The 576716-nt window shown below is 43.9% G+C and overlaps 2 protein-coding genes across 2 annotated transcripts; both read right to left on the minus strand.

The window, feature by feature from the left end:
* Window positions 1-562: 562 nt before the first annotated feature.
* On the minus strand, window positions 563-248259 carry LOC121285481 (phosphatidylinositol 4-phosphate 3-kinase C2 domain-containing subunit beta-like). Its single transcript, XM_041201950.1, has 35 exons — window positions 248182-248259; window positions 240396-240480; window positions 221602-222840; window positions 211963-212093; window positions 204155-204312; window positions 185857-185971; window positions 184334-184445; window positions 184087-184166; window positions 182877-182940; window positions 155895-156017; window positions 136319-136355; window positions 133371-133575; window positions 132352-132477; window positions 131440-131604; window positions 130097-130172; window positions 122515-122648; window positions 117228-117419; window positions 110855-110948; window positions 106427-106521; window positions 98342-98522; window positions 91548-91655; window positions 76449-76541; window positions 73393-73522; window positions 72799-72935; window positions 64456-64625; window positions 63793-63949; window positions 54192-54301; window positions 52363-52564; window positions 49629-49753; window positions 37100-37217; window positions 30689-30758; window positions 30442-30542; window positions 13012-13137; window positions 4706-4890; window positions 563-3194 (listed from the first exon to the last, which is right to left on the minus strand). The coding sequence occupies exons 3-34, from the start codon at window positions 222772-222774 to the stop codon at window positions 4732-4734; spliced, it is 5067 nt and encodes a 1688-aa protein (XP_041057884.1). The 5' UTR covers window positions 222775-222840; window positions 240396-240480; window positions 248182-248259; the 3' UTR covers window positions 563-3194; window positions 4706-4731.
* Window positions 248260-497589: 249330 nt separating this feature from the next.
* On the minus strand, window positions 497590-506076 carry rergla (RERG/RAS-like a). The gene is made up of 5 exons (XM_041201904.1): window positions 505775-506076; window positions 505559-505615; window positions 504576-504649; window positions 503045-503193; window positions 497590-498697 (listed from the first exon to the last, which is right to left on the minus strand). Exons 1-5 carry the CDS (start codon window positions 505824-505826, stop codon window positions 498427-498429), a joined length of 603 nt encoding a protein of 200 aa, XP_041057838.1. The 5' UTR covers window positions 505827-506076; the 3' UTR covers window positions 497590-498426.
* Between the last annotated feature and the right edge of the window lie 70640 nt (window positions 506077-576716).

Here is a 576716-nt window from a genome sequence, read left to right on the forward strand (position 1 = left end):
TGCCTCTCCCAGGAGATTACACTGCTACAAGGAGTGCTGGAAGAGTGGCCATGATGTGGCAGTCATCATGAGGTGTAGAGCAGCTGGTCTTTTAAAACCTGTCTGTTTCATACATATGTTTGGAACTTGTCTTGTGATTTTCCTTTCCCTGTTAAGCAGAACCTGCCTTCCATTTACCAATATCACTGATGGCTCACAGTTCCAATCACAGTAAGTGAGGATTCACGAATCAGGAGCCATGTCCAAAACATATATTTGACAGTAGTTTTAAATTATGTGATGCATGTATTTTTGTCAGTTATAAAGATTTTTAAACCATATCGTAACCACTGCTCAATGCTTCTTTCTTAGGTTATCGTATCGTCCCACTATTAAGCTCCAATGGTTTAAGTCTTGCTCCAGCGACTCTGTTTGTGTATGTTTGGTATGCTTAGAAGTCTGTCATCATGTGGAAGCTCTTTGTTTCTGATCTTTACATACCATTTTCACATATTATATCAAAATACAGTTCACAACTCCAGAAGTTTCTTTTGTGGTTTATTTACGACCCTCAGAGATCAAGTAAAATAAATATTAGTGCAGTTAAAAATGATTAGATACTATTTTACATTGCTGTACAATTAACAGTCATGCTAATATAAAAGTAAATGCCTAGTGCTGTTAATGGCTAACCAGTTCGAACAAGATCTGTGTGCCTGAAGGTAAAGCAAGCGCCTCAATCCCCACATCTCCATCCCCTGCAATAGGGCTGAATCATCCCCCAATGGTTACTGGGAAGAGTCGCTTTATTTCTGTTGAATACCTTTCTCTGCTAGTCTGGATTGGGGATGGGATGCAATGACGACTGTATGGAGCAGCTAATATAAGTAATAACTCAATACCCAATAAATCATGGAGAGGCTCCTGCCATAGCCGCACCAATTCTCACCTTCTTAGACACCCCTACTCACTGCCCAGTACCAGACATGGCACTTGTGGTAAAGTGGAGTGCTATGTACCTTCAAGAGAATGTAGTTAGTTGACCATGTGACTATTGACCAATTGCTACACCACAGGGGCTTCTTGGGTAACTACCAGTGTTTGTTCCGCTAGCATTTGCCAGAGAAATCGAACCTGATAATCAAAAATGTAAAAGTACTGTCACACTGGAACCCTTCAAACTAAACTGAGGAGATTTGTAAGATATATATATTAACTGAAAGCATTTTTACAGCTGGCAGGAACCACTTGCAAACCAGATTCAATGGGCTGAATGTTCCCGGGTGGGTTGCAAACAAGACTTTAAGATAAATTCTAGGTTGGAAATTCAGAAGAAACCGCCAACAGGAGCCCTATCCAATTAGGGAGGGTGACCAGCCTCCAGCTTGTGGTGCCATCACCACAGCCCATGGGTATAGCTGCCAGCTATCTTCACAGTGAGCAGTGCCTGGCCATCAGCAGGAGTGGCAGCAGCACCATGGAAGGGTTCTTCAGCAGGAGGGAAGTGGCTGCCATTGCAGCAGGGGTAAAGCATTAGAGGAAACATCAGTCTCCATGAAGTGGCTGCAAGGGCATGCCTGCTGCCTGAGGATAGATCCATCTTGTGAACTACTGCCAGCAAATAAATTAAAACCCTCAGGCTGCAGCTTAGAACTCTCACTGTGATGCCATCCTCTGACCCATTTTTTGGGCTCCTGATACAATGGAGAGTCAGTGCACCTTCAGAAAAATGTTTTATGGTCTGGAAAATTGCAGATAAGTGGCTTGTTACCCTCCTTAATTAGATCTTGCTTCGGCTGGGTGGGATGCCGTCAAAGCTGCTGGTCTGCTTCCAGGAAAAGCGCTCGGAGGTGGGAACACATCAAGTAACTGACCTGTGTTCCTAATTTCCTCATGCCTACACCTCGAAAGACAGCCTCCAGAGCCCTGGGAAAATTCAGCCCGTTAAATTTAAAATGATTTCAGAAAAAAAACCTCAACTTGCACAGCAGAGCTTGGCCGTAAGATGTCAGGGCAGAACTCAATCGTAAAATGTCCATGCAGAACTAGGTAATAAAATGTGAACTTGATTGTAAAGTGTCCGGGCGGAACTAAGTCGTAAAATGTCCGAGCAGAACTGGGTGATAAAATGTCCGCGCAGAACTGGGTGGTAAAGTGTCAGGGTGGAACTGAGTTTGGACTAGTTGTCTGACTGAGATCAGATCCAAGAGGATCAGGCTTAAGGCAGTGATTAGGTGCACTGAGAAAAATGAGTGAAACAAAAAAAGAGGCTAAATGTAAAAATAATAGATATACACGCTCAGGTAAATAATACTAAGACAGACTTGATCTAATAAAAAGCACTGTTACAGTGCTGCTATTTAGAGACTGATCTGCTGTTAGAAACTTTCTGCAAATATAGACAAATTAAGAAAGCATATGTTAGTACTTTTCAATGCAGTATTGAAGTGAAGTGATGGCAAAACTGAGAAAGACAATTAGATTTCTTACTCCTTAAGGATGTTCAACAGGAAGAAAAGGAACTGCATGTTCCATGGTTCTGCATGTTTTCCTGATTAACATTGGGAACAAATAGACATTCAACTTTCGTTAATTGCTGACTAGTTCCAACAAGACAGACCTGTGTATCTGAAGGTGAGGCAAGTTGGCTTGCTCTATTTTATGTGAAGCTTTATTGGTGTTAGTTATAAAATGAGATCTCATGGGACTCTGCTAGAACTGAACTCTTGGAAGCGGCTTCTTTCCTGTATCCGAGAGGATCTCTATGTAGCCTGCAGCTTTTCAGTCTACCACAGCCTCATTGTCTGGTAGTACGACGTGTTGATGCACCAATATGCAACTCCAAGCAATTTGATGGCTCCAATTCAATCGTCGTCTCCACCTCCCCATTTTTGAGATGTAGCTCTCTGCTTCATCATTGTGGAGGTGGCTCTAGGGTACTCTGGCACCAAAGCAGATTGGCATCTTCACAGGTCATGGATCAGGTATGATCAGGTCAAATTGCTTGCCGTGTTTCCTACATCACAACACTGACCGCACTTTGAAAGCACTTCATTGTCTGTAAAGCACTTTAGGACATCCTGAGGTCATGAAAGGCACCATATAAATGCAAATCTTTTTATATGCCCTCCTCTTCATCTCCTTGCACACGCTTGAGACATGGTCTTGGAAGAGTAGTTTGACTTGGGAGAAGGCAAAGCAGCTCGCACCATCATCTGAGAACAAGATGAAAATACATATCTCTTAGTCTCTGTTTATAATTCACAGGTGCTAGTTCAAAAAACACCATCCATTATGTAATAACCTCATTGATCCAGATTCAAAATCACAGTGGTGAGTGACCTATAGGATGGAGTCTGCCCGGTGCCCTGGAAGTGGGTTTGACGGCAGGAATGGAAGAAAACGTGCAGATTCTGGCATCGGATAAGTGTGTTCTTGTCTCTAGGCGATCTTGCCAGAGGTGAATGAACAATGGAAGTAGCAGATAGCCGGTAATTACTAATTAAGAGTCTGTTGAGTCTGGAGGGAATTCTGCCAGGATTATCTCAGTGTCTGAGTGGTTTCCTACAGAATGTTGTAACTGGCAGCTCGTGGAAGTGGCCTCCCAGTAGCAGGCTGGGGGCCATCGGAGCTAAAGGTTTCATGCCCCAATTGCGGGGTCATGGGACAGCACTCAGGGACCAAATGATTCCTCTGGAGGGGTTTCCCCACTGCGCCAAATGGCTACTGGATTCGGCCATCATCAGTTTTGATTTTAATACATGCCCCTTGAGGATACCTCCATTCTGAGGCACCCTCCTGTTCTCCTTGCTGCCTGAGCAGCACCCAGCTCTCCCAGTGGGGCTGCTGGCATGCCAAAGCTGCAGGCCATCTAAATGGCCCCGGAACACAGGGGGTGCGGGGAGGGGGTAGAGAGGGACTCACAAACCATTGGGGACGTGACTAAAATTTGTTCCTGATGTAAGAGTATTTTCAATATTTTCAAAGACGGGAAGATTCCACTCTTCAAAATCCACCACTTAACAAAAAATTTAACATCAACCCTCTTCCCACCTCAAGGTTTTGACTTTGTGCGATAGTGTAAAATGGGCAAGAATGAATTGGCAGCTGTTTAACCTCTCTGTTGGTTATTGACATTGAACTGAAATGGAAATAAAATTTGGAAGAGATTGGAAAATCGGGAGAGGTGTAATACTGGCTGCGGACTCACTGTCACCAATTTTACACTATCGCACGAAGTCAAAATTACATCTCCCTGCAAATAATTTAAAACAACACCATACAGTTCACTGCAGTAATCACAGAGGTCCCAAGCATGCACCTACATTTTATTATCTAGATTTCAACTAAGCAGTTTCAGTTATTTCACCCTTGTACTTTAATGCTTTTAGTGGTTTGTATAGGGGGACAGTTTGTGACTTCTTTACCTCTTGTCAGTGCCAAGGGGCTGCCTTGAAATCAGGATATGTTTCAGTACTCACAGTATTTTATTTAAACATTGGCAATTAATAGGAGCTTAATGCTCATCTTCATGCAAAATTAACCACAGGGGAAAACCTAAGATGTACGCACTGCTATACAGCTGATACACTGCTACTTACACCTTTAAACCTTCTAGAAAATATACTTCAGAAAATGCCAAAGGGCTACAAGATGATGAATGTGAAGAATGACTATCTCACGTTTTTGGTAGAGGAGGTTCAGTAATTGAATGGTGATAGCTTGCCTTATCCTATTTCAATCGATATCCAGTCAGACTAAGGAATTTCCCAATCTGTACCACTTCTCCTCATCCAGCTTTACACTTCTCAGAGGAATGTTTACTGCTCCCAGGAGTGACTGCCTGCACCACACACCCAGCTGGATGACACGACTTGATAGATCACTGCTCGATATCCCAAGGTACTCCAGCTGCAAATATTAAACCACAAGATGATGTGAAATTATAGTCTTAATGTCCTAATCTTATGGGCCAGAATATTGCCGTTGACATGCGGGGGGCAGGCCCAACACACCGAAGCACGATGATATCAGGCGTGCGTCCTGATGTCATCGCGCGTCATTTAGATATTTTGTTCGGCGGGCGTATGCCGGAGGCAGCTGCATTCCCGCTGAACTGTCAACAGCCCATTACGGCTGTTAAGAATCCAATTAAAGTTGTTAACAACGCTGCCCATCCAACCTTAAGGTTGAGGAGCCCAAGTGACCTTCGCGTTTTTCAGGAGACCTCATCCACAGGCGGGAATGAGGTTTCCTGAAGGTTTTATAAAATAATTACATTTTGCAAAATTCACAAACTTGTCCCAGCTCATATAACACTGTCACATGTTGGGACTTTTAAATCATTTTTTTCCTCCTTTATTAAAAAGTTTTATTATCAACTTAATCTCCCCGAGGCAGCTCCGTGTCTCGGAGGTTGCCACGCTTTCCCATGCATGTGCAGAATAGTGCAGGCCCCGACTCTCCCTCCTCCCCCTGCCCGCACACATAGCGCTGGCCATGTGTTACGCTGGGCGGGCCTTAATTAGCCCGCCCACATAAAGTGGCAGCACATAGCTCCACGCCTGCCCCCACCTGCTCCTGCCCAGCCCGCCATAGGAAAGATTTAGCCATGATGTTGTAGATTCTTTGGCTCCATTTTAATTTTTGTCCAATTACACTTTTCTGAAGTGCCTTGGGATGGTTCCCTACAGTAAAGGTGCTATATAAATGCAAGTTGTCATTGTTACATTATTTTAACCAATGAGCATTTTCTACTTGAGTATGGTCCCCGTATAGGAAGTAATTTTAATCTTGGTGTAAAATGGACAATATTAAATTGACCAGACATTAGGCGCCTTGCCTGATACACCTACTCTCCTCTACTGACTTCACTGGAAAGGGAAATCAGACATGCGGCATGATTTTCTGCACCCGCCCGTCACTTCTGGTCCCACTGCAAGTCAATGGACTTATGGCAGGGGCGCCACCTCACCTGCAGTGGGTCCCACCTGTGAAAGGGCCGGAAAATCCCGGCCATGGTAGGTAACGGGCAGGTAGCTGAATTTCACCCAATTTACTACATTGCTCAATGTTAAAATGACCACAGGCATCAACATTTCACTTCTGACTTAATTGAGTTTCCCTGTTATGCGATCATGAGATTTTTATTATTAGATTTCTATGACTAACTTACTGGGCTAGGCCAAAATGGAGACATGCAACACGAGTGTGGTTACTGAAAAGCAAGAATAACAGCTTTGCAGAGGCGGCATGGAATAGCAGCATGTTCAAACTCTTGCTGGTTGTACTCGGTACAGAGTGAGATTCCCTATCTCAGCCATGTAGCTATGAGGAAGGAATAAGCAAAGGCCTGGTCTTTGCCCAGAAGGCTGGAGGGCCTCCCCTCCCAGCAGTCAGCTTATAGGTTCAAGCTATGGCCTTTGTCCCAGTTCTGAGAATGACTATCAACTTAGAACAAAGTCCTGTCACGGGGGTTGTGCGGGAGCGAGTGGGTTCGGTGCCATTTTATGTGGGCGGGCCAATTAAGGCCCACCCAACGTGACGTCCGCCCAGAAGCGTGTGCGCTCCCTGTGCAGGCGGGGGGTGGGGGGGTGATTCCCTGAGCTGGGAGTGTGCTCTTTCGCGCATGCACACAGAAGAGCGCACAGATCTCCCTGAGGCAAAGTGCTACCTCAGGGAGATCGGCACAAAATTCAAAAGTTCATCTAAGGCAGAAAAAAATATTCCTGACATGTCCCCCCACTGTAACATGAGCTGGGACATGTCAATTTCCTTTATTTAGACGTTTCATACAAATTTTAATACCCTCATGAAACCTCATCCTGCCTGTGGATGAAGTTTCATGGTTTTTCTGAAGGTCGCCTGGGCTCTTCATCTGCCCGCCAACCTTAAGGTTGGACGGGTAGGTCCACTAATCAGTTTAATTACTTTTTTAATGGGCTTAATAGGCCTTTGAAGTTTGGTGGGCACGCAGCCAATTTGGCTGCACGCCCTCCAAACTGAAAACCTAAATGATGCAGGGTGATGTCGGGACACACGCCCGACGTCACCCTGTGTCATTTTACTCGTCGGCGAGTGGGCCCTGCCTCTTGCTCGCTGACCGGAAGATTCAACCCAATGTCTCTCAGAATTGGCATAAACGGCTTGGAGTCTTTCCTTCTGGATGGTGATGTTGTTTTGGGAAAACTCTAAGAGATAGGAGTGAAAGTAACAAAAATAACAATCAAAAACTGTACTTTTATAACTAATTGTAAACAGCTGGATAGATTATAATCAAGTAACAATTATTATTAAGTGGGATAATTGGTTTCCTTCCCTTAAGAAGAATTGTTGCTGCTTTTAAAGTGGTTAAATATTGTACCAAGGCACCAACTTTTAATATACATTTATTGAAAACGATGATCAAAATTATAACTAAAATGTTTACTTGTAGCTTGACTACAGATGCTTAAAATAAAAAATGGAAGGTTTAGCAAATAAACTGGAGTGCTCAGCTTGGAACACGATGCATGCTGTTTCGACAGACTAGTTTATGCATGGTCATTAGGTTTATTATAACCAGATGTTAGATTGATTCCTCCAGGTGCAATAAATGGAAACTTAAAGTTGAGTGCTGGAAACAGCTGTAGCAAGCTGGCATTTCCTGTTACAACCAAGACTTGAATTGATTTTGATGTTTAAGTTTAATTGTGATACTGTAATGCTGGACCTTGAAGGCACACTCTGTACTATGGTTGAGCAGTGTTGGAATCAGCATGCTTGTGTAGACTTGGGGTCACCAGGTGATGAGTCATAGAGATCTACAGCACAGAAAAAGACCCTTTGCCCCATCGAGTCTGTGCCGGTCAAACAAGTACCTAACTATTCTAATCCCATTTTCCAGCACTAGGCCCATAGCCTTGTATGTCATGGCATCGAAAGTGCACATCCAAATACTTCTTAAATGTTATGAGGGTTTCTGCCTCTACCACCCTTTCAGGCAGTGAGTTCCAGATTCCCACCACCCTCTGGGTGAAAAAATTCTCCCTCACATCCCCTCTAAACCTCCTGCCCCTTACCTTAAATCTATGTCCCCTGGTTATTGATCCCTCCACCAAGTGGAAAAATTCCTTCCTGTCTACCCTATCTATGCCCCTCATAATTTTATACACCTCAATCTCCTCTGCTCCAGGGAAAATAACCCCAGCCTATCCAATCTCTCCTCATGACTAAATGAATTGAGCTGGAAGTATTGCTGAGAATCAGGATCAACCATTTGCAGTCCTGATACGAGTTCCTTCGAGCTATTGGCCCCTGCCTCAGGTCTTCTGCTTCTGATACCCTCATCTATGCCTTTGTTACCACCTATTCAAAACTCTGCTGTCTGTGTCATAACTCGCACCAAATGCCGTTCACCCATTGTTCACTGTGCTTGCTGGCCTACACTGGCTCCTAGTTAAACAGCACCTTGATTTTAAAATTCTCATTCTGGTTTTCAAATCTCTCCAGGGACTTATTGCTCTCTATCATCGTAACCTCTTGAAGCCTTACTACATTTAGAAATCCCTATGGTCCTCCAATTCTAGCCTCTTGCATATTCCCAATTTTAATTGGTCTGCCATTGTGCTGCCTGAGATCTAAGCCCTGGAATCCCCTCCCTAAACATCTTCACTTCTTTACCTTGTGTTCTTCCTTTAAGACGCCCCTCAAAACCTACACCTTAAACAAAGCTTTTGGTCATCTCTCTAATATCTCATATATCTCAGTGTCATAGGTGATGGCACTGAAGCACCTTGGGATGATTTATTACATTAAAGACACTATATAAATACAAGTTATGGTTGATTTGCTAATGAACTCTAAGGGCTTTGAGATTCATTGTGTATAAAGTAACTGTCTAGAAGTGGGGTATTAAATTGTATTAAAGATAGTTATACACCAGGGAGTTTGCGAAAACCTAACAGACGATCTGCATCTTATGAGTTGCTCCAAAATGGTATCTTCAAAGCGAAACATTGTAATCTGAAATTTGCAAATTTTGGAACTGTCCAAAAGGATTTTTTATTTTCTAAACATTGATGGCTGCAGATTTCTTTAGCTAAGTACAGTTTTAAGCTACTCCTAACATCATGCTGACTCTCCCGTTTCTCTTCACTCAGGGGTGACATAAGTTTGTATTTTAACATGGGCTTCCTGCCAGCACTAAACACTTTAACCCAGCTGGTAATCTCATAATTTAAAGATTTTCCAGCTAGTTTTTTTTTTGTCCAATAAGCCATTGCCCCGATCTGGTTCTAGTTGGGCCAGTAGGAGTTATTTCACAATCCCATGCTCCCAGTCAAGAAGCCAGGCTCAAAATCAGCATGACACAGAGATAGACCCACAGCATCGATCGCCTAATTCTCTGCCCTGAGTTTGCTGTCAGTGGGGCTTGATCACTGGGATACAGAACTAAAAGAAAATTACCCCATTGTTTAAATTTTTGATAATGGTAGACAACACATATTTGAACAGTGATCATATGCCCACAATAAAGGAGGTTACCATGTCTTCAGTTATATTAGGCAAAAGTTCCCTCTCATGAAGTATCATGTGATTGAACAGTTAGCTTTCTACACCTCACTGTGAAACTAAAGTTTTGAGTGACCACTGCTGCACCATCTTCTCTGCATGCTGGGACATTGTGGAACTGTAAAGCCAGGGCAGTTCTACAAGCCATAACAAGTAAAGATGGTATTAAGTAGAGCGCAAACATCCACTATGCTAATGTTAACTCAATGTTATTACAATTACGTAGCTGTTCCTGGAGGCTTTTCCCTGCTTGGTTGATGCTCTGTAACTACAAAGCTGAAAAAAGAAATATTTTTATTAAGAGCTGCCATCTAATTGAGGAGGCTTTATGCCAACCCACATCGAACAATCTGCTCTGAAACTCTGCTCACATTTTGACAGCTGTGACAAATTTCACCACAGCACTGAGTCAATGCACAAGGTTCAAAATCAGGCTTATCTAATGTACAGCTCCAGGGCTGGATGCGGCCTGCAAAGCCCCTCTATACAGTTCCCAGAGCCCGTTTTCAAAATTCTGGTCAAAGGAATAAGTTTCTCTCCCGCGTTTGCTGCTGAAAGGCTCACTAGAGAGCAGGGGTGCTGAGAGGTGTAGCCCAGGAAGCAGAGGTGCTGGGGGAGTGGTGCCCAGTCGTCCACAGCAGGTCCCAGGCAGAGCGGAGTGGGATGTGAGGCAGCCGAAATAGGGCCCAGGTGTCCTGAGCGGGACCTAAGCAGGCCGGAGAGGAGCATGAGGCAGTCAGAATGGGTTTCAGGCGAGTTCAGCCTGGGTCCATGGGGCTCAGGCACCCAGGGCAGGGCCCAGGCAAGTTCGAGCGTGTCTCCAGCGTGCCAGAACAGAACACGAGGCAGCGGGAGTGGGGCCCACTGGCGTTCTGAGTAAGTGAGTGACTGAAGACTGTGAGGAACAGAATGTGTGGTGGTGGTGAGGAGTGGGAGAGAGTGTGAGGAGTGGGAAGAGAATGTGAGGGGTGGGGAAAAGAGTGTGAGAGGGAGGGACAGTATGAGGAGGTTGAGAGTGTGAAGGGGGTGAGACAGTGTCGGGGGGTGAGAGTGAGTGTGAGGGGTGAGAGTGTGTGAAGGTAGGAGAGAGTGTGAGGGCAGTGGGAGAGTGTGAGGGGAGTGAGAGAGTATGAAGGAGATGAGAGAACATGAGAGAGGGTAGAGACTGATTTGGAGATAGAGACTGTGAGAGGGTGGTAGAGAGTATGAGGGGGTTAGAGAGGGGATAGAGAGTGTGAGGGGGAAGAGAGAGAGAAATAGTGCGAGGAGAGTGTGTCTATAAGTCTGGCTCATGCCCAGTATCAGAGTTCTCATTGATCCTCATCCACACACACCAACATACACTCTCATCCACTCCCACAGTGGGTGAGGGTGAGTAAGTGAGCACCCTGAGACTGAGAGTGAGCTGGACACACACATGCTCACTGAATACTCATCTATATTTATTAATCATTGGGTGGGATTTTCACATGCTGCCAGGATCATCCAGTCCTGCCAAAAGTCAATGGGCTCTTGGCTGGTCCTCTGCATTCCCCATGGTGGGTCCGGAAAATCTCGGCCATTGGTTTTTCACTAAGAAAGTTGTTTCTTTTCATACCTCAATTTTTTTTTGAAATTCATGTTTAACGTTGTGCCAAACTTTATCTTTCTAAGATATTCTAAGAAAAAGTCAATTCGCCCTAGAAGCAGATCCTTAAAAAAATTCCAGGATCTGAATCTGGATCTTCATCAAAAACAAATTAGATCTTCTTTGGACTGTACCCCATCTGTAAACCAACTTTCTTTGAAATGCATTCATTAGTTTTTGAGATATATTATTTACAGACAAACTAATAAACAGGCCAAAATTTTACCTCCACCCACTTTCAGTAATGGAGCTAATAACAATAACCAAAAGCAAAATTCTTCGGAAGCTGGAAATCTGAAATAAAACAAAATGTTGGAAATACCCAGCAGGTCTGGCAGCATCTGTTGAGGGACAAGCAGTAGATCCTGATCTTTCATCCGTGACTTTTCACCAGGACCTGCCCTGGAGTTCCGATGAAAGCTCAGGGCCTGCTGTTCCTCTCTCCTCGGATGCTGCTGAGTAGTTCCAGCATTTTCAGTTTTGACAACAAGAATCAAACTGGACCAGCTCATGAAGCATAGCCTTGGTGTTGTTTTTCTCATGTTTTTTCTAGCTGGCTTGGATCTATTTGGTGTAGGTTGCCTAGTGTGATTTCAAGTGGGGTGTTGGACTGTCCACAAGCATGACCCAGACCTCCCTGTCACTTGCCATTTCAACACACCACACTGCTCTCTTGCCCACATGTCTGTCCTTGGCCTGCTGCAATGTTCCAGTGAAGCTCAACACAAACTGGAGGAACAGCACCTCATCTTCCGATTAGGCACTTTACAGCCTTCCGGGCTGAATATTGAGTTCAACAACTTTAGATCATGAACTCTCTCCTCCATCCCCATCCCCTTTCTGATCCCCCTTTTTCCAATAATTTATATATATTTTTCTTTTCCCACCTATTTCCATTATTTTTAAATGTATTTCCATCCATTGTTTTATCTCTACCGTTCAGCCTATTTTGATCCCCCCCCCACCCAACCCCCACTAGGGCTATCTGTCTCTTGTTTGTCCTACTTTCTACCCTTAATGTCCCCATTAGCATATTCCTTAGCTAATATCACCACCGTCAATACCTCTTTGTCTATGACATCTTTTGGCAATCTCCACCTATCTCTGGCCCTCTATCCAGCTCTACCTGTCCCATCCCCCCTTAAACCAACTTATATTTCATCTTTTTTCTAATTTTCCTTAGTTCTGATGAAGAGTCACTTGGACTCGAAATGTTAACTGTATCCCTCTCCACAGATGCTGTCGGACCTGCTGAGTTTTTCCAGGTATTTTTGTTTTTGTTGGAATTATTTATCTTGTTATCTTGGCCTCCCTCCCCTTTTAAGGAGAAGAACATTGAGAGAGAGCATGCAGATTGTGTTTGGTTTCTCCAGTTTATAACATGACTCATACATATCCCTTCAATCTCTGGATATATCTCATTGGTCATATTTGTTATGTGTGCCAAAACTAGGGAAGGTTTGGAAAGGTCTTTGCAATCAGTAAAGAGAAGTGTAGGTCTGTGCACTGCAAGCATCTTTCATGCTCCGTTCAATAGACATTAGGAAGGGGGGAGGTAGTTGTAAGCATGACAGAGACAGCTCTAAGAGTTTGTGAGAACTCAGGTATTACAGCTGAACATAATGAGCAGTATTGCATTAGCCAATTGATCATATGATGTAATGTGGACTTTGTTGGCCAATCATTGGGAAACTATGATTTGAGCCTCTCATTTGGCCAATTTCATTGATGTTTTTCATGCATCAGAGTTTGAATTCACTTAAGCTGAGTGTTTTCAGGATTTGTGCCATAGGGAGTGAGCTGACACAGTTGAGCAAATAATTCAAATTGCCCGTGGAATGTTAAATACTTACAATCTCATTATATGTTGGATTGCTGTTTTTCGGAACCACTTTTGTTTTCCTTTTGGTCATTCGCTCCGCATCTGGTAAGAGGTAGATCTTAACATAGGCATCTGGTGCGGAACCATCTGGTAAAAACTGGGAGAGAAAAAGTGTGTCACAAAAACATAAGTCCACTGTCTTCCTGCAACCATTCTCAGCAATTATAGAATGTTCATCAGCTCTTAATGGTGCCCAATAACATTTTATTATCATATAACATGCTTGAAAAATGTTCTGCCAAAAATTTAATTCATCACATACATTGGTCAATCCCAGATGTGTAACATAAAAAAACAATATTGATATTAGTGTATGGCTGAAAAGAGAGACATGCTGTTGAAGCTTTTTGTCTTGCATTCATCAAGACAGATGCAAGAATTTCAAAGGAAGCAACAATTTATACTACATGAGAAAAGGGTGCTGATTGGTTGGCCAGTCAGCACTGATTGGTCAAGGCATTGCTGTGAAGAAAGCACCAGGGAGCTAATGTTCCCCATATTTTGTTGAATTAAAAAAATGCAATGCCTGTACATGTTCTTTCTACTTGCACAGGACAGGACACTGTGTATGAATTTATGTAGCTTCCAGCAAGCGTAAGTGTAAGACTGATAATCGTAAATTGGTTGGCAGTGTAAATCTGAGCGCATTCAGGATTGTTCAGCAAGTGCTGCCCAATTGCAGAATCACATTTAATGTTAGACATTATGTTCTGAGTTTTGCATGCCTGGGCTGATTGAGTACAGTCAGTACCCTGCCTATTACAAACAGCTGAAGGGATGTGCTATTTGATATGATCCACCTGTTGTGGAGGCGTACTGGCATCATACTGACACTGAAGTTCACAAACCACACAGCTCATTTGAGTGGTAGGCAGATGTCTTTTTGGTTGATGGAGAATACCACTCGTGTTGCTGATACTTAGTAGCAGTGTGAAATGTTTTTTTTTTAACTTATTTTTCCACGGGATGTGAGCATCGCTGGCAAGGCCACCTTTGTATCCCTAAGTAACCTTGAACCGAGAGGCTTGCTAGGCCATTTCAGAGGGCAGTTAAGAGTCAATCACATTGCTGTGGATCTGGAGTCACATATAGGCCAAACCAGGTAAGGATGGCAGATTTCCTTGCCTAAAGGATGTTAGTGAACTAGATGGGTTTTTACAGCAATCAATGATGGTTTCATGGTCACCATCACTGAGATTAACTTTCAATTCCAGATTTTTATTAATTGAATTTGAATGCCTCCAACTGCTGTGGTGGGATTTGAACCTATGTCCCCAGAGCATTAGCCTGGCCTTTGGGGTAATTTGAGATAGGGTGGGCACTTTTTAGCACCAAAAGTGGCAGCCTTAGGCCCATTCATATGTGCGATACACAGGGAGCAATGATCTGATTGGGATAGCCATTATTTGTAAACCGGTCAAAGGGACTGGAATAGTCATCCTTAACAAGTATGAATTATTTGACAAAATGCATGCCATTCTTAATGACAGGTCAAAATTCATAGCCATTGAACCTGCCGCCAAGCATAACCACACAGCCCTACTCAAAAGTAAGTTACAAAAATACTTATTAGAATTATGTAAGAGTAATGAGCTGCTTTATGTATATGATAGTGAACCATGAGGACGAATCCTATGTCCATGTATGTACAGGCTGCGCAAGATATACAAAAATGATGTCCCATTACACCCTTTCTTATCTATGACTGGTTCTGCACAACATGAATTGGTCAAATGGTTGAGTGAGTTGCCACCAGCAGTTCTAAGTGACTGAAGGAGTCCTTCACCTTTGTGAAGACTATACACAACCTGTATATTTATAGCAATGCCATGTCCATGCGCTCATTCAACATTATGAGCCTATTCACTAATGTGCCACTCAAGGAAACCATTGACATTTGTGCTGCATCACTATATCATGGCAATCTAGATGTGCTGCCATTTTCTGAATCCGTATTCATTGAACTTAGGAACTTAGCAACATGTGCAGTTGAGTTCAGCTTTACTATGTACACTATGTCACTATGTATGCCCAAATGGGTGGTGTTGCCATGGGATCCCCTCTAGGCCCATCTTTTGCTAACGTTTTCACGTGAAATGCATTTTTGATGGATTTTGCCATAACCACCTACCCCTTTCATCTTTCCAATACATAGATGATACATATGTTATTATTGGATCTACAGCTGAATGTAAGAATATCCTTACACACCTTGATAGGTTCCATCCCATGCTCAAATTCATCTTTGAAATGGAGCAGTCTATAGAGCTCCCTATCCTTGATGTGCTAGTTGAGAAATCTGCTAATGGGTTCTCTACTGCTGTCTACCCCAAGCCTACCTTCACTTGTCAATATATGCATCTGGACTCCTACAGCTCCATGCACTATAAGATTGACCTTATCAACAATCTCATAAATAGGGTCTGAGCCATTTGCTCACTGTACAAGCTTGATGTTGAAATAGGGTGCATCAAAGCTATCTTGCAGGATAATGGCTACCCTGATCAAATCACTGCTCACTATGTATCATGCATACTCAAAGTGGGCCAAAGATCTCCACTTTTGGACCTGAAAAGTGCCCAATCTACCTCAAATTACCCTGGAAGTGTAAGGTGTCTCAAAAATTTAAGCAACAGGTGAAGCTAGCCATTTCATACTACTACTATACAGTGGCAACACGAGTGGTGTTCTCCACTAACAGGATACTGCCATCAAGCCAAAAAGATGTTCTGCCTACCACACAAATGAATAATATGGTATATGAATTTCAGTACTGGTGTGATGTCAGGTATATAGGCCCTACATCCCAAGGACTGACAGATCATATCAAACAGCACATCCCTTTGGCTGTTCACAATAGGCAGAGTACTGACCATACTCAACCAGCCCCTGCTTGCAAAACTCAGAGCATAATGTCTAACATTAGATGTGATTCCTTGATTGGGCTGAACAATCCTGAGTGTGCTAAGGCTTACACTAACAACCAATTTAAGATTTGAGTATTGTTGAAAAAAGAGACATGTCAAAGCTTTTCATCTTGCACTTATTGGACACTTTTCAAGAATACCAATATAAGGTTAAAACAATTTATATTTATCAGTACAGAGTGCTGATTGGTAGGCAAGTCAACAACTTAAGATTATCAGTTAGGCTCACAATGTAGCTCACTTACGCTTGCTAGAAGCTACATATAAATATGCACAGCCCTGTCCTCTGCATGCAGAAAGAGCATGTTCAGGCTTTGTACCTTTTTTAATTAAACAGAAGCATGGGAAACAATAACTGCCTGGTGCTTTCTCCATGGCAATACCTTGACCAATCAGAGCTGGCTGGCCAACCAATCAGCACCCTTTTCTCATGCATTATTAATTGTTGCTTCCTTTGAAATTTGGTCTTCTTGCACCTGTCTTGATGAGTGTAAGATGAAAAGTTGCAACAGCATGTTTCTTTACAAAACTCAAGTTCTCTACTATCAAGCAACTATTTATATATTGCCTTCTCATGGCTTCACCACAAATGAGTTATTTTTGGAGTGCATTCCTTGTGGTTATGCAAGAATGCAGCAGCCTATTTTCTCATAACAAGATCCCACGAACTGCAGTTTTGTGTAGGTGCACAGATTGATTGAGTAATGAGTGTATGGGTTCTTTCCTCCTGTGAAATAAAACTGATCGTGCTGAAATAAAAAGCCAGATTAAGAATTATTGTGGCCATGCAAAGACTACTCCTTCATCACCCCTCATAGTACATCCCATCCTGAGCGTTAAAAGAGACTGTTGACTAGTCTTGTTCTAAGAGCCTTAGAGATACTACCTTGTGTATTTAGAATCGGTGGTTTGCTGTCCTACATTGTTCTCTGCCATAGGGTTTAATTTGACTGCCTACATTCTCAGTTTAGTCAGTTACCAGCTAGCACACTGACATTTATCCCATTTAAAGTAAGATAACAAAATAAGGCCCACTACTACTGCACAAGAGACCTGAGAATGACAGGAAAGGGAAGTGGAGGGCAAATAAATCCATGCCCCTACAGACTGCACCACAGCAGTTTTCATGGGGCTGGGGTGAGAAGGTTTGGCAGTAGGACTTGTTGCACCTCATGCAAGAAGTTCTGAGAACCGAGAAGCTCATGCAAACCACAAGCATGATGGGTAAATGCTGAACTCTATTTTCACAGTCACCTGAGTGTCTTGGTTTCTGCACTGTCCTTCCTTGACAGACAAGAATCAGCGACCAACAACATTCTTGGTATATGTCCAGCCCTCAAATTAACTCCCAGGTTGCTCGCAACAATGCCTGGGGATTACTCAAGGCCCCCTATTTGTCTGGGGTCCTGGGATATGAGCCTTAATAGGCCAAAGCATTAGTCTGGCCCTAACTAAGTATTCTTGTCTTTTGAAATAGACAAACATTAGTAATATTCTTTACCTCTCTCTTCATCTCACAGCAATAAATACATCCTTCACAGGTTCAAATAGAAGGTAGAAAAAGTAACGGATCTGGGCATTCTAGACATATGAACAATAATGCCATGCAGCAATAACTAGAGCTGACAGGGTGTTGGTGTACATTCACAGGGCAATTGAGTATAAGACAAGGTTTACTATTTTGTCCTTGTACAAGACCTTGGTCAGGGCCTCAATTGAAATGCTGTGTCCAGTTTTGGTTTCCTCACTTGGTGGGTGACATTTAGACTTTGAAAATGGTGCAGAAGAAGGCCATTAGACTAATTACCAGTTTAAAGTATAGGCTAAAAGAATTGGGACTGTATACTTCAGAGAAGTCTAGATTTAGGGGTGTTCTGATTGAGGTCTATAAGATGATGAATGGAATAGGTTATGTTCCAATTAACAGCTTGTTCAAATTAAATTGGTTAGGTAGGACCCTGGGTCATAATTTTAAGTTGTATAAGGCCAAATTGAGGTTGTGTTTTTTTCCCCAGAGAATATTAAACCTCTGAAACAGGTTGCTGACTCATGTGTGGACACCGACTCACTGAATTCCTTCAGATGAGATCTGGACCTATAGCTGGTTGGGATAGACACTAGCTCATACAAAAGGCAAATATTTTTGGAATTTCAGGGGCAGATTGATATCTTCGACTAGTTTCCATCGCCTGGAGAGGTCGGACAGGAATTTCCCAGATTTATTTTTACCCATAAGACCAGAAGACGTAGGAGCAGAAGTAGGCCATTTGGCCCATCAAGTCTGCTCCGCCATTCAATGAGATCAAGGCTGATCTGATAATCCTCAACACTTTCCTGCCTTTTGCCCATAACCCTTGATTCCCTTACTGATTAAAAGTCTATCTATCTCAGCCTTGAAAATGCTTAATGTCCCAGCCTCTACAGCCCTCTGCGGTAAAGGATTCCACAGATTCACTACTCTCTGAGAGAAGAAATTCCTCCTCATCTCCATCTTAAATGGGCAACCCCTTACTCTGAGGTTTTGCCCTCTGGTCCTAGACTCTCCCACAAGGGGAAACAACCTCTCAGCATCTACCCTGTCAAGCCCCCTAAGAATCTTTTATGTTTCAATAAGGTCACCTCTCATTCTTCTAAACTCTGATGAGTACAGGCCCAACCTACTCAACCTCTCATAAGAAAATCCCTCCATACCTGGGATCAACCTAGCGAACCTTCTCTGGATTGCCTCCAATGCCAGTATATCTTTCCTTAGATAAGGGGACCAAAACTGTTCGCTGTATTCTAGGTGTGGTCTAATTAGTGCCTTGTATAGTTTTAGCAAGACTCCCTTATTTATATATTCCATTCCCTTTGAAATAAAGGCCAACATTCCATTTGCCTTCCCTATTACCTGCTAAACTTGTATGTAAGCTTTTTAGGATTCATGCACAAGGACCCCCAAATCCCTCAGGCTGCAGCTTTCTGCAGTCTTTCTCTTTTTAAATAATATTCAGCTCCTCTATTCTTCCTGCCAAAGTGCATAACCACACATTTTCCTAAATTATATTCCATCTGCCAAGTTTTTGCCCACTCACTTAACCTACCTGTGTCTATCTGTAGATTCTTTGTGTCATCCTCACCACTTGCCTTCCCACCTATTTTTGTGTCATTCGCAAACTTGGTGATAGTACATTCACTTCCCCCATCCAAGTCATTAATATATATTGTAAATAACCGTGGCCCCAGCACTGACCCCTGTGGCACTCCGCTAGTTACAGGTTGGCCATCCTGAAAATGCTCCCTTTATCCCAACTCCCTGTCTTCTATTACCCCAAATTGGTCTGTGTTATCGCCTGCTTATTCAACTCTCCTGGGGGGATCACATAGTTTCAGGTGGGATGGGGCGTATATATAATGGAACACACAAGGTATCACAATTGTGTGGGACAGGATGGATAGACAAGATAGTTTTTACCTCATAGAGTTATAGAGGTCTACAGCACAGAAAAAGGACCTTCGGCCTATCAAGTCTGCACCGGTTAAACAAGTATCTAACTATTCTAATCCCATTTTCCAGCACTAGGCCCACAGCCTTGTATGCCATGGCATCGCAAGTGCACATCCAAATACTACTTAAATGTTATGAGGGTTTCTGCCTCTACCACCCTTTCAGGCAGAGAGTTCCAGATTCCCATCACCCTCTGGGTGAAAAAATTCTTCCTCACATCCCCTCTAAACCTCCTGCCCCTTACCTTAAATCTATGTCCCCTGGTTACTGATCCCTCCGCCAAGGGGAACAGTTCCTTCCTGTCTATCCTATCTATGCCCCTCATAATTTTATACACCTCAATCATGTCCCCCCTCAATCTCCTCTGCTCCAGGGAGAATAACCCCAGCCTATCCAATCTCTCCTCATAACTAAAATTCTCCAGCCCAGGCAACATCCTGGTAAATCTCCTCTGCACTCTCTCTAGTACAATCACATCCTTCCTATAATGTGGAGTCCAGAACTGCATGCAATGCTCTAGCTGTGGCCTAACCAGTGTTTTATACAGTTCCAGCATAGCCTCCCTGCTCTTATATTCTATGCCTTGGCTAATAAAGGCATGTATCCCATATGCCTTCTTAATCACCATACCTCCCTGTCCCGCTTACTTAAGGGACAAGTGGACATGTACACCAAGGTCCCTCTGATCTTCGGTACTTCCCAGGATCCTACCATTCATCGTGCATTCCCGCGCCTTGTTTGTCCTGCCCAAATGCATCACCTCACATTTATCCGGATTAAATTCCATTTGCCACTGATCAGCCTATCTGACCAGCCTATCTATATCCTCCTGTAATCTAAGGCTATCCTCTTCACTATTTACCACGCCACCAATTTTCGTGTCATCCACGAACTTAGTGTAAGCGGAACTTACTGATCAACCCTCCTACATTCAAGTCTAAATCGTTTATATATACCACAAACAGCAAGGGACCCTGTGGATCCCCACTAGACACAGGCACCCAGACACAAAAACACCCCTCGACCATCACCCTCTGCTTCCTGCCACTCAGCCAATTCTGGATCCAATTTGCGAAATTGCCTTGGATCCCATGGGCTCTTACCTTTATTATCAGTCTCTCATGCGGGACCTCATCAAAAGTCCAAGTAGACTACATCAAATGCATTGCCCTCATCTACACACTTGGTCACCTCTTTGAAAAATTCAATCAAATTGGTCAGATATGACCTCCACTTAACAAAACCATGCTGACTGTCCCTGATTAATCCCTGCCTCTCCAAGTATAGATTAATTCTGTCCCTCAGAATTGCTTCCAATAGTTTCCCCACCACTGAGGTTAGACTGACTGGCCTGTAGTTCCCTGGTTTATCCCTTCCTCCCTTCTTGACTAACAGTACCACATTGGCTGTCCTTCAGTCCTCTGGCACCTCTCCTGCGGCCAGAAAGGCATTGAAAATTATTGCCAGCGCCTCTGCTATCTCCTCCCTTGCCTCACTCAACAGCCTGGGATACATTTCATCTGGGCCTGGAGATTTATCTACTTTTAAACCTGCCAGACCACTTAGAACCTCCTCCCTTTCAGTGCTAATTTCTTTAATTATATCACAGTCCTTCTGCCTGATTTTCATACCCATGTCGTCCCTCTCACTTGTGAACACTGACATTTAGAACCCTATCTACGTCTTCTGGCTCCACACAAAAATTACCACTACGGTCCTTGATGGGCCCTACTCTTTCCCTAGTTATCCTCTTTCTCTTAATGTACTTGTAAAATAACTTTGGATTTTCCCTTATTTTACCTGCCAATGTTTTTTCATGCCCCTTTTTACTCTCCTAATTTCCTTTTTAAGTACCTATCTGGCATTGTTTGTTTGGTTTTATATGAGTGAAGAACAAATAATCAAAATTATAAGGTATAAGTAAAAAGATTTACCAGAGTACAATTGATTTTTATTTATTAATAACCATCCCTTCTTCACCCCACCAGATATCATGGTGCAGACTAGGGAGCATATCTTTGCATGGGGCCTGTGCAAATGTCATGGCAGACTGGGAGCTAAATCTGACTTCCTCTGTCCATGTTATTGTACTATAGCAACACCAAAGGAATGTGCAGAATAACAGCAAGCACATTATAGTTAAATTTTGTCTCACTGTTCCGGACCTGCTCTCATTTGATGGGAGCACTGCTCAGATTCACACCAATTGGCACTCCTGAATAAATAATTTTCCAAACTACACGCCCATGCAATGGGACTCTCAAAATTTACCCGCGTGCCCAATGAACAGTTTGTGTAAAATATTTTCAAATGACATCAACATTTTTGTTTATTCTCTTCATACTTTGCTCCTTGAACATGCTAATTTAATTTAGCTGAAATTTGGGTTCAGGAGTTCATTACTCAGTAACAATCTCTGTCAAACCCCATGCTATGCTGATGGGGACAGTGACCTGACTGAGCCACCCATTGTCCTGCAGAGAACCCATAGCTGGGCTACAAGTGGGTGGAACAGACAAAAATGCCAGACAGGAAGAGACCGCCTGGTCCATTCAGCCTGTCCCATATAATTGTGATATCTTGCGAGCCACAATATAAACACTTCCAACCCTACCTAGAAACTATGAAATCTCCTGGAAGAGGTAAAAATATAGGCTTAAGAGGAAAAGAACGTTCAGAAAAATTCCCCTTCAATTTCAGGAGCTCACTCAAGCCCTGATGACTGGGAATAGTATTTGTGTTCCCAAGTGCAAGATCCCTCAGATTTAAAATGGCAGCAGTATCGGGGTCAACGGGCAGGGTGGGGGAGTTGGTTGGGGGAGGGGAGAGGGCTGTATAACTGAATAATATTCCACTAGATTTTCTTTGAAATAATTTGCTTTTAAAATTTCATCCTCTGGTAGATTGTTTTTAGAATTTCCACCACTAATCATAATTAAGAAGCAATATTTGTTTGAATGATATTAAACAACTGGTTGGCTTCCAGGATGAAATAGGGTTTGTAAAATACAGATCTTTTGGTAAAAGATCAAATACGACAATGAATTGAAAGAAAGGCATTTGAAAAGGCAATACGTATTGCTTTTAAAGCTGAAAGATGCCAGAACATGCAAACTGCAAAAACACTGGGCCAACATTTTGTTTCAGTGTGAAAGCAGTAGGGTGTTGATATTAACACAGGGAGAGTTTGTAATAAATAACAGCTGGTCACAGTGTGATGAGAGGCTGGAACAACATGCCCAATACAGAGAGGATAATGTGGAGGTATGAAGTCATGCACAAGGTCACGGCATGAGAAAACACAGGAAATAGAAGGCTATGGGCCTGGGCTGGCCGCTGTACAACAAGAGAATAAACACAGCTATAAATTATACTCGTCAAGTGACTCTGAAGCAAACGCCAGAGAACAATAACTCACGCTTCTTGGCTGAGCAGTTTACTGTGTGTTAAAAGAGAGGTCCCTCTGATCATGACAGGATTGCTCAGCAGTGTGGAATTCATGAATAAAATGAATAAACTGCAGTGGTTTTCATCCATTCCGTCTCGGTGCATAAGATGAATTATTACCTCACCCCACCTTCAACCCCCTCTCCAAAAAATCCTCATTTAGTCCATGTCTGTGTTGTGGAGCTAAATCACAAAATAAATCTGTTAACAGATAGCATTGTTTTATTCTACCTGGGGTTTCAATTGTTTGTCAGATTCCTTATATCTTAGCTAGTACTTGGAATGTTGCATATCTGATTTGTTTCATGATATGATAGCCTGAGGTAGTGACGTAAACCAGACTGTGACAGACTCCATGGACAATGGTATTCTGAGTGGTTTTCATGCATTTTTTAACATCCTCCCCTTCTATAAACAATAAAGTCAAATGGAAATAAAAAAGATCTTAATTCCTCTCAGGACTTTGAGGTACAAGTTAAACCTCAGGCCTGATGTACACAAGAACAAATTAGATGGTAAATGATGCATGTTTTGGATTGCAATCAAGGCTATACAAAAACTCTGGAGTATTTCTGTATCATCAGTTCCAAGGACTTTGAGTACATCCGCTTTTTCGTTACATTAATCACATTCTGTGAACCAGGATTTGTAGGTCTACTGTTGGGACCAAACTATAGACTTATAAGAATGTTACTAAATCTTTGAGACAATTTTTTTTTTGGTGCAGGTTGATGTTGTGTGGTAATAACCATATATTGTAGGCGAGATGAACATAGCATCTCATAACTTCACTTCACTAGTTACAGAACGGGTAGGGTTGTGGTTATGTTACCAGACTAGTATTCTCGTGGCCAAATCCAAGTCCTAGCGTGGAATTATAATGATTTGAAATCAGTTCAAAAAGATCTAGGATAAAGCTGTTATCAGTAAAAGTGACCATGAAACTGTTGAGATTGTTGTAAAAACCTATCTGCTTCACCAATGTCTTTTAGGGAAGGAAACCTGCAATTCTTAACTGGTCTGGCCTATATGAGACTCCAGTTACAAGCCAATGTGGTTGACTTTTAACTGCAGTTTGGGAAAACTGGAAGCAGATCAGCCATTCAATTTTTTCAGCCTCTTAGGAATTTTAAGCACCAAAGTCTTCCATACGTTCAAGCCCTTGCTGCTATGTCTGCCTGCTCATACAGTTTACCTGTTGCTACTGCCTGCTGCTGTGTTTAACCTCAGATGACCCCTGCCCTAGTCCATAAGGGCCATGGTGATTTTTCTCACCAGCTTTTCCTCATTCCCAATATGAGAGCTGGTTGCTTAAATGAGAAGGCCTGGCCAGCAGAGCTCGATCAGGCCTCCCAATATCACCAGGCAAGTGAGCGGGATGCCTCACCCACCAAGCCTGCATTATACATGAAAACTGACCTAAAAATCAAACTATTAGATAAAAATAAGGAACAAAAATATGGCCTGAAAATGGGCCTGAATTAAATTTGCTCAACCTGGTCTAATTATTTCCCCAACCTGTAACCCTTTTTCACCGCAAAACTACACTTGGGGCAGAATTTTATGTTCCACAGGCAGGGGCGTGCCTGACCCGAACAGGCGTAAAATTGTGCAAGATGATGTCGGGTGAACATCCCATTACCATCATGCACTCACGCGATATTTCGCTTGGCGGGCATGCTTCCGACAATTAAGCAATTAAGCCCATTAATGGTGCAATTGTCAGTGATTTTTCATGGCCCGTCCAACCTTACAGTTGGCGTTCAAGCGAATTGGCTGATTTTGGTTGAAATTTTGATGAAACCTCACCCAAAGGTGGGATGAAATCTCAGTTAGGAAATAAAATAAAAAAATATCTGAGAACAGCATTTTTATGAGGTATGATTTCAGGTGCTTGTTTGTGCGGCATGGACATTTTTGCAGGTTTTTTGTGCTTTATTTTATTATATGCGGTCTGCAGCTCTCTGAGGCAGCTGTCTGCCTTCAGGGAGCTCTCTTGAAGCGCTCACTCACACCCGCGGTGATGTCATCACCCGCCCTCTTCCCGGCAGCACTGAGCTTCTCAGCGCACGTTTCACATTGGATGACTGTTAATTGTCCAGCCAGAGTGAAATCGCGGTCAAGGGCTGATCGTGTTTGGGGGCCCATTTCCCAACCTCTCCTGGGCCCGCCGATCGTGCGCGCCCAATGAGGGAAAAATTCAGGCCTTGATCCCCACTTCCCCAAGTGCAATGCTGAGAGATCCTGGCCTGTATATTCATAAAATGGTCAGTGAACTAATGCATCAAATATAAATGAAGTGCCCTTTGTTCAACCTAATGGTGCTGTTCTTTTCAGCGTTATCATTTCCCTATCCTTTAACTTGGCTTCATTGGTCTTAAATGTTTTAACAATGAAGACAATAATTGTTACAAAAATTGATACTTTCAATAGAGTATGCATCTTAAGCACCTTGGGAATCATGTCTGACAGTTAGGTGTATTATATCTGGTATTATCTAGTTTTATCACTTTTGAAAGAAAGAATATTCACTAGAGATGACTAAAGTTGGCTGAATTTAGTTCATGTCTATCAAAACCTACTGTTACAAAACAATAGGAAAATGAAGATATGTTGTTACTAGATTTATAGGATGTTTTACTTGTACAAAGTCAATGCCAACCACCCTGAGCTTCTGGTGAATGCGATGCTGTTATTCTGGTGAGCTCTCCTAGTTAATGATACTGCTCAATGCTGACTGATTTGGGCTCCCCAGTGAGTCAAAGCTTGACATGAATACAATTTAAATTTTTAGTGTTCGCCTTTTTAAGGACTTGGTTGACAGTTTGAGCAAACTTAACAGTATTTGCTGTGTTTTGATGAATGTATTTGCCAATACAAGTCATGGTTGGGTAGAGATTTCTCTAGTATGTGTGTGGCTGGGAATAACAAGTTGGAATGTTTTACTTGAATCAGATACTTGTTCATAGATGGACTGGACTACAATATTGAACAAAAAAACGTAAGCCACAAAACATGTATAGAACACACGTGTTAGAGTCCCGATGAAGTTCCTTCAATGGAGGGGAGATGAGAAATTATCCTACGCAGCAAGTTGTTAAAATCTGGAATGGCTTTAAGGGTGATAGAAGCTGATGGAATAGCAACTTTCAAATGGGAATTGGATATAATCATCATTTAAGAAAAATTTTAATAGTAATGGGTAAAACAGGGTAGTGGGACTAAGTAGATAGTTTTTTTATGCAAAGGTTTGGTGGGCCTTCTTCTGTGTTGTATGGTTCTATGACTATAACTCCACTTGCAATGCTGTGGTTTTCCCAACAAACTATAGATGAACTATTTTAATGTTTGAGAGATGTAAAAGTAAAATACAAATACAATGACAGGCCAATAATCTCCAGGACAAATTCTAAAAATTACTACTTGGTTCCCCCCAACCCCACCTGCTGATAATCCCTGGGGGAGAATTTTCTCCCCTTTGGGGCTGAGCGGGAGCGGGCGCACAGCTAACTGCTGCCCGTGATCGGCTGTGCGCCACCATTTTACATGGGCGGGCCAATTAAAGCCCGCCCAGCGTGACGTGCACCCAGAAGTGCTGAGCACTCTCTGTGCAGGTGAGGGAAGGAGGCTGAGTTGGGGCCTGCGCTCTTTTGCGCATGCGTGTGAAAGAGCGCAGAAATCTCCCTGAGGCATGGAGCTGCCTCAGGGGGTTTAATTTCATTATTTAAATTTTTAATAAAGAAAAAAAAATGTTTTCAGACATGTCCCCTCATGTAAGAGTATCACATGAGCTGGGATATGTCAATGACTTTTAATAAAAAAGTTTATTTGATTTATAAATTGTTCATGATTCCTCATCCCGCCCCTGGATGCGGTTTCATGATAAATACGAAGGCCGCCTGGGCTCTTCGTCTGCCCGCCAAGGATGAACGGGCAGCTCTGTTAATCCTTTTAATTAATTTTTAAATGGCCTTAATAGGCCTTTGACAGTTCAGCGGGCGCGCAGCCGCACTGAAGATCGGAATGACGCCAGGTGATGTCGGGATGCACGCTTGATGTCACCACACCTCATTTCACGCACCGGCGAGCAGGGCCCACCCCCGCATGCCGACCAGAAGATTCTGGCCCTGATGTACAAGTACCAGTTAATCTCAATATGGGAGACTCTCAGCCTTACCATTTCATTCCTAAAAAGCAAGTCTTTTTTCAAAAAAATCTTTATTGCCAAAGTGAATATTGGCAAGCATTGCCATACAGAGCTGTAACCCAGTGTGAATCACTGGTGTCAAACAAATTGGAATAACTCTGAAAATTGATTTGCATAAGATAAAGTTGAACCACGAGTTATTTTCAAACGTTGACAATGTTTGCTGTGCACTGATCAGATAAAATGACAAAAAGATTGAATCTTTCAAAGACAAGGATTATATCCATGCTGTGCTTTTGTTGCATGTTGCTAGGGGATGAATTGCTACTTCCAGCATTGTGCTGATTAATGATTATGGGAGTATGAAAGCGGCGCCAGGCAAATGACTGTTGGAGGCAGAAACATTTTGAGAAGTGTTAAATCTTCTTCTCTTACTTCAACATGTTGCCCTATCTAGAACCTGGCACAAAGCCTGAACTAGCAAAGATGAAACATTAGCAAACCCCAGCACAAATTCTTCATGCTGGTATATCTTACAGAGAAGATGCTTACCTACCCAAAACTCAATGGCAAATTCCTCAAATTGGAATGACAGATGGAATTTAGTACAATTAAAGATGAAATAGTGCACAAAGGAAGGGAATGTCGGCATCAAATATGCTCCATAAATGGTGTTGAAATAGCTGAGGATAAAGTTGAATGAGATCCAGGAGTCTTAATGGACTTGACGCTCAATATGTCTGACCTACACAGAGCAACAATCAACAAAGCCAATGGATTGTCGGACTACATAGCCAAAACAGTAAAATACATGTTAGAGAAAGTCATGATCAAACTGTATGATGCTCTGGTCAGACAACATCTTGGATACTGGTTGTTGATGAACAATGGAGAAAATCAGATGCTGGAAGGAGTGCAGAAGAGAGTAACAAGACTGATTCCTAATGACAAATAGTTGTGCTTGAAGATAGGCTGAAGAGAGTTAGATCTTTCATCTTGGATAGGAGATGTCTGAGTGCTGGGAAGGGAAACCCTGCAATCGCCTTAGAAACAATGCGTTGAAGCAATGAGTGGGCGAGGGTCCTCTCTTGGAATGTGAACACAAAACGTTACCGCCGACACCCCCTCCCCACCCCCCCCACCTCCTCCATGAGTTTTGCTTTCAAATGTTGTTGACTATCAGCTCCTGGCAGATCTGTAAACAGAACATACTGAGGGCTCTTTATCCCTGCTGCAAAAATACAAACATTCTTCCATCAACCAAGTAGAAAAATACAGCTTTGGTTTCTTTTTCATTCTGAGGATTTGGGCATCACTGACAAGATGGGCTTTTATTGCCAATTCCTGGCCACACTGAACTGATACAACTGAGGGCAACTAAATGTATTGCTAGGTCACTTCATTGAGCAACTAAAAGTCAACCATGATGGAGTGAGCCTGATGTCATAGATAAGGCAGACTGGGGAAGGATGGTAGATTTCCTTCCCTAAAGGAGATTAGTGTACCAGTTGCACTGGTACAACAGGGTCATGAGGACTCGAAACGTCAACTCTTTTCTTCTCCGCCGATGCTGCCAGACCTGCTGAGTTTTTCCAGGTAATTCTGTTTTTGTAATGCTCACTATAAGTTGGTTGTACTGCTCATTTCACATTGATCAATTTTAGGTATTCATTTAATTTTTATCAGTTTCCAGGGCTGCCCATTCATGCACCATGAAAGCTCTTTACAGTGCAGAGTGGGAGTAATACTCATACCCAGTGTATATGAGCCTGGCATAGGACTCTTCCGTCCACCAGATATATTTGGCGGGAGGTATGTTCAGTTTTCTTGATTAGACCTTCTTTGTACGGAATGGATAAACTGTCAGCATTGATTGTGCTCCTTTTCAACAGCTGGCCCACTGGGATGACTGGAAATCTGTTGGAGCAGATACTACTTAAAGGCAGCCTCTTCAAGGAATGGTATAGTTTTCAAAGGCAATAGTGAAGAGTGAGTTATCGAAACAGTGGGCTGCATGATATCATCCAGGGTCCCTCGTTCCCTCATGAAGACAGGCAGATGCTTTGAGAGCAAATGAACGTCAGAAAGGAGGACGTCTTCCCCCGGCAACTGAATCATTGCTTGGGCATTTCAAGGATTTTTCTTTTATTTCATTCATGGGATGTGGGTGTCACTGGCTGGGCCAGCATTTATTGCCCATCCCTAATTGCCCTTGTTCAGAGGACATTTAAGCATCAACTGTCTGGAGTCACATGTAGGCCAGACCAGGTAAGGACAGTAGATTTCCTTCCCTAAAGGGCATTAGTGAACCAGATGGGTTCTTACAACAATTGGCAATGGTTTCACGGTCTTCATCAGACTTTTAATTCCAGATTTTTATTGAATTCAAAATTCACCATCTGCCATGGTGGGATTTGAACTCAAGTCCCCAGAACATTACCCTGGGTTTCTGGAATAATAGTCCAGTGACAATACCACTATGCCATCACCACCCCGAATGACGCAGCTATTGGGGCAAGCTTACAAATGCAAATTACAAATAGGCTCACACTTCAGTGCAGTATTGAGGGAGCACTGTGCTGCGAGGGGTTCAGCCCTTCAGATAAGACACTAAACTGAGGCTGTTGGGTGTACGAAGATCTGTGGCTATTCAAAGAGGAGAAGGGGAGTTCTTCTGTTGTCCTGGCCAATATTTATTCATCAACCAACATTTAAAAGAACCCAATGATTTGATGATCTATTTCATTGCTGTTTGTGGGAGCTTACTGTATGTAAATTGGTTGCTGCCTTTCTTACATTGACCTATGCATCTAAAGGAACCTTAATGGTTATAAATGTTTTATAATTTTTAAAATTTTTTTCACAGAATGTGGATCTCGCTAGCTAGATCAGCACTTATTGCCCATCCCTTGTTGCCCTTGAGGAGGTGGTGGTGAGCCGCCATCCTGAACCACTGCAGCCCATGTGGTGAAGGTATACCCACAGTGCTGTTAGGAAGGGAGTTCCATGATTTTGACCCAGTGACAGTGAAGGTGATATAGTTCCAAGCCAGGATGGCGTGTGGCTTGGAGGGGAGCTTGCAGGTTCTGTGGTCGTGAAGCACATGATATAAATGCAAGTTCTTTCTGTATTTAATTAAAATTACAGAGAAAATAGTGAGGAGGCTGCCCATGATTTTTGTGCCATGTGACCAACAGGTTTAACTCCCAACAGATAGAGTCCATTGGTAAACTTGGTCCCAAAACCTAGATTACATTGTCTTATGTAAATACGGCATCTTCACAGCTAAGTACATAAGGATTATACTTCTTCTGTTTTCTCTCTATCCTGCTGAGAGAAAATTCTACAGCACAGCAGGTTTGAACGCATGGTGTATGTAAACTATGTACTTACAATGTTTTTGACGTGCTTCACCATCACAGACAGCTTGCTGTTCTCCCAGGAGATACAGAGCTGTGTGCTCGCTGACAATTTCCCAGTGTGAGATACAGCCTCTGAAAGACAAGCAAGTGCATCAAAACTGCTCAACCGTGACTTGAAAGTATTTACCTTAGGTTTCTGGTATTTGCTATATGTTGCACGGACTTTATCAAGCAGTAAGGAGTGGAATAATAAACAAGAATATGCATAGTTTAAGTACCTGGTGATGGTGACACTGTGGGTCTTTCATTATTTGGAAAACAATGGAAAAATGTGTAGACAAGATCACTCTGCAAAATATGAAATTGAAAATTTCCATTAAGACAGATTTGTATGACAGATTTCCTCTGTTGGCATTCCTAGCACAAGAGTTCCATCCACGTTGGAAACTTGAGCATGAAAGCCAGCACACTCAGTTAATTCTGCTCAGGATACAGTGACCCTTCATGGACAAATATGGTTAAAAACATATAATTTGCACTGGTAATGAAGATAAAGCTATCATCACTCCACTGAAACTGATAACAATGTGCAGACTTCAAAATTTGCTATGGATAGCGGAAAGACTGGCAAGCTCTACCTATTTCCTCTTACTACCTGTCTGTAAGCAGAAGCATATGTTAACCAATCCCTTGGTTTTCATGATCCAATTTACTAATAATCTGCAGCAAACCTGGGTCATGATTAACTCAGAAGGCTAGTTTATTCCACATTCAAAAAAAAATCCTGGGGGAGGATTGTCCGTAACCATGCATGCACGCATACACGCAGTAAAAGGGGATCGAAAAAAAGGAGTTTTATAGTACAAGAACCACAGAAATTAATATCAATTCAAATGATTTCCAGAGTCCGAGAAGTTGAAGTTCAGAAAGTGTTTCCTTTGTGGTGGGGTTCAGTTCCGATGAGTTTCTGGTTCGAGATAACAATATGAACATCCTTGAAATAATGGGCTTTCTGTGCTTAGGCTTCTTGGCAGGCATTGATCAGAGAGTTAGAAAAACAAGCAGGCTCCGTGGAGCTGAGAGGTGGTAACTGACTTCTTACTCAGCCAGGTTGCTGGAGCACTGTCCGGTTGATGTTAAAGCAGCAGTCTGAGGATATCTTAGTTCCCAAAGCCATATAGAGATTTCAAAATTGTTACTCGAGTTATGTGACCTTCTTTCTCTGCAATGACTTCAAAAGGGACGTTTATCCAATGTCTGAGACTGGCCTTGATTTCAGGGCTGATAACGTCCCTGTCTTTGGTTGTTGAAAGAGTTACCATCCACATTGGGGGTCTGGTGTTGGGAAGCCATTGTCGAGGTAGACCCACTGACTCCACTAGCAAGGTGAGTTTATCAAATGCAAATGATGTCCCTTTCGTTCCTCTTTGAAATGGGCTTGGACAATCCCAGGAGTGATATGAGCCTGTTAGTAGCTCTATACGCATGACGAGTTCAGATGTGTGAGCCTTCTGGTCTTTTGTGATTACAAAGGATCTGCACAATGAGGTGTGAGATTCCAGAAGCTGAGAAAATAATTCCTTTCTTCCTGCAACTTCTGGAGATAACTCTCAGACAAAGGGCAAAGTCTGTAGTCATGTAACTTGAAGCAGCTATCTTTTTGGTTCAGCAGAAAGTCATTTTTTTTTAAATGGCAGAAAAATAAAGTTCTGGATTTCTTTTCATGGTTTCTCCATTCAACTTTTCATAATTTTTGTGACTTCGGTATTGCACAATTTGAGTTGGAGCTAACATAAAGCTCATGGAATTCAGGGCTGGATTCAAATCATGGGGTAACAATAACATGCATTTCATTACATGTAGATCAAAATTTGTCCATCTTTTGACTGAATACCTCACAGTAACTGTTTACAATTTATAGATCAACTGATATTTTACTGCATACAGATTGGAATAATGCTCAAGGGCTTTGAAAAACAAACAAACCGTAGTTGAGAATTTCAGCTAGCAGATAGGTTATAAATTGTGGCTTTCTTCACTTAGAGAGTCTAAATGGTTACTGCTTCTACTGGATGATTCAAAATCAGAGGAGTTGAACTTTGAGCTCTGATCTCAGTGACTTCATTTATCTTGACCACCAAAGCTAGTTCGGTAATGAACTCATGCAGGACACAACGTCAGTAAACCAACTAATGCTTACTTTACATTTGTTCTGCACCCATTGCAATCAAATTTCTGACCATCTTACATAAACAGAGTACCTAAACTGCTGCTTTAAAAAGAAATTGACAGCTACCATCTCACCCAGGGAGCTATGGACCAAACTGCACAGAAGAGGACAGAAATACAAAGGGTATGAGTTAGGTTCAAGGATAGACACACGTGGGAGAGTTCTTACTTCTCATTTTCAGCCAAATAGCAAATGCATGTTGCTCACAAAACTCCAAACACCACAGTCATCTCCCAGCTGCTGAATCTAATAGCAGCAATATTAGAGGATTATGCTCCTGACCTCTTCATTTTAGATGGATCTCATTATTATAAGGTGAGCATTGTATGCATTGAATGGAATTGGCTGTAAAACATGAGTTCCATCATTTCTGTAGCACTGGGAGCTGGATGCTGCAGTTGAACTTTGATGAGAGATGGGCCTCAGGGATCAGACTCGGGTTCATTCTATAGATATGCTTCTCTTGGCCTTGTTCACTAAAAGTCTTTTTCTTTGTATCAGTAAAGCTTTGAGCAATGTCTTTCAGAGTCTTCGGACTGATATTAAGATTAATCATAGCTGGAACATTTTAGGATCAATATGAAGGCAGATGGTACAAATTCAATTAAAGAGAGGTTGAAACTGGGAGCAATGAATCAATACAAACGGCGATTTTCTGGTGAGACATAGGAATGAACAATAGGTTGTAAAATCCGATAAGGCCTGAAAATGGGCACGGGGATTGTTTCCGATCTGCGGGCAACACGCAAACATGTTGTCTGCTCATTTATATGGCTGTAGTGTGCAGCTATGCTAAGTGCATTACTGGGTGACTGCATCCCTGAGCAGTGGATGCAAAAATCACAAGGGGCTAGAATGAGTAGCCTGTGATACTTAGTGCTAGCCACACCTCTTAAATGGGGCGGAGTGGGGGGGTGGGGGGAATGCATTTTTCTGGAGCAGGTGTTGGAAGTGATGCTAGCAGTGAGTTTTCCCTGAGAAAGAGACACAACATAACAGAGAGTGGGCTACAAGTTTCACTGATGCAGTACTAGAGGCCTTAGTGCAGAAGGAGAGAGGTCCTATATCTACAGAGGACCAGGAGGCCTTCTGGACAAACACTGCCAAAGGGAGGAGGAGCAGATAACTGTCATGGTCAATGCCAGTCATGTAGATCCAAGCACATGAATGTGGTGCTGCAAGAAGTTCAATGACCTCATGAGTGGTCAAAGTCAGTGAATCATCTTCAAATGTCATATCCTCCAATCAGCGCCATTGGCTTCGCACACTGCTTAACGCACCACAGCCCAACTCTCAACTACCAACAATCTCTCTGAGTCACAACTCATACCTAACAAGCATATGCTTTACCTCACACTCACACTTAGCATTGCTGCAAATCTCACATCCATATCTCACAATGTGGATGCATTGCTAGCTATTCAACCATGTCAGGCACATTAACTAAACATGTTTTACCACACTCACTGAGATATTTCCCTTTCTCTTGCAGGACAAGGTGGCGCACAACTAGAAGCTGCAGCACCTAATCTGAGAAAGGCAGGCATGGCCGCATGCCCTCACCCTGATGGAGGGGATGGTGCTCACCATGACTGGGGTGGCCATGACTGAGACCATCGGCAGTGGCAGAGCTGAAAGCAAAGACATGTAAAAGCAAAGTATGGTCATTCCTCCTCAAATCCAACTTCTCCCTCAACCCACAATCTCTTCTGATTTACAAGGGTGTAAACATGCACCTCTTGCTTTCCCACCTCCCTGCACCACAACCCTATTGTTGTCCCTTTATCCTTTCAGATATCCAAGAACTGTCACCTGGCTAGGTGGTGGTGAAGGGCAACATCAGTGAAGAGGAACAAGAGACTGAAGATGAAGAAGCATGCTGGAAATGATAAGCTCCAAGCTCTGTGCAAAGCCTTGTAATAGTACCAAGTTAGTTTTGGAATCCTCTGTGCTTCTTGATATTGACTGCAGCCTTTATTGGCAAGCTTGCCAATCCACCAAATATGTAGTTGTACATACCCATCATCATTTTTTGGTAAATCCCACATTAAAGTCCTCATCTCTGTCCTTTGCAGTGGAACCTGGATGCAAATTTTCCCTTTGGCATGCTGACACCTATGTTATCCTTCACCTCTGCCCTGGCGGCAGATCACTTGTGCCCGGTGTCTCATCATGTGCAGAACCCACCTCTATCCTATCCTCTATGAAACACACAGTCAGTATCAGTCAGAAATCACGTAGGAGTGCTGTGTCTTCATCATCAGTATCTTCGTGGTGTTCCTCCAATGCCTGGCCAGGTTACACCACTTGGGTATCTAAAAGGAGAAAATAAACAAGGAAACAGTTCAGGTGCAGAGAGTGGGGGTGGGGCGGGGGAAGTGATTGGTGTGTGATCATGCCATCTGTAGGCTGGAAATGAGAAGAGATTGTGGAATGATGGGGAAGTGGGATGTGTGTTAATAGGATTCCAGCTGGTTGGTGAAGCCAAAACCAAGATACAGAGCTTTTCTTTATTGAGAGAATTTATTGACTTGTTCAGCCTCACAGCTCTCCTCCCACTCAGCCCAGTATCCTAGCTATTCCCTATTTATTCATGCTCAGAGACAATTAATACCCATCAACTGCTTCCCTTAACTTTAACAATGTAATTGACATGAACAAACCTTAACAATTTAATTAACAAAATACTATCAACGTGAGGAGGACTAGGTATGAAGATACTATAATCTTCGATGATTTCAGCCTCACCACTGACCACAGCATTAGCAATGACTGTCCTAATAATGGCCAGCACTGTTTCCTCCATGTGGGTATGTCCGTCCCCCTCTGGTTAGCTGTTCCCCCCTCCAATGATGTGTCACCTTGTCCTGTAAGAGAGGGACAAGTGAATGTGGTGAAATCTGTTTGGTTAATCTGGCTGTCATGGTTGACTAGCTAGCAGTGTACAAGCTGTGAGATGTGGGTGTGAAACTTGCAGCAGTGCTAAGTGTGTGAGGGTGCAACAAATCATAGGCATGTTAGGTATGAGTCCTCATTGATAGAGATTGATGCTATGTGAGTGATGGTAGTGTGATACATTGAGCAGCGCATGAGACTAGTAGTGCAGTTGGTAGGATATGATATTCACTGACCATGACAACTCATGTCAGGTCATTGAGCTTCTTGCAGCACAGCATCCTCGTCCTTGGGGTTTGACACCTAGCATCAACCTCCATGGTTATCAACTCCTACTGCCTTCTGAGTGTTCATACCCTCCAAATGAAGGGTTCATACCCTCCGCAGCACGCCCCTCCTTCTCTCCATGTCATCCACAAAGATCTCATAGACATTTACAGCACAGAAGGAGGCCATTCAGCCCATCGTGTCCATGCCAGTCATCAAGGATCTGACTACAATAATCCCATTTTCCAGTGCTTGGCCCATAGCCCTGGAGGCTAAGGCAACACAAGTGAATATCTAAATACTTCTTAAATGTTATGAGAGTTTCTGACTCAACCACCCTTTCAGGCAGTGAGTTCCAAACTCCCACCTCCCTCTGGGTGAAAACATTTCTCCTCAACTCCCTCTTAACCTTCTACCTCTTACCTTAAATCTATGCCCCCTTGTTACTGACACTCTACAAATGGAAAAAGTGCCTTCCTATCCACCCTATATATGCCACTCATAATCTTACACGCCTCTATCTCAACCTTCACTGCTCCAAGAAAAACAACCCCAGCCCATCCGATCTTTGCACATAGCTCAGACCCTCCAGCCCAGGCAGCATCCTGGTAAATCTCCTCTGCACCCTCTCCAGTGCAATCACATCCTTCCTATAATGTGGTGACCAGAATTGCACGCAGTACTCCAGTTGTGGCATAACCAATGTTTTTTGCAGTTCCAGCATAACCTCCCTGCTCTTGTATTCTATGCCTTGGCTAATAAAGGCAAGTATCCCATATGCCTTCTTAACCACCTTATCTACCGGCCCTGCTACCTTCAGGGATCTGCGGATATGCACACCAAGGTCTCTCTGATCTTCAGTACTTTTCAGGGTCCTACCATTCATGGTGTAATCCCTTGCCTTGTTAGCTCTCCCCAAGTGCATTACCTCATTCTTTTCCAGGTTGAATTCCATTTGCTACTGCTCCAATGCAGTATCTAAAAAACTTGGAGTTCACTTTAACTCTTGTTGTGTCAATGTTTTCCAAGTCAGATTATCTTCAAACCCAACAACCAACATCTGCTCCAACCATAATATTCATTCCATTTAAGAAGTACAGGCTAGCTTTAAATGGTGTCAGCCACTCATGATATTGGTCCCTATCGATGTGTCCAGCCAATGAACAGCATACTGAGCACTAGCTGGTGCAAAGGTCACTCAAATGCACAGACAGCACAATGTTGATGTGGTCATCAATCATCAAGGATCGTCCAGTTTTGCTCCCATATATTTTCATTGAAGTGTTGTACTACTTACCTTTGCCACATGAGGTGATCCATTCAACAAATACCTCACATAGTCATTCAAATCATCCTTTCTTCTCCTCGCCAATTCCCTTCCCTTAGACAATCCAATCAGAGGCTTGTAAGGAAATCTGGAACACAGAAGTTTACAATGGTCATTTTTCAAAATGAATATTCTATTGGGAGAAATGTAAGGACACCAAGTCTTGCAAATTTGAATTATTGGATAGAATGACCAAATGATCAATATCCTGGGGGTTACCATCCACCAGAAACGGAACTGGACTAGCCATATAAATACTGTGGCTACAAGAGCAGGTCAGAGGCTAGGAATTGTGCAATGAGTAACTCACCTCCTGACTCCCCAAAGCCTGCCCACAAGACACAAGGCAGGAGCGTGTTGGAATGCTCCCCACTTGCCTGGATGAGTGCAGCTCCCACAACACTGAAGAAGTTTGGCACCATCTAGAACAAAGCAGCCCACTTGATTGGCACCACATCCACAAATATTCACTCGCTCCACCACCGATCCACAGCAGCAGCAGGGTGTACCATCTACAAGATGCATTGCAGGAATTCACCAAGGCTCCATAGACAGCACCTTCCAAACCCACAACCACTACCATCTAGAAGGACAAGGGCAGCAGATAGATGGGAACACCGCCACTTGGAAGTTCCCTCCAAGCCACTCATCATCCTGTCTTGGAAATATATCGTTGTTCCTTCACTGTCACTGGGACAAAATCCTGGAACTCCCTCCCTAACAGCACAGTGGGTGTACCTACACCACATGGACTGCAGCAGTTCAAGAAGGCAGCTCACCACCACTTCTCAAGGGCAACTAGGGATGGGCAATAAATGCTGGCCCAGCCAGCGAAGCCCACATCTCGCGAATGAATAAAAAAATTCAAGAGGAGCTTTTCTAAACAATTGGCAAAGAAAGCAGTTAAGAACTGTGCAACCCTGCAGTCAGTGGTATTTTTCAATCATTATTTTCTGCTAGTTGAACTGAAATCATTTCATCTCATCCTGCACATTCCTATCAATGACCCCCATGGTCTGGTATGGGACAAATATGTTGCAAGCTAGAGATCTGCTGCAACAGTGTAACATTCCTATTCTTCACACCAAGCATTCTGATCCTGTTTACCAAATTAATGTCAAATATGCTAAACTGTGGATAGATTGATGCTGTAACACCAAGCCCATTGATAACCAGCTTAAGATTGTGCAGAGATAAAAGCAAAATACTGCGGATGCTGGAAATCATAAATAAAAATAGAAAATGCTGGAAAAGTTCAGCAGGCCTGACTGCGTCCATGGAGAGCGAAACAGAGTTAACGTTTCGCATCTGTATGACTCAAGAGTCACGCGGACTCAAAACGTTAACTGTGTTTCTCTCTCCACAGATGCTGTCAGGCCTGCTGAGTTTTTCCAGCATTTTCTATTCTTATTTGAGATTGTGCAAAATCATTTCACTTGGAATCCTTATGAAGCAAGACACAGAGAGAGAGAGAGGCAGGGAGGGGGAGGGAGATTTCCATCTCAGCCTGCTGGAATGAAATCCATATCACAAAGGTGAATGTACAGTGGACTAACCAACTGCATCTTCAAATCCCACCTTAAAGAAAAGACTTAGGGCAGAATTTAACATTCTGTGGGTGGGTGCGTGCCCAACCCGATTGAATGTAAATTAACGTGTGATGGTGTCAGGCGACCGTCCCGACGTCATTGCTCACTTGCGCAATATTTCAGTCGGCGGGCACGTGCAAGAGTTGGCAGTGTGCCTGTTGACAATTAAGAGGCTTATTAAGGCTATTACAATATTAATTAAGAGAGCTTTTTCGCTGCATGTCCAACCTTATAATTGGCAGGCGGGTGAATCGGCCAGATGGCCTTTGCATTTTTGAGGAAACCTCAACCACAGATGGGATGAGTTTTCCGACATTAATGAAAAAAATAAAAATGTTGTGACATGGGGCTGAATTTCACCCTTGTCGGGTGGGCTCGGTGGAGGCGGTTGGTCCCGTGATTGAGGCCGGAAGGCAATTTTACGCTGGCGGACCAACTAATGCCCGCTCAGTGTGAAGCGCAAGCGGCAGTGCTCAGCGTTGCGGGCGGGGTGGGGGGTGTAAGTGTAAACTTGGCGCATGTGTGTGAGTGAGCGCTTGAAAATCTCCCTGTGGCACAGAGCTGCCTCAGGGAGATGAAGAGTTTAAAAAAAAAAGAAATTAAAAATGTTATAAAACATGTCCCCTCGTGACTCTGTCACATAAGCAGGGACATGTTATTAATTAAATTTTTAAATTTTATTTTTATTTCCGTTAGGAAACCTCATCCCACCCGTGGACTGAAATTTTTCAGTTCCCTCAGGCAGCTCTCTGCCTTCAGGGAATTTTCATTGGGTGCTCTCCCGTGCCCGCACAGACTTCAGTGCTCTCCCTCCTCCCACCCCCACCCTGGCAGCACTGAGTGCTGCAGCGCGCTTTTCATGTTGGCTGGCTGTTAAATGGCTAGCCAGCATGAAATCGCGGTTGGGGGTCAATCGCGGGGGGAGGATTGTTTCCTGGTCGTTCCTGGGCCCACCCACCACTCCCACTCAATGACCCAAAAATCCCGCCCTTATGTTTTGCGAAGTGTCCCCAAGTGGCTCACATAAAATGAGTCACTTTGAAATGTAATGGCTGTTGTTATATGGGCAAGTTTGTCACACACCTGCATACCACAAGCAGCAATGATATGAGTGGCCTGTTAATCTGTTTTAGGCGGTGTCGGTGGGGGGAAGAAAGTTTCAAGTAGATCAGGACAACGCCCTGTTCTTTTTTGAATAACACCTGTTATGACCGATGCAGTTGGTAAAGCAGAGTTATTTAAAAATCCCAGAGGGAAACTTTAAATAACTGTCATAACCTATAATTTTAAGTGTTATGTTTGAGATGCAACTCTAAATTCAGGAATCAGACCATCATTTCTTGAGGTTTTACATTAAACTAAGTGAAACGTTTTAATATTGACACATGGCTACAAATTACTGCTATCATAACTTTTAACAAATTCCAAAACTAATCTCCATTAAGGCAACAACAGACTTAACCAAACATCAGGCAAAGCATTTTCACCTCACAAATTCCAAATGAGGTTCTTTCACTGTGGATCCTGTGGAGCCAGTTGGAGGCTTACAGCTGCCTTTTGATCTTAAATTGCCTCTGCTCTGCACACCCGAAAACTGCTGAAGTTATACCTACCACCACTGATTGAATTCAAATTCTCATTGTCTCACCAGCCTCTTTGAACTTCACCTTTTAACAATGAAACCCCTTTCATAGTACCAATTTTATTAGTAATATAAATATATTGCTTGGTAGCTGCTAGAAAGGCACCCCCCCCCTTCTTGAATGCTCTATTCAAAAAATGCAAATGCACTCTATCTCTCTGACGTATCAAAACTAATACACATCAAAGCACCCAGACTAGCTGGCTTTAATCCAGTTAAGACATACCCGCAGACTAAACCTTTCTTTTAATAGAAAAATATTTTCCCAAATATTATATACATTAATAGCTTCATGACAGCCATAAAATATTTAATGTTCACTGGAACTGGCAGGTGGAGTCTTGGTCTCAGTGCTTAAGCTAAAGGATAGCATTATTGATGCGGCACTTCTTGATTAGTACAATTGATTAGTATGCCAGCCCAGACCATATGCTCCGGTCCTAGAGTTGGGCTTGAACCTCCAAGCTGAAACTGTGCTGCTGACATCCAGTAATCACATAACTGGCACTCCTGTACTGGCGCATTTTATACTTCCATTCTTTCCCAATGGTTGCATGAAAATGAACATTCTCAGCAACAAAATAATTTGGAATTCAAATGATTACTCGATGACAAGATGCTGGGAAACTACTGTAGATTAATCAAGGTTTATATTTGATTCCGTATGTGATTAAGCACAACTCTCCCCATCATATTGCTAAGCATCAGCTGAGAAGCTGCATGGCAAGCACTATAGAGGTTGTGGGGGAAGAGAATTGATTAAAAAGAAAACAACAGCTGTCAGCAAAAGTTATGGGTGCACTGGAGCAATGTGAAGAATACAGTCACTAACATGAGGAGTGGGAGTAATTCAGTAAAGAATCCAGTGTCAGTTACTAACATGCATCTAAATTATTGCCTGAAATTAAACTCACCCCTGAAGTGGTGTAATTTAAACTGATCCCCAATCATCGTACATAAATCAAACAAGTTATTTTACAATTCAGATTTTAGATGCTTTGGAAAGAGATTAAGCCTCAAACACTGTACAGCCTTGATTGTATGGAGGCTGTCTGCACATAATTGGTCAATTTGCATGGGTTTTTGTATGGAATCGTCTGCACTGTTAAATTAAAAAAGAACCTTAAAATTAGAGCTAGGCCATTCAAGGGTGATGTCAGAAGGCACTTAAGCACACAAAGGTTAGTGGAAAACTAGAAATCACTCCCCAAAGAACTGATACAGTTTGGTCAACTGCAAATTTCAAAACTGAGATTGATAGATTTTAGTTACTATGGTTTCTAAGGGATATGGAACCAAGGTGGGTAAACGGAGTTACCATTAAGATACAGGTCAGTCATGATCTGATTAAATGGTGTAACAGGCCTGGAGAGTTGAATAGCCTCTTCCTTTTCCTATGTACAGCTTTCAACAGGGTACCCCCACATCACAAATGTTGTTTTGCTTGTACTAGCATATGTAAATTGCACTGTCTATAGGTATACATCACACTTGCACATGTGTGCAACAGGTGCTGAAAGGGTATATGCTTTCCTCACCTTCAGATGTGTTACAATTAATTTAGTAGACATGTTAGTTGGGACGGAAGAGTAGTTAATTAGCACCAGAGTTGTGGTTGTGAGTTGGTCCATGTGGTCGTTAGGAGAGGCAGTTCTGGTGGTGTTTACATTGTCTGGCCTAAATAGCCAAGTGGTTATGGTACTGGGTTTATAACCCCAAGATCAAGGGTTCAAATCTCACAATGGCAAACTATGAAACGATGTAACTTCATCTGAAACTGATGGAAACGGGTTTGTACTCAAAAGAGTTACATTGTCTGGTCTTCAAATTAGTTTTGGCATAAATCTCATTGTGAAAGTGGTATTATTTTATATCAGGACTGACTTAAAGTGTAGAATTCACCACAGTTGTAACTCTTCCTGATTATTTAAAGTTGTTGTTTTTGGACAATAAAAATGGAGTTAATCAGAAGGCTAATTAACCAATGTAAATAACACATTAAAATGGAATGCAGAAGTGGAATTTCATTCGAAGAAATTGAAACATCAGATAATTTCAATTGTGGCTTTGATTTAAGATGGGTAGACAGTAATCCACTCTCTGTTCCTCCTTCTTAATGAGATCATGGAGGTAACTTATATAGATAAATGAGGAACTTAACTTTGGCTTAAACTAATAAGATTAATCTCAACATTGGCCCTCAATATATGCAGGCTGCGTTCCCAGTGGTTACACTGGGATCATGCACATTGGTATCCTATGGTACTAACCCTTCCTCGACTTAGGGACCCTCTGCACAGTGAGATTGCTGGAGCATGGCGCACTGGAAAACTTTTTAGTCCTTGTTTTTTTATTTGTTCATGGGATGTGGGTGTCACTGGCAACTTATTGTCTCTCCCTAACTGCCCTTTGAGAAAGTGATGGTGAGCTGCCTCCTTGAAGAGCTGCAGTCCATGTTGTAGGAACATCCATAGTGCTGTTAGGGAGGGTGTTCCAGGATTTTGATGCAGCGACAGTGAAGGAACAATGATTTGGTTCCAAATGAGGATGATGTGTGACTTGGAGAGCAACTTGCAGGTGGCGGTATTCCCATAAATCAGCTGCCCTTGTGGTGATAGAGGAGTGGGTTTGGAAGGTGCTGTCAAAGGAGTCTTGGTGAGTTCCTGCAATGCACCTAGTAGATGGTACACACTGCTGCTACTGTATGTCAGGGGTCGAGGGAGTGAATGTTTAAGAAGGAGGGTGTGGTGCCAATCAAGCGGGCTGTTTTGTCCTGGAGGTGTCGAGCTTCTTCAGTGTTGTTGGAGCTGCACTCATCCAGGCAAGTGGAGAGTGACTTGGGCCTTGTAGATGGTGGACAGGCTTTGGGGAGTCAGGAGGTGAGTTACTTGTCACAGAATTCCAAGTCTCTGGCCTGCTCTTGTAGTCAATTGTTGTAGTATTGAAATGGCTGCTCCAGTTCAGTTTCTGGTCAATGATAAACCCCAGGTTGTTGATAGTGGGCATTCAGCAATGGTAATGCCATCGAATGTCAAGGGGCGATGGTTAGATTCTCTCTTGTTGGAGATAGTCATTGCCTGGCATTCGAGTTGTATTAACGTTACTTGCCATTTATCAGTCAAAGCCTGGATATTGTCCAGGTCTTGCTGCATTTGGACATGGACTGCTTCAGTATCTGAGGAGCTGCGAATGGTGCTGAACATTGTGCAAACTTCACCGAACATCTCCACTTCTGACCTTATGAAGGAAGGAAGGTCATTGATGAAACAGCTGAAGATGGTTGGGACTAGGACACTACCTTGAGGAATTCCTGCAGCGATGTCTTGGGACTGGGATGAATGACCTCCAAAACCCACAATCATCTTCCTTTGTGCTAGGTATGACTCCAACTAGTGGAGACATTTCCCCGATTCCCATTGACTTCAGTTTTGCCAGGGCTCCTTGATACCACACTCAGTCAAATACTGCCTTGATGTTAAAGACAGTCACTCTGACTTCACCTCTTGAGTTTAGCTCTTATATCCACGTTTGGACCAATGTGTTCTTAATGTGAATATGGGACTTGGTCTCTTCGGTGCGGTGGTCATTCCTACCAATGCTGTTATGAACTGATGCATCTGCGATAGGTAGATTGGTGAGGACAAGGTCAAGTAGGTTTTTCCCTCTTGTTGGTTCCCTCACCACCTGCCGCAGACCCAGTTTATCAGCTATGTCCTTTAGGACTCAACCAACTCAGTCAGTAGTGGTGCTACCGAGCCACTCTTGGTGATGAACATTGAAGTCCCCCACCCAGAGTATATTCTGTGCCCTTGTCACCCTCAATGCTTCCTCTAAGTGGTGTTCAACATGGAGGAGTACTGATTTATCAGCCACAGTGGATAGTAACTGCAGGAAGTTTCCTTGTCCATGTTCGATCTGATGCCATGAGACGTCATGGGGTCCAGAGTCGATGTTGAGGACTCCCAACACAATTCCCTCCTGACTGTGCTACCACCTCTGTTGGGACAGGACATACCCAGGGATAATGATTCTGGTGCCTCAGACTTTGTCTGTAGGTTATGATTTTGTCAGTATGACTATGTTAGGCTGTTGCTTGACTGGTCTGTGGGACAGTTCTCCCAATTTTGGCACACGTCCCAAGATATTAATAAGGAGGACTATGCAGGGTTGACAGGGCTGGATATGCTGTTGTTTTTTCTGGTGCCTAGGTCATTGCCGAGTGGTCTTTCTGGTTTCATTCCTTTCTGAGGGCTTCATAGTGGTTTGATACAGCTGAGTGGCTTGCCAGCCATTTCAGAGGGTAGTTCAGAGTTAACCACATTGCTGTGGCTCTGGAATTACATATTCCCCAGGTCAGGTAAGGACGGCAGATTTACTTCCCTAAAGGGCACTAGTGAACCAAATGGTTTTTTACGACAATTGTTTTTGTGGTCACCATTAGACTAGCTTTCAATTCCAGATTTATTAATTGAATTTAAACTCCACCAGCTGCCATGGTGAATCTAAGCATTAGCCTGGGCCTCTGGATTACTTGTCCAGTGACATTACCAGTATGCTACTGCCTCCCCCTGTTCATTCAGAACCACTGCAAGCGTTGGCTTGTAGAGTTTTCTGGGAAGAATCCTTGCTCCCAATGACAGGTCTAACCTTCCAAGTCCCATTCATGAGCCAGAGTTCCTGGTGAGTCATCCAGTGCTCTGGATTTTTATAGGCTCACCTGGTTTGGGTTATCAGATTACCAAGGTTTCTACAACACAAACTTACTCCTGTACCTAAAAGCCCATTGTTAGTACATAGTGAAGGCTGAGAGCGTGAATCCACTATCATTTTAGGAATGTGTCGAGTGCCCCTTTTATTTCGTCTGCATTTGACAGTGGAGTAAAGAGCAGGTTTCTTGAAAATTTATAAATGTTAAACTCAAGAACAGTTTCATCATGCTTTATGAATTGTGGTATCTTTTGAGCAACATAGCAGACTGCGAGGTCAGAGCAAGAAACACTTCCAGAAGGTGAACTTTCCCCTCTAATTTTGCATACTGCCTTGGTGTCACTGCAAGATAAGGCCTGGCTGCAGAATTTCTTCAAACCTTCTAAATGGAAAAAGCCTGCATTTGCTGCCAACGCTGGGCACGCCCTCAGTTCTCGTGTTTCTCCGACTGTTTCCCAGACTCTCACCCTGAAGTTGTGAAAAAGGAAACTATCACAAACATTGACTGCACCTGGACACATCCACAGTTCTGAAGAGACCGGGAACATTCCCTCTATTTTATTGCAAGTGGGGAAGGAGCTGTGTATAGTCAGGTCTGGATTTGTGGGAAAAAAAATCTATTTAACATCTGCAAAGATTACAACAGGCAAGAGAGGGTTAAATATGGGACTTTTTAATCATTGGCTGGCATTGCCCCTGAGTGTGAGATTAATGCTGTGTTTGTCTCTGATACAATATCACTGAAAGATGAGATTGCATCTTCTGTCTCTCCAGTAGAAGATTTTTTTTTAGGTAAAATCAGACTTTACAAGGCTATCTGGAACTGATACTTTGTCTGACCATCCGTGTTTTGCAGCCCTAACTCACTCAGACTCGTTCTCTCACTGCGCCCTCTCCTTTTCTCCCTTGTACTGTGTAACAAAGTGAGATGCTGTTTCTGAAGGATAAACATATTTCCACTTGAAGGCTTTCTGGCCGGCTGAGTGCAGCAGAGTGACGTCCAAGCAGACCAGTACACATGAGCAGACGGCCATATTGTTTTGGCAGGAGACACAGTGATGGAAAAAAGATGTGATACAGGGGAAAAAATTAGAGGGAAATCCTACTTTCCAGCGAATTCACATGTAATATGGTTACAATATTTAACAAATTCTATTTATACTCCATGTGTGATTTGTTTTTGTTGTTCAATAGCAACAGGCATTAAAAGTGATGGAAGACACATAGAAGCATCGAGTTTTCCCTTTTCTTTCCCTTTTATTCTGTTTTCCACTTTCCATCCTTCCCAAAAAAATGTAATTATCAACTTTTTACTTTAAAGCTGGTATTCACTGAACAACGGAACAACTAAGCTCATTGAAGGAGTATCTGCTAAACATGGAGTTCACTGTGATAAAAGCAAAATACTGCAGATGCTGGAAATCTGAAATAAAAACAGAAAATGCTGGAAAACTCAGAAGGTCTGACAGCATCAGTAGAGAGAGAAACAGAATTAACGTTTCTAGTCTCTATGACTCTTCTTCAGAGCAAGAACAGAATTAACATTTCAGTCTGTATAACTCTTCTTCAGAGCTGAAGAAGAGTCATATGGACTTGAAACATTAACCCTGTTTCTCTTTCCACAGATGCTGTCAGATTTGCTAAGTTTTCCCAGTATTATCTCTTTTTATTGTGGAATTCGCTGTAATGGTTATGGTTACATTTTGAGATTCTTGCCTGGAAGAAACTTTTAGATCAAGCTGTAATTTTCTTTTGATAGAAAATCAGGCTCAGGATACAAAAGGTTAATTCTCAGAGCTCCACCATATTTTTTGGTTTAATAGTAAAGTGACTGAAGGTGCTGAAACAAATCAGGGTTGGGAGCTTGATTGGATATTAAAACTGTTCTAACTATCTATTTGAGACAATGGGGTGAATGGGATGGGGAGAAGTTTATTAGTGCATTTCAACACCTCCCAGAGATATTTACACATGTAATCATGGACTGATTTCATACACCAAGTTAAGCAGGTGGGCTAGTAGGCAAAACAACACAATGCACAGGACCCACACTAAAGGGTCTGTTGGTATTTTGATTGGCCACCCAGTAAGCTGATTTTTGACAGAGAACTTATGGGTTAGTGAAGGGGTCAGGGTTGGGTGGGGGATGTATTTGATGAGTGGGTGATGTTTTGGGGCGGGGGTGTTGCTGGAGGAGAGGGAGGGAGGGGCAGAGATGAAGCTTTTGTATTTTTTTTTGCTCCTGTGCCCAGGCGTGAACTGTCAGTGCAAATTATTGCGGATTATAAGAGTTAGAAGGCTCTAAGTAATGACCAGTCAGCTTCATAGAATATGTACTGGTAATAATTGGTGAAATGAAAGTACGTCCATATCAAGGGCAAAAATTGCATCTTTTATTCTTCAAACATTATGAGGATAAAAAGTGTGTAATTTTAAAAAAACTTATTCATAGGATGTGGGCTTCGCTGGCTGGGCCAGCATTTAATGCGCATCTCTAGTTATAGTATCACAGAATCAAACAGTGCAGAAGAGGCCCTTCGGCCCATCAAGTCTGCACCGACATGTGAGAAACACCTGACCCACCTACCTAATCCCATTTACCAGCACTTGGCCCATAGCCTTGAATGTTATGATATGCCAAGTGCTCATCCAGGTACTTTTTAAAGGATGTGAGGCAACCCGCCTCCACCACCCTCCCAGGCAGTGCATTCCAAACCGTCACCAACCTTTGGGTAAAAAAGTTTTTCCTCACATCCCCCCTAAACCTCCTGCCCCTCACCTTGAACTTATGTCCCCTTGTGACTAACCCTTCAGCTAAGGGGAGCAGCTGCTCCCTATCCACTCTGTCCATACCCCTCATAATCTTGTACTCATTGATCAGGTCGCTCCTCAGTCTTCTCTGCTCCAATGAAAACAACCCAAGTCTAGCTGCCCTTGAGAAGGTAGTGTTGAGCTGCCTTCTTGAACCGCTGCAGTCCATGTGGTATAGGTACACCCATGGCGCTGTTAGGATGGGAGTTCCAGGATTTTGACCCAGCAACAATGATGGAATGGCAATACATTTCCAAGTTAGGATGGCAAGTGACTTGGAGGGGAACTTCCAGGTGGTGGTGTTCCCATCTATCTGCTCCCCTTGACCTTCTAGATGGTAGTGGTCATGGGTTTGGAAGGTGCTGCCTAAGGAGCCTTGGCGAATTCTTGCTGAGGGGGCAGTATTCCCTTCAGTCATAAATTCAATGCAAAATAAACCAGTGGGATGGTTTACAATTCCCATAGCTGTTTTCACTTTACTTATGAAAAAGCAAAAATTCTCAATGTTTGGATATTTAAATAAATCATTACAAATAAGGTCAGAGAGAAACTAATTTATGAGCTACTCCAGCACACATTTTTCAACACCTCCACTATGGATGGCTCTTTCTGATTTTAAAACTCATACCTTGATGCAACTTCAAAGCAAGTTCTTTGAATCCAATGTAAATAGAGCTGTACAAATTCATTGCTATGCTTAATTCCCTACATCTCCTTGGCAGCCTTGAGCTGCACTGACATCCTATTACATAAGTGGTTAAATTGTTGTTAAGCCACCAGTGGTGTGAAAAAGACCTGACCGTAGGCAAATCATAAATAGCCAATTTTCCAAAATTAAGGCTTATAAAATCCCATAGAATTAAATCACTCAGTGGAAAAGCCCAAGAAATTAATCAGTGACATTGATGGAAAATGTTACACAAAAAACAGGAAGATTAATTTCAGACTTCTTTAATTTCAGGTCTCCAGCATTTGCAGTATTTTGCTTTCATTAAAATTAATGCCATAATTTCTAAATGAGGAATTTTATTCTCCACATTGGATCAATGCACCTGGCAGGAAAGGAGTTGGAAGCAACACTTTCACAAAATTACTTTCCAAATTTAGGGCTTCCTTAGAGGGGCCAGTCCAAGCCATACAGTGGGGCATAAGTGGCCAGTTGGGGGAGGGAACTGTTGTCTCCTTTCAAACAAAGTTAAAAGAAGGACCCCTGATACCACTCCTAATTTAACAAAGTGCTTCTCCTTGCCTTAGGCCTTATTCAGAACTCTGATCCCAACTGGACTGTGCTGGGATTGGAGGCCAGCATGCTCCTTTTCCTCTTGGTGAGTTAGCCTTTGATTTTATACCACTTCCCTTGTAGGCTGAAAGCATGAGAACTCTCAGTATTGAGATTTCTAGTCTTTGGCATGCACCCTATGACAAGGTGCCTAAGTCAGGGACAGGAGGAAGTCTCACTCCTTACTTGACCCTGTGAAATCTCCTGGAAACTGCAAGGGTTTCAGTTGTAAATCTCTTGATTGCCATTTTATCATAATCTGACAAAGCATGATAGGGCTAGACCTTCAAAGAGGTACCTAATAATAGTGATGGAGGTGGAGTAGTGGTGAAGGGCTTCCCCACTGACAGGGTGGGGATGGAGGTGGATGCGTGTAGGGCTGGGGGGCAGTCAGGAGGTTATTTAAATGAAATACCTTTATGTACACAGAAACAGAACAATTGAATTGCCCAAATATAAGTCCTTCCTTACCTTGGTAACTCCGATGCTGGAAAATAGCAGTGAAGCTGTTTGTTGAGTTCATCAAATTGGTTGAAGCTTCTTTCAATGAAGGTCTCCTCATTCTGCCCTTCTCGTTTCACTTGTATCTTGTAAAACTAAAATGAGATTAGATACGTGGGTAGTTGGATGCTCAGGGAAATCAAATAGATTCTTCCTGTACGGTTTCAAGCTGACTACTTGTGTGGCAGGAGCCTTGCACAATATGTTCCAAGATTTCAGCATAGATGCCCATTAATTGAGTTTATGGTATCTGATAAGTGGCACTCTCAAGGTATGTAAAAGTTGATAAAATGCAACCTTCCAGGCCTCTGTGCATTTTTCAGTTAGTTATCAGCATTTCTCAGCTTGCTGGGCAAGGTTTCTTTGCAAACTAACTGCATTCACCAGATGTACTAAAAGGGGAAATATATTTTCTAAAACATTGCACTGGAGCGTACAGCTCTCATCTGCAACTAATTAATTTACTGGGTCAATCGTAAGACAAGTTTAAAAGGTTTACGATTTGCCTGTAAGGAAAGTGTGTTCTGAAGAGGCTCAGTAAACATGGAACTATGTGAATGGAATTAATCAAGTCAGCTTGCTTCAAGTTTCCAGCTGTGTTGGAGTGCAGTATTGCTACTCTAATGCTTTAAGTTCATATGCTCAAAATATATTGTGAACAATGTGTGATAATAAAGTTCTGCTAGTAGGGTTGCCAACTCTACTGAGCATATTCCTGGAGGTTTCATCAGAGGACCAACCATCCTACCACTACCCTCCCACCATTGGTTGAACCTCCAAGCACACTGCCATCTCACAGTCAATCACAAAGCAAACAGCAAACTAATTGGAACAATCTCAACCATTCGTCAAACTGTCTTTTTTCCATCTCTAATATTGCTTATAATTAACAAAAGGAATTATTCAAAGCAAATGTAAAGATCACAATTTTTCTTAACAGCCTAATGATTGTTCTTCTGCACTTTTTGCAGCAATGTCTTTAAAATTAATCTTCAATTCCTGGACACTCTAGAAAAATCCTGGAGGATTGGCAATCCTATTTGCTGGTGGTTCAAATTGATGCATTAGCCTGGGAATTGGCAGGGGTGCTACATTTGACTTCAGTGCTCCTCCACCAGAGAGGGGAAATCCTAGACCATTCAGGGATACCTGCTAGACAGGGCGTTGTGTGGACAGGTGACTAGTGAAGATAGATTGGGCTCAACTGTGTTGATCTGGCAGTTAGATGGCCTGATATTGAAGCCCCTTATGAATGATGCCACTTGGACAAGGTAATTCAGGGCAGCTGCTGTCCATGAAACCATATCCAGCAAGGAGTGAGATGGGAGAACATTGGCAACAGAACGAAAATATGGTGTTGGTGGCTGGCATCTAACTGCTATCTGAAGTGGTGTATGAACACTGCCACAATGTGTCTTCAGTCTCTGCTGGTCCAGGTGGGAGGGCAACATATGCCCTTTTATATATTTTGTGATATGGATGTTGCTGGCATCTCTGGTTTTATTGCTCATCTCTAGATGCCCCAGAAAAGGTTGTGATGGGCCCTCTTCTTGAACTGGCCTAGAGCATGGCACAGTGCTGTTAGGAGGAAGCTCTGTGCTTTTGACCCAGCCACAGTGAAGGTAAGGTAATATTTGTCAAAGCTGTGATGATGTGTAACTTGGTGGTGGTGTTCCCATGAATCTGCTGCCCTTGTCCTTCTATTTAACGGCAGGGTGACCAACGGTCCCAGATCTTCCGGGACTATCCTGTAATTTAGCCTTTTGCCCTGCATCCCAGATAACGCCTTCCTGGGACATGTTTTGTCCCAAAATTCATCTTTCATTCTATTTTTTGTGTTTGCGCATGCGTTGGCCCCGGAAGTACCGTGATTTGTGCTCAGGGCTTAGTAGCGGGTGTCCAGGGGTGGGGGGATGTTCTATCTTGCTTGCGGCAGGTCATGCAGCTGTGGTGGTAGTATCCACCCCCCACTGCCAGCAAACCCCAACCCCCCCCCGCCAAAGTGTGCCTTAATTTATTCCCCAAGAGCTGGTCACCCTGGATCATAGAGGCCCTGAGTTTGGGAGATCCTATTGAAGAAGCCTCGGTGAGTTGTTGCAGTGAGTCCTGTGAATAGTACAAATTGCAGTCCCTGACTCAGTTTAATTTGACAAGGGAACCAGTTTCAGAATAGACCACCAAGACCTTGGAAACCACATGGATACTTAAAAAAAATTAAACTCTCACTGTTACAGCAAATTGCATATGAGCAGTTAACTGGGCAAGTGTAGCTGTTGAACTTGCATGTGTTAATAAAAAGTGAGATCCTTATAACTGCAAGGAGTGAGACAAGAATTGCAAACCTACTTAAGAGTACATGGATATGTTTAAATGAGCTCCACTCTTGGCACAAACCTCCCTTGATAAAGATGTGAAATGAAAACATAGGAGCCAACAGGGACTGGGCTTGTGGACTTTCTACAACCTCCTTTCCCATTGAGTGAGGTTCTGCAGAAGGGAGCAGACCCTGGAAAGCAGCAATCTGCAAATCTATCTTGATTTTCTAAAAGATGGGAAATATGGACAGTGTGTGGTTTCCTTTTTTTAAATCTAGAAGTATGAGGCACTCTCAGAAAGAATTTTCCATGATTCAAAACTGTAAACTTTGTAAAGTTTAGTGTCAACCCAATTATTAAACGCATGTCTAAATCTCCCAAGTACTTACATAGTCTTTATGAGGGGCAATTTTCTTCTCATAACCACACACTACTGCACTACTTATTAGAGCATCTGTTTGTAATGTGTATTTTTCTGGTGCGAAAGACAGAGTTGGCTGGACATCAGGGGCTGCCAATTTCATCTGTGCCAAGATGTGAGCAACAAAATTAATTTTCACAGGTAGGCTTCTCAGGCTCTCTTTTATCAAGCTGCAGAGGAAAAAAATCAATTTTTACTGATCAGTGTCATAGAAAACATGATCAGTATCCAATAAACACTTTCAGCTATACAGGAACATCTCCCAGAACACTAGCTTGAATTTTACTTCTGATAGTTATGCTTTGTGAGTTCACTTGAAATAAGGTATTCTGTTCAGTGATTTTAATGGTGAATAAATATTCATCTTCTGTGTTGACTTCTGCACAGTGAAGAGACTGAGTTGCTAATAGTCTTGCACAGATTATTACAAATTCTGTACTTCTTGCAACCAAGTTTGGATCTCAGTTTTCAATGTCACGTTATGACAATGCTCAGCACAACATCACTTCCTAGACACCAATAGTAAGTGGTTAATATGTTTACAACCAATTCAATATCCCTATATGGTAAACGGAAAGATGGCTGCTTGTTCTGCTGCAGTGGAATAAATCCTTTATTAATCTGTCTTATGTCGAGTTTTAACTTTTAAAGTAACTTTTACGTTAGCTCCACTTTAAACATGGTGTGAGAGCAACTTATGCAGCTTCACCTTCCTATCTCTGCTGAGGGTCAGGAGCAGGACTCACACTGCCACCAGATACATAGGATTGTATCGAATATATGGCACAGATACAAACCCTTTAGCCCAATCAGTCCATGCTGGTGTTTATGCTCCACCCGAGTTTCCTTCCATCTTTTCTCAAGTAAATCAACCATCGTAATCCTTGATTCACTTCTCCCTCAAATGCCTATCCAACTTCCCTTTAAATGCATCCATACTATCTGCTTCAACCACTCCCTGTGATAGCAAGTTCCACATTCTCACCACTCTTTGGGGAAAGAGATTTCTTCTGAATTCCCAATTAGTCACCAAGAAATCTTGGTGGCATCATTATAGCTTTCCCCACAAGAGGAAATATTCCCTGCGTCCACTATATCAGAACCTTTAATAATTTTAAGACCTCTATTTGGTAACCCCTCAGCCTATCAATCGTGATATGTACCCCCATGCACATCTGGTATCTGCATGAATCATATCAGGATTGGAGATGTGGATGGGTCAGTTTAACCTCCAAATTCATGGCTGCAAATGGTTGATCACCCCTGCAATAAAGATCATATTAAGATATATTGAATTTTTTTTCAGCAATGGAAGTGCAAAATCTTAGTTATCACGGATTCCATTAATACAGAGTGCTCCACTTATTAACAGACTGCTCCACATTCCATTTATCATATTTGAATCCCAATGATTCTGTTCAGGTGAGACATTTTTCTTCTAAAAATACTGGACTGTAAAGCATGAATTTGCATAATCCATGCCAATGCAACATTTATGCTTTTGCATATTTTTCAGTATTCCTTTTTCATTTGACTAATTGATTGGGGAGGTCTTCCTGTCATGTGGCCCTAGAAAACCTTGATACATGGTCCCAGCTGTTGTTTTTTTAATTGCTTCATTAACCTGCCGTTTTACTGTATTAATTATAAAGCTTATTGGTTGTGCATAAGTGTGATTGGCTGTGTGGCCTATGGTACAAACGCAGTTTATTAAAAGTATCCACATTGAATTTTGACACAGAACAAGCTGGGATTAGTGGGAAAGTACACAGGAAAAATAAAAGCTCAGCTTTCAACCTTGTGAAGTAACAGGTGGCTTGTGCATCAGAGTCCTTTGGCCGCAAGTTATTGTATACATACTTCAGGTCCTGGACTTCAGCCAGCTCAGGAAGTCCAGCTGACAGCATCTGAACAGGCAAGAATGACAGATCTGTTATTATTAAATTATGGAGTCAGTGTCACAAACTCTAATTACAGACAATGCAACTTCTCTGCACACAGTGGCCAGCTGGATCCTAGAATTATGTCATTTTGCCCTTATGTCACAGAGAGGTGTCAAGGATCTTCACTTGCTTGGTTTGATCTTGATCCACAAAACTTTCTTATTCTTAGGGCATGATGGGGCTTGAACTTGTGTCTGGGACTTCTTGGAGTGGGGCATGTAGTGGTATATGTCATTAGTTAAAGACTTTTTCCTGAACCCTCAGCTTGAATCCATTTTGTGTAATAGCTTGCTGGAAGTACAAGTAGATAACCACCTGCTGGGCAATGGGGCATGTGGAAACTCAGTGAATGGTGGGGCCAACAATGCACCTCCTTAACCAATGAAATTTAAGGTTTGAGAAAGAAATAGAGAAAAAACAGCAAATGGGTGAAATGGAATATGGTCAGGTACAGAAAAAAAGAGATAAAAAGATTGGATTGAGAAAGAATGGAAAAGGAAGGAGAAAAAAATAACACTTAAATCTCCAAAAACAATTTACTACCTGGAAGAACAAGACTACTGTTTAAATTATTATTTTTCTGGGCCAGAGAGTTTGAGTGGCAATCATTAACAATTTTCACATTGTTAAAGCGGTATTCTGTTGTTAATTACAGATTTAACTTCTTGCAGCAGGTTTAACAGGTAATTAATGTCCAAATCCAGCAAGTTCTTAAGAAGAAGCTAAAGGCAAGATGCTGTTTGTGCATAGCAAACGGTTGAGCAGTGTATATTAACCATCAGGTTCTGGAGATTCACGTTACGACGAATCATTTAATTCCATGAATTTGTGGGCCAATTTGTACATTAATTACACCGTGTAGCACTCACTATTTTTCCAGCAAGTTCTCGCCCAATAACACCTCTTTAAATTTATGCCTTCCCTTCATTCTAGGAAGGCAGGACAGGGGATTCAGGTTGAGATTGGGGTTGGGTTAGCTGCAAGATTAATATCTGTGACAGCCTTGGTGGTCTCATGTCTGTACCAGGTCAACTCTGGCTCACTGTTAGGAGCTGGAAGGCTAGGTCTGTCCCCAGGGCCTGGGATTCTCCCCACTCAGCACCAGATAATCCTCCAGTCCAATATTACAGTCAAATGTCCTTTATCCGTCTATCCAAAAACTGAACACATCCAAAAACTGAACGTTCTTTTGAATGGACCTTAACAGGAGCCAACATGAACCTCACCGACCTTTTGCATGGGGAATCTGCGCTGAGCCCAAACGAACCTCACTGACTGGATCTGACCATTCGCATGGGAAGATTAATTGTTCATCTGCGCTGTTTACAGTCACAAGCTCTCACTTTACCTTGTGAATTTTGTAGTTATTTAGTGCTTTTGTGCTTTTATTCCACCATGTCAAAAAGACCATCAGATATCCTTATGAGTAACGGTGAGAAAAGGAAAAGGAAGCATAATTTGTTATCAATTGCGAAGAAAGTGGAGTTGTAGGTAAGAAGTAGGTGTGTGAGAGTTGGCAAATGGAGAAACAACCGAGTATTTGTAGACAATAACTAGCCCAGGCTTGGGCTATTGTAATCTAAGGAGGCCTAGGCCTACCATATATATGGCAGCTATATTACATCCAAACACTGAGAATATGTGAATACTGATATGCGGTCGGCCCCAGGGGTGTCAAATAGAGGATCCTGTATAATGCACAGGATGATCTTAACTGAACAAAGAGTGGGAGACTTACCAATATTCTGTGCTGCTAAGATACATAGATACCCACTGATTTTCACAAGAATCTGAGTGCATCTTTGGGAATCCTTAAGGTTGGCTACTGGCGTCTGCACCTGAGTATAGGTGGCTCTGAAGTATGGGCAGCCACCTCTTCCAAGGGACTACCATCGATTGAGGAAGGTCAACACAGTCAATTGTGCCAATGCTGCCTTCTTCAAGCTGCATCAACGTGTCCTTGACAACAGGGTCCTTTGCAAGTCAACAAAAGTTCTGGTTTATAAGGCCGTTATGTTGACCACTCTCCCTTACTGCAGTGAAACATGGACTGACTAACGATGCCACATTAGGACCTCTGAGAGCTTCCATCAGCAGTGCTTGTGTCAAATCGTGGGGATCAAATGGGAAGACCGCCGGACTAATGTGAGTATCCTCCATGAAGCTACGTCTACTAGCACTGAAACCCTGCTCCTGCGGAACCCACTCCAATGGATGAGCCATTGCGTCTAGATGCCTGAAAACTGCCTCCCTCAGCAGGTTCTCTTCTCACAGCTCTCCCCTGGCCAACACTCAAAGAGTGGCCAAAGGAAAAGGTAAAAGGGTACGTTCACTTTGCACAGGCGCATTGACACCACTGACTAGGAGGAGAATACTGCCAATCACTCAGCATGGCACCACCTGGTCCATCAAGGCACAGGCCACTCCGAGGCCCAGCGACTTGACATTGAGGCGGAATGGTGGCGGCCGAGGAAGGAGAGAGAAACCAACCCAGGGCTGCCTTCTCCACTCCCCTGCGCAACAACGCATCATGGGAGCAAGTTGTTAGCCTGTCACAGTGCTAGTCCAAATCTAGATGCAAGGCAGGCTTTCTGTGTTCCCTTCTTGCTATGCTGAGGCAGAGTTTTTACTTTGATGGCCATCCTGAGATTGACAAGGATGCCAAATAGATTGAAGGAATCAGAAAAGTATTGAATGTCTGATGATAGCTGAAGTATTTGTGAAGAAAAATGTACCCAGCTAAGATTGACTCATTTTTGAATGTTAGTCTGAGTTATGCAGACACCAGCTCTCAACTGTTTGTAAGAAGCTATATGGGTTTTGGGCTTTAATCTAAGGGTGGAGTTGTCCATACCCACTGGTGTCAGGCATGTTTGGTGGCATGAGCGGACAATATGGTGAGAAGGCCAAAAATCCGTTTCATGACATTATGAAACCACTTTGCGATTGTCCACTCAGTCCGTTGATGATGGGCTGCTTTTCCCGCCATCAAACGTCAGGAGCCTCAGTGAAATACACCAGCATATTATTATAAGGCTGGCCCGCCAGACTCATCCCCACCCAGCTGCACCTGACATGTTTCACAACAGCATATAAAAGACATGCACTTGGCGGGGCTGCACTCTGAGGGGAACTCAGAGGTGAGTGCACAGTTACATTGCGCAAAACTTGTGAGGGACGTCTGTTGGACTTCAAGGTTGAGGTGCGTTGTGGGGGGCGCTGGGCAAAGGCTGCCCTACATTTGAGGCGACTTTGGTGGGGTGGGGGGGACAAAGGCTTCCCTGTGGTTGAGGCGGCTTTGTTGGGGGGTGGAGGGCAAAGGCTGCCCTGCAATTGAAGATAGCGCACAAGCATGTGTGGGGCGGTGGGGGATGGGGGTGGGGGGGTGGGTAGGTGAGGGAAGTGGCCATGCATTAGGGACACCTTGTATAAAGTGACCATTACTCTGCAGCTAAGACAGTTCAGACTCAGCCACATTGATATGATCAGAGTTGGGCCTCTAGCTTCTCTGCCCACTCAAGCAACGTAGAGGCATCAAAGTGCCACCAAAGCTCCAGAGCTTTTCACCCCTCGAGTGCAGACTGCAAACTAATGAGCAGTTAGTGGACTGTGGAACAGTTGGACGACTGGGCAAGTTGTACGATCTCCTTGCTAAAGCTGGCTGTGAAGCAGTCACTGGTGGAGTTGCTCACAGCCCCTTGCAATGTCATCATCCCGGTTTGGACCAGTCTCCTTCATGGTTCAAGCTAACAGTGCAGCCTTGCAGTGCGGGTTAGGAGAATGCCTGTGCTTCAGCTGGGAGCACAGCATGCAGTCCAGTGGGCAAAGCTTCCGCCAATCAGTCAGGTGGAGGAAGGTGTTGTTTCGGGCAGTCATGCAGCACCCTAATCTCTGGTCATCCAACTGGTGGCCAGCACTTTCCGGGAGGTGTTAAGGGGCCATCAGACTTAACCAAGAGAGGTTCTTAGCACGCTCATGCTAACCCACATGCCTCTCTCTTTCATCCTTCAGGAGGAGTACATCAGGATCATGGAGCCCGGTGAACTAGCTGTATGCCTTGTGGTGCACAGAGAGTGAAGACAACGGAGAAGAGAGTGACTGAGGTGCCTGGCTGCGCAGAGGGAGGAGCAGCAACCTCTGGAAGAATAGGTGGCTGGGGCTCCTGCATGTGCCACTGAAGAGCCACAGTGAGTTGACACTGGTTGGCACCTAGCTAGACCCAGGGTCTATGGACACTGCCTTTCATTCCTGCAGACCACCGAAAACTGCACATGTCTAGGGAATTGGTCAGTCACAAATGCCAGCTACTGCAGGATTTGGCACCACACGAACATGGAGGGCATCCACTGCCAGTGGCTGTGAAAGTGACAGCGGCGCTCAATTTCTACACCAGTGGCTCCTTTCAGGGCTCCACAGGTGACCTCTCTGGGATATCACATTCCTCCACCTACAAGTGCATCCATGAGGTCATGGATACCATCTTTGCGAGGGCACACAACTTCATGCATTTTCCCTGGGACCAGGAGAGCCAGGATGCAAAAGCGATTGGATTTTCCCAGATCTCAGGTTTCCCACAGGTGAAGGGTGCAATCGACTGCACTCACGTGGCACTCAGATCTCCATCGCAATACGTGGTCAACTATATCAACTACAAGGCATTCCATTTGCTGAATGTGCAGCTGGTGTTCGACCACCACAACCGCATCCTGCAGGTCTGCGCATGGTTTCCAGGGAGTGTGCATGACTCCTACATTCTCAGTCGGTCACAGATCCCTGATGTCTTCCAGGTCCACAGAAGCTGCAGGGATGGCTCCTTGGGGACATGGGATACCCGCAGAGGACGTGACTGATGACACCCATGGGGCAGCCTCAAACTGCAGCAGAGTGAAGGTATAATGAGGCTCATGCTGCAACTCGCAACTTAATAGAGCAAACCATCGGGATGTTGAAGATGAGGTTCCAGCCTGGTGGAGCCCTGCAATATAGTCGACAGAGGATGCCATGCATTGTTGTTGTCTGCGGCGCCTTTTACAACCTGGCGCTGCAACAGGGAGAGGAGCTGGCTGAGGAGGAGATGCAGGAGCTGGTGGTCTCTTCCGATGAGGAGGATGTCGACGGTGATGAGGGTGAGGAGATCCTCAAAGGCAACAATAATGGTGTTGAGGCCCTCGCACTGGTCAGACAAGGCAGGTGCTCTCGGGAGGCTCTCATAGCAGCCAGGTTTGTGGAGGAAGATGACAACATGCAGTGAGGAGACACCATAAGATCATCACATTGCATCCATGAACTTTTGACTCCAGTCTGGCTAACGGAAGCACACATACACTCTGTGATAATGCTCCTGTCATGGAGATTAGTAGAGGCCCTAATAGTCACTCAATTGCAGGAGATTGATGACGACATGCAGCGAAGACACTCCATAAATCTTTACAGAGCCTCTGTGAATATCTGACCCCTGTCTGGATGAGGGCAGCTCACTTGTACTCTGTGATCAGGGTCATATCATAGAGACACAGCCATGGAACTTTAAAAGCACTTGATCCTTTGTCTGCCTTCAGCACCTGAGCCCTTCAGGAGCACAGCCTCAGTGTTCACAGATGCTGAAGAGATGGGGGTCAGCCCCATCTTAAAGGTGCTGAGAGCACACAGAGAGAATGACGGAACTCTGTGACACCTGCCCACGACATTCTGGCAGCAATGACAAGCACCATTGAGGTGCAGGCATCAGTAATGTTTCCGGGAAGTTTGAGGCCGGACCATCACTTTGGTTGGAGGCTGCACAAATCTCAGGGATGAGGCCCTGAACTGAGACACTTGCCTTTATCTTGTGCATAAAGGTTTCAGATCTGAGTGACACAAACGCTGCTCATCAGAAAAAGGAGCCATAGGCAGGGAGACATTCTTGGGAGTTTATTGGCAATAGTGAACATTATGTACAAATGATTAAACACCATGCCCAGGCTGTGCAACTACATGTCTGCCGGATGTCCCTGGAGAGGAAGAACGCGATGTCTGCCGGCACCTTCGAGGCCTTCCATGCCCGGTGGGCACCGTGGGAACTGGGGTGTTTTATTGACCCCCTTAATCACATTTTGGTTTAAAGTTTGTAACTTTCCTTTAAACTTTGTCCTTAGTTTTACAGCTGACCTGACTTAGGGGCTGTGCTTGATTTATCCCTAATTTTGTTAATTTAGTTTAATTGTTTTAGCTCTAAAAGAGTTACATGTCTGCCGGATGTCCCTGGAGAGGAAGAACGTGGTGTCTGCCAGCACCCTCGAGGCCTTCCATGCCCAGTGGGCACCGCGGGAATTGGGGTGTTTTATCGACCCCTTTAATCACATTTTGGTTTGATGTTTGTAAGTTTTCTTTAAACTTTGTCTTTGGTTTTACAGCTAACCTAACTTAGGGGCTGTGTTTCCTTTATCCCTCATTTTGTTGATTTAGTTTGTTAGTTTGGCTTTAAAAGAGCTACATGTCTGCCGGGTGTCCCTGAAGAGGGAGAATGCGGTGTCCGCTGGCACCATCGAGTCCTTCCATGCTTGGTGGGCACTGAGGGGGCTGGGGTGCTTTATAGGTCCTTTTGATCACATTTTGATTTAATGTTGGTATGTTTTCTTTAAATTTTGTCTTTGTTTTTGCAGTTTCCCTTTAAGGGGCTGCTTTTACTTTATCCCTGATTTTTTTAATTTAGTTTAATTGTTTGACTCAAAAGAGTTACATCTTCTTAACCTTCTTAATCCTGACACTATGTCTTGGTATGCCCCCCGGACATACTCAACGGAGGCGGAGGCAGCCTGCTGACACTATGCCCTGTCTGTGATGACCTTGGCAGGTGTCCTCCAGAGGGCCGGGACCTGCAAAGCCCTGGCCTGCTTTTGGGGACTTCTGCTGTGAGGCAGTGGCATCCTCCTCGAACTATGGAGCAGGAGGGGATTCAGATGAGCTGGACACTCCTGGAATCACATGGATGGATGGCTACGGGTGTGCACCTGCTGATCCTCCTCCCTGTGGGTGCTCAAGGGCTCCTGGCTGACTCCTTGAGAAGGGGTAGCTGAAGTGAGATCAAGATGCCCCACACCCATCTTGTATACACACTGTTGGAGGCCAACTATGGCATCAGTGATGGAGTTCACTATGGAGTTCAGCCTGTGCAGCAGTGCAGGAGCAAAATCCTGGACCAAGGTCTCCGTGGCGGCCAACATCCTACCAGTGTTGACCTCGGTGCATTGACATGCCGGCACTATCAACTCAGCCTGAAGGCGGACGGACTCCTCTATTGCACCTTGCGATCTGAGGAGAGCAGCGGGTATGCCTTCCTGCATCAATAGAGATGGAGCGAGTGTAAGCAGGATGCTTGCCAGGCAAGATGATAAGCTTGCCTGGTCTGTGTGGGTAGTGAGTGGTCCCATGGACGGGATGAGGACAATGAAAGTGTGCGTGAGAGGGTGATGTCCCTTGAACTGACAGTGAGATCCCTGTGGATGTGTGATGGGTATGTGAGTGTGAGAGTTGAGAGTGATGAGAAGAGCGACTTATCCTATGGAATAGAGGAGATAATTCATCCTCTTGCGGCACTGGATGGCTGTCCTCTTTTGCAGGGCGTTGATGGTGACCACCACTGCCACAGCCTCCCAAGCCGGATTAGTAAAGTTGTTGCCCATCCTGTGGCCAGACAGTGGGTAGAGAACATTATGGCGAGCCTCCACTGTGTCCAAAAGGCGCTCGAGGGACGCGTCATTGAACCTGGGGGCTGCAGTCTTTTTGTCTTTCAGGGCCATGTCTTCTTTGCAGCAGTCGTGAGCTGGAAGCACTGAGAGGTGTGCACGCAGCTGGACTTTAAATATGGTGCCCGGTGTGATGAAGCGGTGAGATGATGGCGTGGCGGGTGAATGAGAGCCCGCCCGGCATGGAAATGATGTGTTTCCTGGGAATGCATAATTAATGCGACGTGTTTGGGACAATATGGTGTGAAAAGCCATTATTGCAGCCAGTGGGTGAAATGTTGTTTTACCTGCCCACGACCGCACTTAGTGCAAATCTGGGACGATTCTGCCCTAAACTGCAAACAGCAATTAGGTTTCCATTGCTGCTCATCACTTGTGGGAGGGTGGGAAGGGAGCCGATGCAAGAAGACATGTTGGATCTTGTCGAGGGGGTAAGGTGATCCTGAGGTTGCGGGGGAGAATGGGCTTCAATGGGTCAGCAGTGGGCTGGAGTTCTTATTTGGCCAAGGAGTTGTGGAACAAAAATAAAAATGAAACATTTCTTAGGCATAATTTTGATCAGCCTCTTAAACGGCCATTGGTTAGGCGGCCTGGTATTGCACACTCCACCCCGCTTAAGGGAGCTGGTAGCTTTGTGATAATGTCACTAAATGAGTAATCTAGAGGCCCAGGTTAATGCTCTGGGGACATGGGATCAAATCCCACCAAGGCAGCTGGTGGAATTTAAATTCAATTAATAAATCTGGAATATAAAGCTAGTCTTAGTGATGATGACCATGAAACTATCATCGATTGCTGTACAGACCCATCTGGTTCACTGTTGTCCTTTAGGGGAGCAAATCTGCTGTCCTTACCCCCGTTTGGCTTACATGTGACTCCAGACCCACAGTAATGTGGTTGGCTCTTAACTGCCCTCTGAAATGTTCAGTTCAAGGGCAATTCGGGATAGGCAACAAATGCTGCTTTGCCAGCGACGCCCGCATCCCATGAATGGATTAAGAAAAAAAAACATTTGTACATGAAATCAAGGGTCTGCCTACCAGAATAGTACCCTGATATGCAAAGTTAAGCAGTTTTTAGCTCATTTTCTCCTAAGAAGCCCATCAGAAAATTACAACAGGCAGACTTTGGTTGTTGTCAATGGGCAACAAAGAAGCTCCCAATTCTCCAATGATCAGCTGCTGGCCCCTTTTTTTGGGATGAAAAGTGGGTGGCATGAGTTGAAAAGCTCCTCATGTATAGTTTACTTGTTTAGTGGGGATCCCAGTGCTCAGGTTTTGAGCTTCTTCTCTCCTCATCCTTCCCAGCTTCTTCTCTCCCCAGTTATGCAGACTGGTAGACCAATGTTGCAGTCACCAGCTGGTTGAGCCCTAGTGCCAGCCTTTTAAGGATAGAATGGATGGAGTCTCCAACGTAGCCTGGGAATTGTCATTTGGTGTAGGGGTTAGATGGGGGGTTTGGTGGTGGTGGTGGGGTGTGGGGTGTGGGGTGGAGGGGGGGTGGGGAGGTGTCGTGGCTGCGGTGGTTGCAGACCATAGGCTGAAGAACTGCTTATTGCCACCTACAAGTGTTTTAAAGGGAGTTTTAAAAATGGAGGAATGCTGCCCCAAAAGCCTGCCTCCACCAAACCCAGGCAGAAATCTTCTTCCCAAGTTCCCTGCAGGGACCCAAGGATTTTAAGGACCTTGATATTTCATAAACTTAGCAAATTCAAAGCGTTTCCTCCCTTACCAGCTCCAGTAGATTCATCAAGAGTTGAGTGTGTTGTCGGACAATATTGTATGCCAGACAGCTCAGGTCCACAAACCTCTGGAAACGAACTCCATTTTTTCCACCTTCTGTGATGAAATGCTCCATTTCAGAAGTAAATATAAAAGGAGCACGATCCCTAGTTGAAACCATGGACAAAACATTATTAACATATCGCTTGTACTGCTTTTAATTAACAAACTAAATGCATACTTTTCGATAATGATAAGAGAGCTTGCACCCTGCATGACCTCAGGATGCCCAAAATGCTTTACAGCAATGAAGGGCTTTCAAAGTGTAGTCAGTGATGTAATGTAGGAAACACACAGCAAGACCCCACAAGCAGATTGGATAAATGACCAGATAATCCATTTTAATAATGTTGGTTGAGGGATAAATATGAGCCAGGACACCAGGGAGAACCCTCCTGAACTTTCACATTCACCTGAGGAGCCAGATGGCACCTCAGTTTAACATCTCACCCCAATGTTCAGACAATGCAGCACTCCCTCAGTGCTGTACTGTACTATCAGCCAATATAAGTCTCTGGAGTTGGACTTGGCCCCATCCAAGAATGCTTGCAGTGAGCCACAGTTGATAAGTGGTAATTCAAAGCATGCTGAAGAACAAGTTAAATGCACTAACCTTTTCATGCTTCCAATCATTTGAGCATGCCCCAAAATTTTTCCAAAGTCTATGTGGAACAGGTGGCCTGTGGTTTTCAGCATAATGTTGTCATTGTGGCGATCGCAGATGCCCAAAATAAAAGTAGCAACACACCAGCCTGCACAGGAGCTGATAAAGTTTTCCACAGCCTAATTAGCAAAACAGCAATAAATAAAAGAAGCAATGTAAACATTGAATCCAGGGAATGGAACAATTCTTAGTCCAAAACCCCTATCATAGTATATAGAATGTTCATGTGTGAGACTCTGTCTAGTCAGCACATGTGGGGTCATGAAAGCAGCTGCCAGCCATAGGTCAACCAGGCAGGACTGGGCAAGATTTTCTGCAAGAAACCAGGTTTAAACAACATACTGGTCTTGTCTGCCACTGGTTTGAGCTACTGCAAATGTGAGACTGAAGTGACAGGCACCTGTGGTGCCAGCTTTGGGTCACACATAGCATCAAAGTGGTTTTATTTTAGCACGTTTACGGTAATCATCAATAGTAAGACTCGATCCAAAAAGCAACAACTCAAAGACTTTAAAAGTCCCCTCTGCAGTTCTTTTAAATGATTACTTGAAAGATTAATTTAACCTGATAGTCTATGGAAATATCCAGTGATCCCTGACTGCCTTGGTTCACATGATAACATTCTTACCTCTCAAGTCAGAAGGTTGTGAGCTCAAGTCCCACTCCGCAAACTTCAGCACATAATCCAGACTGACACTGGGTTAACGCTGTGGTACACTTCAATTACCAATGTTGTTCTTCACTCAGTCCTTTATTGCTCTGGGTTTGGGTGTGAGGGGTAAGGGAAGGTCCTTTTCTTTGTGCAAGATGCTGGATTCCAGCAGCTGGCAGTGATTGCCTTTTGTTAACTTTGTTAAAAAAAAGTCAACATTTCACAATCAGACATAGCAGCAAATAAAGAACCAGTGGCGATAGCATAGTGGTATTGTCGCTGGACTAGTAATCCAGAGACCCAGGGTAATGCTCAATAAAAATCTGGAATTAAAAGTCTGATGATGACCATGAAACCATTGCCGATTGTTGTAAAAACCCATCTGGTGCACTAATACCCCTCTAGGGAAGGAAATCTGCTGTTATTACCTGGTCTGGCCTACATGTGACTCCAGACCCAGCAATGTGATTGACTTTTAAATGCCCTCTGAACAAGGGCAATTAGGGATGGGCAATAATTACTGGCCAAGCCAGCAATGCCCACATCCCATGAATGAATTAAAAAAAAATTCTCATGTATAAATTTGGTCCCAGTATTCAATTTCATTACTTCCACGTGATATCAAAACGTAGCTGAAGGCACTGGATACTGCAAGCGCTATGAGCACCGACAATGACCACATCTCATCCACATCTCATCTGTAGGACTGAAGACTGCCGCTCCAGGCAAGCTGGGCTCCAAGTCACGCTGTTCCAGTACAACTACAACATTGTTATCTACTTGACAATGTGGAAAATTGTTTAAGTATGTCCTGTCTACAAAATATATGAAAAATCCAATCCATCCAATTACCACCCTATCAGTCTACTCTCAATCATCAGCAAAGTGATGAATGGTATCATGGACAGTGCACTCAAATGGCGCTTACTTGCCAATAACCTACACACTGATGCCTGGTCTGGGTTCCACCAGGCCCACATGATTCCTGACCACATTACAGTCCTGATTCAAACATGGACAAAAGAGCTCATCTCAAGAGGTGAGGTGAGAGTGACAGCCTTTGACAACACGGCATCATTTGATCATGTGTGGAATCAAGCAGCCCTAGCAAAACTGAAGTAAATGGGAATCGGGGGGAAAACTCTCCACTGGTCAGAGTCATACCTAGCATTAAGGAAGATGGTTGTGTTTGTTTGTGCTCAATCATCTCAGCCCCAGGACATCACTGCAGGGGTCCCTCTGGATAGTGTCCTAGGCTCAACATCTTCAACAGCTTTATCAACGACCTTTCTTCCATCATAAGGTCACAAGTGGGGATGTTCACTGATGATTGCACAATGTTCAGCACCATTCGCGACTCCTCAGATACTGAAGTAGTTCATGCCCGCATGCAGTGAGACTTAGACAACATTTAGACTTGGACTGACAAGTGGTAATGAACAAACATGCCGCACAATTGCCAGGCAATGATCATCTCCAACAATACGGAATCTCCCCTTGACATTCAATGGCATTACCATCAATGAATCCCTGACCATCAAGATCCTGGGGGGTTACTGTTGGCAAGAAACTTAACTGAACCAGCCATATAAATTCTTTGTCAACAAAGGTAGATCAGAAACTGGGAATTCTGTAGTAAGTAACTTACTCCTGACCCCCCAAAGCCTGTCCATCATCTACAAGGCACAAGTCAGGAGTGTGATGAGATACTCTCCACTCGCCTGGATGAGTGCAGCTCCAGCAACACTCAAGAAGGTTGATGCCATATCCAGGACAAAGTAGCCTACTTGTTTGGCACCCCATTCACTCTCTCCACCACCAACGCACAATGGCAGCAATGTGTGTACAATATGCACAGTGCACTGCAGCGATTTGCTAAACCTCGTCTGACAGCACCTTCCAAAACCACAATCTTGGTCACCTAGAAGAACAAGGGCTGCAGATATAAGGGCGCCACCTGCAAGTTCCCCTCCAAGCCACTCACCACCCTGACTTGGAACTATATCGCTGTTCCTTTACTGTCACCTGGTCAACATCCTGGAACTTCTCCCTACCAGCACTGTGGGTGTACCTACACCACAGGGACTGCAGCAGTTCAAGAAGGCAGCTCACCACCACCTTCTCAAGGGTAATTGGGGATGGGTAACAAATGCTGGCCTAGCCAGAGACTCTCATATTCCATCAATGAATAAAACAAAAGGTATTGAGCCAGTCTGATGTATCAACCAATAGATTCAACATTTTCCAATAGTTGAAATGTATTGTTTTATTATTACCTTTTAGAAAATCTCAGCAAGTTAAGGCTGGTATCAAAGACCGATTCATTGGAACTGGCAAGAGCTTTGGAAAGCTTGGAACAATGCAAGACCATTTGATCCACTAGTTTTAACCCATCTATTTAATGTTCTGAGGGAAACATCTGCATAAATACCCTCTAGTCCTCAAAGATTATCAAACAAAATTTCCACAATATTCTTCCATCCACACACCTTGACTCTCAATGTGACTTAATACCCTTCATTGGCAAAATTCTGCACCTAGACACAACCACTCATTAACAAAACAATTTCTATTCATATAGCACCTTTAACACAGTTACAACATCCCAAGATGCTTCACAGAAGCATTATTAGACAACATTTTTCACTGAACTGAGTACAGAGATATTACGATAGGTAACCAAAAGCTTAAGCTGGAATTTTCCAGCTCCATTAGCATCAGGCATCATGGCGTGCACGGTGGGTTGGGGTGGGGGGGGTGGTGGGGAGGTGTGGTACATTATGGCGAGAAGGCCAAAAATTGGTTACATGTCAGAGTGAAAGCTCAGTAGGATCATTCCGCCACGGTGGAACGCCAATTCCGCTGGAGCAGGTGTGAACCTCATTTGCATCCCAGTAATGGGATGCAAACTAAGGCCTGACTGGAATCGCACCCCCACCCCCCCGCCGCAAAACTAGATTTATCTTTTCACCAGCGGGGTAAACACGCTGGCCCAGAACACGTCTGGACAAGTGTGATGTGCAGAAGTGGGGACTTACTATTAGGACATTGCTCAGATTACAGGCGTCCGAGAAGCAGAAGGTGCTGGAGCCCTGTAGCTACCGGACCCTAGAGGAACACATGCATCGCGTGCTGGGTGGAGTCTCATGGACATGGCTCCACTGTGAAGCAGCTCATGGAAGGTGGGAAGTCTCCATTGATGTCCTGGGTCAGCTTTGGAACATCACGGACTTGGCGATGGACTGCTATGGATGATTGGCGAGGGGGATGGAGGAAGGTCCAGCTGTGAGTGGGAGAGGAAGGTGTACTGGAGAGCGGGGTGAGGTTGGGTTGGAGTGGGGGCCAAGGTGTTGGAAAGTTGAGGTTGAGGGAGGGGGGAATGAAGGTGTCAGGGAGTGGTGAGGTTGAGAAGGGGGAAGAGGGAGTATGGGGGGAAGACGGTGCAATGGGGAGAATGCGGCAAGTGGGGAGGTAGGTGTAAGGGAGGAGGAAGATGTAGGTGACGGAGTTTGGAGAGAGGGAGGAATTCAGAGGGAAGAAGAAGTTTGGAAGGGGGAAGGAACTCCAAGGGGGAAGGTGTCCAGGGGGAGGAAGGAGTTTGGGGGTGGGGATGAAGGTATCCGGGATGGTGGGAGGAGAGAGTTCGAAGGAGGTAAGGTGTCCGGGGGGAGGAGGGAGTTCGGAGGGGGGAAGGCATCCGGAGGGGACTAAGGGTAGAGGAGGGAGTAAGAGTGGAGGAGGGAGTAAGGCAAGGGGAATGTTCAGGTGAACGTGTAAGGGAGGGATCTACGGAATCAATGAATGCCTCCTGGAGAGTGAAATGAGGCTGGGCGTGGTAGGAGGGAATGGTGATTATGAGAGGGGGAGAGGTTGCTGGGAGGGTGACAGTGCATCAGTAATGATAGAAGGGATGGTGAGAGTGGTTGGTCAGGACTTGGAGGCAGACACGGACCCTGGGGCTGGGAAAAACGAGGTTGTGGAGGTCAATGTGTGTCCGGGTGGGTTTCTCAAGAAGGGAGGGAACATAGACATCCTGGAAAGACAAAGGTTCAAGCTGGTAGGTGACGGTGGGAAGGTGTACGGTGATGCAAGGGGGAGCCAACAGTGATGGGCAAAAGGATGTGTGTGACTGGGGGAGGGGAAAGTACGAGGGTGCTAATCAAAATCTTGACTATGACATCGTTGTCAAAATTGAAAGTAAACGGAGCCTCGTGTTAGATGAGCACAGGTGCTGTATGGGAGTGTGATCAGTGGGTGGGCGGAGATACAGGTCGGCTCAGATGGACAACTGAAAGAGAACCCTAGCAGGCAGCACTGAAAATGCTCGGGGCAGTGAGATGAGTGTGATGGGTGAAGGCTCCGCGTGCATGGGAGAGTGCTTGCACAAGACTCAGAGGTCCTGCCATACACACACACTTCTCCCTCCAGAATCACTTCTGAGCTGGCTGCGGCAGCTGAACTGCTAATGGGGGGAATGCAGGGTGAAAGTGAATATATATTCAGATTATAAAGTGACAAAATGTGTTCAGCCATGCAACCATTTGTGATCAGAATTTCTTAGCTTTTTCAGGCCTATCATTTCTTCTAGGTGCTGCCCTGACATCCGTAGCAGAGGCAGAGACAGCCTGTGCAATGTTTGGCCCCATTGCCTCTGTTGACTTTGGCGTGGGTCCTCTGGGGAGCCGCAGCCTTGAGAGCCTTGATTTGCTTTGGCTGTCCTCCTTGGGCCAGCTGCTCTTTCTGCTTGACAGAGGATGAGGTTGAGGGGGTCACAGGCAAAGGGGACTCAGAGGTAACAGACCAGGGGTGTCCAGCTGCCGCTCCTCCCCGGCCTGACAGCTTGAGGAGAACGAGCACCTGGAGGGATGTCGAGGTGCCCCATTTCCCTCTCATATTGCCACTGCAGGGACTCACCCATGGCTCCCGCGATGGAGTGCAGGTCTGCTCGCATCTCCGCGTTCTGCTGGACCAGGTCTCCATGGCACCCAGCATCCTTCCAATAGAGCCCTCCATGTGCACACATATGGGCACCGCTGCATCAGAGAACAGGTGGGTGCACTCCTCCGACTCGTGTGCCACTCTGTTGAGGACTTCCAAAAGCTCTGCGTGATGCTCCCTCACCTTCTGCTGACTCTCCACAATGAATTGGAAGGTCGACTCCAGAGGATCATCATCTGACTTGGACCTCACAGAATCCTCTTCCCCAGCAGTCCTCCAAGTGCTTAGGAGCTTGGCTGAACCTGCCTCCTCCTGCTGCAGACCACCAGAGCCTGCTCTAGATCTAGGTCCTACTGAGGTGTGTGTCTCTGTGTTGGTGGAGGGTGTGGGTAAGCGCTGTGACAGATCTTCCAGGCTGTTTTTTTCCTAGCTCTTCACTGGAGGAGATGTCCTCTTTGCTGGAGCTGAGGATGTGGATGGAGCTGAGGGACAGGCTGAATGAGGGTGTTGGTCGTTTTACAAAGCTCCCTGTGAATCAAAGTAGAGATAATTAGTGCATGGCAGCAGAGTCAAAAGCAGGAGAGAGAGCACTCACATTTGCATTGACAGAGGGATGATGTGGTGCAGAATCCTCAGGTGGGTGTTCACTGCTGACCTCACCGTCACTCCAGGCACAGTCCACATCCTCACCCCGATAGTCAGTGCAATGGCATGCTCTTAAAGTGAGTGAGGGGCTTAATGTGGGCTTGGAGAGGTCTTAGACCTCTCCCTGCTGTTGTGAGCCAGCTTCTCCTGCATGAAAACAGATGGAGAGAGTGTGAGCAGGACACATGGCACTGGGTGGAATGTTTGTGTGGTGAGTGGAGCCATGGACAGGATGAGGATGCGAGCTCCAGAGGATATGAGCCTGATGGAGATGTGAGGGTGTGTGTGAGAGTTAGTGTTTTTGTGCCTTGAGGTGTGAGATCCCTGTGGATGTGTGATGGGTTTGTAAGTGTGAGAGTTGAGAGTGATGAGGTGGTTGACTTACCCTGGAGGAACAATTGACAGCATTCCTCCTCTTCCTACACTGGATTGCTGACCATCTCTGTGCTCTGGTGGCGTTGACCGCTGCTCCCACCACACACCCCAGGCCGGATTGCTGACTCTGGTGGACTCCTACAGTCAGAGTGGGGGTAGAGAATATCGTAGTGGCCTTCTACTGCGGCCAGCAGGCACCCCAGAGAGACGTCACTAAATTTGGGGGCTGCTGTCACCTTTGCTTTCGGGGCCATCTGTCGCCTGGAGCAGTCCTGGTCTGAAGACATGAAGTAGGCAATGCATTCTGGTGCGCTTTAAAGGTGGTGCCCGGAGTGAGGAAGTGGCTGAGACTACAGCATGGTGGGAAAATCTGAGCCTGCCCACCAGCCGTTTCCCGTGAATGCATTATTAATGAGGTGGGAAACTTTGGGAATGGGACAATACTGCGCGAAAACCCGCCATTGCGGCTGGCAAGTAAAATTAGTTTCTGCCCGCCCGATATCACACTTTGTGCAAAGCTGGGATGATTCTGCCCTCAGTCAAAGGTGTAAGTTTTACGGAGCACCTAAAGGTTGAGATTGAAGGAGATGGGTGGACAGGTTCAGGGAGGGAATTCTGAAGATTAGGTGCTGGGCAATTGAATGCATGGCCACCACTGATGGAGCAATGAAAATTGGGGTGAAGTTCTAAGGCATATCACGACTAATGATTTTTTAAGTATAGTCGCTGTTGTTATGTGGGCGAAGGGAGAAGCAAGTTCCCACAAAAAACAATGAGGTTATTGATCGGTTAATACGAGGGCAAAATGCTGTGGATGCTGGAAATCAGACAAAATGTCATTCACCTGAAATCTTTAACTCTTTCCCTCTCCACAGATGCTGCCTGACCTGCTGAATATTTCCAGGATTTCCTGATCAGCTAATATGCTAGGATAGCTGTTCTTCTTTGAATTGTGCTGTAGGATTTTTTATGCTGACCTGAATCAACAAACGTCTGGTTAATGTCACTTTCTGGAGTCAGTTGGTCAAGCAGGCATTTAACCAGCTGCTTTCAGGAGTTAAGTGCCTGTTTTTCCTGAGAGTCTGTTTCTCATATACATTGGTAGCTGCTTGAGAAGAAATTGGAAATTGGAACTTAGTGCTGTAGTCCTAACGTTGAAGCACAGGTCCCTGTGGAGACAGCTGGAATGGTGACTTTACCTAATGGTAGCCCATGGCTGGAAAATGTTTATTCAATCTTAGCTGAGGCTTATTAATTCTAAACCTGCATTTAGTTCTTCCTTTCAATCTAAGTCAAATAATTTGTTGCATCTGCATTATCAAATTCTCAGCATCTTAAAGACCAAACTCATAATTGCTCCCAATCTAAGTTGAAAATATGATGGATTCTGTGAAACTCTCTTCACAATTTGTTATCATCCTTGCTACTATTTAAACTCTCTAGTGTTCTTTTGATGGTAGAAATGGCAGGTTCAATCCACGTTTTGCTTTCCTCTATTCTAAGTTCCCTTCAATATACCACAAATGGTAAAAGATGAGAAGATTCAGGAAAGGCAATGAAAACAACTTGAGCTGAATGTGATTAGCTCCCAGATCTCTGGTTATGTAACAGGTAGATACTTAGCAGAAGAGGAGCATAGGCTAGCGTCTTTCTCATGAAATAAACATCTAATTAAAGCTTACATTCTTGTGCAGATCCTCAGTGGGGTTGTGTTCCTGGAACCATTTTAAAAGAGTATTTTCCTTGAGCGGCCCAATAATACCATGTTTCATATGGATCTTGGCGAGTGTCGTGGCACCAGGGACCATCTCCACCAGTCCTGCAAGAAGTCCAATAGTTTGAGTGTAGCAGCACAAAAAGGTCATGCACATGCTGAATTGCTTTTATCTGCATTAAGCACATTACTGTACAACAACAGCCAATATAAGTGCTGAATTTACATCACGACTTAAGCATGATGTTCAGTAAGTTGCATATGAAAGATAGTATAATTTTATGTAATTGTTGTAGACCACACTTGCTATCATCTGCTTCAAGCTGTTAATACATGCAGAGTATTTACTTGTTAAGTTTTTGGGGTATCAGTGTGATGCTGGAAATGCTTACATGAAATCCCTGATATAAACACATGAATAATTAACCAAATATGGTGAGCAACTCAGTCCAGTGAGTACTGGCCGGCATGAAATATTGTTATGTCAGAAATATAAACTGCTTATTACTGCAATTTAAGGGTTAAAACTCTAATAATGAAGACAACATGCTACAACACAGACCTCTCCCCCTTCCTGTTGATATGCACCTATAGACAATCATGCTCATATTCAGCCCCTCCTGGCACCATATCCTGTCCATCACTTTAATCATCTGTAGAACAAGCATGTCTTGTCGAAGGTCATCTCCTGACTGGAAAGAGGGAAAGTTCAAAACCAATTAGTTTGGAAATCCAGTAAGAAAGTAATAGATGCCCCCAATGACATTGCTCCTGGGGTAGTTTTGAAGTGTACATAGTTTAGTAACAACAGGGAGTAAGTGTGACATTTACAGGAACTGTCTGCTAGATATGAGACTTTTGAGGTTATATGTTACAGCAAGTTGAAGGAGATACTATTCTGTAACAGTAGAGGTATTATCAACTAAAGTAAGACTGGGAAAATGTTACAGGATTCAAGTACAGCAGTCACAGGAAGTGCACGCTGTTGCAGCAGACAGGAACTGGGCACAAACACAATATTTTTAATATATTTAATATGTGTATGCAGAGTTTATAATGAAAATGTAAAAAAAAAAGAGTATTTAACTTTAAAACATGCATCGTGTTATGTCTGTACAAATGGTCAAAGTAAACCCTGGCCACGATTCATGTTTTATTTGAAGATTATACTTAGTCTTGACTCCGATGTACAACATTATAGGAGATTAACTTTCTTTATATAAAGACAATATTCAGAGTTGTGTTTGCTTTCAGTGTACTACAGAATACTAAAATGGCTATTTTAAGTGAAGTAAGTTAGCCTACACTTTTATAGCTGCAGAAAATTCCCTTTGGGCTTCTCATTGTTTCAGGCAACCTTGTGCACATGGGCCTTTGTTGGTGGGATCAGACTTTGACTTCAGCATTGCAAATACTGGCATTTCAGTCTCCAAGTGAAACATAATATCCGAATGAACACTCAATTCTTGAAATTCGTAAAATCTAATATAACTTCAAAATGAACATACTAAAATAAAATATTTATATTTCTCTCTGCAAGGCAGCCAGCCATAAACTGAATTAATCCTGGGCTCCCTACATTGGAGCATAGGAAATTCTAAACAAGAATAGATCAAGATTCACATAACTTATCTTCTACCATCCTAGTGATACATGATTCTACCAAATATTTTACCAAGCTTTCAAACACTAAAAGGAATAAAACAGATATAGTTTGTATGCTATTTACATCATGAGAGCTGATCTTACTGCTGTGACATTTATATCTACTCACATCCAGTGACGTATCAAAGACTAAACAACTACTAGCCACATTCTTGAGTGTTGACACACACAGATTGGTTCAGCAGTTAACATTTTACAGATAAATGCAAATTTATTCACTGGATGTCTTTTGTCATTTTAACAGTCTGCACTAAGAGGCAATATTCACTGATCTATAGGATTATTATAGTAATATATTATTGAATGAGCTTTCAAAACATCAGTGCAAGAACATAGGTTGCACTGATACCTATTCTTTTCCCATTAAAGATGAGTGTAACAATTAATTCTGGCTATTTACATCCAGGCCATAAAAAAAAATTGTACCACGCAAAAAATGAAATCTGCTGTATCTCTATAATTAGCCTCTTCAGATATCTCTTCAAACTCTGTTCCAGTGCTTCCCCCTCCTATCTTGAAATGAAATTTGAATTTCATTGAATGTTCCATTCCCGCACCCTTCCTTTACTCTGCTCTCAGTCATCCCCTTTCACTCTTTTTCCCAATCCTTCATCTTTCCCTCACTCTCTACCCATGTTTCTTCCCTTCCCTTTTCCTTGACTTTTCCACAATTTGTTCCTGCAGTGCATCTTGTAGATGGTACACACTGCTGCCGCTGTGTGTCGTGGTGGAGGGAGCAAATGTTTGTGGATGTGGTGCCACCAATGCCTTGTCCTGGATGGTGTAAAGTTTCATGAGTGTTGTTGGACCTACACTCATCCAGGCAAGTGGAGACTATTCTGTCACACTCCTGACTCGTGCCTTGTGGACAGGCTTTGGGGAGTCAGGAGTGAGTTACTCGCCACAGGGTCTAAGCCTCTGACTTGCTCTTGTAGCCACAGTATTTATATGGCTAGTTCAGTTCAGTTTCTGGTCAATAGTAACCGCCAAGACATTGATAATGGGCGATTCGACGATGGTGATACCATTGAATGTTAAGGGGAAATGGTTAGATTCTCTCTTGTCAGAGATGGTTGTTGCCCAGCCCATGTATGGTGCAAATATTACTTGCCACTTGTCAGTCCCATCCTGGATATTGTCCAGGTCTTGCTGCATTTGAACATGGACTGATTCGATATCTGAGGAGTCATGGATGGTGCTGAACATCATGCAATCATCAGTGAACATCCCCACTTCTGATCTTGATGGAAGGAAGGTCATTGATGGAGCAACTGAAGATGGTTGGGCCTAGGACCTACCCTGAGGAGCTCTTGCAACGGTGACCTGGAGCGGAGATGATTGACCCCCAAAACCACAAACATCTTCCTTTGTGCTAGGTATGACTCCAACCAGTGGAGCGTTTTCCCCCCGATTCCCATTGACTCCAGTTTTGCCAGGGCTTCTTAATGCCACATTCGGTCAAATGCTGCCTTGATGTCAAGGGCAGCCACTCTCACCTCAACTTCATTCATTCCTTCATAACTTCATTTGGTTCCATTGCTTCTTGTCAACTGCATTGGTCTTTGGGCGTTTTAAACATAAAATATAATGCATTATCTCCTTGGATACCATATTGTATTTGCAATTTTTTTGTCATGACAACAGTTTTTCAGCAATTGGACCAACTGGTACAATTTCAGCTGCCTGTTGTTGATATTGAACAGTGGCAGTGGTGCAGGATTGGTCTTTTTAGGAATATCCACTCTGAAACTCCAAGGACTGTTTTAGAATATGTTCCATTTTGATATTCCACCAATAGTTTGTGAAAAACATGCTTCACACATCTACCAGTGATACTCTGACAACCAGAGAGAAAGATCTTTGATTTCATAAATAATCCTCACTCAGTCAATGCTGAATTGGGATTTTTCAGATATACCACAATTAAGTTTTCCTGAATCATTCAAGCCCTACCTTGTATATCACATTGATATTTTTGCCCAATGGGTCTGCGTTGATGAAAGAAATCTTCAGAGGAACAGCATTTGAGGTGAAATATGAACATGCCTTTTCACAAAGAGAAAAACATAGATATGTAAGTATCATTACAAATTGGTAACATTTGTACTGGAACAATGTTTGAAGCAGGGACAGGTAGCGGGAGGGCCAATTGGATTGCTTTTGCAAGTGCCAACAAAGACCGATAGGCTAAACTGTATCCTTTTGTCAATGGTGGGGCTTTCCTTCTGATTCAATAGGTTATGTGTTGAAGTTCCTCTCCTAGCTTTAACACATCATTTACTGGCTGGCACTTCTGTTCACTACTGAAGAATTGTGGCTTTGTAGGAGGTCCTGCTTTTCAGGTAAGATGTTAAATTGAGCCTCTGTCTTTCTGCTAACGTGCTTGAAAAAGATCCCATGGGATATTTGGAAGAGCAGGTAGTTCTCCATGCTGTCCTGGCTAACCCGAATACCCCAATCCCCTCCTCCAGAAATAGACGAGCTAGTCATTTATTCCATTACTGTTTGTGGAATCATGCTCTTCATAAATTAGTTGCCATGTTTACTTAAAAAAGCAGCAGTGACTATGGGTGAAATTTTCCATTCTGGATGTTAATTCTGATAATTGTATGTTGGGGAAGGATGTGTCTGAAGCCAGCCTGTACCTTAAAACAGGTTGATTTCCAAGACAGAAAAGTAAAGTCACAAACCCCTGGATACCCAATGTGAACTGGTTTATAAACTCTTGCAATGATTCCCTAATCCTTCCCCAACTGGGGACAGCTGTGCTTAATTACCAACTTAAAACATGTATTATATTGCAGCACAATTTCAACATTAACACTGGAGACAAAGTGTGGTGGCGCGAAGGGAAAAGTGGCATGTTTCCCGCTGGGCAAGTTCTTGTGTCCAAATCTATGCTCAGAACCTCATTAATTATGCATTGGCGAGCCATTCTCTGAATCACATGGTGCGGCAGGCATTGATTTGTCCACCTTATGGGGTTGAAGATCCTGGCACCATATTTAAACACCACCCAAAAACACATATTCACTCTCTGCAGCCCAGTTGTGTGGTCTGTACATCCTGAGATGGCCCCCAAGAGAAAGAAGCCACGCATCCCGAGATAAATGCAAAATACTGTGGATGCTGGAAATCCAAAACAAAAACAGAAAATGTTGGAAAAACTCAGCAGGTCTGGCAGCATCCGTAGAGAGAGAAACAGAGTTAATGTTTCGAGTCTGTATGACCCTTCTTCAGAGCTCTCAACAGATCCCAGATGGGCAGAGGGATGGCGGGCATACAGGAGTTCACTCCCTTCGAGGAGGATGCCACTGAGCTGGCAGGAGAGGGCAGGGATCCTGTGGTGAAGGCGAGATCGGCCTCTCCCAGAAAGCCGGTATGGATGAGCCCTCCATGAGTTGATCACATCCTGACACTCTCAGTGATCGATGTGCAATGTTGCATTCTGCCTGCTCATGAACTAAGTCTATCCACCTCTCTCATATAGGCATCAGCAGGCCCAGACAGAGGTCCAGCCAGACCATCAGCCTCAGCCCCTAGGTGTTCAGAGTGTCCATTCACTCCCAATCTTCTATGACCCCATCAGCTCCAGTTCCACAGGCCGAGGAAGGAGCACTTGCCTCACAGCAGGGAGACCCGAAGCAGGGGGGGCCCTCCAGGCCTCAGCTCTCCAGAGGACACCTGCCAAGGTCATCACAGACAACAGGGCATAGCGGTCAGCAGGCTGCCTCCAGCTCAGCTGGGGATGTCAGGGGTGCACCTAGAACTAGTGGTAGGGTAAGGAAAAAGTAAGAAATACTGAAAGCATAATGGTGGCACAGGTGTTCACTCACTGTATATATCATGTACCTTTGTAAATCTTTGGAGTTCATGAAAATAGTCTCATCAAGTGAATGCCTCTTGCATATGAATCTATGTACCCTCTTATTTCAAGGATGACCCCAAACTCCCACTCCGTGATTGCATCCTTTTGTGTGCCTCAGATTCATGTGATGTTTAGCAGACCCATGTTAGCCTCTTGGACCTTGTGTCTTGTAAGAGAGATGTGTCAAGCCATATCCTGAAAGTGAATGCATATTGAGATCTGATCCTTTAAGCCCCGCAACACACCATAGAATTATGTTTGCTCATGTGTCTTGGAGGGTTAAATGTAATGTTGTATCATCAACACTGAGTTCTGTTCATTGCGAGTTGTGAAAGCACATGACCTGGAGCCATCACCATGTGCAAATCTCTGTGGCCGCTCAAAGCCCTTCCGGTGACTACGACTGCACAATGTGCAGTTGAGGCAGGGCGCGTGCTGGTGTGCTGCCTCTTGCCTCACACACCAGCTATATGCAGCTTTGAGTGCGGACCTTTCCAAGAATGAGGGCTTTGTTATCCTTGAGGGTTACAGGTCCAAGGCTGAATGCTGACCTCGCTTGTGATGTCACTGTTTGTAAAGGGCTTTCTAATCACTAGCATGACATCAAGGGACAGGAGAAATGTGTTCGGGTCCCCTTGACTGGGCCTTACTCCTGCTGAAACCTTGTGGCTATCAGTGTGTCGCAGGTATGTCTTCTGCATTGTGCCACTGCATCATTGATTTGGTGTCTCAACATGGTGGTACTGCACTTCCAGACCAGCTTTGACCCTTCCCTATGTCACCGTTCACATCTCCCGACCATCCAGGAATGCCAATGATATGCAGGTAGACCTCCCTCCAGTCATTCACCAGCTTCCCCCAGTAACCCTGGAACCAATTGTTCTTGTTGTGGACATTCCTGCTCTCTGCCATGAGCCCATCACTGTTGGTGTCCCCCTGCCCCATGTGGACCTAACCCATCCCCATCTTGAGGCTGCGTGCATGGTCAAGACAGAGGAACAGCCCCCCAAAGAGCTTTGAGTACTCCCCTCTTTATTATGTTTTCCCCATTTACAGGTTGCAGATGCCTCCCCTGACCATGACCATCCCATCTGCAGTCCAGTATCGAGCCTGCCACACCCAGGACTACTGTGTGAGGCACTGATCATGCCCTCCACACCATGCTGTGCACCATGCCCATTGAGCAGACAGGCCTAGTCCCTCCCTGGACTGGGATCACATGTGGGCCATGTATAACCCTGTAGCATGGCCCACAAAGCTCCAGGACTGCCTTTAATCTGTCACCACTACTATTTAGTCTCAGTCCCAGAACTATGATGGTCTGGCAGTTATCCCCCACCACCCCCAGCCATGAGTCTGTGTGTACCCCTTCCCTGTTGTGCCACACTAACCTCACCCACCCTAGACATCCTTCCATCTACCATCACCCCTCCCTCCCCTGTTCCCTTTACCCTTATGTCTCTGCCTATTCCACCCCCACACTGTCTCCATGGTGGTTTCTGCTGGTAGAGTGCAACCCTGCCTGCGCCCTGTAGCATCTAGTGCAAGCAGTCCTGCCTGCATCCTGCAGTACCACGTGTAAGCAGCCCTGTCTGCAAACGCCACAGTCTCGTCTGAGAAAGCAGCTTTGGTAGCAGCAACAAGTGGGAGCAGTGCTGTTGTTGGTAGGCTTTCAATGTTGTACGTACCTCAAAGTTAAGAGTGGGCAGGTGCATGCCACTCATATCTGATCGTGAATCAGATTGGTCTAATTTCCCACCGTCATGGCATATAATTAGGAGGAAGAACGTGATTCTGCTGAGTTGCGTTTTTAATGAGCGTTCATGATATGCTAATGCATGCAAATGAGGTTCCTGACATGGATGAGCGGAAAAGTCGACCCGGCATTAGGCCGCCAGGAAAATGCTGCATGGATAATTACAATTTGTTTTCCCGCCGACGAAAATCCAACGTTTGGCGTCACTCTGAGCTTTCCGCTCCCACCCACCACGACTCCTGCCACTGGCAAAGCTAGAAAAATTCCGCCTATGTTTCAAAAATAAATTCCATCAATTGTGAAATGGTTTGGGCATATCTTGAGGACCAGAAAATGCTGCATAAAAAGCAAGTTCCCTCTTTATACACTTTACATGAATGAGCAATGGTAAACCAAGAAAAAATGCTAAAGCCTAGATTTTCCAATGAGAATGATGCCAACCATAACTTCTAGGCCGAAACCTGAGAAAAAGAAACCTGAAAATTATTTCACACTGAGATATAAAAGGTTTTGTGTCAGCATAATACACCATACAAATGTAGTACACACCCTTCTGCATTAGGAGAAAGTTAATCACACTCAAGTAATAACCATTTTGTACTGGTTCATATGATGTTTCTATAGAAACTATTCCTAAGTGTATGCCAAATGCATTGGACCTTGGATCCATGTGTTTTGAATCACTATGTCAAGCTAATCGCAGCAAAGCGCCTCATTTAAACAACTAACAAATTATTTTGTTCGACTGCTTGCGATACAAGATTGCAAGCTAAGGCTGTGGAACTGAAGCAATTTTGCTCTAAGCACTGGCCTTAAGGTTATTACACTCTTATAATTTATTTCCCCTGTGACTTCCAGGCATCAGAGAATGCAGATCATTAAATTCACCTCACTCTGCGTCGGATTTCAATCTATTTTCAAATTTAAAAATCGGCATTCCATTCTGTTGGGTGAATGTGAATATTTAACCCTTTAGGTAAACAATTTTTCTTAACTGCAATAAAATGTGATCTGTTGAGTTGGAGAAGAAATGAGAGATGCTGGTGCACAAACTACAGTTTGGAACTCTGAGAAGTTTTGACTCTGGCATATTTTTGATGTTTTGGAAATAAGATTTAGATCTATCAGAAGGGTAAGTCTATTTAATTTTCTACTTAGCTTGGCTTAGTAACACATTTGCATGAGTCAGAGGATTGTGAATTGAAATCCTGGAGTGGGTCTTGAATCTAAACTGTTGGGTGACATTTCAACGCATGACTGAAGGATTGCTGCATTACCACGAGTACTATTTTTCAGGTGAGAGTCAACTGGACTGTGCCTGCTCACAAAGAATCAGAGTGAAAATACTTCACAGTTCATTTGTGATTATAATGATTTTTACAATAAATAAAAGAAGGAACTTGTCATTATATGATACCTTTAATCTTTTCAGGAAATCACAAAGTACTTCATAAATTCACTAAATGAATTACTTTAGAAGTACAGTTAATGTTTAGTGGGCAAACACAACAGCCAACTTGAGCACATGAATTGTTTTTTTTGTGCTATTGGTTAGGGAGGGAGGAATATTAGCCAGGATACCAGGAGCATGCCTCACTCTTTTTCATTTTTGACTGTAAGAACATAAGAGCCAGGAGCAGGAGTAGGCAATTCAGCCCCTCAGCCTGCCCCGAGCTGAATTTCCTGCCTTATGTCCCCAAGACCACTTACTTCGATCTCTGTAAAATTGCCTGTCTCTGCTGCTGCCTCAGCCCATCTGCTGATGAAACCCTCATCCATGCTTTTGCTATTTTTAGACTTAACTGTTCCATTGCTCTTCTGGCTGGCCTCCCACCTTTCGCCCTCCATAAGCTCCATAAGACCATAAGACATAGGAGCAGAAATTAGGCCATTCAGTCCATCAAGTCTGCTCCGCCATTCAATCATGGCTGATAAGTTTCTCAACCCCATTCTCCCATCTTCGCCCCGTAACCTTTGATCCCCTTACCAATCAAGAACCTATCTATCTCGGTCTTAAATACACTCAATGACCTGGCCTCCACAGTCTTCTGTGGCAATGAATACCCAAAACTCTGCTGCCTGCATCCTAACTTGCACCTAGTCCTGTCCACCCATCAACCTATAAAATAAAATGTGAATGGAGCATTGTTCTGAAAGTGCTGATTCCTAATATTTAATCATGTCTCTTAACACAAATATCTGTAGCTCCAACCACAGGAACAACAAAAGCACTCCCTCTTGTTCTTTTTGATTTCTGAATTGCTGACTAAGTCAGAAAATGGAAGGAACTTTTAATTTATGTGCCACTCCCACAATAATGAAAGAAAGAAATTATGGATAAGAATCTTGCCCTCCCAGTTTTTCAAGTTAAGTGTCAGCTTACCTCAGCACTAGCTTGCTCACCTCTAGATCAGTGGTAATGAGTTTAAGCCCTGATCTAGGGCTTAGCAGCTAACCTAGGCTGACACTGCAGTGCAGTACTGAGGGTGTGCTATATTATTAGAAGCACTGGCTATTGGATGAAATGTAAACTGAAGTCCTGTCTGCCTGTTCAGGTGGTCATAGAGCCATACAGTCATAGAGGTCTACGGCACAGAAAAAAGTTCTTCAGCCCATCGAGTCTGCGCTGGCCAAACAAGTACCTAACTATTCTAATCCCATTTTCCAGCACTAGGCCCATAGCCTTGTATGTCATGGCATCGCAAGTGCATATCCAAATAGTTCCTAAATGTTATGAGGGTTTCTGCCTCTACCACCCTTTCAGGCAGTGAGTTCCAGATTCCCACTGCCCTCTGGGTGAAAAAAATTCTTCCTCACATCCCCTCTAAACCTCCTGCCCCTTACTTTAAATCTATGCCCCTTGGTTATTGATCTCTCCACCAATGGGAAAAGTTCCTTCCTGTCTACCTTATCCATGCCCCTCATAATTTTATACGCCTCAATCATGTCTCCTCTCAATTTCCTCTCCCCCAGGGAAAATAACCCCAGTCTATCCAATCTCTCCTTATAACTAAAACTCTCCAGCCCAGGCAACATCCTGGTAAATCTCCTCTGCACTCTCTCTAGTGCAATCACATCCTTCCTATAATGCGGATACCAGAACTGCACGCAATACTCTAGCTGTGGCTTAACCAGCGTTAATTGGTATTAATAAAATTCCTTTACCAAAGTAGCAGACTCGAAGAAGAGCAGGTTTATCCCTGAATCATTATCACCATAAAAGATTATCTGGTCAGGTATCTCACTTGCTGCTTCTCAGACCTTGCCATGTACAAATTGGTATCTTCCTCCTAACAGGGACTACACTTCAGAAGTAATTCACTGGCTGTGAAGTGCATCAAAGAATGCTGAGGACATGAAAGATGCTATATAAATCTAACTTCTTTCTTTCGTGTATCTCATCTAATTGTCAAAGGACATATGAAAACAAGGATAAGAAAAGACCATTTACACCATTAAGCCTGCCCCATACTGAGAAGGCTCATGCAAATCATCTACCCCCTTACCCCTAGCACAGCAAAACCTCCTGAAAGCCTTAAAATCTTAGGCCGATTTTGGGAGAAAACATCCATTGAGAAATTCCTCTCTAACTCCTGAAAATGATCAGACAAGTTCCAGGAGTCCACTGTGACTGGGTGACACATTCTCCAATACTCAATTTATGCCTGTACTGCAGATGATGGGAATCATCTGCCCTAATCTACCAAACTGAGATAGCTTATCCACATGGATCAAATTTAATTCTTTTGTTATTTTAAAGACCTCAGTCAAATCCCTTCAGAGTTATGCTTTTTAAAAAATTCATTCACGGGGTGTGGGCTTCGCTGGCTGGGCCAGCATTTATTGCCCATCCCTTGTTGCCCTTGAGAAGGTGGTGGTGAGCTGCCTTCTTGAACCCCTGCAGTCCATGCTCTCCTCATTAGAAAGGGCAAGGGCTGGATTTCCCAGGCCTGGTAGGGACCGCAGTGTCAGGTGGGAAGAAAAATGGTGGCCGGGGTGCAGATCTGGAATTTTTGCCCCCATTTCTGACACCAACCATTCTCATTGGCTTGGAAAAGGAGAAAAGTTGGGAACATGCACACACAGTGAGGGACATGGGAGGGACCATTCAGCAGAGTGTTGATCCAGTAACTCTGGGGTCTTCACAACGTTGAGTGGAGTTTAGAAGGTTGCGTAAACCACGTCAGCATAGTGCCATTCGAAAAGGAACAGGAAGCTATTCTGAAGGACAGAAAAGTTCTGGAAATGGTGCAAGTATGCAGACCTTTTGCAGTAAAGAGTTTGAAAGGCTCAGGGACGGCTGGGGGTGGGGGGGAGGGGGGGTGGTGTTGCATGCAGTGGGTTTTGGGGTTGGTGGGGGAAAGAAACAGGCATATGCTCATTGGCAACTCTGGGGCTGCTCAAAAATCTGAAACCAAAGTGGCATCAGGACATTCAGCCAGGCTTGCACAAATTCTGTCCCAAGGTAGGCTGCCATTGAAAATAGCAGCCCTGGGCTCAGGTGTGACAAGCCTGACAGATTCATTGATAGGAAGGCCTACCAGTCCATCAATGTCTAGATAGTGTGTGACCACAGAAAGATCTTCCTTCAAGTCTGTGTATGTTTTCCAGGCAGCTGCCTCTTCACTGAGAGAGTCAAGCCTGCCTCCACTCTTCCATCCCACCTACCAAATACATGGTTAAATTTTGGGCGACAAGGGATACCCGCTAAGGATGTGGTTTCTAAAGCTCTGCGAGATCCACAAACTGAGCCCAGGGCCATTACAACAAGAGCCACCTGCATACCAGGATCCTCACTGAGTAGGTCACTGACCATAAGCCTGCTCAAGATTAGATTTTGCTGCCTTGACCGCTCCAGTGGAGCTCTACAATACTTAAATGCCAGGGTCTCCCACATGGTGGTAGTATGCTACATGCTGTACAACATGGCATAGCAAAGGGGAGTGACACTTGTGGAGGCAGAGAGTGAGAAAGGCCTTATATCATTGGAGGAACAGGACAAGGAAGAAGAAGGATCAGATGTGCAGGGTCAAGATCCTGGGGTTTGCCATTGACCAGAAACTGAACTGGACCAGCATTATAAATACTGTGGCTACAACAGCAGGTCAGAGGCTGGGAATTCTGCAGCAAGTCACTCACCTCATGACTCCCCAAAGCCTGTCCATCATCTACAAGGCACAGTCAGGAGTGTGATGGAAAAGTCTCCACTTGCCTGATGAATGCAGCCTCAACAAGTCTCAAGAAACTTGACACCATCCAGGACAAAGCATCCCGCCTGATTGGCACCCCCGCTACTACCTTAACATTTACTCCCTCCACCGCATTCACACAGTAGCAGCAGTGTGTAATATCTACAAGATGTACTGCTGGAATTCACCAAGGCTCCTTCGACAGCACCTTCCAAACCAACGACCACTACCATCTGGAAGGACAAGGACAGCAGATAGATGAGAACACCATCACCTGAAATTTCCCCTCCAAGTCACTCACCATCCTGACTTAGAAATATATCGCCGTCCTTTCAATGTTGCTGGGTCAAAATCCTGGAACTCCCTCCTTAACAGCACTGTGGATGTACCTACATTATAATGTACTGCAGCGGTTCAAGAAGGCAGCTCACCACCACCTTCTGAAGGGCAATTAGGGATGGGCAATAAATGCTGACCTGGACAGTGATGCCCACATCCCGTGAAAGAATAAAAAAGGGTGGACCAGAGACATGTGGCAATGGCCGTACCCAGGGAGTTGGGCAGGGATCCATGCAGGGTGCTGTGACCCAGCAATGTTTTGCCTAAAGATCTCTGATTGGTTGAGCACTGAAGATGGGCCTGGCATGACATCAAGGCAGTCAACTATGGCTATGTTCTTCTAAATTTCACCGTCACATGGAGATAGACTACTGGCTGCAGACGACTGGTCCACTGGCATCATTGCGAACCTGCTGATATATGTTTATATTATAAATAATGCTTGGCATTCATTTGTAAAGAGCATACTAAACATCAAATCAAACAGTTATTTTAATTAAATTGTGAACGGAACAAATTTTTAAAAAAGTACATATACAACATACCACATATTCCTCGTGACCAAGGTGAACTAGTGCCTTGCAACACAGGCATTCCATAGAACCACAGAAATGTTATGGCACAGGAAGAGTTCATTCAGCCCATTGTGTCTGCGCTGGCTGAATGATCTAGCCGTCCATTCTAATCCCAAATTCCAGTACCCAGTTTGTAGCCTTGCAGGTTAAAGCACTTCAGGTGCTGATCCAGGTACCTTTAAAAATGATTTCAGTGCTAAGGCAAGCTCCCCTTGCTGGCTCAGAGGAGGTGGAAGGAGCCTGCTCAAATCTCTGGCTCAGCAGCTATGAGAACTGTGGTGAACTGTGGTGGTCAGCCTTGATGTGTAAGGAACCCTTCTTCCGGCTGTGCTGTCTCCATCTCTGCAAGGGCAGCTGTCGTCACTGGGATCCATACCACAGATGCTCCCTCTGTCAAAGAGGCCGGGGAAATCAAGGATGGTGAGAATTCCGCAAGCTGCATGGAACCTTCATCCTCCTCTTACACAGTGTCAGCTTGGTAGGGTTTCACACAGACTTGAAGGAGACTGCTGCTGGGGTGCCATTGGTGTCCACTCCAGCCACAGTTGGGCCATCTGCGCTTCAGGGTCCGCAGCTCCACATGTACTTCATGAACATCAGTGCTCAGGCTTTGCACTGACTGGTCCAGGCTCTGCAGTGACCGGCCCACGCTCTGCACTGACCGGCCCACGCTCTGCACTGACCGGCCCACGCTCTGCACTGACTCAACGAGGCTCTTCACTGGCTGGTCCACGCTCTGAACTGACTGGTTCAGGACCTGCACTGACTGGTTCAGGACCTGCACTGACTGGTCCAGGATCTGCACTGACCGGGCCACGCTCTGCACTGACCGGGCCACGCTCTGCACTGACCGGGCCACGCTCTGCACTGACCGGGCCACGCTCTGCACTGACTGGGCCACGCTCTGCACTGACTGGTCCAGGCTACGCAGAGAGTAATGCGCCTTGTGCAGGACATCATGCTACTCTTGCGTACACTGCAGGTGCTGCTGCATGCAGCAGGACCTGAATGGCACTCAGGCTTGGGTTGATAAGTGGGAAGTAACATTCATGCCTCACAAGTGCCAGGCAATGACCATCTCCAACAAGAAAGAATCTAACTATCTCCCCTTGACATTCAATAATATTACCATCACTGAATCCCCCACTATCAACAACCTGGGGTTATCAATGACTACAAACTGAACTGGACAAGACATATAAATAATGTGGCTATAAGAGCAGGTCAGAGGTTAGGGATCCTATGGTGAGTAACTCATCTCCTGACTCCCCAAAGCCTGTCCACCATCTACAAGGCACAAGTCAGGAGTGTGATGGAATACTCCCTACTTGCCTGGATGAGTGCAGCTCCCACAACACTCAAGAAGCTGGACACCATTCAGGACAAAGCAGCCACTTGATTGGCACCACATCCATAAGCATTCACTCCCTCCAACACCAACGCACAGTGGCAGCAGTGCGTACCATCTACAAGATGCACTGCAGCAACTCACTAATTCTCCTTCAACAGCATCTTGCAAGCCACAACTTCCACCACCTCGAAGGACAAGGGCAACAGACAAGTGGGAACACCATCACCTGGAAGTTCCCCTCCAAGCCACGCACCATTCTGACTTAGAAGTATTTCACTGTTCCCTCACTACCACTGGGTCAAAATCCTGGAACTCCCTCTCTAACAGCATTGTGGGTGTACCTACACCACATGGACTGCAGCTGTTCAAGAAGGTGGTTCACCACCACATTCTCAAGGGCAGGGAGTAAATGCTGACTTAGCCAGTGACGCCCACATCCCATGAATGAATAAATAAAAAAAACAAATGTCGCTCTCCATGATATTGACCATTCTGCTCATGTGCTTTAAGCCCCGAGACATGGTTGAGCTCATCTACTCAATGGACAGCTCCATTCACAGAGATTGCAAAGCCTCAGGGAACTCCAACAGTTGACTACACATCTGCTGCTGTTGCTCCAAGCACCGAGTCCCAACCTCTGACTCCTGAGGCCCTTCCTCACTGCCCAGCACAGCATCATGGAGACTGTGCTCCCTCCTCTGAGGGGGGGCTGTCCACATATTCCTCTGCCTTAGACACCTCCTCCTGCACACTTGTGCCGAGTTGCTTACCCAATGGCACTGACTCTAATAAAATGCAGGGACCCACCGAGGTGCACATATTCACACTGGTGCCTACTGTGCTAGTCTGATGCATCCTTAGATATCCTTTCTTCTTTCTGATGTATGAGGGATTACTCAGCTCATGGGGGTGAGCACAGACTGCTGGGACCTGTGTGGGACACAGGAGAAGCTCATGAGAAGCATACATCGAGACCCTGTGTATTCCACAATGAAGGGGCAGTCCACACCAGCCAGTGCTCACCATTCTGTCAGACTAGCATTTGAGCTGACATACAGAAGGGCCCCTGAAACTTTCCTCCTTAGCCCCTTATGACGATTCCTTCTTCCACCCCATCGCCAAAATGTCACCATTACACCATTCTTCCACGCCCATCTGTACTTGGAATGAGGGACTTGCCATCCCCAACATGCTCTTGTAAGGAGACATTGGCTATATTCAGCACCCTCTCCTGCATGACCTGATTAGCCTTCAGCAGTGGGATCCCGCACCCTGGTTTGGGCCATCTTGCTGGCATTGTGTGCCCGTGTCTCCCGCAAGGACAAGGGGGAGAGGGAAAAAGAGTGGCAGAGCACAGGCAGAAGGACAGCTCCTCCATGTGGTTTGAAACAGCTTTATTCATCAGCATCCGAACCCCAATGCACTCAACACTGCATCATTGTTCTTGACACAAACTCCCCCAAATTTGAAGAGCAGCAATCTCCCTGTATCCTCCAGCTGCTGTGTGTATTGCAGTCTGCGAGCCAAAGGGAATCAATGATTAGCTGGAGGTCTCCTTCATTTTTCCAGAGCGCAGCAGGTCACAAAACCTCTTTCTATGCTGAACCCATGTTTGGCAGTGCTCCCCTGCAGCACTCATCACCTCCACTATCTTCACTCATGCTCTCTTGGTAAGTGTTGGGGATAGCCTGCGGCCTGCCAGGTAAGGTACATCTCTCCTTTCATTGACCACCTGCAGCAGTATTCCGAGGTCTTGGTAAGAGACATGTGGAGCTGAGAAGCCTCGGCTCTCTTGGCTGCTGGACTGTTGTGACATTCTGGCTTGGAGCAAATGAAGCATGTGGATCAGTGTGCATTTGTGTTCACCTTGTGTGGGGTTCATCTTTAGCTTGGCATGATGGTTTGATAGCAAGGGGCTGGCGATTTGTAGTTTGAATACTTATGATGAGTTTGCCATGTCTAGGCTTGGTGACTTTGCCACTGGTGTGTGAATGCCAGCGTGGCATGGGTTGATACCATGCAGCAACGTTCTTGGGGCCAGGTCTCCACTTGCATTGGGCTGAAGTGAGGCTAGGAGTAGCCAGGGGAGGGTTCAGTGGTTGTCCTACTCTGTTGATGTCGTAGGGATAGGAATGTGTGAGGGGAAGTAAAGTTGAGGGTTGACTGAGGGGAGCAGACCCTGAGCTGGGCAGCTGCACTGAATTGCAGCAGTGAGCTGGGACCTGCTCCAGCTGCACATGAGGAGGGGAGAGCAGAGACAGATTGGGCTAGCAGTCACTCACGGATGTATGTCTAAGGCAGCAGAGGAGGCACTGTAATGGCTTGGGATTTTACTGATGGTATCTTCGTGCTGGGCCAAGTATAAAATATATCAAGCAATTGGCCAGCAATGACATCAACAATGACATTTAGTACTCAGACCAAAGTTCAGCCAACACTTCCAAATAAACTTCACTGTTTCAATGCAGATTCTGAAACTGTTGCGGAACAAAAATAGTGGTGCAGGTGGAGATTATATCAGGCTTGTGCCAGGATTGGCCTGCCTCCATTTATGCCTCTGTTTGTGCTGGCACAGGAAGTGGCAGGCCAGATTCCACTCTGACCCAGTCTCCCCCTGATGAAAATCCTGCAGGCCAGCACTACCGAGATGGAGGTGGGATAAGAAGACTGGGAAATTTCCGACTCCTAATTCCCATCCCCAACATGAAAATCTGGCCCCAACTCTCTCTCAGTTTTTCATGATAACTAAGAGCCTTTAAATTAGCTATCAGTCTAGTCTTCCTCCTCAGAAAAGTTTCCAAAGCCTGTCTATTAGGTCCTAAATCAAGGTCTTACGTATATTATCTTCTGTTTTCTATTTGATCATCCTGAAAACGTAGTCATCTATTTCCTTTTGCAATAGTCTTGTGGCACTGGTCATGAATCTTTAGAGATTCACCTACTATAACATCTATGTCCCATTCCCATTCAACACCCTCCAATTCCTAACCCTGTATTGAATACACACACACTTGGCATTATCCCTACTCATATGGATAATACGACATTTATCCACATGAGTGACATTTGTCAAATGTGGACCAATTCTTTCATCATATCACAGCACAAACTTGTAGATAGTTGCTCTGATGACTTCACTTATCATTGAGTGACTTGGATGAAGGATGTTGGCCACTAAACCAATCTCAGCTGGATCCCACTAGTTACTGGTCCCCATGTAGAACTGCAGCCACTCCACACATACTTATGATTCTGAGAATGCAACCAATTCCAGCTCAAACCCACAATCTGCCCACTGATCCCACAGGATCTTACTAAGGAGCGTACTGTAAATAATTAAGTTTCAACATCTAGATATGCAATGTCAATTAGGCTTACCTACATCCACCAATCAAGTAGCTGCCTCAAAAAATATAACCAATGACCTTCTTTTCTAGAAGCCACGTTGAGAGTCTCTAATAGCCCCTTCTCACTCTCAATGGTTGTATTGTTCAATTGTTCTGTGTCTGATTATGTGAGTTTGTTTACTATTGATGCTCATGGTGTTTGATTTGTTAAGCCTGGGCGTGGACGCAGAGCAAAGCAAATACAGCTGTAGAAAGAGCTGGAAGCATGGAATAGACATTTTAGGCATTGTGAATAAATACATAGAAACCTAGAAACTAGTGTCATCTCTGCATAAATCCGGGATATAAAATATGTAACAGTGGTCATAGACAGAATCCCCATTCATGCCATTTAGTAACTTGCCTTTAACCAAGGTCAAGCAAATTGGCCTCTAACTTCCCAGGTCTGACTTCCTGGCTCTGATGGCAATGACATTTTTTATTGGACTTTCAAAAATATGATTATTAAGAGGTCAGAATAAAAGGAAAACTTTAAGGATTGTGCAGAAATCTAGAACCTCAGTTGACCAGGATCATCTTTATAAATATATCAAGAAACAGCTACAGTTTCTTTTTCTGTAAACTTACACTGGCATCAATGCCTTTGACTGCAAATGCAGGGTTCAATGGCAGGCGGCAAGCATGCTCCTGGTAGAAGAATTTCTCTAATTCTTCAATCTCCTTCATTAATAAAGCCTGTAACATGGAAAAAAAACATTATATTTTATGCAAAAAACAGTGCAAAGTAATCAAAGCAATCACTGTACCACAAAAAAAGGTGGAGGAGTTCTCTTCTTCAAACAGACAGAGCCCTAGCAATAAGAAACTAGAGGATAAATTCAGTGACCCATTACTTCCCATTGGTGACCTGTGCTCAAGAGATTGAAAAGCTTTCCCAAGTTATATACGTGGGTTGATTTTCTCAGTATGTGTAAGTTCCACTGGGGAGAGGGTATAATTACATTGTAACAGATGGACCTGGGAATTTATAATAGGGAAAAGCTGACGGGAAGTTCATGGAGATGTCAAATTTTTAAGTATTACACAATAGAGATTTAAGTTATATATATGCTTTGGAAAGCTGCGCTGGAGAAAAGGGCAAATAATGCTGAACAAGTCTGACACCAGCTGCCAAACAGGGCTCCTTAGCACCTGCACATTTCGGTGCTATGAATGCCATTTTGGCTCCAAAATGGTGTCCATGGCACTCGTGCACACTTCTGTTGTTAGCTGCTCTGATGCTATGCTGGTGAGCGTGTTAGCACACATTAATAACGCATTTGCTGGAAGCATGCAGAGTAAGCAAATCAGCCTGTAGCTCCTACTCTTAATCTTACAAAGCTGAACATGCAACAGCCAGAGGCTTTCCTAGCAGCTATTTAAAGGAATCATCAACTTCTTTTAGGTGAATGCTGATTGACTTTTACTGGCTGTTGCTGCAGTTGTAGAAATGTTTAGTAGTTTCCAGAGTTGTTTAAAGTTGTTAAAGTCTAAAGTGAGCTGTGTGGCACATGCTGACGGACTTTGTCCAGCCTTCTGCACAGGCCACTTGTTCTCAGACATTGTTGCAGTAGTCTGCATCCTCCTTGGCGTACATCATGACAGGTAGACACAGCAGAGGTGATACAGAGGAGGACAAGTTGCAGGAAGATGGAGGAGGAGGAGGGGAGGAAGGGCTGTCAGCAGGATGCCATACTCACACAGGGTGCTCAAGGAACTACGTTTCTACCTGAACCTCAGCAAGGAACAGTGTTTCAGATGTTTCTCCACTTCACTAAGAATGTCTTCAGTGAAAAGCTGCAATCACAATTGTTACAACAGAGCTGGGTGAGGATGGCATTGCCAGTGGCTTTGAATGTGGCTATTGTCATGAACTCTTTTATATCTGATTCCTTGCAGGCTGCAGCAGGCAATAATTCCTACATCTCCAAGTTTGTCATCAATTGTTATGTAAGAGAGGTCACTGAAGGTCTATATTCAAAGAGAGCTGAATACACTTTATTCTCTCTCGCGGGAAGAACAAGCAGAGTGAGTGTTGCAGGTTTCTCCATAGTACAGGGTGCAATTGACTGTCCGCTGTGTCATCTGTATTTGAGCCATTGAGACACACTAGAGGATAGATACTGGGTGACAAGGGTTGTCCTTTGACAACATGGCTCATGACTCTGGGGCACAATCCACGTACAGAGGAGAAGCATGCACATAACAAAACCAATGCTCCCATGCAAAATGTGACCGTGCAGATCACTGGGGTGCCTAAACAGTGCTTCCACAGCCTGGATTGGCTCATCTTCTGTAATGCCAATAAACCAACCCCAATTCCTTATTCACAAATAGTCCCACATCTTATTGCCCCTCTGTTACTGACCATCACAGCATTCGCTTGACCACAATGCGAAAATTAAAGTCACCACGAAATAAGCTTCCAAAGCAAAGTTTTAAATCAAATCCTGCCATACTGCATACAAACATCAAATGATTATCTTTGTGCATTTCCTTGGTGCCTGTCTGTCATGTGCGTTTGCCTGGCCTAGTGCTCCAGTCAAAGTCACCACAGTGGTTGAAGAATGGCTGGCACAAGGCTGCTGAATTTCACTGGAAGAGACTGCAGAAGGTCTTGGAGTATAAACTTGAGCATTCAGGTCCTAGCAGGCCCAGCTTTGGACGGCACCATCTTGGCATGGGCAATAGCAGTCCGGGCTGGTTGGCTGAAGGATACAGCAAGGGCACTGGTAGAGTGGCAGCAGGAGGAGCACGAAGGCTGTCATCCCGAGAAAGAATGGCAGGTTGGTACACCATGGAGCCACTACCATTCCCCCTGGCAATGGCTTAGTAATCCTAGTAATCTGCTGGAGGGCAGATTGCTGGATTGCTGTGAGACACTGCAACCCCCTTTAAAAACTAGTACTTGTAGCCAGGCTGGCAGCAGTCTGAATTTGCATGGCAGCAAGCTCAGCTTGCATGACTTCAGCCTGAGCTTCCACTGCATCATCCAAGGTGTTGGATTGTTTGTGTTGTAATGGAAGCCGAGACTTCAGACATCAGAGGCTGGGTCATGGTTGGGTATGCCAAATGTGCTCATGGAATTGCCAGTTTACATGCTGGAAAGTATGGGCTCAAACTCCTGCGCAAAGCCCTGTGCCACAACTGGTGCTGGACTCTTCCATGATCCTTGTCATTGATTGTAAGCTTTCTAGCAGGCCTGCTACTGCACCAATCATTTCAATGTGCAGATAAATCAGCCATCTTCTACAGGCTGTCCCATCAAAGTCCTCATTTGAATACCACTGCAGCATAACTCCTGGGTGACCTTGTCCTCTAGCGAGCTGGCACCTTGTCCCCTGCTCTGGTTGCAGGCATTTGTGCCCAGAGTCTCCCAACATGCACATCCTGCATTTAAGTTATCCTCTAATATATGTGCAGTGCTAGTATGTGAGCTGTTGGCTGTGAGTATGAGCGAATGATGGTACTCATTCCATCTCCAAATCTTTCTCCTGTATTACAGCCTAACCAACTGGCAGTTCTTGGATATCTGAAAGGAGAAAGATACAAGGGTCGTGTTGTGGTGAGGGACAAGTGGAGAAAGCAAGAGGTGCATGCATACACCACATGCTCACACATCTGCAGCTTGGGAATCAGAAGGGAGTCTGGAATGAGTGGGAAGTGGAATGTGAGAAGGAGGATTAGGTATGAGGATAGTGTCATCTTCAGTGGTTCCAGTCTCAGTGCTGACCATGGCCTCAGCAAAAGCTGCTCCAATGATGATGACCACTATCTTCTCTATCAGGGTAAGGCCATGCATCTTGCTGTGGTGACTTTCCAATTTGTTGTTGTTATCCATTATCTAATCAATCAGGATCAACTGCAACCAAAATGGTGAGTACATTGAGTTTAGTCAGAGGTTAAGATGGAATATAATACACTAGTTTTAAAGCAAAAACATACGACTGTGATAAGCAGTGAGTACTGATCCAGGACAGGCAGGAGGACTTGCATTCATGAAAAGCTTTTCATTTCTTTATCTTTGTCTTTACTTCTCAGTCCTTACTTCTTTATGGCTTTTCAAATTACCTAAGAGTGTTAGCATGGATCTACCCTTCGGATTTTGTCTCCACCACCTACTGCACTTTATACCCTTTTCAGGGGTGGACTAAGATGGTTTATTGACAGAGTCTTGTGGTCCAATAAAATGTTGAGTTCTTTGTTTAAACCATTGGGTGAAAGCCCACTTTTAACATTATCCACCTGCCATTAACTTCTTGAGTTTTCACATGTACCTCCCATTCTTGATCAATCAAGCTCTTGCATCATTTTTTTCATTATCCCATCTCAAGCTTCTTTCCCTGATAAGTTCCCTCTTCCCAAGATACTTTCCATCTCTGCCTGGCAAACTAACTCTCAGAAGTTTCATTATTTGTATCTGTCCTATCACCATTCATTTCTGCCCAAAGCTGTTCACAAGGCCTTTTAACAAGCTGCTTATAATGGTGATTTAGCCCAGCTGTCCTTATTTTGTACCAGACTGTTGAACCACGGTGAACTACTGAAGTAATTCCTATTCTATTCCTACATAACAATTAATTTTCTCATTTAAGCAAGCATGCCAATTAAGCAAGGTTAACTGAAAATCCTGACATGGCTTTGAAGTATGGTTTTTTTTTTAAGTATCTCTCAACTATTGAAAGGTCTTATCTAACCATGGCCTCTTTCCAGGTCAGGTACAGCTGTCATCATCCAAGAATAACAGTTCCACCAGCTATGTTTCTAGGGAAACGAAACCTAAGCAGTTTACAGTAGAACTTACAGCACTAATCTATACTTTTAGTGTCTGTCTCCCACTGGTTAGCTTCTGCTACCTCTGGTTATGTGCTACCTTGTCTTGCAAGAGAGCAGGAAGGGTGTCAGTGAGTGGACTACTTAGCAGATGAAGTTCAATTCAGAGGAGTGTGAAGTGATTCATTTTGGCAGGAAGAATATGGAGAGACAGTATAAAATAAAGGAGGTTCAGGAGCAGAGGGACCTCGGTGTATATGTACCTGAGTCATTGAAGATAGTAGGGCATGTTGATAGAGCAGCTAATAAAGCATATAGGTACTTAGGCTTTATTGATAGGGATACTGAGTACAAGAGTAAGGAGGTCATGTTGAATTTGTATAGGACACTAGTTAGACTTCATCTGGAGTGCAGCATCCAGCTCTGGGCACCATACTTGAGGAAGGATGTGAAGGCATTGGGGACAGTACAGAGGAGGCTCACAAGAATGATTTCAGGGATAAAGAACTGTAGCTATGAAGATTTATTGGAGAGGTTGGAACTGTTTTCCTTCGATAAAAGACGGCTGAGAGGAGACCTGATAGAGGTTTTCAAGATCCTGAGGGGCACAGACAGGGTAAAGATGAGAAACTGTTCCCACTCAAGGGAGAATCAAGAACTAGAAGACACAGATTCAAAGTAATGGGCAAAAGGAGTTTTAGTGATGTAAGGAAATTTTTTTTCACCAGAGGGTGGTTGGAGTTTGGAACAAACTTCCTGAAATGTTGGTGGAGGCAGGTTCAATTGACGTATTCAAAAGGGAATTGGATTGCTATCTGAAAAGAAAGAATGTGCAAGCTTATGGGGATAAGACGGGGGAGTGGGACTAGGTAGAATGCTCTTTCAGCTAGCCAGTGCAGACTCGATGGGCTGAATGGTCTCTTTCTAAACTGTAAATATTCTGTGATTCTGATTCAGAGTGCGGTGATGTATTTGGGTGATGTGTCATGGTTGAATAGCTAGCAGTATTTATGAGCTGTGAGATGTGGGTTTGAGGCTTGCAGCTGTGCTAAATGTGCAAGGGTGAGGTGAAGCTTTGAATGTTGGGTATGAGTCAAATTGAAAGGGATTGTAGGTAGACAAGTGTTGGGGCATTGAGCAGCATGTGAGGCTAGTGAGGCAGTTGGTGGGACATGGCATTTGAAGATACATTTACTGACCCTGATCATTCGTGTGAGGTCATTGAACTTTTTGTGGGAGTGCATCCAGGTGTTTGGGCTAAACTCCTGGCACCAATTGCCAGGGTTGTCTGTTCTCACTGCCTTTGCAAAGTTTGCCCGGAAGGCTTCCTTGGCCCACTGTGGTTAGAGAACACCTCTCCTTCCCTCCCACCTCCCATACCAAGGCCTCCAGTGCAGAGATGGAAAATCTTGGAGCTTGCTCTGTGTCATGTTGTGCCATTATTGAGCGTTCCCCATGCCAAAATGACTTTTAGAATAACTTCCAGCACTTCCCTTTTAAGAGATGCAGGCTGGTTTTAAGTAGTGCAGGCTAGCTTTAGCTCATGCTAACCTCTCAGGATTTTGCACCTATTGCTCATGTGTGCACCCACTCAATAGCACGCTTACTGCTGGCATACTACAATTATTTAAGTTAGCAGGAAGCATGCATGTTTCCAGCAATGTTGCTATGGGTGCAGGGGAATCCTGCATCACGATCCATGTGCCCTTTCTCGGGAACTGTTCACTCTCACATTCACTCTCTCTAGGTGTAGATATAATGATCAGAACAAAATTATGACGAGCCTCAAAAATCAGGGGATTCAAGGATTGGCTGTGCATTCTGTCAATGCAGAGAAAGTCGGTTCAGTAAACAAAGAATAATTTACCCTGAAAGCACTGCGGGTGAATGTACTATGCAATACAATACTGAGCCCCCCGCACTGAGAAGTTCCCAGCTCTGTGAGCTTAACTCTGCGAGGGTGGTGCGAAGACCTCTGCATAGTTGGACTTCAGGTGAGGAAGAAGGCAAGGGGAAAATTTGTCAATGTTCCTATTCCCAACTTGTGTCCACTACTGAAATGTGTGTGTGGATTTCAGGCCAGGTGCGGCTCAGCTGTGGTGTTTACTGCAGTCAAATAGCCTTCAGACTCTGAGAATCAGTGTTCACTCTTGACAAAAGATCATCAACTGGGAAACCATATCCTTGTAACTATCCCACCCCCAAACGTTCTATCGTATATGTCAAACATTTATTAATAATACTAACACTTTCTGAACCACTTATCCAGATAGGTCAACCTAGAAATGGTAGCACTAGAGTGGAAGATATGCAAATGGCCAGTTGGCCAAGTTATTGGAGAACAGCTGGTGCCCATATTCAAGCAGGGGTCACTCCTTCTGGAGAGCGGGTAGGAAACAATTGGGGTTGATGGCAAAAGTATGATTAAAATTCATGAAAAGGATGAACCTTGAGGTTTTCATTTAAAAATAGAAGAAAATGACTCCATCATATTGAGAATTCTTTCCCTTTCATCCTGACATCAGCCTGAGGTCATGGCTGAGTAAATAGCCTTATATAGGGTGAGCATTTACCAAAGATACCATTGGACAGACCTTGCTTGTACTCACCGAGCGCTTTGATTGGTCAGCTGCCCAGACTTTCTCTGCTATCTCAGCCAGCCTGTCAATGAGCTTGGTCTCTTTGTCAAATTCTTCTCGCATGGCTTTCCCTGAACAGCAGAGCACAGCTGCTAACAGCTGGCTGTACCTACCCTTAAATCGAGAGTCTACCAAGCCATCCTTCAATAACCTGCGGAGGAACACAAAGAACAATCTACACTTGAGCCTGCACCTCGTCAACAGAAATACGTCAAAAGGCAGGAACGCTGGAATTGTCAATCATTTCTTTCTGCAGCACAAGGTTCCAGATAATGTTTTGCAATATAAAGGGGGAATTGCTCCAAAGGAGCAATCTTTTCGTGTTAAAATTCAGGTCAGAGCAATTTGAAGATGGGCATTAAGATAACACCGACATCAATGATAGCCCATCAAAAACATTTACACCTCCCCACTCCCCGTTAACCTAGGCTGAATATTTATTAATATCAACACTTTCTGAACCACTTATCCATGCAGGCCAGTGTAGAAAATATACATAAAAAGCTGTCCAACAGCTTCAGAAAGGGCAACAAGACGGCACAGAATTAGATGTATTCTTCTGCATATGATATTGGATCAAACTTACTCTGAGGGAAAATCTGAAACACATAAAAAAGCAGTTGGCAATAGTAGTGGATTTAGAAACTGCTAAAGGAACTTGAGAAGCAAAGTGGGACATTCAATCCCTTGACCCTACTTTCCCATTCAATTAGACCAATAGAGTGCTGATTTCTACTCTATTTACCTACCTCTCAATTAGCTCCATGTACCTTGATATGCTCAGTTAACAAAAATCTCAGTCTCGAAATCACCAAGTGATCCAGCATCCACTGCATTTTGGGGGGAGAATTCCACATCTCTACTATCCTTTGTGTAAAAAGTTGCTTCCTGAATTCCCTTCTAAATGGTCTAGCTTGAATTTTAAAACCATGTCTCTTTTTCTTGATTGCTCCATTAGATCAAATATTTTCTCTATACGTGTCCTACTAAACCCTTTTAACATTTTAAACCATTCCATCAGATCAAGCCTCAATCTTAATCAAAGAAAATACAAGACATGTATGCTATCCTCACAATTTAGCACTTTAAGACCTGATGTCATTCTGGTTAATCCAGATGGTGTACCCCCTCCAATATATCCTTTCTGAGGAGCGACATCAAGAATAATATTCCAGATGGTTACTTTAGCCTTCTTTAAGATAAAGGCTAATTCCATATTGCAAATAGTTTTGGTCCCCTTATCTAAGGAAGGATATACTTGCTATAGAAGGAGTGCAACAGAGGCTCACCAGCTTAATCCCTGGGATGATGAGATTGTTTTATGAGCAGAGATTGAGGAGACTGGGTTTGTATTCCCTCGAGTTTCGAAGAATAAGGGATGACCTCATTGAAAGTTACAAAATTCTTAAGACCGCTCAACAGGATGGATGTAGATGTTTCCCCTGGTTGGTGAGTCTCGAAACAGGGGACATAATAAGGGATAGGCCATTTAAGACTGAGATGAGGAGGAATTTCTTCACTTCGAGGGTGGTGAATCTTTGGAATTCTCTACCCCAGGAGGCCGTGCAAGTTCAATCATTGAGCATGATCAAAACAGAAATTGATAGATTTCTGGAGACTAATGGCATCAAGAGATATGGGGATAGCATGGGAAAGTGACGTTGAGGTAGTTGATCAGCCATGATCTAATTGAATGGTGGAGCAGGCATGACAAGATGAATGGCCCACTCCTGTTCCTATGTTGCAATGGTCTTTTTGATTACCTTGTATACTTGTCTCTTAGCTTTAATTAGTTCCTGAGCTTGCCAAGAGACAACTTTCCCTCCATAAAAAGTGAATGGATGGAAAATCGTGGGCTAGCGTTTGCAGTGGTGGAAAACCTTGACCTTATTTTCCAGGAAGTTTTGATTTCATGCTTTATTTGATTTCATTTCACACCATTTCAGAGTCTCTCACACCAAAAATAATTTCACATGACAATAATTGCCATCTGTCCCCTTCTTGGACTCAATGACAAACCGGAGGAAGGTTGAGCAGGGAATTTCCTGATTAAGTTTTATGCTGCATCAGTATTGTGGAGAGCTTTGATAATGGGGCATAAACATCTTCTAAATGTTGACAAAACCCCAAAATACATGAGGCTGGAAATGACTGCTGCTGATTGGTACAAGGGTGTATGAAGCATTTATGCAACATTCCTCTGTCCCCAAGTTTAATTGAGCCACAAACCCATTTAAAAGATGTGAGTTAACACCTCTTTTAAAATACACAGGCATGGATAGCTTTTACTTGAGTGAATTTTCCAGGCTATGCTTCACTTATGAAAAGGTCCATTGCCTCAAGCTGGAAACAATAATCATTGCGCCAAAAGGGTATAAAAGCAGGATTGGCAGAAAACGATGCTGGAGGAGGAAATGTAAAGCTCCCAGTCACACAGGACCCATGTGTCCTAATGCAACTCTTCACCATACTCCGTGGCTACTGACTGCTCTCATAAGGATGGTTCAGGCTTTCTTTCTGCAGTTACTGCATGGTAATAAAGAGAAATCCTTAAACAGAATTAACTCAGTTCTTACCATTAAAGAATTAAGCCAAGTAACAAGTCCAGCAAACCTATCAGCTGTGTACTCACTGACTTGTATTGGTTCCCGATCCACAAACACCTCAACTTTAAAATTCTCATCCTCCTGTTTGAATCCTACCTTTGTGGCTTCGCCCCTCTCCATCTCTAATCTCCTCTAGTTCCATCCGAGAACTTTGCATTCCTCTAGTTCTGACCTGCGTGCACGCCACTTCCTTTTCCTTCCCACCAGTGGCCATGACTTGATTGGCCTTAAACTCTGGAATTCCGTCCTCAATCTCACTTGCCTGTCTTACCCAAGTCTCCTGCAAGACACTCCTCAAAACCTTTGACCAAGCTTTTAGCCACTTGTCCTAATATCTTATTCTTTAGCCAAGTGTCAATTTTTGTATGATGATGCTCCTCCAATGCTTTACTACTTTAAATGTGCAATGCAATTATTATGACATCTCACCTACAATCACAAATCACAATAATCCTGTTATCTAAATCCTATATTCAACTATCGCAATGCAATTTTAAAAATTAAATAAAAATTAGCCACCATTCTAACTCCACTCCCTATTTAATTTTCAAATCCAGGCAACGTGACAGGAATGCTCAATTAATCACACCAGGGATCCATTCCTTTTAAATAAAAAAACACATCTGCAACTAATCTGGAAGAAACTTGGCATTAATAGGTAAATAAGATGACAGCTGGGTGCATCCAGAATCACCAGGAAAATTAAAAGTTTGAAAGAGAACTGTATTTTAGTATCTTACTGGTTATCTGTGAATTTATTTGGGAGGCGGTTTTTACCCTCCGACTGATATGTCTGCTTCAGCAAACCTCCAATCTCAGTAGAAAAAGGAACATAAGAAATAGGAGCAGGAGTAGGCCATTCAGCCCTTCGAGCTCACTCTGCCATTCAATGAGGTCATGGCTGATCTCCTACTTTAACACCATTTTCCTGCACTGTCCCTGGTATCACTAGATGAAAAAGCTGATGCACTAATATTAAGAAGCTGGCACATGGGCTGAAAAGAATTATCAGTGCAGGATGATTGAATCATAGAGTCACAGAATGATGACAGCACAGAAGGAGGCCATTCAGCCTATTGTCTGTACCAGACGATTCTGTAATTTTATCTGCAACACAAAAGTCATTCTTTCCCTTTTCCTAAGCTTCACCATGTGTCTTCCTTTGAGTCTACTCATCTTCAAGCATATCCTCCTACTTGTTCCATAGTAGCTAACTGGATAGATCATATACTCTTAGACTGCGATGTCACATCTTCCAATAATATTTGCTCAATCTCACTTTTCTCATAAGAGTGAGAAATAACTGTGCTGATTTCTGAAAGAAGCGTAGAGAGGGAAGGGGAAAGGGGGAGGAAAACAGTTTTAGACGCAAACATCAGGAGAGGTTTTAACAGCCAGAGCTGCAATCTGCAACTTAACTTCAATGGGGCACATGCAAAATTGCGCATGCGTAGTTATTTTTATATTGCTCCAGCTGCTGTGGAATATAAACAAGCTGATTAAACAGCATCTGGGCCCTTGTCCAGCATATAAACACTAAATAAAAGATTGTTCTACTGTCTGGGGATCTGTTACAGACTGTTACAAAGCTTGAAAGCAAGCGGAGCAGATAGTACTGAGTGTTCCAAGTATAAAGCATCAATCTACCAATTCCAACCTCCAGTAGGCACCACATTTATATTGCCGAATGAAGCTTTACCTCGGTGTCTTTTATCATTAGCTGCATGACTGGTCAGCTGTGAAGCCTATTCTCAACTATCTAGACTTGGTTCAGAAAGGAGAGGTTTTCTTAACTGTGCTAGTTTTCAACAATATCCCAAGCTTGCCTGTCACATTTCACTGGCTGCAAACTGATCTGGATGGCAGTTCATATGGTAATGGAGCATTAAACAGCAGGGAAAGAACGATCAATTGGAGCAGGCAGAAGAAAAGTGGCCTTTTCTTGTCACACTGGCTGTTGAAATTCTACCAGGTTTCATGTGAATGTGTACTCTGGGTTATCTCCAACACAGGCTCCATATGGGGAGCATTTTGAACTATATTATAAAGTAGGCCTTATTGATTAATCTGTCCATTATCCACTACATGGATGCTTTTCCCTACAATTGACTTTGATGGAAATGATAATTGGCAGAGATTGGCACCAACCCAATTCAACTTAATCTCGGCCATTTTATACAATCGCCAGAAATTAACATCATCACCAATGGGCAGTCCCATTCACGGAAAAAACCCTGCAAACACTTCAAGCCACAATGTTTTCTGAGCCGTTTCATGTCACTGGAATGAAATGTGCCCCTGCCATGTGGTGCCATGCGATGAGTTTGGATAAGCTCCCTACACACTTCCTGGGCGCTGTCAACAGTTAAAAAGAACGCCCTCAAATTCAGCCCCTTAGATTAAGCATCAGCTCACAATGCGAGTGGAGAGGTCAACTTGATGCCATTTCAGTGAGAAACACCATCTGCCTGCAGTGGGAGCCGTTGCTTGAGTGGGTCTGGGGGGAGCGGAGTGGGAAAGCCCAGGAAGCAGCATGTTGGCTTTGGGCCACTTGTGAAGTGGTGCTCTTTTTAACTTCCATTGGGTTCATGGTCAGGTATAGAAGACATCCAATGTTAAACCTTTTCTACTGCAGCTTCTCCAATCGGGTGCCGTTTGCACTGGTGAGCAGATGCAGACCTAATGCAGAGGCACAATCTAACCCTTGCTCTTCAAAGTGCACCTTATATGTTGTGAATATTCGGCCTGGAATTTCTAAACATTCACAGTCACTTGGCAGAATATTTAGTAAACAATTTGTAAAAGATGAATGTTTAGCAAGAAACAATTGCTCGTAAGAAAGAAAAACAGAGCCTTTACTACTGTAGTTACTATGAAGAAAGGTGAATGGATTATCATATTCCAATGGTATGTGACAACCCAAACTGCCTTGATAGAAAATGAATTGCACTGATAAAACATGCCATTGGAGTGCTGTGGCCAAAATGAACCATCCCTGTTTCTGGTGAACTTACTGGATGGGATTCCAAGTCACTTTTTTCAAATTGTTTGAAAACTTATTTGTAAAGCATGAATAACAACTTTGCATTATCAGGAATCATAGAAAGATACAGCACAGAAGCAGGCCATTTGGCCTATTGTGCCTGTGCTGGCTCTTCGATAAAGCTATCAAATTAGTCCCATTTCCCTGATCTTGCCCCATATCCCTGCAGCTTTCTCCCTTTCATGTGTATGTCCAATTCCCGTTAGAAAGTTAATTTTGAATCTGCTTCCACCACCCTTCCAGGCAATGTATTTCAGATCATAACAACACACTGTGTAAAAAAAAATCTCGATATATACGATTACACAGGATATGCATATACAGCACAGAAACATTGGCTCAGCTGGTTCATGGGAATGTATATGCCCTGCTCAAACCTCCTCCCATCTTTTCTCATTCAAATCTACCATTCCTTCCTTATTCTTTTCTATCCCCAGTTATCTTAAATCTGCGTCCTCTGGGTGCTGACCTTCCTGCCAGCGGAAACAATTTCTCCTTATTCATTATCAAAATCGTTCATAATATTGAACACAGCTATTAAATCTCACCTTAACCTTCTCACCTCTAAAGAGAAAACTCCAGCTTCACCAGTCTCCTCACATAACTGAACTCCATCATTCCTGATCATCATTCTAGTAACTTTCCCCTTCACCTTTTTTAAGGCCTTAATGACCCAGAACTTCTCAGAACGTGAAAAGGGTGCAACCAACTGTGATTTAAACTGTCCAATTGCCATTTTGCGCTGGAGCCTTTGCACCTTCCAATGTCAGCTCCACTAGGGATGTAGGGGTGAACACAGTCAGGGGGCAAGTTGTCAAGTGTAATTGCATTGCAACCTGGCTCCATTTCCTCATCATGAACAGAAGACATGGTCCTTAAGGTCTGTCTTCAGTTCATTGACTTACATTGTTTTAAATGGAGCCATCAACCCCAACACTGCACAGCCTCACCCCACTGACACGGCTAACTGCCCCCAGGCCCGATATTGTTCACCCCTTCATTCCACTGACAGTGCTAACGCCCCCTCACCATGACAATGTCCACCCCCTCACCCCCACTAAGTGCTAATCCCCCTCACCCCGACATCATTCACTCCTCACCCTACTGACAGTGCTAACTCCCCTCACCGCGACAATGTTCACCTCCTCACCACACTGACAGTGCTAACGTGCCCCTCACCCCAGCATTGTTCACCCCCTCACCCCAATGACAGTGCTAACCCCCTCCTCACCCCTGAGAGTGTTCATTCCTCTCTCTCACCCCCAAAATCGTTCATTCCTCTCTCACCCCCAAAACTGTTCAACACCCCCTCCCTCATCCCCTTGATATTGTACATACCCGCCAGGAGGGGCTGAAACTATCCAGGGTGCAGGAGGAGGGTGAACATTGCCAGGAGGGAGGTGAATATTGCTGGGAAGATGTAGGGGGTGGTTAACATTGCTGGGACGGGGACGATTATTGTTGTGGGTTCTGGAGCACTTTGACGCTCCAGCTGATTTACTTTGAGGTTCACTGGTTTTATGCCTGATATGAAAAACTCTATGTAAATCCGTGTAAAAGCCAGGATAAGTAAAATGCAAACAGCCCACGTCTCCATGGCTCTGGCCATCTGACCCCACTGTCACTGGAATCACAGAGCACTCCCAGCAGGGTAAAACCAGCAATTGGAACTTTAAACTTCCTGTATAAATGCCGCGTATGTGAGCACATTTGGACTTCCTCAAGGTCCCAAGAGGCATCAGCGACATAGTTGAGTCGGAGGCCCCTCCCTGTATCAGAAGATTTGGGCCACCATCCTTCTTGAAGTGTGGTGCCCAGAATTCGAAACAATACTCCAGGTGAGGCCTAACTAGTGAGTTAGTCAAAAGTTGACTACTCTCAAGAAAGACAACTTATAAGGAGTTCAAAAGCAAAATACTGCGGATGCTGGAAATCTGCAATCAAAACAGCAAATTCTGGAAAAACTCAGCAGGAAATGTATTGAGACCATATGGCTTGTCTTCAGAGCTCTCCACAGATGCTGTCAGACCTGCTGAGTTTTTCGAGCATTTTCTGTTTTTATTACAAAGAGTTTAGATTGTTAACTAGTTTTTTTCAGAAACATGCAAGGCAGATAGCAGACTCTGATTGGGGGAGGCATTGGCATGGAGAATGCACCAGGGAACAGTTAACTGCCAAGCTTTTGTTTAAATTCAATCAATTGCCAACCAATCAGTACTCTCTTCTCATGCAGTATAATTTTTTTGTTCCCTTTTGAGGTTTGGTATTCTCATGAGTCTGTCCTGATGAGTGCAAGACAAAAAGCTTTGACAGCATGTCTCTTTTTTCATCAATACTTGTTGGTGTCTTCAATTATGGTTGACCCTGAATCAGAAAGGAGAAGCTAATATCCCTAAACAAGCTTACCAGTATAAATGATGTGCTACTCGAATACTCCTGATTGAACGATCAAGTAAAAATTCCACAAGAGGGCTGTTAAGATGCCACTCGAACTTTACTGCCTGTTGAAAGTAGAACAGACTTTTAAAAATGGATCATTGCATTCTACACAATTTACCAGTCTGCATTTCAAATTTCAGTCACTAACATGACCCAGTATTGATAATTGTTACAATTCACATCAGAAACTTTAGGGTTCATGATTAGTAATTTATAAGTGAACCTATGAGTGAAATTCATGATCATCAATGCACAGGGCCAAACTAAGGCTCCATGTGTTTTTGACATTTTTTTCTGTCAGTCACTCATAAACAGCAATTCAGAGTTTGTCAAAGGCACCCTGCATCCTCTTTAAAGTGTTAAACAGAGATGCTAAAAAATCAGACCTCCATTTATTATTCAAAATTATCTAGGGTGAAATTCTGATATGGCAAAAGGAAGATATGCCTCTGGGGCACAACCTGCCAGTGTCTATTCACGTGCCTGTCAGCGTAAGGTCACAGAAAGGCTTCCAACATATATCTATGATTCATTCCTCCTGTTATTATCATACTCCTTCTCCCTGCCTACCCAAGTGAAGATTGTATGTGACCATGAATTATAATGTGCAATGCAGACATTTATTAATCTGTACCTTTGTGTAAACAGGAACAAATATTAGCACAAGGTTAAGATTACCAGTGACCAAACATTAGCACAAGATTAAGATTATTGATGACTATTGTTGATGCATATCCAGAAGTCAGTAAGTTTTTTAATCAGCAATTCATAGGGGATTACAGACACAAGACAGTCAACAAATTGAAGATGCTAAACTTAAAAATTCAACAGTGGAAACATATTGCATGTAATATTGAAGGGTTGTAGTATTATTTAACATTCTAGTTTAATGGATTATCCACCGTCTCACTGCAGTTCCTTGAAGGCATATTTTGATAATGAATGTTAGTTTGTTTTTGACTATACTTTAATACCAATTAACTTGTTGGTGAGCTGCTGAATAGACAACTGCTGAGAGGCTAAATGACTTTCAAGACCTCAAATTCAAATCATTTCTTATCGCAGGTCCATTAATCCCATATTAAGGAGATTTACTTTCAAGTATTCAACAAGAGCATGGTATAAAATATGATAAAAATTGAAGTTTTATTTTGCTTGCATTTCAGTTTATTTTTCTGCAGGCATGGAAGACAGGCCAGTGAAGTCTTCAAGCGAATTATCTCCCCAGCTAAATACAGCACAATAACCACAACAGCTTGCATTTTTATAGCACCTTTAGCTTAGCAAAATATCCCAAGGCACTTAGCAGTCGAGCTATTAAAAAAAATTTGACACCATGCGACATGAAGAGATATTGGGAGTGATGATCAAAGAGGGAGATTTTAAAGAGTGTCTTAAAGGAGGAGAAGTAGAGAGGTGGATTTTGGGAAAAGAATTCCAGAGTTTGGGACCTAAGCAGCTGAAGCCACGGTCGCAATAGTGGAGCAAGAGGTCAGGGTTAGAGGGACGTAGAAATGCCAGGAGCATTGTAGAGCTGGAAGAGATTACAGAGATATGAAGGGGGTGAGGCCAGGGATGAGAATTTTGAAATCAAGGTGTTGCCGGGTCAGGAGATAATATAGGTCAGGGAACACAAAGGCGTTGAGGGCTTAGTATGAGATAGGATAGGATGGTCTGTGCTTTGGATAAGCTGAAGTTTATGAAGGGTGCGGGGGCCAGGCTAGCCAGAGGAGCAATGGAATAGTCACATCTGAGGTAACAAATGATAATTCCATGATTCAGTGCTTTCAGGAAAGAAGGGATCATGGGCTATCACAAGTTATGTATCGTTCCAGAGATGCATTCTCCCTGAATGCCAAACCTGCTGGAGACCCACCTCCTGGAATTAGCCCTAAGCGCTGGAATTCTCTGCCAAAACCTCTATACTTCTCCTCTTTTAAGACCCCCTTTAAATTCCCTGACTTTGGCCACCTCTCCTAATATCTCCTTATGTCATTTGGTGTCAAATTTTGTTTAATAGCAACGACTGCTAAGTGCCATGAGATATTTTGCTAAGTTAAAGTTGCTATAAAAATGCAAGCTGTTGTAGTTATTGCACCGTATTTAACTGGGGAGATAATTTACTCGAAGGCTTCACTTCACTGGCGTGGCTTCCGCCTCTGTATTGTTTCCGTGTGATCTGTGTGATGGACTGCAAGGTGGTCAGGAAATGCAAGATATGCATTGTCACAAATAGGAAATCAGTTGGAACTACAAAAGTGACCTCAAAACTAGAAGAAACAAACACATTGCTAATAATTTATAATCTGCATGGAATGTATTCAACCACTTTAGAGATCACTCAATGAAAATTTTTCATGGCTCTTAAAATGGCTACATTCTTGCACTCACGCTCACAAATTTTATTTTGGGTGCTATGTACATGATTGTTTATTGGTTATCAATGTAATTCCTCATATTTTCCTGTAGAGATTAACCACTTTAATTAATATACAAGGTTATGAAAATGAGGGGCTGTAAATATCAGCTCATCCATCAAGCCTGCCCACACTCCGATAGAATTATAGTATCATACAGCACAGAAGTAGGCCATTTGGCCTGATGTGTCTGTGTTGGCTCTTTGAAAGACCTACATTGAAACATTAAAAATAGGAGCAGGAGTAGGCCATTCGGCCCTTCGAGCCTGCTCCGCCATTCATTATGATCATGGCTGATCATCTAACTCAATAGCCTGCTCCTGCTTTCTCCCCATATCCTTTGATCCCTTTCGTCCCAAGAGCTATATCTAACTCTTTCTTGAAAACATACAATGTTTTGGCCTCAACTACTTTCTGTGGTAATGAATTCCACAGGCACGCCACTCTCTGGGTGAAGAAATTTCTCTTCATCTTGATCCTAAATGGTCTACCCCATATCCTCAGACTATGACCCCTGGTTCTGGAATCCCCAGCCATCAGGAACATCCTTCCTGCATTTACCCTGTCTAGTCCTGTAAGAATTTTATAGGTTTCTATATGACCTATGACCTGTTCAATTTAATTTTCCCACAACCCTGTAAATTAGTCCTCTTCAAGTACATGTCCAATTTGCCTTTTGGAAGTACCTAAGGAATTGGAATCCATCATCCTTTTAAGGAATATGTTCCATATCATAATAACCCAGTGTGTGAAATAATATCTCCTCATATCCCCTCTAGCACTTTTGCCAATTATTTTAAATCTATGATTTATACCAGCCCGCTTGCCAGGCAGAATAGTTTACATCTATCAAAATGTTCATAATTTTGAATAGCTCTACTAATTCTCCTCTTAATCTTCTTTGCTTTAAGGAGAACAACCCCAGCTTCTCAAATCCCTTCACATAACTGAAGTCCCTCGAGCCTGGTAAACCTCCTTGCCATCCTCTCCAAAGCCTTGGCATCATTCCTAAGTTGCAATGCTCAGAGTTATATACAATACCCCACCTGGCGCGTAACCAAAGATTTATATAGGCTTCACATGACTTGTCTTTGTACTCAATACTCCTATAACAAGACAAAGCAGCCCATACACTTAACCATTTGAACAACTTGCCCTGCCACCTGAAAATATTTGCGAATATGCACTTCCAGGTCCCTCTGCTCCTGTATCTACCTCAAAATGATGATTGCAGCATTGTGACTAGATACTTCATTACCCTGTGGATGGTGCTGTCTCTATTAATAACGTGATTTTCCACCATGAGCACATGTTTACAAACAGGCACGACACTGACATGTAAAAAGAGGGTGATGGTATGCAGCAAACATCACAGTAGCAGCAAAATGCAGTAAACTAACCTGGTAAAATGTTCAGCATCTACAGCTCACCCCACTCTTCATGACTCCCAATTCCTGCTGAGCCGTGGTTATTAATTACTCTTTGACATCATACTCAATTGTGCAAACTTAGCCAGTGGAGAACATCGCAGCCTACCCCAATCCTGTCCCCAGTCCAGCTCCAGGCACACAATGAATATAGATCAGCAGGGGGAAGCTTGGTTCAATCCTGGGACATAGAGGTGTGGTGCACTGGCTAGATTAGGGTCAGCTCTACAGATCAGAGATAAAATCTAGGGCCCTCCTGTGTAGTGTGTCTCTATAACATCCGATGAGGTCCGATTAATCAAGCTATTAGAAGACTTCACAGCTGTAGCCTTAGTTACATTTGCCATTTTTGTTAAGTATTGTGCACATCAGGCCACCGTAGCAGAGCCAAATTTTTACACTATTACAAATCCCACACTACAATAGTAGCTGTATTAACCACAAAACTTTTCAAAAGTCTAGCTCCACTTTGCAAGTCCCTGTAAGATAGAAGAGTGAGGCTTGGTTGTAATTCTGCCATATAATGCAATATTTTATCAAAGCCTATTTACCTGAACTAACTGTGGCAGATAATCTAACAACTCATCATCCAGTATGGTTCCAATCTGTTGGACTGCAGCCTGACGAAGCTCTTGATCTGAAAAGCTTATTAAATGGAAAACAGAAGATACAAAATTAAACTGTGGGTGAACTTACTACAGTTCCTTAGCACACAAGTCACAGTGGAACAATATTATATTAAACCCAACCCTAAATTCAACTGTTAACTGAGTTTTGAAAACAAAAATTAACAAATGTTTTTACTCCCAGAACAAAGTTAATTCTGTTTAATGGGAACTCCCTCCCTAACAGCACTGTGCGTGTACCTACACCACATGGACCACAGCGGTTCAAGAAGGCAGCTCACTACTTTCTTCTCAAGGGAAATTAGAAATGGACAATGAATTCTGGCCTAGCCAGTGATGACCACATCCTGTAAATGAATATTAAAAAAGTTCAAGTGCCAAATTTGGAAGCTTCTTTATGACCAGATTTTCCTTTTTTTTTGGAAAAAAAGCTTTGCCTCTTAGCATAAACTTGAACATGGCTTGCTAGCAAGATGGTGAGTTTAGAAGATTTTGCTGTGGTGACTTCATGCAACACAATCTCGACAATTGGAATGGCCGAGACCCAGGCAATCGCAATGCACATATAATGATGATTCTTTAGCACTTCTGAAGTGACTAATCTAGCAATGGTGAAAAAAAAGCATTAATTATTGTATTTGCAAAATCACTGAGTACAGCTTAGTGGCAAATTCATTAAAAAAATTTCACTGATCAGGCTTTTGTTGAGTGTGGAATGACGAAATTGGATGATCTATTTTGACCGGAGAGTTTGACCCTTGAACCAGTTTAGGCAATGAGAACTTAGATGCATGGCATTTTAATAAGTTTCACATGAGCTTCAAAAGTGTCATAAGGAAGTTTCACTGTTTGAGAATGAAAACCAAGAAGCAAAAATAGCAGCTAATATAAATAGCACTGCATATGTCATGAAGATAATGGAAAAATTCTGCAGGAAGGATTTCCCATAGGGAGTTATATCAACCTCAGTCACAGTCTTCATGCATTTGTGGGATTAATGGGGAGGGACACTGCCAATAGCCTAGGTTGCAACTCCGCACAGGCATGGGAACATTAGAAACAGAAGGAAGCTATCCAGCTACTTGAGCCTGCTCCTCCATTCAGTTAGATATTGGCAGATCTGTACCTCAACTTAATTTGACTGCCTAAGCTCTGCATCCCTTACTAAACAAAAATCTATCAATCACAGTCTTGAAAGCCAAAATTCACCCAGTATCCACAGCCTTTTGAGGGAGGGAATTCCAAATTTCTACTCTCCTTTATGTGAAGAGGCACTTCCTGATTTTCCCCCTGAATGCTTGAGCTCTAACTTTAAGATTATGTCCCCTCACTATTGATGCCCTTATGAGGGAGAGAACAGTTTATCCGTATCTCCCTATTGAATCCTTTTAACATGCCTCAGTCTTCTATACTCAAGGGATTACAGGCCAATTATTATGTATCTCATCACATATTCACTCATTTGTACCATCTGCTGTATCAATGTGCACACTGATTATGGATATGTGCTTGATGGTTCATATAATGAAAATGTAATACTCAATGACTGTTTGTGCTTATAGGCTCACACGTCTAATCTACTCCGCTAACAGAGCAAGAATCACACAGCCTTTCGTATATAGCCAGAAAGGAACTGATTCAGTAATCACCCAGTGAAGATACACTGGGGCAAATACACAGCGTAATGGATGAGAAAGTCAAAGGTTATGGTGGTGAAAGGTGAGCAGGTGTATCCTGAGGGACAAAAACTGTAGGGGAATTATTTTCAAAACAAGGAATATAACATGAAAGAGCTTAAGCTCACTTGCCCTGATATGAATGCCAGTACAAGGTGCTATGGTTAAGTTGGAAAAAGAGTTATCCAACACTATCATCTGTCAATGTAAAGGGAGCAAAGCCAATAGTAACTGCAGATGTGATCATCATGTAGCACATGGCATCTCACGAATACTTCCACTGTCGCTATGCATATTTTGGGATCCAAGCATTGACCCAGACAGGCTCCAATTTATTTGTAGAACGGGTTACAGATAGATGTAAGGGTGGTGTTTAAAGATCTTCTGGGTGCCCAGTGTTCTGTGAGAGCACAGGCGAATGGGGTTCATGAAGAGGTGTCTTTTCGCAGTGGCAAGCGTGGGGAAGGAGTCGCCTGTCACTTGTGTTAGCAACTTCTGAAAGCAATGAGCCCATACTGATGCCAGCAAAGAAGAGCTTTGCCACTGGTGCAAGTATATCAGGATTAGTTGTACACAAAGGAAGCAAACTTTCCACATCTCACTGCCAGATGGCTGAGGTGCCATCCACCATAGCTACTCACTCAGATAGGGACACTGAGAATTGGGGTACACACAGGGTGCACCCAGAGCTTGACAGTCAAAATGAATGAATACAAAAAGAAGACATCAAATGTGCTTAACACAGGCACTTAAATCAGTGAATAACAATATTTTTTAAATATATCTTGCAGTCTGCCATCTTTTTATTGTGCAGCACAAATTTGTGACCAATTGCATATAAGACACTCGTCTCCTGAGCTACAGTGACTGGTGAGCACACTATCTGTGTATTAATAGCCACTGAATTGTCAGTAGACTACTGGGTGACTACATACCACGAGTGATGTTGTAATTGGCAACTAATAGCTGCCTCTGTTGTGGCTATTGTTGGTTCTCTTTTTGAGTGTAGGATATAAGAGGGCTTCTGAAAACCTCCTTAATGTGGGAGAGAGTGAGAAAGCATTTTATTCTCGTGGGCGTTTAAAACAGTATTGTTAAATATAAGTGGTGCTAATCATGGTTATTGCTCATGCAGTTTGGATGGCTAAATTTTCCTGAGGCTTCTGCGGCCCTAATTGCACAACTTAATCATGGCTTCCCCAGATTTGACTGAACCGTACCGTACAGAATCACTTTCATGCCAAGTGTTTCTTATTTGAATGTTATACATTTCTCACCTGGCACATTGTTTGCCCTCTGCACTCTTGGGGCACCTTCCGTTCCTTCACAAATATACCCTGGGGAGGATTTTCTCCCCATTGGGGGGGGGGGTTGTGTGGGGGCGGGCGTGGACCTGACTGGTGCAACCAATTTTATGTGGGTGGGCCAATCGAGGCCCGCCCAGCGTGATGTACACTCGGAAGCGATGAGCGCTCCCTGTGCGGGTGGGGGCGGGTTCCCTGAGTCGGGACTGTGCTCTTTCATGCACATACAGAGGTGCCTCAGAGAGAAAAGTTTAAAGTGTAAAAAGCTTAATAAAGTGGTGGAATTTTTTTTTATGACATATCCCCTCATGTGAATTGAAACTTTTGGTGAAAATTTAAAATAATTCATGAAACCTCATCCCGCCTGTGGATGAGGTTCCATGAAAAATGCAAAGGCTGCCTGGGCTCTTCGCCTGCCTGCCAACCTTAAGGTTGGATGGGCAGCTCCAAAAATTATTTGAATTGAAAGTTAAAAGGCCTTAATAGGCCTTTGACAGTTCAGCGGGTGCACAGCTGAGTCCTTTTACACCTTGGCGAGTGGGCCCTGCCCCCACTTGCCGAGCAGAAAATTCTCCCCCCTGTGTGGGATTGAAAACTCCTCTGCATCATTGCTGTGGTGCTACTTCTGAACTTTGCCTATCATTCAGCCGAGCTAAGTCTGAGCTGGCATTCAGCATTCACATTTTGTTTGTTTCTATCTATGTAACTGCACATGATGCTCTTGATCAGCAGTTAGGAAGGCTGCAGCCATGAGCAGTCAAAATGTGTTTCTCTGCTAATTTCCAAGAGCAGGCTTGTGGCACAAATGAACAAATAGCTTTACTACAGTTCTGTCAGAATCAATGCATTCAGCAAAACATGGCTTGTACAGTGCAAAAGTTATTCATTTAGAGATTCATTCTGTAAAACTTTGGCAGCAACATAAGTGCTTCTGACCATACTGCATTCACTGAATTTTTTTTTGCCTCACATCTTATCATTCACCAAAGCACTTTTTCCCCTTGTTTCAAAAAGAAGTCATCTCATCTCCATGCAACGTTTCATGAAGAACCAATATAGTTCCTCCCTCCCCCGCATCACAGCCCAGTAACTGGCAAGATTCTGTCCCACTGAAGCAGGTGGTGTTGGTGGCAATGAGCTCTGAAAGAAATGAATTAGGTCACGTCTGCCAAGTGCTAAACCCAACCTGTTTGGCATTATGTAGTGTGTTTACAAACCCATTTGCCAAGCCAGTTTTTTTTCTAAATTGTGGACAACAGGAGGGCAGAGTAAGGAACAGGCCTTGCTGACAGAACATTGTCTCAAATTGATTACCTGTGGTGACTGGCTTCTTATAGTTCTATTACTGAGGAATGTTGAAAGATGTTATCAGTTTATCTTGTAATCATAATGCTGTGAGGCTGCCTATCAAATCCTCCTCCCACTAACATACTCACTAGTGTCTGTAACTGTTGGTAACAGTGTATTATCCTGTCAAAAACAGTTTGGAGATTCATGAAAATAAAAATTCCACAGCAGCCTGATGCAAGCCTTTTGTCTTCATGGCTAGCCAAAGTACATATCACATTAAACTAAATTAAAAAGAGTCAATTATGAGAACATGTATATAGACTAGGTTGTATTCTCTTGAATATAGAAGATTATGGAGTGATCTATTTGAGGCGTTTAAGATGAATAAAGACATAAGGGTAGATAGAGAGAAACTATTTCTTCTGGTGAAGAAGTCCAAAACAAGGGGGCAGGGCCTTAAAATCAAAGCTGGGATGTTCAGGGATGATGTCAGGAAGCAGTTCTTCACTCAAAGTGTGGTGGAAATCTGGAACTCACTTCTCCAAAAAGCTATTGAAGCTACAGTGGTTGGTGGTGGGTTAGATTTTCATTAGACAAGGGTATTAAAGGCCTTGGAACCAAAGTGGGTAGATAGACTTAAAATACAGATCAGCCATGACCTAAACGGATGGTGGAAGAGGCTCGAGGGGGTGAATGATTGACTCAAGTGCCTATGTTCCTAGAGAGCCTCCGAGCCCATGTGTAAAGCTTAATACAAAGTTCCCATCAATTCACTTTCATCTCAAATTGCTGATATGAACAGATCTCTGTTCTCTGATTTAGGACTCATGTCTTATTGAGGTGATAGTCCTTTCCAAACGCTGATGTCTACAAAACTGAAATATGACAAATCAACAAGGACAAAACAAATATGCACAGATAGGTTGGAATTATGGGGTTTATGAATTGTTTTGTGAAGGCTCGTGATCCGAGGGTTGCAAGTTGGACACGCCAGTTCTGTAGGCTTTGTCCAATAACTTAACACACAGGTATCTTTAACTCAGAATTATGACACTTTGTTAATAAAAACAAATGGGCAAAGGCAATTAATTTAAAAATCCATTCACAGAAATTCTGAGTGTACAGAATTGTATAAAATACCAAAACCATATTTAGTGCTTTCAGTCCAGAGATGGAAATGTGAGAAAATCACAAATGCATCTTCTTCACAGTCACTAATGATTTCTAAAATTCAGCACACAAATGATCTAACCTGGGTTAAAACAGAAAATGCTGGAAAAGTTCAGCAGGTCTGGCAGCATCTGTGGAGAGAGAAACAAATTTAATGTTTTGAGTCCATATAACTCTTCTTCAGAGCTGAAGAGACCTCTCTTCAGCTCTGAAGAAGAGTAATTTTGGACTCAAAATGTTAACTATAGTTTCTTTCTCCACAGATGCTGCCAGATCTGCTGAGCTTTTCCAGCATTCTGTTTTTTATTTAAGATTTCCACCACCACAATACTTTGCTTTTATTTTAATCTAACCTGGTTGTCCGATTCTTCTGAAATGTTTGTGGTCAAGGTATGCACCAGGTTTCACCACACTCAGAGTGCATCAGATGCTTCATCTATTTTTCAATGCTAACTTCACCATAACACTCTACCAATATAACATTTTTATGTCCTACAACAACCATCCTTGAGCCCTCCTGACTGAAATTGAGATATTATGGGCAGTTTTACACTGTTGAATTATGCCCACTTGGCTTGACACTACACAAACACTATTTTCTCAAGAACATTTCATGATAGAGAAAATAGACTTCTATCCCATCTGTTTTTATTAGGCCCAAGGTGAAAAGACAGTATTATAACTCACTGTATCTCCTACTCCCAGTACTAAGCGTGTGATCCGGTAAAATAAAAGGTGTAGTAGAAATATGAAACTCTTAAAATATAATTGACGGGAACCATTAGCTTTAAATAAAGACAAATACTTCCATGACGGATAAGTGGGAGGAAAATCACTGGGAAATTAGTCAAGACTTACCTTGAAAGCAATAGTCCCAGTGACTCTAAAGGGTTTGCTGAGAGGTTCCACCTCCTGAGTACTGCATAAATCTCAGGCAGAGAACCTAAACCTCGGCTGGGTGCACTGCCCAGTAAAAGAGGAAGGAAACAGTTTGAGCTGTTGCAGAATGAACGTTTTGTCCAGAGCAAGTTTTTCTCTTCTTTGTCAATCCTGCAAAAGCCAAGAGAACATAAGTGAAAATGTTGTGACATAAATGCTCAAAACCCTACAGGTGTTGTCACAATGAATGATACCAGCATTCCAGAATTGGAACATTTTCCCCTGAGTGAAAACATCAAGTCAGGCATGGCACAAGTCAAAACTTCCTTTGACAATATAGTTCAGCCTGAATCTGAGTCCAGTCTTTCTGTATGAGCAGCTACCTTTTAGGTTCTTGCACTTTAAATCCCCTTCACCCTCACTGAGAATTACCAAATCAATCTCAATTATTATCAAATTGATGAAGCACTTGTATGTCTGAGGTATTCCATCCTCTGGACATTTGATCAAAATCTCTCGCAGAGGATTTGAGCATTGCTTTTTAAGAGCATGAGAAAGCGCGAGGATTGGATTCAAACCCAGATCAAAGAGATACATTGTTCTAAAACACTGTGCTGGATAGGGCTGTGCAAATAGAGTCTGTTTCATTAATCTTGAAATATAATGATATTGATCCAAAAACAGAAAGAACATAATATCTCAAATACTTTCACCTGTTTTGAAATTAAAATTGAAAGCATTTAATCTCTCAACCAATAAATGTACTGAGCCATGCAGATCAGGATTAATCTATATTCTGTGCTCTGATCTGAGTCAGGTTGGCAAGCAGGTGGGATAATACTTTATATTATAATACTATAGTATGCAACACAATACAACACCATGCTAGAAAGTACAAAAAGCAACAAGGCCTTCAGCAATGCAACATCCTAAAACAACAAACCTGGCTGGTTTCTACCCCATAGACCAGGGCACTGAGGCTAATTCAACTTCCCCAATTCTCACTGCAGCAGATCAGCTAATTCACGGAAATCAGGGACCTGATTGACCACAACATGCAGTGAATCAATCAACAGAGCAAACGGGGTCAGCTCCTTTTTGGTAATTTGTTCCATATGAGCATACAAATTAGTAGCACTCAAGCCTACTCCTCCATTTGATAAGATCATGACTGAGCTGATTGTGGTCTCTACTTTCCTCTCTACCCACCAAATCCTTCGACTTCCTTGACAGTCAAGAATCTATCCAACTCAGCCTTAAAAGTATTCAATGATCTGGCCTCTACTGCTCACTAGGGAAGAGAATTCCACAGACTAATGACCCTCTGAGAGAAAGCAAATCACCTCATCTCCATCTCAAATGGGAGACCACCTTATTTTTAAATTGTGTCTCCTTGTTCTAGTCTCTCCCACAAAGGAAAACATTCTTTCAGCATGCACACTGTAAAATTACCTCAGGATCTCATATGTTTCAATAAAATTGCCCCTCATTCTTCTAAACTCCAATGGATGCAGACCCAACCTATCCAACCTTTCCTCATAAGATAACCCCTTCAACCCAGGAATCAGCTGAGAGACCACTCTCAGCACTGCTTCCAATGCAATTATATAATTTTTAAATAAGGGGACCAAAACAGTACATAATTCTCCAAATGTGGTCTCACTAACACCCTGAACAATTGTAGTAAATCTTCCATACTTAGATAGCCATTCACCTTGCAATAAACAACAACATTCCATTTTACTTCCTAATCACTTGCTGCCCCTGCATACTAACTTTTTGTGATTCATGTGGACAACAGTTCTGTACTGCAAAGCTCTGCAATCTCTCTACAATTAAATAATATGCTCCTTTTCTATTTTTCCTGCCAAAGTAGACAAGTTCACATTTTCCCACTTTATACTCCATCTGCCAATTTTTTGCCCACTCACATAATCTATCTATAACCCTTTGCAGACTCCTTATGTCCTCTTCACAACTTACTCTCCTAGTTAGCAAATTTAGCAACCATATCCCCTTCATCCAAGTCATTGATATAAATTGTAAATAGTTGACGTCCCAGCTCTGATCTCCGTGGCACTCCACTCACCTTGCCAACCTGAAAATAATCCATTTATACCTACTCTCTGTTTCTTGTTAGCTAACCATCTATCCATGTTAATATGTTGCCCCTTACACAACGAGCTCTTATTTTGTGCAGTAATCTTTGATGTAGCACCTTTTCAAATGCCTTCTGGAAATCCAAATACACCATATCTACAGATTCCCCTTTATCCACATTGTTTGTTACTTCCTCAAAGTGTCCTGCTATAACCTCCTTAAACAGATTCTAACATTTTCCCTATTACAGGTGTTAGGCTAACTTGTCTGCAGTTTCCTGCTTTCTGTCTCCCTACTTTCTTTAATAGAGGAGTTACATTTGCTATTTTCTCATTTAATTTCCAGAATTTAGGGAATTTTGGAAAATTAAAACAAATGCATCTACTATTTCAGCAGTCACTTCTTTTAAGACTCTGGGATGAAGTCCATCAGGAACTGGGGACTTGTCAGCCTTTAGTCTGAATAATTTTCTCAGTACCCTTTATTTGGTGATTATAATTGTATTAAATTCCTCCATCCATGCTCTAGTTCTATGACTCTCTAAGATCTCTGCGCTTCTTCTATTTGGCTCTGCTGCACATCCCAATTTTAATTGCTCAACCATGCTGGAGAGAGCCAAGAGACCCTCAAGGACCACCCTCAAAAGGAAGTGGAGGCAGGTAGCTAGCAAGGTCAACTCCTGGAATCTGAACCCAAGGACCTGGCAGCTGTGCCATAAGAAACCTAATGGCCTCATATGGGTGGTCAAGGTCAGTGAATACATCTTCACAAGACATTACCTACACATCACATCATCAAACTCTAATGCTGCTCAATGCACCACACCCATGACGCTCACTCAGCAGCACTCTCTGGCACTCAGGACCCATACCTAATAGCCAGATACTCCACCTCACCCTCTCACACATTCCAATGCTGCCTGCCTCACACCAATCTATTGTAGCCTCCACATACCATTAGCTATTCAGCTGTGGCAGGCACATCACCCAGGCACACTGCAACACAAGCCCTGACATTCTGCCTTCTCTCCTACAGGACAAAGTGACATGCAATAGAAGGGAGAAGAGTAGAACAAGCAGGAGATTAGAGTGCCTACATCAATGAGCTCTAAGGAGGAAATGGTTCTCTGCATAATGGAGCCAGTTATGATGGCTGGGGCCCAAATGGCAACCAACATTGGTGAGAACATTGAGCATGACAAATATCTTCCTGCCTTATGCCCTTGTCAACTCCCAGCACACCCTTGCCCTTCTATCTGACAGGCTGCTGATGGTGTGATCCTGCTTCCCTTCCTCACACCAGTCGAGAGCAGCAAAGGGTATGAAGGGTGTGGACATCACGATGCTGGATGCATTGGGTGGCCTCAGGCAGCCTTCTGACACTGCCAAGGAGCTCCAACTTGGATAGGGGGCATGTTTCAGAGGTTGCTTACTCCATAGCTTTGGCTCCACCCTCTGTCATGTTGTAGACCCAGAGGTACTGCGAGTGCTGCCTCCACACCTGTTGCAGAGGTCACCTACTTCTCTGCCATCCTTGCAAAGCTATGGCTACAGTCTCAGGCAAGTGCAGGAACTCAAAAAAAACATCTATTAAAAACACTCCAGAATACTTTTGGACACTGCGATAGAAACCATTCCAAAAATTTAACTTACTTGCAATCAGGGTGCCTGGTCCTTTAAGTGCAGTACTGCAGAGCCCGGGACACCCTGGTCCGCTCCTCCATCACCCCCTACTCCTCAACCCCCTCCCACGGCACCTTCCCATGCAATTGCAGAAGGTGCAACACCTGCCCCTTACTTCCCCTCCTCACCACATTCCTTTCAAGTGAAGCAGCACTTCACTTGCACTTCCCTCAGTTTAGTCTACTGCATTCGCTGCTCCCAACGCTGTCTCCTCTACATTGGAGAGACCAAACGCAAACTGGGTGACCACTTTGAGGAACACCTTTGGTCTGTCCGCAAGCATGACCCAGACCTCCCTGTCGCTTGCCATTTCACACATCACTCTGCTCTTATTTCCACATGTCCGTCCTTGGCCTGCTGCAATGTTCCAGTGAAGCTCAACGCAAACTGGAGGAACAGCACCTCATCTTCCGATTAGGCACTTTATAGCCTTCCGGACTTAACATTGAGTTCAGCAACTTCAGATCATGAACTCTCTCCTCCATCCTCACCCCCTTTTTTCTAACAATTATTATATATATATTTATATATTTTTTTATTTTCCCACCTATTTCTATTACTATTTTTGAAATTTATTTCCATCCATTGTTTTATATCCACCTTTTAGTCTATTTCGATCCCTTCTCCCCACCCACCCCCACTAGGGGGTCACTTGCTCATCCTGCTTTCTACCCTTAACGTCATCATTAGCACATCCTTTAGCTAATATCACCACTGTCAACACCCCATTGACCTTTTGTTTATGACATCTTTGGCAATCTCTCCTTTGCCTCCACCTATCACTGGCCCTCTTTCTGGCTCCACCTGTCCCACCCCCCTTAAACAGCTTATATTTCACCACAATTCTATTTCTCTTTAGTTCTGATGAAGAGTCATACAGACTCGAAACTTAACTCTATCTTCCTATCCACAGGCTGTCAGGCCTGCTGAGTTTTTCCAGCAATTTTTGTTTTTGTTACTGCAGAGCCCATCCATGTCCTTGGGGAATGCTGGACAGGCCACAGGTAGAGACTGGCATTGCAACCGGCCCCCAAGAAAGCCAACAATGCAATGCATTGTAATGCTGCTAGAAGTTACGGATATGAATTTTATGCTCTATCTTTCTTATAATATAAAACCTAATTTACATAACAGGCTTGCTGTGAGATGCCAATTTGAATACCTTCTGAATATACAAACTATGTCAACTGCATTCCCTATACCTATAGAGTTACCTATAATTTCAAATAAAATTCTATTAATTTTGCCAGTGATGAACACACACAGACAGACAGAAATAACATAGACTTGTCCTTATTTATTAACCAATTTGAATAGCTGTATTGAACCACACAGCACAGAAGGAGGTCCTTTGGCCTATGGTGCTACCGCTTGCTCTTTGAAAGAAAAAAGTATGACCAGCAATCATGTCATCGATGAGACGTGAGAACTTGTTTCCAATAGCATGGCCAATGAGATGCTTCTCACACACACAAAGTACTTACAAAAGCAAGGAATGTTTCTGTTGGATGTTTGTAATCTGTTTTCTGGACACTTCATCTATATCAGTGAAATACTGATATTCGACTGCAGGAGCGGGTCGCAAAAACGTGACCAGCAGAGAGGCTGGGAAATTTATCTGTATTTAAAATGATATGAGGTACATTTAGTATACTGGACATATACCTTAACACAGTGGCAAGAAATAGTCTTGAAATTCATGGCCATTATATTGCTACAATCAATAATAGGCAGCAGCCAAACCAAACACTTAAATGTTATAATTGCACACAATAGTCTATCTCCAAGTAATCCATTGCATGGAGCATATTAAGATGTTTTGTCATGATAAGGTGCTGTAGAAACGCAAATTTTATTTACAATTCCCACAGATCACAGAAACAAAGAAATCAAAGAACAGGAAGGCCATTTGCCTTCTTCCCCCATTTAGGATGTAACTGGGGGCTGAATTTTCACAGTTTCCTTTACTTGCTGCTTATCCCCCAGACTAATCTCATTTTTCTGCTTTCCCTATGCGTTTACTTCTGCTTTAAGTAGTTATCTGGTACCATTATGAATGCCTTAATCAGCTTCACATCATTCATTCCAGATTCTGGTAACTGTGCATGTTAAAATATTCTGCCTAATCTCTTTCAGTCTCAGGCTTTACTTAAGATCACCAACTCATATCTTTGATTCATCAGTCAAAGGAACCAATCTACCTATGTGGATCTTGACTAATGCCTTTCATCATTTTGCACCTTTCTGCTAAATCCACTATTAATCTTCTCAGGGAGGAATTGTCCTGGATTTGCACAAAATGTGGTAGCGGCATAATGTTGCATTCACGATGTGTCCTGCCTCATTAATAATGCATTCCCGGGAAACACGCCGGATTGCTAGCAGGGAAGCATCTGATTCACCCACCTTGCCGTCACATCAGGCCCTCAGTAAACCGGGTGCCACATTTAAAGGGCACAGAACTAGCACTCTCTAAGGCATCAGAAGCTGCTGCAAAGTCATGGCTGCCAAAGGGAGGAAACAAGCTGCCCCCAAATTTAGAGACACCTCCCTCAGGCACCAGCTGGACACAGTGGAGGTCTTCCGTGATGTCCTCTACCCTGCTCTAGGCAAAGACCAGCAAGCAAGGTGACAAATCCAACAGGGGAGGCTGTGGTAATAGTGATCAACGCAAATGCCCTGCAAAAGAGAACAGCCACCCAGTACTGAAAGAGAATGAATGGCCTCCTCCGTTCTGCCAGGGTAAGTCACCCTTCTCATCACTCTCAACTCACACACCCACAAACCATCACATATCCACAGGGATGTCATTCACTGCCAGTTCAAGGGACATCACCATTCACTCTCTCACACACACCTTCATCTGTCTGCAGATAATGTCCTCATCCCGTCCATGACACCACTCACCACCCACATATGCCAGGCATCCTTCTCATCTGGCCTGGCAGGCATCCTGCTTATAGTCTCTCCATCTGTCTTCAAGCTGGCACACATCAAAAGGGAGAGGTCACAGGCTGGTGGAGGAATGCGTGACATTAAGGTCCTCACAGACTTGGAAAATAGAGTCATCCAGCTGGTGGGTGAGGATCTGGACCATTCCTGTGCTGCTGGTGAGGCCGGCAGTCTCAACCAAGTGAGGAACCAGCAGTGCAACATCTATCAGACAACCATGCTGTGAGTCAGTACCCCTGTTCCGCAGTCCCCTGCCATGCACTAATTATTTCTCCTTGCTTTCACAGCCACACCTGGGAAGCAGCCAAGGGGGTCCACGAGCCAAGTCCTCGACTCAAGCCACGAAGACACCTCGGAAGAAGATGACACCCTAATTGAAGGACTGTCACCCACATACTCCACCAGCGCAAAGACACACACCTCAGTGGGACCTAGTTCTAGAGTAGCCTCGGGGTCACAATCTGGTGAGCACATCACACTGTCTGATCCACAGCAGGTAGTGGCAGGGACTTCCCAGTGTCTGGCACTCAGAAGACTGCTGGAGGCCAGAAATCTCCTGAGTTTGAGTCAGAATCAGATGAAGAGCCTCTGGACTTGGCCATGTCACAGTTGCTGGAGCTGCAAAGGCAAGTTCGGGAACATCGGGAAGGGATGTCCACTGCACTCCTCAGTTTGCAAAACATGATGGAGGAGTCCGTCTGCCTTCAGTCTGAGGTGATAGCGTCAGCATGCCAATGCACCGAGGTCAACACTGGTAGGATGGCGGCTGCCATGGAGACCTTGGTCCAGGACATCGGTCCTGCATTGCTGCACGAGCTGAATTTCATCACTGACACCATAGTTGGTCTCCAACAGTGTCAATGTGAGAGGGGTGCGGGACAGCTTGATCTCACTCCAGCCTCTCCTTCTCCTCAAGGAGTCAGCCAGGGACTCTCGTGCACCCATAGTGGGGAGGATCAGCAGGTGCACACCTTGGCCATCTGCCCAGGTGACTCCAAGACTGTCCGGCCAACCCCAATCCCTTTATCTTGTGACCGCAGCAGCTCCAGTTCCACAGGCCAGGTAGAATGCCACTGACAGACAGCAGGACGCTGAAAGCAGGCCGGGGCCCTCCAGGTCTTAGCCTTCCAGAGGATGCCCGCCAAGACAGGGCAGAGCAGTCAGCAGGCTGCCTCCACTACTGCTGTGGATGTCCGGGGAGCACTAAGACATAGAGGTAGGGTTAGGAAAGTTAAGAAGATGTAGTTGCACAGCCTGGGCATGGGTGTTAAGCACTTGCACTTAATGTTCACTGTTGTAAATAAACTCCCAAGAATGTCTCCTTGCCTATGCTCTTCATTATGATGAGTAGTGTTCGTGTCACTCAGATGTGAAACTTTGGTTCCTGCACAAGGTAAAGGTAGGCACCTCCGTCCAGGGCCTCTTCCCTGTGCAGTGTGTAACCTTCAGACCAAAGTGACAGTCTGGCTTCACATTCACTGGACACATTAGTGATGCCTGCACCTCGATGGTGTTCGTCATTGCTGCCAGAATGTAGTGGGCAGGCATCACAGAGTTCCATTATTCTCGCTGTGAGCTCTCAGCACCTTTAAGGAAGGGCTGGCTCTCCCATCCCATCAGCATCTGTGACCGGTGACGCTGTGCTCCTGAAGTGGTTATGTGCTGAAGGCTGACAAAGGATGAGGTACATTTAAAGTTTCATGGCTGCGTCTCCATGATATGACCCTGATCACAGAGCACAAGCGAAATGCCCTTGGCCAGACAGGAGTTGAGACATTCGCAAAAGCATTATGAAGATCGATGGAGTGTCCTCACTGCATGTCGTCATCATCCTCCTTGCAACAACTAGGGCCTCTGCTATGTCTCTATGACATGATCCTGAGCACTGAGGAGTGTACTAAGAACCTCTCCTGGTTAAGTCTGAAGGCCCCTTCACGCATGCAGGAGTGTGCTGGCCACCATTTGGATGGCCAGTGTGCAGTGTGCTCATTGGCTGTCCGAAGCCCCACCCACCTCCACCTCACTCCACTTGACAGATTGGCAGCAGCTTCAGCCGCTGGGCTGAATGCTGTGCTCTCAACTCAGGAACAGACATTCTAACTCGCACTGCAAGGCTGAGCTGTTAGCTTGAACCGTAATGGATACTGATCCAAACCTTAATAAAGAAACAGCAAGGGGCTCTGAGCGCTCTGCCAGTGACTGCACCATGGCCACCTTTTGCAAGGGGATTGTACAACTTGCCCAGTTGGCCAATTACTCTGCTGCCCCTAAAATGCACCTTAATTTGCATTCTGCCTCCAAGGGGTGAGAGGTTTTGGAGCATTTAGTGGCACTTTCATGCATTTGCATTGCTTGAGTAAACAGAAATGCTTCAGAGGCCCGAATCCAGGCATGTCAATGGAGCTGCAGCTGAACGGTCTCAGCTGCAGAGGGATGCTCACTTTTGACAAGCTTTTTCAAATGTGTGGCTGCATCCCTCACCCCTTGAGGGTGCTTGAGTATTTCCTTCAATCTGTGCTGCCTTGCTGCCACCACCCCTCAACATGCCCCTGGCATGTACTTGAGTTGTTCTGTCAGTCTGTGATGCCTTGCTGCCACCAGCCCAGTCTGACCCGCACTGAGTCCTTGCCTTGGCACTGCATTGAAAGCCAGCCAGGAAAAAGCGACTTGCCTGTGCCTCTTTGCAAATGCTGCAACTTCCTACAGCCGATGCTTGTGAGCGCTGCGCAAGGTTGTGTGCGCTCGCCTCCAAGTTCCCCTCGAAGTTCAGCTCGCCAGGTGCATGCCTTTTTAAAGGCAGCTGTGAAGTATATCTTTCTGAAGTCACACTGACATGGGTGGTAAATTTGACATGGAGGATGGTTCTGGTGAGCTTATAATTAGATGCGTAGGTATTAAAATGACATTGCCAACGTGTGGCGGCAGGAAACGTGGCCCGACATTGATGGGTGGAACGCACGGTCACCAACTGGGTTCATAATGGTGCGAAAACAATTTTTGGCCTTCTTGCCATATTGTCGTTTCCCCCTCCACCCCCACTCACCATGGTGCCCAACACCAATGGGGCTGGACAATTCCAGCCTCAGTTTGAAAAGAATTCCAAAGAAGGAGATGGAGGGAAGAATCTTGTGGAGGTGTATTACCTCTTTTCAGGAAGGCCCGCTGAATCTTTTTCCACTCAGGCACTTGGGCAAGCCTTCCCGGGGATCAAGGACCTCAGGGATAGAAGTCCCACCCTCTGAGAGCTGCCAGCCAATTAGAGGCCAACGCCTCTATTGAACAGCAGTGCCACTGGGGAGGAGGTGGCTGTTGCCGGTGCGACCGCCCAACCGAGGCCTAGAATTATCATGGATCCCAGATGCGAATGCTGGTGGGAGGTCAGTGATGGGGGAGGAGTGGGGAACGTGGCTAAGGCAGGGGGTGACTCTCAGCGGCCCTTCCCTTCCCAATGCAAGACCCCTCTGAGTGTCTTTGAACGAGGGACCCCACAGATTATTTATTATGCTCCCTGCATGACTCACCCACCTGCTGCTGGTTAATATCAGCCCTTTAATTGTCCACTTAAAGGGCTCAATTGACAGTGGGACTGGAAGGCCGTCCATAGGCCTTCCTGCCACGTGCCCAACAGAGGTCAAAGTGGGGAGGTGGCATGGTCCCAATCGGCCATCCTCCCTCCTGATTAAATGCTTCACCCACCACCAAAGTCGCCACTGGGAAGGGCCCAACATACAACTGTAATCTTTCCATGTAACTCAGATTCCTTATTATAAGTAAAGGTTTACGTCTCTGTTTCCAGTCAAGTAGCCATGTAGCATTTATTCTGAGTCATCACTCCCATTTGCCCTCCACACCAGTGCCATATGAACAGTAGCATATAGCTCCGTCTGGAACTACTTTCATAACAATCCCTTACAACTCGTAGGATAAGAAATTACAATTTTTAATCCTCGGATCAGTGAAACATTTACTCTCTATAAATGAAAAAAACATCTAGTTATTAAAAAGTTTCCTTCAGCTTACCATAACTCAGCAAATGTTGGGAACATAGCCAAGGTTTTGATTTGTTTTGCAAACAGGAATAAAGTTTGGCATCTTCAGCTGATTAGAAAGTTAACTCCAGAAATAACCACATTTTCTCCCAGCTGATTGACTTCATTAAGTTTTGTTTTGGACATTTCATCTGCTCCCTAATTGATTTATGTTGGTCCATAGCCACAAAACTGTCCAATCTTTCATCAGATCAAGGCACTCAAATAATATTCATTTTCTTGTCAATTTTGCCTTGACTTTTCCTGCAGAAACTGACTCCTTGCTGGGCACGGTTTCCATGGGTGCAATCTACCATTGAGTATCCCAATTTCTCTATATTCATGCTCAAGTTTTTACAGTGCATGTAGGCAAACAATTGTTATGATCCTCTTAACTTTTAAAAAGAAATTCAAACTTCCAGTTTATAGCTGAATGCAGTCAACAACAAGATTTCACATTTTAAGACGTTTACTGTAATAAAAGACTAAAGCAATGTTGACTAAACTCTATCTTTGTAGGCAGCTTATACCATAAACCACAAAATAGAACATCCCCTTTCTCTTTTAGCACAACTGAAAACACACCTTACAGATATACTCTATGCTGTCATTCGAGTAGACATTCAGTTCTTCCAGAGTCAGTCCAAGATGATACTTAACCCCAGAGGGTTTAATTCTGTCCTTATTCTTTTGCAGCCTGGGAAATTTTAATCTCAGAAATGTCTTTCACAGTGAGGCTTTTTTCTCTTCAGAGATTCTTCCCGTAGCACAAGCTAGATGAATCTTTCAGCCTTGTTTTAACTCCTCATGAATTTGGTCTTTTCAATCTGAGTATGAACCACAAGAACATTCTCTCTCTGTGAGATAGATCCTGGTAGACTAACCTTGTCTGTGAGATTTCAGGGATGACTTAGACCCTTCCCCTCACAATGCCCAACTCCACAGCACTATGAATCACATGGGCCATGTATCAACATAGAAATGCTGTTTAGCTACTCTTCTAAACTCCAACGAATACAGGCCTAACCTGTCCAACCTTTCCTCATAAGACAACCTGCCCATTCCAGGTATTAATCTAATAGACCTTCTCTGAACGGCTTCCAATGCATTTACATTTTTCCTTAAATAATTTAGATAATATGCTTCTTTTTTATTCTTCCTGCCAAAATGGACATTTTTCCACATTATATTCCATTTGCCAGACCTTTGCCCACTCACTTAACCTCCTTGTGTCTCCTTCACAACTTACTTTCCTACCTATCTTTGTGCCGTCAGCAAATTTAGCAACCATACCTTTGGTCCCTTTTTAAAAAATTCATTCACAGGATGTGGGCTTCGCTGGCTGGGATAGCATTTATTGCCCATCCCTAGTTGCCCAAAACATTTCATCCACATTCATCCAAGTCATTTATATAAAGTGTAAGAAGTTGAGGTCCCAGCACTGGTCCCTGTGGTGCACCACTCATTACGTCTTGCCAACCAGAAAATGACACATTTATGCCTACTCTCTGCTTCTTGTCAGCTAGCCAATCTTCTATCCATGCCAATATGTTACTCACTACACCAGGAGCTTTTATTTCCCGCAATAACTTTTGATATGGCACCTTATCAAATGCCATCTGGAGATCTAAGTACAGTACATTCTACAATGTAGAACCTGTGAGTACTGTAAATAATCCTGCACTCAATTCATTCTTGCCCACATCACTAGATGGTAATGAATTGTCATGCCAGTATAATCAATTACTTCATCACTGGGCATATAAAGGTGTGGCTTCTCACCCATATGGCTGATAGTTGATCAGTTAATCACTGCAGTAAACATTGCAGACAATTCAAAATTTTAAAACACCCAAATAAATCATACATTTTATTTCATCATTTATGTGCACTTGTACCCTGTCCACTCCTCTTAAATGCAATCATTATAGAAAATACAAAGGGAGCTTTAATGACACCATTATGACATAGCCCTTTTTGACTTTGGTAGCCTGGCAACAGGTTGCATTATTTTATCTGGCCTTGTTCCAACTTGTTCTTTCTTTGTATTTATTACATAATTCAACTGAAGTGCAACATTGCTCACCTGCAGGATCAAGCTGTCTGCTTGGTTGGTGTTAGCCGGGACAAGACACAATAGCTTTGTATTTTGGACCAACACTCTGTTTCAAAATGAGGAATATGTCACTTTTACTAATTGCACTAATTAAATGACGATCACATTTTATCTTGCATGCAGATTTTTAAGTCGAGCTATTCTATACTGCCTATACTTAGACCATTCACTGGTTATAATGGTTTCTAATCAGCCACAAAGAGGAAATTGAGTGAGGGGCGCTCCCTCGCTGGAAAGGAGCATGAATCAGAGAGATGTCTGGGTCTCTGACTTATGCCTCGAGGCTTTGATATGGAGCGCAGCCTCTCTGAATTTGTCCTGAAGCTTTTGCCTTTTTGATTTTGCTGGGGAATTTTCTCAAAGCTGCTCCCTCCCCAGGCCGTCTTTTAGCCAGAACTCCTGTTTGCACAGGGTTTTTTGGCAAAGTTATTGTGACAAGCATGGGCAGCTCCGAAAATTTCTCCACCTGCTTGTCGGTGGAAGCAGATTCAATAGCAACAATAATTCAAAACAGAATTGGATCTATACTTAAAAAGGAAAAAGTTGCAGGGCTATAGGGAAACAGCAGGCAGGATGGGATTAATTGATTAACTCTTTCAAAGAGCTGGCATAAGCATGATGGGCTGAATGTCCTCCTCACGTGCTTTCTGATTCAATGATATATGTAGTTGTCCTAAAGTGAGGAGTCTTTTCAGATTCTATTCCAACACACTGGAATATTTCTTTGCTTCCCCCCCCACCACCTCCCCCCCCCCCACCCCCACCACCCATGTAATTTGTATCAGAATATGGTGCAGAGTATTTGAAAAAGGAAGAGTTAGGTTGTAGAAAACATTCTTTGATTTATGATAACATGTAAATATGATGGATTAGGAAGCAAGTAAGTTGCAGTAACTATTCTGAAGTCAAGGCAAACCTTTGGAGCAGAGAAACTGCACACTAGCTGTACTATTGGTACAGAACCAAATGTGTCAAAATATTCTATTTCGCAACACAAAAATAATCCTCTACATGGAATAAATTAATGGGAATAAAAAGGAAATGTATCTGCTATCAGAATGTTAAAAATGGAAAAATCTCAGTGGTGTGTGAAAGGGGCTGTGTGTTGCTATAGAAACGGGCAATGTTCTGAGAGTGTGCTATAGATAATTCTCTGACCTCTGATAATGTCTTGTGATAATGTGAACTGGGGCTTCTGATTGGCCAGGAAGGCCATCATGATGTCCAATGCCTCATTTGAAATGTCTAAATAATCACCAGCAATCCATGTTACGTAGAGTCAGACCAGTAGGTCACTGCTTTTGTGAACTTACAATTTAGAGCTGTAGAGAGGCATGGAGACACTTGCTAAGCTTTCAGCATTTTTGGAGTGCCTGCTGGCATCCGAGTAGTTTCCAGTGGTGGTACGATATCCATGCAATGTCAGGTTGAGTGTCACCTCACAGGGCAATTGTGCAATTTCAACCGGCATGTATATTCTGAAATGGAAACGGCAACTTGTTTAGTCCAAACCAGAAAGTCATTCTTTTTTCCCCAAAATTTATCCTTGGGATATGGGCATCACTGGCAAGGCTGAAATTTATTACCCATCCCTTGTTGCTCTAGAGAAGGGGATGGTGAGCAGTCACCCTGTGCCGCTACAGCCCATGTGGTAAAGGTCCTCCCTCAGTGCTGTTAGATAGGAAGTTCCAGGGATTTTGACCCAGTGCATGACTAGTCCACAAAATTAAGTCGACTGATGGATATTGCCCAAGGTCTTCACTGTTGTGTATGGGAAGCAATAGGATTTGTGAGCTGTTTATACTTTATCTTGCCTCATCCCACACATAAGAAAAATAAAATATTTAAAATGCAGTTGTTCCTAATCACAAGTCTGTCTGAAGGACAACTAGTGATGAAATTCCAATTGTTAATATAAAGTCTGCTTATCTGGAACTAAGAAATAATCTGCAAAATGCACTTTTCATGCAACACAGAATCTGCCTGTCAAACATGACCCAAACCAGAGCACTGACTTCAGATTCCAATCTCTCCTCATCAGAACACAATATAAAACTTTTTTTGTGTGGATTAAATTATTTATTCGGAAGATTCTGTTGCATTTCTTTTGCTGCATATCTCAATTTTTAATTGCAATCAGAAAACAAAAAACATTCAGTAGCATCCAATAATGAAACCAGGTTGACTCTTGTGAACCTGTGATGATTTCAGCACGCTGCACTTACCTCTGATTCCATCGGGCCACAAGGAAAAGGGAAGATTTCGTGATGGAAATTTCTTCTGTCTTCACCCGTTGGCACAATTCCTTACCTCCGTAGATTAACAAACAAGACACAAATAAATTCTCGTAGCTACATCAACAGAAAGAAACCAAAAGTCAAACGTGAGCATTCCTGTTTCAGCAAAATCACAAAGTTCAGCTGTTATCAGCTGTCACTCAAAGATTGGTTAAATTAGTGATGAGAAATATTAAGGCCCACCACAGCTTCAAGTACATTAAGCTGCGATCGATAGGGCTAAAAATAACATTTGCAAAGATGGATGGCAGCATTTAATATTAAACCACAGGTACTTATTAATCATGGAATTTCATATATTGCATGGAAAATAATGGGAAGTCTGCTAGTGTTTTGGCTGGCTCTGAATGAAAAGGTATGGAGGCAGGAAGGAAGAGGCAGAGTCCTCTCTTAGTTTTAACTCTTTAAATTAACATTTCCACAAACAATGAATCATATCACACTGAAAAAAGTCAATACGATAACAGAACAGCAATGAATTTGGTAAACTATTTATAGCAAGCCATTTTGAAGAGGTTAAGTTGTGGCTGTTCAAGAACTGAAATGTATGAGAAAATTAATAAGTCCTTTTAAAGTATGTTCACTGTTGTAATTTGGGAAACTTGACAAGCAGTTTGAACATAGCAAGCTCTCACAATCAGCGATATGATAATCCCCAGAAAATCTGTTTTTTAGATGTTGGTTGAGGGATAAATATTGGCCAGGGAAGCTCCACTGCTTTCCTTCAAACAGTGCCGTGGGATCTTTTACATCTACCTGAGAGGGCAGACAGGTTTAATGTCTCATCAGAAAGATGCACCTCTGACAGTACAGCACTCCCTCAGTAGGGTGCTCAAGTCTCTTGAGTGGGATTTGAACCCATGATCTTCCAACTCAAAGGTGAGAATGGTACCAACTGAGTGAAGGCTGAAACTATGAACTATGGAACGATGGACAATTCAGCTCACCTTGCAGCCCAGGCACTTGGGATTCCGTGCACAGCATAAATGTTGAAGTTCAAAGGTGTGGTGTTCAGCTCTGCCTGTGATACTGATACTGTTTCCATGGCACCAGCATGGGCAACTTGATAGTCAGTGTCAAAGTTGTTGCAGTAGATTTGTATAAGCTGGGAGACAGCAGCAGTCAGCTCATTGATTGCTTGAGTCAGTGAATCTGGAATGTAGAGGAATCATAAAAAAAAATTCTCAGGACGTGAGCATTGTTGGACATGATGGCCTTGACTACCCATTCCTTACCATTCAGGTTTTATACAATTGAATGGTTTGCTAGACCATTTCTGAGGGCAGTTAAAAGATAAGCATGTTAGTTTGGGATTGGAGTCACATAAAGTCATACCAGCTAAGGATGGCAGGTTTGCTTCCCCAAAGGATGTCTATGACCCAATTGGATTTTTTACTGATCTGATTTCAAATTCACTAATTGCCATAGTGGGAATAACTCACGTTTTTCAGGGTTATTAGTGCAGTAACATTAACATACACTATCGTACAGAAAGAGCACCGGTAGCTTTCACTCAATTTGAAGTGGTAGTTAGCATCAGTGACTGTGGCAAATCTTATTGAATGGTGAAGCAGGCTCGACTGGCTGAGTCCTGCTCTGAACTCCTATTTTCCAATAAAGTGAACAGAACGAATAACTTTTTGTCCAATTACTTGAAATCTGGATTATGTCTTATTATACCTGCAAAATAATCCTTAAATGACTCTTTTGAAAGTTAAAAAGACCCTGGCTTTTACCAATAAAGACAATAAAATTGGAACTGGACATTTGTTAATCCAAGCCTTGTGATGTTTATAAAATTCATTTGTTCAAACCTCTGTCACTTATCTCCACAAAGATGAACTTGTCCACTTTCCCATGCTTGTTGATCTATACTGCCCCCTCCTTCTGCATAAAAATCCCTCCATTGCCTTATTCCACTTTATTTATTCCACTTTATTTATGCATTCCATTCCTCTGAATCTGATCTTTTGTACATTCTCATCCCTCCATTGAGAGGGGACCCTTCAACAGCCTGGGTCCTAAACTCTGGGACTGTAATCCACACCACCCACCCGTACCCCCCACCTCCACCTCCACCCACCTACTCCTAACCCCCCCATCCACCTCCACACCCAACCCCCCCACCCACCCCAAACCCCTATCCACCCCCACCCCCCATCCACCCCCCATCCACCCCCAACCCCCCCATCCACCCCCACTCCCCATCCACCCCCCTATCCACCCCCACACCCCCATTCACCCCCCCAACCCAACCCCCCCATCCATCCCCAACCCCCCCCCACTCACCCCCACCCCCAACTTAAACCTCTCATCACCCCTCTCCATCTCTAAAAGAGGCCTCAGAGTGTCTGATGACCAAACTGTTCATCACCTCTGCCAATCTCTTCCTTCCTGCCTCAGTACATATTTGTGACGCAACTTGGGATACTACAGCTGCTAAATAAATGATATTTAATATTGTCATCATTGGTTTTACTTCCAAGTGTGAATGAACACTCTACAGAGGATATCAGGGCAAAGTAAAATGAAATAAATCTGATAATCACCCCACTCACCCTCAGCCCTCCATCCCAGGGAAGGCTATAAGTAAACAAATTTGTCAACAACTAAAAAGAGATATCACAAGGTGAATGCTTTGCATGCAGTTCAAAGATAAGATTAGTTTCTGAAATATTAACCTATCTTTTCAGATGCTGTTTGATCTCTTGTTCTGGTTTCGCTTCATAATGCAGATGGTATTGCCTGGTTTAACATGCAATGCCCTAATAGTGACTTTCTAATTAAGGCAGTGCTGTTATTGAGAAGTGCCAAGCCGAGTGAAGTGAAATATAAGAAGACAAGTTGCCCACATATCCTTACAAAAACAGAATTACCTGGAAAAACTCAGCAGGTCTGGCAGCATCGGCGGAGAAGAAAAGAGTTGACGTTTCGAGTCCTCATGACCCTTCGACAGAACTTGAGAACTCGAAACGTCAACTCTTTTCTTCTCCGCCGATGCTGCCAGACCTGCTGAGTTTTTCCAGGTAATTCTGTTTTTGTTTTGGATTTCCAGCATCCGCAGTTTTTTTGTTTTTATATATGTACATATCCTTACAGTCAGCTATGGACAATAGATTGCAAGGAGCCTGCTACAAGGCCCAAGCCTGGCCAGCGCCTCAGTTGAGGAATAATGCCCAGTAAAGACTTGAGAAAAGAAAATGAATATAACTTAATATTCACCCTTCCCAGCAATAATACTAATTATGGTATTGACTTTTAGCAACTTGGAGTTTCTGAGTTCAAATCCCACCCTGGAAACTTGTGAAAATGAATTAAATATTTGTGGTGAATTGTGGGATACCATCAATCAACAATGAAAATGAAGCTGCCAGATTGTTGCGAAAACTCAACTGGTTCATTATTGTCCTTCAGGGAAGGGAGCCTGCTGCGCCTGCTGGTGTCCTACGTGACTCTAGTCCTATATTACCCCATTGACTCTTAATGCCCTCAGGGCAACTAGGGTTGAGCAATAAATGATGGCCTTGCTGGTGTCACACTCATACCAAAAAGAAATAAAAAACCTCAACAACTAAACCGCTTAGACCAGCTCAGCATAAACAAGGAGCATACTCGCAAATGTAATAAATGAAGTCTATCACCACATGCAAGTTCCCCTCCAAGCCACACACCAACCTGATGTGAAGCTAGATCACCAGTCCTTCACTGTCACTGGGTCAAAATCCTGGAGCTGCCTTCCTAACTTGTGTGTATACCTACACCATATGAACTGTTGTGGATGTATGAAGGTAGCTCACCACCACCTTCTCAAGGACAATTAAGGATAGGCAATAAATGCTGCTCTAGCCAGCGATGCCGACGTCCTGTGAATGAATAAATAAAAGCAAGTTTTTACCTTGTTTGTTCGGCAATTGAACTGTATGAAATGAAGCCTGAAAGTGGAAAAAAAATGACGGCTGATTAGTTACTGAAAAAATTATTCTCTGGCTATTTAAGTAAAGCAATAAATCCAGATGTTTAGGAATTTCCACTGCTATTGAAGGTAGGTTAATTCATACAAACACTGCAGGTCATGTCTGATTACATGTGCATTGGTATGTTTAACTGACTTGGTTATCAACTTTTTGATGAGAATTTAATTGATATGCATCAAATTTAAAATAATCAGAATAATATTGTGCAAATGAGCTTATTCACACTGTACATAAACAACAAACATCATAATTCACGGAGAATATTCCGTGTAATAGTGTAATAAGTGTAATAAACCCTCCCCATGAGTTAAAAAATATCAACTGCGGAATTGCACTAAAAAATATAAATTGATATTTATCACTTGGACTATTAAATCTGTTGTCCATCTGGGAGAGAGGGTGGGTGAGAATTTCTCCTTCTTGATTGTTTAGTCACCCCTCCTAGAGGAGACTGTGGATTGGTCCACTGGAGGAGGGGACAAAAAGTCTAATTTGTCATTCCTTACCAGTTTCTCTTGCTGTTCTAAATGCCAAATTCATTTAGCCTCAGACGGAGATGTATGCAGGAATTGGTGCAGCAACGTCTCAAGTGATTTACAGAAACCACTCTTTACACAAGTTGGCATTTAACCCAACACTAGCATTAATTCTCAATCTGATGACACTTAGTTTCTCTGGATAGAATTATATCTCCTGTACTGCGTTAACCTAATTCAGGAATAGCCCAGGCACACAATTCAGATCGCGAGGTATGTAGAATCTTTGATCACATACAAATTTGAAGCCAAGCGGGAACACACAAATTATGATGGTCTGTCCAGGAATTCAAAAGTAAAATACTCCACTTGTGGTGGCCACCCATAGGATATAAAGGAGATGTACTATGTTTTCACCTTGGTGGAGAGTTTTTGGATCTGATGCCAAAACGTGGGTAGCTACCCTTGAAAAGAGGACATGCAACAAGATTAGATTTAAAAATAAAAAAGTATTGCACTTTCCAACTGAAATTGGATTTTCACATTTGAATTCAGGAATCATAGAATTGTTAGCACAGAAGGAGGCGATTCAGCTATCTCACCTATGACAGATTTGGTTCCTCAACTGAAGCTCTCATACTGTGATGGAAACAACCTTTTATGTCTGAACTATTTTAACAAGGCTAGTAAAAGAATAGCATATGGGACAGGGGGAGTACAACCAAATCATACCTTAGAGGTGCATTCATCAGGCAGATATAGCAGTGTTGCTGCTCATTTACTTGATTTTCAAGAACAAATTTTAGTTCCATTGGCTAGATGAGACATAGATCTTCAATCATGGAAGCACTGAGATTCTCTAAGTGAAAGGCTTAAAAGCCTTGCTTTTATCCAGCGCTTTCACAACCTCAAAATGTCTCAATCATTTTAAGCCAATAAATTATTTTTGAAGTGTGCTCATTGCTGTAATGCAGGAAACGTGCAGCTAATCTGGGCACTGCAAACTCCCACAATCAGCAATGTGATTATGGCTGTATCTACTGATTTTTGTGATGTTGATTGAAGGGTAAATGTTGGTCAGGATACTGGGGAATAATTATTTTGTTCTTCTTCAAATTAGAGTCATGGGATCCACATGATTACAACTATATGAGGATGATTACAGTAAATTATATCTACTCACATGATAAGCAGAATCAAAGTGTCAGCAGATGTCTTCATGAAAGGTGACTTGTGATGTATGGAGATTTCTGTGGACACTGAGTGGTGTCAGGGCAATTGCTTAGGGAATCATGTCGCAATACACCAGAAAATGCGCCCTACCATTCACATAACTCTATTCTGGAGATTTTGTTTTAGCGATTCACAATACATATCGACTATTTGGATGAGGGAACCAAATGTAATATTTCCAAGTTTGCTGATGACACAAAACTTGGTAGGAATGTGAGCAATGAGGAGGATGTTAAGAGGCTTTAAGGCAATTTAGACAAGTTGAGTGAGTGGGCAAATACACGGCAGATGCAGTATAATGTGGATAAGTGTGAAATTATCCACTTTGGTAGGAAAAACAGAATGACAGACCACTATTTAAATGGTGATAGATTGGGAATTGTTGATGTATAAAGGGACCTGGGTGTCCTTGAACACCAATCATTGAAAGCAAGCATGCAGGTGCAACAAGCAGTTAAGGAAGCAAATGGTGTGTTGGCCTTCATCGCGAGAGGACTTGAGTACAGGAGCAAGGATGGCTTACTGCAGCTGTACAGGGCCTTGGTAAGATCACACCCGGAGTATTGTGTGCAGTTTGGTCTCCTTAGCTAAGAAAGGATATACTTGCCATAGAGGGAGTGCAGCGAAGGTTCACCAGATTGATTCCATAGATGGTAGGATGATTATATGAGGAGAGATTGGGTCGAATAGGCCCGTATTCACTGGAGTTTAGAAGAATGAGAGGTGATTTCATTAAAACGTATAAAATTCTGATAGGGCTGGACAGGCCCGATGCAGGTATGATGTTTCCCTTGGCTGGGGGTGGGGGGGAGAAGTAAAGAACAAGGGGTCACAGTCTCAGGATACAGGTAGGCCATTTAGGACTGTGATGAGGAGAAACCTCTTTACTCAGAGGGTAGTGAACCTTTGGAAATCACTACCACAGAAGGCTGTGGAGGCCAAGTCACTGAATATATTTAAGAAAGAAATAGATAGATTTCTAGAATCTAAAGGTGTCGAGGGGTATGGGGAGAGAACAGGAGTATGGTGTTGAGATAGAGGATCAGCCATGATCATATTAAATGGTGGAGCAGGCTCAAAGGGCTGAATGACCTACTCCTGCTCCTAATTTCTGTTTCTATGTTGTGTAGCCCAGTTTAAATATAAGTTTGTGCCACTAGTTTTCACAGGTTTTGTGAAATCTTATGTATTCTTAACTTCCCTCGCCCTATCAATGACAGCCATGTCAGCCTGAGAGGGCAGAGGGGGCCTTGATTTAAAGTCAGATCCAAAAGCCTTTGAACCCATCGGCTCTGTGTTACCGTACTGTAAAAAAATCATTTTTCAAATGGTAGAACCTGACTTCATACTGTTTAAAGGCTGCTCCAGTCTTAAATCTGAATTCTGAAAATATGAATTAGGCCTCTGTCAATAATTGCACGAATGATACACGCAGAACAAGAGATGGATTTGAAGGCGACATTGTCAGATTGCTAAAATGCACTGATCAACATAAGTCAGCGGGCTGGCAAAATCTTTAATTGGACAAGTGGGCAGATTACATCCCACGACAGTTTTGAAAAAGGTGATGATTGCAGTAAATTGCATCTACTCACATGATAAGCAGCAATGAAGTGTCACCAGGTGTCTTCATGAGAGGTGACTTGTGATGTAAGGAGATTTCTGTGGACACTGAGTGGTGCCAAGGCAACTGCTTAGAGAATCATGTAGCAATACACCACAAAAACCATAATTTACCATTCATGTGACTTTCTTCTGGAGATTTTGCTTTAGTCGTGTAGACCAGTTTAAAGATAAGTTTGCATCATCACTTTTCAGAGGTGTTGTGAAATCTTGTGTATCCTTAACTTTCTTCGCCTCACCATTGACAGCCTTACCTTCAGCTGTCTAGGACCTAAACTCTGGATTCCCTACCTAAACCACTCCACCTCTTTAACTCTCCCTTCTCCTTTCAGATACTCTTTAAAATCTACCTATTTGCTTTTGGTGACCTGTCCGAAAATCACTTTGTGTGGCTCAGTGGTAAATTTTATCTGATAGCAAACTTGTGAAGCAGCTTAGGATGTGTTACAATTTTAAAGGTGCTATATAAATGCAAGTTAGTGCTGTTGTTGTTTTTATGGTAGGCCTTACACAAGGAATTAGATTCTTTCCCTGACAATTTATCCAGATTAGGGAAAAAATACAATATTGGCGCGTCATGAGTGCACAACCTCAATGGAGTGTGAGAGTTTGGTGAGCTGAGGGAAACTTAAATATCTTTCTAAAAACCTAATATTGACTGTATTTAACATTTAATTGCAAGTACTGTTTAACTGCAAGTTTTGTTTAAATTCTAAGTCTCATCTAGGGGCCTAAGCAGGGAGAAGGAAGCTATGCGCTGGCAGGCTGATATAGTTAATTAAGGAAACTATCTTGAACAGGGCTTCTTGTACCTGGGCTCAGCTAATCCCTTTGTTTTGAACATATAAATTCAGACATTCTCAGTGTGACCACAGCAGAGTGTGTGACCTCAACGGAGTGTGTGAGTTTGGTGAGCTGAGGGAGTTTGGTGAGGAGGGGAGGGAGGTGCTCCTTTGCTTTATCTAACTTTTTCACCCTGTAGGAACTGGTTCACGCTCGATGACAAGGAAAGAAGCTAGCTGTCTGGTATCTGGTAAGTGATCAAGGTCTGTTCAATTCCTAGGATTTAAAATAGTGCAGAAATTTGTGATAAGATTAATAAATATATAAAAGAAAATAAATAATTGAATCAAATAATTAAATAATTAATTAAAGCACCTAAGTATGGCAGGACAGGGACATGTCAAGGCTGCAGCATATTGGAGCTCCTGGTCACCAGTGTTTTCCAGGGAAAACACATCTGCAGTAAGTATCTGTGGCTCGAGGAGCTTTGGCTCAGAGTCACTGAGCTGGAGGCTGAGCTGTGGACACTGCAACACATCAGGGAGGGGAAGAATTGCTTGGATGCTTTGTACCAGGAGGCAGTTACACCCCTTAGAATAGGGTCTTCTGATTTGGAAGGTGGTCAGGGACAGGAAGGTGTGACTGCAGCCGAGGCAGGTAAGGGGATCCAGAGGGCAGGAGTGTAAGCCTCTTCAATTGTCCAACCGGTCTGAGGTTCTTTCAGCTTGTTTGGATGAGAGTGAGGCTGCAGGGTGGATGATCTGATTGACCAGGCCACTGTGGTACAACAAGCCATTCAAGTGGAACGTAGTGATAGTAGGGGACAGTATAGTAAGGGGAATTGACACTATTATCTGTCGCAAGGGGCGAGAGTCCAGATGGCTGTGTTGCTTACCCGGTGCCAGGGTTCGGGACATTTGCTCAGCGCTAGAGAGGAACTTGCAGTGGAGGGTGGTTGGGGGGGTAAGGTTGGGGGAGGCCAGTGGCCATGGCCCATGTAGGTACCAATGACATAGGCAGGATGAGGAAGGAGGCTCTGCATTGTTAGTATGAGGAGTTAGGTGCCAAATTAAGAAGCAGGACCTCAAAGGTAATAATTTCTGGATTATTATCTGACCCATGTGCAAATTGGCATAGGAAAAATCAGATTAGAGAAATGAATGCTTGGTTCAAAGACTGTTGTGGGAGAAGTGGGTTCCGGTTCATGGGGCACTGGCACCAATATTGGGGAAAGTGGGATCTGTAATGTTGGGATGGTCTACACCTAAACCATGCTGGGGATGGTGCCCTCACAAGCCACATAACTAGGGAAGTAGGGAGTGTTTTAAACTGAATAGCAGGAGCAAGGGATCAAATTTTGGAAGATATGGTCAACCAAATAATAGAGAAAAGGCAAGACAGAAACATACTAAAATGGGAAATGATAAACAGACCATGACAGGAAGGGACAGAGAGTACAAATCTAAGAGTAAATCAGCAGGCAAGCTAGACATTACAAAAATAATAAAAGTACAAAACTAAAGGCTTTGTATCTAAATGCACATAGCATTGGAAACAAAACAGATGAACTGATAGCGCAAATTAGAAATAAATAAATATGATTTGATAGCCATTACAGAAGCATGGTTACAAGATGACATAGATAGGGGCCTGAATAATGAAGGTTTTGTGACATTTAGGAAGGACAGGAAGTTAGGAAAAGGTGGAGGGGTTGCTCTGATAATTAATGATGGTATTACCACATTAGAAATGGATGACCTAGGTTCAGAAAACCAGGATGCAGAAGTGGTTTGGGTTGGGATGAGAAATGATAAAGGCAAGAAGTTACTTGTAGGGCTGGTGTACAGGCCCCCTAATTGTCACTACACAGTAGGATAGAATAAAAAGGAAGAGATAATAGGAACTTCTCAGAAAAATATGGAAATAATCATGGAAGATTTTAATCTACATATGGAATGGAAAAATCAGATAGGCAAAGGTAGCATAGATGAGGGGTTCATAGAATATTTTTGTGGTAGTTTCTTAGAACAGCATGTTCTGGAGCCAACCAGAGAGCAGGCTATACTAGACCTGGTAATGTGTAACGAGATAGGATTAATTGATAACCTCCTAATGAAGGTAGCAGCGATCATACTATGATTAAATTTTAAATTCACTTTGAGGGAAGATGAGTGCATCCAAGACTAGTATTTTGAACTAAAATAAGAGCAATTATGAGGGCATGAAAGCAGAACTTGTTAAAGTGAATTGGCAAATGAGGTTAAGGGATTTGTCAATAGAAGTTCAGTGGTAGACATTTAAAACAATATTTCAGAATGCACAGAATAGATATATTCCAATGAGAAAAAAAAATTCCAAGGGGAGGGCCCACCATCTGTGGTTAACTTAAAAAAGTCAAAAATAGTATCAGTAGCATAGATTATCAAAAAGGTTAATAAGGAGGGAGAAATTAGAGTACAATAGAAAATTGGCTAGTAATATAAAGATGGATAGTGAAAGTTTCTATCGATAATTAAATAAGAAAAGAGTTAACAAAGTGAGCATTGGTCCTATAGGAAGTACATCTGGGGAACTGATCATGGAAAGTGGGAGATGGCAAATGAATTGAACAGGTATTTTGCATCAGTCTTCACCACACAGGACAAAGTAACATCCCAGAAATAGGTATAAATCAGGAAATGGAGGGGAGGGACGAACTCAGGAACATTATAATCACCAGGGAAGTGGTATTGAGCAAATTGTTCGGGTTGTGGGCTGACAAATCCCTGCGCCCAGATGGACTTCTCCCTAAGGTCTTGAAGGAAGTGGCCAGTGAGATAGTTGATGCATTGGTTTTAATTTTCCAAAATTCCCTAGATTCAGGAAAGGTTCCATTAGATTGGAAAATAGCAAAAGTAAATCCTTTGTTCAAAAGGAGAGGGAGACAGAAAGTAGGAAACTAGAGGCCAGTTAGCCTAACATCAGTCATAGGGGAAATGTTAGAAGGTATTATTAAAGGTGTTGTAGCAGGGCACTTAGAAAAATTCAGGGCAACCAGCTAGAGTCAACATGGTTTTGTGTAAGGGAAATCACGTTTAACAAATTTATTGGAGTTCTTTGAAGGAGTCACATGTGCTGTGGATTAAGGGGAACTGGTGGATTTCCAGAAGGCATTTGATAAGGCGCCACATCGAAGGTTATTGTGGAAAATAAAAGCTCAAGGTATAGGGGATAACATTCTGGCATGGATAGAAGATTGGCTAAGTAACAGGAAGCAAAGAGTTAACATAAATGTGTTCTTTTCTGGTTGGCAGAGTGTAATGAGTGGTGTGCCACAGGAATCAGTGCTGTGGTCTCAACTTTTTACCATTTATATAAATGACTAGGTTGCAGAGACCAAAGGTATGGTTGCTAAATTTGCTGATGACACAAAGTTAGGATAGGAAAGTAAATTGTGAAGAAGACATAAGGAGGCTACATAGGGACAGAGATAGGTTAAGTGACTGGGCAAAGATCTGGAAAATGGAGTACAATGTGGGAAAATGTGAAATGGTCCTTTTTGTCAGGAAGAATAAAAAAGAAGCTTATTATCTAAATGGTGAGAAATTACAGAGCTCTGAGATTCAGCGGGATCTGGGTGTCCAATGCATGAATCACAGAAGTCTAGTATGCAGGTACAGCAAGTAATTAGGAAAGTTCATAGAATGTTACTGTTTAATGTGAGGGGAAATTATTAGAAAAGTAGGGAGGTTACTCTTCAGTTGTACAGGCACAGGTGAAACCACATCTGGAGTATTATGTACAGCACTGGTCTCCTTATTTAAGGAAAGATGTAAATACGTTAGAAGCAGTTCAGAGAAGGTTTACTAGGCTAATACCAGGAATGGGTGAGTTGTCTTATGAGGAAAGGCTGGACAGACTAGGCTTGTATCTGCTGTTATTTAGAAGAGTAAGAGGCGACTTGATCAAAATCTTTAAGATCCTGAGGGGTCTTGACAGGGTGGATGTGGAGAGGATGTTTCCACTTGTGGGAGAATCTAGGGGGTCACTGTTTAAAAATAAGGGGTCACTCATTTAAGAAAGAAATGAGGAGAATTTTTTTCCCTCGGAGGGTTGTGAGTCTTTGGAACTCTCTTCCTCAATAGATGGTGGAAGCAGAGTCTTTGAATATTTTTAAGGCAGAGCTAGGTAGATTCTTAATTACCCAGAGGGCGAAATGTGGAGTTGGGTTACAATCAGATTAGCCATGATCTTACTGAATGGTGGAGCAGACTCGCGGGGCTGAATGGCCTACTCCTGCTCCTAATTCATATGTTCGTATCATGAACCTCCCCTGGAACTCCTTAGGCACTTTGTATGCTCCATGGTTATGGTATAATTATATGGTTTGGCTGCAGTCTGTGGTAAAGGATTCTGACATGGATAACACAATGGAGGTTATGATAACTTAATAAACATGAAAATGTCAAATGAAAAAGGTTGCCCTGGCCCAGACAAATTTAGACATGATTGTCAGGACAGGTTTTTCATGTTCCACACACCTCAGATTCTCATTTGGCTCCTTCAGCTTTGCAGAGGCACTCAGACTTAGGTTTCACTCACTGACTGTAATTTCAGCATCAACAACGAGTTGCTGATTATTTATCTCATTAAAGAATTGGACATACTCTTGAAAAGGAAACAATTTGCGTGCTGTGTAATAAAAGTGGGGGATTGATTGAGACTCATTGGACAACCCTTTCAAAAAGCTGACAAAGGCATGATGGGTCAACTGGCCTCCACTTCTACTGCAAGATTCTGTAGGGGGGGTGGGGGCTGGGGAAGGTTGGGGATGGGGGGAAGTTTGTTTATGTAGTGTCGCTTCAAAACGGTGCCAGATAGATTAGACCGATTCCCGCTGCCTAATGCCACTGGCTATTACTTGTGTGACTTTGAAGCAGCAGCAGGTGTACAATATAACTCATAACCATAACCATAACTATAACTCTATGCTGGACTTATAAGCTTCAGAATTGGTCACAACCTTTTGAGCGAAGGGGTATTTGGACAGAAAACTCAATTACAATTTACTTCACCTATTTTAAGCTACATCTGTGATTGTTCGGCCTGATTCAACCAATGGTAGATCACCATCTGGTGGTCAGCTTGAGATATTCAGGCCTAAAATTAGCTGCCATTTTGACAGTTAATAGAGTTAACTGGTATGTAAATCACAGCAGACAACTATGTGCTCAAGAACATTTAATTATAGCCTTTTGTTAGCTGCTTATCTACTTTTCAGGCATATGTCACTATTGCACTCATGCTTCGAAAACAACAGCAATTGGTTGATGAATGGGAACACCATTTTAATGTCTACTTATTCACCATGTAAATCTGGAGAATAGGAAGTAGTCAGCATTCAATAATAATGAGAATGGTTTTCAACTGAGACTGCATATATAATTATAATTGCCAATCTTCCAGGATTGACTCAGGGGAGTTTCCAGGAATCTTCCCAAAACCATTGCAAGCAAGCCAAGAGAAAAACCAAAGGGGCAAAAAAAGAAGAATCTTTAAAAAAAAACCTTTGAGCATTTTTGTCTACTAATTATAAAGAATATTGGACATGGGAAATGAGGCTCGTTGACTGATGGTCAAGAATCATCCAATTAGGGAATGAAGAGTCTATTCACTTTCTGATTGGTGGGAAAGCTGGTGCACCATGGATATGGAGACCGCTGATGAGAGGGTAGGGTAGGGTTGGGCTGGGCTGGGCAGGGCAGGGCAGGGCAGGGCAGGGCAGTCACGTCACGTCACGTCACGTCACGTCACGTCACATACAAACCATATCTGTCAACCTAGAAAACAAGCTTCAGAATAGTTCACAATTTAAGTACAGCCCCCTTCGGCAACTGTGTTTAATTATTTATCAGATATAGTTCACATGAGCTGCAACGTACAGCTTATTGCCCCACAACACAGTTTAATCTGTTTGTCCATATGTTCACTGAATAAATTGACTGCAGGATATTGAATACTTTGGGGAAGAACTTCATGAATATAGCATCTTGTCACATCTCTCAGCATGTCACAAAACACTGGGTAGAATCTTGTGGAGGCAACAGGGATCTCAGCAGCCAGCTGGGGAGCTGGTAGAAGCCCTTTTTTTCTCTTTTTGGGAAGGCCTGCCACACTTATTCCACTCAGGCACTTGACAGGCCTTACCCCAGGATCAAGGACCCAAGGGGCAGAAATCCCACCTGCTGAAACCTTCCAGCCAATCAGATGCCGGCTGTTCTACTGAATAGTAGCATCACCAGGGAGGCAGTGGCTGCTGCTGGTATGACATCCACCTGAGACCGAGGATCATTGCTGGCTGTCAGGTCAGAGATGAGTGATGGCAGGAGGGAGATTGCAGGGTGCAGGTCACGGGGGTAGGGCAGGGGGTGGCTTTCAGTGGGGTCCACCCTTCCTGATGCTGGGTTACTCGATCTGGCACTGAATGCCTTTGAACAAGGGCCTGTCCCCCGGCTGGGAGCCCACAAACAACCCCACACGGGCTTGCTTGTCGTGTTCTCCACATGGTAAATACCCACAATCCCCGCTCACTGCTGGGCAGGATAAGGCCCTTAAGTGGGTATTACATGGCTTCAGTTAAGTGCCTCAATTGGCAGTGAGGCAGGAAGGCCGTAATCAGGCCTTCCCGTCACAGATTTAATCGGGTTGGAGGCGGGAAGGTGGCAGAGTTCCCACCCTCCCGCCTGATTAAATGCCCCTGGCAACCAAACTCGCCATGGGGGAGAGTCCACTGTGTGTGCAATGCACTGTGGTGTGGTCACTGTTTTTACATAGAGCAATGTGGAATTTTACTGGCAGCAATGTTGCATGATCAGCAATGGCCAGACAATATGTTTTCAATGGTGTTGACTGAGGTGGTGGGGTGTGTGTAAGAAGTGAGGGGGATGGGGGGGTGGGGGGTAGGAATGCCACCCGGGACAAACCCCTGCCTGAGCTGCCACAAAGAGTGTCATGGAATCTTTTATATCCCCCTAAGCTACTGACTGACAAAACCTCAGCTGAACATCTCACATAAAGGATGGCAGCTCTTATGATAAAGCATTCTTTCAGTCATGCACTGTGATGTAACCATAAATGTTCCAGAAAGTGGAGCATGAACCAATGGCCTTCTGGATCCTATTGGCCAAATGAGACAAGTTGGTACAAGCAGCAAAGCGCAGGCAATCTTGTAGAAAAAATTTCCTCACAATAGCATTTTACTGTTATCATGAGCTATCTAATAAACATGCAAGAAGGGTTTAAGATTTTTGGTGGGACTCTTGGTGTAAATGTGTTGCTGCTGAGAAGTTCACCCCTTGGCTGCACATACCAAGAGTTCGAAGTCACCTTGCCTTCAGTTTCCCATTCCTAATTGAAAGAGAATCCATGGCAGTCCACCTCTGATCTGGAGGCTCCGTCTACTGTCTGTCAGGCAGAGCTGTGGCCCAGCTGGATTTGTGCTCCACATGAATCCCTATAATTTTATTAACTGCTTTGTCAGGAAATGGTTTTATTTTGTCGGTTAGTATTTACAAAGGGACAATATATAATAGACAATTTAAACAATTTATTCATAACAAATTCCGCAAAATGAGGTGTATTTACTTCTTTAGCTTTTTAAAAGTTTTCTCTACCTTGATGAGGCTGAGTTAGGCAACAGGACAACATATTGGGTTCTTCCCAAAGGTATTTGCAAAATAAGCGACTTGATTCTGCACTCCTTGTTTTTATATTGGTTTAATTTAAAATTCACAGCTTTTCCTCTTCTTTGGTAGAAGAGAACAGCCCTATGGGGAGAGATTGAATAGAATGGGCCTATGTTCTCCAGACTTTAGAACAATGAGAGGTGATTTCACTGAAATGTATAAAATTCATAAGAGGGCTTGACAGGGTCGATGGTGAGAGTTATTTCCCATGGCTTGAGAGTCTAAATTGAGGGGCCATTTTCGCAAGGTAAGGAGTTCAGCCATCTAGAACTGAACTGAGGAGAAATTTCTTTAATCAGAGTTGTGAAACTTTAGAATTTTTGTATACCAGAGGGTTGTGGCTTCTCAATTGTTGAGTATATTCCAGGATGAGATGAATATTTTTAGAAACATTGGGAATAAAGGGATATGGTGGTAGGGTGGGAAAGTGAAGTTGAGGTAGAAGATTAGTCATGATCTTACTGAATGGCAGAGTAGGTCAAGGGGCAGAATTGCCTTCCACTGCTCCTATTTCTCCTGTCCTCACATTCCTCTCCTGATGCTATTGTTTCCTTGCTGGAGCATCAGCCACTCTCCAGAACACTGACCAAATAGACCATCCTTCAGCTTTGAGCTGTGATAGAAAACGTCAGCTGGCTGTTTGACCCTGGAGGGCTTTGTGGTTCAGGTTCATCCAAGGCCCAAACAAACTTACTTCCAGTAGGGATCACTTGATGGCTTTTTAACTGGGAATGGTTCAGTGCATGTGACTTAAATATTACATCACATCAAACACGTACAAATTCAGATTACTAAGCACATGACACCTCACTTCATAAGAGCATAAGAAATAGGAACAGGAATAGACAATTTGGCCCCTCGAACCAGCTTCGTCATTCAATAAGATCATTGCTGATTTTCTTGTGTGTTGATTTCCACATTTCCATCTAACTCTGATAACCCTTGCCTAACAAGAATCTATCTACCTCTGTCTTAAAAATATCCAACATCTTCTGAGGCAGAGAGTTCCAAAGTCTCACAACCCTCAGAAAAATTCTCCTCATCTCTGCCCTAAAAGGGCAACCCCTAATTTTAAAACAGTGCCCCTAGTTCTGGACTCACCACAAGAGGAAACATTCTTTCAATGTCCACCTTGTCAAGGCCATTTAGGATCTTGTATACTTCAATCAAATAACTCCTCACTCTTCTAAATTCCAGTGGAAACAAGCCCAGTCTGTCCAACCTTTCCTCAAAAGACAACCCAATTATTCTGGATATCAATCTAATAAACCCCCTTGAACAGCCTTTAATGCATTTACATGTTTCCTTAAATAAAGAGACCAAAACTGTACGCAGTATTTGAGGTGCGGTCTCACCAATGCTCTATATAACTGAAACATAACATCCTTACTTTTATGTTCAATTCCTCTCTTACTAAAGGATAGCATTCCATTTGCCTTCTTAATTACTTGCTGTACCTGCATACTAACTTTTGTGACTCGTGTACTAGAACACCTAGATTCCTCTGCACCTCAGAATTATGCAGCCGTTCTCCATTTAAGTAATACTCTGCTTTTTTGTTCTTCCTGCCAAAGTGAACAATTTCACACTTTTCCACATTCAACTCCAATTGCCAGATCTTTGCCCACTCACTCAACTTATCTACATCCATCTGCAACCATCTCATATCGTCTTCACAACATACTTTCCTACCTATCTTTGTGTCATCTGCAAATTTAGTTACCATGTCTTCACTCCTCTCATCTAAGTCATTGATATAAATGGTAAAAAGTTGAGGCCCCAGTACACACCCCTGTAGGACTCAACTCGTTTTATCCTGCCAATCCGAAAAAAGACCCCCTTATGCATACTCTCTGCTTTCTGCCAGCCAGCCAATCTTCTATCCATGTTAATGTTACCCCCTACACCATGCACTTTAATTTTCTGTAATAATCTTTGATGTGGCATCTTATCAAATGCCTTCTGTAAATACAAGTACTGTATTTTACAGGCCCTCCTTTATCCACTACGTATGTTACTGCTTGAAAAAACTCTAATAAATTGGTTAAACATGATCTTCTTTTCACAAAACTATGCTGACTCTTTCCAATTGCCTTCAGCTCTTCTAACTGCTCAGCTATAACCTCCTTAATCATCGATTCTAACAACTTCCCCACAACAGACATCAAGCTAACTGGCCCATACTTTCTGTCTTCTGCCTCCCTCCCTTCTTGAATATAGGAGTTATATTTGCTATTTTCCAGTCTGATGGAACTTTTCCAGAATCTAGCAAATTTTAGAAAATTAACACCAGTGCCTCGACTACCTCATTAGCCACCTCTTTTAAAACCCTAGGATCTAGTCCATCGGAACCTGGAGACTTGCCAGCCCACAGCTCCATCAATTTGCTCAGTACCGTTTCCCTAGTGATTTCAATTTCACCAAGTTCCTTTCTCCTGTTCACCTCCTGATTTGCAGCCAGTGCTGGGATGTTTTTTATATCCTCTACAGTGAACACAGAAGCAAAATATTTGTTCATTTCTTCAGCCATTTCCTTATTATCTACTATTAACTCCCCATTGACACTCTCCAGTGGACCAACACTCACTTCACTTACTCATTTCCTTTTTAAATACCTGTAGAAACTCTTGCTATCAGTTTTTACATTTCTAGCTATCTTCCTCTCATACTCTAATGTCTTTCTCCTGATAAACCTTTTAGTCATTCTCTGCCATTCTTTATATTCTGTCCAATCATCTGTCCTGCTTCTCGGCTTTGCAGAGTTGTATGCTTTCTCTTTAAGTTTGATGCTTTTTTAACTTCTTTAGTTAACTACAGATGGTGGGTCCTCCCCTTAGAATTTTTATTTATAATAGGAATGGAATGTACCTATTCTGAATACTCTGAAATATCCCCTTAAATGTCTACCACTGCTTCTGTATTGATCTTTCCTCTAGCCTAGTTTCCCAGTTCATTTCAGCTAACTCAGCTTTCATCCCCACACAGTTGTCCTTAATTAAGTTTAAGATACTAGTCTTCGACCCACTCTTTTCCCTTTTAAACTGGATGCAAAATTCAATCATATTGTGGTCGCTGCACCTAGGGGTGCCTTTACTCTAAGGTCATTAATTAATCCTGTCATGTTACACAGCACCAAGCCTAATATAATCTGCTCTCTGGTTGGTTCCAGAGCATGCTGCTCTAAGAAAGTATCTCAAAAGCATTTCAAGAACTCCTCATCCAGGCTATTTCTGCCAATCTGATTTTTCCAGTTTATGTGTAGATTAAAATCACCCATGATTATTGCTGTTCCTTTATCACAAGCACACCATATTTTCTCTTGTATACTTTATCCCACACTGTAGCTACTGTTAGGGGGTCTGTAGGCCACTCCCACTGATGACTTCTTTCCCCTACTATCCCTCACCTCCGTCCAAACCGATTCTACATCCTGATCTCCTGAACCAAATTCATCTCTAACTATTGCACCAATGCCCTCTTTGATTAACAGTGCTACCCCTCCACCTTTACCTAATTTCCTATTCTTCTTGAATGTCATGTATCCTTCAATATTAAGGAACCAATCTTTGTTGTCCTGCAGCCACATCTCTGTAATTGCCGTCCGATCATATTTATTTACTTCAATGCATGCCATCAATTTATTTACTTGGTTATGAATGCTACATGCTTTCAGATAGAAAGTCTTCAGTTTTGTCTTTTTGTTACGTTTGTAACATCTGTCTTGAGTGTTGATGTATTCTTAGCTTTTTTTCTCTCCGTCTCTTCTTGCCGTTCTCTGACCCTCATTTCTCATATTACTATTTTGCTCTCCTGTCTTGACTCTACACCTTGAATTACTACCTCTACCCAAGTTTGATCCCTCATGCCTCTTGTTTCATTTAAAGCCCTCTCTACTTCCCTAGCTATGTGATTTGTAAGGACACTTGTTCCAGTATGGTTCAGGTGTAAACCATCCCAATGTTACAGCCCCCACTTTGCCCAGTACAGATGCCAGTGCCCCACAAACTAGAACCCACTTCTCCCACACCAGTCTCTGAGCCACGCATTCATCTCTCTAATCCTATTTGCCCTATGCCAATTTGTACGTGGCTCAGGTAATAATCCAGAGATTATTACCTTTGAGGTTCTGCTTTTTAATTTGGTATCAAGCTCCTCAAACTGATTTTGCAGAACCTTTTTCCTAGTTCTGCCTATGTCATTGGTACCTACATGGACCACAACAACTGGATTCTCCCCCTCCCACCGAAAGTTTCTCTCCAGCTCTGAGCAGATGTCCCGAGCCCTGGCACTGGGCAGGCAACATAATCACCTGGACTCTCAATCTTTGCTGCAGAGAACAGTATCAATCCCTCTCACTATACTATCCCATATTACCACTACATTCCTTTTTGCTCCTCCGGCTTGAACAGCTTCCTGTACCACAGTGCCATGGCCAGTCAGCTCATCCACCTTGCAGACCTCACTTTCATCCACACAGGTTGTGAGCACCACAAACCTGTTTGACAATTGCAAAGCCTGAGGCTCCTCCACTACTGTCTGCTTGGTCCCATTACCTGTCTCACTGAGTCACATCCTCCTTTCCCTTACTGCTGACCAAAACAGATGACCCTCTTCTAAGAGGTGTGACTGTCTTCTGGAACAAAGTATCCAGGTATTTCTCCCCCTCCCTTATGTTGCGCACTGTCTGCATTTCAGCTTCCAGATCAATAATCCTGATCCGGAATTTCTTAAACTGCTTACACTTCCTGCAGATGTGTTTGTCATGGATCGCCTTGGCGTCCAAAAGTTCTCACACCTCACAGCTGCAACATAACACCTGTCCCGCCATTCTATCATTTGGTTAATTTACTTTAATTACATTCTTCCTATGTATGCTATAATTTACTGTGTTTATTGAATGCTAGTACCACTGACAACTAAAGGTTATATGCTTCTTAATTACAAATTGTGTTTTTGATGTTTGTTTAAATTACTTTATTTTTATTCCTTTTTTAAAAATCTTTATTGTTTTATTTTAATTTTAAAGTTTTCAAATTTTTGTTTATTATTTTAAAATTTTGGTTCTTTTTATTTATAGATCTACCTGAACTCACCTGTTCTAAGCTGGTTTCTCACACACTGTCCCTTAGAATGAGCATTTACCGGCCAATCAATGTACTAGCTTCCTATGATGTCACAATTGTTTTTTTTCTCTCTTTACCGGACTGCAGTCAGTGAAACAGTGAAACAGCCTCTCCTCAGCTCCACTCCTCACTCAAATCCCCGGTCTGTATTTATAGGTGCTCCTCAGCTCCTGATGGTTTCCCGCAGGTCTGCTCCACTCTGATTCCCAGCAAGAGAGTATATAAAAGCTTTGTGTAGGATTCAGTGTGGTTAGTTAAAAATCATTCATTCTCTCAACAATAAGGCTAGGTCACTGATGAAGGGATCATTTTGCTCTTGTGTGGCCACCTCTAAACAGCTATCTGCTAAGAGCACTCAGTGATTTACCATAATCTGGGTCAATGCTGTCTGAGTGGATTTTGCCAGCTCCCTGAATGACTCAGTAGGTGTTTGGGATATAAAAAATGAAGAACTATGTTGTCTCTAAATGAATATATTCGTGTAGCAATTTTCAAAAGTGATCACTGACATTTGGAAGAGTTTTTATTGTCTGATGTTTTCAGCTGTTGTAAACTGTGAAGATTGGTATTGATTCTTTTAAAAACAATTAAATCTTTTTTGGAGTTGCTTTAATAAAATTGCAGTTAGCTTCCTGCATCCTCTAGCTGTCCCCAGATTAATTCACAAATAGTAACACAGGAGCATGGAATGTAGAACTCCATAAAGAGGGCATCACACTCAGTAATGTGGACTTCTTGATTTTCTGGTGATTAATTTCTAATTGTCCACTCAACACTCATGTTGAAGGAGGCTCCACATGTGGGAGAAAAGCTTTGCAACATGTACCACTTTGTTGCTCTACTTTACTATGTATCGCACACACTTCTGAATTCCTCAATGATAATTCAATTGAATCTTTTCCAGTATAATGTTCCTCCTGTCATCTCCCAAAGAATTGTCCTTTGGTTTCCATCATATAATTGGGTAAGCAGGCAGATTCCATCACAGAATGAGTTGTCAGGAGGTTTGTGTGCAGGAGGTACTATCATTTTGAAGACTGCAATATACACTATGGGGAGAATTTTCTCCTCGTCGGGGGTGCGGAGCGGGTGGGAGTGCAGCCAATCACTGCCCACAATTGGCTGCGCGCCGCCATTTTACGTGGGTGGGCCAATTAAGCCCGCCCAGCGTGACGCACACCTGGAAGCGCTGAGCACTCCCTGCGCGGGCGTAGGGAGGAGGGAGAGTCGGGGCCTGCGCTCTTTTGCGCAAGCGAGAAAGAATGCAGAAATGTCCCTGAGGCAGCTCCATGCCTCAGGGAGATCACGTTGGTAATGAAAAATTGAAATAAAGAAAAAATTATTCAGACATGTCCCCTTATGTGACAGTGTCACATGAGCTAGGACAAGTCAATGAATTTTAATAAAAAATTTTATTACACTTAAAAACCCTTCATGAAACCTCTTCCCGCCCGTGGATGAGGTTCCACGAGAAATGGGAAGGCCGCCCTGGGCTCTTCGCCTGCCCTCCAACCTTAAGGTTGGATGGGTAGCGCTGTTAATTATTTTAATTGGTATTTAAATGGACTTCATAGGCCTTTGACAGTTCGATGGGCGTGCAGCCAACTCCGGTGCTCACCCACCAAACTGAAGATCTGATTGACATGTGGTGACATTGGGACGCACGTCCGATGTCACCACACATCATTTTACACGTTGACAAGCGGGGCCTGCCCCGCATGCTGACCAGAAGATATATGTCAAGGACTGTCTGACGTAGGCCTTGATTATCTAGGCTGTCCGTTGATTGCTGAAAAAGACATTCCAGACAAAGCAGGAATGACAGATAATCGAGAGTTGGTGCTGGAGAGTCATCAAGTTATACACTAGACCACAGGTATGTTTTTTCCAGGCAAAAATCATATCCCTTGAAATCCTACACATGTGCTCAGGCTAGACAGATGTGGTATTACTCATTTGTTCAGCCAAATCTCAATCACTATAAATGCACTCCACGGTGCCAGAGCCTCATCCTAACCAATAGATTTGAATCAGGTCATCCAATTGCACCCAGTAATGAGACACAGTTTCAACAACAGAAGGGGGAATGGATTCGATAGGACTGCTCTGCAGAGAGCTGGCATGGACTCAATGGGCCAAATGGCTTCTCCCTGTGCTGCAATCACACTATGACACTATAAGAAGCTCAACGGTCTAACATGGCCCAATTTATAGGTCTTACATAGCTGAAAAGAATGGCGCATTAGCAATACCAGTGGCAAGGTGACATAACTGACTTTAATTAGCTGAGCCGGTTAATCTCTTGAGCTCCATTGAGGTCCATTCTGAAGAATAGTGTGCTGATTTTGAGAGATGAGGCTCTCAATGAAGAACGTGAGCTACAGAATCAATTGTGTGGTGTCACAGGCTAACATTTCACTTACGGTCCGATCTCAGAAAGGTCCAATCTGGCGTCAGAGCTGACCAATATTGGATCTTAGCTATGTCAAAGTACATGGACGAATTAACTCTACCTTGAGTTGAGTCACACTGTACCTTTTGATGTTGCAGAACAACTGACTGCAGCTGCTGAATGGCCTCAGTTATTTCCTTTGTTTCCACTGACAAAAGCATGTAACAAATGGCCTTAACTTCATCAACCACACGACCCGTGCTTTTCTGTGAAGGAGGAGAAGAAATCACTTATTTTCCCATCTTCGAGGAGCAAACATTTAATAAATGGCAGTAACCAAAGCAACTGGACTCACAAAAGCACATTGAAACAGTTCCCTGTGGAAATGCCCTTAAACTCTTTCCCGATTCATCCCAGTGTTTTCTTAGGAGGTTCTCCAAGCTTTCATGTTCCTTATTACATATCCAGACATTCTTGGTGTTCACCTCTCTTACGGGCATTCTGGATAACGTCTGAATGCCTAAGCCAAAAAGTTACTTTTGACAATGTTATATTAATGGATGCATGTTCAATGCGTTAAAATGTCATTCCCCAACAAACATTTTAATCATAGAATTATACAATAATCTAGCACAGAAGGCAGCTATTTGGCCCATCAAGTTTGTACTGGCTCTTTGAAAGAGCAATCCAGTTAGTCCCATTCCCCTGCTGTTTTGCCCATATTATTGCAATTTTTATTTTTCAAATATTTATTCAATTCCCTTCTGAAATGTTGCTGTTAACTTATTTGTTTTAAAATAGCAAACAGAATAGTCTAAAATGTATGTATTAAGGATTTATCTGGTGATATAATAAACACTAAGATCTGTGGGCAGCAGTCTCAACACCAAGTGTTCCCAGGTCAGGCAAGCAACAATGAGATTCAGAGTAAACCTCTGACTGCTGCTGTTTCCCAACAACTTGGTTTAACTTAAACTCAGAAGTGGATCTGTGTGGATTTTTCTAACTCCCAATGAATCTGCTCTCTACCTCTCATAGTTTCTTTCCTCTGTGGTGTCCATGGAATATAACTCATCCTGCGGAATGATCCCAAAATCTGCCAGTAGGTTTTACTCTGATGTTTGCTTCTCATGTCAGCGTAGTCAGGTGTTTTCACCCCAGAAAGTGATCTTAGCCAAATTCCAATCTTCAAGCTCAAATCATACCCACGTACTGGGTAACAATCAAAGACAGCAACCTGAATTTCCAACCCCACCTTGCTCCATCTCATCCTAATAGTCCTGTAACATTGAAGCTGGTTATAATACACCTATGGCAACCCTGGACTACATCAGCTGAGTCAGTATAGACCATTGTGGGACCTGAATGATCCGCCTGGTTTGTACTACAGCAGCGTGGTTACTCAGCATTCCTTTAGGATAGCCTCTTATACCATCCCCCTGAGATTGTCTAAACTAAGTTTAGACTGCCCAAACGGATTCCACTTCCAGCAACATTCTTTCATCCCATCAAAAGGCTTTGAACTCCGCTCCCAGAGCTGAAGGGACTGTTATGGTAACACATCCTGCCGCCTAGCCCTCACTTATTAAAGAAACATAGAAACATAGAACATAGGAGCAGAAGTAGGTCATTCAGCCCTTTGAGCATGCTCTGCTTTTTTAAAAACTGCTTTAAGTTTTTGCTGTTTGAAACAAAGGATAACTAACTGTACATGCTGCAACTGGATCACTATGTACAGGATCAAATCAAAACTCATTTAAATGTACAGAAGGATATTTCTTGACTCAAAAGAATCCAAGTACCAGCTAAAACTGAAATTTAATAGAGACAAAATAATATTACAAAATTATTAAATTTAAGCACATATGGTTACTGCTGCCCCTCCAAAAATAAACTCACAGGTGCTACACTTTAAATTACTAAGCACACTTTCTTTACTTTTGTAACAGAGCAATTAAGAGTCACAAGTAAACCATAAGACATAGGAGCAGAAGTAGGCCATTTGATCCATCGAGTTTGCTCTGCTATTCAATGAGATCATGGCTGATCTGATAATACTCAGTTCCACTTTCCTGCCTTTTCCCCATAACCCTTGATTCCCTTACTGATTAAAAATCTGTCTATCTCAGCGTCGAATATACTTAATGACCCAGCCTCTACAGCCCGCTGTGGTAAAGAATTCCACTGCTCTCTGAAAGAAGAAATTCCTCTTCATCTCTGTCTTAAATGGGCAACACCTTACTCTGAGATAATGCCTTCTGGTCCTAGATTCTCCCACAAGGGGATACAACCTCTCAGCATCTACCCTGTCAAGCTCCCTAAGAATCTTATATATTTCAATAAGGTCACCTCTCATTCTTCTAAACTCCAATGAGTACAGGCGTGACCTACTCAACCTCTCCTCATAAGAAACCCCTCCATACCCAGGATCAATCTAGTCACCTTCCCAGGACCGTCTCCAATGCCAGTATATCTTTCCTTAGATAAGGGGACCAAAACTGTTCACAGTATTCTAGGTGTGGTCTAACTAGTGCCTTGTATAGTTTTAGCAAGACTACCCTATTTTTATACTCCATTCTCTTTGAAATAAAGGCCAATATTCCATTTGCCTTCCCTATTACCTGCTAAACTTGTATGCTAGCTTTTTGTGATTCATGCACAAGGACCCCCAAATCCCTCTGTCCTGCAGCTTTCCTCAGTCTTTCTCTATTTAAATAATATTCAGCTTCTCTATTCTTCCTGCCAAAGTGCACAACCTCACATTTTCCCATATTAGATTCCGTCTACCAAGTTTTTGCCCACTCACTTAACCTGTCTATATCCCTCTGTAGACTCTTTGTGTCATCCTCACTGCTCGCCTTCCCAACTATTTTTGTCATCTGCAAACTTGGCGATAGTACATTCACTTCCCTCATTTAAGTCATTAATATGTATTGTAAATAATTGTGGCCCCAGCACTAACCCCTGTGGCACTCCACTAGTTACAGGTTGCCATCCTGAAAATGCCCCCCTTATCCCAACTCTCTGTCTTCTACTAGTTAGCCAGTCCTCTATCCATGCTAATATACTACCAATAACACCATGGGCTCTTATCTTATTAAGTAGCCTTATGTGTGGTACCTTATTAAATGCCATTTCAATTCTCAAATATATTACTTCTACTGGTTCCCCTTTATCTATCCTGCTTGTTGTCTCCTCAAAGAATTCTAATAAATTTTTCAGGCAAGATTTCCCCTTTATGAAGCCATGCTGACTCTACTTGATTATATTACTTATTTCTAAATGCTCTGCTATTAAACCCTTTATAATGGACTCTAACATTTTCCCAATGACGGATATTAAGCTAACTGGGCTATAGTAACCTGTTTTTATCTCCCTTCCTTTTTAAATAAGGGTGTTACTTTGGCAGTTTTCCAATTCACTGGTACTTTTCCAAATCTCAGGATCCTTGCAAGATTACTACCAGTGCATCCACTATCTCTGTAGCTGCTTCCCTTAATGTCCTAGGATGCAACCCATCAGGTCCAGGGGACTTATCAGCCTTTAGCCCCATTAGTTTCCCTAGTACTTTTTCTTTAGTGATTTATTTATTTCCTCCCCCATTTTGCCCCCTGATTATTTGACATTTTTGGAATGCCATTAGTGTCTTCCATCATGAAGACTGATGCAAAGTATTTATTCAACTCCCCTGCCATTTCCTGATTCCTCATTATTATTTCCCCAGTCTCACTCTTTAAGGGGCCTCTGTTCATTTTGGCCTCTCTCTTCCTTTTTATATATTTAAATATGCTCTTACTGTCCGTTTTTATATTACTTGCTGGTTTACCCTCAAAGTTTATTTTCTCCCTCTATTATTCTATTAAGTTAGTATGCAAATGAGGGAATTGTGGTCAAGTGATGTTAAATAATATCCACGAAAAATTTATAAGGGAGTGAGTCATACATAGAAATTTGTAATTTCCCCCTTCTCATGTCACTCCAAGTGACTGATTGCTTGTATGATGTTCGTACTGCATCGGTCAACTGCTGATATTCTATGAGCCAGTATTACTTGCTGGGCATCAGCAACAAAGGTGCCAAGAGCTGCTTCTGAAAACTGAAATGAATAAAGCCTTCTTAAAGACAGTAAGGAGCTGCAAAAGCTCAACTCCTTTTCACATTTTTTCCAGTGTCGATAAAATTCAAGTGAAGACAAAAAAAGGCCAATGAAATTAAACATCTAATAAGATACATCACAATGTATTTAGATTTAGATTTACAGGCTTGCAAGAAATATTCAAAGACCTATTACACTCTGGTATGAAACATGCAGAAATGACCAAATACATCCTAAAAAAATAGCTATTACATAGTGACATCAACACAAGCAAAAATTACATGTGGTGCAATTTTTAAATCAAAAAGTATTTATGTAGGCCACTCTGAATTGTACAATTTTGCTGCTGTTTCATATCTGCAATTGCTTTCGTGAATCAAAATAAACATAGAATCACGTTGGCGTATTGCACTCAATTACAACAATACCGGCTGGATTCAAGCTGCAACCGTACAGACTCAACCAGGCACCATCAGCACAAAAACAACCAGAATAAAGAGACTGTCAATCAAGGCATGCTCTCTATCACCCAGAAGCCATCCAATAGACTTTTCCAATAGATCTACTTTATTTGCAGTTCACTGTGCCAATAAAGAATGAACCAAACTCTTCACCGGCATCAATCAACTCCATCAAATGACCTGTGGTCTCTCATCATCATACATCATTCTCTGACGGTTGGTCCCAGCCTTATTAAAGTGCTGCTGTTCAGCCAGACTTGAGGAGAAGGATATTGAGTTACCTCCTGATTTCCCGCACTGCCTCCATTTACCCTCAGCTTGGCCTTCCTCTCAGAGCTGTGCTCCCAGGCAGGCTCAAACAGAATTTAAACAATACTTACCAATTGTGCACTATTATTTTGATGCATCTGACTCAAGAAAGAGTGTGAGGAGAAAGGGTTGTGTGAAAGGAATTGTTAGAATGATTGGATGAAGGAAATATTGTGGAGAAGACATTGATTTTAAACTGATTTGAAATGGTTGTTGATTGTGTTCAGGAGGGAGACAAAGAGATCAGTAATGGCCAGGACTCTATAGGAGCCCTTCCCTGTTCATCAGTTAGTGCCATGTGATCTTAAACACCTACATGAAGTAGCAGACAGGGCCTTAGTTTAATGTTTCATCCAAAGGTCAGCGGGCAGAAGCATGAGAGGGTGACAGAACTCTCAGCTGTGAATTGGAGAGCAAGTGAGAGCCCCGCATCACTGTTTTTAGAGAAGGCCCACCACATCTTGTTTCACTCAGGCATCTGACATGCCACTCATCATGGTTTCTTTGTTAACACAGGGGACGCAGTGGCTGAGGCCGGTATGACACCCTCCCGAATCCCAGGATGGGCGCCATGGGGAAGGGGGGTTCGATTGCAAGTGCAAGGGTGTGGCTTTCAACTGGCCCACCGCTGCCCTTCCTGGTGCTGGGTCACTCAATCAGGCACTGAATGCCTTTGAATGAGACACCCTTGCCCTTCCCCACCAAACCACCCCCACATTGGAAATCTGCTGGCAACCCCCATGTGGTTTTGCTTGTCATGATCCCTGCATGGCAAGCCCCCACCTGCCATTGGGTTAATACCAGTGGCGGCATTAATTGCCCACTTAAGAGTCTTAATTGGTGGTGGAGTGGGAAGGTTGACCATGGGTTTTCCCGCCAAAGGCTTAACCTGGGTGGAGGTGGGAAGATAGCTGGGACCCACCCACCACCCTCCCAGTTGATTAAATGACCCAGTCATCAAACTCGTGACAGGGCTGGGCACAAGATTCCATCCAACATCTCCAGCACTCCCACAATACTGCACTGGATTATCAGCCTACATTATGTGCTTGAGTCTCTGGAGTGGTGCTTGAACCACGACCTTCTGATTCCATCATAAGAGTGCTACTACTAAGCTAAGGTGAAATCACTTTGCACTAATTCTCCAAATCCAATCTGGCCAATTACCACCCCATCATACTCAAAATCATCAGCAAAATGAAGGTATTATGGACAGTGTTATCAAGCAACATTTACTCACTAATAATCTGTTCACTGATGTCTGTTTGGATTCTACCAGGACCACTCAGCTCCTGACCTCATTACAGCCCTGGTCCAAACATGGACAAAAGAGCTGAATTCCAGAGTGAAATGAGAGTAACAGCCTTTAATATCAAAGCAGCATTTGACCAAGTGTGGCATCATGGAGTCCCTGTAAAATTGAAGTTGATGGGAATCCAGGGGCAAACTCTTTACTGGTTGGAATCGTAACTAGCACAAAGGATGATGCTTATTATTGTTGGATGTCAATCTTCTCAGGACATTACTGCAATGATTCATCTAGGCCCAACCACCTTCGGATGCTTCACCTTTCCTCCATGGGTCAAAAGTGGGAAGGCATGCTGATGTTTGCACAGTGTCAGTTCTATTTGTAGCTCCTCAGATACTGAAGCAGTTTGCCATTGCCTGTAAGCAGAAAGGCCCGGACAACATTCAGACTTGGGCTGATGAGTGACAAGTGACAATCACACCACACAAATATCAGGTAATGACCATCCTCAACAAGAGAGTCTAAACACCACCTTGACATTCAATGGCATTACCATTACTTAATTCCCCACCATCAACATCCTAAGGGTTACCATTGACCAGAAATCTAACTGGATCAGCTTCATAATTTCTGTGGTTAAAGAACAAACCAGGTGCTGGGTATTCTGTAGTGAGTAATCACTTCCTGACTCCTGAAAGTCTTTCCACAATCTTCAAAGTACAAGTCAGGAATGCAATGGAATATTTCCCACTTACCTGGATGAGTGCACCAACAATACTCAAGAATCTCAACACCATGCAGGACAAAACAGGCAGCTTGATTGGCACCCCATTCACTACCTTAAACATTCACTCCTTCCACCACTGGCGCACAGTGGCAGCAGTGTGTACCATCTACAAGCTGTACTGCAGCAACTCATCATGCTTTCTTTGCCAGCATCTTCCAAACTGGTGACCTCCACCACCTAGAAGAATAAAGGCAGCAGGTACCTGGGAACACCACCGCCTGCAAGTTTCTGTCCAAGTGACACATCAGCCTGACTTGAAAATATATCATTGTTCCATCCTCATTGTTGGGCCAACCTCTCTCTTGAATAGCACTGAGGGTGTGCCTACACCACACAGACCATAACGGTTCAAGAAGGCAGTTCTCCATCAGTGTTCCCACTAAGCTGCGTGGTTGCCTAGCAGCCTGGAAGGTACCGCACAGGCCTTGTTCTGTGACAAATACTGTGCGTATATGGCTGCATAATATATTACTGTGTAGTTAGGTTGGAGTAGTTTCAATAACACCCGAAAACTGCCAGCTGCAAAGCTCTAACTTTATTGTAACATATTTACAGTTATACGCTTACATTAGCTTCTTTCCATGTTGCTTTGTCCTAGGCTGTCAGATCACATGAGGATATGTCATTTTCTTCTATGACATCACAAACTATTACAGTTAACCCTTTGTGGGACTTTACATACTCCAATATACTACATCTTCCCAAAGTCTCTGTTCAGACTTCAATGTTTTCTGACGTTGCTGGAAATCCAATGCTTCAGTCTCTTAGTCATTGTTATGATATGGCAGATGGTAAATGCCAGGCTGACCAAATCCCAAAGGGAAACTTGGTCAAGCTATCACAACAATTTTGCAATTTGCATTCATGAGACATTCAAGAGGGCATTGGAGGATTATTTAAATAGAAACAATAGAAACAGCAGGGTTACAGGGAAAAGGCAGGAGATTGGCACCAAGTTAAAATGCCCAGAGAGCTGGTGCAGACATGATGGGCTGAATGGCCTCACATGAATGGCACCATAACAATTCTGGGATTCTGTGATTTATTACGAGAAGATATGTACACCGAAGTCAGAAGTAAAGGGTTCATTAACACTTTTGGAGATTTTAAATATTAAACTAAAACATTTATTAACAAAAGAAAATAAAAGATAAACACACAAGAATACAGTTATACAGTTAAATTTGGTCTTATAACAATTCCTAAAAGATTTCTACTTAACTAGACTCCCAGCTGCACACATCTTTCAGGCAACAGTCCAAATAGATTCTTAATCTATAAAACATGCAGCAATATTACTACAAGCACCCACTGTTGCTAAAAGGAAGTTATTCCACAGCTTCTCTCTCCATCTCATTCAGCAATGGAACTCCAACGTTTTTAAACAAAATCTTGCACTCTGGACCAAGCTAGTACTTCTCTAGGGTGGCTAGAGGCTGCTTTTCCATAGGTGTATTTCACACAGTCCACCTCTCAAGATCTCACAGGGCCATTCCTCTTACAGCTTTCCACCTTTCTTTAAATATATTTCCTCCCTTTTGATCTGTAAATCCCATAGTTTCACCCTTGCTTTGGAAATTCCTTTTCCCAGAATATAACAATCTTTCATGTTGTCCTTATAATCAGCACTTTCGGGAAAAATAAACTTAATAACTTTGCCTTATTTAGCATGCCAATTGTAAAACATCTTATCATGTCCCTTTGAAAATCAAACAACCTCTCAACTTATCTACAAAATGCAAATTCCATTCACATTGTATCTGCTGAGACCTCATCTTAGCTTACCCATCTCCATTTCAAAATGTCTGTTTTTCACATTTAACCCCTTTGATGATTCAAACCTTGCAGTCTGACCTTCTTTAGTTTAATTAAATTAGTTGCACACACACTCAAAATAGCCCCCAGAAGCATGCTTTAAAGTATCTCACAGTAATATTAGGAAAAAATGATATTTCCTTTACATCATTCTGAGCATCTCAATGTTTTAAAGTATCGCAGGGAACGTAGCATCTTTTGCTGTCTTGGGTAAATGTTGTTTTCTTTTTCTCTCCATGTCCTCTTCTTGTTCACTCTGCTCTCTCCATCCTCTGTTTTTATGAGATCCTTACCTTCTCTTACACCAATAAGCATTGTGGAGTCTTCACTAGTCTACTGTGCCTTGTTCTCCTCTTGTTTTTAGGGAATAATGCATTCTCATTCTGCTGTTGGATCTCTGGACGCTGTTGAACAGAATTAAATAAAACAGATAGTCCGGAATCACATGCTTCAGTGTCTTTTTTCATTTCTGATGATTGTGACCTCTGTGGTCTCTGATTTTCACTCTATTGCTCAATGGCAATCAAAACTCTTCTATTTATTCTTACTGTTCCCTGTTCCATCTGGAAAATGTATGATCTTGGGTGTGGTGATTTCTTGACCATTTCTTCAAATCTCGATTAAGTTCTGACCTAAACCTGTTCTCCCTCACGAAAATCTGATGATGCTCTTGCTCTGTGACATCTATCATAGTGTTTCATCTTTTTACTTTGGTAAGATTCCTCTCTTTCTTGTACTTTCTCTAAGTCTGTGTCTTTGACCTGTGGCATCAATGTATGTGGGTGGATAGGAATCTGTGTCTGCAACCTTCTTCCTATGAGTAATTCGCATGGGGCCAAACCATTCTGCAAGAGTGAGGATCTCTAACTCAAGAGCGCTAGTTGAAAATCCTCATTCTTTTTCAGCAATGCCTTTACAGTTCTGACATCGCTGTCCGCTTCTCCATTAGCCTGAGGAAACCTCAGTGAATTTGTTGTGTAAACAAATCCAAATAATTTAGTAAACTCTTGAAACTTTATGCTCATGAATTGTGGACCATTATCTGATATCACAATATCAGGAATCCATGGACTGTGAAAATTTATTTCAATGATGTTATCACTGCTTCTGATGTGTGACCATGTAACTGTTTCATTTCAATCCTCCTTGAGTAGTAATCTACTATTATGAACATATTCTCTTTATGCTCAAATAAATCAATTCCTAGGTATTCCCATGGCCTTGTAGAACAAGAAGATGACATTAATGGTTCTTTTAATTCCTGTCTGTGAATTGTATATGTGATACATCGGGATATTATTTCTTCCAACGACCTCGAGAGACCCGGCCGCCAAACCTAATAACGTTTCTAGCTCTGCATTTGGTAATATCTAAATGACCTTGATGTAGGTGTTGTAAGATCTCAAGTTTCAATGCTCTTGGGATGACTATTTTGTCATTGTATACCAGTAAATCTTCGATCACCATCAGATGTGCTCTCTGCTATTATTGTAGATAACTCCAGATCATAGGGTGCTAATAACTCTGATGACAGTAACAAATGTGAAGTGTGTCCTGTGACCCTTCTACCAGGATCTCTGCACTCCAGTAGTTCCCACTTAATTCTTTAATCTCTCCTGTGAAGGGTATTTTGATGTCTTGTGAATTTTCAACTTCATGCACTGTTTCTTATTAAAACTTTGTTTCATTTTGAGTCTTCTGCCTATTTTTTCTACAGCAATATACTGCCTAAAAATGCCCCGTCATTTTGCACCAATGGCATTGTGTGTCTTTGGTGGGACAATTCCTGTGCCAGCAACTGCGAGTCTGGGCTACCACCATTAATTGCTTGTCATGCTACATGTCTCCTTCTCTCTATTTAACTTTTTTTAATGTCTGACAAATTCAACTGATTTGTTACTTTGGAATTCAGGCACTCTCTCTCTCCCCACTACTGAACGGCTTTGCTTCCTGATCTCGCTTGTTTACTTAATTGAATCGCCTTCACCAGCATCAAATCATCTCAGGACTGCAAATGATCTGATAATGCATCCTTCGCTACTCCAACAATTATTCTCTCGCAAATTTGCTCCTCTTTTGGATTATTGTACTCAGTATTCTGCTGATCGGTACAAATCATCAATAAATGTACGTGTTGATGCTTTCCCCGTGTCTCTGGGTACCTTTATTAAACTTTGTGTGCTCCACGATGGTGTTCTGGTGGAGAATGAAATGTGTTTCCAATGCATTAATGACTTTGGCATATGTGGCTTTACTCTCATCGATCCCCAGAGTAACTCAAATGTTATCCACACAGTCACCATTGTGTACAAAAAGGTACTGACCCACTTTGCCGTGAGACACAATACGGTGCGAAATCGAGTGGATCTGTTGTACCACTTTGGTCTGGCGGCAGCCTGATTTAACTCTGCAGCTTTCTTAAAACTCTCCGGTAGAGGTAGAGATTTTTCTATCGTCATCTTTTTACTGCTTACTCCATACATGATTGTGTTCTTGGGCTGAAGTAGTTTCAATAACTCATGAAGACTGCCCGCTGCACTCTTAACTTTATTGTAACACATTATAGATATGAGAGTAGTCCCCTGTAGTAAAAAGGTGTTCAGCATCACAAGGGTTAATGTGGGACTGAAGAACAGTGCCATCCAGAATATGATGTAAAGAGTCACATGACAGTAGGCAAGAGGCAAAGTTGTATGGGGAGATTTGAGTAGATGTCAGCATGAGGTTACTCCTACTTTGGGCTATACTTTTTACATACGTACATAGTTAGCAAAAAACACTACAATTCAACCTTACAAGCATCTGAAGCTCTTTGTGAGACCTACTGAACAAACCCTTACAACACGCTGGCAGCTAATGAATGAGCCCAGAATCGAAGAAGCTGGTGAAGGACCTGAAATCAGAAAAACTAAAGGAACTGCATTCTGACCTGCCGGAAGTGCACCTGAGCCAAAGACACAGCTGGAGATTGCCTAAGTAGAAGCCCCGTTGCAGGCATGGAGGCGGAAGAGCAGAAGAAAAATCCACTGTGCAGCTAAAAGACTCCACCAGAGCACATGGAGACCTATTGTCAACCCCCATCGATTGCAGAGTCAAAGGACCTAGCAAGGCTGAGAAAAAATTCAGCTCTAAGGCTGAACTAACCTTTAGCATCTTCAGGCTATGAATCAGTCAGAGCAGTCCATTTCATTAATCATTGCGGCCAGCCTGGATTCAGAGTCAGTTCCATAACGTGTGGTGGCTGAGCCCCATTAGGGAAAAAAAGGGTTTAAAAGCTCAGTCAAAGCTGGGAACCACCTTTTAATTGCCCCTATATACTCCGAAAGCTCCGATTAGAAAATTTGCTGCAGGAAATCGATCCCTTTGAAGTTGCAATGCAATCTTTAAAAGTGAAACAGCATTTAAAGCTGTACTCCCCTGAGCTGAAAAGCAACAATGGGTAATAAATTAACTCCACCAGATCAATTTTGGGCTGATACAAGGGCCAGATCAGGGACTTTGGTGAAAAAGATTTTCAAGATACATGATAGCTTTAAAATTAGATAAGAAGACACAGGCTGAACAAATGAATACACTACTGTACTCAGTAAGTCTGACAGCCGATGACATAATTGCAACAGAAGGAATAAATGAATCTTCAGATAAGTTGGAAGAGGTTCTGAAATCCTTCATAACTACTTTAATTTAAGAAGTAATACAATTTTAGAGTGCGCAAAGTTCAACAAGTGAGTCCAGCAGCCTGGAGAATCTATTGACTCTTTCGTAAACAAATTATACAAATTGGCTGAAGGCTGTGACTATAGGTGACTTTAAGTCAGAGCTCATACAAGACAGAACGGTACAATGGCTGATGATGACCTTTTGGACATACTGCAGGCAAAAGAAGATCTGACTCTAGAAAAGGCAATCCAAATAGCCAGGCAGTCTGAAATTTGCCAACAACACCAGGTTTATGAGGTGAGGTTAAGCCATGGTATAGGACAATCCCTACTGTCCAGCTCATAAAGCAACAAAAGGACAGGGAGGCACAGGGCCAAGGAAGATAATACCCAGACAGACCACACGATAGTGTGGGGGGGGTGGTGGCAGTGGGGTTGGGGGGGGGTGGGTGTCGAGGACAGCATGGTGGAGCCAAAAGACCTCACAGATGAAAGAATCTAGCAATCTCTCCCACAGTGTTTCAACTGCACCTGCCTGGGACACTTTGGAATGCTGTGCAGGTCAAAGAGATCAAGATGTGCTTAGGATCCCAAAACTGTCCATGAGATGGAGATACCACACCAGGAAGAAGTCCAACCATGTTTCTTAGGTAAGATCAAAGATCCTTGGTTCTCCTTTTGGAATGCTGACATCTGTGTAAATGGTCACCTCGCCAATTTCAAATTAGACATGGGTGCCAGTGTTATGGCCCTCTTGGATAAGGAACCATGGCTGGTGAAGCAATGCTGCCTACCACACAGCTGTACAAAACAGGCGGCATTAAGCTCCCAGTTAAAGGCCATACTCCAAAACAAAAACAAACAAATAAGGGAGACCACTCCGCAATCAAGAGCTTCCCCCCTTCAGCAGGAAAGCCTGTGTCGACCTTAACCTTCTCAGAAAATTGACGAGGTTAACCAGCAAAGGTCTGGTTCCAATTTTAAGAAAGAGTTTCCAAAACTTTTCACTGGTTAGGGTGGATGAAGACTGCATGCAGTATTACATAGAGAGAGAATGCCAAGCCCGTGTGCCTGTTCACAGCACGGAAAATACGGCACCCGCTTATGAAGCAAGCTCAGCAATAACTGGGCGAGGTGACCACTTAGCTGATGGAATGATATTCTGGGATAGTCCCAGTTCCGAAGCCAAATGGGTCATTTTGCCATCTGTGTCGACCTGACACAACTCAACATGGCAATGGCGAAGGAAACCCACCTGATGTCCTCGGTGGACTACAGGCTGACCAGGCTTTCCAAAAGCATGGCGGTTTTTGAAGCTCGATGCTAACAGCAGCTTCGGGCAACTTCAACTTGATGAGAAATCCAGCTTGCTGACTACATTCATCACCCCATTTGGAAGATTCTGTTTTACAACCACTTGCCCTTCAGCACTATTTCAGCAGCTGAGATTTTTCAACGCACAATGTCAGCCATCTTACTGGGCCTGGAGGGTGTCATCTGCCATATGGATGATGTTTTGGTCCATGGTACGACTGTTGCAGAACATGACAGGAGCCTCCCAGCTGTCTTAGAATGTGCAGGAAGCAGGGCTGACACTGAATGAGAAATGTGAGATCTCTAAGACCTCGATTCACTTCTTAAAACATAACGGTGAGCAACAAAGACCTCATGGCGGACCCTCACAAAACAAAAGCAATCAGCGAGTTCCCAATCCCCATCATCTATTCCAGACCTCCATAGATTCCTGGGCATGGCAAACCAGTGGGCAAAATTTCTGCCCATCCTGGTGCAGGTCAGAGAGTCCCTGCAGTACCTTCTCAGAAAGGGCCAGGCGTGGTGCTGGGAAAGAGCAAGCATTTGGTCACGTCAAAGACATGCGGCGCTCATCCAATATCCTGGCTCACTACAACCTATTCCTTGTCCGGTACAACAGAGGCGGATTCCTCCTCCACAGGCCTAGGAACAGTCTTATTCCAGGAACAACTGGATGGATGTCACCGACCAGTGTATTACACATCTAGAGGGTTGTTAGACACAGAAATACGATACACTGTTATTTAAAAGGAAGCTCTCGCAGTCACATGGGCTTGTGAGAAGTTCCAATGACAACCTTAAACAAAAACAGAATTACCTGGAAAAACTCAGCAGGTCTGGCAGCATCGGCGGAGAAGAAAAGAGTTGACGTTTCGAGTCCTCATGACCCTTCGACAGAACTTGAGTTCGAGTCCAGGAAAGAGCTGAAATATAAGCTGGTTTAAGGTGTGTGTGTGGGGGGCGGAGAGATAGAGAGACAGAGAGGTGGAGGGGGTTGGTGTGGTTGTAGCGACAAACAAGCAGTGATAGAAGCAGATCATCAAAAGATGTCAACAACAATAGTACAATAGAACACATAGGTGTTAAAGATAAAGTTGGTGATATTATCTAAACGAATGTGCTAATTAAGAATGGATGGTAGGGCACTCAAGGTATAGCTCTAGTGGGTTTTTTTTTTTTATTTTATATAATGGAAATAGGTGGGAAAAGGAAAATCTTTATAATTTATTGGGAAAAAAAAAAAAAGAGAAGGGGGAAACAGAAAGGGGGTGGGGATGGGGGAGGGGACTCACGACCTAAAGTTGTTGAATTCAATATTCAGTCCGGAAGGCTGTAAAGTCCCTAGTCGGAAGATGAGGTGTTGTTCCTCCAGTTTGCGTTGGGCTTCACTGGAACAATGCAGCAAGCCAAGGACAGACATGTGGGCAAGAGAGCAGGGTGGAGTGTTAAAATGGCAAGCGACAGGGAGGTTTGGGTCATTCTTGCGGACAGACCGCAGGTGTTCTGCAAAGCGGTCGCCCAGTTTACGTTTGGTCTCTCCAATGTAGAGGAGACCACATTGGGAGCAACGAATGCAGTAGACTAAGTTGGGGGAAATGCAAGTGAAATGCTGCTTCACTTGAAAGGAGTGTTTGGGTCCTTGGACGGTGAGGAGAGAGGAAGTGAAGGGGCAGGTGTTGCATCTTTTGCGTGGGCAAGGGGTTGTGCCATAGGAGGGGGTTGAGGAGTAGGGGGTGATGGAGGAGTGGACCAGGGTGTCCCGGAGGGAGCGATCCCTACGGAATGCCGATAAGGGGGGTGAAGGGAAGATGTGTTTGGTAGTGGCATCATGCTGGAGTTGGCGGAAATGGCGGAGGATGATCCTTTGAATGCGGAGGCTGGTGGGGTGATAAGTGAGGACAAGGGGGACCCTATCATGTTTCTGGGAGGGAGGAGAAGGAGTGAGGGCGGATGCGCGGGAGATGGGCCGGACACGGTTGAGGGCCCTGTCAACGACCGTGGGTGGAAAACCTCGGTTAAGGAAGAAGGAGGACATGTCAGAGGAACTGTTTTTGAATGTAGCATCATCGGAACAGATGCGACGGAGGCGAAGGAACTGAGAGAATGGGATGGAGTCCTTACAGGAAGTGGGGTGTGAGGAGCTGTAGTCGAGATAGCTGTGGGTGTCGGTGGGTTTGTAATGGATATTGGTGGACAGTCTATCACCAGAGATTGAGACAGAGAGGTCAAGGAAGGGAAGGGAAGTGTCAGAGATGGACCACGTGAAAATGATGGAGGGGTGGAGATTGGAAGCAAAATTAATAAATTTTTCCAAGTCCTGACGAGAGCATGAAGCAGCACCGAAATAATCATCGATGTACCGGAGAAAGAGTTGTGGAAGGGGGCCGGAGTAGGACTGCAACAAGGAATGTTCCACATACCCCATAAAGAGACAGGCATAGCTGGGGCCCATGCGGGTACCCATAGCCACACCTTTTATTTGGAGGAAGTGAGAGGAGTTGAAGGAGAAATTGTTCAGCGTGAGAACAAGTTCAGCCAGACGGAGGAGAGTAGTGGTGGATGGGGATTGTTCGGGCCTCTGTTCGAGGAAGAAGCTAAGGGCCCTCAGACCATCCTGGTGGGGGATGGAGGTGTAGAGGGATTGGACGTCCATGGTGAAGAGGAAGCGGTAGGGGCCAGGGAACTGGAAATTGTTGATGTGACGTAAGGTGTCAGAGGAATCACGGATGTAGGTGGGAAGGGACTGGACAAGGGGAGAGAGAAGGGAGTCAAGATAACGAGAAATGAGTTCTGTGGGGCAGGAGCAAGCTGAGACGATTGGTCTACCGGGGCAGTTCTGTTTGTGGATTTTGGGTAGGAGATAGAAGCGGGCCGTCCGAGGTTGGGCAACTATCAGGTTGGAAGCTGTGGGAGGGAGATCCCCAGAGGAGATGAGGTCAGTGACAGTCCTGGAAACAATGGCTTGATGTTCAGTGGTGGGGTCATGGTCCAGGGAGAGGTAGGAGGAAGTGTCTGCGAGTTGACGCTCAGCCTCCGCGTGGTAGAGGTCAGTGCGCCAGACAACAACAGCACCACCCTTGTCAGCGGGTTTGATGACAATGTCAGGGTTGGACCTGAGAGAATGGAGTGCAGTAAGTTCAGAGAGAGACAGGTTAGAATGGGTGAGAGGAGCAGAGAAATTGAGACGACTAATGTCGCGCCGACAGTTCTCAATGAAAAGATCGAGAGAAGGTAAGAATCCAGAGGGAGGGGTCCAGGTGGAGGGAGAATATTGAAGATGGGTAAAAGGATCCGTTGAACTGGGAGAGGACTCCTGCCCAAAGAAGTGAGCCCGGAGACGAAGACGGCGGAAGAAGAGTTCAGTATCATGCCGAGCCCGAAATTCATTGAGGTGAGGGCGTAAGGGTATGAAACTAAGTCCTTTGCTGAGCACTGAACGTTCAGCATCGGAGAGGGGAAGGTCAGGGGGTATAGTGAATACACGGCTGGGGTTGGGATTGGAAGATGGGGTGGGGACGGAGGGACAGGCAGGGGTGGAGGGTCCTAGATGGGTGTTGGTGTCGATGAGTTGTTGGAGCTTGCGTTCCTTAGCACTTGAGAGAAAGAGAAAAAGTTTCTTGTTGAGGCGTCGGATGAGCCGAAGGATAAAATGAAACTGGGGGCACGCGCAGCTTTGAAAAAGGGTACGGCGGTGCTGCTGGAGGGAGAGGTCGAGTGTGTTCATATGGCGGCGCATGGCACTGAGAGTGGATTTCAGAATGTGACGGGAACAGCAGTCCGAGAAACGTTTTATGTCCCGGAGATACCTATAATCCTGGGTGGGTTCGAAACATGAGGGGTGGAATTTCAGTTGAAATCCATGTGGGGTAAGTCGGAGACGGAGACAGTCACTGAGAAAGGAGATATGGCTGTGAAAGCGGGTTTTAGTAAACACCTTGTCAAACACTAGGAGAGAAATGGAAAGCAATGAAGGTGAACAAGGCAACAGAGAAATCCGGAAATCTTGTCGCAGAGAGGAACAGAACTTCTTCAAGGAGGTAGGCATTTCTTGAAGAGCAGTGGCAGTCAATTAAACACAGAGATAAAAACAAAAAAACTGCGGATGCTGGAAATCCAAAACAAAAACAGAATTACCTGGAAAAACTCAGCAGGTCTGGCAGCATCGGCGGAGAAGAAAAGAGTTGACGTTTCGAGTCCTCATGACCCTTCGACAGAACTTGAGTTCGAGTCCAGGAAAGAGCTGAAATATAAGCTGGTTTAAGGTGTGTGTGTGGGGGGCGGAGAGATAGAGAGACAGAGAGGTGGAGGGGGTTGGTGTGGTTGTAGCGACAAACAAGCAGTGATAGAAGCAGATCATCAAAAGATGTCAACAACAATAGTACAATAGAACACATAGGTGTTAAAGATAAAGTTGGTGATATTATCTAAACGAATGTGCTAATTAAGAATGGATGGTAGGGCACTCAAGGTATAGCTCTAGTGGGTTTTTTTTTATTTTATATAATGGAAATAGGTGGGAAAAGGAAAATCTTTATAATTTATTGGGAAAAAAAAAAAAGAGAAGGGGGAAACAGAAAGGGGGTGGGGATGGGGGAGGGGACTCACGACCTAAAGTTGTTGAATTCAATATTCAGTCCGGAAGGCTGTAAAGTCCCTAGTCGGAAGATGAGGTGTTGTTCCTCCAGTTTGCGTTGGGCTTCACTGGAACAATGCAGCAAGCCAAGGACAGACATGTGGGCAAGAGAGCAGGGTGGAGTGTTAAAATGGCAAGCGACAGGGAGGTTTGGGTCATTCTTGCGGACAGACCGCAGGTGTTCTGCAAAGCGGTCGCCCAGTTTACGTTTGGTCTCTCCAATGTAGAGGAGACCACATTGGGAGCAACGAATGCAGTAGACTAAGTTGGGGGAAATTCACACCCCACTTCCTGTAAGGACTCCATCCCATTCTCTCAGTTCCTTCGCCTCCGTCGCATCTGTTCCGATGATGCTACATTCAAAAACAGTTCCTCTGACATGTCCTCCTTCTTCCTTAACCGAGGTTTTCCACCCACGGTCGTTGACAGGGCCCTCAACCGTGTCCGGCCCATCTCCCGCGCATCCGCCCTCACTCCTTCTCCTCCCTCCCAGAAACATGATAGGGTCCCCCTTGTCCTCACTTATCACCCCACCAGCCTCCGCATTCAAAGGATCATCCTCCGCCATTTCCGCCAACTCCAGCATGATGCCACTACCAAACACATCTTCCCTTCACCCCCCTTATCGGCATTCCGTAGGGATCGCTCCCTCCGGGACACCCTGGTCCACTCCTCCATCACCCCCTACTCCTCAACCCCCTCCTATGGCACAACCCCTTGCCCACGCAAAAGATGCAACACCTGCCCCTTCACTTCCTCTCTCCTCACCGTCCAAGGACCCAAACACTCCTTTCAAGTGAAGCAGCATTTCACTTGCATTTCCCCCAACTTAGTCTACTGCATTCGTTGCTCCCAATGTGGTCTCCTCTACATTGGAGAGACCAAACGTAAACTGGGCGACCGCTTTGCAGAACACCTGCGGTCTGTCCGCAAGAATGACCCAAACCTCCCTGTCGCTTGCCATTTTAACACTCCACCCTGCTCTCTTGCCCACATGTCTGTCCTTGGCTTGCTGCATTGTTCCAGTGAAGCCCAACGCAAACTGGAGGAACAACACCTCATCTTCCGACTAGGGACTTTACAGCCTTCCGGACTGAATATTGAATTCAACAACTTTAGGTCGTGAGTCCCCTCCCCCATCCCCACCCCCTTTCTGTTTCCCCCTTCTCTTTTTTTTTCCCAATAAATTATAAAGATTTTCCTTTTCCCACCTATTTCCATTATATAAAATAAAAAAAAAAACCCACTAGAGCTATACCTTGAGTGCCCTACCATCCATTCTTAATTAGCACATTCGTTTAGATAATATCACCAACTTTATCTTTAACACCTATGTGTTCTATTGTACTATTGTTGTTGACATCTTTTGATGATCTGCTTCTATCACTGCTTGTTTGTCGCTACAACCACACCAACCCCCTCCACCTCTCTGTCTCTCTATCTCTCCGCCCCCCACACACACACCTTAAACCAGCTTATATTTCAGCTCTTTCCTGGACTCGAACTCAAGTTCTGTCGAAGGGTCATGAGGACTCGAAACGTCAACTCTTTTCTTCTCCGCCGATGCTGCCAGACCTGCTGAGTTTTTCCAGGTAATTCTGTTTTTGTTTTGGATTTCCAGCATCCGCAGTTTTTTTGTTTTTATCCCAATGACAACCTTATTGGCCAGAAAATCATTATTGAAATGAATCATAAACCACTGTTCTCACTGTCAGTCAAGAAGGAACTTGCAAAGATGCCTCCCAGAATTTAGAGATTCCGCTTGGGTCTCATGTGCATATGATATATCAAACCACTGTTGACACGCTATCCAGGGCCACAGTCAACCTTCCTGTGACACATGACATCAACCTGGTCAATGAGCTCGAGTTGTATTCTCAATTGGTGAGAAAACAACTGCTGGCTACCTCAAGAAAGCTTAATCAAATATGCAACGAGCAGTTACAAGGTGAGGAGTGTGTCTGCATTCCTCATTACTGTCAACAAGGGAGGCCATAGCAGAGGCTAAGTAGCAACGTCATGAAAGCTTGTCCTGAACAGCAGAAACACTTCACTGTGATGGATGATCCGCTAGTATAAAACAAGTAGTTGGTCACTCCAGTCTCCCTTCAGCCGGCAATTCTGAAATGAATCTGTCAAGGCCGCCTGGGCATTACAAAGAGCAGAGCGCGGGCCCAGTCTACAGTTTGGTGGCCGGGCCCAGTCTGCAGCGTGGTCCCCGGGCCCAGTCTGCAGCGTGGTCCCCGGGCCCAGTCTGCAGCGTGGTGACCGGGCCCAGTCTGCAGCGTGGTGACCGGGCCCAGTCTGCAACGTGGTGACCGGGCCCAGTCTGCAGCGTGGTGACCGGGCCCAGTCTGCAGCGTGGTGACCGGGCCCAGTCTGCAGCGTGGTGACCGGGCCCAGTCTGCAGCGTGGTGACCGGGCCCAGTCTGCAGCGTGGTGACCGGGCCCTATCTCTTAGCGTGGGCAGTCCAGGGGGTGGAGTCTTCCAAACGAGAGATCGGGTCTAGGTGCAAACACTCCTATATGTCTCCATAATAAAGTTTAACTGTCTCTTTACCAAACCTGCCTGCTCCATTCAGTCATCACTTTTAGCGACGAGGGTAAAATGAACTTCGACTATGCACCTCGCCCTGTTACTATGAGTAAATTGAATCTTAAAAACTACTTACCAGCCATGCTGCTGTTTGGAAGAATCGATCCAAATGATGCTAATATTGAAGATTGGAGCCAGTATGTTGAGTGCCTCAGATTTTACTATGTAGCAAATGAAATAACCGCCGAAAAAAGATCCTCTTAAGTGTATGTGGCAGTAAAATATACAACCTGATTTGTAACCTGACTGCCCCGATAGCGCCCGATTCCAAGTCACATAGTGAGTTGGTGGACCTAGTGAAAGCACACTTCCAGCCAAAACTGTCTGTGATAATGCAGTGCTTTAAATTTAATTCAAGAGTTCATGCCCTGGGAGAGTCCATCGCAACCTATGTGGCGAACCTCAAGCAGTTAATGGAATACTGGAACATTGAGGACACATTAAACGATATGCTGTGGGACTGACTGGTATGCGGAGACAAGGACAACGCCATACAACGTCGCTTGCCTACCGAATTCGATATTGACTTTACACACGCCCTAGAAATCTCCCTCACCGTGGAAAGTGCTGCGAGAGACTCGAAGGCTTTGCAACACATGGATAATGGAGCCATACTTCATGTTGGGTGGGAACCTGCCGCCAAGCGTGGTGCAAAAACCACACCTGCAGAATTAAAGCGCAATTCAACATCCAGTGTAAGAAACATTAAGCCTAACAGAAACGCATCATCAATGACTTCAAGACTAAATTGCTATAGATGTGGATGTGACCAGGGAGCAGACACCTGTAAATTCAGAGAGGTAGAATGTCATTATTGTCATAAGGGACATGTGAGTAGGCAATGTAGAACAAAGATGAGGCAGCCTGCAAGACAGCAAACAAACGTGATCACGTTAACGGGTACAGCAAAGGCCGAAGCTACTGATACTGATGTGTACTTCCTGTATAACGTGACTGCTGTGAAAACTGAGGCTTTTACGGTGACAGTACAAGTAAATGAGAAGCCTCTGCATTTGGAAGTGGATACTGGTGCCTCAACTGCTGTGGTAGGAGAGGTGCTTTCAGGTACCTTTAATGAAGGAAGACAGCCACTAAATTAAAAACTTACACGGGGGAATCCATTCAAGTCAAGGGCATCACCACTGTTCCAGTCAGTTACAAGCAACAGACAGACCAACTGCCTGTAATAATCATAAAAGTGGAGAGACCCAGTCTTTTAGGTTGAGATCAGCTATAGACGATAAAACTCGACTAGTCCGAGATACTTTACCTAAAATCAGATGGATTTCCAGAGCTTCTGAAGAAATACAACATGGTTTCTCGGGATGAATTCGGAAAGTTGAAAGGCATGCATGCCAAGATATATGCCAATCCCCAGGCAACACCACGTTTCTTCAAGGCCAGACCCATGCGTTATACACTGAAAGAAAAGGTGGATGCACATTGTGCAGGTTAAAAGCCTGGGAATAATTCAGCCTGTCCAATTCTCTGAGTGGGCTGCATCCATAGTTCCAGTCAAGCCTGACCAGGCTATATGTATATGTGGAGAATACAAGTTGACAGTAAATAAAGTAGCAAAACTAGACAAGTACCCCATTCCAAGGATCGATGACTTGTACACCAAGCTGGCAGGAGGCCAGTCATATATGAAGTTAGATATCAGCTACATCTGTCAACAATTAGAATTGGATAGCACATTGAGAGAATACGTGACTATTAACACACATAAGGGTCTCTATCAGACACTTGTCTACCTTTTGGAGTCTCATCTAGCATGTGCTATTCTTCAGAGAACAATGGAGAATTTTCTGCAAGGCCTCCACGAGTCATTGTATATTTGGATGATGTTCTTATTACTGGGTTAGCCGAGGCTGAACACTTAGCCAAACTGCAGCAGGTATTAAGAAGGTTCATGGAAGCCGGTGTACGGTTAACGAGAGAAAAATGCACATTTCAAGCATCAGAAGTAACTTATCTAGGTCACAGAGTGGACGTCAGGGGTTTGCGTACTGTGGAAGATAAAGTTCAGGCAATAAAAGATGCACCTTCACCATCCAATGTAACAGAACTCAAGTCCTTCCTGGTTATGATCAACTACTATAGCTGCTTCCAACCTAAACTATCAACTGTTTTGGCTCCATTGCACTCGCTGCTAAAAAAGAACCACCGTTGGTCATGAGGTTCACATCAGGAAGGAACATTTGTCGTGTTTATTGGGACATTATGACCCATCGAAAGAGCTGGTGTTAGCATGTGATGCTTCTCCTTATGGTGTAGGACCTGGTTTATCACATAAAATGTAAAATGGATCAGAAAGGCCCATTGACTATGTCTCGAGAACCCTTTCCCAAGCCAAAAAGGGCTATTCTCAGTTAGAAAAAGAAGGACTATCAGTCGTATTCAGTGTAAAAAAGGTTTCACCAGTGCCTACATGGGTGACATTTTACCATTGTATTGGACCATAAACCATTAACAGGATTATTCAGCGAGGGTAAGGCCATTCCGCCAATAGCATCAGCAAGAATACAATACTGGGCTCTGACATTATCTGCGTATCAGTGTACTTTTATGCACTGCCCTGGCCTACACATTGAAAATATAGATGCACTCAGTCATCTCCCTTCTTCATTCTTATGTATAATGTTCTTGTTAATTGTAGATACACATTCAAAACGGATGGATGTATACAAAGTCAAATCCAACGTCAAGCGCAACCATCGAGAAACTGCATCACTGCTTCAGCATACATGGCCTACCTGAAATTGTCGTTTCTGATAATGGTACAGTCTTTACCAGCACTGAGTTTCAGAAATTTATGGATCTGAATGGATTCCACCATATTAAAACAGCCCCTTGGCATCCCTCATCGCATGATCTAGCTGAGAGGGCTGCACAAACCTTTAAGTCTGGTATGAAAAAGTTATTGGAAGGCAGTCTGGAATCTTGAATTTCCCAGTTTCCTTTAAGTTATTGTATAACACTACTTTCAACTATGGGTTCAACACCGTTGCAGTTATTAATGAAACACTGTCTGCACACACGTTTACACTTGATGTTACTGAATTTAGAGGGGAAGGTAGTGTGGAACCAGAGTAATCAGAAATTTAACCATGACAGACACAGTAAGGCTCGCACATTCAGTGTAGGTAACACAGTATACAGGCAAAATTTTGGCAGTGGACCCTGTTGGGCTCCGGGAGGCATTGTTTCAGAGGCTGGTCCATTATCTTTCCAAGTACAAGTAGGAGATAGAATTGTTCGGAAGCACGATGGTCATATCCATGCCAGAGAGGCATTCCAACAATTAACTGATCAGTCTGTGATTAATGTTGAACCGTAGACTTCTGAGGTGTGCAATCAACCTAGAACAGACATTCCAGATGTTTCAGAGGCATTGCCAAATCCTGAACTGCTCAGTTCTGATGATGTATCTCACGGTGCAGCTCCAGATCCTGTCGTCCCTGCTCAGGAACCTCCAGTGGTAGAGCTATGCCATTCTAGCCGTATACAAAGATCACCTCAAAGACTTGATTTATAATCACCTGAAACTGTACATATGTTTGTTGGATGTTCAAATGCGTTTTGTAAAGAGTTGTTGTAAAAAAACTATAGGGGGAGGAAATGTAACTGCATGTATTGTCCCTTCTTCCTGTCAATAGCAGGTCATGTGATGTACTACGGGGGTTTTGACCAGTGAGCTCTTAGTGTGGGAAATCTGGGGTGGCGGAGTCTTCCAGATAAGACATCAGGTCTTGGTGCAAGCACTCCTACTATATATCTCTAATAAAGTTTTACTGTTTCTATATGAAACCTGTCTGCTCCATTGATTAATCACAGTTGGGAATAGATTTATTTGTGTTTAATGGCAGGTCCTTCCTCATTGTGGTTGATTACTTCTCCTGCTGGATCGAAGTGAAGCAGTTACACATGACAACCATTGAGGCAGTCGTTTGGTCATTGAATGAAGTGTTTGCGAGCCATGGCATCCCGGATTGGGTGGTGTCTAATAAAAGCCTGCAATTTGCCAAGTGAATACTTCACTCAATTTGCAATCAGTTACAGCTTTCAGCACCTTACCGCATGGCTCATCACATTCAGCCCCAAGGTATCCACAATCTAACAGTGAGGCAGAAAGAGGCATGCAGACCATTAAAATCCTTTTGAGAAAAAAGAACTTCACAACAGCACTTTCAATATATATATCCACCCAGCTGCAACGTGAATTGGCCCCATAAGAGCTCCTGATGGGCAGGAAACTTTGCAGTCAACTCCCAATGCTGTCAAAGAAATTAATCCCAGGGCTGGCACTCAAAGACTATCGGAATATTCAGGATCGAGAACAATCTGACAGATAGAGATAAGCTTCTGCCTACAATAGGAGGAACCACACTAGAAACCTGCCCCAGTTACACAAAGGTGACAAGGTTTGGATTGGGAACTTCAAAAGAGAGGGTGTCATTGGCTGGAGAAACAATAATCAACCAAGATCATAACTGATACATGCTCTGGAAGGCATGATCAGGCAAAACAGGAGGATTCTCCTCCTCATCCGTCAAGGCCAACCTCCTACTTTACACTAAAGTGAATCAGATGGAGACAACCAGGTGCCGGAAGCACAGAATACTATGATTTCAACCCCAAGCCAATAAAGCTTGTCCAAAGCAACTGAGCCTGCCACTCCTCCAAGTGTGACCAGAATGAGATCTGGAAGAGCTGTCAAGCCTCCAGACCATCTAAATTTATAAAGTCAGATTCTTGTCAGGGGGGAAGAAGGGGCAGCACATAAAGAAAGACTGAACTGTAAATATGTTGGGGAAAGACTGGGGGGGAGGTGTCATATAAGGTTGTTCAGCATAGCAAAGGTTAATGTGGGACTGTAGAATAGTACCACCCACAGTAGGATGTAGAGAGACAGTGTTGTATGGAGAGACTCAAGTAGCTGTCAGCTTGAAGTCAGCTCTTACTTTAGGCTATACTTCGTACATATGTATATAGTTATGTGTTACCATTGAACGCTGCTGTTCAACATCCAAGCCAGTGAACCTCTCTGTGAGATAAAAACAAAAAACTGTGGATGCTGGAAATCCAAAACAAAAACAAAAATACCTGGAAAAACTCATCAGGTCTGGCAGCATCTGTGGAGAGGAACACAGTTAACGTTTCGAGTCCAAATGACCCTTCAACAGAAATTCTCTGTGAGACCTACTGAACAAACCATTACAACACCCCCTACATTAGCTTCTTTCCATGCTGCATTCTCCTAGACTCTCGGATCACACGAGTATATGTCACTTCCTTCTATGACATCAGAGATTATTACAGTTAACGCTTTGTGTGACTTAGTCTAACATACTTCATTATACTACACATAATGGCCTTGGAAAAAAAGTAAAGGGACTGTGCACGATAATTACATTTTAAAGGGAACACTGTTTACCAACATCTTCTCATGGGCAATTAGGGATGGGCAATAAACGCTGATATTGCCAGTGACACCCACATCCCATGAATGAACAGAAAACAAAACTTACAAAATGAATGCGCTACAATGACAAGCCACCCTTCACTTAATAGAACATGACAAAATAAGAAGAAAAAGCAAATGTGTGTGAGTGGAATGCAATGTTGGATTTTTTCATTTGATTGCCCATTCCAGTCTGTAATGGGAAAACATAAATCCCTCCCAGACACAGACTGATAATTATCCCCTAGGTTGTCAGTGCTCATGGAATCTACTCTTATTGCTGAGCTACAAGTTCCATGTTATATAACACTTCAGCCTGCATGCTCCAAAGATGCTCCTTAAATGCATATCGTGCTTACTTGTACAAAAGCCAAATGCAACACAAAGTAACAAACATTAACGTATAGAGCACACTGCAGTCCAAGACAACACCACATTTAAAAGAAACTTATCTCACTGCTCCGCCTGCATGGTAATGAATTCATTTAAGGTTCAGTACTTTCTAGCAATTGAATAATCTAATTCATGGATCAGTCCAGGGCAATTATAGGCTCTCCATATTATTAAGTATTCACTTGGAGGGACCATTTGGTCAGGGATCATATTATTCTGCAAACTTGTTTAATGAGGATGGATGAATTAAGGAGACATCCTGTTTCAAGAAGTATTTCCAATTACATTGCTACTTCAAATTAACTTTGCAGCTGTGTACAACAGGCTGCTTCACATTCTCCCATCCTACCTGATTGGATAATAAACTCTTTGCCTCATGGTGATAGCTATTGAGCTTTGAACTCAGGGCTTTCCTGTGGAAATAAGATTTAAAAATTTAAGCACTGCAAAGGCTATAAACAGCATAGAAGCGCAGACTGATTACTTTTTATTGAAGGCTGTTAAATTTAAGGCTGTTGAAGTAGGAAAAAAGAAAGATTCAGAGAACTAACCTTGCATTTAAAATAACTTGAAATTCTCATTGGGTAATGTCATAAAATAATACCAAACTACAAATAATCTTGAAGATGCTGATGCAGGATTTTAAAGGTAAAGATGGAAATCATTTTGTAACCATTTGGAATGTGACAAATTAAGGCAACATCTATTTTTATGTCATATCATAGCAGATCAAATTAAAATGGAATCTGTCTTTCATGATCAAATTTCAAACTGGAAACTGGAAATGTGTATAAAACTCAATTAAGAAACAGGGGTCTAGAAATTGGTTTTGACCCAGAATTGCTGCTGTGTGACCAGTCCCTGCCCAAAATGAGAGGCCCAATGGTTAATGGAACTTGGTTATTGGCATCATTTATGTGCTTGGTGTGAGTTCCTGGCACTAGTAGTGTCTCCATATGAGGATGTTTGAATAAAAACATCAATGTCAGTGCACCTGTCTCTCAGGTAAGTGCCAGGAGGCGGAATTTGAATGGGTAATGGGCAGGTTGTCTTATCAGGGGTGTGGGATGTGTTCTGATCATAACTCTTGCAAAGAGGTAAAAGCCTGGCGACACAATCCGTTCTGGTCCACAGATGAAGAACTGGAAGTTTGGAAAGAACTTGGAGGACTGCAGTCCCAGTGGAAACATAGCCCCCTGTGTAAATCACTGCTTCAAAAGTTTGGAGATGTCATTGGGAGGTATGTGGGTAGCTGAGGCATGGGGAGAAGAAAAGGATAGAAAAGTGGTCATTCAGAAATGCACATACCTACAGGGAAAACCTTTCAATGTAGTATACAGGGTGGCAGTGTGGTTTTTAGGGAAGTTTTCGAAAACCTGTGAAGAAGATGCTAGTAGCCAAAAGTAATTGTACAAGTCAGTGGCCGCTAAGTTTTTATTTGATATTTCAGACATTCTTCTGCAAATGCTTTATCCAGAATTATTGGTAAGCTTGAAGACAATGCTGAACAACACTCACATTAATATTTAGAGTTAAAAAGCTCAGTTCAACTTTCTTACCTAGAGAGGCTCATTTTACATAAACCATTTTCTATGGTTACAGTTTGATGAAGAGTGGATGGACTCTGGTCATCTCCCACCTGTTGGAAGCAATCAAATATTGAGGATAATGTAATGGGCTATAATTTCATTATATCGATATTGACATTAGGATTGATAGTAAAGAAAGCTCATTAATATTTTGGGCATTTGCCTCAAAGAATAACAGTGCAATATGAGCAAAGTTCTGAGGAAAATGATCACTTACAGTTCGAGCCAACACCTTTTGAAGATCGCTGTGTCTAAGTAACTGAAGCCTGATGTCATTACCAAGCTTCAGATAATGCTGCAGGCATTCATGACTCCCTAAAGTACAAGGACTAGACCAAGAAAATTAAATTATATATACTAATAACCTATTTTGTATGGCAAAAACTAACACATATAATCACATAAATTCTTACACCACCAGCAAATTCTTTATTTGTCCAAGAAATGCTGCAATTTTAAAAAGGAATGTGTAATGGTGAGGGAAAGAGCAGGAATTTACACTTTCTAATTTGATTCCACATAGTATTTGTTGGAAAACTTCGAGACCCACTTTGTCAAAAATAAGAATGATCCTTCTGGCTAATACAGTGTTCTTGAAATGATGCACACAATCTTAGTCTTTGCTTTTTGATGCTATTTTTTCTCGCTCCTAGTGACTAACCCTAAAATTGACAGTTAGTGAAAATATGCTGCCGATGCTGTAATAGGGTTGGCACGGCAGGCGGGTGGGAGTGGGTGGGCCTTTTTCTTTAAAAAGCTAACTGGTTAAAAGGCGGGAAGAAAATGGAGGTATGTCCTTGGGGGAGGGAGGGGGAGAGAGGGGATGGGGGAGCAGGGGAGAGGGGAGGGGGAGGGGGGAGGGGAAGGGGGATGGGGGTGAAGGGGCTGTCCTGTGCTCATCGGGGCTACAACCCCCTGTCCCCGAGATGTTACTTTGTGCCTTTCCGCCTGGCATCAAAACCTGTCCTCCATGGCCCTCACCCTAGTCCTTGGGTTGCCCAATCCTTGCCCGCCCCAAAAAGTCCTGACATTCCTGTATCCAGGCCGGGGGGTGGGCGGGGGAGTGGGTGGGGGCCGAGCAACACATTCCCCCCTGTAAAATTCAACCCGAGGTGCTTTTGAGCCCAGGGAACTTCAGTGGGATATACAAGCTTCATCTTACATTGATTGGACACAACTACTTTTCATTTGGATTTACTAGTAACTTAATTAGGAGTTTGCTTAGCTGCAAAATGAAATGTTGGTTGCTTTTGCAATGAGAGTTTTTAGTGGATGTTCTTTGGGTACAACAAAAGCCAAAGGATGAAGATACAGGGTTGGGTTTTCTCAGGGTACAGTCCAAACTCACCAGACAAGAGTACCTCCCTATGTGGGCCATGTTCTCTGGTTATTAAGTTGTAAGTAACTAACGGTAATTTTTGACCCTTTAAAGCTGAATACAATTTAGGAACATGGGAGCAGAAGTAGACAATTCAACTCTCAAGCCATTCAATTAAATCATGGATGATCTCAATTTCACCACCATTGCTCCATGTCCTGTGAAAAAATCTATTGATCTCAGTTTTAAAAGATTGCATCGTCTCTCTGCACATGACTTTTTGGGTAGTGGGGGGGTTGGTGTTAGGGAGCAGGGAGGCAGAGAATTCTAGATTTCTGTTACCCTTAGTGTTAAGTTGTCAAGTAAATACACTTTAATATGATAAGGCAGCAACAAATAAGTAGTGTACACAAATGACTTACTTCTGCAAAATCTCTTCGGCATCACACAGCTTTAAAACATAATCATTCCTGGCTTCGAAACTTTGCTGTGCATTGTACACAATTGTGTGAATGAGTTCCTCAACAGTGCACCCAGCTAGAAAGGTTAGAGAACAGGATTGGGTGAGCGTGTCAGCATAGGCGAACGGTTCCGGTTATTGTTTTTTGACAGTTTTCCTTCACGGATATAAAATATTCTCATGCTGCAACTTCTTGCATTGCCAGCGTAGCTGTGATGGAATTTGTACAGAAATATTTCTGTCTTGTTATTTTAATTTGCCCAAACTGGGAGACGGTGTGTTCAATCACAAGAGGCGTCTCTGTAGAATTTGAGCTACAGATATTGGGATAAAGGAGCAATTTGTACTAAATTCTTAACAGGAGTAAATAGTTTGGAAACATTGGAGGCAATTTTGCCCATTAGCCGTTTGCCAATGTTAACTTTTCATCTGGAGCCATGAAATCTAATCCCATGTTGCTTGACCTTGTCCTACGCACTTTTAAAATTTGCCCTTTTTGACTAATCAGTAAGGGAATCTTAACAATGCGCTTAGAAAAGCATAGTATGATTAGAACAAATCAACATGGTTTTATAAAAGGGAAATCCATTTGACAAATTTATTAGAGCCTTCTGAAGAAGCAACTAGTAGGGTAGATAAAGGGGAACCAGTAGATGTAGTATACTTGGATTTCTAAAAATTATTCGGTAAGGTGCAACACAAAAGGTTAATACTCAAGATAGGGATTCATGGAGTTGGGATGGTATATTAACAGCGATAGGGGATTGGTTAAAGGGCAGGAAGCAGAGAGTACAGATAAATGGGGCATTTTCAAATTGGCAGGCAGTGAATAGTGGAGTGCTGCTAGGATCAGTACTGGGGCGTCAACTATTTACAGTCTGTGGTAATTATGGTTTTATTTAGTGTGTAATATACCTTTAAGAATAATGCTTGCTAAGGAAGATCACATGATCTTTAGTACCTAATAGGAGAGTAGCACGGGTTATCTCTGTAGTTTTTTTATTCATTCATGGGATGTGGGCTTCACTGGCTGGGCCAGTAATTGTAAGAAGAAGTTCCTTTCGAATCAACAAAGTAATTTCCTCTCAGAATGCCGCAATTCAGAAGAATTGATCCCTTTGATCCAGCCATGGATGATTGGTCTCATTACATTGAACACCTCGTGTTCTTTTTTCCAAGTGAACGTGATTACTGTGGACCGATCCTCTAAAGTACATGTGGGAATAGAACCTATGGCTTGATTCGAACTTAGATGGCACCCAGTGCCCCAGACTTTAAAGATTTTGATGAATTGGTGGACTTTGTGAAGGGTCATTATCAACCAAAGCCCTCAGCAACGATGCTAAGGTTCAAGTTTGATGCAAGAAATAGAGACCCAGGGGAGACAGTTACATGCTATGTGGAAAGATTGAAGCAGTTAATGGAACATTGTGAGTTTGGTACATCTCTAAACGACATGCTCACAGTTCGTTTACTGTGCGGTGTGAATGAGGACACAATTCGGAAGAGATTATTGTCCAAAGCGAATTTGGATTTCAAGAAGGTACTAGAGATAGCACTGACCATGGAAAGCGCAGTAAGAGATTCAAAAGCCATACAGGGAATGCAAAATGACGCTGTCCTCCACATGGGGTGGGTAGTCCCAGCCAAAAAGCGCATGAAAATGCAAGACTCTTCCGAGAAGGAGGAAACAGCCCCCGTTAGCAGAAAAATGAGAAGAAATGACTTAGCAGTGAAAACGAAGAATAATTTCAATAGAGGTGAAAACAAGCTGTCTTTTAATGATTGGCAACTAAAAAAAAATGGAATGTTATTATTGTCACAGAAATGGACATATAATGAGACAGTGCAAGGAAAGATTCAAGCAGGCTCGTTAATAAAAGAAGAAGCCCAGTGAAATCTACAACGTAGAAGAGCCTGAAACAACAAATTCTGACTTTTACTCGTTTAATCTGAAAGTTGGAAAGATAGAACCACTATTTGTAACAGTGAAAGTAAATGGCAGACCTGTTAGAATGGAAGTGGACACAGGAGCTTGCACTACAGTAATTGGGGAACATCAATTAAATTTAGAAGAAACTACTGTCCAATTAAAATCATACACAAATGAAGACATTCAAGTCAGAGGCATAAGTAGAATAACTGTCCATTATGGAGGCCAATCAGCAAAGCTACCAGTGTTGGTGTTGGGAGGCAGAGGACCAAGACTTCTGGGGCGCAATTGGCTAAGGGAAATCAGCCTTGATTGGCCATTGAGATTCAAAAAGGAAGCTGGAAGCGTTCCTGTTTTGGAAAGGGATGTGTAAGGACTCAGCAACCTGAAGAAATGCAGACTGTTTTAAGCCAAAACCTGGGAGAATAGCAGAAGAAACTCGAAGAGACCCTGCTTGATGACAGAGTTCGAGACGAGGTTAGCAACTTCTGAAAGGAAAAAGAAAACTTGCTGAAAGACCTTCACACACTACAAGATTCCCTCAGGTCTAAGTTTGTATCTCTGGAAAAATACAAAGAGGAACAGAAAGAATTCAGCACTTCTCTGAATAAACTGAAGAATGAGTTGGCAGAGAAGACACAACAATGTTCAATTTTCCAAGAGGCAGCAAACAAATACAAAAAAGAGACGGAAGAGCTGAAGAATCAGTTACATGAAGCCAAAGAGGCTTTGGAGGCAGAAGTCTCAGGATTTTCTAAGAAGCAAACAGGTAATGAAATTTTGGGAGACTCAGCCACTGAGCTCAGACCAAGTTGAGCTTGCATCTGAGAGGAGTCTGGCCAATAGTGAAGTCAAAAAGAAGGCCGAGATTAAAGTCAGCGCTAGAAAGAAGAAGGCACGTAGAAAGAAGACACAGGAACACAAATAAGGCCCTGATCCTGGCAGCGTACGAATACACTTTCATACATAGGCCTGGAAATCAAATTGCAAATGCCGATGCCCTTAGTCGTTTGCCTTTACAAGAAAATGATTACCACGTCCCAGTTCCACAGGAGCTTGTTTATTGTTAAATTTCTTAGATTCCTCACCAATATGCACTCGACAAATCACAGACTGGACAATTTGGGACCCAGTCCAATTTCAAGTATGAGAACAAGTGCTACATGGTTGGTCACAAGAGCCCATATTTGATGAAGTGAAACCATACTTTAACAGAAGGCATGAAATAACCAGCCAGGATGGTTTCTTATTGTGGGGAGCTCAAGTACCTCTAAAGGGAACAGAGCCACTTTTAATTGAACTACACAACGCACATCAAGGAATATCCCAAATGAAGACCATAGCATGCAGGTCCCGATGGTGGCCTGGGATAGATGGTGAAATAGGGAGTTTAGTGAAGAATTGTGTGCAATGTCAGCAACTGCAAAAGTTGCCATTGACAGCTCCATTACATCCTTGGAAGTCGCCAGGAAGACTGTAGTTGAGATTACACATTGACTATGTGAGACCTTTCATGGGAAAAATGTTTCTGCTAATTGTTGATGCCCACTCAAAATAGATGGACATATATGAGGTGAATTCACCAACATCTTCTGCTACAATTGAGAAGCTATGTCAAAGTTTTTTCTATTAACGGGCTAACAGAAGTAGTCATTTCTGATAACGGCACAGCATTTACGAGTGCTGAGTTTCATTGGTTTATCAGCGGTATCACACATGTAAAAATGTTACCGTACCATCCTCCCTCAAATGGACTGGCCCAAAGGGCAGTTCAACATTCAAGGCAGGCATTTGGAAGCCAACTGGAGATTCCTTAGCAACCAAGCTAGCATGCTTTCTTTTCCATTATAGGACCACCCCTCACAAAACAACAGGTGTCACACCTGCAAAGCTATTGATAAAATGCCGTCTCTGGACGAGATTGAGCTTAATAATGCCGAATTTAGAGGGGAAGGTGGAAAGAAGTCAGGGAAACCAGAAAACTAGACACGACTGGCTTAGTCATGAGAAGAAATTGAGAGAGATGCTATATGTGAAGAACTTTGGAGAATGACCAAGTGGTTACTGGGTGAAATAAGTGAGGTGACAGGACCTCTATCTTACCATGTGGAGGTGGCAGGCCGTGTGATATGGAGACATGTGGACCATCTAAGGAAAAGAGAAAGAAATCACCAAGAATTGATTCCACCAGTGTTCATGACCGGGTCAGTGTTTCCTATTGAGAGTACTCAGCCCAGTACAGACATGTCTGACATTCCTGTAAGAGTTAAGGATACGGAGCTTCAGGTGCCCACCAAAGCACCTGATGTTCAGGCAACTCCAGAAAAGGAGGTTCCTGACAAAGCATCTGAAGTTGTAGAGCTGAGATTCTCACACGCATAAGGAAACCATCTGAAAGACCGAACTTGTAGATTACTTACCAGTGTAAATATTTTGCTGTCTTGAGAAAATTGTACTTGTAAATATAAAATGTATATCTGAGTAAAGGGAGAGGGATGTGGTAATTATAGTTTGATTTAGTGTGTAATATACCTTTAAGAATAATGCTTGTTAAGGAAGATAACATGATTTTTAGTACCCAATAGGAGAGTGGCGTGGGCTACCTCTGGAATTAGTAGTGTAGAGATAGAGTTTGAAGTGAAATAACATGTGTAGTTAGTTGCTGCTGAGTACCTTTGTAAATAAACAAAAAGTTTCCACCTGAGAAGTGTCTTCTGATCAACTCTACCAATAGTGCCAACTCGGCCACCTCTCACAACACAATCCATGTTAATGACTTAGATGAAGAGACAGAGTAATCTATCTAAGTTTGCTGACGATAAAAATCTAGGTAGCAATGGAAGAGGAAGAGTGTAGAGGACACCAAAAAGGCTGCAAAGAGATTTGGACAGGTTAAGTGAGTGCAACAAGATGGCGGATGGAGTATAATGTGAGGAAATGTGAGGTTATTCACTTTGTTATCAGAATAGAGATGCAGAATATTTTTTAAAAGGTGTGAAACTTGTAAATGTTGATGCTCAGGAAGACTTGCGTACTCGTACTAGGAACACAAAGTTGACATGCAGATACAGAAAGTTATTAGGAAGGAAAATGCTATGTTATTTTAAGGGGATTGCAGCACAAGAATAAAGAAGTCTTGCTACAATTGTGCGGGGCTTTGGTGAGACTGCACCTGTAATACTGTGTGCAATTTTGGTTTCCATATTTAAGGAAGGAAATACTTGCATTGGAGGAAGTACAGCAAAGGTTCACTAAATTGATTCCTGGGAAGAGAAGGATGTCCTGTGATGAGAGGCTGAGTAAATAGGGTTTATATTCCGTGGATTTTAGAAGAGTGAGAGGTGTCTTAATTGAGACATACAATTAAAAACAGGCTTGACAGAGTAGATACAGAGATGCTGTTTCCCCTGACTTTGGAATCTAGAATAAAGGGGGCACAGTTTCCAAATAAAGGACCAATCATTGAGAACTAAGATGACGAGAAATTTCTTCACTCACAGGGTTGTGAATCTTTGGAATTTTCTATCCAGGGGATTGTGGATGCACCATCATTGAATATAGTTAAGGCTCAGATGGACAGATATTTCGTCTCTCAGGGAATTACGAGATATAGGGAGTGGGCTGGAAATCATGAAAGGCTTGATGGGTCATACGGTCTACTCCTGCTCCTATTTTTTTATGTTCTTTTGAATTGAATTATAAAGGTTTATTTTTCTGAGCCCCCACCACTGCTGAGATATCTTGGACACCATGGGGTTGATCTTGACTGTTTAATGGCGTGCAATGAAATCCATGGAAATTAAAATGGGGGAGATGGAAATGGGCTGCTGACCTGTTTAACACTATGTCACACGATCAAGATCTATCCCCATGTGTGTGCACATCAGATGTAAGTGAGCCTGCAATCCTCTGATGTGTGCCTGCATTCTTTAAGCGATAATCCTGAATTTTTGTCCCTTTGTTATTCATCTGTCAACCAACAGAATCAATCCTTCACTATTTCCCCCTCTTAAAACGTTTTGTAATTTTGAAAACCTCAACAGGAATGTTCTCTTAACCTTTTTTGTACCTGTATGAAAAGACCCTCTCCATCATTATAAGCAGCCTGAATACAACAGGATGTAGATCAAAATCTAGTCAATAAACAGAAATATTGACAGATATTGGTATTCAGTTCAGTAGACTATCTTTACAGTTCTTCATAAAAGGAAACACACAAAACACTAATGGTAACACACAGCAAGTAACTTCTAAGAATTTTCACTTCTAACATTGGAACAGTAGAAGTAAATGTACGCCATTCAGCCCCTTGACTCTGTTCTGCTAGAGTACTGCTGATCTGCACATCAACCCTATTTACCTGCCCCTGACCCATATCCTTTAATGCCCTTACCTAACAAAATTGCACCTTAGGCATGAGTTATCACTGCATAGGATGCACATTGGGAATTTGGGCAGCTGCCTGAGTTCCTTGCCATGTGCTCCTGGGAGCAAAATTCCTGGGAACACAAATTCATGAAATTATCCCTTATAGTCCTGAAGCTATGCAACAGTTAATGTCAGGCAACTGGAGCAACAAGCAGTTCTTCCTTTATTTAAACAAAATATTATTAGTTAACAACTTCATATTGTTGTAGCATGTGACACCAAATGATAGACCTTGGCCTTATTTTGTTTAATAATTTCTAAGTTCCTACAATGACTTTTTGTATGGAGTACTCCTCCATAATTTACTGAAATGGGCAGTGAGTGCCAGTGCAAATACAATAAACACAGATTGTCTGCTCTTTGTCCCATAACCTGGTAATCTATTAGCAGCTATGTGGAAAGATTGGATAGGCTGGGGTTGTTCTCCTTGGAACAGAGGAGGCTGAGGCAGATTTGATTGAGATGTACAAAATCATGAGGGGCCTGGATAAAGTGGATGGGAAGGACCTATTTATTTTAACAGAGAAGTCAGTAACTCAGGAGGGACATAGATTTAAAGTGATTGGTAGAAAGATTAGAGGGGAGATGAGGAAAAACAAATCACCCAGAGGGTTGTAGGGGTCTGGAACTTACTGTCTGAAGGGGTAGTAGAGGCAAAAACCCTCAACTCATTTAAAAGGTGCCTGGTTGTGTACCTGAAGTGTTGTACACTGCAGGGCTACAGACCAATTGCTGGAAAGTGGGTTTAGGCTGGGTGGCTCGTTTTTTTTGGCTGGCGCAGACATGAAGGGCCAAGTGGCCTCTTTCTGTGCTGTAAACTTTCTAATGATTCTATCTTTAACTGAAGGTTTCACATGCTGTTGTTCTGCTGGTCTAAGCTTCACTCACTGTGACTCTGCTGGTCTGGGCTCAACTCCCTATTGATTTTCAGTTTACATTTAAGATTTGTCATGAAGAGGTATTAATTATTTTTAAAATGGAATTGTAGTGGGGTCTGTGTCTATGCATTTGACTGTGTGTGCCTTAATTGGATTAAAGCCAGCGAGTCTGGGTGCTTTGATGTGCAGTAGTTTTGAGATGTTAATTAGATGAACATAAGGAGGATAAAAGGTAAAGTGTAGATTTGCATTTGTTGAATAAAGCTTTCAAGAGTGGGATTAAAATCTTGCACCTAGCTAGAAAATGCCAAGCAATGTGTTTATTATTTTTCAGCTTACTAATAAAATTGGTGGAATGAAAGAATACTATTGTTAGGAGGTGTAACATTAAAAGCCTGGTGATACAATGGAACATTTAAATTCAAAGGAAAAGCTAGGTATAAAAAAAGGAGTTTGCATGTATCAGGTAGAGGCATTTAAGATCTAACCAGTCTGTAAGCCTACAACTATGTCTGCAAAGGAACCAAATTGCAAAGAACTTCAGTTTGAATTTGTAAGGTCAAATGTGCTTTGCCTGGGGTTTGTTTAAAGTCTATGGGTTACTGTTGCCTTCATGGAGATTTACCTGGGAGTGATTAGTTTGGAGATTTGTTTAAAAATTATTATGGTAGTAATTTGTGGAGATATGTATGTGTTTAATTTGTTGTAAATTAATAAAAGTTTCGTTTTATATAAAAAAACCTCTTGAGGTTTGGTAGTCTTATTCCTGAATTCAGAGCTGCATCTCAAACAAACCAATTGAAAATATAGCTTATGACAGTTGTTTCAAGTTTCACTCTGGGATTTAATCAGCTCAGCCTTTACCATATGCTGTGTCATAACAGTTGGGGGCTCTTGGTGGGATATTATTTGTAATTTCTTAATTGATTTGGAATTGGTAAACCTTTGGATTACGAGTATGAGAAGCACTTTGAATTCAGGATTGGTGAGGTTTTTTTATAAGTGATGAGACTGCAAGATGGCTTTGGCAATAGCTAAGGCTTCTCTGGAGTAGAAGATATAACTCTGATTGTGTTACAAATATCCAAGAATAAGTTAACAAAGTTTGCAGATAAGTTAAAATTAGGGTTACCTGCAGGGGTGAAGAAAGCAGATATAATTAAAGATATAGCATGGCATCTACAGTTGGAAGTGATACCTGATACTATTGAGTCACAGCTGGAGGTAGTGAGACTTCAGTTACCAATGAACATGTTTGGACTCGAACAAGCAAAGGAAATGAAAAACTTGAATTAGAAGCAAAGGAAAGAGAAAGGTCATTTCACAGGGAGCAAGCAGAAAGGCAAGAGAAAGAAAGGAAGCTGGAGCTGGAATTTCAGGCAAGAAAGAAGGGTAAAGAGAGAGAGGCAAGGGAAAGAGAGAAAGAGAGAGAGAAAGAGAATACCTACTTAAAAGGTTGGATGTTAAAAATGAGATCTCGGATTCTGAGGAGAGCTCTAATGATGATAAAGCCTTTAATCTAAAACCTAGTGGGGAGATGTTTAGATTTGTATAAGCTCTTCCAAAGTTTGAGAGAAAAAATTTTGAAGCATTCTTTATTTCATTTGATAGCTAAATAGATGAAATGGCCACAGGAAAACTGGACATTGTTGTTGCAATCCAGGTTGGTGGGTAGAGCGCATGAGGTATATGCTTTGCTATCTGAAGAGGTATCGGTAAATTATGATGTGGTAAAAATGGCTATTTTGTGTGCATACAGGCAGAAATTTAGGAATATGAGAAAACAGCCTAGGCAAACATATATTGAGTTTGAGAGAGTAAAACAAAGTCATTTTGACCAGCGGATACTGGCATTAAACATAGAGACAACATATGTGTCTCTTGGAGAGGTAATTCTTTTGGAAAAATTTTAAGATTCAATTCCTTCGGTAGTGAGAACTCATGTGGAGGAACAGAGGGTTCAAATGGTAAGACAAGCAGCAGAGATATTGATGATTATGAATTAGTTCATAGAGCTAAACATTTTCACCCTTTTAAATCAGAGAGGGATAGAAAGTGGGAAGGTGAAAGGAAGGTGGGTAGTCAAGGAAGAGGAGTAGCTGGAAATTCCCAGGAAGTTTTCTCTCAGAATAAAAAGGAAGGTGCTGAAGGTAGGAATGACATTCGAAAATTGAGGTGTTTTCATTGTAATAAAGTGGGGCACACGAAGTCAGTGTTTTGGAAATTACTGGGAAAATCTGTTGGGATTATTGGGGTGCTGAAAATTTCTGGAAATAAAAGTACTGTGGGTTCTGAGGTTCAGGCACAGGAAAAACCAGTGGTGTGTGTACAGGTAAAACAGGAAGAGTCAGTGATAGGTAAAGAAGTGGGAATGTGTTCACAATTTACCCAAGAGAATTCTGAGGGGCAAGTTGCAGAAATGTTTAAAGACTTTGGGCAGAATTTTCCGGTTGGCGTGCGGGGGCGGGCCAAACATGCCGACGCATAAAATGACCCGCGGTGAAGTTGGGCATGTGTCCCAACGTCACCGCACATCATCCCAATTTTTTGTTTGGCGGGTGCGCGCCGAAGTCAGCTGTGCAGCCGCCAAAATGTAAATGGTCTATTAAGGCCATTGAGCAATTAATTGAGCCACTTGTGAACGCTGCCTGTCCAAGTGAAAAGCTCAAGCGGCCTTCACGTTTTTCAGGAAACCTCATCCAATAGCGGGATGAGGTTTCCAGAAGCTCTTATTAAATAAAGAAATAAATGTTCAAAAATAAAGAAACATGACACAGTCACATGAGGGGACGTGTTTAAATAATTTTTTAAATCACTTCTTTAATTATTTCAATGTATATTCAATCTCTCTGAGTTATGGAGCTGCCTCAGGGAGATTGCTGTGCTCTTTCACACACATGCACGAAAGAGCGCTGGCCCCGAGTCTCCCTCCTCCCCCTGCCCGCACAGATAGTGCTGAGCGCTACTGGTCATGTATTATGCTTGGTGGGCCTTATTTGACCTGCCTGCATAAAATGGCAGCGTGGAGCCAATTGGGGCGTCGAATGGCTCCGCACCTGCCCCCACCCAGCCCGCCCGCCATAGGAAAAATCCTGCCCTTTGTGTGTGAAAAGAAAGTCTTTCCATGTGTACAGGGTGCAGTTGGTAAAGATGTTAAAATTTTAAGAGACACAGGGGCTAGTCAATCCTTAATGTTGTGGGATGGTGATATTTGTTATTCAGAGGAAGTACTGCGGGAGCAGGTGATAATAAATGGGGCTCATGGAGACGCTAAACCTATCCACTTGTGGAAGATAAATGTAAAGAGTAAATGGAAGTCAAGTGAAGTTATTGTTGGAGCAGAAGAAAAATTTCCAATTGCAGGGGTTCAATTTATTTTGGGTAATGATATACCTGGATCACAGATTTGGGTGATGCCTATGATAGTTGAGCAGCCTTTAGAAGTGGTTTCAACAGAGGTATTACAGAGAGAGCATCCTGGATTGTTTCCAGATTGTGTGGTAACAAGATCACAGGCTCATAGGTTGAAACAAGAGAAACAAGAAGGGCAGGCAGTTCAAAGGCAAGAAGAGGGTGTCGGAATCCAATTGGGCAGCACTGTGTTTGATAACATTGTCAAGAAAGACTACAGGACAATTCCGCTGAAGTGTTTAACTCAAGGAGGTTAATGGAGTTACAGAAAAATGATTTGCAATTAAAACAGTTATATCAGAAAGCTTACTCAGAAACAGAGGCAAAATGTATTCCAGGATGTTATCATCTTAAAGGTGATATTTTAATAAGAAAATGAAGGCCGGATCATGTCTCAGCAAATGAAAGCTGGAATGAAGTGCATCAGATTGTTATCCCAGTTGGGTATAGAAGTGAGATGCTGAGGATTGCTCATGAAATTCCAATGGGGGGACATTTAGGAATTAGGAAATCACAGGGAAAGATACAGAGGTTTTTTCTTGGCCAGCATTGCATAGAGATGTCTCTGCTAACTGTTAGTCTTTAAAATTATTAGCCTGAGGCCGAGCAAGAAAAGTCAGAGAGTAGGCTAGAGTCCAAATCAAGATTGAGATAACAGGCTTAGAATTGCTGACTTGAACCTTTAAAAAAGCATGATGCCGTAAGATGGGAAACCACCCCTTACCATTGTTGCAGGCCGATGATTGCCCAACCAAAGGATTTGACATCCTGAGGATCACTTAACCCCATCTTTTCTCTGAAAGCTGGAGCTAAGGGGTGGTCTAAATCTCCTACCTTTGTCAGGAAAGTACTTGTGGTAATCTGAATTGCAATATACCTTTAAGAGAATGTGAGCAGATTGACCACATAACTGTATTACCCAATGGCTGTGTAGCATGGGCTACAATGTTAATCAGTAGTTTAGAATAGTGTCTGGTTTGAGAAGCACACATTGTGTTAGTGCTCTGTTACTTGTGTAAATAAACAGCATGTGCTTCATCTTATATTTATCTTTGCATCTGCAGTATATTGTTTGCCAGCTCACTCACCAGGAGATAGCTGTGCAACCGTGTTCGCAAGCAAAATGACCCAACAGAAGGAACATAACAACTGGCGACGAGGCAAAACGTGACCAGTCAATGACACCAAGAAAAGCAACAAAAATCCCACTGAAGTGAATCAGCTGTGCCTTACAGGTCGATTGTAAGTACAGCCCTCACCATAGTCGTTGAAGTTATCTCCCTCCAGTATGCCACAGTTTGGCCATATTGAACCATTTGATCAGACCACCAATGACTGGTCACATTATATCTCCTTTTTGGCCAACAACATATTGTGGGAGAAAGGCTGGCCGATCCTCTTATCGACATGTGGCAGTAAAACACACGGCCTAAATCGTAGTCTAATGGCACCCAATGCCCCAGATTCCAGGAGCTTTGATGAGTCGGTAAATCTTGTGAAAAGCCACTTTCAGCCGAAATCCTTGGTAACAACGCAGCATTTTAAATTCAATTCGAGGCATCACGCCCCTGGAGAGACAGTCACTTGCAATGTACTAGCCTTGAAACAACTGACAGAGTAGTGTGTGTTCAGGACATCAATTAGTGACAGGTTAAGAGATCAGTTAGTATGTGGGATTATTGAAGACGCCATTCAAAAAGGATTAATAAAAATACCTGGAAAAACTCAGCAAGTCTGACAGCATCTGCGGAGAGGAACACAGTTAACTTTTCGAGTCCGTATGACTCTTCAACAGAACTGTTCTGTTGAAGAGTCATACGGACGCGAAACATTAACTGTGTTCCTTTCCACAGATGCTGTCAGACCTGCTGAGTTTTTCCAGGTATTTTTATTTTTGTTTTGGATTTCCAGCATCCGCAGTTTTTTGCTTTTATTCAAAAAAGGATTGTTGTCAGAAATGAATTTAGACTTCAGCAAGGTGCTGGAGTTGGCACTTGCAATGGAGAGCACAGTCAGGGACTCAGAAGCAACCAAGGAAGCACAAAATGGTGCCATCCATTGTGTTGGGAGGGAAGCACGGGTTGTAAATGGTGCAGAAGCGCAGGGCTCCACGGAAAAGTGGGAAACAACCACCATTAACAGACCAACATAAAACAATGGTTTAACAGAGAAAGCCCACATTAGTAATGGCAGAAATGGAACCAGACAGCTTGCAAACGAACAACAATTTAAAAGAATCGAGTGTTTCTATTGCCATCGTAATGGGCACGAAATTTAAAAAAGGTAGAAATCGTGAAATCTACATAATAGAGGAACCAGAAGAAACAGTCAGACATTTACTCACTGCACAACTTAAAAAATGGGTAAAACAGAGCCAAAACAAAACCTGTACAATTTTCCGAATGGGCAGCACCCACAGTCCCAGCACTAAAGCCTGACCAGTGTGTGCAAATATGCGGGGACTACAAGTTGACCATTAACCGTTAACAAAGTGGCCAGAATTGATAGGCACCCTATACCAAAAATTGATGAATTGTACTCCAAGCTGGCAGGGGGGATGGCATATACGAAACTCGACATGAGCCACACTTACCAACAAGTTGAACTAGAAAAGGCCTCTTGGGATTTTGTGACTACCAACACATGTAGGGGGTTATACCAGTATATCCGGTTACCTTTCAGAGTCTCATCAACTTGTGCCATTTTCCAATGGACAATGGAAAAATTACTTCAAGATTTGTCCCATGTTGTGGTTTATCTCAATGATGTCCTAGTAACAGGCCTAACTGATGAAGAATACCTGGTTAATCTGGAAGAGGTATTGAAGCATTTCTCACAAGCTGGAGTAGGTTTGAAAAGAGAAATGTATTTTCCAAGCAAATGGAACAGTTTACCTGGGTCATAAGGTCAACTCTCAAGGCCTTCACCCAGTAGAAGGAAAGGTGAGAGCTATTTGTGAGGCGCCAGAACTGAAAAGCGCCACAGAACTCTAGTCTTTCTTGGGAATGGTTAACTACTATGGCTGTTTTCTCCCACATTTGACAACAGTACTGGTTCCATTATACGCTTTACTTAAGAAAAAACACAGGTGGACTTGCCAAGCTCCACAACAACAGGCTTTTATGACAGTAAAGCAGTTGCTACATTCATCGGCCCTGTTGGTACATTTCGACCCAAAGAAAGAATTAATTTTAACCTGTGATTCATCCCCTTACGGAGTAGGGGCAGTTCTCTCCCACAGGATGGCAGATGGTTATGTCTCAAGAACACTCAGTGTTGCAGAACGAAGATACTCACAAAGAGAAAGAAGGCTTATCCATTGTATTTGGCGTTAAGAAGTTCCACCAATACATCCATGGTCGCCATTTCACTATTGTATCCAATCACTACTAGGCTTGTTCGGGAAAGATGAGGGAATATCCCCAATTACCTCTGCACGCTTCCAAAAGTGGGTACTGATTCTAGCTGCTTACGAATATACTTTTACCCACCGGCCGGGAAGCCAGATTGCAAATGCTGACACACTGAGCCAATTACCTCTAAAAGACAGCGATATGAACGTCCTCATCCCTCAAGAACTTGTCTTGTTATTAAACTTTCTGGATTCATTACCAGTACATGCTAAACAAATAAGGGAGTGGACAGACTGCGATCCAGTTTTGTCTCATGTCAGGGAACAAGTCTCGCTGGTATGGTCTAATGAGCCAAAGTCTGATGAATTGAAGACCTATTTTAATAGGAGATATGAGCTCACCTGTCAGGATGACATCTTGCTGTGGGGAGCGAGAGTCATTGTGCCTCCGAGGGGGAGACAACCATTATTGACTGAATTGCACAGTGCTCACCCCAGCATCTCTAAAATGAAAATTTTGGTGCACAGCTACTTATGGTGGCCAGGGATGGATACAGAAATTGAAAACTTGATCAAGAGCTGCATGCCATGCCAACAGGTACATAAATTGCCCCCTTCGGCTCCACTGCATTCCTGGGAATGGCCAGGAAGGCTATGGGTCCGCCTCCATGTTGACTATGTGAGGCCTTTTTTTGGGCACAATGTTCCTCTTGATTATAGACGCTCACTCGAAGTGGATGGATGTATATGAGGTGAGATGATCCACATTTGCTGCCACTGTAGATAGATTGTATTAGAGTTTTGTGATACACAGGTTACTGGAGATAATAGTGTTTGATAATGGAATGGCATTCACCAGCAGGGAATTCCAAAGATTTAGAGGTCTCAATGGCATAACACATGTTAAGGCCTCGCCATACCACCCTGCATCTAATGGGTTGGCCTAAATGGCGGTGCAGACCTTCAAGTCCAGAATGAAAAAACCGAATGGAGACTCTATTGCAACCAGATTATCAAGTTTCCTACTCAGCTATAGGACTATGCTACACATGACCACCAGCATTGCCCCCACAGAGTTATTAATGAAGAGACATCTCAGGATGCATTTGAGTCTCTTAAGGCTGAATTTAGGGGGAAGGTAGAGAGAAGTCAGGAGGTTCAGGAAAATGGACAGGAATACCACAGTTGTGAAAGAAACTTCACGGTAGGAGACACAGATTTTGCAAAAAACTTTGGAGATGGGTCCAAATGGCTATCTGGTGAAGTTAGTACAGTGACAGGACTCATGTTCTATTACATATCTGTCGAAGGTCGGATAATTAAGAGACACGTAGATCACCTCAGGAAAAGAGAAACAGATCTACAAGAATGGATGTACCAAGCATTCCCATTGGATTCAACACCACATGTAGAAGGAATTCTCCTTGGTTTGGAAATACCTGTAGGATCCATTGAGCTTGGGAAGGTCAAAGAGACAAACTTACAGGTTCCTACTGGAGAGTCTATTGGACAGGTGAGTCCTGGGAGGGAGGCCCCAGATAAACCATCTGAAGTCGTAGAACTATGACGTTTGACACATTTGAAGAAGCCTCCAGAGAATCTGAATTTGTAAATAGTTTATTTACGTAAACAGTTGATATATTGTAAAGATTATAAATTGTATGGTCGAGTAAAGGGAGAGGGATGTGGTAATCTGAGGGGCAATGCACCTTTAAGAACATGTCAGCAGATTGATCACATGACTGTATTACCCAATGACTGTGTAGCGCGGGCTACAATGTTAATCGGCAGTTGGAGAAGCACAAATTGTGTTAGTGCTCTGTTACTTGTGTAAATAAACAGCTTGTGCTTCATCTTATATTGCTCTCTGCGTCTGCAGTATATTGTTTGCCAACTTACCCACTGGTAGATAGGCATGAAACCGTGTTCGCGAGCAAAACTACCTGACAGAAGGAACATAACAGTACTTGACTCCTCATAGGCTCACCACACCCTTTAGAAAGACACCAACAGGGTAAACAGCTGAGCCAGTATCACCCCATGTACCTAGCCTTAAAGGAATCATAAAAGAAAGGCCTCTTGCAGAGTTAGGCTGGAACCATCAGGTCAGGAGCAAGGTTTGATCTCAGAAGAGAACCAGGCAGCAATGACCACACGAGAAGAGGATCAGGAGTCGGATACAAACAGAGAAAATCCCAGGTGGGATTGGGCCAGCAGGCAGAGAGGAAGGCCCAGCTGGGATGGAAACAGTACAAGCTCAAACTACGTTACAGGACTTTTTGCTACTTTGAATAAATTTCTGGGGCCTTTGTGAACCTTGTACATGATCAAAGTACTGACTAGTCATGCTTAGAGCAATTGCAGGTTGCACTGTTCTTCCTTGTGAATAGGGATATTTTAGGCCTCAGGCTTTAGTGCCATACAATATGGGGCACTGGCACGCAAAGAACATTAGTACCTGGAGCATATAGCAGTGTATCAGCCACTATGAAAGTGGTATGACCATTGAAAAGTTCTTATCTTTGTCAGTTTTGGCTCAATTTTAGCACCTACATTGCTGACGTAGAAGGCCTTGGGTTTAGTTCCATTCCAGAGACTTGAGCACATAATCTAGGCAAGTGCATATGTGCTGAGTACTGTGGAAATACAGCATTGTCGGGGGTGCTGCCTTTCAGCTAAACCTTTAAACCAAGGTGCCATCTGTCCTCTTAAATGGACATAAAAGATCCCACAGCATAGACAATCTGGTCATTTATTTCCTCACTATTTGTGGGAGCTTGCTGTATGCAAATTGGCTATCCATGTTTCCTAAATCACATTAGTGATCACAATTCAACAGAACTCCACCGGCTGTAACACATTTTGGGGTGTCCTGAAGTTGTGGAAGGCACTACAGAAATGCAAGCTTTGCCTTCCTTGACTGCTGACAGAATGCTAACTAGTCACAAGCATTTTCACTTAGCAGCCAGGCTGTCTCAGGGGAAATTCTGCCAGTCTGCTGAGGTGCCAACTATAGAAATATCAAATTACAGGATCAATAAAAACATTGAGCTCAATCTATCAACAATTTAAACGTTCATATTTCAGTGCTGTCCTAATTTTGTTTTTCAGATCATAACTTAATGCAGACCACATCCATAATAGAGCTTCATTCTTCTATAACTCAAAGCCTTGGTTGTGAAAATCTCTTGTTTCAAATTTTCTTTTCCGTTTCTGATCAGACTGCACATAATCCATTACTGGAACTATTTCATGCAAACTAATTTGCACTGGTAGAAAAACATTGCAATACCCGACATGATATGGGAAGATGGAAATTCTGATTGGCCAAGTTATTTTTCCTTATTCCTTCACAGGATGTGAGTGGTGCTGGCAAGGCCAGCATTTATTGCCCACCTGTAAATGCCTTTGAGAAGGTGGTGATCAGCTGATGTCTTGAACTGCTGCAGCCCATTTGGTGTTGGCATACCCACAGTGCTGTTAGGGAGGGAGTTCCAGGCCACTTAAACTGTATTCTTGTGGATGGTGTTTTCCCCATGTATGTCAGCTTGTCAATTGTCAATTGGAATTGCTATCCTAAGACCAATAAAAGTGGAAATGTAACTATGCTCAAGTATAAATATGGACCTGTCTGGAGGCTACCAAGCCTGGGTCTGGAATCACCTGTGGGCCAGGCCGGGTTATGACAGCAAATTTCCTTCCCTAAAGGACATTTATGGGCCAAGTGGATTTTATGGTGAGCTGATGGCTTCACAGACACCACTACTGAGACTAGTATTTTATTCCAGATTTATTTAAGTAATTGAATTTAAATTCCCCCAGCTGGCGCGGTGGCATTTGTCTAGTCTGCCAGGCCTCTGGATTACTAGTCCAATAACATTACCACTACCTTACTGTTCCTTTCAACAAGGGGGCACAGGCATAATAAGCCGAATGGTCTTCTTCTATGCTGCCTTCTTTGGGGTTTGATTGGGCACTTAAATTACAGAGTGAAAGTACTGAATTGATGAACTGGCAGGAAAAGGGTCCTTAGTCACCATATATATCGGTTTGTGTTTTACTGGCTTTTCATAAGAAAATATAAAATAATATCTCTGTTGTGCTCAACTGCAGTGGCAATAAATGGACACAAATCGCTTCATGCAAATAGGTTGGAAAAAATAGTTTCTCCAGAAATGTAACAGGTAACAACCTGTCATTCCTGTGTTTAGTCGTTAGGGCCTATAAAGGATCCTATGAACATTAAACCACTACCAACCCTGTGGGGATGTTTGAATCGGTTCTGGAAAAATGTCCGTCACAATCGTTACAGGGATACGCCAGTCCCAGAGAAGCTCATCGGGAAACACTGTGACAATACTCCTGATCAGACCGCAGTTTGACTGTGTCTCAGCACTCGGGTATTTCACTCTTAGCCTGTGCAACAAAAACAAAACAGAACAAAAGGAGACATGAGGGACAAAGAGAGTGGTAAAGGTGGAATTTTAAGTTCATTTTACACCAAACAAATAAAGGTTTTGACTGCATGTTGTGACGCTGCTGGGCTCCATCATGCACAAATAGTTAGATAAGATAAAACAAGAAAAGAAAAATGCCAGAAACATACAGCAGGTCTTACATCTCTAAAGGGGAAAGACAGGCTCATGACTCTTCCTCAGAGCCATTGCCCATCTGCACTGGCTCTAAGGGTAGCAGTGAACAGCAGAGCTCACCAAGGGCCCCAGGAATTTTAATTGCAGTTTTACAGTGAATTTTTAAGTGGTACAGCTATGATTATTTTTTGTTGATCTTATATTCTTGTTTGTAATAATAGTCCTTTCTCTCCAACACAGTATGAAATGTTTACATGCAATGCTAAAATATGAATAGTGCCTGCTAATTCACCGGAATACTGATTGGCAGCAACAAGATATTTTCAAGACTTCAGCAGGACAGGCAGAGCTGGAAAAATAAAAGATGGGGCTTGAACGAGCTCTTAATATAGAAACCATCCGGGAGCACAGAGGGCAACAGGACGTCAAAGTGAAGAGCTCCAGGGAGTTTGGCAAGTTGAGTTAAAATCTAATTATGCGGTTGGTTTAGAAGCATCTTCTTCCTCTTTACAGATGCTAGAGGGCCCTCAGCTGAATGAAGGCTTGCAGAAAGCACATTGGAAAGACCACACCCAAGGACTTCAGGATGGACAACTGAAAACGCAGATAAACAAATAGCCACTGGGCATGCAAAGGAAATGGCAGCATTAAGTGACACAAAACAACTTTATGGAACCCACAAATTATCCCTTCCTCTGTTCAAGACAGGAAATTTGGTTTAGTTAAGATACAGAGAACTTGGGCAGAATCGTCCCAAATTTGCGCCAAGTGTGGTCGCAGGTCCTCTATCGGGTGTTTGTTTTATTGTTAACAGAGATGTGTTTGTGTTCTGCCTTATGAACTAATGATACATGCATTTAAATGAGAGCTGTAGACTGCTTGCAGAAATAATTTAACTACTGAGAGAGATTGTTATTTTAGTCAGGCTGCAGGGTATTGTAAATAACACAATAACAAGACAGTGCTGTGGAGCTTTACCCTTCATCTTCCACTAAGGCAGATGACAGGAAGCCCACATTTTGGCATTTTGTCAGAACTCAAGACTGTGATCAGGAATCACTTTATTTTTCCAGTTACTAAGTCCAATGGAGCTGGTGTGTGAAAGGTGCAGAGTGAAGGGGGAAGGAAGGGGCCCTGTGAAACTTGGCTCCGATCCACATAGCTGGACCTGTGCCATGTAGGATATTCCAGAAGGCTGCTTAAAGTTTCCTGAAAGGACCCTTGGCTACATTTAAATGTTACAGTAGGTTCAAATAAAGTCTAGATCAATTTTCCATCCACAAAAGGTGGAATGGACTGGGCACTGTATCTGCAATGGCCAAACTTAATGGGCAGAATTTTCTGCCTGTCGGGAGGGTGGGCCTGACCCAATCTCTGGCGAGCGGGGAGCTGATCCCCGCTGGAGAAGTGGGCCCCACTGCCATTTTACATGGGCGGGCCGATTGAGGCCCACCCAGCGTGACGTCTGGCAGGAAGTGCTTGCGCTTCCTGTACGGGCGGGGAGGACTCTCCAAAAGTGAGACTGTGCTCTTTTGCACATGTGCACAAAAGAACGCACATCTCCCTGAGGCTAAGCGCAGCCTCAGGGTGATCGCTTACACTTTTAAAAATATTAGAAATAGAGAAAAAAAAAAATCCCTAACATGTCCCCCTCATCATGAGATGGAAAATGTTCATAATTTACATAATAACTTTATTAAAAATTTTAAAACTCTGCTATGAAACCTCATCCCGGCGGTGGATGAGGTTTCATGTTTATTCCATTTGCCACTGGGGCTCCTGGCCTGCCCACTAACCTTAAGGTTGGACGGGCAGGTCCTTTAATTGTTTAATTGATCCTGTCAAAGGCCTCAAGTGGCCATTGGCAGATCAGCGGACCCACAGCTGATTTTACTGTGCCCCCGCCTTCCTGAAAATTTAAACGGGGCAGGGTGATGTCGGGCGTTCCGCCTGACATCATCCAGCGTCATTTTACACGTCAGCGAGCAGGCCCCGCCCCCTGCTGTCCGACGGCAAAATTCTGCCCAATGAGTAATAAAAGATCCAAAGACAAACAGGTACACTGTCTCAAAGCTGGCTGTGTAAAAACTGCTGTTGTCTGAAAACCGGACATTATTAGAATGTGCCATGCATCATTTTTTTATTTTACTCAATTTAAATGAACATAACTTGATAATTTGGTTAGGCATTGCATGGCGCCAGACTTTTAATCCCCTTCGCTGCTTGTGTGCTGGTCTATGCCCATGCTCCAAGTGACCCTTGACCCTACCTGACCTGGATTTGTCCAAAGTGCCCATTGCTGTAAATGTCCCACCCAAAATTTAGCACAGCCTCAGCCCTGAAGCTGCTGGTTTTGAAAGATTGCACCTATATAGTCAATTTTATTATTTTCTAGCTTTCCAGCAGATCCTTCTCTTGGTTTGTACAATTTTAACCGAATATTTTTTGTTTTCTTTTAAAAACTGCATGATTATTAGAAGTCATTTTTCACTATCACTGTTATGACCTATAGACTTGCCTGGCTGTGATTATCCTGTTGCAGGGAAAGCCTCTCAGATTCACCTAAACATTGGCAGCTGAATGAAGGCCTGCAGAAAGCATACTGGAAAGACTACACCCAAGGACTGCAGGATGGACAGCTGGAAATGCCTATAAACAAATCGCCACTGGGCATGCAAAGGAGTGGCAGCATCGAGTGACTCAAAACAACTTGATGGAACCAAATAATTATCCCTTCCTCTGTTCAAGGCAGGAAATTTGGTTTAGTTAAGATACAGAGAACTTGGGTAGAATCGGCCCAGATTTGCAATAAGTGTGGTAGCGGGTGGGTAAAATTACTTTGTACCCGCTGGCTGCATTGGCAGCTTTTCATGCCGTATTGGCCCAAACCCGTTGCATTAATTATGCATTCCCAGGAAACGGGCCATTTCTATGACGACGGGCTCTCATTCGCCCACCATGTCATCACCTCGCTATGCCAGGCGCCATAATTAAAGTCCAGCCGCGTGCACACCTCTCAGTGCTTCCAGCCCACGGCGGCTGCAAAGAAGACATGGCCCCAAAAGGCAAGAAGACTGCAGCCCCCAGGTTCAATTACACATCCATTGAACATCTTTAGGATGCAGTGGAGGCTTGCTGTGATGTCCTCTATCCCTGCTCTAGCCACAGGATGGGCAGCAACCTCATTAATCCAGCTTCGGAGGCAGTGGCAGTGGTGGTCAGTGCCAATGCCCTGCAAAAGAGGACAGCCACCCAGTGCCACTACAGGATGAATGGTCTCATCCGTCCCGCCAGGGTAAGTCACTCTTCTCATCGCTCTCAACTCTCACACTCACAAACACATCACATATCCACAGGGATCTCACACCTCAAGGGACAACACCACTAACTCTCACACACACCTTCACATCTCCATCAGCCTCATATCCTCTGGGGCTCACATCTTCATCCTGTCCAAGGCGCCACTCACCACACAAACATTCCATGCAGAGGCATGTGTCCTGCTCACTCTCTCTCCATTTGTTTTCATGCAGGAGAAGCCTGCTCACATCAGCAGGAAGCGGTTACAAACCAGGGGTGGAGTGGCCCACATTAGGTGCTTCACTCATTTTGAGGAGTGTGCCATCGTGCTGACTGGTGAGGACGTGGACCATGCCTGTGGTGATGGTGAGGTCAGCGGCAAATAAACTCATGAGGATCCTGCAACACATTGTCTCTCTTTCAATGCAAATGTAAGTGCTCTCTCTCCTGCTTTTGACGCTGCTGCCATGCATTAATTATCCCTACTCTGGTTCACAGGGAGCTCTGCCAAGCGACTGACACCTTCAGCCAGCCAGTCCCTCAGCTCCATCCACATCCACATTTCCAGCCAAGAGGACAGTTCCTCCATTGAAGAGCTGGAAAGAAGCAGCCTGGAAGACCCGTCACAGTGCTTCCCCACACCTTCCACCAGCGTAGAGATACACACCTCGGTGGGACCTAGATCTAGAGCAGACTTAGGTTCACAGTCTGGTGATCACTGCACGGACATATCCGCAGCAGCAGAAGGTCGACTCGTGAGAGTTCACCGGCACTTGGTGGACTGCTGGATATCAGGCATCTGTGACGCCCAAGTTAGATGATGAGCCTCTAGATTTGGCTTTCCAACTCATCGTGGAGAGTCAGCAGAAGGCGGGGGAACGTCACGCAGAGCTGTTGGAAGCCCTCAACAGAGTGGCACGCAAGTCAGAGGAGCACGTCCGCCTGCTCTCTGGTGAAGTGGTGCCCACATGTGCGTGTACAGAGGCCTTTATGGGGAGGATGGCAGATGGCATGGAGACCCTGGCCCAGCAGAACACGGAGCTGTGTGCAGACCTGTACTCCATTGCGGGAGTCATGGGCGAGTTTCTGCAGTGGCAGCGTGAGAGGGAAACGGGGCATCTCAATGCCCCTCCAGATGCTCCTTCCTCTCAAGCAGCCAGGCTGGGGACCTCAGGCACCCAAAGGGATGAGGAGCAGCAGCTGGATGCTCCTGGGTCATCCACTCAGGAATCTCAGAGGCTGTCCTCTCCCTCCGAGTCCCCTTTGCCTGTGAGTCCCTCAGCCTCATCCTCTGTCACTGCAGAGGGGACAGCTGGCCAATGACTGATTCTGGAAGGAGAATTGTGTGTGTGGCAGGGTCTCTCGGAACCTTGTGCAAGCACTCTCACACACACATGGATCCTTCCCATATCATACTCCCCTCAATCTTGTGAACATTTTCAATGCTGCCTGCCGGGGTTCACTTTCAGTTGTCCATCTGAGCTGACCTGCATCTCCGCCCACCCAATGATCACACTCCCATGCAGCACCTGATCTCGCCCACCATGACTGTCATTTCACTTTCAATTTGGACAACTTGGTCTGGATTCGATTTTTCGTGCCCTCCTCTGTCTTTTCCCCTCACCCAGTGACCCATCTCCTTTCCCTCATCACAGTTAACCCCCCTTCCAACCCCAACATCACCTTCCACCTCCTCTCAGTGACCTACCAGCCACAACCCTTTTCTTTCGGGGATGTCCAGGTGAACGTACAGGTTCCCTTCCTTCCCGAAAATCCCACCCCATCCACATTCTCCTCCCCGACCTCCTCCTTCCCACTTCCAGGGTTTGTGTTTGCCTTCGAGTCCCCACCAACCACCCTCACCGTCCCTTCTACTGCTATTGTTGAATCCCCACCTACTGCCTCACTCTGCCTTCGGTCATTCTCACCATTCCCTCATACCACGCCCACCCTCAGTTCGCTCCCCAGGAGGCAGTCAAGGACTCATCAGGCCCCTCCCTTGCATGTTGACCTGGACATCCCCCCTTCGGGCCCCTTTCCTCCCGGGAACCCCTTTCCCCCTCCAGGCCCCTTCCCAGTCCCTTAGTCCTCCTGCCGCCCCACTGGACTGCCCCCCACTTAGGCCCTCCCCCTTCCTTACTCCCTCAGACACCCTTATGTCTTCCGCCACCCTTAGTCCTTCCTCCCTCCCATCTCCTTCCTCCAGCCTTATGTCTTCCTCTAGCCTCACTTCTTCCTCTGGTCTTACTCCTTCCCCCTTCCTGAATCCGTCAGACACTCTCACTTCTTTCTCCAGCTTTACTTCTTCCCCTTCCCGACTCCTTACTCCAGCCTTACTTCTTTCCCCACTCTTATTCCCTCCTGTCTCCACACTCCTTCTTCGCCTCCCCAGACTCTTTCCCCTCTCTGCACTTCTTCATTCCCCTGAACTCCTTCCCCTCTATGCACTCCTTCCCACTTCCAAACTCCTTCCCTCACACCTTCCACCCCCCCTTACAACTACATCCCCAGTTGCCAACTTCTCCCCCATTACCTCCTCCTCCTCTCGTACTCCCTCTCCCTCAACCTCATCCCTCTGGCACCTTCATTCCCCATCCCCCCAACCTCACCCCATACTGACATCTTCATTCCCCGCAACCTCACCCCCCCCGACACTTTCATTTCCCCCACCCAACCTCACCTCCAACACCTTCATTCTCCCCTTCCAACTTCACCCCATGATACCTCTTCCTCTCCCAGCTGACCCTGGACCTTCCTCTCTCGCCCCCTTGACCATCATCCACTGTGAGCATCAACAATTTCCATGAGCTGTTTTGCAGCAGAGCCATGTCCATGAGAATCCACCCAGCATGCCATGGATGTTCCTGCAGGATCCTGTTGGTGTCAGGCTCCAGCTTCTCGGATGTCCGCGATGTGAGCAAGACCCTGGCGGTAAGTCCCGACTTCTGCACGTCGCAATTGTCAAGATGTGTTCTGCACCGGCGTGTTTTCCCACCGACGTGGGTGGACAATCCAGTGGGGGAGGAGGATGATTCCAGTGAGCTAGCCTTATAATGATATGCAGATGTATTACAATGAGATTCCCGATGTCCAATGGCAGGAATGTGGCCCACCATTAACAGGCTGAGCGGTTGACCGCAAACTGGTTCCACAATGTTGTGAAACTGATTTTTGGCCTTCTTGCCATATTGTTCGCTCACGACACCGAACACGCCTAACACCAGCGGGAGTAGAAAATCCTAGCCTTTGACAAAAACTACAAGAACAAAGGGAAAAAGCACTGTCAGGTGCAGAGCAATAAGACCAGAAAGTGGTTTGGATGGAACTTCAAAAGAGAGAGGCATCATGGAAAGTTTCCTCTCATTAAATGATAATGCCGAGGGAAGAGGAAAATTGGAAAGAAGATATAATGATGAATTGGGTGGCTCAGTCTCACCGCAACAACCTCCATGAAATATATGGCACACAAAACAGAACATTTCAAGGGGAGGAAAAGATAATGAACAACATATGCAGAAGAGGCAAAAGTACAGTAAAGAAAAATTGAGAGCAAGGAATTTGAGAAGAAACATGAAGGAAGTAAGGAAGAAAATAATGAAACAATCCAAAACAAACCAAAGAAGTCAGGCAGAGAGAGAGAACAGGACTATTAAATATCATTAAATTAAATTTGAAATATCTTGATAGAAAGAGAATGGCTAGAGGAGCTGCGATTAGTGTTGATTTTACAAACCAGCACTCCTGCCTGAGTTCTTGATATAAGAAACTGTCAAGCAAAGATTTTTGCTGAAGGTAATAATTTAGAAAACCGACCCTGGAAGAACACCTGGACCAAATGGAATGTTCAAAAATATTCAATTGTCTTCCCTAAAAGTCCAGCCCCCTTTGCTAAAAAATAAAATTATTTAATTTTGTTACATGCTAAATGTGAGACTCCCTTGATTCCATTAGTTTATGATGTAGATACAATTTCACATAGCATAGTGTAAAGCTAATTCTTATAGATAGACTGGATATAAAGGCAAAAATGCATCAACAACAGAAATGGAACCCTATGGGACCAAAAGGCAACCCATCCTGGGAAGTCACACCTTAAGTCTTTTCTCAGAAAAGCAGGCACAGATTAGAAGTTGCTAACTATTCTCATTTTATAAGTTGAATATTCTAGACTTACGTATTTAACAAGTTGCAGAGGGCAGCAACCTCCTCGTTACTTCCCTCAGGCTTGTCTACTAGCTTCACCTGCTGATCCGTCAAAGGCAGCGACACTCCTTTTGATTCCCCTGGATTGTACGTAGCAGAGAACTGTAACCAGGAGTAAAGTATCAGTTGAAATAACATCACAGGATGTTTGAAACCAAAAAAAGGAGGGGAAGTCTATAAAGTCCAAGAATAGTTGGGAAGGATGTGAAGACTGGGTCCAGGCTCTGGACCTCAAGTTATAAACCATCAGTTAAACAGCAGTGTTAAGGCCATTCTTCTGCTAACCAGAAAATGTTGTACAGGTATGAATGAACTGATCCCATTATCACATCTCCTCCTACACCACCAGGGATTGGATAGAAACATACCAACTTTCCCTCTTGATTCTTAACATAGAGAGAATATTAGATAGGATGGGTTCCTCAGTCAGGTAAGGTGCTTACATCACAAGATGTGACCATAAGTTGAACAGGTACCATGATGTCACCTGGATCCCAAGGTTACAAATCTAATGGGAAGTGAGCAATGGACTGCATGCAAATCATCTAGTGGATGTGGAGTGATTTTAATACAGGCATGTTTAATAAGATTCACATTTGGCTTTACTAACTCTAACTTAGTCTGGTGGAAGATGGTGATGTAGTGGTAATGTCACTGGATCAGCAATCCTGAGACCTAGACTAATGCTCTGGGGGCACAGGTTCAAATCCACTTATGGTAGCTAGTGGAATTTAAAATGCAATTAATAAATCTGTCTCAGTAATGGTGACTATGATACCTATCATTATCAAAAGAGTAACTCTAATTTAATAGTTGCTGAAGACAACATCTAAGGACTTGGTGAATAGGGCCTCTATGAGATATGAAGGGAGCAACCAAAGGTACAACATGATATCCAAATAACTTTTCTTTCAGTTTACATTTAGAATCATAAAATATTAAAACACAGAAATGAGCCAGGTCAATCTTCAATCCAGAAATGAACTACATCCCTGTTCAGGCTTCAGGTTAAAATCGAAGTCTGGTCTCAATTACATCATCATAGCTTCATCTGCATATTTAAAGGGGACCCAACTAGCTCGACTGGGTGCAACAAAAACAAAAATACCTGAAAAAAGACCTGCTGAGTTTTTCCAGGTATTTTTGTTTTTGCTTCAGATTTCCAGCATCCACAGTATTTTGCTTTTAGCTCGACTGGGTGTCCTTGCTATGCCTGCAATTCAGTCAAACCGATCTCCAGTAAACCCATGTTCCGTTTTTTCTGCTCCCTCACTTGGCTTCTACTAGGAGGGAGTAGTTACACATCCAATCAAACCTGTGTCAGACTGTATCTCCATGAGTCTAACCTCACTTTAATGGGCCACTCACTCATATGCGTTTGCCTATGTTTTATGAAACACATTTAAGAGAATTGGGAACACTATATGCTTTCGGTGCCTGAGGTATAGTGTACACTTGACACTTACTTTATGTTCAACAGATAAACAGGATAAGAAAGTTGACTTCCCATCAAATTCTGAGATCCACACTCAGTGCCATGCACCGCCATATGAACACACTCGACCTCTCCCTCCAGCAGCACCGCCGTACCCTTTTTCAAAGCTGTGCGTACCCCCAGTTTCATTTTATTCTTCGTCTCATCCGACGCCTCAACAAGAAACTTTTTCTCTTTCTCTCAAGTGCTAAGGAACACAAGCTCCAACAACTCATCGACACCAACACCCATCTAGGACCCTCCACCCCTGCCTGTCCCTCCGTCCCCACCCCATCTTCCAATCCCAACCCCAGCCGTGTATTCACTATACCCCCTGACCTTCCCCTCTCCGATGCTGAACGTTCAGTGCTCAGCAAAGGACTTAGTTTCATACCCTTATACCCTCACCTCAATGAATTTCGGGCTCAGCACGATGCTGAACTCTTCTTCCGCCGTTTTCGTCTCCGGGCTCACTTCTTTGGGCAGGAGTCCTCTCCCCGTTCAACGGATCCTTTCACACACCTCCAATATTCTCCCTCCACCTGGACCCCTCCCTCTGGATTCTTACCTTCTCTTGATCTTTTCATTGAGAACTGTTGGCGCGACATTAGTCGTCTCAATTTCTCTGCTCCTCTCACCCATTCTAATCTCTCTCTCACTGAAGTTACTGCACTCCATTCTCTCAGGTCCAACCCTGACATTGTCATCAAACCCGCTGACAAGGGTGGTGCTGTTGCTGTCTGGCGCACTGACCTCTACCTTGCGGAGGCTGAGCGTCAACTCGCAGACACTTCCTTCTACCTCTCCCTGGACCATGACCCCACCACTGAACATCAAGCCATTGTTTCTAGGACTGTCACTGACCTCATCTCCTCTGGGGATCTTCCTCCCACAGTTTCCAAGCTGATAGTTGCCCAACCTCGGATGGCCCGCTTCTACCTCCTACCCAAAATCCACAAACAGAACTGTCCCGGTAGACCGGTTGTGTCAGCCTGCTCCTGCCCCACAGAACTCATTTCTCGTTATCTTGACTCCCTTCTCTCTCCCGTTGTCCAGTCCCTTCCCACCTACATCCGTGATTCCTCTGACACCTTACGTCACATCAACAATTTCCAGTTCCCTGGCCCCAACCGCTTCCTCTTCACCATGGACGTCCAATCCCTCTACATCTCCATCCCCCACCAGGATGGTCTGAGGGCCCTTAGCTTCTTCCTCGAATAGAGGCCCGAACAATCCCCATCCACCACTACTCTCCTCCATCTGGCTGAACTTGTTCTCACACTGAACAATTTCTCCTTCAACTCCTCTCACTTCCTCCAAATAAAAGGTGTGGCTATGGGTACCTGCATGGGCCCCAGCTATGCCTGTCTCTTTATGGGGTATGTGGAACATTCCTTGTTCCAGTCCTACTCTGGCCTCCTTCCACAACTCTTTCTCCGGTACATCGATGATTACTTCGGTGCTGCTTCATGCTCTCGTCGGGACTTGGAAAAATGTATTAATTTTGCTTCCAATCTCCACCCCTCCATCATTTTCACGTGATCTCTGACACTTCCCTTCCCTTCCTTGACCTGTCTCAATCTCTGGTGATAGACTGTCCACCAATATCCATTACAAGCCTACCGACTCCCACAACTACCTCGACTATAGCTCCTCACACCCCACTTCCTGTAAGGACTCCATCCCATTCTCTCAGTTCCTTCGCCTCCATCGCATCTGTTCCGATGATGCTACCTTCAAAAACAGTTCCTCTGACATGTCCTCCTTCTTCCTTAACCGAGGTTTTCCACACACGGTCGGTGACAGGGCCTTCAACCGTGTCTGGCCCATCTCCCGCGCATCCGCCCTCACGCCTTCTCCTCCCTCCCAGAAAAATGATAGGGTCCCCTTGTCCTCACTTATCACCCCACTAGCCTCCGCATTCAAAGGATCATCCTCCGCCATTTCCGCCAACTCCAGCATGATGCCACCACCAAACACATCTTCCCTTCACCCCCCGTCGGCATTCCGTAGGGATCGTTCCCTCCGGGACACCCTGGTCCACTCCTCCATCACCCCCTACTCCTCAACCCCCACCTATGGCACCACCCCATGTAACACCTGCCCCTTCACTTCCTCTCTCCTCACCATCCAAGAGCCCAAACACTCCTTTCAAGTGAAGCAGCATTTCACTTGCATTTCCCCCAACTTAGTCTACTGTATTCGTTGCTCCCAATGTGGTCTCCTCTACATTGGAGAGACCAAACGTAAACTGGGCGACTGCTTTGCAGAACACCTGCGGTCTGTCCGCAAGAATGACCCAAACCTCCCTGTCGCTTGCCAGTTTAACACTCCACCCTGCTCTCTTGCCCACATGTCTGTCCTTGGCTTGCTGCATTGTTCCAGTGAAGCCCAACGCAAACTGGAGGAACAACACCTCATCTTCCGACTAAGCACTTTACAGCCTTCCGGACTGAATATTGAATTCAATTACTTTAGGTCTTGAACTCCCTCCTCCAACCCCACCCCCTTTCTGTTTCTTCCCCCTTCCTTTTGTTTTTTCCAATAAATTATATAGATTTGTTGTCTGTGACATCTTTTGATGATCTGCTTCTATCACTGCTTGCTTGTCCCTACAACCACACCACCCCCCTCCACTTCTCTCCCCCCACCCAACCTCCCCTCCCACCCCCACATACACACACACACCTTAAACCAGCTTATATTTCACCCCTTCCTTGGATTCACCTAGTTCTGTTGAAGGGTCATGAGGACTCAAAACGTCAACTCTTTTCTTCTCCGCTGATGCTGCCAGACCTGCTGAGTTTTTCCAGGTAATTCTGTTTTTGTTTTGGATTTCCAGCATCCGCAGTTTTTTGTTTTTATATAAGAAAGTTGACTGATGCTTATTCATTTTGGAAGTGAGTGTGGCTTTCCCCCCTAGCATTGTATTGCTGTGTAACAATGCTTCAGCCCAGTATATTGATCTATCTGTAGAACAGCATTGCATTTTAATACCCACTGGTGGTTTACTGATGAGAACAAAGTCAATTTGAAGTAAAAATGCATCAAAGCCTCAATGGCAATTTTTGATTTAGCAACCTAAGCTACTGATTTTACACGCTGATACTTTGGGATTTTTGATTTGCTTTGTTTTTGCTGGAAGGATTTGAGAATAAAATGTACTTAATTGTGTTTTGAAGTAAAGTCCGAGATTTTTCAACCCCATCGCGGTGGAACCTGCTGCAGGGAGTGTGGCAGCCCAGCCAAAAGTCCATTGACTTTCAGCGGGACTGGATGATCCCAAGGGAGGGCGGGGCCGGAACATCCCACCCAAGGCATTTTATGTGGGTTTAAATAAAATCACCGGCTTTAATTGGTTTTTTTTTTGCTCTTGGGGAGGTTCCTTTTGTTGGCTGAGGGTGAGATTTGATTACAGCTGCCATTCCTTATGTTCAGCTGTTGTCTGTAAAATAAAGTAGGCAAAGATCTGTATCTGACTTCATCTCACTGAGATGTTCCAGTCTGCCTTTTGGGGCAATTGGGATAACAGACACAACATTCATTTCACATCACAAGGTTTCCTATTAGTAAATCCTCAGGTTACACTATCGCATAATTAGATATTGGGACGTATGGGCACACTTCTGTCTTAAGATGTTTGAACCATTTCTAGCAGTGCTTCCCAAACTTTTTTCCCGTCTTTCTTTGTGTGACCTCAGAGTGAAAATTTTGGGGGGGATTATTAATGTATTTGTACTCTGATTATTAATGTAATAGCATCCTGATTATTAACCTTATAGGATCATGATGACATAATTGACAAATCAGTTTAATATAATAGGATACTGATTATTGATGCAATAGGGCTCATTATTAAATTGAAATAATTCTGATTATTAACATAATAGCATCCTGATTTTTGATGCAATAATTTCTTAATTATTGAAGCAATAGGCAGCTGATTATTAATGCAATTGAAAATGTGTAATTAATGCAATTAGGTGCTGAATATCAATGTAATAGAATCCTGGTTATTAATGTAAAAGGACACCGATTATTTATGCAATAAAATCCTTATGTTGATGCAATAGACACCAGAATATTGATATTATAAAATCCTGATTATTAATGTTGTAGTGTTTGGAATCTTACAAGAATAGTATTCTGAGTATCAATGTAATAGGAACTTGATCATTAATGTAACAGGATTCTGATAATTGAAGTAATAGAATCCTCATTATTTATGCAATAGGATTTTGATTATTAATGTAATAGGATCATGATTACTAACATATGATAATCCTGATTATTGAAGAAATAGGCTTTCTACAAAAAAAAACCTGAACATTTACATTTTTACAGCCTTTTTTTGAAGCAGCGAATGGGCTTCAGATAGCAGTCCATTAGGCCATGCCCACCCATCAAAAACAAAAAGCTAGGATTTAAAGGGGCCTTGCAGCTGTCAGGAATCAGTCCTAGCTCCATGGCAGCCATTGCTGTCTTGCAGTCTGCAACCTCAAGTTCGCGTCTCTTGATCCCATTGGGGGTTGAGACCCACAGTTTGGGAAACCTGGACTTACAGGGGTTACCAGCACTGCTGTGCTTGTGAGAATCAAATCTGAAACTTATAACACACACACACTCACACATACACACAGAAACACAGACACCTATCCCAATCTTATTATATAGACTTTCAAGGCTTTCCTCCAAATGTTCCAAATCCTTTATTGATGTTTAATGTCTCTCGTTATGACAGCACTTAAAATCATTTGACAGCTTGCGGCTTTAAAAGTGAAGGCACATGGGAAGGTGTTACATTGCAGAAATCTAATCACAGCTTTTAGAGGATGTAACAAGGCATACAGCAAAGCTGGAGGAGTTATAAATTCAGGATAAATGTTTCAGCTGTGTCCCAGTGGTCACACTCTCGCCTGAGTCAGGAGGCTACAGTTTCAAGCTGCACTCCAGAGACTTAGGCCAGAATTTTCCGTGCCCGATGGCGTTGGGCATCATGGCGGAATGTATGGCGGGAAGGCCAAAAATCGGTTTCGTGCCATCGTACAAACATACGAAATCGGAGCAGAAGTAGGCCATTTGGCCCCTCAAGCCTGCTCTGCCATTCATTAAGATCTAGGTGGGTCACCTTTCCCACTGCTGGATGTCGGGAACTTTGTTTTAATACATCCGCATATCATATCCGCGTATAAGCCCTGCTCGCCAGAATCCTCCCCCCACGTTGGATTACCTGGGCACGTCGGCGTGCAATGTTTCACAACTGTACATAATTGCCATGCACCTGGTGAGCTGCATTTCACTTGGGACTTTGAGGTTTGTTTGCCTACCTTGCTTCAGGCAGCACTCATGGTCACCAGCGCCAGGCTTCACAGGCAGCACCACATCACTTTCAGGGAAGCTCATGGTCAGATCTCTACCTACAGGACCAGCTGTAAGGCTGGGGTGGCTTTTCAACAGCTGCAGGGCTAGGGCTTGCTTGGGGAAGGGGGAAAAGTGGCCTCAGGCAAGGGAAGAGGCTGCAGGGCGAGGGCTGTACTGGGGAAGGAGAGTATTCCAGGATGTATGTGGGCCACATGTTGCTCTGTGCAAGTGGCTTCAAGATGATGAGGGCTGAGGAGGCAGTCTCCAGAGGAGATGAGGCCAGAAGGACATGTAAGTATGTGTATGAGAGAGAGTGAGTGATGATGTATCTTGAGCTGGCAGTGAATGAGATGCCAATGAATGTGTGATGGGCTTGTGAGTGTGTGAGTTTACAGCGATGAGATGGTTGCCTTACCTGGTGGCACAGATTAGATCATTCACCCTCTTTTGGCACTGGATGGCCAAACTCTTTTGTGCAGTATTGTCACTGATCATGACTGCCATTGCCTCCCTAGCTGGAGTGGTGAGATTGCTGGTCCCAGAGTGAGGAAGCAGTGAGGTAACGGCATGGCAGGCTGTTCAGAGGCTGCCCGTCAGTGAGACAGCATGATCCCTGTGGCACATCATTAATGTGGTGGGAAGCGGATGATGCGGCATGAAAAGTCACCATTGCGGCCAGCGGGTAAAATGTCCTTTTTCCCACCTGCTACTGCACTTCACTCGGAGCTTTGAGATTTGTTTACCTACCTTGCTTCAGGCAGATGATTCTCCCTTGAGCTCAAAACCTCAGATGGCACTTCAGTGCAGTACTGAGGATTTTCTGCACTGCAGGGGATGCCACCATTGGGATGTGACATTAAACTGAGACCCCTGTCTGCCCTCTCAGATGAATATAAAAGACCACATGCAATATTTCAAAGAAGAGCACAGAAGGTCTCCCCATTGTAAAGTGAAGGAGAATCATTGATCCACATTTAAAACAGGGTATAGAAAGTTGATGTATTCCTGCCTGCCTTTGGGGAAATTGGAATAAGACATAGAAAGGCACAACGTTCATTTCACATCACAAGGGGTTCCTACCATTAAATCCCCATGTTACACTATTAGATATTGGGAAGTATGGGCACATTCCTGAACATATGATGTTTGGGCCACTGTTATGCCTGTGAAAATACCAAAGTCAAATCTTAAACTTGTCTTTGCATCATTTCAATTTTTTTTTTCATTTAAATTTGCTATATCTACACTTATAATGCATCCCACCATCCCACCAGTGAAGGGGCTGTACCACCATTGCGAATAACAGTGTTTAATTACAACAAATATCTATTATTATAATAATACACAGCTTTTATCTGTCCTCACTTTTCTGATTGATTCATGGGCTGAGTGGTGGGTGATGCCTGTGCATGGGGAGGATTAATGGGGCATTCAGAGAACTAGAGCACATGAGGCATGCGTTGCTGCCAACAGTTGGTGGTGGTGGTGGGCTTGGGAAAGAAAAGAGGAAAGACAGGACAGCCCAACAACAAAGTTACCCTGGCTGGAGGGACTGGCACAGGAAGAAGAGAGGGGATGAGGGTTAGGATGATATGAGAGGGATAAAATGCACGGGGTGGGCAGGTACAGCATGACAAGGATGGTATGGGAAAGATGGAATGGCCTGGGATGGGGATGTAAACAACTGCTGTTGCAATGAAGATACTAATTTCACTGCAAAGCTGTTGCGGGTCTCTGCTGGTTTAAATAGTTACTCTGGGAATTTCTTCAGGCTGCTGCAGCACCACCTTCAGTAAAGTGGGAATTTATAAATGTGGTTACCATTCTAGTGTGTCAACTCAGGAGGAATCTGAGAAAATTGCAAGTGAATGCTTCCATTATAGATATGGCATAGGACTCTGTAAATGGAAAAAAAGTTGAGAAACATATATTGATATAAACCTATATTTATGAGTGTGTGTGTGGAAGTATGTGTTTATGCAAATGTGTGAGAGACCAACACAGCAAGAGAGAAGAAAAAAACAGTGCACCCATAAGCCTCCGCATGCACCAGGCTCTACCCACCAATCAAACCATGGACCAATCAGAAAAGTTCAGATAGACAAAAGCTGCGTATTATTATAGTAGATATATGTTGTAATTAAACACTATTACTTGTGATGGTGTACAGTCTGGTGGGATGGTGGAATGCATTATAAATGTAGATATAGCAAATTTAAATGGAAATATCACTACACAACTTTGTTGAGAAATAATATGAAATAAACTAGCAGGAAATGTGCTCTTTCTCCCTCAATCTCTGTGCCTCTACTTTTATCCCTATCTTTTCTCTCTCCCTCTCTCTCTCCCTCTACCTCTGTCTCTTCCTCCTCTATATCTTTTTACATCTTTTTCTCTATCTCATCACCCTCTCTTTCTCTACCCCCTCTCGGTTTCTATCTGTTTCTTCCTCTCTACCTCTCTCATTCTACCCTCTCTCTCTACCCCCTCTGTTTCTCATTCTCTCTCTTTCTATCTCTCTACTGTCCAATCTGTACCCCTCTTTATAACTCTTCCTCTGTCTTTATCTATATACATATTATTGATGCAACTAAATGTCCAGAACAGATCTTTGTTGGATCATTGGAAAGATGAAAATTTCAGCTGAACAATTAAGTTATTTACATTGCACCGAAATTCAGAACAAGAAATATCTCTTTGCCAATATAGGAATTTAAAAAATTGCACTAATTGGTTGTTGGCTGACAAAGCCCTTTTTGATAAAGTATTACTTACCTTGTTATTACAAGGTTGAAATGATTTTCCATGGTCAGAGGTGGGCAAATCTGAGACTGGTAGCTTCAACCAAACATCTGGCCAAGGGCACAAATTTATCGATGATGCAGGTTGCAAAAGCTGTGATTGTGAATTCAATGTGACTGGTTCACAAATATCTGGTGGCTTCAGGAAGGATGCATCATTTGAATATTGATTAATAAGGTTTATGTCAGGTGGTCCCATTGCCTCAAAACCTATTGGTAACGATAGTGAATGCAGAGAATTGGAATCCATTTCAGCCACTCCTGTTTGCATAAACTGATGTTCTGATTCTTTACTTGCATCCATTTTAAAGGTTGAACAAGAAGGATGAGGTGAATAGGAGCTTGAAGGAACGACATCCTGAAATTGCAGACTGGCCACTTCTTGATAATCAGTTCCCAAGTATTCTGGGTCACTATTCAAGCACACCATATTAGGATCCAGATCTGGTGAGATTTGGCAAGACTCTGTTGCACTGGGTGTTATCGGTTGATTATAAAAAGACCACCCAATGTTAGTCAAGCTATTTCCCTTCTCGAAGAGAGCTGAAGTTGACATTTTAAGACATGAATCAAATGGATGTACTTGAAGCATTTGTTCAGGATTGACTGGATATGGGATTGGATTGGTATGTGGTGCCCGGACTGCACTTGATTCTTGCAGAATTTCTGGTACAACCCCATTGGGATATTCCTCAGGATTTTTCTGAAAGCTAACTAAATCTTTGTCAAATGCCATTTGGTTTGAAGCAACATGCGAATCATAAGAGCTTTCCTCAGGGGGTTTTGAAAATCTAACATTTTGTACACCAACTGGTACCCATGTTTCCTTTTTCAGCTGGTTAGGATGCCAACCCTTGTTTCTAGGGCTGCCCATCGTGAATTCATTGTGATGTAGTTGACAATCGGGAAAGGTTTGTGGGTAGGTTAAACAAGGTATTTGGTAATTAGGCATTGAATTCATTGGATTAGCAGTAGGTATTGCCCCTTGGAACTGCATAGAACTGGGCATCAGTTGTAGGTCATTAGTGGCACTGCCACTTCCTAGGTCTGTGCCATTTACTTGCCAGCCATATGGAGCCTGCATTGAGGGATCAAAAACAGGATACTGCTGATGAACTGGAGAAGATCCATCGACTGGTAATTCCATTTTCAATGTTTCAACTTTGCTGTTCCTTCCTTAGAAATATGAACATCCCAACCCAATCAGAATAACCTACAAAATAAGAATTTTTGCAAGTAACTTCTATTGAATAACATTTACACATACAACTGACTAGCCATGCAATAGATAGCTCCAAAGGGTTTACTTGAGCCTGTGTGTCATACAATAATGTGTAATTCTACTTCACAAAGTAGGTCAGCTGCATACTTAGCTAATTAGAATTTAGGAAGTCTTTTGGAACCTTAAACCAGCGTTATCATTCATAATCAGATATAAAAAGACCACATATTCAATGTACTGTACTTTATTTCTTATTTTCATAACATATTTTCAGAAGATAATTAATTCAAAATTAGCTCTGTCTCTTGGTAGACTTGTGCAATGTCGTTTGATGGGAATCTCAATTCATACTGCAGTTTATTGTTTCTATCAGTCTGAATCCTTATCCAGCTGTGGCCAATCTTTCAAACTGAAAAACCAGATGAGTTCAGAGTCATCGATGTTCAGATGTTCATTGATGACTTGGAAACTGTGCATTGATCGTCAACAACACTTCATTAAGGTAAAATCTCCCTAAATTGCCCACCTGGGACTTGAGTCTCGATTTTCACTCAGTGGGGGATCAATGCATGTGGAGCTGGTGGCGGGTGGGAGGGGTGGTTCGTGGGCCAGTGACACTCCGTGGCCTGTTGGGATTTCACCAGCAAGTCGGGGTAAGGGGGCACAAATATCCCTGAATGAGCTTGGAGATGCACTCATGCAGCTAAGTTGCAGTTGGTTAGATCAGGGCAGGATAGGACTGGACAAGTCTCCTGCTCCATTTTAACTGCCTGCCTGCCTGATGTCTGCCAGGTGAGGGAATTAAAATCGAGGCTGTTGTGTCTCAGGACTAAGAAGCAGCGGAATAGTCCTTGGGGAGGTTTGAAGTTACATTCCTTATTACTATGGAGCTAGCTATTTCAAGATACTTTGTGTAGTTCACATCAATAAAGTGGACCAGTGGGAAAGGCGAACCTACTTGAGGGTCCCTGCCAGGAAAATAAATGATATGTGAAAACCAAGGTTTATTTACAATGCTTGTGTGGTACGATCACAGACTGGGCCTTGCACTTGCACATTACAATAACGATCTTTCTATTTTCACTCTGCCCTTTTCATTTTTCCTTAGATTCAATCCTGCACTTCCAGTATATTAGTTACTTTAAAAATATGTATGTTCCCTTTACTGTTTTGGTTTTACCAGTTTATGTTTTCCTCCCAGCTCATCCTTTGCTCCTCTCCACTCCTTGCTCAATGACATTCACCAAATATTGATTCTCATTCTTTGCTGTGCACCATGCAGACTAAAGCTGGGATTCTTTTCTGAGGCTCATGAATGACATAATAAAGGCCTTTAAGATCATGAAAAACTTTGATAAGGCAGACATAGAAAATATGTTTCCACTTGTGTTGTGTCTAAAACTAGGGGCATCTAAGTCCCAAGAGGGAATTCAGGAGAAACGATTTTATTTAAAGAATGGTTAGAATGTGGAACTTTTACCATGAGGAGTGGTTGAGGTGAATAGCAAAGTTACATTTAAGGGGAAGCAATAAAATCATGAGGAAGAAAGGAATGGAGTGATTTGTTAATTGAGTAAAATGAAGTAGGGAGAGAAATAGGCTCATGTGGAGCATAAACATTATGACCTGTTTCTGTTGCTCAATCCCATTTCCTTCCATTCTTCTGTACCATACATGTTACTGCTGTGACCGCCCAAAACCAGCAACCTAGAGGAGTAGAGCCCACTCAGTTAATCACAGAGGAAGGGACACACCAGAGGCAACTTCAACACAAGAGAATGAGCATTCCTTCGGGAATAGTATAGATGCTGGCAGCCCGTGGCTTTACTGCTAGCAGGTGTGTGTCTGTCACCGACAGTGGGAGTCTTAAACTAAAATGACACAACTTCTCTGAGGCTTACTGCTGCATTGCTTCATCAGAATCAATTTTGTTTTGCAGCTCCAAGGCTTTATAAAGGTTGGTCACCCGCTGTGGTCAGGTTCGACTCAAGAGCATGACACTTGGCCAGAAAACTAGCAGGACTGGTTGGCCCCAGGAAGAATGTCTCTTCCCTGAACAAGTCAGCAGCCTCTAAGAGAAGATGCAGAGTAAAAGGGAAACAAAATACATAAATGCGGGTCTGCACCAAGCAACAGATCAAGGCTTAAATTAAACAGTTCTGCCAGGAGGATACAGCCGCATGCTTCATCACTGCCGGGAGACCAGAACTGCTTGAGCATGCACTTAAACTAAACACAGCCTTTATCTTTAGGCTGTGAGCATATCTTAAATGCCTTGCCATTTCCAAATAGGCAGAATGTTTACATTATGATTACACACATGATTGAGTCACTATCATGGAGTCATAGAGCCATTACAACACAGGAGACCATTCAGCCCATTGAGTCTATGCTGGCTCTTTGTGGAGCAATCTTTTCAGTCCCATTCTCTTCTTCTATCCCCATAGCCCTGCAAGTTTATTTTCCTCAAGTGCTCACCCAATTCCCTTTTGAAATCATTGACGTCTCTGCTTCCACCACCCTCATAGACCAAAAGTTCCAGGCCATTAAACGGTTCTTCCTCACATTCCCCCTGACCTTTGGCCCAAAATCTTAAATTTGTGTCCCCTAGTCCTTGTATGACCAGCCAATGGGAACAGATTTTCCTTATCTACCTGTCTAAACCTGTCATAATCTTGTACATCTCTCAAACCTCCTCTCAATTTCCTTTGTTCCCTGGTGAACAACCAACCCCAGCTTTTCCAACCTTTCTCCACTTCTACAAAGAATTTGCCTGCTTCCATTCTCTTCCTCAGTAAACATTGATGCAAAGTACACATTATGTACTTTAGCCTTGCTCTGTGCCTCTAAACATTTATCACACTCTTTGTCCTTAATAGGACGTATCCCACCTCTCACTACCTGCTTACTATATACATACCGCCAGAGGATCTTTGGGCTCCTTTTTTCTGTTAACTGCCATTTTATTCTCTTTTTGCCAGTCTTACATTCCTCTTCACTTCCCCTCTGAATTTATTGTGTTTGGGTCTGCATCTCCCTTGAAGAATTCACATGATATGCATCATACACCCTTTTTTTTTGTTTTATCATATTGTCTATCTCCCTTGTCATCCAAGGCTTTGGCTCCCCTACCTTTTGCCATTGTTCAAATGTACCTAGCCTGTACCTGAAGCACCTCCTCCTTAAAGATAACCCATTGTTCAGTTACCATTTTTCCTGTCAGTCTTTGGTCCTGTTTTACCCTCACTAGATCCTTCCACCTCATTCCACTGAAGTTAGCCCTCACTTCCAATTTAGAAATTCTACTTTAGATTGTTCCTTGCTTCTCTCCACTACTAATCCAAACCTTATGATACAGTGATCACTATTATCCAAATGTTCCCCCACAGACACTTGGTCCACTTGGCCCACTTCATTCCTCAGCACCAGATCCAGCAATGCCTTCTTCCTGGTTGGATTGCGAGCATACTGGTCAAGGAAGTTCTCCTGAGCAGTTTTCCAAAATTCCTACCTCCTTTCTCTTTACTCTAACATTACCCTATGTGCAAAAATTAATATGTGTGTGTGTATATGTGTATGTGTATGTGTGTGTGTTTGTGTAGTGTGTATATGTGTGTGTGTGTGTGTGTGTGTGTGTGTAGTGTGTGTAGTATGTGTGTGTAGTATGTGTGTGTGTGTGTGTGTGTGTGTGTAGTATTTGTGTGTGTGTGTGTATGCATCTCTTTCAAAAGGATAGAAGTTGATTTGGCCTTTACAAAATGAAGGAAACACATTCCAAAGTGTAAAGAATAATAAATAAAAGTATTTCCTTTTCGGTTATGATAATACTTTGGAGTCAAGAAGACAACTGTATTTTGTAAAATTTTGGCAGTTCCCCAATGCTTGTCTCTTGGGTTTTGAACAGAAAGTTTCGGCAAATTTCAGGAGAAAACCTAAATAGAAAAAGGTTAGAAATACACAGTGACAGCACTTGTAAAGAGAAAAAGTTAGGTTAATGCCTTGAGGGAGAAATCTTTGTGTCAAGCGAAAACTGAAAGATAAGCAACCACTTACTGGAGTTCCAAAATAAAAAGCGAAGAAAAATATACAGAAACAGACAGTCCTATCATAGGAAGCTAGTGGGCTGATTTAATCTTAAAACTATAGATTAGTAAATTATGGACCTATGCAACAGCATAAGAAATAAACTCAGGGATGGTGAAAATGCATGAGATCTGTATAGGGGGTAAACAGCGGTTAAATGAAAAATAAAATGAAGACTTTTTTTTTCGGTTGCAGCTAATTTCACATGATTGGCCTGTTTTTTATTCTTCTCTCCACTTTTGTATCCAACATGATCAGCAAATTTGGTTTATATTTCCACTTTTTATTTCTGATGAAAGGCTGCACCCAAAAAATCAACTCATTGCTGCCAAAAGCAAGCACAGGGATTGCAATATGTGATTAAAGCTGCGGCCATTGATTGCGATGCAGGAAGCAAACCAAATTCATGCTGCCTGTTCGTTTCAATGATTTCATCATTCAGCCAGTACTAATCACATTGTTCATTGCCAGGACTCATCAGCAGGGGGCCAAAATCATAAATGGCAAGGAACACTTAAAGCTAGCCTGCACTTATTAAAGGGGAGATGTAGCTGCAGCAGGTGCTGGGATTCTGCAAGTGAATCTGACCAGGTAAACATTAAAGATCACCACAATATGGAAGTCAGCAGGTTCCAAGGATTTCCGACTCTGCACTGGAGGCTTTGTTGGAGGAGGTGGAAAGAAGAAAAGATATCTTGTACTCACAGGGGGCCAGGAGACCCTCGAGACAGACTTTACAAAAGCAGTGGGAGCAGATGCCTATGGAGGTTAATGGCAGGAGTCAAACCCCGAGGACATGGATGCAGTATTGCAACAAGTTCAATGACCTCACACAAGTAGTCAGGGTCAGCGAACACAGCTTCAAATCCTATATTGCACCAACTGCTTCACTAGCCTCAGCCACTGATCAATTCACCCCCTCAGTCACTCAACTACCAATTATCAGGACTCATAGCTGTCATCCATGCATTTCCCCTCACCCTCACATGCTTAGCACTGCTGCAAATCTCACATCCACATCTCAAAGCTTGTACACACTGCCAGCTATTTAACCACAACAGTCATATCACCCAAACAGATTGCACTACACTCAATGATACATCTCTCTCTCTCTCATAGCAAGGCTGGGTAAAACCAAAGGCTGCAGAAACTAATCAGGGAGAGGGGGAGAGGGGAGCATTGTGCCTGCATGTCCTAACCCCATGCAGGAGATGGTGCTGGCCATACTGGGACAGACATTGCTGAGGCCATTGCCAATGGGAAGTTTGGAACCATTGAAGATGATGGTATCCTCATCCTTTTTCTCACACTCCCCAATACCTTCTGACTTTACAAACTGCAGGTGTTGTAAGCGTGAACTCCAACCCCGCCCCAATCTTCCCCAACACAATGTTACACTTGTGCCTTTCTCCTTTCGGATACCCAAGAAGTGCAATCTGACCAGCCAGTGGAGGAACAGCAGGAAGACAGTGATGGAGACACACTGTCATTTGATTTCACACTTGCTGCCACCAGCCCAGAGGCTGACACTGCACATAATTTAGAGGATAGCATAGAGGCGGGTTCGCACATTGTGAGATGCCAGAGTGGGGGTCAAGGCTAGCACAGGTGCCAGATCATCACGGAGGGTGAGTCATGTGTGGAACCTGTTGCTAGGGGACTCAGGTGAGCATGTTCATGGGGCGGCATACAGAAGAAAGCAGATGGATTTGTACAATGAAATGCTTGACGCATTGGAAAGCTGACCGGAAAGCTTGCAGTCAATGTCAAGGAGTATGGAAAGTTCAGGAGCACCTTGACACGGGATTTTACACAGAGCTTAGAGCCCTTCCTCTGCAGAGTGGGTCTAGTGGCCAACTCTGTTTGCAAACTAGTGGACCCAACCATTATGCCAATATTTCAGCTTTCATTGTAGCACAAGCAGTAGCCACCAAGCTTCTGATGGCTGAAGTCAAAGCTGAGACTGTTGTCATGCAGGATCAGCTTGTTGCCACTCAAGCTCAGACTGCTGCCATCATGACTGCAGATACCAGTATTCAAAGGGGCTTACAGGGTATCAAAGCAATCCAGCAATTTGTCCTCCAACTGGGATTGCTGAGGTGCTGCCCCAGATGAATGGCAGTGGTTCGATAGAGAACAAAACTGCTATACTCTTAGGAATACAGCATTCATCTTCCCATTCTGCCAGGACCCTTGCTGTTTGTTGCCTGTCAGTCTTCCAGCCTGTACTATATGATGCAATCCAAAACCGGGCCTTCTGGGGACAGAGCTCTCAAGATTGTCCTGCAAGGTCATCTGCAGCCCCACTCATTCCCCACACCCAGCCAATGAATGTCAGCTGCCTTCCATCATCCATGCTGTAGCCATTGGGTTAGTGTTACTGTATAAAAACACACTGTGCATCTTCACCTAGGATCGGTGAAGATACACAGAAGACAGGCACTAAGGATTGACTTTTATATGTGTCATAGCATGGTTTCATTTCTAAATTTGATTTTGAATGTTTATCTTGTGGTTGTCTTTATATTTGCACTGTGGCCAAATGGACATGTGATAGAGAGAAGTGGGACTGTTGGTGAATGGGAAATTGGGGTACTAGTTACTGGTATCACATTCAGATGAGTCCTTCATGGATTGTATGGGCAGAAAGGAGCTGTCAAGATAACATCCTCTGTTCCTTCCCCATCTGCTTCTCAGCTGCTCGCTCTATAGCCGGTGGCAAGGGCTCTTACCCCAAGATGGTGAGGTTATGCAACATGCAACAGACCACCGCAAAACCGTCCTGTCAAGTACTGCAGGGCTGCTCCAGAGCGATCCAACAGTGGAAGAGTTGTTTCAGCATGCCAATCACCTGCTTGATTGCCGTTTGTGTAGTAGCATGGTTTTCATTGAATACATGCTGCACACATGTGCATGTGTTTCTCACCAATCACCCGCTGCGATGTCAAAGGATAACCCTGAGCTCGTGGGCCAGGTAGTCACCCTTAGGCTTGTCATGGTGGCTCAAATGAAGATAATACAACAGACTTGTGCAGAATGGAAGCATCATTACTGCTGCCATTTTACCAAATATTGACCTGCATGATCGCTGTGCATGGTTACTCACCTCATCTGAAGCTTGAGGGAGTGGGATCTCTTTCGATTCCAGACTAGGGCTGAGTTAACATGCAGTGCCAGCAAAGTGATGTAAGTGTGTGCAGTCAATGGCACTCTGCACCATGGAGTGACCTGTAATTCTAGCGAAGTCACATGCTCATTTCACTTGTTTATCTTTGGCAAGGAAGGATGAAAAATACTTACTTCTCATTGAATAGAAATCATCAGTGATGTCCATATTTAACTGTGGACAGCAAACTGTGAGACCTTGCAAATGTCTCCAATTCCAGTCTGGAAGGAAGCAGATGGATTGGGGATATGGTGGCATGGCATAGTGGTAATGTCTCATAGACTCATAGATGTCTACAGCACAGAAGGAGGCCATTTGGCCCATCATGTCCGCACCGGTGAACAAAGATCTGACTACACTAATCCCATTTTCCAGTACTTGGCCCATAGCCCTGGAGGCAATGCAACACAAGTAAATATCTAAATACCTCTTAAATGTTACAATAGTTTCTGACTCAACTACCTTTTCAGGCAGTGTGTTAGGTGAAAAAATTTCTCCTCAACTCCTCTCTTAGCCTTTGACCTCTTATCTTAAATCTATTGACCTGGCTATTGACCCCTCTACTATGTCACTGGACTAGTAATCCAGAGGTCCAGGATAATGCTTTGAGGACCTGGGTTCTAGGTCCATCATAACAACTGGTGGAATTTAAACTCAATCAATAAAATTTGGGATTGAAAGCTAGTCTCAGTAATCATAACCATGAAACTGTCATTGACTTTTGTTGTAAAAACCCATCTGGTTCACTAATGTCCTTTAGGGAAGGAAATCTGCCATCCTTACCTGGTCTGGATTGGATGTCATTCCAGACCCACAGCCACAAGAATGACTCTTAACTCCCCTTTGAAATGGCCTAGAATGCCACTCAATTCAAGGGCAATTAGGGATGGGCGGCAAATGCTGGACTTGGCAGTGACGCTCACATCCTATGGAAGAATAAGTTTAAAGAAAATATGCACCACCATGACCACCTTGACTGGCAATGCTACCCTCAGTCTGTTCTGAGGTCCAAGTTCTGTTCCAGCAGCTGGTGGATTTCAGTGAGGAGTTCTTTACTGAAGTGCAGACCTCTCTCACATTGTTCCTCACCAAGATACAGGGAAGAGAATTGCTCCCTGAACACTCTGGGTGGATATAGTCTCCTTGAGAACCCTTCTCCCTGTCCTCTTCCTCCTCCTCCGTCTGCTCAGCAGCTTGCCCTTCTCTGAGTGGCACCTGTTCCTTTTTCCAGTCATGCTGTATTCCAAGAGGAATGCCTAAAGTGCTCCCATGCCTGGAAGCAATTAGTTTGTGCAGCAACCTTGAAGTCAGCAAAAAATTACTCAGCACCTGTCACATCACTCACTGTAGACACTTGCAACATTAAATGACTATAGAAAGCAACAGACATTTGTATAATCAAAGCAACACCCAGAAGAAACCAGCAAATAACCCTAGGTTGTTGATGGTCCCTTTAACTAGCACTGGTGGGGGATTCCTTCCTGCTGCTCAAGGTTTGTGCAGCTTTCCGAGGTTAAGAGAAGTTGTGAGCTGGAGCATTGAGCTCCAAATTGGCACCACTGGTATCAACTGAGTGTTGTACACTAATTGACATCATGATGTACCTGCTCTGCATACATTCAGCAGTCGTTCACTGCACACGTGCTGATGCCCCAAATGTGTGCAGGCACCACAGCTGCCATTTTGGAACTCTAAGGGTGCTCGTAGCACCCAGAAAGCCCAATTTCTCGCCCAACCCGCCTTAACCTGTCCATCTCGTTTACATACTTAACTTCCAGCATTTACAGCTTATGTTTTATCTCTATTAGAAAAAAGAACTGGCTATATTCTTCATATCATAAAAATGTCAACACGGAAGATCATTGTGCTCCTCAACTGGGATCATCAGTTCTAATCCTGCTTCCCTGTATCCTTCTATATTCCTCCTTTCCAAATACTTATTCAGCTGCTTTTTAAAAATGATCTTACGTTCTCTGTCTCAATTGTCGTTTGCGGTAAAAATATCTGTGTTCTAATAATGCGCTGCAATTTCTTTTCCCGGTGTATTGTTACTAGCTTTTTTCTCTCCTGACATGGTATACAAGAGATATGTTTACTTACGGAAAGCAGCCCAATTGGGCTGATACACACAATAGGACCACGCTGAAATGAATTATAGTTCAAACAGGCCTCAGTACGAGAGTGTTTCTTGCTGCCATTGGGTGTCTCACTCATCGAAAATGCTTTGTGGATCAATTATTAAAATGCTTCCCAGAAAGTGCCACATCATTCATTGGATGACAAGAAGTCTTCTGAGGGATATATTTATAATTTCCTCGTTTTGATTGTTCTTCAAAGGGTTCTGAAAGTGTTTTTTTCTGCTTGATCTGTTCTAAGTCATTCTGTAGTCGTCAGAAGATAGCAGCAGGCCAGACAGTCCATGGTCAGGCACTAGGTGAGAATAATCAAATCAGAGGTCTTTAATCAGGAACGGTTTTAGGTCCAGTTCTACACCGAGTAGAAGTACAAGAGAAGCAACTTTCCTGTGTTCTGTAAGGGAATAGTTAGGTGTGCAATTACAGTTTCCCTTTCAATTTATCTGCTTAGTACTTATAACTTAAACCTCAATCTATTAGAGTGTTTACTTTACTAAGGTCACAAAGACCATGTGACAGCCAGTAGTAACCTGGAATGCAATGACGATGGTTTTCTGTTTCAGTATTACTGCACCTGTTTTTGCCTTAAGCAGGCTCTGACACCGCACCATTTTGTTGCTGGTGTAAATCAATATTTTAGGATTACACAATCGTTTTTGAAGGCACAAGAAACAAAATATGTTCTTAGACAATTTCAGATTTTTCACCAGCTCTTTCATTGGGGCCATTTAGATGATTATTTGTTGCAATGTCAGCATTCAGCCCTGAGCTTTGCCTATAGCTTATGAGTTGTGTGCGGTGAGGGTTTGCTGTAATTATCCCATTGGTGAGCAAGTGAGAGGAGGCGAAGATCATTCACAATGGTATATGCGACGCTGAATGTGAGTAAAATATCGAGTGCAAAAACTCTGAAAATATAACAACCTCAATGTGAAAAGTGTTCTTCTAAATCCTTCTAATTATTGCTCTGAGATTACAGCCCTGTAACTGACTCATCAGTTTGACTTATTCCCTGCCGTGAGAGGAATCCAAAATCAGAAGCAAAGACAAATCTAAATCTGATCTGAAGACGTAGGAACAGGAGTCAGCCCCTTGGGCCTACTCTGCCATTCAATTAGATCATGAACAATCTGTGTCTTACCTCCATTTACTCGCAGCGACTCCATATGAAAGGAAAGAATTTGCAGGGCTGTGGGGAAAAGACGAGGAGTGAGGCTGGATGAGTTACTCTCACAGAGATCTGGCATTGACATGATGGGCACAATGGCCTCCTTCAGCGCTGTAACCATTCTATAGGCTGGATTTTCATGGGGCCAAGGAGACTCCAGGGTGCAGTGAAAATGGCAGCTGGGACCTGATGCTGGGATTCCGGCCCCCATTCCTGGGGTTTCCATTTTCAGGAGTGCCTTTTAAGGATGCACACTAGTTCCATTCACATACCCGCATCCTGCACTCCCATCTTAGCCAGCTCCATTGTGGGGATAGGCATGTCCTAGTCCTTGGCAATTTTCATGGAGTCGGGTTCGCTTTTCAAAGAATCGTGGTTCACGGCATCTTAGAGGTATTGTCAAACATAGTCTGCATGAGGGAACCTTAAGTTCAAAGGGTCCTCCTCATATCCCTCCATTCCAAGATATGCCTCTCAACCACCCTCTATGGCCCCTCATGCCCCCATTCCAAGGTATGGTACTTGCATGCCAGTTCACCCATTATACTGCAAAGAACCAATGAACCCTATAGTGACAATAGGATGTCTAAAAAAACCTTTTTAAAAAAAGTCATCCAGTGATAACTTTCCACTTTCTTGGGGGAGCTGGTGGCATTAGTGGTATTGTCACTGGACTGGTAATCCAGAGATTCTGGGTAATGCCTTGGGGACCCAGGTTCAAATCTCTTGAGAGATGGTGGAATTTGAATTCAATCAATAAAAATTTGGAATTAAAAGCCTAATGACGATCATGAAACCACTGTCAATTGGCATAAATACCCATCTGGTTCACTAATGCCCTTTAGAGAAGGAAATCTGCTGTCCTTACCTAGTCTGGCCATTCACCCATGTGACTCCAGACAAACAGTGATGTGGTTGACTCTTAACTGCCCTCTGAAATGGCCTAGCAAGCTACTCATTGTATCAAACCGTTAGAAAATCTGTAAAGAATGAAACGGATGGATCGCCCAGCATCGAATTAGGCACCAGAAACGACAATGGCAAACCAAGCCTTGTCGACCCTGCAAAGTCCTCCTTACTAACATCTGGGCATTGTGCCAAAATTTGGAGAGCTGTCTCACAGACTAGTCAAGCAGCAGCCTGACATAGGCATAATCACGGAATGATACCTCACAGATAATGTCCCAGACACCACCATCACCATCCCTGGGTATGTACTGTTCCATTGGCAGGACAGACCCAGCAAAGGTGGTGGCACCATGCCACACAGTCAAGAGGGAGTCCTCAACATTGACTCTGGACCCCATGAAGTCTCAAGACATCAGCTTAAACTTGGGCAAGGAAACCTCCTGCTGGTTATCAACTACCATACAGTCTTGGCTGATGAATCACTGCTTCTCCATGTTGAACACCACTTTGGCAAGGTTGCAGAATGTACTCTGGGTGCAGAACTTCAACGTCCATCATGAAGAGTGGCTTGGTAGCATCACTACCAACTGAGCTGGCCAAGTCCTAAAGGACATAACTGCTAGACTGGGTCTGTGGCAGGTGGTGAGGGAAAAGCACTCTTGGACCTCATCCTCACCAATCTGCCTGCCGCAGATGCATCTGCGCACTTCAGTATTGGTGGGAGCGACCACTGCACTCACTCTGTTGTTGTGGAGACAAAGTCCCGTCTTCACATTGAGGATACCCTCCATCATGTTGTCTGGCACTACCACCATGCTAAATCTGTAACCTCATGTACTGGTATATTCCCTCACTCAATTGTTGCCACTAAGGCAGGGGATCAACCCTGGTTCAATGAAGAGTGCAGGAGGGCATGCCAGGAGCAGCACCAGGCATACCTAAAAATGAGGCGAAGCTACAACTCAGGGCTACTTGAGTGACAAATAGTGTAAGCAGCATGCCAAAGGCAGAGCTAAGGAATTCCACAACGAGCGAATCAGATTCAAGCTCTGCAGTCCTGCCACATCCAGTTGTGAATGGTGGTGGACAATAAAACAACTCACTGGAGTAGGAGGCTCCATGAATATCCCCATCCTCATTGATGGGGGAGCCCAGCACATCAGTGCAAAAGATAAGGCTGAAGCATTTGCAACAATCTTCAGTCAGAAGTGCTGAGCGGATGATCCATCTTGGCTTTCTCTGGAGGTTCCCAGCAAGACAAATGCCAGTCTTCAGCCAATTCGATTCACTCCACATGATATCAAGAAACTGCTGAAGGCTCTGGACACTATAAAGGCTATGGGCTCTGACTACATTCCGGCAATAGCACTGAAGACTTGTGCTTCAGAACTTGCTGGACCCCTAGCCAAGCTGTTCCAGTACAGCTACAACATTGGCATCTACCTGGCAAAGTGGAAAATTGCCCAGGTATGTCCTGTACACAAAAAGTAGGACAAATCTAACCCAGCTAATTACCGCCCCATCAGTCTACTCTCCATCATCAGTAAAGTAATGGAAGGGGTCATCAACAGTGTTATCAAGCAGCACTTGCTTAACAATAACCTGCTACTGATGCCCAGTTTGGGTTCCGCCAAGCTCCTGACCTCATTACAGCCTTTGTTCAAACATGGACAAAAGAGCTGAACTGCAGAGGTGAGATGAGAGTGACTGCCCTTGAAAATGAAGCTGCACTTGACCAAGTGTGGCATCAAGGAATCTGAGCAAAACTGGGGTCAATGGGAATCAGGGAAAACTCTCCGTTATTTGGAGTCATACCTAGCACAAAGGAAGATGGTTGTGGTTGTTGGAGGTCAGTCATCTCAGCTACAGGACATCACTGCAGGAATTCCTCAGGCTAGTGTCTTAGGCCCGACCATCTCTAGCTGCCTCATCAATGATCTTCCTTCCATCATAAAGTCGGAAGTGGGGATGTTCACTGATGATTGCACAATGTTCAGCACCATGTGTCACTCCTCAGTTACTGAAGCAGTCCATGGTCAAATGCAGCAATATCTGGACAATATCCAGGCTTGGGGTGACAAGTGGCAAGTAAAATTCAGACCACACAATTGCCAGGCAATGACCAGCTCCAACAAAAGAGAATCTAACCATCGCCCCTTGACATTTAACGGCATTACCATGACTGAATCCCCCACTACCAACATTTTGGGAGTTACCATTGTCCAGAAACTGAACTGAACTAGCCATATAAATACTATGGCTACAAGAGCAGGTCAGAGGCTTGGAATCCTGCAGCGAGTAACTCACCTCCTCACTCCCCAAAGCCTGTCCACTATCTACAAGGCAGAAGTTAGGAGTGTGATGGAATACTCTCCACTTGCCTGGATGACTGTAGCTCCAACAACACCCAAGAAGCTTGACACCATACAGGACAAAGCAGCCCGCTTGATTGGTACCACATCCACAACCATTCACTCCCTCCACTACCATGGCAGCAATGTGTACCATCTACAAGATGCACTGCAGAAACTCACCAAGCTTTCTTAGACAGCACCTTCCAAACCCATGACCGCTACCATCTAGAAGGACAAGGACAGCAGATACATGGGAAAACCACCACCTGCAAGTTTCCCCTACAAGCCACACACCATCCTGACTTGGAAATATATTGTTGTTCCTTCACAGTCACTGGGTCAAAATCCTGGAACTCCCTCCCTAACAGCACTTGGGCACACTTATACCACATGGACTGCAGCAGTTCAGGAAGGCCACCACCATCTCAAAGCCAAGTAGGGATGGGCAATAATACTGGCCTAGCTAGCAATGCCCACATACCATGAGCAAATAAAAATAAATAGATAAAACCTCCTTTTTACTACAAGTCAGAAAAAGTGTCAATCATCCAGTAAAGTATCAATAGCTGAAACTGCAAGCACTTGAAAATGCTTTATCTTATGTAAATAAACATTGTGCCATTGACAGAAGAAATCAGAGAGCCAGAGCTGTCAATCAAGCAATATTTTCCCTGGGGCTCAGGTATTTCAGCATTCTAATGTATATCTAGGCTCCCAGCTAAGCCCCATTATGCATTCTTGGGGTGTGGGAAAAACTGGATAGGCAAGATAGAACTAATGTCTTCCTTCTATGCTGTGTGACTTTCTGATTTCTCAGATCTAAATCATTGCCAGAAATTTGCAGCCTATGTGCCCGGGTTTCACAAAAATCCTGCCTCCAGTTTGGGACTCAACCATCTCCTGGACCAAGCAACTGTTCCACAGTCAGAACAGAGGAAATAGTGCATGCTGAATTTTCCAAGCCTATTTGAGATGGATTGGAAGGAGGGAAGGCTGGTAATATGGAAAGGGGAAGGCATCTGGATAGATGCCCAATATCTTCCTGCTGTCATGGCATATTACCAGTGGCAGGAACCTCAGCAGCATGGCAGCACACCAGTTGGCCATTTGAGCCACCTAAAGGGCCCAAGTAAAGGCCACTTCCCATCATGCCTACTTTTTACCTGAATCGGAAGGGCCTCCCTCTGCATGGGGAGACCACTATGTAAACCCCAGTGGCCTCCCAGAGGGTTCTGGGGTGGGGGGAGGGTATCCTTAATGGCCACTCCAGGGCTGACTGAAGGCCTCCAGAGGCAGTAGCCATCGCCACGATTAAGGCTCTGCCATTAAAATAGGATACCCAATTTGGCCACTGAGCCCTGCCTGCCAGGCTCCACCAACCTCAACAAAATGTACCTCATCCTTGAATGTGCCTCGCCATGGAGGCACCCTCTCCTTCATGCCGCAGCCTCAGTAGTGATGCTGCCAAGATTGATAGGCTGCAGGTCCTCAGGGATTGTGTCAGCAGCTCTGGGCGGGGTGGGGTTCAGGGGATGTGGGGAGGGGTGAAGGGGATGGTGGTCCTGGCAGCCGTAGTCATAATGCTCCAGGTCCCGCCACCTGTCAGAAAAGGGTTGGCTCCTGCTTTCAATGGAACTTATTTGAAGCAGGGCTTGATCTACTTCCGAAAAATTCAGCCCTGTGATTCCATTCTCAGAAGGTCCAAAAATAGTGCAAAGTCTCCTTCCTGGGCTACTGATCTATGGCTACTTGCTCTCTCTTCCTTTGTGAAGCGAGTTACTTACCCTTTCTCTTTCTCTCTCTCTCTAATGAAACCCAGCTCATGCACATTCTCTACCCTTGATGTCTTGAGGGTTGCCAAGCCTTCAGGATTGCCCTGGAGTTTCCCAGAATTGAAGATTAGTTTCCAGGCGCAACCCAGGAGAAAAATCACGGGGGTGTGGGGGCAGGACAGCTGGAGGCAGGAGGTCATGTGATAACACCTCCGGGGATATGTCCAACCAAAGTTGGCAACCCTAGATGCATCAGCTGTCACTACCCTGGCATTCTCAAAACACATTTTTTATTCCAAGCATAAAGGAGCACTTCCTTGAGCAAGGCAGGTTTCCAGTCAGCAGAGATATGACCTTTTGCACGAAGTTAACCCCAGGGACAGGATGCCTGGTGCGAACAATAAATCAGATAAGCTCATAGAACCTAGCACAAACTGTTTCATGTTCTCAGATTCTTCCTAATTAATTCACAACCAGCTTTGTATATCTCAACTGCAAGCTGTGAATCAGATTTATTATAACAATTAGAGAAGAGCAGGAGTAAACACCACAGATCTCACTAGTATATTCAAACTGTCCTTTAAACTGCTCTGAAAAGTAATTGGTTGAAGCTTCCAATATTACTCACAAACTTTGAACACTCATCTGTCAAGTAAAGCCTACAAATGAAATCAGACCTTCGTGGATGTTTTCCAGTGCCCACTGCACTTGACTGCCTGTGAGTGGAGATTAACTAGCAACTAGAGGGTGAGTTATACCCACTCATTCCCTCTGAAGCCTGACCTGAGATATAAGTAATGGAATGATACCCTTCACAATAAATCAACATAGTGTGACACAGGGAGACAGTTTGATATTGTTTACCTTACAGTTAATCAAAGCTGACCCACTCTAAACCATTTGCAGTGACTGACCTGTCAGTCAAATTAAGTTTCATGAATATCAAGAAAATCTCAGATGCCACGTACCTATCTCAAGCCATTTATCAGCTTCAGGACAAAGCTGAGGTGACTCTCTGTATAAACAGCACCTCCTTCTCTCCTGCACTGTTTAGACAGCCTTCAAGCTCGTGGCCCTACAAAGGCCTGGTAATACAACACAGAATAAACTGTAAATCTGGGAACATCAGAATCTCTGATCCATGTTAATTGTTTCTAGCTCTTGGATAGCTCTGGGTCTAGCACTTGCGAGGTATCTGTCTAAACCAACTTAATCTGCTTTTATAGTGACTAATGCAAAGAAACACTGGTTTGTGCATATGCACAAGCTGTTTCAAGCAAGCAGCCATAGAAATAAACTGGTTGTAAAAACAATCTCATGGAGGGGAACAGTAAAAATAAATAACCTTCAAATAAAACAAAATAGATCAAGGTAATTGCAGCTGCATCCCTCTGAATCTGCAGATCTATCCCCTTCCTTTATGGTTCCATTGCCTTCTGTTTTCTACTTTTCTACAGTTCCATACTCCACCTTTCTTTAATCTCATTCATTTGGTATCTAAACTGATGGCCCAATGGCTTCCAAGTCCCAGCTTTTCTTTATTATAAATGCCCCAGGTTTGTGTAAGGACTTAAAGTATACACTAACTTTGCTGTGCCCAGGGTCCAATAAGGCCATAATGCACGCATGTGAAAACTCTTTATCATAGAAATATCAAATAGATTACACACTACACCCCTTATTGTTACATACCAAAGTCTAGAAGAGTCCACCTTTCACAATACTGATTTATGTCTGTGTTTTTTTTATTCCTAGCCACCTGATCCATTACAGCTGACAGGAACCTCTCTGATTAATGCTTAATCTGTGACTCAAGTATGTTAAATACATCTTTACTGATTTCATAAAAGCTTCCTTTAATCTGAATAAATTTACCTTTTTCAGTTGACAGGAGTTAGAAGCTTGTGAGTTTTCATTTCATTTCTAAGGTTTTAAAACAGAAAGTAAAGTGGAGCATACCTGCGTGAGCTGATTTATCAGTAACGTCTAGCCAGCCAGCCAGCCCAATGTGAGGTGAAAATGACTCTGTTCCAGTAAATGAGACCTGTTTGGAAAATAGACAAAACAGGTTCAGACACTGGAGCGGTAGTTTACAATGTGCTGTATAATTTGCTTAAAGTTTCATAATTGGAATAGTGTTGACCAACAGAAGAGTGTGGAAACAAAGTAATGTAATGCGCAAAACCAGTTCAACTAGGTTCCATTGAAAGGTAGTGCCTGGAGCCATGGAACAAAACGAGGGAAAACATAAAGAACATTCCTTCCAAATCACAGTCAAAATCAATTTGTCAACAAGTAAACTAGAAAGTCAGCTGAACCAGATTTAACCAGGCTGCTGTTCCTAACTTCAGGTTTCTTTTGAATTTTTAAAACAGAATATTGTTTCCCTCCCCACCTCTTTGGAATTTGAAACATGTTTCCGTTAACATGTTTCTGTTTCTGTATTGCACACAGTGGGTTACAAAATGACCATTTTAGCTAAACCCTTCGAAAAAAAGGAAAGCTAGTCACCTACTTACTCCTACCCTGCTAATCACACCATCCAAAAGGCCCTGAGGGTTTAAAGTCTTCCGTTTCATTACAATACAATCAATTTCATCAGTCTTTGGCTGAAATGTGTGTTCTTGTCAATAGCCCTAAATTTACCCTTGACCAGTATGTTCCTGAGCCCTTTGCCCTACTGTTTGAATTTATCTCCAAAGATTATTCCAGGCATCTTTAATATCTCAAATATGATTCCTTTCTGTCCCCACAAGTTGCCATTATTTTTTGCCAAAGAGCTCCATTGTCCATATCATCACAGGTCAGCACCCAGTTGTTTGCAAATAAGCCTCATGGATCTTCAATGGTCTACCTCCTGGACTGCATTGTTTCCTTTGTGCCTTGTGACCAAACTGGGGACAGTTCTCAAGGTCACCCAGGCACTATAATAGAATACTGTACTGAGCACTGTAGCACTGTACTGAGCACCATACAGAGCATTACACAAAGCGCTCCACTAAAAGATATAAAGAGCACTGAACAGAACACTATATAGAATATTCCAACAAGAGGGAATCTAACCATCTCTTCCTGTCATAAAACAGCATTTCCATCACTGAATCCCCCAACTATCAGCATCCTGGGATTACCATTGATCAGAAATTGAACTGGACCAGCCATATAAATAGCATAACTACAAAAGCAGGTCAGAGGCTGGGAATTTTGAGGTGAGTAACTCACCTTCTGACTCCCCAAAGCCTGTCCACCATCTACAAGCACAAGTCAAGAGTGTGATGGAATACTCTCCACTTGCCTGGATGAGTACAGCTCCAACAACTTGCACCCAATCCACCATCTTAAATATTCACTCCCTCCACCACTAATGCACAAGATGCACTGTAGCCACTTGCCAAGCCTCCTTTGACAGAATCTTCCAAGTTCATGACCTCTACCGTCTAGAAGGACTAGGGCAGTAGATTCGTGGGAACACCGCAACTGGCAAGTTCCCCTCCAAGCCACACGCCATCCTGACTTGGAACTATATTGCCATTCCTTCATTCGATGGGTCAATTCCTCCCTGATAGCACTGTGGGTGGGCCTACACCAGATGGATTGCAGAAGTTCAAGAGGGCAGCTCACCACTACATTCTTCTCAAGGGCAATTAGGAAAGGCAACAAATGCTGGCCTTGCCAGTGACATTCACATCCTATGAAAGAGTAAAAAATACAATGAATGTTCAAGGTGATGGATTAGTGCCGATCAAACAGGCTGCTCTGTTTTGGATTGTGTCAAACTTCCTGAGTGCTGTTGGAGGAATGTCCCAGGGCTGAGATGATTGACCTCCAATAACTACAACCATCTTCCTTTGTGCTAGGTATGACTCCAACCAGTGGAGGGTTTTCTCCCGATTCCCATTGGCTTCAAAGTTGCCAAGGCTCCTTGATTCCACACTTGGTCAAATGCTGCCATCATGTCAAGGGCAGTCATTCTCACTTCACCTCTGAAATTCAGCTTTTTTGTCCATTTTTGAGCTAAGGCTGGAATGAGATTTGAAATTGAATGGCCCTTTGGAACCTGAACTGTGTATTGGCGGGCAGGTTATTGGTGAGTAAGTGCCACATGATACCATTGTCAATGACACCTTCCATCACCTTGCTGATGATTGACAGTAGAAATGTACAAAACACTGTACAGAGCATTATACAACATACTGTGCAGAATACACACAGAGCACTGCACAACTCAATATTTTCCAGATACTATACAAAACATGGTACAATACACTATACAAAACACTACTGAGCACTATCCAGGAGACAAAAATGAACACTATATATTATGCTGTATAGATTACTGTACAGAGCATTAAACAGAGTGCTATGCCTAGCTCTGTACTGAGGGTTATACAGTAGAAATCTACAATTACAGTTGATTGACCTGACCGTACAGTTTGGCATTTATTTTCTTTGTTATTTTCAATTGCATGGCACCCTGACCTGTTAAGTGCCTAATCTATTAACCTGTAAAATCTGTTTAAACCTCAACTCTAGTTATTTAAACCTCACTTTTCGGCAGCACTCTGACCACGTCAGAAGGCTGTACTTTCCATCATCCCTCCAAAGACTTGAACACATAGGCCAGAAATTTCCCACCGTGGGGGGGTTATGCGGGGGTTGGGGTGGGCGCGAACCCAATTGGCACCCATGATCGGGTCCACGCCACCATTTTATGTAGGCGGGCCAATTGAGGCCCTCCTAGTGTGACGCGCGCCCAGAAGTGCTGAGCGGGCGGGGGTGGGGGGGCAGTTCCCTGAGAGGTTCCCTGCTCTCTTTTGCACATGCTCATGAAAGAGCACGGAGATCTCCATGAGGCACGGAGATGCCTCAGGGAGATTTGTTTCAGTGTTAAAACATGTCCCCTCATGTGACATTATCATATGAGCTGGTAGATGTCAAAGAATAAATGTATATATTATTAGATTTTAAAACACTTCATGAATCCTCATCCTGCCTGTGAATGAGGTTTCATGATAAATGTGAAGGCCGCCTGAGCTCTTTGCCTGCCCCCTGCCCCCGACCCCCAACCCCCCCCCACCCCCGCCAACCTTAAGGTTGGATGAGCAGCTCATTAAATTGAGTTAATTAGATTTTAAATGGCCTTAATAGGCCTTTGACAGTTCAGCCAACTCGGCTGTGTGCCCATCGAACTGAAAATCTAAATGACATTGGGACACCCGCCCAATGTCACCACGCGTCATTTTACGCATTGGCAAGCGGGCTCTGCCATCGCTCGCCGATGGGAAAATGCTGCCCACAAAGCAGACTGACATTTCATTACAGTACTGAGTGAGTGCGCCATGGTTAGAGGTGCCAACTTTGGGTGAGATTTTAGAGCGAGGCCCCCTCTGCTTGTTCAGCTGGGTGTCAAAAATCCCGTGATGCTATTTAAAGAAGCAAGGTGAAGTCCTCCTAGGGACTTGGCCAACATTCATTGTTCAACTAACACTATCAAAACAGGATAGTTGGTCATTTATTGAATTGCTGTTTGTAAGGGACCTTACTGCATTGGCTGCCATGCATCCTACATTACAAAAACGACTACATTTCAAAAGTACTTCTTTGGCTGTAAAGCGCTTTGAGACATCATTGATTGAGATGTACAAAATTGTGAGGGGCCTGGATAGAATGGATGGAAAGGGCCTACTTATTTTAGCAGAGAGATCAGTGACTAGTGATTTAAAGTGATTGGCAAAAAGATGACAGGGCCGATGATGAAAACATTTTTCACCTGGAGGATTGTTGGGGTCTGGAACTCACTGTCTGAAAGAGTAGCAGAGGCAGGAACCCTCAACTCACTTAAAGGTGTCTGGTTATGCACCTGAAGTGCTGTAACCTGCAGGGCTATGGACCAAATGCTGGAAAGTGGGATTAGGCTGGGTGGCTCGTTTTTCAGCTGGCACATTCACAATGGGCCACAATGGCCACTTTCTGCGCTGTAAACTTTCTATTATTTTATGAAACCACATCCTGACGTCATGAAAGGATCTTCCTTTTTTCACTCGAGTATGTAATCCATGTTTCTTTTAATGTGCAATATCTTAGACTGACCATTTATTGAACTAGAGGTTCTCTTGTACATTTTCCATGGAAAATCAAGACAAGGTAAAATTCCCTGGCAAAGAGACGGAAGAGCAGTAAAAATTGCAAACCACTGTTTACTCATCTCAGGTTGAGAAGAAGTTAGCTAACTGATAATGATGAGGCCATAAATAATTAACCACAGTTTAACACTTCAAGTAAGAACAGTGCAGCCATTTATGAGGTGCCAAGAGAGTCCTCTGACTGTGGAGAGGGCCATGGATAAATGGGAATCACTGGAATCCTTGCCTGGGAAGGTTTCAAGAAAATCATTTATATAGAAAGGGAAGGCATTACAGAAGCAAAGGAAGAAGACAACTGTGAGTGGTTGCTCCCAACTTAGTGTTATTCAAGAGGCAGGTTAGTCATGTTGCCAATGTCTTGGATCAGTGAGGCTGCCTGAACAAAGTTGTGGTAATCTGGAGCTGATGATGTTCAGCCTAGTGGCAGATGAGTAAAACTGCAAGTTTAGCGTCATCTGTGAATGTGAGCCGGATTTCCTTGTTGCAACCTTCTCCACTACTCCCAGTCTCTACATGCCATTCTCCTTGGTTATACAATCACCATGGCCTGTATACATGGGTAGTGGGGTGAGATAGGGCTGTGTCCTTCCTGAGCACCTAAGCAGTGATTAACCTGCCCTGTTTGCTTCCTCTGATCTTTCTCCTGAATCAGGAAAGTGCAGTATCCCCAACCAATCACCCACAAATACCATTGATTCTCGGAACATTTAGAGTGCTGTTACCAATGGAAGATGAGCCTTAATGTTAAGGAAATAATAATTGCTTTAGTGCTGAAACAATGTATAAGTGATAAATTGATGCATTGTTTTGTGACAGCTTAATTCTAACATGTGGAATTCTCTTTGGCAAAAAGAGGACACAGAATGGTTAAACCAGTCCATGGTCAACATTGATTTTCAATGGACACAGAATGGCAGGAACACATTTCAGATGCTCTATCGCATTTAAATTATTTCTATTGCCTCAGTGTCCATGACTTCAGTGCTATATACACTTTGCAACCATAGGATGGTAAGTCAATCAAAGCAGGGCAATCAGCCACACCAACCAGAGTACTTGATAACCTGGAGCCAAATCAACATGAGTGGCATCGACCCCTGCCTCTACATAGCCAGTCAGTTCTTAAATATACATATATAAATTAATTTTATGGGATGTGGGCATCACTGGCTAGGCCAGCATTTATTGCCCATCTCTAGTTGCCCTTGAGAAGGTGGTGGTGAGCGGCCTTCTTGAACCACTGCAGTCCATGTGGTGTAGGTACACCCACAGTGCTGTTAGGGAGGGAGTTCTAGGATTTTGATCCGGCGGCAATGAAGGAACAGTGATATATTTCCAAGTCAGGACAGTGAGTGGCTTGGAGGGGAACTTGCAGGTGGTGGTGTTCCCATGGGTCTGCTGCCTTTGTCCTTCTAGATGGCAGCGGTTGTGGGTTTGAAAGGTGCTATATAAGGAGTCTTGGTGACTTCCTGCAGTGCATCTCATAGATGGTACACACTGCTGCTACTGTGCATCGGTGGTGGAGGAGGGAGTGAATGTTTGTGGATGGGATGCAAATCAAGCGGGCTGCTTTGACCTGGATGGTGTCAAGCTTCTTGAGTGTTTTTAGAGCTGCACTCATCCGGGCAAGTGGGGAGTATTCTATCACACTCCTAACTTGTGCCTTATAGATAGAGGACAGGCTTTGGGGAGTCAGGAGGTGAGTTACTTGCCACAGGATTCCTCGCCTCTGACCTAGGAATATCAGTACCCAAATGCCACTGAATGTTGATCAACTGCTGTTAGGAAGTCTCTGGACAGACAGATTATTATCCTAGCAGAGAAAAAGAAAAAGAAAAAAGAGGCAACATCAGAGAAGGAAATTGTGTTGCCCTTTGCAATTTGTAATTTTATTGTTAGCCACATTTTGGCAACCTGTGAAAAAAGAATGTAACAACAACTAGCATTTATATAACATTCTAGAGTAAAATGTTCCACTGCACTTCACAGGAGCATAAGATGAATATTGAGGCCAAACCAAAGAATGAGATATTAAAACACTTAGTATGGGATTTTAAGGAGCATTTTGAATGAGGAGAGATGGAAATGTGAAGGGATTTGGGGAAGGAATCCAGAGCTTACAGTCTAGATTGTTGAAGGCATGGCCACCAATGGTGGACTGAAGGAAGCAGTGCCTGGGTGAGAGGACAGAGTTGAAGGAAGACAATTTAATGTAGGATTGTAGGGCTGGAGGAAATAACAGGGATTGTAGCATCATATATCAGCAGGTTGTAGAGCAAACCAGAAGGACAAAAGCTGTTTGTTGTTACCCAAGAAAAATCTTAGGCAGCAGATGCAGGTAATGTCACCTTGCTTGCAGAATATAAATTTTAATCTCCTTAGCAAGCACATTGCTAAAGTTCATGTAGAAACATTGCATGGATCTAGAAGTTGTAAAGAAGTTGTTTAAATGTAACTATAACCAATTGAATTCCATAGGGTCCACAGGGTCAAAAGTGTGTTGACGTTATATTTTGAAGTCTGCTTCTTTATGTACCTGGATCATAGCACACCATTGCAATGTGAAAGGTAATGCAAACCTGTTGATAAACTCAATGGGATATTTTAATCAGTTCTGAAAGAAAGTCAATCTTGGATATGCCAGTGTTCATGAGGCAGTCTGGGTAATGCTTCACTGCTTGGGAACCCAATAAAAAGTTTCAATATATTTTAAGAAAATCTTGGTGTAATTTCTTCTGACTATGGAACTTGAGAAGAACAACAGAGCATTGTCCAAAACATATAAACCTAGACTGTGTGTATCATATGTTATCTGCAGTAATTCAGGCATTAACTCTTTCAATAACAATTGTAGAAATCATTTAAGATGCCATTTGACACATTTTCTTCCCATTGACAAAGGAACAGCATCTAACAAAGATTTTAACACTTTGTTTTGATGCAGAAACTCCATAAACAATAAAGCATGTTACCATATGGTGATTCAAGGCTTAGAATGTGATAAACCCACAGTAGACAGGTATATGAGATGCACTGCAGTTATATGTCATTGCTAATGCAACCTTGAATGGCCGAGATCATCCGTGGCTACAAAATCACTAAGAACAAGTTTGTCTTTCTAAATTATGCACTGAAACCTGGGGAACTCAGGTGATGCCACTGCACAATATTACCGTGTTCTGACCATTCACCAGTTTCTGTCAATCTAGTGCAAGGACCAGCTGCCCGACTGAAGTCAGTGGTTTCAGTAAAAATACTGAAGCATGAGAATTAAGCAACCTGAGAAATGTAATTCATGTAGGATTGTCTTGACGAATGTAAAGCAATCCATGGAACTAAACATAGGTGGAAAAGTTGCATTGTTCTATGACAACATATTCACCCTACACATTTCTGTTTTGCAGCCTTAGGGAGTATCGTGCTTGTCAAGAGTAGGATATCTAGAAAGCAGCAGCTCTTCCAGGGTTGGTGCTCCTAGTTCAAAGCAGCTCTGGATATTTTTTTCACTGCAAGGAACCTACCAAAAGCAGAAAACAATCTGCCCAGAACTTGCGTGAAGTGGCAAGCACGGTTGGATTGCCGCAACGCTCCTTTTTACTTACCCAAGTCGGAAGCCGCACATTTCTCACCCAATACCCCTAACTAGTCTTGATCGGAAATGTGCATTGCAGCAATTCCGGTTCCTTCCAGTGCAGGGCAACAGCGTGAAGCCACGTCCCTTCTTATGACACTAGCTGCTGTAAAGTGGCAAGTTTAAAGGTCTCAGCGACTTTGATGGGAGAGAAGGTAAGTGGGTCAGAGAGCAGGGTAGTCGGGATTTGGATGGTTGGAGGGTGTTTGAGGTGTGGGGAGTTTGGGATGGTTTTGGGTAGTCGGGGTTGAGGGGTAGTCTGGGGTGGGGGGGCTAGTCGGATGTTCAAGGGGTGTGTGGGGGCCGGGTGGTATTCGAGGGGTGGGAGGGTAGAGGGAGTCTGGAAGGCTAGTTGGGGTGGGGATAGTCGGGGAGTAGTCAGGGGTGGGTGGATGGGGTTGATGGGGAAGTTGAATGGTCAGGGATGTCGGATGGTTGGGTGTAGTTGAGGAGGTGGGGAGGGTTGGGGTGGTTTGGGACGGTGGTTGGGGGTTGGATGGTCGGGGGGGGGAGGTGTCAGGCGGTAGTCAGGGGGATGGGGGATAGTTTGGTTTGAGGGCTAGTCGTTGGGGAGGTCAGGATAGTTGACGAGGTGAGGTAGTCAGGTGATGGGGGCTAATCAGGCAGTCGGCAGGGTAGTTGGGGAGTGGGGTCAGTCTGGGGAGTTGGGAGGGTAGCCGGGGGCTGGGTGTGCATTCGGGGGTCAGGAGGCTAGTTGGAGAATGTGGGGGCTGTTGGGCAGTGGGAGTGTTCAGGGGTGAGGGTGCTGGTTTATTGGGGGTTGGTGTGGTTGTCAGGGGTTGGGGGAGTTGGTCTGGGGGATTGGGGGCCCAGTGATGGGTCACGGGTGCCAGTACTATAGTTATCCAGGAGCTAGAGGTGGTTTTAATCCTTCTAACTTTTCCTGGGTAACTATTCTGCTAAGACAGGTGGAACCACCCAAAGTTTCTGATTTAAATCAATGTTTCAGAGGATTCTAGGTGCAGGGCAATTGCCCAACAGAAGTTTAAACTTTTAGTTTAAACAATTCCCGTGCAGTCCTTGCATGGGGACTTCTGCAGGGTACCCCAGTGCATCTTCTGGGGCACCTAAGGGGTACGATCCCCCAGGGAACGGAGTCTCTGTGCCATTATGTTTTCAGAACTGCTCCATTTAATTAAATCAGCCTGATGTTGACCAGGAGAGGTGATGATGAGATGTGTAGCCATCACTAGAGCAGAAGAGGAACCCTATTTAGCATCAAAATGTGTGGCAAGTATGCAAGGGGTGGCAGATTGAGTTACCACTGTTTAGGAGCAAAGCATGAAAGTGCATGAAGAATGCCAGGTAAGTATGTCAGTTGTTGGCCAAATCTGATTAAATGTTTGGCCAGATGCTGCCACTTGCACTGTGCTCTAAACATGGAGTGAAGGAGCGTGAGAATCAGTGATACAGCCTATCAGATCTTTCACATCAGCAGTTCCATGTCCTTAATGCTGCAAGGGTAGTAACTGTTGTTCCCTTCCCTTCCATTCCTTGACCTCTGTCTCAATTTCTGGTGATAGACTGTCCACCAATATCCATTACAAGCCTACCGACTCCCACAGCTACCTCGACTACAGCTCCTCACACCCCGCTTCCTGTAAGGACTTCATCCAATTTTTTCAGTTCCTTCGCCTCCGTCGCATCTGTTCTGATGATGCTACCTTCAAAAGCAGTTCCTTTGACATGTCCTCCTTCTTCCTTAACTGAGGTTTTCCACCCACGGTCGTTGACAGGGCCCTCAACCGTGACCGGCTCATCTCCCGCGCATCTGCCCTCACGCCTTCTCCTCCCTCCCAGAAACATGATAGGGTCCCCCTTGTCCTCACTTATCACCCCACCAGCCTCCGCATTCAAAGGATCATCCTCCGCCATTTCCATCAACTTCAGCATGATGCCACCACCAAACACATCTTCCCTTCACCCTCCCAGCGGCATTCCGTAGGGATCGTTCCCTCCAGGACACCCTGGTCCACTCCTCCATCACCCCCTAATCCTCAACCCCTACCTATGGCACCTCCCCATGCCCACGCAAAAGATGCAACACCTGCCCCTTCACTTCCTCTCTCCTCACCGTCCATGTGCCCAAACACTCCTTTCAAGTGAAACAGCATTTCACTTGCATTTCCCCCAACTTAGTCTACTGCATTTGTTGCTCCCAATGCGGTCTCCTCTACATTGGAGAGACCAAATGCAAACTGGGTGACCGCTTTGCAGAACACCTGCGGTCTGTCCGCAAGAATGACCCAAACCTCCCTGTTGCTTGCCATTTTAACACTCCACCCTGCTCTCTTGCCCACATGTCTGTCCTTGGCTTGCTGCATTGTTCCAGTGAAGCCCAATGCAAACTGGAGGAACAGCACCTCATCTTCCGACTAGGCACATTACAGCCTTCTGGACTGAATATTGAATTCAACAACTTTAGATCTTGAACTCCCTCCTCCATCCCCACCCCCTTTCCGTTTCTTCCCCCTTCCTTTTGTTTTTTCCAATAATTGATATAGATTTTTTTCCCCACCTATTTATTATTTTTAAATCTTTTATGCCCTGCTAGTCTTTCCACCCCACCCCCACTAGAGCTGTATCTTGAGTGCCCTACCATCCATTCTTAATTAGCACATTCGTTTAGATAATATCACCACCTTCAACATCTCTTTATTCTTTTGTCTGTGACATCTTTTGGTTATCTGCTCCTATCACTGCTTGCTTGTCCCTACAACCACACCAGCCCCCCACTTCTCTCTCTCCCCCACCCCGCACCTTAAACCAGCTTATATTTCACCCCTCTCCTAATATTCACTCAGTTCTGTTGAAGGGCCATGAGGGCTCGAAACGTCAACTCTTTTCTTCTCCGCCGATGCTGCCAGACCTGCTGAGTTTTTCCAGGTAATTCTGTTTTTGAGTTGTTGTAGGGTGTTGGATACCATTTGGTAAGTCTTAATAAATCTTCGTGATCTTCAGTAGGTTAACTGTATGTATCTATTAACTACAAGAACTATGTACATATATACAGTAAATGATTCAAGCTAGGAGCTGTCTCCATGCTTGCTTGAGCACACGGCTCTGTCTAACACTAGACAGACCCGTGGTGCGGGTCATATGTTCTCTTATATCACTGTGTGGGTGGTACAGTACTCAGTCCCACATTAACCCTATATGTGCCAGACCCTTATACTATAGCAGATACTAAAATTATCCTAATTTCTTACATATAACTTTTGCATATAATGCTATTAAATCAAACTTTGTCATTGCAATCTACTTGCATGTTGCATTGTATTACATTGAAGCTGTGGCCTGTGTACTAGTCTTTAACTCGCTGCCCTTCCAAACTCCAGCTATTTTGTCTGGCTTTAAAGGAGAAAGCTGACCAGGTAGGTATAAAGGGAGACAACTGGGACAGGGGTGGACAGTAGACAACTGGAGGAGATTTGCCTGACATGAGAATGTAGCCCTTCAAATAGATGAGAGTAAAAGTGATTGAAAATAACAGCAAGAGAGAGCTCAGTGGTTTCGTGCCAAGGCAATTGTCCTCTTTTACTTCATTGTCTTATTCCTTTTTGACATTCACTCCCAATGATCCAAATAAATTCTGTAGGTTACCACTCAAAGTACTTTGCCTTAGAAGTTTGTGCCCCACTGTTTTATACAGGCACCATGGTAAGATATGCTTTTGTTTTTCTTTTTATAATAAGTTTCTCCTAAATGGTATACCTGGCACAAGTGCATGTCAGGAGCACCATACATCACAGGATTGCCTGTCTGCCCAAAACAGTACCAGCTCAGGTACATCCAGAATAGGGGATTCACTTATTCACGGTCAGTGATATAGCCAGTCGTACAGTGGCGGCAGCAGAAGAGCAGAAACCAACTAAACTGAGACCAAGCCCTCATGGTCCTTATGATGTGGGGACTCTGGATGCTTATCTGATGGAGGCTGGCTGTAGAGTGAGCTCCTTAATGAGTTGAAATATATCATGAAGAAGCACCACTCTGAAATCCCTGAAGTGATGTGGCAGTCAAACATAACCAAAAACAAATGATCTGCTTTTTATTTCATTGCTGTATGCTGGGGGAAGGTGGGGGTGGGTGGGGGGGGGCGGGGAGGGTGGTGGGAATGTGTGGGCGGGCACGGTGCACAAATTGTACTTGGAAGGACCATTATTCTAGGTAGCAGACATCACACTGTCACCTATAGAAGCATTTGGGACACAAACAGTGATAGCAAATACACTAGTCGATAGTAGAAGATAAATAAACTGGTTGCACTTTATTTCAATGTATTACCTAGCCTTCTTTGGAGATGAATAGTAATTGGAAGTCATCAAGATCAGAAATTTGAAACCTCTGCTGCAGATAGAACTGTCCCTAGAAATGTTGATGAAAACCCTGTCATTAATGACTGAGACACATTGCCCTAAGCAATTTTTTCTTCCTCTGTTATACCCTTATCTTTTTTCTATATATTTGTTCATAGGATGGGGGTGTCACTGGCTAGGCCAGCATTTAGTACCCATCCTTAATCACCCTTGAGAACTGAATGGCTTGCTAGGCCATTTCAGAGGGCAATTAAGAGTCAACCGCATTGCTGTGGGTCTGGAGTTACATATAGGCCAGACCAGGTGAGGACAGCAGATTTCCTTCCCTAAAGGACATTAGTGAATCAGATGGGTTTTTATGACAATGGTTTCATGATCATTATTAGACTTTTGATTCCAGATTTTTACTTGAATTCAAATTTCACTACTCAGATTTGAACCTGGAGATTTCCAGAGCATTATCCTGGATTACTAGTCCAGTGACAATACCACTCTGCTACCACCACCCCTATCTAGATGTGGTGGCCTGATTCCAATTTTAAGAGATGGTCAAGGGCTTTTAATTAATTTAAGGAAAAGCCAATATTTACATAGACATTAATCTATGCCCAGAGACAACACCAAGATCCATTACCTCTAATCCTAGGAAGAATAAAATGAACACTTAATATTAATCACCTTTAAATATCCTGCTTATATTTAAACTTTATGCTGTTTGAGCTGAAAATATAAACTACTAATTGTGAAATAATATTTAATTCATTCCCTATCTTCCAATGAGTTTTGCCTTTATAGTAATTTTATAATTTGTATGGCAGGCTGGTCTGCTTTTCTGGTTGTTATTCTTGTGACTCCACTTGTGTTCCCAGCACAAGATATCCTAATCCAATATGCATCTGCTTTGCATCGAAATGTATAGCTAGCAATATCACCAAAAGTCCTGATTTTGGACCCGGACCTGGCTCTGCACATGTAGCCCCAGTTGAGAGGCCCGTGCTGGTCCAAAAAGGGGGCTTCATTTACATATCATGTCTGTTGCTTATTCACAAGCAGCTTGTGAAAGGGCAAATGTCCAGCAGAGGCCCAAAGCTAAGATCTGAGAGGAGCGTTGAAGAAGAGTCATATGGACTCGAAACGTTAACTCTGTCTTTCTCTCCACAGATGCTGGGTTCCCTGGTCTTCTCACAGGACCAATATCCATTTCCCTGTTTTAGTAACTCCTTTGCAACCTTAACCAAACTTTTCTTTCAGATTTATGCTTTGTGTCATTTTGCAGTGTCCTCAATCTTAGACAAACTTAGGTTCTTGTCTCGAACTTTCTCCCAACTTTGGCAGTCGGGCAGTTTCCACAAGCCGACAGAATATCCTCTGAACATACATCCACTGTACATGTGAGGGATCCCACGAACAACATGGAATGCCACTCCACGCATCGCACATTTACCAGTGCTTTGAAAAAGCAATCCGATTTGGATCCCTTCCCTTGCTCTTTCACCATATCATTTATTTTTTCTTTATCAAATACTTGTTTATTTCCCTTTCAATGGTTTTTATGGATTCTGGTTTCACTCCACTAGCTTGAAGTGGATCGTAGTTAGATGTTTTCATTTGCGTTTATGCCATCTAGATCTTTCCTATTTTTCCATTTCTTACTGTGGCAACAGCTTTTGATCATGTCTTTTGAAGAAAAACAGGTATTTTTCTTCTCGCCCCTGTCTAGTGCAAGGGGTGTGACAATTGACCTCTCAATATCACCCAGGCTCCTCTCACTTCACTACGACCTAGTAACTCTTTACTGGAAGTGTATTTATGTATCTGTTAAATGAGGCCAGGAACAAGTGCGGCTGTGATGCCTCATATGGTCAAATGACCTTCTGACAATCTCTCTCCTGGGTAGCTGTATCATAAATCAAGGGCTAGAAAATGACCTGTGCTCAGCTTTGGGCGTAAACACAATGGTAACCACAAAACTGATGCTTTAGAGGACTGTGCCTAGTTGGTCCTCTTGAGTTATCAGAATGTGACCAGAGTGCCAGCCACAGAATAAGCAGCAGTGTACCAGCCATGGAGAAGATGAAGACTTAAGGGAGCCCAGAAGGAAATCAAACACATGAAAAAATATTCTCAACATTTCCCATCGCAGCTTACAGTATCCTAAGACTAAATGGCTCCTCTCTGATCTGTTTTGAAGTTCAATGGTTTTGTTTTTATTTTAAAATCTCACTTCTCTGCCCTCGGCACAATTGCCATTCACTTTCCACTCCCCTGGTTCTATCAGTACTGCTTTGCTTTTTTTCCTATCGCACAATGTGCTGTTCACCCAATAGGCATATCTGTGTCTCTCCAGGAATTTTAATGTTAAGTTCTGTGCCTTGCATCCCCCTGGTGCTCCAGTCACTGTGAGCAATTTCCCACCTTTTAATAAGGCAATGATAAGTATTGCAGCCAGACAACCTATGAGCAACACGACAGAGGTCAACTAGTCATCAAACTGCACTTGAAAAGAGTATGAATCAGATTCTCTGGCCTCTGTTCATATTGAGTGCTGCTCCCACTGGGGAAAGAGTGGGAGTGATAAAACTGCTGTATAAAGGTTCCTTCCATTGCAATACATAATGCAAACCATATGTACAAGAAAGAAAGACTTGATTTTTATTGTGCCTTTCATAATCTCAGGACATTCCAAAGTGTGTCACAGTAAATGAAGTACACTTGAACTTTAGTCACTGTTGTAATATAGGAAACAAAGTGGCCAATTTACACAAAGCAATCTCCCACAAACAGCAATAAAATAAATAGCCAGATCTGCTGTTTTAGTGATGATGGTTGAGGGTTAAATGTTGGCCAGGACACTGGGGAAAACTCACCTGCTATTCTTCAAATTGGTATGGTGCCTCTTCTGTAATACCACACCTCTGCCAGTGCATGGTATAGATCTATAATATTAAATGGAGATTGGCTTTGTCTTGAATTGTTGGTGGAAGCAGCATTCTTGACATCTTATTGGCATCTTGAGGACCCATTGGGAGCTTGCTTTATCCAAACTTAATTTGAATCATCTCTGTCAGTAATTTCTATGCTCACAGTTTATTAGAAAAATTGTATGAATCAAAATTTGGCTCTACCTCTTTTTAAAATTCAATCCTAAATCTCCACATACCAGAGAACCATAGCAGTTGCAGTGGAGGATGAAGCCACTAAGCTCACCAAGCCTATGCTCAATCTGGAGTTAACTATCTGTGCACAACAGAGGACCAGTGAACGAATGGGCTTTGGCTCAGAATGGAGATTGTGATAGAAATGTACTATCTATTCATAGATTGGGGGAACTGTCGACCAACCATATTGCATTATATGTGGCAGTGAATGCTACCACTGCCCTAAACTAGTGTGCCCATATTGCTAACTCTGTTCCATTTGGCCCATTGCTGACACAATGCATGTTGTGAGTCCTATAACTCTTACACAATCACCATTTGTAGATGCCCCTCTTGTCCTCTTCCTGCTGTGCTGAAGTTACCTGAAAGTGGCTGCTCCAATTGTACTCAAAGAGAATACTCATTTGTACTATTCACTTCTGTTAGTCCTGCACTTAAAAGCCATCTCTCATTAAATTCACTAAACACAGATGCAAGTTAAATAATCACTTTCCAAAGATCTTCCTGTATAATTATGCAAGACTGAGACCATTGTCTTTGATCCTTATCACAAACTTTGCTAGCAAGCTGCTGATGCCCTGTGGTGGCCGCAGTCTAAGGCTGAACTGGACTTTTTGCAGCCTTGATGTCCTATTTGACCCTAGGCTTCTGATCCCACATCCTCTCCACCACTAAGATTGTCTACTTCCATTTCCGTAACAATGCATGCCTCTGCCCCCGCCTCAGTTCATCTGTTGCTGAAACTGTTATCCATACCTTCATTACCCCAAAAATCAATCATTTCAAAGTTGTCCAGACCACACTCCCGTCTACATGTTCTTACCCATCCCTAAATCTGTAACCTTGTCTATCCCTACATCCCTCTGAGAGCTATGTGTTGCTCCACTTCTGGCCCTTTGCGCATCCCTGATTTTCATCACCCCACTCTTAGCAGCTGTGCCTTCAGCTTCCTAGGCCCTAAACACTGGAAATCTCTCCCTAAACCTGTATGGCTCTCTACCTCTCCCTCGTCCTTTAAGATGCTCTGAAAACCTATCCTTTTGACCAAACATTAGGTCACCTGCCCTACTATTGCATATGTGACTCGGTGTCAAATTTTGCCTGACAACGCTCCCGTGAAACACCTTGGGATATTTTATTGGATTAAAGGGGCTATATAAATGCAAGTTGTTGTTGCTAAGTTTTCCAACATTGGTCTTCAACCAGCAAAAAACTCTTTTTCCCCCTCTTCATTTTCAAACTTTGGAGCTGCACTAAACATGGGTGAATAGCCTCTTAAAAGTATGGACAGGTGGTGCCTAGTTACAGTGGTTACAATTAATATTGCAGAACAGAGGACAATATGGTCCGTGTTGAGTTAGGTTGAATTCCCTTAACTTCTAATATTCCTTTTTTAATATTAAACAATAGAAAAATCTGAAGTGGAGCTTCAAAGGCTGAAACATAGCAAAGCAATGTAGCTTTGGAAGGGCTCCCTTTTCCACAATTTTACACACATGCCACACATTCTATGAACATTGTGATAAATGCGACTGATCTTCTTACCAGATGCCCCAAGTAAATTGAACCACTGGACTCTGACAAGCATATTATAAATGTAATTAATCTGAGGGAAACCATCTCAGCTCAGAGGAATAGGCAATGCCTGGTTGATGCATCTGAACCAGACAGTCCCTGATTCTTGTTAGAAGATGTCAGCTGCAAGCTGTCTCATCAAGCTGCTAAGCAAGAGCAATTACATAAAAGGCTAACAGTGGTCAGGTTTCTCTCTTCACTGCTTATTCCTACACTTCTATCTGAGGTTTAACAAACCGTAAAAAGGCCATCTGGACAAATGGAACTGTCAGCTTAACAGAGAGAAGTAATTCAATTTTCTCTCTGTTCTTTTCTTGATGATTGTATCTTGGTTCTATCATGTCCACCGCATTCCCCCTCTGGAGCTGAACCCCTTTTTTTCTAACAATTCAACACACTTATCCAATGCAAAATGTGCTACTTGTTAGCATGAGAGATTAGGATAATTTGGGGGTTATATTGAAAGGTAGGGTTCCTGGTGTGGAGCTTTGATAGAGAAGAACATGGGTTTCAGTCTTAGCTCTATATTATGACAGTTCTATGCTACTGTCCAATGCATCTCTGAGGTGGGAGAAAAGCCTTGAAAAATTGGCCCTTTTGTAGCTGTCATTGAGTTAGGGCAGGACTTTGAATTTTCTTCTGAGATCTTTCCCACAAGCTTTGGGACCCTAATGTAGGGATCAAATAGGGGTCCTGAGCCTGCACATGGAGGTGGTGAAACTGCTTCGCAATCTTCCAGGAGGCAGTCTCCTAATTGGCTGCCTCTGAGCTCACTATTAAGGACAGTGGGTAGGCTCGCAATACTGCCGATCCAGTCAGGGAACTGGCAGCTGTGCAGCCCCACCAGGAGAGGCGGGCACTGCTGCGGCAGGGCGGAGACAAAAAGGATGCCTGAACACGGAGGCTCCTTTGCTGAACTGCCCAGCAGTAAAGAAATTAATAAGACCGAGGTTGGCAGATCTCTAGGGATGGAGGGGAAACCTCACCACAGGAGCAGAACTGGCTGCATTTGTTCCCTTTCATGCCCAAGGCCCTGCCATTGGGATATGGAGACTCTGGCTCTGATGACCTGCCTCAGGGTGGCTGCCTCCATTGAGTTGATGGCTTCCACACACAGGACCGTCTGCTCCGCCAGTGGCAAAGTGCTGGAGAGGCTGTAAAATCATCCCTAATTGGGGTCTCAATCACTTTAACTGGCTGCTGCATTAATGATGTGGACTGGTGGTTCTCTCCCCAACCTGCCCTAGGAAACTTGCCTGGCAGTGGGAATGCATTGGGGAACCATCCCAAGGTGGATCTCCTCATATTTTCCCATTTCCCTCTCTTACAACCCCATCCCATGAGCCAGGAAAATCCAACCCTTGGTTTCCTGGCAAACCCCTTGAAACTGTTCTCTCAGTCTGGTCTTGTAGGAAGTGAAAGGTAGAGGAAATGATTTCCTCACGTAGAACATTTTCTGATGGATTTGAAAGAAGACTTTTGCAAAGCAAAATGCTGGAAATCTGAAATAAAAACAAAAAATGTTGGAGATGCTCAGCCGGCCAGGCAGCATCTGTGGCGAGAAACAGAGTTAATGTTTCAGGTTGAGATGATCTTTCATCAGTACTGAAGAAAGATAGAAATGTAAGAGTTTTTAACCCAGTGGAAGCGGGGGTGATGGGCAGGAAGAACAAAAGGTAAGGCCTGTGATGGGGTGGGGGGCAGGAGAGATTAAAGAACAAGAGAGTGGTGATGGGTGTAGTAAAGAAACAAAGGTTGTGTCCAGGTTACGTGGTAACCATCTGAATGCAACATGGGGTAAAGAAAAACAAGAAACAATATATATAGAGCAAGATGAAGGCAGAGGTTATGATCTAAAGTTGTTGAACTCGATGTTGAGTCCAGAAGGTTGTAGTGCCATGTCGTACGATGAGGTGCTGTTCCTCGAGTTTGTGTTGAGCTTCCTTGGAACACTGTAGCAGGCCAAGGACAGGAAGGTCAGAGTGGGAGCAAGGTGGAGAATTAAAATGACAAGCAACAGGAAGGTCGGGATCGTACTTGCGGACTGAACGGATTTTGCACCATGAAATCTTTTGTTATTTAATCTCTACAGCCTATCACAGACATTTCCTTTTGTTCTTCCTACTCCCTCCCCCCTCTTGTACTGGCTTAAAAACAATGACATTTCTATTTCCCTTTTGTTTTGATGAAAGAACAGACTTTTCCATTTGTTCATCGACCTGAAAGGTTAACTCTGTTTCTGTCTACAGATGCTGCCTGATCTATTGAGCATTTCCAGAATTTTTTGTCTTTTGGATAGTAATTTGTATTACAACAGAACTAACAGCTTCACATGTTGCACAAAGTTGTAGCTGGTAATGCTTTCATCAATTGCGACAGCCTTCTGTCTTGCAAGACAATGGTTTGCGTCATGATGGGCAATTCTGTTAAGCATTGCTTGGTGTGGCTCAGGAGTCCCCCTCTGGCATGGCAATCTCTATTGCATATACTGCAGTGGAGGACAGTGGGCTGAGAACGTGCATGATTCGCTGGCCTCTGTTTTCTCTGGGCCCTCTTCTCGGCCAGCTAAGCTTTTCATTTATGCTCACCTCTTCCAATGTCCTTCCAAACAGTCAGCCTCCAGAGGTCACAGCTGTCAGCAACTGTCTCCCAGTTATCATGTCCCCCACCTTCATATCTCGCTTGCAGGTGTCCTTGTGACAGAGGTATGGACACCCAGGAGGTTGTGGCCAAGTAGCCAATTCACTGTACAGAAGGACTTTGAGTATATGGCCTTCATCCATCTTTTGAAGGTAGCTGAGCCAGATCAGGCATCGTTGACGTAGCAATGAATGCATGCTGATGGAATTAGCACACTCCAGTATCTGTGAATTGATGACCTTGTCTGCCAAGAGATGCCAAGGATACGTCTGAGACAGTGAAGATGGAAACTATTCAGCCTCTTCTGCTTAGCTTATGTTTTTCAGGTCTCCTCAGTGTTGAGGAGTGTGCTGAGCACACAGGCTTGGTAGGCTCACAGTTTGGTGTTCTTAGTCAGGTTGCTGTTGTTCCACACTCTCTTACTCAGCTGCAACTTTTGTGAAGCGTGTGTTGATTTCAGCATCAAGTGACAGATTGCTGGTGATTGTGGAACCTAGATATGTGAAGCTATCAGCAACCTCCAGTGTCACATTTTCACTGCTGATAGATGGCAGAATGGCAACATACTGAACCATAACATCTGTCTTCCTGATGCTGATGGTCAAACCAAACTCGTTACAGACGTGAGCGTGTCCATTTGCCACTGAAGGTGCTCATCAGTATGGAATGCTATTACAGCATCATGGTATATAGAAAATCTCTGATGTGGACTTACTGACCTTTGCCTCAGATCTCAGGTGAGCAAGGCTGAACAGCGCTCCATCAGTTCTGATATATAAGTAGACGTCCTCTGTAGATGACCAGAAGGTTACGGCAATTAAAAAGCAATTAAACCAATAGTGAAGAGCTGGAGGGCTTGAAAGGTCTAGCTACTACTTCTAATCATAGTTTTCAGACCTAAACTTAGATGTTTTTCAATCCTTTTTGAACTAATATCTCTATTTCATTATAAAACCGGTCACAGTTGAATCTTTCATACAAGTTGAGCAGCGCTTATGAGAGCTGGGTTTTATTCATCTCTAAGGAATAATTGCAATTGACTGTCAGACAATGGCTGAGGTGGCATAAGATTCGTAGACACAGCATATGATTCAATTAAACTTCCTTCAGTTCAAGAATACATCTCTGTAAAATATAAATTTGTCTTCAAAAGCACAATGCCCAACATTTTCCAAGAGCAAGTGACATAAACTTTAATCACATCCAATAAAAGAGTAGGCTGCTATGGTACTTATTTCTCCTTTCTCATTTTTCACCCTTTTTTGCCCCCTTCCCTACATCTCTGTGAAGGAGATCTTGTGGTGCAGTGGGTAGTGTTCCTGCCTCTGAGCCAGAAGCTCTGGGTTCAAGTCCCACTCCTAGATTTGATGGCTAAGGAAGGTGTGTTCATAATACAGCTGAACAGGTTAATTATCAACCTGCAACTTTTTCCAAAATGCCAGTGGCAGGTGGTAAGAGAGGGAGTGTTTCCTGGTCAGCCATGCTGGATGCAGAGTGGTGCCCCTCAGCCTCTGGCGACAGGCTAGCAACCTGCTCCTGGAAGAATAAGCTACGGAAAACAGATGTAAGCATTTGCTTTGTCTGCCCCGTGCGTTTCTAGATGCGAGAAGTCTTCTGAATCTATGTCTCTCCTGATGTCGTTGACTCCTCAAAAAATTATTGGCCTTTAGACAGCTTAACACATCACTATTCTAACCATTAAAAAATTCTATGCATATATGTGATTTGCTGGGGTTCAGTTGGTAGCAACATAGGAGTAGGCCATTCAGCTCATCGAGCCTCTGAATCAGAAAGTGGTGGATTCAAGGTTGCCTCTTTCACAGGGATCTGAACACAATATCTTGGCAGATGCTCCCAGTATAGTGCTGGGGGACTGCTGTACCATCAGAGACTTTGCCTTTTGATGAGACGTTAAGCCAAGGTCACGGCTGCCCTCTCAGAGGGTTGTAAAAGATTCTCTAGCATGATATCGAAGAAGAGGATTTCTCTTTTTTGTCCTGATCAAACATTTATCTCTCCATACAATGTCACTAAAACACATCACAGTATCTCAATTTTGTTTGTGGGATTTGCAGCGCACAAATAGCCTGCCATGTTTCCTCCATTACAACACTGTCTGTGCTGTAAAAGTACTTCTCTAGCTGGAAAGCTTCTTTGGGACATACTGAAAGCAAAAAAGGTGGCCTGATGAATGCAAGACAAAAATCTTTGACAAAGAAGGTCTCTTTTTCAAGTTCTGTACTATCGAATCCAGCTTGACAATTTGGTTGCTATGGGGACACTGAGGCCTGGACTGGTTTATTGGGAAGAAGGTGCAAAACATTCTCACCTGTAAAAAAATGACTAGAGCAGTTGTGATGATGGTGGATAGACTTTTATTATCCAGATTTGACAGGGACATGTTAAGAATATCAGATTTTATAAACAGCTATATAATAAACTGGGATTGGTTAGCTCTGTTGGCTAGATGACTAGCATGTGGTTCAGAGTAACACCAATAGCATGGGTTCAATTCCTGTTCTGGCTGAGGTAAACTTAGGACCTGCTTCCCTGCCCTATCCTTGAGAGTGGCAAACCATTACTAACAAAAACTGCTAAGAAAATGGTCCAGGATGAAACATCAGCTGACAATGAGCATAGGACCTGCCTTTGGGCAGAGCTCACATGAATGAATACTTTAAACTGTCTATTTATTTTCAGGATAGAATGGAGTTGTGGGTCTAAAGGATAGTTAATTAGCATTTCTACCTGGATACAAGACCTACTTGATTCATGTTGCCATGGAGTTGGGCTTTGAGAGGGGAAGAGTCCATAGCAAACCATAGGAGTATTATCTTACATGGTTTTCTAGGGTGTCATTGAATCTGGCAAAAAATCTGCAAGAATCTGAGAGACGGCAGAGAGATAGAGGCAGCCAGTCCCTATTGTTCATTGTGCATAATATGGGAGGGAGCTCATGCTTGAATTGAAGAGACCAAGTTCATGAAGATTTAAGCGAGGCTGGAAGATTCATCCAGCTTTGGCTAGAGGGAATAATCTGCAAGGGGGTTAGAAGTGATCTGGCTGGAAAAGGAAAAAGGAAGCAAGTCATCAGGAGCTGAGAATTGCTTTGGACTGTTTCCCAGAGAATGAAGTATCCAAGTGAGGGACAGAATTAAGTGGATGATTGCCGGTTGTGTTAAAAGTTAAATAGGGAAACATTTCTGTAGTTTAGAGTATAAGTTGCCTATAGAATAGTGTTTAGACAATGTTGCTTTTTGTTTGTTTATTCCAGTAAAAGTCTTAAAACTTGAAATCTTGTGTGATTCTTCCAGTCAGTCACTGGAAATCCAAATATCTTTTTAAAAGTTATCAGTTTCTATGAAGTTCATAACAGGAGTCAGAATTCTGGCGTTGTTGTGGGAATGTAGAGTTAGGATCCAGGATTTGGTGTGGGTATGTGGAGCCATGATCCGGGAGTTGCTGTGGGCATGTGGAGTTAGGATCTGGGAGTTTGTGTGGGCATGTGGAGTTAGGATCCAGGAGTTTGTGTGGGCATGTGGAGTTAGGATCCAGGAGTTGGTGTGGGCATGTGGAGTTAGGGCCCAGGGGTTGGTGTGGGCATGTCGATTTAGGATCTGGGAGTTGATGTGGGCATGCGGAGTTAAGATCCAGGAGTTGGTGTGGGCATGTGAAGTTAGGATCCGGGAGTTGGTGTGGACATGTCGAGCCATGATCTGGGAGTTGGTAGGGGCATGTGGAGTCAGAATTCTGGAGTTGGTGTGTGAATGGTAGCGTTAGGATCCAGGATTTGGTGTGGGTATGTGGAGCTATGATCCAGGAGTTAGTATGGGCATGTGGAGTCATGATCTGGGAGTTGGTGTGGGCATGTGGAGTTAGGATCCAGGGGTTGGTGTGGGCATGCAGAGTTAAAATCCAGGAGTTGGTGTGGGCATGTGGAGTTAGGATCCAGGAGTTGGTGTGGGCATGTGGAGTTAGGATCCGGGAGTTGGTGTGGGCATGTGGAGTTAGGATCCGGGAGTTGGTGTGGGCATGTGGAGTTAGGATCCGGGAGTTGGTGTGGGCATGTGGAGTTAGGATCCGGGAGTTGGTGTGGGCATGTGGAGTTAGGATCCGGGAGTTGGTGTGGGCATGTGGAGTTAGGATCCGGGAGTTGGTGTGGGCATGTGGAGTTAGGATCCGGGAGTTGGTGTGGGCATGTGGAGTTAGGATCCGGGAGTTGGTGTGGGCATATGGAATTAGGATCCGGGAGTTGGTGTGGGAATGTGGAGTTAGGATCCGGGAGTTGGTGTGGGCTTGCAGAGTTAAAATCCGGGAGTTGGTGTGGGCATGTGGAGTTAGGATCCGGGAGTTGGTGTGGGCATGTGGAGTTAGGATCCAGGAGTTGGTGTGGGCATGTGGAGTTAGGATCCGGGAGTTGGTGTGGGCATGTGGAGTTAGGATCCAGGAGTCGGTGTGGCCATGTGGAGTTAGGATCCGGGAGTTGGTGTGGGCATGTGGAGTTGGGATCCGGGAGTTGGTGTGGGTATGTGGAGTTAGGATCCGGGAGTTGGTGTGGGCATGTGGAGTTAGGATCCGGGAGTTGGTGTGGGCATGTGGAGTCAGGAACCTATTATTATTATCACTGAAAAGTCAAACTCTTTTTTATGCTACTTTAATTTGGAAGATTTATTTTTGTCTTGCTTTACCTACAATGGAAATTGTGTTGTAGTCATTGACAAGGGTCAAGTGAATCCTCTTATTCAGAGATGCTGGTTTACTCTTACATTTGATTGGATGGGTTTACCTCAGCACTATTAATATAGTCACAATAACATAGGTAGTCCAATAACATGTAGCTCATGGAGGCCTGCCTCCTCACCTTGTCTCGTGTGGAGTGCTGCCCCTCAAGCTATATATAATCAAATGTCTCTCTCTAATGGACCACAGGAGTTGGCATGGGCATGTGGAGTTAGGATCCGGGAGACAGTGTGGGCATGTGGAGTTAGGATCCAGGAGTTAGTCCCAGATCATGGCTCGACATGTCCACACCAATTCTCGGATCCTAACTCCACATGCCTACACCAACTCCCGGATCATGACTCCACATGTCCTCACCAACCCCTGGATCCTAACTCCACATGCCCGCACCAACTCCTGGATCATGACTCCACATGTCCACACCAACTCCCGGATCCCAACTCCTGTGGTCCTTTGTGGACTGTGGCTAATTACCCAATTAAATTAATAACATGATATCCTGTATCACGCGGGAACCTCATTAGAGTGTGCATTCTGATATGAAAAGGACCTCAATGCCATGTTGAGGTAGAAGTGAGTGGAGCGAGTTCCCTTCTGCCCTTCATCTAATTGCAGAAAACGGTGAGTGCTTACAGGGACTGCTGGAGCCACTCACAAAACAGCCCAGGAAAATCCTAATATTTTTTGCTTTGGTTGGGTCAAAAGGAGTAGGAATGCTGCAACTTGGCCCACAAAAAAATCCATGCCACTGCTGGCCCATCCAAAACCCCCTACCCTCGAAGCCCAATGTTGACTGAATCATTTCCTGCAGCACTAGGGCCAGCAAGCAGCAACTGAGCTACTTGGTGAGTGCCCTCCACCTGCCCGCTGTCCGGTAGTACTTTAAAATCATCCCTACAATGTGTTTTTGTGGTAATCTGATGGTACCCAGAGTACAAAGAGATTGAGGGCAGCACTGCATGTAAAGTTGGTGTGAAGTAAATGTAATTTTCTTGTGTACCAAGGGAATTTCTGACTTATCGATTGAATTGTCTGCTCTACCTTTGATTATTTTGAGAGCTAGATCTCTTGAAAATTCCTGAGCCATGGCATTCTTTGACATCAATGACTGTTGATTTCTTGGTTGGCATCTGATTCAATCTGTTCCCCGGTGTCTTGTGTAATATTTGATAACCGGAATCTTACTGAAACTCACTAATGAGTTATCACTGATCTGCAATGTCCTGTGAATTGCAATCAGTTTTTGCTGGGATTAACACTTTCATCATTTCGCGTTCACTGTGTTTTATTGGGGGCGCTGCAGTTGTCAATAAAAGTAGAAAATGCTGGAGATACTCAGCAGGTCAGGCAGCATCTGTGGGAAAAGAAACAATTTCAGGGGAGTGCTTCCAGCATTTTCTGCTTTGGTCTCAGATTTCCAGCATCTGCAACGCTCACCTCGTTTGGAAATGCTGCTTTGTTATGGCAGGACTTGCAGGTCTCCACTGATCAAGGTTCAGAATTATCCAATAAATTTGCTTTTTATTTGTGCTTACACCTCATGTCAAAGAACTGATCTTTAGCGATGGATATTAATGGGTATTTAATGTGTTAACGAATGTTGAGGCACTTGTTATGTTGAACAGCTACTTTGCCGATATAAAGCATAGAAACTCATCAAGATGTCTTTGAGGAGTAGAAACTTATTTCATGCTCACCATTAATGGGGGAATATGTCATTACCCACAAAGGAATTTATTGAACACCCAGGAGTAAAATTGTAAATTGGTGCTGTAAGTCATTAAAAGAATCTGAACACTTCATGTGCAAGTCTGGTATTGCCCTCCCTGCTATTTTAATGGAGCTGTAAAGCCACTTAAACTAAATGTGTTATCGTCACAGCAGAAACAGCTAATTTACAAATGTATTCTCATTCAATGGTAGCATCACTATCATTGCTAGGTGGGAGCAGAAAGTTGCAAAGGGACATTGAAAAATTGGGTGAGTGGGCACGGTAGATGAAGGTCGTTGTGGGAAAATGTGAGATTATCCACTTTGGACCTAAGAAAGATAGATCAGAGCATTTTCGAAATGGTAAAAAGGAACTGTGAAGGAGCTGAGAGATTTATGGGTTCAAGCACAGAAATCACCCACATCTAGTGGACAGGTACAAAATTAATCTTAAAAAGACTAATTGGAATGTTGGCCTTTCTCTCATGAAAGCTGGAATACAAATGGATGGCTGTTTTGTTACAGCTGTATGGAGCTCTGGTTAGACCTCATCTGGAGAACTGCATTCCATCCCAGGCATGTCACAGGAAGGATATACTGACCTTGGAGTGAGTACAGTGCAGATTTACTGCAATGATTCCAGGGCTAAAACAGTTAAATTCTGAGGACATGTTTCATTGACTAGTATTCCTTTGGGTGTAGGAAATTAAAGGGTGATCTAATTGCGATGTTTATGATGATTAAAGAAATTGATTGGGTTAGTGTGTGCAAATGAGATGCCCATGTGCTTGAATTCTTAAAAATGGCAGGGTAAGTCGATAAGGTGATTAAAAGGCATATGGGGACTTGGGATTATAAATAGAGATGTAAAACATAAAAGCAAATAAATCATTACTAGTACTTTATAAATCACTAGTTAGGCCTCAGCTGGAGCACTATGGACAAGTCCGTGCACCACACTTCATGTAAAGGCCTTAGGAAGGGTACAGAGGAGGTTTTCCAGGATGTTACCAGGGATGAGGGACTTCAGTTATGATGAAAGGTTGGAAAAGTTAGGACTGTTCTCCTGAAACGAGAGAGAGTCAAAGAAGTGACCAACTGGAGGTATCAAGATGATGAGAGGTTTTGACAGAGTAGGTATAGAAAAAACATTTCCACTGGTGAGTGAGTCAACAGCCAGATGTCATAGATCTAAAATCATTGGCAAATGATTTAGAGGGGAGTTGAGGAGAAATGTTTCTACTCAGAGTTCTTGGTGTCTGGAACACCACCTGAAAAGGTGATAGAAGCTGATTCCTTTAATAATTTTAAATGGGAGTGTTACATTATTCAGAAAGAGCTAGCAACTAATTGTTATGTGAATATATATCCTGGGGTGTCATATTTACTATTGCAGTGGAGTCATATGCTGAGTAACAATGTATCAGTCCATCAGTCCACCAGCCACGTTGAGAGTGGAAAGAAATACACTCACTGAAACTCCAGCATTTTGAGTTTAAAGTCTTCTGGTTCCCATAAATTATTTCTAACCTGTGGGAACCAGAATACATAACATGGTGGCAGTGGGTTGTCTGTGAGTAAGAATCCAAGCACTTTAAATGAATTTAATGCTGAATTAGATTGAAAAGTCAACCCAAGTTAGTGCCAGAGGGAGGGAGAGAAAAACTGAATGAATCATGTGAAAATGAAATGGCTGCTGCAGCAATAAACACACAGCTCCAGCCTGTGATGAAATGGGAGGCTGATGATGTCGTAGGGGCATTTGAGAAGTTTAAACAAGAGCGTAGACTGATGTTCAGTATCTTTCTAAAAGTAACTGGTGAAGAGGCAAAGGCCAGCTACATCCTTTTGTGGACCGGAGAGAATGGAAAATTTGTTTAATAGCTGGGAGATGTGCGAAAACAACAGCAAAAACCCAGACAATTTTTTTGAACAATTCAGCACACAGCTCCAGCCAAAATAAAATCATTGAATCTCCCGGTATTAATTTCAAGGCCTGAGGCAGCAACCAGGTGAACTTAAACAAAAATACCTGGAAAAACTTAACAGGTCTGACAGCATCTGCGGAGAGGAACACAGTTAATGTTTCGAGTCTGAATGACTCTTGAACAGAACCAGGTGAACTTGTTGACAATTTCTTAACAAGATTGAAAAATGTAGCCATAAAACATAAATTTAAGGACGCAGATCAAAGGCTGCTAGATTTGGGGCTTTGCACACCCTGAAATGTAAAGCGATTTAATTATAATGGACAAACACAACAAGGCAGGCTGTAGACATTACCAGAGCACATGAAGCCATGACTAGACAGATGAAGACCCTGACTACACAAACAGTTACCTTTCTCTTGACTTAAATAAAAGCTAACAGGGCTGATGTAGTGAAACAACAACAAAATAATGCACACCAGAGAGAGAAAGATGTGCAAGAGCTGTGGAGGACCACATGAGTTCACAGACACACTGAAATGTTCCACATATGGATCAAACTGCGGAGCTTATGGAAAGCCCAATCACTGGGAAAAGATGTGCAGAACAAAGAAATAAGATGATAAACAAGTTATCAGAGCAAAAGAGAGCAACAGGGTGAATGAGAAATGAGAAGAAACAAAACATCAATACCGTGGAAGATAATGATGAGTTTGAGGACACAATTGACAGTGGAACAATTGTATGAAATGGCTGGATGTGACAGTTCCCAGGAAAAAGAAATTCACACAATCATTCAGATCAGGAAGAGGTGAGAATTACACCCAGAACCGTAAGTCTGAAGTTAAAGCTTGATAGCAGAGCACAGAATAACATCTTCCTGCTGACTATACCAGAAAACCTTTCCTGAAAATTTGAAAGTAAATGGTTACCCAAGGAAAGGTGCTCTGAAACCTAGCAACATCATACCACTGGCATACGAGGGAACTGAGAGTTGACAGCTAGGAACAATGCAAACACAGTGTCCAACATTAGATGTGACTCTGTGATTGGACAATATTTGCTAAATAATCCTCAATGTGCTAAGAATTACGCTGACAACCAATTTAATATTGTCAGTCGGGCTCACAATATGATGCATTTGTGTGTACTGGAAGCTACATATATTAATACACAGGGCCCTGTCCTTTGCAGACAGAAAGAACATGTACATACACTGCCCCTGTTTCAGCTAACAAAATAAATGACAGACATTCGCTGATTCATTCCTCAGGGCAATGCCTTGACCAATCAGGGTCAAGCTGCCTGGTTTAAATTTCAAACAACACTTGGCAGTTAACTGTCAGCAACCATCAATGGTGCATTCTCCGTGGCAAAGCCACTTGCCAACCAATCAGCACTCTCTTCACAAACAGTATAAAGTGTTGTTTTCCCCTTATATTGGTATTCTTGTGAGTGGCCTGATGAGCGCAAGATGAAAAGCTTAGACATGTCTCTTTCTTCAGCAATATTCAAGTTTTGTACTGACACATGACAATCCATCACCTAGTGAAAGTATCACCACCAACACTGAGTCAAATTAGAGATGAGACCAGCAAAGATGAAGAGTTACGGAAACTCTCTCAGCAAGTGATCCAGGGATGATCTGATAAGATACAACAAAGACAGGCAGCAGTATAGCAGTACTGGTCCATCAGAGATGACATCTCACAAAAGATGGTGTTCTGCTAGCTAGATCTGTATTAACTGTACCCAAAACAATGCTGGGAGAACTTCTCCAGAAGATACATAAAGGTCACATGGGAATGGAGAAGTGTAAACTCAGAGCCAGATCAGGCATCTACAAAGACATTGAAAGAATGTGTCTACATGCAGTGTATGCCAGAAGTACAGAAATACACAGCAAAAGGAGGTGATGATAGCTAATGAAGTACCATCCAGATCATGGCATACTGATTTATTCACACACAATCAAGAATGGTATCTCATAGTTACAGACTGCTATTCAAAATTCTCTTTATCTGAAAGTTGAAAGATTTAAGAGCTACCTAATCATCTCAGCAGTACGAGTTTGCCGATCAAGAGATTCCTGAAAGAATAATATCTGAAAATGGAACCCAATTAAGGAATTCACTGAACAGCATGGATTCAGCATCATCACCTCTTCACCGCAAGGAGACACAGGTTTATAGAAAGACATGTTCAGACAGTCAAGAGCATGCTCACAAAATGCTGAGAGATGAAGGAGACCCAAACTTTGTCTTATTGTCACTCCAATCCCCAATCTCAAAGCTGACATGAAATCATCTGCAGAGCTTTCAAATGGAAAAAAAGTATAAGACAACTCTGCCAAGCAAGATACTCCCTCCAAGTGACCAGGAGGAAGTAAAGCAACAACTCACTGAGGTACAGTTAGATGGAGGTCAATATTTCAACAAGCATGGTAAATCCCTGTCTTGGGCTGTTGAAAGGACAAACTGTACATCCACAGGATCCAATCATGAAAACCTGGAACCCAACAAAAGTTGGTGGTGAAGCTGAGACTCCAAGTCACACATCATTGAGACTGAAACCGGTAAACAAATAAGAAGGAACACACTCTATAGCCAACATACACCTGAGCTGGAAAAGCAGAAAAGATCATCAACAACACCAGCAACATCACTAACCAGCGAGACATCACCACCACCAACAAACAGTGCAACATCAACAATGTCACCAGCAAGTGACACAACATTAGCAACATCAAGCATCAACATCCTACAACATCAGGAGCAACACGCACATAATCGCCTGTGAGGTGTGCCAACTCACCAGTGAGAGTGATGAATGGCAACTGCACAAAATGGTGGCACAAAATCCTGCCATCTAAGCTATACTATGAATGATGCTCTTGAGAAAAGAAAACAAAGCTATAAAGGACACTTAAAGTGTTCAGTTTATTTATAAAAGTCAATTGTTAATCTTCTGTAGTTTAAAGAAACAAGTTAATGATTGGAACATTTATATTGATGTAGAGGCACGATATTTTTTTTAAAAGAGGAATGTTATATAATTATATCATTATTGTATTTTATTCATAAAGAGCTAGGAACTAATTGTTATGTGAAGATATATCCCGGGGTGCTACATTTACAGCTGCATGTGCCGATTGGCACACTGTTATTTGAATACCCGATAATGAAGAACTTAGTGTTATGGACAAAAATAGGTGATGTAGGACTAAACACGATTGCTCTTTCAAAAAGCCTGTATGGGCACTATGAGCTGAATAGCCTCTTTCTGTGCTTTGCGTTTCTCTGATTCCTCTATGAAATGGTAATGGAAATCTGGACCCCTGCCCAGAAAACTGTTGAGGTTGGGGGCCGTAGAACCATAGAAAAGTTACAGCATGGAAGGAGGCCATTTGGCCCATCTTGCCCATGCCAGCCCGAGGACACCCAGGTGCCCTTTCTAATCCCACCTTCCTGCACCTGGCCCATAGCCCTACAGCTTACAGCACTTAAGGTGCAGATCAAGGTACTTTTTTATAAGAGTTTAGCTTCTGCCTCTACCACCAACTTGGGCAGCGAATTCCCGGCGCCTACTACCTTCTGCTTAAAAAAGTTCTTCCTCAAGTCCCCTCTACACCTTTTGCCACTTATCTTGAATCTATGTCCCCTGGTTCTAGAATTCTCCACCAAGGGAAACAATTTTATCCTGTCCACTCTATCTATTCCCCCCATAATTTTGTACACCTTAATCAAGCCACCTCTCAGCCTTCTTTGTTCTAAGGAAAATAACTCCAACCTATGCAACCTCTCCTCGTAGCTATGTTTTTCTAACCCTGGCAACATTCTAGTAAACCTCCTCTGCACTCTCTCCAGACCTATTACATCCTTCCTGTAATGTGGTGACCAGAACTGCGCACAATACTCCAGTTGTGGCCTCACCAGTGTTTAATACAATTCCAATATTATATCCTTACTTTTATATTCTATACCTCTGCCAGTGAAGGAGAGCATTCCATATGCTTCTTTACAACCTTGTCTACTTGAACTGCTGCCTTCAGGGACCTTTGTACTTGAACGCCAAGATCTCTCATTTCATCTACCCCTCTTAGTATATTCCCTATATGCTGTAATCCCTCTAACTGTTTGACCTCCCTAAATGTATGACCTCACACTTCTCTATGTTAAAATCCATCTGCCACTTTATCGCCCACTCCACCAACCCATTTATATCATTTTGGAGATTATGGCTATCCTCTACACTATCCACTACTTGGCCAATCTTTGTGTCATTTGCAAATTTCCCAATCATGCCCCCCACGTTCACGTCCAAAGCGTTAATATATAACACAAACAGCAAGGGTCCCAATACTGAGCCCTGTGGAACACCACTTGAGACAACTTTCCATTCGCAAGAGCATCCATCGACCATTATCCTTTGTTTCCTGTTACAAAGCCAACCTTTTATCCAGTTTGCCACATTCCCTGAATCCCATGGGCTTTTACTTTCCTGACCAATCTGCCATATGGGACCTTGTCAAATGCCTTGCTAAAATCCAAGTACACAACATCCACTGCACTACGTTCATCAACCCTTCTTGTCACTTCCTCAAAGAATTCAATCAAATTTGTGAGGCAAGACCTTCCTTTAACAAATCAATGCTGACCATCTCTGACTAGTCCATGCTTTTCCACATGACAATTAATCCTATCTGTCAGGATTGATTCTACTAATTTGCTCACTACTGATGTAAGACTAACTGGCCTATAATTGTTTGGCATTTCCTTTGATCCCTTTTTAAACAATGGAACTACATTTGCATTTCTCCAGTTCTCCGGCACCTCCTCTGTATTTAGTGAAGATTGGAAAATCATCCTCAGAGCATCTGCTACCTCCTCCCTGACTTCCTTCAGCAGCTTCGGAAACAATCCATCTGGCCCTGGTGACTTATCAACTTTCAAGGATTTCAACCCTTCGAGTACTTCCTCTCTCTTTATGACAATCCCATCCAATATCTTGCAGTGTTCCTCCTGGACTACTATATCTACATCCTCCCTTTCCTTTGTAAACACGGAGACAAAATATTCATTCAAAATCCTTCCCACAGCCTCTGTATCTACACACAAGTTTCCACCTTCATCTCTGATAGGTCCCACTTTTTCCTTAACTAACCTTTTAGCATTAATGTATTGGTAAAACATCTTTGGGCTATCTTTAACTTTACTTGCTAATCTTTCTTCATGCCCTCTCTTTGATTTCTTTTTTTACTTCGTCCCTGCACATCCTATATTCGTCTAGGCTATCTGCAGTGTTTAGTTCTTTGTGCCTACTGTACGCTTTCTTTTTCTGTTTGATCTTCCCCTGTATTCCTCTAGACAACCAAGGGGGTCTAGATTTGGCAGTATCACTCTTATTTTTGTAAGGGACATGTCTACTTTGTAAAATTAGGATCTTGCTTTTTAGTGCTTCCCACTGGTTTTCCACTGTTTTATCCTCCAGCAGTGCTGTCCAGTCCTCCTCAGCCAAGTCCCAATTGAAAATTTCAAAACTGAGATTGATAGATTTTTTTGTGAGCCAAGAGTGTGCATTACAGAATTGAGGCAATCAGTGGAGTTAAGATACAGATCAGCCATGATCTAACCAAACAATTGAATAGATTGGAGGGGCTGAATAGCCTTCACCTGTTCCTATTTATGTTCTATTGTACAAAATTATTAGAGAGCCACCGAGCAACATTTGAATAGAAGACAAATTCAAATTCCAGTTTGATTTGACACGCACCCAAAGATGAAGGAAAAATGAATTGAGAAAGATTAGCTGCCAAGCAGTTCATGTGTACGCCTGTGTCTATCAACTAAAGAATGATACTGTATGACTGTTTCCATGAAGGTTGCTATGGGCAGGATGGCCTGGTTTCCAAACTGGGAAGCAGGCAAATAATTTAAAGGAGAGAAACAATGGTATAATTGAAGAAGACAAAGAAAAAGTAAATAAAAAATACTGAAAATTTGCAACAAAGACAATAAAATCTGGAAATACACAGCCCCTTTTTGTGAAAAATCATGTTTTAGATGTGAAAAAAAGCTATAGCTGAAACTTTAACCTATCTTTTTTCTTCAAGGACGCTATTGGAACTGCATTGTATTTCCAGCATGTTCGCTTTTGTTTCCATGAGAACAAAATGGTTTATTTCTGCATCCCTGAAGATCTCAGTGATGACTCGGGAGCTGAGCCCAGCTCAGTCCTGAAAAATTTTCTGAAGTGCCAATTTATCTGATAAACTTCATCGGCCAACACACGCTAGAGGTCATAAATGTTTAGTATACCACTAAGTTGTTGCTTGTGGGCAGGTACAAAACTGTAAAGAAAGGGGCTTCAATGTGTTGCTCTTTGGATTGGTAATGTCACAAGGCTGCTGATGGTGACAAGGAGCAGAGGCTAGTGCCTTCCCCCTAAAGGAGAATAATCAGCAGATGAGGCAGCCTGGAATACTCTTGCTGATGCCCCAACATGAGCTGGAATACAATGCTGAGACTGACATAGACTCAGCTGGTGGGCTGTGAAACGGTCATGTCGAGTCATATCTATAGATGTCAGCACATGCCACAAGGCAAGTTGTTACTGGGAAACTGTTGAATGTGTAGCTACTTTATTGCCTCCATGTCTGTGTCTCTAATATAATGCATCAAGTTCAGCGTAATGAAAAAGCAAATATCTCCCTTCAAATGGCTAGAAACTTGAATATTTCAGCCATTTGGAAACAAAAGGTATGCAAAACACAAGTTGATTTTGGCTATTTTAGTTTATTCTCCATGACTTGAAGTCAGTAGGTGCCACTTCTACCCCTGAATCAGAGGACTGCCTCACCAGGACCTGAGTGCATAATCTAGGTAGACACTCCTAAACAAATACTGAGGCAATACTATATCATCAGTCTGAATGTCTATCAGAATATTAAAGACATAAAAGATCAGACAGCACTATTCAAAAGGGAGCATGTGGAGCTTACACTGCTTTGGCCAACATTCCCCCTCAATCAACAACACTAAACACAGTGCCTGGTCACTCATATTGTTTCTAAGATATTCCTGTGCATAATTGATTGTTTTGTTTCCTATAACAACAGTGTCTAAACTTCAGAAGTAATTCATTGGTTGTGAAATGCTTTGGCATACTTTGAGGATGCTGTGAGGTTCTGCAAACTTCTTTGTCCCTCCCTAATGATCAGAATGAAAAATCACTATGCAACATCTTCATAATTTCCCCCCAAAGACCCCATTCATATTTAAACTGTACCCTCTAAATCATTTCAACTATTAAATCTTGCATGTTTAAGTATATGCTTAAAGCATAGTTTGCAATATAATTCATTAAAAAAATTGCAAACCACTTTTAATGTTAATTTCTATTTACTAAATAAGCAATGAACACTGATGAAATGTTTGATGGATTTGCCACGAGTTCATTTCTAACCATGTCAGGGAGCTAAATTAATGTTTACAAAGACACTCCTGGGCTGTTCAGTAATTCCACGATGCCCTATCTTTATATTAGTTCAGCTTCACAACATTATTTGGCTCAAGAACTTTATGGAAGCAGGTTTCCAATAATGCCATCATCATTCAAAGGCCAAAATGGATAACTAAAATAGGGAAAAGTACAAAATACAAGAACATTAAAATCACTGGTCAAAGATTTTGATATTCAAAAGAGTCATAAGAATAAAATTAAGGAATGAAAAAATTATTGAGAGTTGGTGACAGAATTCGGTTAAGCATTAATGAAATCTTTTGTTGAATTCAGCATAGTGGGAAACATTAAACTGAGCAGAAAAATTAGGTTTTGGTTCATCATCCACTCTAGGTTTAATTGGATGGATTTTTCCCTGAGAAGTGCCTGAATGATGTTGGCATTCTAAACACAGCATTTTAACTTGCCCGTGATTTTCATTAAGTTTTTGCATTTGTACATTAATTACTCATTAAATTCACTGCAGAAAATGAAGTCCAGTAATTAATGGTATAAGTATTCTTAATGGCATAATTGCTGATGACTGCCAATCAACCTATCTGCCCATAAGTGGACATTTGAAATATGGAGTCTTATTCAGTCTGGTTGTGAATTGTTTCAGAAGAATTATACTATTTTTTTGCCTTAGACCCAAGTTAGTAATAAATCTTTCACTGTTGATATATGCTCCATTCCAGGCAATGCAATAGTTCTAGAATAATAGGAAGCACTCCATAAAATGAGCCAATTTGGACCACTGCAGCTTCACTAGTGCTAGCTCTTCAATTGGAGCCCAATGCTCCAATTTCACTCCTCTGTCCTTCTTTGACTTCTTTGAATTCTTAACTAATTCCCTTATTAACACGATAGAATAGTATTTTAGAATCAGATACTAAACCAAGGCCTTTTCTCACTATTCAGGTAGATATAAACATTGCACTACTTCAAGAGTTTTTCCTCTATGGAAACAAAAGAAGAATCAAAAGCCAATTATCTCATTTGTCTTTTTTGTGGGATCCTTCTCTGCACAAATTGGCAGCCATGTTTGTGCAAATGAAAACAGCGAATGCTGTGATTTATAGGATGTGAAGTATTTATGATATTCCACTATGTGAATTTAAGTTTTTTCTTCATTGATATAACAGTATTAACAAGATTTGCAATGCAAAGTTTTAGGAGGTATCGACGTAACCAAAGTGGTCTCAGTCTCATGTTTAAGCTTTATTATTGACCTTGTCTCTCCGATGTCTGGAATATTCACCAAGCTCTGTAATCTCTCCTGAGCTTTCTATTTCTGGCTCTGACCATTGATGAATTCCCCTCCTTTCAATGCCCACTAGCAGCCTTGTAATCGGTCATTTAGGAATCAAACTCTAAAGTTTCCTCTGTATTCCTCTCCACCTCCATTTCTCCCTTCTGTACCCTTGTGAAAACCCACCGCTTTGATAAAACCCTTGGTTACTGTGATAATCATCTGGAATTGAGGAACAACACTGTAATACTAATAAAATCTTATGGCAAAGGGAAGTATAAAAGGAAGGTGGCATTTCTGACATAGTCATGAATTTATGCATTTTTCATTTCGACAGTAAATTTAAGAAGTAACATTCCATTCAAGAAAATTCCATTTCAAAGCCACTACGAGAACTGATGATTGATTTGCGGTTGAGGCCACATAGTCAAAAGAGCTTTTGATCCAAGAGCAATCAGATAGTTGTGTCTTCCATGAAGTTAGATGATGGGCTAGTGCAATATGAAATATTACCATTGGCTTCTTAAGAGTTGCAGATAACTCTCCAAAAATAACAATGCTTAGAGTCCTGCTATTGTTGTGACTCTAGTCATTAGTTAACATTCTGTCTTGAGTATTCGAGATTAAAAAAAGAGGCTGAGAGACAAAGGCTCACCATCCATTCTAATTTTTCTAACTTGTGCATATAACATCTGGTCCTATCCTGTGCTTCAGAAGATAGTAATGAAAATGTCCACTTCTATTTTACTTGATCTTGCCTCAGACCTTCTTCCTTCAGTATGTCTGATAGGACCACATACTTTCAATTATGGTGCTAAAACCCATCCATTTAACTCACAATTTGATTGTAGTAAATTGTTGTACCTTTGTTGATCTTCAATGAGTCCATTGGTGATCATTCTTCTGTCAATGAATTTCAAAAAATTTATATTGAAAAATTTCCAGGAAATCATAGCAATCTGCATTGTTTGCAGCTCCAGGTGCAATCCCACACATCCATAGGGATCTCACTCACTGCCAATTAAAGGGACATCACCATTCACTCTCTCTCTCACACCTTCATTGTCCTCATTCTGTCCACGGGTTCACTTACCACCAACATATACCAAGTTTATCTGACCTGGCAGGCATATTGCTTACACTTTCTCCATCTCTATTTATGCAGGACAAACTGGCACACAACACAGGGAGAGGTCACAGACTGGTGATGAATTTGAGAGCAACAGAGTGAAGGGGTCATGGAGTGAAGGGTTAACAGTGTGAGGGTTAACAATGTGAAGGGGCAACAGAGTGAGAGGGTAACTGAGTGAGGGGGTACAGAGTGTAGAGGTAACAGAATGAGGACGTCACAGAGTGAGGGTGTAACATTGAGGGGGTAATGCAATGAGGGGTAACAGAGTGAAAGGGTGATGAAGTAATAGGTGGTGGAGTAATGTGTGATGAAGTTAGCTGGAATCAATTTATAAAATGAAGACTAGGCTAGAGGGGGAAAGAAAAGCAGTGAAATTCCATAATGCTAAAGAAATTAGGCTTGGTAACACCTACTTTCTGGGTGTTATCAGTCACCTTAAAGCTTCAAAATAGCATCCAGAGCCTATACGCATGATGAGAAGTATATTAGATGCTATCTTAGTAAAGCTGTTGGTGCTCATGCACTTCATGGGTGGAATTTTCTGTGCCTGTTGGTATTGGGTGTGTTTGGCAGCATGAGCGGACAATATGGCAAGAGGGCCAAAAATCAGTTTCATTATGTTTGCAATCGTCCGTTACACCCGCCAATGGCGGGCCATGTTTCCTGCAATTGGACTTCATAGTGGGCCTCCATCGCGTCCAAAAGGCACTCGAGCGACACCTCATTAAACCTGGGGGCTGCAGTCTTCTTGCCTTTTGGGGCCATGTCTTATTTGCAGCAGTCTTGGGCTGAAAGTACTGAGAGGTGTTCGCATGGCTGCACTTTAAATGTGGCACCCAATGCGATGAAATGGTGAGGTGACAGCATGGCGGGTGAATCAACAATGCATGCTTAATGAGGTGGGATTGGGACCATAATGCGTGAGAAGCCATCATTGTGGTCAGTGGGTAAAACGTTCTACTTTCCGTCTGCCACCGCAATTAGTTGAAATGTGGGATTTCCACCCAAAGTTTGTGCTACCATTCTGGAGTTCCACCTCCCTCTCCTCCCCCTTAGTCTCAGACAGCTGAATGTGTATTAAGCAGCAGAAAGGACCCCACATCCCCGTCAACCGGTACCAGGGATTGTCGACAGCTTACACCTTAGTTGCTGGTTTAAATCTGCTGAATGTTGATGCAAGTCTACAAGTTTTTGGTCTCAGAAGTCTGCAGGAAAAGGGGTGCTAGGTATTGGAAGACATTCTGCTGACTTCAAGACTTGTGCACAAAACAATTGCTTCCAAACATGGGTAGCCAAGGAGGCCTTCCTTTGGAATTGAGCATAGCTGGAGGAGTGAGCAGAGGCCACACAGATCACAACAAGCTGCTGGAAGGTGGGTGGTGCGGATGTACTGGTTGGGGAAGAGAGGGAGAAGGGCTCTCAGCCATTTCTCAATCACAAACTTCATAACATAGAGGCTTGGCATCATTTCCGTTCATTCTTAAGGAAGCATCATCCCAGATTTGCACTAAGTGCTATAGCGGGCAGGTAAAATGATATTTTACCCACCGGCCACGATGACGGGTTTTCATGCTGTATTGTCCCAAACCTGCCACATTATTTATGCATTCCCGGGAAACACCATCACTGCCATTGCGTGCTTCATCACAACAGGTGCCATATTTAAAATCCAGCTGCGCGCACACATCCCAGTGCTCCCAGGCTACGACTGCTGCAGGGAAGATATTCATGAACGGCAAAAGACTGCAGTTCCCAGGTCACTGGAATGCCTTTTGGATGCTGTGGAGGCCCACTGAGATGTCCTCTCTGGCTACAGGATGGGCAGCAGTGTGACCAACCAGGCTTGGGAGGTGGTGACAGCGGTGCTCAGCACCAACTTCCTTCAAAAGAGGACAGCCACCAAGTGCCACAAGAGGATGAATGATCTCCTCCATTCCACCAGGGTAAGTCACTCTTCTCATCACTCTCAACTCAAACACTCACAAACCCATCACACATCCATAGGGATCTCACTCACTGCCAGTTAAAGGGACATTACCATTCACTCTCTCTCTCACACCTTCATTGTCCTCATTCTGTCCACGGGTTCACTTACCACCAACATATACCAAGCTTATCTGACCTGGCAGGCATATTGCTTACACTTTCTCCATCTCTAATTATGCAGGACAAACTGGCACACAACACAGGAAGAGGTCACAGACTGGTGTAGAAATGCTTGAAATCAAGGTCCTCAGGGACTTTGAAAACAGAGCTATCCAGCTGTCCGGCAATGATCTGGGCCGGTCCTGTGCTAATGGTGAGGTCGGCGGTGCTCTCCCAAGTGACGGTCCAGCAGTGCAACATCCATCAGACAACCATGCCATGAGTGGTGTGCCCTGTTTCACAGGCCACTGCCATGCCATGCACTAACTTTTTAAAAATTCATTTACGGCATGTGAGCTTCACTGGCCGGGCCAGCATTTATTGTCCATCCCTAGTTGCCCTCGTGAAGGTGGTGGTGAGCTGTCTTCTTGAACCTCTGCAGTCCATGTGGTGTAGGTACACGACAGTGCAGCTAGGAAGGGAGTTCCAGGATTTTGACCCAGCAAAAGTGAAGGAACGGTGATATATTTCCAAGTCAGGATAGTGGGTGACTTGGAGGGGGATTTCCAGGTGGTGGTGTTCCCATCTATCTGCTGCTCTTGTCCTTCTAGATGGTAGTGATCATGGGCTTGGAAGGTGCTGTCGAAGAAGCCTTGGTGAATTCCTACAGTGCATCTTGTAGATGGTACACACTGCTGCTAATTTGTGTTGGTAGTGGAGGGAGTGAATGTTTGTGGATATGGTGCCAATCAAGCGGGCTGTTTTGTCCTGTATGATGTCAAGCATTTTGAGTGTTGTGGGAGCTGCACTGATCCAGGCAAGTGTGGAGTATTCCATCACACTCCTGACTTGTGCCTTGTAGATGGTGGACAGGCTTTGAGGAGCCAGGAGGTAAGTTACTCATTGCAGAATTTCTAGCCTCTGACCTGCTCTTGTAGCCATAGTATTTATATGGCTAGTCCAGTTCAGTTTCTGGTCAACAGTAATGCCCCAGAATGATAATAGTGATTGATTCAGTGATGGTAATGCCATTGAATGTCAAGGGGCAATGGTTAGATTCTCTCTTGTTTGAAGAAGTCATTGCCTGGCACTTGTGTGGTGTGAATGTTACTTGCCACTTATCAGCCTAAGCCTGGATATTGTCCAGGTCTTGCTGCATTTGGACATGGACTGCTTCAGTGTCTGAGAAGTCACAACTGGTGCTGAACATTGTACAATTATCAGCGAACATCCCCATTTCTGACCTTATGATGGAAGGAAGGTCTTTGATGAAGCAGCTGAAGATGGTTGGGCTGAGGACACTACCCTGAGGAACTCCTGCAGTGATGTCCTGGAGCTGAGCTGACTGACCTCCAATGACCACGACCATCTTCCTTTGTGCTAGGCACGACTCCAATCAGTAGCGAGTTTCCCCCCGATTCCAAATGACTCCAGTTTTGCTAGGGCTCCTTGATGTCACACTTGGTCAAACACGGCCTTGATGCCAAGGGCAGTCACTGTCACCTCACCTTGGAGTTCAGCTCTTTTGTCCATGTTTGAAGCAAGACTGTAATGAGGTCAGGAGTTAAGTGGCCTTGGCGGAACCCGAACAGGACATCAGTGAGCAGGTTATTGCTAAGCAAGTGCCGCTTGATAGCATTGTTGATGACCCCTTCCATTACTTTACTGATGATGGAGAGTAGACTGCTGGGGCGGTAATTGGCCAGGTTGGATTTGTCCTGCTTTTTGTGTAGAGGATATATCTGGGCAATTTTCCACATAGCCAGGTCGATGCCACTGTTGTAGCTGTACTGGAACAGCCTGGCTAGGGGTGGAGCAAGTTCTGGAGCAAAAGCCTTCAGTGATATTGCTGGCATAATGTCCATAGCCTTTGCAGTATCTAGTGCCTTCAGCCATTTTTTGATATCATATGGAGTGAATCGAATTGGCTTGAGACTGACATCTGTCATGCTGGGGAGCTCCAGAGGAGGCTGAGATAGATCATCCACTCAGCATTTCTGGCTGAAGATTGTTAAGAATGTTTCAGCCTTATTTTTTGCACTGATGTTCTGGGCTCCTCCATCATTGAGGATGGGGATATTTGTGGAGCCTCCTCCTCCAGTGAGTTGGTTAATTGTCCACCACCATTCATGACTGGATGCAGCAGGACTGCAGAGCTTAGATCTGATTCGTTGGTTGTGGGATTGCTTAGCTCTGTCTATCACATGCTGCTTACGCGGTTGGTCTGCAAGTAGTCCTATGTTGTAGCTTCACCAGGGTTGACACCTCATTTTTAGGTGTGCCTGGTGCTGCTCTTGGCATGCCCTCCTGCACTCTTCATTGAACCAAGGTTGATCCCCTGCTTGATGGTAACAGTAGAGTGGGGGATATGCTGGGCCCTGAGGTTATAAATTGTGTTCGAGTACAATCCTGTTGCGGCTGATTGCCCACAGCGCCTCATGGATGCCCAGTCTTGAGTTGCTAGATCTGTTTGAAATTTAGTGGGCTGGTAGTACCACACAAAACAATGGAGTGTGTCCTCAATGTGAAGGCGGGCCTTTGTCTCCACAATGAATGTGCTGTGGTCACACCTGCCAATACTGTCATGGACAGATACATCTGTGGCAGGCAGGTTGGTGAGGATGAGGTCAGGTGTATTTTTCCCTCTTGTTGGTTCCCTGCCACAGACTCAGTCTAGCAGCTATGTCCTTAAGGACTCGGGCAGCTTGGTCAGTTGTTGTGCTTCTGAGCCACTCCTGATGAAGGACATTGAAGTCCCCCATCCAGAGTACATTCTGTGCCTTTGCCACCCTCAATGCTCCCTCCAAGTGGTGTTCAACATGGAAGAGTATTGATTCATCAGCTGAAGGAGGGCAGTACGTGGTAATCAGCAGGAGGTTTCCTTGCCCATGTTTGACCTGATGCCATGAGACTTCATGGGGTCCGGAGCCAATGTTGAGGATTCCCAGGGCAATTCCCTCCCAACTGTATAGCAGCTCTGCTGGGTCTGTCCTGCTGGTCGTACAGGACATATCCAGGGATGGTGATGGTGGTGTCTGGGACATTATCTATAAGGTCTGATTCCTTGAGGATGACTATGTCAGGCTGTTGCTTGACTAGCCTGTGGGACAGCTCTTCCAATTTTGACACAAGCCCCTAGATGTTAGTAAGGAGGACTTGCAGGGTCAACAGGGCTGTGATTGCCATTATCATTCCAGAGCCTAGGTCGATGCCGGGTGGTCCGTCTGGTTTCATTTCTTTTTTGCGGCTTTGTAGCAGTTACATTACATGAGGCCAGAACAGGTAAGAAAGCAGATTTCCTTCCCTAAAGGACATTAGTGAACCAGATAGGTTTTTAACAACAATGGTTTCATTGCCATTATTAGACTTTTACTTCCAGATTTTTATTGAATTCAAATTCCACGAGAACATTACCCTGGGTCGATGGAGTACTACTCCAGTGACAATACCACTACGCAATCTCCTCCCCCTAATTATCTTCCATTCCTTCTGCAGGCACATCTGCGAAACAGCCGATGGAGTCCATGACCCAGGGCTTCCAATCAAGTCCCGAAGAAACCTCTGAAGAGGAATCTGGAGGCACCCTCCCTGAAGCCGCTCACCTATACCCTCCACCATTGTAGAGACACACACCTCACTGGGACCTAGCTTTAGAATAGCCTCGGGATCATAATCTGGTGAGCACATTGCACTTCCCGATCCACAGCAAGTGGCGGCAGGGACTTCCCAGGTCCTGGCACTCAGAAGACTGCTGGAGGCCAGAAACTTGCTGAGTCCGAGTCAGATGTCGAGCCTCTGGAATTGGTCATGTCACAGTTGCTGGGGCTGCAAAGGCAAGCTCAGGAACATCAGGAAGGGATGTCCTCTGCACCCCTCAGATTGCAAGGCACGATGGAGGAGTCTGTCCGCCTTCAGTCTGAAGCAATAGCACTGGCATGCCAACACATTGAGGTCAACAATGTTAGGATGGTGGCTGCCATGGACACCTTGGCCCAGGATGTCGCTCCTGCAATGCTGCATGTGGTCAACTCCATCACTGATGCCATAGTTGGCCTCCAACAGTTTGTACGAGGGAGGGATGCTGGGTAGCTCGATCTCACTCCAGCTACCCCTTCTCCTCAAGGAGTCAGACTGGGGCCCTTGGGCACCCATAGGGAGAAGGGTCAGCGGTGCACATCCCAGGCCGCTGCCTGTGACCTTAGCAGCTCCAGCTCCACAGGCTGAGGAGGGTGCCACTGCCACACAGCAGGAACCCAAAAGCAGGCCAGTGTTCTCCAGGTCTCGGCCCTGCCAAGGTCATCACAGACAGGGCTTGGCAGTTAGCAGGCTGCCTCCAGCTCCACTGTGGATGTCCAGGGAGCAAGGGAGCACCAAGATGTAGCGGCAGGGTTAGGAAAGTTAAGAATTAATTGTACAGCCTCGGCACGGGTGTCAATTTCATGTACATAATGTTCACTATTGTCAATAAACTCCCTTCAGGCCAAAGCGATGGTCCAGCCTCACAATCCCTGGAAACATTACTGATTCCTGCACCTCGACAGTGCTGGTTATTGCTGCCAGAATGTAGTGGGCAGGTGCCACAGAGTTCCATCATTCTCTCTGTGTGCTCTCAGCACCTTTAAGGTGGGGCTAGCCCCCATCTCTTAATCTGTGACCAGTGACGCTGTGCTCCTGAAGAGCTTAGATGCTGAAGGCGGACAAAGGATCTGATATTTTTAAAGTTTCATGGCTGTGTCTCTATGATATGACTCTGATCACAGAGCACAAGCGAGCTGCCCCCCTCCAGACAGGAGTCAGCCATTCTCAGAGGCTATGTGAAGATCTATGGAATGTCCTCACTGCATCCTCCTGCAATCAAGCAACTATTAGGGCCTCCATGGTGTCACCATGACAGGAGCCTTATCACAGATGGCATGTGTGTTACCATAAGATGGACTGGAGTCAAACATTCATGGATGCAATGTGAGAATCTATGGTGTCTCCTCACTGCATGTCGTCATCTTCCTCCACAAATCTAGCAGTTATGAGGGCCTCCCGAGTGTGCCTGCCTCGTCTAGCCAGTGCAAGGGCCTCAACCCAGTCATCGTCACCTTCGAAGATCTCCTCACCCTCATCCCTGTCTGCGTCCTCCTCATCGGAGGAGATCTCCAGCTCCTCCATCTCCTCCTCAGCTAGCTCGTCCCCCTATTGCAGTGTCAGATGTAAAGGGCACAGCAGATGACAATGATGCGTGACACCCTCTGTAGACTATATTGCAGGGCTTCACCATTCTGGTCCAGACACCGGAACCTCATCTTCAGCATCCCGATGGTTTTCTCCACAAGTTGCGAGCTGCAGCACAAGTCTCAATTATCAGCATGAGGCCACCGCACAGGTGTCATCAGCCACGGCCTCTGAAGGTAGTCCTTGTCCCTGCTAAGCCATCCTTGCAGTCTCTATAGATCCTGGAAGGCTTCAGGGATTGTGACCAACTGAGGATGTAGGCGTTGTGCACACTCCCTGGAAACTGTGCGCACACCTGCAGGATGCATTTGTGGTGGTTGTACATTCAACAAGTGGAACCTCTTGTGGTTGATGAAGTCCACCGCATGTTGCGACGGAGATCTGAGCGCCATGTGAGTGCAGTCGATCGCACCCTGCACTTGTGGGAAACTCAAAATCTGGGTGAATCCAATTGCTCATGGATCCTGTCTGTCCCGGTCCCGGGCGTAATGCACAAAGTTGTGTGCCTTCATAAAGATGGCATCTGTGACCTCGTGGATGCATTTGTTGGTGGAGGCTTGTGAGATTCCACAGAGGTCACCTGTGGAGCCCTGAAAGGAGCCACTGGTGTATAAATTGAGCACCGCTGTCACTTTCGCAGCCACTGGCAGTAGATGCCCTCCATGTTCATGTGGTGCCAAATCCTGCAGTAGCTGGCAGATGTGACTGACCAGTTCCCTAGACATACGTAGCCTTTGGTGACACTAGTTCTCGGTCATCTACAGGAATGAAAGGCAGTGCCTATAGACCCTGGGTGTTGCTAGGTGCCGACCAGTGATGCCTCGCTGTAGCTCTTCAGCAGTGTATGCGGGAGCCCCAGCTGCCACTTCTTCCTGAGGGTGCTGCTCCTGCCTCTACGCTGTATAGTGCTTCAGTCACTCTGTCCTCTGCCATCTTTGCTTTCTGTAGGCCATCAGGGATACAGTAAGTTCACCAGGCTCCATGATCCTGATGCATTCCTCCTGCAGGGTGAAAGAGAGAGAGAGAGAGACATGTGGTTAGCATGGGTGTATTACGATCCTGTCCTGGTTAGTGTGAAGGCCCCTTAACGCTTCCTGGAGACTGCTGGTCACCATTGGATGGCCAGAGATTAGTGCACTGCATGGCTGCCTGAAACCCCATCCACCTCCGCCCCCACTCCACCCAACCGATTGGTGGCAGCTTTGCCCATTGGACTGCATGCTGTGCTCTCAGCTCAGGCGCAGGTATTCTCCTAACCCACATTGCAAGGCTGCACTGTTAGCTTGAACCATGGGAGAGACTGGTCCAAACCGGGATGCTGACATTGTAAGGGGCCGTGAGCACCTCCACCAGTGACTGCTCCATCACCAGCTTTAGCAAGGGGATTGTACAATGTGTGCAGTTGTCCAACTGTTCTGCAGTCCACTAAAACACCCATGACTTTGCAGTCTGTGTCGCTGGGGGTGAAAAGCTCTGGAACACTTGGTGGCACTTTGATACCTCTACATTGCTTGAGTGGGCAGATAAGCTAGAAGCCCAACTCCAATCATATCAATGTGGCTGCACCTGAACTGTCTCAGCTACGGAGGAATCAACACTTTATACAGGTTTCCCTAATGAGTGGTTGCTTCCCTTGCCCACCCCACCCCCCATCCCGAATGTTTGTGCGCTATAATCAACGGCAGGCAGCCCTTGCCCTCCTCTCCACCCCCCACAAGTCACCTGACCTACAGGACTGCCCTTTCTGCCTCCCAATAAATCACCTCAAATGCAAGGCAGCCCTCACCCCTCATCCCCCCACAAGTTGCCTCAAAGGTAGGGCTGCCGTTGACCACCCTGCAACGCTCCTCAAGCTTGAAGTTCAACAGGCGACCCTGGTGAACGCTACCCAACGTTACTATGAACTCACCTCCGAGTTCCCCTCAAAGTGCAGCCTGCCAAGTGCACGCCTTTTATATTGTGAAACCCTTCGGTGTGCTTTCCTCCTGACATGGACGGACAATCCAGCATGGGAGGCAGAGGAATGATTCCAGCAGGCTGGCCTAATAATGATATGCAGTATTATTACACTCAGGTTCCTGACGTCCGATGGTGGAAAGTGTGGCTCGCCATCAGCGGGCTGAGCAGACAATTGCGAACTGGTTTCACACCATCGTGAAACTGATCACGCCATATTGTCCGCTCGCGCCGCTGAACACGCCTGACACCGGCAGGCACGGAAAATCCCAGCCTTAGTCTAACATTAAACGTATGCAGAATTTCCAGAAACTACTCCTACACTAGTTGGTAGTAAATTAAAATGCGACTCAAAGTCAGACTTACATATGCTCGAGACTATTGTGTCTACTTGATTATTAAAGGCTTGTGTAAGTTTGCAATTCAAATATCTTACAGATTACCTTCAATACTAAGTTAGTATCCTCCGTGAGCTTCTTTGTTTGATGTCTTCTTATGAAAATGACAGACAATGGTTTTTTAAATATTCTGTAAACCTGTGAACAGAGGAATAAATTGACTATGCGATAGCACTGATTTCCAAAACTCTTCAAAAGATATTATTCATTTCAATCATGTACCACTTTTAGTTTCATCTACAAGTAGCCATTTTGATTTCTCCTACAACGCAAATAGTGAATAATGATAATTATTTAAACGAAGATTTGAGTCTTATCTGAGTGCTTTTGTGAATTCAAATGTGAGAGAAACACAGTCCAATTAAAAAGTACTGCAGTGATTTACTACCAGAGGGTAATGATTCATGTCAAGCGCCAGTTCATTATTGAGTGCAAGAACCCTTGAGTCATGTGCTCAGCTTAATCCCCTTTCATCTGTTTCTTTGAGCATTACCTCTGAATAAATAAAAATGAAAAGGTCAGAAATCTATTACAGTGTGGGGAAGTTATTAGGAGATCTAGAACTAGTTTATTCTCACTTAAAAATCAGATGATAAACCTTTTCAGTCAGAAGCCATCTGTTCCCCCAGAGAAATTTGTCTTGTTCGGAGCCAAGATTTTCCCCCCAGAGCTGAACATATTGATGTGGTAAACATACAGTAAGGAATCAGACATCATCTACTAATTTACAAGTAATTGCACATCTACTGCTAGACAGTATAATTTAACTGAAAAAAACACACATTCCTGAATGTCAGGAACTTGCTCTATCCTCCCAGCTGCTGCCTGTGGTTAAGGGAATAATCATTCTGAGTCAGTCCAGAGTGTCTGGGCTGAATACTAGAGGCAAAAACAGGTACATTCTTTTCCCTTACCTATGGAACTACCCCCAGACATCGTTGTCTAAAGTTCAATCCATTGCACACATTATGTTAATAGTGGAAATTACCATTGATTGCTGCAACAATATGGCACTGATCAGCTTTTACATCCATTTGGACCATTTCAGTGATGTATTTTACATTGAGTTTAACGACAATGCTCGACCATCCTATTTTTACTGCTTCACAATGAACCAATCAAGGTTAAGCACTCACTTCATACAGGAAATCTATCAGTATTAATTGTCATGTCCATAAAACCTGAAAGAGATCATAAACTGTTTAAAACAACCTTACTTTCTGCTTATTTAAAAATGGACTTTGCAGGATCAAAAATATGGCTGCTACAGGTCACATGATTAACAAGTTGGCTACAATTCTGGAAACTTACAACAGTAATTACAGGATAAGCTCAACCCTCACCCGTGTGGAATCTCACACCTATCATTGTGTGGATCCATTACAATCAATGAAACAAGGGAGCAGCAGACAGCCTGTCTCCCCAGCCTGAAGTTATAACAAAGAGAGCTATTGAAACTTGTTATACCTGTGAAGGCGCTAATAGCCACCATCTATCTCCCAAGGTGAACATGAATTTTGACTGGAGACATAGAAACTGATTGTTAATCATAAACTGACTCATCAATGGGCAATAAAACATGACCTAAGCTCCTTTTGTATTTGGAAAGTTTCAATGTTACATTCATTGGGCAGTCTGCTGTTAATATCGAGCCTGCAAAATCAAAGCAGGACTCCAGGCTGACAACAAAACCTACCTCAAGTCTTACCTCCTTGAAGCCTAGTTCTCTGGAAGATTCCTGCCATTGCCTGTAGAGTGGAACAAGCCTCTGTATACCAACCTTATCTTGCTCCGTCATCACCAACTATGAAGGAATTCAGCATATTCAGCTTTCAGCTAGCTGAACCCACCAGGAATTAACTCCAAAATTCTAGCTCTGACATTCATTTGAATTAATATTCATATATTTGCTTTTTTGTTTTAAGTTATTTCTAGTTTTAAAATTCTTTTCTATCTCCACCTTGCATGCTTGTGTGTGTATGTAGTTGCAATGACCATCCCCTGGGTTTGAATGTACGAATAAACAATACTTCTGATTAAACCCTAAAGAGAGGTTGCAGAGAGTCACTTTAAAATTGACTTCACTGCAGAAATTCACCAAGGCATCTTTGACAGCACCTTCTAAACCCACAACCACTACCATCTAGAAGGACAAGGGCAACAGATAGATGGGAACACCACCACCTGAAAGTTCCCCTCCAAGTCACTCACCATCCTGACTTTTTTTTTTATTCATTCATGGGGTGTGGGCTTCACTAACTGGGCCAGCATTTATTGTCCATCCCGAGTTGACCTTGAGCAGATAGTGGTGAGCTGCCTTCTTGAACCACTGCAGTCCATGTGGTTTAAGTACACCCACGGTGCTGTTCAGAAGGGAGTTCCAGGACTTTGAAACAGTGACAGTGAAGAATATATTTTCAAGTCAGGGTGGTGAGTTACTTGAAGGGGAATCTCCAGGTGCTAGTGTTCCCATGTGGCTGCTGCCCTTGTCCTTCTAGATGGTAATGGTGGTGGGTTTGGAAGGTGCTGTCTAAGGAACCTTGGTGAATTCTTGCAGTGCATCTTGTAGATGGTACACAGTGCTGCTACTGTGCATTGGTGGTGGAGAGAGTGAATGTTTGTGGATGTGGTGCCAATCAAGCGGGCTGCTTTGTCCTGGGTGGTGTCCAGCTTTTTGAGTGTAGTGAGAACTGCACTTATCCAGGCAAGCAGAGAGTATTTATCACAGTCCGGACTTGTGCCTTGTAGATGGTGGACAGGCTTTGGGGAGTCAGGAGGTGAGTTAGCTGTCGCACGATTTTTAACCTTTGACCTGCTCTTGTAATCATAGTATTTATATGGCTAGCCCACTTCAGTCTCTGGTCAATGGTAACCCCCAGGATATTGATAGTGGGGGATTCAGTGGGGGATGGTAATGCCATTGAACATCAAGGGGTGATGGTTGGATTCTCTCTTGTTGGAGATGGTCATTGCCTGACACTTGTGTGGCGCGAATGTTACTTGCCTGGATATTGTCCAGGTCTTGCTGCATTTGGACATAGACTGCTTCAGTATCTGAGGAGTTCCGAATGGTGCTGAACATTGTGCAATCATCAGCGAATATCCCTACTTCTGATCTTATGATGGAAGGAAGGTCATTGATAAAGCAGCTGAAGGTAGTTGGGCCTAGGACACTACCCTGAGGAACTCCTGCAGTGATGTGCTGGAGCTGAGATGACTGACCTTCAACAGCCACAGCCATCTTCCTTTGTGTTAGGTATGACTCCAACCAGCGGAGAATTTTCTCCCTGATTCCCATTGACTCCAGTCTTGCTGGGCTCCTTGATTCTACACTTGGTCAAATGCTGCCTTGATGTCAAGGGCAGTCACTCTCACCTCACCTCGGGAGTTCAGCTCTTTTGTCCATGTTTGAACAAAGACTGTAATGAGGTCAGGAGCTGAGCGGCCCTGGTGGAACCCAAACTGGGCATCAGTGAGCAGGTTATTGCTAAGCAAATGCTACTTGATTGCACTGTTGATGACCCCTTCCATTACTTTACTGATGATGGATAGTAGTCTGATGGGGCGGTAATTAGCAGGTTTGGATTTGTCCTGATTTTTGTGTGCACGACATACCTTGGCAATTTTCCACATAGCCAAGTAGATGCCAGTGTTATAGCTGTACTAGAACAGCTTGGCTAGGGGCACGGCAAGTTCTGGAGCACAAGTCTTCAGTGCTATTGCTGGAAAATTGTCAGAGCCCATAGCCTTTGCAGTATCCAGTGCCAGCAGCTGTTTCTTGATATCATGTGGAGTGAATTGAATTGGCTGAAGACTGGCATCTGTGATGCTGGGGATCTCTGGGGGAGGCTGAGATAAATCATCCACTCGGCACTTCTGGCTGAAGATTGTTGCGAATGCTTCAGCCTTATCTTTTGCACTAATGTGCTGGGCTCCTCCATTATTGAGGATGGGAATATTTGTGGAGCCTTTCCTCCAGTGTGTTGTTTAATTAACCATTCATGACTGGATGTGGCAGGACTGCAGAGCTTAGATCTGATCTGTTGGTTGTGGGATCACTTAGCTCTGTCAATCACTTGCTGCTTATGCTGTTTGACATGCAAGTAATCTTGCATTATAGCTTCACCAGGTTGACACGTCATATTCAGGTATGACTGCTGCCGCTCCTGACATGTCCTCCTGCACTCTTCATTGAACCAGGGTTGATCCCCTGGCTTAGTGGTAATGGTAGAGTGGGGTATATGCCAGGCCATGAGGTTACAGATTGTGTTTTGTACAATTCTGCTGCTGCTGATGGCCCACAGTGTCTCATGGGTGCCCAATCTTGAGTTGCTCGATCTGTTTGAAATCTATCCCATTTAGTATGGTGGTAGTGCCATACAACATGATAGAGGCTGTGGCATGTTTCCCCAATCCTCAATGTGAAGGTGGGACTTTGCCTCCACAATGACTGTGCGGTGGTCACTCCTATCGATACTGTCATGTGCAGATGCATCTGCAGCAAGCAGACTGGTGAGGATGAGGTCAAGTATGATTTTCCCTTTTGTTGGTTCCCTCACCACCTGCCACAGACCCAGTCTAGCAGCTGTGTCCTTTAGGACTCGGCCAGCTTGGTCAGTCATGGTGCTACGGAGCCACTCTTGGTGAAGGATGTTGAAGTCCCCCACCCAGAGTACATTCTGTGCCCTTGCCACCCTCAGTGCTTCCTCCAAGTGGTGTTCAATATGGAGGAGTACTGATGCATCAGCTGAGGGAAGGCGGTACGTGGTAATCAGCAGGAGGTTTCCTTGCCCATGTTTGACCCGATGCCATGAGACTTCATGGGGTCTGGAGTCAATGTTGAGGACTCCCAGGGCAAATCCTCCCCGACTGTAAACCACTGTGCTGGCACCTCTGCTGGGTCTGTCCTTGGAAATTTATTGCCGTTCCTTCACTGTCACTGGGTCAAAATCCTGGAACTCCCTCCCTAACAGCACTGTGGGTGTACCTACACCACATGGACTGCAGCGGTTCAAGAAGGCAGCTCACCACCATCTTCTCAAGGGCAACTAGGGATGGGCAATAAATGCTGGCCTAACCAAAGAAGCCCACATCCCGTGAAAGAATAAAAAAAACAAACAAAAAGAGGTTTTGGGGAAACATGCCACAGCCTAGTTCAGAAATTAAACACCTCTGCTAATGGACAGTTGGTGAGAAAATAACGGAGTTCAGTTTGCCTATCTCCCCTGTCTGTAGCATAATGCATGACACTAAAGGTGCAAACTGAAATCTGCCAGCACACATAAAAGCCAGTCCAGCTGAGATTTATGGAATTATGTTTTGACATATTGAAATAGATAGGAATACAAAATTAACAACTTTGCTTCTGAATAATTGACTAAATTGGGGTGTTTTATTCACCAGTAACACTATAAACCTGTAAATGGGAATCACAAATAGAACTTACATGTCTTAATTTAATGTTTTAGCTTAGCCTGCATTCATCTGTATGTCAATAATCATGTGGTAAAACCAGCTACTGTCTGTACTGATATAAACCTAGCAGCCTGCAGAATTTGGTTTAGTAATTTCTCACTTAAAGAATCACATCATTATCTATTCAATTTCAAATATTTGAAGTATTACCCCAATTAGCTGGAAATAATTACAAAGGGTGGAATTTTCCTTGCCCGCTGGCAGTGGGTGTGAAAAGTGATGTGAGTGGACAATGTTGCGCGATCGGTTTCACGATGGCAGGTTGGGATTGTCCACTCAGCCCGCTGACGACAGGCTGCATTCCAACGCCATCAGTCGTCAGAAACCTCATTGTAAAACATCAGCATATCATTATCAGGCCATCCTGCCAGGCTCTTGCACCCCCGCTAGATTGTCCGTCCACGTTGGCGTGCTTTCCCGCCGACGTGTTTCACAACAGCACATAAGCGATGTGCACTTGGCGGCTTACACTTTGGATGAACTGGAGGTGAGTGAACAGCAACGTTCTGCAGAGCTCGCCAGGGTCGCCTGTTGCTTTTCAGGTTTCAGGGGCGCTGGGGGGGGGTGGCGGGGGGTGGTCAGGATTAAATGCCACCCTCCCTCGGAGGTGACTTTTGAGGGTGAGGGGGAGCAGGGGGCAAGTGCAGCCTTGCTGTTGAGGACACTGGTGGCAGGGTGGGGCTAGGGCAACCCTACCATTGAATATAGTGCACAAGCATTCGGGGTGGGTGGGGGTAGGGTGGGTGAGGGATGTGGTCACGCATTCGGGAAACCTGTAGGAAGTGACCATTCCTCTGCAGCTGAGACAGTTCAGGCACAGCCACATTGATATTATTGGGGTTGGGCTCCTGGCTTATCGGCCCACTTAAGCAAAGCATAGGCATTTAGGTGCCACCAAGTTCTTCAGAGCTCCCTCTCCCAGTCCTGGCACAGAAATTCATGAGCACTTTAGTAGAGTGCAGAGCAGTTGGACTGCACACGTTGTATAACCTCCTTGCTAAAGCTGGCCAAGTAGCAGTCGCTGCTGGAGGTGCTCACAGCCCCTTGCAATGTCTGCATTCTGGTTTGGACCTGTCTCCCCCATGGTTCAAGCTAACAGGGCAGCCATGCAACACACTAATCTCTGGCCATCCAAGTGGTGACCAGCACTTTCTAGGAAGCATTAAGGGGCCATCACACTTAACCAGGACAGGTTGTTAGTACACCTGCAGGAAGAGTACATCAGTATAATGGAGCCTGGTGAACTAGCTGTATACCTGATGACCTACAGAGTGTGAAGAAGATGGAGGAGAGAGCAACTGAGGCTCCTGGCTGCACAGAGGCAGGAGCAGCAACCTCAGGAAGAAGGGGCGGCTGGGGCTCCCACACACGCTGTCCAAGAGCCACAGTGAGCCATCGTTGTCAGCACCTAGTGACACCCAGGGTCTATAGATGCCGCCTTTCATTCCTGCAGATGACCAAAAAAGAGTGTCGCTGAAGACTGTGAATGTCTAGGGAACTGGTCACTCACATCTGCTACTTACTGCAGGATTTGGCACCACATGAACATGGAAGGCATCCACTGCCAGTGGCTGTGAAAGTGACAGTGACGCTCAATTTCTATGCCAGTGGCTCCTTTCAGGGCTCCACATGTGACCTCTGTAGGATCTCTCAAGCTTCCACCCACAAATGCATCCATGTGGTCACGGATGCCAACTTCTTGAGGGCACACAGCATTGTACATTTTGCCTGGACCAGGACAGCCAGAATGCAAGAGCGGTTAGATTTGCCCAGATCTCGGGTTTCCCACAGGTGCAGGATGCGATCGAATGCACTCATGTGGTTCTCAGGTCTCAGTCACAGCACATGATGGACTACATCAACTACAAGGGCTTCCATTTGCTGAATGTGCAGCTGGTGTGTGATCACCAGAAACACATCCTGCAGGTGTGCGCATGCCACCTGCATCCTCGGTCAGTCACAGGTCCTTGACGTCTTCGAGGATCCACAGAAGCTGCAGGGATGGCTCCTCAGGGACAAGAGCTACCCACAGAGGCCATAGCTGATGATACCCATGTGGCGGCCTCAGATTGTAGCAGAGCGATGCTATAATGAGGCTCATGCAGCAGCTCGCAACTTGGTGGAGCAAACCATCGGGATGCTGAAGATGAGGTTCCAATGCCTGGATCGGTCTGGTAGAGCCCTGCAATACAGTCCGCTGAGGGTGTCATGCAGAATTGTCATTTGCTGCACCCTTTACAACCTGGTGCTCTGACAGGGAGACAAGCTGGCTGAGGAGGAGATGGAGGAGCTGCATGTCTGCTCCGATGAGGAGAACGCCGACGGGGATGAGGCTGAGGACATTATTGGAAGCGACGATGATTGGGATGAGGCCCTTGCTCTGGCTAGACAGTTCAGGCGTGCTTGGAGGCCCTCATAGCTGCTAGATTTGTGGAGGGTGATGACGACATGCAGTGATGTGACCCCATAGTTCCTCACATCGCAGCTGTGACCTTTTGACTCTAGTCTGGCTAATGGCAGCGCAAATACCCTCTGAGAGAATGCTCCTGTTATGGAGGTGCGGTGAAGGTCCTAATAGTTGCTCGTTTGCCGATGGATGATGATGACATGCATTGAGGACACTCCATAAATCTTCACACAGCCTCTGAGAATGTCTGACTCCTGTCCAGCCGAGGGCAGCTCTCTTGCAAAACATGATCAGGGTCATATCGTAGAGGCACAGCCATGAAACTTTAGAAGCATCTGATGCTTTGTCCTGTGAAAGAGGACACATCACTCACAGCATGTTTGTCTGATGGATTTTGCACTGCTGGACCCTCACTTGGTAGAGCAGCGCTGACCTCACCATCAGCACAGGAATGATCTAGATCCTCTCCAGCCAGCTGGATGACTCTGTTTTGAAAGTCCGCGAGGACCTTGACTTCGGGCATTCTGCCACCGGTCTGTGACCTCTTTCTCTTGTTGCATGCCAGCTTGTCCTGCATGAACAGAGATGGGGAGAGTGTAAGCAGGACGCCTGTCAGGCCAGATGACAAGTATGCCTGGCCTGTGTGAGAGTTGAGTAGTCCTATGGATGGGATGAGGACAAAGATGGTGTGCATGAGAGAGTGAATGGGGATATCCCTTGAACTGGCAGTGAGTGAGGGACAACCGCTGCCACCACCTCCCAAGCCAGGTTAGTGCTGTTGCTGCCCATTTTGTGGCCAGAGTGGGGGTAGAGGACATCCTGGTGGGCATCCACAGCATACAAACGTCACTCGAGAGACGCTGCAGAACCTGGGGGGCTGCAGTCTTCTTCAGTATCAGGGCCATGTCTTCCATGTAGCAGTGGTGAGCTGGAAGCACTGAGATGTGTGCTTGTGGTTGGACTTTAAACATGGCGCCCAGCGTGTTGCAGCGGTGGGGTGATGGCGGGGGTGGGGGGTTGGGGGGGGGCTGGTGAATGAGAGCCTGTCCACCATGAAAACAGCGTGTTTCCTGGGAGTGCATAAATAATGAGACAGATTTGGGACAATATGGCGTGAAAACCCGCAATCGTGGCTGGAGGGTAAAATGTCGTTTTACCTGCCTCATACTGCACTTAGTGCAAATTTGGGAAAATTCTGCCCAAAGAGGCGTTGAATTTAATCCTCAATCTTTGTAACCATATGTTTTTTTCAAAGGGTCTTTGGTGATGATATCAATTTTTCTAACAGGGAGCTAAACTGATGCTGATTACTGGACTTATATCAGAAGGCACAGCACTTGTATGCTATGAGCCATATATGTGCATTACATGGACATGCAAGGGCTTCATAGAAAGTTTAAAGTCATGTTTCTATTAAATTGCTTATCTCTTAAACTGCGATACTCATGGGCCTTGAAATTCTGATTAAGAAAAATGAGACACCAACATTAAGCACAGTTCTTTCCCAATCTCCAAGATCACTAACCATGGAATAAGAAATACAAGCACAAATGGGACTGCATTACCTGGACTTTGAAACTGGAACCTTATGGGGGCCATTGGTATCACAAGAACCACAGTTCAGCTGTATATTGTGTGATGGTGATTGTGTTGTATTCACATAACATATTCGGCTTCATAAGGTTCAACTATATTGGACTAAAATCCTCCCCAGTCAGCCTTTCTATTCCATGCTCCTTCCAAAAGCGAATTGATGCTGACCTCCAATATTACTTGCACTACAGGTGAATCCTGTCAGATGACAGAAAAATATTTTTGGAATAATTATAAATTGTGAGAAGAAGCAATAATTCCCAAATTTGGCTCTATAAATTTTGGTTGGTCCAGCTGAGAGCCAAATTGTGGCTTAAGTAATTTCCGTCACTTTATGAGGGAATAAAAGATCAAGTTTTAATAATTTTTCCACACCAATCTCATGAGGTTGCTGCCAAAACAAAATGGCAATTTCACTGTGTATGTGGTTGGTAGACTTTGTGTTCAGTTGAGTATGTGACCTAATAAGAACATCCATCTAGGAAACCTAGCGAGTCATTTGAGTGCAAGGCTGAACAGCATCTGCCGATTGAAGATTCCTGCAAAATGACAAAGGCTCGCTCTGCTGCTTCTGAGCAGCAATCTTGGAGTATCTAATGATAGGTAATGCAGCTTTGTAGTTGGGGAAGTTAAAGACATCTCAGAGGGATTCATTGCTAGAAATCTGTAGACTGTTCTTTGAAATCTCTGTAGTGTTAATGCAGAAAGCTTAATGCATGTGTGAATGGAGTTGCAGTAGAAAGTCATTATAAATGTAAGCCTGGAGCTTTTAACTATTATTAATGAACCCTGTGACTGGAAAATAATACAGAAAGCACATGTCTTTTGTTTATGGGAGTTAGAAGGGGTTGATTTTTTGGGTATGTTTTTAGAAGTTACATATCATCTGACCTCAATGGGTCAAAATCCAGGAATTCTGTTGTGAGTGACTCATCTCCTGACTCCCCAAAGCCTTTTTACCATCTACGAGGAGCAATTTAAGAGAGCAGGGGAATATGCTCTACTTACCTGGGTGAGTGCAGCTCCAATAATACTCCAGAAGCCAGAAACCATCCAGGAGAAAGCAGGCTACCTGACTGGCATCATATCCATCACCATAAACATTCACTCCCTCCACTAACAGCGTGCAGTGGCAGCAGTGTGTATCACATACAAAGTGCACTGCAGCAACTCACCAAGCCTCCTTCAATAGCACTTTCCAAATCCACAATCTCTACCACCTAGAAGAACAGTGGCAACAGACACAATGAGACACGACCACCTGCAAATTCCCTTCCAAGTCACATCACTAGTACTACATTGTAGCTGGGTCAAAAACCTGGAACTCCATTCCTAACAGCATTATTGGTTTACCTACACCATTTAAAAAACATTAGAAATAGGAGCAGGAGAAGACATGGCTGTGGAGCCTACTCTGCCATTCAATACGATCACGGCTGATCATGGGCTGCAACTCCACTTTCCCACTCATTCTCCATATCCCTTGATTCCCTGAGGGACCAAAAATCTGTCTATCTCATCCTTAAACATATACATTGATGGAGTATCCACAACCCTCTGGGATAGAGAATTCCAAAGATTCACAACCCTTTGAGCCAAGTAATTTCTCCTTTTCTCAGTCTTAATTGATCAGCCCCTTATCCTGAAACTGCATCTCCTTGTTCTAGATTCTGCAGCCCGGAGAAGCAACATCTCAGTGTCTACCCTGACAAGCCCCTTCATTCTTTTAAATTTCTCATCATAGGACAACTGTCTCATCCTGCGGGCCAGTCCAGTGAACATTCATTGTATTACCTCCAATTAAGTGTGTGTGTGTGTTACAATTCACCCGGGGAGTCTGAGTTGCTTTGGTAACTTATACTTTGTACATGCATGTTGTGGTCTGGACATATGGATAGTGATGGTAGAGGCTCCAATGTTCTTTCCATCACATGGCTGACCAGGAATCTCTCCCCCGTTACCATCTGCCATTGACCTGTATGGCCACATTAAGAACACGCCTTCCTTGGCCATTAAGTCCTGGTGGAATCCCCCAGTCCTGCCAGCAGTGGGAAGCTTGGCAGGAGGGGGAACTTAATTTGGTAGGAGGCCAAAAATCAGATTTCCGATGGCGAGATGAACTTTAGCAATTAGGCTTTTGGGACTTTAAAGGCGGGTCGAGCTTTACTGACAAATAATGTGAGGAAACCCTTTTGCATGCATTAGCAAGTCATTCATGCTCAGTAAAAGACCACCTCACAGGAATTAAATTCCCCCTCCAAATTAAGTTCCCCGCCAGTGAGAAATTAGAATACTCACATTCACGACTGCACATAAGTGGCGGGTTCCTAGCGAGGTTGATTTCTTCCATGATTAATGGTACGTTGCCGCTGCATTGTCCTCTTCGGGGTGTGTCTGTAAATGCCAGCCTGTGCTTGAAGCTGGGTGGTGGCAAGGTGTGTGAAGGATGACCAAGGAAGGGAGGAAGGGTTAGTGGGGAAGGGTGGAGCAGTGGCTGGGTAAAGGTGGAAGGGGTCGTGCATATATGGCACCTGGACCTTTGACCTAATGAAGTAATAGCAGGGACGGTGACTTCCTGCCCGCCCCACAGCAAGAATCGGCAAGTGCTTATGGGAGCATAAATAATGAGCTGAACGGTGCAAGATCACGTGGAGTCAGCCATCCTGTCCCCCCCCACCCCCCCCACACCCCCAACGGAAAACACTCTCACTTCCGCACACCCCCACTGATATTAGAGTCCAGAACAAAAGATTCTGGCTGTGGAGAGGGACTCAAAGTGAGAGATTGTGGCTCAGAGGCAGGGACATTACTCACTGTGCAACAAGACCTCCCTAATGCAAGTATAACCTTTCATGAATATGGAGACCAAACCTGCACACAGTATTCCAGGTGTTGTCTCACCAAAGCCCCATATAATTGTAGCAATACTTCTTTATTCTTGTACCCCTTGCAATAAAGGCCAATATGCCATTTGCTTTCCTAATTGCTTGGACTGTAGTGGTTCAAGAATGCTGCTCACCATCACCTTCTCAAGGACAATTAGAGATGGGCATGTAAGGGATTCCATTCCCTTGTCTTTACAGTGGGCCTTGGACCCTGGAATTACAAGAACAAAATGCATGCAACAAACAGGGTTCAGCTCACCCTCAGGTTCATTTATTTATTGAACCCACAAAATCACAGTATGATTTGACTGAAACCTACAACCACCTATGTAGCTGGTCGCTACAAGTGTTGATTGTTGGTCTAGATCTGGAGATGACAGGTCCCCATCCTTTTCCTGACTGCAGCAACCACACTCATTTTTATAGTGTTCAAGTCACACTATCACACACCTGGGCCTCAGGCGTAGATTCTTTTAACATTCCACTGGATTGTCCAGCTTTTCCCAATCTTTTACCCTCTTTAGTTACCCCTGCAGAGACAACTAGGTCATCTCTCTCTCTGGGAACAAACCAGCAAGCGTCCTCAATAGACTGCAAAACTGCTAAAGTTAGCTCCAGAGTTCTACCGAAATCACCCAACTAACATGCCACCATCTACACCTCATGGATAAGCCAAGGACTGATTTGTATATTTTTTTCACTTTATTTGGACTCTTACCTTTCTTATTTCTGATCTGTGTGTGTCTTTCGCGTCTTTTATTATTTTTCCTTGGGTTTTTTTTTAGTAACTAATAAACTTACTCTTCCTTTGACTAAAGAAAACCTGGTTGAATTGGCTCCTCAATAAAAAAATAAATACATTTGGATTGGGAAAAGGTATCCACAGGGAAAGAATTTTAAACAAACCTTTGTTGCGACCAACTGAGGGGGATGAAAAAGATGGGAGCCAGCTTATTCCCCCTCACCTGGCCATAACAACAGCATCCAGTTAAGTTGGCAGTATGGCTCAGGGGTGGAAACTTGCCTCTTGGTCAGAAGGTTCTGGGTTCAAGCCCCACTTCAAAACTTGAGCACAAAAATTTAGGCTGACACTTCAGTGCAAACTGAGGGAGAGCTGCACTGTTGAATGAGGTTTTTATTTTAACTGAGGTCTTGTCTTCCCTAGCTCATAGGTAATGTAAAGGATCCCATGACACGAGTTTGAAGAAGAGAATGAGAGTGCTTAGTGGTGTCCTGGTCAAAATTGATCCTCTCAGCCTATGTCAAGAAAACAGATTGGTTGATCATTATCACATTGCTGCTTGTGAGGACTTGATTAGTGCAAATAAGTTGCTGCATTACCTACACTCAGCGCCCGGCATGGCACTGGTCTGAAATCATTTGAAGGAGTCGGGTTTGCTAATGAGCTAGGATGGGTCACACACTGCCCTTACACTATAAATGTTTAGTTTCTTGGATGTGGTGTTTAAATATACATTGTTACCTTTAAAAATCCAAACATATTGACATTTAATGGAGATCACGCCTGAAAAAAAAAATCCACACTGTGTAGATTTTAAAGTGATTTGAGAATAGGGAGCTCACCTCTAACAAAACTGAAGTGACTTGTGTAAATGCGAGTTGATGAATTTTATTCCAATTTAGGATCAGCTAGAGCAGAGGTGTCAAAGGTAATTTTTAACCACACAAAATCAAGTGGGTTGGGATTGGGTGAGATGCTAAAAGTTTAAAATCTCGAACCCCATCACCAACACCTCCTCCCCACCACCCCCACCTACCTCAGATCGGCCACTTTTGGTTTTAATGGAGGCAGGGTGGGGTCGAGCGATCAACTTGCTCCCAGAAGTTGGGTTTAAATAGCATAATGAGGCAGTGTAGATCATTTCTAGGTTTAACCTTGGCCTCTTGGATTTCCCAGGCTTCAGGAGAACTGGCAACTGAATGGAGGCGAGGATTGCTTTATGGAAAAGGTAAGCACCTTTACAGAATTGCTTGTAGAAAAGGAGGAGCAGGTGTGCTTCCCCGCAGCCTTCCAAGCTTACCTTCTTCCCTGTGCCCCAACCCCACCCCCGCCATCAGAAATCCCTCCCCAGCCAAAGACAGTCAGCATCAGACCCACCCCATGATTATGGATTGCTTTTCCCTCCCCGGGATCAGACACCAATCCCCCTAAAATCCTGATCCCACTTTTCCATGCTAACACCAACACAGCTGCAGGGTCCCTACCTGCTCCTGAAGCTGTGACCTCCTCCAGTGCATTCCTTGGCTGACAGGCAGCCAATCAGGCTGGCTTCCAGGTGGGGAAACTTCTAGAAAAGAAAAGGCACAGAAGGAGGGGAAATCTCCACCAAGTTACAACTGAGATGCAACTTGAGATATTTCAAACCTGCTTCACTGGGGGGTTTACTAGGCTAATACCAGGAATGGGTGGGTTGCCTTATGAGGAAAGGCTGGACAGGTTAGGCTTGTATCCGCTGATGTTTAGAAAAGTAAGAGGTGACTTAATTGAAACCTTTAAGATCCTGAGGGGTCTTGACAGGATGTTTCCACTTGTGGGAGAATCTAGAATTAGGGGTCACTGTTTAAAAATAAGGGGTCATTCATTTAAGACAGAGATGAGGAGAAATTATTTCTCTCAGAGGGTTGTGAGTCTTTGGAACTCTCTTCCTCAAAAGACGGTGGAAGCAGAGTCTTCGAATAATTTTAAGGCAGAGCTAGATAGATTTTATGATTAACAAGGGGGTGAAAGGTTATCGGGGGTAGGCAGGAATGTGGGATTGAGGTTACGTTCGGAACAGCCATGATCTTATTGAATGGCAGAGCAGGCTCGAGGGGCCAAGTGGCCTACTCCTGCTCCTAATTCGCATGCTCGTATGGCGGGCAGACTCTCATTTGCCCATCACACTGTCACCTTGCCGCTTCCTCATGCCAAGTGCCATATTAAAAGTGCAGCCACGTGCACCTCTCTGAGTGCTTCCAGTCCAGAGTCCAGGACTGCTGCACAGAAGACTTGGCCCTGATAGGCAAGAAGACTGTAGCCCCCTGATTCAGTGACGTGTCCCTGGAAAACCATTTGGATGCCATGGAGGCCTATTGTGATGTCCTCTAAACCCGCTCTGGCTACAGGAGGTCCAGCAATCTCACCACTCTGGCATGGTAGGCGATGGCAGTGATGATTAGTGCCAATGCTGCACAATAGAAGTTGACCATCCAGTGCAGAAAGAGGATAAATGATCTTATCTGTTCCACAAGGGTAAGGCAACCATCTGATCACTCTAAACTCACACATTCACAAGCTCATCACACATTCACTGGCATCTCACTTTCTGCCAGTTCAGAGAGTTCGCCACTCACTCTCTCACACACCCTCACATCTCCATCTGGCCTCATCTCTGGAGACTGCATCCTCAGCCCTCACCATCTTGAGATCACTTCCACAACTTGTGTCCTCCACACACACCTTGGGATACCCCTTCCCCAGAACAGCCCTCACCCTGAAGCCTTTTCCCTTGCCTTTGGCCACCTCTCCCCCTTCTCCAAGCAAGCCCTAGCCCTACAGCCATCGAAAAGCACCTCCCCAACCACCCCCCCTCCGCCCCCACCGCCTTATGGCTGGTCTGGTAGACAGAGACCTGCCTGTGAGCTCCCCTAAAAGTGATGTGGTGTGAAGCCTGGTGCTGATGACTGTGAGTGCTTCCCGAAGCAAGGTAGGCAAACAAACCTTGGAGTCCCGAGTGAAGTGCAGCTCGCCAGGTGCACATCGCTTATGTACAGTTGTGAAACTTATTGGCGTGATTGCTCAGATGATCCAGCATGGCGGGATGGTTCTGGTGAGCTGGGCTTATAATGATATGCAGATGTATTACAATGAAGTTCCCGATTTCCGACAGCAGGAAATGATGCCCGCTATTGACGGGCAGAGCAGGCGGTTGCAAACTGGTCTTATGACATCATGAAATAATCTTTAGTCATCTTGCAATATTGTCCACCAACCAGCACCGAAAATTCCACCCCCTTGAGATGACATTCCAAGTGATGGTGGGTTGAAACTTAATAATCTGATGTCAGAGCCAAACAGGGGTTTGCAGTGCTCCAGGGCATTGTTGACTGCCCAGCCATCTAGCTAACTACTGGAGAGATAGACCTGTCACTGGAGAGCTGGAGTTATTCCCACCAGGGTCCAGATCACATTGACTCTGAAATGAAGAAGAGTGAGACCTCTCCAGGGCATCTCACTGCTTCATTCTGGTATGAGTTAGAGTCCTTCGTTTGAATTCTGGCTGCATTTACGTGCTGGGGTTTATTCTGCATTTGGGTGCTCACACAGGACAGGTCTGGGAATCAATGCCATAAAAAGGGAGTGTGGCTTCTGTAGCAATTCTCTAAGCTGCTCCCCAGGAGATGTGCTGTGCTGAGTTGGTCATGAATCATTCTCCATCAGATTTACTCAGAAAAATCAGAGGAAGGCAGTTGTGCTTTTTTTTTGTCTGATCAGAATCGGAAATAAGGTTTCCAATACTGATCACAAGACCTGGGCCATGGTCACAGAGTTGCATTAATATAGATGCAGAAGCCATTCACTTCACAAGATCCTGATTGACAATACAACTTGGTTTCCAAAGATTTGACCAGTCCCAAATCACACAGGGAAAAGACAGAAACAGGACAGAAGGGTGAGACTACTTACTTGAATGCTGAGATTTACGTTCGTGATGAGAAAGAAAACAAGAAAGACTTGTGTAGAATTCAACAAATTCTTAATAGCCTCAATATTTCATCGCTTCACATCATGAGACACAAGATCTTTACATCTTAAAAACTCCCAGAATTGGGCAGATGGTAATCCAAATGTTATCACTCCCCCAAAACTTGCACGTTCTCCCAATTAGATTAGTTAGTCTTTTTTTTGGAACTGTATCTGTGAGTGTGGTAAAAGATTTTCTGTCTAACACCAAGGCATGAAAAACACACAAAAAACTATTTGCATAACCACAAGGACATATCCTCTGCACATACGTACTGGTATTTTCCAAAGGGTAACATCTGACCTGCCTGCATTGACCCAGGTACTGATGTTAGTTTTGGAGCTATAGATGTTATTACAGCTGTTTGATCTGCGTTGTAAGCACTATTTAAAAAAATACTATTTCCAGGGTTACTGCTGGAGTGCAATTTTCAAAGCTTCCTGAGTTTAAGACCTGAGGTGTAGCCACCATAGCATCTCATGAACGGAAACAGTTTTAAATCCTTCCTAGGCTACAAAGGATGTGCTATTTCATGTTTCATTGAACCTTGCAATCCACAAGATTGTAGTCCCTAATTTACTACGTGAGAGAACTTTACCAGATTTAGCAGTTTTCCCTCGTCAACTGGAGGAAGCTGATCCCCATTTCAATGTTTTTCCTTCCTCCTCCTCACTGAGGGATGCTAACTTATGGAATGTTTCAGCTTTGTAAGGGGCAACAATTCCCCAACTTCATGTGGCAGGTCATTCTTCATTCAATGGTTAGACTGGAAGTTTCAAAGAAAAAATTGATGATAAAGAAGCATCGCAGCTTAGTTCAGTCCTGCACACACCCTATGTTCCTTCCCAATGCAAAATGATTTAGCAGAGAGCAGCAGGTTCATATGTAAACGTGAGTCAGTTGTAGGCTCCCTGTGCCCAAATTGGGGAGTTAATGATAACTAAATCCCTTTAGAGGGCTGAGCAAAGTGAAGAGGCATAGGAAGAAAGCATGACAGGATTTTGTTATGCAGACTCAGCGAATAATTCCAGGCCATTTTAATGAATTGCTGTCATCAGCACACAAGAAGCTCCCAGATAGTTTAGTTAGTGGGCGTCATCCAATGGTTCAAGCAACGGGTACAAATTCAGAATCAGGAATGCTGACTGCATAGTCTACAGACAGGGATTTGAAAAATTTAACAGGAGGTGAAAAATTGCTGGGTGATGTACAAAAAATTAATTCAAAGGTTGTAGATGAACAAAAGAGATGTGAAAATAGCTGAGTAAGACAGTGAAAAGGCATGGAATAACATGCAGCCTCCAACATGGGCTGTGATCAAATGGAAGCTTGGATGGAAGAAACAGGCAAGAAATTCAGACAGATAATTAAAGTCAATATTCAGAGCTAGCAGAATGCCAACTTTCCAAGCATGCATTGCCAGTGGGAGGTTCTGCTGCAGTGTCTCACATCAGGATAGCACGGGAATACTCTCAACTATTTTCCATCTACATAAATTGAGATGACATTCCAAGTGATGGTGGGTTGAAACTTAATAATCTGATGTCAGAGCCAAACAGGGGTTTGCAGTGCTCCAGGGTATGGTTGACTGCCCAACCATCTAGCTAACTACTGGAGAGATAGACTTGTCACTGGAGAGCTGGAGCTATTCCAACCAGGGTCCAGACAACATTGAGGTGAAGCAGAGTGAGAACTCTCCAGGGTATTTTACTGCTTCATTCTGGTATGAATTAGAGTCCTTAGTTTGAATTCTGGCTGCATTTGTATACTGTGGTTAATTCTGCATTTGGCTGCTTGCACAGGGCAGGTCAGATCAGTGGATGTGGGCTCATGATATTCTTACTTGCATTTCCTGGTCAGTATCGCTCCTTGCTAGGAATGCCCACTGAAACAGCTCTTAAAACTGCATCAGTGGTGGAAAGCAAAATCACTTTGCAACAGTGCTGCAGATATATTGCAAATAAATTAGAGAAATTAGTTTGAGCAGGAAGAATGGGAAATATAATTCTGCACCAGGGAGGTGATTATATCCACACAACTTGTTGTGTCTCCATAAACTTCTCCACCTTCCTCTCCTCCTTTACAATGTTCCTTCAAACCTATTGTGTTGACCAAGCATTTGGTCACCTGTCATAATATCTCCTTTTTCAGCTTGGTGTTAATTTTTGTCTGATTACCCTCCAAGTTAAGTTCAGAAGAGTAAGAGGCAATCTTATTGAAGCATAGAAGGTCCTGAGGGGATTTGATAGGGTGGATACTGGGGGGATGTTTCCACTTGGGGAAGATTAGAACTGGGAGACACAGTTTAAGAATCAGAGGTCTCCCTTTTAAGGTTGAGATGAGGAGAATTTTTATTCTCTCAGAGGATCATTACTATGCAGACTTCTCTTCCTCATTGGGTCATTGAATATATTCAAGGCACAGTTAGACAGATTTTTGATAGACAAGGGAGTTAAGGGTTATGGAGGCAGATGGCAAAGTTGAGTTGAGACCACAACCAGATCAGCCATGATCATATTGAATGGTGGAGCAGGCTTGAAGGGCTGAATGGCCTACTTCTGCTCCCAAGTCCTATGTTCCTACGTTAAATGTACTAGATAAATGCAAGTAATTGTAGTGGATATGTTATTCAATGTGTCCATAGTTTAAGCTAATAACAGGAAAATCAGATGCTAGCTACAGTGAGGCCAATTGGGTTGCAAAAATCAAAATTTTGTTTGCCATGAATTTTTTCTCAGCACAAGCACATTATACCAATTTTCAGTAAATCACTGCCCACATATTAGCACAAGGACATTTGGTTTCCAAAAAACTAACTTTGATGCAGCAATATTTTGTTTATTCACCCATACCCTTCAGCATAAACCAGTGAAGGAAATGACCATAGGGGAAATGTTAGATGCAGCATGAATCTTAAGCACAAAATACCAAAATAGAGGTCTGAAAATAACCCTTAAACGATGTAAAGATAGCACAATCCAGCCACCATCTATTTATTCCTATTATAAGTATTTATTAGTGATTATTTTCCAAGTAATTATTTTCCACGTCCGTTTCAAATGAAGGATTGGACATTTTTTCACATCCACCTTTGGTCACTAAATGTGACAAGTGCACCCTCTCCTGGATATTGTGGGAATAGACAGTGGGATTATACTTACACTGACAAGGCTTGAATCTGGTGTCAAAATGGCACAACAACTATCCCTCTTTAAAGAGACAAGAATAATCATCAAATTGCACGGCTCTTTGAGTTGTCTTCAGTTTTTCCAATTTTGAGTGAAGCATGTGGTGCAGATGATTGACACTCATCACGACGCTCAAAGCACCTCTTCCTAAAATTGAATTCTGTGCCTATTGCATTTGAAAGAGACACTTGAAACCAATTCTCGAAACCTGACTTGCTTGAAAGGAAATTTTATTTCACAGTGACTGATATTATATCAAGAACTGTTAGTTGTGCCAGTTGCAACAGTTGAAACCTCATGCCGAATATAAGATAATGAATCCAATCGCTATTAAGGAGCTAGCATTTGAACATCAGTAGTTTAATGTTAATTGCAAAAAAAAGCAGACTTTGCCTAAAAGCGTGTATTAATGCCAACTTGTAATTTTGAGTTTGGATTTACTTAGAGGGAAGTTTATTAGGGGACAGATCCAGTCTTCAGATATGTGCTAGCTTTGGATGTTGTAAACTTAGAACAAAGTACAAAGCACTTCACTCATAACCAGGTTTTAATTACATTCCCATCGATTTGTGTAATGTCAGTATATTAGCAAAAGGCTACTTACAGCCACTGTTATTTGTTTACACACACACTGGGGGGAATTTTAATGTGTGGAATTAGATATGGTTAGGGAGTTAATTCACAGAACATGTCGGCAGGCTGACTTCTGGATTTAACTGAGGAAGGCTTAGTCGCATGTGTGTAACCTCTTAATCAATCAAGAGCATTTGTAAACTGCAAAGGATTTAATTCCATCAGTGTTCTGCTGGTGTGAATCCTCAAGAACAGGTTTCTGCACAAATGTTCCAGATGCCTGGGGAACTGTCAAGATGTTTTCATCCTGTGGCAGTCAAAACACCCCTGATCTCTTCAGAGCTGCATGCAGACCTAAGGAGTCGCTGCTAGGAGATAAAGGAAATTCACTTCAAGCTTGACTGATGATATCCATACGAAACCTCATCAATGAAACCCCACAGTGGTACAAAGATAATCACATCACAACCAGATGTATCACTGAGCAAGTAATTGGCATGCTCATGGTGTGCTTCTGGTGTCTGGGCAGAATCACCAGTATTCGTCAGAGTCTCTGGTATAATCGTGGTGTGCAGGGCCCTCTACAACATTGTGCAGCTCTGAGGATTAGAGCTGCAGGAGGAACAAGGCACAAAGCCCATGTCATCTGTGGATGAATTCAATGAAGAGGAGCAGGAGGAGCGGAGGATATTGGCAGCAGCATTAACATTCACATTGCTGCCCAGGGATTGAGCTGGTCATTTCCACTGGGTGTATGTAATAATTACATTCAGTCACTACCCTCATCTCACTCCCTTCCAATCTCACTGACATAATGCAGCCTTTTAATCAACCATCCACCCATTGCACATTTCCTCATTGATCCCAATCAATTTATGGCTGTCTTTTTATTTCACAGAAAAGGCAAATTGCCACTTGGCAATCAACATGGTAAAATGGTGTGAAGTAATAAATTTAACATGATCATAATAAAAAATTGGGCCTTAATAATGTGGTCTCTTATAGTCTGCTGTCACCATATATGTTGAAGATCTCGATGTAAACCTCAAGGGATCTGTCCTTATGCTATCTATGCTAAGCAGGATATTGAGAGTGATGAGAGTTCTGGTCAAACTAGCAACAACTATATACAGCTCTGCACAGGTCTTGATCTAGCCTGGGTCCTAACAGTTACATAGGCTGATTACTTGACTATATTGCCTGACTCATAAGGGCAGAATTTTGTCCTCGGTTGGCGTGCGGGTCCCACCGGCTTGGCGGTGGGCGTACAGCCAACCCCCGCCACCGAAGAAGGGCATGCCGCCTTTTAGAGTGGGCGGGCCAATTAAGGCCCACCTAGCAGCCTGCCTGACAGGAAGCGCTTCCTGTGCGACGGGGGAGGGAATCCCCATCTGTCAAAGTGCGCTCTTTCATGCACTGCTCCCTGAGGCAAAGTGCTGTCTCAGGGAGTTTACTAACAGGTAAGAAAAGTCAAAAAATAGAGAAAATTAAAATTATTAACATGTCCCCCTCATGTGACAATGTCACACGAGATGGGACATGTTAATAAGAAACACATAAAGTTTATTAAATTTTTAAAAAAACGGACATGAAACTTCATCCCGCCAGTGGATGAAGTTTCATGAATAATCTGGAGCCCGCTGGGGCTCCTGGCCTGTTTGCCAGCCTTAAGGTTGGCCGGGCAGGGTGTTTAATTATCTTAATGAGTCTCTCAATGGCCTCAGTTGGCCATTGACAGGTCGGCGGGCGGACAGCTGATTTCGCTGTCTGCCTGCCTGCCTAAAAATTTAAAGGGACCAGGATGACATCGGGGGTTCCTCCCAACATCATCCAATGTCATTTTCCCTTCGGCGAGCGGGCCTCACCCCCAAATCGCCGAGGGGAAAATCCTGGCCATAAAGTCTCATTGATATAGAGTCACAGACGTAGTGAACATGTGAGGTAGAGATCACAGGAATAGTCTAACATGGAGGCTGTACCTTTCATCCACCAGCCTTAAACACGGTGATTCATAGTGATGTGACTATGCAGCTTCTTAAAGGTACATGTCATTATCTGCATTGACATGCATACAATATCACAACAAATAACTTAATATTTTCTCCAGCACTCATGTGTATACCTTTGAGCAGCTACAAAGCTTTACTAAAACACAAACAAGATACTGTGGATGCTGATAATCCAAAAAAAACCCCCAGAAAATGCAGGAAATGCTCAGCAGGTCTGGCAGAATCTGTGGAGAGAAAAACAGAGTTAATTTCAGGTCAATGACGTTTCATCAGAAGTAGGCACAGAGTTTTATGGTGCCCCGCTGGTGGGTTTGAAGGCTGGGGCATTGCTTACCTGCCGCTCCTGACCTGTCTCCCATTTTCCAGTAGTGCGTTGAGTGGAGGCATTGGGTGGCCTTCCCCCACTTGGACCTATTAGGCCCTTAACTAATGGCCACTTAAGTGCCTGGTCCCACCCCTACTGCTAATTTACCCGTGGTGGAGGGAGGCCCATGCCAAGCGGGTAGCCCAGCAGCTTTAATTGAGCGGGTTGGTGTCAGGCAAGGGAGAACCTCATTTGCGGGTCCTCTGTGCCCATTGGAGGCACCCACCTCAATGTCATACCCCCGCTTTAACCTGCACCTCCCCATTCCCCCCAACCCCAGCCTCTCAAACCGGGCTGCCCCAACTCCTTCACTCCCCTTGCTGGGGCCTGCCATCCAGGCCCTGCCAGACCTACCTTCAGTCCAGCCTCCATGACCAACTCTTCTTTTCTGGCTGTAGTTCCAGCAGTGGCCACTGCTCGAACTTGGTGCTGCTGGGACTACAGAGTTGCTGGCCATCCGGTTGGATGGCAGCTCTCTAAGACAGGTCTTCCCCCCCTGATGAGGGCAGAAGTCTCTCTCTTAGCCAGTGAATGTCCTGCTGAGTGTAAAATGGCTGTGGGAAGCTGGTATACTCGCTGACTCTTTGGGTGATGGGATGGGAAACACCGCCACCTTAAAAACCCTGCCCTAGGAAAAGTTAGAAATGTAATAGGCTTTAAGCGAGTTAAAGGGGGGAGGGTAGAATAAAGGGGAGGAGGCAGGGAGGAGTCGTTTGGGATCCCTTCACTTCCAGGGATGAGAGTCTGGTACCTTTCATTTCTTCATTCCTTTGCTCTACAGTTTCCCACCTTCCTACCCACCTGCAATCCCCCATCACTGTGTCCTCTTGGCCAAAATCTTGCAGTAAAAACCACCAACAAAACCCTTTCCATAAGGAGATAATTGAACAGCACATCCAATAATAAACACTGAACAAATCGCCCCTGTGCATCTCCAAGTTAGTGCCTGTGGTGTGTGTACCTTTGCATTTCCTAGTGCTCCTACATAGCACTATCCCAGTGGCAACAGTACAGATGGTGGAAAACATGGACTACAGCAGGCTGGGCTGGCTGGCAGGCACGAGCACCAATGGAGTGGCAGTGGTGGGGACACTAGTGCTGTTGTTTTGAGAGACAGAAAGTTTGAGCTGCCACTCCTCTGGGACAGTGCTTCAGCAATCTGGATAATCTGCTGCGGCATAGATTGCTGGACCTGCTGGGAGAGCCTGCAATCCCGTTGGGCACTGAGGTCCACAGCCACGATGGTAGCAGTCTGCATTGCAGCAAGCAAGGAGCTCACAATCTCTATCTGTAGCACTGAGAAGTTGTGTGACTTCTGCTTCCTCTATAAGAAGCTGAGGCAGGGGCCATCATTACGCTGAGTCCATCAGTGCTGCCATGGAGATGGCCATCACTTGCACCCTGGAAAGGATGGCCTTTTCACAAGATCCTGTGCTGTGTTGGGGCTGGAATCTTCCATCAAATTGCTTGCCTGGCAGGCCCGCCAAAGCACCAAGCATCTCAGTGTGCATGCTCATTAGTGTATTCCTGTAGGGCTCCCCAACAAAGTCCTCATCTGAGTCCCCTGGAGCAAAACTCAACTGTGGCCTTGGCCTCCTGGGAGCTGGCACACAAGCTGCCCTTTCCGGTGGCCTGACTGCAGGCTACTCATGTCCAGTGACTGACAGTTTACAGATCCCAACACTATACTTCCCTTTACAATACCGGCATCTGAATTGGTGGCTGCGAGTGTCAGATCAAATGACAATGTTTCTTTATCTGAGCGTCTGGTGCAGCTCTAGCCCTTCCTCCTGAGGCTGCCGAGGGTGGCTAGATGATTCTTGGGTATCTGCAAACAACAATCAGAAGGGACAGTTGGGGTGAGGAATGGTGGGAAAGGGTCCCTGGTCACGCCATCGGCAGCTTTCATTTCATTGTCTGCGAGCAGGAGGAGGGTGAGGTGGGATTTAAGGAGGGCCATAAGGCAGGAACAATCCATCATTCTGAGTTGTCTTGTCAATGTCGAATGCAATAGCCTCTGTCATAAGTGTCATCGTATTACAGAGCAATATCTCCTCCACATAATGCAGGTGTACCTGGTCCCCTCTGGTTCTGCTCAGCTCCCCTGCAGTTATGGGTCTCATTGTCCTCCAAGAGAGAAGGAAGGATGTCAATGGTTGTGTTTTGTTATGTTTGGGTGATGTGCCTGCCATAGTTAAATGGCTGGAGGTACATGGTGGCTGCAGGAGGCGAATGTGAGGCTGGCAGCATTGGAAGATATGTGAGAGTGAGGTAGAGCATTTTAATGTGCGGACACAGTCCTGGCTGCTAGGGACTGATGGTGGGAATAATAGGGGTTTATGCATTGAGCAGCGGGAAATGTTGGTGGTGCAATGGATATGAGGTGAACTTTAAAGATGCATTCACTGATCTTGACCACCTGCCTGAGGTCATTGTACTTCCTGTGGCATACCTATCGAGTGCTCTAGGCCAAAATCTGGGAATTGATTTCCCTGGCCACCTGCTCCCATTCCCTTCTGATGATGTACCTTGAGGGCCCCCTGGTCCCCCACAGAAATACAGCCTTTCTCCCCCTGTCCAGCTCCCGGGCAATGGCAAATAGTGCTAAAACTACTGACATGATGGAGCCAAATTTTGCAGCTCTAAGATACCTCTAATTCAGCTATCCCTACAACAACTGTCGGATCCTGTCAGAATTTCATGACAAACACTTGGCTGTGCTCATGTAGAAAATTGGTATCTCATTGAAACTACCTCTAGATAAAGGAACTGATTTTACAGTTACAGGCATCCAAAGCCAATTAAAAAAATTCCATCTGCTCTGAATTACTTAACGTCTGCTGGAGTATAATGCAGACATTTTCCTCATTAAAGGCTGAAATCTCTGCTTCCATCAAATCAAACATGGTAAATGTGAATGAAGCAATATAAGGCAGGTTGTTGGTCAAACTCCATGCTCGTCACATGTAATATACATATATTGCTCTAAGTCTGAAAGTCATGGGTTCAAATCTCACCCAGAGACTGACAAACATTTAGGCTGACACTCTTAGTGCTGCACTGAGGAAGTGCTGCAGAGTCAGAGGTGACATCTTTCAGTAAACTGAGGCCCCACTTGGCCTCTCAGGGGTGGGTGTAAATGATTCCATGGCACTATTTGAAGCAGAACAGGTGAATCCCTGATATTTATCCCTCAACCGACATCACTAAAAATAATTATCTTGTTGTATCACTGTTGTTTCTGGGAGCTTGCTGTGCACAAATTGACTGCCATTTTTCTGACATTATAAGAGTGATTATATTTCTGAGAAAAAGAATCTCATTGGTTGTTAAGTGCTTTGGGATGTCTCGAGGATGTGAAAGGTGCTGTACAAATGGAAGTCTTTCATTTCTTTTATAAATATTCTACATCTCATAAAATGAATGTTTCTGCTCTATTTTAAACAGATCTTAATATCATGATTACAACATTTTTTCCACATCAATAATTATTTTTAGTTTCTTTCTGAAAGAACACAACGGCAAACAGTGGTAAAAATAGATTTGAACTTGAGAGAAATTCAAGAGCAACTTAAAAGGGTTAAAGGACCTGAGAAATCATAAAATATAATGTATAAGATTAATCTTTGCTGTAACTATGCAACATAAATTTGAACATTCACATCTTTTGTAACATTATAAGCAAATTACATACAGATCACCAGAGCTTGTGATATTTAGTTCATTGGCCACATGCACTGGACTGAAGAGACATAACAATTCAAACCAATAACACCATATATTTAAAAGAGTCCCAAATGTCTGCAAAAGAATACTGGAAGAGTAAGAAAAAAATAGAAATAATAGTAAAAAAGTAAAACAGGACTTGGTTGAAATGTCTTTATGTGAATTCACAAACCATTAGCAATAAATCTTTGGAAGGAGGAACATTTTAGGGGGATATTATACAATAGCAAGACAATATTTGACTTTGAATAGGACATGGTTGGCTACTAAACTTTCTTGGCTATAACATTTGTAAAGGATTGTCATTTTTCCTAATATTACTGAGGGTTACTGAAGTAGGATTGTGGAGGCTGTGTGTGTGTGTGTGTGTGTGTGTGTGTGTGTGTGTGGGTGGATGACTAATTTAATTAAACTGAAGACAGTCAGATTTCAAGGTTTAAATTAAAGGAGTTAGGTGTAAAAGCAGGCATTTTGAAGTGGATAAAAGCAAAAAACTGCGGATGCTGGAAATCCAAAACAAAAATAAAAATACCTGGAAAAACTCAGCAGGTCTGACAGCATCTGCAGAGAGAAACACAGTTAACATTTTGAGTCCGTATGACTCTTCAACAGAACTAAGGAAAAATAGAAAAAAGGTGAAATATAAGCTACTTGTCCCACCCCCCCCCACCCCCACCCCCTTAAACCAGCTTATATTTCACCTCTTTTCTATTTTTCCTTATTTCTGTTGAAGAGTCGTACGGACTCGAACTGTTAACTATGTTCCTCTCCGCAGATGCTGTCAGACTTGCTGAGTTTTTCCAGTTATTTCTATTTTTATTTTGAAGTGTAAATGGATTAGCTGGCATTTGTATTCGTAGGTAAGTTGAGAGGTTGTTTGGATTTCAAAAGATAATTAACAGGACGTTTCACAACTGGCACAATCGTAAATAAATAAGCCAAAGTTATTAAGTTTATCTTTCCCGCAAGTGCTGGCCATAATGACAACATGAGAGATTTTTATATTCTGGGAAAGGTGACTTCCAAAGAAAGTTTAGAACAATAGATTTAAAGATCAAAAGGGGAGAAAATATATTTAAGGTAAGATTGAAAACTGTATGGAGGGGTGGCCATGTGAGACCTTGAAGGGTGTGCTGTGCAAAGACAGACTTGTGAGAAGCAGCCTCTAGCCACCCCAAAGAAGTGTTTGTTTGTTCCAGAAAGCAAGGATTTGTTAAAAGTGAGCAGAAGAGAGAAGCTGTGAAATGACTTCCTTGTAGCAACAGTGGGTGCCTTGCAGTAATATTCATGGATGTTTAGGCTAGGAATCTATTTGTACAGTTTCCTGGAAAAGGGTGTTTATTTTGGAAGTCTAGCTAAGTAGGAATCTTTTGGAAAATGTTGGAAGACTAAATTTAACTGTGTAACGGTAATCTTGTGTGTTTAAGTTTTCTTGTGTTAATAAATGTTTTAATTTAATATTTTACATCTCCAAAAGTGGTAGAGGAACCTTTTATTTCTGACTTCAGTGCACATACAGTCTCATAATAAAAATACAAATTCCATATCATTGTGATAGCTTGGCCAAATTTCCCTTTGGGATTTGTTCAGCCTGGCAATTAACACCTGCCAAATCATAACACATTTTCAGATGCAATAAACAAAGAAAAGGGGATGGGAGAGGAAATGCATTACTAACTAAAAGTATGATTGAAATGTTAGAAAGAATGGACATTACCAGAGCTGACATTTCAGCTGAGTTTCTCTGGATTGAATGGAGAATTAGTAATGGTTCAGCAATAAGATTGGGTATCCATTACATTGGGGACAAAGAAATAACAGGGGTTGGTAAACAATTTGGAGTGCTTCACAGAAATAGTAGGCCTGTAATAATGGAGGATTAACTGTTTAAACATAGACACAATTAACAACAGCTTGAATAATGAAAAATAGACTCTTGGCCAAAGGAAGGAAGGGTGACAAAAAAGCTTGGCTAAAGTGTTTTCCTCAAGAAGGACCTTTAATGAGGTGAGGCAACTGGAAGCATCTAAGGAATAAATTCGGACCAGGGGTTCCAGGAGGCTGAAGGCACAGTCACCACTGATGGGGTTTCAGGATTCAAGGAAGTTATGCAAGTATGTATAAAGATAGTAGATGTGGAATCGTTAGCCTTCTGAAAAACAGGTGCAAAAATTAAGTTCATTGTATTCATGCTAAAGTGGCTGCATCAATAGTGGGATGGCTGAAAGCAGAGGGTAGGAGGAATAGCAATTTCTCAGGTGCATGATGGAATATTCAGCTTTTTGGTTTTTGATTATGTGTGTCCATTGACTCTTCTCTGTTCTGTATGCTGTTAGTCAAGCCTGGTGTGGTTACAGAGAAAGAGAAACTAAACTGAAAAAAGCAGCATGAAAGGTAACATTTTAAAAGCATTGTAGATGAACTCCTGTTCAGACATAGAATGTAGTGTGTCACCTCTGCATACCTCCGAGGCATAAAACACAACAATTGATCTTGAGATGGAGAAAATTTTAAATATACTGGCTCCAAGCCTTTCCCTTCTTTGCCAGAAGATTTAATCATGCCATGGGATTGATAGATTGAGGTGTTCAAAACTTTCTTGCTCATATTGGGATTAGACAGTCCAGATGTAACACTGATCGACAAGAAGATGATACTTGTACATTGTCTCAGAGCTGAAGGCCAGCAAGTATTCAAACAGCTCACAGAAGACACTTTTCACAGAATCACAGAATCACACAGTGCAGAAGGGGCCCTTTGGCCCATCGAGTCTGCACCGACACGTGAGAAACACCTGACCTACCCTATTTAATCCCACTTACCAGTACTTGGCCCATAGCCTTGAATGTTATGAAGTGCCAAGTGCTCATCCAGGTACTTTTTAAAGGATGTGAGGCAACCTGCCTTCACCATCCTCCCAGGCAGTGCATTCGAGACTGTCATCACCCTCTGGGTAAAAAAGTTTTTCCTCACATCCCCCCTAAACCCCCTGCCCCTCACCTTGAACTTATGTCCCCTCGTGACTGACTCTTCAACTAAGGGGAACAGCTGCTCCCTACCCACCCTGTCCATGCCCCTCATAATCTTGTGCACCTCGATCAGGTTGCCCCTCAGTCTTCTCTGCTCCAACAAAAACAACCCAAGTCTATCCAACCTCTCTTCATAACTTAAATGTTTCACCAAGGTTCCATACAACTCCAACATAACCTCCCTACTGCCTCGATTGATAAAGACAAGTGTCTCATATGCCTTTTTCACCACCCACTAACATGCCCCTCCACCTTCAGAGATCTATGGACACACACGCCAAGGTCCCTTTGTTCCTCAGACCTTCCTAGTGTCATGCCGTTCATTGAATACTTCCTTGTCAAATTACTCCTTCCAAAGCGTATCACCTCACACTTTTCAGGGTTAATTTCCATCTGCCACTTATCTGCCCATTTGACCATCCCGTCTTTATTTTCCTGTAGCTCAAGACACTCAACCTCACTGTTAACCACCCGGCCAATCTTTGTGTCATCCGCAAACTTACTAACCCTAATCCCCACATAGTCATCTATGTCGTTTATATAAATGACAAATAGTAGCGGACCCAGCACAGATCCCTGTGGTATGCCACTGGACACTGGCTTCCAGTCTCTAAAGCATCCTTCTGTCATTGCCTTCTGTCTCCTACAACTAAGCCAATTTTGAATCCACCTCATCAAATTACCCTGTATCCCCATGTGCATTTGCCTTCTTTATAAGTCTCCCATGTGGGACCTTGTCAAAGGCTTTGCTGAAACCCGTATAAATTACATCAACTACACTACCGTTATCTACACACCTGGTCACCTCCTCAAAAAATTCAATCAAATTTGTTAGGCATGACCTCCCTCTGACAAAGCCATGCTGACTATCCCTGATCAAACCTTACCTCTCCAAGTGGAGATAGATTCTCTCCTTCAGAATTTTCTCCAATAGTTTCCCTACCACTGATGTGAGACTCACTGGCCTGTAGTTCCCTGGCTTATCTCTACAACCCTTCTTAAATAGTGGAACCACATTAGCTGTTCTCCAGTCCTCTGGTACCTTCCCCATTGCCAGAGAGGAATTAAAAATTTGGGTCAGAGCCCCTGCAATCTCCTCCCTTGCCTCCCTCAGCAGTCTGGGACACAACTCATCAGGACCTGGAGATTTGTCCACTTTTAAGCCTGCTAAAGCCTCAAGTACCTTGTCACTCCCTATATCAATTTGCTCAAGAACCTCGCAGTCTCTCTCCCCGAGTTCCATACCTTCATCTTCATTCTCTTGGGTGAAGATGGATACGAAGTATTTGTTCAACACTCGACCGATATCCTCTGGCGCCATCCATAGATTGCCCCCTTGGTCCCTAATGGGCCCTACTCTTTCCCTGGTTATCCTCTTCCCATTGATATACTTATAGAATACCTTAGGATTTTCCCTACTTTTACCAGCCAGAGCTTTCTCATATCCCCTCTTTGCTCTCCTAATTGTTTTCTTAAGTTCCACCCTGCACTTTCTGTACTCCACTAATGCCTTTTACATTTTACATTTGATACAACAGTAAGTGTGCTCAAAAAATACCTTGGGCTGAAGAAAAGTGTGATGATTGAATGATATACATTCTGCCAGAGAAATGGTGAGCCCATAAAACAATATGTGGCAGTGATGTGGCAGTTGGCTTCTACATGTAAATTTGGCTCACTAGCTAATGAACTAATTTATGACCAATTCATTGAAAAGGCCACAATTCAGTGTTTTAGAGAATACCTCCTCATGGCGCATGATGACTTAACCTTGGAAAAAACCACTACCTTGGCAGTCCAAATCAAATCTGCTATGAGATCCCTGTGAACCAAAGTAGAGATAATTAGTGCATGGCAGCAGAGTCAAAAGCAGGAAGGAGAACACTCACAGTTGCGTTGAGAGAGGGATGATGTGGTGCAGGATCCTCATGTTTGCCAGCAACTTCACCGTCATCGCAGGCGCTGTCCATGTCCTCACCAGTCAGCATGATGGCACACTTCTCAAAGTGAGCGAAAGGCCTAATGTGGGTGCCTTCACCCTTGGCCTGGGACCTCATCCTGCTGTTGTGAGCTAGCTTCTCTGGTATGAAACCAGATGGAGAGAGTGTGAGCAGGACACATGGTACTGAGTGGAATATTTGTGTGGTAAGTGGAGCCATGGACAGGATGAGGACATGAGCTCGAGTGGATATGACCCTGATGGAGATGTGAGTGTGTGTGAGAGAGGGTGTGGTGTTGTCCCTTCAGGTGTGAGATCCCTGTGGATTTGAGTGTGTGAGTTGGAGGAACGGATGAGAGCATTTACCCTCTTCCTGCACTAGATGGCTGACCTTCTCTGTGCTCCAATGGCTCTGACTGACCCTGCCACTGCCTCCCAGTCTGGATTGGTGACTCTGGTGGACCACCTGCAGGACCTCCAGGGTAGAGGACATCGCAGTGGCCTTTCACTGCATCCAACTGGCGCCCCAGTAAGATGTAACTAAATTTGGGGGCTGCCCTCTTCTTGGCTTTCAGAGTCACCTGTTACCTGGAGCAGTACAGGCCTGTAGGCATGAGGTAGGCTGCGCTCTGGTACGTTTTTAAATGGCTCCTGGAACGAGGAAGTGCAGAGGTCTTGGTGTGGTGGGCAGATTGGAGACTACCCACCAGCGATCCTGCGTGTTTTCCGTGAATGCATTATTAATGAAATGGGATGTGCCAGGAAGGAGACGATATGGCGCAAAACCCACCATTGTGGCCAACAGGTAAAACGTCTTATTTCACACCCACTGCTGCACTTAGTGCAAACCTGGAACAATTCCACCCTTAGTGTATTAGTTACTAAAACCTGACAAAAATAATGAAAATGCAACAGACATACACACAGATCAGAAATGAAAAGTTAAGAGTCCAAATAAAAGTTTTAAAAGATACAAATCAGTCTTGGTTTGGTAAATTGCGGCCATTAAGCTGGGTGATTCCAGTGAAGCTGAATTTGGCAATTTTGCAGTTAGTTTAGAGATACCTGGTTCTGCAGAATGGATGAAAGGTTGTCCTATTTCCTTTTGATTGTGCCACCGGCTGAGCTTTGCCTCCAGCAACAGAGAGAAAGGGAGATCCTTTTGCAAGTTGCTAGGTGGGGGGGCAGGGGGGAGAGAGGGATAATTCTTGTTCTTTTTCTTGCTGCCACACATCGTCATACACCAGCACCTCAGCTTCTTAATTGATTTTTCCCTGTGTATTCTGCAAGGCAAAGAACTATGGTCCACACCCAGGGTCCACATTCTTTCATCTCAGACCATTTACACATTCAGAGATATAAATCTACAGGAGAGGGATTTCGGATGTCTGCTGAGACGTGCAATCAGTCTTTTGTCACCGCAACCACTGGAGGTTAAAGTTCAGTCTTTTGCATCTTTCCTACCTCTCTTTCAAATTGCTCTTTGAAGAAGTCCATGATGCCTTCCATGTGTGACATTCCATGTTCTCTTGGGACTAGTCGATCAATTATAATCCACAGGCCAACTTTTGCTCAGTGCTTTTACATGTATTTCTTTTTTAAAAAAAAACACAGGTCTTCTTTAAAAAGTTCAAAATGTTTGTGGGTCATTGGCACCGTTAGTCCACTGTCGTAACAATTGAGATCGGGTGGTGGTAGCCGAAGGGGAACAGAGCAGGGCTGACCAAGGGAGCAAGGGAACGAAGGTGGCAGCCCTACGAAGTCTTGTGGGAAATAGAGGGAGGAAGCTGGACTATAAAGGAAGGTCAAGCATGATGTTTGTTTTTCTTTCAAGAGATGTGGGTGTTGCTGGTAAGGCCAGTGTTTGTTGCCAATCCCTAATTGCCCTTGAACTGAGTGGCTTACTAGGCCATTGTAGATAGCAATTAAGAGTCAACCACATCACTTTGGGTCTGGAGTCACATGTAGGCCGGACCAGGTAAGGGTGGCAGATTTCATTCCCTAAAGGACATTAGTGAACCAGGTGGGTTTATAATGCAGTGAAGAAGGTCGAGTATCAACCTGCAAATCCTTCCAATACATGTCAATGGCAGGAGGTAAGAGCAGGAGAGATTCCTGGTTAGCCATGTGATGGAAAGAATGTTGGAGCCTATACCATCACTGTCCATAGTTCCAGACTACAACATGTGTGTAAAAAGTGCATATTGCCACAGTAACTTGGACTCCCCGAGTGAACTGTAATGCACCACCACCATGCAATATGTGTAGCTACTGAACATTAAGCATATCAAACACCAATTTATTAAAAACAAAAACAGAATTACCTGGAAAAACTCAGCAGGTCTGGCAGCATCGGCGGAGAAGAAAAGAGTTGACGTTTCGAGTCCTCATAACCCTTCGACAGAACTTGAGTTCGAGTCCAAGAAAGAGTTGAAATTTAAGCTGGTTTAAGGTGTGTGTGTGGGGGCGGAGAGATAGAGAGAGAGGTGGGGGGGGGTGTGGTTGTAGGGACAAACAAGCAGTGATAGAAGCAGATCATCAAAAGATGTCAACGACAATAGTACAATAGAACACATAGGTGTTAAAGTTAAGTTGGTGATATTATCTAAACGCATGTGCTAATTAAGAATGGATGGTAGGGCACTCAAGGTATAGCTCTAGTGGGGTTTTTTTTAATAATGGAAATAGGTGGGAAAAGGAAAATCTTTATAATTTATTGGAAAAAAAAAGAAGGGGGAAACAGAAAGGGGGTGGGGATGGGGGAGGGAGCTCACGACCTAAAGTTGTTGAATTCAATATTCAGTCCGGAAGGCTGTAAAGTGCCTAGTCGGAAGATGAGGTGTTGTTCCTCCAGTTTGCGTTGGGCTTCACTGGAACAATGCAGCAAGCCAAGGACAGACATGGGGGCAAGAGAGCAAGGTGGAGTGTTAAAATGGCAAGCGACAGGGAGGTTTGGGTCATTCTTGCGGACAGACCGCAGGTGTTCTGCAAAGCGGTCGCCCAGTTTATGTTTGGTCTCTCCAATGTAGAGGAGACCACATTGGGAGCAACGAATGCAGTAGACTAAGTTGGGGGAAATGCAAGTGAAATGCTGCTTCACTTGAAAGGGGTGTTTGGGTCCTTGGTCGGTGAGGAGAATTTATTAACATGGAATTTATGCAAATTAACTTTAATTAAACCTCAGTCTTTTTCAACAACAAGGGATTTGAAAATGAATAAGATTACCTCCCACTGTTTGCACAATAGATAATAACCTGATCTGAACTTAATGTTCTCCTAGAAACTTCTAAAATGGTCATTTAAACTATACCTGAGCCACATTGAAGAAAATCGCTTAATGTTTGCTATTCCAGCATTTCCCATTAATTGCAGCTTGAGGGAGACAGTGTAACAGCAGAGAACTAAGAGCAGTGTGGCACATTAACTTTTAAGCAGATTATACAGACAGATGCTCATAAATATCAGTTCTAATCTATTAAATGTCGTTTCTCTTCACACTGTGCTTGGAGTATCAAACACATTACATATGCTGTGAAAACCTTATTATCATCTGGGGAAGAGATTCTCATGTGTGTTTAATAATTTACCAGGTTGTTTATGTTTGCAGAAATTAAGTAGTTGTATTAATTTGATCATCTTTAACTATTGTAGCCCAGTGAAATGCTATTTTGTTTTCATTCGGGTTTTGCAAGGGAACCAAGATACAGGGAAAGTTGTCCCAGTGGTACATTGTCTGGGTGCTGTTGTTTACAACAACAACTTGCATTAACTTAGCACCTTCTAATATAGTAGGACATCCCAAGGCACATGTACTGGATGATCTTTGTGATTTATGCTGGGTTTAAACTATTTTCCATCATGACCAGATCTTGGCCCATCTCACACTTAGAAGTATAACCCGCATCCCACTGAGGCTGCCAACAAGAGGCAACGTCCATGAGGGGTGTTAGTTGAACCTGTATCCTTCGTTCTTGCCAACAAATCATCAGCAAATGATCCACTGGAATCCAAAAGCATTGAGTTAATTTTGAGTCTGGAAATAGGGAGCTCCAGGTAATTTGCTCCATCTTCATTCCATTCACACATCAAGCACCAATAAGAAAAAAAGCTAATTTGGACTATCTTGTGTCTTTTTTTATATATATAAACAGATTATTTTAATTTATCTGAATCCTTAATTATGCAATTATCTGACTTCAGATTAATCCAATAAAATCAATTAAATGTTTAGGTTCGAACATGACATAACCAGAAGGCAAGATGGACTCTCAAGTAGTAATTAGAAGAGAAAGTTGAATTTAAAAAGAAAAAGTATACTTAACAACACAAAATAGAGTTATATTTTCAAACAAGTGATCAGGACACTGAAGAGTAAGGTCGTCCTCCTGTTCCTTTGTTGATAGCAATTCTTTCAAATTCTGCCTCATGTGCATCCAGTACATGGCTAGCTAGCAAGGATGTCATTCAAAGCCCTTACTTTTATCCCCTAAATTATCAATACCTCATCTCAGACCACATCTGTGTAATTTCATAATTGGTTAATGAAATGTTAGTTGTTTCAAATGGAGTTTGACTATCTATGTACATCACCTATTGAAAGGACAATGGCCGGAATTTTCTGCTCCTGTAGGCACGGGCGTCATGGTGGGCATGAGCAGACAATATGGTGAGAAAGCCAAAATTTGGTTTTATGCTGTTGGGAAACCAGTTTGTGATCATCTGCTCTGCCCGTCATTGGCTGGCTGCGTTTTCCACCGTTCAACATTGGTAACTTAATTTTACTGCATTTGCATCTCATCATTGGGCCCACACATGGGAACCATCCTCTCACGTCAAATTTACCACCACGTCGGCGTGACTTCAGAATGGCGGGATTCCTGACTGCCTTTGAAAGGCGTGTACCTGGTGAGCTGAACTTCGAGGGGAACCTGGAGGTAAGTGCACACAATCTTGCGCCGTGCTTGCGAGGATCACCTGTAGGACATTAAGGAAGAGACGTTGTGCATTCAATGGGAAGTTGGGGGTTGGGGGGGGCGGTGGGTGGGGTGTGTGGAGGGAGGCGGGGTGGGGGGTGGGGTGTGGGGGGGGTGTGTGCACAGGAAAGCCACTTTTTCCCAGCTGGCTTTCAAGCACAGTGCTGGGGCAAGGCCTCCAGTGTGAGTGGTGAGGGTGCAAGGCAGCACAGACTGAAGGAAGTAGACAAGCACATACCAGGGTGGGGGATAGGAAGGGGGTTGGAGGGTAAGGGAAGTGGCCACGCATTTGGAAAAACTTTCCTAAAGTGAGCATTCTTCCGCAGCTGAGACCGTTCAGCTGCAGTTCCATTGAGATGCTCGGAGTCGGTCCTCTGAAGCTTTTCTGCCCACTCAAGCAAAGCAAAAGCATGGAAGTGCCACCAAATGCTCCAGAACTTTTCACCCTTCAGGCGCAGACTGCAAATTAATGTGCATTTTAGGAGGCAACTGAACAATTCACCGATTGGGCAAGTTGTACAATCCCCTTGTGAGAGGTGGCCATGGTGCAGTCACTTGTGGAGGTGCTTAGAGCCCCTTGCTGTGCCTTTATTAAGGTTTGCACCAGTATCCCTCATGGTTCAAGCTAACAGTGCAGCCTTGCAGTGTAGGTTAGGAGAATGTCTGCGCCTGAGCTGAGAACTCAGCAGGCAGTCCAGTGGCTGAATCTACCGCCAATCGGTCAAGTGGAGTGGGGCGGAAGTGGGTGGGATTTCCAACAACCATGATGTGCACTGCACATTGACCATCCAAGTGGTGGCCAGCACTCTCCGGGATGCATGAAGGGGCTTTGAGACTTAACCAAGAGAGATTCTTAGGGCACATATGCTAACCCATGTGTCTCTCTCTCTCTGATCCTGCAGGGGGAGAACATCAGGATCATGGAGTCTGGTGATTTAGCGGTGTGCCTCATGGCTTACAGGGAGCAGAGAAGAGGGAGAAGAGAGCGATGGAGGCGCCTGGCTCAGCAAAGGGAGGAGCACCTCTTACAAGATGAAGGGGTGACAGAGTCTGCTGCACACGAAGCTGAAGATACACAGGGAGCTGTTGCTTGTAGGCGCCTCACTAAATCCAGGGTCTATAGATGGCGCTTGTCATTCCTGCAGATGACTGAGAACCACTGTTGCTGAAGACTGTGCATGTCTAGGGAACTGGTTGGTCTACCACCTGCAGCAGGATTTGGTGGCACAGGGGATATGGAGGGTGTCCATTGCCAGTGGCCATGAAAGTGACTGCAGCGCTCAATTTTTATGCCAGTTGCTGATTCCAGGGCTCCACCGGTGACCTGTGCAGGATGTTGCAAGCCTCCGCACACAAGTGCATCCAGGAGGTCATGGATGCCATCTTCACGAAGGCTCAATACTTTGTGTATTTCGACCAAGATCAGGCTAGCCAGGAAGCAAGAGTGCTGGGGTATGTGCAGGTCTCAGGTTTTCCACAGGGTGCCACCAATTGCACTCACGTGGAACTTAGATCTCCATGGCATCAAGCAGTCAACTATGTCAACTGCAAGGCTTCCACTTGCTGAATGTTCAGCTAGTGTGTGACCACCACAAACACATCCTGCAGGTCTCCGCATGATTCCTGGGGAGCGTCCACAACTCCTACATCCTTAGCAGGTCTCAGGTCCCTGACACCTTCCAGGGTCCACAGAGGCTGCACCGTTGGCTCCTCGGTGACAAGGGCCACCCACAGAGGACGTGGCTGATGACGCCTGTGAAGCGGCCTCAGGCTACAGCAGCGAGAATGTACAACAAGGCTCATGCCACAACCTGGACTTTGGTGGATCAAACGATAGGCATTTTGGAAATGAGGTTCTGGTGCCTTGACAGGTCTGGTGGAGCACTGCAGTACAGTCTCCAGAGGGTGTTGCGCATCATCGTAGCTTGCTGTGTGCTAAACAACATGGAACTGTGTTGTAGTATGGCCGAGTTGCTTATTTGTAATAGATATGATCTGCAGACAACTTTCTAAGTGGAAACATTAGGTTTATTTACAATACAGCCAGTAGCAACTATATGTGTGCTTTCAACTCCATCTCTATCTCTACACTGACTGAGGAGATAGCCTGCGTTGCTAATACATTGGTTTGCACAGATCATGTGGTCTTACATCACAGGACTATTCTTAAAGGTACAGTCCAACATTTAACAAAACCATGATTAATACATTCCTCCCCCTTTAACTTTGCTGTACACATTTGTATTTACAAGTATGATTATCTCATGATATTATAGCATTTATGCAGGTCATGAAATTTACAAGTTCAGTCTTTCAGGTGGTTTTCTGATTCGTGTGGAACGTCGCAGCTCCACGACTTTAGATTCTTTATCAGGAACCACATTCTCTGAAACTACATGAACATCAGGTACCTCGGTGGGCACTTGCAGTTCAGTGTCTTCCACTATGATGGAGACAGACATGTCAGTCCTTGGCTGAGCAGGAAACACTGGTTCAGTAATGGTTATAGGTGGAACTATATCTTGTTGTGGTATCTCTCTTTGTCTTCAATAGTCCACAGGCTTACGGGTGATTTGACCTTCCACTTCCATGTGGTATGATAATGGTCCGGTCACTGAACTTATTTTACCCGGTAACCACTTCGGTTCTCCACCGAAATTCTTTGCATATATTGCTTCTCCAACAGTAAATTGTCTCTCATGACTATGCAAGTCATGTGCATCTTTTTGGTTTCCTTGACTCTTCTCCACCTTCCCCTCCAAATTTGGAAATATTAGGCTCAGTCTTGTCCTAAGACGATGTCTCATCAACAATTCTGCAGGTGTTGCTCCAGTTGTCGTGTGTGAAGTTGTTCTGTAGTGAAAAGGAAAGCGTGCAAGCTTGGTCTCCAACAAATCACTTCTTCATGCCCGTCTTAAAAGTTTGAACTGCCCTTTCCGCCAGTCCATTTGCTGACGGATGGTACGGTGCAATCTTCACATGGGTGATACCTCTGAGTCTGATAAATCGTCGGAACTCAGCACCCGTGAATGCCGTGCCGTTATCGACATGACTACTTCTGGTAATCCGTGGATGGCAAATCTCTGGCGTAATTTTTTTTATTGTAGTACCCGATGTTGGTGACTTCGCCTCATTAACATATAAGCACTTGGAATGAGCAGCTATAATAAGTAGAAACATGGTTCCAAGGAAGGGTCCAACATAGTCGATGTGTAACTGCATCCAGGGTCTACCAGGCCACTCCCATGGGTGCAATGGGGCTGCCACCTGCAACTTTTGCAGCTGTTGACATTGCACACGGTGCTTTACCACATTTTCAATATCACCATCCATCCCCAGCCACTGGGGTGCTTCCCAAGACCGACGTTGGTTCTTTCTTAGGAATGAATGCAGAGGGGCCAGAACTGTAGATAAATTAGGTAAAAATTGCCCATAATTATTTATTGTTCCTAAAAACGATTTAAGTTCAGAGGCGTTCTTGGGTGTAGGTGCCTCTCTTATTGCTTTAACCTTCTCTTCAACCGGGTGTAACCCCTGAAAATCTACCCGATGGCCCAAATAGATTAATTCCTTTGCTTGAAAAGTGCATTTTTCGTCTTTCAGTCACACTCCTCCTTCTAAAAAGCATTTTAGGACACCCTCTAGGTTAGCCAAATGTCCCTTTTCAGTGAATCCAGTTATCAACACATCATCTAAGTAGACTACAACCTGGGGCAGTTCCTGCAGTAAGCTTTCCATTGTTCTCTGAAAGATGGCACAGGCTGATTAAACACAGAAAGGCAAGCGTGTATATTGATACAACACTTCATGGGTATTAATTGTGACGAATTCCCGGGAGGCGTCATCCAACACCAATTGTTGACATGCGTGACTCATGTCAAGCTTTGTATACATTGTCCCTCCTGCAAGCTTGACATATCGGTCTTCAATTTTTGGAATAGGGTGCCTGTTGAGTTTGGCTGCTCTGTTGACCATTAGGTTATAGTCCCCACAAATTTGGAAGCTTTTGTCTGGTTTAAGGACAGGGACTATGGGTGCTGCCCACTCTGAGAACTGGACCGTTTTTATGGTACCCAACCTCTTTTGCCAGTTCAGCTCAGTGTCAACCTTCTCTCTCAGGGTGTATGGCAGCGTTCTTCCTTTCATGAAGCGAGTGGTTGCTTCAGGATCCACATAACTTTTGTCCTGCAGGCCTTGGATTCTTCCCAGTTCGCCCTTGAAGACTGGGGCACACTTTTTAAGCAGCTCTGGTAGCCCACTTGCTCTCAAATGGAAGATTTCAGCCCAGTTTTATTTAATCTCCCTGAACCAATCTTGCCCAAGAAGGCTTGGCCCTTCACCTACTACCACCATCATGGGTAACTGTGCTGATTGGTTTCTAAAATGGACAGTTAATCTGCTGATACCTTTTACTTGGATTTCATCACCTGTGTATGTTTTCAGCTTGGCAGATGGTTTGTTCCAAATTTAATTGATGTTCACCATTATTTAAATATCTGAAAGTGTTTTCTCCAATTACAGTAATGGAAGCTCCCGTGTCTATTTCCATTTTTACTGGTTTACCATTCACTTGTACTGTAACAAATATTGGCTGTCTTCCCAACTTTCATGTTAAACAATGAATAGATGTCAGAATTTGTTGTTTCAGGCTTTTCTGCACTGTAGATTTCATTGGGATTCTTCTGTTGTTTGCAAGCTGTTTAAATCTCTCTTTGTGCTGTCTCGTTATCTGTCCGCTTCTGTGACAAAAGTAACATTCTACTTTTTTAAACTGTCAGTCGCTATAAGACTAATTGTTTCCATTTCGAATAAAGTTGTTCTTCAGTTTAGCTGCTAAATTATTTCTTCTTATTTTTCGGTTAGCAGGGGCTGTTTCCCACTTCACAAAAGAGTCTGGCTTTTTCGTGCTACTTTCGGCTGACTGACTGGTTGGAGTATGGTGCCATTTTGGGCCCCTTGTATTGCTTGTGAATCACTGACAGCGCTTTCCTTGACCAGTGCTATTTCTAATGCCTTCTTAAAATCCAGATTGACCAGCGGCAATCTTCTCTGAATAGTGTCTTCTTTCACACCACACACTAAACAATCTCTGAGCATGTCTTTCAGAGTCTCACTGAACTCGCAATGTTCCGTTAGTTGCTTCAAATTTGCCACGTAGCTAGCAATTGTCTCATCCGGGGCCCTATTTCACGAATTGAACTGGAACTTCTGCATTGTGACTGAGGGCTTGAGATGAAAATGTCCCTTCACGAGGTCCACCAATTCTCTGAAATTCTTTAAATCTGGGGCACTGGGGACCATCAAACTTCGAAACAAACTGTAGGTTTTGCTCCCATAAGTACGTACCTCTTCTCTTCCCCCGTGATCTTGTTTGCTTGAAAGAAGAACACAAGGAATTCTACAAGCTGAGACCAATCATCTGTGGCTGGCTCAAAGGGATCTATTCTACCAAATTGTCACAGTTTGGATGAGTATATATTCTGTTATTTTAAACTGATGTTGATACTCACAATCGCTGGGTGAGGTACGGTACTGATTCCAATTTATCTTGATTTATCCTGATTTACCCTTGTCACCAGCTTGTTGTGGTGTGGCCGATTCACATGTTTGTCATAGAGTTGATCTGCAGACAACTTTCTAACTGGAAACATTAGGTTTATTTCCAACACAGCCAGCAGCAACTCCATCTCTACACTGATTGAGGAGGTAGCCTGTGCTGCTAACATCTTATACCACAGGACTAATCTTAAAGGTACAGTCCAACATTTAATGAAACCATGATTACTACACGCTACAATGGTGGGAGTGTCTGGCTGAGGAGGAGATCGAAGATCTGCACGTCGCCTCCGATAAGGAGGACGTTGAAGGGGTTAGGGGTGATGAGATCCTCGAAGGCGAGGATGCCTGCAATGAGGCCATCACACTGGCCAGACGATAGAGGCATGCTCGTGAGGCCCAAATAGCCACAAGATTTGTGGAGGATGATGACAAGATGCAGTAAGGATAGTCCTGACAACTTTACCTTGCACCTGTGAATGTTTGACTCCTGTGTGGCTGACAGCAATGCACATACTCTCAGTGCTCAGGCTCTTGTCATAGAGACACAATGGAGGCCCTAATTGTTGCTAGATTCCAGGAGGATGATGATGACATGCAGTGAGGATGGGCCAGGGATCTTCACATAGCCACTATGAATGTCAGACTCCTGTATGGCTGAGGGCAGCTTGCTTGCACTCTGTGATCAGGGTCATATCATGGCGATGCAGCTGTGAAGCTTTAAATGCACCAGATCCTTTGGTAGCCTTCAGCACCTGCCCCCTCCAGGACCACATCGTCACTGTACACAGATACTGAAGAGATGCGGGCCAGCTCCACCTCAAAGGTGCAGAGAGCACACAGAGAGAATAATAGAACTCTGTGACCTCTGCCCATAACATTCTGGCAGCAATGACCAGCACCCTTGAGGTTCAGACATCACTGGTGTGTCCAGTGAGTGTGAAGCTGGACCATGATTTTGGTGCACGAACACTGCTCATCATAACAAGGGGCCATAGACAGGAGACATTCTTGGGAGTTTACTTATAATCATGAACACTATGTACAAGTGATTAGCACCTGTTCCAATGCTGTGCAACTACATCTTCATAACCTTCCTAACCATGTCGCTATGTCTTGGTGCTCCCCCAACATCCACAGAGGAGGTGGAGGCAGACATCTGACTACTATGCTCTGTCTGTGATGACTTTGTTCGGCGTCCTCTGGAAAGCCGAGATCTGGAGGGCCCCGGCCTGCTTTGGGTCTTCTGCTGTGGGCCAGGTGCACCCTCATCAGCCTGTGGAGCTGGAGCTGCGGGGGTCACAGGAAAAGGGGATTTGGATCAGCTGGACATTCTCGGAGTCATCTGGATGGATGGCTCCGGGGTGTTGAGCTGTTGGTCCTCTTCCCTATGGGTGTCTGATGGCCCTGGCTAACTCCTTGAGAAGAAGGAGAATGAGATCGAGCTGCCCCGCATCCAAGTTGGGTTGACAGTGTTGGAGGCCAACCATGGCATCAGCGATGGGGTTCAGCCCATGCAGCAGTGCAAGACTGATATCCTGGACTGAGCTCTCTATGGTGGCCGTCATCCTGCCAGTGTTGACCCTGGTGCATTGGCTATCACCTCAGACTGAAGGCGGACGTATTCCTCCTGCAATCTGAGGAGTACACTAGATATCCCTTCCTGATGTTCCCGTAATTGTCTTTGACGACTGAGTCCAGAGGCTCATCTTCTGAATCGGACTCAGCAGATTCCTTGCCTCCAACAGTCCTTGAGGGCCGGCGACCTTGGATGTCCCTGCCTCTGCCTGCTGTGGAACAGATTGTGTGCTGTGCTCACCAGATTGTGATCCCGAGGCTGCTCTACATCTAGGTCCCACCGAGCTGTGTGTCACTGCAGTGGTGGAGGGTGTGGGTGAGCACCATGACAGGTCTTCAATGGTGCTGCCATCAGGGTCTTCATCTGAGGGGCTCTTGATGCTGGGATCGGGGTCAAGGTTGCCTGAGGGTGACGTGGCAGATGTGCCTCAGAGAGAAAGTGGTGGTTATTGTTTTTTTATTATTTGTTCATGGGATGTGGGCGTTGCTGCCCTTTTCCAGAGGGCCTTTAAGAGTCAACCACATTGTTGTGGGTCTGGAGTCACAACTAGGCCAGACCAGGTAAGGGTGGCAGATTTCATTCCCTAAAGGACATTAGTGAACCAGATGGGTTTTTATGACAATCGGCAATGGTTTTGGGGTCATCATCAGACTTTTAATTACAGATTTTTATTGGATTTAAATTTCACCATCTGCCGTGGTGGGATTCAAACCCGGCTCCCCAGAACATTAAGATAAAAGCAAAAAACTGCGGATGTTGGAAATCCAAAACAAAAATAAAAATACCTGGAAAAACTCAGCAGGTCTGGCAGCATCTGCAGAGAGGAACACAGTTAACGTTTCAAGTCCATATGACTCTTTACTTAGTTTTACTTAGTTCTGTTGAAGAGTCATACGGACTTGAAGCATTAACTGTGTTCCTCTCCGCAGATGCTGCCAGACTTGCTGAGTTTTTCCAGGTATTTTTATTTTTGTTCCCCAGAACATTACCCTGGGTCTCTGGAATACCAGTCCAATGGCAATACCATAATGCCACCACCTCCCTGGTGCTTGGCAGCCATGTTACACATAGAACAGTGAACTCAGAGTAACGTTGAGAGAGGGATAATGTGGTGCAGGATCCTCAGTTGGGTGTTCACCACCTACCTCACCATCGCCGCAAGGATGGTTGATGTCCTCTCTGGCCAGCTCCAATGAGCTACTCAAGAATGGAGTGAGGATCTTGATGTCCAGCACTCCACCCCCAGTCTGGGACCTCTCCCATTGATTGTGCGCGATGTTGTCCAGCATAAAGACAGATGGAGAGAATGTAAGCAAGGCACCTGGCAGGCTAAATGAGAAGGAGGCCCGGCATGTGTGTGTGCTGTGTAGAGCCATGGATGGAATGAGAAGGCAGTCTGCAAAGGAGATCGGACCAGATCGAGATGTGAGGATATGTGTGAGAGTCCCTGAGTGGCAGTGAGTGAGATACCAGTGAATGTATGATGGGCTTATGAGTAGCTGAGTTGAGATTGATGAGATCATTGACTTACCCTGGTGGCCTGGATGAGATCATTCATCCGTTTTCTGTACTGGGTGGCTGACTTCACTGACCACTTCTGCTACCGCCTCCCAAGCCGGAGTGGTGAGTCTGATAGACCTCCTGCAACCAAAGAGGGGGTAGAGGACATCACAGTGGTCCTCCACGGTGTTCAGAAGGCATCCCAGGGGTGCGTCACTGAATCAACAGTCTGCTCTCCTCTTGGCTTTTGGGGCCATGTGTTCACTAGAGCAGTCCTGGGCTGCAAGCATTGAGAAGTGTGCTGTAGTTAAGATATGACACCCGGAGTGAGAAAGTGGCAAGGTAATGGCAAGGCACACAAATCGGAGGCTGGCCACCAGCGATCTAGCTTGTTTCCATGACTGCATAATTCACGAGGCAGGAAGGGGATGATATGGCGTGAAAACCCATCATTATGGCTGGTGGGTAAAATGTCTTTTTTCTCTCCCACTGCTGCACTTAGTGCAAATCTGGGACAATTCCGTCCAATGTTTCTTTTGCAGTTCCTTTTGTTCGCTGAATTTGCGCAATTGTCTATTGTCTATTTGGTTCAGCATTTGCTGAACTTAGCACAACATACCTGATTGATACTCATCCAAAGCAGATGTAAGGTTTTAGATCCAGCTTTAACATAACTACTTGATTAATTACTATTTCTTTAATTACAACTTAACTGAGGTACACTATTTTGTCAGTCACCTATTTCTGGCTGCTTCCAAATTATGTAATAACTCTCAACTAATATATGTGAATGATTATAAAGTACAGAACACAAAATGGCATTTTGACCTTTTAGCTTAATGCAATGAATATGACATGAAATTAATCTAAAAGTGGCTGAGTTACACTAAAATCTCGTACCCAGGCTTAACACTTTGTGACAGTGAATTTGGGAGCTGACCTGCTTAGTGAGGGTCATTTGACATCATTGGCATCATGCCTTTATTATGGTAAATTTGGAAGGTTGGATTGGACTTAGAATCAGATGACCCTTCATCTCTGAAAACATTAAACTTCTTGAGCCGCACTCTCTCTGTGTGCTTCCCTAAGGAATCTAGCCTTGTACAAAGGCCAATTTATTCACATCAAATTATTTCCAGTGTAAACTAGGCACACCAAATGCTGCATTGAGCACTATTGCTAAATAGGGTAGGGAGGGTGGTGAGTTCCATGGTTCTAGTGGAAATGAACACAGTGCGCCATGCTGTGGCTCAGTTGGTAGCACTCTTGCCACTGAGTTACCAGGTTCTAGTTTCAAGTCCCAGTCTGGTGTTTGAACACTTCAGTGCAGTACTGAGGGAATACTGTGCTGTCAGAGATACCATCTTTCAGATGAGAGGTAAACTGAGGCCCCATCTGTCAATTTAGGTGGATATGAAAGATCCCATGGCTCTATTTCAGTAAAGGGCAGGGGAGTTATCCTTGGACCTGAATTTTTCCCTTGGTGGGCGGATGGGATTGGTGAGCCAATTAAGGCCCACCCAGTGTGAAAAGCGTCCTCTCAATGGTCGGGAAGGGGAGGGTGGGCAAGGGGCTGTTGGCTGACAGGTCCAGTGGGGACTCGATGGCGGTTTAAAAACGGCCCAGGCAGCTCCTTGAAAGCTGCCAGGGAAGAATGTATCTTCTGCATTGCGAACACAAGCTATGGCATCAAGTGCAGCTGGAGATGCTATGCAGGAGGGTAAGTCGGGTGGGCACTCTGCTCCCGGTTTTCGATGAGTTCCTTGAGGTCCTCCTGGAGGAGGTGGCTTCCAGGAGGGATACCCTTGTCCCCAGAGTTGGGAGAAGGAGGCCACCACACCTTACAAAAAGAGCTTGAGAGGAGGTGGCAGCGCAGGTCAGCAGCATGTTATGTGGCACACATGGGTGCAGTGCCGCAAAAGGTTCAACGACTTGCTGTGCTTCAGAAGGGTGAGCACCGTGTTGGCATGGATCAGTGTGGAGAAGTATTAAGGTCTGGGTGTCCCCTTGTGGAGCTCAGGGGTGTCTAAGTGCCAACTGTCAATGATGCCAGAGCTGGCCAAGAGGGTGCTTGGACTGAGTACCTCGCAGCTTGAGGGCCACAGCTCAGGTGTGCCCTGCAAGGTGTTCCTCAGGTGGAGTTGGCCAGGCTGCAATGGTGCTGCAGTTAGAGAATGGACTAATTAATGCTCCTCTGTCCTTTCAGGAGAAGACGACCCATGACAACATTGAAAGGTCGCGGACAGGCCAAGGCCCCCAGAACCTCCTAATCCTATGCAGATTCGAGTAAGATGCCCTTGAGCTGGAGAGCCAGCACGCACCTCAGTCAACTGGCCGCGGAGAGGCTGGGATGTCAGACAAAGGTAAGAGTGCAGTGCACAGAGGTGAGAGTTTCAGATGGTGCACACATTCTTGTGTAAACTCATCATTGATGGGAACCTCAAAACTGGAGTCCCCATTGATCGTTGAAAGACGGTGGCACCATGATTCAGATCTCCATTGTCTCCCCAGGGGGCCTGGCGTGCACAGTGACAGGGTGATGACTTAAACTAATGACATGTCCTTGTTCTCCCCTAGGTTCGCCAAAATGCACTCAATCACAGGACCCAGAAGAGCCACCCCTGCCGCCAGAGGACCGCCAGGCTTCACATGCACCTGTGTCACACCAACTCTCTGAACCAGGCACCAGCGCAGATACCAGCACCTTTGTGCGTGTTAGATCCTCGACTAGAATGTCAGTGCACAGCGGTGAGGGCACTTCACACTGGCTTGAGGAACAGGTGGAGGCAGAGAGTGCCCAGGGGTCGGCAGCCGGAGGACTGCTGGGGATCAGGACGATGCTGAGTCGAAGGCAGATGATGAGCCTCTGGAGTCATCCATTAGGCGGCAGATGCTGGATGTCCAGTGGCATATGTGGGAGGATCTGGTGGAGATCCATGGGAGTATGCATGCCATGGTCTCTGCTGTGGAGGAGTCCATGCGGAGCATGAGCACTGCGTTGACCCGCATGGTCAAGTGCACTACCTGCTCCATTGAGAGAGTGGAGACTCTCATGGAGAGGCAACTTCAGGGACAGAATCAAGGGTTCCTGTGGTCGCGCTCGGACCTGCAAGACTTTGCACAGGCACTGACCTCAGTATCCCAGTTAGGTGCCTGTCTATCAATTGCAAGTATGGAGGTCCAGAAGGACCTCACATTGGCGCAGGAGCTGCTTCTTGTCTCTGCGGGTTCCTCTCAGGGCACTCTGGATGATGACAGTGCCTCCTCTGCCCCTCTGCCAGTGACCTTGGCATCTGATGAGGCTGCGATGACTGGGAGAATGCCAGCCGTGGCGCTGGCTGCTCCCTCCCAGGCATGGTCAGCACAGGCTCCACTGGCCAGGCGATGACTGCCAAGGTCATCAAGGCCAACAGGATGCCAGAGTCACTCACAAACTTAAGTTTAAGGCACCATGAACACAAGAGGGACTGGTCATGTGTGACCTTCTGTTGTGTAATATTTTGTTTCTGTTTTCTGGTCTGGGAATTAAGTTTTTTTGATTGTCAAAATGAGATAAATTTTGTTTTTGTCCTAATGGCCTGAGTATGCTTCACCTTTGTATTTTTTTGGTGCAGGGTACACCAGTATGTAATGCTGGACGTGAGTGGTTCTAAACTTTATTGCACAGGCACTGAGTGGATTTTTGGTTCAAAGGAAAGGGTCATTTCAGACATCCAGGATGGAGGTGGCAGCTCTGGCATGAGGTGGAAGCAGATCTTTGGCAGCCGAGCTGAAGGAGCATTGGATCAAGGCATCCCTGCTATCCCTCCCTCCCTGAAGAATACAGAGGTTTGCCTCCATGCCCTCAGCCTTCTCCTCACCGTGCTCCTTTTCTGACTTAGGACTGGATTCATCCTCTGCAGCCTGTGAATCTGTGTCAAGATCCTCTTCCTCCAGTGGGTCCCTCCTTACCAGTGCCAGATTGTGGAGGGCGCAGCATGCAACCACTATCACTTGGGGGGGTATTGCAGTGCTCCCCCTGAATGATCCAGGCATCAGAAGTGCATCTTCAGGAGGCACTAGTCCCCTTTATCAGTGTCCTTGTGGAGGCATGACTCCTATTATAATGCTGCTCTTATGATGCCTCTGTTCTTGGGTGGGGGAGAGGCATCATAAGCAAGCTCTTCAGTGAATAGCCCTTGTCACCCAACAGCAATCCATCTAGTCAGGCTGGAGCACTGAATAGCCTCAATGCCTTGGAGTGTCTCAGGATGTAACCGTCATGGAAGTTGCCAGGGTAACATACACAGACTTGAAGAATCTGCATCCTGTGGAAGCCCTTCCTGTTGACGAAGGCACCCGGCTGACCCGCTGGTGCCTTGATGGCCACATGTGTGCAGTCGATTGTACCCTGGACGTGGGGGAGCCCAGCAATCGTGACAAAGCCTTTGGCTCACTCAGCCTGGCTGGCCTCAACCATGCGGAAATGAATAAGTGTCTTTACCCACCTGAACAGAGCTTCTGTTACCAGCTTGATGCAGCTGTGGACAGCTGATTGGGACACTCCACAAAGATCCCCCACTGACCCCTGGAAAGAGCCAGGGGCATAGACGTTGAGGGCCACTGTGACCTTCAGAGCTACTGGCATGGGGTGTCCACCCACACAGTCGGAGCTGATCTCAGGCCCAATCATCTGGCAAATGGAGGTCACTGTCTCCTTTGAGAGGCGGAGCCTCCTCTACATTGCACCTCAGACATATTGAGGTAGCTGCATCGCCGCCTGTAAACCCTGGCAGCAGGAGAGTGGCATCTTCTGCGTCTTCTTCCGTCTTTGGCTACCTGCTGGCCATGCTCCTCTTGACCCTGCGCCTCTCCTCACACAGGTCCCTCCCCTGGAAGCTACTTTGGGACACCTGCCTCCTCTCCCTTTTTTCCAGTGGAGGCCACAATCCCAATTCCAAGAATACCTGAAGGCTGTCTGAGACCTCGAAGGGTCCACACGTTCAAAATCCTCCAGGAGCCTTGGAGACACCAATGAGTCCTGAAATTAAGCTGGAAATGTTAAGAATAAAGCTCAGAATGGAGATGAAGCTGTCAAGTTCAAATAAGTAACCAGCAGCAAACTATCTCCTATGGGAGAATTTCTCCTCATTGGGCGGGTGCGGTGGGCCGGCCCAGGAATGGCCGTGCAACGGTCTACCACCCGCAATCAGGCCCCGACCGCGATTTCATGCTGGCCAATTGATGGCCAGCCAGCATGATACACACTCTGATAACCTCAGCACTGTCAGGTAGGGGCGGGAGGAGCGCGAGCGCTGAGGTGTGCGCATATGCGCGGGTGCAATCAGTGAAAGTTCCCTGAAGACACAGAGCTGCTTCAGGGAGCTGGAGATTTCTAACATTAAAAACAAAGATTTTAAAATTAAGGTAAGCATGTCCCCTCATGTGACACTGTCACATGAGTAGGGATACGTTAAAAATGAGTTTAAAAAATTTTTAATTTTAATTAACTTCGGAAATCTCATCCCACCTGTGGATGAGGTTTCCTCAAAAATCCATTGGCCTCTTGCCCTATTTGCCCATCCGCCAACTGTAAGGTTGGATAGGCAGGGAAAAATTCTCTTCAATTAATTGATTAATGGGCTTAACAGCCCTCTTAGCTGTCTGCGGGCGTGCTGTCAACTCTCGCGTGCGTCCGCTGACTGAAATTTCACCCGAGTGCGCTATGATGTCAGGACGCTTGCCTGATGCCATCGAGCATTATTTTACGCTTGTGAGTGTTGGGAGCGTGCCTGGACGCCGACCTGAAAATCCTGCCCCTAAAGTCCTCCCTATTCACACTGGCAATGTTGCTGAACCTTCTTTTCCCACCCTTGGGTGACGTTTTGCCAAACGTGGGCTGCCCGCCTGCCTGCTTTGCCCATGTGATCAGTGCGAAACCGCACAATGTAAAATCGGTTTCAATTGAGTTTTTAATGGCCTTAAGTAGCCTCTTAATTGATGGCATGCACGGCTTTGACCCTGGCGCCGCCACCCCACCCCTGCACACCCCCTGCCAACCTGAAGATTATGCGTGCGTAGGATGATGTCGGGACTCTTGCCTGACGTCTTCTCGCGGTATTTTATGCCCGATCTGGCTGGGCATAAAATTATACTCCTAGTGTCCTGGCCAATATCTGTCCCTCAACCAACATCACAAAAACACATTGTACATAAAAAATTATCACATTACTGTTTGTGGGAGTTTGCTGTGCGCAAATTGGCTACCATATTTCCTACATTACAACAGTGACCATACTTCAATAAGTATCTGATTGGTTATTAAGTGTTTTGAGAGGTCTTGTAGTCATAAATAGGGCTATATAAATTCAAGTCTTTTTCACACAGGAACTGGCCTGTCCAATTATGCTATTACGTTTTATCTTAGTGATTTTACTTTCATATATTAACATATCAAATTGTAATGCCACAATAGCATGATGTTAAAATGTTTCAACTGTGTTTTGAAATTTGGGAAAAAAAAATCTATTAACAAATTCCCCAAAGCTTCACATGCCTAAGTAAGTGTGAGAATTGTGAATGTAGAAGGTGCAATGAAAAATAGCAGCAGAATATGATAAACCTATAATAATCTTAACACCTCCAGAGCAGCTAATCAGTGAAATAACTGGTTGAGAAAATACAAAAAGCCATGCAAATTGAGATTTTTAAAAATTCATTTATGGGATGTGGGCGTCGCTGGCTAGATCAGCATTTCTAATTGCCCTTGAAAATGTGGTGATGAGCTGCCTTCTTGAACGGCTGCAGTTCATGTGGTGTAGGTACACCCACAGTGCTGTCAGGGTGGGAGTTCCAGGATTTTGGCCCAGCAACAGTGAACGCCGATATATTTCCAAGTCAGGATGGTAAGTGGCTTGGAGGGGAACTTCCAGGTGGATGTGTTCCCAGGTACCTGCTGCCATTGTCCTTCTGGATGGTAGCGTTGTGGGTTTGGAAGGTGCTGTCTAATGAGCTTTGATGAGTTTCTGCAGTGCATCTTGTAGATGTTATACACTTCTCCACTGTTCATCGGTGTTGGAGGGAGTGAATGTTTGTGGATTGTGTGCCAATCAAGCGGGCTACTTTGACTTGGACAGTGTTAAGCTTCATGAGTGGACTCATTAGTAGTAGAAAATGGTTCAATGTCAGGAGGGCAAAATAGATGGAACAGTGGCTTTTCAAGTGATCAAGAGAAACAATTATCCACACAGTTGGCATCATTACAGTGCATGTGGGAAGCTAAGAGTTTTGGAGCAGTTGGTCACCTGACAACTACCGACAGTTCAGGAGGGGAAGGAGTGTGTGACCACCAGGCAGAATAGGAGAAACAGGGCAGGCAATGTTGAGGTGCCCTGGGAGTGTGGCATGCAGTGCTATATACCATTGAAGATGATGACACCCCAGGGTGATTCAGACAGAAGCAAATCCACAGTGTGGTGTCAGCTGCGAGGTGGGTGGTTGCAGGGGGTTGCAGTGAGGAGAAAAAGAGAATAGAAATGCAGTTGTCAAATGGATTTGATGGTCAGGTGGATAGACAGTTGTATCTGCAACTGCAAATGATTCCCAAATGCTGTGTTGTCTCCATGGTGCCAGAGAAAAGGATAATCCTGAACATTTTGTAGGACATTCTATGAGGGGAAGGTGAACAGCCAGAGGTTGTGGTCCATGTTGGAACAAATGACATAGATAGAAAAAAGGTTGAGGCCCTATAGGCAGAGATTCAGGAGCTAGGAAAAAGATCTAAAGAACAGGATATCAAAGTTGCCCAATTTTACAACACCCTGCGACCATCCTGGGAGGCCATAAAATTCCAGCCTTTAGGTACAAGGCACCTTGCTTACTTGTATAAGCTGCTCAGAATCTGAGATTGTGTAATTATTCCTCATGATTAATTGGGATTAATGAACCTTAACAATTTGATTGCCATGCTTGATAAATACTGTTTCAGAACATTTCCATTCCTATGACTCTCTTTTTATGCTATGCTAAATCTCTTGAATTAAACTCTGCCTCAGAGGGTCTTATATGATGCCTTAGCACTCTCCAAAATTTCTCTGAGACATCAGCCTTGGTGAAAGCCTGTCTCCCTGCATGCTAATCATTCAAATGCACAGTAAAAATAGAACTAATTGTCGTATCTTTCAGAGGAGGAGGACTATCACACAGAACAGAAGCCAATTTGGGTTTTCACCCTTAGACAATTGATAGGAACTCTATCCTTCGCTCATCTGAACTGAATTCTTTGCATGAACCGTCCATGCCAAGATAGTTGGCAACCTGAAGTCTGGTTGATCATCTAAAATTTAATGCAGTATTTTGTTGATCACTGTGTAATTCCTTTCAAAGAATCCATTGCTGAAAGGACTTTCAGCTACAGTATTTATGATGTTTATACACACATTTCTGAACTTGTCATTGGCAAATTTCCCTCCATTTATCAGCTAGAAACTTCACCGGCACTCCAAGCCTGGTCTCTATCCATTTCTCCAAGGTTGTGTCTATAATCACCCTTTTGTCCTTACTATATATTGTAGAAAGACTAAATCTGGTAAGCAGGTCTATAAAATATAGAATGAAAATATTACTGTCTTTGTTTCATGCCTTTAGATCCATGGCAAGTACTTTGCTAAAATCACGTGCCAATAGAAGGTTTACGATAGGACATGGCAGCATCCTCTGATACTTTTTAAAGATTTCACACTTCTCACTAATATCTTCCATTAACCTCACACACTCTTCCTCAACTACTTCTGCATCTTTTAGCAGGGATTTTAATCTTTGGCAGGTGGGGTAACAAATTGTGTATGTAATTTTAAGATAACTTGTTTATTCTCTGATTTTTTACACGTGATGCCATTAGTATATATCCAATACTCTGACAAGAAATATCAGGTTTTGGGTAAGCTGCAGATCCAATGACTTTCCAAAAGTAATGCTTTATCATTCCCTATGTCAAGTTTCATTTGTACCTTTTTCATAGGATATTTACTCAACAGCATAGATATCTTAATTAAAAAAGCAACTAGAGACCACTTCAGTGTTTATAAAATAGCTTACTCCAGCTAATTCACATGGAATTAGTGGTCTCAATGTATTGTCATTGCTAAACCCAGTAGGACTTATATATTTCGTATGTCTCTAGCATTTCTATGGCAGCAGTGTGTACCATCGACAAGATGCACTGCATTAACTCACCAAAGCTCCTTCAACAACACCTTCCAAATCTACAACCTCTGCCATCCAGATAAACAGAGGCAGACGATGCATGGGAACACCACTGCCGGCAACTTCCATCCAGACCACATAGCATCCAGCTTGGGGCTACATAGCTGTTCCTTCACTATCGTTGGGTCAAAATCCTAGAACTCCCTGCCTAACAGCACTGTGGGTGTACTTACGCCATATGGACTATATTGGTTCAAGAAGGCGGCTCACCACCACCTTCTTAAGGGCAATTAGGGATGCTGGTCTTGCCAGCAATGCTCATATCCCATGACTGAATAAAAAAAAGAATTGCTGTTTGGTAGTACAGAGCTTGAATATTACACCATTGCTTGCTATATATCATGTAAACTTATGAATGGGTCTAAGGCCACCACTTTTAATCCTGAAAAGTGCCCAGTCTACCTCAGATTACCCTGGAAGGGCAAGGCATCTCAAAAATTTGAGCAACAGGTGAAGCTAGCTGTTTCACGCTGCTACTAAGCAGTAGCAACACAACTGATGTTCGCCACAAACAGGATGCTGTCGGCAAGCCAAAAAGATGTTCTGCCTATTACACAAATGAGTAACGTGCCAGTGTGCTGCCAGGTATGTAGGCTGCATGTCCCAAAGATTGGCAGATCATATCAAACAGCATGTCCCAGCCATTGTTCACAACAGGCAGGGTACATACTGTACCCAACTGGCCTGTGGTTGCAAAACTCAAATTGCATTGTCCAACATTAGATGTGATTCCGTGATTGGACAACATTTGATAAACAATCCTGAGTGTGCTAAGAATTACGCTGACAACCAATTGAAGATAATCAGTCAGGTTTGCAGTGTGGCACATTTATGCGTGTTTGAAGCTACATATATTAACACACAGGGCCCTGTTCTTTGCAGACAGAAAGAACATGTACACACATTGCGCCTAAACAAAATAGGTCATAACCATTCTCTGGTTCATTCCCCAGGTCAATGCATTGACCAATTAGACTTAACAGGCAGCTCTCAAGGGCGGGATTCCTCACACTGATGGGTGGCCTTGCAGCACATTATGGCTGTTGGGGTTGGGTGGGGGGTTGGGGTGTGGTGGGGGTGGCCTTGCTGAACATTGATCAATATGGCACCGACATTTCTTCTGGGATTTTAAAGTGACATCCCATCACAGTATGATGCATTCACATATTTTATGGAACCTAGCCTAGCTTAGTGGGTCATTATGCTAAAGTTAAAGCTACTCTCCTGTGTTCCATCTATTTCAATATTCTTTCCTGTCTGGTTGCTCTTCCAGCTGTAACAGTGCCTTCTATTTTAAAAGTCTGAGTCCAGTGTCAGCTTTTAGACAAACTGACTGCCTCTTCACAATCACCCTACCCCACCCCCAGAGCAGAATACAGAAGCTTAAATTGGTAATAAACCATACTGAGTTCAAATGAATAGATCTGATGCAGCAGCAGGTACGAACAATCACTATTTCAAAGTATCTTTCGTTTTCTGAAGGATGCTGGTCCAAATGCCACATCTGAAGCCTAATCCACTTTTGCCAGTCCTGCAGTCTGTGAATTTAACTTCTTGAGACCGAACTTGAACACTTGGGAAAGAGTTTTAACATGTTAACATAATCCCCATCTGAAATCATTAAATAAGCTGACATCTGAGACCTGAAATGTTCCTGTAGGTTCTTTGAAGATCCCTGCAGCTTTGAAATGGAAGACATTGATGATTTACATTGACTCCTTGTGTGCTGATGATTTACGCAGTAACTGCTGCACATTGATAAGTTACACTAATAACATTGTGCATTTATACTGTCACTGCAGTGTGCTGATGATTTACACTGTCACGGTTTTGGGTTGCTGCTACTGGTTTTCAAGGACCAGGTCACACATCTCAGACTCACCCGCATGAGGTTGAATCCCTTCATGATCCTCCATGGCAGCCAGTTAGATGACTCTATTCAATAGGCCCACTGTCTGGAATAATGTGTGCTGTGACTCATTAACCTTCTATACTTCTTCTGGTCCTAGACTTCTGTCTCTTTGTCACCAGGTTCAGGAAATGACCAGAATAACATTAAGCTTCATTGTCCTGCTTCTAATTGTTCTTTATATTTACAATCTTTGCTTATGCTTTCCTTTTGATGTTCCCCTATAATACAGGGGTGCTGCACCATTTGCTAATTCATCATCTACAATGAGGCCTTAGTTTCAACTAGACTTTCCTCCAGCTTTTTACAAGCCATTTCTATCACTAGCTCTTGTCAGGTAGAAATAATTAAAAGACAGATGAGTACTTAGTTGCCATTTTCTACTCCACCTTACCAATTTTTACATGAGACTGTTCTTTGGTAAAGTATTTCATAACATAGAACTGTCAATATATTGGTTTATTATAGTCATTGTGTAAAGTCTACCTTTAGTTGGCAGCATTACTACTAGTTAATAAAACGCTGGTTAATAAGTTGGTTATGCAATCAATTGGTTCAGTATTGCAATGCACCAGTGATATATTGTGTGCAAAAACAGTCAGAACTTTTCGATCAACTGTTTGAAACAAGTGCAAGGAATTCAAATTCATTTTTCTAAAAATTACAGGTCACAGTGTACAAATTAATGTTCCTTCAAATTCAGCAAGGTGTGAAGATTTTTTAAATTACTTTTGGGAATATGGTGCTATTTTGTAAAGAAGGCTGTGAATGTGTGTGTGTGTGTGTGTGTGTGTGTGTGTATATAATTAACTGAGGGAAGGTTAGTAAGGACAGCTTGTCTGTGGGAGTAGAGAAATGAAAGGTAATGGGGCAAGATACATGCATTTGTAATGAGAGGCTATGGTGAAATTGAATGTATGTGTAAATAGGTTGGGTTTGAAATTTGCATTTTAAGATATAGGGTCTTGACTTTTCAGCTGTTAAATATCAAAGGAAATTTAGAAGTGACAAGGGACTTTTACAACTTACAAAGTTTTCATAGATAAACAAGAGAAGGTTGTTAAATTTTAATTTAACTAAAAGTGGAGGCAATAGGAAGATTTTATATTTTGGAAAAATTGAATTCAGAGAGGTGCTTGGAACAATGGAGTCTAAGGTCAAAGGGGAAAAAAAGGATATTTAAGGAAAGATGTTTATTTGAGTTGGGTTGGCTGTGTGTGGGAGATGTCCTGAGGCCAGCTCTGTGATGAGAAAGATTGTGAATTTGAAGCAAACATCCAGTTTCAAGCCAGAGGAGTTTTTGTTTACAGAGACCAGTCTGTTCCTGAACTTCCTTCAGCTTTTTTCAACAGCAGCATGGAAGAGAATGAGAATTTGTCTGGTATACTTTATTAATGCAGCAGAAATTTTTGCTTTGGGTTACTGGATTTTTATGGTTAAAGATCTATGAGGGAGATGTTTACTTGTGTGTTTTAACCAAATGGATTTTTTGGGGGGAATATTTTGTAAGACCGTTTAACTGTGTAATTTTAATCTTGTGTGCTTAAGTTTTTTTTCTTCTTGTTAATAAATCTTCTGATTTTAGAATCCTGAAGGTGTTATTGGGATTCTATGCTTCTAGGATTAGTAGGTTTCCCCTCATTTTCAAAATATAAAAATAAAGTTACGATCAGAAAGACAAGTTTCCCTCTGGGATTTGGCCTGCTCAATGAATAACATTGGCTGTGGTCATGACAAAGGCAACTGATCAACTGTTAGGGAAGTAACGCAGTACCCTCCACTTAACCTAACTATTAGAGGAATAACCCAGTATCCTCCACTTAAGCCTAACTGTTAGGAAAATAACCAGTACCCTCCGCTTAAACCTAACTGTTAGGGAAGTAACCCTGTACCCTCCGTTTAAACTAACTGTTAGAGGAATAACCCAGTATCCTCCACTTAAACCTAACCTAACAAAAGGCTTAAAAAGAAAATCACAAATTTTGGAAATCTGAAATTTAAAAAAATGGTGGGAATACACAGCAACTCAATCACCATCTGAAATAAAGGTATTGGAAATAAGAAAGAACATGCATTTATGTTGCACCTTTCATAACCTCAGGATGATCTAAAACAATTTACAGCCAATGAAGTACTTCTGATTGTTGTTACACAGGAAAGCAGAAAGACCCCGCAAACAGCAATGAAATCAATGTTCTGACCTATAATCTATTTAACCTTGTTGGTTGAAGGATAATCATTGGTCAGGACCAGAAGAACTCTCCTGCTTTTTTTTTTGAATAATGCCATCCAATCTTTTTAGTACAGCCAGGGCCACAGTTTAACATCTCACCTGAAAAAAAGCACCTTTGCCACTATAGCTTTCCCTCGGTACTGTACAGTAGAGTTGGTTTATAGGCTTGAGTTTCAGCAGAGGGGCTTGAGAGTGCTATGATTGAGCCAAGCCTGACATCCTAGAAAGATAGATGTGCAATTATTATGGGTGCAATTGCCCAGTCTCATTGGTGCCAGGTGTCATGGCAGGCGGCGGGATGGGGAACAATTCATCAGCATGGGAAACAATTTGGCAGGATGAGGAACAATTTGGTGGGATGGGGAACAATTCATCAGGGTGGGCAACAATTTGGCATGAGGGGCCGAGAGACCTGTTTGACGCTGACGTGAAAGCACAGCGGGATTATCTGAAGATGTCCACCATGGTGGAACGTGAATCCTGCTGGAACCCAATGTGCATCCTGGTAATGGTATGCAAAGTAAGGCCCGAAATGAATCATCCTTCCATGCCAGAATTAACGTTACGCCAGTGGGAAAACACACAAAACAACCTTACAACATGGTGGCAGCAAATGGTTGAACCCATGACCTCAAAGAAGCTGGAGAAGGATCCCAGAGAATGAGAAGCAAAGGAACAGCATCCTGCCTTGACTGAAGTTCAACTGAATCAAAGACACAGCTGGAGATCACCTAAAAAAGCTTCATTGCCAGACCTGATTGAGCACAGAGTCAGAGGACCGAGCCAGATCACAAAAGGCTGAGCAAGATTCAAAACTGAGAAATGTGGCAGAGGAAGAATCCACTGTGCAGATGAAAAGCCAGACCTAATCAAACACAGTCATAGGGCCTAGCCAGATCACAAAGTGCTGAGGGAAATTTAAAAAAGAGAAAAGGATGAAGGGCAAAGAAAAAAAATCCACTGTGCAGCTAAGGATTCCACCAGAGTACATGGAGGTTCATTGTGAATTCCCATCAATTGCAGAGTCAAAGAACCTAGCAAGGGTGAACAAACATTGAGTAAAAATGCTGAGCTAACCTTTAAAGATAATCAGGGCACTAATCAAGTAGAGCATACTGAATGTTTAATCGGTGCAGCTTGAGGACAACACCGAGTCAGGGCCGTAACTTGGAGATGTATATAGTTATGAGTTGTTAATAAACACTTAATGTTCAAACACACAAGCCTCCAGACCTCTCCATGAGACACCAAACAACCTTAAATACTTCCTGGGTCTCCTTTCCATTCCTGTGGTTGCTGAAGCCTCAAAAATCCATGTCCAGTTGATGCATTCTGACCCCGCCGAGGTCCCTTTACTTAAAAATCCTTCCAGATGCAATGTATGATCCTGCCTGCCTGATGAAGAATCCAGAAGCGAGATGCTATTGCTGCCGGTCAATTAAAGAGCCACAACAAAGCCCATTGGAAATTCCCGATCCAATCCACTCAAGCTAAAGATAGGGCAGCCATTCACTCAATTGATATTTGTGTAACCTTGCTTTGTGCATAATAGCTTTAGAGTGGCTTGAGGTTATGAAAGATGCTATAGAAATGTAACCACGTTCTTCCTTTACTGCAGGTTGTTAATTGCTGTCTTTCTCTGTGCTGGATGAGCAGTAGAACATCAATTCTGATGACCCTCCCTATTCCATTAATAAAGCATTGATCTTGCACTATTGTTTTAATGCACCTGATTTACAGGGAGAGCAAGTGAGTGAGAGAGAATACAATCTGCCCATCTCTCCTCGTGAATCACGTACATTAAAACAACAGTGCAAAATCAATGCAAACTGAATAGTATTGGCAATACCAGGATCATATCCTATCACCTCAAACAAAAGCCAAAGAATGTGGCTTTTGTTATGGAAAAAAAAATCTACAGGTTATTTCATAATTGCTTTGAATAAGAAATTATTCTAACTAATATCCCTTCAGGTTCCAAAAATGCAACTCTTTTTCTTACATATTTTGCCTTCTGGTGTGTTTTAAAGCTATTTCAATCATTATAAATATGGACAGAATCATTCCTCAAGATATTATCAAACTGAAAGCATTGCAGATGGCTCAGGAAATCAGTTCCTGCTGTTGAAGGTACACTAACATTCATCAATGAGTTCCTTGAGAAATTTCCACTCTTTAATTCTACATTAACATTTAGATGAAATAAAGCAAATGTGTCACCTCCTTCACGTTATTATGATATTGACGGGGCAAAACCTTTTAGAAAATCAAGTAATGCGCTCATCTTTGGCTATAGCTTTGTAATTATTTTGATAATAGATTATACGTACTGCATGCAGTTGATACAACTTGAAGGGCAATTGGTATGCCCGTAAAAATCAGATTTTGCAGCACTGTAAGGCAGTGGTACTTATCCTGCTGTTTGTTTGTAATTTATAAAGTCATAGAATGTTACATCACAGAAGGAAGCCATTCAGCCAATCTTGCCTGTGTCAACTATTTGAAAGAGATATCCAATTAGTCCCACGCCCCTGCCCTTTCCCCATAGCCCTATGATTTTTTTCTTCACATATATATCCAATTCCCTTTTGAAAGTTATTCTTGAATCTTCGACCACCAGCAGTTCATGCAATGGATTCCAGATCAGTCAACATCAGTGTTTAAAGAAATTCTCTTCATCTTGTCTGTTCTCTCTTTGCTAATTACCTTAAATCCGTGCTCTCTGATTACTGATATTCATGCTCGCTTAAGATCCTTCATAATTTTTAACACCATTAAATCTCCCAGTAACCTTCTGTACTCTAAGGAAAACAATCTTGGCTTCTGCAATCTCTCCACTAAGTTGATATCCTGAATTCCTGGCTCAGGAAATCAGTTCCTGCTGCTGAAGGTACACTAACATTCATCAATGAGTTCCTTGAGAAATTTCCACTCTTTAATTCTGCATTAACATTTAGATGAAATATTTTATTCTAGTAAATATTTTGTGCACTCTCTTTAAAGCTTTTCAACAGCATTCTCAACATTCTTAACAGCATTATCCAGCAATCTTCAAAGATTTGTGCACATACACACCTGACTGCCTCTGTTCCTGTACCCCTTTTAAAATTGCACCATTTAATTTATATTGTCTTGCCTCATTTGCCCTACCAAAATGCATCATTTCACATTTCTCTGTGTTAAATTACAGTTGACATGTGTTTGCCCATTTTACAAATCTGTCTACGGTTCTCCTCACATCAGATACTATCCACTGCATTGTTTACTACTTTTTGGACTTTCATTACACTAGCAGATTTTGAGATTATGCCCTGTATGTCAAAAAGAGCAGTGGTCCTAATACGAGGCCCTAGGGAGCATCACTGCTTACTTCCCTGCAGAATGAAAAATAATAATTTACTACTCTCTGCTTTCTGTTCCTTAACCACTTTCATATCCATGTTGCAACTGCCCCTTTAATAAGCAACTCAGTCACTGTTTTTGCTGAGTTATATTTAGTATTTTGTGTGCATTCAGCAAAGTGGCTTGAAAAAGATTTGCAGCCTGGTCTTGATCAAAACTTTCTAACCAACTGAGCTTCGTAATAGTTACCCTTGGTTACAGCCGTTTAGTGATTTTGCTCCAAGTTAGGTAGAGATATTTTATGATTTGGATTTTTTGTGCTTCATTCTTTATTGTTTAATAAAGCCTCTCCAAAAATATAGAAAGACCTATTGCTGAACCAACTTGTTCAGCCATGCAAAGCATGGTACAAGAAGATGAGGGCTCATGAACTAAATAAATGTCAACATTGGGAAAACCAAAGCCACTGCCTTCATTTCCCTCCATCAACTCCATTCACTGGCTATTGTCTGAGGTTGAACCAAGTGTTCACAACCTCTGAATCCTATCTAACCCTGAGCTGACCTTCCTACTTATATCATCCCTATTGCCAAAATCACTTTCCTTCACTTCCATAATATCGTTCATCTCCACACCTGCCTCAGCCCAACAGCTGCTGCAATCGACAGCCTTTCTTTTGTTACTCCTAGTCTCAAATATTTTTATGCTGTCTTGCCTCCCACTTTCTACCCTTTATAAATATCAGTTCATTGAAAGCTTCCACTAAGTCCTGTTTATTCTGTGATTGTCTGGCAATGCCTCAAATTAAAAATTCTCTTCCTGTTTTCAAATCCCTCCAGGCCTTGCCCCTTCGAGCCCTACAACCATTGGAGATCCCTCCTCCAATTATAGCGTCTTTTGCATTCCCAGTTTCCAGTGCCCCATCACTGGTGACTGCATTGTTTTCAGCTGCCTAACCTCTATGCTCTGTAATTCCATCCCTAAACCTCTCTGCTCCTTTACCTCTCTCTCTCCTCCTTTAAAATGCTTCTTAACACCTATCCCTTTGACCAAACTTTTGGTCACCTAATACATCTTCAATAAAATGCAAAGAATGGACATGAATATTAATCAGGTAGCTGATCTAAATAGTGAATAGCTTTGGCTCAAACTGTTAATGCTCCTTCTATCTGAGATGTGAGGCTCTAATGTTATAAAACTCACTTGAACTTACTTCAACTAATAATTTGTAAACACATTTTATATTCTATTTGTGGAGGTCAGTTAGCTTAGATAGCTCGAGTGTGATGCAGAATAATGCCAATGGTGCAGCTTCAATAGCTGTACCGACTATGGTATTCATGGAGGCTGTCTCCTCACCTCGCCCCATTCTTATGGAGTGGTGCCCCTCCAGTGATATATAACCAATTGTCTCTCTCAAATGGAGAGTGATGCCTCTGGTCCTTTGTGGACAATGGCTAAACTATGGCTAATTAGCTTATTTCCTAAAAGAGTTTGGTGTGTTAATCCAAACACTGAACAGCACTGCTTCTCAGAGGCACAGAAACAGATGATTACAATGGTAAGAGCTCTATTTTATGTGTTTATGTAATTTTTGGTAAAACTCATCAACAGAATAATGACCTATAGACATGAATGCACTTCCTGAGTGTGTGTTGGGGGCAGATTGAATCAAGGCTTTCAAAAGGGAATTTGGTAAACAGTTGAAGTGAAAACATTTGCAGGGCTAGAGGGAAAGGTGTCACCCTATGAAACAGATCACAGTATGTTGTGGTAGAAGCTGGTTCAATAGTAACTTTCAAAAGGGTTTTGGACACATACTTCAAAAGGAAAAAGTTGCAAGGCTATTGGGAAAGGAGCAGCTAACTGCGACCAATTGGCTGGTTCTTTCTTAGGGCCGATACAGGCACAATGAGCTAAATGGCTTCCTTCTGTGCAGTAAGATCCTATGTTTCTATGACTCACCCGTGAAAATATTCACAGCTTCAAAGTCTAACAGCTCAGTGCTCTGACTTAGTTACTACTTAACCAGATGCCTATCACTATGATGCTTTTCCTTAGGAGCCCTTTATCCCATTTTAATGTTGGCAAAGTCGATATTCTGATCCATCCGTTTTCTTGTTGAGCCTTTCTGAACTGTTCTGTTTAACATTCCCAATGAAAGCTCATGGAATGTATCTCCTTATTTGCCATGAAGCTATTAATGTATATAATTTTATTGGAAAATATTTTTCTTTTAAAATAGAGGTTTAGTCTGTGGGTGTGTCTTAATTGATTTAAAGTCAGCTAGTCTGTGTGCTTTGATGCGTACTAGTTTTGAGGTGTAAACAGAGAGATAGAGTGCATTTGCATTTTTTGAATACAGCATTCAAGAAGTGGGGTGAAATCTGGCACCTAGTGAGCAGAGAACAAGAAGTATGTTTATATTGCTAATAGAAGCTGGTACTATGAAAGGATTTTTATTGTTAGAGGTGGCACAATGAAGATTTACATGCAATGGACTGTGCTAGGTATAACAAGACAACCATTTTGTGTGTGTAGTGCAGAAACAATGTGAGATCAAAAGCACTTGTAAGCCTCCAACTGTCTCCATAGGAACCAAAGTGAAAAGAATCTAATTTTGAATTTGTAAGGTGAAAATGCTTTGCCTGGTGTCTGGTTAAGTCTGTGGGTTGCTGTTGCCTTAACGGAGATTAGTTTGGTAATTTGTAGCCATGTGAACATACTTAACCTGTGTAAATTAATAAAATATTTCATTTAGCTTAATATAAAACCTATCAAGAACCGGTGGTGTGATTCCTGAATTTAGAGTTGCATCTCAAACATACCACTTAAAATTATAGGTTATGACAGTTGTTTAAAGTTTCCCTCTGGGATTTTTAAAAAAATAACTCAATTTTACCAACTGCTCGGTCATAACATGATTTCACAGTGCTAGGCATTTGAAAAGAATCCCACATAAATTTGTATTTTTGGTGTCAAAACCTCTACTTCTGGCAGGTTTATATTTCTGGTCTTCTGGGAAAGGCAATGATGTTCCTATTTTGAAATATAGCAGGAGGAAATTAAATATTTTGCACCCTTTCACATTGGACTTCAAGGTAAAGCCAGTGAGACCTTGGTCCAATTTTTCAGATGGGTTGCAAACAAAAAACAAAATCGCTTCTCTTCATTGGAATTCCATTTGCTCCATTTCTTCTTAACCTGACCTCCTGGTAAGTGATTCAGGGAAGATTGTATGATATCAATTCTGGTAGGAAGCCTGATACACTGTGAATGAAAGTCAGGAATTCTGGGCTGACAATCCCCTGTCCCATAGATATAAGCTCACAGCAGGGATGTATCATACTTGGAGTGAAATCTTCTAATATCAGTCCATATGTCTCAGTACCTACAGCACTGCTTCTTTGTGACACCAAAACAGGTGGGCCTGAATTTCTCACTCATTGGGCGTGTGAGGTTGTCAGGGCTGGAAGTGGCCATGATTTCCACTTCCGCCCGCGAATGTCGAAACAACATGATTTCATGTTGGCTGGCCAATCAAGGGCAGCACCCTTGCCATGAGAGTGAAACTGCGCCTTGGCAGCCTAGCTGAAGGCGTGTTGATTCAAGGCCTCCCTGGTCTCCCTGCCTCCCTGAAGATTCCTTAAGTCTGCCTCCACATCCCTCACCCTGTGCCTCCCTGGTCTCTTCATCAGATCCATCAATAAAGTCTTCCTTTGAGCCCTGTGGAGCTGCCTCCCTATCTTCATCCTCCAGTGAGGCCCCCCATTGCCAGTGCCCGATTGCGCAGAGCTCAGCAGACAGTGACAATGACTGACACACACTCTGGAAGATATTGCAGGGATCCCCTTGATTGGCAGTGAAACATCATCTTCAGCAGCCCAATGGCCCTCTCAAACAGCCCTGTTGAGGCATGACTCCTGTTGTACCTCTCTTCTGTCTCTGTCCTTGGGGGCCGGAGTGGCATCATGAGGCAATTTTTCAAGGGACACCCTTTGTCACCAACCATCCAGCTGAGCTCAAGCCACAAACAGTCTGGGCACCTGGGAGTGTCACAGGACGTATGCATCATGGGAGCTCCCAGGGTACCTTGCACAGACTTGCAGAATGTGGGTCTTGTGGTCACATACTATCTGCACGTTCATGGAGGAGTAACCCTTTCGATTCACAAAGGCTGACCCGCTGGCACCTTGATGGCCACATGAGTGCAGTCAATGGCATCCTGGATGCAGGGGAACCCAGCAATTGCTGCAAAGCCTCTGGCTCACTCAGCCTGGCTGTCCTTGTCCATATGGAAATGAATGAAGGTTATGGCCCGTCTGATGAGAGCATCAGTGACTAGCATGATGCAACTGTGAGCGCTGATTGAAACGCTCCACACAGATCCCCCACTGACTCCTGGAAAGATCTGGATGCAAAAGAATTGAAGATTTCTGTGACCTTCAGAGCCACTGGCATCGGGTACCAACCCACACAGATGGAGGCAATCTCTGAGCCAATCATCTGGAATATTGATATCTTGGTGTCCCTAGAGAGGAGGAGCTCCCTGCAGCATTGGACCTCAGACATGTTGAGGTAGCTGGATACCTGCCTTTAAACCCTTGCAGCAGGATAGTGGCATCTTCTGCAGATCCTTCCACCTTGCACTTCGTATTGCCCCTGCACCACTTGTGCTTGCACCTCTCCTCCCAAAAGTCTCTATCTGAAACGCTGCCTGTGGTTACCTGGCCTTCTCTCCCTTCTGCCCCTCTCTTCCTCCTCAGAGGAGGACCCCCATTGGAGAACACAATCTCCATCTGCTGAGATGCAGGTGCCTCGCGCACTGAAGGCTGCACTCGGCAGAAATGCTCCAAGAGAGCTGACAGAACTAAAGAGTCCTCAGAACAAATTAGCAAAGCAAAAACTTCAGAAGAAACCACTGGAAAATGTCTGAACTCTCAGCAAACAAGCAGCAGCAAACTCTCACGTGAACTCCTAACAACCCACACAATCAATGCTCAGCTCCCCTTTCATCCTGCACTGAGACGAGAAAAGTGAGAAAACAAGTTGGCTGCCTACCCGTGTTGCCTGTGCATTGATCACAAAACCTTACGGGCAATGTAAAATTGCCTTTAATTGCAATTTAAGTTGCCTTAAGTGGCTGATTAATTGTCAGCGGCACACTTCAGAGTCCCATGCACAGTCGCCGACGGTAATATCGTGCGAGTGCGCTATGACTTTGGGATGCACGCCCAATGTCTGCTTGGGAGATTTTATGCTCTTTCGGGTTAAATCATAAAATTCTTGCAATGATATAATGCTAAGAACTCTATTTTGTATATTGTGGTGTTAATGCAATTTTTGATAAAACCCATCAACAGAACAATGACCTGAATGAACTTCCTGAGTGTGTGTTGAAGGCAGGTGAGAGAGTGACTGCACTTGACATCAAGGCAGCGGTTGACCAAATGTGGCATCAAGGAGCCCTAGCAAAACTGGAGTCAGTGGGAATCAGGGGGAAAACTCTCCGCTGGTTGGAGTCATACCAGCACAAAGGAAGATGGTTGTGGTTGTTAGAGGTCAGTCATCTCAGCTCCAGGACATCACCGCAGGAGTTACTTAGGGTAGTGTCCTAGGCCCAACCATCTTCAGCTGCTTCATCAATGACCTTTCTTCCATTGTGAGGTGAGAAGTGGAGATGCTCACTGATGATTACACAATGTTCAGCACCATTCACGGCTCCTCAGATACTGAAGCAGTCCATGTGTAAAAGTAGCAAGACTTGGAAAATATCCAGGCTTGGACTGACAAGTGGCAAGTAACATTTGTGTCATACAAGTACTAGGCAATGACCATGTCCAACAAGAGACAACCTAACCATCGCCCCTTAACATTCAATGGCATTACTATCACGGAATCCCCCCAGTATCAACATCCTGGGGATTACCATTGACCAGAAACTGAATGGGACTAGCCATATGAATACTGTGTATACAAGAGCAGGTCAAAGGCTAGGAATTCTGTGGAATGTAACTCACGTCCTGACTACCCAAAGCCTTTCCATCATCTATAAGGCATAAGTCAGGAGTGTGATGGAATACACTCCACTTGCCTGGTCGAGTGCAGCTCCAACAGCACTCAAGAAGCTCAACATTTTTTACTGGTGTTCCATTCTAAGGTATACAAGATCAGTTTTCCCAGTTTTCCCAGTATTTCCCAGTTTTTACTATTTTTTTTTGTTCTAGGTTATTATGCCCCAAGAAAAAAGTGTAATGTCCAGAAAACAATACCATTTCAGCTAAGTTCATTATGGATGACCATCAGCGAGACAATTTATATAATATTGTGCTATAGACCACTGACCACCAGGGACTGGATCATCTAATTCAATTCATGTCCAATGCTTCCAGTTATAGGGCACAGTTGTCCCATTAGTTTGGGTTGAATTTGAAAGGCTGCTCCATTTAATTCTCCAAAAGAGTTGGCTTCGATGCTTGCAAAATTCTTCAGTAATATTTACTGCACCACTCAGGAAAGAAGTCAGCAGCAAGTGACCCCAGATAAGAAAGACAGATCCTTTCATTGGAATTTTGCTGTTATAAAATGTTAGCAGCAAAACATATCAGATTATGTCTCCTGTACCATTGGTTGTCTGAGAAATAGTTGTTGGGGTAGATAACATACACCAGATACTACAAAGCATGTGGAGAAGTTTAAATCTGATAAGATATGCTTCCAAGATTTGATTCGCGTAACTCAGCACATCTTTTCGAAAACAAGGACAGAGCCAGATTTTTAATATCTATAAAAATACGCCCAGTTTATAAAAAGTGGACTGACTTCAAGTAAACGTGATAACTTGAAAACTTAATTATTACAACAATGAAGAATGCAAAGATCCATTAAAGATAACAGGAGGAATTTTCCGCTCCAAAGATAAAGTGCAGTAGAGGGCAGGATTAGCGGCGAGTTTCCCGCTGATCGGCGGGTCGGGTTCTCACTCCCGATCTTCCGCATGAAACCTCATTAATTACGCACAGGCGAGCTGCTCGCTAAATCATATGGCGGGGTGCGCACTGATTCGTCCACCCGCCATCACCTCATGAAGTCGAAGTTCCTGGCACTGTACTTAAACTCCACCTGAACACACTCATTACTTTCTGCCTTTAATCTCTCCCTCTGACTTTGAAGTCCACAGAGTCCCAAGACAGCCTTTAACTCTCACCCCAGCCTCTGGGTATCAGACCTGGGACTGTGACTGTCTTTCACTCAGCTCTCCGGCTCCCCTGTGCATTTTTAGTGAGTATTCATGACATCCTAATACATGCAAATGGTGTTCCGATCATGGATCGGTGGAAAGGCTGACCCGCCATTATACCGCCATGAAGGTGGCCAGTGGAAAATTCCGACTCGTCTTTCCATCCGGGGGAATCTGACTTTAGGCCTCAGTCCGAAATTTCCACTCCCACCCACCCCAAAACCCACCGCTGGCAGGACTGCAAAATTCTACGGAACATCCCTGTTGCTACAATTCCCAGATTTGGATTCCATTGTTAACTTCTTTTTCAGCTTCTGCTCTGTGGTTATGCCTCTAATGCATTGGACTTCCACAAAATGTTACCCAATGTGTTAAAATGAAGAAATAATAGAGCATCAATTACACCCTCCCTATCCAGACATCAGTTTGGAAATCTTAATATGGTGCTTCTCAAACATTTTCCCAGTGTGACCCCATTTTAATGCTTCAGACTTGGCATAACCCCAGAGTTGTTGAGCGAATGGAGTGGGGGTTGTTGGGATTCAGTTTTGAACCAAGGAGGAGTGAGTCAGTGGAAGACACCAAAATAAAACAAAATGGCGTGATAGTAACCTTCATTATTTTATTACTAAAGTGCCAAAATAAAGCAAAACAGCAGGATAATAGCCTTCAATACTCTATTATTAAAGTGTAAAACCAAACAGCCTTCAGTACTTTTGATATCGAAGTATCAAACTTAAGCAAAACAACAGCATTATAACCTTGAGATAAAAACAAAAAAACTGCGGATGCTGGAAATCCAAAACAAAAACAAAAATAGAATTACCTGGAAAAACTCAGCAGGTCTGGCAGCATCGGCGGAGAAGAAAAGAGTTGACGTTTCGAGCCCTCATGACCCTTCGACAGAACTGGAGTTCGAGTCCAAGAAAGAGTTGAAATATAAGCTGGTTTAAGGTGTGTGTGTGGGGGGCGGAGAGAGAGAGAGAGCCTCTCTCTCTCTCCGCCCCCCACACACACACCTTAAACCAGCTTATATTTCAACTCTTTCTTGGACTCGAACTCCAGTTCTGTCGAAGGGTCATGAGGGCTCGAAACGTCAACTCTTTTCTTCTCCGCCGATGCTGCCAGACCTGCTGAGTTTTTCCAGGTAATTCTGTTTTTGTTTTTGTTTAGCATTATAACCTTCACTACTGTAATGAAAGGGCACTGGGACTACCCTAATGAGATACATGGACATGCATATTGTGACACAGTCCTTCAAAATCTAATCACTGATGTGACATCAAGGCTTGACCGACATTGAGATTTGATGCAGACCAGGGTGTCAAATCCAGCTTCATAAAAATACATACTGGCAAAAGGGACCATCGCTTGCAATGCATGCCATGCAATGTCAGGGTAGTCAGTCTTCACACCAAACCAGAATTCTGTCAGAGAAACTCTGGAAAACGTTTTTTGTAAAAATTGATCACACAGAATTTCAATAAGCTATTCAATTTCAGCTGCAGGCAAATCCAGCTGTTCTGATTGACAGTGAAAAGGGTTTTGGACCCAAGCAAATGTTGTAATTTTCAAATCAGAAAAAGGTGGGTGCAAAGCGTAACTCCAGGCGGCTGGGTGGTCGGTTATCACAGGTGCGGGACATTGTTTGGTGTCATTGTCAGAGAGAAACTTGGAAAGGGGAGAAGAGTCATAGTTCAACCTCAGCATAATAGTCTTTCAAAATGCAATTTTCTTCATGAATGCTGTGAGCCAATCGCTCAGTTGTAGAAGGTTTGTGTTCTTTCCTTGAGTTTTTGCATTCAGTTCACTTAGTCTCCCAAATGTGTTTGCTCTGTAAGCAAGGAAGCTGTTGGATCCAGAGGCCTTAGTTTGTGGGGGCTAAAGGATCTGGGTTGCACACTTGTTTCAGAGTGACTGAGTGACTGAGAGAACACCCGAAGATCATTGTTAGAATAAACACATGCTGTTTACTTACAAACTAAATTCTGCAGCTACACTTGTGTACTCACTATATAAAACTCTGTCTTTTCTCATCAGTGACTAACTGAAGACTCTGCACATAGAGAGGTAGTCCATGCTACTCTGCTATTGAATATTAAGAACACGTGACCTTGCATTACAATGCTTGTTTTAAAGGCATATTACATATCAGATTACTACAGAGGCACATCATGCTTTGCCCACAGAGAAAATCTATGAATTCCTTTCTTTTAGCATTCAATTGCAAATGCAAGGTACATTGGCAAATCCAAAATGCAAAATCCAACCAGATGATCTCAGGGAATATTTATTTTCTCCATGTAGCCAAGTAACACACTGAGTATTCCCTGTGCAGTTTCATGCTCAGAAAGCAGGAGACAAAACAGAATGTCTTCCAGAATATTATTTTCCCACATTTATCGCACAAAAGCCAATATGTGCACATCATGCCCTTCAGTACTCACAGCAGCTTGAAGAGCAAGAGACAGTGGTGCACTTCAGGTGCAATTGTTTCAACTCTTTGCTTCATAGTGTTGTTTGAGAGGGGCACTGTTGCAAATCTCTTCGCTTGTGCCTCCCCAAACATTATTTTAGCAATTTTGATTGCAGCAGGTGAAATCAAATTTTCTGTAGGCGTGTGGGGCTTCTTGACTTGTGCAACCTGATAGCTCATCTCAAAAGATGGATATGCTTATGGCCCTCTTAAAGTGAGATTGTTGCTACAAAAACTCTTTTTTTGGATGTTGGTAAAATGATTTTGGTTTCCTGATGTGCTCCCTGTGAATGGTCTCCAAGTGTCGCTGAAGCTTATTTGGCTTTGTGCTTTCACTGGAGAGCACTTTAAGCAAATTAGACATTTTAGCCTTTCCTTGGACTTCACTGAAATACTTGTGGACCTGTACTCAAGAGAAGTGTCATCATATTTACGGACACATTTCCTACCTTCTTGTGTCTCATTTCCACAGGAGTCGGAAGGCTCGCTACTGGAGGTGCAAGGTCTGCTAAAACATTTGTTCATGGTGTGACCTGCAAATAATTACAACAGTGAGTCCTCACTCAAATTGTAGGTACGTTCATGAAAATCACAACTTTAAGTGAAAAGACATTAAGTGAGTTACATTTTTTCATAAAACCAATAATGTTAACCTGTAGTTAGATTTCTCCTCATCAGAAAAATAATATTACAAGACCCTGTTCAGTTGAAATACTTTAGAGTACTAAAGTGCTATAAATTTGAAGTAACTTTCAAAATATAATATTTAAAAATATGGAAGTTGCTAAGACAGTTTATGACTTATTTACTATCAATTCTACCTCTCATGCAGGCCAACTCTCTCCCACTCAATGCTTCCCTGTCCAACCATCCCTGCTCTTTGCTTCCCTATCTGGCCATCCCCGTTCATTTTTTCCCCTGTCTAACCATCCTCGGTCTTTGCTTCCCTGCCTGACTATCCCCTGTTTTCATTGCCCTGTCCGACCATCCATGCTCTTCACTTCCCCCCCCCAATTATCCCCACTATTTGTTTTCCTGCACGACTCTCTCCGCTCACCGTTTCCCTGTCCAACCATCCCAGCTCTTCGCTAGACTGCCCGAGGGTCCCTCTTCTTTGCTTCCCTGTCCGACCAACCCCGCTATACACTTCCCTGCCTGACCATCTCTGCTTGCTGTTTCCTTGCCCGACTCTCTCCGCTTGCTATTTCCCTGTCTGACACACCCCACTCTTGGCTTTCCTGTCTGACCATCCCGGCTCGTTGTTTTCTTTCCCAAACACTTGCTATGAGCGAGGGTTCAGGAGAGGGTCGGTGAGAGGGAGGAAGTGAGCGAGAGGAGCTACGAGCAGGAGAGTTGGGGAATGAAGTGGTGACCGGGGATGGTCGAGCAGGAATGTGAAGAGCGAGAGAGGGTCAGCCACTCCAAAAGGGTACGGATTTGATCTTGCAGGATTGGGCCGTGGCGGGAAATGATAGTGAAAGGAAAGGAAACTGAAAGTCCAGGCACTAAGTGCCGATACTGGTCCCTATCCACGAAGCTAAAGCAAATGACATTGAATGAGGCGACTTAAACAGGGTATAGCTTGTACTAATTGGCTCTCGGATTGTTCAGCTGCCGATTAGAAGCACCAACTACTATGCCAACGAGAAGTTTGCAACATTTAGGCACGCACAGGCTATTTCCTGGCCCAACCCTCCAAATATATCATGTTCTCCCTCCCCCACTTACTGTTTGTCCAACTAGGATTCCTGTTGAGGCTGTGAGGCAGGAAATGTGCACCATGGGATCTCAGGGCTGGTTCCAAGATGCAGTTTCCTCTTGGCGGCTGCCATTTCATCCATTGCAAACCCTCAAACTTTATCAACCCATGGTTTGGAAGCCCTGCTTTAACACATTTGCTAAAATGATAATATTTACCGTGGGTGTCAGCATATAAATTGGCATTTGAAGCCACAAAAAATTCCTCCATAAACAGGGGTCGACTTATACGCCGAGTATAAAAGTGAACTGCCTGAGTGGTTGTGGCTGGTCACCATTTTGAAATGTCATCGGCATCTGACACAAAGAATGGGCATGTTTTAAACAACTGTGCATCTTTGCAACACAGCCCGTATCACTTGCTTAATCCCTTAGGCCCATTTATATGTTGTTGGTAAGTAAAACATCCATTAGTGGGATGAAAAATTGAGGCTGATTACTAATGTGAGTGAAGCATGTCGTGACTGGAAAGGAGAGTAAATTTATCTGCTAAATATATGCAAAAATATGATTTTATGGCTGGAAAAATGGGGCAGCCTAATACTCCACTCAACTTATGTTTACAGTATATTGTGCCTTTTGTCAGAATGTCTCTTTCCTTTCATTGATTTTCATTAGGATTTTAATCTAGTGTCTTTTACAAACCCCATGAAGGACCTAGAAGCTATGGGAGTACATATCTTATATATATTCCAGCTCCATCTGTCCTCTCAAAATAGGGGTGAGCTATCGGAGTCCACTATTGCCTAATGTATTTGATTTCTTCATCAATGATCTGTTGAATAGTTTTGTAAGGGTCAATCTCTATATGTGTTCTCAGCCTATCTGTAATCATAGTACAGCCATTTTTGTAGATTGTTTTTTTGCGAACACATCTAGAGATTTGATGCACCCTATTCATCATCTTGAGCAAATGTCCAATTAGTGAGATAAATTGGTGTCTGCTCCAAATGCAGTATTATGCCTTTGCACATGGATCTTTTAAGCCATTGATTTGAAGTTATCAGGGACATCTATCTCAATTTATGTTTAACGTTAGTAAATGTGGCTGGATGCCAACTGAACCTAGCCAGTGAGAAGGAGCAAATAGCATTTTAGTTTCCCTCATCTACCTTCAATTACAGCTCAGTCCTACTGCAAGTTAATCTTGTGTCATGCAAGGCTTCTGTTCAAACAATTCCTCTTCCTCAATTTGAAATCTTAAGCAATGCAATATGTGTAATACAGGACAAAATGGCAAGAAGGTTGAACAGTTACATGATTCTAGCTTGTCACTGTAGGTTCTGATGAAGTACTCAGATAAGTCTCTATTCCAAAATTGCGCAAGTGTGGATGGCTCACAAGCAGCAGGTGATGAGAAGGCCTGGTACAAGCCATCGAGCTTGGAACATCAAGTTGGTTGCAGATTGCAAGCTGTCATAGTTTTTACACCACGTTTCAAGCAGATTACAATTGTATAGGCTCATGAGCAAACTCTGAAACAACTGATGATAAACAATAACTGGAGACAGGACATGAACACATGTTTCTGTATCAAGGGTTCAACATTGACTGGTTAGGTTGGAGAGAAAGAGAATCAGCTGTGGCTGAAGTTCTGCAAGGGCAACTAGTTGATCCGCTGGTCAATGGGGTGCAGTGCATGTCCACGGTATGGTTAGGAGGATGATGGCATTTTATCATTGCTGATCATGTCATTTGTGAGGAACTCCTGGTACCTTTGCTTTTCTAGTAAAGGTGCAACCAGCACTTGTCAGTAGTCCAATAGCTAACCAGTGACTATTCTCTGGGGAGAAGGGATAAGTGGGATCACATTGGGCCAAATTGTGCTTTTTTTTTAATTTTTCATGGGATGTGAACATCATTGGCAAGGCCAGCATTTATTGCCCATTCCCAATTTGCCTTGAGAAGGTGGTGGTGAGCTGCTTTTTTGAGCCTCTGTGTTCCACGCAGTTTGGGCACACCCACAGTGATGTTAGGGAGGGAATTCCAGGTTTTTGACCAAGTGACAGTGAAGGAACAGCAAAATAATTCCAAGCAGGGATGGTGTGTGACTTGGAGGGAAACATGCCCCTGCCCTTCTAGTAGTTAAGGGTTGTGAGTTTGGAAGGTGCTGTTGAAGGATGCTTGGCACTTGGAGGTGAGGAGGAATTTCTTCTCTCAGAGGCTCGTTAATGTTTGTAATTCTCATCTCCGAAGAGCAGTGAAGGTTGGATCATTAAATATATTCAATGCTGCGTTAGTTAGATTGTTGATCTAAAAGAGAGTTGAATGTTATGGAGAAATGGCAGGAAAGTGAACTTAAGGCCTCAATCAGATCAGCCATAGGGCAGGAAATTCTGCCCCTGCCCACTGCCGGAATCGTCCGGTCCCACTGAAAGTCAATGGACTTTTGGCCGGGCTGCCGAATCACCTGCGGCGGGTCCCCCCACCACAGGACTGGAAAATCCCAGGCATAATTTTATTAAATGGCGGAGCAGGCTTGAGGGGCTAAATTGTCTACTTTTGCTCCTATCTTATGATCATCTTGTACATGGTACACACTGATGCCACTATGCGCTGGTGTGGAGACTGGCAAGTGAACGTTCAAGGTGGTGGATGGGGTACCAATCAAGCAGACTGCAATTGTCCTGGGTGCTTTTGAGTTTCTGAGTGCTGTGGGAGCTGCGCTCATCCAGGCAAGTGGGGAGTATTCCATCACACTCCTAAATTGTAGATGGAAGACAGGCTTTGGCAAGTCAGGAGTTGAGTTACTCGCCACAAAATTCTCAACCTCTGACTTGCCCTTTTAGTCATTGTATTTATATGACTGGTCCAGTTTAGTTTCTGGTCAATAGTAACCCTCAGGATGTTGATAACAGGGATTCAGCAATGGTAACGCCATTGAATGTCAAAGAAAGATGGTTAGAATCCCTCTTGTTGGAGATGGTCATTGCCTGGCACTTGTGTGACATAGATATTACTTGCCACTTTTCTGCGCAAATCTGAATGTTATCCAGATCTTGCTGCATGTGGGTATGGACTACTTCAGCACCTGAGAAGTCACAAATAGTATTGAACACTGCAATTGGTAGTAAACATTCCGACTTATGACTTCCATTGATGAAGCAGTTGAAGCCTTAATTCTAATATAAAATTAAAAGCTATTCCAGTAATGGTGACCATGAAACTACTGGATTGTCGTAAAACCCCATTTAGTTTATTAATGTCCTTTAGGGAAGGAAATCTGCCATCCTTACCTGGACTGACCTCTGTGTGACTCCATTGCAACGGTTTTTACTCTTAACTTTCCTCTGAAGAATCTTGGCTAGCCACTCAGTCGCATCAAACTGTTGCAGAAAGGTCAAATAAGAATAAAACCCAGCATCGACCGAGACACTGGAAATGACAAAGGCACACACTGCCCAGACCACTTTCCAAATCCTTTTTACTAACATTTGGAGGCTTGTGCCAAAATTTGCAAGCGAATCAAGCAACACTCGCTGAATCACACATTAAAACCAATGTTCCAGACTTTTCCACCACCATTCACAGGTATGTTCTGTCCAATTAGCGGATCAGACCAACCAGTGTGGTGGCACAGTGGTTTACAATGAGGAGGGAGTTGCGCTGGGAGTCATCAACATTGACTCTGGACGCCATGAAATCTCATGGTATTAGAGTTAGGGAAGGTCCTACTGCCCTCCCTAAACCGATGAATCAGCACTCCTCCAAGTTGAACACACCTTGGAAGAAGCATTGCATTTAGCAAGCGCACATAGTGCTCCCTTTTTGTGGGCTTCAATGCCCATCACCAACAGTAGCTCAGCAGTACCACGAGTGACTGAACTGGTTGAGTCCTGGTGGACATATCTGCCTGGCTGTGTCTGTGGCAGGTGATGAGTGAAACTATAAGAGGAAGAAACCTACTTTGCTTCATTCTCACCAATCTACCTGTCACAGATGCATCTGCCCATGACAGTATTGCACAGTACTTGTGGAGATAAAATCCTAACTTCACACTTTGGGATACTCTCCATTGTGTTGTGTGGCACTACCACCATGTTAAATGGATAAGCTCAGAACAGATCTAGCAGCTCAAAAGTGGGCATCAACAAGGGGATGTAGGCCAACAGCAGCAGCAGGATTGTATTCAACCACAATCTGTAAACTCACGGCCTGGGACATTCCTCACTTGATTATTAACATCAGGGATCAACCCTGTTATGTGAGGTGTGCCGGAGAGCATGCCAGAAGTGAGACTAGGCATATGTAAAAATTAGGTACTAACCTGCTGAAGCTACAATGCAGGACACTGCTAAACTGCAGAAGTAGCATGCAATAGACAGAGCTAAGCAATCTTACAGGATCAGGTCAAAGCTTTGCATTCCTGGGACATCCAGTTGTGAATAGATGATTAAACAACAAATCAGAAGAGTCAGTTCCATAAACATCCCCACCTTCAGCGATAGGGGAAATAGGGGAGCCCAACATATCAATTCAAAAGAGGAGGCTAAAGCATTTAAGCACCTTCAGCCAGAAGTGCCGAGTGGATGATCCATCTTGGCCTCCTCCTGAGGTCCCCAGTATCACAGATGCCAGTCTTTAGCCAATTCAATTCACTTTGCATGATATCAAGAAATGGCTGAAGGCACTGGATACTTTGGACCATGATAACACCCACCCGAACCTCTCAGCTCCTGATCTCATTACAAGCACTGGTTCAAATATGTACAAAAGAGTTGTATTCCAGAGGTGAGGGGAGAGCGACTGCACATTAAGGCAGCATGCTTCCTGGATGACAGCCCAGCGATTCCGCCTTTGCAGTTCTCGGTTGCATCTTTTGTGCAGTGTAGTGCAGCCCACTACAAAAATGTATCTCAGGCCCCAGATGATGTTCTGATCTCAGAGGTATTCAAAACCTCTAGGTGGGCTCCCCAGGTTCTGATGGAGTGGGACAATAGTAGGCTTTAGAGGCTACTGCAGCGTAGCATTGCTGGCTAGCTCATTGCTTGTGATTTAAATCCACACAGTGAAAATGAGAGAGAGAGAGACACACACAAAAGAACGAGGAGCACACACACAGAGAAAGAGAACGGGACACAAGAAAGAGAACAAAAGAGAGAAATGGGGACATGGGGAATGGGAAAGTGACACACAGAGAGGGGAGAAATTTAACTGCCAAGGGGAGGTGGGTCCAAGTGCAGGCAGATTGGTTAAAGTCCTGGAAAGTGGACGTGTCAGGCCAGGAACCCAATATAGTCCTGTCCATTTCTGGCTTTAACCTGGACAGGTTTGCAGGCAAGTGGGAACCCACTGTCCAGCTGGCTAGTAACTAATTAAAATATTCAAACAGGCAATTATCTCAGGATTTAAGCTAACAGTCTGGTTTTAACAGTCAGACATAGCCTTCCCCAATCATATGGCATGTTTAGGCTGGCTACTTCAATGAAACTAACAGGCTGGGAAGCTTGTGCAACTGATTAGCTGTATCCATGTCTAGGTGACAGGCTGCCGGTCACAAACGCTTCTTCAGAGAGTTTGATCTCAATCACTGACAGTTGATTGCTGACTTCCTGGAAGTCACTTCACTCTCCTTGAGCTGGGTTCCCCTGCTATCAGCCTTCACCACAAGCCTGGAAACAACTGGTGTAGTTCCACCTTGGGTGACTGATGAGGAACAAGAGGAGCAACACACCACCAGCAGCAGCTGCTGCCTTCTCCACAGCCATGTGCTGCTCAACAGGTCAGAGGATGGATACAGATTCAGCTCCTTTCATCCATCAGCAGCAGCAAGATTATTGACCAGTTATTCTGTCTTTTGGTGGTATTGGTTGAGGAAGGAATCTTAGCATGAACATTCTACCTGCCTGTACCAGCAAAGCCACTCTTGACTCTGGATCATCAGAATCAGGTACACACTTAATCAGCTGGCCTACCTTGCAGACCCATCATCTTGTGCATTTATACAATCTTAAGACTACATTGAAGTAAAACTCTCCATCATTTCAGTCATAAACGGTGAGTTTATTCTGGATCTGATGCGACCTTTGTACCTCCTGTATTAGATTGCTTAAATTTGAAAGGCTAGCCTCATTAATATTAACGAAATCCATTCTATGATCTTTTTAAGACGTTTAACCTTTATTTCTTGATACTTTAGGAGGCAAAGATAATGAAAGCTCACTCAGGGAACTGTTTCTATTTGTATGCCCTTGTATTTTAAGGCCTTTTGGATTTTAAAGCAATATCTTATCCAAATATTTGTCTCTGCTTAATCTCCAGGATGAGGAGGAGAACAGCACTTGCAGTTATGGGCACACTCCCACTGAGTCAGTAGTGTTCTCTCTTTGTACCACAGATGGTTTGTTGGTAACATTGTGTTCCAGCTGTTTTGGCATCATCATCACTTCTGGGAAGAATCTCCAGTAATGCTGTGGCTTGTTTGTATATTTCTTCCATTATTCCTTTCATCTCTTTTTGGCATCTTCTAATCAGGTGTGGGAGGTTTAATGGGCTAAGTTTGCTGAGGATCACTGTTTGCCCTATTGCACCCCCCCCCCCCCCCCCCCCCGCTGGAGACCTTGGTTGGTGTGGACTAAAGGGTGCTTCAAGATCTGTCCAGGTACCTGAGGCATGTCTTCAGCATACTGATGCCCTGTTTGATCACACATCCCCTGGTGATATGGAATTCATTATAGCACTGCTGGGCTTCAGTGTTGGGGTTTCAGAGGGCTACCAAGAATCAAGTTTGCAGTAGATATCCATTGTTGCCGAGCCATCACCTCTTAAGTCCACTTCCAGGTCGGAAGGATCAGGAAGCTTAGACTGCCACAGGACAAAAGCATCATGGCAGCTGCCTGGGAATCAGCATGCCTCCCTAAATATCTTTTTGTGTTGCACATCAGTTGCATGTTGATGTAGTGGACGACCTTGCGGTTAGCGAATATTCCTGAGTGGTCTGGGGTTTCCCAAACTGCCATGTGTGCGCAATCATAGAAACATAGAAATTAGGAGCAGGAGTAGGTCATTCGGCTCTTTGAGCCTGCTCCGCCATTCAACATGATCATGGCTGATTCTCTATCTCAACGCCATATTCCTGCTCTCTCTCCATACCCCTTGCTACCTTTAAAGTCCAGAAATCTATGTATTTCCTTCTTAAACATATTCAATGACTTGGGCTCCACAGCCTTCTGTGGTAGAGAATTCCATAGGTTCAACATCTTCTGAGTCCTACGTGGTCTACCGCATATCCTGAGGCTGTGACCCCTTGTTCTAGATCCCCCCAGCCAGAGAAAATATCATCCCTGCATCCAGTTTGTCCAGCCCTGTCAGAATTTTATATGTTTCAATGAGATCTCCTCTGATTCTTCTAAACTCCAGTGAATACAGGCCTAGTGGACCCAATCTCTTCTCATTTGACAATCCTGCCTTCCCAGGAATCAGTCTGGTGAACCTTTGCTGCACTGCCTCTATGGCAAGTATATCCTTTCTTAGCTAAGGAGGCCAAAATTGTACACAATACTCCAGGTGTGGTTTCACCAAGGCCCTGGACAGCTGCAGTAAGACATATTTGCTCCTGGACTCAGGAGTCCTCTCGCAATGAAGGCCAACATACCATTTGCCTTCTTAACTGCTTGCTGCGCCTGCATGCTTGCTTTCAGCGATTGGTGTACAAGGACGCCCAGGTCCCTTTGTACATCAACACTTCCCAATCTATCAACCATTTAAATAATGCTCTGACACACTGTTTTTCCTACCAAAGTGGATAACTTCACACTTATTCACATTATACTGCATCTGCCATGTTTTTGCCAACTCACTGAACTTGTCTAAATCACCTTGAAGCCTCTTAACGTCCTCTTCATCACTCACTTTCCCATCAAGTTTTGTGTCATCAGCAAACTTGGAAATATTACATTTGGTTCCCTCATCCAAATTATTGATATATATTGTGAATAGCTGGGGCCCAAGCACTGATCTCTGTGGTACCCCACTAGTCACCTCCTGCCACTCCGAAAAAGAGCCATTTATTCCTACTCTCTGTTTTCTGTCTGCTAATCAATTCTCAGTCCATACCAACATATTACCCCTAATCCCATGTGCTTTAATTTTACACACTAACTCCTTATGTGGGACTTTATCAAAGCTTTCTGAAAATCCAAATACACCATATCCACTGGTTCTCCCTTAACTTTCCTACTAGTTACATTCTCAAAGAACTCCAGTAGGTTTGTCAAACATGATTTCCCTTTCATAAATCCATGTAAACTTTGTCTAATCCCTTTGATATTTTGTTATCACATCCTTTATAATAGGCTTTAGCATTTTCCCTACTACTGAGGTTAGGCTAACCAGCCTCCCTCCCTCCTTTTTTAAATATTAGGGTTACATTTGCCACCCTCCAATCTGCCGGGACTGTTCTAGAATCTACAGAATTTTGGAAGATGACAACCAACACATCCACTATTTCCATGGCCACCTCATTTAGTACCCTGGGAAGTAGATTATTGGGCTGTGGGGATTTGTTAACAATGAGTTTCATTAATTCTCCAGAACTATTGTTTTAATAATATGAATTTCCTTCAATTCTTCTCACTAGACCCTTGGTTCCCTAATATTTCTGGGAAGTTATTTGTGTCTTCCTCCATGAAGACAGAATAAAGTAGTTGTTTAATTGCCCTGCCATTTCCTTGTTTTCTATTATAAATTCTCTAATTTTCAACTGTAAGGGATCTACATTCGTCTTCACTAACCTTTTTCTTTTTACATACTTATAGAAGATTTTACAGTCTGCTTTTATGTATCCTGTAAATTTACTCTCATACTCCATTTTCCCCCTCTTAACCAATCCCTTGGTTCTCATTTGCTGAATTCTAAACTTCTCCTAATCCTCAGGAATCTAAATCCCTCCCTCCTACACCATCTCTCCAGCCATTCATTCATCCAGCAGAAGGAATGAATGTTTGTGGATTGGGTGCTAATCAGGGCTGCTTTGTCCTGGATGATGTCAAGCTTCTTGAGTGTTGTAGGAGCTGCACTCATCCAAGCAAGTGGAGAGTATTTCATCACACTCCTGACTTGTGCCTTGTAAATGGTAGACAGGCTTTGGGGAGTCAGCAGGTGGGTCACTTGCTGTGGGATTCCTAGCCTCTGACTTGCTCTTGTAACCACAGTATTTATATGGTTAGTCTAGTTCAGTTTCTGGTCAGTGGTAACGCCCAGGCTGTTGATTGTAGGGGTATTCACTAATGGTAATGCCATTGAATGTCAAGGGGTGATGGTTAGATTCTCTCTTGCTGGAGATGGTCATTGCTTGGCACTTGTGTGGCGTGAATATTACTTGCCACTTGCTAGCCCAATCCTGGATATTGTCCAGGTCTTGCTGCTTTTGGACATGGACTGCTTCAGTATCTGAGGAGTTATAGATGGTGCTGAACATTGTGCCGTCATCAGCGAGCATCCCCACTTCTGACCTTATGATGGAAGGAAGCTCATTGATGAAGCAGCTGAAGATGATTGGGTCTAAGACACGACCCTGAGGAACTCCTGCAGTGAAGTCCTGGCATTGAGATGATTGACCTCCAACAACCACAGTCATCTTCCTTTGTGGTAGGTATGACTCCAATAAGTGGAGTGTTTTCTCCCTGATTCCCATTGACTCCAGTTTTGCTAGGGCTCCTTGATGTTACATTTGGACAAATGCTGCCTTGATAGCAAGGGCAGTCATTCTCATCTCACCTCAGGAGTTCAGCTCTTTTTTCCATGTTTGAACCAAGGCTGTAATGAGGTCAGGAGCTGAGTGACCCCAGTGTCAGTGATGGCACTGTTGATGACTCCTTCCGTTACTTTACTGATGGTCGAGAATACACTGATAGAGGGGTAATTGGCTGGGTTGGGTTTGTCCTGCTTTTTGTGTACAGGACATACCTGGTCAATTTCCCACATTTCTGGATAGATGCCAGTGTTCTAGCTGCACTGGAACAGCTTGGCTAGGGGCACAGCAAGTCTGGAGCACAAATCCTCAGTACTATTGCCGGAATATTGTCAGGGTCCATAGCCTTTGCAATATTAAGTGTCTTCAGCCATTTCTTGATATCACCTGGAGTGAATCGAATTGACTGAAGCCTGGCATCTGTCATGCTGGGGACCTCTGGAGGAGGCCAAGGTGGATCATCTACTCAGCATTTCTGGCAGAATATTGTTGCAAATGCTTCAGCCTTATCTTTTGCACTGATGTGCTGGACTCCCCATCATTGTGGATGGAGATATTTGTGGAGCCTCATCCTCCAGTGAGTTGTTTAATTGTCCACCAACATTCATAACTGGATGTGGCAGGACTGCAGAGCTTAGATCTAATCCATTGGTTGTGGAATCACTTAGCTCTGTCTATCACTTGCAGCTTATGATGGTTGGCATGCAAACTCTGTTGTAGTTTCACCAGATTGATACCTCATTTCTAGGTATGCCTGGTGCTGCTCCTGGATGCCCTCCTGCACTCTTCATTGAGCCAGGGTTGATCCCCTGACTTAGTGGTAATGGTAGAGTGGGGGATATGCCAGGCCATGAGGTTATAGTTTGTGTTTGAGTACAATTCTGCTGCTGCTGATGGCTCACCGTGCCTCATGGTTGCCCAGTCCTGACTTGCTAGATCTGTTCAAAATCTATCCCCTTTAGCATGATCTTAGTGCCTCACAAAACAATGGAGGGTATCCTCAATGTGAAGACAGGACTTGGCCTCCATAAGGACTGTGTAGTGATCACTCCTATTGATACTGTCATGGACCGATGCGGCAGGCAGGCTGATGAGGATGAGGTCAAGTATATTTTCCCCCCTTGTTGGCTCCCTCATCACCTACCACAGACCCAGTCTAGCAGCTATGTCCTTTAGGACTCAACCAGCTCGGTCTGTTGTGGTGCTACCGAGCCTCTCTTGGTGATGGACATTGAAGTCTCCCATCCTGAGTACATTCTGTGCCCTTGCCACCCTCAGTGCTTCCTCCAAGTGGTGTTCAACAGGGGGGAGCACTGATTCATCAGATGATGGGGACAGTATGTGGTAATCAGCAGGAGGTTTCCTTGCCCAAGTTTGTCCTGATGCCTTGAGACTTCATGGGGTCTGGAGTCGATGTTGAAGACTCCCAGGGCAACTCTGCCGACTATATACCACTGTTCTGCCACTCCTGCTGTGTCTGTCCTATGGCGAGACAGGACATACCCAGGGATGGTGATGGTGGTTTCTGGGACTTTATCAATGAGGTATGTGAGGACAACTATGTCAGGGTGTTGCTTGACTAATCTGTGGGACAGCTTTCCCAATTTTGGCACTAGCCCCAGATGTTAGCAATGAGGACTTATACAAGGTTGGCAGGGCTGAGTTTGGCGTTATTGTTTCTGGTGCCTAGGTTGATGCTGGGTGATCTTTCTGGTTTCATTCCTTATTGGATTTGTAGCAGTTTGATACAACTGAGTGGCTTGCTAGGTCATTTCAGAGGGCATTTAAGAGTCAATGACATTGCTGTGGCTGTGGATCTGGAGTCACATGTTGGCCAGACCAGGTAGGATTTCCTTCCCTAAAGAGCATTAGTGAACCAGATGGTTTTTACAACAACCAACAATGGCTTCATGGTCATTTTTTTTATTTGTTCATGGGATGTGCGCATTGCTGGCTAGTCCAGCATTTATCACCCACCCCTAATTGTCCTGGAGAAGGTGGTGATGAGCTGCCTTCATTGTTAGGCTTTTAATTCCATGTTTGTTATTAAATTCAAATTTCACCATCTGCCATGGTAGGATTTGAACCCAGGTCCCCAGAGCATTACCCTGGGTCTCTGGATTACTAGCCCTTGACAATACCATTTTGCCAACACCCCCCCTTCTCCCCACCTCCTGCCCCCACTATATTGTGAGTAGTGTCACCTGTGAGCTGCACCTATCTGCTGTCACCCTCTCTGCTGCCCCCTTTCTCTCCTATTCAGCTGCAGATCTGTGACCAGCAGGCTGTTGTTGGTCATCTGGATATTCACCTGAGGTCCAATCTAGGGCAGAGTAAGCGCCACCCACCCTGATGTGACACAGCGAACCTCTGAATTATAGAAAATAGCCTCTTAGCAAAAGTATGTGAACCAAGACTTTTCCAAGGGAGGTAAGAAAGTAGCTGTCAATGCTGAATACTTATTGGCATATTTCCCTCAGATTGCTTCGGCCCTCTCAGTTGCTGTTGTGTTCTCACCTGGCTTTCACTTGCAGCTTTCAGGAAGCTTGTGAACCTAATGTTAAAATGAAAATATCACTCTGGCTGAGTAATTAACATAATTGATAACCTGCTGGAATTAATTCCATAGTTCTTTCAAACAACTGACACAGGGACAAAGAGCCAATAGACTCCAACTGTTCTCTGATTGTCTCTGATGTCCTTATGTTTAGTTGGAGTACCCTTCCAGTCCATAAAGAATATCTTGCAGTGCCCTCAGGCCATTCATAATCATCTCTACCTTACTGGTGAGAGAGGTTTGTTTGAATTTCCTCACTCTCAGATAACAGTAAAGTTTTTGTTCTGCAAAACTTCTCATAGGGCTCATTAAACAATCTGCTCCTTGTAAAGGACCTTCCGGAGACCTCCAGTTGGGAAATCACAATCAAAATGTGAGTGATTTGTTTTGAATGGAAAACAAGGATGCCGTTTATTCCTTTATTCATTTATAGAGGAAGAGGCTACAAAAGCAGAGAGGTTTTGTTAAATTTATATAGCATCTTGGTTAGATCACACTAAGTGCAGTTCTAGTCTGTACCCTTCAAAGAAGATACTGAAACATCAGAGAAAATGCAGAAAATATTTAGAAGGATTTTACCAGAATTACCAGATTACAACAATCAGGAAGGATAGAGCTCTTCGAAAAAGAGAAAACTAAAGGGAGACTTGATAGAGATCTTTAAAGTTATGAAGGAATTTGACAGGGTGGATGTGGAGAAACCATTTCTACCTGTGGGTGGGTCTAGAACCTGGCATAGCCATTAACAGATCAAATAAAGAATTCAGGAGGATTTCATTGGTTACAATATGGAACTAACTCTCACGTGGAGTGATTGGAGCAAATAGAAATTGATAAATTTAAGGGGATGTTTGATGCACACAAGGGAGAAGAGAATGGAAGGGTATGGAGGAAGATAGAAAGAGGTAATTAGAGTGGGAGGAGGCTTGTGTGAAGACAAACTGGCATGGAACAGTTGGGCCAAATGGCTTTGTTGTAGATTCTATGAGCAGGATTTTACACGTCAGCGAGCGGGGGGGGGGGGGGGGCGAGGCCCCATTGCCGATGTGTAAAATGACGTGCGGTGACGTCGGGGGTGGGGGAGCTCCTGACGTCACTGCGCCCCATTTAAATTTTCAGGAAGGTGGGGGCCAGCCGACCTGTCAATGGCCAACTGAGGCCATTGAGGCCATTGACAGAGTCAATTATGTAATTAAAGGTCTTGTTCGTCCAACCTTAAGGTTGGCGGGAAGGCCAGGAGCCCCGGCGGGAACTAGAAAAAGCATGAAAGCTCATCCACTGGCGGGACGAGGTTTCATGTAGCTTTTAAAAGATTTTAATAAAGATTTTGTGAAAATTATGGGCTTGTCCCAACTCATGTGATATTGTCACATGAGGGAACATGTTAGGGAAATTTTACTTTTCTATGTTTAGGTTTTTTACATTTTGAGTCGATCTCCCTGAGGCTGCACTTAGGCGGGGGTGGATGGGGGGGAAATTCAGCCCTATGTAATTCTGTGTAAAACAATGAATTACTGTCCATTAAGTTACTCCTTAATTAAACCCAACCATGCAATATTGCTGGTGTATTCCCTCTATAACTCAGTGGCATTACAGTTGCTTTCTTATCAACCCCTCAGTCATGTTTATAAAGCAATTGAACTTCAGGAACGTTCCATTCGTATCTGCTTATGTTTCTGCAAGAGCACTAAACAAGAGAGAGAAGAGTGAACATACACAGTGCAATGAGGGCAAATTAAACCCCCAGTGTGGTTAATGACAACAGTGTTTATGATAGCTGATAAAATGAAGATCTCTTACCCTGCTAAATTCAGTAGAGCTCATAATTAGTGTGAATTATTAATTTTAATGTAATTCATAAGGAAACTGTGTTTACTGTATGTTCTTTGACAGGATTGTTCAAAGACTCACCAATGGGCTTATTCAGCTTGTTAAATTTCTTTTCCCCCTTATCATCAAGAACCTAATCTTAAAAATGTCTCCAAAGGATAGCAATGTCCTAGAGAATTCACAAACTTTAATCTGTGTCAATTATTGTGGTGAGGTTCTGCCAAGGATGAAATGTAATGTGAGCGGTTAATGCATTCATTATGCAAGTCATGATTAACCATACTTACTTTATTCTTAATGCAGTGCTTTGTAGTATTAAACACGGGCACATGAAATGATAAAAACCCACTTACCCTGTTAGTAAGGCCACACACCAATTCAGATTAATATAATTTCACTGATCCTTAGACAAATTAATTAAAATTCTCAAACAGCCACGCATATTAGACACGCATGGAGTTAAGTTCTTCTCTGGTACAAATAGTATTCAGATAGATTTGAAAGCCTGAGGCGACCATGGGCTCTTCCACATTTTGCATTTTCAGCATCAGTTTTTCCATGACATACCCATGTGTGGTCTCACAATCCACACTGAGAATATGCCAGCTTCCCAAGGCAACAGCAAGACTGCGTATTCATTCTGTGCAGTTTTGACCTGGGATGGGCCAGGTATTTAACTATGTAAATGAACCCGGTTTTATGAACTTACATTTTCTCATCTCTCAGGTTCATATGAAAGATCCCAGGGTAATTTAAAGAGCAGGAGCATTCTCTCTAGTCTCCTGGCCAATATTTATGCCTCAACAACATCATTAAAACAGATTATCTAGTCATTGTCACATTACTGTTTGTGAGGCCTTGCTGTGTGCAGATTAGTTACTAGATTCCCTACATAACAATAGTGACTACACTTCACTATTGGCTGTAAGCCACTTTGGGACACTGAGTTTGTGAAAGGCGCTGTATTAATGCAAGCTGTTTCTTTCTTCTTGGGTAGAAATGAGCAGAAGAGACATAACTCTGCAGGCAAGGCTTGTCCTCAATGTTACAATGGTTATTTAGAAGATAACATTGATACTAAATAACAAGGTTCTATCATTTTTTACAATTATAGATTAAATTTAAGTATGCTTAATAAATGATGGGTACAATCAGTTCAAACTATTGGCTGGTAAAATTCAACTCTTTCAAGGATTGAACTTGGAAGTCACTGGTTGGTTGCTCATTATACATCTCACCCAATTGTTCTTTCTCTTGGCTTTAGCAATAAAGAAATTTGAGAGTATGATGGGCAGCTTATCTGCTATTGCCTGCTTTGCATCACTGACAGTGTTAAGCTTGGCCTCCATTTGACTAGGCTCATTTAGGTATGCCTCATGCAGTTGTATACATAGAAATTACTAGACAAAGATCAAGGTCCATCCAAATCACCATCCACCATCTTGGTAATCACATGATACAACAATACTTGAGTTGTTGGCTAATCGTGGAAATCAATACGCATTAATTAATTATATATTTACATGGCTAAGGAGTTGCACATGAAAAACACTCTGCAAAATATCTTTCTTCCTGAAATGTTAATGATGAGAAGATGGAAGAGTAATGTGGCCAACATGGAATGACAACTCAGTGGTTTATGATTCCATCACTTAGAATATTTTACTTTGATGCAAATTGTAATGTAAGCAGTCAGTTGGCAAAGTCAATGAGGTCAGTAAAATGCATCAATGGGGGAAATAGCTGATTCCTCCTGAGATATTCACCACTACTACATCAATTGATGGATTAAATAGGGAACGTGTTAGGAATACTGGTGAAGTTTATATCAGGCAGCAATGAAACATTTTGCATTACGTGCCAGGTGATGACACACAGTGCATGTTTAATGCAGTGAACAATTGGTGCAGTGCGGACAATCCATTTGATTCTGTTAGCATTAATCAGATCTACCAAATCCGCCCTCCTTCATGTTTGCTAACACAGCAGTGCCCCTTTGATACCTCACCAAGCTATCTATTCTTCATGAGCAAGTCTCGACAAGTTACACACATTTAAATGAGCTTTCATCATCAATCTCATTCCGAAGATCATAGGACGAGCCCATGTTGAATATTTCTGTATGGGTTCAGCCTCACCATTCATTGACAAAGTTGATCTAAGCCCAAAATGGCTGACAGCAGTGAATCATTCTAGGTAAATCTATAATGTAGCTTTGAGACTATTGTGGCTCTGTCACACTCCCATGTTTCACTTAACTATCAAAGCCATAATTTATCTCTTCCAATGATTGTGCAGTAACCTCCTTAAATCAAAAGATTAAAAGCTGCATTCACACCACCGGATTGTGCAACCTTTACCTTTTGCCAGACTCTGGAGATGAAGATTTATGAGGAACAATTAAAAGCAGTGACAGAGAATGAAGCAGGTTGAGAACAGATAATGCACTGAACTCCTAATAATAAATATTGAATAATGGTTGAGAACTGTTACAAGATTCCCTTGATTTTCTCTTCCTAAAGGCACCACAAGCTGTGGAACTAAGCAAAGCTGATGAGCTGGGCTCCATTAGATTTTCACTCTGTGTTAAGTTTGCCAATTTCAACCTGAACAGCACCTGGGGTATGAAAGTTGGCCAAAGCATCCTTGAGCTAGCAAAATCAGACATGATTCATATGTCTGACTACATTCCTGGTGTAAGTGTATGCATGTATGGATATCCAGTGAGAACAGGTTTGGGCTTGGCTGTCATGCCTCCATCGTTAAATTATCCTATTAAGACTCGCTGTCAATACTCACGAATGAAAAGTGGACGCATGGATAAAGTAGCAAGGCTGACCAGGTCTGTGAAACCAGCAAAAAGAGAATTGTAAAATAAGAGGTAATTTATTTACTAATATGCCAAATAAAAATTTAATCACATGAAATGTCTGCTAGTATTTTCATCATTCAACTTTTTTAGATGTTGTGCCTTTTTTGTATTGCATCAAATACATTGTAACCTGAATATTACTCAAAACACAATGACATGTGAATGGTATGTGGTGTTATTAGCACATAATAATTGTTGATGCTCTGACAATTAACCACTCTGCCCAAAAATTGCATAATTTAAATTGTGGAGTCTTATTCCTTCAGGTGGTAAATTGTTGGTAGCGATTTTTAAAATGTCAAGCTATTCTCTTTTATATTGTTTCCTTACTTTTTTTTTCTGTCTCTTTTCTCATGCTCTCTTAAATTAATCTTTCTTTTCCTTTACTTCTCTTTTTGCACATGAATTGACTCTAATTCACTTTCCTTCTCCGTCCTTCCTCTGTTTCTTTCTCAAGTCACAATTCTCATTTGTTAAGGAGATACACTGTCGGTCCCACCATTCACAGAGGTTCCAGATATCCCTTTGCTATTGCCATGCTGTTATCAACTCACTTCCAGCAAGTTAGGGTTCAAAACATATGTGAGCTGAAGCAGAAAAATGTGTTACTAACATAAAAATGCCTCATTACACTAAAATCCGTCCTATTAATTTCTTTTCTTGTATTTTATTGAATACTAGAGATTTGCCAATGTAAGTATTATGTCTTGTTAATCTCTGGAAATTTGCTCGACTGTCCAATATATTGCGGTGATTAGAACATATTAGATAAATTGTTGCAGAGAAGTCAGATGCAGATGCAACTGTAATGGTTGATCTTTGTTACAAATGTAAGGTTTTAAAAGATGGTTATACTTTGGACTGTCTCCTTTAATTTAAAGTAAAATGGAGTAATGAAGGGAGACATGTGATCTGTTACAAGTTTTGCCCAACCAACAGCCTGTGTGGCCTGGTTACCATGGAGACCAGGCACCCAGGTCTAGTGCTATTGAAATGCCCGTGCCAGGTTTAACACATGAAAACAAAGGCAGTAGCTGGTGTTCTTGTTATTGAAGATTTTCTGTCTCAGAGACTTTGAACAGGAATAGAGAGAGAGAGGGAGAGTCCCGGGGAGAGAGAGAGAGAGAGACAACAATGTCTGTGAGCAGGGAAAAGGCTATTCTGCATCAGCTATGAGGTTGAATGGGTGTTGACAGCTGGTCCTCTGGTCGAGAAGAGGGAACTGGGAAAAAATTAAGAACTCTGAGAGATTCATCCTGGCTTGGCTGGGGTAGGAATCATCAGGGTGAGCCATGCTGCTGGAGGTCGGCTTGGGATTTCTTGGAAGACTGAGCGAGCGGACCTTCAGTGGTTGCTGGACATTATGAATCAGTGAAACTGGGAGAAGCAAGCCTATTGGAAGCTTTGGACTCAGTCCTACAAAGCCTATAAACCATCAGAGAGTGCAGTAGTGTATAAATATGGTGTGAAGTTATTGGTGGAGCTAAGAAACTAATAAACTGGGATATCTTTTCAGTAGTTTAATATATTAATTGCCAACTAAATGGAGAAAGGTGTGAGTTCAGGGCTAGGGCAGGCTTTAGAGGAAGTGTGAACTGGTGGACGAGTGGAAAGGAGCAAAATTGCCACGCAGCTGATTAGACAGTCTCTTTAGTGACAAAGATGTTTGTGAGCTCCTTGTACTTGTTGGTGGAGATGTGGCTGGAAAAGCAGAGGAGAGGGGTTTTGGGAAGATAACTTGCAGTAGAGAAATGAAGTCGGGGGGGTTTTAGGATTGTCCTGGAATAATTAAGTTTTTGCAGAACAGATCAGGAGTGCTCCAGCCAGATCTGGCATTGGATGGCTAAACATACAAATTAGGAGCAGGAGTAGTACACTCGGCTCCTCAAGACTGCTCCACCGTTCAATAAGACCATGGCTGATTTGATTGTACCCTCAACTCCACTTCCTGCCCTCACCCTCATAACCTTTCACCCCCATAACCTTTCACCCCCTTGCTTATCAAGAATCCATTTACCTCTGCTTTAAAAATATTCAAAAACTCTGCTTCCACTGCCTTTTGAGGAAGAAAGTTCCTAAGACTCACGACACTGAGAGAAAAAAAATTCTCCTCATCTCTGTCTTAAATGGACAACCCCTTATTTTTAAACAGTGACCTTTAGTTCTAGATTCTCCCACAAGAGGAAACATACTTTCCACATCCACTCTGTCAAGACCCTTCAGGATCTTGTATGTTTCAATCAAGTCGCATTATACTCTTCTAAACTCCAGCAGTGTGATTGCACGTCGACATGTTTCACAACAGCATATATAAGGCATACACTTGGTGAGCTGCACTTCACTTGGGACTTCAAGGTTTGTTGCCTACCTTGCTTCAAGGAGCAGTCACGGTCATTAGCGCCAGGCTTCACAGACAGCACCACATCACCTTTAGGGGTGCTTACAGGCAGCTCTACCTACCAGACCAGCCATAAGTCAAGGGTGGCATTTCAATGGCTCCAGGGAAGGGGGAGAAGTGGCCTCAGGCAAGGGAAGAGGCTGCAGGGTGAGGGCTGTACTGGGGAAGGAGGGTATCCCAGGGTGTGTGTGGGGGGCACATGTTGATCTGTGCAAGTGGCCTCAAGATGATGAGGACTGAGGAGACAGTCTCCTGATGAAATGAGGCCAAGTGGACATGTGAGGGTATGTGTGTGAGAATGGGTGGTGATGTCCCTTGAGCTGGCAGTGAGTGAGGTGCCAGTGAATGTGCGATGGACTTGAGTGTGTGAGTTTAGAGTGATGAGATGATTGCCTTACCCTGGTGGCACAAATTAGATCATTCATCTTCTACCTGTACTGAACGGCCAACCTCTTCTGTACAGCATTGGCACTGATCACCACTGCCATCGCCTACCAAGCTGGAGTGGTAATGTGCCTCTCCTGCAGCCAGAGTGGGAGTAGAGGACATTACAGTGGGCTTCCTCAGCATCCAAAAAGCCTCAAGGGATATGTCACTAAATCTGAGGGCTGCAATTTTCAAGTCTTCTTTGCAGCAATCCTGGCCTAGAAGAACTGAGAGGTGTGCACATCGCTCCACCTCAAATATGGTGCCCAGCGTGATGAAACAGCAAGATGGCGGTGTGACGAGTGAATTGGAGCATGCCCACCATCAAAACAGCATGTTTCCTGGAATGCATAATTAATGTGGCGGAATTGGGGCAATACAATGTGAGAAGCCACCATTGCGGCCAGAGGGTAAAACATAGTTTTTGCCACCTGCTACCGCACTTATTGCAAATCTGGGATGATTCTGCCCCATGTCTCTGCAACGGCTGTCATATCATTCTCATGTATTTCTAATTGTCTTATCAATTCATCCATCTTATTACAAATGCTGCATGCATTCAGATAAGCAGCACTGAATTCTGTCTTTTTTCCATTTTTTCCTACTCTGATCTTATTTTCTGCCGCATTCTTAAGTTTGTACACGCTGTTCCTCCCTGTCATCTTCTGCTTATCATTATCCACATCGCCACCCTGCACTATTGCCTTCTCTTTTCTCTTTAACTTTCCAAATTTCCCCTCACATGAATCCCCTCCCTCTAACTATTTAGTTTAAAGACCTCTCTTCAGCCCCAGCTATACAATTCATCAGGACACTGGTCCCAGCACAATTCAGGTGAAGGCCATCCCAAAAGTACAGCTCCCTCTTTCCCCAATACTGGTGCCAGTGCCCCATGAAGCAGAACTCATTTTTTCCACATTAATCTTTAAGCCACATATTCAACTCTCTGATCTTATTTACACTATACTAATTTGCTTGTGGCTCCGTTAGTAGTCCAGAGATAATTACCTTTGTGGTTCTGCTTTTTAATTTAGTCTGCTTTATTTCCTCAGCAGAAACTCTTTCCTAGATCTGTCAATGTTGCTGGCACTCACGTGAACCATGGCAATTGGATCCTTCCCCTCCCTCTCCATATTCCTCTCCAACTAGAGATGTCCTTGATCCTGAAGGCAACATAGTTTTCAGGACTCATTCTATCAACTGCAGATAACAGGTCAATGCCCTTAGCTATGCTGCTCCCTACTACAACTACATTCCTTTTTTGTTCCCCCAACTTGAATGGCCCCCTGAACTACGGTGCTATGGTCAGTTTCCTCATCTTCTCTGCAATCCCTGCTCTTGTCCACACAATCTGCAAGAACATCAAACATGTTGGACAAGTGTAGGGGTGGAGAGTCCTTCATTGCTATGATCTAGATTCCCATATCTGCCTCACTTACATGTCACACTATCTTGCCCTGACCACAGGCCAAATTTGAAGTATCTAGCCTAAGGAGTGTGACTGCCACCTGGAACAAAGTGTCCCCCTTCCTGATGCATCACAGTATCCAAAGCTCAGACTCCAGCTCATCAACTCTGAGCCAAAGTTCCTTGAGCTGCAGACACTTGCAGCAGATGTGGTTGCTGTGGATCACAAACGTAGCCACCTTCCCACATACAACAGCTGCAACACATCACCTGCTCTGCTATTTTATTATGTTTTATTTAACTAATTAACTTTCAAGTTTAGAAGATTATTTAGTGATTACCTATTGTTATAATATGGAGTTTAAGTAGTTAAGCTATAGGTTTAATATATTATTATATCTCCCAAGTACCGGTTTAAACCACTACCCCAGTTTAGAGAGGATAAAAAAATTAAAACTCACCTGCTCACTTATTTAATATATCCAGGCATCAACTCTCGGGTCTCACTATCTCTGGCTCCCTCTTTTGGACCACTCCTTTGCTGTAAAAGGCCAGAATAGCACTTGCTTCCTCACAGCACTGAATTCCCTCACTGATCAAATTCCTGAATTTAAGCATTCAGTCTCATTGCACTCAGTCTTCTGCTGTGTCTTTTGTACAGCTTACTTCGTGCATGTGCTAACCCTCTAGTATTTATACTAGTTCAGTGTAAAGTGACACATGCTGATGTATGTCAACTATTGTTGGCTAGGGAACCTGTTCTAACTAGCTACTTAATTAACTACCCGGTAGTCCAGGCACGGAGCTTGTTTATCACTGCCTAAAACTGAAAGAAATTACAAAAAATGTGATTTCAAAGTTCTGGCCTTCATAACCAACTTATAAAGCTGTGTAATGACATGGAACATGGCATCCGCCCGTGGATGAGGTTTCATGATGAATGTGAAGGCCACAGGGGCTCTTCGCCTGCTTGTCAACCTTAAGGTTGGACGGGCAGCTCCATTAATTATTTTAATTAGTTTTTAAATGGCCTTAATAGGCCTTTGACAGTTTGGCAGGTGCACAGCTGACTCCAGTGCGCACCCGCCGAACTTAAGATTGGAATGACGCGCAGTAACATCAGAGCTCTCAAGAAGTGTCATACGATCTCGAAATGTTAATACTGTTTCTCTCTCCACAGATGCTGTTAGACCTGCTGAGCTTTTCCAGCATTTTGTGTTTTTGTTTCAGATTTCCACAATATTCTGCAGTATTTTGCTTTTATCTTAGGAAAGGCAAGAGGTTACTAGTGGGAATAGCTTATAGGCCCCCTAACAGTAATTACACAGTAGGACAGAGCACACAGGAAGAAATAAATGGGGTGTGTAAAAAAGGTACTTCAACAATTGTAGGTGACTTTAATCTACATGTAGATCAATTTGGCAAAGGTAGCCTGGAAAATGAGTTTTTTGAGTGTATCCAGAACAATTTCTTAGAACAGTACATTCTAGCCACCCAGGGAGCAGGCTACAAAAAATAGTTAAAATATGGCCTGACACAGAAGTTGCAAGCTGTTAGAACTTAGCCACCCAAAATATGTTATTGTTGCAACTATTTATGCTTTCTTTTGCCTTTATGAAATGTTGTGGTTAAACTTGAAACAAGTTCTTGTGAGCTATTCTGTCACCTCCTGAGCCCAAGGTCTCTCCCACAGAGGCTAAGGATAGAACCAGTAGTTAAGATAATCTTTCAAAAAGCTGTTCCTGATTTGTTTCCCAGGATTGTTGTTGAATTCCCTTAGATATTAGGGCAAGGGAAAATACTCCTTGATGTGTTACAGTGGAGATAATGTGTAAAAGAAACAAAGGAAGAACTTTCGGTGATGTACTACCTTTTATAACCTAACATTGTCCCAAAGTTTTTCACAGGTAATAAAGTATTTTGCAGGAGCTACTTTACATGCAGCTAGGTGCCACAATTGGCGGTGTGATAATGATCCAATAATCTGTTTTATTACAATGTTGGTTGAGTGATAAATATCGGAGAAAACATCCCTGCTCCTGCCATGGGATCTTTTATGTCCACCTGAGATTATAGGTCCTCAGTTTAATGTCTCATCTGGAAGAAGGCATCTCTGACAGTGCAGCTCTCCTTTAGTATTGTACTAGATTGCCAGCCTAGAATTTGTGCTTCTAGTCTCTTGAGAGGGGTTTGAACCTACAACTTTCTGACAGGCAACAGCTTTTCCACATAACAGCTTAAATGCACAACTACTCTGGAAAACAAAAGGTAAAAATATCTAGCAGAAAAAAGAACCTAATAGAAGCCCTCATTATCCATTACTCTGGAAGTAATAAGCTTAACTACACTCACATACTTTCCGGTAATAGTGAATGGAGGACAAGTCCCTTTGAATAACAAGTTAACAACAGATAAGGTACAGGAAAGAATTGTATTCCAGATTACACTCTCTGGAATACTGAGCCAATAATCAGCCCAACTAATTAACTAATTAACTAACTAATTAACATCAATTCCAGGTTATATGCAATCTTTCTTTTAAGCTGAGCCAGCCATGTGACCATGTAGCAACCTGATTGGCCCCATGTAGGCCACGCACAAGCTGGCCCCTTGCAATTATTGAGCAGAAATTTAAAGGGACCATGCATTTAAAGAAATTGTCCACACTCTTGAAAAGCAACTGACAGGGAGAATTGGTTATGTGTTTAAAAGACTTCAGTTAAAGAAAAGAAAGAAATTGCAATTCTATAATACCTTTCAAGGCCTCAGGACATCCCAAAAATGTTTTACAGTCAATGGTATATTTAAGAAGCATACTCATTGTTGTAATGTAAGAAAGATTGCAGGCATTTTGTGAACAGCTAGTTCACACAAACACCAATGAGATAAATGACCAGGTAGTCTGTATCTTTGTGACAGGAAGACAGGAATCCAGGAAAAGGTGATGGGGTAGCTCTGTTAATTAAGGCTATCATTAGTATAGTAGTGAAAGGTGGCCTTAGGTCAAAAGAGCAAGATGTAGGATCTGAAGAAGAGTCATATGGACTTATAGAAACATAGAAACATAGAAACTAGGAGCAGGAGTAGGCCATTCGGCTCTTTGAGCCTGCTCCACCATTCATTATGATCATGGCTGATCATCCAACTCAATAGCCTGCCTCTGTTTTCTCCCCATATCCTTTGATCCCTTTTGCCCCAAGAACTATGTCTAACTCCTTCTTGAAAGCATACAATGTTTTGGTCTCAACTATTTTCTGTGGTAATGAATTCCACAGGCTCACCACTCTCTGGGTGAAGAAATTTCTCCTCATCTCAGTCCTAAATGGATTACCCCACATCCTCAGACTGTGACCTCTGGTTCTGGACTCCCCCACCTTTGGGAACATCCTTCCTGCATCTACCCTGTCTAGTCCTGTTAGAATTTTATAGGTTTCTATGAGATCCCCCTCATTCTTCTGAACTCCAGCGAATATAATCCTAACCGAATCAATCTCTCCTCATATGTCAGTCCCGCCATCCCAGGAATCAGTCGGGTAAACCTTCGCTGCACTCCCTCTAAATCAAGAACATCCTTCTTCAGATAAGGAGACCTAAGCTGCACACAATATTCCAGGTGTGGTCTCACCAAGACCCTGTACAATTGCAGCAAGACATCCCTGTTCCTGTACTCAAATCCTCTGGCTATGGAGACCAACATACCATTTGCTTTATTTACCGCCTGCTGCACCTGTATGCTTACATTCAGTGAGTGGTGTACGAGGACACCCAGGTCTCATTGCACATATCCCTCTCTCAATTTATAGCCATTCAGATAATAATCTGCCTTCCTGTTTTTGCTACCAAAACTTCACATTTATCCATATTATCCTGCATCTGCCATGCATTTGCCCACTCACTCAGCTTGTCTAAATCATACTGAAGCATCTCTGCATCCTCCTCACAGCTCACCCTCCCACCCGGCTTTGTGTCATCTGCAAATTTGGAAATATTACATTTAGTTCCCTCATCTAAATCATTGACATATATTGTGAATAACTGGGGTTCCAGCACCGATCCCTGCGGTACCCCGCTAGTCACTGCCTGCCATTCGGAAAAAGACTTGTTTATTCCTACCCTCTGTTTCCTGTCTGCCAACCAGTTTTCTATCCATCTCAATACACTACCCCAATCCCATGCACTTTAATTTTACACGCCAATCTCTTATGTGGGACTTTGTCAAAAGCCTTCTGAAAGTCCAAATAAACCACATCCACCGGCTCCCCCTCATCAACTCTACTAGTTACATTCTCGAAAAATCCCAGTAAATTTGTCAAGCATGATTTCCCTTTTGTAAATCCATGCTGACTCTGTCTGATTCTGCCACTGTTTTCCATGTGCTCAGCTGTTAAATCTTTTATAATGGACTCCAGAATTTTCCGCATTACCGACGTCAGGCTGACTGGTCTATAATTCCCTGTTTTCTCCCTGCCTCCCATTTTAAATAGAGGGGTTACATTAGCTACCCTCCAATCTGTAGAAACTGTTCCAGAGTGTATAGAATCTCGGAAGATGACCACCAATGCATCCACCATTCCTAGGGCCACTTCCTCAAATACTTTAGGATGTAGATTATCAGGCCCCGGGGATTTATCGGCCTTCAATCCCATCAATTTCCCCAACACCATTTCCCTACTAATACAGATTTCTTTCCGTTCCTCCCTCTTACTAAACCCTGTGTTCCCCCACATTTCTGGTATGTTATTAATGTCCTCCTTTGTGAAGACAGAATCAAAGTATGTATTTAGTTGGTCAGCCATTTCTTTGTTCCCCATTATAAATTCCCCTGTTTCTGACTGTAAGGGACCTGCATTTGTCTTCACCAATCTTTTTCTCTTCACATACCTATAGAAACTTTTACAGTCAATTTTTATGTTCCCTGCAAGCTTACTCTCGTATTCTATTTTCCCCTTCTTAATCAATCCCTTGGTCCTCCTTTGCTGAATTCTAAACTTCTCCCAATCCTCAGGTCTGTTGTTTTTTCTGGCCCATTTGTATGCCTCCTCCTTGCATCTAATACTATTTCTAATTTCCCTTGTAAACCATGGATTGGCCAGCTTTCCTGTTTTACTTTTTCACCAGAGAGGAATAAACAATTGTTGCAGTTCACCCATGCACTGCTTGAATGTTTGCCATTGCCTGTCCACCGTCATCCCTTTAAGTAATGTTTCCCAACCCATCATAGCCAACTCGTGCCGCATACCATTGAAATTTCCTTTATTAAGATTCGGGACCCAAGTCTCAGAATCAACTACGTCACTCTCCATCTTGATGAAGAATTCTATCATATTATGGTCGCTCATCCCCAAGGGGCCTCGCACAACTAGGTTGCCTGTTATTCCTTTCTCACTACACAATACCCAGTCGAGGATGGCCTGTTCTCGCATTGGTTCCTCAAAGGATTGGTCCAGAAATACATCCCATATACACTACAGGAATTCCTCCTCTGCGGTATTGTTACTAATTTGATTTGCCCAATCTGTATGCATATTAAAGTCACCCATAATTACAGATGTTCCTTTATTACATGCATCTCTAATTTCCTGTTTAATGCCATTCCCAACATCACCACTACAGTTTGGGGGTCTATATACAACCCCCACTAACATTTTTTGCTGCTTAGCGTTTCTCAGCTCTACCCATAAAGATTCCACATCGTCGGAGCCAATATCTTTCCTCATTATTGCATTAATTTCCTCTTTAACCAACAATGCAACTCCACTGCCTTTTCTTTTTTTGTCTGTCCTTCCTAAATACTGAATACCCTTGGATGTTCACTTCCCATCCTTGGTCACCCTGCAGCCATGTCTCCGTAATCCCAACTATATCATACCTGTTTGCATCTATTTGCACGGTTAATTCATCCACTTTATTGTGAGTGCTCCTCACGTTAAGGTACAAAGCCTTAAGGCTTGTCTTTTTAACATTACTTGTCCCGTTCCCACTATTTTTCACTGAGGCCTTGTTTGATCCTTGCCCTTGATTTCTCTATCATTTTTCTTATTCCGCTTTCTGTCTTTTGTTCTTGTCTTTGATTCCCCTTCCTCTGACTCCTTGCATAGGTTCCCATCCCCCTGCCATTTTAGTTTAAACCCTCCCCAAGTACTCTAGCAAATGTTCCCCCTAGGATATCAGTCCCGATCCTGCCCAGGTTTAACCTGTCCAGTTGGTACTGGTCCCACCTCCCCCAGAACTGGTCCCAATGCCCCAGGAATCTGAAACCCTCCACTTCACACCATCTCTTCAGCCATGTATTTATCTGATATATCCTGCTATTTCTACTCTGACTGGCACGTGATACTAGTAGTAATCCTGAGGTCACTACCTTTGAGGTCCTACTTTTCAACTTACTTCCTAACTCCCTATATTTTGCTTTTAGGACCTCAGCACTTTTTTTTACCCATGTCGTTTGTACCAATGTGTACCATGACCACTGGCTGTTCACCCTCCCCCTTCAGAATGTCCTCCAGCCACTCTGAGACATCCTTGACCCTAGCACCAGGGAGGCAACATACCATCCTGGAGTCTCATTTGCGGCCACAGAAATACCTATCTATTCCCCTTACAATTGAATCCCCTATAACAATTGCATTCCCACACTTTTTACTCCTCCCCTGTGCAGCAGAGCCAACAACAGTGCAACGAATTTGGCTGTTGCTGCTTTGGCTGAGAAGCCATTCCCCCCAACAGTATCCAAAATGGTATATCTGTTTTGCAGGGGAATAGCCACAGGAGATTCCTGCACTGCCTGCCTAGTCCTCTTGCTTTGCCTGGTGGTCACCCATTCCCTTCCTGCCTGTGGACTCTTAGCCTGCAGTATGACCACCTCTCTATATGTTCTATCCACGATACTCTCCACCTCGCAGATGCTCCACAGTGTCCCCAGCCACTGCTCCAGCTCCAAAGTCCGGGCTTCCAGGAGCTGCAGCTGGAGACACTTCCCATACACATGCTGGCCCCGGGCACTGGAAGTGTCCCCGGCCTTCCACGTAGAGCAGGAGGAGCAACTGTGGCTTTGAGCTCTCCTGCCATGACTTACCCCTTTAAATTAAATTAAACTTTTTGGAAGATACTTAATATCAATTACTCTTGGGCCCTTCTTCCCGGCTCCTCCTTGTTACAGAATATAACCCCAACAATTGATGAACCACAAAATAAGACCTTAAAAACTATAAGCAATAAAAGTAGTAAATGCCTACTCGGCCATACTCACGGTACTCAAAGGATCACTTTGTTCCCTCCTCACCAAACTCTCTCAGTCACCCCTGCTCTCCCAGCTTCTCTTCAACTCCTGATTCGTCTCACATTTATCTTCAACTCCTGCCTCCTGCCGTGCTCCTTTTCAACTCTTGGCTCCTCTCGTGCTCCTTTTCAATTCCCAACTCCTCCAGGTGCTGCTGACTACCTGTCCCAGAGTTCTCCTCACACACTCTCCTCTCTGTTTCTCTCTCCACAGATGCTGCCACTCCTGCTGAGTTTTTCCAGCATTTCTTGTTTTTATTTCAGATTTTCAGCATCTTCACTTTTCTTTCTTTTGCTTTCACCAAGATGTAGAATCTGTTTGGATAGAGATAAGAAATAGGAAAGGCAAGAGATCACTTGTAGGAGTAGTATATTTGCCCCCTGAAAGTAGTTGCACAGAGTATACAGGACGAAATAAATGCAGTATGTAAGAAAGGCACTGCAATAATCATGGGTGACTTTAATCTACATGTAGATTTGGTGAATCAGATTGACAAAGATAGCCTGGAAAATCACTTTGTTGAGTGTATCCAGGACAATTTCTTACAGCATTACATTTTAATAAACCAGGGAGCAAGGTATTCTAGACCAAGTAATGTGCAATGAAACAAGGTTAATCAATAACCTCATGGTAAAGGAGTCTCTTGCTGACAGTGATCATATCATGATAGGATTTCACGTTCAGTTTGATGGGGAGAAGTATCGGCCTAAAACTACTATGTTAAAACTAAATATAGGTAGTTACAAGGGTATGAAGGCAGAGCTAGCTAAAGTGAACTGGGAAACTAGGTTAAACGGTAGGACAGTAGACTTTAATGGCAGACTTTTATGGTGATATTTCATAACTCAGAAAAGATTTATTCCAATGAGAAAGAAAGACACTTTGAGAATGGTGCATCATCTGTGGCTTATTAAGGAAGTTAAGGATAGTATAAAATTGAAAGAAACACTGCAGAAATCTGCAAAGATTAGTGGTAGGTCAGAAAAGTAGACAGATTTTAAGAACCAGCAAAGAGTGACTAAAAAAAAAAGAGGGAGAAAGAAGAGTATGAGAGAAAGCTAGCTAATAATATAGAAACAGAAAGTAAGAGTTTCTATGAGTATTTAAATAGGAAAAGAGTAACTAAAGCTAGTGTTGGTTCTCTAGAGAGTGAGCCTGGGGAATTGATAATGGCAAACAAAAAAAGGCAGAGGCATTGAACAGGAATTTTGTGTCTGTCATCACTGTAGAAGACTTAGAAAACTTCCCAAAGATACTTGAAAATCAAGAGCTGAAAGAGAAGGAGGAACTTAAAACAATCACCATCATCTGGGTGCCCTGATACATGAATCACAATAAGTTAGTATGCAGGTGCAGCAAATGATTAGGAAAGCAAATGTGTTATGACCAGCTGGGTTTAACTGTGTGCAAACCAAATTCCAGAGGGAAACTTGGCTTACTTGCCACAACCTTTTTTTTGTATTTTGATGAGAAAGAGACATACTGATCTCAGCAGTGAGAGGTCCAGTAAGAGTTCTTTTTAAAATTACAAGCAAAAGTTTAATTAACAAAAGACAGAAGAAAACCTAAGTACACAAGATTACAGTTACACAATTAAGGTTAGTCTTACAAAACATTCCCCCAAAACTCTCTATTTGGTAAAACCCACAGGTAACCACTTTCCAGCCAACACTCCCTTATAGATATTTAAATATGAAATCCAGTAATATTACACAAGGCAAACTGCTGTGGTTTCAATAAAGGTGTGCCACATGACCTTTACCCTCTTGCATTCTGCAATAGAATTCACTTCAGGATAAACTTGCTTGCTGTTGCCCAAGATTTTTCTGGCTTGACTGGATGGGTGATTCAAACTGCATCCTACTCCAGCCCAGCACTCCAGCTAGCTCAAGAGCTCAAACAGCTCTATTATCTCCAGCCATCTTTAGCTTAACAGCTATCCAGCTCAACAGCTTTACAGCCATCTCTAGCTCAACAGCCAAAAACCAGCTATCCACTAACTCTAGTATACCTTTTTCCCCTTGCATCTCACTTCCATTGTTCTCACAACCCTTTGAAACTCAAACACTTCCAAATATAAGATCTTTCATGTTTCCATCTTATTTTTGCTTTTAGGTCAATAAAATATCATATCCCCACTATTGTTTACCTATGAACTATGCAAACATTTTTCTTTCTACCTCTGAATCCCCTTTGACATTCAAACAAACTCTCAACTTATCAAAAAATGCAAATGTCAGTTCTAATCAATTTACTTGTACCTCAAACTTAACACCTCAATCCTTTTCATGTTTCCAATCCTCCAGATAACCTGACTCCGATCAATCTCTTGCCCAGCTTAATTAAATCACACACACAGACATAGACATCCAGCCTTCTTTACAGAATAGCACAATACACCACAAAATAGTAAAATAAAATAACATCTATTCTCACAAATAGAATGTTGGCATTTATTGCATGAGGAATGACATATAGAAGTAGGGAGGTTTTACTGAAGCTGTACAGGGCCATGGTGAGACCGCACCTGGAGTACTGTGTACAGTTTTGGCCTCCTTATTTGAGAAGGATAAAATCGCTTTAGAGGCAGCGCAGATAAGGTTTACATGTCTCATTCCTGGGATGAAGGGCTCATCCCTGGAGGTTGAGTAGGTTGGGCCTGTACCTATTGGAGATTAGTAGAATGAGGGGTGATCTTATTTAACATGTAAGATCCTGAGGGGATTTAACAGGGTGGATGCTGAGAGGATGTTTCCGCTTATGGGGGAGACTAGAACTAGGGGACACAGTTTTAGAATAAGAGGTCTCTCTTTTAAGATGGAGATGAAAATGTTTTTCTCTCAGAGGATCATTAGTCTGTGGAATTCTGTTCCCCAGAGAAAACTGAAGGTTGGGTCATTGAATATTTTCAAGGCTAAGTTGGATAGATTTTTGATAGGCAAGGGAGCCAAGGGTTATGGGGAACAGATAGGAAAGTGGGTTTTAGGCCACAACCAGAGCAGCCATGATCATATCGAATGGTGGAGCAGGCTCAAAGGGCTGAATGGCCTACTTCTGCTCCTAAATCCTATGTTCCTGTGTCATAGTCCAATGTAGAAAGAGGCACGCCCATAAATCAGCCGATTTAAAATTATTTAGAAGAGTGACAAAAGCAATCTTCTGCACAAAAGTGAATATCTTAGATGCCAGTCATAGAGCTAGCTTAGAGAAGGCTGAGAGTTGGAATTGTAAAGGGCTCAAGTAGTTAACAACTCTACTGGAAAATGACCGAGTTTAAGTTGGAAGGCTTTTCAATTATCCAGGAGTAAGATTTCGTACATCATGCAGTTCACTTACTGACAAAAACTACATTCCAATCTAACGGAGTTCATTGTTCCCAAGGCAAGTTGCTCACACAAATACATAACTGGTGATGAATCAGACTCCATAATAAAACACTTGAACTATACAGTGTCCTAGAAGCTGGATACAATCCAGTGCTAAAATATTACCACAGCAACTGCTAATGTTTTTGCCCTTAGTTGTTTCTGCAGTGTATAAAGAAAGTTACATGTTAACAGTGTTATTTTATTGCTGTATAAACAACGAGATTGTGATCTTCCACATGATTATAAAGTACAGATAAGTTAGTAAATTTGATCAACATTTTATATGCTTCAGTGATAATGGTTAGAACATAAATCTGTTTGGAGTTCCTGGAACTAACTTTGTAGTTTCATTTGGATTAAATTAATGGCTCCAATTGTGATATTTTTCCCTGATAAGTGATCTGAAATGCAAAATCTGCTGTTTGTGTAGTTTGAGCTTCTCTTCATTATTTTGAGAGAGGAAAACTAAATAGTCCTTGAAATGGAAAGATGAAATCTGTGCAAGATTTGAAATGAATGCCCAGCCCTGGTAAAATGTCACTTGGAACTTCGCACTCTTTCTGTTGCCTTTAATTTTCCTTAGATGTTATGTAAGTGATAAATTCTGGAAATGCAAAAAAAAAACAACCTGCCGAAAAAAAAACTTTCTTTGATTCATATATTTGTCCCTTTGAAAACTGAGAAGATATAAGCCAGGGCTTTCCAGCCGCACTGTGGCGGGACCCCCAGTGGGAGATTCGGCGACTCAGCCAAAAGTCTATTCTCTTTTGGCGGGAATGGACGATCCCGGCGGCAGTCGAGGGCGGCAACTCCCGCCCATGATGTTCAATGTGTGACATGGAAAACATTACACAATAGAATTCCAATTTGACAAAAGGCACACTTTTTAAAATTCTTTTACGGGATGTGGACATTGCTAACATTTGTTGCACATCCCTAAATGCCCTTGAACTGAATGACTTGCCAGGCTATTTCAGGGGGGCAATTAAGAATCAACCATATTGCTGTGCGACTGGAGTTACATGTGGACCAAACCAGATAAAGATGGCAGATTTCCTTCTCCAAAGGACATTAGTGAACTAAATCTGTTTTTATGACATCGATGATAGTTTCATTATCAGCATTAGTGAGACTAGCTTTCAATTCCAGATTTTATCAATTGAATTTAAATTCCACAAACTGTTATGGTGGGATCTGAACCCCTATGTGCAGGGCTGGGAGAAGGGGTCTAGATGGAACCAAACGCCGGGGCCCAGGGACCAGGGTATTTTAAATGGAGTTCTCAACTCGTCTGCAGTGAGAAGCCAGGACTGCAGACCTGAAAGACCAGCTTGGAAAAAACTCAAAACTGTCAGCCAGAGAGTTTAGTTTTTTTTACGCCGTCTGTCAAGTCACTTTCACAAGTCGCTGTGCTGCTGCTTCCGACTTTGAAAAGCCTGCCAGAAAACCACAAAACTGCCAGAGTATCAGCAGCAGCAGCAGCAGCAACTGTCAGGAGAGTGCTCTCGGCTGAATAATGGTAAGTGAAGTCCCTGTAATTTTAGAACCAATTGCATGCTGTGCGTGGGGAGGAGGTTGCGGGGGTTGGGGAGAGGTTGGCTAGGGGTTGTGGGTTGTGGGGAGGTTATGGTGTGGGAGAAGGTTTGGGAGGGCAGGTTGGGTGGTTGGGGGGTGACATGGAGTTTGGGGGGTTGGAAGGAGTTGGGTGGTGGGAGGTAGGCTGGGGTGGAGGGGTTGGAGGGCTTGGAATGGGGGAAGGTGGGGGGAATTGGGAGTTGGGAGTGGGAGGCTGGGGGGTGAGGTGTTGGGTGGCTTTGACTACTTGTGTGGGGTTATTAAACTTGGAGCACTGCATTCAGGTCTTTGGGACTACACTGCTGACATTGACTGTGCAGACTACCTGCTCTTGTTACCTTCTCAGAGTTTGACTTGAGGGTTTTGTGTACCCCTGTGCATAGAGGGCATGGAGGGGGTGGGGTTAGGATGGGGGGAAGTTGGGGGTGGGTAGCGGGAGAGTGAGGGAAGGGTGGAGGGGAGATGGCCATGGGTGGGGTTGGGGGAGGTTGAGCTGGAGCTTGTGAGGTTGGGGGAAGGTTGAAGCTGCCTACCCTACCAGGTAGATTGGGGGTGGGTGAGGTTGTAGGGGGAGGTTTGAGGGGTGGAGGGGGTTAGGGAAGGAGATTGGTGGGAGGCTAGAGAGGGGGTGTTGTGGGGAAGTTGGATGGGAGTGGGAGGGGGAGTTGAGGATGGTAGGGGTCATTGTTGGAGTTTCTTATTTATTAATTACATGTTTCCACTTAATTTAGACCATAAGACCATAAGACATAAGAGCAGAAATTAGGCCATTCGGCCCCTCGAGTCTGCTCTGCCATTCAATCATTGCTGATAAGTTTCTCAACCCCATTCTCCCACCTTCTCCCCGTAACCTTTGATCCCCTTACCAATCAAGATAAGACCATAAGACAGATAATTTATCTGTTTCCCTCACATCTCAAACAACAATTAGAATTTCTAAAATACTATTTGCACATATATTTAGTGCAAATGTAAGCCAAAATCATATGGAACCTGTGGATAGATTGTAAATTCACAGTGTACAACATAATTATATGGCAATGGGTTGGCATTAGAGAAGTCAGAATGGGAAGGTTGTATTAGCTACAGAGTTGAATTGTTTTGTAGATGTAGTGATTTCTTTGTAGCCATTTTCCTTACATTAGTTGATTGTTCTGTGATTAATAATCATTACAGAATCAGTATTGGGCCTCCAATTTTGCCATTACAATAGTCATTCTGCCTACTGCATGCAGCTGTAATGAAAGAATGTCAAAACCTATCTTTATATAGCACCTTTCATGAGGTCCCGTATCGCTCTACGGCTAATTAAGTACTTTGAGTTGTAGTCACTGGTATAACATAGGCAATGTTATTAAATGGTATAGCAGGCTCGAGGGCCTGAATGGCCGACTCCTGCTTCTAATACTGATGTTCGTATGTCATTCTAGAGGGATGAGATGAGCTGGGCAAGATGGCCTTTGTCATCCATAATTATCTTGTGAACATAGGGTGGAATCATGGCTGGAATTCTGTTAATTTTGTTGCCAATAGAAGTTTACTGAACTGGCTTTGTGGGATAAAATAGCTGGGACAGGAGTATGTAATGGTGAATCAGTGAATCATTGTGAATCAGTAACCTGTTTTACACTGCACACGATTCTCAAGTACCTTTTCTACTGAATTAAATCTTGTTTTTTTTGTCTACTTATGTATTATTCTACTCTATTTTGGTACTTCATATGAGTTTTTGAGATATTGAAATATTGTAATAAAGTGGTGTTGCACAGTAGATATTGAAAATATATTAGAGTGAGAATCAGCAATCAGCAGAGTATTCTGACTTGCTAATCAAAAAGGCATAGATACAATAGTGAGCAATTCAGCTTTGTTCCTCTGGCCTCTTGAAGGTTCTGTTGCACAGAGATACCTGAGGTCTCCACCGCTTCTTACTGACATGTTGTTCAATCACTCCACTTTGTTGCTCAGGAGTCATTTAATCTTTCTACCCTGTGAGGTTGCTGATAAAATAGAAGCTATTTACACCCCTTGTATGAAATAATTATATTGAATAATATCACACACCCAGGCAGAAGAAATCCTACTTCTACTTCTACAGAATAGAAGCAGTTTATCTGGGATGCAAACATTGAACCTTTCCCCAAATATGAATTTACTGTCACCATTTGCAAATAGTGCAATGTGCAGAATGTGTTAATGAGGACTGAGGCAGCTATTGAAATCAATGTTATTATCTGCACAGTGCACAGTGTTAGAAATAACTAATGGGATATTTTCCTGTCAAACTAACAATATTGCATGATGCTGCTAAAATCAAACTTGTAGTCTCTGGTTTGTCTAATATTCACAGTGGCATCATCTATAGTGTGTGCACAAACTAACATTACATTATGTTGTTGTTGTTCTTAATATATTTGACCCATGTTGCATATATATCGGACAATATTTATAGCCAGGTGCCACTAATGGGTCTTATCATTTTACTAGGTTCTTTCTGTGATTGTTTGGTGCATTGACTGGAGAATTTTGAAAGGGGAAAAAATATCATGCGTGATTGAAGGGGGAGGGTTAAAATAAGGGGGGTTGGGGGTGGGTGTAGGAATAAGGATCCTGGACACAGGGGATTTACCAGGGCCCTTGATTTCTCTCCCTGGCTCCGAGCATGAGCCTGGTCCCCTGGGCTGCTAGTCTAGTGACATTATCACTACACTACAGGTATTAGGTTTCTTCCTCCTAATAGATGAAATATTTATTGGGTTTTATGGCATAATGTGCATCAAGAATGCTTAAACAAATTTGAAAGCTGGGAAACAATGACATGTCATTTTAATGATTTTTAAACAAAAGACAAAACCCACAATATAGAGTGAGCATAAGATTAATGTTACAAACAAATACTTAGGGGAGGACTTATCAGGAAACAGTTGTAAATGTGTAGTTGTGACCTGTTTACAATGATCAAACACTTAACACAAAACTCCAAGACATCATGACGACTACACCTAGAATTGCAGCTTGCAAAATAGAAGCCCAGTGTTAATTATTACTTGGATACATCTTAGGCGTAGAATCCACATTCACAGCACCAGAATTGCTGTCTCCCTTTGATTGGAATCTTCTTTGCCATGCAGAGGAGGCTTTGGAGATGGCAGTGGAGCAAGGAGTTGGAGGTGATGATGGGGGTGATTGGAAAGATGTGTATCAGCTCTTCTTTCAGGCATGTTTCTCCCTCTAAGCGATCTTTTTGGAGGTGGAATCTGAACAATACTGGTTACCCAGCCGACAGTGCAGCTAACTAACTGTCAACAATTAAGGCCCCAGTAAAGTGCAAATTCACATCCCTCTTCCCAGACCTCCTCAGAGCATCAAGTGGCTGCAGGAAAGCCTGCCAGAGCAGGGGTGAGTTTTACAGCAACATTTTCAGCAACAGACTGGGAACCCCTGCCACTGTAAAATCCTGCCTGTGATGTCCTGCACTTGCAATCACTTCAGCCCTCACTATCTTCTTCTCTAGCTGAAACTCTTTCATTGCCTTTTTCTTCTCATCTTGCCTTTCCTTCCTGAGGTGACCTTAGCTGCACAAAACACCACTGGCAGTACTGCAACTTCATCAATATCCCTCTTTGGGTATTCAAAAAGTTGCTTTGAAGGATATGAACTAATCCACTTAAAGATATTGTTGGTATGTGAAAGCTGGGGATATTGTTAGTTGAGCAGTTTGTGAGGCTAGTGATATAGTTGGTAGGATTTACATCTGAAGATGCATTCACTGACCTTGACCAGTCATGTGAGGCCATTGAACTTCTTGTTGCACTGCATTCAGGTCCTCGAGGATTGACTCCTGGTATTGATTTCTGTGGCTATCTGCTCCCATTGTTTTCTCACCGTGTGTCTGGAGGGCCTTCTTGTTCCCAATAGAGATGGGGCATCTCAGCTCCTCTCCACTTTCTTCGCCAAGGCCTCGACAGCAGCATCAATTAACCTTGGAGCCCATGTTGTGCCAATGTTTTCCAGGTCAGGAGGTTTGGGGTTGGACATCAGGGTGTGGGGAGGGAAGGATATCGGAGGGGGGGTCGGACATCAGGATGGGGAGGGGCAGACAAAAGAGGGGGTCAGACGTCAGGTGGGGGCTGTCGACACCAGGGGGCACAGAATTTGGGAGGGGATCATACTTCACTGGGGGGGCAGGGTTTTTGACATCAGCAGGTTTGGACATCGAGGGTGTGGTGGGGTCAGACATTGGGGGATGGGGAGGGTCAGCCATCAAGTGGGGGTCAGACATCTGACTTTGAGGGGGAGGGTTGTACATCGGAGGGGTGTTTGGGGTGTGTCGGAGGTCAGAAGTGAGAGGTCTGTTTGGCTGAGGATGGAGATAGGGCATGCTGGGCGTGAGGGAGAGACGGATGTCCGCTCCAGTGCGGGGGGGAGAGGTTGGGATGGTTGTGGGGAGGTTGGTACTACGGTCCAGGGAGGGGGGGGTGTTGGGTTGGTTTGATGAAGAGTTGGGCCTGTGGGGAGTAGAGGTCAGATTGTTGGACGGGATGGTTGAGTCGGGTCAGGTCGAGGGGGAAATCTCATGGAGAGTCGGTGGGGGGATGGTGAATACTGTGTGGGGTGGGGTAGTTAGTGAATATGGAGAGACCCCTGAAGGGTCGGGGGTGTGGGGTGAGTCCCGTTGGGGGCGGGGGTGGGGACCGTCCTGTGTCTTTACCTCTGTGTTTTAATTCTTCTAACTTTCTCTGAGTAATTATTTGTGTAACAGGCGAAACCATCTAATGTTTGTGATTTAAATCATTTTTTCAAATGGTTCCCAGCGTAGGGCAATTGCCCAGAGGAAGTTTGCACTTCTGGGCAATTGCTGTGCAAACCCTTACCTTTGAATCTCCAATTGGGTTTGCCTAGTGCATCTTTGAGTTACCCCCCCCACCCCACCCAAATCCGACGCTGGGGAGCTCGGAAGTTACGGCTCAATGTTTCAGGTCATTTCAGGGTTCTGATGACAGGTCCTGAATTGGTTGTGTCTCTGATCTGTTTATCTGATGTGTAATATACCTTTAAGAAGAATGTTATAAAGGAAGATCACGTTATCCTAGTATCCAATAGTAGAGTAGCGTGGGCTACCTCAGTAGTCAGCAGTTGTTAGTAGTGTAGAGATAGAGTTTGAAGTGTAAGCACATGTTTAGTTACTGCTGAGTACCTTTGTAAATAAACTAAAAGTTTCCACCTATGCAGTCTCTGCTGATCAACTCTATCAATAGTACCAACTCAGCCTCCACTCACAACAGGCGTATTATGAGGATCCATAGGATCCAACAAACTGGCAACGAGAATTAAGCAAGTTAAATAGAAAAAAACCAAGTGGCTGAGGATAGAGATAGGGCATGCTGGGCGTGAGGGAGAGACGGATGTCCGCTCCAGTGCGGGGGGAGGTGTTGGGACAGTTGGGGGGAGATTGGTACTGCGGTCCAGGGAGGGGGGGTGTTTTGGGTCGGTTTGATGGAGAGTTGCGCCTGTGGGGAGTGGGGGTCAGATTGTTGGATGGGGTGGTTTTTCCAAGCGACCGAGATCATGGGGGAAGAGAAGAGGCAGGCGATCCACATAAGTACATGTGGGAATAAAAACTATGGCTTTATTCAAAGTTTGATGGCATCTAGTGCCTGAGACTTGAGACATTTTGATGAATTAGTGGACATAGTGAAGGGCCATTATCAACCAAAGCCCTCAATAATGATGCAAAGTTCAAGTTTCATCCAAGAATTAGAGCCCCGGGGGAGCCAATCGCATGCTATGTGGCAAGCTTGAAGCAATTAACAGAACATTGTGAGTTTGGTACATCGCTAAATGATATGCTCAGAGATCGTTTAGTGTGCAGTGTGAATGAGGACACGATTCAGAAGAGATTGCTGTCTGAAACAAATTTGGATTTCAAAAAGGTACTAGAGATAGCGCTGACCCTGGAAAGCGCAGGAAAAGATTCAAAAGCCATACAGGGAGTGCAAAATGGCACTGTCCTCCACATGGGGCGGGTAGCCCCAGCCAAAAAGTGGGTGAAAATGCAAGACTCTTCCGAGAAGCAGGAAACAGCCCCCGTTAGCAGGAAAATGAGAAGAAATGACTTAGCAGCGAAAACAAGAAATAATTTCAATAGAGGTGGAAACAAGCAGTCTTTTAACGATTGGCAGTTAAAAAAAATAGAATGTTTTTATTGTCATAGAAACGGACACATAATGAGACAGTGCAAGGAAAGAGTCAAGCAGACTTTTGAACAAAAGGACAAAAAGCAGTGAGATCCACACTGTAGAATAGCCTGAAGCAACAAATTCAGATATTTACTCATTATTTAATTTGAAGGTTGGAAAAACAGAACTAACATATGTGACAGTGAAAGTGAATGATAGACCTATTCGAACGGAAGTGGACACAGGAGCTTCCACTACAGTAAATGGAGAACAAACCTTCAGATATCTGAATAATGGGGAACATCAATTAAATGTTGAAGAAACTACTGCCTAATTAAATCATACACTGGTGAAGACATCCAAGTCAAAGGCATAAGTAGAGTAACTATCCATCATAGAAGTCAACTGGCCACCACTCACAACAAGTGTGCTACGAGGATCCATAGGATCCAACACTGGTCCTGATGTAAGGTCCTGAATTGATCCCGATGAAAGATTCTGAACTGGTTCTGATGAAAGGCTCTGAACTGGTTCTGATGAAACAACCTGAAACGTTAACTTTGTTTAGCTCCACAGATGCTGCCTGACCCATTGAGCTTTTCCAGCATTTTTTGTTCTTATTTCAGATTTCCAGCATCCGCAATAATTTTGTTTTAATTTCTTAAAGTGGTGCAAGCCACTCCTGATATTAATACCTTGCTGCTGCTTTCAGCTAATTAACGTGGTGGTTAGTCCTGGCTAGGTGCTGAAATAATTGAAGTGAACAGGTGGCTTGAAGTCAGCATGCTGCTTGCATCACAATCAATGTGTCCAGTTTAAAATCTCATCGCAATTCCCACATCTGTGTTCCAGGGGCTGTCGAATTCAGCCCCTGATGATTCTATGAACCTGGCTTGAACCTACAACCTCTGTAAGGCGCTTTGGGACAACATGAGGTTCCAAAAAAGCAATATATTAATGCAAGTTCTTTCTTTACTCACATATATATACAAAACTTCTGAAAATTGGAGTTTGATTGCAAATCAACTGAACTTCATGAAAGAACCATCAGAGCCTGTCTCCTACATCTGAATCTAATATCTCACTCCGTGTGTGAGATTTGGACATTTACATAAATATTAGAGAGCTACTTGGAGAGAAGGCCTGTTTCTAATATAATAGAGAAGCAGTCTGAATAAAGAAGGTGAAAAAATCTTGAAAAGTGAAAAAAGCAAATAAGAGAAGCAAAGAGAGAGTATGAAGAGAGATTGGAAGCTAACATAAAAGGAAATTTCAAAGCATTCTATAGGCATATAAACAGTAACAAGGCGGAAAAAGGAGGGGTAGGGCTGATCAGGGACCAAAAAGTCGAGGGAGAAGGAATAGCTGAATGAACACTTTGCATCTGTCTCCATCAAGGAAGAAGATGCTACCCCAAACCACAGTGTAAGAGGATGTACTTAATACACTGGAAAGATTTAAAATTGATAAAGAGGACGTATTAGATAGACTGTCTATACTTAAAGTTGATAAAGTATCCAAGGATACTGAGGTGAGTGACAGTGGAAATTGCGGAGGCACTGGCCATATTTTTGCAGTGTTCCTGAGACTTGAGGTGGTGCCAGGGGACTGGGGAATTACAAATGTTACACCCTTGTTCAAAAAAAGGTGGAAAGATAAGCCCAGCAGCTACAGGTCAGTCAGTTTAACTTCTGTGGTGGGAGAATTTCTAGAAAGAATAATTCAGGACAAAATTAATAGTCATTTGGACAAATGCGGTTTAATTAAGGACAGCCAACTTGGATGTGTTAAGGAAAAATCTTGTTTAACTAACTTGCTGGACTCTTTTAAAGAGGTAACAGAGATGGCTGATGAGGGCAATGTGGTTGATATGGTGTACATGGACTTCGAAAAGGCATTTGATAAGTTGTCGCACAACTGACCTGTGAGCAAAGTTATAGCTCATGGAATAAAATGGACAGTAGCAACATGGATAGGAATTGGCTGAGTGACAGGAAACAGTGAGTAGTTGTTAACATTTATTTTGGACTGGAGGAAGATTTGTAGTGGTGTTCACCGTGGGTGAGTGTTGGGACCCTTGCTCTTTCTAATATATATAGACTGGGCACAATTTCAAAACTTTCGGATAACATGAAACTTGGAAGCATTGCAAACTGTGAAGAGGACAGTGTAGAAATACAAAAGGAAATTGACAATTTAGTGAAATGGGCAGACAGGTGGCAGATGAAGTTCAATGCAGGGAAATGTGAAGTGATTCATTTTGGTAGGAAGAACATGGAGAAACAATATAAAATAAAAGGTACAACTCTAAAGTGGTGCAGGAGTAGACGGACCTGGATGTAAAAGTGCATACGTCATTGAAGGTGGCAGGACAGGTTGAGAGAGAGGTTAATAAAGCATACTGTATCCTAGACTTTATTAATAGGGGTATAGCCTACAAGAGCATGGAGGTTATGTTGAACTTGTATAAGAAACAAATTCCATCTCAGCTGGAGTATTGCACCAGTTCTGGATGAAACTCTCCAGGAAAGACGCAAAGGCATTGAAGAGAATGCAAACAAGATTCACGAGAATGGTTCCAGGGCTGAGGGACTTTAGTTATGAAGATAGATTGGATAAGTTGGGGTTGTTTTCCTTGGAGAAGGGAAGGCTGAGAGGACATTTGATAGAGGTATTCAAAATCATGAGGGTCCTGGACAGGGTACGTAGGGAGAAAATTTCTCACTCATGAAAGCATCCAGAACAAGAGGGCACAGATTTAAAGTAATTGGCAAAAGAAGCAAAGGTGACATGAGGAAAATCATTTTTTAACACAGTGAATGGTTAAGGTCTGGAATACACTGCTGAGAGTCTGGTGGAGGCACGTTCAAATGAGGCATTGGGAATGGCACTAGGTGAATTGCTCATTCAGAGAGCCAGTGCAGACAGGATGGACCCAAATGGCCTTCTTCTGTGTTGTAACAATCCTGTGATTCTCAAGGTATTGACAATTGAAGGTAGTTTACCAAATGTGACATGCATCTTTTATACTACTCTTGCCTTGGAGTCAATGATAGCAGTTAAGATGTGAGCCACCAGGTATCAGTCTGCAGGGCTCCTGCCCCCAAGAAATTGAGGTAAGCCTGTGTAGCACCACTAGAATCAATGCTACGTGACTGAATTTCTCCTCCCAGTGCATTAGACTTATTACTCACATTCTAGCATGAAGCTTGCATTTAGCCTCAGTCTCCATGCCCGAATTAGAGCCTTGATGTGCAAAGCACTGTAGGTGTCTGGTATTGGATTATCAAACCCAATGTTACCACAATAAAGGAACCTTCATTAGTGACATTTCTCCTTCATATTATTTTGTGAATCCAAATTTTGAAACATTCACTAAACATCTTAAACTGTAAATCAGAACCTTGTTTGTTTGAGGTAAATGGTCTTGTGTGATTTGTGAGGAACTAAGACCTCACACTGCATAATTTAATAAAATATCTAAAGATATGCCCATTGCTATTTCTAAAATTTTAAAACTGAACAAAGACCTTTTAAATGGTTGAACCTATGTCTGTCTGTAACCCCAGAATGAAAGAAGCTACTTGGCACTTTCAGAAAAAGTCGCACCTCATTGAAGAGCCACCAACAACCATCAGTGGACTGCACAGCCCAAATTCAAAGTGAACTATACAAAGGCCATCTGCATTTAATAACCCAGGTTGTCCAACAGGAGATGGATCATCTGCTAAGGCAAAGGCCCCACAACCTTCTTTTCAATTCCTAATGGCAGAGACATTTAATGGTCTTTGGAAGCCTGATAATGGATACACATACTTTGTCAAAAACCTGGAGGAGAGGTTGGAATCATGTGACTTTGGTCTCTGGCTTGTGGAACAAGTAATATTGCCTTGCTAAACTGCATAACTCAGTCTGCTGTTTAACATCTGACTAGCAGGCCACACTGAAGGTGCTCTGGCCCAGGTTGGGCACGTAGCCCTATCTACATTGCTTCTGCTGAAAATTCTGTACCATCGCCTGCAGGACTGATTCATCCCTGTGTGCCTATCTCATGTTGTGAAGTCAACACCACCAGAAAAGGAAATCCTACAATATTTATTTTCAACCTTCCTACCTCCACGAAGGAATACCTCATTGGACTTTGGTTCTGGACTCTGGCACCCACGTGAAACAATGGGCTGAATTTTGCCATCAGCGAGCAGGGGGTGGGGCCTGCCCACCGACGTGTAAAATGACACGGGATGACATTGGGCGGAACCTCCAGTGTCATCCCACCCCATTTAAATTTTCAGGAAGGCAGGGGCACAGCAAAATCAGCTGCGGGCTCGCTGACCTGTCAATGGCCAATTGAGACCATTGACAGAGTCATTTAAACAATTAAAGGACCTGCCTGACAAACCTTAAGGTTGGCAGGCAGGCCAGGAGCCTGGCGGCAAATAGAAAAAACACGAAACCTCATCCAGCGGTGGGATGAGGTTTCATGAAAGGTTCTAAAATGTTTAATAAAGTTTTACGGTAATTTATGAACATATCCCATGTCATGTGACATTGTCATATGAAGGGGACATGTTAGGGAGTTTTTTTTTTCTATTTTTATTCTTTTTAAAAGTGTAAGCGATCTCCCTGAGACAGCACTTAGCCTCAGGGAGATGTGCACTCTTTTGTGCGCATACACAAAAAAGCGCACTCTCACTTTCGGGGAATCCCTCCCCGCCTGCACAGGAAGCGCATAGCGCTTCCTGCCAGACTTCACGCTGTGCGGGCCTTAATTGGCCCGCCCACGTAAAATGGCGGTGGGGCCCACTTCTCTGGCGGGGATCGTCTCCCTGCCTGCCAGAGATTGGGTTGGGCCCACCCGCCCGGCAGGCAGAAAATTCTGCCCAATATTTCTTTTCTCTATCCCTCTCTTTACAGGATGAGTGGATGCGATGTTGCGCCCCTTGCTTTGCTAAACTAACCCTTTGAATTCATCCTATCTCCAATTTGCTGTGGGGTTATTAATAGAAAATTGGATCCCTCCAAAACCAAGGGTTTGGGAAATATGCTACCACTTATAAAGAGGAAAACAAATCAAAACACCTTTCTGTTTATGTACAGGTGATGGGAGGAGAAATTAGCGCTATTTAAATGAACCCCCCTCTGGCCCACAACAGATTAATCTTTTGGTCAACAAAACTTTAATAGGCAATGCACTGCTTCGTCTGTTGAAGATAATAGTTATGTGTGACCTAGCGATCTGCAGGATCTGCAACAGATTCTTGGAACTAATGCAAATACATGCCTTGATGGTAAACTGGATTTGTAACAAGTACTGGAATGCTTTCAGTACATTTATTTTCTACAGATGTATAAAATTTTCAAGATAAAGATATGTTCTGTAAAAAAAATGTTTTGCAATATTTAGACTGATTTTGGAAAGATTGTAATGTTAGAATTGATGTTGCTTTGAAGTGCAATTTAGGTCAATTAATGAAAGGAATGTTATTTATGAAAAAGCCAACTGCAATCTGATAGGTTAAGGATGTTAAATCTTGGCCCCAGAAACTCTGATAAAATTCTAATCCAAATAATTACAAAATCAAAATGCAAAGCAACGTTCTAGATATTTATACTCTAAATTGAGGCATATCTTATTAAGCTTCGATTGTGTCACAAGTTACATACAAAGAGGGGGAGAAATTGGAGAAAGTTTCTGAATGCTGCAAGGCCATTAATTCTGGGTGATCCTTGACCAATTCTATAAAATTGAACTCATCTTGGTATTCTTCTGATATAAATAGAAAAGGTACAATTATGACAGTCTCAGGCTCAGCAACAGATCTTCAAATGGATGTTATTCTGCACAGCAATTCATTGTAAGAATAATCATTAAGACAGCAGCCAATTTATCTCTTCTGATGTTAATCTGTAAACGTAGCAGCTTATATTTCACTATATATAGGACTATATATGTGAGGTAATCTTACAAGGACAGGTGGATCTAGTCTCTATTCTTCTCAGTGTAACTATTTCTTGATTTTCATTCTATAAAATTTCAACTTTCTACAGGAGCTCCTCTTTAGGTTGGCGTTGACAAAACACAATTGTTCAGATTCAGTTTTATGCCTTTGAGCCAGCACAGATGTGATGGGCTGAGTAGCCTCCTTCTATGATTCCATGAGCTGATTTGAATTTATAGCTTCTATAAAGTGCTTTGGAACATTCTGATGGCTAAAGGCATAGCTATTTTTTTTTCATAGCATTAACTCATAAGCGGATACATCCTAAAGCAGAACATCCTCAGGAGTCCATGATATGCTCCTACATAGCCCACAAAGCCAAAAGCTTGAACATTACAAAGTTAAAATAGCAAAATTCAAAATGGACACAGTGATGACCAAACTGATTCAAGTTGTGAAAATCTTGATCTGATTGTTTGACTTCAAGATAACTATCTAAGATAATAATATGTCAATAAAAATATGGTTTCAAATACTCATTATTGAGCTCAAAGTGTCAAAAGACAGGGAAAGACTTTAGCTTGAATGTTCAAATCGCATTCATTCCACACAACAATAGTAATGCCTTTTATAACCTAATTGGTTTCACTTACAGGGTAGCCCAATCCATTTAAAAAGTGACTTTGCTAATTATGACCTGTTTTTATAACATTGTGGCACTGGATCAGGCAATCCATTGGCATACAGGTTGATATTTTGCATAATTTGCAGAACAATAATTTACAAGATCTCTGTTGTGAAAGCACCGGGACAAGAGCGGCTCCATAGATGGATCTGGTTTATAGCTGCAGCTGAAACACAGATGTATGTCCATTGTTCTGTTCCCTTTATCAAGGGTGTCATTTTGCCCTTTAGTTTGGACCCCTGACACCTGGGTCAAATGGGAGACAAAACCCAGCACTTTGTGGGAAATAGTCACCCAGTTGTGATTTTCCGTGAATTAGCCAATTAGTGGCCAGAGGTTAAGTTTGTTGTCCAATTGTGGAGCAGCAGCCTGCAGTTTAGGTAAGAGAGAGGGCACTTCCATTTTTAGGCACCCTATCTCCAACTTTTACACTTTTAAATTTAAAATATGTCTTGAATGCCTGGGCCATCACTGTGGAAGGGGACACCCTCCATAGGGTGCTCTATGGCTACAGCAGAGGCTAGGCAAGGAGGGAAGGTGTCAAAGTCTGCCTAGAGTGCTGAACCCTAGTCTGTCACTCGGAGGCCCCCTCTAGGCAACTGGCCTAGTTCCCAATCGATGCGCTTTCAAAATAAATACCTTCCTGTTGCCAGGAATTAATACAATTTCCAAAAAAAAGCATGTGAAACCAGCTGGCCAGAAGTGAAACTTATTTAAATCAACATATTCAACAAACTTTATCTAAATTAATGCAAGAGCACATATGCTAATCAATAGTAAAGCATGACATTTTATTGAGTGCATAGCAGGTTTGTTTGCTGAAAGGGCTGTTATTTCAATAAATAAGAACTTGCATTTATATAAAACAAAAACAGAATTACCTGGAAAAACTCAACAGGTCTGGCAGCATCGGCGGAGAAGAAAAGAGTTGACGTTTCGAGTCCTCATGACCCTTCGACAGAACTTGAGTTCGAGTCCAGGAAAGAGCTGAAATATAAGCTGGTTTAAGGTGTGTGTGTGGGGGGCGGAGAGATAGAGAGACAGAGAGGTGGAGGGGGTTGGTGTGGTTGTAGGCACAAACAAGCAGTGATAGAAGCAGATCATCAAAAGATGTCAACGACAGTAGTACAATAGAACACATAGGTGTTAAAGTTAAAGTTGGTGATATTATCTAAACGAATGTGCTAATTAAGAATGGATGGTAGGGCACTCAAGGTATAGCTCTAGTGCGTTTTTTAAAATTTTTTTTATATATAATGGAAATAGGTGGGAAAAGGAAAATCTTTATAATTTATTGGGAAAAAAAAAGAAGGGGGAAACAGAAAGGGGGTGGGGATGGGGGAGGGAGCTCATGACCTAAAGTTGTTGAATTCAATATTCAGTCCGGAAGGCTGTAAAGTCCCTAGTCGGAAGATGAGGTGTTGTTCCTCCAGTTTGCGTTGGGCTTCACTGGAACAATGCAGCAAGCCAAGGACAGACATGTGGGCAAGAGAGCAGGGTGGAGTGTTAAAATGGCAAGCGACAGGGAGGTTTGGGTCATTCTTGCGGACAGACCGCAGGTGTTCTGCAAAGCGGTCGCCCAGTTTACGTTTGGTCTCTCCAATGTAGAGGAGACCACATTGGGTCTCCTCTACATTGGAGAGACCAAACGTAAACTGGGCGACCGCTTTGCAGAACACCTGCGGTCTGTCCGCAAGAATAACCCAAACCTCCCTGTCGCTTGCCATTTTAACACTCCACCCTGCTCTCTTGCCCAAATGTCTGTCCTTGGCTTGCTGCATTGTTCCAGTGAAGCCCAACGCAAACTGGAGGAACAACACCTCATCTTCCGACTAGGGACTTTACAGCCTTCCGGACTGAATATTGAATTCAACAACTTTAGGTCGTGAGCTCCCTCCCCCATCCCCACCCCCTTTCTGTTTCCCCCTTCTTTTTTTTTCCCAATAAATTATAAAGATTTTCCTTTTCCCACCTATTTCCATTATATATAAAAAAATAAAAAAAAACCCACTAGAGCTATACCTTGAGTGCCCTATCATCCATTCTTAATTAGCACATTCGTTTAGATAATATCACCAACTTTAACACCTATGTGTTCTATTGTACTATTGTCGTTGACATCTTTTGATGATCTGCTTCTATCACTGCTTGTTTGTCCCTACAACCACACCAACCCCCTCCACCTCTCTGTCTCTCTATCTCTCCGCCCCCCACACACACACCTTAAACCAGCTTATATTTCAGCTCTTTCCTGGACTCGAACTCAAGTTCTGTCGAAGGGTCATGAGGACTCGAAACGTCAACTCTTTTCTTCTCCGCCGATGCTGCCAGACCTGCTGAGTTTTTCCAGGTAATTCTGTTTTTGTTTTGGATTTCCAGCATCCGCAGTTTTTTTGTTTTTTGTTTTTATCTCTGCATTTATATAATGTCTTATACATCCTCCGGATATCCCAATGCATTTTGCAGTCAATTACTTTTGAACTGCAGTCTCTTCAGTTTTGTAGGCAAATGTATCCACCAATTTGTTCACATTAAGGAGTGAGATGAGCTTGGCCGAAATAGCCAAGTGGTTATGGTACTGGGTTTGTAACCCCAAGATCAAAAGTTCAAATCTCACAATGGCAAATTATGAAGCAATGTAACTTCATCTGAAATAAATGGAAATGGGTTTATACTCGAAAGAGTTACATCTTTGCAGCAGTCCCCTATAATAAGAGGATGCATAGGTTCACGGACTCTCAGGACACGTGCCCTTTTTGCGGTCTTGTGGAGTCCGTGGACCATGTATACATAGGGTGTTGTAGGCTGCACTCCCTTTTTAGTTATTTGAAAAACCTTTTATTGATGTTTTGTTTGCACTTCAGCCCCACGCTCCTGATCTATGGGCACCCGGTGCGGAAGGGGGTCGGGAAGGAGGAGGACCTCCTCGTGAACCTGCTCCTGGGCCTGGCCAAGTTGGCCATTAACAGGTCCAGGCAGCGGGCGATCGACGGGGGCATCCCGCCCGATTGTTTGTCCCTCTTCCGCGGCTACGTTCGCTGCCGGATGTCCCTGGAGAGGGAGCACGCGGTGTCTGCTGGCACTCTCGAGGCCTTCCGTGCTCAGTGGGCACCGCGGGGACTGGGGTGTTTTGTTGACCCCTTTAATCACATTTTGATTTAAAGTTTGTAAGGTTCCTTTAAACTTTTGTCCTTGGTTTTACAGCTGACCTGAATTAGGGGCTTGCCTGATTTATCCCAATTTTGTTGATTTGGTTTTCATTTAAAAGATTATCAAGAGTTCAAATCTCACAATGGCAAACTATGAAACAATGTAACTTCATCTGAATAGGAACGGATGGAAACGTGTTTGTACTCAAAAGAGTTAAGGAGTGAGATAAATGCCTGGTTCAGATGTTTCTGATAATGTTGATTAAGAGGTTGGCTAGGACCCACCCCCACATCCCAAAATCACCTCTGACAGTGCAGCTCCCTCACTATCACTATTGCACTGAAGTGTCAGCCTAGATTATGTGCTCAAGTTCCAGGAGTGGAGTTTGAATCTACAACCTTCTGACCTCGGAGATGGGAATCTCAACAACTGAGTCAAGCCAACTCAAAATGAGACTTTTGACAACAGCAGTTTTGCCATGAAGAGGGTTTTTTTCTTTAATTCTTCTATGGGATGTGAGCATCACTGGCAAGGCCAGCATTTTGTTGCCCATTCCTTATTGCCCTTGAGAAGGTGGCAATTGGCAGCACAAGTAAAATGGATTTTTGTGGACAACAGTATGAAGCAAATAAAAACTCTTAAGCAGCTGAAATACAAATGATTTAGGCAGCGTGTAATCATAAATTTGTACAAATTATTCCAGGTGGGCTGAGGTCTGAATTTGTAAATGTGCCAGGTTTTTCTTGTAAACAATAGCCTCAAAGTAAAGGTACATAGGAACTGGAATAGGCTATTCAGCCCCTCAACGCTGTTCAGGGACAATTGGAAAAAGTTACTAAGCTAATGCCAATTGATAGAGATCCTACATTGTGCAGTCAAACCTTAGGAGGATCTCCTTAAGCCACATTTTGTGGGGGCATATTGAGGATTCTGAAACAGCATGCAAAGGCATGTCAAACAACAAGGCTAATTCTGGTTCCACAACCCAACCATGCCTCATTATCTGCACAAGTGGGCAAGTGACAAGCTTTATGCACATTCAATAAACCATGAAAAAGTGTGTCCATTGTGCAGAATGCCCTGGACACCAACATGTGTGGCACTCAACAATAGGGATGCCTAACTGATCTACATGATGATGGAATGTCCTACCATCTGACTGACATGTTTTATAAATTGCATCAGCAACTTCTATTGCATTGCCTAACATTGCATGGCTAATTTTACAAATTTGTATTCGTATTACACTCCTCACCTGCCAGGAGTGCAGTCCCCACTTTGCGGAGTGCACACACAATTTCCTAGTGTATGCTCCCAGTGGCTAAGGCTTGGAGTCAGAAGCACACAGACTTCAAATTGCCCCATCTGTACGTAGCACTGAAGCCTTTTTTGATTGACCAATATTGACATCTCTGTACATCCTGTAAATAAAATAAGGCTAGTTAACAGTTGGTTGAAGTGGGATTTTTGGAGCAGCAGTGCTACAGTTTAAGGCTTGTGTTGCAAAGCCCTCAGCATAATCAGATAATCATTCCAAATCCTTGACAAATAATAACTTTCTCTACGGTTAATGCAATATTTTTGTTCTCACTTCATCAGCGTGGAAATTTTAATTATTGAAAATACTTTGTTTTAAATTCTGACTGTTTTACCAAGATGGCTGCCAGCTATTTTGTAGTATCAGCTGACCAATTATATGTATCTTCTGGACTAACAGAGACCATTCGAGTGTAACAGTTCAATTATTTTTTGGTAAACAGGAACATTAGCAGTAATTGAAATGTGAATGCTAGATTTAGTTTTTCATGAAAGCAATGCTATTACTGTAATCACTTGACATTTACTGCCAACAGCTTACCTTTAAAATGTTGAAAGAAATAGTGCTTGATTTTCCTTGTGGTTATCTGCAGATGTAATTCCCTGGAGAATTACTTTCAGTCTAAAAATACATAAGCACTTGAGGTTGTATTACACGATTCAAGTCAAGCACGGTACACAAACACATTCCTTTAAACTGCAAGTATAAAAATAGAAGTTTAATTCAAGGGCTCAAGAAATTAAAAATTAAGTTTTTGCTACATGGCTTCAAAGAACTAAGTAATCTTATTGCACAACTGGGAGTTCAGATCCAGCCTCAACTTCTGGCGTTCTACCATTATTCGATTTGAATATGTGGAGGGATTGGGTCTCCTGAGATTGTTCTCCTTACAACATAAGAGATTAAGGGGGAAATTTAATGGAGATGCACAAAATTATGAAGGGTTTTTACACTGTAAATAAGAAGAAACTGTTTCACTGGTAGGATAGTCAGTAAGCAGATGACACAGATTTAAGATAATCAGCAAAAGAACCAGAGGGCAGATCAGGAGATTTTGTTTTCTATGCACCAAGCTGATATGAACTGGAGTGCATTGCCTGTAAGGGTGGTAGAAACAGATTAAATTGTGACTTTCAAAAGGGATTTGGATGTATACTTTTTTAAAAAAAATGCAGGACTGTGGAGAAAGAGCAAGGGTGTGGGGCCAATAGGATAGCTTTTTCAAAGAGCTAACACAGGCACCATGGGTTGAATTTACCCCTTGTGGGGGCTGTGTGCTTCTGTGATTGTAAGAGCTAACTAGATTCAAGCACAATGGCTTGAATTGTTTGGTTGTCATGATGGCAAAACTGTCACCATCTGCCATCATTCGCTCTGTGAAACTGACAGCAATTTCTGGCATCTGCAAGTATATAATTAAACCCAAAAACTCAGAAGTTGCTTCCAATGATTCCCTGCCTCTTCACAGGGTGCACAGTTGAAGTGGTCGCAGATGGAAATCTTTAGAAACCACTTGAATCGACATGAATCTTCCCTTTTTTATTATTAGCCTTGCTGTAGGACCCATGAAAAAAACTATGCCTTGTTGAATAAGGTGTAACTGGGTTTTTAGCCACATACTAAATTCATAATTATAGCTGAATAACCTCTCTGGCCCTGAAAAGCTAATCCTATATTCATGGAATATCCAATTTCTCCACTCTGATAAAAAAACCCCACAGTTTTCTAAAATAATAAAATAATAATTATCTTAAGTTGTTTGTGATAATTCATCTTTTACCTTAATCCCATGTGTATCTCCCAATCTTTACTTTGGCCTCTGTAAAATGATTAAAAGGGAAGTGGTTTCTACTTCCTAGTTTGTTGCTTGTGAGAATTCTGCAATGTGATTGGCTGCTTAGACTGTTTGATGGCATCACTGTTGCTGGACACCGGTGATCCACTTGAGTTGATGCCAGAATCAAAGTAATGTTGGGCAAAGGAAAGTCCATACCACAGACATTGCTAGATGTTTTTGGGCAGCTGTCTTCAGGCGGCCGGAGAATGCTATTGCTTCATCACCAATTGTGAAACACAGTCCAATAATACACTTGATTACACTAAAAAATACACTCACAAAGTTTGATGCAATACTTCAATATGCACTAAACATTTATTTGAAAATGCTCCTCAGCCTTAACACAAAGCTTAAGATTATATTATGAGAATATTAGTTCAGGTATCTTGAATGGGGTACCATCCATTTTTGAAAATTTCTAGACTAAAGAGGGAGCACAAGATGGATGGAGAGAAAACAAGGAAGGTTACAATATATTAGAGGAAGAATTAGTACAGTCCACATCCACAGACATTTCACAACAAATGAATTATCTTTGAACTGAATTATCTGTCATTATGTAGGCAAATGCAGCAGCTTATTTGTGCATAGCAGAATCCACAAACAGCAAATCTGTCCCTCAAAAAAAAAAGATGGTTGAGAGAGGAATTTTATCATGGAAATCTCCCTGCCCTTCTTCAAATAGTAGGAAATCCTTAAATAGCGCTATGGATATTTGTGTGTCAACTGAGCATCTCATTCAAGAGGTAAGATTTCCAGCAATGTAACAATCACTCAGTGCTGCACTGGAGTATCAGCCTAGCTTACATGCTCAAGTCAATGAGGCTTTGCCATCATTACTCAGAGAATAGATCCCACTGAAACAAACTGACTCCAATAAAGGTGAAAGTTAAATGATTAAATAGTCACTCATGTATTTTGAAGCAAATAAGATTAGCTAAAGCCATGCTGAAGCAATTTTAAATAATTGCCTATTTCTTGTAGCATGGAGTTTGTAGTGCGCTAACAATATTATTTCTTATCCCCAGGGTACAAGTAACACCATTGCCATAATATATTAATGTGTGTTTCAACTGTAAAGTGGAAGTTGGAAAAAACTGTCAACCTGCAATTCCTTGGAGTTGCCAAAAGTCTTAGGTTTAAGATGACATAAACTGTCAAAGTAAACCAAAACTGCTGGTGAACACAGGATTCAGATGTATATTTCAACAGTGAAAGTCTTGAAAAATGAAGATACTCTGGTTATTATACTGAACAAAGGGTAAAGCATGCTCAACATTGTATGAAATGTCATTGTGTGATTTCACTTAACCAATAGCCTAACTTAAGTCCCTTGTTCCTTTGGTGTACATCCTTTTTACTTGTTAAAATCTGCTTGGTCTAGTCCCTGGTATTTAACTATGAGCCTTTTACCACAGTGAAGTGATTTTGTGTTTTGTATCTTATAACAACTTAGTAAGGCTCAGGGCTTATCCCACAATCCCACATTCCCAGCAAGCGGGTGGGGGTGTGATGGTGGAGAAAAATCAGACTCAGGCTACAATATACAATATGGCAAAATCAGGCTAAAATATAGCCCCTCATCAATCCCATCTCCCAAGGCTGCTTCCACTGCTAGGCATGCTGGATTGTAAAATTAACAATATTAATCATGCACTTTATACACCTGAAACTGCACATAAATAATATACTAACCATAGTCAGAGCTTCTGTCTTTCAGATGAAACATTAAGCTAAGGTCCAACCCTATCAGGTTAGTGGATATTAAATAACCCATGACACTATTTGAAGAAGAGCAGAGAGTTCTCAATGTGACCTACAAAATACCGCAGACTCAAGCACCACCAAAAACACTTATTCATCTCATTTGCAGTGTGAGAGACCTGTGTGCACAGATTAACTGCCACATTTATCTACCTAAGAGAGACTATACTTCTGAAATGATTTCCTGGCTTTAAAGTGCCTTATGAGGTCACGAAGATATGATATGATGCTACTTAAATTCGAATCCATTCTTTCTTAATCCAGTCAGTATTTGAAAATCACATTTATACCAAACATTTGGAATGTGATTATTTTAAGCATTCACCAAACTGGTGTCAAATTAATGGATCTTATCTCTTTAGAGATTTTTAAAATCTCGATTCTTAAAAAGCAGGAAAATGCACATGGTATGTGTGAGATCACAATCTAATATATGGTTGATGTTAACATCATGCAAATAGATGCTGGGCATTAAAGTGCAGTCCTAAGTATAGGGAAAACAAGGTCTGTTTATGTGAGGAGCAGACGTTGAACACAAGAGCATGTAGACCCATGAAATACATAACATGGAGTAAGATTGCTGATTTAGTTCCAATGGCATCAAATTACGAGTGAAAGGCTTTGCTCAAAATAATTATATGTAGAAATCTCTCAGCTACAAACAGACATGCTTTCATTCAAGCAGTCTAAGATTTAAACCTAGCTTCCAGAGATGAAAGGTTAGTTTTCAGCCTACCAGAAGACATAATCCTCACAGAAAAATCATACAAAGTAAAAAATTTAAAGTGTACAGAACCAAAGAATATTTCTGAGTACACAACTCTCTTGTCTGACTTGTGATAAAAATATGGATATAAAGTTGGAACAGAATTATAATTGAAGTGCAAAGAGCTGGAAGAAGCTCCTCTGGCAATTTAAGGAGCCTGCTCATTTGAGATAGGTTCCTGTTAGATCAAAGGGTGCCTTTGGACATATAACCCAAAGAGAAACACACATCACAAGCTGCTAAGGAAGCTAGAAAGTCTAAAATACCACCAATGCTGGAAATCTAAAATAGAAACTGAAAATGCTGGAACTACTCAGCAAGTGTGGAAACAAGAGAGAATCAAAGTTAACTTTTCAGGGTGAAGTCAAGGAAGCACACACATTAGATATACACCAGTAAAGTGATTCCAACAACACATATAGAAAAATCAAAAATTTACAGCACAGAATGAGGCCATTCAGACCACTGTGTTTGTGCCACCAAAAAAAAGGTTATCCAGCCTCATGCCATGTTCCAGCTCTTGGTCCATTGCCCTGTAGGTTACAGTACTTCAGCACATACAAGATTTGTTTGTGAAATGTGATGGGTGTTTCTGCCTTTACCACCCTTCCAGGAACTGAGTTTCAGACCACTACCAACCTCTAGAGGAAAAGGTTTCTCATCAACTTCCCTCTAATCTTCTGCCAATCACTTTAAATCAGACCCCTGATTATTGACCTCTTTACTAAGAAACATAGGTCCAACTTATCCAGTCTATCTCATTCTATTTCTTCCTTCCTTTAAAACAATGGCACAACATTAGCAGTCCTCATGTCCTCTGGGCCCACACCTGTGGTCAGAGAGAATTTTATAATGTTCAGAGTCTCCATTAATTCCTTCCTTGCTTCTTTTGGCAGCCTGGGATACCTTTTGTCTGGGCCTGCTGAATTAACCACTTTCAAAGATATGAGCCCACTTAATATTTCCTCTCTTATCATTGGCTGGTGTCATGGAGACACCATGGACCTTTAAAAATGGTGGGCAGACCTGATTCCAGGATTCCTGGCTCCACTCCCAGTGCCCCAATTTTCCCTGATGCAAGATAAGCATGCAGGCAGCGAGCCCACACCCTGAACTCCTGACTTGGCTGGCTCCATTGTGGGGGTAGGCATCTCCTAGCTCATTTCCCCCACCCCCCACCCTCCCCCAATGACCCCTCATACCCACCATGCCAATTCATGCCCCTCACCAACACCCCTCCTAGCTCCTCATACCCTCCATTCCAAATCATGACACTTCTATGCCGATTGATCCAATATACACTCTGTATGAAACCAATGCACCTTATAGTAACAATGTCATGTGTGCAGCTGCTTAAAAAAAAACCCACACATAGGGCAGAATTTTGCCCTCGTCGGTCAAGTGTGGCAGGCAGGCCTGGGAGCGGTCACAAAGCCAACTGCCGTCCGCGATCAGGCCCCGATATAGATTTCATGCTGGTTGGCCAATTAATGGCCAGCCAGTGTGAAACGCGCACTGCAGCGCTCAGTGTTGCTGGGTGGGGGCGGGAGGAGCACTGGCGGGGAAGCTTGCGCATGCGCAGGGATATGCTCAGTAAAACCTTCCTAGGCACAGAGCTGCTTCAGGGAGCTGAAGATTTTTAACAATAAAAACAAAGATATTAAAAACAATGAAAACATGTCCCCTCATGTGACTCTGTCACATGAGCAGGGATATGTTAAATGTGAGTATTAAAAGTTTTTAATATTTTTTAAATCATTGGTTGAAATCTCATCCTGCCCATAGATGAGGTTTCGCCAAAAATAGAAAGGCCTCTCAGCCTTTTCACCCGCCTGCCAGCCAAATGGTTGGACGGGCAGCAAAAAGTTCAAGCCAGTTGTGTTCTTAAGGGCCTCAAGAGACCACTTAATTACTGGTGGATGTGGCTCCGACTTCCATGCATGCCTACCGAGTGAAATATCGTGTGAGTGCACAATGACATTGGGGCACTCGCTTGATGTCATCGCGCGTCATTTTACACTCGTCCGGGTCAGGCGCACGCCCATCCAACGGGAGTAAAATTCTGCCCATAATATTCTTAAAATAACTGCTGCTATTAGAGTTGCTTAAGTGTCAAGTAACCAGACCTTTAAAGTATCAATAACAGATGATATATGCATTTCAGGCTTCCTTACCTTGTGTGAATAAACATTAAGCCATTGACAAAAGAGATCGCAGAGAAAAAGCTTATTAACACATCATAAATTTATCAATCAGCTTCCAAACTATGTCAACAGAAGAAGTTAATTTTTTAATGGGAGTCTGTGTTTTCAACCTGCAGATGCTAGTGCTACAAGAGACTATGACTTCCAGGCGTATTGTCACAGACATCTGTGCCCTTGTCGCCAAAGACTTCACACTTCACAGTACTGGTCGTCATGCCCTGCCAGTGGCAGTCAAAGTTACTCTGACCTTGAACTTCTTCACATCTGGATCATTCTAAGGATCAGCTGTGGGCCTTATTGGCATCTCATAATGACTGCAACCCACTGCATCTCACTTGTCACTGATATCCTCTTTGCCAGAGCAGGACAGCACATTCATTTAATGAAGAACATTGCCTTGCAAAAACAGATTAGATTTGCCTGCATTGCTGGATTCCAGCAGGTGGAGGGCATCATTGGCTGCAGACATGTGGCCATTAAGGTGCCCAGTGACTGGTCAGTGAGATACATCAACAGGGAGAACAATAACATCCCTCAACATCCAGCTGGTCTGCCATCACCACAAGAGCTTGACCATGTGTGCGCTCACTTTCCTGGCAGTTGCTGTGAGTCTTTCATCCTCTGCCAGTCCAGGCTGCCTCAGATTTTCACTCAACTCCCTTTGAATGTGGATGGATCTGAGGGGACAAGGATAAACCCTTGAAGAGATGGCTACTGACCCCTCCAATGGAGCCCCACATGCAGGCATGGAGGTAATATAACCGATGCCACCTGATCAGCAGGACAACCACTGATCAGGCCGTTAGGCTTCTGAAGATGTGACTCCAGTGCCTGGACTGGTTGGATGCTGCCTTCCAATACCCTCCTGCAAGGATCTCAGTCATTGTGGCTTTCTGCTGTGCTCTCCATAACATGGTCCACCAGAGAAGTGTGGATCCTGAGGACACTGTGGCCCTGGAAGGGGGCAGCTCATCAGGGTAGGAACAGGATAAGAGGGGAGGAGGAATTGAAAACAGAGAGCACTCTGAACAGACAGGTGCCCTTGTTGTGTGACGATGTGGCCTCTTCCTGCCACCCTCCTCCCCCTCACACCCTCCAGCATTAGATTAAAGTTGCATTGATGAAGCAAAGGGCTGCCCTGCCCCGAGTGCCAGGCTTCTATCTCCCCTGTGATATCTCGCTTCCCTCTGGTGAAGTGGAAGGTTTTGGGACAAAATCAGCAGATCCCTCCCTCAGGATAACCAGCAGCCTCAGTGCTGGCTGTCATGGGGTATCTAAATGAGGCTCACACTTCATCTGACCCACCTCTATTCCTGCCTCCACTAGGTCTAATGGACAGGAAATCGGTCTCTATGCCACTTGATGGCTCTCGGCCCATGAAAACCTGAACTTTAATCAGTTCCCCACTGGAGGCGAGTTTCTGACCCAAAATAAAACCTGCCCTCGTTTCCCATCTCCACGGTGAAAATTCAGCCAGGATGTCAGTTTAACAACTCATCTGAATGGCCTTCTTCAGTTCCACAATAAAAGCTCAGTGTTCCTTAATGTTTTCAATTCCCTGGAGTAGGGGGTTAAACCCCAGGCACCCTGATTTAAAGACGAGAGTACTACTACTGGGCTTTAACATCAAACTAGGACCTTAAATGCAGCCAAGGCAAAAAGCAACACAAGCACTTGCAGACACAAAATTCATCAGGACCGCAAGACTGTAGTCCTGTAGGAAATGGATGAAGACCTTTCCCAGTTCTACCCTCCCCCTCCCATGGCACACCTATGCACAGCACCAAAGGATCTCCCCCTCTGTTGAAGCATGTTCCACAGCTCGGCATAAATTATAACCAATATCATTTACGACATTTTGGGTGCTTGAATATGCGTGTCTTTGCTACGAAAGTTTTTATCCCATGGAGTTACTAAAATAAAACTCAGGCGAATAAGTACCTTGAGATGTTTATTTCTTTCTTGTGAAGCCTTCAGAGCTCTTTATGTTTTTTCACATTATGCTTTGAATCCATAAAAATCACTAGGCTGTACTCGATCAATGCCCTTGACATTGTATTAAATATGCAACTGAACCTACATCAATGATTGATGTAAATGATAGAGTCCTAAAGCAAACTCTGTACACAAAGCATACCCTGCATCCAAAGTACTCAAAGTGTAAAAATGCAACATTCATAAATTTTGAGCATGATTATGTATAAAAATAAATGAGAATGCTCTTCAAATATTGACAGATGTTTATTTGCATGATACTAATGTTCAAAATAAAACCATGACAAAAACGATAGGTAGGACTTTTAGGTTGGCGTTTGGGCACGACCGCTGGGCCCATGAGCGACCGGGCAATGGCCAGTCAGCGTGAAGCCCACGTGATCAGCGCTGCCTGAGGTAGGGGCAGGAGGAGGGTGAGCGCTGAAGTCAGTGCGGGCACGGGGGGAGCGCTCACAGAAAGCTCCCTGAAGGCAGAAAGCTGCCTCAGGGAGCTGAAGGCTTCAAAAGTATCCAATAAAGATTTTTAAATCGAGAAAAAAATTTCCTGAGCATAGACATTACAGGGAGAATTTTCTCCCTGTTGGGGAATTGGACGGGAGCGGGCGCGGGCGAGCGCATAGCCCATCGCTGCTTGCGAGCGGCTGTGCGCCGCCATTTTACATGGGCGGGCGAATTAAGGCCTGCCCAGCGTGATGCGCACCCGCAAGCGCTGAGCGCTGAGCGCTCCCTGTGTGGGTGGGGAGTCGGGAGTGTGCTGAGTTGGGAATTCAGTCTTTTGTGCATGTGCATGAAAAAGCACAGAAATCTCCCTGAGGCACAGAGCTGCCCCAAGGAGATTAGTTTGATATTTGAAAATTTTAATAAAGAAAAAAAATTTTTAAGACATGTCTCGTCATGTGACGGTGTCACGTGAGCTGGAACAGGTCAATGAATATTATTAAAAATTTTTATTAAACTTTAAAAACCTTCATGAAGTCTCATCCTGCTGACCCGAAGATTCTGGCCTATAAAAATCCTGTGCATAGGTTTTTATATTTTTATATTTCTTTAATTAATATTGGAAACCTTGTCCCACCTTTGGATGAGGTTTCCTGAAAAACCCAAAGGCTGCCTGGCCAATTCACCCACCTGCCAACTGGAATGTTTGACAGGCAGTGAAAAATCCCAGTTAATTGCACTGTTAATGGGTTTAATAGACCTCTTGGTTGACAGTGGGCATGCATCCGAGTTTAGTGCGCGCCCACCAGCCGAAATATCGCGTGAGTGCGCGATGGCATCAGGATGTTTGTCCGGCGTCTTCACATGCTATTTCATGCTCGAGCGGGTCAGGCGTGTGTCGTTTTACTCAGTGAAAAATTCTGGCCTATAGGTAGAATGCTAAATCACAGCCAATTTTATTATGTTCAACTGTAATAGTGAAATGTGTGGATATGTGCCTGGCTATCTGATGAATTAAGGCCTTGAACATATGTTATGGAATTATTGCCATGTCATATATGACTATGTACAACTGGGATTGGGGCTTACAGAGGGAGAGGGGTGAATGGGTCTAGCAACAGTGAAGGGAGGATCCAAGGGCTTAACTGCATTATTGAGGCCAAGTTAAGATACAGCGGCTGCAAATATTCAACTTTGTATCCCCTCTTCTGTCTTTGCCTCTTTATCAATGTTCGATGTGCGGGAGTGGGCGTGGGTGGGCATGCCTCCGATCGGAACCAATTAAGGCCCGCACAGTGTGAGATGTGCCAGTAAGTACTGTGTGCTCCCTGTGCGGGCGGGGGGTGGGATTCCCTCAGCTGGGAGTGCGCTCTTTCACGCATGCACATGAAAGAGCGCACAGGTCTCCCTGAGGTTAAGGGCTGCCTCAGGGAGATCAGCACAGAATTAAAATTTTAAATAGAAATGATAAAAAAAATTTCCCTGACATGTCCCCTCATGTGACACTGTCCATAACTTGTATTGAAAGATCTAATAAAAATTGAAATACCCTCATGAAACCTCATCCCGCCCGTGGATGAGGTTTCATGCTTTTTCCGAAGCCTGCCAGGGCTCCCGGCCTGTCCGCCAACCTTAAGTTTGGACCTGCAGGTCCATTAATGACATTAATTAGTTTTTCAATGGCCTCAATAGAGTGTTGACAGGTCGGCCGGCGTGCAGCTGACTCGGCTGCGCTCCCACCGACCTGAAAATAAAAATGGCGCTGGGTGATGTTGGAAGTTCCACCCGATGTCATCCTGTGTCATTTTACACGTCGGCGAGTGGGCCCCGCCCCTGCTCACCAGCTGGAAGATCCTGCCCGGTGTCTTTTAAGAGACATATTCTTCCAGGATCTCCTTAGTCCTTCAAGATGAGCAATTTTCTGTGATTGAAGTGTTCATCATAATGGTCACACACCAGCTGCATGTGGAAGGAGTGGAACCCTTTGTGGTTGCAATGCATCTCTGAATCTAGACTGCAAAGCGGTTTGAGAAGGTTCTGAAAGAGAGAAGCAAATGTATCCTCTCACTTTGCATACAGTGTGTTAGTCAACTCAGTTATACAACAGTGTACACTGATTTGGGAGATGTTGAAGATGTCTGTGGCTCCAGATTGGAAGTAGCCCAATGCTGAGAGGTTCATGGCTGCATACACTTTCACAGTCACTGTCCTCTGGGGCTACAGGTCTGCCTGTAAAAGGTGACAGGTTTTAGTGAGCATTCTTTAGTGAAACAGAAGCATCCAGCCCACTGTTCCTCACTGAGGTTGAGGTAGGTGATAATGTGTCAACCTTAGCTCAGTTCAGAACTCTCTCACCTCTGAGTCAGAAGGTTCTGAGTGCAAGTCCCTCTCCAAGACGTGAGCCCAAATAATCAAGGCTAACACCCCAATGCCCTATTGAGGGAGGTGGAGGTGCTGTCTTTCAGAGGCCCTGCCTGCCTCTCAGGTGGGTGTAAAAGATTCCACACCACCAACTTGGAGAACAGCAGGGAAGTTATTCCAGGTGTCTTGGCCAATATTTATCCATCAATCAGCATCACTAAAACAGATTATCTGGTCATTATCACATTGCTGTTTGTGGGAACTTGCTGTGCACACATTGCCCACCATATTTTTCATATTATAACTTCTCTAACTGTAAAGTGTTTTTGAAAGTGCTGTGGTTGTGGAAGTATTGCAAGTCTTTCTTTTAAGAAGAAAGCTCCCTGAAGACCATGGGCAGATATGGTATCCTGTTTACAGCCTTTCTCCCCCTCCTCCTCCCTCTTTGAGCAGCTAGTCCTACTCTGTGTTGCTTCTGCTCTTTCTCTCTGTCATGCTACAGGCCAAGGTGAAAATAGATGTATGTTCTCTCTCTGCATGAAAATTAAAGTGGTTGACAAAAATGTGCAATTTCTTTTTAAACCATTTGGAAAAACACAGGGATCATTTTACATTGAATAGTATATTTTTCCTTTTGCTGAAGTGTGCTGGGAAATCATGAAAGTTGCACATGTTTCATTTGACGCAACAAATATGATTCAGCTGATATTCTTTGAGTTGGGGTTGATGAGGAAACTATGAAATGTGAACACTACATTTTAGAAAATACATCAAAAAACTACTGAAGAGATAAATGTCAATATTATAGCTAATAGTTGTTTGGTAGTACAAAACTTGAGTTCTGCTGAAAAAAGAGACCTGACAAAGCTTATTAGCTAAACAAAATCAATGACAGACATTTGCTGACTTGTTCCTCAGGGCAATGCCTTGACCAATCAGGGTCAAACTTCTTGGTTTAAATGTCAAACAATGCTTGGCAGTTAACTGTCATTCACCACCAATTGATGCATTCTCCATGGCAACACCTCTACCAATAAGAATCCACTTTCCAACCAATCAACACTCTCTTCTCATACAGTATAAATTATTGTTTTTCCCTTTTATTGGTCTTCTTGTGTACTGTCCTGATAAGTGCAAGACAAAAAGCTTCGACAGATCTTTCTTTTGAACAATATTATAGCTAAGTTTAATGGAAGTTTTGTAAAATATATTTCAAATGTTTTTGTTAGGTGAAAGTCTTTATTTTGGTCATTAGAAATTTCAGATACTGAATGCAAGTACAGCTGAAAGTTTTGAGAATTGTTCTGTACAACTTGATTGTGATTTTTGGCTTGGTATAATAGTTACAGACAAACCAGGATAACTACAAGTGACTTTAATAAAATTATCAAGTCACAATCCAAAAATGTGTGGCCAAAATTCAACTATAGCTCTGTCTCTCTGTCACGGAATTTGATACCCTCTGCACATTGTTGTGAATAATCCAATACATCAGATTTATGCTTAGTTCATCATTTTTGATGATCTCTTGACCCCATTCTATGAGGGCAGAATAGTCTGTGTGCCTCACTTGCAAAACAGAATTTAAAAAGTTATGTGTGCTAAAGTTCAATGGAAGAATCCAGCTGGCCTGATTTGAAGTATATCAAATATGCAGCGAGAGTAGACTTGGCAGTTCCGTCTGAGTTAAAAAGAAACACGAAGAAAGGACCAACAGGGAAGAGGTCTGTCACGGTCTCTTTAACTTATTTGCATTTTATAATGCCAAAACATTGAGAAATTAATGCTGTAGACAAGCATGCACGTATTCACAGGGAGTCAACACGGATAAAAACAAGTAAAGCATTTAAAAATAGTTTGCTGATAGGGGTTAGAGAAAGCTGGAGCACATATGACGAGAAGTTGGGATTATTTGCAACTGTTGTTTGGGCTCTAGGAGTGGCCTTGAAGCCCCAAAATGGCATCCATAAGAAGTGTGAGTGTGCACATTTTCAGGGTAAATTGTGCTGAACACCATATTGGTGAAGGCATTAGTATGCATGAAGTAAAAGGTTGCTGTAAGCTCGCAGAACAGGCAAATTACGACCTCATATCAATGGTGCCATTTTGGAGTACAGTGTTCCAGCTCATGCCTCAATGTCCTTGATCTCCTACACTGTTCCAATGAAGGTTAACATAAGCATCAGGAACAGCAGCTCACCTGTTGATTAGGCACTTTACAGCCTTCTGGACTTAACACTGAGTTCAACAATTTCAGATCATAACCACTGCTCCTGTATTTTTCAGGTAGCAGCTGTTGGTGATGACTCTGCTATCTTTCATCTCCTGTTTCTCCACTTATCTTATTTGTTATTTAATATCCCATGCCTTCCACCCTTCCCCTCTTGTTTTCCCCCGAACCTTTTCTTCAGGAGTATTTCTTTACCTTTTCCTACCCTGCCTCACGCTGCCTCTCTTGTTACCCAGGCACAAAAATTTCTTACAGTGACTGACTTCCCACCATTGCTATCATTTCACTCCATCCCACACTTTCCACTGTGTCCCATAGCTCATTGGATTTCCATTATTGCCTCCCATTCCAAATTGCTCCCCGTCAGCATCACATCCTCAAAATGAGAGGCCATTAATGACGTACAAACAGACAAATTAGGAGCGGAGTAGGCCATTTAGCCCCTCGAGCCTGCTCCGCTATTCGATAAGATCATGGCTGATCTGAATGTAACCTCAACCCCACATTCCTGCCTACCCCCAATAACCTTTCACCCCCTTGTTAATCAAGAATCAACCTAGCTCTGCCTTAAAAATATTCAAAGACTCTCCTTCCACTGCCTTTTGAGGAAGTGAATTTCAAAGTGACTCACAACCCTCTGAGAGAAAAAAATTCTCCTCATCTCTGTCTTAAATGAACAACCCCTTATTTTTAAACAATCACAATTGCTCAGTCACAAACAGAATAACTACGACCATGCAGTCGCTGGAACCTGTTTTTTTTATTTTGTTTATGACAGTACAATAGCTCAGTACAAATGACTATGTGGCTCTTTCAATTAGCTGTTTCTCTGCTGTGGGTAAATTAGTTGTGCTTCATTGCACTGCATATAAATGTGAAGAAATCTATCAACCAACTTTGATTAATGCATTGCAGAATAATATTGCAGAATAGATAAGAAAAATTGATTTCCGAAACATGCTTTCTAAATTACAGATCATTTTCCTAACATCCCTGAGCAAATTTTGACGATGAATGTTTCTAATTCATACAGTTTTCTAGATAAATTAGTCAATCACACTCATTGTAAATGCTGTACCTGTTTCACAGCAGTTGGTTATGTAGAATGTGAATTCTTCCTGATGGTAGACATTTTGTATATCTAAATCTTGGTTATTCTGCTGCAAATAAATGTGTTTTTGCACATGTAAATCTGCTACAATAAGCATGATGCTGCTTCCAGCAGTGAGGGCTACTATCTGTCTTTGAGAGTTGCAAATCTCAAAAAGCAGAAGCATGAATTAAGTAGGCAGTTTTAGTGAGAGGAATAAGTAAATTCCATAAATAGTGATGAACAGGATGGATAAGAATATACCGGTTGAAATAAGTTTTCTCAATTTTAATGGTTCTTGGATCGATAGACATGGTGAGGGAAAGGATTTCCATATTGCTCTTCTGAAACATTTATTCTAAGGATGCATTTGCACACCAGCTGTAGTTGTCACATTGAAGCGATAGTCGCAGGGACAATGCCAGTGAACTTGAGCTGGAAATTCCAACCTCAGTCACCTAATGATCTGATACCCAAATGCAACTCAGAGGCAACAATACAATGTTGATCTAAAACAGTTCAGGAAGTAAAGGAGGCATATTACTGGCTGCGATGCAATATCGTTACTGAAGTGTCCTTGTAATATCTGGTGCTTCATAACCACTAAATCCAATAGACTCAGATCAGCTTTTGGAAATACAATACAAGTTGGCTTTGTATTGAAGCAAACCCAGCAGTGATTGCCTTCTGTTTGCTTCCTACAGCCTGAAGTATTGCTGATAAAAGGGGCATGCTGTTGAAGCTTTTCTTCTTGCAATCATCAGGACAGATGCAAGAATACCAAATTTCAAAGGGAACAACAATTTATAATGCGAAAAGGGGCGCTGATTGATTGGCAAGTTGTCTCTGATTGGTCAAGACGTACATACCAACATATGAATTAGAAGCAGGAGCAGGCCATTTGGCCCCTTGAGCATGCTCTGCCATTCAATAAGATCTTGGCTGATCTGATTCTGACCTCAACTCCACTTTCTGCCTACCCCGATAACCTTTGACTCCCTTGATGTCCTTACCATGCTAAGGAGGTTAAGAAAGGGAATGACCTGGAACATTGTACTCCAAACTGGCACCATTGTTGTGATTTGCCTGCTCTCGAGTCAATGGCAACCTTTTACTTCACGCATGCTAATTTTGTCATGGCAAATGTGTCAGGGAGCTATTGACCCCATGCTTTTGTTTATTCAGAAATGGTGCAATGTCTGGACATATTCCTTGTGCCTCAGAGGAAGTGTCATGGCATATGTAGCTTCTACCAAACATAAGTGAGCTCATTGAGAACCTGACAGATAATCTTAAATTGGTTGTCAGTGTAATTCTTAGCACAATTGTGTCTGTTCAGCAAATGCTGCCCAATCACAGAATCACATCTAATGTTAGTCATTATGTTCTGAGTTTTGTGAATATGGGTTGATTGAATATGGTCAGTACTCTGCCTATTGCAAACAAACACAAGGGTATGATGTTTGATACGATCCGCCAGTTGCTGAGACGTATGGCCTACATACCTGGCATTGTACTGGTATTGAAATTCATATACTACATAGCTCATTTGTATTACTTTTGGCTTGAAGCCAGCATCCTGTTAGTGGAAAACACCACTTAGGTTGCTACTGCTTAGTAACAGCATGAAATGGCTACCTTCACCTCTTGCTCAAATTTTTGAGATACCTTACCCTTCCAGGGTAATTTGAGATAGACTGGGCACTGTTCAGGTGTGAAAATGGTGGCTTTTGGCCCATTCATGCATATGTACAATACACAGTGAGCAATGATCTGATTGGGGTAGCCATTATCCTGCAGGATAGCTTTGATGTGCCCTATTTCTGGGTCAAGTTTGCAAGGTGACCAAATTGCCTGGATCCTTTTTATGAGATTACCGATAAGACCAATCTGGTCATGTGTGAAGCTGGAGGAACCCCAACATGTTTATTGACCAATGAAGGCAGGCTTGCAGTCCACAGTTGTAGAGAACCCATTAGCAGATTTCTCAACTAAGGTATCGAGGAAAGGGAGCGCATTAGACTGCTCCATTTCAAAGATGAATTTGAGCGCAGGATGGAGCGCATTAAGGTGTGTCAGGAAATTCTTACATGCAACTGCAGATTCAAATATAGCATACATATCAAACAGCACATTCCATCGGCTGTTTGCAATAGTTAAGGTCCTGACCTTACTCAACCAACCCATGCTTGTAAAACTCAGAACACAATGCCTCATGTTAAATGTGATTTTGCAATTAGGCAGCACTTGCTGGACAAACTCGAGAGTGCTAAGAACTACACTAAAAACCAATTTAAGATTACCAGTCAGGCTGGCAATGTAGCTTACTTATGCTTGCTAGAAGCTAAATATATTAAAATGCAGAGACCTGTCCTCTGCAGGCAAAAGGAATATGACCAGGCATTACACCTGTTTTTGAACAAGCTAAAGCTTGGGGGCAATATTTCCCTGGTGCATTCACCTTGGCAATGTCTCGACCAATCAGCATTGACTTGCCAACCAATCAGCACCCCTTTTCTCATTCAGTATAAATTGTTCCCTTGAAATCTATCATTCTTGTATCTGTCCTGATGAGTGCAAGATGAAAAACTTCAACAGCATGTCTTTTTTCAACAATATTCAAGCTCAGTACTACCAAGCGGCAGCCTGAAGTATTAGCTCAAGATTGCAAAAACAAAATATCAAAACTATGCACAGAAGCAGCATATGGAGAATCACTTCCAAAACCCTCGTCTGGCAGAAGAGATTTTGCTACTTACACAGTAGGTTTAGCATCGCTGCAAATCTGTTTGTTTAATGTAAATCTATGTTACATCCCACATCCCAAAAGTTCTTTACTTTTTTATCTTTGAAGTGCAGTCACTGTTGTTATGTAGGCAAGAACAGCAGACAATTTCCACTCAGAATGGTCCTACAAACAGCAAAGAAACAAATAGCCAGATAACATGTTTTTATGGTTATAATTGAAGGAGGAATGTTGGCTCAGGTCATGGAGAGCTCCATGTTCTTTTTTGAATTGAGCCATAGGATCATTCAAGTCAATTTAAATAAGCAGGCAAGCCCTAAGTATAATGTCTCATTCAAAACACAACATCTGAGACAATGGTTGTACCCTCCCTCACTAACCATTATTGCAATGGAGCACCAACATCAGTTACCTGTTCAAGCCCATAGGGGGGCATGGACTCACCTCAAGGGAGTGTCACTTGCTTCACTACTGTGTCAGGTTGGGTGTTAACTCTGGAATCAGGCTGCATTTACACTATAACTGGAGTGCTAGTTCATAGCAATGCTACAGTCATAGTATTAATGCACCTTAATCTCATAGGTAAGATAGCAATAGCACATCACCCAAGCAGCAGAATAACACTTTCTGCACTTTTGTAGTGCTTCCATTGATGGGCAAATTTGTTTTGAGGTCATTGCCCTCCTTGATTCTAAATTTCAACCCAGGCATTGCAGCATCTGAAAGCTTGATACTGGTCAGACTATGAAAAGCAAATCATCAACTTTGATTGTTTTTTTTTGCATTCTTGGGATTTGGTATTGTTGATGTAGATGTCCTCGAGAAGGTGGTTGGTGTTTTGGACTGTCATCATGGTTTGTGCTTGCTGCCCTTTACTTGTTTGGCCTTCTGTCTCATTGAGGCTTATCGTACTGTATGAGTGACTTGAAGATAGTTAGCATTTAGTTTTCTTGAAATTATTTATTTGGAACTATTTACATCCAAGACCTTGTGGTAAGTACAGTGTTCTCTGGGCACAGACTGTTCTGTGTCTTGCTCCCTTGGAGTTTCTTTGTCATCTAACCCTGATGTCATGCTTACTGTCAGAAAGATATAATAATTTCCATAATGTTATTGGGGTTCATTGTAAAATAGAGTAATAGTGGGATGTGTCTATATGTGTGTCTGTGTGTGGGAGACTTGATTGAACTAGAGGCAGCTAGTCTGGATGCTTTGATGTAAGAAGAGAAGTTAGGTTTGAAATGTTGATTAGATAAACATGGGGGAGAATTTTCTCCCCATTGGGCAGAGCGGGCACAGGCGGGTGCGGATCCCGTGATTGGCTCCGCGCCGTCATTTTATGTGGGTGGACCAATTAAGGCCCGCACAGCATGGAAAGCATCTCCTGAGGACAGCAGGAGTGGGCAGGTGGCGACGGAATTGCTATGACTGCCGGGTCCAATGGCGACCAGGCGTCCTGTTTAAAGATCGCTCCTGCAGCCTTGCAAAGGCTGTGAACCATGACCAGCAGAAGGGCTACCCAGACCGCTGCTGGTGAGCAGGCCAGGCAGGAGGGCAGGTCAGCGGGGCACTATGCCCCTCGCTTTTCAGCCAAGTGCATTGTTGCCCTCCTCGAGGAGGTGACAGCATGGTAGAAGTTCCTCACCCCCAGGAATGGGAGGAGGAGGTCCCCTGACATGAACAAACATGCCTGGGAGGAGGTGGCAGAGATAGTGAGTTCCCAGGATGTGGTGCGACTCACCTGGGTCCAGTGCCACAAGCGTTTCAACAACCTCTTGCACTCGGTAAGGGTGTGTACCGTGTTGGCATAAGTAACTTAACTCAGCAGGTAGGCTTCCCCCAAGCCCGGCTCCCGGCCTCCCCCAACTCTGAGTGTAGCTACTGCATTGAATCATTGACGGCAAGTGCCCCTCGCTGGGTGGGCCAGGAGATATTGCTCATGCCTAGTTCACCCTGAGAGGGTTGTGCTGAGATGGGTTCTGCACCCGCTGCATGTGGTAAACTGACACTCAGAGTATTGTTTTTGGGGCTACCTTAAGGATCTGCCCCTAGGCACAGTGCTGGAATTCCAAAACATGTCAAAGTCAGGCTGCTGACATGCTGGGAGGGGATCTTCCAGGTGCTGCCCTTGGCGTTCCACGTGCTTGTGTGTCCTTGCTTTGCAAAGTGAAACTGTGTGGGTGGCAAATGTGATGGAGGCAGCATGTGGGCAAGGGGTGGGTCAGCCCTGGCTGCTTGGTGTGAGTGTGCGGCAGCTGCAGGGTCACGATTCACTGGAGCCCTGCAATGTCCCACTCAGATGGGGGTGGCAGGGATACAATGGCAATCCAGGTACAGGGTGGACTAATCAATGCTCCTCTCTCCTTTTCAGGAGAAGACCACACACAACACTACAGAGCAGATGCAGACTGGCGGAGGCCAGGCCCAGTCGACTCCAGGTGCGAGCAGGAGGCAATGGAGCTGGAGAGGCACCATGCTCCCAGGTCCACCAGTGAGGCTGGGGTGCCTGGTGGAGGTAAGAATGGTGTTCACTGAGGTCACTATGTGTGTCCCAGCAGCCATTCCACTGTTGAATGTTTAGTGATTTAAGCTTTCAACATGGCTTGACCATTGATGATGGAAGGATGAGCACATACAGATCCGGGGGACAGGCATGCATATTGACATTGTCTCAACTTGAACTAATCAAATATCTTTATTCTTCCTTTCAGCATCACCGGAGCAGAGCCGGGTGGAGGAGGCAGAGGGGCTGCCTCTAACACCTGAGGGCCCAGAACAAATAGAGTCACCAGCATCACACCATCTCTGTCAGGCAGGCACCAGTGCAGATACTAGCACCATGGTGGGAATTAGATCGTCGGCTAGTGTCCTGGGGCACAGCGCTGTGGGCACTTCACACTCGCTTGAGTGCCCATGGCGCCGGCAGTCAGAGGACTGCAGGGTACCAGGCACATGCTCGGTTAGTGGCTGATGATGTGCCTCTGAAGTCGTCCATGAGGCAGCAAATGCCGGAAGTGCAGCAGGGTATGCGGAAGGGCCTGGCAGAGATACATGAGGCTATGCGTGGCTTGGTCTCCATGCTGGAGGAGTCCACACGGAGAATCACTGATGCAATAAGCCTCATGGCCGAGCACCATGCTTCCTCCATGGAGACAGTGGCAACTCTTGTGGACAGTCTCCTCCAGGAGAAGAATCAGGGCTTCCTGGGGTTACACTCGGACCTGCAAGCCCTCACAGTGACATTGATCTCAGCTGGTCAGTGCCAGTGTGGGAGATGGATTGGGCCCCAAGTATCCCAGCCCATCCATCCACGGTGAGCAGGGAAGTCTGAAGCAACCTCATGTTGGCGCACAAGCTGCCTGTCGTCTCTGTGGGCTCCTCTGATGGGCGCTCTGGATGAGGGTAGCAGCTCCTCCGCCCCTCTGCCAGTGACCGTGGAATCCAATGAGGCTGCAGGGACTGTGGAGATGCCAGGCGTGGAACTGGCCACTCCCTCCCAGGCAGGGCCATCAAAGGCTCCGCGGGCCGGAGGACGCCCGCCAAGGTCATCAAGGCCAACAGGACAGCAGAGTGAGCAGGCTGTCTCCAATGCCAGTGCCAACGAGGGGGGAGCACCTAGACGTAGCGCCCAAAAATGTAAACTTAAGGCACCTTAGGCACACATGGGCTTCTCACTTGTGGTTTTATGTTGCCCCTGCTATTGGTTGATTATAATTTGGTGTGGTGCTGAACACCTTTGAATTAAGTTTCTTTTCTGTTTTATTTTGTGAATTCATTAAATGTTTATATGTGACTCCTTACTTCTGCAGGTGGATGGGAACCCATGATGTTATGAGTGACATGTTTGTCATGGAGCATAGTTAATGTTCCTAACCGATGTTGCTTTCAGGTATCAAGTAGGGAGTCTGCAGCCCTGGCATGTGTTGGAGGTCCATCTGTGGGGGGCTAGCTGAAGTAGGATTAAAGCCTCCCGGGTGTCCCTGCCTCCCTGGAGGTTGCCTGCGTCAGCGTCTATCCCCTCAGCATTCTCCTGAGTGTGTTCATCCTTGGACTCACTACTGGACTCATCGTGTGCAGCCGGAGCAACTGCGTCTACATTTTCTTCCTCCACTGCGTTTCCCCTTTCCAGCACCAGATTGTGGAGAGTGCAGCATTCAGCCACTACCAGTGACACACGATCTGGGAGTGCGCCCCCTGAATGGTCCAGGCATTGGAAACGCATCTTGAGAAGACCAGTGGCTCCCTCCACCACAGCCCTAGTGGAAGCTCGGCCTCTGTTCTTGGATGGTGGAGAGGTGTCATGAGCCACCTTCTGAGGGGATAGCCCTTGTCACCCAGCAGCCATCCATCCAGCTGGGCTGGAGCACTGAAAAGCCCCAGCACCTGGGAATGTCTCAGGATGTAAGTGTCGTGGGAACTGCCTGGGTACCTTGCACAGACTTGTAGAATCTGCATCCTGTGATCACACACTATCTGCAGGTTCATGGAGTGGAAGCCCCTCCTGTTGACGAAGGCTCCCGGCTCACTCACTGGTGCCTTAATGGCCACATGTGTGCAGCCATTTGCCGCCTGGATGTGGGGGAACCCAGCAATCATGGCAAAGCCTCTGGTTCGCTCTGCCTGGCTGGCCTCATCCCAGCAGTAGTAGATGAAAGTCAATGCACGCCTAAACAGAGCGTCTGTCACCTGCTTGACATAAGTGTGGACAGCTGACTGGGAGACTCCGCAAAGGTCACCCACCAACCCCTAGAAAGATCCGGAGACATAGAAGTTGAGGGCAGCCATGACCTTCAGAGCCTCTGGCATGGGGTGTCCACCCATACAGTTGGAGCTGATCTCAGGGCCTATCATCTGACAAAAGTAGGTCACTGTCTCCCTTGAGAGGCGGAGCCTCCTTCAGCACTGCACCTCAGACAAATTGAGGTAACTGCATCGCCGCCTGTAAACCCTGGCAGTGGAATAGTGGCGTCTTCTGCAGCCCTTTCTGCCTTGCACATCCTGTTGGCCCTGCGCCACTTGTGCTTGTCCTCCCAAAGGTGCCTCCCCTGGAGGCTGAATATGGACTCCTGGCCTCCTCCCACTCTGGCCCTCCCTTCCTCCTCAGAGGAGGTGCCTCCAGTGGAGAGCACAATTCCCATTCCCAGGCTAAGGGAAGGCTTCCTGAAACCAGCAATGCCCCAAAAATGATGTTTACTCCAGAGTCCTGACGTGAAGCCTGTTATTCCTGCTCAAGCAGCTGTGAAGAGATTTGATGTATTCCTGCTCACACAGGGAAATAACAGTAAGTTTAAACGTTAAATGCCTACCAAAGACCACTCTCAACCCCACTCATCCGTTTTATCCCACCTGTACATAAGGTTTATAAAAATGCGGCCTACCCACCTGCCCGTTGTGTCCGTGCGATGATCTGAAGATCGCACAGGCACTGAAAAATCAACGTCAATTACTGGCTCAAGGGCCTTAAGTGGCCTGTGAATTAATGGCGGGTGCGCATCAGAGATCATCGCATGCCCGCCCACCGAAATATCGCGCTGGTGAATGGTGGCTTCGGGCACACACCCGATGTCACCGTGCGTCATTTTATGCGTTCAAGTGCGGGGGCTAGACCCCACACGCCACTGAGAAAATTCTGCCCGTGGGCAAGTTTAGAATGTAAGTTAAAAGGACATTTGTATTTCTAAATAAACCAGACTAGATTGTTTTCAAAGGAGGGCGAAATGTGTTACCTAGCCAGGTGAAGTTTAGAAACAGTGGGCAGAATCTCGCCCTTGTCGGGCAGGTTCTGTGGGGACAGGCCGGGGGTGGTCAGGAAGCCAACCGTCTCCCATGATCGAGGCCTGAAGGCAGTTTCACATCGGCAGGCCAATTAAAGCCCGCCCAGTGTGAAACGTGAGCAGCAGTGGCCAGCGCTGCCTGTGTGGGTGGAGGGAGGAGGACCAGCAGAGCAAGCTTGACCTTCGTGCACGCACACCGGTACGCACTCCATAATCTCCCTGAGGCACAGAGCTGCCTCAGGGAGATGAAGGGTTATAAAAAAAAATAAAGAACTTAAAAACATAATAAAACATGCCCCCTCATGTGACTCTGCCACACGAGCAGGGACATGTTATAAATTAAGTTTTAAGATTTTTATTTTATTTTTCTTTGCTTTAGGAAACCTCATCCCACCTGCGGATGAGGTTTCCTAAAAAGTGCAAAGGCCGCTTGGCCTTTTCACCTGCTCACCGACTGTAAAGTTGGACAGGCAGCGAAAAATTTGACTTAACTGACAATTTAATGGCCATAACAAGCCTTTCAGTTTTTGGTGGGTGCCTGCTGACTGAAATATTGAGCGACAGCGCATGGACATCGGGACGCTCGCCAGACATCAATGCGTGTCATTTCACGCTCCAGCAGATCGGGCGAGCACCTGCCCGCTGAGCTAAAAATTTTGCCCAGTGTGTTTGTTTTTCCCAAAGATTACCGGTAAAACTTAGCGCTATGAGAGGTTTTTATTATCAGGAAGATAAAGTCCAAAGACATAGTGAAACAATGGAATTTGCATTCAAAGGGGAAAATATGTATACAGGAGTGAAGGTTGTGTGTAAGGGTAGGTATTCTAAGATCTTAACAAGTGTGAAAAACCTTTAGCAACTATGCCTCAAGCTGCTGTCTTCAAAGGACTGAAGTTAAGAAAACTTTCTTTGAATTTGACTTGTTCAGGGTATCATGTAACTTTCCCTGGGTGTTTTACAATCTATGTGTCTTACTGTTGCCTTAACGAAACTGTAACTGGGAGTTAGATTGATTCGGGGATTTAGAAGTTATCATTGTAATAATTTGTAGATCTATGTATGTATTTAAAGTCATTTATTCTATTAATAAATGTTTAATCTAGTTTTGTAAAAGCCTATAAGACTTGGTGGTCTTATTACTACTAATTTCAAGATATGCATCTCAAAATTCATACAAACTGCAAAACAAGTTGTGGCAGTTGTTTCAAGTTTCCCTTTGGGATTTGAACAATTCAGCATTTACCATCGGCTGTGCCATAACACTTACATAATCATTAATATCATTGTGTAATTAACATAAGCATTAATCCTTTATTCTACAGTTGTGAGTTTTCATTTTGAACTTCTGCTGCTCAGGTGGTGGAAGTATGTATTCCCACAGTGCAGTTAGGTAGAGAATTCTAGGATTTTGAAGCAACAACAATGAAGGAGCAGTGATACATTTTCAAGTAAGGATAATATATGACTTAGAGTTGCAAAGGGAATGCGATTGTGATGATGTTCCCATGCACTTGCTGCAATTGTGCCCCTAGATTCTGGAGGTCATAGGTTTGGGAAGTGCTGCTAAAACACTCTTGGCAAGTTGCTGCTGTGCAGATAGTACACATTGCAGCCATGGTCCATCAGTGGTGCATGGGCTGGCCGATCAAGTAGACTGCATTGTCATAGATGGTGACAAACTGCTTGAGTGGTGCTGCAGCTGCATCCATTCGGGGTAATGAAGAATATCTCATCACAATCCTGCTTTGTGCCTTGTAAATGGTGTGAGAAAAACAGAAGTGCTAAAAGAGCAAGAAAAAAGAAGAAACGATTCATTAAAATTCATTAAAGATTCATTAAACAGAGTGGGGCATTTGGAACATATACTGTGGCTCACTGGCATTTGCCCTATAGGATGATTTTGTGCAACCATATTATTTTCATAAAGTTTGCACTGTGATTCCAGTTATATGATAATCAGACCCCTTGAAAAATTAAAACAACATCCAGTACCCCCCATGGCTTTAACAAACTATGGGAGGGGTTATCAAAAATGCTATCAAGTGACACTTGCTTAGTAATAACCTGCTCGCCGACACTCAGTTTGGGTTCTGCCAGGGTCACTCAACTCCTGACCTCATTATAGTCTTGGGGCAGAATTTTCTGCCTGTCAGGTGGGCGGGCCCGACCCAATCTTTGGCAGTTGGGGAGCCGATCCCTGCCGGAGAAGTGGGCCCGGCCACCATTTTACATGGGTGGGTCAGTTAAGGCCCAACCAGTGTGATGTCCGGCGGGAAGCGCTATGCGCTCCCTGTGCGGGCGGGGGATGGTGGGGGGGGTTCCCCAAAAGCGAGAGCGTGCTCTTTCGCGCATGCACACCGAAAGAGCGCACATCTCCCTGAGGCTAAGTGCTGCCTCAGGGAGATCGCTGACACTTATAAAAATATTAAAAATAGAAAAAGTAAATTCCCTAACATGTCCCCCTCATGTGACAATGTCACATGAGATGGAACACGTTCATAATTTACATATTAACTTTATTAAAATGTTTAAAACCCTGCATGAAACTTCATCTCGCCGGTGGTTGAGGTTTCATGTTTTATCTATTTGCGCTGGGACTCCTGGTCTGCCCACTAACCTTAAGGTTGGACGGGCAGGTCCTTTAATTGCTTAATTGATCCTGTCAATGGCCTTAATTGGCCATTGACAGGTCAGCAGGCCCGCAGCCGATTTTGCTGTACCACCAACTTCCTGGAAATTTAAATGGGGCGGGGTGACATTGGGGTTCCACCCGACATTATCCCGCGTCATTTTCTGTGTCGGCAAATGGACCCCGCCCCCTGCTCACCAAAGGCAAAATTCTGCCCTTGGTTCAAACATGGACAAAAGAACTGAACTCTTGAGGTGAGGTGAGAGTGACTGCCTTTGACATCAAGGCAGCGTTTGATCGAGTGTGGCATCAAGGAGTCTAGCAAAACTGAGTCAATGGGAATCAAGGGGGAAACTCTCCATTGGTTGGAGCTATATCTAGCACGAAGGAAAATGGATATGGTTATTGGAAGCCAATCATCTCAGTTCGAGGGCATCACTGCTGGAGTTCCTCAGAGCAGTGTCCTCAGCCCAACCATCTTCAGCTGCTTCATCAATGATTGTCTTTCCATCATAAGGTCAGAAGTGGGGAAGCTCACTGATGATTGCACAATGTTCAGTACCATTTGTGACTCCTCAGATACTGAAGCAGTCCATGTCCAAATGCAGCAAGACTTGGACAATACCCAGGCTTGGGCTGACAAGCGGCAAGTAATATTCATGCCGCACAAGTGCCAGTTAATGTCCTTTCCCAACAAAAGATAATCTAACCATCTCCCCTTGACATTCAATGACATTACCATTGCTGAATCCCCCACTATCAACATCCTTGGGGGGTTACCATTGACCAGAAACTGCATGGGACTAGCCATATAAATACTGTGGCTACAAGAGCAAGAATGAGGCTAGAAATCCTGCAGCAAGTAATCACCTCCTGACTCTCCAAAGCCTGTCCACCATCTACAATGTACAAGTCAGGAGTGTGTGGAATGTTCTCCACTTGCCTGGATGAGTGCAGCTCCAACAAACTGCAAGAAGCTTGATATCATCCAGGACACAGCACCCCTTCCACAAACTTTCACTCCCTCCACCACCAATGCACAGTGTACCATCCATAAGATGCACTGCAGAAGTTCATGCCTCCATAGCCAGCACCTTCCAAATCCATGACCACTACCGTTTAAAATGACAGGGGCAACAGATACATGGGAACATCACCACCTGGAAATTCCCCTCCAAGCCACTCACCATCCTGACTTGGAGATATATTGCCATTCCTTCACTGTTGCTGGGTCAAAATCCTGGAACTTTCTCCCTAACAGCACTGTGGGTGTACCTGCACCACATGGACTGCAGCGGTTCAAGAAGGCAGCTCACCACCACCTTCTCAAGGCCAATTAGGAATGGGCAATAAATGCTGGCCCAGCCACTCTGCTGACACAAGAGCAAAGAAAATAATTTTACTGTAAATGGTAACAGAAAAGGCAGGAAACTCAGCCAGCCAAGCACCATCCATGGAGAGAGAAACAGAATCAATATGCTAGTTCAATGACCCTTCGCTTCCTTCTCTGTGGGTACTGTTGAATCTACTGTGTGTTTCCATTTGACAGATTTCTAGCATCCACAGTACTTTGCTCTTTAATTCTGGAAATTGTTATTACTTAACTTATAAATTTTAATTTGGCAATACTAGTAACTATATTGCTTTGTTGCACTTTTCAACTGCAATGCCTTGGACTGGGCTTCGCAACAACATTGATGAAAGCCAAACAGGGAAGAACATCATCTTCATTGTGAGCCATGTTAAGAGGATGCTTGGAGGTGGGATTGAGTTACTGCCAATCACTGAATCAGGAAGTAGCTCAAAGTGGAGATGAGCATCTTTATAAACAGAGCACATGGCTGCAGACTTCAATGAGGCTCATTAACACAGTAACAGACTGAACTGCATAATGCATGTTAGGCAACATGAGACTTTACAGAAATGCTCTTCAAATTTTGACCTCACTTTAGCTGACATGATGAAAAGTTCTCCACTTTGAATTTGATTTAATGTTTCTTAATGCTTTATTTTTACAACTGTAAACTGCATTTTAAAAAAACTCAAGAAAAACTTCTATCTCTTAGAATAATTTATTGATGTTTGTGGTTTTAACATGCTCCAGTTCAAATCTGAATTCAATTTAAAACAGAAATTTTGATAACATAAATGCCATCCCCATTTTAAAGCTCTAAGTCATAGTTCTACCTTAAAATAACATGACATTTTGACTCGCTTTTAAATTATATTTTATGCTCTCTGGTGCAAAACAGTTAACGTTGTCAGGTAAAATATGTTTGGTCCATTCCTCATTTTTTTTAGCAATGGGATATGCATTATTAACATTAGTTGCTGAGGAAGACATGGAACAACAAAGGGAATGCACTTCTGGGGAGCATTAAGAGTCACTGAAAATTCGTTTTCTGTTCTGTTTCACTGGTTTTGGCTGAATGGCCCTGCTAAATTTACTGATTTAAAATGGTGTCACGGAGGTACATTGCCACTGCCGACTCCACTTTGCAGTCAGGTTTTATCGCAAATGTACTATTTCCTTTGGCACATGATGCACTTTGTCCACAAATCCTGCAGTATATGGCTGGAATAGCACAGCATCATTCTCAGTCAGGGTCTGATGACAATATTGATAGAACACAACAGGTTAAAAAAAACATGACAAGTATATAAATCATCAATAATACTGACTAACTGCCCCCCAACACATTACACTTACCTCCATTTTACTCATCTTTTGTTAAAAATGACCTGAACTGATCACTAATATCGATGCTAAACACAATTAAAAATCATAACTAGCATGTTTGCAACCAAATGGAATTGTAAAACAAAGGACCTTCTAGTTGAATCTGATATGGTTTTCATATAAGGTACTAGAGTTTACAGGGAGCTGCAGCCCCACCGCTCTGGCTAAAAGGACAGTGGGGAGCCCACCCACAATCCTAACAACTGCCCTGTAGTGATTTAGCTGGATACAGTGTGAATTGTTTAAGGCAAGACTTCTGCCTTTTTCTCAGGAGGAAGCTCCATCTTAGAAAGCTGCCAGCCAATTGCATTGGGAGGTGAGTGTGATTGCCGTTGACATCAAGGCAGCATTTAACCAATTGTGGAATCAAGGAGTCCTGGCAAAACTGAGGTCAAAATGCTGGAGCTTCATTGAATGTATTTCTTTCAGTTCTCCATGTGGCTGGTGGTTTGATACATTGCTACTTGGCACATGACTGGAGTGCAGCGGCGCTCAGAGATATATGTAACTGTTCCAATCATTACCTTTTTTTTCTAAACTAAAGAAGATTAACAATCGACTTTTATAAATAAACAGAATCCTTTAAGAGTCTTTTATAGTCTGTTTTCTTTTCTAAAAATATTTTTCACGGTACCTCTTAGGTATCAGATTTTGTGCCTCCATCTTGTAGATTTGGCATTCATCGCTCTCAGTGGTGAGTTTGCATGCTGCACAAGTGAGGTTGTGCGTGTTCCTTCTGGTGTAAGAATCATGTTTGATGTTGCTAATATTGTGTAATAATTTGTTGGTGACGTTGTTGATGTTCACAGCTTGTTGCTGATGCTGTTGATGTTGTCTCACTAGTTGGTGATGTTGCTGGTGATGTTGACGATCTTATCTGCTTTTCCAGCTCAGGTGTAGGTTGAATATGGACCCTGTTCCTTCTCATTTGTTTATCGGTCTCAATCTCAATGACTTGGAGTCTCAACTTCACCACCAACTTTTACTGGGTTCCGGGTTTTCACCATTGGATTCTGTACATGTACAGTTTGTCCTTTCAACAGCTGAAGGCAGGGATTTAGCATGCTTGACCTCAATCTGACTGTACCTCAGTGAGTTGTTGTACTACTTCCTCCTGGTCATGTGGAAGAAGCACCTTGCTTGGCTGAGTTGGCTTATACTTTTTTCCACTCAATAGCTCTGCAGGTGATTTCATGTCCACCTTGAGAGGTGTACATTGGTGTGACAATAAGAAAGATTTGGACTCCCTTTGGCTCTCTTTGTCCATCATCTGGATGTGTCTTTCTATAAACCTGTGTCCCCTTTGGTAATGTGGTGATGATGTTGAACCTAAAATGTTTAGTGAATTTCTTAAATGCACTGGAGGTGAATTGGGTTCCATTGTCACATATGATTCTTTCAGAAGTCCCTTGCTTAGCAAATAGAATTTGTACTGTTGAGCTGATTGTAGCAGCTCTCAAATCTTTCACCTTTTGGATAAAAGGAAACTTGAGTGGTAGTCTGTAACTATGGAAAATATTTTTCCCCCCATTGGGAGGGGAAGTGTGGGAGCGGGCGTGGGTAGGCCTGCCTCCAATCAACACCCTCAGTCGGGGGCATGCTGCCATTTTAAGTGGGCTGGCTAATTAAGGCCCACCCTGCATGAAGTCTGCCAGGAAGCGCTATGCACTCCTGTGCAGGGGGAGGCGGGGGAGGGGGGATCCTCTCAGCCGGGAGTGCGCAAAAGACCTCACTGATCTCCCTGATGTTAAGTGCTGTCTCAGGGAGATTGGCACCAAATTTAAAAATGTTAAAGAGATGAAAACAAAACTTCCCTGACATGTCCCCTCATGTGACACTGTCGCATGAGTTGGGACATATCCATTACTTTCAGTGAAACCTTTATTAAATATTTAAAAACCCTCATGAAACCTCATCCCACCCGTGGATGAGGTTTGATGCTTTTTCTGAAGACTGCCAGGGCTCCCAGCCTGCCCACCAACCTTAAGGTTGGATGGGCAGGTCCATTAATCATGTTAGGTACTTTTTAAATGGCCTCAGTGGGCCATTGACAGGTTGGCGGGCACACAGCTGATTCGGTTGCGTCCCCGCCGACCTGAAAATGGAAATGACGTGAGGTGAAGCCAGGAGTTCCGCCCAATATCATCCCGCGTCATTTTATGCATTGGCGCAAAATTTCCATTATCAGCGTGCGTGTTTGGCAGTATGAGCGGACAATATGGTGAGAATGCCAAAAATCGGTTTTATGCCAGCATGAAACCAGTTTGTGATTGTCCACTCCACCCATCAATGGCAAGTCACATTTCCCACCGGTGCATGTCAGGAACCTAATTTCAATACTTTAGCATCTAATTATAAGGCTGCTCAATGGAATCATTCCCCCCAAGCTGGATCAAATGGGTACATCAGTGTGATTCCACACCAACCTGTTTCACAACTGCACTTAAGTGACATGCACCTGGCGGGCTGCACTTCAATCGGGACTTTGATGTTTGTTCGCCTACCTTGCTTTGGGCAGCACTCACAGTCATCAGCGCCAGGCTTCACACCACATCACTTTTTGGGGGCTTGCAGGCAGGTGTCTACCTACCAGACCAGCCATAAGACGGAGGTCTTTTCAATGGCTGCAAGGCTGGGGCTTGCTTGGGGAAGGGGAAGAAGTGACCTCAGGCAAGGGAAGATGCTGCAGGGTGAGGGCTGTACTGGGGAAGGGGGTATCCCAGGGTGTGTGTGGAGGCACAAGTTCATCTGTGCAAGTGGCCTTAAGATGGTGAGGGCTGAGGAAGCAGTCTTCAGAGGAGATGAGGCCAGACAAAGATGTGAAGTTTTGTGTGAGAGAGTGAGTGGTAATGTCCCTAGAGCTGGCTGTGAGTGAGATGCCAGTGAATGTGTGATGGCCTTGAGAGTGTGTCAGTTTAGAGTGATGGGATGGTTGCCTTACCTTGGCGGCATGGATGAGATCATTATCCTCTTTCTGCACTGGATGGCTAACCTCTTCTGTACAGCATTGGCACTGATCACCACTGCCATTGCCTCCCAAGCCGGAGTGGTGAGATTGCTGATCCTCCTGCAGCCAGAAAGGGGTGGAGGACATCACGACAGACTCCAAAAGGCATTCCAATGATGGGTCACTGAACCCTTCTTGGCTTTCAGGGCCATGTCTTCACTGGAGTAGTCCTGGGCTGCAAACATCAAGAACTGTGTGCACAACTGCAGTTTAGATATGGCACCCAGAGTGAGGAAACTTCTCATTGCCCTGTTACTCTCTCTCCGATAACTTGTTTATCATCTTTCTTTGTTCTTCATATCTTTTCCCAGGGCTTTCCACAAGCTCTGCAGCTTGAAGCATATGTTTCTGTATGTCTGTGAACTTGCATGGTCATCCACAGCTCTTGCACATCTTTCTCTCTCTCTCTGATGTGCACCCTTTCGTTGTTGTTTCACTGCATCAACCCTGCTGCCTTTCTTGTGACTTAACTGAAAGCTAGTTGTTTGGGTAGTCAGTGTCTTCATCTGTCTACTTGTGGCCTCATGCTCTGGTAGTGTCTACAGCCTGCCTATTGTGAGCTTGTACTTTCCAGTTAATTCATTTTGCATTTCAGAGCATGCAGAACCCCAGATGAGCTGATCTAGCAGCCTTTGATCTGTTTTGATGATCGTATCTATTGAGGTGCTGCAGTTAATGTCTTGAAATCCTGAAAGCCCTGCTTTTCTGCATAGACCTAGCCACCCTCATCCCAAATATCATTACCTTACGTTTCCAAAATGTACTACCTCATATTTACTAACATTGACTTCCATCTGCCATTATCTTTCTGATCCTACCATCTCATGTATATCCCCTTGCATTTTCCTTAGGTCCTCAGAAACACTTACTTTTCCTCCCACTTCAGTATTAACTTCAAATTTGAATCCTCTCCTGCTCCCTCTTTTAACACTATATGTACCTCCTTCATTTAGCCCCTGTAATGTTTTCCTTGACTCTGCAGTAGCACTCTCATCTGCAGTCAGGAGGCTACAAGCCTCACGGTGGGTGCAAGTCCCACTCCAGGATATGAGCACATATCTAGGGTGACAGTAGCACTGAGAGAGTGTTACGCTGTAGAAGGTCTTTCAGGTAGGACATTGTTCACCTCAGGTGGATCAAAAAGTTACAGTGGCACTATTCCAGCAACTCATGGTATTTCTTAGTGTCTTGGATGAGATTTATCCCTCAACCAACATCAATAAAACAGATTGTCTGGCTATTATCATGTTGCTTTTTGTGGGGCCTTGCTGCCACATATTGGCTGCTGGGGTTTGTACGTTACAATAACGACTGTCACGGACTCACAGAATTGCTATAGTGCAGAAGGGGGCCATTTGGCCCATTGACCGGGACTTTCCGTGCCCGCAGGTGTTGGGTGTGTTCGGTGGCATGAGCGGACAATATGGCATGATCGGTTTCATGACGACATGAAACCAGTTCGCAATTGTCCACTCAGCCTGCCGACAGCGGGCTACACGCTCTGTCATCAGACGGTGAGAACCTCATTGTAAAACATCAGCATATCATTATTAGGCCTGACCACTGCAATTGACCCCCCCACTGCTGGATCATCCGCCCACGTTGGTGGGAAAACGCGCCAGTCTAGAACACGCCTTGACAAGTGTGATGTGCAGAAGTTAGGATTTATCCGCCAGAGCCTTGCTCACATTGCAAACATCCGAGGAGCAGAAGATGCTGGAGCCTGAAGCAACGGGACCTGGAGGAACATCCATGGTATGCTGGATGGATTCTCATGGACATGGTTCTGCTGCGAAGCAGCTCATGGAATTTGGAAAGTCACTGTTGATGCACACAATGGGTGATGGCCAAGGGGGCGGGAGAGGAAGGGCTAGGATCAGCTGGGAGAGGAAAAGGTGTTGGGGCGATGAGGTTGGGGGGCAGGGAATGAAGGTGTTGAGGGGAGTTTGGGAGGTGGGAGAGAGAATGGGGAGGGGGCTATCGGGGGAGTAGATGGCAACTGGGGAGGTAGGTGTAAAGGAGGGTTGGAAGGTATAAGGGAAGGAGTGCAGGGAGGGGAAGGAGTGCAGAGAGGGGAAGATGCCTAGGGGGAGGACGGGGACAAAGAGGGGAGGAAGTAGGGGTGGAGGAAGTAAGAGTGGAGGAAGAAGTCAGGAAAGGGGAGGGACTAAGGTTGGCAGAAGAGGTAAGGGTGTCTGAGGGAGTAAGGAAAGGGAGGGACTAAGTGCAGGGAGATCCGAGGGTTGGGAGGACTGGGGGTAGAAGGGTTCTGTGGGGGGGGAGGAATTGGGTTTTATAGGGGAAGGGGTGAGAAGGGGGGAAGGAATGCGGAAGAGAGGATGTGCAAGTGAACATGCATGGGAGGGGTCAGACAGGTCCATGTTTGTCTCCAACAGAGCAAACTGAGGTTGGGCATGGTATGAAGGGATGGTGAGAATGGCCAAGGGCAGAGCGAGGGGGTAGGGTGGGAGGGCGAGGTTTTGACTGTAGCGATAGAAGGGACAGTGGGGGTGCTTGGTGGGGACCTGGAGGCAGACACAGACCCTGGAGGTGGGAAGGAGGAAGTCAGGGAGGTGAACGTAGGTGTGGGTGGGATTTTCAGGAAGGAGGGGAACACACACATTCACCTGGACATCCCCAAAGGAAAAGGCTGGTAGGCAGGAGGGGAGGGGAGATTGAAGTTGATGCCAGGCGGGTCAGCTGTGATGGGGGAGAGGAAATGGGTGACTGGGGGAGGGAAAAGAAGGGGGAGCTGACATAAAAGCAAATCCAGACCATGCTGTCCAAATCGAAAGTGAAACGAGAGTTGTGGTGGTGAGATCAGGTGCTGCGTGGGAGTGCGATCAGTGCGTGGGTGGAGATGCAGGTCGGCTCAGATGGGCAACTGAAAGCAAACCCCAGCCGGCAGCATTGAAAATGCTCAGGATATTGAGATGAGTGCATTACAGGAAGGATCCATCTACATGGGAGAGTGCTTGCATGAGGCACCGAGAGACCCTGCCACACACACATTTCTCCCTCCAGAATCACTCGCTGGCCAGCTGCTCCCTCTGCAGTGACAGAGGATGAGGTTGAGGGGGTCACAGGCAAAGGGGACTTGGAGGGAGAGAACAGCCTCTGAGATTCCTGAATGGATGACATAGGGGTCTCCATGGCACCCGCCATCCTACCCATGAAGACCTCCATGCACTCATATGTTGACACTACTCCATCAGACTGAAGGCAGACGTACTCCTCCGGCTCGCATGCCACTCTTTTGAGGGCTTCCAACAGCTCTGCTTGATGTTCCCCCACCTTCTGCTGACTCACCATGGTGATTTGGAAGGCCAAATCCAGGAGTTCATCATCTGACTTGGACCTCACAGATGCCTGTTCCCCAGCAGTCCTTCAAGTGCCGGGGAGCTCGGGTGAACCTGCCTCCTCCTGCTGTGGACATGTATCTATGTGATGGCCACCAGATTGTGAACCCGAGCCTGCTCTAGATCTAAGTCCCACTGGGGTGTGTGTCTCTGTGCTGGTGGAGGGTGTGGGAAAGCGCTGTGACAGATCTTCCAGGCTGCTTATTTCCAGCTCTTCACTGAAGGAGGAGTCTTCTTGGCTGCAGATGAAGACGTGGATGGAGCTGAGGGACTGACTGGCTGAGGGTGACAGAGCTCTCTGTGAACCAAATTAGAGATCATTAGTGCATGGCAGCAGAGTCAAAAGCAGGAGAGAGAGCACTCACAGTTGCATTGAGAGGAAGATGATGTGGTGCAGGATCCTCACGAGGGTGATCATCGCTGACCTCACTGTCACTGTAGGCATGGTCCACATCCTCATCAGTCAGCGCAATGCCATGCTCCTCAAAGTGAGTGAGGGGCCTAATGTGGGTCACTCCAGCCCCAGTCTGGGACCTCTCCTTGCTGATGTGAGCAGGCTTCTTCTGCTTGGAAACAGATGGGGAGAGTGTGAGCAGGATGCATGACACAGCATGGAATGTTTGTGTGGTGAATGGCGACAAGGACAGGATGAGGATGCGAGCTCCAGAAGATATGAGCCTGATGGAGATGTGAGGGTGTGTGTGAGAGTTAGTGGTGTTGTCCCTTGAGGTGTGAGATCCCTGTGGATGTGTGACGGGTTTGTGAGTGTATGAGTTGAGAATGATGAGAAGAGTGAGTTATCCTGGCTGAACGGAAGAGACCATTTATCCTGTAGTGACACTGAGTGGCTGTCCTCTTTTGCTGGGCATTGGTGCTGACCACCGCTACTACCGCCTGCCATGCTGGGTTGGTGATGCTGCTGCCCATCCTGCGGCCAGAGTGGGGATAGAGAACATCACAGTGGGCCTCCAATGCTTTTAAATGGCATTCCAGTGATGCATTATTAAACCTGGGGGCTGCAGTCTTTTTGCCTTTCAGGGACATCTTCCCTCCAATAGTCATGGGCTTGAAGCACTGAGATGTGTGCACGCAGCTGGACTTTAAATATGGTGCCCGGTGTGACCAAGCGGTGAGATGATGGCGTGGCAGCCGAATGAAAGCCTGCCCACCTGCCATTGAAATGGTGTGTTTCCTGGGAATCAATAAGCAATGCGGTGAGTTTCGGATGAAACTCGTAAAAAGCCGTCATCACGGCCAGCAGGTAAAACGCTGGTTTACCCTCCCGGCACCACACTTGGTGCGAATCTGGGACAATTCTGCCTATCATGTCGGCTTTCTGAATGAGCAATTCACCCAGTGCCATTCTCCTGCCTTCGCCCTATAACCCTGCACATTCTTCCTTTTCAGATAACCGTCTAATTCCCTTTGAATGCTTTAATTGAACCTGCATCCTTCACAGTCTCAGGCAATGCATTCCAAACCCTAACTACCTGCTGGGTTAGAAAGTTTTTTATGTTATCATTTTTGCTTCTTTTGCTAGTGACTTTAAATCTGTGCGCTCTCATTCTTGATCTGTTCATGGGGGTGGGTGGGGGAGCAGTTTCTTTCTATCTACTCTGTCCACACCCTGCATGATGTTGAATACCTCTTTCAGATCTACTCTCAGCCTTTGCTACTCCAAAGAAAACAGTTCCAACTTCTCCAATCTCTATTCATAATTGAAGTTCAATTCTCGGTAATCTCTTCTACACTCTCTTTAATGCCTTTACATTCTTCCTAAAATGAGGCGTCCAGAACTTAAGCTAAGACTGAACTAGTGTCTTATACAGGTTCATCATAACCTACTTTCCCTTATACTCTATGCCCCTATTAATGAAGTTCTACACTATCCTCCACTCTCTCAACCTGCCCTGCAACTGTCAATGACTTATGCATATATACACCCAGGTCCCTCTGCTCCTGCACCCCCTTTAGAATTGTACTCTTTAGTTTATATCATCTCGCTACGTTCTTCCTAACAAAATAAATCACTTCACATTTCTCCACATTGAACTTCATCTGCCACCTGTCTGCCCACTTCACCAACCTGTCAATATCCTTACAAAGTTCTACACTATCCCCCTCATAGTTCGTAATGCTTCCAAGTTTCATATTGTCTAAATTTCAAAAGTACGTCATTGGCTCTGATGCACTTCGGAATGTCCCAAGGATATGAAAATTCTTGCATAAAGTACAATTTTTCTTTATTTCATTTTCCTTCTTTCCTCTCCCATTCATTGGCATCAATGACCCCTTCTCCACCCCACTTTCCACCCCTTCCTCATCCATTTATATCCCCTGACCCTCTATTATGTCTTCTTCCACAACAATTCTAGGGCATCCTCTTCACACCTATTTTTCCCCCTTCACTGCTCACCAAGAATTTTCGTGGAGATTAGTATTGGAATTTGTTGTTATGATCGTAATAATTTGTAGCCATGTGTGTGTGTTTGTGTGTGTTTAATGCATTGTAACTTAATAAAATGTTTCATTTATTTTAATATAAAAGCGTCTTGAGAACTGGTGGTCTGATTCCTGAATTTAGAGCTGCATCTCAAACACACAAAAATAAATACATAGGTTATGACAGTCGCTTAAAGTTTCCATCTGGGATTTTTAAATAACACAGCTTTACCGTTACTCAGCTGGGCCATAACAATCATATTGCTGGTTGTTAGAGCTTGCTGTGTATCAATTGGCTGCCACATTTCCCTACATTGTAACAGAGACTACACTTCAAAAATTACTTAATTGGCTGTGAAGAACTTTGGACATCCTGAGGTCATGAAAGGCGATATATAAATGCAAGCCTTTCTTTTATTTTATTTCTAGCATCTTCTGAGGAAAATCAGCAATTAGCATGCAAGCTCAGGAACATATGGTTCGCCTACAAGTGTAATTCAAGAAGCAGGAAGGATCGGTTGGAAAGCAATCATTTTGTTTTTCAAAGAAACCACTTGGAGATGGTTGAGGCATCATTAATTACATTTGTCAACACAGTAAAGCCACAGATAAAAATCACAGAGCAGATTGGCAGTAACCAGTACGAACCAGTCTCACTAGATAAGAGATGACAAAAAAACTGCTCACACCTGACTTACAAGATGAAAATCTCTTGATCGTCTAGGTGATAGGTGCTCCATCAGTCCCAAAGCCATATGTTCATACTACAATCAACTTAAACAATATTATTCAACAGCTCATCAGGGTACAGTACCCTGATGAACTGGGCTGTCAAAACAAAATCCTGATATGCCATTTACTAGTTTTGTTATTCATATTCTGAAATAGAAAAGAGAGTTATTTATAGGTCCACCCTAATAGAATGACAAGCTTTATTTGGCATTGGTACAGCTGTGCTGTGCTTGGAGAGCAGGGTCAATTACTTGAGTTCATTTTGAGCTGAACTGTCTTAGTATAGAGGAAAAGGTAAAGTTAATCTCACCCATTCATCCAGGTCTTCTAGGTATGTTGCACATCCAAATATTGCTATAATCAATTATGATTTCAATATAACCCAGACAAAAAGCTGAGAGAGGGAATGGGATTCTTACTTATGGAATCCTAAGTATCTGTGACTTTCAGACATTTTTCTCATGTGTTTCCAAAAATTGAAAGAATGGCTAGGTCAACTCCTATCTGTCTATCCTTCCTTTTTACTTTGATATATTGAGGAGGTTTGTGCACATCTGTGATCCAAAGAGCAATTCTGGCACCAGCATAACTCCTGCTCAAGCCACCTGTCAGACAGGTTAAAGAGAGTCAGATTAAAGGCAGTTGATCAGTCAACAAAGTAGAGGGTTGTGAATCAGGTTAATGACCTGGCGATATAAAATTGTGGTACAAGCACAATGCAGAGGTAAGACAAGTTTCATTTGCCAATGAATCAGTTGTGATGGCTCTATTCCTGATCCTGCATGAGTACCTCTGGGGTTACCCAGGGATCTATATTAAGATCCTTCTTATAGAATATCAGGTCCCACTGATGAAATGCAGCTAGACCTCAACACCACCTCTCTTAACCTCTCCACTGCCTCAGATCTGTCAGTATTGGATGAGCAGAAGATCCCTCCAATGAAATATTGGGAAGATGGAAAGCATTGTCTTCATTACCTGCCACAAACTCCATTTCCGAACCATAGACTTATTCCCTTTTACTGGGCACTATGTGAGGCTAAACCAGATTGTTCGCAGCCTTGGTGTTTATATTTGATCCTGAGATTTGACCCTGAAGCTGTGCTTCCATCTTCATTTCCTCCCTATCAGGAAGACTGCCTAATTCTACCAATGTAACATCACCTGGCTTCACTCCTAGCTTAGCTCATTGGTTGCTGAAATGCTCATTTATGCCTTTGTAGACTCGACTATTCCGATGCTGTCCTGGGTGGCCTCCCACCTGACACCCTTTGTAAACTTGAACTCATCCAGGACTTTGCTGCCCATCAATGGGAGGGTGTTGGATACTATTCAGTGGGTCTTAATGAAGTCCTCATAGTCTTAAGTAGGTTAACTGTATGTATTTATTAACTGCAAGAACTATGTACATATATAGAGTAAAGGGTTCAAGCTAGGAGCTGTCTCCATGCTTGCTTGTGCACGCAGCTCTGTCTAACACTAGACAGACCCTGGGTCTGGGTCATGTGCCTTCTTAAATCACTGTGTGGGTGGTACTGTACTCAGTCCCACATTAATCCTACATGTGCCAGACCCTTATATTATACCTATGTACCTTTAGCCAGCAAATCCTATTCACTCATCAGACCTGAGCTCCCTGATCCACATTGGCTTCTGGTCCGGCAACACTCTTGATTTTAAAAATTTCATTTTTTTTCCATCAAATCCCTCCTTTGCCTCACTCTCCTTCCTATCTCTGTAACCTCCTCCAGCTTAATACCTTCTGAGATCTCTGTTCTCCATCAATTTTGGCAACTTGAACATCCCTGATTTTAATTGCTCCACAATTGGCAGTCACACCTTCAGCTATCTAAACCTTAAACTTGGAATTTTTTCCTTAAAATTCTCTGCCTCCTTACCTCTCTCTCGCTCCTGAAAACCTATCTGTTTAACAAAGCTTTTGGTCAGTAGTCTTAATATCTCCTTATGTGGTTGGGTGTCAGATTTTGTTTGATAATGTTCCTCTGAAACACCTTAAGATAATTATGTTAAAGGTGCTATATAAATACAACCGGTTGCTGTTTTTTTTATTCATTCATGGGATGTGGGCTTCACTAGCTGGATCAGCATTTTTATTGCCCATCCCTAGTTTCCCTTGAGAAGGTGGTGTTGAGCTGCCTTCTTGAACCGCTGCAGCCCATATGGTGTAGGTACACTCATGGTGCTGTTAGGAAGGGAGTTCCAGGATTTTGACCCAGTGACAGTGAAGGAACGGCGATATATTTCCAAGTCAGGATGGTGAGTTACTTGGAGGGGAACTTCCAGGCGGTGGTGTTCCCATCTGTCTGCTACTCTTGTCCTTCTAGGTGGTTGGGATTGTGGGTTTGGAAGGTGCTGTGTAAGGATACTTGATGAATTCCTGCAGTGCATCTTGTAGATGGTGCACACTGCTACCATTGTACATCAGTAGTGGAGGGAGTGAACGTTTGTGGATGTGGTGCCAATAAAGTGGGCTGCTTTGTCCTGGATGGTGTCCAGCTTCTTGAGTGTTGTGGGTGCTGCACTCATCCAAGCATGTGGTGAGTATTCCATCACACTCCTGACTTGTGCCTTGTAGATGGTGGACAGGCTTTGGGGAGTCAAAGGGAGTTGGAGTTACAATTTGAGTATATAAACATTAACTGTCGAAAACCTTGATCTACTTTATATAAGGCAAGATAATATACTGACTGGAGACAAGTATCCTGATCTAGACAGGCAGCAGTGGAAGAAATGAAGTGCTTGATATGCCACTAGGCACTGGATACTAACTTGCTAACACATTAGTTATCTATTGACAATGAGCAGCAAAAGAAATCTTGGATCCAAAATTGTAAGACTGAAAGAGGCAACAGTGAGCAGTGAGGCCGCAGAGGCTTTTAGACACAGGATGGGAATTGTAAGTTGATGGCATCGGGGAAACTAGGAGACAACATAGGTCAGCAAAGACAGCAGTGATAGGTAAGCAGGAACTGGTGCTCGATAGGATAGGGATAGCAGTGCTTTGGATGAGCATGAAGGGAGGAAGGTTAGCCAAGGGAAGCCATGGAATTGTCAAGTCTGGTGTTACGGACAGGAGAAGGTTTAATTTAAACAGTTCTGATTTCCCCTCTCACCACTCATCTGTAAACAGAAAGCTGTTTTTGATTTTTGATTTCCCCCTTTATAAGTGGTGGTGTATTTTCCCAACCCCTCAGTTTTGGTGTGATCCAATTCTCTATTAATAACCCCACAGCAACTCAAGATAGGATAATTTAAAAGGATTAATTCATTTGCACACGCTCAAACGCGAGAGAAGGGTTGCAACATGACTTCCTTTTCATTCATGTAATAAAGGTGGGATAGAGAATAGAAAGAGATGTAGGGTAAAAACCACAGACAAAATAAGAATTATTGTTTCACATAAGTCCAGAATCAAAGTCCAATGGCGTATTCTTTCAGAGTTGATAGTCTCGAAGACTGATGCTGGATAATTCACCTTTCCAGTAGCGGTGACGTCCACAATGAAATGGGCCCATAGGGATGAATTAGTCTTGTAGGCACTGGTTTAGAAGTTCAAAAGATCCAGTAGAAAACAGTATAGGTGGAGAACCAAGTATTCAAAAACTTGGACAAAGCCCTTTTCCTGCTGCTGCCGGCAAGAAGGAAAATGACAGTCTTGCCTTTTTTGAGCTCCTCAAGGCAATATTACAGGTTCTAACAGTTTGGGTGGGGGCGGGGGTTGTGGGGGTGGAGGTGTGTCATGTGACATGACTTCCACTTCTCCACTATGGTTTCAACAGAGGTTGGATATTCCTCATCTGAATTCTTGAGAGGGTTAATGTTTCGCCTATTAATAAGTTCAAAAGAGGTTTCGGGGTCCTTTTGTCTTTGCAGACTGCTCATTTTCATTGGCCAGTATCTGGCCTTAGAAATGTAAAGGGCCTTTATACAATTCCGGTGGATTTGACCTCTGCAGGTCACAGGGCCATTAGTGTCTCTTTAGAGATAACAAAGTTGCTGCTGTTCTGAAGGCCAAAACTTCCTTTCATGTGAGTCATAGCCAGTTATGGCTTCAGTCAGTTTAAAGCCTTTGTCCAGTTTTATGAACAATAATTTTATAGATTAGCCAGGATGATATATGTATATAATATACATAAATAAATAATGATATATATATGGAGATGACAAAGGTGTGGATGGGTGTTTCAGCATCAGATGGGCTGAGACAGGGTAGTGGTCTTTGGGGTGAAGGAAATAAGCCATTGTAAGCTCAGCTCAAGGCCAACAAATAGTACACCAAGGCTGCAAATTGTCTGGTTTAACCTGTGACAGTGGCAAAGGAGGTGGGTGGAATCAGTAGCAAATGTATGGGCTTTATGGTGGGGCTGGAGGTGGGGTTTTAGTTTACCCAGTATGTAACTGCACAAAATTGTGGCTCGTTGAAGGTTGAATGTTGGACAAAGAGTTTAACAACACATATGGTTTGGCTGTCAACATAGAAATGGAGGCTGACCCCGTGTCTTTGGATGATGTTTCCAAGGTTCAACATTAGATGAGGAAGTGGAACAATCCTTGAAGGAATCCAGAGGCAATGGAGGGAGTTTTCCTAGCCCAGCAGAGACTGGTTTGAAGGCAGTGGGGATGGGATGTTGGTGGCTAGGAAAAATCTGTTTGGGAGAGCTCCCTGGCGTAGTTCCATCTCTGGCTGCCACTGGAATCAGATCTTAGGCCATCAGAGATTCCTATATATGTCAGTAACAGGGAGATGCAAGGCTGAAAGGGATGTAATCGCAGCCAAACACATTTTTGAGGGCCCTCACAGTTCTGGTCCATTATTACTCCCTTTGGACCATTCTGTGAGTCCGTCCATTTTGAGGTGCCCCCTATGTGTCCCTCCTCCTCAGCAGTTCTCACCTCTCCCTGTGGAGCCACCTGCTGGCCATTCATTTTGACCTCTCATTGGTTCTCCTGTCTCCCTGGTCCACCTGCATCCTTAATTGGACAGCAAAAGCAGAGGCGGCCAACCCTGCCTTGTACCATCATCCCTTCCCTCAATTAATCAATCACAGAGCTTCTGCAGTTTGTTCTTTCCCTGCTCCCTTTGCCCCCTTCCCCTGATTCTCTAAGTGCTTAAAATCTGTTACATTTCTAACTTTTTCCGGTTCTGATGAAAGGCTATCGAGCTTAGATGTTAACTTTTTCGCTCTCCACAGATGCTGCTAAACATGCTGAGCATTGCCAGCATTTTGAGTTTTTACTTTAGATTTCCAGCCACCCGCTTTTGAAAAAGTCGCTTATATATTGGCATGAGGAACCCAACTTTTTGATGTAAGGGAGCTATGTAAATTAACTTCAAAACTTACTGTAAAAAGACATTTATTTTAATGTTCAAACTGACAACACAGCAGCTGTCTGGACTGGAATTTCAGGAAAGTTTAAACTTGACAGCTGCACTATTCTGAATTGGTTCCTTAGTAAAAACGCAAAAGTATTTCTCTAATTGCACTGTTGGCGTCAGCAGAATATTGACAAATGCCTGACAATTATGGAAGATCTGAAAGAGAACGGAGTGGAAAATTCTGTATGTGCAGTCAGCCTGATCATGGTGTGAAAGGGAGACAACATAGATTACTCAAAGCAATCCTATACCTGCAGCACGATAGTGAATTTACTTATGAATACTGAGCTTTTCTCTAACTGTCAATACAACATCTAGCCAGCACCATTCAAGGTGTGTCCTGAATTTGAAGTGACCCCAAATTTGTTCAAAATCTTACAGCTAAAGTAGCAGCTACATTTCCAGAGTTTGCTATTTAGAATGAAATCAGAAACCCATATGTAAGGAACATATTCATAATTTTTACTGTAATCAGGAACAGTTGATATCTTCTCTCATATTATTCAGAAACAAGATGCTTTGATGAAGCTTGTTTGGAAAATTTTTGTGCAATTAACCAGTCCACAAATCTTTCACCTTACAATAATTTTTTTTAAATTCTCCCTAATTTGAAATGTTTCACTTTATTAATGTAGCAAAACCCAATCAAATACTGTTCAAAGACAATGGATTTGACTCTTGTGGTGGTGTAGAATGGATTCAGCCGCCTGTTATACACAACATTTGATGTTCTGTTCCATTGTACTCAACAGAATTAAATATCATATGCTGTGCACATGGGCAGCTGACCTGATACCATCCATTTTATGCTACCGCCTGAGATGCATTTCTGCTCCAATGTCCTTACAATGATCTGAGTGTATTATATTAAGCAAGATTATTTTATAAGCATTATCATTTGTGGTAGCTGTGGCTCATTTGGTAGCACTTTTACCTCTGAGTCAGAAGGTTCTGGGTTCAAGCCCCACTCTAGGATCTGAGCACAAAAATCAAGGCTGATACCCCAGGACTGTTCTGAGGGAGTGCTGCACTGTCAGAGATGCCACCTTTCAGATGACACGTTAAACCCAAGGCCGGGTCTGCCCTTGCGGGTGGATGCAAACGATGTCGCTATTTTGAAGTAGAGCAGGAGAATTATCCCCAGTGTCATGGTCAATATTTATCCCTCAATCAACATCGCAAAAAAACAAAAACAGAATTACCTGGAAAAACTCAGCAGGTCTGGCAGCATCGGCGGAGAAGAAAAGAGTTGACGTTTCCAGTCCTCATGATCCTTCAACAGAACTAGGTGAATCCAAGGAAGGGGTGAAATATAAGCTGGTTTAAGGTGTGTGTGGGGGCGGCAGTGGGGGGGGGGGGAGCGGTTTGGGTGGGGGGAGAGAAGTGGAGGGGGGTGGTGTGGTTGTAGGGACAAAGAAGCAGTGATAGAAGCAGATCATCAAAGGATGTCACAGACAACAGAACAAAAGAACACAGGTATTGAAGTTGGTGATATTATCTAAACGAATGTGCTAATTAAGAATGGATGGTAGGGCACTCAAGGTATAGCTCTAGTGGGGGTGGGGGGAGCATAAAAGATTTTAAAATATTTAAAATAATGAAAATAGGTGGGAAAAGAAAAATCTATTTAATTTACTGGCAAAAACAAAAGGAAGGGGGAAGAAACAGAAAGGGGGTGGGGATGGAGGAGGGAGCTCAAGTTGTTGAATTCAATATTTAGTCCGGAAGGCTGTAAAGTGTCTAGTCGGAAGGTGAAGTGTTGTTCCTCCAGTTTGCGTTGGGCTTCACTGGAACAATGCGGCAAGACAAGAACAGACATGTGGGCAAGAGAGCAAGGTGGAGTGTTAAAATGGCAAGCGACAGGGAGGTTTGGTCATTCTTGCGGACAGACCGCAGGTGTTCTGCAAAGCGGTCGCCCAGTTTACGTTTGGTCTCTCCAACGTAGAGGAGACCACATTGGGAACAACGAATGCAGTAGACTAAGTTGGGGGAAATGCAAGTGAAATGCTACTTCACTTGAAAGGAGTGTTTGGGCCCTTGGATGGTGAGGAGAGAGGAAGTGAAGGGGCAGGTGTTACATCTTTTGCGTGGGCATGGGGTGGTGCCATAGGAGGGGGTTGAGGAGTAGGGGGTGATGGAGGAGTGGACCAGGGTGTCCTGGAGGGAACGATCCCTACGGAATGCTGCCAAGGGGGGGTGAAGGGAAGATGTGTTTGGTGGTGGCATCATGCTGGAGTTGGCGGAAATGGTGGAGGATGATCCTTTGAATGCGGTCGCTGATGGGGTGATAAGTGAGGACAAGGGGGACCCTATCATGTTTCTGGGAGGGAGGGGAAGGCGTGAGGGCGGATGCGCGGGAGATGGGCCGGACACGGTTGAGGGCCCTGTCAATGACTGTGGGTGGAAAACCTCAGTTAAGGAAGAAGGAGGACATGTCAGAGGAACTGTTTTTGAAGGTAGCATCATCGGAACAGATGCGACGGAGGCGAAGGAACTGAGAGAATGGAATGGAGTCCTTACAGGAAGTGGAGTGTGAGGAGCTGTAGTCGAGGTAGCTGTGGGAGTCGGTAGGCTTGTAATGGATATTGGTGGACAGTCTATCCCCAGAGATTGAGACAGAAAGGTCAAGGAAGGGAAGGGAAGTGTCAGAGATGGACCACGTGAAAATGATGGAGGGGTGGAGATTGGAAGCAAAATTAATAAATTTTTCCAAATCCCGACGAGAGCATGAAGCAGCACCAAAGTAATCATCGATGTACCGGAGAAAGAGTTGTGGAAGGGGGCCGGAGTAGGACTGGAACAAAGAATGTTCCACATACCCCGTAAAGAGACAGGCATAGCTGGGGCCCATGCGGGTCACAAAAAAACAGATTGATTGATCTTTATCACATTGCTGTTTGTGAGAGTTTGTTGTGTGCAAATCAGCTGCCCAGTTTCCTACATTATTACAGTGACTACACTTCAAAAATATTTCATTGGCTTTGGGATGCCCTGTAGTCATGAAATTTGATATATAAATGCAAGTCTTGCTTTCTTCCATTATGAAAGCACTCATGCGAAAGGCCAGTTAAGGATTTTCTTCAGCTATATTTAATCATTCAGTTTATTATTTTAAACTATTGAAAAATATAGTCATGATCAATAAAACCTAAGTGTAACAAAAGTATTGCTGATTATCAAAAAAGGTAAATTCAATTGGAATTCATCAGGGAGTGAAATGTATATTGGGCGTTAATGCAAAACAGGTGATAGCGAATTGGCAGACATTTCACACACTGCCAGATATTTCAATCCATTGACTTCATCCCCACGAATTCAATGTGAAATAAACAGCCTAAATGAGCCTTTGATGGAGTGCTCGTTAGTAAACCACATCAAACGAGACTATGTTTAATAGGTTATATCAACAGAAAGCTAAATACAGCAGATGGATGGTGTTCACCAAGACACTGAGCTTTCAAATCTAATTGTTCAAACTACGATAGCTTTGGATCATGAAAATAAAGTGGGCACTAATACATATCCTTGAGGATCTGGGAATAGCTCAACACAAGTTTCAAGAGAAACCTGCCACACAAGTTTGGCACTTTGACAGGAACCAGAATTGGATCTCAAAGTGAATATGCTAGCATCAGCAGCATTTGGAGAGATGAAAGAAGATTTCAGCATAAAACATATGGCTCCAGCAGAGGTGATAATGGCACAGTTCAGCCATATAATATTACAATCTGGTTTCTGTTAGTTCAGAGCCTATTCTGGTGAAGGAGACAGGTAGTGAGCTTGAGCAGAATGCCTCCCAAGCTCAGTTAACAATCTAGAATGGTTATGAGGATTCTATCATTGTGTCACATCCAACACTTGATAAAATTTTAAAATTGATGCATTGGCTGCTTGATCAGCTTAACATAACAGGTCCCATTGCCATGAAGAGAAGTGAGGTGCCCTGGCCAATATTCCTTCCTCAACTAATTGTTTGTTCATCTCCTTCACTGTAAGTGGGATCTGTCTGCAGATTGACTGCTGCATTTGACCACAAGTAGTCACATGTGCTGTCAAGTATTTAAGATGTGATAGGGTGCTGTTGTCAAAAATATGAAATTGACTTAATATTCTGCTGTCTAAACAGTTCAAGACAGAAATTTTAAAAAGTTGCTACAAATATAACTTAGTTTATCGTGAAGTCCTTCGCTAAATTTATAGAGCGGAATTTTATGGCCCATCCCGCTGGATTTTCTGGTCCCGCCAAAGTCAATGGACTTTTGAATGGCTCACCGCATTTTACAGCCCCGCCCCTGCCACAACGGGACTGTAAAATTCTGCCCATAGAATCAGACCTGACCCTTTTGATGACATAACCACCTGGAGATTAATATGACCAAAGTTCAAACTGAATATTAAATTGAATGTGACTCTCCCTCAGAATCTGTTCTGAAGAGTCATATTGGCTCGAAACATTAACTCGGTTTCTCTCTCCACAAATGCTGCCAGACCTGCTGAGTTTTTCCAGCATTTTCTGTTTTTTATTTGTTTCCAGCATCTGCAGTATTTTGCTTTTATTTGAACTAAATATTGTTTGAATATATTGAAAGGCACATTTATTGTATGATTAGAGTAGAAATTTGGTTTAATAGTGATTTACTGACTAATGAAGAGTATGTTACAAGTCTTTGAAAAGTCAACAAACAACATTTTAAAGGTTTGAATACACTGGGCATGAAATTGGTCTGTGACATTAGTGAATCAGCAACCTGTTATACATCCTGCCAGATTGTCTTTCCTGTTGAAGTCCCTATCACCTATTTTATGCAATGACCAAAGAACAATTTTGCCCCCATTATATTGAGTCGCCTCCTTGGATCACCAAGTTCGCTATATTTATTACCAACATCAACTAGAGTAAAATATATATGACAAATGTATTTATGTAATGGCGCAACAACAATAACTTGCATTAATATAGCACCTTTAATGTAATCAAATGTCCCAAGGATTTTCATAGCAATGCAAACAGGCAAAAACTGGCTCTGAGCCACATAGGGAGATATTTGAAATAAAAACAGAAAATGCTGGAAAAATTCAGCAGGTCTGGCAGCATCTTTGGAGAAAGAAACAGGGTTAACATTTCAAGTCCATATGATTCTTTTTCAGAGCTAAAGAAGAGCCATACGGACTCGAAATGTTAACTCTGTTTCTCTCTCTACTGATGCTGCCAGGCTTTCTAAGCTTTTCTAGCATTTTCTGTTTTTATTTCAGATTTCCAGCATACACTGTATTGCACTTTTATCTAAGGAGATATTTGGATAAACAACCCAAAGCTGATAGGTTTTAAGGAACAACTTAAGGAGGACAGGGAGGTGGCAAAGTGGAAACTTTAAGGAGGGAGATCCAGAGCTTAAAGCCTATAGACAGCTGAAGGCACCATCGCCAATGAGAGAAATTGGGTTGCACAAAGGCCTCACCCAGAATAAGTACCTGGTCTGACACTGGAGTGGTGGAGTGATACCAGCGCAGTATTCCCACTGAGATAAATGCAAAAGATCCCACAGCATTATTCAGGGGTGAGCAGGGAAGTAATTTCTTTCTTACCCAAACAGTCCCATTAATGTGGCACTTTCTCACTGCTACCAAAATTCAGCCTAGATTATATGCTCAACTCCTGCAGTGGAGATCAAACTGATAAACTCCTGAGCCAGAGATGAGAGTGCTACCACCAAGCCATATTGATGCTTAACGTTATCACCAAAGCATCTTGTAGTAAACTTTTAATGCAGTGAGCATGCCATTGCAAAGTTGCACTTTTACAAACCTGAAAATTTTAAATGTTCACTTAATAAAAAGGAAAAGAGAAAAGACTTACACTTTTATAGCACTTATTATAACCATTAGACGTTTGAAAGTGATTTACAGCCAATTAAGTACTTTTAAAATGTAGTCACTGTTGTAATGTAGGAACCACAGCGACCAATATGCATGAGGTAAACGTCCACAAACAGCAATGTGATAATGACCACATATCTGTTTTTGTGCTGTTGATTGAGGGATAAATATTGGCCAGGACACTGGGGATAATTCCCCTGCTTTTCTTCAAAAAGTGTGTTGTGGGATCTTTTACAAGGAGGAGGACAGGACCTTGATTTGATATCTCATCTGAAAGACTGCACATCCAACAATGTAGTGCTCCCTCAGTACTGCACTGCCTTGATTTTTGTGCTTAAGCCCTGGAGTGGAACTTAAATCCAGAACCATATAACACAAAAAGCAAGAGTGCTACCAACTGAGCCATAAGGCAGCAAGAGCAGTAGGTATACTGTTGCTATTATTCTTGGTTTTGAACTGCTTTAGTTTCTTTTCCCCAAACTGCAAAAATTCACACCTCATAATGCATAAAGCATCTGCTATTTTAAACGATTAATCACTTCATTGAATAGCAGCCACCAGCATAAAAAATAAACTTCTGTTATTTTAGCACTTTACCTACAATCTAACCATTCAAAAAATATTGAGGGTTCACTTGTCACACCCAGGTTCTATGTTTGTCTGATTCCTTCATGAAATGAGAGACAATTCATTCTGGGAGGATTTTCCTTGGTGACTTCTGAACTCCACGGTCAGACTGAAGTGGGGGTCAGAAGGTCACACTATGTGGGGAAACAGTCGCTCACTGTCATTTCCCCTGGGGCAGACAACTAATAGCCAGGGGGCAGGCTCACCATTCGATTAAGGAAGGCCAGTGGGCTCTTGAAGCTACAGAATGCCATGGTAAGTATGTTAAGGAGCGCGCATTTCAATATAGAGACTGCTCTCTCCAACTTTTCATAGCTTGAAACAGAATTGGCCTTTTCAGGCAGGCCACCACCGTGGAGAGCAAATGCTCCACAGGACGGCCTGTGTTTGCTGCTGTACCCAAGGCAGGCAGGAAGGGCGTCCAAGCTTACATGGTGTGCTGGTCCCTCGGTCTGCCCCCTAAAGACCACCTCCAGGCAGCTAAACTGTCCGCCATCATCTGCAGATGCATGGAGCTTGACTGGACAATCCCAGTCGGCCTCCTTCAATTGATCTTATGGCCAGAATCTTCAGGTCAGCGTATGGGGGGTGGGTCCTGCTCGCCGACACGTAAAGTGATGCGCGGTGATGCTGGATGTATGTCCCGACATCACCGCGCATTGTTCAGATCGTCAGTTCGGCGGGTGCGCGCTGGAGTCGTCTGTGCGCCCTCTGAACTGTCAAAGGCATATTAAGGCCATTTAAATAGCAATTTAAATAATTAACATAGCTGCCTGTCCAACATTAAGTTTGGCGGGTGGGCAGGGGAAGAGCCCAGGCGGCCTTCGCATTTATCATGAAACCTCCTCCACAGGTGGGAAGAGGTTTCATGAAAAATTTATAAATCAAATAAATTTTTAAATTAAAATTCATTGACATGTCCCAGCTCATGTGACACTGTCACATGAGGAGACAGGTCTGAATTAATTTGTTTGTTTATTTATTTAAATTTTTCATAATGAAACTAATCTCCTTGAGGTAGCTCCGTGCCTCATGGAGATTTCTGAGCTCTTTCACGCGCATGCGCAGGACTCGACCCAGCCTCCTCCCCCCACCCGCACAGGGAGCGCTCAGCACTTCCAGGTGCGTGTCACGCTGGGCAGGCCTTAATTGGCCTGCCCACGTAAAATGGCAGCTGTACGCCCACCCATGCCCGCTCCCGCTCAACCCCTCGAATGGAGAGAAAATTCTCCACTATGTATCTGTTAATTCATTTAATTCACTACCTGCCACATGAGGGTGGGCAGCTGTACCACGCCACCACCCCTCCGAAGTCATGGCCTGGTGGAGGGGTGATGGAGACAGGAACTGGCACCCTGACTGGCAGTGCTATTTTTAGAACCTACCTGTCTCTGTTCCCACCCACAGTTGCTGCTAAAAATCCAGGTCATTGTAAAAGATACAATGGATACTTGCTTGTCTACCCATATCTATCAGCAATCCCTCATATCGAGGATGATTCTTTCTTGCAGGTGATTGGGCGGAAGTGAGGTGTCAGTGTTAGCCATGGGTCTGCCGATGGTTTCTGAGCCCTTGCACACTAGACATGATCTTGTGGTCACTAACATCCTTTTCCACCTGAAAAAATAATTTCCAGCCATAAGAACATAGGAACATAGGACTTAGGAGCATGAGTGGGCTATTTGACACTCCGAACCTGCTTTGCCATTCAATATAATCATGGCTGATCTGGTTGTGGTCTCAACTCTACTTTCCTGTCAGCACCCCATAATGCTTCACCCCCTTGCATAAATCTAAAGACCCCACCTCCACTACTTTCTGGGGAAGAGAATCCCACAGACTACAACCCTCTTTGAGAAATAATTTCTCATTATCTCTGTCTTAGAAGACCTCTTATTCTTAAACTATGTCCCTGGTTCTAGTCTCCCCTACAAGTGGAAACATCATCCCGGTATCGAACCTATCAAGTCCCCTCAGGATATTATATGTTTCACTTAGATCACCTCTCATTCTTCTAAACTCCAATGAGTATAGGCCCAACCTGTTCAACCTTTCTTCATAAGATAAGCCATTCATACCAGGGATGAGTCACGTGAATCTTCTCTGGACTGCTTCTAAAGCAAATATTCCTTTTTATCAAAGAAGGAGGCCAAAACTGCACACAGAACTCCAGATGTAGTCTCACTGATGCCCTGTACAGCTGCAGTGTGACATCCCTACTTTCATATTCCATTCCTTGTGCAATAAATGCCAATATTCCATTTGCCTTCCTAATCACTTGCTGTACCTGCATACTAACTTTATGTGATTCATATACCAGGATACCTAGATCCCTCTGTACCACTGAGTTCTGCAATCTCTCTCCATTTAAATAGTATACTGCTTTTCTATTCTTCCTGCAAAAGTGAAGTAGTTCACATTTACCCATGGTATACTCCACCTGCCAAATTTTTGCCAACTCACTTAACCTGTCTATATCCCTTTGCAGACTTTCTATCTCCTCTTGACAACTTACTTTCCTACCTATCTTGATATCTTCAGCAAACTTAGTTACCACACATTGGATCGCTTCATCCCAGCCATTGATATGGACTGCAAAAAGATAAGGACTCAGCACTGATCCCTGTGGCAGTCCACTAGTTACAGCTTGCCAATCCAAAAAAAGACCCATTTATTTTTACTCTCTGTTTCCTGTTAGCTAACCAATCTTTTATCCATGTTAATATGTTACCCCCTCCAACATGTACTCTTATCTTGTGTCATAACCTTTGATGTGGCATCTTATTAAATGCCTTTTGGAAATCCAAGTACACCACATCTACCAGTTCCCCTTTATTCACCTTGAATGTTGCTTCGTCAAAAAATCTAATGGTTTAGTTAAACACGATTTCCTTTACATAAAGCCACGTTGACTCTATGTGATCACATTCTGATTTTCTAAGTATCTTGTTATAACCTCCTTAATAATGGATTCTAGCACTTTCCCTATGACAGACGTTAAGTTAACTGGCCTATAGTTTCCTGCTTTCTGCCTCCCTCCTTCCTTGAATAAAAGAGTTACATTAGCTATTTTCCAATCTGCCGGAACTGTTCCAGGATCTAAGAAATTTTGGAAGATTATAACTAATGCATCTACTATCTGTGCCACAACTTCATTTAAGACCCTAGGATGCAGGTCAACTGGTCCTGGGGACTTTTCAGCCTTTATGTCTAATAGTTTTCCTAGCACCTTTTCCCTGGCGATCGTGATTGCTTTAAGTTCATCCTTCCCTATACCTTTTGATTATCATGAACCTTTTGGGAGTTTTCTACCATGAAGACAGACACACAATGCCTGTTCAACGCCCCCGCCATTTCCTTGTTTTCCATCATCAATTCTCCAGCCTCACTCTCTTGAGGACCAACATTAGCTTTAGTTAATCTTTTCCTATTCAAATACTTGTGGAAATTCTTACCATCTTTTTATAATTACTAACTAGCTTTCTCGTATATGCTTCTTTCTCCCTCCTTTTAGTCTCTTTTTAGTCACCCTTTGCTGGTTCTTAAAATCTGCCCAATCCTCTGACCCACCACAAATCTTTGCAGTTTTGTACTGTGTTTCTTTCAATTTTATATTATCATTAACTTCCTTATTCTGCCATGGATGATGCATCCTTTTCAAAGAGCCTTTTTTCTCATTGGGATAAATTTTGCTGAGAGATATTAAATACCCCCTTAAAAGTCTGCCACTGCAACTCTACTGTGCTACCTTTTAACCTAGTTTCCCAGTCCACCTTAGCCAGCTCTGCCTTCATACCCTCATAGTTACCTTTATTTGGGTTTAAAACACGAGCCGTGGACCCACACTTCTCCACTTCACACTGAACATAAAATTCTATCATGTTTTGATCACTATTACCTAGAGGCTCCTTTACCATGAGGTGATTGATTAATCCTGACTCATTGCACATTACCAGGTCTGGGATAGCGTGCTCCCTGTTTGGCTCTAGAATGTACTGCTCTACAAAATTGTCCCAAACACACTCAAAGACTTACTGGCAACATGCATGATCGAAGCATTGGCACCTAATAGTTAGGACCAGCGTGGAAAAGATGTGCACATTACACATGCTATGATTACGGCTGATGATTGTTGGACTCATTCTCTCATTATGGGTGCTTGAGGCAACCTCCACAATGAACCGATGATTGGTTCATTCCAAGATGATTGGCAATCATTGAAATCCATCATCTCTCATACATGCCAAGAAATCCTCGGACACATCAATAAAAGGCACCAAGTCTGGTTGGATGAGAGTGATACAGAAATATGCAAATTCAATGATTGTAAACAATCAGCATTCCAAATTTTGTAAAACTGAAGTTTAAAGAAGAACTCGTGATTCAAGGAAAAAGTAGTGGACAGAGAAGGCTGAGGAAATTCTACTTCTCGCTGACATGCATAACGTGCATGCCTTCTTCAAGGCAACCAAATAATTACACTCAACATCCGGATCCAGATCACACTCAGTGTCCATGCTCCTCATGAAATCACTTTGCCTCCACAAGAATAAACAAAGATCACCAAATAAAAGAATGGAACCAACACATGAATAGCCTTTGACCTCACTACAAAGGCAAATCATAGCACACTTTCACACCAGCAAGCACATGGTGTTGAATCATGTATTTGCTTCCGTTATTGTGCTCATTTCTGTCACAGCTCCCAATCTTCAAAGATTTGATATATGAAAGGCAACAGAAATGACTCATCCAGATGGTGCTGTGACCAGCTCCTGACATGAAAGGCAGGTAGAAACATGAAAAATTTCAAAAAAATTCTCAAAGCACGTGCCAATGCTGGTAAGATCCAAAGATGGCAAGACTCTCCTTAAAGACATGGACGGTATCAATACCCACAAAAGAGAGAACTTTGTAGAACCGCTGAATTAAAACTCCACTTTGGACATGCACCTCAGGGACCGGAAGTCCTGCTTAAGGGAGCTGCTGGCAAATCTGATTGGTCAGCAGCTCTGTAGTCCCAGAATCCAGTAGTGGCCACTGCTGGGACTACAAGCAGTCTCCAAAGGTGCAGTGTTATGGATCCTGGAGCTCAGGTAAACCTTAGGATTTTGGATGGTCCTGCCTGGCAGACCCCAGCGAGGAGGGGGGTGGGCTGTGGGGTCAGGTCTTAGAGGTGGGGGGGAGGGCAGTGAGAAAGTGGGTGGTATGATCTTGGGAGGGACACACCCAAGGGGCAAAAGGATCTCCCAAAGGTAGTAACCCCCTTCCTGCCTGCCAGCACCTATGCAGTGAATATTGCTGGGCTGCTTGCCATTCCACACCCCCACCCCCACTTCCTCAGCTGGATGAAAATTGTGGCAGAGGTGGATTGAGGCCCTTAAGTTAATTGTCCAAGGGTGGGACTGCCTGCCTGCACCGCCCCCCACCCCCCAACCTGCCAATAATGTGGAGGACAGGGTGGGGTTGGGGGTCAAGGTGGGGGTGGGTGGGAAGGTGGCAGATTGGCCGCTCACTTTATTTTACATGCCCCTTTGTCTTCAAATACACTGGTGGGGTGGGGAGTGGGGGGCTGCTGTAAAATTCACCCATGTTTCAGAGAATGCTTTCTATACAAAGCACTTCCCCAGGAATTAGAAAAGAAAGCAAGTGGTGTTTCTTATACCATGTTATCAGTTCTCACAGAGACTTACTAACTTGGGTCTTTATCCATGAATTATATATGAAGGCACGTGGTTATGCAAAAGTCAGAGTGTTGGACCAGTCCAAATATAAGGTGGCATGTGAGCTGTTAACTTTTCCCAACTAAAGCATCTCAACATTTTCATCTAATCTGGATTACAAGCTTCCAAGCAAGATCAATCCAGAATGTATATTCAGCTAGCCTATGGTCTTTGTAAATAAAATAAAACAAATTATAATCATAATATCCAGAGATGCCATTGTGATCTACATCATTAAATTGGCTCCCGATATAGACGGTCACCTTGAATAAGAAAGATCAATGCTGAAATAATAGTTGCCATTTTAGAAAATATACAGCTGTGGATCTGCTTTATGTCAAAGCACCCTCCTTCGCTGTTCCTTGTTCTTCAATCGCAGAGACGAAGGCTCATTCACCAACTGCACCACTGTCACAGTTCCATTTCCTATACCAATTTCCCTGTAGCCTCTGAATGAAACTGGTAAATTAGGGTCTATTTTCTCCCTCCATGCGCACAGTTAACAAAGTAATCTTTCTTGCAGTCAGAATAAATGATGGTTTAATAAAATAACTTCTGTTTAGCTTCCTATTCAGAGGAAAGTATGCAGCCTGCTGTCAGTTAGTTTAAATTGGAATCCGAAAGAATATTTGCATTTCATAATGTGGAGTTAGATTTGAGTTTGAATCCCATCATGTAACAGGATTGTGATTAACCAACTGTGCTAATCAAACCTCAACAGAGGTAAAAGTGGAAGTAATAATGCATCAGATGTGAGTATTGACTGGAGATAGGAGCACACAGTGGCCCCAATTCTGTATGTTTTTCATATGCCTAGCAAGACTCCACATCTGAGCATTGTAGTTTTCCCCTATATCATTTCATAAGACAAAAAGAGAAACTTGGTGCATTTTTAAGTTTATATATGCTTGTAAAATGTGATTTCTGACAGGATTTCATGCTGGTTATTGCAGGTCAAATTCTAACATGACCTCTTCAAATGGTACAGTTTGATATAGGATTCCTAACTATTCGCTACCATTGATATGCAAAAGAGCTTCAGCCCAATTTCCCTAAAACAGAGGCTGGTGGTTCAGTGTTCCTGCAATGCTGCTTCATTTTTAAAATGGATTATCCAATTTCTCTGCCTAATGTTGCAATTCAATTAATTTTTAGACCTAGATTGCACACACCCACTGTATTAAAACAAATTCTGAAAGCTGTCATTTCTGGTGGCCCCAAGGATCTACCCTTGGCTCCCTTCTATATCTCATTTACATGCTGCCCCAATGATATCATCTGAAAACACAACTCCATTTTCACACGCATGCTGATGTGCCCTTACTCCGCACCAAGCCTGGTTCATCAATCTGCTGCACTCGCTGATCTATATTGGTTCCCATTTAATCAACACATTGATTTTAAAATTCCCATGTTTGCTTTCAAATCTTTTCATGTCCTCAGCCCTCCCGATCTCTGAAATCTCCTCCAGGCCTTTAGCCTCCACCTCACCTCCCACTCACTGACCCCAGAATCTCTCCATTCCATCAATTCTTCACTCTTTAGCATCTCTGATTTTAATCGTTTCATCACTGGTGGCTGTGCTTTCAGCTGCCAATGTCTAAGCTCTGAAATTCTCTCTCTAAGTCTCTCTATCTCTCTACTCTCCTTAAAGATGCTCTTTAAAACCTCCCTCTTTGACCAAACTTTTGCTCATCTGGCCTAATATCTCCTTAGCTACCTCAGTGTCAAATTTTGTTTAATAATGCTCCACTGGAGCTCTTTGAGACATCTTGCTACATTAAAGATGATACATAAATGCAATTTGTTGTTGCATTATGGAAATTAAATTTCAAGTAACTCAGAATTGCCCTTTAATTTCCAATTCTTTCTGAATAACATACGGTAAAAGTATAAAGAAATAGGGATTGTTGAACTACAAAATACAGATTAACAATGTGAGCTATGTGCTCAAGTTGGCTGCCATGTTATTTACATTACAACATTAATTACTACGCACTGCTGATGTTTTCAGTGCTGTAATTCATCATGGTATGTCCTCTACAATTTGGTTATTTCACTTATATTCACACTCTTTATTCTTCACCCTCCAATTTCACGACTTTTCATCCATATTAAATGGCAAACAGCACGTCTCAGGCTAGCTCCTGGATCTATCCAGGTTCTGCTGTAACCTGTTGTTCCCTATCCTTGCAGTCTTTCCCATTGTGATATCATCTGCGGAGAAAGTGAGGGATGGCTTGTTGCAAGTGGGGATGGAAGTTATAAGAGTCTTGGATCCTGAGTGAAAGACTTTTGATGGTGAGAAAAGAGCTTGATTGTTATAAAGAAGAAATAGAAGTCCATACAAAGGAAATAATGATAGTCAATCGACGATTTGATGACATGCTTAAAGACCAATTCATATTCCAGCTATTGTGTCAGTGTATCAGTGTACTGATGATGTAGCATACCTGTATCATAGCTTGGCCTTGCAGAGTCTTGCCATCATGAGGTGACAGCGCTTGTCACCAGTTATATGATGACCGGCTGAGGCAGGAAAAGAGGAAAAATATTCAGGGGAGGAGCAACTGGATGGGAGCAGAAAACAATACAGGCCCTTTCTGGCTGTGTCTGTTCATGATCGACTCATCTAACTGAGGTAATGGAAAACACAACCCTAATGCTTCATTCATCATCAGTCTCACACCTTACATTCCCTCTGTTGCTGGCTGTCACAGTGTTTACTTGGTCACAATATTAAAAAAACAGCCAATGCAATATGAAATTCAGGCCAAATTTATAGGTCAAGCCATGCCGTATTGCACACAAATGTTGACCACTCATCCTTGCACATCCACTTAGTACCTGCCTTCCGTGTGCCTAGGCCTGTCCTACACAGTGCAACCCCAGTGGCTGCAGCATGGCACCTTTCAATGGGAGAGACTGCAGATGGCCTTGCAAAACGACCTCATACAGCTCTGACCCTAGATGGCCTGGCTTTGGACAAGATATTCTTGACATGGTTGGCAGCAGCCTAGGCTGGCTAGCTGACAGGCAATAACAAGGGCATTGGCAGTGTGGCAGTGATGGTAAAGTGTCTGCTGACAGCCTGAGAAGGGACAGCACATTCCTGCATGCTGAATTCACTGCCACTCCCCTGGGGCAATGCCTCAACAATGCAAGTAATGTGTTGGAGGACAGGTTGCTGGACTGAGGGAACAGCCTGCAAGTCTCCTTTAACACTGATATTCACATCCATAATGGCAAGGTTCTGAGTTTTGCAGCAACTAGCTGAGCTTGCATTACAGAATTCTGAACTTTGACTGCAGCACCCAGACATTGGATGCTTTTTGTTTGAGCCCAAGAAAGCTGAAGCATCATTATCACACAGCATCGTGGTCAGGTCCACACGTGTGCAAATAGATTTGATTACCACTTCCACGTTAGAAAGAATGGGCTTCCAGCTGTGTGCAAAGCCTTGCACCAAGTTGGTGTTGACTCCTTGACTTTACATTTAGACTTTCTGCTGGGTCTGCCAAAGCAACAACCATTTCATTGTGCACACCCACCAACCTTATACAGGCTACCCCATCAAAATGCAGATCTGAGACATCTGCAGCAGGATTCATGTGTGATCTCACCCTCCAATTACCTGGCAACAGATTTCTCTTTGTCCTATGCCCCTTCTCAGCACATGCAGATCCTGGAGCTATGCTATCCTCTAAACTATATGCAGTGTCAGTATCTGAGCTGGTGATGTTACAGCAAGATTTTTTTATTCATTGAAGGGATGTGGGCTTTGCTGGCTAGGCCAGCATTTATTGCCAATCTTCAATTGGCCTTGAGAAGGTGGTGGTGAGCTGCCTCCTGGAACTGCTACAGTCCATGTGATGTAGGTACCCCTGCAGTGCTGTTAGGAGGGGAGTTCCAGGATTATGACCCAGTGACAGTGAAGGAACTGTGATATATTTCCAAGTCAGGATGGTGAGTGGTTTGGAGAGGAACTTCCAGTTGGTGGTGTTCCCATGTATCTGCTCCCATTGTCCTTCTGGGTGGTAATGGTCGTGGGTTTCAAAGGTGCTTTCTAAGGAGCCTTGGTGAGTTCCTGCAGTGCATCTTGTAGATGGTACACACTGCTGCTACTGTGTGTCGGTGGGGGAGGGAGTGAATGTTTGTGGATAGGGTTCTAATCAATTGGGCTGCTTTGTCATAGATGGTGCAAGGGTGGTGTTGTGCTGAGAAGAGGGGGGTGGAGAAAACAAGAGATTTATGCATAGATCATCTGCTGCTTGTAAATCAGCAGAGATTGGTGGATGAGGGTGAAACGGGGTGTGAGGTATGAGGATACCATCATTTTCACCGATTTCAATCTTGTCACTGACTAGGGCCTCAGTCATGGTCTCTCCCATTATGGTGACCATCAGCTCCTCCATAAGGGTAAGGACAGGTAGCTGTGCCTACACTCAGCTACGTGCTGCTCCCTCCGGTTAGGCACTAACTTGTCCTGCAAGACAAAGTGAAGTGAGTCAGTGAATGTGGGGAAATGTGTTTGGGTGATGTGACTGTCATGGGTGATTAGCTGGCAGTGTGTGCAAGCTGTGGTTTGTAGGTTTGAGGTTCACAGCGATACTAAGGCCTGAATTTTACACTCCCCTGCCCGGTGGGTTTTTAGGTTGTGGGGGCGGGGGGGTGGCACGGGTGTTGGTGGAGTGCGAAATTGAAGGAACAGGATTCCATCTGGATTCCTGCCCACCCCGACCATGCAGCAATTTTACGCTGGAGCAGTTAAGGCCTCAGACGGGAAGCTTGCCCCAGCCAATGCCAATAAGTGGCGAATTATGGCCGCTTATAGGATGTGTTCCCCGCCAACTCTTCAGATGGTGGGAAGAGGGACCACACCATCTGAAAAATTCAGGCCTAAATGTGTGACGGTAAGGGGAAGCAAATGTTCTGTGATTCTGAGTCACAACTGATAGAGATTTTTGGTAGTTGAGTGATGGGGTATGATGCATAGAGCAGTGTGTGAGGCTAATGGTGTAGTTGGTGGGATACAACTTTTGAAGATACGTTCACTGACTTTGACCGCTCTTGTGAGTCATGGTGAGCCATTTTGTGTCATTGAACTTTGTGCACCCCCAGGGCCTGAGAGCTAGACTCTTGGTTTTGGCTGCCAGGACTGTCTGTTCTCACTACCTTTACAAAGTCTTGCCTGGTGGGCTTCCCGTCCCTCTGTTGATAAATGACATCTTTCTTCCTCTCCACCTCCTGCAGTAAGGCTCCAGTTCAGCCTCAGAAAATCTTCAAGCCTGCTCTACCACATTGTGCCATTATCGAATGTTCCTCAGAACAAAATCACTTTTAGATGGCTTAAAGCACCTGCTACAGTCACAATCACCCCTTTAAGAGGTGCAATCTCGATTCAAATACCATTTGCTTGTGCTAGCCTTTCACAAAGTGTCCCCTGTTCAAACATGCAGACACTCAACATCTCCCTTAGTGCCGACTGTATGCTACAATAATTTAAATTAGCAGGCAGCACAAAGTTTGCGTGCTCTCTGCATCAGAAGCAGATGCACAGGGGTTATCCTGCAGCATGATGCCAATGCTCATTTTCAAACCCTGTTCAATTTTGCAGTCTTTAAGTCTTATACATTTTCCCCACGTTGTAAAAGTGCAAATATTCCGCAGAGAAGCTTACAGTGTTGCGGTACGAGATTAGTAAAGAGTTTCCAAAGTGATAGTTGAGGAGTCTGATTGTAATCTCACACACCAGCTGAATTATTTTACTTACACCAACAGTATCTTTCTGAGCTCATGAACAGCAGTTTGAAATATACATTGTATAAAATTTCTAACTAAATACACCTTATTCCTGCCAACTTTTATGAAGTGTATCAGAAAATCAAGACTTGCACCATGACTGGAATAGAACCCATGATTTACCTGGCTGCCAAGAAATGCTGATTAGAATAGAAAACACAATAAGCATTTCTTTTTTTATTGCAAGATCTATGACAACTTTCCATAATTAAATCATCGTGCATTTCTAAGTATATCAGTGATGAAAGGCTATGAGCAGTGACCAGACTTACAACAAATCGCATTGTTGTGAATGTGTAATTTTATGATTCATATGCTTTAGGAATACAACTTTTAGTTTGGGGACTGAATTTTTTAATTGTTATATAAATGAAAACATCTGGTGAGAAGTTGGTTAAAAAAAACTTAAAGTAATTGCCATTCAAAAGGTGGCCTATGACCTATGATTATTTAATAAGGTCAAAGTTGGAAGTGGGAAAACGCAAAAAGAGGATGACCCATATCTGGGCTTCGTTCTGGAGAAGGGATGTCTACAGATGTCTCAATAAAGAGTTTAAATTATTCATATGGTTTCCCAGAACTAAGGATAGGTTTGGGAATTGCAGATAATTAGTTTAAAATTTTTATCTGGGTTGTACCAGATGTGCCACATTGCCGTGGGGATAGATTGCAGGAATGTTTTTTTTAGGTTTTGGGTTGTTATCTGTGTGTGTTTTCTCACAAAAATAGTTGAAGTCAGTTGAAAATGAAGTCAGCCTGGAGGCTGCTTTGAGACAAGCAGAGAGACAATCTGCTGGAAGCTGTGGAGCAGTAGCAGAGGGCTATCAGAAACCAAGGGTGCTTTCTGATTTGGAGTCACTAAACCAGAAAGCAGGGAGGCCCATGCTTGAGCTTGAGGGTGGGGGTAGGGGGCAGGGGTGGGGGGCGTGGGGTGGTGAGGGTGAAGGTGGGGGTGGGTGGTGGGATGGGGGATGAGTGAGGGTAGCGGAGAATGAGGGCGCAGGGCTAGAAACAAAAGTAGAACAAGGAGTGTATTATTGAGATTTTTGGGTGTAAAGTATGTGTTTACGAAATATACTGTCAAGTTAGCAGTACTTATCTTGTTTAGCTCTTGTACAGTAAAAGCTTTTGTTTAAAATTTGAAACCTTTTGGTGTAATTCTTTTTTTTAAAGTTACTGATCACCTCTGAGATCATAATAACACTAAGATAGAATAGAATCAGGTAGCACCAAAAGAGATCACTCGGTTCATCATGTCTTTACTGGCTCTTTCAAAGAGCTGTTTAATTATTCCCATGCTCCTTCTCTTTCCCCACAGCTTGGCAATTTTCAAGTATATATTCAATTTCCTTTTGAAGGTTACTATTAAATTCCCATGACTAGGAACCTAGAACATGGGATCACAGTCTCAGAACAAGGAATTGGCCATTTAGAATTGAGATGAAGAGAAATTTTTTCACTAAAAGGGTTGCAAATCCTTGGAATTCTCTACTTCCGGGAGCTGCAGATATTCAGTCATTAAGCATATTCAAGACAGAGGCCAATAGATTTTTGGGTACTAAGGGAGTATGAGAACATTGTGTGAAGATCAAGTTGAGGTTGATGATTTTATTAAATTGCCGACCAGGCTTGAAGGGCCAAATGGCCTAATACAGCTCCTATTTTTTATGTCTTTATGATCTACTTCCAATAGCCCTTCAAGCAGATCTTAGCCTCTAAAATAATAATTAAAAAATTGTAATATCTTCGACCACCAATGTAAAATTCCTTTTTAACATTGGAATCAAGAATTCATTTTTCGGATGCTTCAGGTATATTTATGCCAGAAAGCCATATTGATGTAAAGGTGCTGTCACTTTGTACTGACATTGATTAGTCAGAATTTACAAATTCATAGCAAGTTCAACTGCGCTCGTCATTATTAGTGGTAAGACAGAGAATACCCTGTGAGGGGCAAATTGATACAAGTTGCTGGACAATTTGCACTGCTCCACTGTTAACTTCACAAGAACAGTAGATTGCTGTCAAGCTGTCTATGGATTTCATTAAATTAATAGATATAACTTGCCGCAAAGTCAAGTCTGGTTATTCACAATGTAAGGAATCCTTTAATGACGGGATTGAACTTTCTTGCAATGCCACTCAACCTTGGAGATGCAGATAGGTTACATTTTTTCTTACTTTCTTTTCAGACTCTTTTTCTCTTCCTCTCAATCCCATCTTTCTTTCCTTCTTTTTATTTCTCTTTCTAGTCTAATTTGACTCTACATCACCTTAATTCCTTCTCCATCATTCAATCAGTTTCTTCCTCTATTCTTAAATCTCATTGATTAAGAAACTGGACTATGAATCCTGTTGGTCACCAAGGGCCCAGATGTCCCATTGCCCTTGCCATGCCATTATCCGTTCGCATTTCCAGCATTTTGCTGGCGTAAAATTAATTGGAACTGATGGGCAAGGAAAGAAATCCAACTCACGGTGTTCTCCAGAAATGTCTCACTCTGGCGAATTCAGGGCCACACTGTAAATCTGGCCTGAATTCAATTTGAGGTCTATCCTCAGCCTCAGAGCAATGTGCAGCAAGGTTTCCTAATGGTGGGGGTCTCAATTCATTCCACAATGAATCAGTTCACAATTTAACACCAGGTTTATATGGTAAATGCAAAGCTGATGACATTTTATATAAGACTAAAAGTAGTGAGAATAAACGTTTAAGGGAATAATTAATCCAAAAGACTTCTGAATAGAAACTGGCTGTGCACTAGCCGAGATTAAGGAGCCATTTCTGAAATTGAAACTCAAGGGCAGCTATTGGGGTATAAACCAGGTCTGGATGTGTGCTGGTCATTTTAAAATCTAGACGTTATTTAAAAGAATAAGAACAAAAAAACTGCGGATGCTGGAAATCCAAAACAAAAACAGAATTACCTGGAAAAACTCAGCAGGTCTGGCAGCATCGGCGGAGAAGAAAAGAGTTGACATTTCGAGTCCTCATGACCCTTCGACAGAACTTGCGTTCGAGTCCAAGAAAGAGTTGAAATATAAGCTGGTTTAAGGTGTGTGTGTGGCATTCCGTAGGGATCGCTCCCTCCGGGACACCCTGGTCCACTCCTCCATCACCCCCTACTCCTCAACCCCCTCCTATGGCACCACCTCATGCCCACGCAAAAAATGCAATACCTGCCCCTTCACTTCCTCTCTCCTCACCGTCCAAGGACCCAAACACTCCTTTCAAGTGAAGCAGCATTTCACTTGCATTTCCCCCAACTTAGTCTACTGCATCCGTTGCTCCCAATGTGGTCTCCTCTACATTGGAGAGACCAAACGTAAACTGGGCGACCGCTTTGCAGAACACCTGCGGTCTGTCCGCAAGAATGACCCAAACCTCCCTGTCGCTTGCCATTTCAACATTCCACCCTGCTCTCTTGCCCACATGTCTGTCCTTGGCTTGCTGCATTGTTCCAGTGAAGCCCAACGCAAACTGGAGGAACAACACCTCATCTTCCGACTAGGGACTTTACAGCCTTCTGGACTGAATATTGAATTCAACAACTTTAGGTCGTAAGCTCCCTCCCCCATCCCCACCCCCTTTCTGTTTCCCCCTTCCCTTTTTTTTCCAATAAATTATAAAGATTTTCCTTTTCCCACCTATTTCCATTATATATAAAAAAAAACCCACTAGAGCTATACCTTGAGTGCCCTACCATCCATTCTTAATTAGCACATTCGTTTAGATAATATCACCAACTTTAATTTTAACACCTATGTGTTCTATTGTACTATTGTCGTTGACATCTTTTGATGATCTGCTTCTATCACTGCTTGTTTGTCCCTACAACCACACACCCCCACCCCCCCTCCACCTCTTTGTCTCTCTATCTCTCCGCCCCCCACACACACACCTTAAACCAGCTTATATTTCAACTCTTTCTTGGACTCGAACGCAAGTTCTGTCGAAGGGTCATGAGGACTCGAAACGTCAACTCTTTTCTTCTCCGCCGATGCTGCCAGACCTGCTTATTTAAAAGAACTTTGGGTACACAGGGATACATTTGATAATCTATAGTATAATGTTATAAACCTTTCATATCCTGTTTTATACTCACAAACTCTAACAACATTTTATTCAAATTCCACAGACAAAACCATCAAAGCAAATTAAAAAGGTGAGGCCATATCTCAGCTACCTTGACCTTTTAAAATAAAGTTGGTCAGGTGTCTCTTTTACATGGACAGCAATACAACTGAGACCATTCATTATCCTGAGATAGCTGTAAACCATGAACAAACTTGTAACTGTGTAGCACTATGTTCCATTTTAAGGACACCCCAAAGTAGGAACTAGGAACACAGGAAGTAATTCATTACCAAGAGATTCCTTTTGAAGTGCAAACGCTTACCTTTATGCATTCTGCTGGATTTTGCAAGTAATGAAGATGAAGCTTTTTTTCTCATTCCTACATTCTGAACTACTAAGTGTCCAAGTTTTTAAATGGTAGTCAAATACAATAAGCAAGATTTTGTTTTTCTTCTCATTCCTCCAAAGTTTTGCTCCGGTAATTGAAGGCCTGAAGGGAGCACAGATTCAATATAGGCCTCTAACACTGTAGTGCCAATTCTCTGATCGCCACATTTCCTCCATGGCTCCCCATTGAGACAAGAGAACCAGTGAATTGATTGAGCTACTCACATTTCAGTAAGTTTCCTAAAGTAAAGCTTTAATTGGCAGATAGGATGTGTTATGATCACGGATGGGACCTACAATATTTTTACAATCCCATTAGGGACTGCTAGCTTTTTTGTTTAAAGTAGATAAAATTTGAAATCCTAGGTATTTACTAAGAGAATAAAGCCACAAGGTTTTAAACAAACAGAAAAAGTTTTACTATCCAAAAGTCAACAAGGCAAATATTAACATTATCTGTTTCATATTCTATCACCCAGAATTCACATGAGATAAACATGAATTAACAGGCAAACTGTGGTCGAAAACACCACAAAATGCATGTTAAATGGCAGGTGTAACAAAGACAGATTCCATGAATTTTCACGAAAACCCACCCAGACATTTATGATCCCTTTGAGTCACAAAAAGTCTTAAAAATTCTGGCTTTCTCATAACTTTCTTTTCAGGATCTACTCTCTGTTTTCCCTCAACAGCAGTTCTAATTCAGAATGTTCTAATGACTGATCGTCTCCCAGCTGCTCAATCTCTTCCCCTGACACTGCATCCCACTAGATTCGATAAGGCTGCACCCCAGCACCTAGTCTCCAGCATGATCCCAGCTCTCTAGCTGCTCTGACCAGCACTGCTCCTGGGTTTCTCTGAGTACCAACTCTCAACCAGCGTGGAGATATCAACTGCTGCTGGGCTTTTCTGAGCCCCAGCTTCCCACAGCACTCGCAAACTTCTGCCACCTCTTCAACTCCTTAAGTGCTCCTCTGAGCTCCAGTTGTGCACGGAGCTATGTCAGCACTTCAGCTGCTGCCTCTTCAGCTCGCAACTAACCTTGGCATGGGGCTGACTTTTGCGCTGCACCCAGGTCCCATCATTGTTGTTTTGTGCCACACCACACTTAGGTGTACTGCCCAATCCCTGCACCTGTCAAAAGAACACCAGAGACGAAGCCTGCATGGTCTGTCCCCCTGCTGCACCCTGTGCTTGCATTGGAGCCCTACGCATTCCAGGAGTTGTAGTCCTTCAACCAGAACACAGTCCCCGCCCCAAAAACACATGGGACAAAATTTTCCGTTTGGCAGGCAGGCGGAGCGAAAGAAGACGCGGGTAGGCGCGAACCTGATCGGCGCCTGTAATTGGGTCTGCGCTGCCATTTTGCATGGGCTGCCAATTAAGGCCCACCCAGCGCATTTCCAACTCCTGTGGATAGCAGAAGTGCGCGGGCTGTGTCGGGCGTGCACAGACTGCTGGGTCCAATGGTGACCCGCCAGCCTGTTTAAAGGAAGGCCTGACAGCCTCCTGTAGGCTGGTCACAATGGCCACCTGGAGATCCAACCGCAGGGGGTCTGTTCAGCAGGGCACGCTGGAGGGAAGGGCAGAGGAGCAGGCCAGGCTGCAGGGTCTACCAGCGGGGGGGGCCAATGTGCCCCTCGCTTTTCTGATGATTGCCTTGCTGCTCTCCTTGAGGAGGTGGCAGCATGGTGGGAGATATTGGTCCCCCAGCATGGTAGGAGGAGGCCCCCCCCACATGACTAAATGTGCCTAGGAGGAGGTGGCGGAGGTGGTGAGCTCCCGCAATGTGGTGCGGTGCATCTGGATCCAGTGACGTAAGCACTTCAACGATTTGTTGCGCTCTGGAAAAGTGAGTACCATGTTGACATTGGGCATTTAACCCAGCAGGTACCCTTAGCCTTTGAGGGCCCCCCCCTCAAGACTTACTGTTGTGACTGCATTGAATCATGTTGGGCATTTCTTGTACGCTGGGTGGGCAAGCAGATAGTGTCCATGCTTACATAGGCCTGAGTGGTTCATGAGGAGGTGAGTTCTCCCTCGCACCATGTGTTGCTCTTAGTCACACATGACTAGTCTGGGGGCAACCTGCAAGAGATGCAGCTAGGCGCATACTCAGAACTACAACGTCCTTTTCAGGGTGATGCGATTGTGGAAGGGGGGGCCTCAAGGTCTCGTGGCCAAGAGCCGTCTGCTGCCCTCGACGCCGCACCTAGTTTGCCTCCTTGCTATGGGAGCAAAGACCGTGTGTTTCCTAAAGTGAGGAACGCAGAATGAGTCCAAGGGGCCATTGGGAGGGGGGAAGGTGGGGAGGGGTGGTGGGGGGGCGGTGGGGGGTGGGGGGGGGGTGTGGGGGTGGCTGTTGGGAGCAGGCGTAATATCTTTGTGCGACTGATCAGCAGTAGTGGGGAGAGGAGACACTAGAGGCCTGATATGGGCCACTGTGGTTGGGGTGCATCATGTACGTGCAGAGTCCATGTGTGATTAGCCGCAATGGTCTTCTATGTTTTTCAGGAGAAGAATGCTCACAATGCCTTTGAGCGTTTGCGAATTGAAGGTGGCCAGGCTCACCTGATGATATTAAGCTGATTTGAGCAGGAGGCCCTGGAGTTTGAGAGGTGCCATGCGCCCAGGTCCACTGGTATCGGTGAGGCTGGGGTGGAGTAGCCAGATATTTGAGGTCCACAGCGACATCCGCTCTGTCTTCCCACCATGCATAGCACTGATGATTGTTTGAATCATTATTGTTGCAATATTGCTCATTCACAGACTGATAGAGTCAGAGCTGTGGGTCATAGACAAAGATCCCTCGGCCCTTCGAAGATGCGTGTGTCCAGCACCTTCCAAAGTCGCCTTATCCCATTTCCAACCACTATGCCCATGGCATTGTATGCCATGGCATCGCAACTGTACATCCAAATGCTTACATTACAATACTATGTTAGGAGGGTTTCTGTGTCCACTCTCCTTTCAGCCAGTGCATCCCACATTACTGTGTGCAAAAGTTGCTCATCACCCCACCTGTCAACCTCATGCCCCTGCCCTTAAATCAATGCCACCAGGTTACTCACTCCTCTGCTAAGAACATAAGAACATAAGAACTATGAGCAGGAGTAGGCAATCCAGCCCCTCAAGCCTGCCCCGCCATTCATTACGACCATGGCTGATCTCATTTCGGCCTCAACTCCAATTTCCTGCCCTCTCCCCATAAACTTTCAACCCATTACTAATTAAAAATCTGTCTATCTCCTCCTAAAATTTATTCAGTCTCCTAGCATCCAATGCACTCTGAGGTAGTGAATTCCATAGATTCATGACCCTTTGAGAAAAGTAATTCCTCCTCATCTCTGATTTAAATCTACCATCCCTTAGCCTAAAACTATGGCCTCTCATTCTAGAAAGCCCCACAAGGGGAAACATCTACTCCACGTCTACTTTGTCTATCCCCTTTAGCATCTTATATACCTCAATTAGATCTCCTCTCATCCTTCTATACTCTAGCGAGTATAGACCTAAACTGCTCAATCTCTCCTCATAAGACAAGCCCCACATCTCTGGAATCATTCTAATGAACCTCCTCTGAACCACCTTAAGTGCAACTACATCCTTCCTCAAGTAAGGGGACCAAAACTGTGCACAGTACTCCAGGTGTGGTCTCACCAATGCCTTGTACAGTTGCAACAACACTTCCCTATTTTCATACTCCATTCCTTTAGCAATAAATGCCAAAATTCCATTTACCTTCCTTATTAGCTGCTGTACCTGTGGAATAGTTTTCAGCGATTCATGCATGAGGACACCCAGATCCCACTGCACTGAAGCATTCTGAAGTTTCTCTCCATTTAAATAACAAGTCGCCTTTTTATTCTTCCGACCAAAATGGATAACCTCACACTTATCCACGTTAAACTCCATCTGCCAAATTTTGGCCCCATTCATCTAACCTATCCATATCCATTTGTAAATGTCTTATTTCTTCATTACAACCTATTTTCCCAACTATTTTTGTATCATCTGCAAATTTAGCTATAGTACCTTCTATCCCTGAATCCAAGTCATTAATATAGATTTTAAATAGTTGGGGCCCAAGGACCGAACCCTGTGGCACCCCAGTAGTTACAGCTCTCCATCCAGAAAAAAACCCATTTAACCTGACTCTCTGCTTTCTGTTGGTTAGCCAATCCTCTATCCAAGCTAGTATATTACCCCTAACTCCGTGTGATTTTATCTTGTGTATTATGCCTCACATAATGTTATAAAGCTCAATAATGTCACCCCTCAATCTCCTCTGCTCCAGGGGAGATATCCTCAGTCTATGCTATGTCTCCTCATAACTTCAACTCTCCAGCCCAGCATGCATCCTGGTCAACGACCTCTGCACTCTCTCCACTCCAATCACATCGCCCCCCCGCCGCCCCCCCCTCCTCTCCCCGCCCCCCCCCCCCCCCCCCCCACTCCCCCTTGAAGCGTATTTCACAACTGCATGCAGAACTATAGCTGTGGCCTAGGCAGCATTTTCTGCATTTACAACATGACCTCCCTGTTCCTATATTCTATTCCTCAGCTAATAAAGGAAAGTATGGCATTTACCTTCTTAAACGCCTTATGTACCTGACCCAATAATTTAACGGGCCTATCGACATGTCCAGCAAGGTCCCCCTGATCCTCCTTACTTTCCACGGTCCTACTGTTCCTCATGTATTCCCATACCTTGTTTCTCCTGTCCAAGTGCATCAACTCACACTTATCAACATAACATTCCATTTTGCATTCCTTAGGCCATCTGACCAGCCCGTCTGTATTCACCTGTAATGTTTGGGTCTGCTCCTGACTATTTGCCACTCCACCAATATTCGTCTCCTTATGTTCTGGAAGGTTGAACGCATTATGAGCCAGGGGGAAAGGAATGAAGTGTGTCACTGTGTGCACGCTAACTGATCCACTGTCCTTGTTGTTCATTTCAGCATCATCAGAGCCTGGCCGCCAGGAGGAAGTGCAGATGCCCCCTCTCACACCTGAGGGCCCTCAACTGTCACCTGCGTCACACCATTTCTGCGAGGCAGGCATCAGCACAGATACTAGCACATCGGTGGGAATTGCAACATCGGCTAGTGTCCTGGGGCACAGTGGAGAGGGCACTTCACAATCACTGGAGGAGCTGGAAGAGACAGAGAGTGCTGATGGCGCCAGCAGTCAGACGACTGCAGGGGACCAGGGACATACTGAGTCGAGCCGTGGTGATGTGCCTCAGGATTCGTTTGTAACGCAGCAGCTGCAGGAAATGCGGCCAGGTGTGCAGGAGCATTTGGGAGTATGCATGAGGCTTTGATTCGCTTGGTGTCCATGGTGGAGGAGTCCACGCGGAGCATCAGTGATGCAATGAGCCTCATATCAGAGGGTCATGCTTCCTCCATGGAAAGACAGGTGACTCTTGTGGAAAGGGGCTTCAAAGAGAACAAGCAGCTTCTCCTGGGGTTACGCTCAGACCTGCAAACCCTCACAGCGCCAGGGGCCACAGCTGGTCAGTGCCAATGTGGGAGATGGTGTGAGCTTCAAGCTTCCCAGCTCGTTGCCCATCCATCCACAGTGAACAGGGAGGTCCAGGACGACCTCACATTGGCGGAGCAGCTGCCTGTCATATCTGTGGGCTCCTCTCATTGCGCTCTGGATGAGGGCAACAGCTGCTCTGCCCCTTTCCTAGTGACCGCTTCATCGGGTGAGGCTGCGATGGCTGGGGAGATGCCAACTGTGGACCTGGCAGTTTCCTCCCAGGTGGGCCCAGTACAGGCTCCACAGGCTAGGGGACGGCCGCCAAGGTCATCGAGGCCAACAGGACAGCAGAGTCAGCAGGCTGTCTCAGATGCCACTCTGAGCGATGGGGCAGCACAAAGATAGTAAATGTAAACGTAAGGCACCTTAGTCACACCACGGGTTCCTCACTGGTGCTTTTGTGTTGGATCTAGATTAGGGAATCATTATTTGTTAATGGCTAAAAAGCATTTTGGTTTGATTTTGTGTGACCTTATGATGGTGAAAATTAACACCAGATGTTTTACCATGGCTGAGGGGGGCTCCTTTGTTCTGCATTTGTATGTTTGTATGTCATGAGTGTTTGAGTTGTCATTGAGGTTTATGTCCAAAGCCCTTAGTTGCAGCTGATGAAGTGGCAGATTTAGCACTTAAGTGCTGACTATGGAAGAGCCAGGCAAGGCTGGTCCTGCTGATCCATTTGTGAGGAGTAGCTGAAGGTTCATTGGATTAAAGTGTCCAGGGTGTCCCTGCCTCCTTGGTGTAGTCCTGGTTCAGCGTTTAGCCCTTATCATTCTTCATCTTCAGAATCAATGCGGGACTCATCATGTGCAGCCGCATCCATTGTGTCGATGTCTTCATCATCCACTGTGTTCCCCCCTTTCCAACGTAAGATTGTGGAGAGCGCACCATACAACCATTATCACTGACACACGATCTGGGGGGTATTGGAGTGCGTCCCCGGACCAGTCCAGGCATCGGAAGTGCATCTTGAGAAGACCGATGTCTCTCTTCACCACATCCCTTGTGGTGCCGTGGCTCCTATTGTAGTGCTGCTCAGCTTCTGTTCTTGGATGGCGGAGAGGCGTCATGAGCCACTTTCTGAGGGGATAGCCCTTGTCACTCAGCAGCCAACCATCAAACCGAGTCGGAGCACTGAATAACCCTGGCACCTGGGAGTGTCTGAGGATGTAGGCAGCGTGGGAGCTGCCTGGGTATCTTGTACAGACTTGTACAATCTGCATCCTGTGATCACACACTATCTGCACGTACACGGAGTGGAAGCCCTTCCTGTTGATGAAGGCACCCGGTTCACCTGCTGGCGCCTTGATGGCTTCATGTGCACAGTCTATTGCACCCTGGACACTGGGGAAGCCAGCAATGGCCACGAAGCCTCTGGCTCACTGTGCCTGACTTGCCTGACCCCAGCGGAAGTGGATGAAGGTCAATGCACGCCTGAATAGAGCGTCTGTGACCTGCTTGACACAAGTGTGGACAGCTGATTGGGAGACACTGCAAAGATCTCCCACCAAGCCCTTGAAGGAGCAAGAGGCATAGAAGTTGAGGGCAGCTGTGACCTTCAGAGCAGCTGGCATGGGATGTCTGCCCACACAGTTAGGAGAGATCTCAGAGTCAATCATCTGACAGATGTAGTTGACTGTCTCTCTTGACAGTCAGAACTTCCTTCGGCATTGCACCTCAATCGTCTTGAGGTAGCTGCTTCGCCGCCTGTATACCCTGGCATAAGGATAGTGGCATCTTGTGCGGCCCCTTCTGCCTTAGACCACCTCTTGGCCCTGCGCCCCTTGTGCTCCCCTGGAAGCTGATTGTCCACTCCTGGGCTCCTCCTTATTCTAGCCCTCCCTTCCTCCTTAGAGGAGCTGCCTCCAGTAGAATGTCAGAACCTGTACCCAGGCTAAAGGGAGGCCTCCGGAAAGCTGCAGGCCTGATAAAGATTACTGACTGCAGAGTGCTGACCTGAAGGTTCAAAGTACACAGAAAGCTGCTGGAATTTGTTCTGAACTGCTACAGATCACATAGGCAAGTTTAAAACACTTTCTGCAATAAATATTCACAGATCAGATTGACAACCCCACTGAACCCTCTTATCCCACTCGTGGATGAGTTTTATTAAAAAATCTCTTACCCGCCTGCCCATTGCACCTGTACGTCGAGCCGAAGATTGCACGGTCGCCTGAAAATTGGCGTCAATTGATGATTTAAGGGCCTTAAGTGCCCCGCTAATTAATGGTGGGCGCGTGTCGAATTTCATTGTGCGCCCGCCCAGGGAAATATCGCAATGGTGCACGGTGACATCGGGATGCTCAGCCAACGTCACCGCGCATCATTTTACAGCCCCGCACGTCAAGCAGAAAATTCTGCCCCATGGGGTGGGATTTTATGCCCCTGTCATGGTGAGGGCAGAGCCAAAAAATGCAGCGATCCATTCAAAACCCCATTTATTTCAACGGGACCAGAAGATCCCACCAGCAGGAGCCGTAAGATTCCCCCCACCAACAGAACCTGGGAATACAAATCCCCTCGCAGGTGCCAATGTTCTGCATCAATGATTGTAACCACACCACTCACCCACGCTGCTTTCTGAAAGGTCATAGAATTTCCCCTACTATTTTCCGTCTGCCCCAGAAAAGATTTTTCCCTTTTGAGGAACAGCTTCGTCCCTTCGGATGTTAGCACTGTGCCAAAAACCCCAGCTTCCACATTCAGAGAACTCACAGCACCGGGTCAAACCCAGGTGAGGTGTTGGTCATGAAAAAGAATATCAGGACCGACAATGCAAGATTGATCTTTTCCAAAACAAGCAAGCATGAGGCTGACAATGCACATCAAAAAAGCCACCCACTGTGTATTGGTTTAAAAATATACCTTCTGACAAAAATGACCTTTTAAGTAACTGAAACAATATAAAGTGGTTTAATTTTCTATGGTAGCACATTGCTTAACATGTTTGTGAAAACAGTATGCAAAACAAATTTTAGTCATTAATCTAATAGCAAGTACGGTCAAATGAAACAAAAAATAATTTTACTTTACCATGTTACCTGGTGATTTCCTGCAAGATTGCATAGTTTCTACATCACAGAAATTTTCAACTGTTCTATATTCCACAAAAGCCTCCTCCCACTCTTAATACATCTTCCCACCAAATCCGTCAATCTCACTATTCTCTTCTCCATCATGTATGCATTGAAGTTCTGTTTAACTGCATCAGATCCACCTGTTTTAACAATTCCATGAGGCAGCAAGTTCCATATCCTTACTATTTTTCCTACACTCCATCTAATTCTTTATTTGATCTGTAATCACCATCTTATATTTACATTCTGGACCCACAAGTAAAGGAGTTTCTCCACACCTACCCTATCAAACTCTTCATAATTTGACAGGTCTCCTCTTTTCTCTTAAAAAGAGCTCAATCAGTCTTTGTTGATTGAGAGTTGGCCATTATCAGCATCCTTCATCTAGTCTAGGGCATCAAAATCATTCTCAGGTTTCATTCAAACCTTTTCTGTGCTTACCTAATTGCTTTTAATGAATTACATTAGTTCTATAAACACACAACATCTCCACTATAGCTAGCTGTTAAGCATTTTTCTTAGAGACGTACTTCTTTTTGTTCAGTGCATTTGGGTGACACTGGTGAGACTGATATTTATTGTTCATCCCTAGTTGCCCTGAAAAGGTGCTGTTAGGCCTTCCCCTTGGAGTGCTGTAGTTCTTGTGGTGATAGTGATGTCAGGTAGAAATTGCAAAATTCTGGTACAGTGACGTTGAAGGAACTCCACAGCAAATGTTGCCTTCATTGCAGGCAATATGTATCCAACCATTACTACCACCCTATTTTGACATAACTCATCTATAATCAATTTGTTCATTTAGTGGCTTTGTTCTTTTTTTAATTTATTATTAGCTATATTCTAACACCTAAAAGCCACTTTTCATTTTCCTTACTAGCCATGAAATATTGCTACAAACGAGATTGTTTGAGGTTTGGGCCTATCACACTTATCATTGGACATTGCTTTTTGAGGATTATATTTAAATTTGCTATTTAGTTGGTAATGAAGTATGCCTTATTCCGAAAGTTCAATTAACAACGTTCTTTATTTTCAGAGACTGTCTACAGAAGAAAAAAGTTAACTGGAATAAAGTTGGGCTCATAATTCACTTCATTGGCACTTTCTCAAATGTAGTATTATGCAATTGAGCATTTTTGAGGCTGCTACATGATGGAAGCCATGTAGACACTGCAAACTCTGAATGAATTTCAGTTGAGAAACACTTCACATTATTAATCCCATCCATTATACTGTTCCAGTTTATTTAACCCCAGCACACATTTTCACATTACCACATGTGGAGATCAGCACAAGGAATCCAGGCAGGCCCTCAGCCTGCAACAGTGGGAGTTTTTGAATCACATCTTGGCATCTGGGACTGGAGTCTCTGGTGCAAGTAGATCAACAGATTTGAATCACACTAGCGACAAATGGGTGGCTACTGCAACAGGCACTGACTTGAAAAATTGCTAAACAAAAACATTCAGCCAAGGTTATGGCACACCCAGCTTAAATCAATCGAGTCCAAGTGCAACTCTGGAATTAATTATATTGTGGAAAAGGAACAAAAAGATCAACTGATATTTTCTCCATATTTTATTGTGATTGGAAGACAAACTTGAAATGCACTGCTCCCATCTAGTAGAAATTTGAAAGCCTGAAAGTCATGACCTATTCTCTTTTCCCATCCTTATTGAAACTGGAAATCTAACAATCTTGAAAATATTCACACCATTGTACACTATCCCACTGTTCAGCCTTAGGAATATTGGGAATTGGAGCAGACCATTCAGCCCCTTGAGCGGGAGTGGGCCATTAAGCTTCTTGAGCCTGCTTTGCCATTCAGTTAAATCGTAGGTGATTTTTTTTTTATCTCAAATCCATTCATCTGTCTTAATTTTGATTATTTAAGCTCAAAAAGAGGTGGCAGAATCTAAGCCAGCTGAATGGCCTCAACTTCAAACTGAAGTACATTTGGTTCCAAAGGGGGCACTGTACTTGCCCATTGTTAAATTACTAAACTGACAAATAATTTAACCAATATTGGAATTGCTCTTACTGGAAATTGGAGTTATTTCAGCTTTATTAATTTAGTAAACTCCCTCATTTGCACATAACTTCTCCAGAGGAAATAATATTCCCTTAAGTAGCAAGGTTGTTATGTAATGTCTGGCAGATAAGATGCATGGCTTTCTCATACCTAACAAATCAAAGTTAAAAGTCAACAGCAGCATCAGGTAGAAACTTTGCCCTGTCTTGTCAGATCAACAAGATTATTGCTGAAAGCTTAAAGATCACACGAGTGGTGGTTCTTCAGCCTCCTCTCATATTATCTATTTATAGTCTTAGTACACTTGACTAAAGAAAGTATTTTCTGTATTAAGCTCCACTCTGCCGCTTGAGTGCATGATTGGTACATGTGCACACTTAACCCCATTTCCACAACCAGTCCCTCACTCCTGAAGCAGTATAACCCATAGGAGACATGCTAGTTTATGTATGAAAATATTATGTCTAACCTACAGCTATCCAGTATAACTTAGAATTGAGGGGCAGAATTTTCTGGTCCTGCCAGAGGTGGGTTTCACGGCGGGCCGGAGTGGAAAATTCGGAGAGAGGTCAAATATCGGAATCCCGCCGGCAATTTCCCCCTCACCACTTTCATGGCGGATTGAGTTTCCCGCTGCTTCATGTCGGAACGCCATTTGCATTCATTACCATGCCATGGATGCTCATTAAAAACGCTGCTCGCCTGAATCACGATCCCCCTCCCAATTATATGCCACACAAGCGGGAAATGAGACCAGTCTGAATCATGTTCAGGTAGAGGTGGCGTGCAGCTGTCCGCCTTCACTTCGCTCGTGACCTTGAAGTGAGTGCAAGATTCAAAACCTACCTGCAGCAGCGCTGCTCTGGGCTCTCACCAATACCAGTGAGACATCACACTGGTGGGGGTGTAGGGTTCATCTGCTCAGTGGGTGCCCAGAGGGTATGTTCTGTGGGTCTCAGGCATGGCTGCACTCTGAAATAGAGACTAGCATTGCGACGAGGTGGGTTGGTGGGTGGGGGAGGAAGGATGATGGGGCACAGTGGGCTATGGTGGGGTTGGAGTTGGAAGGAAGGATGACAGAGACGTGTGGTGCAACGGGTTGGGGGAGGGGGAGAGGGGGCTGATAGCAGGCAGAGGGGCGACCGAAGGTGGGGAAGCTGAAGTCCCACATGGAAGAGTAGAACACAGATACCGAAGTGGGTGGATGGGAATCGAACTGTATGAATGGGAGGAGATTCACGCAGACTCTGATATAGGAGGTGGGGGGAGGATGGGGGGATTGTGTTAGTGTGGCAGAAAAGGGATGGGTTACTCAGAGACTCATGGAGGGGGGTGGGAGAGGGGAATTGTGTTGTGATCAGTCAGGAAGGAACAGGAGAGCTCATTGAAAGACAATCATAGTCTCTGGTCTGGGGCCAAGAGTTCAGGGTGAGAGGTTAAAGGCAGATCTGGAGCTTTGTGGGCCATTCTACAGGCCGATGCATGGCACACATGTCATAGTCCTACTCCAGGGAGGGTCAAGAGCTGTGTGCTCAATTGAGATAAAGCATAGCTTGAAGTGCAGGGCATGGTCATGGTCTTACAGTCAGTGGCGATGGAGTTGTTTGGCTCAGTACTAGGCTGCAGATGGGATGGTCGTGGTTAAGGGAGGCATCTGCAGCCTACAAAGGGGGAAAACATAATGCAGAGGGAGGTATTTAAAACTCTCCTGATGGGGGAGGTGGGTGGTTTCCTCTGATATGGCATGGCTGACCATACACACAGCCTCGAGATGGGGAGGGCTGAGGCCCATGTGGGGCTTGGGGATGTCAACAGTGATGGGTTCGGGGAGAGGCTGGAGAATGTCCACCATAATGACAGTGACATCCAGGGTTACAGGAGAGACTGGAGAATAACTGGAGGGTGCTCTATCTGCACATTGTGAGGTTCCAGGAAGATTGGAGGGGCCTGAACACTGACAGGTGGAAGGTCAAAACTGGTCTCAAAATAAAAATACATCACCACCATCTTAAAAGCCTAAAGTTGTTGTGCAGTTTGACCGGAGGAGTCTGAGGCAGTGTGGGAGGAGCCCAGGGCTGCACTCAGGAGGCATCTTCAAACTGCTTAGAGTCTCAACATTGAAATAGAGTCAGAGCTGAGAGAAATGAGGAAGGCTTCCTTGAGAAGGTGCAATTGGATCCATTGCCTTTTGGTGCACATTAAGGAGAGACTGCAGGAGTTATTGGCTTCACAATACAGTCATTCCATTTAAGGTTTAACAGAGAGATATGTACCTGCCAGATCATCAATGAAAGCCTCTAATGTGCTTTCTCCAACTGGCATGGATAATGGGCCAAAGGGCATCCAGTCATTGCTGAAGTGCAAGTTGAGCTTGATCAGGAAACCAGATCAGAGATCGCAGGGCTGCCTTTGGTAAGGTGGCACATTTCATCAATGCGCCCAAACCTCTTCCAACCTCTGTGGGATTGAGATGTCAAGTATCAGGTGGCACCTTGGTCACCTCGATCTGCGAGTGAGCACCTCAGCTGCATGGCTGTATCAGTGAAAAGCTAGTAGCACAGACAGAGCTCTTAGGTATGACATTAACTTTCTGTTTGTAAGTGGGAGGTCTATTATATTTGCCAAGTATTCATTAATCTGTTGCATCTATCAGTCCACAGGGAGAAGGAGGATTGAATAATGGAGCCTGTGCTCGATGTTGCCTTCTTGATGGCAGTGATCTGATTGAGGAGGAGAAGAAAGGCCCAGTGCCACCTAGTGCAGCTTCGAGAGGAGGCCCAGCCTGGGTCCATAGTCCAGGGGTAGCCCACCAAGACCCAGAGGATGAGGGGGTCAGACCCATCCAACACAGGGGTCTCGCATGACCAAGGATCTATGGAAGAAAACTTGCCTATCTGGAGATGAGTGACAGACAATGTTGCGCATGTCTGCACTTGTCAAGGGATGTGGTGGATCATATCTGCCATATTCTGTGGGAGGATCTAATGCCCCATGGACTGAGAGGACATCTCCTGCCAGTGGCCATGAGGGTCATCACCGCACTCAGTTTTTTGCCTGCGGATCGTTCCAGGGATCCACAGGAGATCCATAGGAGACCTATGTGGCATCTCACAGTCCTGAACACATAAACATCAAGGAGGCGACAGATGCCCTCTACAATAAGGCTCATCACTATATGATGTTCACACTCAATGAAGCTAGCCAGGCTGCTAGATTTCTCGGGTTTGCAGCTATCTCAGGCTTCCCTAGAGTACAGGGAGTGATTGATTGCACGCATGTAGCATTGAGTTCCATGGCAGCAGCCCCTGATGTTCATTAACAGGAAAGGTCTCCACTCTCTGAACTTTAAACTGGTGTGCGATCATCAGAAACACATCACCACATTTGTGCCAGGTACCCAGGGAGTTCCCATGACTCATACATCCTGAGTCATTCCCAGGTGCCTCAGATATTTGAAGGGCCTCAGCAATTACAGGGCTGGCTGCTTGGGGATAAGGAACACCCGCTCAAACGATGGTTCATGACACCAGTGCATTGTCCTCAGAGTGCCTCGAAGGAGAGATACCATGCGGTGCAAAGCTCCACATGATCCATCATCAATCAGACTGTTGGCATCCTGAAGATCCGCTTCCGATGTTTGGACCGCTCAGGTGGGTCTCTCCAGTATTCTCCAGAGAGGGATTCCCCCATCATCGTGATCTGTTCCACCCTTCACAATCTGACACTTCTAAGGGGGATCCCTTGCCAGAGGGAGGCATGGAGGAGGTTGAGAGCTCCTCAGACTATAAAGAGCAAGAAGGGCAGGAACCTGAATTGGGAGATGAGGGTCTTCTTCCACATGACAATGCCATCGAGGAGGCATGGTGTGGAAGACGTTCCCGTGTGACACTGCGAGCCACAAGATTCCAGGAGGAGTAAGGTACAGGCAACAGGACACAGCCACATTCCTTCTGCCCATTTGTGCCATGCCAGTGCACTGAAGGCCTTGACAACCAGTGACAGAGAGTAAGTTCAGCATTCGGTCTTGCACCTTCAAACGGCATGATTCACCAGGCCCCAATCTTTGGAAAGATCAGCAGTGAGCCCTGTATCCGCACACCCTGGGAAGTGAAAGTCGCCACAACAGTGCAGATTCTGCATTAAAAGACTTGGTGCAGCAGTGGTCACCTTAATAAGAAACTTTTAGCAGACACTGAGATGCGCGCATGGTCTGAGAGACTGACATGGCTGCAGCTCTTGTGCTTTGGCATCAACAATGATTGCAGCCTTCTCAGTTGCAGAGACAATTACAGCAATTATTCCTCCAAAGCGAGTGAGCTCGCCTAACTCCATGCTGTCCTGTAAGGAGCATGGTTATTAACGCATTTTGCAAATGCTTCCAGTAAAGACACATCTCCCTGACATAACACAAAAGTAGAGTAATTCTCATGAGTCAGCTACACATCACATGATGTGAGGCTCAAAAGGGAGATGAACCCTGAGTGGGAGCCTGGCTCACCCGCACAATAAGAGGGCACATAGATACACATACACGCATTCAAATGATGAGGCATTTAAGCAGCAAATGCATTGACAAAGGTGCATGATATTAACGGTGATTAAACACCCATGACCCATAAGTGATGTCAAAGTTTCTTAGTTTTTCTAATCTTACCGCTACATTTAGGTGCATCCCCGACATCCACACCAGAGGTGGAGGCAGCTTGCTGACTAGTATGACCTGTTGTCTTTGGCGGGCGTCCTCTAGAGGGCTGAGACCTGGGGAGTCCCAGCTTGCTTTGTGTCTCCTGCTGTAGGGCAGGTGCACCCTCCTTGGCCTGTACAGCTGGCGGTAATGAGGTCACAGGCAGAGGGAATTGGGATCGGCTGGACACTCTCAGAATTACCTGGGTGGAAAGCCTTGGGATCTCCAGCTGCTCGTCCTCCTCTCTGCAGGTGCCCAAGGGCCCCTGCCTGACTCCCTGAGGAGAAGGAGTTCCTGGAGGTATGTCAAGGTACCCCGCCCCCTCTCGCCTAGTCACCAAAGGATCCCACAAATGCCTATAGCGATGGAGAGCAGGTCTGAGCGTAAAACCGGCAGGGTTTGCTGGACCAAGGTCTCCAATGGCAGCCAGCGCCTTTCCCATGGAGACTTCGAGGCTCTCACATGTCGCAGCCATGACATCAGACATTCCATTCTTTGTTCTAGTCTGCTGATTGCTTCTCGCAATTCTACCTGATTTTCTGCTGCCTGTTGTTGCATCTCAGCATGTTAGAGCTGGCTGTTTGCAGAGGTTCATCACCTGACTCAGACTCAGTGGGTGGCTGATCTCCACCAGTCCTGCAAGTGCCAGACACCTGGGCTGTCACTGCCTCCGACTGCAGCAGAGACGTGTCAATGAGGTGTTCCCCACAATGTGACCCTGAGCATAACCTAGATCCATGACCCAGTGGGGTGTGTGTCTCTGCGCTGGTGGAGGGTGCAGGTGAACGTAGTGATGCTTCTTCACCTGATACATCCGCAACACCCTCCTCTGACGTGACCTGGGGCTGAGGTTTATGGTAGCGCTGGTGGTCTGTCTGGACCTGCTGGTGCCTGTAAGAGAGCGAGAAGATAGATTTAGTTCATAAGCAGACAGAATAAAACATTGCATATCCCTCACTGTGATTATCAGGATGTGGTCAACTCATGGAGGGGTCATCCGTACTGGCTTTCTGGGAGAGGTCAATCTCAAACCTCTCCACAGCAGCGATCACAGCGGCCCCTCCTCAAACTGGGACAGCTCCTGGATGTCTGTTATCCCTCCTCTCATCTGGGGTATGACCCTGCAGTTGTGGGTGAGCTTGGTCTGCATGAAGATAAATGGATTGACTGTGATGAAAACAGATGGAGGAGAGGTCGGGAAGCGTGCATGCCTACTGTGTGTGCAGAGCCCTCTCCAGTAAGGGCTGAGGATGGAGTTTGTGCAGCATGAGGTACTGATAATGTTAAAGTGTCTGTGAGACAATCAGTGCTGATGTCTCTCCCACTAATATTGTATGAGATCCCTGAGCGGTGTAACCCTTTGAGTGCATGATGCCGTGAAGAGAGTGAGATTGGAGAGAGCTGAAGGTTGACTTACCCTGGCAGAGCGGATGAGATCATTCATCCTTTTCCTGCTCTGGATTGCGTTCCTTGGGCTGACCTCCTTTGCAACTGCCTCCCAGGCTGGTGAGGTGAGGCTGGTGGGCCTCCTGGAGCCATCCTTCTAATAGAGGACATCCCAGTGCTGGCAGACTGCATGGATGAGGGCCTTGAGGAAGTCATTGCTGAACCACGATGCAGCTTTCTTCCTCGGTGCAGACATTCCAAGAGGTTTCCTGACAACCAGCTGATCTGCTGAGAGTAATGTGTGTGTTCGAGTGGCATTTAAATATGACACCCGGACCTTTGACCCCATTAGGTAACGGCGGGGCAGAGGAATCAGCGTCCCCCGCCATGTGATCCAGAGAGCTACTCGCTGATGTATAATTAATGAGCTTCCAAGCATGAAATCGGGTACGATTTCCCACCACGCCACCCAGCGGGAAACATGCCACGAAACCCGCCCGGCACCGCACTTAGTCTGTGGAAGGGAAAATTCCCCTGTGATGTCTATAGTCTTGAGTCATAGTTCTATCTGATTATCTCAAATTTTGTACTCACGCGTTGACTGTGATATCTGGGATGAAGTAATTGGGAATATTTGTGGGACGGTGATGCTTCCTCAGCTTTTGTGACAGGAATATAATCGTTGGTCAGGTTAGATGCTAGTCTATGGAGGCTGAGCAATGGAAAGGGCGACACGTGGCAGTGCTTTTCCAATGATAACCTCAACAGGAGCTACGTGTGGAATATGGGAGAAACTTACAGGCTTCATGCACGTAGGAATAACTCAGGATTAAAAAGCTTTTTGGGAAGGGCTGTGGGGGGAATAAACAAGAAAAGCATCTTAATCACATACTGATTATCCACCATGCCAATTAGAACACAAATAAATAACTGAAAATAAGAACAAAGTTACTTGATTCTTTAGCAGCTTCAGTAAATTGGTAGACAATTAAAAAAAATGATTCTCAGTTTGTGGGTGTCTCTGGAAAAGCTTTGATTTATTGCCCACCTCTTGGTGCCCCCAGAAAGTGGTGGTGGGTCTCCTTATTGAATTACTGCAGTACAGAGCACTTAGACAACTTAGGCAGAGCAGTTGAGAGTCAAGCACATGGGTGTGGGGCAGGTGTCACAAGTAGGTCTGATCAGATAAAGACAGCACATCTTCTACACATTAGTGTAACAGTTGCATTTTTTACATTGGATCCAACAGCTTCACTGTCACTCTTACTTTTATTTTTAGAACTATTTTTAAACTGATTCAAATTCTCAAACTTCACTGGTGGGATTTGAACTCATTTAGATTTTAAGTCTGGATTACTGGTTCACTAACATAACCAATACACTATGACTCTATGAATAGCATTATAAATATATCAGTGAGATCTGTACCCTTCATTTTGGAGCTGTAGTTGGTGTAATACTGCCAAGGGAAGATCTTTCCTTTGCTCAGCCTTCATAGAGCAGCATCTGGTTTGCTGTAATTTTATAAATCTTCTCTCAGCCATGTGATATAGTCCATCAAATCAATTTACTGTATTAGTATTGTGGGAACACTGCCCTGTTCAGACTGCAACATTACCTTGCCAAACTTAAAGCGAAAAAATCAGACTACAAATAAGCAATGTTATGCCGGACATACTAGCTCATGAATGTGTTTAAATCTCTTCATGGCACTTCCTCCTTTCCTATCAGTCACCTCCCCATTTCTACAACCCTTCCATAATTCTCTGCTACTCCAATTCTGGCTTTCTGTATATTCCTTCTTCCCCCTGCTCCACAACTGATGATCACTCCAATCATCTAGGTGCCACAAACTGGATTAACTTCCTTAAGCCCTCTGCCTCTACACTTCACTGTCCTCCAAGGCCTTTTTTAAAAAACACATTGCCAAGTTTCTGGCTATTCCTCTTATTTCTTCACCCTTGGTCTCATTGTCCATTTTTGTCCAAATAAACTGTGAAGTGCCTTGAGCTGGTTTTACAAAATAGCTACATAATTGCAGGTGATAGGTATTGTTGAACTGTTAAGAAATGTAATGCTGGAAATAAGATTTGTGACATAAACACAAAGGTGACAAAACACAAGTAGTCAGACAATGTACCTAAACCACAGGCCAGATTACCATCTGAACATCACAATTGTATTCCAGGTCTCACACCTCTCTCAAGAAAATTGCAGAAGGTATATGAATACTCAGACTGACTTTTCACCCAACCAAAATCTGTGTGGGAGGTAAGACCTGCAACAGGCCATATAAGAATTAGTGCAGCAAAGCAGAAGGATAAAGAGAGGGAGCAATAGTAGGGCAGTGTTACAATGGAGCGCTTCTGATGCAGAACTTTGCTTGGCAGGGATACTTACCAAAGAGTCAGCACACGCGACCACAATTATTAATCAATTAATTTTAATGGACAGGAAATGATGAAAGCACATTCCTAGTGTGTCTCCATGCTGGGATGCACATCCTTCAATTCCAAACTACTGTAATTAGAAATTCACTCCAACTGGCTGTTTAGAGGAATTTAAAAATAACTACTTGCACGCATTGATAATGTAAAGGTTTTAATTGCATGGCACTGAAACGATAGAAATATAAAAAGTATAAATCAACCAACAGATCATGGGATTGACAAAGTGCTTCATTTACATAAACTTGTACAATAAGATCCTAGTATTATTTGTGATTTACAAAACTTTCACATATTTACATCTGTTGTGACATAAATTTAGGTTTTATATTTGTACCTTTACTGTGTACCAAACACATGCTGCTGACATAAACTCTCAAGTGTGACAGAACAGTGGAATTTCATCTTGGAAAAGCAATTTATATGTTATAATTTGCATATAAACCGTAAGATTTATTGATGGTCTCCCCCAAATGATGCACCCTTAAATAGTAATCAAAATATAATACAATTTCATATTTCACTGCATTCTTATAGTGTGCATGACATAATGTACCAATATATCTTATAGAGTCACTGACAGTAGATCACATAAGGAATGTTTACAAATTAGCACCTCTAACAAAAAGCTTTACATGATGGGAGTGAAAGGCAGGTCTTTGAGCAGAGATTGTCAGTATGTTCCATTTGCAACCCCCATGATTCTCTACACACAACTTATGCCAAGAATGCTCAATCAGAACAACCTCTCCCCACCACAACTGCCACTACATTCCATCTTTTTCAATTGGCAATGTAACGTTCATCCAGAAAGAAAGCACCTGGATGTGGTTTTCTGGGTTTTTATTCTCTGTCGATCCAAAACGGTTAACTTAAATGTCTATTTACAGATTGTGATTAGGGAAAACTGAAACAACAGGTATTATTGGGGGGCTTGCATACATTACAGTACATCAGTGTGAAGAAAATTGTATCAAGCTACACAGATTTCCTTCTTTTACCAAATACATTATTAATTAACTTAGCCATTGATTTTGAACCACTGGGTCTTCTTCTGCGGCTCCCGCTTACACTCCTGATGGCCTTTAAAAACATCACTGCCACCTCTTGGTAGTGCTCAGCTGCCGACAGTTCGCAAAACTGGCATTTGTTTTCTCCAGCTAGAAGCAGTCCTTCCTCCTCTCTCACTTCTCTCACGTGGCATAGGTCTTGCTTATTGCCAACCAAAAATATTATCGATGTAACCTCTCTATATAAGTGAAGATAAATTCAATGGATTAGGACAGTCAGTGAATTCCCAAACTCTTCAACACTTTACAGTAAATGTGAAACCAAAAGGCAACTTCAGGTACAGCTTTGTAATCACCAATTTACCATCGGATATCCAGAAGCTGCTGAAAAAATACATATTTGTTTCTACAATCTAGCTCTTTCGGTTCACGCAGATTGACTTTCTAGCACTATCATATATTGCTATTGCTCTCGTTTCCATTGCAATTCAAGTTCATGTTTATTCTGCATACATAGAATCACAGAATGGTTACAGCACAGAAACAGGCTAATGGGCTTTTCATGTAAGTGCCAGCTCTGTGTAAGACTAGTCATGCTCCACTATCTTTTCCCTGTGGCCCTGTAAATTTTTCTCTTTAGAACAGATAAAAGTCTAGCTTTATAGAGATACCAGGGACTGACCCAGGTCCTAAAGCTCTGAGCTACATCTCCAAGCCCATATATAGGTGCCAGAGGTTGAAAGCTAATTCCACATTTGAGAAGAACAATGTGAGATTCAGCAACTGTTGTATGCTGCATTATGGACACTAAAGTCCTGGTCTTCCATCACTCTGACAATGCATATTAGCAAGTCATGAACACTGCTCTGTGGCTTTAGGTGAGGCTCCATGGGCCACTCAAAACATTGGCTCTTAAACCTCTAATGTGAATCTTCTATACCATTTTTACCCCATCTCCAAAATGCAATGGAATTAGAATGTAAATAGGGGCGTCTACAGTGAGTGTTACATTATTGCCATGCTACAGGAACACAGAAGCAGAAGTAGGCTATTCGGCCCTTCGAGCCTGCTCCGCCATTCAATGAGATCATAGCTGATCTAGTTGTTGTCCCGACTCCGCTTTCCTGTCTTCTCTAATGTATATATTATATTATATATATAACATGTATAATACATAACTATAAAAGTAACATCTTTAAATAAATGCACAGAAACTGTTTTTTCAGTAAATGTAAACTTTACAAATAAACTTGGAAAACTGATTTTGTTTTGAATTTCTCATCCTTTCGAACACAAACTATTTTTCAAATCATTGTAAGTTATTACTACTGGATGCTAAATAGTTCACAAAAAATGTTGTGAAATACTTTCTTGGCCAATACAAATCAAACATATACGAAATGTTGAAAGAATTTTTTTGACTGAAAGGAAAGCAAAAAATATTCAAAAGCCTAAACATTGGTTTCAAAAAAGTCCAGAGTAATAAGCAAGTGTTTAAGCTGAGACTTGCTCACTCTAGACTTTCTATGGAAAAAAAAGTAACCTTTTTGTAATCAACCTTTATGACCAGTAAACACAATAGTAGATGGGTACACTTTTTAAATGGATAACTTTGGGTATGATGTCACTGGCAAGACCTAAAAACCAACCAATCACTGGGGACTGATGACTAAAATTGGTCGATCACAAGGCACCTATAACAGTGATCCCTCATCACCTCTCAAGAAACAAACAAGTTACCCAAGTGAGTCAAATGATACAAAGCTGCAGTGCATCTAATGATATAATGGTTCAATAGAAATTGAGAAATCCCTGATTGCCCACAAGATCCAATGTACAATAAAAAATCTTGTTGAAACAAAAATGAGATGACTAACATTACTATTTTTGGATAGGTAAGCTGAATCTGATTTAAATATTTACTAAGAAAGGGAACATGCAATGGCTTTTGTTTAAAAAGACAATTATAATTTTGATTCTTCACAGGTCATGCTATCGTATATAATCCGATATACACATCCTAATAGTTACAACATTCAGAACACTGAGTCATAAAAGTAATCTCAACCAGGCTCCAGGATATAATGATTTTGTCAAAGTTGATACTTGTGAAAACATAAATGTATGATTACATCAGTTGTCTAGATTATGGCCATGCAAGCTGTAGTCCGTACATTGGGTACGGAGCATAAACTCCTGGCATATTGTCTTATTTACTTCCAGAATTGGAAGTTTTATAGTTTTTAAAAAATGGCAATATTACACAAAATTCCAGATAAGACTCCATAGCCAATGAACTGAAGATACAAGCCTAGATTTTCCAATCAGTGTAGTTTTAGCCATTGGGTTAATGCCAGGATTAAAACAACACTGATCAGGAAATCAAGGCAAGAATGTTTCCCCCTTTTCTACCATTGTCCTGCGTAAGCCATGTGTCCAACCCAACCTGCAATGGGTTTTTACAAATTTGAACAAAAATGTCATAGTTTGTGTCCAAACAGGCTCCTTCCTCCAAATAGATCAGGAAGATCATCTTTGAGTGTTCCATCAACATGATTGGATTTTTGTACACTATTGACACTGAGAAAGTCAATATGATAATCTATTGTACAATAAATTATATAGCGCTGCACATAGCTAAATTCAGTCTGTAAATATATTTCTGGACAATCAATATAATTTATTTTGCAATAAACGTGAACTGATAAAAGAGTTGCATAGTTAGATGACAATAAGTAAACAACAGTTATCTTTTATTCTTCATCCTACTCTTACTTTTCTGTCCTCTGCCTCCTACACGGTTCCAATGAAGCTCATTGCAAGCTCAAGGAACAGCATGTCATCTTTCTGCTAGGTGCCTTACAGCCTTTTGGCCTTAACATTTTTAACAACTTCAGATTTGAATCACCACTCCTATATTCCCTGGGACATTCTGTAGCCATTTACACCTCTGTTGGACCTATCTTTTGTTTCCATGTTTGTCCCCTTATGTTTCTTTGGTATTTAATCGCTCCTGTCTTCCACTCTTCTCACAGACCAGTCCCTTTGCTCTTTTTCTGCTCCACCATTTCCCCGGCTCTATGCTTCTTTAGAAACAGTTAATCACTAAACATCTTTCAGTTCTGAGGAGAAGTCATCACACTGTATCTCTCTCTCTCTCTTTCCACAGATGCTGCCTGAACTGTTGAGGGATTCCAGCACTTTCTGTTTTTTGAACATAAATGTTTTATTGCAGAAGGCCACATTGCTGATAAAATATTAGGCACAGTGACATAATAATTTTTCAGTGGGAGACTGCTCTGAGCTTCGTTTGGGTTTGAGCTCAAAAACTAGCTAACTTCTTTTAAATTTCAGCTGTGGCCCAGTCCAATTAAACTGACCACAGTTATATATGCCAAAGCATCTAGGCAGTGTTTATCTAGCATTCTGATCCTGTATTTCACTTTCCCTGTACTTCTTGGTACAGCTGGAAAGGTACTAGCCATAACAGTAGTCCCCCATTGTTATTACATGTGCAAATATGAGATACAATGATCCAAGATTAATATAATTATTCTTTGCTGTTTCCTTCCACCAGGCCCAAATATTTGCCCACCCAATCTTCAGTTTCATGCTGGATTATTCTTTCAAAGATCAGAGCACTGTTTCTGGCATCAATTCCATCCTTGACAATGGATTGGGAGTATCATGCAATCCCAGATCAGGTGTACCACAGGCTAAGTGAGCAACAGCACAACCTATCTAACTAGAACAAAAGGACTTAGATAAAGATAAAGATTGTTGGACTTATCTTTGCACCCTTATTTGAGCAAGAGTGTGGCATTTGCAATTCTCCAGCCTTCTTATTGGAATGTATAAGATCCTGAGCTGGCTTGACAAGGTGGATGCTGAAAGGATGTTTTCCGTCGTGGGGGGATCTAGAGCTAGAGAGCACAGTTTAAAAATAATGCCCCCCCCCCGCCACCCCCCTCCACTTAAGATGTAGATGAAGAGGAATTAGGGCCATTAGTCTTTGGAGTTCTCTTCCATGGGGAGCACTGGAGGCTGGATCATTGAACGTGTTCAGGACTGAGTTAGACAGATTTTTGATCGACAGGGGAACCAAGGGTTATGGGGGACAGGCAAGAAAGTGGAGTTAAGGACACAATCAGATCAGCCATGATCTTATTCAAAGGTGCAGCAGGCCTGGGGAGCCAAATGGCTGCCTACTCCTCCTATTTCTTATGATCCTAAGAGCCCACTGCAAGTTTTACTCTATTAGAAGTTTTGACTGAATGAGACTGAGACTGAGCAGCTACTGTCAAGTAAAGGAAGGCATGTTTCCTGTGGTAACTATAGGATTTTGTGCCTACTTCCTGTATGAAAGGAGATACAAGCATGAGCGTCTGATAAATGTAACATGATAAGAATGATTCAGTATAACTATTAAAAAATCACCAGTCAACAAGAGTTATTAAAGTTTAAGAATAATACAATGCAGAAAAATTTGCTGTAAATTAGATAGGCAGCCAGCCATTGAGTAGATCTAAACAGCCCAAATCAAAGAGGTAATAGGATTTGTGAATAACAGAGTAATGTGTTCTTACCGTTTGCAAATTTCACTAATTAGTTCTCGGATTCGCCGAACGAGTGCTTTTGCAAACACAAAGGAGGATCGATCACCAATATCGTACACCACAACAAACCCATCAGCCCAGTTCACTTGATCAATCAATGATGACTTACTCTCAGAATGCTGGAAGAGAAAAGGTGTTAGAAAAACACTGGGCAATCTGAAGTGTACTTGATTTAACTTATTAATCATCAATTCTAATTTATGATTTAGTTACATTTATTGTAATCTATTCATATTCTTGGCATTGTATTATAAAGTACTTACAACTTTCAAAGAGAAACAAAAAGCCTAAACCTTAGTGATTTCCCACAGGCATAATTAGTAAGTGAGATAAGACAGGCTCTAAATTCCACTGACAACATTCATGAAAGAAAAGGAACTCACTCACTTTGCTCATTACTTCTGTTTGATGTTATCAGCTTGAATTCCCTAACCTTTGTCTATATCCTTTTCTATTGTTCCTTTTCAAATACTTATCCAATTGTTTTTTTAAATGAACTTCATAGTCTTTCAAGGTAGAACACTTCCAGTCTGAAAAATCCCTGCTTGAAAATATCTTTCAACCCTCGATTTAGTTTCCGCACAGATGATCAAGTTATGTGGAAACTTCATTATTCACCAGCGCAATGCCTTTAATAATTTCGAAGAACAGATTTCTTTTCAAACTTCTTTATGGTTATAGCACCTGTTGCTTGGAGCATCTTCACATTAAAGGGATTACTGTAAAAGATTTGTTACTGGTGGTACTGGTTTTTAAGCTTCTCTTAGTAACCCTTCATGCCAACAATATATGGAACTGACTAGCAGTTATTACTGAACAATTTACATGTTTTCTAAAAGCAGCCAAATACTCAAAGTGGTCACCTCAACACTCCTGTGTGATATGAGATCAACAGAAACAGAATTACCTGGAAAAACTCAGCAGGTCTGGCAGCATTGGCGGAGAAGAAAAGAGTTGACGTTTTGAGTCCTCATGACCCTTCAACAGAACTGAGTGAATCTTAGGAAAGGGGTGAAATATAAGCTGGTTTAAGGTGGGGGAGGGGGTGGGGGGGTGGAGAGGGAATTGGGGGGTGGTGTGGTTGTAGGGACAAGCAAGCAGTGATAGGAGCAGATAATCAAAAGATGTCACAGACATCTTTTGACATCTTTTGATTATCTGCTCCTATCACTGCTTGCTTGTCCCTACAACCACACCACACCACCCCCCCCACACCCCCCATACCCCTCCCACCTTAAACCAGCTTATATTTCACCCCTTTCCTAAGATTCACTCAGTTCTATTGAAGGGTCATGAGGACTCGAAATGTCAACTCTTTTCTTCTCCGCTGATGCTGCCACATCTGCTGAGTTTTTCCAGGTAATTCTGTTTTTGTTTTGGATTTCCAGCATCCGCAGTTTTTTGTTTTTATGAGATCAACAGACTTGACTTTGTCAGTCTTCAGAACAGAATGCCTTTTCCTGCTACCAGCACAAGAGACCTACTCTGAAGAAATACTTACTTGGGGACAAGGGTCAAATATTTCTAAATTTGTTTGCCTCCCGTCTATGGATAAGCGTTTTTTGTAGATACACTCTGCAAAAACAAAAATAATTGGAACCCGTGATCAGAATATTTCATGCACTGTTGCAGCATCCTTCTTTGAAGATATGTTTTGAAATAACTCCATTTCAGTACATATGAACATACCTATGTTTGTTAGAATTTAGTAATTAGATACATTATTGCAACTGTAAGAACACAAGAAGTCAAGTCATTTATTCTGTTGTAAACTTGTACATAAATTAAGTAAAAATTGGATTTTATTACAATTAAAAAAATAACACTTTTAAATATTTCAGGCAAGTTCAGTTCCTGGAGTAACTGTTTTCAGAAGAAATGAAGGGATTTATGTTGAGCCGAATCACAGGATTTCTAAAATAACTGGTTAATCACAGGCTGGGTAACATGGCAGCTTTCTACTGAAAGTTTTCAATGTAGTTTTCACGAGTTTTAGAAGTTTGAATTGAGATTAAAACTGAGATTAAAGGCAATTCGTGGCATCGTAAAATAGTGGACAAAACATCACCAGCCATATTCCTTGCTAGACAGGTTACTTTGAGATATTAAGCCTTCAAAAAGGGGTTTGCCAGCAATTTACAATGAGTAACACAGCAACACTGCACCAAAACGTTACTCCTGCAGAGGTATTTCTTGAAGTGAATACAACAAATGCTGGAACTACTCGGCAGGTCAGTCAGCACCTCCCACTTTTCAATCCGATCGCACATCGACCCTTTAATTATACAGATTCACAGGTAACATTGTAGTTTCTCCTTCCAAAACCGACAGGGCTGTGGCAAGTACGAACTGTAGCGAGAAAAGTACATTTCGAAATAAATGTATCAACATCTTACAAAAAAAGATAAGTTTCGTCGGAGGGGACGCGAGTTTTTAAGAACTTCTGTTCTAAATCCAGGACAGAGTGAGATCTCCTGCACTTACCGGAATTGGACGCATACTCGCCGATGAAACGTTTGGTTAGAAAACGCACGATGAGGGCTGCAAACAAACATAAGGAAAATCAGCATGTTGCACCGGGCAATTGTATATGGGAGGCTCCTTAAAATTTCACACATACAAAAAAAAAACATGGAAAATAAGTTGAACATCCCTATTTAGAATTACACACGTGAAATGACCTAAACAATGTCCACTCACCGGATTTCCCAACTCCATCAGTTCCTAGCACAGCGAGTTTGACTTCATTCATGTTCTTGATCCCTGCAGTTTGTGAGCTGGAGACACGCTGAAACCTTCCTCTAATTCGAATCTAGACTATATGAGGCTGTTTATATCGCGCTCCCTCGACTTCTTGAGGCTAAAGGCACATCCTGATTTAGAACCTGTCGCCGGGGGCGAAATGCTTCCTGAAACTGCGCCTCGGCTTGCGTCACTTTGGCGCAATAAACTGTCAATATCACTCCTGGCCTCCAGGAGACGTGGCAGATCCGTATTTGGGGGATCTCGCACACAGACAGCCCACCTGGGGGGAACAGTGGAGAGTGAGAGACGAGATCACTAACCCCTTATCGATTCATCTATCCCACTGCAATGGGGAGGGGGAGGATGAAGCAAAGAACATCCCTGAAAGTTAAGAGTTAAGTTTTTTTTGACATACATACATCAAGAAAGGACAAGTCATTTAAGCTATCACAGAATAAAGGGGTCGAGAGCTGGATAAAGGAAATAATCCTTTTCAACATAAGAGTGTGGGAAAATAAAATCAAATCATAAATAGTTTAAGATGACTAATTATTGAGAATACCTCAGAAAATACGATAATTAAGGAAAACATGAAAACTGAAATATTTACTGAATGCAGTAGGGAATAAAGTTATAAGATAACATTCTAAGCTTTTTGTTCAAACGAATAAAATATTCTACACATAGAAACATGCTGCAATTGCATCGGACGTGAATCACAGCAGACAAGATATGTTTGAATTATGAAAGTGGAGTCCATCTTTAAATGTTTCACTCTTGGAAGGGACGCTGATATACTATCGCTCTCACAATGCACGGGCTATTTAGAATTGCAGTGACGGGGCAGGGATTAATATTTCAACAAAAATGTTCCAGCATTAAAGACATTTATGTTCGGACATTGATGTGCTGAGTTTTTTGACCGCATATTATTGCCAACTTATGGATGGAATGGATATTGTAAACACTCACCTGATGCACAGGAAGATGAATATCATTGGAGCAGAATGGCTTGTGCTCCGTTTTTTTTTCCAAAAACAAGTCATGTGACTGAGAATCTCTTCAAAGCTACAACTATAACACATTTTAGTATCAAATTGGTCATATTTTAACATACAAATGCCAAACCATACCAGTAAAATATGTACGTATGATAAAATATAACCCTGTGCTATCTGCTTCTTGTAGGGTGTTCCTAATGTTCATGAACTATTTAAGGAAGGGCATGTGGCTCATGGAAAAAGCTGAATAATCTTCTGATCAGCTCCATGATATAAACTTCCTTTTGGGTTTGTGCCTGGGAGTGTCGATCTTAAATTGCCCTCAACTGTTCATGTCGGTCCAGGCAAGTTTGGTGCTGCCCTGAGGTGCTGATTTCATGCCAGTCAGTTATGTAAAGTCCCAATGCAAAAAGTAAACAAATCTGAAATGTGACATCAGTAACCAGCCGGACGTGAAGAACAACCTGCAAAAAATGTGGAGGGTCAGGCAAGGGAATCATTTAAGCCAAAGCCATTGACGTCTTTCTTGTATAAATAATTGGAAATCATTCAGAGGGAAATGATCATGGTTTAAGATAAATATCCATGATTAACAAATTAAATACATTACTTTTTGATGTAGCTTCAAGTATATGGCTGTTTCATATTTAAACATTGAGCTGTCTGCCCAGAGGCAGATCCTTGGGGATTATTTGCTGAACAAGAGCAAAGGCCTGTGATTTTGTTTACCACAGTGACTAGGCCCTGAGCCTGTCCAAGGATTGAACCCTGTGTTGTCTTTGATTAATCTGATCTACACACTAGCTGTCTAGCCAACTGAGCCATGGTATTCAAAGAAATAAGAACATAAGAAACACAAAAAGTAGAATCATGAGTAAGCCATACGTCCCATTGAGCCTGCTCCACAGTTCAATGTGATCATAGCTGACCTTAAGCTTCAACTCCACTTTCCCACCCTCTCCCTCTACCCCTTCATTCTCTGAGAGACCAAATATCTAGCTCAACTTCAAATAGCCAACAAATCCTCTGGGGTCGGGAATTCAAAAGATCCACAACCCATTGAAGAAATGTCACCGAGTCTCAGTCCTAAAAAGGCCCCTTACCCTGAGACTATACACCCGCCACCACCCCCACCCAGCCTGTATTTTAAATTCCCCAGTTAGGGGAAACAGCGTCTCAGTGTCTACCCTGTCAAGACCCTTCAGAATTTTGTATTTTTCAATGAGATCACCTCCCATTCTTCTAAACTCCAAAGAATATAGACATAATTTACTCAGCCTCTCATCATAAGATAATCTTCTCATCCCAGGGACAAATTCTCCACTGTACCACCTCCAATGCAAGTATATCCTTCATTAAATGTGGAGGCTCAAACTCTACACAGCATTCCAGCTGTGATCTTGCCAAAGCCCCATACAATGGTGGTAAGACTTCTTTATTCCAGTGCCCCAATCCCTTGCTGTAAAAGTTCAACTTGCCATTTGCCTTCCTAATTGCTTGCTGTACCTGCATAATAAATTCCTGTTTTCCCTACACGAGTATATCCAGGTCTCTCTGAACATCATCTTCTATTTTCCCAAACATATACTTTATTCATAAAATTTGTAGAAGTACATTACAAAATATTTCTATTTGAAAATGACAGAAAGTGCTACAAAATTCTACTTGACTCCATACAGTATGTTCCAATCCTAGGTGTGTTTCTACAATTGTAATTCTCTTGATATTTACAATATACATTTGCTGTCAGGCACACAGCCTGGAGGCAAAACATTTCAAATCAAAAAATTACAGTAAGTGCAATAGAATTCAACTTTCTACAGCCTGCTGTAGTTGACTATTTTTGTTCGTGGTTTCATGACAGCAGCTGTCATGGGACAAACTCCTGCAACCATGAGGCCACCTGCGAGCTGATGAAGAGGGAAAACAGGGGGCAATGAAGGGGGGAAACCAAGGGTAGTGAAGAGGGGGAACTGAGGGAGGTGATGGGAGAAATGGAAGAAGCTCTGTCCACACTTCAGACCCTCAATATTTCAGAGACTCTCCCATTGCTGGGACCTTCAGATCCCAGACTCACCGGGGCCTTCCTGACCGCTCTCCACAGAATTGTGGCTCTCTGTGGCATCTGGTCAGCTCAGGATACTGAGCCAGAAACTTGACCAACAGCATCTGGTCAAATTACAAAGCAGGCATGGGTGCACTATGGTGGGAATTGTAAATCACTGACCCTCTGGGCTGCTGCTCGGGAGGAAGTTTGCTGATTCCAGGAAAGTTGAGGACTTTTGATTATAGGGCAGGGGTGACCAATATCTCCATTATCTGGAGCAGAAAAAAGAAAGCTGTATTTGCTGAAGGATTGCAGGTCCTTTAATGTTGAGAGAATGACACCAAAGAGCTCCAACCGCTGATGGCCAGGAGTGCTGCAAATTCCTATAGGTACAGCAGATGTCATTCCATTGCATTATGGTAGCAGTATCTTGCTCTTCAATTCCATGCCCACAGGCATGTCCAATTGGTACTATGAAAGGGGTTTTATTGTTAGGAGAGGTAGAGTTCAAAGAGGCTGGCAAGACAATGAGAATTTACATTCAATGAGCTGTGCTAGGTATAATAGACAGCAGTTTTGTGAGTGCAGGGCATAGGCAATGTAAGATCAAAGCTGCAGTAAGCCTCTAACTGTCTCCACAGGAACCAAAGTGAAAGGAACCTCATTTTGGATTCGTAAGGTGAAAATGTTTGTCTGATATGTGGTTAAGTCTATGGGTTGCTGTTGCCTTAATGGAGATGTTTGGGAATTTGTTAAAAGTTAAGATTGTAGTAATTTGTAGCCATGTCTATATATTTAACTTGTGTAAATTAATAAAATGTTTCATTTATTTTAATCTAAAGCCTCTCGAGAACTGGTGGTCTGATTGCTGAATTTAGAGTTGTATCTTAAACACACCACTTAAAAATATAGGTTATTACAGTTGTTTAAAGTTTCCCTCTGGGATTTTTAAATAACTCAGCTTTACCATTGGCTGGGTCATAACAGTAGTCTACTGTTGTAATGTGGGAATCACATCAGTCAATTCACACACAGCAAGCTCCTTCAAACAGTAATGTGGCTGATGACCACAGGATTTGTTTTAGTGATTTTGCTTAAGAATACCTATTGACCAGGGCACCAACACATGAACATAGTGATAGTCTCACTGTGATTACAATAAAAAGACACCTGCATTGCTCAAGTTTACAGTCAACACATGCAATTGTCTGTTTCTGATTACTTTTTAGAATCCAATTTCTGTCAGGTTGTTTTTGAAGTGACAGTCCTAAAATGAGAGAGTCAGCCAGAGCTGTAGTTTCACATGTTGAAGGGTGAACAAGAATCGAGATCCACCACAGAAATCAAAATGCGGTCTTGATATTTGGATACTTCTGACGTAGCACCATCTCCAGAATTCAGCATCAACATCTTTAAAGCACTTGTGGCACATTTCCCCTTAAAGCATAGGCGTTCAACACTTTTATTAATTGATTACTTCATTTGCTTATAAAAAAAATGATTGCCCTTTAAAAGTGATACACTGATTGTAAAGTAACTTCTGAGGATGTGATAAGGTCCCTCATCAATGCTTATTATTTTCCCCTCATTATTTTTCCAAGCAGAACTCAGTTTACCACACTGGCACAGAGGGATAGCAGTTCAAATCTTGAAAAGGTTTTTTTTCATTTTTTAAAGGTATCCTCCAGGAAGAACACTTCAAAACTTACAATGAACCCATTAAACAGCACCTGGCTTCTCAAAGTTCCGCACTTCAGCACTCTTAAACCTAAAATCTCAAAATGACCCTTCTGAACTTTGGTTGGTATTTTCCTACAGGTAGAGAAAGGGGGCCAGGCTTGTCCAGGCTCATCCCTCTTGGTGCATGTCTCTTGGCTGGCACTTTATGGGGAGTGGCTGAATGCTGGCAGAGTCTGAAAGTTAGCTCCTGGAAGGACATCCTTTGTGTACTATTGACAATCTATGATCTGCTATGCTACAATCAATAAGAACAGCAAATGGTATGCCCGCCTTCATTGCTAGGGAATTTGAGTACAGAAGTAAAGATGTCTTGCTGCAATTGTATAGAGTGTTAGTGAGACTGCACCTGGAGTATTTTGTACAGTTTTGGTCTCCTTATCTAAAGAAGGGTATACTTGCCATAGAGGGAGTGCACCAGAGGGTCACCAGACTAATCACTGGGATTGTGGGATTGTCTTATGATGAGGAATTGAGGAAACTGGGCCTGTATTCTCTAGCATTTTGAAGAATGAGGGGTGATCTCATTGAAACTTACAAATTTCTTACAGGGCTTGACAGAATGGATATAAATAGGATGTTCCCCTTGGCTGGTGAGTCTAGAACCAAGGGACATAATCTCAGAATAAGATGCAGGCCATTTAAGTCTGAGATGAGGAGGAATGTCTTCACTCAGAGGGTGGTGAATCTTTGGAATTTTCTACCCCAGAGGGCTGTGGAAGCTCAATCACTGAGCATGTTCATGACAGTAATTGATTGATTTTTGGAGACTAATGATATCAAGAGATATGGGGATAGTGTGGGAAAGTGACATTGAGATAGATAATCAGCCATGCTCTCACTGAATGGCAGAGCAGGCTTGATGGGCTGAATGTCCTAATCCTGCTCCAATGTTCTTTTGCTGATTCATTTTGTGTGCTATCTCATGGAAAAGAGAAGCTTGGTTAGAATGGGTTTCATGATAAAGTTTGCCTACAGGTTCCACACAGCCCAGTACATAAGAAGGAAAAGACACATAATGTTGTGACATGCCTGCATGTTATGACTACAGCTGGTGTTAATTGGTGCAAATCAAATCCCAGAGGGAAATTTGGCTTATGGGCAATATCTTTTTTTGTATTCTGAAAACAAGAAGAAGATGTACCAATCTCAGCAGTAAGATGTCCAGTAACACTTCTGGGATTTAAAAAAATTAAAAGTATAAGTTTTATTAACAAAGATAAAATAAAACTTAAGCAACACAAGATTACAGTTGCACCATTAAGGTTAGTCTTATAAACATTCCCCAAAAAACTCCCCACTTGATCAGACCCAGAAGTAAACACCTTCCAGGCAACACTCCCTTATTGATGTTTAACTATAAAATCAGGTAATATTACCAAGACAAACTGCTGTAGCTTCAATAAAGGCATACCACATGAGCTGCAACTTGCTTCCACTCTGCTGTGGAAAATTAAACTTCAGAATAAAACTGCTTTTTGTAGCCCAAGACTTTTCTGGCTTTTCTGGATGGTTGATTCAAACTGCATCTCCTCCCAGCTCAGAGTTAACAGCTCCAAATTCAACAACTCATATAGCTCCAGCTGCTACCTCAGCAGCTCACACAGCTATGTTTAAAATACCTTCATTCCTTTTCATCTCAGGTTCCATTGTCCTCAAACCTCTTTGAACTCTAATCCTTCCAAACATAAAATCTTTCATGTCTCTATCTTGTCTTTGCTTTTGGGTCAATAAAATATAATATCCCCACTACTGTTCACCTATGGAACTCTTGCAAGACACAAACATGTTTCTTTACACCTTTGACTCCACTTTGATATTCAAACAAACTCTCAACTTATCTAAAAATGTTAATGCTAAATCTAACCTATTTACTTGCACCTCAAACCTAACACCTCTCTCTCCCCTTTTCATGATGCAGGTCAGGCAGCATCTATGGAGAGAGAAACAGAGTCAATGTTTCACATCAATAATCCTTCTTCAGGACTGATGAAAGTTAGAGATGTAACAGATTTTAAGCCAGTATAGGGGCAGGGGAAAGGGAAGAGAGAAGAAAGAATGAAAGGGAAGGCCTCTATTTGGGTGACTGATGGAGCAGTAATTGGCTGATGAAAGGCAGATGAGATTAAATGAAAAGAGATGATGTTGCAAGGCTAAAGGTGATGGGATTGGGGCAAGTAAAGAAAACAATGATGGGTCTAGAGGTGTAAATGAAAAGTAGCAGAATGCTTACCAGACAAATCAGAGATATTCTGCAAAGCAGTCACCTAATCTGCATTTGGTTCCCCCACCCCCGCCCAGTGTACAGAAGACCACATAGAATACTACACAATAATATCCAGTAAACCAAGAGAAGTAAAAGTGAATCATTGTTTCACTTGGAGGGAATGCTTGGAATCCTAGGTAGTGAGAAGGGAAAAGGTAAAAAGGCAGATGTCCCGTCTCCTGTGCTTGGATGGAGGTAATGGGGAATATGTGGATGATCTGTAGGCTTGACCCTGAGCTTCCAATTGCCTGTCATTTTAATTCTTTGCTCCAGTCACACGTTGACTTCCCTGTCCTTGGTCCTCTAAGCTCAAGGAGCAGCGCCTCATCTTTTGATTTGGTATTTTAAGGCCTTCTGGACTCAACATTGAGTTCAACAATTTCAGTGATAATTCCTGACCCCAATTTTTTGAAAGGCAGTTGTTTTTTTATTCATTCACGGATGCGGGCTTCGCTGTCTAGCCTAGCATTTATTGCCCATCCCTAAATGTCCTTGAGAAGGTGGTGATGAGCCGCCTTCTTGAACCGCAGCAGTCTATGTGGGGTAGATACACCCACAGTGCCATTAAGGAGGGAGTTCCAGGAATTTGACCCAGCGACAGTGAAGGAACAGCGATATATTTCCAAGTCAGGATGGTGAGTGGCTTGGAGGGGAAATTCCAGGTTGTGGTGTTCCCATGTGTTTGCTGCCCTTGTCCTTCTAAATGGTAGCAGTTGTGGGTTTGGAATGTGCTGCTGAAGGAGCCTTGGTGAGTTTCTGCAGTGCATCTTGTAGATGGTACACACTGCAGCTACAGTGCAACGGGGGTGGGGGGAGCGAATGTTTGTGGATGTGGTTTCAATCAAGTGGGCTGCTTTGACCTGGATGGTATTAAGCTTCTTTAGTGTTGTTGGAGCTGCACTCTGCCAGGCAAGTGGAGAGTTTTCCATCAGACTCCTGACTTGTGCCTTGTAGATGGTGGACAGGCTTTGGGAGTCAGGAATTGAGTGGCTTACTGCAGGATCCTTGCCTCTGACCTGTATTTGTAGGCATAGTAGTTATATGGCTAGTCCAGTTCAGTTTCTGGTCAATGGTAATCTCCAGGATGTTGATAGTGGAGGATTCGGGGATGGTAATGCCATTGAATGTCATGGGGCAATAGTTAAATCCTCTTTTGTTGGAAATGGTCATTGCCTGGCACTTGTGTGGTGCAAATGTTACTTGCCACTTGTCAGCCCAAGCCTGGATATTGTCCAGGTCTTGCTGCATTTGGACAAGGGCTGCTTCAGTATCTGAGGAGTCATGAATGGTGCTGAACATTGTGCAATCATCAGCGAATGTCCCCACTTCTAACCTTATGATGGAAGGAAGATCATTGATGAAGCAGCTGAAGATGGTTGGGCCAAGGACACTACCCTGAGGAACTCCTGTAGTGATGTCCTGAAGCTGAGATGACTGACCTACAACAGCCACAACCATCTACCTTTCTGCTAGGTCTGACTCCAACCAGTGGAGAGATTTCTCCCTGATTCTCATTGCTAGGGCTCCTAGATGCCACACTCGGTCAAATGCAGCCTTGATGTCAAGCACAGGCTCTGTCACCTCACTTCTGGAGTTCAGCTCTTTGTCCATGTTTGAACCAAGGCTGTAATTTGATCAGGAGTTTAGTGGCCCTGGCGGAACCCAAGCTGTGCGTTGGTGAGCAGGTTATTACTAAGCAAGTGCCGCTTGATAGCACTGTTGATGACCCCTTCCACCACTTTTCTGATGGTCAAGAGTATACTGATAGAGTGGTCATTGGCCGGGCTGGGCTTGTGTACAGGACATACCTGGGCAATTTTCCACACAGCCAGGTAGAAGCCAGTGTTTTAGCTGTACTGGAACAGCTTGGCTAGGGGCAAGTTCTGGAGAACAAGTCTTCAGTACTATTGCTGCAATATTGTCAGGGCCCATAGCCTTTGCAGTATCTAGCACCTTCAGCTGTTTCTTGACATCACGTGGAGTGAGTCAAATTGGCTGAAGGCTGGCATGTGTGATGCTAGGAACCTCTGGAGGAGGCTAAGATCGATCATCCATTCAGCATTTCTGGCTGAAGATTGTAGCAAGTACTTCAGCCTTTTCTTTTGCACTGATGTGCTGGACTCCCCTATCATTGAGGATGGGGATATTTGTGGAGCCTGATCCTCCAGTGAGTTGTTTAATTGTCCGCAACCATTCACAGTTGGATGTGACAGGACTGCAGAGCTTAGCTCTGATCCATTGGTTGCGGAATCGCTTAGCTCTATCTATCAATTGCTGCTTATGCTGTTTGGCATGCAAGTAGTTCTGTGTTGTAGCTTTACCAGGTTGACACTTCATTTTTAGGTATGCCTGGTGCTGCTCCTGACATGCCCTCCTGCACTCTTCATTGAATCAGGGATGATCAGGTCTTGGTGGTAATGGTAGAGTGGGGGATATGCCGGTCCATGAGGTTACAGATTGTGGCTGAGTACAATTCTGCTGCTGCTGATGGCCCACAATGTCTCATGGATGCCCAGTCTTGAGTTGCTAGATCTGTTCAAAATCCATCCCATTTAGCACATTGGTAGTGACACACAACACAATGGAGGACATCCTCAATGTGAAGACTGGACTTCGTCTCCACAAGGAATGTGTAGTAGTCACTCCTACCGATACCGTCAAGGAAAGATGCATCTGTGGCAGACAGGTTGGTGGGGATGAGGTCAAGTATGTTTTTCCCTCTTGTTGGCTCCCTCATCACCTGCCACAGAGCCAGTCTAGCAGCTATGTCCTTTAGGGCTTTATTATCTCGGTCAGTAGTGGTGCTACTGAGCCACTTTTGATGGTGAACATTGAATCTCTCACCCAGAGTACATTCTGTGCCCTTTTTATCCTCAGTGCTTCTTCCAAGTGGTGTTCAACATGGAGGAGCACTCAACATGCAGGCTCAACAGTGCTGAGTTTGCCGTTTTCATTTCCGGTGCCTAGATCGATGCCAAGTGGTCCATCCAGTTTCATTCTTTTGAGACTTTTTAGTAATTTGATACAACTGAATGGCTTGCCAAGCCATTTCAGAGGGCGCTTCGTATTCAACCACATTACTGTGGGTTTGGAGTCACATGTAGGCCAGGTAAGGGCAGCAGATTTCCTTTCCCTAAAAGGACATTAGTGAACCAGATAGGCTTTTATGACAATCAACAATGGTTATAATTAGACTTTTAACTTTTAATTCCAGAGTTTAATTGAATTCAAATTTCACTATCTGCCATGGTGGGATTTGAACCCAGGTCCACAAAACACTACCCTGGGTGTCTGAATTTCTAGTTTGGTGACTACGCTACTACACTTCCCCATCATGTCATCTCCTCCCCATTGATAATGTGTCTACGACTTCCCATTTACATCTCCTCTAATCCCATCTTCTGTTTCTCTACTTGTTCTGTTAGCATCTCATTTTGCTTGTTCCCATTATCCTTACCGTCCTTTAATCTCTCCTGCCTTCCACCCTATCACAGACCTTTTCTTTTGTTCTTTGCTCCCTTCCCAGTCCCCTGCTTCTGTACTTGCTTACAACCTGTAACATCTCTAACTTCTTCCAGTTCCAAGAAGACGTTGTCGACTTAAAATGTTATCTCTGTTTCTCTTTCCATGGATGCTGCCTGACCTGCTGAGTATAGTTTTTATTTATGAACATAGGAATTGTGAGATAAAAGACAACCAAGATCCACTTCGTTCCCCTGCTATGTCTAGGCAGTCGCAAGATATAACAACAATGGATTTGTTTGACACAAGGAAAATCCCAGCGGTGGAGATTGTCTGTACTTTGATATAGAGAGTCTGATGATTATCTGAAACTTAAATAATGTGGCTGTAGTAATTGTAGCTTTAAGGAAGGTTGGACAGGTAGCAAAAAAATTCTTTCAATTACCTTCCTAATGGCCTTAATAAGCCTTTTCATTGTTGGCGGGCGCGCTGTTGACTCCTCCAAGCGTCCGCTGACCAAAATATCATGCGAGTGCACAATGACGTCAGGACGCTCGCCCAATGTCATCACGCATTATTTTATGCTTGGTCGGGTTGGGCACATGCCTGCCTGACCAGCTAAAAGTTCCGGCCAATGTAAAAGTAGGGAAGAAAGAGCCAATCACTGTTACTCTGCAGATAAATGGAAAACCTTTAATGATGGAAGTGTACACTGGTGCTTCAGCCACTGTACTGGGAGAGCACAGCTTCAAATACCTAAACAAAGGTACTTAACAATTAAATTTGGAGCAGACTTCAGCCAAATTGAAAACTTATACTGGCGAAGCTATCCAAGTGAAGGGTATTACTACTGTTCCTGTTTATCATAAGCACCAAACAGCACAACTCCCAGTGATGGTAGTAGAAGGCAAAGGACCAAGCCTTCTAGGTTGTGATTGATTAAAAGAAATTAAACTAAATTGGTCTAAAATTTTTCAGCCATGAGTAGGAGAGCTGCCACAGCTGCTAAAGAAATGTGACAAGTTTATTCAAGACAAACTGGGGAGAACCAAAGGTCTACAGGCTAAGATCTGTGTTGACTTGGAAGCAACTCCTCGTTTTTTTAAAGCAAGGCCACTGCGATATGCTCTGAGAGAGAAGATTGACACCAAATTAAACTGTTTAGAGAGGCTGGGGGTAATACAGTAAACAAAGCTGCAAAGTTGGACAAATAGACTGTCCCCAAGATTGAGGATCTCTATGGTAAATTAACAGGAGGGACAACTTATACTAAGAAAGATCACACAGATTTGAAACATTAACTCTGTTTCTCTCTCCACGGATGCTGCCGGACCTGCTGAGTTTTTCCTGCATTTTCTGTTTCTGTTTCAAATTTCCAGCATCTACAGTAGTTTGCTTTTATACTAAACTAGATATGAGTCACGCATATCAGCAGCTGGAATTGGACGATGTCTCCAGAGAGTTGGTAACCATAAACACCCACAAAGGGTTATATCATTACATGCGTCTGCCTTTCGGTGTTTCTTTGGCCTGCGTGATTTTCCAGAGGATAATGGAGAGCTTGCTATAAGGACTACCTCAAGTCGTGGTCTACCTGGACAATGTCCAATTCATGGAAACTAAACACTTGACTAAATTGGAGGAAGTCTTGAAATAGTTTTTGGAAGCAAGGGTGCACTTAAAAAAAAAATTACCTTTCAGGAAAGCAAAGACGCTTATTTGGGCCATCGAATGGATGCCCAAGGGGTAGAAGGAAAAGTTAAAGCTATTAAAGAAGCACCGCCTAAAAATGTCTCTGAACTCAAGTCATTCTTAGGTATGGTTAATTATTATGGTCGATTCCTACCCAACTTATCAATGGTCCTAGCCCCTCTACACTCATTATTAAAGAAAAGCCAGCGCTAAGTTTGGAAGTTACCCCACGAAGAAGCTTTCATGAAATTTAAATAACTCTTGCACTCTTCAAACTTGTTAGCGCACTACGACCCAACAAAGGAACTGGTACTAACCTGTGACCCGTCCCCCATGGTGTGGGAGCGGTACTATCGCACAAGATGGACTATGGTTCAGAAAGGCTGATAGGCTATGTGTCCATGACCCTTTCCAAGGCCAAAAAAGAGTATTTGCAAATCAAGAAAGAAGGATTATTGATTATTTTCGTAGTTAAAAAATGTCTATCAATACGTTGCCGACACTTTACGATAATGTTTGGCCACAAACCGCTCCTGGGTCTATTCAGTGAAGAGAAAGCTATCTCTCCCATAGCTTCTACACGACTTCCAAGATGGGCTCTAATTTTATCAACATACGAATACACTTTTGTGCACAGACCAGGGATGCACACAGCCAATTTTGATGCTCAAAGTCACCTTCCTTTGTAGGAGAGCAATGAACATGCCCCAATTCCCCAAGAGATCGTATTAGCAATGAATTTCCTGGATTCCTCGCCTGTCTGTGCCAGGCAAATCAAAAAACTGGACGAATCATGATCCAGTCCTGTCTTGAGTGAGAGACCAACTATTGAAAGGATGGTTTTAGGAATCAGTCCCTGACGAATTGAAGACATTCTTCACTCGAAGGAATGAATTGAGCAGACAAGATGGTATCCTGTTATGGGGTGCGTGAGTAGTTGTTCCGTCACAAGGAAGGGAACCACTCTTAGCAGAGTTGCACAGCACACATCTGGGAAACTCAAGAATGAAGATGATCACGCAAAGTTACATTTGGTGGCCAGGCATGGATGGTGATATCAAGAAGGTAGTTAAACACTGTATACAATGCCAACAACTACAGAAGTTACCTGTTGCAGCCCCATAACACCAGTGGGAATGGCCTGGTAGGCCCTGAGTGAGACTGCACATAGATTACGTTGATCCTTTTCTAGGTAGCCAGCATGTTCCCACTAATCATTTACTCACTTTCCAAATGGCTAGACATTTATGAGGCTAGGTCGCTAACGTAAGGTGTGACTATAAAAAAGTTACGCCAAAGCTTTTCCACACATGGATTGCTAAAGTAATCATTACAGACAATGGGCAGAGTTTTACCCTTGGTGTGTGGGCGTGCGCCTGACACGCCCCTGTGTGAAATAAAGCACATTGATATTGGACAAGTGTCCCGATGTCAATATGCACTCTCGTGATATTTCACCAGGCAGGCGCGCACTGATGATGGGGGCACACCTGCCATTAATTAAGTGGCTAGTTAAGACCCTTGAGAGGCCAATTGACTCCGAGTTTATGTAGCCCGTGTGATTTTCAGGCCATTGCATGGGCAAAACAAGCAGGCAGGCAGGCCACAAATTGCAAAATTTCATCCACGGGCTGGATAAGAGGGGTCAGTGGGCTTCACAAAGCGAATAGTGAGTTTTGGATATCACTTGCTGCTGCTTGCTTCTGTAAACAGGACAGCTTCCTTTCACTTCAGCGCTGCATTCAGAGCATTTAGAGGCTTCAGTTCAGGGCCCAGTGTTGCCTTCCAGACCCCCGGAAGATTCACACCACATGGGGCATTCCAGGTATCAGACGGCCTTCCCTTACCTTGGTAATGGGGATTGTGGTCTCCACTGGAGGCACCTCCTCTGAGGAACAAGAGAGGGCCAGAGTGGGGAGGAGGCCAGGTGTCCCTATTCAGTGTCCAGGGGAGTGACCTGTGGGAGGGGAGGCGCAGGCACAAGGGGCGCAGGGCCAGCAGGAAGGCCAAGGTGGAAGGGGCTGCAGAAGATGCCTCTAATCTGCTGCCAGGGTTTAGTGGCGGCAATATGCCTGAGGTGCAGTGCCGAATGAGGCTCCGTTTCTCAAGGGAGACAGTGACCTCCACCTGTCAGAGGATCGGCCCTAAGATCAGCTCTGTCTGTGTGGGTGGACACCCCATGCCAGTGGCTCTGAAGGTCACAGTGGCCCTCACCTTCTATGCCTCCGGTTCTTTCCAGCAGTCAGTGGGGGATCTTTGTGGAGTCTCCCAATCACCTGTCCACAGTTGCAACAAACTGGTGACCGATGTCCTGTTCAGGCGTGCATTGACTTTCATTCATTACCGTATGGATGAGCCAGCCAGGCAGAGTGACCCAGAGGCTTCACAGCCATAGCTGGCTTCCCTGTATCCAGGCTGCTACAGACATGTAGCCATCAAGGCGCCAGCAGGTTCACCCGGTGCCTTCATCAACAGGAAGTGATTCCATTCCATGAACGTGCAGATAGTGTGTGATCACAGGATGCAGATTCTGCAAGTTTGTGCAAGGTACCCAGGCAGCTCCCATGGCACCTACATCCTCAGACACTCCCAGGTGCCAAGGCTCTTTGGTGCTCTAACATGGCTGGATGGTTGACTGCTGAGTGACAAGGGCTATCCCCTCAAAAGGTGGCTCATGACACCTCTCCGCCACCCAAGGACAGAGGCCGAGCAGCGGTACAATAGGAGCCACGCCTCCACAAGGGCTGTGGTGGAGAGAACCATCAGTCTTCTCAAGGTGCGTTTCTGATGCCTGGACTGCTCAGGGGGTGCACTGTAGTACCCCCCAGATTGTGTGTCACTGATAGTGGTTGCATGCTGTGATCTCCACAATCTGGCGCTGGAAAGGGGCGATGCAGTGGAGGAAGAAGATGTTGGCGCAGCTGCACAGGCAACAGATGATGAGTCCAGCAATGAGTCTGAGGACGGGCACACTTAGGAGAATGCTGAGGGTATAGACGCTGAGCTGGGCAACCTCCAGGGAGGCAGAGACACCCAAGACGCTTTGACCCAATGCTCCTTCAGCTAGCTTACCAAATAAGAATCACCACCACATGCCAGAGCTGCAGGCTCCTTATTCGACCCCTGACAGGACCAGTTCCTTGGTCAACAACATACACACTTTGTGCCAGCGCAATAAAGTTTAAGGAGTCACACGTCTATCATAACATTATCCCACACATACAGAGCAAATGAAGCATCCAGTGGCCAGTTGCAAAAAAAAAAATCCCAAACACTTCCAAGTGACAAACATAGCAGAAATTAACATTCGCCAGTGTTTTACATTACACCATTAAAAAAACCCAGAAAAACGGGGGGAACATATCACCCATGATCAGGACGTGTTGTGTTTAAGGTGCTTTGAGTTTTCGTTTACAGGTGCTACATCTAGGTGCTCCCCCCTCGCTGGCACCGGCATTGGAGACAGCCTGCTCACTCTGCTGTCTCGTTGGCCTTGGTCACCTTGGTGGGTGTCCTCCGGCCCATGGAGACTGTGCTGGCTGCACCTGAGTGAAGGGGCCAGTGCCATCTCCCCAGTCACTGCAGCCTCATCAGATGCCACAGTCACTGGCAGAGGGGCGGAGGAGCTGCTGCCATCACCCGGAGCGCCCTGAGAGGAGCCCGCAGAGATAACAGGCAGCTTGTGCGCCAATGTCAGGTCGCTCTGGACCTCCCTGCTCACCATTGATGGATGGACATTGAGCTGGGTGCCCAATCCAGCTCCCAAACAGACACTGACCAGCTGAGGTCATTGCTGGTGTGAGGGCTTGCAGGTTTGAGTGCTTCCCCACAAACCCCTGATTCAGCTCCCGGTAGACCCTCTCCATAAGAGTTGCCACTCTCCATGGAGGAGGCATTGTGCTCGGTCATGAGGGTCAATGCAGTGCTTATGCTCCACATGGAGTCCTCCACAGTGGACACCATGGCATGCATTCCCTCATGTATCTCCGCCAGATCCTCCTGCACACCCTGCTGGACATCCAGCATCTGCTGCCTCACGGACGACTCCAGAGGCCCATCATCAGCCACCAATTGAGCATTGTGCTGGTCCACAGTAATCCTCCGACTGTCGGCGCCCTGGGCACTCTCTGCCTTTGCCTGCAGCTCAAGCGAGTGTGAAATGCCCTCATCAATGTGCACCGAGATAATAAACACCAATCTTATGCCCACCGAGGTGCTGGTATCAGCGCTGGTGCCTGCCTGACAGAGAGGGTGTGACGCTGGTGCGTGCTCAGCATGCTGGTCCTCAGGGGTCAGGGGTCGGCCTTCAGGCTCCTCACAACGAGGGGCTGCTGGTGAGTCTAAAAGTGAGCAGAAGGACATGTCATTAGTTTAAGTCATTATACTGTCAGTGTGCATGCCTGGCACCCTGATGGGACAGAGATCTGCATCATGGTGCCCTTGTCTTTCCATTATCAATGGGCATCCCAGGTTCGAGACTCACATGAATGTACAGACTACACTGCAATGGTAGCAATAACCAACAAACTCACCTCAGTGCACTGCACTTTTACCTCCCTCTGGCACCCCAACCTCACTGCGGCTGCTTGACCGAGGTGCATGACGCCTCTCCAGTTCCAGAGCCTCCTGTTCATATTGCAAGAGGATGAGGAGGTTTGGGGGTCCCCTGCCAGTCCGTGACCTCTCTGCATTGTTATGGGATGTTTTCCCCTGGAAGGATAGAGGAGCATTGATCAGTGTATCCTCCACCTGCAGCACCAGTGCAGCCTGGCCAATCTCATCTGAGGAACACCTTGCAGGGCTCAGCATGTTCGTGACCCTGGAGCCACAAGGCACTCAGTCCAAGCAGTCAGGGCTCACCCCCTTGGTCAGACCCTGCCTCATTGACGTTTAAGACTCACACTCTAACACCTCTGAAGTCCATGGAGGGACGGGCAGCTCTTGCCTGTTCTGCAAAGTGACCCATGCCAACACGGTGCTCACCCTTCCTGATCGCACTGGACCCATGTGCACCTCACCACATTGTGGCTGCTGACCTTGGATACCACCTCCTCCCAGGCCTTTTTGGTGAGGTGGGAGTGGGGAGTTGGGGGTGGTGGGGGGGTTCCTCCTGCCCCTGGGGACGTGTTTCTCTCCTGGCTACCACCTCCTCCAGGGGGGCAGTGAGGCACTCATCCAAAAAATGCCCTCCTGCCTGCCATGTCCACCCATTGCGGCATCCATGCACACGACTTCCGCTTCCTTCAGTGGCAGCCTCCCAGGGGCTACTGAGGAGACATTTGAATTGGCCGCTGTGTCGCCATCGGACCCAGCGACATTAAGCCCCCGCCCGCCCCTTCGTGCTCATTCAAAGACTGTGTCTCATGCTGGGTGGGTCATAATTGGCCAGCCTGTGTAAAATCACAGTGCGCTGCCAATCATGGGCGGTGATCAGCTTCCCGGCCATCCCTGCCCCCGCCGAGCCCACACGCCAAGGGTAAAATTCTGCCCAATGGTACCGCATTTACTATCACTGAATCATAAAGACTTGTGAGCCTAAATGGTATCAAACATGTAAAGATGGTACCGCAACATCCATGTTTAACGGATTAGCTGAGAGAGCAGTACAAACTTTTGAGGTTGGGACAATAAAATTATCAGGAGGATCACTGGAGACTAAACTTTCACTTTTCCTGTTTCACTATAGAACAACCCCCCCCCACAACTACTACAGGTTCAACACCATTAGAGTTATTTATGAAGCAACACCTTTGCATGAGATTAAGCCTGATACTTCCCAATTTGGAGCAGAAGGTGGAGAAAAGTCAAGGGAATCAAAAAGTGACTCATGATTTGCATAGTTGTGAGCAAGAATTTACTGTTGGTGAAGCAGTGTACGTACGAAACATCGGTGGTGGATCGAGTAGGTTACCTGGTGTAATAGTTTCTGTGAACAGACTGCTGTGTACCACATAAAGGAAAGCCAGATCACCCACAAACACGTGGGTCATTTGAGAAGAAGGGAGATATCCCAACAAAATGATATTCCAACTGTAACCATTGTAGAACATGTGGCCCCTGTTGAAATTGTTCAACCAAGGGTAGACGTACCAGATGTCTCTGTCGGAGTGGATAACACTGAACTGCCTGTGCCTAAAGAGGCCCCTGATGTCTCTGCGACTCCAGATAATGTGGATCCTGTAAGAGATTCTAAAGTCATGGAGCTACGACGTTCCACCCGGACCAGGGAGCCATCTGAGGGACTGAACTTAGAATTCAATGACCTATGCATATATTTGTAATGTCATGAATGTAGATGTTCTTGTAAATACAAACTGTACAAAAAATTTAAAGGCTGAGGATTGTAGTAATTGTAGCTTTAAGGAATGTAGTGACTGTAGCTTTAAGGATAATTGTGTTGTATAGTATCACATGACAGTGTGAATGAATCAGCTCTAAGTATGGGGAGGTTTAGAGTGGGAGTTCTTCTAAGTGTGGAGCTTGATGGAAGCATGTAACTGCTGCAGCAGCCTGTAAATAAAGTTCAATGTTTCTAATGAGAAACCTCTCTGGAAAATCAAGTCCCTAACAGTGGTGTGATTAATCCAGTTTGTACTTGACTGAAAGGATCTTTCAATTGCCTCAAATTGTAAAGAGGGGCTGAATTTTGCCTTTGGTAGGCAGGCATTGAGCTGCCACAGGGAGATGAAGAGATATAGTAAAAAAAATTTAAATGATAATGTAATAAAACATATCCCACCATGTGACTCTGTCACATGAGCAGGGACATGTTATTAATGAAAAATTAAAGTTTTTATTTTATTTTTGTTTGCTTTTGGAAACATTATCCTGTCCGTGGATGAGGTTTCCAAAAAAATGCAAAGGCTGCTTGGCCTTTTCGCCTGCCTGCCAACCGTTAGGTTGGATGGGCAGTGAAAATTTTAACTTAATTGACAATTTAATGGTCCTAACAGGCCTTTTAATTGTTGGCGGGCGTGGTCTCAGCTCTGGCACGTGCCCACTGACTGAACTATCGCGTGACTGTGCATTGATGTTGGCATTCCCGGCCGATGTCATCGCGTGTCCTTTCACACACGAGCAGATTGGACACAAGCCCACCCGCCCACTGAGCAAAGATTTCTGCCCCAGATTTTTTTTGATAACCTGAGCAAAAGTTGCAAGGACCCCATGGATATTAAGACCTGACTTCTCAATCAACTAGAGTTTCCCAGTCATAATGAGCACTGAATCTTAGGTAGATGATATCAGCGAATACCTTCCAATATTTGTAATCCTTACATTTAAGAATTCCCTCATCAGCAATATGAAAGATTTGAGTGACAGAAGAAACTAAATAGGACAGCCTGTGACAGCCATTTCCAGAGTGACTTTTCTTTTGTTTGTGGATACATCCATGTTATTTCCACCTTAAATAGCCACTTAAACGGACCTTCTCAAACAAGAGATAGATCACATAAGGCATCTTAAACCTGTGGTAAAGGTATTGATGTCAGACATTTATTTATTTTTCTTTATTGTTTCCTGGGATGTGGACATCGCTGGCAAGACCAACATTTGTCGCCCATCCCTAACTGCCCTCAAACTGAACATTTTAGAGGACAGTTAAGAGTCAACCACATTGCTGTGGGTCTGGAGCCACATGTAGGCCAGACCAGGTAAGAGCAGCAGATTTCCTTCCTTGAATGGGACATTAATGAACTCGATGGGTCTTTATGACAGTCAGTGATAGTTTCATGGTCACCATTACTGAGATTAGCTTTATAATTCCAGGTTTATAATTTAACTTAAATCCCACCTGCTACCATGGTGGGATTTGAACCTGTGTTCCCCACATAATTAGCCTTGGTGATCAACTGAAGATAAGTTTGCTTGAAGAAAGCGTTTGGATCTATTTCATGTCATCCTTCTAGAGTACCAACCATTACAGTCTCCTGTCATTTCTTAAATGAGTCCGGTGTCCTGGCAGGATGTTACCCAGCCATGTTGATACAATAAGGAAATCACAGGTTATACAAAATTGAAAGTAATCTTCAGGATCATAATTCATAGTCCCTTATGCAGAGTTACATCAATTTCATTTTATAGTGCAGGAATTTTACAAGGATGGTTTCAAATATCATAAATAATTTTATTCCCTGTCAGACAGGGTTTTATGAAAGCCATTTTCATGGTTCTGTAATTCCGTGATAAGATTACATTTTCTTTCATCTCTTTCACTGATAAAATATATTTTATAAAGCATGATTTTACTGCACAAATGTTCCTTATATAAAAAATAAATCACAGCATGATGTGTAATAAGTGACATCATTCAGGACACACTCTGTTGTCGTAGCAAACGCTCCTTTGCCTTAAATAGAGCTTTCATAAAAATGAATATTCTAGATAAGATAATCTGAATATTCTTCTCATGACCTAAGTATAACTAATGCTATAGGATAGCATTAAGTCTGATGTTTTTGATTTACTTCGATACCATTCAATTTGTCTGTCTAGTTTGGAAAAAAAATAGGCCTTTCTTCATTCAAGTCTACCTGCAATTCATCATCCTTCATCATCCTAGGGCAGGACTTTTAGCTCGGTGGGTGGGCATATGCCCGACCTGACTGAACGTGAAACTACGTGCAATAATGTCAGCCAAGTGTAGCATGATTGTTCAGTCGGCAGGCACGCTGCTGGAGCCAACAACAATCATTAAGTTATCAATTGTGCTGAATTTTTCACTGCCTGTTCAACCTAATAGTTGATGGCAGGCAAATAAGCCAAGTGGCCTTTGCATTTTTTTGGGAAACCTCATTCACAGCCGGGATGAGGTTTCCAAAATTAAATACAAATGAAATAAAAACTTTAATTTTTAATTAAAAACATGTCACTGCTCATGTGTCAAAGTCACATGACGGGACGTTTCATTAATTTTTTTCTGCTCTTTAACAATTTTTTGAATACATTCTTCATCTCCCTGAGGCAGCTCTGTGCCTCAGGGAGATTATTCGGTGCTCTTTGGCATGCTTATCTTCAGTTGATCACCAAGGCTAATTATGTGGGGAACAAAGGTTCAAATCCCACCATGGTAGCTGGTGGGATTTAAGTTAAATTATAAACCTGGAATTATAAAGCTAATCCCACATAAAATCACGGAGTGCTGTCGATCGTGGGCGACAGGTGAAGGGTGGCTTCTTGACTGCCCCTGCCTGACCCCACCTATCCTACATGCCAAGGGCAAAATTCTGCCCCTAACATACCAAAGTGTCACATATGGCTCTGCTACTGGTTAGATGGCAGCAGTAGTCATTGAGAACCTCCACAGTGTTACGATCCTGACTCTAATATAAACTCCCATACACTGAGGCTCCACACAACAAACCAAGTTTTACCATCTGATCCTATTGGTAATCCACTAAATAACATTGCACGCAGTTTAAGATAAAGCATGGGATTCATGGGATGAATTGAAAGGAAAGGATGTAAGTGGCAGTAATTTATATTGATTCATTCGGGAATATGCTTTTATGAATGGTGATAAAATTAAAAATTTGCAGTGCGGAGGAAGCGGATTGTACACATGCCCAAAGTTTTCTGAAGGAGCACACTTTTTTTGTTTCAATGGAACCAATCAAGCTATTATCTTCTTAGACTGTTCTGCATCATGAAGAAGTGAATCAAAATAGTTACAAAGTTGAACCACTTGTGAAGGGGAACATTCTGACTTTGTGTTTCCTGTGGGAAGCTTTCTTCACTGGCAACGCGCTTTGCAAACATGGGCTGCATGCACTAGATTTTCTGAACACTGAACCTAACTTGTGAGCCCAAATTTCCTGTGTACTCCCAGTGGGAGAGGCTTCTAGCTGGTAGCACAAAGTCAGACGATTACTGCCACAGAATTTGCTGAAAAAGAAGAATAGCAAATAATGTTTTCAAATTGCAAGTGTTATAAAGCTCAGCGACCCTACTCAAAATTATTAGAGTAATTTGGTTTTATCATAAAACCTGGTTATTGTAACTGATCTGTGCTTACATATTCATATGAAAAATAAAATTGGAACATATTAAACATCATTTCTCATTTTTAAAATAGGGAATGCATAAGAATTTTTGACGCATTTTATCAATGTGAGATACTTTCTGAAGGGAACTTAGTTCAAATCCAGATCACGTAATAGTGATAAGAATTGGAGATTGCTAAACACGCCTATACTTTCGCAATTTAATTTGTTATCCAGGCAGAAATGACACGTTCACAACATCCACTTAAAGGTGAAAATTCCTATAATAGCATTTGTGTACTTCAAATACATGGTCTGGATTTGTTTTATTTGACTGAGAAATTTAGGAAAAGGCCTAAGGCTCATAATGCAACACATTGAGCTTGAAACAAATAGGAGGGAAAAGGTAACCATAACGCAATTAGATTTAGGATAGTTATGGAAAAGGACAAGGTTGGGCTGAGAATAAAAGCTCTAAACTGGGGAAAGGCTAATTTTACTAAGATGAGATATGGTTTGGCCCAAGTACACTGGGAGCAGCTACTTGCAGATAAAAGCAGTGGGAGGCATTCAGTGAGGAAATAGTGAGAGTACAGGTCAAATATGTTCCTGTAAAGACTGGGGTGGGGGGGGGGGTGGGGGGGGTGGGGGGGGGGGCAGAAATGTTATGACGCAGCAGCTTGTAAAAGCTGAGTTGTTTAAAATCCCAGAGGGAAACTTTAAACAACTGTCATAACCTATATTTTCAATTGCCATATTTTGCGTTGCAGCTCTAAATTCAGGAATAAGACCGCCAAGCCTCGAGAGGTTTTTATATCAAACTAAATGAGACATTTATTAATTTACAACAAATTAAAAACTTACACATGCGCACAAATTTCTACTGTCATAACTTATTAACAAATTCCCAAATTAATCTCCACCAAGGCAACAATAACCAATAGGCTTAAACAGACACCAAGGAAAGCATTTTTTGCCTTACGAATTCAAACTAAGGTCCCTTTCAATTTGTTCCTTCACAGACACAGTGGTAGGCTTACAGGCGTAGATCTTACCTGCCTCTGACCTGCGTACACAAATGCCTTTCTGTTATACCCAGCCTTCCCCTTTCAATGTAAATTTTCATTGTATCACCAGGCCCTTTGAACCCCTTTCAGAGCACCAATTTTATTAGTAATATCAACATTGCTTGGTGTCTCCTAGCTAGCTTCAAGATTTTACTTCCACTCTTGAAAGCTCTATTCCACAAAATGCAAATGTACCCTCTACCTGCTGTTTACATCTCAATACTACTATACATCAAAGCACCCAGACTGGCTTTAATCCAATTAACACACATGCAGACTAAACCTCTATTTTTGAAAAAATAATTTCCAATAACGTTATATGCATTGATATCTCTTCCTGACAGGGACCAAGTCCGGAGAACCCTGGATGTCAAGGGACATAAAGGTTAGGATTGAGAAAAAAAGAGAAGCTAATGGCAGATACCAAGGGCTTAATATGTCAGAGTCCCTAGAGGAGTATAAGAAGTGCAGGGGGATCTGAAAAAAGGAATTAGGAAAGCTAAGAAAGTGCATGAGAAAGCATTGGTGGATAGAATAAAGGAAAATGATTTTTTTTAATACATAAAGGGCAAGAGAATAACTAGGGAAAGTGTAGGGCCAATTAAGGACCTTGGAGATAATATGTGTGTGTACCCGGAATGTGCAGGCACAGTCCTCAAAGAATACTTTGTGTTGGTCTTCACAGTGCAAAAGGACATCGCAGGTATAGACATCAGGGTGGAAGACTGTGAAATATTAGAGGAAATTAACATAGAGACAGAGGAGGTCCCAGCGGGTTTAGTGGCCTTAAAAGTGGATAAGCCCGCAGACCAGATGAGATGTGTTCCAGTCTGCTGAGGGAGGCAAGGGAAGAGATATCAGGGGCCCTGGCAGTAATTTTCAGATCCTCTCTGGCCACAGGTGAGGTGCCAGAGGACTGGAGGTCTTCTAATATTGTTCCATTATTAAGGGTGGAAAGGATAGACCAGGAAATTACAGGCCAGTCAGTCTGACCTTGGTAGTCGGGAAGTTATTAGAAAGAACTCTGATGGACAGAATATATCTATACTTGGAGAGACACCGATTAATCAGGGATAGTCCACATGGATTTGTTAAGGGAAGGTCATGTTTCAACTGACCGAATTTTTTGAGGAGGTAAGCAGGAGTGTTGATGAGGGTAATGCATTTGATGTGTGCTACATAGACTTTAGCAAAGCTTTTGATAGGGACCCTCATGGCAGAGGTCAAAGAAGTAAGAGCCAATGGGATCCAAGGCAAAGTGGCACATTGGATCCAAAATTGGCTGAGAGGCAGGAAGCAGAGGGTGATGGTAGAGGGATGCTTCTGTGACTGGAAGTCTGTTTCCAGTGAGGTTCCGCAGGATAAGGTGGTTAAGAAGGCATATGGGATACTTGTGTTTATTAGCTGAGACATGGAATGCAAGAGCAGGGTGGTTAAGCTGGAACTGTATGGGCCACATCTGGAGTACTGTGCAGTTCTGGTTAGCAAATTATAGGAAGGATGTGATTGCACTGGGGAAGGTGTAGAGGAGATTTACCAGGGTGCTGCTTGGGCTGGAAGGTCTGAGCTATGTGGAAAGGTTGGATGGGCTGGGGTTGTTTTCCTTGGAGCAGCGAAGGTTGAGAAGAAACCTGGTAGAGGTGTATAAGATTATGAGGGTCATAGATAGGGTGGGTTGGAAGGCACTTTCTCCATTAGTAGAGGGGTCAGTAACCAGGGGGCATAGATTTAAGGTAAGAGGTAGAAAGCTAAGAAGGGAGTTGCGGAGAAACTTTTTCACCCAGAGGGCGGTGGGAATCTGGAACTCAATGTCTGAAAGGGTGGTTGAGTCAGAAACACTGGTAATATTTAAGAAGTATTTAGGTATTCACATGCATTGCATTGCTTCTAGGGCTAAGGGCTAAGCACTGGAAAATAGGATTAGTGTAATCAAATCTTTGTTGACTTGCGTGGACATGATGGGCTGAATGGCCTCCTTCTGTGCTGTAAATGTCCATGAGTCTGTGAGTCTGTGACATAAGTCAAAAAGGAATGGTTGGATGATACAAGACCTGTAGCAGGAAGAAAAGAACAGACAATAAAAGTTTTGAAGAAAATGAGATGGATTTTGGTTTTCACAGCCTGGCTGGTAATGTCACATGAGCAGATCATACATTTTTTATAGAGCATCCTGATTGTATTCTGATTTCAGTGGAGAGAAAATCGAGCAAGATCCATAAAACAATTAGGCCACTAGATTACCCGCACAGGGGATGAAAATGAAAACTTACCCCAATGTCAATGGATATTCTTTTAAGCACATTTCAGACCTAGGGAAGAGAAAAAATGGTTAACCTGATTTACCTTAGGTGGGATAAGAGAGTATTGAAGTACCATATTAGAGATAGGTGACAAAGATTTCAATGGAGAGCGCTTAAGGAGGGAGTAGAAAGAGAAAGAGAGAGAGAGAGAAGGAGAATGAGGAGAAAAAGAGAGATCAGAGATGAGAATAAGATCATGGGCAGGATCTTCCGGTCAGCGAGCGGGGATGGGGCCTGCTCGCCAACATGTAAAATGGCACGGGATGAAGTTGAATGGAACTCCTGATGTCACCCCACATCATTTCCATTTTCAGGTCGGTGGGGGCGCAGCTGAGTCAGCTGCTCACCCACCGACCTGTCAACAGCCTATTGAGGTCATTGAGAAAATAATTAAAATCATTAATGGACTTGCCCATCCAACGTAAGGTTGGCGGGCAGGCCAGGAGTCCTGCCAGGCTTCGGAAAAAGCATGAAACCTCATCCACGGACGGGATGAGGTTTCATGAGGGTATTTAAATTTTTAATAAAAGTTTCAACAAAAGTTATGGACATGTCCCAACTCATGTGACGGTGTCACATGAAGGGACATGTCAGGGGAATTTTTCTATCATTTGTATAACAATTTTTAATTCGGAGCCGATCTCCCTGAGGCAGCACTTAGCCTCAGGGAGATCAGTGTGCGCATGTGCAAAAGAGCGCACTCCCAGCTGAGGGAATCCCCCCGACCACACAGGGAGTGCATAGCACTTCCTGGCGGATGTCAATTGGCCCGCCCACATAAAATGGTGGTGCGCCCCGTTGGGGGGCGCCGATTGGAGGCACACCCTCTGGCACCGGCTCCCGCACCTCCCCCCCCCAATGGGGGGAATATTTTTCCGTATCTATTAGATTAAATACTCCTCATATAACCCACCTAGCCAATAAATCACAGAGAAGATTAGTCAGAAGAATATTTACCGGGATTTTACAGTCAGTGGTGAAGCAATGGTGCTCATTGTTGACCTCAACAAATGTTTCCCACAAGGATCTAGTGATCTGTGGAGAGAGAAAAGTTAACATTCCTGGTCTGTGGCCTTTCATCAGAACTGCAACTGCGATGAAAGGTCACAGAACTGAAGTGTTGGGTGGAATTTTACGGCCCTGGTTTGGCAGGAGTGGGGCCATAAAATGTGGCGAGCCATTCAAAAGTCCATTGAGCAGAAACCAGCGTTAAATGAAGCGTGCCGACATCAACGCACACTCTCGCAATATTTCGCTAGACAGACGCATGATGGAGATGGAGACACGCCTGCCATTAATTAAGTGGCCTGTTAAGGTCCTTGAGACACCAATTGTCTTGGAGTTTACGTAGCCCAATGGTAGCTCCAACACCCATGTCGGGGAGCAAGTGACCTGAGCAGAACTCTTAAAGTCAGAACCAAATGTTTCAACTTCATCTTTCTGAAGAACAGTCATATCGGACTTGAAATGTTAACTCTGTTTCTCTCCACAGGTGCTGCCAGGCCTGCTGAGTTTTTCCGGCACTTTCTGTTTTTATTTCAGATCTCCAACATCCACTTTATTATTTCTAACTTCTTCAATATGTGTCACATCACTCCCTCTCAATTCCCACCAGCTTTATGCAGCAGTGAAGCAGTCACTAGAAATCAATCAGAAACCAACCTGTAAGTAGTTATAATTTCTTTAAATAGCATTGGTGAGGGTCCTTCCTTCTGCTGAACACATGTTCAGCTGTACGAGGTTAAGAGAGTGCATTAGCTGAAGTGCTCAGGTTGAAAATGGCCTTGTTAGAGTCAAATCAGCGTTACAATCTACCTATCCTGCATATTTCCAGTGCACGCTCTTAATGCCTCTTCGCACCCGCAACAAAATGGTATCTGGTGCGGTCCATGCCAGAAGTGTGCACATGCGGCACAGAAGCCTTTTTTCACCAAAATCGGCACCAGTAATACTGAGAAAACTGATGGTACAGGGATGCACTGTGCGGCCTTGTCCTTTCCTTCATAGCTACAACCTCTGGCCAAAGAAAGAAAACATAGTTATGAGAAAGACTTGATGCAGAAGTGTAATGCTTGTTGGAATTAAATAATAACTGTAGGTTTGCAATAACCTGATGTGTATTGCTTTTAGATGATGTTCCTAAGGCTGTTTGTGTGGTTTGATCTTTTACAAATTTGACCGTGTACTTTCTTTCATTTCAGTCGCAATATGAAAAAGAAAACCTATGGTTTATCATATGTCATAAGTAATTCATCATATGGGTTCCACAATATCTAATATAAACCCACGTTGAGAACCTGGTCTATCTTTGATAGTATTGTGATGAAAATTGTGACTGCACTCTGCCCATCTGCCATTGTTTCATTTTGATGTTATTTAAGTTGAATCAATTTAGCATCATATTGCAAGATTCTATATAAATCATGACTGCAAAATGAAAGCAAACAGTTGAAGCAAGAGTTAAATATAAGATGTACAGCTTCTCTGCGAGAAATATGAGCTCTGATGCATCACCGTATCACTTTACTTCAGTTCTATGTCAAAGTAACTTTGTTAATTAACTTTCTGGATTGGCGGAATTATTCATTAAACAAAGCATTCCCTCTCTTTTTTCTTTACTGTGTTCACTTGTGATAACAGTGAATTAACAAATTAAATAAGGGCCAGGATTTTCTGGGACCCAGCAGGAATGCGGAGGCAGAACCGAAAGTGGGTGACAAAGGCCAACGCTCTCTGATGCCCTTTTATCATGTGATCAAGCTCTAGTTGACCAATTGCTCACTGGGAGGTCAAACACTCAGGGGCTGGAGGCGGCCATTAAGGCAGTGGCCGCGGCATCACATGATGTGGAAGGAAGTGCTGGTGCCACATTGAAATGGCCGCTGGCACAGGAGCCCTGATCCAAACAGTCTTTGCCTCAGCTACCCTTCCTGCGGCCATCTTAGGAAGATTGAGGCCTGCAAGATTCCAGCAGCCAGCAACTCCATTCCACTAACATCCAGCAGCCAGCAACACTCTCCCAGGATCCTTGCAAGAAAATCACAGTGGAAGCCCGCTTGTTGATATTGTAGAAGCAAGATCCCGGGTGGCCCCATGGTTCAGTGATGACCCCCCTGATGTTCTCCTCCAGGCTACTCAGGCAAGTGGGAGGTCCTCTTCCCCAGGACACCTCCCCGCCTAACCAAACAAGTTAGGATGGAGATCACTGAGGAGGTCAGCAGCCATCAGGTCATCTGGAGAAGCTGGTTGGAATGGTACAAATGCGTCACTGGCCTTCTTGGCTTCATAAGAGTGAGTACCCCCACACCTCTGTTCCCTTAGCGATCAGCATCTGGATAAGAGTGAGGGTGCAGCTGCTGGGGAGGGAGAGCCCATCATGCCAGTGGCAATGGGTGGAGACTGCAGCACCTCCTGGGAAAAGAAAGGCTGCAGCTCTGTCAATGGTCACAAGTCTGCCACTTTAAATTTAAGGCCGGAATTTTCTGTGCCTGTTGGCGTCGGACGTCATGGCAAACAGGGAGGGGGAACAATATGGTGGGGAGGTCAAAAATCGGCTTCATCCCATCGTGAAACCAGTTTGTGATCATCTGCTCCGCCCAGCAATGGCGGCCGCGTTCCCCACCGCTGCACGTCAGGAACATCATTTCAATACATCTGCATCTAATTATAAGCCCTGCTCACTGGAATCATCCCCCCCACACTGGATCATCCGGGCACATGGGTGGGAAACATGCTGGCCCAGAACACGTCTGGACATGTGTGATGTGCAGAAGTCGGGATTTAACATTACGGCCGTACTCAGGTCGCTATAAGACTTTTGGATTCAGGGTCTCGGATACCGAAATAGGCAGTCGACTAGTCATAAGTGATTTTAAGATGGTTTATTGAGTTTATGAAGAAACAATAGTTTAGATATGATACATTTACGAATTAGAAAGAGAAAGTATACGAGCCATGAGAGTTATGGTTTACTGGTTCCAGACGGCAGACAAGTAGTTGGTGAAGAATGTGTTGATCTCACCATTCTCCTCTTCCTCGCCCATCTTAAGAAGGCGGCTGCAGATGAGTACTGCAATCTCCCCAACACCTCAACAGTATACGTATATAAAAATATATATACCCCTTTTTGAGGGTTTGTAGCTTACCAAGTGTCAATCACCTATTCAAAGTATTCTGACCAATGGGTATAGGACAGCTACTCAAAACATCAGGGCGGTTTTCACCCCCCTTGTGCATCACCCTGTTCAAGGTCAGCTTTTGCTGAAGGTCATATCCTGGCCCTTTCTAAACACTTACATAGATAAAGGGGCACACATGGTGCCATCGTACCAGCTTAGGAAATCAACACGGCATCTTGAACTGAGACTGTTTGTTGATCAAAGTGTTTAGAATTCCTCTTTCCAGATAGAGAATCGATGTTGTTTCGGAAATTCTATAATGGTTCTATATTATGCAGAGAATATCTCTTTATTCAAGGCCCCATGATGGGGGAGAGGAAGGTCCAGTAGTGAATGGGAGAGGAAGGTGTACTGGGTGGGGGGTGGGGGGGTGGTGAGGTTGGGAGGTGTTAATGAAGGTGTCATTGGGGCGTGAGGTTGGAAGCAGGGAAGTACGGGGGACGATGGTGTATTTGGGGAAATTGTGGCAACTGGAGAGGTAGGAGTAAGAGGGGACGAAGGTGTAAGGGAAGGAGTTTGGAGGGGGGAGGAGTCCAGGGGGAGGAAGGAGACCAGAGGGGGCAAGGAATACAGGGAGGAGGAAGGAGTCCAGAGTGGTAAGGAGTCCGGGGGAGGAAGGATTCTGGAGTGGGGAGGGAGTAAGGGTGGAGGAGGGAGTAAGTGGGAGGTGATGGCATAGTAATCCAGTGACCCAGGGTAATGCTCTGAGGACCTGGGTTTAAACTCTGCCACTGCAGATGGTGAAATTTGAACTCAATAAAAATTTGGAATTAGAAGTCTGATGATGACCATGAAACCATTGTCAATTGTTGTAAAAACTCATCTGGTTCACTAATGTCTTTTGGGGAAGGAAATCTGCTGTCCTTACCCGGTGTGGCCTACACCTGACTCCAGATCCACAGCAATGTGGTTGACTTTTAAATGCCCTCTGAAATGGCCTAGCAAGCCACTCAGTTGTAACAAACTGCTACAAAGTCACAAAAAGGAAGTGAAACCGGACGGATCACCTGGCATCGACTTAGGCACTGGAAACGACAACAGCAATCGCAGCCCTATAAACCCGCAGAATCTTCGATACTAACATCTGGGGGCTAGTGCCAAAATTGGGAGAGCTGTCTCACAGACTGGTCAAGCAACAGTCTGACATAGTCATCCTCACGGAATCAGACCTTACAAATAATATCCCAGACACCATCACCATCCCTGGGTATGTCCTGTCCCGCTGGCAGGGCAGACCAACCAGAGGTGGCGGCACAGTGATACACAGTCAGGAGGGAGTTTCCCTGGGAGTCCTCAACATTGATTCTGGACTCCATGAAGTCTCATGGCATTAGGTCAAACATGGGCAAGGAAACCTTCTGCTGATTACCACGTACTGTCATCCCTCAGCTGATGAATCAGTGGTCCTCCATATCGAACACCACTTGGAGGAAGCAATGAGGGTGGCAAGGGCGCAGAATGTCCTCAGGGTGGGGGTTTCAATGTTCATCACCAAGAGTGACTCAGGCAGAGTGAGCCGGTAATGTGGGAGAGTGAGGGTGCGATGGTAATGGACAACAAGGGTGATTGGTGGAACCTCAGAGGTGGACCCAGTCTCTGGGGGTGGGGAGCAGGAGCTCGGGGAGGTCAATGTGGATGAGGTTGGGATTCTCAGGAAGGTAGGGAATGTACACCTTCACCTGGATATCCTGCAAAGAAAAGAGTTTGGGTTGGTAGGTGATGGTGGGGAGGTGGAAGGTGATGCCAAGTGATGGGGGAAAGGACATGGGTGACTGGGGGAGGGGAAAGGATGGAGGAGCTGGAAGCAAATCTTACAGCGACCGTGCTTCTGAAATCGAAAATGAGCGGAGCTTCATGTGGGGTGGGCACGGGTGCTACATGGGAGTATAATCAGTGGGTGGGTGGAGATACAGGTCAGCTCAGATGGATAACTGAAAGCAAACCCCAGCAGGCAGCATTGAAAATGCTTGGGACAGTGAAATGAGGGTAATGGAGGAAGGCTCTGTGTGCTTGCACGAGGCTCTGAAAGGCCCTGCCATACACATACTTCTCCCTCCAGAATAACTTGTGGTGCGGCTGCATGCAGCTGAACTGCTAGTGGGGGGCTGCAGGGGTGGGGGACTTGTGAAGCCTGTAAATGTACATGTTATTACATGAAAGTGAATCTACTTTCAGATTATAAGGTGACAAAATGTGTTCACACATGCAGCCATTTGTGATCAGAACTTTTAAACTTTTCTAGGCCTACCACTTCTTCTAGGTGCTGTCCTGACATCTGCAGCAGGGGTGGATACAGCTTGTGCAATGGTTGACCCGGCTGCCTCTGATGACTTCAGTGTGGGTCCTCTGGAAAGCTGAGGCCTTGGAGGCCCTGGTTGCTTTAGCTGCCCTCCTGTGGGCCAACTGATCTCTCTGTGATGACAGAGGATGAGGTTGAAGGGGTCACAGGCAAAGGGGACTTGGTGTACTGCCTGAATGAATGAACATCCAGCTGTCACTCCTTCTCCCTTCGGATGCTCATGGGCCCCAGGCTGACTTGTTGAAGAGAAGGAACACATGGAGGGACATTGAGGTGCCCTGTTTCCCTCTCGCATTGCCACTGCAGGAACTCACCCACGACTACCTTGATGGAATGCAGGTCTGTACGCACCTCAGCATTCTGCTGGACCAGGGTCTCCACGATCCGCCATCTTCCTCTTGGTAACCTCTATGCTGGCACATGTGGGCACCACTTCATCAGAGAGCAGGCGGGTGCACTCCTCCAAGTTGTGTGACAGTTTGGTGAGGGCTTCCTACATCTCTGCATGATTTCCTCCCACCTTCTGCTGACTTTCTACAATGAGTTGGAAGGTTGAATTCAGAGGCTTGTCATCTGACCCAGACCTCACAGATGCCTCTTCCCCAGCCGAATCCCAGGCAGCTCAGCCGATCCTGCCACATCCTGCTGCGGACATGTGCCCATGCAGTGACCACCAGATTGTAAGCTTGAACCTCCTCTAGCTCTAGGCCCCACCAAAATGTGTGTCCCTGCACTGGTGCAGGGCATGGGTAAGCATTTTGACTGGTCTACCAGCCTGTTTATTTCCAACTGTTCAGTGGAGGAGGTGTCCTCTTGGCTGGAGATGAGGACGTGGATGGAGCTGAGGGACTGGCTGGTTGAGGGTGTCGATTGCTTGGCAGAGCTCCGTGTGAACCAAAGTAGAGATAATTAGTGCATGGCAGCAGAGTCAAAAACAAGAGAGAGAGCACTCACAGTTGCATTGAGAGAGGGGTGATCTGGTGCAGGATCCTCACGAGGGTGTTCACCACTGACCTCAACATCATCGTAGGTACGGTCCGCGTCCTCACAAGTCAGTGTGATGGCAAGCTCCTCAAAGTGAGTGAGGGGTCTAATATGGGCCACTCCGCCCCCGGTCTGGGACCTCTTTCTGCCAATGTGAGCCAGCTTCTTCTGCATGAAAACAGATGAAGAGAGTGTGAGCGGGACACATGGCACCGAGTGGAATGTTTGTGTGGTAAGAGGAGCTATGGGCATGGTGAGGACACAAGCTTCAGAGGATATGAGCCTGATGGAGGTGTGCGGGTGTGTGTGAGAGTTAATGGTGTTTTCCCTTGAGGTGTGAGATCCCTGTGGGTGTCTGATGGGTTTGTGAATGTGTGAGTTGAGAGCAATGAGAAGAGTGAGTTACCCTGACTGAACAGATGAAAGCAGTCATCCTCTTCCTGCACTGGGTGGCTTGTCCTCTTTTGCAGATTGTTGACACTGACTGTCATTGCCACTGCCTCCCATGCTGGATTGGTAACCTTGCTTGCTGGCCTTCACCAGAGCAGGTGTCGAGGACTTTGCAGTGGGCCTCCACTGCATCCAGTAGGCGTTCGAGGGGAGAATGGCTAAACTTGGGCAGAATCTGTTTCCTCCTTTTGGCAGCCATCAGTCCCCAGTAGCTTCCTATTCCTTGACAAGTGCTCGCTCTGTGCAGGGGCGGCCTTTAAATATGGCACCTGGATTACTGAAGGCCTGAGATGACAGCGGCGTGGGCAGATCAGAGGACACACCCGCTAGTGACCTGGCATGTTTCCCAGGAATGAATTATTAACAAGGAGGGATGCGTCAGGAATGGGACGATATGGTGTGAAAAGCCGCCATTGCGGCCAGGAGGTAAAATGTCCTTTTCCCCGTCCGCTACCACAATTAGTGCAAATTTGGGATGATTCTGCTCTAAGGTTTTTGTTTTGGACTTGTGGTAACTGAAAGTATAGCCTCTCCTGCTGTCTATCAGCTCCAACACATGAGCCCCAAGTGTAGGTGATTTGGGGAGTGGGGCTTCCTGATGAGAGTCCTGATTGAGCATGTAGCTCTTGAAAATCTCTCTGTAATAAAGTTTAACTGTTTCTTGTTGAATCCTGTCCGTTTCGTCAAGTCATTACATTTGGCGATGAGGGTAAAATAGCTCCAACACTGCACTTCACCTTTTTACCGTGAGCACATTGAATCTTAAGAAAAAGCGATGACTAGTCACCAGTCACACCACTGTTCAGCAGAATTGATCCTTATATGATGCGACTATGGAAGACTGGAGCCAGTATGTAGAGCACCTCAGATTTTATTTCATAGCTAACAAAATTACTGTGGAGGAAAAACAGAGAGTCATCCTTTTGAGGATGTGGCAGTAGGACACACAATCTCATTCGCAACCTGACAGCCCTGATCCTGCCCAACTCTAAATCTTTTAATGAATTAGTGGACCTCGTGAAAATGCACTTCCAGCCAAAGCCATCCATAATAATGCAGTGTTTTAAATTTAATTCCAGAGTTTGGGCCCTCGGAGAGTCCATCACAGCCTGTGTAGTGAACCTTAAGCAGTTGACAGAACACTGCAACTTCAGGGACACATTAAATGATAAGCTGCGGCAGCGATTAGTTTGTGGAGTTCAGGACGATGCCATGGAAAGTGTTGCGAGAGACTCACAGGCTTTGCAGCACATACAGCATGGTACTGTTCTTCATGTGGGGTGGGAACCTACCATCAAGCGTGGTGCGAAAATCTGACCCACAGCATCAAAGTGAGAGGCCATGTCCGCTGCTAGAAACATGAAAAGGCCAAGTAGAAACACCTCAGTGGCAACTCCAAGATTGAGCTGTTATAGGTGTGGAGTTGACCACAGTCTGGACACCTGTAAATTCACAAAGGCAGAATGCCATTACTGCTGTAAGAAAAGCCATGTAGTAAGGCAATGCAGAGCAAAGTTGAAACAGCCCGTAAAGCAGCAAACCAACATGATTGAATTAAAAAATACAGCAGAACCTGAAGTTGCCAACACTGACATTTATTCCCTGTATAACATCACCGCTGTGAAAACCGAGCCTATCGCTGTCACAATCCAAGTTAATGAGAAGCCATTAATAGTGGAGGTGGATAGGGGTGCCTCAACTACAGTGGTGGGAGAGCATACTTTCAAATACCTTACTGAAGGTAGTCAGCCAATAAACCTGGAGTGGACAACTGCTAAATTAAAGACTGGAGAGTCTATTCAGGTAAAGGGCATCACCTTGGTACCAGTGTCTTATAGGCAACAGACAGCCCAGCTGCCTGTGATAATAGTGAAAAGAGAAGGGCCCAGTCTTTTAGGTCGAGACTGGTTACTGGAGATCAAGTTTGACTGGTCTGAGATGTTTCACCTGAAAACAGGAGTCACTGAACTGCTAAGGAAATACGACATGGTATTTTGGGATGAGTTAGAGAAGTTAAAAGGTGTGAAGGCCAAGATATATGTGGATCCTCAGGCGACATTACATTTCTTTAAGGCCAGGCCTGTGCCTTAAGTGTTGAAAGAAAAGATGGATGCAGAACTGTGCTGGTTAGAAAAGCTGGGCATCATCCAACCTGCCCAATTCTCCGAATGGGCAGCACCCATAGTTCCAGTGCTTAAGCCTAACCAATCAATTCGCATTTGTGGGGACCATAAATTGACCGTAAATAAAACAGCAAAACAAGACAAGTACCCCATTCCAAGGATAGAAGCTGGCAGGAGGCAAATCCTATTCGAAATTGGATATGAGCCACATCTACCAACAATTAGAACTGAATAGCATGTCGAGAGAATATGCGGCTGTTAACACACACAAGGCACTTTATCAGTACAATCACCTACACTTTGGAGTATCATCTGCATGCGTTATCTTCCAGAGAACAATGGAGAGTGTTTTGCAAGGGCTTCCCTGAGTGGTAGTTTACCTAAAGCCTGTTCTGATCACAGGGTCAATCAAGACTGAATACTTGGGCATGCTGGAGGAGGTGCTAAGATGGTTCATGGAAGCCGCTGTACGGTTAAAGAAGGAAAAATGCACATTTCAAGCCCTATAAGTTACTTACCTGGGTCACAGGGTGGACACCATAGGTTTGCATCTGGTAGAAGAGAAGGTTCGGGCAATAAAAGATGCATCATCACCATCCAATGTAACAAAACTCAAGTCCTTCCTGGGTATGATCAACTACTATAACCGCTTCTTGTCAAACTTGTCAACTGTGTTGGCACCATTGCACTTGTTAAAAAAGAATCACCTTTGGTGATGGGATTCACAAAAGGAAGAAGCCTTTGTGAAAGTAAAGAAACTGTTGCATTTGTCGTGTTTATTGGTACATTACGACCCATTGGAAGAATTGGTATTAAAATGTGATGCCTCGCCGTATGGTGCAGGAGCCGTGTTATCACATAGGGGGGGACTTCCCCCTCGTCGGGCGGGCGCGGCGGGTGGGCCTGGGAATGACCGCCGCCCGCATTCGGGCTCTGACCGCAATTTCACGCTGGCTGGCCAGTTAACTGCCAGCCAGCATGAAAGGCACTCTAAGAATCTCAGCGCTGCCAGGGTGGGGGTGGGAGGAGCGTGAGTGCCGAAGTTTGCGCATGGGCGGGGGTGCACGCACTGACAGCTCCCTGAGGGCACAGAGCTGCCTCAAATAGCTGAAGAATTTTAAAATGAAAAATAAACTTTTTACATGTGAGATAAAAATGTCCCCACATGTGACTCAGTCACAAGAAGAGGGACATGTGAAAAAGGATGTTAAAAAATTTTAATTGTTTTTTCACTAAGAGTTGGGAACATTATCCTGCCCCTGGGTGAGATTTCATTAAAAATGTCAAGGCCGCCGGGCCTATTCGCCCACCTGTCAACTGAACGGTTGAGCGGGCAGTGAAAAATGCAACTTAATTAATTACTTAAGGGCCTTATTGGTGTCTTAATTGTTGGCCGGCGCACTGCCGCCTCTTGCGCGGGCCTGCCGACTGAAAGATCGAGAGAGTGCACGATGACGTCGGGACACTCTCCCAATGTCATCGAGCACTATTTCACTCCCATTCGGGTTGGGCACATGCCTGCCCACGGGACAAAAGAATTCTGGTGGAAAATGGGTCAGAAAGGCCCATTGGCTATGTCTTGAGAACCCTCTCCAAAGCTGAGGATGGTTATTCCCAGCTTGAAAAGGAAGGTTTACCATTTGTATTCGGCGTGAAGAAATTCCACCAGTACCTGCATGGATGACATTTCACCATTGTGTCAGATCATAAACCATTAATGGGTTTATTCAGTGAGGATAAGGCCATTCCACCAATAGCCTCAGCAAAAATACAATGTTGGGGTCTGACATTATCTGCCTATGAGTATACTTTTATGTACCGTCCTGGCCTACACATTGCAAATGCGGACATACTCAGTCATCTCCCGTTACCAGATAGCATTGTACATGCTCCAGTGCCACAAAAAGTGGCTATTATTGAATTTCTTGGATTCTTCGCCTGTGTGTGCAAAGTAAATTAGAAATTAGACAAACAGAGATGCGATATTATTGAAAGTTAGAGACTTTGTTTTGCAAGGATGGTAAAATTCTCCTCTATCTGAAGATTTGCGACCATTCCATGCCAGAAACACAGGGTTAAGCTGTCTGTTCAAAAGATAGAATTTTGTTGTGGGGATCAAGAGTTGTCGTCCCATCACTAGGTAGAGAACCACTCTTGACAGAGCTTCACAGTGCACATCCAGGCATATCAAAAATGAAAATGCTTACACAAAGCTATGTCTGGTGGCCAGGCAAAGACAGTGACATTGGAAGCATGGGCAAGCACTGTCTCCAGTAACAACAGAAGTTGCCTGTTTCAGCTCCACTGCATCCGTGGGAGTAGCCTGGTCGACCCTGGGTTAGACTACATATCAATTATGTAGGGCCATTCTTAGGTATCATGTTTTTGTTGATCATAGATGCACATTCTAAATGGATGGGTGTATACAAAGTCAAATCATCACCATTGGACACAACTATCGAAAAACTGTGCCACTGTTTTAGCATACATGGCCCACCTGAAATCATTGTTTCTGATAATGGTACAGCTTTTATCGGCACACATTTTCAGGAATTCATGAATCTGGAATATTAAAACAGCTCCTTACCATCCTTCATTAAATGGTTTAGCCGAGAGAGCTGAACAAACTTTCAAGTCTGGTATGAAGAGGTTATCAGAAGTTGCTCTAGAATCTCGACTTTCCCACTTTTTTCTCAGTTATTGTACGATGCCACATTCGACTACAGGTTCAACACCATCTGAATTATTGATGAAACGCTGCCAACATACACGGTTAAGTCTGGTGTTTCCAAATGTAGAGGGGAAGGTAGAGCAGAATCAGACTAATCAAAAATTGAACCATGATATAAATAGCAGAGCTTGAACATTCAGTGTAGGCGACACGGTATTTATGCGGAAATGCAGAAGTGGGCCATATTGGGTTCCTGGAACCATTGTCACAGAGACTGGTCCATTATCTTTTCAAGTACAAGTGGAAGATAGAATCATTTATAACCACAGAGATCATCTTCATGCTAGAGAGAAATTCCAACAACCAACTATTCTCCCTGTGATTAACGTCGACCCATCATTTCCTGAGGTGACAGAATGACCTAGAATAGACATGCCCAATGTCTCTAGAGTTGCCAAATCCACAGCTGCCACTTTCTAATGATGTGTCTCATGCCATAGCTCCAGATCCTGTCGATCCTGTTGAGGAACTGCAAGTGGTAGAGCTATGCCACTCTAGCCATATAAGGCGAGAACCTCAGAGACTTGATCTTTCATCACCTGAAATTGTATATATGTATATGTTGTTGATGACACACAACATTTAAATGACGCTCCATTTAAATATTCAGGAAGGCAGGGGGACAGCGCGATCAGCTGTCCACCCACCGACCTGTCAATGGCCAATTGAGGCAATTGGCAGGGTAGTTAAATCAATTAAAGGCCCTGCCCGTCCAACCTTAAGGCTGGCGGACAGGCCATGAGCCACGGCGGCAAATCGTAAAACATGAAACTTCATCCACTGGCAGGATGAGGTTTCATGTCAGTTTTAAAAGACTTTAATAAAGTCCCTGTGATATTTATTAACATGTCCCATCTCATGTGACATTGTCACATGAGGGGGGACATGTTAATAATTTTTTTATTTTTCTATTTTTAAACTTTCAAAAACTTTCAGTGCTCTCCCAGAGGCAGCACTTAGTCTCAGGGAGTTGTGCACTCTTTCACGCGCACGCGTGAGAAAGCGCTCTCTGGCATTTGGGGAATTCCCTCCGCCCACACCAGAAGCACATGGCGCATCCTGTCAGGTGGCCTTAATTGGCCCGCCCACTTAAAATGACGGCAGGGCCCGTTTCGGCAGTGGTGATCGGCTGCCTGCCTGCCGCCGAGCCTGTGGGGCCCACCTACCCTGCCGCCGAGCCTGTGGGGCCCAACCAGGGCCCACCCACCCATCAAGGGCAAAATTCTGCCCCTGCTTTCTATCAAGGCTCATGTGATAATCTGTTAAAGCTCTGACCAATGAGCCCTAAGTGTGGGAAACCCAGGGTTGGGCTTCCTGAGAGTCCTGATCGAGCATGTAGCACCTGAAAAGCTCTCTGTAATAAAGTTTATCTGTTTCTTGTTGAATCCTGTCTGCTCCGTTGAGTCATTACAGAACTCATGTAAGTCACTCACAAACTTAATATGCAATTCAACTGTATTATGACCACTTTTTCCCAGAGTATTTTTTACTCTGAGACTACTAATTAACCCTGCCTCATTACACAATAATAGATGTCAAATAGCTTTATACCTCATTCGTACACAAAGTATTGTTCCGGGAAACTGTTGAATTACATAAGTAATATTATATACTATCATACAATATTATAGTACCTTTCACAATGATACAATTGCCTCAACTTTTAAACTTCAGCAACCTTGTAATCCAATCCTTAGAAACTTGAAGTTTTTGTGTTGGCCAGTAACCAAATGGGCTTGCAGTATGTTGCTTTTGAAACAAAAATAATTCCTAATTTTCTTTCTATTATATTGAAGGGTTCTTTGATTGTCAGACATTGTTGTATTTTGTTTTCATTGTCCACTGTATCTGGTACAAAATATGATTTTGATTCTGATTGGCAGTGAGCATCAAATTGTTTTGTGGAAGGTTTTGGCTTTCGCGACAGGTCACATTGTTTCTTGTTTCAAAAAAGTGAATTGGGTCCAGTGTTTTTCTTCCCCTTTTTTGGTTATTTTTGCAGAAAATACTTCTTCATAAACAGATTTATACCTATAACAGTGATAGCTGCCAGCTGATAATCTATGATTGTACTTCAATTTGCTTTCCTGCTTGCTTTTGTTGGCTTCAATATTCTCCAACTATCTACAAATGTGCATGCCAACCCAAAGATTTAGTAGAGGACAGTTTACAGCAAAAAAATTATGTTTCATAGCTGAAAATCGTAACCATTACTCAAAACTAATGAACAAACAGGACAAAGACAATTTCTAATATAAATGAGTGTAACATCTTCCTTTGAAAGTGTTGTGTCCCATCATTTTGCACCTCTACTGTAGCAAAATAGCATGCGAAGTTTAACAGTGAACAATAATGCACAAAATATCTTCTGCCGTTGCCATTGTACATTTTCTTCTTGTTATATCACATTTTTGTATCACCCATTGTGACACTTTCCCTGTCACATTTCATTGACTGGCTCAAAATAAACCACCATCAAATAAGAACTGCAGGGATGTGGAACATGGAAATCAAAAATAGAGAAAGCAGCTGGAACGAGACCATTCCTTTTCTCATTGATTATGATAAAAAATTGCCTAAAATAAGGTTTCAAACAGAATGAAAATATAATCAAAAAGTGCTTGTTTCATAAAAATAACGATGACATTTATGCTTTGAATTATCATTCTTGTTTTTAAATCGCTTAATTACAGTTTTTAATTAAAAGCATTAGCTTTTTTCAGAAGCTTAGCCTTGGATCTAATGGGGTGGGGAAAGGGGTGGAATTTCATCTGCTCAAGAACGATAGTTTGAAGCAAGTGGAGGGTGAAAACTTGTGACTTTTAAAGCAGGATCGCAACCTGACTTCAATGCACTCGCTTTATTGTTTAACGGAGGAGTGTTTGGATGCTGGTGAAAAATCTACAAAGTCAACAATTTCATAAATGGGTGCGGGAGGATACGTGTTAGCTTAATTCATGTCTTTAGGAGATGTTAATGAGCTCTTTTGAAATGTTTTTTAATTTGGTTCCAAATGCAACTTGAACAGCACTGGGGTTTCTGGGCTGAAAAGGACTCAGGCTCTGTCAAAGACAACCCCATCTCGACCTGTGGGAAGACAGACTCAGCCATCAGTTGATGAGCCAACATGTGGAGTACTGACTGGGGAAGGTAATGGTTGAGAAGTGGGAGCACTTTGAGTTAAACTCCTGCTTCCCTGTCTCTTTAACCATCACCTCTTGCTGAGCCTATGCCACATCATTCTGATTGCTCTGCTGCAGTCCATATTGGTCAGAGACATGTTGTAAGACCATGGATGTGGTATCTGCAATTCTTTTTAAAACAGCAGACATATTCTGTTTGGTGTGGTCATGGTCTTCAGGGATTCATTTCAGAGCCATGCTTTATGTTCCCAGGCAGACATTCTTGCAACTACCTGTGCCACCAATGCATTAGATTCATGTTGAACTCCTTCATCCTCTCTGCTATTGTGGAGAGTGTATGTGGCACATCTGTCAGTAACTGGCAAAGCTGCTGGCACATGCTTAGCATTCTCCTTCTCAATTATAGGCCCCATGGTTCAGCATCTGTGTCCAGCTGAGCAAGGTTTGGAGAGGATAGCACCCCACAACATGGCACAGCTGTTCCTGAATGCTTGTGTTCACTGGGAGATGTGAATCACCAGGTGAAAGACTAAGTAACTCTCCAATTGGGCCCACCAAAGTGACAGTATTTTCACTGGTACATGGCCATACATCCTGTGACAGTACATCCTCAGAAGGAATGAGGTACCCTGAGTAATTATCCTCATGGGTACCTCATTTGCTTTATGTGTGCAGGTCCTGGATGGCAAAAGAAAGGGATATGATTTAGTTGTGGCAAAGTCACAATATTAACAATCACCAGACTCAGTCTTCTCATAATTTGGTCATTGATGAAATAAAGTCAGTGTGTGTGTCAGAGATGTTTGCAATTCTGTCACTAGCCACCTATGAGTTCCCAGTTTATCCATCTGCAACTGAGAGAGATGGAAATCTTCCACTTATCCCTTTGGCATCCTTCTCTGCATCTATGAGCTTGACTATCTGTCGCATTTTGCACTCTCTCCTCCCACAAGGAAGAGGAAATCTGAGTTGTGGGTGAATGAAGGTGAGGTATTCACCTGATGGATGCAGTGCATTTGGTGAAGGTGACCATCAGACTGATGCTTCATATTGCATAAAGATTGGGGTAAGTGTCAGTGGTGTATGAACAAAGGCGGAGTTGATGAAGTGAATAGAAACTGAAGACTGAGTGCAGCTGAAAGTTGAGTTGAGCAGTGACGTGATAGAGATAACTTAGCAAGACAGTGTGAAAGGGGGACTTGTGGCAGGATGCCAATTGTATCAGAAAATATACTCACCTTTCCTGATCTAGTTAGGTCATTAAACCACTTTCTATATTGTAGTCAAGACCTGGGCAGTTCACCTCATCATTTACTCCCAAACACATTTTCTTGGTGACAGCAGCAGGTTTCCTCCCTTCACCACTGAGGTAAAATATGTCCCTCCTCCTCCAGACCATACGCAGCAATAATTCAAGTGAGATATCATTAGATCTGGGTGCTGTTTTTGCTCTATGTCCATCATCTACCCTGAACACCTCCAATTTCCATTTGTGCACCATTCTTTTAAGTGCAGCTGAGATGTGCAGCATCATGTAAGTGTTCATCATGCTGGTTCTGCAGCTTGGAGAGGGAAAACCTGGAAGTCAAAATGAATTGCTACCAGCGAGCTGCAATCACAAATTCCTATCTGTTTTATGGGTTCTGGATTCTTCCCAACCCCCTCAGAAACCACCTTCAGGTTAAGAGTGTCTTATCTTCCCCTTGGAGTGTGTTTTCCAATTAAATTATTCAGCAGCAAGTTTTCATGTGTTTTAAAGTAAAGAAGGTTATTTATTCTCACACATTTACCATTAATTAATGTAACGTCATTCACTCGGTCTCACGCATGCACACACAAACACACATAAAGATTGGATACAGGTAAAAAATATTGCACTTTTACAGATTACTGTTACTTCAGTCTCTGATTTATGATTTCCGGTCTCTCAGGTGGCAGGCCTGTGGTTTCTTGAATGAGATTCAATAATTTAAAGTTAAAGTGAGGGTCTTTTAAAGTAAAGCGTCCACAGCAGGCTGTGAGGTTTCTTGTGCTTGAATATCTAGGAGGTCGGTTCTCAGGTGAACTTTGAAACTGGAACAGTTTAAGTACTTTGACTGCTTGATGACTTGCAGCTAGTTTCAGAATCTGGTTCTCAGCCAGGCTGATGGCTAATGGTTCTGATGAACCTCTGGGACCTAGGGTAATAAAGATGCAATCCCTGAACCCAGTTTTGATCATATGGCCACTGGGTTAACACCTCTGGGTCCTACTCAGTCTAGTTGGGGTGGGGCAGGCCATCACGATACAATGGAAAATTGACAGGTGGCCATTCAGTTTTGATCCCCCTTTTGTCCTGTATGAAACATGGAGACAGACAGTCTGGAAACTCCATGGTCTTTAGATCTTAGCCCATCCTTAAACAATGAGATGTGTTAATTTCACAAATGGCTGTGAGGTACCCTCACCTATTTCCATATTTAATTAGGCATTCACCAGAGCCTTAATATGGACTGTAGTCCAAATCCCAAAAGTCACATGATTTGCGGCAGCCATCTTAATAGCTTGTTTGCGTCTAAATTTTAAAAGTATTGGCTGAAAGTTCATAATATGACATGCCTGACATAGGCTTGGCAATGTGCAATGTGTATTCTTTTTTCAGGATTTATCAGTGGTAATTAGTTTACTCTGCAGTCTTCAACATAATCTATTTGGTTGCTTTCCAAAATTATTTGAAAAAGCCAGATGACAAATGTCAAAAGCTTCATTCAGATAAATATCATCCCAAGTGTTTTGTTACTTTTAAAACAGAGATTGTTTTTGTATGAGAGGGACAAAGAAAGCAAGGAAGAAACAGAATATACAAATTGAAATGCTAAATATTTCATAAGCTGCAGACAGCATACAAAGCTGAGACATTGTCAGAGACATTGTTGCTGTCATCGATATCTTTCCAAATAGGTAAAATGATGAACACGCAGCAAATCCATTAGGGATGAGATAATTTCATACGATGCAATTTTGCTGAGGGTTAAAGAGCCCAATTTGTGGAGGTTCTGCAACAAATGCTTCATATGAGATGGTTATCAGGTGTTGTGCGTTGTAGTTTTCGGTGTTGGTGCTTGGTTCCAAACCAGTGCATGCTGACCCACAGGTGATGTTACCATTTCCCTCTGTATTCAGCTTGTGTCTCCCAGGTGTGAAAATTGATGTTTATGGCCTTGCACACATCCTTGAAGTGGAGCTTTGCGTGTCCTGCTGAACTTCGGGCTCTGGCTCGCTTGTTATACAGAAAATTCTTGGGAATGTATCCATCTTCCATCTTGCAAATGTGCCAAAAGCAGCCAAGTTGTCTGAGCTTGATGAATGCTAGAATACTTGGAATGCTTTGCCTTTGAGAGGACTTTCGCGATCGTGATTTTGTCCTTTCCTGAGAGGCTGAGAATGTGTGGCCTAGATAAAAATGGTTGAGCTTCCTTTCTTGATAACTGTAAGTCGTCCATGTTTCATAGCCACACAGCAGGGTGCTGAGAACACAGACCTCATAAACCAGCATCTGTTCCGATGATGCTACATTCAAAAACAGTTCCTCTGACATGTCCTCCTTCTTCCTTAACCAAGGTTTTCCACCCACGGTCGTTGACAGGGCCCTCAACCGTGTCCGGCCCATCTCCCGCGCATCCGCCCTCACGCCTTCTCCTCCCTCCCAGAAACATGATAGGGTCCCCCTTGTCCTCACTTATCACCCCACCAGCCTCCGCATTCAAAGGATCATCCTCCGCCATTTCCGCCAACTCCAGCATGATGCCACCACCAAACACATCTTCCCTTCACCCCCCTTATCGGCATTCCGTAGGGATCGCTCCCTCCGGGACACCCTGGTCCACTCCTCCATCACCCCCTACTCCTCAACCCCCTCCTATGGCACCACCCCATGCCCACGCAAAAAATGCAACACCTGCCCCTTCACTTCCTCTCTCCTCACCGTCCAAGGACACAAACACTCCTTTCAAGTGAAGCAGCATTTCACTTGCATTTCCCCCAACTTAGTCTACTGCATCCGTTGCTCCCAATGTGGTCTCCTCTACATTGGAGAGACCAAACGTAAACTGGGCGACCGCTTTGCAGAACACCTGCGGTCTGTCCGCAAGAATGATCCAAACCTCCCTGTCGCTTGCCATTTCAACACTCCACCCTGCTCTCTTGCCCACATGTCTGTCCTTGGCTTGCTGCATTGTTCCAGTGAAGCCCAACGCAAACTGGAGGAACAACACCTCATCTTCCGACTAGGGACTTTACAGCCTTCTGGACTGAATATTGAATTCAACAACTTTAGGTCGTAAGCTCCCTCCCCCATCCCCACCCCCTTTCTGTTTCCCCCTTCCCTTTTTTTTCCAATAAATTATAAAGATTTTCCTTTTCCCACCTATTTCCATTATATATATAAAAAAAACCCACTAGAGCTATACCTTGAGTGCCCTACCATCCATTCTTAATTAGCACATTCGTTTAGATAATATCACCAACTTTAATTTTAACACCTATGTGTTCTATTGTACTATTGTCGTTGACATCTTTTGATGATCTGCTTCTATCACTGCTTGTTTGTCCCTACAACCACACACCCCCAGCCCCCCTCCACCTCTTTGTCTCTCTATCTCTCCGCCCCCCACACACATACCTTAAACCAGCTTATATTTCAACTCTTTCTTGGACTCGAACGCAAGTTCTGTCGAAGGGTCATGAGGACTCGAAACGTCAACTCTTTTCTTCTCCGCCGATGCTGCCAGACCTGCTGAGTTTTTCCAGGTAATTCTGTTTTTGTTTTGGATTTCCAGCATCCGCAGTTTTTTTGTTTTTATCTCTGTGTTTAATTGACTGCCACTGCTCTTCAAGAAATGCCTACCTCCTTGAAGAAGTTCTGTTCCTCTCTGCGACAAGATTTCTGTATCTCTCTGTTGTCTTGCTCACCTTCTTTGCTTTCCATTTCCCTCCTAGTGTTTGACAAGGTGTTTACTAAAACCCGCTTTCACAGCCATATCTCCTTTCTCAGTGACTGTCTCCGTCTCCGACTTACCCCATGTGGATTTCAACTGAAATTCCACCCCTCATGTTTCGAACCCACCCAGGATTACAGGTATCTCCGGGACATAAAACGTTTCTCAGACTGCTGTTCCCGTCACATTCTGAAATCCACACTCAGTGCCATGCGCCGCCATATGAACACACTCGACCTCTCCCTCCAGCAGCACCGCCGTACCCTTTGTCAAAGCTGCGCGTGCCCCCAGTTTCATTTTATCCTTCAGCTCATCCGACGCCTCAACAAGAAACTTTTTCTCTTTCTCTCAAGTGCTAAGGAACGCAAGCTACAACAACTCATCGACACCAACACCCATCTAGGACCCCCCACCCCTGCCTGTTCCTCCATCCCCACCCTTTCTTCCAATCCCAACCCCAGCCGTGTATTCACTATACCCCCTGACCTTCCCCTCTCCGATGCTGAACGTTCAGTGCTCAGCAAAGGACTTAATTTCATACCCTTACGCCCTCACCTCAATGAATTTCGGGCTCGGCATGATACTGAACTCTTCTTCCGCCGTCTTCGTCTCCGGGCTCACTTCTTTGGGCAGGAGTCCTCTCCCAGTTCAACGGATCCTTTTACCCATCTCCAATATTCTCCCTCCACCTGGACCCCTCCCTCTGGATTCTTACCTTCTCTTGATCTTTTCATTGAGAACTGTCGGCGCGACATTAGTCGTCTCAATTTCTCTGCTCCTCTCACCCATTCTAACCTGTCTCTCTCTGAACTTACTGCACTCCATTCTCTCAGGTCCAACCCTGACATTGTCATCAAACCCGCTGACAAGGGTGGTGCTGTTGTTGTCTGGCGCACTGACCTCTACCTCGCGGAGGCTGAGCGTCAACTCGCAGACACTTCCTCCTACCTCTCCCTGGACCATGACCCCACCACTGAACATCAAGCCATTGTTTCCAGGACTGTCACTGACCTCATCTCCTCTGGGGATCTCCCTCCCACAGCTTCCAATCTGATAGTCGCCCAACCTCGGACGGCCCGCTTCTATCTCCTACCCAAAATCCACAAACAGAACTGCCCCGGTAGACCAATCGTCTCAGCTTGCTCCTGCCCCACAGAACTCATTTCTCGTTATCTTGACTCCCTTCTCTCTCCCCTTGTCCAGTCCCTTCCCACCTACATCCGTGATTCCTCTGACACCTTACGTCACATCAACAATTTCCAGTTCCCTGGCCCCAACCGCTTACTCTTCACCATGGACGTCCGATCCCTCTACACCTCCATCCCCCACCAGGATGGTCTGAGGGCCCTTAGCTTCTTCCTCGAACAGAGGCCCGAACAATCCCCATCCACCACTACTCTCCTCCGTCTGGCTGAACTTGTTCTCACACTGAACAATTTCTCCCTCAACTCCTCTCACTTCCTCCAAATAAAAGGTGTGGCTATGGGTACCCGCATGGGCCCCAGCTATGCCTGTCTCTTTATGGGGTATGTGGAACATTCCTTGTTGCAGTCCTACTCCGGCCCCCTTCCACAACTCTTTCTCCGGTACATCGATGATTACTTCGGTGCCGCTTCATGCTCTCGTCAGGACTTGGAAAAATTTATTAATTTTGCTTCCAATCTCCACCCCTCCATCATTTTCACGTGGTCCATCTCTGACACTTCCCTTCCCTTCCTTGACCTCTCTGTCTCAACCTCTGGTGATAGACTGTCCATCAATATCCATTACAAACCCACCGACTACCACAGCTATCTCGACTACAGCTCCTCACACCCTGCTTCCTGTAAGGACTCCATCCCATTCTCTCAATTCCTTCGCCTCCGTCGCATCTGTTCCGATGATGCTACATTCAAAAACAGTTCCTCTGACATGTCCTCCTTCTTCCTTAACCGAGGTTTTCCACCCACGGTCGTTGACAGGGCCCTCAACCGTGTCCGGCCCATCTCCCGCGCATCCGCCCTCACGCCTTCTCCTCCCTCCCAGAAACATGATAGGGTCCCCCTTGTCCTCACTTATCACCCCACCAGCCTCCGCATTCAAAAGATCATCCTCCGCCATTTCCGCCAACTCCAGCATGATGCCACCACCAAACGCATCTTCCCTTCACCCCCCTTATCGGCATTCCGTAGGGATCGCTCCCTCCGGGACACCCTGGTCCACTCCTCCATCACCCCCTACTCCTCAACCCCCTCCTATGGCACCACCCCATGCCCACGCAAAAAATGCAACACCTGCCCCTTCACTTCCTCTCTCCTCACCGTCCAAGGACCCAAACACTCCTTTCAAGTGAAGCAGCATTTCACTTGCATTTCCCCCAACTTAGTCTACTGCATCCGTTGCTCCCAATGTGGTCTCCTCTACATTGGAGAGACCAAACGTAAACTGGGCGACCGCTTTGCAGAACACCTGCGGTCTGTCCGCAAGAATGACCCAAACCTCCCTGTCGCTTGCCATTTCAACACTCCACCCTGCTCTCTTGCCCACATGTCTGTCCTTGGCTTGCTGCATTGTTCCAGTGAAGCCCAACGCAAACTGGAGGAACAACACCTCATCTTCCGACTAGGGACTTTACAGCCTTCTGGACTGAATATTGAATTCAACAACTTTAGGTCGTAAGCTCCCTCCCCCATCCCCACCCCCTTTCTGTTTCCCCCTTCCCTTTTTTTTCCAATAAATTATAAAGATTTTCCTTTTCCCACCTATTTCCATTATATATAAAAAAAACCCACTAGAGCTATACCTTGAGTGCCCTACCATCCATTCTTAATTAGCACATTCGTTTAGATAATATCACCAACTTTAATTTTAACACCTATGTGTTCTATTGTACTATTGTCGTTGACATCTTTTGATGATCTGCTTCTATCACTGCTTGTTTGTCCCTACAACCACACACCCCCACCCCCCCTCCACCTCTTTGTCTCTCTATCTCTCCGCCCCCCACACACACACCTTAAACCAGCTTATATTTCAACTCTTTCTTGGACTCGAACGCAAGTTCTGTCGAAGGGTCATGAGGACTCGAAACGTCAACTCTTTTCTTCTCCGCCGATGCTGCCAGACCTGCTGAGTTTTTCCAGGTAATTCTGTTTTTGTCTTGGTCCTAAGAGTGGGTTTGATGTTGTTCCATGGACATTTCAGGAGTCAGCCAAAGGTGAAAGCTACTTTGCCTATGCGTGGATCGAGTTTTGCATCAAGGGTCAGATTATCTGTCACCATTGAGGCAAGGTAGCAGAATTTGCAAACCACTTCCAGAGTGGTGATCAAGGGTGGAGTTGTGATCTGTCGCATAATCACTGTTTTCCTTGACACTTCATGTAAGACAGAACAAGCTACAGGCACGAGAGAGACAATCCACGAGCCTTTGTATCTGAGTTTCGGTATGAGTGACTAGCATGGCAACATCACTGTAGAGCAATTCTCTGCTCAAGATATGCTGCATTTTTGTCTTTGCTTTCAGTTGGGATTGTAGGGCTTGCCATTTGACCTAGTTAGTAAACTCCTTCTACATCTGCAGGGAAGGCAAGGATCAGGAGTATGGTGGAGAAAATACTGAACAGATTGGGGGTTAGGATACAGCCTAGTTTCAATCCATTTTTCACTCTGAAGGCTGAATCATCCCAGATTTGCAGTAAGTGCAGTAACAGGTGGGAAAAAGGACATTTTACCTGCCGGCCGCGATGTTGGCTTTTCACGCCGTATCGGCACATCCCGCCTCATTAATATGCACTCCCAGGAAACACACCATGTCTCTGGTGGGGTGGCCTCTGATTCACCCACTCCGCCATCACCTCAGGCCTTCAGTAAACTGGGTGCCATATTTAAAGACTGCCAATGCACAGAGCTAGCACTCTTCAAGGGATAGGAAACTGCTGGGAACTGATGGCTGCTAAAGGGAGGAAACATGCTGCATCCAAATTTAGTGATGCCTCCCACGAGTGCCTACTGGACGTAGTGGAGGCCCACCACCAAGTCCTCTACACCCATTCTGGGTGAAGACCAGCAAGCAAAGTCACCAATCTGGCATGGGAGACAGTGGCAGTGGTGGTCAGCACCAATGCCCTGCAAAGGAGGACAGCCACCCAGTGCCAAAAGAGGATGACTGATCTCCTCCGTTCCACCAGTGTAAGTCACTCTTTTCATCACTTTCAACTTACACACTCACAAAACCCATCACATATCCACAGGGACCTCACTCACTGCCAGTTCAAGGGACATCACCATTCACTCTCTCACACGCACTTTCATCTTCCTTGCGGATTATGTCCTCATCACATCCATGGCACCACTCACCACCCACATGCATTAAGCATCTTTATTATCTGGCTTGGCAGGCATCCTGCTCACACTCTCTCCATCTGTATTCATGCAGGACAAGCTGGCATGCAACCAAAGGGAAAGGTCGCAGACTGGTGAAGGAATATCTGACATCAAGGTTCTCACAGGCTTTGAAAATAGTCATTCAGCTGGCTGGCGACAACCTGGACCACTCCTGTGCTGGGCAGTGCTCAACCAAGTGAAGATCCAGCAGTGCAACATCCATCAGATAACCATGCGGTGAGTCATTCCTCTGTTCCGAAGACACCTTGGAAAAAAAACCTGAAGATACCCTAACTGAAGACCCGTCTCAGTGCTCACCCACACCCTCCACCAACGCAGAGACACATGCCTCAGTGGGACCTAGCTCTAGAATAGCCTTGGGGGTCACAATCTGGTGAGCACATCGAACTGTCTGATCCACAGCAAGCGGGGGCATGGACTCCCCAGGTTTCCAGCACTTGGAAGATTGCTGGAGACCAGAAATCTGCTGAGTCCAAGTCAGATGAAGAGCCTCTGGACTTGGTTATACTTCAGTTGCTGGAACTGCAAAAGCAAGTTCAGGAACATCAGGGAGGGATGTACGATGGAGAAGTCTGTGTGAGGTGATAGCACTGGTATGTCAACGCACTGAGGTCAACACTGGTAGAACGGTGACCGCCATGGAGACCTTGGTCCAGGACATTGGTTCTGTACTGCTGTGTGGGCTGAACTCCATCACTGACATCATAGTTGGCCTCTTAACAGTGTCAACGTGAGAGTGGTGTGGGGCAGATTGATCACACTCCAGCTTCCCCTTCTCCTCAAGGAGTCAGCCAGGGGTCCTTGGGCACCCATAGGGAGGAGGATCAGCAGGTGCAAACGCTGGCGTCATCCACCCAGGTGATTCCGGGAGTGTCCAGCCCATCCGAATCCCCTCTTCCTGTGACCCCAGCAGCTCCAGCTCCACAGGCCAAGGAGGGTGCCACTGCCTCACAGCGGGACCCCAAAAGCAGGCCGGGACCCTTCAGGTCTCGACTCTCCAGAGGATGCCCGTCAAGGTCGTCACAGACAAGATGTCACAGTCAGCAGGTTGCCTCCATCTCTGTTGTGGATATCGGGGGAGCACCAAGACATAGTGACAGGGTTAGGAAAGTTAAGAAGATGTAGTTGCACAGCCTGGGCATGGGTGTTAATCGTTTGTACATACTATTCACTATTGTCAATAAACTCCCAAGAATGTCTCCCTGCCTATGGCTCCTTGTTCTAACTCAGATGTGAAATCTTTCTGCACAAGATAAAGGCAGGTTTCTCAGCCCTGGGCCTCTTCCCTGTGCTTTGTGCAACCTTCCCAGCACACTGATGGTGTACCTTCACAGTCACTGGGCACATCAGTCAGGCTTGTACCTTGTTGGGGCTTGTCATTGCTGCCAGAATGTGCTGGGCCAGCGGCACAGAGTTTCACCATTTTCTCCTTGTGCTCCCAGCACCTTTGAGGTGCGACTGGCCACTGTCTCATCAGCATCTGTGTCCAGTGAAAGTGCAGTCCTGAAGGGCTCAGGAGAAGTTAAAGTTTCCCTGTTGCACCTCCGTGGTATGACCCTGTTCACAGAGTACAAGGGAGCTGCCATCAGCCAGACATGGGTCAGATATCCACATAAGCTATGTTGAGGATCTATGGAGTGTCTCCACTGCATGTCGTCATCACCCTCCTGGAATGTTGGGACTATGGGCATCCGCTGCGTCTCCATGACAGGAGCCTTATCACAGAGGTTATGTGCGCTGCCATCAGCCAGACAGGAGTCAAATGTGAACAGGTGGAATGTGAGGATTTATGGTGTCTCCGCACTGCATGTCATCATCATCCTCCATGAATCTAGCAGCTATGAGGGCCACCTGAATGCACCTGCCTCACCTGGACAATGTGAGGGTCTCATCGCTGTCATCTGCGCCTTCAGGAACCTCATTACCTTCATCACTGTCAAAGTCCTCCTCATCGGAGGAGACCGCCAGATCCTCCATCTCCTCCTCGGCCAACTTCTCCCCCCATTGCAGTGCTAGGTTGTAAAGGACACAGTGGGCGATGAAACTGTGTGATACCCTCTGTGGATTGTTATGCAGAGCTCCACCAGACCAGTCCAGGCACTGGAACCTTATTTTCAGCAACCCGATGGATTGCTCCACCAAGTTGTGCATTGCAGCATGAGCCTTGATACACCGTCGCTCTGCTGCAGTCTGAGGCCTCCACATCAGTCACGTCCTCTGCAGGTAGCCCTTGTCCCTGAAAAGCCAACCCTGCAGTCTCTGTGGGCCCTGGAAGATGTCAAGGATCTGAGACCTACTGAGAATGTAAGAGTTGTGGACATTCCCTGGGAATCGTGCTGTTCTGCACAGTGTGACAGAACCACCTCAGACAGTTTCAGGCCAGAATTCTCCATCCCCATTGGCCTCGGACATGAGCGGACAATATGGCGAGAAGGCTCCATCGTGAAACCAGGTTGTGATCGTCCCCTCCAGCCGTCAATGACGGGCCACGTTTCCTGCTGCCAGATGTCAGGAATGTCATTTTAATATGTTTACATCTAATCATAAGCCCTGCTCGCCAGAATCATACCCCCAGGATCATCCTGGCTCATTGGCGTGATTGGATGCTGACGTGTTTCACAATAGCATTTAAAAGGCATTCACCTGGTGAGCTGAACTTCGAGGGGAACTCAGAGATAAGTGCATATTAATGTTGCGCAGCGCTTGTGAAGGTCGCCCGTTTGACTTCAAGATTGAGGCACCGTGCATTCAGGCAAGGGCACGGGCAGGTAACTTTTTCCCAGCTGACTGACAGTGCGATGCTGGGGCAAGGGCTGCACAGTGGGTGAGTTGAGTTGAGGGGGTGGGGTGCAAGGCAGCATGGTCTGATGGTAGTGCACAAGCAAATGCAAAGTGGGGGTGGGGGGGAGATGGTTATGCATTAGGAAAACCTTGTATAAATTGAACATTCTTCCGCAGCTGAGAGAGTTTAGGCGCAGCCACAGTGACATGCTTGGAGTCGGGCCACCAGCTTATCTGCGCACTCAAGCAATGCAGAGGCAAGAAAGTGCCACCAAATGCTCCTGAACTTTGCACGCCTTGGGCACAGACTGCAAATTAATGAGTGTTTTAGTGGAATGTGAAACAATTGGATGACTGGGAAAGTTGCACAATTGTACAATCTCCTTGCTAAAGCTGATCAACAAACTGTCACTGTTAGAGGTGCTCACAGCCCCTTGCAATGTCGTCATTCCGGTTTGGACCAGTCTCCCCCATGGTTCAAGCTAACAGTGCAGCCTTGCAGCGCGGGTTAGGAGAATGCCTGCACCTGAGCTGAGAGCACAGCATGCAGTCCAGTGAGCAAAGCTGCCGCCAGTCAGTCAGGTGGAGTGGGGCGGAGGTGGGTCAGGTTTCAGGCAGCTATGCAGCGCAGTATTCAGGCCATTGAAGTGGTGGCCAGCACTCTCCAGCATGCGTTAAGGGGTCTTGAGATGTAGCCGGAGCTGCACTCACACGTAACTATGAGATGTCCCGAGGATTCCAGTGCTAACCCACGCATCCCTCACTTTCGTCCTCAAAGACTCATAGGTGTTTACATCACAGAAGGAGGCCATTCAGCCCATCGTGTCTGCACCAGTCAACAAAAATCTGATGACACTAATCCCATTTTCCAGCACATTGCTCATAGCCCAGGAGGTTATGACAATGCAAGTGAATATCTAAATACTTCTTAAATGTTACCAGAGTTTCTGACTAAACCACCTTTTCAGAGTTCCAGACTCCCACCAGCCTCTGGGTGAAAAACATTTCTCCTCAACTCCTCTCCTAGCCTTCTACCTCTTACCTTAAATCTATGCCCCCTGGTTTTGACCCCTCTACTAATGGAGAAAGTGCCTTCCTATCTATGCCCCTCATAATCTTATACACCTCTATCAGGTTTCCTCTCAACCTTCGCTGCTCCAAGGAAAACAACCCCAGCCCATTCAACCTTTCCACATAGCTCAGACCTTCCAGCCCAGGCAGCATCCAGGTAAATCTCCTCTGCATCTGCTCCAGTGCAATCACATCCTTCCTATAATGTGGTGACCAGAACAGCACGCTGTACTCCAGTTGTGGCCTAATCAGCATTTTTTGCAGATCCAGCATAATCTCCCCGATCTTGTATTCTTGCCTCAGCTAATAAAGGCGAGTTTCCCATATGCTCTCTTAACCACCTTATCTACCTGACCTGCTACCTTCAGGGATCTGTGGATATGCACACCAAGGTCCCTCTGATCTTCAGGGTCCTACCATCCGTAGTGTAATCCCCTGCCTTTTTCACCCTCCCCAAGTGCTTTAGCTCACATGTTTCCGGGCTGAATTCCATTTGCCACTGCCCTGCCCACCTGACCAGTCCATTGATATCTTCCTGCAGTTTATGGCTATTCTCCTCACTATTTACCACCCTACCAATTTTCGTGTCACCCGCAAACTTCTTGATCATAGCCCATACATTTAAGTCCAAATCATTTATGTACACCACAAACAGCAAGAGCCGCAGCATTGAGCCCTGCAGAACCTCACTGGAAACAGACTTCCAATCACAGAAACATCCCTCTAGCATCACCCTCTGCTTCCTGCCTCTCAGCCAATTTTGGATCCAATGTGCCACTTTGCCTTGGATCCCATTGGCTCTTACTTTCTTGACCAGTCTGTCATGAGGGACCTTATCAAAAGCCTTGCTAAAGTCGATATAGACCACATGAAATGCATTACCCTCATCAATACTCTTGGTTACCTCCTCAAAAAATTCGATCAAATTTGTCAAACACGGCCTTCCCTCAACAAATCCATGCTGGCTATCCCTGATTAATCGGTGTCTCTAAGTGCAGATATATCCTGTCCCTCAGAATTCTTTCTAGTAGCTTCCCCACCACTGAGGTCAGACTGACTGGCCTGTAATTTCCTGGTCTATCCCTCCTCCACTTTTTAATAATGGGACAATGTTAGCAGTCCTCCAGTCTTCTGGCACTCCCCCGTGGCCAGAGAGGATTTGAAAATTACTGCCAGGGCCGCTCATATCTCTTCACTTGTTTTCCTTAACAGCCTGGGATACATCTCATCTGGGCCTGCGAATTTATCCACTTTTAAGGCCACTAAAGCTGTTAGTACCTCATCTGTTGCTATGTTAATTTCCTCCAATATTTCATAGTCCTCTACCCTGATGTCTATACCTATGTCACCCTTTTCCATTGTGAAGACTGACGCAAAGTATTGTGTGAGGACTGTGCCCACGTCTTCCGGGTCCACACACAGATTACCTCTACGTCCCTAATTGGCCCTATTCTTTCCCGAGTTATTCTCTTGTTCTTTATATATTTTTAAAAGCCCTTTGGGTTTTCCTTTATTCTACCCACCAATGCTTTCTCATGCCCTTTCTTAGCTTTCCTAATTTCCTTTTTAAGTTCCCCTCTGCTCTTTTTATACTCCTCTAGGGACTCTGGGATATTGAGCCCTTGGTATCTGCCATAAGCTTCTCTTTTTTTCTTAATCCTGACCTTTATGACCCTTGACGTCCAGGGTTCTCCAGACTTGGACCCCCCTTTGTCCTTATGGAAACATATTTGTCCTGTACTCTCGTTATTTCCTCCTTGAATGCCTTCACTGCTTTGACACAGTTTTATCTGCAAGTAGCTGCTCCCAGTCCTAATCACATCTCATCTTAGTAAAATTAGCCTATCCCCAGTTTAGAATTTTTATTCCCAGCCCAACCTTATCCTTTTCCATGACTATCCTAAATCTAACTGAGTTATGGTCACTGTCTCCAAAATGCTCCCGTACTGATACACCTTCCACCTGCCTGGGCTCATTCGCAAATATTCGGTCGAGAACTGCCCCCTCCCTTGTTGAGCTCTCTTCATACTGGCTAAAAACATTCGCTTGAATGCAATTTGCTCCCTCCCTACTTTGCACACTAAAACTAGTTAATATTTGGGTAGTTAAAATCCCCTACTATTCCTGCTCTGTTATTCTTGCGCTTTTCTGAAATTTGATTACATATTTGATCCTCTATCTCTCCTTGACTGTTTGGGGGCCTATAGTACACACCCAACAGCGTGTTTGCCCCTTTTGTGTTTTTTCTTCTATCCATATGGCTTCATTTGATAATCCTTCCAAGATATCATCCCTCTTCACTGCTATAATTGCTTCCTTGATCAATATTGCAACCCCCCCTCCTTTTCTATCACCCTCTCTATAATACTGAGCTACCAATTTTGCCCTCCTTTTAGCCAAGTTTCTGTCATAGCTATGATCTCATACTCCCCATTCCCAACTATGCCCTCAGCTCTTTTGTCTTATTCCTCAGGCTCCTTGTATTACACAGATCACGTGTTCTTACAACACAGCTTTACTCTTAAAGCCACAGTCCTATGTTTATCAAAACTATAACTACTACAGATGTGCTAAAGGCTTTGTCGTGGAAGCACACCTTCCCTTCCTGGCCCACAAGGAGTGTTACAAGAATGTACCTTTAGCACTTAGCTTTAGGAACTACTATCTTGAATTAGTTAAGCCCGCAGCTTCCCTTTGCAGCAGCCTCATCAACAGCCTGATTTCTGTATGTTAAAATTTAAAGGGGCAGGAATGGGAGCAGGTTTGGCGGGATCCTGACTCTCTCTTACTCTTGGGGGGCATGTGAGGTAAATGAAGTAAAATGGGGGGAATTTTACGGAAGCATCGGAGGTCTCAGCCACTGGCTGGAGGACCAGTGAGCCACCCATGCTGTCTCCTCTGGGAAGGTCCGGTGGTATTACATACCAAACAGGCAGTTGAGAGGTCAGGATCCCAGGGGTAGGAAGACCTGCCTGCTGAGACCAGTCGGTCAATCTTAGCTGGCAGCTCTATTGAACAGCAGTGCCACTGGAGAGGTGGTGGTTGCTGCCGGAATGACACCCACTGGAGGCCCAGTGTTGTGCTGACCCATGCCAGAGGTAACTGGTAAAAGGGAGCGGATTCATGGTGTGGAGGCCACGGGGGAGGGGGCGTCAGCAGCAAGAGCAGGAGGACCCCCTTCCCAATGCCTCAATCAAGCATTGAGTTCTTTTTAGTGAGGGTCTATGCATCCCCACCCCACCCCCAACTCCTGGAGACCACCAGCAACCACACAGGCTTATATGTTGTGATCCCCAGTAGCAACAGGCCTGCCCGTTGTTGGGTTAATGCCCAGTGGCAAAAGGAAGAGGCCCTCATTAGGGTATTAATTTCCCTTTAACGGCGTCAGTTGGCGGTTCGGTTGGAAACTTTCCACAGGCCTTCCAGCTAAGGACTCAATCAGGGGGTGGGGGTGGGAAGATAGCGGGGTCCGCACCTGCCACCATCCCGCCAAATTAAATGCCCCCGCCACCAAACACGCCACAGGGGAGGGCATAAAATACTGTCCACTGTGTATCCTTCCTCTTTGTGATTTCTTTCCTTCCTAAATATGAAAAAAAGATGTTCATGGCAAACAGGAACCTCTGATTAATCACCCATGTTATGCTGATGATCAAATATTCTAATTGGCAAAAGTTGTGAGACAAAAGAAAGAGGGACTGAGACAACAAGAACACACACAGCAAGACAGAGAGAAAAGGACACAGGGCAGAAATTTCTGTGCCTGCTGGCATCAGGCGTCTTGGTGGGCATGAGAGGACAATTCGGCAGGAAGGCCAAAAATCGATTGCACAACATCATGAAACCAGTTTGCAATTGTCTGCTCCATATGTCAGTAGCATTTCCTGCTGCCACACGGCGGGAACTTCATTGTAATACATCTGCATATCATTATAAACTTTGCCCACCAGGGTCATCCCTCCCTCCACGCTGGATCATCCTAGCACGTTGACATGCTTGCACACTGATGTGTTTCACAACTGTATTTAAGCGACATGAACCTGGGGAGCTGCACTTCGCTCAGGATTTCGGGACTTTACCTACCTTGCTTTGGTCAGCACTCGCAGTCATCAGCGCCAGGCTTCACAGGCAGCTCCACATCACTTTTAGGGGGAGCTCACAGGTAGCTTTCTACCTACCAGAACAGCCATAAGGCAGGGGTGGCTTTTCAAAGGCTGCAGGGATAGGGCTTGTTTAGGGAAGGGAGGGAAGTGGCCTCAGGCAAGAGAAGAGGCTGCAGGGTGAGGGTTGTACTTGGGAAGGGGGTTATCCCAAGGTGTGTGTGGGGGCACATGTTGATCTGTGCAAGTGACCTCAACATGGTGAGGGCTGAGGAGGCAGTCTCCAGAGGAGATGAGGCCTGATGGAGATGTGAGGGTATGTGTGAGAGAGTGAGTGGTAATGTCCTTTGAGCTGGCAGTGAGTGAGATGCCAGTAAATGCGTGATGGCCTTGTGAGTGTGTGAGTTTAGAGTGATGAGATGGTTGCGTTACCCTGGTGGCATGGATGAGATCATTCATCCTCTTTCTGCACTGGATGACCAAACTCTTATGTGCAGCATTGGCACTGATCACCACTGCCATTGCCTACAAAGCTGGAGTGATGAGATTTCTGTATCTCTTGCAGCCAGAGCAAGGGTAGAGGACATCATGGCAGCCTCTACAGTGTCCAAAGGATGTCCCAGGGACACGTCATTGAATCGGGAGGCTGCAGTCTTCTTGCCTTTCGAGGCCATGTCTCCTGTATAGCAGCCCTGGGCTGGGAGCACTGAGAGGTGTGCAGGCGGCTGCATTTTAAATGTGGCACCTGGCATGAGGAAGTGGTGAGGTGGTGACGTGGCGGGTGAATGAGAGCCCACCTGCCATTGAAATGGCATGTTTTCCAGGAACGCATGATTAATTAGGTGGGTTTGGGACGATACAGCGTGAAATGCCACCATTGCGGCCGTCGGGTAAAATGTTCTTTTTCACGCCTGCTACTGCACTTATTGCAAATCTGGAACGATTCCGCCCATAGAGGTGCATATCCAGGAACCAATCACAAAATGCCAAGTTCATCATTTGCAGAGAACTCTTGGAACCTTCTAAACCAGTATTACCGGACCTGGGACTAGAGCTGTGAGGTCCAAGTCCACTGCCTTGAGTGTTGTTAAAGCCCAGAGCTGCCTTCAGTTTAAGCTAGCCCTATTATCCCTTTAGCAGGTGCCTAAAGCAAGTGTAATACAGCGGGTGTTCCTAACTACCCTAGCTCTGGGCGGGATATTCCGTCTTAATATTCCAGGGACAAGATTCTTTTTATGGCCAATCCTGACCATCTGCATTTGTGAAGATGCATTAGTAGTGCCAACCCTAAGCTGTTTACAGACTGTCAGAGTGGTATAACTCCATTCTGACAGAGAGGAGGGGCAGTGAGACTCCAAAGAAGAACTCCAAATGAAGCAAACAGGACTCTTTTAGCACAGTTACTTCTTTCCTGTCCTTCATTTTCTTATGCCTCATGTGATTCCCCCCTCCCCCCAGGATCAATTATCTTTTCCCTACTAAAGATTAAGGGCCTTTTTGCTGGTCTCAACAAGACTCATAGCAGCTCTTAGCTGCCCTGAGTTCTACTGAGGCCAACAGAGGCAGTAAAGGGTTGAATTCCTGGGGTTAGTCCAGGAACTTTCCAGAAATCCTTTCTTTAGTGCTTCCTTTCCCTTTTCCAGTCAATTGGACTCAGAGCAAAACATCAAGTTCCAGCTCCCTGACCCCCAACTGACACATCTTGCATACGTGCCATTTTTACCTATTTTCCACGGGCGGGATGAGGTTTCATGAAGTGTTTATAAATTGAATTAAAAAATTAAAAAAAAAAATCATTGCACTGTCCCAGCTCATGTGACACTGTCACATGAGGGGACATGTCTTAAAATTGTTTCTTTTCTTTATTCAGCTTCTTAAAATTTAAACAAATCTTCCCGAGGCACCTCTGTGCCTCAGGGAGATTCCTGCGCTCTTTCGCATGGGAAATGGATGGTGCCCTTGCTCCTGCATCATGCTGGTCGGGCCAATTAAGGCACGTAAAATGGCGGCACGGACTGGATCGGGGGGCCGATCGGGTTTACACCCGTCCTAGCCGGCCTCTGCACAACCATCCCCCACTGACGGGGGAAAAACTCTCCCCTTAATTTCCAAATCACTATAAATTTAATTTAAGTGTAAATCAGTGGCTCTCATATTATACCCAAATGTCAAAAACCTCCCTGTTTTTATGAAATCCACTGTCTCAGTGAACAATGCCACTGGGAATCTGCTAGGAAATTTAAGTGAGTTAAAATTACAGATTTTCTTGCTAAAATATATATTGATATATTGGATCTTTGAACCTTAAATATAAATTGCACTCATTGCATTCCACTATTTCATTAAAATCAGTAACAAAATTTTTGGCCTTTTCTAACTTGCTGCATTTTTCCTTAGAGATCAGTTAAGATATGTCAAAATATTTATGTAAATTGAACAAAATGTGATTGTTGTTCAATGGAACATATCCCAGATATATCTCAATTCTTCCCTAAATGACCAGAGCAAGTGTCATACTCCGTGGGCTGGATTTTATGGTTTTGAGCAGAGTGAAGGAGGCAGAACGGAAAGTGGATGGTGCCCTCGCTCCCACCCCCCTGGCGTTTCAGCATGGCAAATCAATTAGCCAATTAGCAGCCACCCAGTGGGAAAGTAGCCAATTGGCGTTGCAAAGCGGGGGTCTCCGTGCGTAATTGGGAGTCTAGGCAGGGACGTCATCCAGCAGAGGGGCTATGCCATGAACAGGAACTCAGACATGGTTGCAAATTTAAATGCTTCCTCCCGTCTCGACCTCTCCTTACTTCATTTGTCAGGCTCAAAACACTGAATAAGTGCAGTCAAAAAACGTACAGACACTGCCACCTTCACCAGCAGACTCTGCTGATAGGTGCAGCCATGGTCCCATAGGAAGGCCTTTTTGTTTGTCCTTGTGCTGCCTCCTCATAAAAGTGCTCCCAAACCTTTTCCAGTCTATGCCTGAAAAATGGAGCGGGTAATGGAAAATTGCACACAATTGGATCTTTTACAAGTTCAATAGCTTGTTAATTGGTTATTTAAAAATGACAGGCAGGCTTCATATTTCTATGCCTGCTCACCTTCTATAATATTGTAGACTGGTGTGATGCCAAACTGATGTCAGCGAGCCATATTTTATGCTCGTGGCAATGTGGGGGCGGGTGTTGGGTGATCACCCACCTGATATGCGGCCATAAAATCCAGCCCAAATGCATCTGAAGTATCAAAGAGGAGCTGTTCCAAGTGACATGTATAAAAAAAATACCACAAGGTCTCTTTTGCACAGTGTTCAAACTTATTAAAGATGTATGGTGTAATGGCTGCACTGCTTCATTCACATTGTCATCTCTGAGGCTTTTCTACATTGCACAACACAGGTTGGGCAGCATTGTATGCTCAGTGTTTGAAATAAAGTTGCTTTGATGTTTTTTTCAGTGAGAACAAAACACTATGGTCTGAATTTCACGCTTGACGTGTGCACCAATTCGGTGGGAGTAGAATCCGCTCCCAGCCGCAGTCACATTACAAATGCGATTTCATGCTGGATGGCCGATTAAGGATCACCCAGTGTGAAATGCGCCCTCTCAATGGGCAGGAAGGGCTGGGCGGGAACTTGTTGGGTGCCGGGTCCAATGGCAGGTGCTTTGAAACCAGCAAAGGTAGCACCCTGAAGGCTGCCAGGGGAGAATCTTCAGAGACTGTCCAGGGGACTGGAACAATGACCTTGCCAGCGGCTGGAAATGTCAGCTGATCTTCTCTGGGTAACTAGTCCAGTAACATAACAAAATGCTACTGTGCCCTTGGTGAATCCCAAAGATCAAGAATTTTCTCAGTGCAGCTCTCACACTGCTCCATGCCTCTTGCTGGAAGTCTGGCAGGAATCCTGTTTAATCTCTTTGAATAATTCCTCCTTCATGTCTTTTCATTAGTTACCATATTCTCCATTTTACCACCAAAACATTACAAATCACTTTTGTGCAGGGTTGCTCCTATTTGTTAGAACAGAAACTGTGAAGAATTTCTCAGTTAACTTATTGTGGTAAGTTAAACTCTGGTGAAATTAAATCTTTGGTTGAATCATTCAGCTGTTGATTAATGAAGCTAAGCTAACTTAAGTGCCTTTACTCTCCAGGTATTTTCCCCATGAAGTTTAAGGATGAATAAAATGTAGAGTTTGGTTCCACCTGTTTATGTTAAGCATGGAGGCTTCTGTTCTGCCATATTTTGTTTATCTGTTTACTGGTGTGACCATTAACATGATATATTGTTATGTTCATTTGATGTGAGTGCCAACGTGATATAAATTTTGCTCTTTTCTTAATGGCCTGAGTATGCCTCATTTGTTTTGTAGGCGCAGGATATGCCAGAATTTCATGCTGGACATGGATGGCTCTAAACTTTATTGCACAGGCACTGAGTGGACTTTGGGGTCAAAGGAAAGTGTCATTTCAGACACCCGGGATGGAGGCGGCAGCCCTGGCATGAGGTGGAAGCAGATCTTTGGCAGCCTAGCTGAATGAGCGTTGGATCAAGGCATCTCTAGTGTCCCTGCCACCGTGAAGGATTCAGAGGTCTGACTCCACGTCATCAGCATTCTCCTCACTGTGCTCCTCTTCTGGCTCACTACTGGATTCATCCTCTGTGGCCTGTGGAGCTGCCTCAAGATCCTCTTCCTCCAGTGGGTCCCTCCTTGCCAGTGCCAGATTATGCAGAGCACAGCATGCAACTACTATCAGAGACACCCGCTCTGAGGGGTATTGTAGTTCTCCCCCTGAACGGTCCAGGCGTCAGAAGTGCATCTTCAGAAGACGTATGGTCCTCTCCAACACTGCCCTAGTGGAGGTATGACTCCTATTATAATACTGCTCTGCCTCTGTTTTTGGATGGCAGAGAGGCGTCATAAGCCACCTCTTCAACAGATAGTCCTTGTCACCCAGCAGCCATCCATCCAATCGGGCTGGAGCAGTGATCAGCCTTGGCACCTGTGAGTGTCTGAGGGTATAAGCGCCATGGAAGCTGCCAGGGTACCTTGCACAGGCTTGCAGAATCTGCATCTTGTGGTTCAAACTATCTGTATATTCATTGAGTGGAAGCCCTTCCTGTTGAAAAAGGCAACCAGCTGACCCACTGGCACCATGATGGCCACATGTGTGCAGTCAATTGCACCCTGGATGCGAGGGAACCCAGCAATCACTGCAAAGTTTCTGGTTCGCTCTGCCTGGCTTGCCTCATCTTTACAGAAATGAATAAACACCATTACCCACCTGAACAGAGAATCAGTCACCAGCTTGGTGCAACTGTGGACAGCTGATTGGGACACTCCACAAAGATCCCCCACTGACCCCTGGAAAGAGCCAGATGCATAGAAGTTGAGGGCCACTGTGACCTTCAGAGCCACTGGCATGGGGTATCCACCACACAATTGGAGGTGATCTCAGGCCCAATCATCTGACAAGTAGAGGTCACAGTCTTCTAGGAGAGGTGGAGCCTTCCTCGGCATTGCACCTCGGACATGTTGAGGTAGTTGCATCAATGCCTGTAAACCCTGGCAGCAGGATAGTGGCATCTTCTGCAGCTCCTTCCACCTTGGTCTACCTGCTGGCCCTGTGCCCCTTGTGCCTGCGCCTCTCCTCCCACAGATCTCTCCCCTGGGAGCTGCATTGGGAGACCTGGCCTCCTCTCCCTTTTGCCCCTGTCTTCCTCCTTAGGGGAGGTGCGGCCAACGGAGGCCACAATCCTCATTGCCAGGGAACAGTTGCCTGGATTGGTCCACATGGTCAATACCCTTAGGGGCCCTTGGAGACACCAATGAGTCCTGAAATGAAGCCTAGAAATGCAAAGACTGAAGCTCAGAACGGAGATGAAGCTGTCAAGTTCAAATAAGCAACCAGCAACAAACTATCTCCTAAACTCTTCACTACTCACACTGGCAATGCTGCTGGCCCTTTTTATCCTGCACTTGGATGAGGTTTCATTAAAAGCGGGCCTGTCCATTTTGCCCGTGCGACGAGTGTGAAATTGCGCAGACAATGTAAAATCGAGTACAATTGGCTGTTTAATGGCCTAAAGTGAAGTAGCACTTTAATTGTTGGCAGGCGCAGCTCCAACACCCACATGCGCCTATCGACCTGAAGATTGCTCACATGCGGGAAGATGTCAGGACGCTTGCCTGACGACATCTCGCGCTATTTCACGTCCGTTCAGGTTGGGCGCGCGCCAGCCACAAGGCATAAAATTCTGGCCTCTCTTTTACGAAACAGGCTTGCAGTACAAACCATAAAATAAACAGCACCTTCCAAACCCATGACCACTAGCATCTAGAAGGACAAGGACAACAGATAGATAGGAACACCACCACCTGGAAGTTCCCCTCCGAGTCACTCACCATCCTGACTTGAAAATATATCGCTGTTCCTTCACTGTCGCTGGGTCAAAATCCTGGTAACTCGCTCCCTAACAGCACTGTGGGTGTACCTACATCACATGGACTGCAGCGGTTCAAGAAGGCAGCTCACCACCACCTTCTCAAGGGCAACTAGGGATAGGCAATAAATGCTGGCCCAGCCAGCGATGGCCATTTCCTATGAACGAAACTGTTTATTTTTGTTACCTTAATTCTGAAGTTGAAAACTTAACTAAGGGTGAACAAAGCCCATCTTTGTTCATCTATCTAGAATGAGCCTGAAGTTCTGATATTGCAGTGTCCAACTGTTTCTTAGGGCAACAATTCCACCCCCCCCACCATCCCCCCCAGGAGGGATGTGCAGGAGGACGCGCGGGCAGACTTCTGCCCAATTAAGGCCCACCCAACGTGATGTCCACCAGGAAGCGCTTTGCGTTCCCTGTGCGGGCGGGGGGGGGGAGGCGGGTGTGGTGTGCGGGTGGTGGGGGATTCCCTCAGCCGGGAGTGCGCTCTTTCGCGCATGCTTGTGAAGGAGTGCACCAATCTCCTTCAGGCTAGGTGCTGCCTCAGTGAGATAGGCTCCAATTGATAACTTCAAATAAAGGTGATAAAAAAATTTCCCTGCCATGTCCCCTCATATGACACTGTGGCATGAGTTGGGAAGTGTCTTAGTTCACCCTTAGTTAACTTTTATTGAAACAGTTCATAAAAATTTAAATATCCTCATGAAACCTCACCCTACCCATGGATGTGGTTTCATGTTTTTCTGAAGCCCGCCAGGGCTCCCGGCCTGCCCGCTAACCTTAAGGTTGGATGGGCAGGTCCTTTAATTGTATAATTGATTCTGTCAATAGCCTCAATTGGCCATTGACAGGTCGGCGGGCGGACAGTTGAATTTGCTGCGGGCCCGCCTTCTCGAAAATTTAAATGGGGTGGGATGATGTCAGGGGTTCGGCCCAATCTCATTTTAGGTGTCGGCGAGCGGGCCCCACCCCCTGCTCCCCAACGGCAAAATTCTGCCCTCAAAGTTTCATTTCCACTGCTTGATCTGGATCCTGATGCCATCCAAAATCTACATTTTAGTTGTTTGAACCAGCTTCCCCCTATCTTCCCCTCACAATTTAATTTAGATTTAGATTTAAATTTATCTAAATTGATTACTACTATATATTTATGCATCTTAATTTTAAATCTAAGATCGATAGATTTTTGCTAGCCCGGGGTATTAAAGGAGTTGGAACCAAGGTAGGCAAATAGAGTTAGGGTTCCCATCAGTCATGATCGAGCTGAAGTGCAGAACAGGCTCAAGGGGCTGAATGGCTTACTCTTGCTCCTAAGTATATATCTCTTACTTTTTGGAGGCCTTATTTTCCGGCTGAAAAAGCCAAGTTTTCCTCAGCTTCCCTCATAATTCAGACCTTTGACATTATAGGAATGAAGTCTTGTGGTTCTGAAAGTTAAACCTTTTTGAACTTTGTTCAGACAATAGAGTTTATACCCAGCTATGCTCCATAGTGGCAAGATGATAAATTCATCAAATCATACATTTTTACCACTGTGTGTCTCAGTGACAATTGACTGGGATGATTTTTACAAAATGTGAGAAAACCTTGCTCTTCAGCTGCACAGATTAGAAAATCAGTCTGCAAACAATTTCTCAATATGTGTGGCTGTTGGGCCTTCCTCCTGGTCTACAATGAGCATTAGTAAAATTCTCTCATATACAGAACCGCTGTAAGCAGGATACATTTTGTGGTTAATATTGTTGAGATGGTGTTTGTTACAGATGTGTCTCTTAAAGAAGTCTTCGTAGTCTTCTTTATGTTAACAGCAAGCCTTTATTAACCACTTGTAACTGTATACATATATACAATAAAGGGTACAGGCACAGAGCTATCTCCATCCTCGGTCTTAACACATCTCTGGCCAACACTACACTGACTCCAGGATTAGGTCATGTGCCTTCTCACATCACTGTGTTGGCAGTACTGTATTCAGTCCCTATAAATGCCAGAGCCTTGTATTACAAATATGGCAGAACAATTGTTATTCAAGACTCAGGCGGAGAGTATTTGTATTGGAGGAGCAAGCTATTTTGGATTCAAATTGCATCTCCGGTGGATACAATGTACATAAAAATTAAAAATGATACAAATATGGGTGCCATACTTTCTATCGGCTATTTTTACCTTTTACAATGACTGGTGGAGACCATATTTGCCTAGATGTTAGAACATATTTTTGTCTGGTGGCCCCACTATTCCCTACACACCAAGTTATCGACCTTGTTTGACACATTAGGGAAAAGCAAAATCGAGGTCAGACACTCCCCCACACGTCACCAAAATTCTGTCACATAACTCCTGATGGTTACAGAGGCCACTCAAAATCTAGGAATAGTGAAATAAAGTTGAAAATTAATTTTTATTGAAAATCTTACAATTCATTAACTTGGTTTTTACTTCCCTTTGCTTCACCATTCACCTGGCACTTGCAGTTGTCAGCATGGATTTGGCTTTGTAAATCAGGAAATACAATTAAGTATATTATCAAATCTGACAGCAAAATGATGCATAGTTTATAAGGAAAGCTCTCAGCCCAAGATGCAGAAAATCTTTAATGCACTGCCGATTATTTTGAAATTTCTAATTACGACTCAGTCAGTGTAATTAAAGTGATAAAGTTCAAGGCAACAGAAGAGTTATTAAAGACTGCACCACTGCCAACAGCCATATATTTCAGAGTGAGCAGAGCAGTCCTATTAGTGGAGACTTTCCACATTGTTTATGTTGTCATCTACTAAACTTGATGGATGCATACACTTTAATGTTGATGTTACAGATTATTTTAATCTTACAGTACCCTTTAAATATTGTGATATAGCATTAACGTCAAGTGTAAACATTTATATACTTATATAAATTCAGTGCTGGAAAATTTTCAGAATAAGTATAAATATTTGCCATTTAGAGGAGTGATGCTCTCCAGGTAGTTGAGCCAGTTTCCATAGATCATTAATCCTTACATGACAGCCAATCAGCAAGGTAACCATGTAAACATGACATGCAGACTCCAGGGGTTTATGGATTAGTCTGCACTCCTTGGAATATTGTGTTTTGAAAGTACATAATTAATTAAACCATTCCAATTAAAAGGAGAAGTACTGTGGTGTTCTGCCATCATTTTGAAAACAAAAGCTTTCACATGAGCAGAGAATTGCTACAGCACAGAAGGAGGCCATTTGGCCTGTTGTGCCTGCACCAGTTCCATGAATGAGCAATTCACTGAGTGCCACTCTCCTGCCTTCTCCCCATAGCCCTGCACATACTTCCTTTTCAGATAGTAATCCAATTCCTTCTTGAATGCTTCGATTGAACCTGCCTCCCCAACACTCTCAGACAGCGCATTCCAGACCTTAACCACTCGTTGGGTGAAAAAGCTTCTCCTCATGTCGCCATTGCTTTTTTTTTGCCAATTACCTTAAATCTGTAAAATAATAGCAAAATACAGCGTATGTTGGAGATCTGAAATAAAAATAGAAAGTGCTGGCAAAACTGAACAGGTCTGGCAGAATCTGTAGCGATATGAGTGGTTAAGGTCTGGAATGCGCTGCCTGAGAGTGTGGAGGAGCCAGGTTCAACTGAGTTAACGTTTTGAGTCAGGTATTGGGAATGGAGTTGAGGCCACAATCAGATCAGCCATGATCTTATTAAATGGTAAAGCAGGCTTGAGGGGCTGAATGGTCTACTGCCCCTGATTTGTATGCATAAGCCCAATATGACGTTAACTCTATTTCTTTCTCCACGGGTGCTGCCAGACCTGCTGAGATTTTCCAGCATTTTCTGTTTTCATATTACCATAAATCTGTGCCCTCTCATTCTCAATCCTACCAGCAATGGGAACACTTTCTCCCTACTCTGTCCAGATCCCTCATGATTTTGAATGTTTCTATCAATTCTCCTCTCAACCTTCTCTCCTCCATGGAAAACAGCCCCAACTTCTCCAATCTATCTGCATAATTAAAATTCCTCATTCCTGGAACCATTCTCATGAATCTCACAAGGGCTAACATGTCAAAACTTGCAGATTACTCACTTCAGCTGGGTCTACATGATTTTTGCAAATGGCAGCATCAGTCCTGGGTTAAAGCAGGAACAGCCTGCTAAGATTCCACCTCCCGATCCCCATTCTGTGGAAGATGGAGCAGAGGATGTTTTTTTTTCGCAAAATAAGAAAAGGAAAAGAAGTTTTGGAGAAGATAGAACAAAGGAAGTAACTTGTACCTTAAGCACATCTTAGGTAAAGGGTATTGCAAGTATTTCATGTGTGGGACTCTTTAGCCATTTTAATTGATAGATTGTTTCAATAAATTTGCTGTATTACAGTAAAGGACAAACTGCCAATGTGTTTAAATTGCAAGACTGTGGGAAACATCTGGAAATGTAATCCAGATCCTGGACAAGTAGTCACCCACGTTATGGAGAAGCTAATGTGTTAAACTAATGGAGCCGTGCTTTCATTTCTGATAAATATTTCCCAATTAAGATAATGTCTCAAATGTTGCATGAATGTGCACAGACATAACCTCTCTATCATTGGAGATGGACCAAAGTTGCATAAGATACTAACTTTATGCCAAACAAATCACCAGTTTCTAAAGAAAAATTAGCTTCTAGTACAATGCGCCTCTTGCAGAGGCAGTGCCATTACCTTGTGACTGCTTCATGACTAAAATGCATAAGGAAAGCTGCAAGATGCATTGCTTTTTGTGCCTTATTTATAGATACAGATAATGCACAGACAATATAAACTGCAGCAGTCTTGAGGGTCAGTGACCAGAGCAAGGATGAAATTCAATATGATCTGTAAATTCTGAAATTCCAAAGAGATAAGTTACAACTTGAAAGAGTTAATTTCAATTAACTGGTGAAAAAAAATTCAAGTACATTATTGAGGCAGGTTGGTCAATTTTTCAGTAGAGGCCAAATGGAATACCTTTAAAGGAATATCGTTGAGCATGCAGGATAAGTGTATACTTAAAATCATCAAGTACAGACTAAACAAGATTCAAACTGGATCAGTGAACAAATCGATGTGAAATAAATGGCAGATGTACCTTCTAGGAATCCTGCTGCAAGGGAGAGTAAAGGGCTGACTGAGACCAAAGTTAGCTCAGATATAATGAAAATCTCCTATTATAATGCCTTACCTAAATGCCTCAAACAATAGGACCCCCATCACAATTGTGAAACTTCCTATTTCTCACACCAGCTACTCTTATGCTTTCTCCAGCAGTGCATTTACACTAAAAGCCCAGGAATGGATTTGCATTCACATAGAGGCTTTCATAAACTAAGGATGTCCAAAAGTGATTTACAGCCAATGAACTACTTATTGAAATACCAGAACTAGCAATGAGATATACGGCTGGATATTTTGTTTCAATTGTTGGTTGAGGGATAAATGTTGGCCAGAATGCTGGAGAATTCCCCTGCTTTCTTTGAATTGGGTCATGGCATCTTATATGCCCAACTGAGCAGACACACAGAACTTTGATTTAGCACTTAGTCTGACAGATGACACCTCCATAAGTGCAGCTAGAGAGATCAGAAACAAGGCCTATTTTAATATCTTTGATCGGTTCTCCGATCGGCAGGGATTCTGGAGCAGACCAACAGAATTTTCTGGGCACACCTGCACTTGGA

This window comes from Carcharodon carcharias, chromosome 13, assembly GCF_017639515.1.
Source record: "Carcharodon carcharias isolate sCarCar2 chromosome 13, sCarCar2.pri, whole genome shotgun sequence".
NCBI classification, from domain to species: domain Eukaryota; kingdom Metazoa; phylum Chordata; class Chondrichthyes; order Lamniformes; family Lamnidae; genus Carcharodon; species Carcharodon carcharias.

What these genes read in the sequence shown, in the direction of transcription:
- LOC121285481 (XM_041201950.1), bottom strand. Translation starts at nt 222,774, where the DNA reads ATGGAATTACCAGTCGATGGATCTTCTCCAGTTCATCAGCAGTATCCT. An exon ending in CAGACAGCTTGATCCTGCAG is followed by an intron (nt 122,649 to 130,096) that starts GTGAGCAATGTT and finishes TTTTAAATACAG; the next exon opens with ATAAATTTCCCAGCCTCTCT. An exon ending in ATCCAACATATAATGAGATT is followed by an intron (nt 4,891 to 13,011) that starts GTAAGTATTTAA and finishes TAATATTTGCAG; the next exon opens with CTGGAGTACCTTGGGATATC.
- rergla (XM_041201904.1), bottom strand. Translation starts at nt 505,826, where the DNA reads ATGAATGAAGTCAAACTCGCTGTGCTAGGAACTGATGGAGTTGGGAAA. An exon ending in CGAGTATGCGTCCAATTCCG is followed by an intron (nt 504,650 to 505,558) that starts GTAAGTGCAGGA and finishes TTGTTTTTGCAG; the next exon opens with AGTGTATCTACAAAAAACGC. An exon ending in ATTAGTGAAATTTGCAAACG is followed by an intron (nt 498,698 to 503,044) that starts GTAAGAACACAT and finishes TCACTTATATAG; the next exon opens with AGAGGTTACATCGATAATAT.